The sequence below is a fragment of the Astatotilapia calliptera genome, chromosome 19 (genome assembly GCF_964374335.1).
Source record: "Astatotilapia calliptera chromosome 19, fAstCal68.1, whole genome shotgun sequence".
In the NCBI taxonomy this organism is placed as follows: Eukaryota; Metazoa; Chordata; class Actinopteri; order Cichliformes; family Cichlidae; genus Astatotilapia; species Astatotilapia calliptera.
Window position 1 is genome coordinate 6,296,208 of NC_137440.1, and position 576,716 is coordinate 6,872,923.

The 576,716-nt window shown below is 40.7% G+C and overlaps 15 protein-coding genes and 3 long non-coding RNA genes across 59 annotated transcripts in view; 6 read left to right on the forward strand and 12 right to left on the reverse strand.

The window, feature by feature from the left end:
• The first annotated feature begins 73,940 nt into the window (after window positions 1–73,940).
• LOC145422484 (uncharacterized) lies at window positions 73,941–74,914 on the forward strand. The gene is made up of 2 exons (XR_013903772.1): window positions 73,941–74,083; window positions 74,666–74,914. It is a non-coding gene; the product is annotated as an uncharacterized LOC145422484 (long non-coding RNA).
• Window positions 74,915–188,447: 113,533 nt separating this feature from the next.
• brf1a (BRF1 general transcription factor IIIB subunit a) lies at window positions 188,448–338,991 on the reverse strand. Of its 3 annotated transcripts, XM_080293450.1 has the most exons (19): window positions 338,730–338,991; window positions 337,383–337,591; window positions 334,831–334,911; window positions 323,034–323,207; window positions 318,026–318,057; window positions 312,843–312,915; window positions 302,084–302,233; window positions 298,584–298,677; window positions 298,256–298,382; window positions 296,578–296,617; window positions 296,087–296,179; window positions 268,780–269,103; window positions 243,340–243,401; window positions 242,234–242,315; window positions 241,965–242,020; window positions 237,453–237,718; window positions 202,632–202,683; window positions 190,798–190,957; window positions 188,448–188,659 (listed from the first exon to the last, which is right to left on the reverse strand). In XM_080293450.1, exons 2-19 carry the CDS (start codon window positions 337,564–337,566, stop codon window positions 188,622–188,624), a joined length of 2,088 nt encoding a protein of 695 aa, XP_080149576.1. In that variant the 5' UTR covers window positions 337,567–337,591; window positions 338,730–338,991; the 3' UTR covers window positions 188,448–188,621. The 3 variants fall into 3 exon arrangements, with proteins under 3 accessions (XP_080149576.1, XP_080149577.1, XP_026008779.2); XM_080293451.1 differs by lacking the exon at window positions 302,084–302,233; XM_026152994.2 differs by lacking the exons at window positions 188,448–188,659; window positions 190,798–190,957; window positions 202,632–202,683 and adding an exon at window positions 235,035–235,452.
• LOC113012695 (BTB/POZ domain-containing protein 6-B-like) lies at window positions 306,984–311,155 on the forward strand. Its single transcript, XM_026152995.2, has 4 exons — window positions 306,984–307,946; window positions 308,549–308,639; window positions 308,840–308,958; window positions 309,511–311,155. Exons 1-4 carry the CDS (start codon window positions 307,540–307,542, stop codon window positions 310,541–310,543), a joined length of 1,650 nt encoding a protein of 549 aa, XP_026008780.2. The 5' UTR covers window positions 306,984–307,539; the 3' UTR covers window positions 310,544–311,155.
• Window positions 338,992–342,480: 3,489 nt separating the features above from the next.
• On the reverse strand, window positions 342,481–353,687 carry zfyve21 (zinc finger, FYVE domain containing 21). 3 transcript variants are annotated; one of them, XM_026151840.2, is made up of 8 exons: window positions 353,476–353,680; window positions 351,717–351,767; window positions 350,194–350,362; window positions 349,640–349,715; window positions 347,747–347,838; window positions 347,486–347,539; window positions 346,227–346,354; window positions 342,481–345,225 (listed from the first exon to the last, which is right to left on the reverse strand). In XM_026151840.2, exons 1-8 carry the CDS (start codon window positions 353,599–353,601, stop codon window positions 345,190–345,192), a joined length of 732 nt encoding a protein of 243 aa, XP_026007625.1. In that variant the 5' UTR covers window positions 353,602–353,680; the 3' UTR covers window positions 342,481–345,189. The 3 variants fall into 3 exon arrangements, with proteins under 3 accessions (XP_026007625.1, XP_026007626.1, XP_026007627.1); XM_026151841.2 differs by lacking the exon at window positions 347,486–347,539 and having other exon boundaries at window positions 353,476–353,687; XM_026151842.2 differs by lacking the exons at window positions 342,481–345,225; window positions 346,227–346,354 and adding an exon at window positions 346,441–347,384 and having other exon boundaries at window positions 353,476–353,682.
• Window positions 353,688–360,921: 7,234 nt separating this feature from the next.
• On the reverse strand, window positions 360,922–404,763 carry klc1a (kinesin light chain 1a). Of its 8 annotated transcripts, none has more exons than XM_080293453.1 (17): window positions 397,564–397,706; window positions 396,666–396,753; window positions 395,849–396,116; window positions 394,602–394,832; window positions 394,181–394,259; window positions 388,263–388,491; window positions 387,402–387,489; window positions 384,634–384,735; window positions 380,530–380,703; window positions 380,157–380,256; window positions 379,843–379,895; window positions 379,305–379,372; window positions 378,979–379,087; window positions 377,491–377,625; window positions 368,932–369,065; window positions 365,182–365,248; window positions 360,922–364,262 (listed from the first exon to the last, which is right to left on the reverse strand). In XM_080293453.1, the coding sequence occupies exons 2-17, from the start codon at window positions 396,692–396,694 to the stop codon at window positions 364,197–364,199; spliced, it is 1,932 nt and encodes a 643-aa protein (XP_080149579.1). In that variant the 5' UTR covers window positions 396,695–396,753; window positions 397,564–397,706; the 3' UTR covers window positions 360,922–364,196. The 8 variants fall into 8 exon arrangements, with proteins under 8 accessions (XP_080149579.1, XP_080149578.1, XP_026007615.1 ...); XM_080293452.1 differs by having other exon boundaries at window positions 377,464–377,625; window positions 397,564–397,705; XM_026151830.2 differs by lacking the exons at window positions 396,666–396,753; window positions 397,564–397,706 and adding an exon at window positions 404,259–404,763 and having other exon boundaries at window positions 377,464–377,625.
• An 813-nt stretch (window positions 404,764–405,576) lies between these two features.
• On the reverse strand, window positions 405,577–410,772 carry coa8 (cytochrome c oxidase assembly factor 8). 2 transcript variants are annotated; one of them, XM_026151843.2, is made up of 5 exons: window positions 410,434–410,772; window positions 409,221–409,418; window positions 407,477–407,540; window positions 406,282–406,372; window positions 405,577–405,848 (listed from the first exon to the last, which is right to left on the reverse strand). In XM_026151843.2, exons 1-5 carry the CDS (start codon window positions 410,566–410,568, stop codon window positions 405,728–405,730), a joined length of 609 nt encoding a protein of 202 aa, XP_026007628.1. In that variant the 5' UTR covers window positions 410,569–410,772; the 3' UTR covers window positions 405,577–405,727. The 2 variants fall into 2 exon arrangements, with proteins under 2 accessions (XP_026007628.1, XP_080149585.1); XM_080293459.1 differs by having other exon boundaries at window positions 410,440–410,743.
• bag5 (BCL2 associated athanogene 5) lies at window positions 409,733–427,198 on the forward strand. 4 transcript variants are annotated; one of them, XM_026151838.2, is made up of 4 exons: window positions 409,789–409,861; window positions 412,229–412,467; window positions 417,074–417,970; window positions 420,064–427,198. In XM_026151838.2, exons 2-4 carry the CDS (start codon window positions 412,436–412,438, stop codon window positions 420,602–420,604), a joined length of 1,470 nt encoding a protein of 489 aa, XP_026007623.1. In that variant the 5' UTR covers window positions 409,789–409,861; window positions 412,229–412,435; the 3' UTR covers window positions 420,605–427,198. The 4 variants fall into 4 exon arrangements, with proteins under 4 accessions (XP_026007620.1, XP_026007623.1, XP_026007624.1 ...); XM_026151837.2 differs by lacking the exon at window positions 409,789–409,861 and adding an exon at window positions 411,869–411,990; XM_026151835.2 differs by lacking the exon at window positions 412,229–412,467 and having other exon boundaries at window positions 409,733–409,861.
• Window positions 427,199–450,642: 23,444 nt separating this feature from the next.
• trmt61a (tRNA methyltransferase 61A) lies at window positions 450,643–465,844 on the reverse strand. The gene is made up of 4 exons (XM_026152328.2): window positions 465,679–465,844; window positions 463,993–464,336; window positions 456,285–456,551; window positions 450,643–451,320 (listed from the first exon to the last, which is right to left on the reverse strand). The coding sequence occupies exons 2-4, from the start codon at window positions 464,318–464,320 to the stop codon at window positions 451,025–451,027; spliced, it is 891 nt and encodes a 296-aa protein (XP_026008113.1). The 5' UTR covers window positions 464,321–464,336; window positions 465,679–465,844; the 3' UTR covers window positions 450,643–451,024.
• ckba (creatine kinase, brain a) lies at window positions 465,038–469,955 on the forward strand. Of its 2 annotated transcripts, none has more exons than XM_026152326.2 (8): window positions 465,038–465,181; window positions 467,593–467,780; window positions 467,898–468,052; window positions 468,136–468,268; window positions 468,740–468,911; window positions 469,004–469,127; window positions 469,223–469,412; window positions 469,620–469,955. In XM_026152326.2, exons 1-8 carry the CDS (start codon window positions 465,171–465,173, stop codon window positions 469,796–469,798), a joined length of 1,152 nt encoding a protein of 383 aa, XP_026008111.2. In that variant the 5' UTR covers window positions 465,038–465,170; the 3' UTR covers window positions 469,799–469,955. The 2 variants fall into 2 exon arrangements, with proteins under 2 accessions (XP_026008111.2, XP_026008112.2); XM_026152327.2 differs by lacking the exons at window positions 465,038–465,181; window positions 467,593–467,780 and adding exons at window positions 466,387–466,543; window positions 466,911–467,112.
• Window positions 469,956–470,671: 716 nt separating this feature from the next.
• mark3a (MAP/microtubule affinity-regulating kinase 3a) lies at window positions 470,672–516,384 on the reverse strand. Of its 21 annotated transcripts, XM_080293460.1 has the most exons (21): window positions 515,758–516,384; window positions 510,602–510,787; window positions 509,684–509,737; window positions 501,356–501,404; window positions 499,703–499,768; window positions 495,820–495,890; window positions 494,789–494,845; window positions 493,087–493,323; window positions 492,541–492,681; window positions 489,978–490,077; window positions 486,349–486,461; window positions 485,639–485,786; window positions 484,735–484,952; window positions 483,763–483,866; window positions 483,149–483,325; window positions 480,172–480,444; window positions 479,197–479,223; window positions 475,386–475,465; window positions 475,133–475,180; window positions 473,060–473,104; window positions 471,417–471,513 (listed from the first exon to the last, which is right to left on the reverse strand). In XM_080293460.1, exons 1-19 carry the CDS (start codon window positions 515,806–515,808, stop codon window positions 475,134–475,136), a joined length of 2,199 nt encoding a protein of 732 aa, XP_080149586.1. In that variant the 5' UTR covers window positions 515,809–516,384; the 3' UTR covers window positions 471,417–471,513; window positions 473,060–473,104; window position 475,133. The 21 variants fall into 21 exon arrangements, 19 of the variants coding, with proteins under 19 accessions (XP_026008098.1, XP_026008093.1, XP_026008101.1 ...); XM_026152313.2 differs by lacking the exon at window positions 475,133–475,180 and having other exon boundaries at window positions 470,672–471,513; XR_013903572.1 differs by lacking the exon at window positions 475,386–475,465.
• A 1,960-nt stretch (window positions 516,385–518,344) lies between these two features.
• Window positions 518,345–527,191, reverse strand: eif5 (eukaryotic translation initiation factor 5). Of its 2 annotated transcripts, none has more exons than XM_026151756.2 (12): window positions 526,874–527,191; window positions 526,034–526,258; window positions 524,500–524,779; window positions 524,264–524,345; window positions 523,528–523,700; window positions 523,058–523,169; window positions 522,819–522,949; window positions 521,746–521,907; window positions 521,400–521,561; window positions 521,125–521,289; window positions 519,548–519,688; window positions 518,345–518,779 (listed from the first exon to the last, which is right to left on the reverse strand). In XM_026151756.2, the coding sequence occupies exons 3-12, from the start codon at window positions 524,569–524,571 to the stop codon at window positions 518,681–518,683; spliced, it is 1,299 nt and encodes a 432-aa protein (XP_026007541.1). In that variant the 5' UTR covers window positions 524,572–524,779; window positions 526,034–526,258; window positions 526,874–527,191; the 3' UTR covers window positions 518,345–518,680. The 2 variants fall into 2 exon arrangements, with proteins under 2 accessions (XP_026007541.1, XP_026007542.1); XM_026151757.2 differs by having other exon boundaries at window positions 526,594–526,887.
• Window positions 527,184–532,409, forward strand: vps29 (VPS29 retromer complex component). Of its 3 annotated transcripts, none has more exons than XM_080293463.1 (5): window positions 527,279–527,322; window positions 528,166–528,359; window positions 529,857–530,048; window positions 530,479–530,714; window positions 531,919–532,409. In XM_080293463.1, exons 2-5 carry the CDS (start codon window positions 528,282–528,284, stop codon window positions 532,034–532,036), a joined length of 624 nt encoding a protein of 207 aa, XP_080149589.1. In that variant the 5' UTR covers window positions 527,279–527,322; window positions 528,166–528,281; the 3' UTR covers window positions 532,037–532,409. The 3 variants fall into 3 exon arrangements, with proteins under 3 accessions (XP_026007545.1, XP_080149589.1, XP_026007544.1); XM_026151759.2 differs by having other exon boundaries at window positions 527,285–527,322; window positions 528,348–528,359; XM_026151760.2 differs by lacking the exon at window positions 528,166–528,359 and having other exon boundaries at window positions 527,184–527,322.
• A 2,582-nt stretch (window positions 532,410–534,991) lies between these two features.
• Window positions 534,992–539,717, reverse strand: fam216a (family with sequence similarity 216 member A). Of its 2 annotated transcripts, XR_013903574.1 has the most exons (7): window positions 539,547–539,717; window positions 539,416–539,443; window positions 538,065–538,180; window positions 537,717–537,843; window positions 537,323–537,499; window positions 535,810–536,007; window positions 534,992–535,342 (listed from the first exon to the last, which is right to left on the reverse strand). XR_013903574.1 is itself a non-coding variant. In XM_026153096.2 (6 exons), the coding sequence occupies exons 2-6, from the start codon at window positions 539,417–539,419 to the stop codon at window positions 535,221–535,223; spliced, it is 546 nt and encodes a 181-aa protein (XP_026008881.1). In that variant the 5' UTR covers window positions 539,420–539,443; window positions 539,547–539,717; the 3' UTR covers window positions 534,992–535,220. The 2 variants fall into 2 exon arrangements, 1 of the variants encoding a protein (XP_026008881.1); XM_026153096.2 differs by lacking the exon at window positions 535,810–536,007.
• Window positions 539,718–541,976: 2,259 nt separating this feature from the next.
• Window positions 541,977–552,459, forward strand: LOC113012231 (uncharacterized). Of its 2 annotated transcripts, none has more exons than XM_026152301.2 (11): window positions 541,977–543,277; window positions 545,765–546,059; window positions 546,682–546,754; window positions 548,212–548,316; window positions 548,634–548,734; window positions 548,844–548,945; window positions 549,119–549,245; window positions 549,336–549,440; window positions 549,543–549,698; window positions 549,824–549,945; window positions 550,811–552,459. In XM_026152301.2, exons 1-11 carry the CDS (start codon window positions 543,190–543,192, stop codon window positions 550,950–550,952), a joined length of 1,416 nt encoding a protein of 471 aa, XP_026008086.2. In that variant the 5' UTR covers window positions 541,977–543,189; the 3' UTR covers window positions 550,953–552,459. The 2 variants fall into 2 exon arrangements, with proteins under 2 accessions (XP_026008086.2, XP_026008087.2); XM_026152302.2 differs by having other exon boundaries at window positions 541,979–543,277; window positions 546,685–546,754.
• Window positions 544,302–545,501, reverse strand: LOC145422291 (uncharacterized). Its single transcript, XR_013903575.1, has 2 exons — window positions 545,190–545,501; window positions 544,302–544,790 (listed from the first exon to the last, which is right to left on the reverse strand). It is a non-coding gene; the product is annotated as an uncharacterized LOC145422291 (long non-coding RNA).
• A 1,780-nt stretch (window positions 552,460–554,239) lies between the features above and the next one.
• LOC113012586 (tumor necrosis factor alpha-induced protein 2-like) lies at window positions 554,240–566,244 on the reverse strand. Its single transcript, XM_026152878.2, has 12 exons — window positions 565,992–566,244; window positions 563,169–563,402; window positions 562,254–562,899; window positions 561,889–562,000; window positions 561,559–561,681; window positions 560,878–560,972; window positions 560,670–560,762; window positions 560,444–560,567; window positions 560,222–560,341; window positions 559,951–560,106; window positions 558,630–558,751; window positions 554,240–554,873 (listed from the first exon to the last, which is right to left on the reverse strand). The coding sequence occupies exons 1-12, from the start codon at window positions 566,050–566,052 to the stop codon at window positions 554,732–554,734; spliced, it is 2,028 nt and encodes a 675-aa protein (XP_026008663.2). The 5' UTR covers window positions 566,053–566,244; the 3' UTR covers window positions 554,240–554,731.
• Window positions 566,245–570,002: 3,758 nt separating this feature from the next.
• On the reverse strand, window positions 570,003–572,386 carry LOC145422566 (uncharacterized). The gene is made up of 2 exons (XR_013903876.1): window positions 571,001–572,386; window positions 570,003–570,458 (listed from the first exon to the last, which is right to left on the reverse strand). It is a non-coding gene; the product is annotated as an uncharacterized LOC145422566 (long non-coding RNA).
• A 1,603-nt stretch (window positions 572,387–573,989) lies between these two features.
• The window catches only part of LOC113012645 (tumor necrosis factor alpha-induced protein 2-like), an 8,890-nt gene continuing 6,163 nt past the window's right edge, over window positions 573,990–576,716 (reverse strand). The window contains exons 8-12 of the mRNA XM_080294064.1: window positions 576,628–576,716; window positions 576,412–576,531; window positions 576,161–576,316; window positions 575,494–575,615; window positions 573,990–574,624 (exon numbers count right to left, since the gene is read on the reverse strand). The exon at window positions 576,628–576,716 is cut by the window's right edge and continues 38 nt beyond it. Of these exons, the coding sequence (XP_080150190.1) occupies window positions 574,474–574,624; window positions 575,494–575,615; window positions 576,161–576,316; window positions 576,412–576,531; window positions 576,628–576,716 (638 nt within the window). The 3' untranslated portion in view covers window positions 573,990–574,473. The remainder of the gene's footprint in view (window positions 574,625–575,493; window positions 575,616–576,160; window positions 576,317–576,411; window positions 576,532–576,627) is intronic.

Here is a 576,716-nt window from a genome sequence, read left to right on the forward strand (position 1 = left end):
TAAATGTGTCTGATAAGGTGATGGTGTCAAGGCACGTGCTATTGGAACTTATCGCAAAGGCAAAAACAATACGAAGAGACGACTGTGAGAAGCTGTTTTGTAAGATATACATGCGCCCTTTAGTCTGCCTAGTACACACAGTCTCACAGCCACTCAATTTCTACTAGTGCTAGCCAAGCTGACAAACTGTATTGGAACAAGTGTAGTGCACTTACTTTAAGGCAATCATCAACGATGCTCACGCCATCTTCTAGAGTTACTCTTTATTGCAACGTTACCAGCGCTGCTGGTACTACTGCAACAGTGCACAGTGTCAACAACAGCTGGACTGGTGGCAGCAGGTGCACACGCTCCAAACAGGTCAGCTGAGGTACAGATGAACTAAATCCCACTAACGGTTGTGTATGCAGGTAGACAATTGTACGATACTATATCTTATCAAAGCAGCTCAAAGGCGAGCTTCTGACTCAGTACACAGAAGTCAAGGTGAGAGAGCGATGTGAGTCACTTGTTGACTTTAGAATAGCAACAGGTCTAGAAATGGGGCTGAGAACCATGACATAAATGAATGTTTCAGTGAAAAAAAATAAAGGCTTTTTTTAAACTTGTGAGCACAAGAGAAGAACGCACAGACCTCCCTTTGCCAAGCTATAAATCTCACTTCTTCATTTATTTGTTATGTTGCGAAACGTCAGCTGGCACAAGCCTCAGAAACATACAATGTGCATTCAACAAGCTCTGCTGATGAATCACTCACACCAGTGAAATTTTATCTCTTTTGTCCAGGCATTCTTTTTCTTTCCCAATCTGTCTTTTCAGTCCTCATATATATTTTCTTCTTCTGTGTCTTTGCGAGCCTTCCATTTCACGTTCTTCTTCTTCTCTCTCTTTTTTAATACGACCGCCAGGCTACTGTTTTTTCAGGGACCGTGTTGAAAATCAAAGACTAATTTGTTTTTCAGGAAGGACTATACCCAGAAAACACAATCGCTTTCACCTTCACCCGCAGCCTCAGCACACAATGTCGAATACAACTGCACACAAACAGGCCGAGGGCTGAGAGAGCTGCCATGGAAACGTTTACAAGTCCCATCCTGAAGAATGCAAACAGAACTGAGTGGAGCTCTTATCTGACAAAAGAGTAAACTTTAGACAGTCTTGTTGCTGCTTGCCTGTGCTGTGTTTCGACTACAATACGGCACACTGGAGGATCATTTTCTCCGACTGGAGGACTGATGCAGGTTTTTTCAATCCTCATAACCCAGCAACATATAAAAAATTCATTTGTGTTTACAGGCGGCTTGTGAGATGGGGAATTTCACTCACACACTCAGCGCCTTGTTTAAAGGCTTGTGAACTTCGCAATGATTATTGTTTAGGGAGTTCTGCGTGTAACTGATTCACCCTCAAGTTCCCAGCAGGGATTCTGATTTGTGATGCTTATTCCCAAAGCAGCGACTATCCCCGTGACAGATCGCTGCTGTCATCGCAGGGATGGGCTGAACCTCAAAGGGTCAAACAGAAGCTGTGAGATGTTTGGAGAGACAGAGTTCATATGTCACCAGTTCCCAGGTTATGCAAGGGAGGTTATCAGGCAGCATGAGAAGAGCATGTCATACTTAGATGTGGATCCAGTCCAGCTGATTGTTGTCAGCCTTGGTGGGAAAACACAACATAAACACATGAAGGGTGTTTGTACCGCCTCTGTGTGTGTGTGTGTGTGTGTGTGTGTGTGTGTGTGTGTGTGTGTGTGTGTGTGTGTGTGTGTGTGTGTGTGTGCTGATGCAGATCTCAGCAAACCTGAGTTACCTGACAAAAACCATTGAACCCACATTTCACGTCTGAAAACAAACAATTAAACCAATTACAGTCGGCTTCAGGTGACAGTGCAAAAATGTTCTGTATGTGTTCATCAGCACATGTCGATCCTTGGAAGTTTGAGGTTCCCACAGGAAAGATGACACTGTAAACAGGAGGCAAACATACCAAGATGGTTGTTGAGAAAAACTGACAAATAAATCTTTGGTAAACAAAAAATAAATAAATAAATAAATTATAACCGCTTCATCATCTAACATTGACTATATTCAATGCCAGATAGGATTCTGAGATGTTTAGCAGGTGCATTGTGGTACTTTTATTGAGCTTACATGGTTTATCTAGGTGTTTCACACAGTAGTGCAGCGGCTTGGCCTCATGGAAAAAAGTCACCCTGATCATGGTTTCTGATCAGCTGGGTACTTTCTTTATATCTTGGGCCTCTTGTGACTCCAGTTGATCAAATCTTCATATTAAATCCATTTTTATTCTAAGTTGGCCATCAGTAAATCCCTAGTTTCAGAGGTTAAAGTATAGGCTGGAACAATTACCATTCTGGTACCATCAGTTAATGAGTTATTAAATCTGATTCAATTTTATTCAATTCAATTTTATTTATATAGCGTCAAGTCTTCTTAAGACATCTCTGGACAAGCACTTGACTCCCTTTTTACAGGAAGAAACCTCCGGAAGAAGGAGGATTAGGGAGTAGCAGCCACCTGCCTTGACTGGTAAACCTTTAGGTGCCACAAGAGGCCGGCTCCACAAACTCCAGTGTTCAAATGTTTGCCTTCACAGAATTTAAAAACAACTTACAGCCTAGTATAGAAAACAGTTTCAGCCCTTTCATAACTACTCTGTGTATTTGATATATAGTTACATTACATATTACGTTGCAGGTGTGGCCACATTGACAGATGTCTCTGTCATCTGTCATTTGACATCTGCTAGGCCTCGCCCACCACTTCAAGCCACTTGAGCCTTTTGGAGCATTTTTAGCCAGTTATGTGACAAATATTATATCTTGCTGTGCATTAAAGACGGTTCAAAAACAGTTTGTTTCAGTACTGGTGAGTGAAATTCAGACGTTTCATTAATCTGTTGATTAATACTAAATTGCCAGTATGTGTTGCACCTGTACTGTTTGCGAGTGGAGCTTGCTAATCAAGATAATTGAAATTAGCTAAGAAGCATTAATTAGCATTAAATGAGCACGCCATCCTTTAATCCATAAAGTAAATTTTCCTCCTTTAAGTAACTTTCATTAATGACCCTGCCTCAACAAAGTAAATCCACTCTTTCTTTTTATTCCTGTCATGCTATGGACATGCAGATGTCCATAAAGTTGCTTTGCCATGTTCATCTTCACCATCTAGCTAGTGTTACAAAAAAGTGTCAATGAACACATTTTTTGTTTATTTTGTGTAGCAGGGACACATATCAAGCTAACTTTGCACAATCCATTTTGATTCTGAAAACAGACGATTTTATACATGAAGATGTTTTAGTGTTCGTTTGCATCTGACCGAAGGTACACACAGAAGCTAGCTGCACCCAGGCAACTAGAATTTGGCTTGAACTCAGTTAAAAATAAGACTTGTGGCATTGCAATGATTACAAGATAATGGTCTTAATTGTTAAGTTTTGCCAAAGTCCTTCTAGAACAGTTATTAAAAAATGATATTAAATTCAGTTTAATTTCATTGGTTACGCAAAAACTCCATCGAATCGACAGTCCACTCTGATTTAAAGAGAGGAAAAAAAGCATTTCCTAATATTTCATCTAAACCTTTTTTCCCCAAAGCTAATACTCTCACCATATCTGCTTATGTGGAAATCTCCTACAAATATCATTTCAGTATTGCTCGAGTGCCATGACTCCTGCTTATTATGTCTCCAGTCGCATCTTTTATTACACAAAAAATGTTTTGTTAAAGCACACTATTGGCTATAGTGGCAAGTCAAAAAAGCACAGAACAACAGCAATAATCACTATAATTTCACTTAGCAGACAGGTGTTAAATGTGAGTCTGAATGGTTGCCTGTGTCTCTGTGTGAGCCCTGCATCCAGAGTGTACCCCGTCTCTCACCCTGTGATAGCTTGGACAGGCTCCAGCCCCTCGATGACCCTGATAAAGATAAGCACAAGAGAATGGATGGATGGCTGGATAGATAGAAAGAAATAAAATGTGTGCATTGGTGCAGTAATGTTTGGACAAACTCTGTAGCAGCACCGCTTGCATGCTCATTTTCAGCATTACTGTAACCTAAATCTGCTATATTTTCATAAAAGTCATGGCCTAAATATTAAAATGACATTTGGAGGTTTATAAGACAGGGTCAAAAAAGCAGAAACAACCTTTGACCTTTGTTCCTTCTCTCACCTCTGTGCTTTAAGGACTCACACCTTCAGAGGAAAAACTGTTTGATCACCTGACAGCTCGCTGACAGGCCAAAGCCCACTCTCCACCAACGGTGATGTCAAGCCTACAAATGCACTTATCGCTCCCTTACAAGTGAACTGTTGGAACAAGCATTCCAAATAGAGCAGTAGGCATCACGTCGTCCTTCTCCGGATACATTCCTCGTACGCATTAAACTAGGAAGATGAGTCACTTTTTGGGCTGAGCGGGCTGATTCACAGCTTCCAGTTTTGCATTACTCTAACTGCTTACTCTGGTAGGAGAGTCTGGCTCCTTGTAAGCAAGAAATATGAAGAAATGAGGCATGGCTCAAGAATTTTGCAGAGGATCATATGCCTTTTAAACCAAAGAACCCTTAGCCTGATCAACAATAGGCTAGAATGAGGTGGAAGTTTTTAGTCTTTGCCCTGTGTTTGCTGCTGCATGATGATAAAAGGAGTTGATCGTCACAGCTCCACTGACATCAGACACACATTTTGGATTATAGCAGCTGCACCTGCTCCCACACTGATCTCAGCTCAGAGGAACTGCATCTGACCACCAGAAAACCACCTGCTTATCTCCCACCTGTCCTGTCTGTGTAGGTGTGTGCTTGTGTGCGACAGGAGGCAGAGACAGGCATGTGCTGATGGGGGTCGTGGTCTTGTGTTTGTGTGAAGGTATGCTGGAGGATGTGTGAACATTTTTATGCATGTTAGAGGAGGATTGTATGTGCAAATGAGTGTCTTCTGGGGTGTGTTTGCGGTCAATTCAAGATGAAATATTTGTGGTTTTCAGGAGAGTTATCAGAGTTCTGCAGAATGATGCTGTTCCCTGGAAAAAACCACAAAAAACCCACAAAGACACATGCCTTGGAGCACATGGAGATTCCTGCATCCGTACTCTGTTGGATTCTGATTTCAAACTTTAATATCTCAAACCACACCAGTAAAAAACATACGGCTATAAATTCTGACGTCTATTGAACCACAGATGTGACGAGCAACTCCTGTAATGCTATCAGAAATGTAATTGAACCAGAGGTATGAAAGCGCAAACTGAGGCAGTGTCAAGTTCTTTTAAGTTTATGAGATGATGATCTTTACATACCTTCTGGATAACATAAGCAGCATGTGCAAGCAAACCAATGGCAACAAAAAAAAGAGGACTATAAGTATAAGCAGTGTAGTTTCCATCAAACGGTAGCTGAGCTCATTCAAAAAAGTAGAACCACAGCTCCTTGTTTCTTGTGATGATAAGACAGTTGGTCCACTTAGTGGAATTTTGTAACCATTAAAAGTGTTGAACAGTCGAATAGCTTCAGAAACTAAATTTTTTCCTGACTAAGAACAGTTGAGGACCCTCAACTGGATGTTCATTTGGGGGAATGGATGTGTGGATGAGTTTTAATTTAGTTCTAGCTAAACTCTCTACAGAGGTGCAGGAAAACACAGCTACTTGAAGTAGCTGTGTTTGAAAAACAACCATTAGGGCAGAGAACTATTCTCAGCTTTGAGGCAAGCAACTGAGAATAGGATAAAAGACTTCCTTGCAAGGCTTGCTGCCACAGACCTTGACTCAGATAAGCTGGATGAAAGTTTATATACATCAACTCAAAGGAAATAAATTCGATATTATGCAACTTTTTCTTCACTTTAAGACACAAAGTACATTCAATTCCATTTTTTTATATAGTGCCAATTCAGTGGCCTCAAGGCACTTTATCTTGTAAGGTAAAGTCGTAAAGTTGTAAGGTAAAGTCCATAAAATGTTAGAAAGAAACCCCAATTATCATATAAGCTCTTGGCGACAGTGGGAAGGAAAAACTACCTTTTAATAGGAAGCCTCCAAACCATGCATAATGGGGGCTATAAATCGGTCTTTATAAGATTGTCATTAATGGGATCTTTTCTTTCATTATGTTTTATATAGTCCAGCCACTATAGGTTTTAAACTGGTGGTCTCTCTCCTTGCTGCATGCTGGTAGAGCACTAAAGCACTGACCTCAACACTAAAATCTCTCAGCGAGGCCAGAACTGCAAAACAGGTCTCTGTCATCTTACACAGCAGTATATGGGTCCCAGTTCCCACACCCAGCTCCATGTAAACATCTCATTAGACTCTGAAGGGTGGAAAGCCCTCAGCCATAAAAGAAAAGAACAAACCAGGAGTATCGTACCCTCCCCACAGACAGTGTCAATTAGACCCCTGTTTAAGAATGGGTGACTGGAGGTGCTGCAGGTTCTGTGAAGCTACACAAATTTATACCTTTTAAAGATCAAGGAGCTTCCTGAACTGCAAACGGTTATCTCAGTATGAGAAAATCTTACTTGCTTAACAAATGGAAAGAGTTTGTGACTTGATATAGCTGATGACTGTGCTATATCATTGTTTCTTACTGCTTAGTAAACATGTCTTTTTCTTAACAGAATACCAGTATTTAGATGTATGACTACAACTTATATGTTCAAACCAAAAGAACAATCTAATTTCAACAAAGCCAAGATAACATACAATTAAAGAAAAAGTATTGCTGCTATAAATAGGTTTGCCAGGACACACACAATTCATGTTAAAACTAGCAAACTCCAGCTACTCTAAAAGCCAGTGTGTCTGTCTCTTTATGAAGGAAATATTTTTTATTTTCCTCATTTTTTAATTAATGTTTTTTTTTTTTTTACAATTATCCTGAAATAAGACTCAAGGACTTAGAATGGTAATATGGTAATGTGTGCTAAACATCTTTGCCATATTGCAAGGTATCTTAATTCACTCTGCACATCCAAATCTGTGCTAACATTAGGAGAGTCAATAAATAAAATTAAATAGGCCACAAATAGCATGTGAGTGCAATCCCAAAAGCACGAGTGTGTGGTTAGTTTTACAGGTGATGTGTTGCGCTGTTTTCTTACCGCAGTTCATTTCAATATCAAGAGCAAAAATGACGACATGTTTTAAATATCATGTGTTTAATTTCAGCACAATAAGTGTGTCACAAACGATAGAATATCAGTTTCTTTTTAACATTCACCATCATCATGTTCTGCTGGAGCATCACGCCATTAATGTTCCTGTTGTTAAGTTTTTCCTCCAGTGGCTCCTGTCAGATGACACGTGTATCACCCTGTATCACACCCATATCTGAGGTGTCTGCATGTTATCTACGCACGGCCTTTGTTTTTTTCATCTGATGGCTGTGTGCTGCGACATTAGATAGTGGTAGAAAAAAAACACTTTCTCTATATGTTACTCACTCAGCGCTATGCAGGATGAGTGTGAAAGAACACATTACATTTGCTGATGAAAAGATGTAGCTCAGCTTTGAGTAACCTCGCAGGTTAAAGAGTCTTTCAGGAGAGGTTTTAGTGTTTTTGTGATTTTGTAAACTCACATACACAGACATTCTTCCAACAACACATTGATAGATGGAGGCTAGTGGATAGGATTGTTAGTTTTGGTGGGGTTTTTTTCTTTTCAATTAGACTTTCATCAACTGTATTCCATTCAAATCGAATTACTGCTTTCTGTGCTTTGTTTTAAAAGGTAAGACTTTCATAGTAAGAGTGTTCAACTGTGACTGTTCAAACTGTCCACAGACAGGAGATTTTTCACTATGTAAACATAGTTTTGCCATAAATCAAACAACACTGACATTTAAAGTCCTAATGCAATGCTATCTGCCATCTGCATTGCATGCCGAGTTACTGCACTTCCCATCTGAACTGCCTGCTGTCATGCAACAGCAGAAGCACCAACATGCCTAATAAAGGCAGGTTTCCTGACCTGAAGAATGCTATTTGGTCTAAACATGTTAGTCTTTTTTCCCCTTCTACTTAGGGCTTGCACTGGTCTATATTTTGCTTTGAATACTTTTTTTTTTTTTTTTACTTTGCACAACATCCTTAGTGGGAGGTAAGCTGGGATGCGGGAGAGGCTTCACTCTCACCGCCATCACCACAGCCCAACCAGGAGCAACAAGTGTGTGCATGACTGCATATTTGTGGAGGTGGGCATATTTGCCTTAGCTCACGCGAATATTTCTGGTTAAGTACAGTAGGTGATACCCCACACTGGCTCAATTTACAGGAAACAAGAAGAAAGGCTCTTTTATAACACCAGAAGAAGGCATTAATCCTTTCTCATCATTGGATAGACAGTATTGGCCGCATTATCTTTGAGGGGATCACTTTCCTTTTTCTTTCTTTTCTCAGCAGAAATAAGAGGGGTTAAGAAACGTGGCGCCCTGCTGCCTGATGGGGAGTTCAGTGAGTGCCAACTTCAGTTCATTCAGTTCCCCTGAGATGTTGTTTTAGAAATGAGCCAATGCTCATATCTAAATTATGATTCATTACATTGACTGTCGGCTCAGGCTGCATTCAAGTGACAGCACAGACGAAAAAATACATATTGTTTGAGAGCAACGCTGCTGTATACGTCTGCATTTACAGTCTAGTGCTAAATGACTAAGGTGTCCTTTCAAGGCGAAACACACCATTGTTCCACTAACAATCCACAATCTGACGCAGGAAGTGATACACAGGACACAAATACAATGACCAGCGCGGCTGCGAGTTGGCGACAACAGAACGGCGGCTCCACAGCACAGTGGGAAAATGTTGCTGTGTTCTCTCTTGAGCCCTTAAGTGAGCAAATACAATATAGATGTAGAAATAAGCGAGCACGCCGACTCATTTACTGTACGTCAACCTCGCAGCTCTTACTGTCAGAAAAGTAAAGATAAAAAGTTATGCACACACACATAATTTGTATTTTGAATTGTGGCTTGTCATGCTACAGCTACAAGTAACAGTGCAGCTAATTCGAGAAGTCTTCTTACAATAATTCAGTGCCAAAAATGATTTAAGGCTCCACTGATAAACATCTTAGGTACAGGAAAAAAAAAAACCTTTGGAGCTGATCCCAGCACAGACCACTTCTCCTCAAAACATTTCCTCACTGTACAACCTTCCTCACAAACTCATTCCATGTCTTCACAGCTTTTTATTTCTTTTTATGGTATTTTATTGTTATTTATAAGGAGAGGAGGAAGAATTGGTTCACAGTTCAGGAACTTCTGAATACTCTATTATTTTAATGCAATCTGGTAAAATTGTAAGGATATTTTAAGGCTTTGAGATTGTTTCTATAGATACAAACATTATCATTTAAGAAGTGCATATTATTATACAAGAAGTCCCCCCCCCCCCCGTCAATATGGCCACCAAATACATCTACCTCAGAGTTAATCTCTGGATTCCACTTTTAATCCTGTTAAACTGAAATTACCTGCTATTCAGCCACAATTCAACACATACATAAAGTAGTTTTTATTGATTAGGACTCACAGTATTCAGTATTTAAACATAAAATTAATACATGCGGGGGTTCATGATCAGATCATGATGATGATTTTCCAACTGTGGGGAGTATTATTTTAGTATTTTTGAGTCAGGAGAATTGTTGCTCAGAACTGTCACAGGGTTTCAACTTTTTACACTTGTTTATTATCAAGTGTTTTCTGTGTGTTTTCAGTGAACTTTGTGCGCTTAGAATTTTTCATTTTTGTTTGAGATTTTCATTAAATTTTGCACTGTAGTGTCTTCATTTTCTGTTGTTTCCCTATATAGCATTTAATTTCTAGTACTGCTTTTGGAGTTTGTTTAGTCTTCTCAGTGTGTCTGTTAGAGCAGCCATGTTTAGTATTCATTTTTACACTAATGGTCATTTGTTCATTGTTCCGTTTTCATTCTGTTAACTAGTTTCCCCTCATGTCTTGTTTTGAGTTATGCTTCCTCATCCATCCTTCCCCTTAATCTTTGTCATAGTTCTGCCAGTTACTCTGTTTGGATTTTGTTTGCTTCTGTTTTGGATTTGCTTCTTGGTTTTTTGCTAGATGGCCTTTCATTGCCATCAGACTGCATTTTAAGCCTTCTCTTCACTATCCATACAAACTGCACTTTGTGATAATCTGATATGTTGTTACACATCACATCAGTGTCTTGTGAAATCTCCAAGTAAGTGCAAAAACCCCCCCAAAACATTTATGTGAATGCATAGCAGCTTGCCTTATTAGCTAGCTACGTAGCAAGTATGGATAAATAGTGGAGTAATCAGAGCTGGCAAGAGTAGACCCACTGTTCACTATAAAAGTATTAGTATTAGTATTAAAGTGGATTTGTGTGAGTGAATCTAATCAGACTCATCAGCTTAAATTTACATTGTTGTGCTATCTTTTATATTTATATTGTTGTGCTAACAATGACCATGAACACCACAGCTGCTCTGCACCAGTCACACATAAGGGCTCTGGTGGGCCCTGAATATGCTGCACTTTTTCAGTTTGATAAATTCATTCAATTATATGAACAGTGAATTAAATCCGGTAATAGAAGGTGGTTAGTTTGTGATATTCTCATTACCATCACCTAAATTTACTGCTCTTATATTGACGTTTCTGTCCCAGTGGCAGGTGGGTCGCTTTGCATATAACTGTGTAGTACAGTGGGGCAAAAAAGTATTTAGTCAGCCACCGATTGTGCAAGTTCCCCCACTTAAAATGATGACAGAGGTCAGTAATTTGCACCAGAGGTACACTTCAACTGTGAGAGACAGAATGTGAAAAAAAAATCCATGAATTCACATAGTAGGATTTGTAAAGAATTTATTCGTAAATTAGGGTGGAAAATAAGTATTTGGTCACCTCAAACAAGGAAAATCTCTGGCTCTCACAGACCTGTAACGTCTTCTGTAAGAAGCTTTTCTGTCCCCCACTCGTTACCTGTATGAATGGCACCTGTTTGAACTCATCATCTGTATAAAAGACACCTGTCCACAGCCTCAAACAGTCAGACTCCAAACTCCGCCATGGCCAAGACCAAAGAGCTTTCGAAGGACACCAGGAAAAGTATTGTAGACCTGCACCAGACTGGGAAGAGTGAATCTACAATAGGCAAGCAGCTTGGTGTGAAAAAATCAACTGTGGGAGCAATCATCAGAAAATGGAAGACATACAAGACCACTGATAATCTCCCTCGATCTGGGGCTCCACGCAAGATCTCATCCCGTGGGGTCAAAATGATCATGAGAACGGTGAGCAAAGATCCCAGAACCACACGGGGGGACCTGGTGAATGACCTGCAGAGAGCTGGGACCAAAGTAACAAAGGTCACCATCAGTAACACACTACAACGGCAGGGAATCAAATCCCGCAGTGCCAGACGTGTTCCGCTGCTGAAGCCAGTGCATGTCCAGGCCCGTCTGAAGTTTGCCAGAGAGCACATGGATGATACAGCAGAGGATTGGGAGAATGTCATGTGGTCAGATGAAACCAAAGTAGAACTTTTTGGTATAAACTCAACTCGTCGTGTTTGGAGGAAGAAGAATACTGAGTTGCATCTCAAGAACACCATACCTACTGTGAAGCATGGGGGTGGAAACATCATGCTATGGGGCTGTTTTTCTGCCAAGGGGACAGGACGACTGATCCGTGTTAAGGACAGAATGAATGGGGCCATGTATCGTGAGATTTTGAGCCAAAACCTCCTTCCATCAGTGAGAACTTTGAAGATGAAACGAGGCTGGGTCTTCCAACATGACAATGATCCAAAACACACCGCCCGGGCAACAAAGGAGTGGCTCCGTAAGAAGCATTTGAAAGTCCTGGAGTGGCCTAGCCAGTCTCCAGACCTCAACCCCATAGAAAATCTGTGGCGGGAGTTGAAAGTCCGTGTTGCTCGGCGACAGCCCCAAAACATCACTGCTCTCGAGAAGATCTGCATGGAGGAATGGGCCAAAATACCAGCTACTGTGTGTGCAAACCTGGTAAAGACCTATAGTAAACGTTTGACCTCTGTTATTGCCAACAAAGGTTATGTTACAAAGTATTGAGTTGTATTTTTGTTATTGACCAAATACTTATTTTCCACCCTGATTTACGAATAAATTCTTTACAAATCCTACCATGTGGATTCATGGATTTTTTTTCACATTCTGTCTCTCACAGTTGAAGTGTACCTCTGGTGCAAATTACTGACCTCTGTCATCATTTTAAGTGAGAACTTGCACAATCGGTGGCTGACTAAATACTTTTTTGCCCCACTGTATTAGCAATTATGTTCATGTTTTTTGAATAATCTCTTCATGGAAATACATCACTTTCTTTGTTTTGATTTTTATTACAGTGAGGATTTAGGATTGGACTCCATGGGATTTTTATGGCTTTTGAGTGGGCCTCTCTTGACTATGGGAACGGCTGCACTATCAGAATACCTTTGCTAGTAATTATAGGACAACCTATAGTTAGGGAGTCCTAGCTGTTTTTTAGTATTAAATAAAATCCTCCATAAAACTGTACAAATAGTAGCATTTGGACTATATGGATCAAATAGATGAGAACAATCTGGAGTCTGAGAACTAGTGTACTCTAATGTAGTGTGGCGTAGGAGAGCATGGAATGAAGTTACACACCAATTTATAACTTGTATCTTATTTTGGTACTTTAGGTTATTGTGAACAAAAACATACTTTTACTTTTTTACATACATTTTACTCCTTACCCTTTAGCCCTCCAAGTCAAAGTAATAAATAGGTGGATGGTTGGACGACCAGAGGGCAGTGGCAGATATGACTTTGAGGCTTTGGAGTCAAACCAAGCATCACTGGGTTAAAAACATGAGCCCAGCCGAGAGCACTCAAACTGACCTTCCTTTTCTGTTCCTCTCTTACCACACACCCTCTGTTCTCTGTTTACTGTCAACACAGATAAGAAGCCTTTTGCAATCGTGATTTTGTTTATTTGTCTTTTTTCCTTTGTGTCTTTTCTCCTTTGGATGTCCAGTGTAGAAGCAGCACTTTTTGTTGGCACTTTGTTGGAGGATTTTTTGATCTAATCACTGTGAAACGTAATGCCGCAGGTACTCTCATAGCGGTGTGCTTTTCTCAAAATACACTTAAGGGGAGGGCACACGCTCTTGAGATGGACAAACTCAAATATCTTTGTTCCTACAGGGAGCACTGCTACTCCTATGTCTTTGGAGAAATCCAAACTATCTGTCAAATTTGCAATTTCAATATGAGCTTTTTGCTTAATTTTTTTTCAAGGAAGTCCAGGTTCTTGTTAATAATACTTCCTAAGCACAGAGCTGACATGACCTTGACACCACTGATTATGCTGAAACAAAAAAGAAAAGAGTGAGGAAGGCAATCTGATAGGAATGCCACTGGAATTCCCCGGAATCACCCCCTTCCCCTCCTTCCACTTTCCCCAATCGCTGTTCCCAAATCCATAAGGAGTTTTAACATGCAGTACAATAGAAAAGGAGAGCTATTCTGCGACCATAATGCAAGGAAATGTTAGCTCACTGCAAAAAATGTCTGGACTACAGAGGCCCCCGGTCCTGGAAACAATCAGCAAGGAAGCCGAGGCAGGTGCCCACCTCCTGTGAAAATATCCTACCGCGACATGAAGAGGGAAGGGCTGGGCGTGTCGCTGTTGACAACAGCAGCAGCAGCAGAGCAATTAAACTATAAAATCATAACTGCTCTGCACCACAAATCACTGTAGTGAATACCACAAAACACAGGCACTCACATGAAAAAACATAATGCATGCATGCACAAGAATACTGTTTACACTTAGAGCAGGAATGCAGTCCCAGTTATCGTGGTCTAGGTCTCAGATACTTGCTGTCCTACACGTGCAGCATATGCAATGCGTGTATGACATTAAATGCATGTATACAGCCCTGACTCACAACTTGGGTTTTTATTTAGATTGCTCTGACCGAATCAAAACTAATACATAGATCGTGCAAAAGACCACAATTGGTTAAAATACCTCAACAGGGCAACACACAGTTCAGACAGTAAAACTGATTAAAGTTCATTTGAAAAGAAAACAAGCAGTAAAATTATGCAAGTGCAAATCTGACAGATTCCTGGCAGTTAACAGCTCTTTACAGTCTGTGTAGTAAAATAATAAAATTTCTTCCTGTCATCAAAATTGATTTCAAAATAGGCATTAAATCTAATATTAAAATAAAAAAAATAGAAATCTCCAAAAGTACAGCATGTCATGGTCCTGGGTCGTTGACCCAGCGTTTTGTGTTTATTCTGATCTGTATTAGTTTAGGGTTAACCTGAAGTTTGGTGTATTGTCAGCCCTACCTGTGTCTGTCCTTGGTGCTCTGTTCATGTCCCCGTGTTGTGTTGTACATCAGTCTGTTTCCTGTTTTATTTTGAAGGCTCGTGTTCTGGATTTCCTGATCTGTTCTGAAGGTCTTTGTCTGTTGTTATTGTGTTCAGCTTGTCTCCTCCGGTCCCCATGTGTATTAGGTTCAGCTGTTCTTCCCTCCTGTGTGTGATTACCTGATTACCTTGTGTGTGTATATTTAGTGGGTGTCGGTCTGTGTTCGTTGTCGGCTCGTCTGCGTTCCTCCGTGTATCTCTGCATTCTATGGTGTTTCGTTCCTGTCTCTGCGGCTCTCTGCCCCGCACCCCTTTTGTATGGTCTTAGGTTTGTCTTTAGTTTCTCCCAGTTTAGGTTTGTAATTGCTCATGCTGAGTTGCCTGTTTTTGCCACCATCACCACCTTGTAAATAAACATCACTCTGTCATCAGTTCGCTGCATCTTGGGTCCTCCTTTTCCTCCACACCACACAGCTCCCTCCGCCAGCCGTGACACAGCAGTAGTTTGGGATCATTTGGATGTGTTGTCACGTGTATCTATTAATAAGTGTCCATAAGTTTCTTTCTTTGTCTTAAACAACGAACATGGAACTTGCAAAGGAGACGAAAAACAAATAAATATTGCAACCTCCTCTTGTATAGTATGAAGTGTGGGGCACAGATGCCAAAGTTTCATAACAGCATACTTGTCATGGTGCTGGGTCGTTGACCCAGCATTTGGGTTTTATATGATTATTTTCGTCTGTTCTAGTTTATTCTGATTTTGGTATCCTGTGCCTGGTTTATGTTCCTGAGTTCGCATTTTGGATTTCCTGTTTTATTCTGAAGGTCTGTGTCTGTGGTCATTGTGTTCAGCTTGTATCCTCCAGTCATTATGTGTATTAGAATCAGCTGTGTCTCCCACCTGTATGTCATTTCCTGGTCTCCTTGTGTGTGTGTGTGTGTGTGTGTGTGTGTGTGTGTGTGTGTGTGTGTGTGTGTGTGTGTGTGTGTGTGTGTGTGTGTGTGTTGGTCTGCGTTTGTTGTCGGCTTGTCTGTGTTCCATGGTGTCCTGTTCGTTAGTCTGCGCCTCTCTGCCTTTCACCCCGCTTCATGATGGTTTCAAGTTTGCTCTTTAGTTTTTCCCAGTTTAGGTTCCCTTCAGTAATTTCTCTTGCTCCGTTGCCTGTTTTTGCCACTGCCACTTGGTAAATAAACATCACACTTCATCAGTCTGCTGCCTGCATTTTGGGTCCTTTTCCTCCAACATCACGCGGCTCGCTGCGGCTCGCCACGGCAGCCGTGACAATACTGTCATATTTTATGCTCAGATGTGATGGATAAAACAACCTACATCCTCACTGCCATGGTGTGCATGTTAAAAACACAGTGTACACCAGTGTATTACTAATTACACCACCTAGTAAAATCCCTCCTCTCCTCTCAGTCCTTTCCTTACCTGATGCACTCTAGGAATCAAGACATCCTTCAGCATGTTGTACAGAGACTGACTTCCAGGTCACAGGCAGGAAGATGTAGAAGAGAAAAGGAGGACGTAGAAATGATCATGCTGCCTGTTGTGTAAGCTTTTAATAATTACAGTAAAACATCTGTAAGGTAAAATCCCAGAGGGAAATTGAGTTGTCATAGCAGCAAATATACAACAAACAACAAGCACTCATATAAAACGAGTGTAGATAGATAGATAGATGTATAAATATGAATATACATATAAATATACAAGGACAGAAATGTGTGCAAATACGTCGTGGTGTACAAAACTGACAGGGTACATTGAGGTGTGATTAATTCTGATCCACATGTGTGGATCTGACCCAAGTGGATGAATTAAAGAGTCTGATAGCAGTGGGAAGAAACGAACTCCTGTAATGTTCCCTCAGACAGCGAGGTTGAAGGAACCTGTTGCTGAAACTGCTCTTCAGATTGTCCAGTGTGTTATGGAGGGGTGGGAGTCATTGCCTATGGCTGCCAGCAGTCTTGCCAGCAATCGGGAGGGAACTCAGATCCCTTGGGAAAGGGCATCTGGGATAAAGAAAATCTAGCAGAAAAATTATGTGGAGCTCTCTGTTACAGTGACCCCATATGGGTAAGCGATTATCTGAAAAAAGCAGTGTGTTTTGACACCAAATTCTCACTCATTCATCCTTTAGTTCAATTATATTCTATTCATAACGCACCAAATCAAAACAGTCACCGCTTTATATTGTTAGGTAAAGACTCAAACATTTGAGTAAATTTGAAGAAACTGAAGAAATTCTCATTAAGGCATTCAAAAGATGTTACTTTCACGCAAATGGGACATACAAGTGAGTAATAATGGGTTCACTACATGAAATGCTTGCAGTATAGAGAGAGAGGGGGGAAAAAAAAATCTATATATATATAGATATATATATATAGATATATAGAGATATATCTATATATATATAGATATATATATATAGATATATAGAGATATATATATCTATATATATATGCGCAGTGGTAAAAAGTTAAACGTGCCAAATTGTGTGTAAATGATTCTCAAATGGCACTTTTATAGTCCCCTAAAGCTCCAACCGCACTTCAAAGTGCAACATACACCCATTACACTTACTCTGTGAAACATAATGTGTGATGACGATCTAGGCTCCAAACATTTTGCGTAGCTCGATAGATTACACAGACATTAGAGGCACAAAGTACAGTATTTTCTTTTTTGTGTCCTGGCTTTTTCTTGACATAATGAATGGCTCAGCGTCCCATGAGAGACGGCTGCGATCAAAACGCTGCGGCCTCCCAGAGGTCGTCCTTTAATGTCTTTGTGCACACGCGGATCTGATACCCTCCCCCCTTTAAATTAGATCCCGCTACATCCATTAGTCACAGAAGCCTCTTAATATGTCTCTTCAGAGGGAGGGGACCGCCATATATAAAGTATATACCACCCTATTGTGACTCGGAATCCCTATTAGGTTGTAATAATAGGAGGGCATACCGCTAGTCTGGGCACAAAATATTGAAGACCTGAATAACTGCTTCTTCTCACACATCTTTAATATGATAATATGAGTATGGTTTATCTTTTAAGCATGTTTTGAGCAGCACTTTGACATGAATATATACAGGAAAAAGTAGCATAGAGACAACAAAACAGATCATGAGACAAATGTTAAACATGATCCATGTGTTAACAGGCCTCTCTGCATTGAATCATTAATCTCTGGCTCTCTTCCACAGCATGTCTTTTGTCCTGTCTTCCTTCTCTCACCCTAACCAGTTGCAGCAGATGGCCCCGCCCCTCCCTGAGCCTGGTTCTGCTGGAGGTTTCTTCCTGTTAAAAGGGAGTTTTTCCTTCCCACTGTCACCAAAGTGCTCATAGGGAGTCATAGGATTGTTGGGTTTTCTCTGTATGTATTATTGTAGGGTCTACCTTACAATATAAAGCGCCTTGAGGCGACTGTTGTTGTGATTTGCCACTATATAAATAAAATTGAATTGAATTGAATCCATGGTCAATAACCAGCCCCGTCTCCTCGCAAGGGTCTGGTTAATGCTGTTTTGCCAAAGCAGCTGGCATGGTTCATTTGGTGTCCTTTGGCAGCGGAGCTTAACACATCAGGTTTGGGCATCAGTGACATGGATCTATGTTTTTTCTTTCCCTGAAGGACTGTTATCTCTCAGCAGGTATCATCGCAGTTGCTGGTGCGTTAAGGGATTTACATCAGAGAACACCTTGAGCATAAAAGCTGGTGGATGCATCAGTTTTATACCACAGGAAAAGAACGTATTGCAAAAACACTGATCAGATTTTGGTTGATTACACTGGCCCTCAGTTAGCACGAGTGCAGCTAACTTTAAAATAACCCTGAGAAAGCAAACAGAAGTAGCCAGAGTTTAATTGCTGTGTTGATTCCCCAAAGAGGCTTGACAACAGTGAGTAAAATTATTGTTTAATACCTGTGTGCTGGTTGCTCTGAAGTCACAAATGATCTGTTCATGTTTATATGCATAAAACATTGAACAGTTAATTAATTGAAATGCAGGAAGGAGCGAAGAAATCGACTTTGTATCTATTAGCAATACTGTCAACCTAGTACATTTTATTTATGGCTGTATTATCATTATGCTGTTCTTGCATCACATATTACATATTAACAGCCTTGTGTAGTTACCTTTTATTATAAAGTGTATGGCCATCTATAAAGTAGGCCTGGAGGTAGAGTATAGAGCCACACTTTAGATTTATCATATTACTGCACAGTATGCTAAATACACTAGGTCCAAACGTGAGGCAACTGGGTCCACATTTTGTCAGAACAAAGCCACGATAAGCTCATCTTGGCTAAACTAAATGTGTTTCTCATCCTAAGGAACCTGTTTAGTTCCATCTTTTATCATTTTTATCATATCACTCCGGATTTCCCATTTACCTCATAAGCAGCTGGATTCTCAGTCACATACACAGTGGTTCTCTAACTTTTTCTGGCAAGCCGCACTTGATAAACAGCATGATAAACATTCCCACCCAACACCAGTTTTATCCATAAATAACATCACAATAGCATTGGCAAACCTCTTTAATGCCCACCCCACAGTTTGAGAAGGTTAGGGAATACAGTATGTGCTTCATTACAGTTGGTTTGGATCAGGGCTGCCCAATCCCAGTCCTCGAGAGCTACTATCCTGCAGCTTTTAGATGCATCCCTACTCCAACACAGCTGAATCAAATGGTTTGATTACCTCTTCAGCATGCCATCATGTTTGGCAAAGGCCTGATAACAAGCCATTCATTTGATTCGGGTGTGTGGGAACAAGGATGCATCTAAAAGCTGCAGGACGGTAGCTCTCGAGGACCGGGATTGGGCACCCCTGGTATGGATAAATCTCTGTCATAACTATTAGCCTATAAGTTCACAGCTACTAGAGTGTATTAACTGCGATGAGCAACAGATGATTGACCCCACATGACATCATGCTAATTACTAGCTACAATGACTGCTGGCTATCTTCCAAATCTCTTCGGCTGTCTTCTACGTTGTGCAGACTGCAGAGCTGATTTGTTGAAGTTAGCGTGCATTAGACAGTGGCAAATGGTTCAAGCAACTGCCTAGCATTAAAATAGTTTTGAATCTACTTCTGCTTTTTCAGAAAGTATCCCAAGATTGACTTCCTTAGTGATTCAGTTGCAGGTCCTAGATTATTTCCTCAGTATTGTTACTCTCTCTCATTCGTTCACTCCTTTTCAAACAAGAGCCCCACGAAAAAGATGAAAGACTCACTTCTGCTCACAAAAAGAAAGAAATCTCACAGCTGAAGGTCAAAAAGCCAAACACGGTGTGACTACATATGTTCATGGGTGTGTATATGTGTTTATCACTGGCCAGGATCTCAGTGGCATTGTTAATACATGGTCATTTTGTGTTGCACTGAGTGACAGGCGAACTGGAAATGTACGTTCCTGGCTTTCTTAGGAAAGTGCCAGTGGGCTGCGCTCGGGGGAGTTTCACTTAAGGAAATTACACTTTCTCCTGCAAGATCTCAATCTGGCCGAGTGCACTGCCAGCCACAACAATACATGTTGAAAATGGGAGGGGGCAGCATTATCCTCCCATCGGCCGGCCCGGTTCCGAGCCGACGGAGTGGTCCGGCTGGTGTGCCTGATAAGCACTTGCCATAAGGCTGTGACAAGGAGAAGGGAGCTCGGCGGTACAAACTGTTCTGGTTAACACCCTGAGTGAGCCTGCGTAATGTCATCAAAATTGTCTAGAGATGTAATGACCAACAGTTGTGTGTCCAGTGTTTTGGGGAGGCAGAGGAGATTAGAAATATATCCAGTATAACCAGGAAGATAACAGGAGGGAAGAGATAAGAAAGGCAGGAGGAGAAGATGAGCTATTCCTATTACAACACCCACAAATACTTCAACATGCCACAGCAATTACACATTTAAACCTATTAAAGATTCAATGTCTTTGTTTTCACTCTAAAACCAAATAAAGGCTCTATATTTTTTACCCCCACCTGGAAATTGCCATACGGGGAAAAAGGCAACTGTGACGTGGAACATGGTTTACTTTTCTCTGTCAGGACTGCACTGCAAAGGCAACAGACAACAGATACAAATTCTTCACGATGTCAAAGACTGTACACGTTGAAAGAAGAAACTGCGCTGCTCATCTGAATCAAGGATCCTGATGCCAAAGATGAAGCTGACACATTAGGAATATTTCTATTCCTATTTGCAAGGATCATCTGTCTTAAATGGTAAATGGCCTGTATTTGTATAGTGCTTTACTAGTCCTTAAGGACCCCAAAGCGCGTTACACGTTCAGTCATCCACACATTCACACACTGGTGATGGCAAGCTACATTGTAGCCACAGCCACCCTGGGGCACACTGACAGAGGCGAGGCTGCCGGACACTGGCGCCACCGGGCCCTCTGACCACCACCAGTAGGCAACGGGTGAAGTGTCTTGTCCAAGGACCCAACGACCGAGACTGTCCGGGCCGGAGCTCGAACCGGCAACTTTACGATTATAAGGCGAGTGCAAAGTGCAAATCTTTTGAATCACTAACTTCTGTCATGTGATATACCTAAAAAAAAACACATGAAACGGGAAGATTGCCTCTTGTTGATCTTAAAATCACTTATTATACAACTGGGTTCCATTAGCATCTGGATGCAGCCTGTGTCAGGGTGGTAGTAGAAGTACTAGACAGCCATGCAGCACCGCTATTACCATCCCAAATCCTAATTACAGAGGCCAACAGTGGGACACAGAGACAAGGAGACAGGCATGAACATGAACTTCTCCAACAGTTGGGCCTCATGATAGACACACATACCTTTAACTGGGCCTCAGTCACTGCAGTTACTCAGCCACCCTGTCAGTTACTTTATGGTTTATTTGAGCCCTTGGAATTGCTACAAGGGTGCGGTTCACCACATTAGAGAATACAATGAGCAGCGAAACGTTCAATCACGGGAAAATATTGTTTCACTTCATTCAGCTTACCTTCCTGTGAGTGACAGCTTGCCTCACAGACTGTAAATTCCCACCCATCTGGTACCCTGCTTCAACACTTCGAGAAGAATTATCTTCAGCTGCTTGGAAAATCACATCACTCGCAGTCAGTTCAGTCTCTGTGCAAAGCAGGGATAAAATACACATTTTGTCACATGACAGAAAAGTGCGTTTCCAGTCACAGCTGCATTTTGATATTAACTGCCAAAACAGAAAACAAAGTAATGTAAGATTTTCTTAACTGAACAATACAGGTTCAGGGAAGAACTCCCAAAATGCACCATTTTCCTCACTTTCCTGCTGTTTCTCTAGTACAGCCAGTTTATAACCCAATTTTAAAAATAGGTTAGTTATTTTAATGTTACATGCAGTAATTCCTCCTTAGAAACATACGGATACACAACTCCTGTAGACCAGTTTGACAGCTGTACTCACAACTGCACAGCTTTCATTCTTGTTTTGACGGACAGATACTTCTGACAGTGCATCTAAGGCATCTGGAGGTAGCATAGCAACACATCTGTACAAGAGATTTTTGCCACTTCACTCTACTCCACTAGGTATTCCTTGCCTCTATTGCTTCCATCAATAGTCCAGTAAACGATCTTGTAGCTTCTCGTTCAGATTCAGCTCAATTTTCAAGTAGACCCAATCTGTCCCTCCATGTTAGCATTAGCAGATGCTAACATGTCAGGTTTGTGCCTTTAGTGTTTTTTACTTTGCTTGCATTTATTTGCAGTGGTCATTAGTCATGGCTTGGTCAGATTTTCGACACATTTAATGTGTCACATTCCCAGAAGTTCCACCTTTCGGGAACGGACTGGCACTGATGTTGACATTTTTGTGCAATGCTATATTGAATGGACCCAAAAGTACTTTTATGCAGAAACAGAAAGTGTCAAAGAAGATGAAGAAGAAGAAAATATGGATGTAGATCCTTGCCTGTATTTGGCCCAGTGCATACTATGATAAGCTCCAGTTCAATGTTCCAGTTACTTATTCATTGTTAAACTCACAGAAAATTCATTCAGAGCAATTTTGAGGAATTTGAGTGATTAATTATTTAGAACTGGAATTAATGATAATAATAACAAAGGAATATGTTTACAAAGTCGTTATTTCTTTCATAATTTACAATCTCTGGGTTTAAGACCAAATATGATTCAAATATTTACAATAACAGTAAATCACGAGAAACAAAAATTATGGGATAAATGGATAAACCAGGCAGGGAAAGATAAACAAACCTGGAGAGTCAAAGTAATAACTAATAAACTAGCAATAAATGGAATGTGTCTCTGTGTGTACTTATGCTTTACATGTCTCACATGAGCCGTAGAGACCGGACACAGACCATCGGCTTCTGACAGGCATTTCAAACCCCTCCTGCCCTCTCCACCGTGTGGCCTCGCCGATAATGGGAACCTGATCGGCGGCAGCACAGAGCGGGTGGTGGTGGAGGTGGTGTTGAGGGGGGGTTATGTGGTCCGTCTTTTGTGAGAAACTCTTCAAAGCGCTGGCCCTCCTATTTGTCCAGTGGAGCTCTTTGTAACGGTATCCTCCACTGTCATTTTGCCCCTTTTATTTTTAGGCAGAGCTATTATTGCTCCCATACCCCTCACATACCCCTGGGCTTTGTGTGCAGGGACAGGGTCAGGTTTTAACTCCCCCCCCCCCCCCCCCCCCCCATGTTCGACTGTGCCCCCCCTCCTCCGCATGTTGTTCGTAAAGAGTAATGGATAGCAGCGGCCAGCGAGCGCTCTTCTAATACCAGGTCTCACTGGAAACACGGCAGCCTCTGCTTGGTGCACGGCTCGACTCGTTATTGGACCAAAGTCATGAGATCTCCATTTGACTGCCCCTGACCGATGGTGAAAATAGCATCCTTTCAAAGTCACCTGGCATCTGGTTTAACAGAAAAATCAGAGTTAAAAAATAATAAAAAATTAAAAAGCTGGTTTACAAAGTACAAAGTTTTCAGTTGCACTTTCCAGACTAGACTTAAGAACGACCCCCACACCCTGTGTTAGACTGGCCCCCACCTTACTCATTATTAAAGTATTCCTTGAAACTAATTTTTATTCCTTGGCTTTCAACCCAAAGTGAGAGCTTTGATATTTAGGCTGTTGTATTACCACTTTTATATTTCTTTAGATATACTTATTGATGTGTGTGTGTGTGTGTGTGTGTGTGTATCATATATCTGCTATTTAACTGTGTAGCCTTTTGTTTGATTTGCAGCACTTTGGTCAGTTTTGTCATTTAAATGTGGCTTATAATTAAATTAGGATCGGATGTTCTTTTAATAATTATTTACAAATAGAAATCCATTTAGTTTCCACACCACCAAATTAAGTTTTTCCCCAAAAGAAGATCCACATTAAAAGGTTATTTTATTACTATTTGGTTTACAGTAATACATTAGACGCAAAAAAAAAAACAAGTTCTGCCCTTGTTTTTAGGGACATAACACATTTTTAAGAGCTCCAATCTCATATTTAAGTAAAATAAATGTAAATTCCTGTCTTTAGGTGACAGACTTATTTACACGAAGATGAAATAACTTAAAGCATATTTTTAAAACTTTGTAGTTTAGTTTAGGTTTAGATTTTGCATTTGAAAATGATTCTGTGTATTTCATAGTCACTCTTGAAGTCTGGTCTAAGTGCAACAGAAGGGAAACAGGTGGGACATTTATAGTAAAGGGATGACAGTGTTTTCTGGGACACGGTGACAGATGCTGCATAATAGACAGAGGCCTTCAGTCCCTGCCTGCTGCCTGTTTGTCTGTTTGCCAGCCCGTTTGTGACCCTGAGGTGTAGCAGTGCGTGCCGCCCCCTTCCTAACGTCACCCTGTTCCCCTGTAATATCTGACATGAGTAAATGAATAATAGATCAGAGGCTTTAGCTGTGCTGTAACTTTACCCGATACTCCAGGACAGGAGGCAGGCCAGAGGCCTCAGCCAACAGAGGACACGTGACCACAGCAGAATAGCCATTCAGTGTGACCGTTGATGAGTAAAAGCTGTATTATTACCACCGCTCAAACACCATGTGGTTGATATAAATGCTTAACTGGCTGCTGGCTGCAAGTGCCTCAGTGTGCGCTCAGCTGCCCTGGGGCACACAGCTGTGCAGAGTGATTGATCTGTGTTATCTACAGACTGTTCAGAGTCTTCATCTATGGCTTTAGACTGCATGTGAGGTCACTGTGCCATGTAAACTGTGTTTTAATTAATTACTGTGAACTTTCTGTAATGGTACTGTGCAAAGTGATGGGCATAACCACAAGGACTTAATTAAATGAATTCAAGTCTCAGCATTAGTTTTTGGACCACTGCATGTCGGGTTATTTGCTGGACTATCAGTGCTAATGTTAGCAAGCGTGGTTAGCAAGCTGCACTTATGAACTGTACAGGTGCAAAGCAGAGACAAACACATCTGCTAATTAGTGTTCGGTAACACGACTAGAATTTCATTTCTTGGTCCACTTGAGCAACCAGGCCTAGCAAGTAAGCTGTGACACATAGCTAGTGACTACAGCTGCCAGCGTTGGCACACCTGTCAATCAGATATGGCTTACCCTTAACTTCAAGAGTTCCTAAAATCCAGCGAGTTATAATAAGTACATGAATAAAAAAACCCCACCCCTATACAGTTGTTATAAAAGGGGAAACATTTCATAGGGTCCAAAATAATCTTCTGTACAAGGCTGCAAACATGCTTTTTGAAGCTGTTAAACTGGGATTCTGTAGATATGGATAGAAGTCAGCCCCATGTGGCTACTTCAGGAACTGCGGATTCCATTTTAATTAATTTTTCAACCCTGAAGCGGTCACTAGCCTTAAATTTACTTTTGTCTGTCTTTTTTTTCTGCATCAGTCAACCAGCGAAACTATAGCTGTTTTGCGTACTAAGGCTGGGAACTAATATGGGATTTTGAGAGTTAGCATCATTGTCAAATTACCTGCAAACAACCAGAAATGTAATGCAAACATTTATTCAAAAATAATACCATTGAACAGCTATATGTCGATACTGCTAATAATGGGTGATCATCGTGACAACTTGTTTGTCTGTTGTGTCTCAACCAGACATATAGTCTGCAGATTTGGCATGCAGATAAACACCTAGAGGTGCAATCAATTTCAGTTGTTTCTTGATCAAAGATGAATGTTTCATCAAGACCTGCATCAATATCCCCCCAATAGCACAAATCATTGTGTAATGATGTGTTTTAAACTTTTTATGCTCAAAGCTTGTAAAGTCAAGCTAAAACTGAGGGTTCATACACAGTATAAAAACTTCAGTAAGGATCTGAGCTGTCACTGTGAAAGAATCATTCAAAAATATCAGTTCAAACTCTAGAAAAAGTATTTCTCATGCTCACCAAGCAGGAGAACTGAGAAGTATCATCAATAAATTCAAAGAGAGCCACACAGTACAGAAGAAGCCCTGCAGAAGTAGGATGTGAAAGATTTCAAAGACTCTGTGATGAAAACTAAAGCCCCCAGAACAGCTGCCAAGACATGAGTAAGTGACTTAACCAAGTCGGGAATTGTAATCCCAAAGTAGACAAACACTAGAACCCTGCACATGACTGTGAGGTTAAAGACCAAGAAAAACTCAACTTCTGCAGAAGAGAAACCTTCAAGTCAGACTGAAATATGCTAAGGATGACCTGGAGAAAGATTATGCACACTTGAAGCACGTCCTTTGGTCAGATGAGACTCAACTAGAGCGCTTTGCTACAGAGATGCTGCTTATGTTTAGAGAAAGAAGGGAGAGGCGAACCCAAAGAACAGCATCCCCACAGTGAAACACGGTGGTGGGAGTATTATGCGGTGTGTCTGAAAATGGGAATTTCATCAAGGTGGAAGGAATCATACAGGAAGCAGAATATGTGAAAATTTTGAAAGAAAGCCTCAAACAGTTGGCACAAAAACTGTGTGGGTCTTTACTTTGTCTTCCAACACAACAACGAAATATACATCACTCCTGTTGAAGAACACAAGACTAAAGTGAATGTTATTGACTGGCCTAGACAAGCAAAAAAGCATAAAGCCCTGATTTGAATCCCACTAAAAATCCCACTGGGGTGAACAGTCCACACCAGAAGACCATCCAAATCTGGAGGAGGTTGAGAGATTTGCCAAAGAAGAATGGGCTGGGACTGCTCAGGAGACATGGTGTTAAAATGTCTTGCTTTGTTTAACAGAACTTCAGAAATACTTTAAAAAGACGATGCAATTTTCCTATAGGGGCTGATACTTCTGTCCTCATCTATATATGAGGTTTACCTTTGATGGAAAAATACGCACATCTATTTGGAATGAAAGCAAAGAAACGGACATGATTCATTTTAAAAGGATCTCAACTGTAAGACAGGAAGCAAACATCTTGAAGCTAGAAGGCATTGCACTATTAGGGATGAAACAACAGAAGCAATTTCAATGTGCCAGGATGAATGGAAAACAATACAATGAGTCAGCCAGCAGCTGCTTGAAAAAAAGTTCACTTTTCACTTTGGGCAGAAAAATATCAACTCAGTTCCTGCTTTTCTTTCACTTTAAGAAAATAAGCTTAGGAAATATGAAATCCTTAAGCACTCAGTAGATATCTGCTAGAACTGCAGCTAATCTGATTTGCTTTTATTTGATCGGATTTTAAGCAGAAAACAAACTTTCTCACTCCACTAAAACTAAGCAGAAAAGTGAGTTCATGTGAACAGTTAGCTGTGATGCTCATTCATGTTGGGGGTGTAATGGAGTTTAAGACAAGACGGCATCGCAGATGAATAACTGCAATTAGACCAACAACCCCCAAACTATCTTCATATATTTTTGGCCAGATCATCTACCTAAATATTGCAAATTACAATCTTTTTTCCCAATTAGGAGATGTATTCATAAACCTGCTTCATATATTGTCCCTTCATTTGCAAAGCGTGGGAGAAAAATGTAGATTTTTAAAGGGGACATGAAACGCTACACATATAAAGGGAGGGGTTAGAGCTGTCTGTTGGAGCTCAACCAGAGCCCAATACCAATTTAATACTCACTGATAGTTTGTGGCAACCAGAGCCCAGTGCCCACTTTATAGCCAATAATGGCAGACCTACATCTAATATGACAGCTGAGATTACTGCACTGAGATTCTAACTGGAGGAGTATCAGCAAGTGCAAAAAATAATTCACTCAAAATGATAGCTGTGCAAAATGCACGATTGGCTTCGCCTGCAGTTAAAGTGCTGCAGAGAAAATGCAGAAAACGCTCTTCTTGAGCTCCATGAACAACTGGAAGAGGCTCACAGAAACAGACCTGAGTTCAAGCTCCTGTGGAAGACGGCAACACACCGCCGTGGAGCTGAGTGTGGAGGCTTCAAAACAAACTACAGATGTTCCACACACAGACTCTCATAGAGCTGAAACAACTAGAGAAGCTGAGTTGGAGTTCTAATGTAAGAAGCAGCATGAGGACATCGAATAACTCCATGAGCAGCTCCTCAAAATGAAAAGAAAACTAGAAGCGGAAGTGGCAAAACGCAAAGAACAAGAACAAAGTTCTCTGTGAGTTCAAAACCAAACTCTGCACCAGTGAGGCCCAAGCATCAAAAACAAACTCCAGCAAACCGAAGAAGAGAAGATCTTACTGCAGCAGAGAGCAATCTCTGCAAGAGACAAACCAGATAGTTCTCAGACCCAAAATGAAACAACACAACAGTCAAGTCAAGAAAAAGAGTCCAACATTATCAAACCAGATAATTCTCAGGCCCAAAAAAGACACTCCAGGGAAATCTGCAAGAAAAACATGAAAAGGAGACCAGCGTTAACAGAGGCCCAAAATGAAAACATGACAGAGGAAAAGCCCTAAAAGAAAAAGATGCACACCTGGGTGCTTAGACTATTCACTTAACTGACTTCACCTCTGTCTCCTATAAAAGTTATATACAACTAAGTATTATTAGTAAATAATTGAAAACCAGAGAGTTACTCCTAGTACCTAAACATCTATTGTTCCTTTAATATTTAGTCATATATACATTTATCCTCGCCCCCCAACCGCTCACGGCAGAGGCCGCACTCACTGAGCCTGGTTCTACCAGAAGTTTATTCCATTTTAAAGGGAGCTTTTCCTCCCCACTGTTGCCAAGTGCTTGCTCTTAGGAAATTGTTGGATTTTGTTCTTTAATTCAATGAAATTCAATACATTTATATGTAAATATGTTTGAATTGAATTTTAGGAGATGGAGTTAGTCACTGAGTGAATATGCGTTGTATTATAACATCTTACCCATAAAAAAATGACCATCAAATTAAAATAAAATAACTGAAATAACCAAAACATCTAACGTGTAAACAATAATTTTTTTCTGATTTAAAAAGCCAAACTACAACAACTTATCAGCTGTAAATGATTTCTATTGTATAGAATCTGTATAACACTATAACTTGCTCAATGGTACATGGAACTATTAACAGTTAAGTCTTTTGTTGATTGAAATTCTACAGTTTTATCTGTACTAGGTGTGCTACAAAGAGGAGACTGAGAACATTTTATATTTCAGATCATTAAACAAATTGGAATATTAGAAAAAGATAACAAGAGTAAACACAAAATGCAGTTTCTAAATGACAGTGTTTATTGTTTAGAGGAAAAAAAATTGAAACCTACATTATATATACTGTAACTATGTTTGTTATGATTAAGATCGGAAGTCTCATCAGCACGTCTGCAGGGAAGGTAGGTCAAGGTGTGCTAAGAGGAGACTGTAACATGGAGATTTTTCGTGTTCGGTAAGAAACTGTTATGTTTGTGTTGTGATACGCATGTAGCAACCTGTGATGTTGTAAACTTTTTGTTTGCGTTGAGAAAAGAGAATATTTTATAGCATAAAATAGAGCTGATTACATCCTGTGAACATCTGCTTTGCCAGCTGATTGCACTGCTCGGTACACCCGGCCTGGTGAGGAAAGTGTTGGACTCCAGCTGCTAAAGAGACAGACAGTGAAAATGGACAGCACCATGTCCTCGATTTCTTAACATTAAATTCATCGTTACAGCCTGGGGCAGCATAAAAGTAATCCCAATCAACTGATTTTTAGTTTTAGTGTCCTTATTTTCCTCTGAGTAACTGATTTGGTCGCTTGTTAGCATAAACTAATGTAAGTCTTTTAGCCACAACCAACAAATCAACCACATGACATCACGGTCTGTACTGACAAAAGATGGCGCTAAACATGTTTTTAAAACTTTTTAAAGCACTTACTTCTTAAATCCAGCTTCACAGACAAAGTTACATCGATGTCAGTTTTTGAAAGCCCGGTTTAATGTTGTAAATTAGCCGTTAAAGTGTAGCGTTTCATGTCCCCTTTAAATAACAAAGGCAGTTTGAGACCTCCATAGCTGAGACTGGTTTGCAGTGTGAACTGAACCATCCTGTAGCTGTACCATTGTATTTCTTTCTTAGCACCTTATATTAACTGCTTTGTAAAATATTCAGGCAAATTAGTACTGAGAAAAATCAATGTGCACTAGCTAAAACAAGCTAACATAGGCTAAAAATGGTTTTAATGAACAACATACGGTAATGTAATTTAATAGTGATTTTTTTTTAAAAATTATTGAATATTGGACTTTGAGAAGATAAAAGGTAAATGTAGGCAAAAATTCAAGGTGACACAAGGAGCTTTTTCAGAAGCTGCACTCTGGGGAGAAACAGTAGCCGGCGTTGAGTTGAATAACAAAAGTCAATAACAGCAGAGCCCAATCAACACAGTTCATCTGATTCACACACTGACCAGAGAATAATGCAGTACGCTTGGATACTCATGCAACAAATGCATGCCGGGGACACACACAAACGTACGCCTCCCTCTCCGGAGAGGATCGGGTTTCCTTCTGTGTCCAGTAGCTTATTAAACATTAAGCTCAGCAGCTTCCCTACAGAAGGGGGGAAAAGGCCTCCCCCACCTCCCTCGAACTAACCTTCCCTCTCTCATTACAGCTGTTGAGGTATGAAACAACAGGAGCATGGCCACAACAATAGAGCCAGAGGCCAAGAGCCAGTCTTTAGGTTGACTCTAGCATTCGCCCAGCGACAGCAGGTAGGCCTGAGTGGGTGACAATAACTGCTTCGACACAATAACGGAAATTCAGCTTTTCATGTGGTAACAAATAGTCTGAGGTGAATATTATACTGGACACTTGCTCATTATCAACAATGCTCTCGTGCCTCTGCATAGATACAAAGATCAGTAACAGGTGGATATTCAAAATGTAACTAAATTACACTGTTAACCAATTTTGTCTAACCTCTTTAACCCCAACTGTCAGACAGAAATCAAATAATGAAAGAAGATGTGATTCCAAGAACCGACAGCTTCACTCAGGGGTCATTTTGGGAAAGGAATGAATATAAAGTCAATTGTGGAAAATTGTTAAAGAAACTAAGCGTGTAAGAGAAATGTTTCTTATCCTCAGTGGATTACTGTCCTCACTCTGAGCAGAGGGGATTTCTCAGCTTCCCAGGTGTTGTGCGGACACTCGCTCAAGTGTGTATGATGGTTTGCTAGTTTGACATGTGACACCTGAAAACAGGAAAGCTGTTTGTGATAGAGAGAGAGAGTTGACTCACACAGGCTTAACGCAGAAGTCAAACAGTAATGAGTTACATGTGACCTTAAAAACATTTATTTAAACAACATTGCCCCCTGCTGGAAGCACCACAAATTGCTAAAACTGCATACTAATTCTATTATGGTTACTTTTTAATAAGAAAAGAAAAATAATAAAATTTTCATCTATATAAAAATATATATTTTCAATTAATTTTACTAGGAGTCAGGGTAAAGTTTGGAATGCAGTTCATATAAAGATGAGGTCATGGCGGATGAACCTATTAAACACACAACTTTCACCTGTTGGTGTTTGTGTCACATTTAAAAAACTACAGTGGCCCTGAGAGGTCAAATAGAAAAAGGCCCCCAAAGCTCACAAAACACAACAGAAGTATTTTTGTTGGATACATGCATCTACAGTATTACACGAATCATGTGATTAAAACAAGCTTGCACCTTTTTCTCCCTCACAACACCGATGAGTCCTTCATTTCTTTAAGCGTATCAAAGTGCGGTCCTTTACATATTCTGGTTCCTGTCATAAACCGCAGTTGTTCCAACACATTAATGTCTCTCCAGAAACATTTCTGTTGTATTTTGTGAGATTTTGCTTTTTCTCCTTCAGTTTTGTGTGCTTTTGCAGCGTTTTCCTATTTGCATGGTGTTTTCTACAGCTGTGCTGTGCTTGACGTTTCACGGGCACTCTAGAAAACAGCCACAAGCATGAGTTTAGGTGAACTTTGTTCTTTAAAATCAGCCCTTCCTCTCTCTTTTTCCCTATTTGCTCTGTCTTTTAATCAAGTGTAATAACTACTCATATCTAACACGTGAAAAGTGCAATAAATTCAGTTGGATTGTGACAGGAAAGTGACATAAAAGGGTTTAATATTTAATAAAAACAAAGATTAACAGATAAATTTTAGTGCTATGTTTTTTTTCTTTTATTGCCAGAAACAAACAAGCCACAAATTTAATACCTACAGCGATTTTAAAGGAAATAAAAGACATTCTAAGAACTTACCCTCCTTGACATTTTCTCCACTTTCAAACATAAAGAGTATCGAGAATGCAGATGATTTATCTCATTTTTATGTTACTCATTGGAAGAGGAGGGAATGTAGAAATTAGTGTATTAAATATCAGAACCTTTACCTCCAATGTCTTGACCGTCATGTGACTCTGATCTTCCTCCTCACATCATCTACTTCCAAGAAACTTCTTCCTCTCCCTTCTCGGCAACTTCTGACAAGCTATCAAAGACCCCTGTGATTTCTTCGATTTCCTGTCTAGGGCAGGTATTGATAATGCATTAGCAGTATGCAGACAGAGTGGCAGACATGTCAGTGATTTAATTAGCAGCCATAGTGAATTAGTCTGACTGAAAGGGAGAAATGACCCCATAAAGGGTCTCCTCATCACATCCTCTGGAATCTAGAGCTGCATTATCAACAGGGCAACAACCGTCCACCTGTCTTTGCAATTACTGCATAGAAACTTGATTAGTGTTTAATATTTAAAAGTATCCACAAATGGAAATGACTCACAACATTTGTTCATAGTAGCAGTTCAGAGTCTCTGCATGGTCCGCATACAGGCTGACATCTACTGGAGTTTAGATTGTCTACAATACGCAGTAGCACGTGTAAACTTTTCCAGAACAAGACATTTTGTGCCCAACAAACTGCAACATGTTTTGCTATATTTACTGCTCTTTTACCTTTGCTGAAAAAACATACTGCCGTGTATTGTGTTGCTTATAAAGAAAACAGGTCAAGGTTTAGATTGATGTTACCTCCTCACCACATCTAAATGGCCCCAGCGTCAACTAGCCACCACTTAATTTCAAGCATATTGATCTAAGCTAACACCACACACATATACACACCTAAAAATGACCATAACGAGCCATATAAATCATGTATGAGGAGGAAAATGCTCTATCAGAGGTGCCTAAGTGGCCCTGATAATTATACACCGAGAAGGGAGGAGGGAGCGTGGGGTGGCTGATGAATTGATGGAGCAAGAGAAGACGAGGGAGCACTTCAAGAAAGAAAGGGAGAAAAAAAGAGTAATTAAAACTAAAACTTGTAATTTGTAAGGGCAAAGCTGCATAAAGAGAAACGGTTTAGGAGTAAGAAAGAAAAAAGGGCCATCCAGAAGACAAAGATAAAAGTGTGAGAGGAAGAGATAGATGGACTCCTTGGGTTCAATTTAAGCAAAGAAACAGGAATATTTAGTTCTCAGTGACGAATATGCAGTGTTGTCCTTTCACCACTGGATGGCACTGTATGATTATCATTGTGCCTTCAGGTTTGTCCTCGTTTCACCTCACAAAAAACAGAGTTGAACATTCATCAGTAGTGGATTAGATTTCAGTTTTGTTGATATCGCACAATAAAGGTTTTCTGTTTATCAGTTAATTAAAGCAAAAAACGCTTAAAAAGCAACAATTAACTTTGACTTGAGTGTACATGCTAATGGTTCTGGACTGATTGTATAACAAAAGGAACAAAACTCTGATAATCTGTTTCTGTTTATTTGAATGTTTCAGCGATCAGATATGTATTAAAATGACTTTTCTCAAAGTCAAAAGGGTCATTAACATAAATTTCTGCGTTGTGATCAGAAACCTCCTGCATCATCATGTAAAAGGACAACTTTTACATTATTTTATTCATTCTGGGATCTACAGATAGATTAAAAAGCCCTTTTAAGCAAATGTTTCATTCAGCTGACTTGACACCTGCTGCAGGTTCTTCTGCTGCCACTGATTTTACTGCCGATACTGCTGCTGTTGCTTTATCCTCGTACTATTAATTTCTTTATGGCCCTTAGCAAGTTTTCACAAAACCAATCAACTGCTTAAATTAGCAGATCCGGGTGGTTCGCTTTAGATCTTTGAAAGTAAAATGTGATTATTCAGGACTGAAGCAATAATAAATCCTTAAACATCCTACTTCCTTTACTTCCAAGATTTCAAAGAAGGGTCTATATTTGGTTTATTAACATAATGATTGAGTCAGTTTTAGGTGGCATTACCAGGTCAGCATTAACTGTGTTTTAATGTATTCATTTTCACAATGAATTCACTATTAAGCTGCAAAACTTGAACACACTGTTCCCATTTTATGTGAATGCTTTGTGAAAATCTGAAACATGTAAAGATAAGATAAGAAGCCTGCTGCTTGACAAACAAGTGCTTCCGGTGTGCATTCATCAGTGCTTTCTTTTTAAACATTTAAGATAACAAAGCCTGCTGTCATAAATAAAAATGTGGATTTATAGATAAATGTGTCACTATCAATATCCCGTGTGTTTCGGTGGACCTAATATTTCATTTAATAAAAGCTCTGTGGGCTTCTTTTAACCCTGAAACAGAGATTACAGTTAACATTAATATTCCGTTTTTTTGCCTCTGAAATTTGAAAACATAACGTACCCTGTGGAGTGGGCTGTTTGTCACTGCTTGGTAATTATGAGACCACTGTGCTTTCATTTAAACACAAAAATATTAAAACTGAGAAATCAGCATTTCCATGGTAACAAAACATAAAATGTGTTAATAGTTGGACCCAAAGTGATCTTTTAATTACAGACCAACATTATCATTAAATAATATCAGTGCAGAATTGACTCCTGGCCTGTCGGAGGGCACTCAGTCAGAAACATCCTGGCCTCATAATGAGGAAATAAGCGATTCTTGTCTCCATTGTTGTCGCCTCAAAGAGGTGAGATTGATTCTTGCTTCGTTTTACGGGATACAAAAAAACCCTTAATGTATCCTTTCACACTCCTTCCTCCCTCCTCCTCCATCTTCAACAGAGCACCTCACTCCTCACTCTCATGTTCCAGGTTAACTCAATTACACCGAATAATCGGCTCCTCCCTGGCCACTCACTGCCCTGGCTATTTCCCTAATATAAAGAAAAAGGAATCTCATTGTGCAAGAGTGTAGCCTGTTATGTTTCCAGTGAACTGAAGATTTACAGCTCGAGGACTGAGAGCCACTTCAAAAGCTGTTTTAAAGTGGAAGTCCACTTTTGCCTATTGCCCCGTGTGTACTGTTTTACCCTAAATACTAACTTTAAGTGGCAAAATGACCACTTGAGGCTGGGACCAAAAGTGAGTCCATGTTGAAAACACCCAAGTTCACAACAAAATAAACATGTTCACAAAGTGGCACAAAAGGATTTGAGGGAAGATGAGGGCCAAATTATGATGGCGACTGGGTCAGAGCATCTCCAAAACTGTGGGGTGCTCCTGGCCTTTGTTTAGTATCTATCAAAAGTGGCCCAAGGAAGGAGCAGTGCTGAACGAATGACAGGGTCTATGGGCACCAAGGCTCATTGATTCACGTGGGGAGTGAAGGCTGATCCAACAGAAGAGCTAATGCAGCTCAAATTGGCCTGGTCTAATGAATCAGCGTTCTTTTACATAATGTAGATAACCGGCTGCATGTGTGTTGTGTACCTGGGGAACACCTGGCATCATGATGCACTATGAGAAGTGCATCCTGGTGCCAGGTAGCTTGATCGGTGTATGAAACAGGCGAACTGGTGGAGGCAGTGTGACTCTTTGGGCAATGTTCTACTGGGAAACCCTGGGTCCTGCCATCCATGTGGATGTTACTTTGGCACGTTATGACCTATTTAAGTGTTGTTGCAGACCATGTGGCCTCTTTTGGCAGGGTAATGTGCTCTGCCACAAAGCAAAAATGGTTCAGGAATGGTTCCAGAAGCACAAAAACGAGTTTGAGGTGCTGATTTGCCCTCCAAAATTCCCTAGATCTCAGTCCAGTCTAGACAGACAATACTGATCCATGGAGGCCACAACTTACAAGATTTAAAGGATCTGTCGCTAACATCTTGGTTTGGTGCCAGATACCACAGAACACCACAAAGGTCTAGTGTAGTCCATGCCTCGAAGTTTCAGGGCTGTTTCAGAAGCAAAAGGGGACAACACAATATTAGGCAGGTAGTCATAATGTTATGCCTGACTGATGTAAGTAAATCTGTGCTCTAGTTTTCATCTGATGCATTTTTTTAATGGAACTGACTTAGCACTAATTAGGAAGCACTCCATCCGGTTGTCTTAATGTGGTCGCTCCTGGACGAAGAAAAAACATGAAGCTAAAGTTGAAGAAATGTTGGTTCTTACTTCCAGGCGACACCTGCTTGATTTGTCATAGATTATCCACTGTGTGCTCTTCCTGACAGAAGCCTCACTTTAATCCAGCACTAGGCGTACATTGGCTTGTAACCATCACAGGATCAGTTTGTGTGTCTGCTAAGAATCAAACCAGGAGTCTTTCACATGTAAAGCACACACATTAGCCACTCCACCAAACTGCCACGCAAGGCAAGTTAGAGCAATCTGATACAACATCTATGTGTTCAGGGTTCTAACACTGGCAGCTTTCTGATGCAGCAGCACAGCGAAGTTTACTGAAACATTCTTTCAGCAGCAATCATCTGAACAGTTTCTTTGCTTCTGTGAGGGAAATCCCATCAGATTGAAAGAAAGAAAACAGCAAACTAACCATTTTAGCACTCACCTAGCACTCTCTAAAATTGGCTGAGTATAATGAGAGAGCAGAATGTCCTCTCTTATGTTGTTAGCATAATCTGCCCACGACACCACAAGACTATCTCTGCTTCCTCCTCCGCCTCCCCAGTAATGCTGGAGAGCGCTGTGAAGTGGATGAAAGATGAAATATTCATCTTCCTGAATTTATGATAGAGAACAGTGGATGGGGGCGGATGGGTAATGTTGGTAAGAGTGAAAAAGAGGAAGATGAAAGGTGTCTAAAGAACTGAGAAACATTAGACCAAGATGTCATGTGAAGTGAGGAGTGAAAGTAAACAGAGAAAAGCACAAAGTTCTCCTTTACATTCTTACTGCCAAACTCTTCATTTGAAATCTCAAGTGTAACAAATGACAGAAACTACCAAGTAAAAACAGATCAAACTTTTCTTTCTTTTAAAACAAACATTTTTCAAGAATGTCCTTGAACGAAAAAGGAACTTTTTCACAGTAAATTTTTGTTTCTACACATAATAATACCAGAAATGGTGAGGAAATGTGAATACAAATAAGACTAAAGAAGAGACAGAACCTTTAAACTTAAATTATTGAACACTGGTGACCTGTCCAGGGGGTACCCTCCCTCTCGCCCTGGGGTAACTAGGATAGGCTCTGTGCGCCTCACAACCCTGATAAAGATAAGGAGGAGAGAATGGATGGATGGACTAAAGTCTTAGCATTAGTGCCATTTCCACTTTGGCTTTTGAAGTCAGAAGTGACCACATTTGAAAAAATAGGATTCTTAACTTGTCAGTCTGTATAGACACAGTAGAGGTGGGTGTATTGATCCAAATAGTATCCATACCAGTGCTGATATTGATATGGGATCGATGCTAGCAGGATAGGATTGGTAATTTGTTTCTATCCTCTAACTTGTCTCACTTTTTTTAATGAAAAAAATATACCTCAAGCATAGACTATGAGAAATGTATAGCCTATATCACATTTAAACAACAGAAGTTGACACCAGTGTTGTGGAGACCGGCACATTTACATTCCAGGTCTCCAAAAAACTGCTTTGAGTACTCAGAACAGAGAAGCGCTTTATAAGAACGAATCCGTTTAGCATTTACTCACTAAAAGTGGAGCATAGACTTCTTAAACTGGCTGTTCAAGAAGTTCAAGTAACTACTCAGAAAGCTGTATTATTGTTAAACAGAAACAACAACAAAACACATGCTTTTTTGAAGGTACAGTTCAGCCATTTAAACTAGCTGAGGTGATGATTAGCAGAAAGCCAGCAGCTCCAACTGCCTGTGTCGACACCCACGTGATACTCGTTTAAAAGCCCCTGGGCCATGAGAGCAAAAGGTGTCATCATTTTTCGTTTGTTGTGCTGTGCTTTGTCCTGCAGGTGCTGATCAGAGGCTAATTAACTGTATGAGCTACACCTGTGTGCTCGGCTATAAAAGCTCTATCATCTCTGCAGCCTCTGGTGCTGCAAGGGGAGGATCGCTTACGTGGCATCCTGAGCGGGCTTTTCGTTTGTACTTGTAATATACTTCCGCCTATCAAAACAATCTTTTACACTCCTGACCTGTTGATAAATACGTCTTCTGGTAAGTTACTTGTGTTATCACGGGGCTCTATGAGGACTGACTCACTTTTGGAGTCAGCCTCAAGGAGTCATTAGAGGAACTGCAGTTTCTGGCATCTCAATATTGCCCCAGAAGTTGTCACTTTGCACAAACCCAAACCATTTTTTTTTAAAGCAGAGGAAAAACTCCATCCTGAACCAAACTGTCCCAATAAAACAACCCCCCCCCCCCCCCCCCCCCCCCCCCCAGACATGACAGTAAGGTCTTGATTGCTTATGAATTACAAAAAGAAAATCTGAAACAGCATCTGCTGGAGTACAGATCATTTAAATTACCTGCATATTCATAGAAGTTACTCGTCATTTGTCAGGGTTTGACTGTGGCAGCACAAATTCATGCTTTTAAAAAAACTGTGAGCTGAGCTGTTTCACATTTAGCGACCTTTTTAGAAAAAGAGAGGGATTCTGATGCTGATAAAGCATCGAGTTCATACTGTAACCCTGTGGACGGCAGGCAGGGGCGGAGTTCTGCTCATGAGGCAAAGGAGAAGACAAAGGAGAGACAGAGAACAGCACCTGATCCCCATTAATCGTGCCCGCAGTGTAGATTTCTCTTGGTTTGTGTCAGCAGGAGCAGCAGAGTGGAAAGAAAGGACACAGCGAGGGAGTGTTTGAGTCCAAGTCGTGACATGAAGAGTATTACACTGACCAGAGTTAACAAAGGAACACCGAATGGGTGCTCTGTCTCACCGAGAGGTTCTAAAAATAACCCACCTGGTAAAGTCACTGTTTGATGACTGAGTTACACTTTAACAGTTTCTTATCATCATCTCAAATAGTAGCTAACTTAAATTTAAGGCATTCACATTAACTTTGTCTGCATAAAAGTAGAGAAAAGTTGGTCCAAAAAAGTCCAAATTGTAAAACTTATTTAGAGTAAAAGGAGTTTTCCTTGTTGCTATTAAATTATTTTTGGTATTCTGATTAACTTGCTGCATGTTCACACCAAGAACAGACAGACTGTAGGAAATAAATCCTTAAGTCTCTGCATTACACTGTGCTGCAAAAAGGGGGTAAAGGTTAGAAGGAGGTGGTTCTGCCACACTTTTATATATGTATGCATGTGTGATGTATTTATTCCAAAGTGCATACCTATGAACTGATTCAGGAGCGTAGTTGCTCATTACAGCCGCTCATAGATTCACAGCATTTATATGGGATCCATCCAGAACAGCCAAAGTCATGTACTGCTGACCACTGAGCAGATGCACTGTAGCAGCAGGAGGCTAAGCACCTTGCTCAAGGGCACCTTGGATCTGCTGAAATCAACCTTCATATCCAGTGAACTATCAGTCCAATTAAAATCTAATTTCCTCAGACTTATTTGGGTGGAACACACAAAAGTTGGAGTTTGGGAAAACAAAAGGTTTTGATTTTGGATTCATTAACTGTTATCTGTGACCTTGTCCTACCACTGCAGTGCAGTAACACCAAAAACAACACCTGAAGAAATGAACTGCAACATCAAATATGTTGTAAAAGATATAATAGATAAAAGATTAAAGTCTTGGGATTCAAGTTTTTCATCAGTATTCCAGAAAGCTGGCACACGACCTCTCTCGCTTCATAAAAAATCAAAAAGAAAAAGTTTAGAGGCTGACAGGAGAACAAGCACTATTTCATGGTTTTGAAAGTATGTTCATACTTTGTTTTAATTAGGGTATCAGGCGTATAATTAAAACTGAAAAAGGATGGGAAGCTAATGTGTGTTTTGAGCTTCTTCTTCTTCTTTTTTTTTTTGAACACTTTATGTGACTAATGGCATAATTACAATAAATGGAATTTTTACCATATCATATTTTATTTGGAATGACAATGCAATTAAATTTACTTACAAAAACTTAATGGTAGGCAGTGTTGGTCAAGTTACTTGAAAAAAGAAATCAGTAACTAATTACTGATTACTTCCCCCAAAAAGTAATCCCGTTACTTTACTGATTACTTATTTTCAAAAGTAATTAATTACTTAGTTACTTAGTTACTTTTTAAAAACGCGATTTACAACCTGAATAGGTGATAAAGCGATAGATCTTTCAGCCCAATTCTACTTTTTCTGCATAATCCATCATACAAAATGTAATCAAATGGAAAAGTCTCTTTTTAAAACTTGTTTTATTAGTTTTAATCTTTTAACTTTATGCATCAAGCAAAAATTTAATTATATGCAACATTCTCTGACTGGAAGAAATTTGTTTAACATTTAAACCTATTTTCTGCACATTCCAGCACATAAATTTTTTTCTGTGTGTGTGTGTGTGTGTGTGTTTACACTCAGTCTTTCAAATAGATGCAAGTAAAACACAGCAGAAAATAAATAAAATCAAAGACTAGCGGTCCTGTTGCTCTATTTTCAGGAGTAGCGTAGGCGGAGGTTTACCCTGGTGCAGGTGTGCCGCAGCGGTCAGTGGAAGAATCCGCGAGTTTCTCAGCGCACTTGGTGCTTGCTTGGAAGTTTAGGGGTTTTTTCGCTGTAGAGAGGAGTTTTCTTCCCACGCACAAGGGACGCTAATGTTTTTGTCACTTTTTATGGAATTAAACTCAAAGTAAGGTCAGTACTTCCACGCTTTAAACGCTGCACGCTCATACTCTCTCCCACACTCGATATATGATCCATTGTTGATCTGCACGCAGCTGTTGTCACGAACATCGCACTTGCTTACGTCACTGTCATGAGACATTCTCACAAAAAAAATCACGGTTTTAGTAACGCAGTAACGCAGCGTTCTGTTCAAAAACTGTAATCTAATTACCGTTTTTGCAATAGTAATCCCTTACTTTACTCGTTACCTGAAAAAAGTAATCAGATTACAGTAACGTGTTACTGCCCATCTCTGATGGTAGGTACTAGAATAGGGAGGTAACGTGAGGTTTCTACAGGAAATAAAGACATAATTATACTGTAAATAATTTTAAGTGGCATGTAAGTAATTTACAGTAATGTGTAAATCATTTTACATACTGCATGAGTAATTCTAAATAATTTCACAACTTCACAAATTTGACAAAAAAAAGAAGTTGTAAGTAAATTTAAGTAGTAAGTAATAAGTGTGTAAATAATTTGAAGTACTACACAATTTCTTGATAATTTTTCTTGAAAAACAAACAGCATTTCCCCATTTTACATTGTAAATTCACTGTACTTTTTGGGGCATTGGCCAAATGATGGACTAGATATATCTTGCCTAAAATATGACTTAGTATTAAAAGTATTAGTATTAAAAGTTACTTACAGTATAATTCTTTCTTTGTTTCCTGTAAAAGCTGATGTGGCACTCCCTTCTAGTGTACGTTCATAAACTATTTGTAGGTAAATATAATTAAATTGTAATTTCAAATAAAATATGTTGAAATTATATTTAATTACAGGGGAATTATGACTTGAGTCGCAGGCCATATTATACTGTTACCTTTTTTAACCGTTTTCATTGATGGATTAAAAAGATTATTAGATTCTGGTTTTGTATTTCTGAAATGGGCCCTCTTTGTTATCTGGATTGCAGCCTGCAGCATTAGGCTGAGGATGGTAGGATGTTTGTAGTATTGCATACATATAGATACATCCTCAGTTTTAAGAGCACACATGCTTATTCCTTTTTTAAGACTTTCATGTTCAAAAACTACAGCAAAAGGCAAAATGGAGTGGGTCTTTTATTCCTCAAGTAGCTGATGGAAAAAAGGCAGAAAACAATACATACACTTCAACCATAGTAAAGAAAGCAAAGTGTTTAAAGTTCACTTTTATATGCAAGAGATGTAAAATAAAACTGCTAAAGAAGACATTTACCCTTGTAAATGCAGTCGGATAAAATATTGTTTCGATCATTTATTAAAATTTTAGTGCAACACAAAGTGATATTCAGGTACTCAGACACAAAGAGAAACCTCCTCCTGTCAGATGAATGAGAGTAATAAATGTAAATTATATTATAATGCAGATGGTGCCCTCTGTGGGTCCCTCCCTCTGCCTCAACCCCCGCCTTGCCTTCTGGGTCACCACTACAACACGGGTCACCAGCAATTGATTTGCTCCGTCCCTACCACATGGATCATCCATTCAGCACTTCACGTGCTGAAGGCTGACGTCTGGCAAAAATCAATTCATCAGCAACAAAAAAAAGACCATTTGCTGCGACTCGCACACACTTCTAGGTTTGTAGTAGAGCGCTGTTGCCTCGCTGCATGGGAGCCTGCTTTAAAGCTATTGCTAGGCTATAAGCTCACTTACACATCAACCATCAGGCTGTCAGAGACAATCATGAAAGACCGCAGTGGATGAAGGCTGGCGCAGCTACGTGGCTGGAAGGCGGGGGGTGTTTTGACAGATACAGCTGATGTCCTGAAAATGACACCATTCATCTAAAAGCTCAGCACAGTGACGCTGCACTTGGGAATTTTCTGGTGTGATTAAGGGATCTATCCCTTGTTTAATAGAATAATTACCTCAGTGTGTGTACTTATTAATATTACATCCTTTTAAGCTTAATAATGCAATGAACCGTGAAAGTAATTGACATTATATTGTCCTAATTAAATGAATGCAATAAATCCGTCCCCTTGGTACACCAAGTGTTTAAATCCCCATTGTTGAACCACTGTAAACAGATGCAGAATATGCATCATAGTCATACACTGTGTAAATTAAATTAATCAGGGGTCAAAGGATTGTATTAGATTTACACTATTATTTCTATTACCGTATTTTCGCAACTATAAGGCGCACATAAAAGCCTTAGATTTTCTTTAAAAAGTGCGGCGCGCCCTATAGTGCAGTGCGCCCTGTGTGTTGTAAGGAGGACGTAGTAGAGAACACCATGAGAACGCTAAAGGGTGAAGTGTGGGCGTTGATCGTATATACCGGACAATCGCACATACCTGTCTAAAAGGACAGGTATGTGCATTATGTGGAACATCATTGTTTTAACAACCCTGAAAATGGCAAAGAGACACGCTTATGAAGCACAGTTTAAACTGAAGGCCATCAGCTACGCGGAGGAACATGGAAATCGAGCAGCCGCGAGAGAATTTAAGATTAATGAATCGATGGTTCGCAAGTGGAGGAAGCTGGAAAACAAGCTCCGACAGGTCAAGAAGACGCAGCTGAGTTTCCGCGGACATAAGGCGAGGTGGCCCGAGTTGGAGGAAAGACTCGAGCGGTGGATCATCGAGCAAAGAACGAGTGGGAGAAGCGTTTCGACGGTCACCATTCGACTAAAAGCGGTTTCGCTAGCAGAAGAAATGAAAATTGAACATTTCCGAGGAGGTCCGTCTTGGTGCTTTCGTTTCATGAAACGGTGCCATTTTTCCATCTGGACCAGGACTACGGTAGCGCAGCAACTTCCAGCGGATTATACCGGTAATGAAAAGCTGGCCATCTTCCACTCCTACTGCAGCAAACACATCGGCGACAAAAACATCCAGCCCAGCCACATCACAAACATGGACGAGGTGCCGCTCACTTTCGACATCCCGGTGAGTCACACTGTGGAGAAGAAGGGGACCAGCACGGTAGCACGAAAAGTCTTCTTTCACTGTTGTGCTTGGCTGCCATGCTAATGGACAGAAACTGCCGCCTATGGTGATTTTTAAGAGAAAGACTTTGCCTAAAGAGAAGTTTCCAGCAGGAATCATCATTAAGGCAAATGAAAAGGGCTGGATGGATGAGGAAATGATGAAAGACTGGCTGAGGGAGGTGTATGTAAGGAGACCAGGTGGTTTTTTCCACGCATCACCATCGCTGTTGATCTGTGACTCTATGCGTGCCCATCTCGCAGCCGATGTGAAAAAACTAGTGAAACAAATGAACTGTGAGCTTGCTGTCATTCCGGGAGGCCTGACAAAGGAACTCCAGCCGCTGGACATCGGTGTGAACCGCCCGTTCAAAGTAAGGCTGCAAGCGGCGTGGGAGCGATGGATGACCGGTGGAGACCACAGTTTCACTAAGAGTGGAAGGCAGCGCCGGGCGATTTACGCCACAATTTGCGAATGGATTGTAGATGCTTGGGCTAACATGTCTGCTGGCACTGTTGTTCGAGCTTTCGCAAAAGCCGGCATCATTTCCGAGGAGCCGCACGGCACGGAAAGTGACTCTGACAGTGAAGAAAGTGAACCTGGAATGTTTGATGGAGATTTAGCGCAGCTGTTCAATTCAGACACAGAGGATGAGGACTTCGATGGGTTTGATTGATGACAATTACCGGTAATAAAAATGTGAGTACCAAACTCAGTTTTGCTCCCGCTTCATTTTTAATTACGCATACTTGTATGCGCCCTATAATCAGGTGCGCCTTATGTGTGTGTTAAATACAGTAATGGCACACATAACTGAGACTGCGCCTTTTAGTACGGTGCGTCTTATGGTCGTGAAAATACGGTATATATATGATATTATTTTTTGTATTTTAATACTTGTACTGAAATGTAATGTTTGAAGCACTCTGAGATGCTTATCTAGAAAGGCACTTATATGAATACATTTTACTTACTTATGACTTATCTTACACTCAAATCTCAGCAACAGCCAAATCAAAGAGTGACTGTTGGTCTGCTCCTTCTTGTTCAATGGTATATCCCAGCTCCTGCAATCAAATATCAATGATACTAATACTCTGTCGACAGGCTTTTTTTTCTCCAAAAAACTAAAATTAAATGTGTAGGAGTAAAAAAACTCAATAAAATATAGACAAACATAATCTAAATAAATAAGAAAAGCAAACTTGAGCCAATCTACTGGCCTGAGTGGCATCTTCCATTTGTATCAGCGAAAGACCAGTGGCACTTCCAAGGTCTTCCAGTTATAACACTGCTCAACATAGACAGACACTCATCTGATCTTTGCTTTCAGATCAGTGTCACTCCAAATCATTTACAAACAGCCTTACAATGCCAAAATCCTCTTTTTGGCATTAAAAAACAACTGTCAGGATTTACTAAAAAGACCAATTATACGACTGAAAGGCGTGGAGTATTCCTTATTGCACATGCGTATGTGTTTACCTTCTGGAGTGCAAAATTTTGAGAGGTCAAAAAATTATTTGCTAAGATGCAACACAGACTTACTGTAAATTGAGCTAATTTCAAAATAAGAAAAGCTGTTAGTTTGCATCTGATGTTGCTGCGATATGTTCTGCCAGGACCATTCATTTACTAGGAATGCCAGCAGGAGATGTTGTTAGGATAAGCATGTTAATTTGACATGGACAGACTGCACAAAGCTGTACTGTCAAAGTTAGTCTCTGGGCACACTTCACACAATAATGGTCCTCAATACTACCAATATTTGGAGCACAGCAGAACTTGACATGGAGTGGTATAGAGGAGGAGAATACCAATACAGGGCACTTGCTTTTTACAGATAGCCAAGTTCCAAGTAAGCTCATGCATTTGCAGTGTTTAACACAATGACAACTCTGGAAGTCTTTTTGTTTCTCAGCACAACCTTTGCTCTCTAGTATTATAACTGTTACATACTATACTTGTCTACATATACATACTGACACTCCTTCCTCACTTTCCTTCTCCTTCCATTCCCCATCTTCCCATTTTTCCTAAATGATCCTTTCTCTTCCTTCATCTCTTCCAACCTCACCCCGTTCTCGCCCCCATTCACCCTGTATCTTTCATCCTCCTTCCCTCACAATTGAAATGAAGATTATTCTTCATCATCACAACTCAATAAAAATCAGTAAATATTTCTGCCTCTATGATGGTATACATTGTGGTTGTTGGATGCTGTGTTAGGATTTGAAAAGGACTAAGGCTCTCAAGACTATTATTGGCATTTGTTACAAGAATAAATTTACAGGATAAAATATGTTAAGTGCTTTAAATGTAATATATCCTTAATGAGTCATGTGTGTGAGTGGAATAAATTTCATCTTCCTCACTATTCAGAGATCCTGCAGTCTCAAAATGTGGTCATTTGTTTTACGTGCATTCACAAAAACATTGCTTATTAGGACAAGTCATTTCTTTTTTTATTTAGTAGTCATGAAATAAGTAGCCTCTAACTGTCTTCGTAGGCTCTGGTTTTGTAACACTTACATCGTTATTTACAGTTTACATCAACTTACAGTTTGTATCAACTTGAAATTACAACCTGTTTCCTTAACTTGCTATTTTTATTTAAGTCGAAGCATGCAAGTTATTTTCACTTATTCTGCGTTGTATGTAACTTATTATTTGGGTTGATCTGAATGTTAACTTAAATTAATAAGTCTATACTTTAGTAAACCAGGTGTTACCAGCTGACATAACAGAGTTTAGTTGTCACAACAGGTTTTTTTCAGTGTGACTAAGTTTAGAAAAGTGAGTCCAAATTAAAAGCCTGATCTAAAATGATACCAAGATTCTACACCAATGATTTGATATTGTTGGGAGGGGCCGATGTAAGGACTGACCTCTTTAGAGTAGCTATATTGATTTTAAATTTAACAGGCTTTGCAATCTCGTCCCGCACAGCAAGCAGACACATCCACTTTGTTTACTGCCACTGGCACACATCCAGGAATTCATAGTTAGCTTCATAATTTCAGTTTTCCCTTGTTTTTACTGGTTGGTTTTACTTCCTGTCATTCCTCCTATTTTCCTGATTGTCTGCCTGTGTGCTAACCCACTTTTTTCCAATGCTAGTTCTAGCTTCTTATGTTTTGTTTCCAAAGTAAAAGCTCACTCTTCGTTGAACATGCAGCCTCCACTGTTCTGGCCATAGGACCTCCATACTGCATCCTAACATATCTGGAATAAATTACAATGGCACACAATGACACACTATACCATTAACCAATAAGTAGTAATTCATTCTGGATCTTTTATTTTCAGTAATGTTTTTGTTGTTGTTGTTGTTGCATATGAATTCCCAGCCCATTCCCACACAGAATATGTTGTTCTTAAAGCATTTCTTCATGCCATGCACATCCACACACACGTTTCCACAAAGACATAACTAATATTCATACAGTTGTCAATTCAGATTTGAGATAAACAATGAAGCTCTTATCAAAGATGTGTTTCTCTACTTCAAGCTGATTAAGTTAGCAGTGGTTAGGGGGGGAGTAGGGCCAATGGGCTAAATGGGGCAAACACAAAAGAATTCCTACTTCTGTTCCTTTGATGCCAATGTGCTCATTTCAACAAACCGGGGCAAATGAGCATCTGTGCCCTTGGAGAAGACAAAAGGGCAAACTGTCGACCCAGTGGGGACTTATCTGAACATGCTTGTTACCCCAAAACCTTTTTAAAAAAAGAGACCTGGGATAAAACAGACAGAGGAAGGATTAATGAGGTTTAAGAGCTAAAGCAGGTTCAGAAGGGAGAAGAAAAATGGATAAAGCCTATGACGTGAGTAACATTAATCAATTAAAAAAAACATGTTAATGATAGACGAATGCCAACTTTTGTGCCAAACTTATGTAAATATCACTGTCGTGTTCTCTCTCTCTTCCTATCTACATGCATATATATATATATATATACAGCCCCAATCAAAAGTTTAAGACCACTTGAAAAATGGCAAAAATATATATTTTGCATGGTTGGATCTTAACAAGGTTCCAAGTAGAGCTTCGACATGCAGCAAGAAGAAATGGGAGTGAAACGAAACCTTTTACTGAGCATGCAATTTATTGAAAACAACGCTTAAACTGTAACAGGCTGTTTTACAGCTGATCAAAACTTTAGGACCACATGCCTTTAAAAGGCCAGATCTGTGCAAAAATGTGGATTCATTGTCATTTTCTGTCAGGTTTTTCTGTCACACTGTCATGACGTTCTGATGGCAACAGACTGAGTGGGGATTTTCTTTTTAAATCCTAGCAAATCAGGCTTCATACTGTAGTAGGATGCCACAACAGGTCTGGCGATCTCATCTATACATTGTTGGTGATGGCTTCAGTAATGGTCATGGTGGAGTTAACTTGGCATATTCAGCTAGCTTTCTAGTTCCTCTACTTTTTCAGCCACGCCAAAAGCTTCAAGGCAGCTATTTTCTTTCCCCCTACATTTCTAAATTTCATGGTACAGCTGCTCATACAAGACAACAACTTTTCAAGAATTCTGTCACCAAAAATCCCGCTGCCTTGGATCTGTGACTGCAAATGTTTCTGTCTGTCCTCAAGTTATGGCATAGTTTCTCTGTGACAGTGGTGACAGTTGCTTCTCCTTCCTCCATCTAGAGAAATTGCACCACGTTCATGTTTAGATGCACCATAAATTCTCACATACAGGAGGAGCACAGGGAATTCTGGAATACAGACAGTTGTTGAAAACAGACAAAACAAAAATGCCAACAATAAAATAAGACAGAGGAGCAATGTGTGAAGCAGTTCTTCAGTACGGGCAAACCAGAAACGCAAACAGATGAGGGCAAGGAAAGAAAAAAACATCACCCCAGTTCTTTAACACCCTGTTGAAAGACTATAAAATGCACACCCTGATTAACATCCAGACACACACATGCCAACGCACACGACAGCCAACACTGGAGGGGTGCGAGACACAACAGCTGTCCTTTTTTGAAAGGAACCACAATGGAGAAGCTCTGCGGGGTGGGGGAGACGGCACCTGCCTCTGTGAGCACCCTCCACCCCTCCCCTCTCCATCCTCACCCATAGGACACAACTGAGAGATGAAGGCAAGAGGCAGTAAGGGTGAAGGCGTGCGTGCCTCCAGTCGGGAGTTGTCTATTCACCCCATTCAGCTGCCTCATCTGCATACTGTTTGACTTGCTGCTTCTAATTTGGGTGCCTTCCCCTTTGAAGGCAGATGTATGTAAACGATGTCTCTTTTCATCTCAACAAGGATTGGAAGATGATGGATTCTAGGTCATTAACCCCCGGAGGACTGACAGCTAACAAAGGCAAACCTGCTGGGGGGCATAATCACCCACAACAGTTGAGACTGACTGTCCAAAGTGTGTTGAATAATTCAGGGAAGTGTTCAGCCAGCAAATGAACACAGCTAGTGAGAGCCTTGACTGATCAGTGAAAACCTGAGGCCTTTCTAAACATATAGAGGTTTATTTCTTTATCAATATTAATAAATATGTACTGAGATGAGAATGAAGGTTCTCATACCATAATGATCTTAAGGCATATGTTTATGTTCATAAAGCGTATCTCATGTGATGTGATAGAACCAATGATCAGCCTTCAGTCATATGCAAGAGTTCAGACACAAACCTTGCCTTAAGAATATAAGAGTCCTGAAAACTGGGAATAGAGATCCACCCATTCCCCAAATAATTTCAGCAAAATCAACTTGTTTTTAAAGTTTTAGCAGGTGTTTATATATAACCTTGTTCTTCTAGCATTAATTTCAGCTCAAATACTGACTAAAAACCTTGAAACACAGGCCCTTAAAAACATATTAAAACAAATCTTTCAGGTCATTCTGTGAGCAGTTCCCTTATTGGACTTGAAGCGATGTCCTTTAACCATGACTGAGGAACCACAGCTGCTCTACATACATTTGAGTGCAGCCTTTTACTTTACACGTGCACATGTTATTTACAAAGTATAACCACAGTTAATACTCTTAGCAACCCATGAAATAACTGGTCCTTGGTTACTGTGAAACGTGACACTGTGATGAGATAAATTAATGCAAAGATAGAAATCACAACACAGCTGTTTATGAATTAATGACATCTATGTGTTCATCTATTATTTATTAAGCATAACCACCTATCCTTTAGAGTTTCACGAACAAACCCTGACAGGTGGCTCCTACACTTCCATGCTCAGGGTTACCTTTTTTTTTTCTTTCATTCTGTATTTTATAGTTTGGTTTTGTTTGTTTTTATTCATTGGATCAGAATCTAACACCACTGGTCAAGATGCTATCTTGTGTGTATATCAGAAAGATTACAAATACTACCAGGCCTATTTGCAGAGAAACCTAAGAGAGAGGTAGAGCGTGGGCAAAGGAAGAAAGGAAAAGAAGGTCTGACTTGTTTAAAAAATGGAGATACATGGAGTAGGGTTGTTGCTGATTTACATTATTGTCTTAATGATCTGTGCTCTCCAAGTGGCCTTTTGGTTGTAATATAAATACAGGAATTTATGCAGCTGTAATCACAGTGTGCATTAAAGAAATATACGATGTAATAATTACTGTTCAAAATTAAGTAAAGTAAAAGTAGCGTAGTAACCAAACTAAACTAATAAGACTATTATGTCATTGCTTTTGTTGCATGTGGTTACAATGTGTTTTCACTCTTGGATAAATTTGCAAGAATTTCAAGCCAGCCTTTTTTACTTTGTCATCACAGGGTATGTAGTATTTTGTGTGTGTGGTATTTTGAAGTAAGAAATGATTTCAAACATTTGTGAATAAATTTGTAACATGAAAAAATGTGGAACAAATGAAGCACTGTACATGCTGTCTGGATCTACGGTAAAATAGAAGGACGTAATTGTTCTTTTATCCAGCAAATGTTTGCTTTCTGTTATAATTACTGTATTTCCTGACATAGGAAGTTTGGCAAAAGTGTTTTTCACATTTCATTTTCAAACTAGTCCCTCACAAACCTACTTTCACCCAAATTTAGTTTGTTAGGATCTGGTTTTTAATTTGCTGTCGGCTCAGTGTTAGAACTTAAAAACTAGCAGATCGTGTTTGTGTCCCTAATAGAAATTTGAAAGTGTGTGGGACTGTAACTTAAAGTTTAAGACTTCCTGGGTAGTTATATGACAAAACATTCTTGCATCATGATTTGGAATAGCAAAAATAAACAAGTAGCATAATAGATTACTTTCTTCAGGGAGTAAATAAGAAACATAATGCAAGCAGTAAAATACAATGATAAAAACCCAAGAATAGAAAAAAAAACTTGATAAAAACAAGAACACTATCAGCATCTAGAATATTCACATATTGTTTTTATGACAGTGTCTCCTTTATAAACATTCATGGTAAATTACAGCTGACCTAACAGGAAATACCGAATGTTTTTTCAACTTTACCAGACAATAAAACATTAATGACTGTGAACCACGGTATGTAAAGTATGTTGTTTTAGTGGGAGATTATTTGCCTTGCCACAACATGAGAATTTTTAGTTCACTAATGATTACATCACTACATAACACACTCGTACCTATCCCACATCAGCACTTGAGTTGAACCTAGTTGTTGCCCCGCAGCAATGTTGAGTATATTCACAGGCAACATGTGCAAGCAGGTATTTCTTATGTAGTATTTATGACTACTCTGTTATGTGAGATGAATACCTTCACACATGTGAGAGAGATGGGAGACAGGAGCCTATATGTTTCATTGCAACAAGAATCCCTGCAGTCAGAATTGGTTAATGTTGGAAGTAATGAAAGCTTTAACAAAAATGCCTGTTATTTATGTAGCACAGGTCTTGTTGCTCCTATAAGTTGGACATGAATCTCTGGGCTGTACTTTGTCACACATTGTATGGACAGAATTTCCAGGCGTAGCCCGATGGTGGAAGGTTTCCACTTTGGTTGCCTCAGAACAGAGCTGGAAAGTAACTCTGTTCTCTGTAAACTTTGTTATTGTACTCAAGTAAAATTTTCAGGTATCTAAACTTTAATTGGGTAGTTATTTTTCTAGCACTTTTTTTAGTTTTACCCTCTACATTCTACTTCTTATATTTTCAAAACATACTCGTTACTTTTGGTTTAACGCCTTTGAGGAGTTATTATCTCACATTACACGGGCTTTCAAACATCAAACTGATTTGAGCCTAAGCAGTAAGACATGAAAGGCAATCCTGTTCATTTATTTATTACAAGGAGACACCACATTAAAAGAGAGGTGAAAACCATGTGCCATAGTCAGGGTTTAAAGTGTTCTCGGCACAACACCAGAAACGACTGTACATGTCCAAAAGTTGGGATACTTCAGGATCTAGCTAGCCCTGCAGAAGACGAGTGAGTATAAAGGGAATAATATGTTGTGGCGAGTAATTTGAAATGCAACATTTCTGTCAGCCTGATAAACATCAGCAAACACACAAACTGTTTGTGTGCAGTTTGTTGCACAGTGTGTTGCAAGCTAAAGGTTCAGCTGCTGTAGTTCACAGGGAGAAGAAAGAAAGAGGGCTAACTTCACTCAGTGATGGAGGAAGATGAGGACCGAGCAGGAGAGGAAGAACAGAGGTTCGATTTAAAGGTAAGGACTTCTCAGTAGTGCTTGATAAACTCAAAATATAAAGCTTACATGTAAGTCTTCATGTTTTTAAATCACATACTGGGTTTGTACATGTGACATTATGCTTTTTTTTCATATTGTTAAACATGCTGCAAAACAAGTTGACGTTGACTAACTGCATTATTGAACGGTGGCATCAAAATCCTCTGCAGGTTAATGCAGGCTAAACAGGTTAGTTTGCTGAGCTGTGATGGGTTGAAAGTAAAGAGTAGTGTGGGACTGGTGCAGAGTGGCTGTGGTGCTCATGGTCAGAGTAAGGTTACATCAGGTGTAGCAGAGATTAATGGGATGTTTAGCTGATGATGCTTCACTGAATTTCACCTTTATACCAACTTTATACCATCTAGTATAAAGACAGCATTTACTGTCAGTGTACTTATGAAACATCATGTTAAATCTTACTGAATTCAGATGTGTAAATCTATAAAGAGCAGTAAACCCCAGAGCACAGATCACAGCATGTAGAAAATATACTGGAGCTCTCAATAGAAATTATTTTGACTTATTTTTCTTTTGCCCGTGCTATGCCATTACAACAAATATTAGGGTTCCCCCATCCGGTGAATCCCATTTTAACCCCCGACTGTACACATTTTCCTATCTAGAGGCAATTTAACTTTCTAGAATGTAGGCAACAGAAAATAGAGTTTTTTTCCTTATTTTTCTCTGCTCATGTTCTACTTAAATTAGACCAAAGTAAAGTTTGTATGGTAAAATTTGTGCATGGTTCATACTTGATATGGATGCTTTGAAGCAGGGGTCCCCAATCCCAGTACACGAGGGCCGGTGTCTCTGCAGGTTTTAGATCTCACCCTGGGTCAACACACCTGAATCACATGATTAGTTCATTACCAGGCCTCTGGAGAACTTCAAGACATGAGGAGGTAATTTATCCATTTAAATCAGCTGTGATGGATCAAGGACACATCTAAAACCTGCAGGGACACCGGCCCTCATGGACTGGGATTGGGGACCCCTGCTTTAAAGTATCCTCAAAAACAAAGCTTTTCAGGTGGTTACAAAAATATCAGCAATTTCATTTCCTGTCCATTTTCTGTTATGCAAATGTTTTTTGGTGCTGTTGCTAAATAAAATTATTTAGGTATTTGATCCCTTTACTACTTCCATTTCTCTCCCATAGGTTGCGCTAAAGAGCACTGCATGCCAGTGCTATTGACTTCACCAAGACAGTGAACTGTCAAATTTAGATTTTTGCCCGAGACAAACATGTATACAACCCATATTTACAACTGCTTACCCAAGTTCAAATCAACTGGCCAATGAGATTGTTGAGACACAAGTTTGGATGCACTGACCCAAACAGGAAGCTGAAGAAGCAGAAAGTCTTCACTCCTTAATGGGGTGGTCTTTAGAGTGTGTATGTTGTTTGTGCGTGCAGTTCATCTGGGTTAGTTGGTCTGGGTGTGTGCAGGGGTCATGGGGCAATACAAACACACATTTACCACCGTGTATAAACAAACATCTGCAGCCTGAAGTCTGCCTTCTGCTCTGTGTGTGACTGTGTCCTTGCATGTGAACACATGCGTGTTTGGGCGTGTTTGTATGCGTGCTTATGTTACACTTGTTTGATAATATACATCTGTTTTCACTATCACATTATTGAGTTATAGCAAAAGAAAATCCCCCAGTTTAAAGGTTTAGGTTGATGAGTTGGTTTAAACATGCATATATGTGAACACACTGCAAACCCATAATAGCCTATGGACTGATATCTACATGATACAGTATGGATTTTCTGCAAAACTTTAAAGGATGATGCATCACTCCCAAGGACCTTACCTCAAAACCTATTTTCTGCTTCCCTACAGCAGCAGCAGTTCTAGCTATGTCAGCAACACCAGCTAACATCAGCCAAAGGGAAGCTCCAAGCACAACAAACTCTACAGTGGCCAAAATGAAAAATTGTTGTGGCTTTGGATATTTTCATATTCATATATTTTCACATTGTATTGTTAACAGTTGAGTAGGTGATAAATTCAGGAAACAACCTGTGCACCGCAATCCCAGTGGCACACTCTGTACTCACAGGAGTATCCCAGATCCACTCAACGTGTCTACATATGTCTGAATCTTCTGTTGCCTTAGAGATGGATCTACTGAGCCTGTGCTGACAGGTCAGATTTAGGACTGAATACTGACTCTCTGAACCCGAAGAGACTGCCTGCCACAACTTTGAAGAATCAGTCAGACAAACTTTAGTTGTGCAGAAAGTTCAGTACAAAGAGTGCGCTGTGCAACACACAGGAACATTAAAACACAAACGATCGGGTTTGATCAAGCGTTAAAGCTGCCAAGCACCTGCTCTTCTCATGAAGCACACAGACCGGGGGAATTCCACTGACTGCTGTGATCCACGACTGATTTCAGGGGTTAAACCCACGAGTGACAAAGAGGTTAAAGAGGCTTTCTGTGCTTTGATGCGATGCAGAGACAGATTGCAAAGGTTAACAAACCTGTAGAGTTCAAACACCACAGAAGAAGGAACTTGGAATGTGCAGTTTTAGAAATCCTCCTGTGGTTTTAAACTTACACCTGCTTATTTTTTAACTTATTTCCTTATTTGTCTTCTCAGGATGCAGCTTTTAAAACATCACAGTCAGTGAAAGATCAGCTTCTGATGTCTCACTGCATAGAGACATCAGAAGCTGTGCAGTTGAAGAGGTGAGGAATTACGTACATTCTCAGGAATAAGAAAAACGTGCATCAGGAGGTTCCGATTAATCTGGACTAATATTTAAAATGATTATGCAAATCTTTTTGAAAACACTTTCAGTAAAACAGCATGCTTTACCTGGTAAATCCAGGGATTTATTAAGAAAGGCAAATTTCTTCTTTTTACCGGCAACTGAAGAGGTTCATTACAAGAACCTGAAACCTGTAGCAGCCACTCTCATCAACCATGACAAAGACATAATCAAATATACTGAGCAGAGTGGGTGATGCCTGGAAATGAATAACAAAATGAAAACGGGACTTTGATTATCAAAAAACTCCTGGAAAACATTGTGGGCCGAACTCCATTTTTACCACTCAGTCATGAACTTTCTGCAAACAGGCTCAACACAGTTTGAATGATGTCTTATGTGCAGTTGCATATATAGCCATCCTGATTATGATTCTAAAAAGAAAAGAAAAAAACACACCATACAGTATGTGACTGAGCAAAGTTCCCCAAGCTCTTCCAGTGTACACATCTCCTGTTCCCTTCGGCCCCAAAACTTTGAGGTACTTTGAGGGCAAATTTCTCTGAGGCATCACAATCAGCCTGGAGGAGAGAGCTGGGGAGGTGATGAATAAAAAATACGGTGGGAGTAGTAAAGCACTTTGTATTTTAAGCACTTGACTGGCTCTTTTTCAGCCTAGGCAGGTAAAGATTTTAGAGAGTTGCTCCAGGGCATTTTTTCGGGGGTGGGGAGTAAAGAAAGCTGCTGATGGACACAAAAGAACTAAAAGTAATAGATCATTTTTATAATGAATTTACAGATTCCATCCTTGTTTTAACATGATCAGATATGTCTGGGGTTTAGGTACCAGTGCATATTTGTGATGTGCTCCCACTAATCACGGTTTCTATGTACAATGCACAGCATGATTGTCCCCTAACTCCTCTGTGCTCATTCTGGGTTTACTCCATTGTTCTGTCTTTCTTTCATCACTCAAAGTCCCTGGCACGTGCTCTCGTGCACAATCATTTTTATATATTTTCAGCTTAATCATTAAGTGGACTCCCTATCCTCTTGCATACCATATAGAATTATGTCCTAAAATCCAGAAATTTTGGAAAGATGTCATCAAATGTCTATCTGAAGTGTTAAAGGTAAAAATCCATTTAAAAGGTAAACTCTGTGTACTTGGAATATACCCAAGAGAATTTAAGCAACTGGAAAAACAAACTAAATTACTGGTCCATGGGCTACTTCAAGCCAGAAGAGCCACTACACTATGTTGGAGGAGTATGGATGCTGCCTCTGTGAGACTCAGGAAGAAGGAAATTGCAGACTCTCGGCCTGGAAAGACTAACATAGATTGCCACGGGCAAACAATGGGACTTTGTGAATATGTGGAAGCCATATATGGATATTTTAGGGAGTGGAGGTGAAGGACGTTTATGAGAAAGAAGGAAAAGAAGAAGGGAAGGAGGGGAGAATCTTGTTTATCCTAATTCCTTGTATTTTTGTAATACTGTGTGAACTATGCTCAATTCTACATTTGAATATGATGTATGCAGGTTTGATGTATGGATGGGTGTGTGAATGTGAGGGTGTTCAAATTTCAATAAAAATATATGGAAAAAAGGGGAAAAAATAAGTGGACTCCATGTCCTCTTGCATGCCATATAGAACTATTGATTGTCTCAACACAGTGATTTTTCTTTTTGTTGAGCTCAAAGATGTTCTGTGTAGGTTTACAAGTAGTGTCGAACAGTAGGAGGTAAACTCAACAAACTCTCAAGAGTAGGAAGCTTTTCCATTACCATTTAAGTTTGAGATGTCTTAGAAATTGTCAGTACAGACAGAACAAGCTTTCTAACATAATCTTCCCATTACTGTCATCTTTAATCTCTTTTTGTTCCACAAGCACGTGAAGTCTGGATGCTGTTACTAATCCATGACGGTTAAAACAATTTCATCTCCGACCTGGTCCAGTTTTATGCTACACAATAAAACATTTCCCCAGGTCGACGTCAACGTTCTCTGATTTTATTAAAAGTGCGAATCGAGTGTGGAAAAACACAGAAATGGACGCGTTTTCAATATCGCTCAGCCTTTTCCAATTCCACTTTAGGTCGACATGCATTATTAAGAGCTGCATCTCTGTGAAAGTACCTGCGCTGTGTCGAATGAATAAATTGTGATGGCAAATAGGATGTGAGTGAGAACTGGGTCAGAACGACTCGGTACAATATGACTCAGCATTATCGCACATCTCTCCATTTCCTTACCTCCCCCCCACCACCACCACCACCACCGCTAAGCTCCCAGTGCCATACAAACACACTCAGTCCATTAAAACTTCCAAAGCTTCCATTTCCTACATTTAGATGCTCAGCGTGTAGCAGCCTCGCTCTCACCCTGCTGCAGCATGCAAACTGATCTGCTGTGAGGAGGGAGGAAAAAAGCTGCAGTCGATATTCATTTTCAATAAATCAAACTTTTCTTTGTTCCTACATTTCTCTCCTACTCAGGCATAAAATTACATTCTCTTCGCTAACATGCTGTCACCATTTCAAACCTCTTTACAGGTTTATAAGTGCCTTTATTTTCAGTGCAGCGAGATGGGATTCCTTGCAGTGTTAATGCAAAACTGAATGCTACCCAGGGAGGCAACAGCCACACAGGACTTTGCTCTTTTTAGATCTGTTTCGATGGTTTGGATGTAGTGGACGCACTTCCCACATTCGCATTTTGGACTTTTCTAGAGGCCCCTGATTGCTCTCCAGTTCTAAACGGTGCCACGCACTCAGTCACTGTCAACAGCCTCAGTTTCACAAGCGGAGCTGCTTCACAGCAGCAGGCAAAAATAGACCTCGAAGTGGCTGCTATCGGGGTGAAGTCTTTGACGAGATAATAAATGTCTGCTGGAGGAGATGATAAATGTCTCAGTGCTTTCTCCGTTCCCCCCAAGAGGACATCATGTGCCCACATCCTGTCATTTCAGGAGAGGCTCCAAGCTCATTCGCTTCGAGAGAGAGAGAGCAGAGCAATCACTATTTTTATTGTCTGAGCAAAAAACAGGCAACACTTCCATGATGGCTTGTTCTGACTAAACTGCTTGCTGACTGTGTGCTAGATGTAAGGGGCAGCATGACCCCTAGAGGTCACATTAAGTCTTTCCAAAATGCATCAGTAAGAGCTCTTATGTAATAAAAAATGATGGCTCCCGTTTCAACCACTTATCCACACATGTACACTATCAATCACAGCGATAGCCTTTAGACAAGTGTATAATATATGCTGCTTAAAAACAAGTCGTTGTGACAACAACAAAATTTTACTCTTATTACATCTGCTCCCGTTATTATTACAGGTGCAGTTACAATGGCTCATAAAGCAGTTTCATGGCATCATGAAAGTCAGGGGACAGGGCTGCGTATAGGGCGGCCAGGGCAGACCTGAGTAGAGGCATCAGGAAAGCTAAGGCTGCCTATAGGAGGAGGATTGAAGATCACTTTGCTGACAACGACCCCAGAAAAATGTGGCAGGGGATCAATCACATTACCAACTACAGAAGCAATAACCAGGCAACATCTAGGACTGATGCCTCACTGGCTGAGGATCTAAACCGTTTCTTCGCCCGCTTTGAGACGACCAAGCCCTCAGCTGCCACACCACTTCCACCCGCCCCCAGCACTGGCACACTAACACTTAGGGAGCACCAAGTGAGGTGTGTTCTAAGGTCAGTGAATCCCAGGAAGGCGGCAGGTCCTGATGGAATACATGGAAAGGTTCTCAGAGCATGTGCTGACGAACTGACCGGAGTCTTCACTAAAATCTTCAACCTTTCCTTGTCATCAAACACCGTCCCACCCTGCCTCAAAACCTCCACCATCATCCCCATCGCCAAGAAGACAGCTGTGGCCAGCCCAAATGACTACAGGCCTGTTGCACTTACGCCTGTAGTGATGAAGTGCTTTGAGAGACTGGTCTGTCAGCACATCAGGGCCGGTCTGCCTCCCACTCTGGACCCCCACCAATTTGCCTACAGGACAAATCGTTCCACCGAGGACGCTATCACCATAGCGCTCCACACTGCGCTGAGTCACCTGGAGCATCGAGGAAGCTATGTGAGAATGCTCTTTCTGGACTTTAGCTCAGCATTCAATCATATCATCCCGGAGATCCTGGTCCAGAAACTGTCTCACCTGGGACTCTCCACCCCCATCTGCCTCTGGATCAAGGACTTCCTGACAAATAGACCACAGTCTGTCAGACTCGGCCCCCACCGGTCCAGCACCATCACACTCAGCACCGGGTCTCCACAAGGCTGTGTTTTGAGTCCCCTCCTGTTTACGCTCTACACATCCGACTGCTCCCCTACCCATCTCTCAAACACCATCATAAAGTTCGCGGATGACACCACAGTGGTTGGACTCATCTCAAGGGGGGATGAGTCGGACTACAGAGATGAGGTCAACAGACTGACTGAGTGGTGTTGAGTTAACAACCTCCAACTGAACACCACGAAAACTAAAGAACTTATCTTGGACTTCAGGAAGGGCAGAGCAGACCCGGCCCCACTTTACATTCACGGGAGCTGTGTGGAGAGGGTACACTCCATGAGGTTTCTGGGCATGCAGATATCTGATGACCTCTCCTGGACTGCAAATACTACAGCGGTGGTTAAAAAGGCCCAGCAGCGTCTCCACTTTCTGAGAGTGCTCAGGAGGAACAACCTGGAGGAGAGGCTGCTGGTGACATTTTACAGAGCCACCATAGAGAGCATCCTAACGTACGGCATAACAACATGGTATGCAGGGTGCTCAGCTGCAGACAGGAAAGTACTGCAGAGGGTCATCAACACAGCCCAGAAGATCACTGGCTGCTGTCTGCCCAGCCTGGAGGTCACTGCAAACTCTCGGTACCTCAGCAGAGCTGGCAATATCATCAAGGACCACTCTCACCCCAGCAACCAACTGTTTGAACTATTACCGTCAGGCCGACGGTACAGGTCACATAAAACCAGGACAAACAGATTCAGGGATAGCTTCTTTCCCAGAGCTATCACCGTAGTAAATAAGCACAAAAACAATTGAACCTATTCCATACCGTCACTGTCATTATATTATGCTGCTATTCATACTGTTGTAGCGCGCGGCGGACACTAAAGCGGTCGCGCCAGAATGTCACGCTAAAAAGAAAGATTCTTTAAAATACAAGGGGGAGCAAGCAAGTCAGATACCACGGGCACAGAGAGGAAGCAGGTCTGATCAGAAACAGTTTATTACTAGGCCAGGGAGCACAAATAAAACACCCTTAAAATGTACATAATAAAATGTTTGCTCTCTACTAAAAACAATTCTAAAACCCGTAAAACTACCATTTTCTACATTCACTAAACCCCCCCCCCCCTTGCTATAATTAGGCCACATGTTCATTATGGGTCCATCAGCAGGCCAGGAATTCCTCCTTTAGAGCAGAGTCCACGCCAGCCCCGTCTTCAGCAGACAAGAAAGAGCCACCCATCTTCTTGTCCTTCCGCTGGCCCATCACTTCCCAGCCCGGCTTGCGTTCTGCACCCGAATCCATGATGCGACCACCGCCACAGCTCCCCTTGCGTCGGTGTCCTGCAACATAACAAATAGGGGCCAGAACAATGGTCCCAGAAGCGGCCCTGGCTCATGGCCATGGTGACCCTCTCCCAATCCAGCTGCACCCAGTAAACAACAGTAGAGACCCTACTCACAAATGCAGGCAGAGGGAAACCTCTGCCCTGCTGCCAATCACACGCGTTGTCTCTTACTGTTGCCGTTCCATGAGGTCAGGACTTGGTCGCCGCATCACACTGGCCGTCTCGCATTAGCCTTCCAGCCTCTCTCCTTCAGTGTCCAGCTAGCCTGTTTTTAAAAGGTCTTTACACAGCTGATAGGCCACCTCTGGACACACCCCTGCCTCAGCAGGTGGTCCCTATCAGCTAATTAGTCCCATGTGCAGCCAGTCCACAGTGGATAAAAACCATGTCACATAAAACACTAAAAACCATGCAATAGAAACAGAATAAAACCATGCAAATAAAACACTCATAAATAAACACTAAAAATCAGAATAAAAACAATATACAAGATAAATGCAAATTTCCACTGTGTGACACTGTCATTATATTAATGCTGCTATCCTGTATATATTGTACATACTATTGTTTGAGTACTTACGATTGTTTTTTTTGTACTTTTTATATTTTACATTTATATTTATTATTGAAACTTGCACCAAGGGAGTGGCACTCCAATTTCGTTGTACTCTGTACAATGACAATAAAGGCTATTCTATTCTATATTTAGACTGCAGGGCTTGTTCAGAAATGGTCAGAGCTTTAAGGTGTGGACTTGGCATCAAAGTCCCTCATTAGTCAGATGGACTTTTAAGGCTCTGCTGCTAATGTGTTGTTTGTTGATAACAAATAACACCTTCAAAAATCCTGTGGAGCCTCTGAGTCACCAAATCAGCACAAGACAAGACACACTGACTCATAATTGGACAAATACTATATTATGAATAATGTGGCTGGAAGTTAAACTTTGTGCATGTCAAAAGTACTCAAGTGTTGACTTGTAACACTGTAATGCTTGTAGATCACCATATACAATTAATCTGGCAACAGTATCATTTCCTTGTTTATTCCGTTAATTCATGTCTCGTGCTTGGAGACACCTAATAGAAACATTATGTAATGTATGTAATGCTTTTAAATTAGGACTTGGTAACGTTATTACTGCCCAGTGTTGTCGTTACTCAAAAAAGGGTAATGTGTTACATATTACTCGTTACTTTTCTTTAGCCCTTTCATGCATAGTAGTAACTACTTGGACAGCTATTCAAAGGCTGTTTTCTTGTATTTGTGTCAGTGCTGATGGTATACTTGCACATAAACCACTCTATACCCGCCACCCACTGGTCGTTTAATGTTACTATAGATGTACGACGTGTTTCACTGTAATCATTGTTATTTAAACCTGTCATGCATGAATTATGACAACCTCTTTAGTATTTTATTCATCTTTTATGCCTAAAGATAAAAATACTTAAGTATAGTTCATGCATGAAAGGGTTAAGGTAATGCAAAATGTTGCTTAATTACTCGCCTGGGAAAGTAATTTGTTACACTACTCATTACATTACTTTCTCGTTACTCTGTAAAATGGCGTAAAACATATGTTGTCATAGTTACCAGTTAACAATATTACCCCCGAGGCTACAGTTCCACACATCAACACAAATGCCTGTCCTAATGAGGACACGCATACAATCTTTCTTTTAGTTTTTCTAAGCAGAAAACGGACAATCCAAAGCAAAGTTGGAAACCAGCCCAAAGAGACTGCAAAGCGATCGCCACACTGATTAGACACATGAACTGGTAGGAATGGAGGATAGGAGCCTGACTGCTCATCACTGCCTTTGTTACTTGTTAAAGTTCAGGTTCTGGCTGCTGATCTGGGGTCAGGGTGCACTCAGCTTTAAAAATCAGCCTTTCCACTTTTGACTAGCTTCTAACCTTCACACACAATCACCAAAACTCGGGGTGTAGTATCTTGCCCATGCAGATTGGAGACTGGAGACTGGAGCCTTCTGATTAGAAGATGACCTGCTCTATCTCCTAAGCTACAGCCACCCTGTTAGCATGGGTTCATCACTATGGGGGTATTTATATCACACACCCTTGTCTGTTCTTATAATGTTTCAACTCCTTATCTATAAGACTGAGGTGTGCAAATGTTCTTTGACCTTCTGCTCTGACCACAATGAGGTGGTCAGACAAGTTAGAGGAGTTCTCAAATCCTTGTCTGAACACTTGCCTCTGTCTGTACGTGCCAGTATTTCAGCACTGACTGCGAGAGTGTGTGCACATAGATTCAGGAATGCAAAGAACAAGCATGTGGTCACAATAATCAGATCTTTTTGTTTTTTTCTCCCTTTTTTTAAAAAGAGGGTCTGGCTTTGCATAGCATCCTTTTGTTGGTTTCTAATAATGCCTGCAATCTGGACAACAAAATAAAAGGAGGAGCAGGGGTAGGGATGGCATGGGGGGTTGGGGGTGCGTGATTTTGTTTTGGGGAGGAAGACGGAGGCGGATGTGGCACTGACTATGAATCGCTTTAATTGCTTTTCTTGGCTGAGTGGGAGTAACTGATTGACTTCTGTGGTATGAAGAGGACAGACTTGCTGCCACAAGACTGTGCATTCATGCACGTGTGCACATTTGTGCAACTGATTCCAGTGCTTCTGCAATATTTGGAGATTAGCTTTTGTCTCCCTGCATTTACAGCATATGCATGTAGGGCTGCATGAACATCAGTGTGTGTATTTGTGTGTGTTTATGTGAGTGTAGGAAGTCTGTCAGCTGTGTGTGTGTTTGTCAGAAGCATCTGCTAAGGCACGGGCCAGATGGAGTGTGTATGAGGATTTGGTGTGGAGGCACGAGCTCAATTCTTCCGCCTCCTCCTTCTATTCTGCCTTCTGCTCTGTTGCTCCAATAAAGAGGAGGCCCAGCCGGGGGCCCGACAGATGTGTCAGTTTAACAGCAAAGTGACCGTGCAACTGGCCTGACTGACCTCTGAATTTAGCTATAGATAAACATGCTTCATATGTAGACAGGGATCTGCAGCAGTGACCTGAATTTACATGACTGAAACACCCCGCTAATTCACTTGTTGCTCCTTTTGAACCAAGCAGAGTGGTGCAGAATGTCATCCCAGTGGAAATGAAGAGGTTCCGTGTGTTAAAGGTTCAAACCTATCAATAAAGATGCATTAAAGATACATGTGGTTTAATGTGAATATACCAAATTACATATTGCGAAATACATTAATATTTAATATACTGCCATTTTGGTTAATTGAGCTTTAAAGCCTTCTGCCCCGTTAATCATTCTAAAAAAAGAACAATGCATAATTTTATTCTAAATTGTTGTGCAGATCCATTTTTCAAACTTTGAAATCTAATATAATACTTTACCCCTGTATCATATAGCATATCTTTTGCATAATTACTCTTCAAAAATGTATGGAACAACCAGCTGATAAGAAATCTGAGAGAAAGAAGTTGATGGTTGTTGATTCAAAACAAGGGTCAAAACAAAGAGGTCTATAACAGCATGTAATCTAGATTTAATCTACATGCAACAGCCTTAATAGTGCACTAATCATGTCAGGTTAAGATGACAATGATATTAAATATGACATTCCAAACAGTGTGTAGATTCTTTGCACAAGACAAGTCAGCTCATATTTAGCTAGCATCTGTACTAGTATTTGCTAGAGTTCAGGACTCACATAGCAGCTATGATACAAAAAGATTAGAAAGCATAAAAAAATTAAATAACTAATAAAACACCAGGTTACTGTCAAGGGTGATGTAAGCTAAGTCGAGCAGCAAACATCATGGCTTTCCTGAGACTAAAGCAAGAATGGAATTGCAATCTCAGAGATTTTAATATAACATTTTTAAATTTCTATAAATGTTGGATCAATATTTACTCAGGGTTTGTCACAAGTCTGTGGCGGCAAACTGAGCCAAATGCAGACACTCAAGGCAGGGACAGGGTTCAAGATTTTAAAAAAAGAAGGAGCTGGAGTTCAAAACCAGAGAACAAGAATCTAAAACCAAACACTGTTCAGGAGGTCGGTAGAAAGACCACATGGAAAGTGGCGGCGACGGAGCAGTTCAGGGGCCGACATCTTGGAAAGTGGTGGCGGCCCAGGCAAAGCAGATCCAGAGGCCAAGCAGGATGTGTGGACGCACTGACCTCTGGCAGAGATGGAGCTGGACCAGGTGACAGCACGGCAGCCACCGGCGGTCGAGCTGGTGGCGGCATAGAAGCTGGAGGAAGGTGGAGCTGCAGGCAACAGCGTGGAGGCAGCGGGTGGATAGACGGACTCACCAGAGCCCCCAGCGGAGACGGACAGCGGCGTGGGAGCCGCAAACGGCTGGGTGGACTCTCCTGGGCCTCCAGAAACACTGACAGACAGAGGAAACAGCTCAGAGGTAACCACAGGTAACACAGCAGTCTCAGAGCTGATAAAAGCAGAAAAACAGTCCACACTAAATATCAACATTAACAGTCTGTGAATGGGCGACCCAAGGAACAGAAAATGCAGCTTTAGGAAGCTGGAAAATGTACAGTTCAGTTTCTTTAGGATCCAGTTTGGGTTCAACAAAAACCTGAGGGTCCTCAGTTTTAACCTTCAGAGTAAAGTTCTCAGTCAAGGAGAAATGGTCTCCAAATGTCCTGCTGTGAGGTTATCAGTCTTGAGAGGAGCACAAGGAAAGCATTCATTTTCACTCACCGTGGTGGACAAACCATAACCCGAGGCTTGGAAAGCTGGTGTCGGAAGGTCTGTTTCTTCTGAGAGGAGGGAGGCAGCGGACCGGGCTGCTAATCCCCTGGCGGGCCTAGGAGGTCGGCAGCCAAGGCTGGAGGGTGAAGGTGGAGTGTGGTGAGGAGGAACTCCTATACCAAGGGGTGTAGCGACTCCAGTAGAGCTCGAAATGACAAGTTGTGACTAAGAATCTTAGCACAAAAAACCAAAGCAGCTAACATTACTATGTTTGTGGGTTAGTTGCTAGTCTCAAATCTCCTACTCCTGCGTGTATATATACAGTGGACATCTCTGAATCTTGTTTGTAAAGATATGAAGTGGAAGGTCCAATTTTCCCCGATCCTTGCAGTTATAAGCAGATCTATTTTGCGGAAAGCTTTGCTCAGGAACTCAATGCCTTAATTACAACATTTTCATTAGTTTGTGTTTAATTTAATATGATTAACCTTTTAAAAATGTATAATGTCTCATATGGAGGGAAATGTATTTATTGTTGTCTTGTTTGCTTTGGTTCTTGATGATTGTAAATGGATGTGATTCCCTACTCTAGCTGTACACTCTTTTGTTGATTGCAATCATAGAACAAATTCCATTTTAGCCACTGGGGACACACATTATATCAGCATCACATAGATGCTCTCATTATGACTATTATTTTCAGGGTTTATTACGTTTTATATTTCAGTGCTTATTACCTTTCGAGTCTCGGCTGGCCGATCTACTCGTCTATTATCTGCTGTTGTGATGACTGCATTTTCCATCAGGGATCAATAAAATGAAACCTATCTGATTTTATATTATTTTGCTTCACAGAAGGAGGAACCCCAATGCCAAAGAGTTTACAGCTAACAAGCAGTCTCATGATGCTTTTCAACGCTATGACTCCAAAAAACAAATCTACTGTTGATTTATTCCTCTGTGAAGTGCATATTTCTACTTGTTTGTGAATTCCACCATATTATATTCCCCAGTATTTTACAAGACATACAAATGTAATGAAACATCTGCTTTTGCAAGTGCTGTGTGTTCTTTCATTAAGTCAGATTTAACAATTAATGTTTTGACGGATTGCATCCGTGATCCCTTTCATGTCCCCTGCACACGTTCTTATAACCACTGGCACAAAATCCCTCTTTTACCTCCTTGTTCTGCATATTAACCTCCAAATGAAACTTGTACCCATGTATGTAGTTACACAACCAGTCAACAACCATTTAGCAAAAAAAAAATTATCGTTGCAGGCGGTCCACTGCCATAAACTGACCAAGCACAAAAAACTTGGATTAAGTATATTTGACTTAGTATAGAAATGTGTGACAAAAGGACCCGAGGCTCACAGCGTTGTTAGTCCAGTGATCTTTTATTTTCAATTGGGGCAGCTTCACAGCAATCCTGATTGGCTCTCTCTTTAGGTCACGGCATCCTACTGAAATAGGGAAGGCAAGACCAGGTGATGTAGAACAGCTGTGTGGGTCAGCCTCCTCTGACACCACACCCTGAACCCACCACTCCACCCCTCCCCTGCAACTGTGCCACAAAATGTCTTGTTATGAATTAAGGGCTCGGTTTTGGTGGGATAGAAACTCATTATTAAAGAGCCTGAAAATAACTGCAAATCTAAAGGACTTGGTTCTATATTAGTGCCAGTTGTAATGGGTTTACTCACTTTTTAAGACCCCCCCCCCCAAACAATAATACCCAATCATAATGTCTTAAAATGTTATAATGTATTCATTCATTTATGAATCATTTGCCTATAATCACTGTTTAGCTGCAAAGTTCAGTGTCAGTGACAGTGAACCTCCGGAAACAAACTTGTCACGGTCTGGCTGGCAGACCGTGGGGATGTGGGGAAAGGAGGACCCAAAACGCAGACTCTGCGATGCAAACAGTGCTCTTTATTTACAGTGAAAAGGCTGTAAATACAATAACTCCCCGTTGCTCCCTCGAACCCCGTGTGCGTGCTTCCCTCCGATATCTGTGCTCGTGCTCCCCGCTGTTGTGTTTCCGCACCCCCGTGCGTGCTGCCTCTCCGGACCACTCCTCCTCCTGTAGGGAAACCAGAGACGCAGCCGTCAACACTAACCCTCGGCGGGCATATACGCACAGCACAGACCTAAGCTAACACACACTGACTTGGTAAGATAACTCAATGATCCCGCGTCGGTGGGAGCTCCAAGACTCTCCTAAGTAGCTCCCCCGACGAGCCCTGATCAGCGGCAGGTGTGTGGCTTCGGGTGTGGCCAGTCCCTCCGCAGGGCCACACCCCTCAGGCCTGCAGGTGGCCGAGCTCCATCCTCCAGGCACACCCGCAGACATACACACCCATACCTCGCCTAAACATATGAGTGGGACACAGACTAACACAGCACAGAGAAACACACATATGTACACGCACAGAGAAGGGGAAACGACACCAAAAATACATAATAATAATAATAATACACAGGTCCATGACTGCCCAGGGATCCTGGGTCGCCCAGTCTCAGGACCCTGACAAAACTGGGCTTAAAAAAATATAAAACTGCTCAATTCTGGGGATCAGAGTTGTTACAGGATTGTGAAGAAGTAAAGTATTAGATGTTACTAGTTACTTTTCTTAAAAGTAATGGAGTTATTTAATTACCTACCAGAGAAAGTAATTCATTACACTTTGTGTAGCATTGATTTTACATTACTCAATTATCAGTTAACAGCATAAACTTTAGGCTACAGTCCCACATGCAAACACAAACCCATATCAGAATGAGGACACAAGATCTTTCTTTTAGTGTGTAAGTGTTTTGAACACAAAACCAGCAACACAAAGAAAAGTTTAAAACTTCAAAGAGACTTCAAAGTGATCGCCATAGTGATTCTACTGTAGAATCATTTTACAGGTAGAAATGGAGGCTACAGTGCTACACGTTTGCCTTTATTACCTGCTAAAGATCATGCTGTTCCCCTTCATCGTCAACCTTCATCATCACTCTGACTTTGGCTAGCTTTGTGTTAGCATGTTGTCTGTGTAGATGCTTGCAAAGAGCCTATGTTGTTTTTGGATTATAAGGCAGCTGTTTCTGCTGCACGCAGTTTGCACTTCCACCATGCTCCTGTCCTTTCATACAATAAAAACAACGTGCAAATCTCCACTCCTCAAATTGTAGTCCACTCCACCCTCATGCACAAAAAAACTAACATTAGCTGATTGTAGCACAACTGCGCAGGAAGAAAAGGGCATCTCTTTAGCCTTTATGCAGATCTCTAGAGAACAACATAACTGTAACTGTAATGTGATTACTGAAGTACACTAGAGTAAAGCCTTACATTAGTAAAGCATTACTGCAAAATGTAATTTCATTACAGTAACGTGTCACGCCTTACACCCATCACTGAGGCGGACCCTTGGTTATGTTTCCTCCCAGAAGCCTGTTTGCTGTGACATCTTTTACTAAAGTTGATCCATGACCCAATTGCCTCAGCCGCAATTTTTAGCTGCTACGCGCAAACAGAAACATCAAACTGTAAAATGTATTTCACTGATAATTTGATCAATCTGATATGCTGCCGACACCAAATTCAACAAGCATTTTCAAGCAATTCCATCTTGGAGTAGAATGTGCATACTGAAACGTGGACAGAAAGCTGAACTGATTTGATTAGACGAGCGTGTGCGACCCACCAACATCACCACTGCAACATGATACGGTTTCAAATAGCCAACCTACAGCGGCAGCTCTGGTGAATGTTAGAGAGAATTAGCTCCCAGTGATTTAGCCTGAGAGCATCTGTTTGTAGATGGGAGTTTTATCTGTGTGTGTGTGTGTGTAGTCTAATTACATGTACTGCTGTGTATGTGACATTTTGCATGCATGGCCGTGTGTGGGGGACTCATGCTGTGCTTACTGTAACCTTTGTTTACCATAAGCACAGGAGACAGATGCTGTAGGCTGTGACTCTGATGTGGGTTGTTCTGTTTAGCTTCACTGAGTGGGGGACACAATAGGACACTGAGGACATCCCTTTCAATTAAACTGAAAACTTTAACTGCTCTATGTGTGCGTGTGTCCTTTTGTCCTTCAGTGGTTGTGGGAAGCAGTTTATGATTTGTATCTTTGAAGAAATAACATTTATGTTTGTTTTAGTTCTCATAATCAAGGTCATTTTGGCTGCTGTGTTGGTCGCTTGTTTGCATACGCATGGAAACATGGCAGCACAGCTAGTGAGTTGCTGGAGAAGGCTTAATTTTGATAGTCAGCGATTGTATTTACTCACATTATAAAGCTGTACATCACTGAAAACTGTATTTTTAAGCACCAGGTATTGATTATAAATGATGACAGTAATTCACAGTTTAAGTACTCTGTAACGAGACATTGACTGCAGTGGTCCTGAGGTGCAAAACATGTCAACATTTCAGAAAACGCTATACTACGAAGCATAAAAAGCATCTTTGACATAAATAAAAATCCAAGTGTGAGCTAATGTGTATCGTAATGCTAGTTTTCAATGCTCTCGGTTAAAGCAGGCTTTTTGCTGCAGGTTCTGTGGGTGCTTACATAAACGGGCGCTTGATTCTTCATTTGATTCCTCTTTCATATCAAATTGACCAATTCAGTGCAAAATGCAACACTGCTGCTGTTGCAAATAAAAAAGAAGGAAAAAGAAAACAAGAGCGACAAGTGCCAAACTGCAGAACATCGGTAATCTTGTGAACTCATGAGCTAATGTATTTATTGGTGTGTTGCAGCTTGTTTCTAAAGTCACAGCTGCACATTTGAGATCTGAATCTTTAAACTGGATACATTTGAACATTAAACTTTACTTATTGTGTTTTGTTATGACACTGTCCCATGAAAATCATTATAGTTTGTTTTCAAATCAAAGTGAAATTGATTTTACTGACTGGATATTTCCTGTGACTGTGGAGTCCATCTGGCATTTGCCATAGAATACCAGAATTTGCAGGTCCACCACTGGCGCCCTGTGCTTTCACAGATGAGAGCAGATTCGCCGTGAGCATATATGACAGGCATGAAGAGTGTGGAGAAGCTGTGGAGAACATTGTGCTGCCTTTAACATCATACACTCTGAGTTGGGAGTCAGTGATGGTCTGCAGAGGCATATCCACGGAGAGATGCATGGGTTGCTACAGGCTAGGCAGCCCTGACTGCCATTAGGTATCTGGATCTAATCCTTGGACCCTGGTGCAGTGGGTCTTGGGTTCCTCCTGGTGCACAGCAATACCCAGTGTCATGTGGCAAGAGTATGCAGGCAGTTCCTGGAGGATGAAGGAATTGATACCACTGATTGGCCCAATGCTCACCTGACCTAATGTATAACCAATAGAAACCCCCTGGGTCATTTTTTCACTTTGATTTTTGGGGCGGTTTTTGAATTCAGCTCTCTGTACATTGATAATTTTCATTTCCATCAAATGACGTGGCATCCTTTCTTTCTTAATATATCACCAAGTCCATATCAGTATAGATATAGATAGTATAGATGGTATAGATATCACACATGATTTTTTTTTTCTTATTAAGCTCTTAAGTGTTTTCAAAATTTTCCTTTCATTTTCTATCAGTGTAAATATCTGTAAATTCCAGTGACAATGCAGAGTTTTGTGCTGCTGCAACAAAGACATGGCCTTATTATTATTCTATTAGTAGGAACGTTTCATGCATTAAAATATATTCTGTCAGCAGATAATCTATAGCACACCTAAACTGAAACTACAGGAATCAGAGAAAATGTGTCATTTAAAGCAAAACAATCAACATAACCAGCTGTGGACAAAGTTGTGTTCAACATTAGTCACTATGGTGATCTAAGCAGGTAAAAAGAGAGACACTACTATGACTAAACTATGACTTTTAAGCTCAACATACTTCACTAGCTTGTTAATCTCCCCTTGTAATAATAATACTTCTGGCCGGGTAAATGCAAATGAACTGTGTGCTAATAACAAAATTAATTTGCATTATTATTATAGTATTCTGAGATATCTGGGGGACCAGATGTGTTACTGATGTGTTACTGGTCTGTGTAATAGCCGAATAGATTTATTTCCAAGTAGTTTGAGAAGACCACAAGGCTAAAATGAATTAAAATTAAGTCTGAGTGAAACCTCGTCTTTTAAGGGTCTTGACATACACCAAACATGGAAGGTTTGATGTTATTTTAGCGAATTGTGTTTCTTTCTTTGGTTTCAAAATAAACAGTGCAATGACAGTTTTCTGCCAATCACAATAAAGTACTGAGTAAACGCTGCAATTGCGAGAACTATAATCTCCCTAATTTTTAGTTGGAAAGCATTGCTATATATCTTGTGGTAGCATCTATAATCACATCCACTCTCGAAGGAGTTTTGCTTTGCCGCTCTCTGATGTGTCCTGACCATTAAAAGCTCTGTTTATTCTTGCGGATGGGAAGCAGAGTAGGGCCCAAAGTCCTCTGTGTGCCATTCTGTGTGTGTTAGTGCTTTTACAAGTCCCAGTCGCTTGTCATTTGCTGACATCTTAGCGCTCTTCTCTGCTGTGAGCCTAATCACAGAGCTGCTCGGGTAATTATCTTGCAAGCAAGGATAGAGACCAGCTAGCACAGGCAGAATATTTTCCATTCATTCCCCTCTGATGACTGTGTCTTCAAACATCTTTTAACTCTTTTTCATTTTCCCCTCTCGCTCCACTGATGAGGCAGCTACTGAAGTGATTGTGTCATGTCTGAAGGGTGACGCGGTTGTGTAGGTGCATGTGTGTGTAACCCAGATGGAAACACCTTTGTGGTCGGGCCGCACCGTGAGTCAACATGAGATAAGGTGGAGATGTCTTAGAGAGAGTTGTCACTCTGACAGGAAAATAAACACAGACTGACTCGTTTGCACTCTGAGCCCATCTGCACACACACACACACACACACACACACACACACACACACACACACACACACACACACACACACACACAAAGGTGCAGATATACAGTCATACACTCCCTCATCCATACTTATGACACAAACAAGGACTGACTTGCTGTTACTCCATTTTTATCAGCCTCACGTACACACACAAACATTCAAAAGCTAGGATAGACTGAAGGCTGTAAAATGAGGTTTAAAGTGATTCAGCCTAATTTTTCTCCCGTTTGACTTTTTTTCTGTCTCAAATCAAGGTCAATCGACACGAATCCAAGTCAACTTCAGAAAATATCATTATTTAAACCTTTCCTCTGTACTGAGAGGCTGTATAAGTTATTAAAATGGACATTGTTGCCATGAGCATGGCTGGCTGTGGACCATAAGGAGATGGTCCAGTATTCCTGGAATGCTGTGTTTTTTCTGTGGCATTCACTTTTCTAGAGCTTTAGTTAAGCACTTTTGAGGCAAGCAGAAAATTACCAGTGACTCTGGCTCATTACAAGGAATTTAAGAATTATCTGATATCCAGATTTGCTTAAGCAGATGAATTTTTGCAGCAGTTTTCACCTCTCACTTTGGCTCCAAGAAGCTTTATTGTGCTTCAAAATTGTCCAAAATGTTTCTGTTTCATAGAGCTTAATGTTTAAGTCTCAACACACAGTGAAGCTGTTACTAATTGAATTAGGAGGTAGAGGTATCTGTTTGGTTTAAGTTTTAACAAACTTTGCCATGTCAAAGTTAGAAAAGAATTCCAGTCAAGTCTCAAACCATTTCAGGACAACTCAAGAAATTGTGCAAGTAAGAGATGTTCGAGACAGTTTGCAAGTAAACAAAAGAACCTACAAGTAAAGCTTGAAGGTTTTCTGTTACACAAAGACAAGTTTTATTCTTGTTCAATTAACTAAAAAAAACTGTGGTCATTCTAGAAGTCTAACAAACTAACCTAGGAGCAAAAGTGCATTTCAAGATAAATGCCCCAGGAAAGGGATTTCTCCAAAGGATTACGGTAGGCCAAAAACTCCACAGGGAGCCTTTTACAGAGATGAATCATGTTTCAAGTCTGATTAAATCAAAGCTACTTTCAGAAAAATACCTCAAAGCATCCAAGACCAGTCCAAGTTAAATCATGAGTATTTCATAAGCAATTTTTTAAAGCACTTAGGACAAAGTAAAGGCTGAAACTAAAGTTAACTGAGGCAAGTAAATTAGCATTAGCAAAGGTGTCAAAGTAAGTGAATCACGAACTTGTGAGTCAAATTAAGTTGGTATAAGAAAAGGTTTCTGTATATAATCTATACAAGTCCATGTTAAGTTTAAGTTGTTTCGAGAAAATTACTGTTTGAATTTAAGTCACAAATGAACAAATCTGAGTTGATTGTGAAGGAAAAGATGATCATACACAGCAAATTCAAAAGTGTTAAATGTTTTGGTGTTAATAGTCTTCTTGCAAAAGTAGAGTTAATTTTACTCTAAGCAGAGTCACATTCTTTTAATGTAACTCTGAGGTGTAAAATGATAGTAGTTAAAATCGAGTGTTAAAAATGAGTGTTTCTCTGTCAAATCTGGAGGTGTTACAATGGAAACATTAACTCTTGACCTCTTAACTCTGAACTCCTAGAGGGGCTATGACACCAACAGAGTAAATTCACAGACTCCGCCCCCAGCACGGCTCCAATCGAAGCTGAAGTGAAGCCGTTTCAGAACATTTTGCTCTACATATTTGAGTTGTTTGCCATGCTTGGTAAGTCATTTTTTCAAAGATTGTTTCAATTATTATTATGAGCTTTTACTTCTGTGGCTCTTTGGAGTTGAGACAAAGCTGTGTGAAAGGCATTAGCCATGTTGCTCGGTGATAGCATAATATTCTGTTTTAGCTAGCTGAAAGGTATTGTTTGCGGGCAAATACCACAGCCTTGAAAAAAAGCTTGCATGTGAATTTTCAGTCAAATTTTTGGTCAAATACACCTAAAACAATGTCTAGAATGTGAAATGTTGGTATAATGGTGCTACTTGAAGCCTGAAAACGATCGCCCATAAAAAAAACGAGCAAACAGCAGTAGCAGACGTCCTGATTGGATTCTACGTTAGCATTTAGATCCCTCCAGAGTTTTGTGCACACGGTTTAGGTAAAAATGAAAAAGGTTGAGGTTTTACATTTAGTTCAGTATTACCTGTTGCCTGTGTCCTTGTCCTTTGGGAAAATACTTTACACAAGTAATGGCTCAAAGAGGATTCCTTTTTTTTTTTACTGTGCTGCAATTGTTTACTGGATTATTTGTGCCATTAATTAGTGTCAACTAATTTTTATTCAATCTCCGCACAGGATATGCTTGTGAAGATGGAATATGGGGGAGAGCAGAAGTGCATTGAAGTTCCACAAAGGGATGAATGAAGGACATGCATATTGTATTGAAGAAATAAGTGATGAGAATGCTGTTATTTGCATTTACCATGTCAGACCTTTTGATAAACAAAATTCTAATGAAAGTGAGAACATGTATACTGTTACATCTTTAAGAAAATGTTTTGAAATTGTGGTGCACAGTTCAGAATAAATGTTTTTCAAAAACCATTGCATCTTTTTAGTAAATGTTTATTTCCAAAATAAATTTCTAGAAGTTCAGAACAGTAAAATTCCCGCTTTTTAGAATGAATCAGAAGATAACTCTTACGTAGTTAAACTAAAATACTCTTTGAGAGTTAATATATAAACTCTTAACACCAAGTGTTAAATTATCAACTCCAGACAGATTTGGTGTTTAACACTAAATCAGAGTTAACGTACCAACTCTCCAAAAAGAGTTAAATTAACACTCTCTGGTGTGGACCCATATAGACACTTTAATAGTGTTGAAATCAAATCCGACAGTGTTAATTTGGACATGCTGGATTTGCTGTGTAGTGTTTAGGAGTCAGTTCTCAAGTCAAAGTTCAATCACTTATTCTACAGGGTGGGCCATTTATATGGATACACCGTAATAACATGGGAATGATTGGTGATATTAAAGTCCTGTTTGTGGCACATTAATATATGTGAGGGGGCAAACTCCTCAAGATGGGTGGTGACCATGGGGGCCATTTAGAAGTCGGCCATCTTGGATACAACTTTTGTTTTTCAAAAGGAAGAGGGCCATGTGACACAGACTTATTGGTAATGTCACAAGAAAAACAATGGTGTGCTTGGTTTCAAGGTAACTTTATTCTTTATTCTTTCATTCAGTTATTTACAAGTTTCTCTTTATTCGAAGAGGTTAACACATGAGGAGCGGATCGAAATCGTGTTGATATCTGGTGAACGCTGTAACAGGGTCATTGCAGCAGATTTCAATGCACGACACCCTACGAGACCACCCATCTCCCATGCTACAGCTAGCAAACTGCTTGCTAAGTTTCGTGAAACTGGTTCAGTGTTGGTTTTGCCAAAACGTGGATGCAAGAAAACTGTCACTAATGAAGAAACATCAGTGGCTGTCCTAGCTTCATTCGGCAAGAGCCCACAGCGTAGCACTCGCCGCATGTCACTGTTGAGTGGCATTAGTCGAACATCCCTTCGGCGGATATTACCTACTCACAAATGGCACCCTTACAAACTCCAGCTACTGCAGCATCTCAACGAGGATGACCCAGATCGGTGCACAGAATTTGCAGAATGGGCAAAATAAAAATTGGAACAGGACCCTCAATTCACGCAGAAGATTCTGTTCAGTGATGAGGCAAACTTTTATGTGAATGGTGAAGTTAACAAACAAAACCACCACTAACCCACAATGGATGGATCCCTCCAAGACTGTTGGAACAACAAAAGTGATGGTTTGGTGTGGTATATGGTAATTGGTAAATGGTAAATGGCCTGTATTTGTATAGCGCTTTACTTGGTCCTAAGGACCCCAAAGCGCTTTACACTATACACAATCATCCACCCATTCACACACACATTCACACACTGGTGATGGCAAGCTACAGTGTAGCCATAGTCGCCCTGGGGCGCACTGACAGAGGCGATATGGGGTACAACGATAGTGGATCCATTCTCCATCAATGGAAACCTCAAGGCCACTGGATATTTGAAATTGCTACATGATGATGTGTTCCCCTCTTTATGCACTGAAGCTGGACCGTTCCCTGAGTTTTTCCAGCAAGATGGTGCACCACCACATTATGGGTGCCAGGTCCGAGCATTCCTAGATGAACAGTTTCCTGGAAAGTGGATTGGTCGTCGTGGGCCAGTTGAATGGCCCCCAAGGTCTCCCGATCTGACCCCCTTAGACTTTTATCTTTGGGGTCATCTGAAGGCAATTGTCTATGGTGTGAAGATACGAGATGTGCAGCACCTGAAACTACGGATACTGGATGCCTGTGCTGGCATTTCTCCTGCGGTGTTGCTATCAGTGTGTGAAGAGTGGGAGAAGAGGGTTGCATTGACAATCCAACACAATGGGCAGCACACTGAACACGTTTTATAAGTGGTCAGAAACTTGTAAATAACTCATGAAAGAATAAAGTTACCTTGAAACCAAGCACACCATTGTTTTTCTTGTGACATTACCAATAAGTTTGATATGTCACATGGCCCTCTTCCTATTGAAAAAACAAAAGCTGTATCCAAGATGGCCGACTTCTAAATGGCCACCATGGTCACCACCCATCTTGAGGAGTTTGCCCCCTCACATATACTAATGTGCCACAAACAGGACTTTAATATCACCAACCATTCCCATTTTATTACGGTGTATCCATATAAATGGCCCACCCTGTACAAGGCCTTCAAGACAGATTCAGGACAAAGAACTCAGAAACAGTTGCCAACAGTTAATAACTTGTCAGTTATTAATAATGGCAATAAAAAAAACGAATTGTAACACAGCATTTGAGCATTTTCCTAAATTAAGATTTGGCAGGCATGCCTAATATAAGCCAAGGTCCATTATCTAGCTGAAAGAGACCACAGGGAATACCATTTATATGAAAAGGGTGTACATGGTCTGCAACAATACTTAGGTAGGTGGTACATGTTGTATGGGGGTGGGGGGGGGTGGGGGGGAGGTGTGGGTTAGACAACAATAACAACTGTTTTAAATATTCTAATTTGGATTCATAACAATAGATATAAGCAAACAGAGTTGGAAGTATCTGGACAATTTGAACATACATATCAATTTGATTTTTGGAGCCAGTCTCAAGTGGGTATGAAAGGAACTGCAGTTTTAAGCCATTTGGAAAAACATGTCACTATGGATACAGAGAAAATGAAGCTTTCTAACATGTTAAACACTATAAAAATGCAAATTTGAAAAGAGTTCTGGTACCTAAACACTAGACAGCAAAAGAAAATAAAACTATATTTCATACTAGAGCTATAACTCTTTTAAACTGGAAACTCTCTAACAATGCTAACAGTTAGAGCACCCTCATTATGAGGCGAAGCTTTGAGGTGGAGAATCTATATGAACGTCATTACTTTTCAAATTACTCGAGTTTCTCAAGTAATCATTTCAGACCAATTTCTCATCTTTGCGTATCTGCACCTGTTGTGCTTTCAAATACTTTCCATGTTTTCAAGCTTATATGAGACTAGAAAGGTTTCATATAATTTAGCATCGTTGCTCAAATGCAGCAGTTTGAGACTGAGACACAGAGCAGATGGGAGCTCTGATTGTGTTATTGTTTGCTCTTCTATAACCATACCTTACTTCCCACTTTCCACTGCTGGAGTACAGGTGAGCTCAGATTGACTCTACAGCCATGTCCTGCTTCTACTGCACACAACAGCTGCAGGCTTCATATATGCACACTTGATATGATAAAAGAAATAATTTGATCTGACCACAACCTGCAAAATCACCATTGGTGCAATAAAGACTCCCAACATGGAACCAGGAAGATTTACCTGGATTAGGAATGAGCTGTAATAGTATTAATATTTTTTACAGTAGCAAATGCTGTAGACAAAAACTGCATAAGGTTGCTATTACTATCGATTTTCTACAGAATAGTTTGGATTTACTCAATTTCCTTTTATTGGTAGAGAACAGTTTTACATGTCAAACAATAGCTACCATTAAAAACAACATGCATGTGACCAAAAGCAACAAGTTCATTGCTAACAAGTGCATGAAAATTAGGTATTTTAATTTCAAATTAGGTGCAGGTTGTCATGCTTGAGCAGCAACTGTAAGCCAAAAAATATTTAACCAAATGCCTCCAAAGTGAAAGCAGGATTAAAACAAATAGAATGAACAGAGAATAGGGGGTATATGGAAGGAGCAAACGTTTCCCAGTAGAACATTGTCCAAAGCATCATGCTGCCTCTGCCAGGGTACCTTCTTCCCATAATTCATCCTGGTGCCAGGTGTTCCCCAGGGAAGTAATGCACATGCAGCCGGCCATCTACGTGTTACTCATCACACCAGGACACCTTCTTCCATTGCTCTTTGGTCCAGTTTTGATGCTCACATGCTCAGTGTCGGTGCAGCATGGGCACCCTGACTGGTCTGAAGCTGTGTAACCACATAAACAACAAACTGTGATGCCCTGTGTATTCTGAAACCTTTATATCAGAACCAGCATTAACTTTTTCTCATATTATGTTACATCTTCCTGAGTTCAACACTTAATCGGATACATATTTATAGTCAATGTAGGAGACGTCCAGTAAAAGAAAAAAAGAAAAAAACAACTGTTTTTCTAGTGCTCAAAGTTTAAGATAAGTGCTAATTCATACTTTTCTTCCTCTAGCAGTTCTTTTTGTACAGGTTCTAGCTGACTTAATGCTCCTTTTAAGAAAAGACCTACATTTCCCTTAACTGCCTGGAATGAGGCCAGAAAACAAAGTACACAGTTACTTTCTGCTCTTTATTCTGGATGCCAAAGATGATTACTGTTTCATCTTAATGTAGTTGCAACATAAATTGGAGGAGACGCCTGCCCAACCCAGTCGTCTGCAAATTATGTTAATACACAATTAATTTGCAAGAGCTGGAGGAAGAGTAGTGTGATTCTGTGATGATTATTTTTCTCAGTATAGCTACAGAATGATAAGTGTTTTTGATGTGTTTGATAATTGCATATTTTTTTTAATTGTATTAAAAAAAAGTTTTACAGAACCCAAAGCAGAAGGTCAGAAGCAAAAGGAAAATGTTGATACTGTTGAGTTAAATCACTAAACCACAATATGACCTCTGTCATGTGCTTTTTCACATGCTGCATTAAAAATTCTTTGCTATGAGTCCTTGCCAAACTTTATCCTCCAATGACCGTTCTTGTTTAATTAAATCATCATCAGCTGTTCGAACATAACCCAAACTCAGTAAGACTGTTGACCGGCACACAGCTCCTTATAACACTCAAGTAGCTCGTCTGTAAAGCAGTAAACAAAAAGCACAGCAATCCTCCCTCCTCATAATTGACTTACTGTATATGAGCCTTCTGCTGCTGCAGTCTGAAAAACTACTCTGTCACAAACAGTGATTAGGGAAGGCTTCTTTCAAAAAGAGGCAAGCACAGTTTTATACCTGAAACGATGAGTGGTGAAACTGCGTGGCTTTATTAGACAAATATAACAAATTCACACAGCAGACATAATTGATTTAAAGTGCTGCCAAATTAGCATTGATATAAGTCAGAGACTTGGGTTGCATTTGCTCAACACTTGCCATTGAATGTTTTTCGGTCACGCTCTCTTACCAGCAGACCACCCAGCCTTTGCAACCTCCCACAACTAATGGAGCAATCAGAATCTTGGCTGAAATCCTCTAAAGTGAAACGATGGTGCATGTGAGAGGCACGAAATTCCCACAACAAATCTAATTCACTCAAATTTTCTTTAATTGGATAATAAAGGCGATATTTCTTGCTGTGTGGGGAAATACCCTTTCAAATCTTGTCTCGATTATCAAGTCCCACAGGAGGCTGCAGAAGGTCTGAGGTTCAAGGTGGCTCTGGCAAGGGAAGGAGGGCATCTCTAGTTTGATAAGATTATACAGCTCCCTTTGTGTAAATGCTGCACGTGTATCCCTTAAATCTCATGTTTAAACCCATTTTAATGACTCACGTTTAATCCTGCTCACTTATAGACTGGTTTATTGTTTCCTACAGATTTATGTGTCTTTCAGATGTATGTTGATTTATATATCCTGATTATGTTGGTTATACTTGTTTTCTCTTGTCTGATAAACCACTTGTTTAACCCCCTTTAATGAAAAGAATTAATGAGGTATGTTGTGCTTTCTTCCTTTTTTTCAGTTCAGTGGTTAAAAGAGACCAAAGGATTTACAGTGTGTTTGAACTTCATGTCTGTCAGTCGGGCAGAGTTGAAAACTCGTACCACATTTTTCCAGTTTTGAGGGTGCCTGAGTCAACCACTATCTTTGATTTGCTGAAATTCAGAAAGAAATCAGGCATTTTACTCCAATTCTATTTGCAAATCTTGTTAATAATGCTTATCTTATCTAATATAATTGACACATTTATTGATTGATTGCATAAAACCAACAGAAATAAGAAACCCATCTCGAGGCTATATTCAACAAAAAAAACAACCAAAGTGAAATCTAAGTGGGTGAAACAATCTGAGGTTTCCATTTCAGAGGATGATTAAAAGAATATCTGTCTGATGCAGCGGAGCTCTACCAGCTCAGGTGCTTGGATGTGCTTTTATAACCCCTAAATAAAAGAATGTGCAGAGGAGCACAGCACAGCGAAAAGTGATTTATTTTGGCGGAAGTGCAGAGAACAGGTAGCAAACCACTACCATGTATTTTGGAGTTGCCTGGTCGTTTTTGCCAACTGGGGAAGATGGGGCATAACAAGGTCAGTACAGCCTGTACTTGAAAGTGAGATGGACTTTCTACACCCATAAATGGTTTAAAAGTGGACTACATCGACTGAGTCGACTAAATTGGCCAATAAAATAATATTCAAAACATGAAGAAAATTACTTTTTTAAAATTTTTGGGCTAATTACTTTACAAAAAATTGAGAGAAATGCATTAAATTCCCTGTTTTTTATTATTACGTCTTTTATCTACACTGATACTCTGAGTGCATCTATGACCAGCCGTTTCTGTGTCTAATTTTATCTCCATCTGTGAAAAATACAGCTAAACAAAAAGATTTTTTTAAAAATGCTTATAATAATGTCAACAGTTTGTTATAATATCAAATAAATTGGTTATAAAACAAAATTACAATGAAAAGCTCAATTAGTCCCGAAGTCAAAATTAATCTTTTATCAAAATTGCATGGCTGCTTAACCAACAGCTGTCGAGATATTAAACAGCCTTATGGCGATGCAGTCACAGGATCACTCACACATGCTGACAGGGTGATTTTGGCAGCAAGCAAGTACAACCACGCGGAGATCCTTAATGCAGTTAGCAAATTAGCCGTTGTAGGCAGCTAATTTCTCTGTTTACTTTCAGACAGGCTAAATACAATCATTTAAAGTTATTTCCCCAAAATCAGACATTTTTCCTCTAATAAAAGCCATCTGATAGAACTTGTTTGCTTCTACGAGAGATGGAAAAGAGAAAAGTTAGTGTGATGCATAGATCAGCAATACAGCAACACCGATCTGTCTGCATATAGCAGGTATATTTAGCATTTCAGTTTGACTCAGACTGAAATATTTTAACCACTGAAGATGGTCCTCAGATTATAAGTCTAAAACTCAAATTGTTTTTTATTTGAGAATTAACCAAATATAATCCATAGAGTGCAGATAGTAATTGTAACTCCGAAATGACAACACAGGCACGGCTTCTTCAAGACGGGCGCTTCGCTGCATTTATTGAACGCCGTGAAAACTACAAACATAAAACACAAAGGCTTTAAGCGCTTCAGTCTATCAAAAGTAACACTTGTGCTTTAACAACAAAAATTACCTTGTGGCCGCCTGCCACTTCGGAGGTCCTAGAAGAATAGCTTTACAGTCTTGTGCATTCTAAATTAAAACATAAAATAATTAGAACACCATACATTACAAATTTTCACAATATTACAATACAGTTATGGCAAATGACAAATACCTTGTACCGCTGGTAGACTAACCAGGCCTTTGCAGATAGCTCGCTGGACTCCTTAGCGTGATTATTAAACGTGGGCTCACAGCCAATACTATCACGCCCAAACCTCGCGATAATAGCGGTGTAACAAAACTGGTTCTTTGTGACAAGATAAACACACCCTTACAATATTGACCACAGAAACGTACAAGCAAGAACATTTTAACTGCTGGAACCATCTATTAAACTTCTTTATACATAAGCCATTTCTGTGACACTTACAGTAATCTTGGTCTGCTTAATCAGGTAGGTCAAATTAAAATGCAGTGGTTAACTCATAAGTTAATTCGAAGCCCTGTTTTGCTCAGTCCATTGCAGGTGGAAACTGCGCCCGTGGAAAGCCAACATGCTGTTGGTCCCAGCTGACTTCCATTATACAGGGCAGTTTCATTTTTTCAGTTAACCAGAAACAAACAAAAATTTTTAAATTATTGTAAACACAAAATGACAGATTTTCTTAACACTGCATCCATAAACCAGTCAGATATTATAGTGTGGATTTAGGACAGTGAAGAATCCTTCACATGCAAAGCTAAATAGAACAATATATTTTTAAAAAAAGAAAGGTTCAAATATATCTAATAATGCAGAAAAAAATAAAGAGGAGAAAACCAGTAAACCTTACAGCGTGTGACCCCTGGCAGTGGCTCATTTTACCAGGCTGGTAATCCAGACTATGTGCATGGCATGTGTTCCTAGGGTCTCTTTTAATGAGATAGTCATGGCCTAGTTAACATCAGGCCCAGGCAGGTCTCATTCCTTATTGAACTCCAGGGACGAGTGCTTGTGAATCCCTCAGCAAGCAGGCCAAGGCGCATCCCTCCCCCCAGTTGCAAATTAGAGCTGATCATTCAGCCACTTTTTACAAGGTGAGTGATTGGCTTTCATCTGCAGGATTACACTATGCCAGAGACCCAGCAGGCAAACACCTCCAAGTAGCTAATAAGCAGATGTGTGAAGAAAAAAAAATGACATTGTGCCGTAACCACATCTGAAGTCAGAAATAACAGAGCAGGGAAAACGATATTTCTTTTTATGACTCACTGCAGGCAGCCTGTCAAAACGTTCAGTTGGCAGATCTCACGTCAGCCAAAACCACAGAAGTGATCTTTGAACACTTGAAATCGCCTCATCCCAAGAATCCCTTTTTCATCCCTTTTTTGTACTTGGCTTTTTTTCATCTATACTGGAAACACCCCTTCCTGAAGAAATTTTAAAAAGTTGCAGTCAAAGAGGATGAAATAACTACATTATACACATTTTAATTATTTGAAAAAAATGGTGAGGGGTAGCTTTTTGTGGGGGTTGGGGGTTAGCTAGCTACAGAAAGAGCAGTAATTTAAAGGTTATATGAACATACCAGACAGTTTAGGGCAGCGAAATAGCAACACAGGTTTCAAGGATAACTTTAGTTCCTTTTGATTGTCTTTTTTCGGTCCTTCTTTACTTTACATTTCCTTTGCTCACAGATCAGCAGCTACATGCTTGAAGTTCAGTTTAAGTGCAACACTTGTTGTAGCAGCCCGAACAGACTTGAGCTGGGGTTGTAGCAGGACACTGCTTGGAATTGGATCAGAGCTCTGTTCTTCTAGCACTGTCTAGAGCAGAGGTGGGGAACTCCAGGCCTCAAGGACCGGTGTCCTGCAGGTTTTAGATATCATCCTGGGTCAAATGATTTTTTCATTACCAGGCCTCTGGAGAATTTCAAGACATGTTGATGAGGTAATTTAGTCATTTAAATCAGCTGTGTTGGATTAATGACACATCTAAAACCTACAGGACACCGGCCCTTGAGGCCTGGAGTTCCACCACCCCTGGTCTAGCCTCAGTATCTCATTTGTACAGGCTGGAACCATATGCTGGGACTGCAGTATGCGGTGGCTCAGCATGCTGCTGCACTTTGCCCACCTGGCATTACACCTTGATTTGGACAGCTCAATGGGCAGCGTGGGCATCACTGCATGGATGATGTTTTGGTTCATTCAGATTTCACACACCGACTTCATGTGACTGCTCTTGGGAACCTTGATGCAACAGCTGAACATTCTGCTGAATGCAACAGCAGGATCATGAAGCTAATCTCCAGACATGCCTGTGAAACCTCTCACAGAGGAATTCATAAAATCAAAGCACTTGCATGCAATTTGTCATCTATCTGTAACTTTGCCTACAAGCCCCTGCAAACTTATACACTTCAGCCCTCATTTATAAGGAACAAAGTCCAGTACCGGATAATTTAACTCAAGTCAAATTTAGCAAAGTTCAATATGTAGAATTAAACCAGAATTTCAGTTTTGAATTATGTCTAACTCTCTAACTAAAGAAAATGAGTGGGATTCATTTTCCTCTTCTCCTGTCACGGTCCTGGGTCGGTGACCCAGTGTTTTTGGTTTTGTACTTTTACTTTTGATTGTATTACGAAGTATGACTGTTTGTTTTGGTTTCTGTCCTAGTATTTCAGCTTCCTAGTTTTGGTAGTACTTCCTGAGTTATTGTTTTTAGGTTTTGTTATTTGGTTTCCCAGTGTTTATTCTGTGCTCCCTCTTCTCTGCGTTCCTTCTGTCTGTCCATGGTGTTATTTTGTCTGCACATGAGTCTGCGTCTGTTTAGTTCCGTGTCTCGTCTGTCTGTCGTGTACTTCCTGTTGCTCCCTTTGTAGGTCTGTGCCTTATGTCTGTGCGTTCAGCTTCGTGCTCTCCCTGTCTCGTCGGTGTAATCAGCGTCAGCCGTGTCTCCCAGTTGTTTCCTCTCAGCTCTGTTCACCTCTTGTATTTAGTGTCTGCGTCTCCCCCTGCTCGTGGTCACGTCGTACCCTCACTTCCACTGTGCGTTCTGTTTGCCAACCTGTTTAGTTAGTTTTCTGTTCAGTTTCTTCCCAGCAATAAAACTGAGTATTCTGAGTTACTTCTGCCTCCGTGAGTCCTGCATTTTGGGTCCTCTCTTCCTGCCTGCCTGCACACAGCCACGACATCTCCTGGATCGCAATCTGTTTTTAATGCGTATATTATTGAATTGACCAAGTTGCATGGTCAGAGGGAGAATAGAAGCTTTATATCTAACCAATGCACAATCATTTCCTAAACGCACGATCAGTCTTTATAGCTGCCACTAGAAAACTATGGAAAAGCAAATTAAATTCATTTTCAAATACAGTTCTACAAATACTTTTAATCTAAGAATTTTTTTCAGCTGCCATAATAAAAAACTAATTATGAGATGATACTAAGTCATGAATACAAGACAAGTTCTTATTTTTTTTTCCCTTTAGTTAACACACTGTGCTCTATCATGTGCCTAATTCTGACTGCGAGCACACAAATAAGATGTGGCATCTGAGTACTCACAACAATATTTTGTTCCTTCAGCAAGTCACCTAGGCCGTGCTGATTTGAATCACCACTAAAGAGAGGAGAGCCTTTTATCTTTCGGATTATTTGCCTTTCACAGACGTCACAAAAAGTTTGAACAGTGTAAGTTTGGGAGGGGATAAAAGGGAGGAGGATAATGCTTTGGCCTCTTCCTCCCAGATTGCTCTCCCCTTTGAACAGCAGCAGAATCGCTTTAATCACCAAGTACAAAGGCTACTCACAGAACCACACTCTGTTTAATTATTGCTGACACATTACAAGACAGTTACACGTTCTGGTACTGACAGTGCGCGACTCAACTGAATACTCCCCACGAGTGTAGATGGGTACACGGATAGTCCAGGAAACATTATTAAAACTAATTTAATATAGAAACATATTGGAAACAAGCAGCTGACATGCTTTTGCTGCTCAACAAATCGAATCAAATATGAGAGTTTATACCTGCCGGAATAGGCAATTTCATACAGTTGAAATTCCATTGCTTCCCAATATTCAAATCCACTTACCTAGTTCAGATTTGACAGTCTTGTCTTTACATATGGAAAGAGTGAGGTTTCTCCATTTTCATGATGTCTGTGCAGAAGTGGAAAATGAACAGCTGAAACAACAGTTGATTCAAGATGGAAATGACTGTAGTAGAACACATAAACCATGCTCTGCTTATCAGATTTTCAAGTTAATTAAGTGAAATTCTCCGGTTTCACAACAGGAGATGGAGATATTTTCATGACTAGCTTAAAATTAGAAATGTGTTATGCCTTGTCAGATTCTGCCACTAAAGTGTTTTAGTTGATTTTTTTTTAGAACAGCTCAACTGTATGTATATGCAGTCCAGACGACTCTATGGGCAGTGATACACTTTTTCTTCTGCAGGCTCTCTGCTTCAGCAAATTCAATTTTAAGTGTAATTGCATAATATATTAAAGTGCCAAGTTTCAGCTTTAATTTGAGTAGGTGGAGGTTAATATAGAAAGAAATGTCTGCGCCATAACGTCCTTTTAACACCTAATGCCAAGAGTTTAGAGGTCCAAGAGTAATTGGACTGGAAAAGTCAAACACAGTCATCATATTAAAGGGGGTTGTAGAGAACCCTTTTCCACAAAGATATCAGCAGACTGTTTGGATCATCCTTTACTTCAGTCACCTGCAGTGGTTATTTCCGGCGTGTGCACTTCATGGAAAGTAAAGCAGGCAGCAGTGTTAAAGCTGCTGCAGAAGTGTAGCTTAACGACGGTTCCCAGGAATTTGTAACCGGCGTGGAAAACTTCAAGGAACTGTCAGATATTGATGTGGAAATTGAATTTTTAGTACTTTTATAAGCCTGACAAGTCTGGCTGCTCAACACCAACCACTATGCCTGACTTGTAGTGCTTGTAGTGCATTTTAATGTTGCGAGCTACAAAAATGTAAATGAGGATAGCAGGAAGCCACCACTACTCCGGTGCAAACAGTTAATGCTGACTGTTGTTGTCCTTGTTCACAGTACCATGCCCCGAAAGTGGCATCAGGATAGTGTGCTTCGGTGTTGTTATGGCATGTCATGCACCAAAGAATGCTTGTAACCTGATGCGTACATAATGGCCAGGCTGAATGGGAGAGTATGCAAGCAGGTTTGTCTCTATAGGTATTGAAGTAGTACAGATTCCCAAATGGCCAAGTTGGAGATTGCTGCAAAAGAGTTGTTCTGCCAAATGTTCTGCCAAAAAGTTAGGGGAAAAAAACTCCACTTGTTTGCTGTTTCAGTTTCTTCTATTCATATTCCAGCAGTGAATATTAGATTTTTTGAGTTGCAACAGTTTTCTCTTAGGAGTAGACTTAAGCCGAGTCAGGCATGCCTCAAGCATGAGTGTAAGTGGTTAGTGGACTGTGTTTACGCCAAAGTTCACACAGGCAGTAGCCAACATATCAAGTCTCCTTTTCATCTCTGTATCGCTGTCTGTATGTTTGAGATTACTATCCTTCAGAATGATCAGCTGTTGACATCTGAAGTTTCCATCAAGTTTCCATCATTCATCACTTCAAAAACTCCACTGGAATCTTTCTGCATTTTTGTAAACTGAAGCCTGACCTTTTTGTTTTGTGCACTCCCAGCAGTTTGCATCATCTAAGGTTCTTGAGGGCATCCCTGACCTGTTAAGAGTGCTTTCATCACCACACAAGTACTTCTCTACTCCTCCATGAGACTCATGCTTCTTACTGTATTCAAGACTTACAAGGTCTTGAATAATCAAGCCCCATCTTATCTTAGAGACCTCATAGTACCATATCACTCCAATAGGGATCTATTGGAGTGATATGGTAATATGAGGTCTTACTTATGAGGTCAGACTGTGGGCTTACTTGTGGTTCCTAGGATATTTAAAAGAAGAATGGGAGGTAAAGCCTTCAGCTTTCAGGCTCCTCTTCTGTGGAACTCTGCTGCAGGTCTCTAAGTCAAACGATCACTGTGGCATTACTGAGAGTTGAAAAACTGTCTAAATTCTTTCATCTGTAATAAAATGATCAGTGTGGCTGCTCTACCAGGTGTAACAATTAAGTTTAACATCCAGACATCCATGAAAACAGAAATTATGAAATTTTAACGGAGTTAGAAGTTAGCAGGAAGTTAGCTCGCAAGCTTCCATCTAAATATAATATACCATGTTCAGACTGAGGGGTTTTGGAAACAAATTAAAACATACAGCTCTGCTATCACTTCTGACATAAATGAAGACAGGAAAGTAAACAGCAGTGACATTTGTAGGGTTAATGAAGTTTGGCTAGCTGGTATATAATGATGTGCTACGTGATCGTTAGCGACACAGCTATGTTAGCATAATATAAACAGTGAAGCTGGAGGACGAAAGCTAATGAACGGAGGAGTTCTTTCAACTCGATAAAAGTTAACGGGAGGATTCCCGATGGTTAGGGGCAAATGCAATCACATGGCAGGATGCTGTAAACGGACCAAACTTCAGTCAGGAGAACAACTGAGATAATCCATCCATACGAGGTTAGTCATTAATATACTGCAGCATGGGCTGAGCTATAGTTACATGCAAGGTTTTAAAAACTGAGCTTTAAAATGAATAGCGGTAATAAAAACTGAGAGAGGCTGACAGTGATGACTGACTGTTTCTAGGGGCTTGTTGAGATTAAATAGAAGAAGATAAAAAGCATTAAAACATGTTAAAAACACAACAGCCTAGTTAAACGCAGAGTAGTTTGGACCTCAAAGTGACTCTTGTCGTGTCTCCCTCCCCCGCCCCTTCCGTGAACCTGGTGCTGAGAGTTTTTCCTTACCACTGTCACCAAGTGCTTGCTCACAGGGGTTTACCATAGTACTGGCTGTGAAAAAATATTGTCACAAATCCACAAACACATCTCCTCTTTATGGAAACGTATATGATAAGAAGCTTAGGTTTCCTTTGAGTGATTGTTCTGAAAGGTGCCCTTTTTTCCTGTTCCCTGATGTCAGTTGCAGAACTCATGCTATTTTGAGCTTTGTTGAAGTCAAACTTTTTTGGACACTTTTTAGTTTTCTTTCTTTTTTTTTTCAACAAGGGATGTCCGTCTCCATTAAAGCGATTCCCCTTCTGTGATAGTGATGTGGGAATTGAACAGGACAGTCGACAGTCTACGCTCTGTCGCTTCATCCCAGGGTTTCTGTTTGGCTCCACACCATCTGAGCAGTGTGTGTGTCTGCGTCTGTCTTTGTCTGAATTTGTGTGTGTGCAGTCATCCTGAGTCTCATTGGGCAACGCCAACATAAAGTGAGGATACATTTAAAGGGTCAGACAGGACTGTGGGTGGAGGAGAGGACAGCCGTGTGCCAACTCTCTGCATGCTGTCAGTACCCATCTAGGTCTAAGACACACACACACAATAAAAACCTCAAAGTACCGTCCAAACACAAACATGCCATAAATACCACACCTTCCAAAGACACACACTCATTTCTACGTCACATAAATAAACATCACAGAAAACACACTCATCACAAAAGACACACACACACCCCTTCAGACCACAAAAACACACCCTCTTCAAGCATAAGACACATGAGCCATGACAGTGGTGTCGACTCTTTTCACATATCGCCGAAAACGTGACTCAGCTTGTGTGTTTGTTTGTCCACATCGGCACAGTGTCCTGTTTCAGAGCATATCAAGGATTATATGCTTTGATTGTGTTATTTTTCTTATTTTATTGAAAGAAGGTTCATCATGAGACAAAAGAAGTCATGTCTCTTATTATTAAACTGGCCCATTAAACATTTTCTTGTACAATATGATATTTCAAACTTTCAACTAATTTCATATTTTTCAAATTATTATGCAGAAAAAATTCAAAAGGCAAAAAGTCCCACTTTCATAAAGAAATTCATACTTTCTTTAATCTACAGGTAATTTTTCAGAATATGCATTAATCTCACTTTCAACAAGACAAGTGATTGAGTGAATGGGTCTTTTGTGGGAGTATCCTGTCGAAGCTAAGAATCACCCTCCAATACTGAAAAAATTCAGCTAATATGTAAGTAGCAAAAATTGCAATTCCTCTTATGATCTCTCTACAAGTCACTCAGCATCCATACACTGCCATGGTAAAATTAACAGCATTAAAAAAGCATATTTACAGTTGTGTTTTGTGAGGTTTTGTGTTTCAGTGTTCATTCTAGAGTACAGTAGTGGTGTTTTTTGATTTAATTGGCAGTTTTCATGAAAACCTGAAACAAAGACTTCTTGGAGCCTCTTCAAGTACAGTTACCAGCAGCAAACCATTTTATGTCACATCATTTCAATTTCAAATGCTTATAAAGCAAAAACAAAGACGCTCAACAAAAGCTGATACGGGAAGGAGTAGAAACCTACCTGTCAGTGAAAGAAGTCATGTCCCTAATGATAACTGAAACTAAGACACAATTAAAATAGTTGAGTTGGGAAACGCTGCTTGAAGCATCTCAGTCAGATAAATATGTAACTTTAAACATCTTTAAACATTTGCATTTAAACATTTACCCATTTCAAACACGTTTGATACTTTTAATACAGAGAAGTTTAGAATTCAGCACCTAAACAGCAAGAATCTGGTGGAGACCCAAAACGAGGCTAAAATAAATATTCAGATTACCTGAAATCATAGATTTTCACAGAATTTTGATTTTGAAAGCAATTTTTTGGCACCTGGTACAAATATTAATTTACTATAATAAATATATTTCTAACCAAAGACAATGTTATGCTTGTTTGCAAATATCACATTTTTGCATATTAATTTGCCCTGATATGGATTATCTCATAGTCTGTAGGCTTTTTGGTTTAGGGGGGTTGTGAGATTGAGATACTGGTAATCTAAGTTCATAGTGTCATCTGTTGTTTGGTTTTTAACATTATTCCTGGGATTATGAGCTTTTAGTTATGTTTATATTTCAGTACTGTTTGTGTCCAAGACCTCGTTACAACTCTGTGTATATATAATGCGCGTTTCTTTGTCTCATCGTCTGTTAACCCTTCTATTATGTTTGGACCTTAAATATGGACTTTCTTTTTTTCTTTTTCTTTTTTTTTTAGATAAGACAATGTAAAATTATATAATTATACAATTTAGCCGTAGCAGCAGAACAAAATATTTCATAATGCAATGGTTGGGTGTTGATAGCATCAGGTTTTGTGTATTACACATTGAAATATGTGCAGACCCCACTGTGTGTCTGTGTGGTCTGTTTTTATTAGACAAAATAAAAGCTCACCTTTTGTTCACTCGGTCTGCCTCCTGTGCGTCTGCATGTGGGTCTTTATTACCTTTACTTCGTTACACATTAAGATTTATTATGCCAGTATAACTGATGAAAATGTATTACTTAGCACTTAACATGTTGTATTTTGGTCACAAATGTGAAACAACAACTGTAAAAAAAAAAACAAAAAAAACAATAATAACACCTAAAAGAAAAAGGACATATCTGAGAATATCTTCCAAGTTACAGTCACGGTATTTTGTGTGTAAGGAAAATGTCCTAAACCTTACCTGAGCTTTAGAGGTAAATGAAGGTAAATAAAGGAAATGCTGTTAATGTGCCTTCTTCCAGTTTACACTGTCAAGTGGAGGCGAAAATAAATATAAGAGAAAACACAAAATAGTAACTAAGTGCTGCTATTACTCTGTCTTTAACAACAAAATTCAGAGCAGCTACATTTTCATCTCCTGCTCTATTTACTAAGATGAGGCGGGGAATTTAGCTTTCATTTTGTTTGTGTACAGAGATTTACTGAGCTAATATATTGGCCACAGGAGTGCTCAGTGCAATAAAAGAAGAATGCAAATACAGCACCTCCACACTCGTGTCTCTTAACCACATGCTGTTATTTGGCAGAGATGGGGCATACAAATATTTAATAAGAAATTTAGAAAGACACAATCCCATAAGAATCTGTGCTCAAGTGTTTTATTTTTGTGTGCTGTAAATAATAAGTGAATAATAATTATTGTCTCTTAATCATGGCACCTGTTAGTGGGTGGGATATATTAGGGAGCAGGTAAAGAGCCGATTTTGGCCAAAATTGGCATGCTTAGGATTTCACCGAGTTTGACAACTGGGTCAGAGTATCTTCAAAACTCCAGCTCTTATTGGGTGTTTAGACTGGGAGACTGTACTGCAGACTTGGAACATCTCTTTCCTTTGGGCAATGTTCTGCTGGGAAACCTTGGGTCCTGCCATCCATGTTGATGCTGTTTTGACAGATACTGCCTACCCAAGCATTGCTGCAGATCATGAACACCCTTTCATGGAAACAGTATTCCCTGATGCCTGTGGCCTCTTTCAGCAGGATAATGCACCCTGTCACAAAGCAAAAGTGGTTCAGGAATGGTTTGAAGAACACAACATCCAGTTTGAGGTGTTGACTTGGCTTCCAAATTCCCCAGATCTCAGTCCAATCAAGCTTCTGCTGGACAAACAAGTCCAACCCACGGAGGCCACCTCAAAACTTACAGGACTTGTTGTTCACATCTTGGTGCAGATACCAAAGCACGCCTTCAGGGATCTAGTGGAGTCCATGCCTCGATGTGTCAGGGCACACGTGGCAGCAAAAAGACGAAAAATACAATATTAGTCTGTGGCCATAATGTTATGGCTGACTGGAGTACGGTCCATATGATTCTTTGCTGCACTCTAAGCTACAAAGTATTTTCTGTGACATTTTATGAAGAATTAAAACGTGAAACAACAAAATACTATGTTCAGGAAAACAACAGAAACATGTTTCCCCTCCTGTTGCCAGTGATTCACAGGTTAAAGAGGGAAATTAAATGATGCACAAATAGCAGTTTGTGTATTCTGTTACTTCTGTTCTGATTACCAAACATGATGAGTTTTTTGCTAGTCTACCGGAACAAAGTTGGATATTTTGTCTACTGCAGCTGCACAGACTTACTAAGGGGTCATTGCATTCCACTCATTTTCATTTCACTCATTTTCTTCCATGTTTTTAGTCCACACATCAGTTATAAAATAAAGTGACATGGTCATCTGTCTCTGGTAGCAATGAACCTACAGAGAATTCTATACTGAATTTGTAGATTCTCTCGGCTTTACAGAGTTCAGTAATGAGTTCATTGTTTAACGATCCAGATACAATTTCATTCATTCTTACTGCTCTCATACAGCCACTGACTCACAGCAGCCAGATGCTTTTAGAGAAAAAGCTCTCAAGAGCCACTATAGCTGCACCTTATTATGGTTACTGCTCAGCAGCAGACAGCTATAGTTAGAGGTGAACATGTTAATATAGTGGAGAGCTAAAGAAGCGGATAAAAAGTGAATCAGTACTGGATCTACGGAGGTTCATCAGATTCCTCAAGTGAACACAGACAGGACAGCATCAGGTCAATAAAAAAGATTGAGTGGAGAAGTGCATTTAAGTTTAAGTACAGAGAAATAACAATTGACAAAATAAGTCGAAGAAATTTCATTGTAATTTTTCTTAATCAGATTATGCTGATACTTCTGTTAGTTCAGCATTTGGATAGATGATCAGACAGGCAGTCAACATTTTACCATTTGGATTTTATCAGATCTAAAAAAAAATGTTTAGTGATTCACTTTGTTGGAACAACTTCATTATATTATTTAACTTAAGTTACACACCACATCTTAATAAGTGAAGCTACAGTTCAACTTCAATTACAATTCAAATATCCTTTATAAAACATATAAGACCTGCAGTGATTTATATGATGGCTGTGTTGCAGAACCCAACATCTATGTGCATACATTTAAAGCCAAAAGATGAGCGGAGCAGCAGCAAGACCCCCACACAGAACAAAGCACAGCTAACATTCAGAAATAGCATGAATAGCATTTAACAGAGGAGCTGGGCTGGAGGTGGGTTACAATGCAGCTTGTAGAAGCATCAACAACTCTACGCAGGCTGAAGCCACTTAAATAGTAAATAGTTATCAGCCAAACCATCAGCTGATGTGGAGTTACTGAAGTCAGCTGATCTGCCTAGATTGCTGGCTGAAATTGAGTCCCTGACCTCCCTGAATTAATCATATGCCCAAAGTAACAATATATTTATATTAAAAGAATGGGTTAACTCTTAAACTAGTCAATAGTGGGTTAGTTTAAGCCCAGCATATTCTCCTGGTTGTATTTGTTTAACAAGGTCTTCAGTAAAGGAGTTCTGTAATAGTGTAATGATGTGTTTTTGCACTGTGGTGTTAACGCTGTACTTCAATAAACAACATAAATATTTAAGTACTCTTGTCAGGAAACTTTTACACAGATTTGCCATGAGCACATAGGACAAAAATAGGACAAAGTAAACAAAAATAAACAAAAAGTTTCATAATTGTCAGTTTCATCGCTTCAAAATTTCTACAAAACCAACCTTTTTAATGACTGGGCCAAATTTAGTGTGAACAATAATACCCACATACACACACAGTCACAAAGACTCACACGCACACACACACACACCAGGCTGTGAAGGCATGTTTATGAATGATGGATTGCCTGGTGGAGGCAGAGGAGAGGAAACGCTGAATATTCATAATGCCTTTTGAAGCGGACCTCCTCCGGCTACATCAGACATCAGTCATACGGTGAAGGTCGGAGTAAAGCTGACTCACGATAAAATGACCACGTCCACCCCACCCACTCACACACATACACAACCCTCAATCCCCATCAGTCCAACCTTCCACAGTATCCCCCCTGCCTCAGTACGCTTGTCCGCTCAGCATGTGACGCATACCATCTGTAGTCAGACAGCGGCAAGCCGGCACACACATGGAGATGATATAGAACACATGCGCGCGCACACACACACACACACACACACACACACACACACACACGGAAATATACATCCGACATGTGCAATGTAAGCCCACAAGACTGGAATCATGCTTTAATACACATGCCAGGAAACATTCCACATACATGCAAGCATAAGAAAGCAAATACACACAAACATACACAAAATGACTTGCAGACACACAAACACATACACAGGAAGTCAAATCTACATCCACACAAACACACACACATGTCAAATCTCAACTGCCACTTCATCACTCAGACTCATCTCTCGGTCAGGATTGGTTGATTCAGTTTGGCAAGTCATGTACCGTGAACCGTGATTGGCCGGCTCACGGGAGCATGCTAATCTTGACACATATTGAACCAGCTGGTAGATCCTCTGAATACCAACAAGGTGTGAGGTAGAGGAAGGACATGGAAAGCCTGTGTATTCATATTAAATTTAAATTACTTTTGTCTTGCCTTGGTTTTCTTGGCTGGTTGATCATATTTATTCAGCAATTTAATACTTCTGCATCTTCTACACTTCTCACAGACAGAATATGTGTATATCAGTGGATGTTTTTTTTCTACATATACAGTTTCTTGTTGAAAATTAAAACGTTTTTTAACTCAAGTGGACTCCCTGTTTTAAGAAATTTATTACCCACCGGCTAAATTAGAAAGGAAAAGTCAATAAAATCTATATTCATACTGTCCTGCTGCCAGGTTTCTGGGAACTGGAGTGTCCTGCTGAAATGTCACAGGAGATTTTTTTTTCGAGGAGCTTGTCAAGTGTTTGTTGAAAATTGGCTGCCTCCCCTGAAAAAGATGGAAAATAGAAAACTGTAATTTTGCTGCACTCTCCCTATCCTCCGAATTCTGTGCGACCCAGACTCAGCAGAAACGCTGCAATCACAGGAAGCGATTACAGGGCAAATCAGGGCATCAGTCATAATCCTGCTTGCCACTGTGCAAGTGCATAGTGTTTTGTCATAGAGACCAGACACTTTTTTTTACATATTGTGCTCGATAACCTGTCAAAGATGTTTTAAACGGCTGCTGCAGTCACCTTCACTCACCTTCTTGTTTAAACCCTCTCCCCTCCCATCACACACGACTAGATGATTAAACCTTGCTGCCATCGCTACTCGTCAACAGAAAGAGCTGGTTAATCTGGTTATTCACTTTTTACTGAGTTCATATTTTATATACAGTGGTTAAAAGACACGGGTGTCAAACATAAGGCCTGAGGGCCAGAATCAGTCCAGGGCTAATTCTAATCCGGTCCACTACATGTCATTGGAAAATGTGAATCAGAGAATCCATTTTGGACTTTTAAATGTACTTCAAAAAGTTTGCAGGTTGTACTACTAATAAAGACTTCCGCCACAGATATTCATACTACAGTAATGAAGTAATAGATACAGATTTAAATGACAGAAAAGTTGCTATTTTTTCACCATCTAGTATAGAAATCTGTTGTTTTTATACAGTAAAATAAAATAGGACTTTTTTTGTGTATCAACAAAACGCTCCACTAATTACAGGACAGGGAAGGCAAAGAGCAATTGAAAATTTTGGGATAAAACTCACGTGTATTTCTCACAATTTAGGCGACAGATTTCTTTAATCTTTTGTAGTTTCCTTAATTCTTCGTGCTTTCTGTGTTCTGTTCACCTCATCGTCCTGTTTGTGTTGTTTTTCAATGTTTTCATGCTTTTTTACTTCCTGTCTCTGTGTTCATTTCTTGGGTGCCCCAGACAATCATCCAGTAACCACTTATTGATTGCTTTTACCTGCCTCTTGTTCCTCCAACTACCTGCGTGTTTATATATAAATGCAAAACCAAATTGTGGACAGCCGTGTGGATTTTATTCTGCCCATACTAACACTAGTAGCATTAGCAATACTGTCCAAATGAACACTGTTAAGTACTCTGTGTGCAATATTGCATAAAGCATGAAGTGCCACATATTTCCATGACATTTAAAATACAGCTTGAATGCTGAACAATGTGAGTTTCAAACAGTTGCTAAATATATTTGCAATAGCTATACAATGTTTAACTACGGAGCCCCGCAGGGGACATGGGAGAAAAAAAAATTAAGACGGACTTTTGCGAGATCTCGCAAAACAAACTCGGGATCTCGCAGGTCAAGACCTACTACAGCCGGGAGGAACACCGCTTTCCCGGCACATCGTGCCTCGACCTCCCGGTCGGCTTCGAGCCGGCGTCCGAAGAATGCGGCTAAAAGTTTTGCGAGATCCCGAGTTAGTTTTGCGAGATCTCGCAAAAGTCCGTCTTAATTTTTTTTTCTCCCATGTCCCCTGCGGGGCTCCGTATTTAACCACCATCCACTAGGTAGCAGATTAAGATTTTGAGTGTTTTTTTAAATTTACTTTTTTAAAACTTTTTTCTTTAATTTTGAATTAAAGAAAATTTACCATTGGTAAATTGGTATGGTACATTCACCAATTTACCATAATGTTATGGTGTCACAAAAACAGATCCAGTGTATGTCAGTCACAGATCTTTAATGAATGAGCAGCATGCAGCTTCATAATCAGATCCACCACTTACTCATCGCATCTGGTTTCATAACAGCAAGGTGGCCGAAAATAGATAAAGCTTCATAACAGGATTTCACAAACCAACAGGCAGCAACATGGTGGCTATGTTCATCTTTTATATTGTCAATAGTATCACCAACACTAACATGACAGATCGTGGAAGTGTGGCCAAAATATCTTTATCATCGCCCGTTATTTGGCCACGGTACAGGTCATCAAGAGTAGCTGAGACACACACACAGATTTTCTTAAGCAGCTTCATTCACCACCTGTTCACAGCACCACGTACTGATTAGCTTTATGTTACATGACAGCTTGTCAAGATGAATGACAACAAACACAGCACATAGAAAGTGGACCAACTAAGAAAGACTGACATATTTTACACTTTTCTTTTCTTTCTGTTCTTGGAGGGTTTTTTTATAAGCAGTGATTAATGTAGCTAAACAATAGCAATTAAATATATACACACCAATTAATTTTCACTCGTTGCTTCAATTTCGATTTGAAATGTAACCAATATGTTGACTAAGTAGTAAAACGTAAAAAACATGGGGCAGAGAGTACAGGTTTGCAATGTTTTTACCCCTTAAAATTTAACTCTGTGTGTGTATGTGTGTGTGTGTGTGTGTGTCCTTCATGCTGTCCTCACTCAAACATAAGTGCTTGTTTGTGCATATGTGTGTGTGTATGTGTGTGCATATGTGTGTTAGAGAGACAGTAAGCCACATTAATACGACAGCACCTAACTCAGCACACCTGTTTTCCTCCAACAAATTCAATTTGACGCTTCCTCAGCAGAGCATGATGTTCTCGGGCGCGCTCGGCGGTGCCATCTGTGACAGAGCGTGGCACGTTTTCTTCGGCTCTGCCATTCCCACAACTTGTCTTCTGAGGCCTTAGATGTACTGCAGGCTCGGTCAAACATGCAGCAAGGAAAAGGGAGAGCCGAGGAGATGTCAGCGGATCTAATTTGACTTAGGGACACGTTTCCTCCTGTGGGGAAAAAACAGAAACCAGCCTGCCAGTCTGTCAGTCGCCCTGTAGCTCCGCTCGAACGCCTCTGAAGTGATGCAGTGCATCTGCAGAATATTAGAAAGTCCTCTTTGCAAACTGGGCCGCAACCTCTCAGTTTCACCAAATAGACTATTATACTGATTGAACTGAATATCAGCCCAGCCAGTATTTTTGTACTGTTAGCGTTATGGAAGTTGACAACAGACTAAGACCTTTAAAAACCAACTAGTAAATCTGGCATTGTACAGTGTGGTTTTCATTTATTCAGCTGTACAATTATGTTGCCTGTAATTAAGTCTAAATGCTCAATTACCCCAGTGGCTTGGATCATGGTGCTTTTAAAAAGCTTCCAACCAAACTCCCTGAAGTACATAAATCAGCTCAAGTGGACAGTTTAGTTTTCCCCTGATGAAATGTTTAATAAAAAATCTAAATAGGGTGTATTCTTTAACCAAGCTAGCAGTTTATGCCATTAGCATGCTAGAATACAAATGACACTTTTAGTTAGTGACCGCTTGTTTTGTTTTTCTTGTCTTTTTTTTTGCCTGTCCCGTTTGGTTCTTTTGCCATCAGAATTGTTGTCTAAAGGCAAAGAAAGATGCCCAACGGATTTACTTTACCAAATGGACCATCCCAGCCTTGCCGTATTGGTCTATTTGATTCATCTTTGCTTTTATTGTTTATTTTATTTTCATTTGGTGAACACGGGACAGACTTGACTGGGGAAAAGAAAAGGGAGAAAGAAAGAGGGAATGAAAAAGAGCGGTTGTTCTTGAACGTAGAACAAAACAGTATTTTTCGTCTCGGATCTTTTACCTGTGAGTCAGACAGATAGCAAATTGACAGCAAATAAGTTGCCGAGCTAAGTATGGAGGGGTTTGGGGACATTTTAGCGCTCAGGCTAGTTTTTGTTGCCCATTTCAACATTTATTTATGGTTGAACTCTAACAAATATATTTTTTCTACTTTTTTTTTTGTTTGTTTTACAACAATGAGCATGAGATCATTGAACAAGTTCTGAATTACGTGTTAATATTAATATTAAGAACCCCTTAATAAATATATGCATAATACATCCATACATAATAGTGTGCATAATACTATATGCTGTGACAACAAGGTCAAAGGGACAACTTGTCCTAAACTGCCATGTGTGCTAAAGTTAGCTAAATCTCAAAGTTAGTTCAATATAAAAGTGGAGTTATTATTTTTGAAATAGAAAAAGAAAGAGAACAACATGGAAGTTTTAAAAAGTGCAAAAGGTAATTGATTTGGGCTTACCTCATCATACTATGATTTTGACCACACGTGGATATAAAATTGACTATAAAGTGTTTAGTCAAGTTTGATTTTAAATATTAAAGTCAACTTTCAGTATGTCCTCCTGAGAGCCAGCCTATTGGTTTATGCTCTCTGTAATGGACTTTTGTTTTTGGTCTGTGTCTTTGACTTATTTAAGCTACCCGTCCATCCTGTCGTCCTTCTCTTTCCCCAACCGGTCGCTGCAGATGGCCCCGCCCCTCCCTGAGCCTGGTTCTGCTGGAGGTTTCTTCCTGTTAAAAAATTTTTTTCCTGCCTACTGTCGACGAAGTGCTTGCTCATAGGGGGTCATATGATTGTTGGGTTTTACTCTGTATGTATTATTGTAGGGTCTGCCTTACAATATGAAGGCGACTGTTGTTGTGATTTGGCGCTGTACAAATAAAACTGAATTGAATTGAGTTGAATCAAATCACATGATAGGGTTGGGCAAGGTTTCACAATGGGTCCATCTGAAACCTTGGCTGATTGTGACCTATACCCGTTTTCACACATTGGCTCGTGTGATTAGGTAGAAGAGCAATAGGGGGTCGATGACCCTCTTGCTGACACTCCCACAGGGCTTAAATCTGGGACTCTCCACCAGTTGCTAGAACTGAAGCTTCTGAGATGAGAGGTGAAACGTCTTCAAGGAAACGAAGTCCAGACGCTTTTCTTTCCAGGCTCCTTAGACTACGATGACCTGGGAACCTTCACAGACATGCCCTAATAAGTCCTGATGTACTAAATAGAGGAGATCCTGGGCTTTCCATTGGTATCTCTTGAGTTTCTGTGGTCTCTTTAGCTCCAAATAGGCACGAAATCACCAAAAAAGTACAGTTGAAAGATTATTTCTTCCTCCGTTCTCAGGAGGATATGCACAACCCAGCGGGTTTACAATAAAATCCATAAAGTGCACAGATTTCTTATTAAAACATCAAAAGACAGGTTGTAGTTGGTCACCGTTGAGCCCTGGTCCATGGCAGATTAACTCGGTGACTTTTTAAACAAACAGTCAACAACATTACACGCTGTAAAACGTGTGTTTATCATTTGTTCCATGAGCATTTTGTTAGGAAACAAAATTCTGAGGTTTTTTCGGGATAAGTGACTGTTTTGAGGTGTTAGTTGTTTCAAATGTTTCAAATCGCATTGTGAAACTTTTTAAATCATAAAACGACCCGAAAGGATATTATATTAGACTTGTGGCAAATAGAGAGACAAAGCAACAATCGCCTTTGTTATGCTGTTACGAGAATTATGTTTTCAAAGAGTTTGCAAATTACCCTCTTAGCTGTAAAATGGAGCTTCTATTATCTCCATTTAGTGTGTTGTATGCTCCATTTCAGACAAAGAGAAGGAGGGAACGGAGATTGAGAGAGAGAGCGAGAGGGAGGGAGGAGACAGAAAAGGAGAGATTAAACGGACCATTAGACCAAAATGACTCCTGTGAAGAGGGATCAGAAAACAAACAGGGCTTTAGAGAACTGCTGGCAGCGTAAGCAGAAGCAATTACCATCATTATTATTGTGATCATGTTTACAGTGATTATTTTCTGCCTGCTTACTGCCTCACCGTGATACGGCACGATTGATGAGGGAGGGATGTGCGTTAAATTTGGGGCAACACTTGGAGATCCACTCAGAGCCGAAACGGGACACATCACACTGGAAGCCTCTGGTTAGAGAGCGGGGAGGAACAATGATGTTAAAGAGCAAAGAGTGAATTGTTTCCTGAATGTTTCCACTTTGATTAGTTTAAAAGTTTATTGCTTTGTTGTTCAAATTTGCCCATCTGTAATAGTTACTACTTATGTGATGCTAGTAGGTAGCACTTTGGTGGAGGTTTAATCTATCCTCATTTAGGTCATCTTATTATAACACTCTGCCTCAGCCTCACCAGAAAAGGAAATTAGTGCTACAGCCTTGGAAAATAGCACTGAGTGAAGAGTGTGTGAATAACCGCTACGCTTGCAGCCCAATGTTAACTGATGTAGTGTCAACTTATTTCTGTTTGTATATATAAGTACATAGAAACTGCACAGAAGAGATGCTGGATCCTTTTTGCTCTACACACTCTCCGTTGTGAAGTAGCACAGCATGTAGGTAAACTGCTGTGTGGCGAACAAACGAGGCAGAACACATTAGCATCTTGAAACAAACTGTTATTGTTTAAGGCCAATTTTGATTTTTTTTTATTAGCCTTTTAAAAAATGAATCTCCATTCAAACAGTTCCTACCACAGCAAACAGGAGGTCTGGGCTTTTTATTTTGCCTTCAAGGAGACAGACTATTGTTTATTTTTCTTTTTATTAGTCTTAACCAATAGTTCCTCAGAATTTTCTTTTAAAGTTTAAGCTTTTTCATGAATTTTCAGTCCAGTCCTTGTGCCTGAGCATTTCTGTATGAACGTTTTTGTTCATTAAGAGACTGAAAACTGAATGAATCAAGTTGACCGACTCAAGGGATAAACCAATGTTGTGTTTACACAAAAGAGAGAACTTTAGGCACTTTGCAGCCTGTTACAAAATATTCTGTTCCTATTTCTTTAGTTGAATCTACAAAAAACACAGTTTGACTGATTTTTTACTAACAAGGCGATTCCAAAACAGTTACTAGCAAGTAACATCTCAGCATGGTGTGCAGTCCGAATCAAAGAAATGAAATAAATAGAGAACAAAATAAGAAGTAGTAGGCCTAAAAAAAAAATAAAGACAAGGTCTAACAGATGCATCCAGGCCTTCAATTGATCCATCTACTGTTTGCTGAAGCCTCATCAGACATGGACTCAGTGCAAGTAAGGCTGCAAGAAGTCATTGTTACGGAAGGAAGACAGGAAGAAAACACAAATTACCCCAAAATTAGATTGAAAACTCCTTAGGCTACGATGACCTGGATGACTGAGAACCTTCACAGATAGATTGAAAACCAGTGGCATCAGGTCTTATGCAAGGATGAATCAAAATTTGAAATTTTTGGTTCAAGTCATCATCAGTGTAAATAGAGGAGGTCAGCAGAGAGATACACTAGTCTGTAAAACATGTTGGGTGCTCTGTCATAATGTGGGAACATTTCAGCTAGTGGTGTTGGTGATCATGTCAAAACTGACTGAATTATGAACGCAGAAACAAATAGCACAGAAACGTGTTGTCAGATTTTCATCCACCATGCTGCACATCTGGAAAGCAGATGGAAAGCTGATAGATAGTTTGATTTCTTTCAGCATGACAGTGATCCCACACACACTGCCAGTAAGAGCATACCTAGTAAAAGCACACATGCACAGGCTTGCCCAGAGCCCAGACAAAATAGCAGGACAAAAAACAGCCAACATGCAAAGAAGAAATACTAAACGTCCTTCAAGTAACCTGGAGAATTAGTCCTAAAGACTACATCTGCCTGAACACAACACAGTCTAAACTAAAAAGAGTTCAGCCTGTGTTGAAGAATAAAAGTGGCCATGCAGAATATTAACTTTCAAGCTCATTAGAATTGTACACACTGTGTTTTTGTCTTATATTTCCAAGTATTTTGTATGTTTGCACACAATCACCTCACCTATTTTGAATTTTTCTTGCAAAGCATAAAGAAAAGATGTGTGGCTAAAGCCTTTTGCACACTGTTGTGCAATCAGTCAGTTGCAATTTTTGTAGTTTTACAGTGCAATGGGATTGTAATGGCATATATAGTCATCAGGCTTATGAATCAAGTAATCTTGAGAGTTTTCTGTTTGCAGGGTGGAGCAGTGGTATGATGCTTAGCGCTGCTTGACTCCACCGGCCTGCAGGAGTCCTTTCTGTGTACAGTTTGCATGTTCTCCTGTTCTCCAAATTGGTCATAGGTGTGAATGTGGGGGTGAATGATCGTCTATCTTTCTTTGTTAGTCTTGTGATAGACTGGCGACTTGCCCAGGGTGTACCCCGCCTTTCACCACATGACAGCTGGGATAGGCTCCACTACCCTACTCCCACCACACCAACACTAAATGGGACAAGTGATTGAGAAGATAGATGGAGTTTTCTATTTGTTTTGGCTGAATATATATTTGATTGCTGGTCTTGATGTAAAGTCTTGTCTGCTGCATCTAAAAAAAAAAAAGAAAATGTTTTTATTATGGCAGGACTGCCAGTTAGATTAAACGCATTCACTGATTCATCATTAATAAACATATGCTCATAAATACACAGTGGAAAAAAGGAGCGTTCATTAAAAAAAGGGTACATAAATATTTATATTTGCAGTAAATAATTTTGTAACTATCCACATGCATAATGTGAATATGAGTAAAAATGAGTAATATAAGACATAATATGAGATAAATCATACACAGCAAAAGAGAATAAGCACAAGGCAACTGCGTGCACTTTAATAAATAGAGAACAGCGACAAGCACACAAAGCTGTTCAAAGGACATGTTTGCATTTAATTTCAGAGATTTCACACTTTAAAGCAGATTTAAATCATTTTATTCAAAGATTTGACATTTCATTCGTCATTCCCCGGCCGTTAAAAGTGCAGCTCTGCCCCTCAGCTATCTGCTGATGATGACCTCATCAGCCAAAGGTGAAAAATATTTCCACAGCAGGCAATTAGCTCCTTAATGAGAGTGAACCGCTGAGCTGCGTTAGCTGTAGCCATGGTGACCGCAGCCATACTGCATCAGCGGCAGAAGTGGTGGCGGGTCCAACCACACACACATGTCAAAGATGGATCTGTATTGCCTTGCCATGGTGATGTTGACAAATGAGCGTCTTTAACTGGGCGGCCTATTAGCCTGCCTGCATTGTCCACTCCTGAATACAAGCCTCCAGCTGATTTCATCTGATTTGTCTGACGTATGGTGGGAGGCTGAAGTACGTCCAGTCTGGTCGATGTTTTATTTTTTTCTCTGCTCTGAATGACTTAATTAACCTTTTTTGTACAAAGTGATAATAGCAGCTCGGGGACCCTCTGCTGCCTCTCCTCTCATCTCCCATTTCCTCTTATTCCTCGATTTTAACATTCACTCTGTTGCTATCTGCTGCTCTCCTTCTCCATCTCCTCCCCTTCTCTCTTTTTTTTTTCCATCTTCACCACTCCATCCCCCCACCCCATTTCCCTTAGTGGTCTTTCTCTGTACAGCCTGATTGCTCATAATCACTCACAGTCTGTTTCTGTGACTAATAGGCCTATTAGAGTGGGATCGAGGCCGTATGGTCGCCAGGCAGCCGCAGTCACAGTTTCCAGTATTCGCTTCCTTCCCTCCACACATGCTTCTGTGTCTCGTTTGTGTGATTCAAAAGAGAATTTGTGGCTCAGTAGGTTGAGTGTAACATTAACAGGCCAGGATTCACGGTTTGACTGATGCAGTGGACCCAGTGACCCAAAAAGTAGGTGCAGCTTTAGTTGTGTGTTGATGGGATAAAGACTGCACAACCGAGTGCAAACACAATAAAAGAGCTTCCTTATTTTTAACATGCGGGGCATGAAAGTGAGAAAATACCAAACAATAAATTCTACTTGCCATTGCACTGAATTACCTTAACTGAATATTGAGTTCTTTCAGTCTATTATTTCTGATAGTGTAATTGGAAAGCAGTTTCCAGTGCTAATATCTGTAGAATATCCCCCACAGGACAGGTTTTACTTAATGCTTTTATTTTGAAAAGCATGCGTGCACTATGATGGACTGGATGTCTGCTACATGGGTAAATTTCGTCATGCAGCATTAATATTTAGTGTCTTGTGTTTCAGAAGATAAACACAGTGGCAAGCACGTGGACTAAATGATGCTCCAAGCCCTGTTGGAGTGATGTTGGGACACATGGACCTCTGGAGAAAATTTTGCATGAATATTCTACACAGATGGAAAAGTATAGTAAACAACAGCAAAAAACATGTTGGATTTTTTTGTGCATGGCCCAGGAAACGCATTAGTGTGTGTCTCCATAGTTTTACTTCAGCAGTTTGTTTAAATGTCTTTTCCAAAACGGCAACGATTCAGGTCAAGAAAGCCAAACCACAGAAAAACATTTTCCCAGGACTGGTGTCAAAGAACTTACTGTCATTGAGCTGATTGGAACACAGTTAACACTGGAGATGCATATTTTCAGGCTGCTTTGCAACCCGCCCATCTCCTCATGTTGTGACTTAATCTCTGTCAGTGATGCATGCTCTCTTTAATTAAATGGAAAATGGAAAACAACGTTTATTTGACTCGAATGGTTTTGACCGAGTCCTCCTTTTAAACCCTAAACAGCACCAGTTCTAATAAGTAAAATGCATTGCAAATGAACATCTTCTATCTTTTCGTGTACTTCCAGACTGACTGATATCATAGTTATGTTGAGGCCATAAAATGTGTTACATGACTCTTCTGAAGACAGCACTTTAGGAGAATATTGTGTTTTTTGCATGACGACATGATAAGAATCTAATGCGCCTTAAACCTTTGAGCAAGAATGTGTAAGCCTGTATAAATATAGACTTATGAGGTAACAGAGGAAATATGGTGCGATATAGTGACATTGGTCATAAAAAATAGATTAGAATTTAACATGTGCAAGAGCTACTGTGCAGATGTTCTGTGTCTCCATTGGACAGATAAGTACAACTCATGGTAAAATGCCAGCTTGTTTGCAAGAGAGAGAGAGAGAGGGTGTGTGTGTGTGTTTGTCTGGCGGCAGAGGTCTGAGCATCTCGGCCGCCTAAACACTTCTCCACACATCACATCAGCACACTAAGCTCTTACATAACCATCGCCTGGGGGAGCTTCGCCTCCATGACCGAGACCAGAGGAGAGGAGAGACTGAGAATTAAAGGGTGGAATAAGATTCACAAATGAGAAAGTAAAGAGAAAGTGACAGAAAGAAATGGAGAGGGAAGAGAGGATGAGAAAAGAAAGAGGACTGACAGATCAGGGAAAGAAAAAACAAACTAGACCGAAAGAGTAAAGGAAAAATAATCGGAAGAAGTATTTGAGTAGTTATGGGCAAAAGAGAAAATGAAATAAAAAATAACAGCAGAGAGCAGGGGAGTCCAAAGAGCAGGGATGACAGTTCAGAAGGTCGGACATCCACAAGGCAAAGCAGAGGACCAGTTCAGGAGGTCAACCCAAATGCAGGGCAGAGCAGAGGGACAATTCAGAGGGTCAACCTGTGGGCAAAGCAGGGTGAAGGGAGTTCTGCAGAGGTCACATTTGTGGCCAACAGTTGACGTTTAACTTAGCAATTAGATAGCAATTGATAAAGATGGTGAGGATTTGCCAGGGGCTGGGTAGGAGGCCAGCAGTGAAGGAGATGGGACACCTCTGAAAGCCGGCAGGTAGCCAGCAATGGGAAAGGAGGTGGGACCCCTCCCCTCCAAGGGGCCAACAGTGAAGAACCTTGGGAGGCTGGGCAGAAAATTGAGCAGAAGTTATAAGGAAAGGACATGTAAATGGAGAGTCCTCTTCACACACTAAGGTTAATTATGGAGTTCCACAGGGTTCAGTGCTAGGACCAATTCTGTTTACAATATACATGTTTCCCTTAGGCAGTATCATCAGAAGGCATAGCATATTTTCACTGCTATGCAGATGACGCCCAACTTTATCTATCCATGAACACACACCAATTAGTTAAACTGCAGGAATGTCTTGAAGACATAAAGACCTGGATGAACTCTAATTTTCTGCTTCTTAATTCAGATAAAACTGAGGTTATTTTATTCAGTCCTGAAAATCTTAGAAATATGGTATCTAACCACATTCTTACTCTGGATGGCATTACCTTGGCCTTCAGTAACACTGTGAGGAACCTTGGAGTTCTTTGTGACCAGGATATGTCCTTTAATGCACATATTAAACAAATATGTACTGCAAATATGACTGCTTACTTCCAATTGTGCAATATCTCTGAAATGAAAAATATCCTGTCTCAGAGTGATGCTTAAAAACTAGTTCATGCATTACTTCTAGGCTAGACTACAGTAATTCATTATTATCAGGAAGTCCTTAAAAAAAAACCTGAAAAACCTTCAGTTAATGCTGCAGCAAGAGTCCTGACAGGGACTAGAAAGAGAGAGCATATTTCTGCTGTATTGGCTTCCCTTCATTGGCTCCAATCCTACTCCTCACATACAAGTCCTAAATAATCAGGCCCCATCTTATCTTAATGACCTCATAGTACCATATCACCCCATTAGAGCACTTCGCTCTCGCACTGCAGTCTTATTTCCCAGTTTAGATTAGGGTGACAGACACGAACTCTACTTTCAAGATTAGGCTTAAAACTTTTCTTTTTGCTAAAGCATATAGTTAGGGCTGGATCAGGCGACCCTGAATCCTCCCTTAGTTATGCTGCAATAGATGTAGGCTGCTGGCGGATTCCCATGATGCATTGAGTATTTATTCTTTAGTCACCTGTCTCACTCATTATGTGTTAACAGACCTCTCTGCATTGAATCATACTTGTTATTCATCTCTGGCTCTCTTCTTTTGTCCTGTCTTCCTTCTCTCACCCCAACAGATGAACCAGGCTCAGGAAGGCTTCCCTGAGCCTGGTTCTACCGGAGGTTTCTTCCTCTTAAAAGCAAGTTTTTCCTTCCCACTGTCACCAAAGTGCTTGCTCATAGGGGCTCATATTGTTGGGTTTTTCTCTGTATGTGTTATTGCAGGGTCTACCTTACAATATAAAGCGCCTTGAGGCAACTGTTGTTGTGATTTGGCATTGTACAATTGAATTGAATTGACAAGAACAACGACAAGGACAGGAACTTCTATAGACAGAAGGATTGGCTCAGGGAAAACAGAATCTAATGTGGAGCTTGACTAGAACAGTATGAAACATGTCAGGCCAGACAGCTCTATCACATAGACAGATGACATTGAGGCTGGACCTCAGACTGGGTGTGGATCCTGGTCGGTTGAGCAAAAAAACAGGGAGACCAGTTCATCCAACATGATTAAGATCTGAGGCTGAGGATTTAATGCTGGCTGCTGGGAATCTTTTTTCTTTGCAGGTGGAAAGCAGGTGTGGAGCCAGGATGTTACTGTGAAGAGGAGTGCTGCTGCTGCAGCAGTGGTAAAGGATGTAAAGAATGTTCATGTGGAATACACACATGAAATGTTTGGAAACTGACAGGTAACAAAACACAGCTGAAACTAATTAAGACAAACCAACAGTGAGGCATAAAACAGAAATGACTAACAAAACAAAACAGGAAGTGACTCAGCAGGAAATCACATACAGAAACAAGATACACAACGCAAGAAAAACTAAACATAAAAATTTAATATTAATAAACCCCAAAAACACAAAGCCCAAGTCCTCAAACGTGAATGTTCCACAAAGTTTGCTAAACAAAAAAAGAAGCTAATCAAGAAAGCATAAACTAAAACTTGAGAAGAAAAAAGAAAAAGCCCTTGATAGAAGGAAACTTTAAAACCAAAGTACATATATTTTGGCTTTGTGCATGAGCCATTGGCTATTTATAGTAACTGCTTCCATTGCCTATTGTCGTAGCAAAAAATCTTTATGTAAAAATCATAAAAAATGAAGTAAGTTACAATTTTACCAACTGGGAGATTATTTTTCAACATGTTGAACTGCAATCCTTAACCAGTGTCCTTAAATGTGACTAGCAGGGAGATGTGTGTGACTCGGTCCCCTCCCTGCAAGTTGTGTGGGATTCTCCTTTACAGGAAATTTTGGCTATGGCTGTAATTAACAGAGTTTTATTGTAGCCTATAAATGGAATTCTTAGAAGAGAGGCCTGGTCAGCGTGGTGGGCCAGTTTCAAATGCCCTTCCTTTATACTTACTCATACTGTGAGTTGTGGGAGTATAGATAAAAATATCTTCAGACCCTCTGTACCTCCAGCAAGGCTTCTCGAAATCATGAGGCAGTAACAGAAAATGTTCGTCTGGATCTATATTAGGCCTTTTTTCCAATGCGGACCTTAAAAGGCTGTCTTGGGGTGGGGGGCTGTATATTTTTGCCTAAACTGCTTCTTTGGGATTTTATTCAGGGCAGTTTTCAGTGTAGAATAAACAGACTGAAGTAGGGAGTGGCAAGATTTCAAAACCAACAACAACAAGAAAGATAAAGAACAGAAGACTGCTGAACTCACCATCAGCTGTATAAAATTCACTATATAGGTGGATGTAACAAACAACAAAGGAGCAACCATCTTGGTTCTTTCCTTTGTGGGTGTGGGTTTTTTGCTCTCACTGATCCACAGTGATACAACCTGCATTAATGTGGCTCTATTCCACAGAGTGTCTTTTGTCCTACTTCCCTCCTCTCGCCCACGCCATCATGCCAGATGACAGTCCCTCCCTGAGCCTGGTTCTGCTGGAGGTTGCTTCGTGTTAAAAGGGAGTTTTTCCTTCCCACTGTCACCAAAGGTCTTTACCTTACAATCTAAACACTTTGAGGTGACTGTTGTTGTGATTTGGTGTTACACAAGTAAAATTGAATCAAACTTTTATGGCGTGTTACATTCTGGTTAAGGCTGTAACTATTATGGCCCTTGAGAGTCATTTGGATTCTACAAGGAAAGGAATGTTGATCCAAGAAGGAGACCCTTCTCATCCCAAGTTCCTACAGAAGCAAAGCAGCAATCATGATATATGAATTTGACCTACAGAAGAATCATTAGAGAAAGCTGTTTTTTTTCCCCCAATCTAACGCGGTGCAATTTTTTCTCCTGTTATGTTCAGAAACATTTTTAAAGTAATCCTGGATCCATTCACACACTTCCCAAACGTACAAACAGAATTCGCCAAACTCTATTAACAAGTTCTTAGATAGTCTGCAGAGTAGTGAACTAGCAGGACCAAAAGCACAGTTTCCTTGTCGGAAGTGATATCATCACATGGACAAAAAGTCCCAGGCAATATCTGATCTCACATCACAATATTGAAAATCTATTATTTGCCAGCAGTAGTAAACAGAATTCTGCACATGAGCTCATTATATCTTCTGAGATCAAACGCAAAGTTCACTCCTTTTCTTTGAGGAGTTCCCCCTGCTACATTTGTCACATCTCCTCCTGCAGAGCTGTCAACAGTCAGTACAGGTGGAGGCGGTAGACAGGCAGATTCACAGAATAAACCCAACAGCCCAAACCTCTTAATTGCGGAATAATTTATGGAGTGTTTATAAAAAGAAGCCGTAGTCTGTTATCAACGGGAGCCCCTGGTAATGAGGCCAGGCAGGAGTGTGAGCAGATGGGAGGATTCTCGCATGATAACTGTGTGTGATGCAAACTCACTAATGACTTACTGTAAAGACAGTGTGACGTGTGCCTCAGTCATTGTTTCTGTGAGAGAGTGTGAAATCATCACTTATGCAGGCAAGTGTGACATCTGCAGAACAGAAGAAAAAAAGAAGAAGCAGACAGCGAGTTTACAATTAAACTTCAACAAATTTGCATCACTTAAAAACGCACGTGTCACACATAAAGCAACGATGGCCCCTGGGCACAGACACGTATACGGGCCCCAGACCTTCTGCTTATTTTGCAGTTCTTCTTTTGCCCCTTTCTAGCTCGTGTAGCCATTTTCACACATGCGGAGCAGTTCTGAATGTTTCTACCCAAAGCCTGAAGGACGTGCGTGTGAGTGTTCAATGCAGTCAGGTCAGATGATAAGTTTTATTTAACCTGTGAGCTGAAGACTACCTCCTGCCGAGTGCTACATGTGAGGAAGGAAAGACTTTCTGGAGTTCATGTGTGAAAACAGCTTTTGTTGTTATTCTGAATCCTGTACAGTCAGAGTCATTTTCATTTTTTTGCACTGTAATATTTTGGGTTTTTGTGGATTTCTTTTTTTGTGTGTGTCCACTATACTCATTGTATATCACTGTATTATAAATGTGTGGTCTATTGAAGTCCTCATTGTGGTCATTTTGAAATTGCTTGTGGGGAATTTTGGTGAATCTGTTTAACATTTCATTTTGCATTTTTATTTCCGATTAACTCTCCAGCAAGAATCATAACTTCAGCCCTGGGACTGGGAGTTTAAGTGCTAGGCCCATGTACACTGACATGCACTGTAACAAAAAATAATTTCCCCCAGGGATCAATAAAGTATTCTGATTCTGATTCTGATACACATACATCAGTAATTCACCCATTTCTCTCTCTCACACACACACACACACACACACACAAAGAAAAACAAGGGGAGAATAAGAGCCCGATCTTCAAAGGAAACAGTTCAGGTGGAGGAGATGAAGCAACTCAAGGGACTGGCCGGGTGACCAGCATATGAGAAGACATGGTGGTTTGGTAGGAGGCCCCTGATGGCTGGGACTCCCAAGAACACAAAGGACAAAGCCATCAGTGAAGAATTTCAGGGGACGGCTGGAAGGCCAGTGATTGAGTCGCTCTGGTGGCCAAGGTGGTGGCTGATGAAGGAGGTGACAGGGCACCTCAGGAGGCTTTGCTGGAGAGAAAAACAAATAAAACCTCTGGGCTCAAAACCCAGGACCATGACAGCTGCTTTATAACTGTATATGAAAGATGGACATAGCCCCTGTGATTTGGATTTCTGGACTCCATATTTTTATTGTAGTCAAAGGAGCTTGCAAAGAAAAGCGTCTGGACTTCTTTAAGTTACTTGAAGACGTTTCACCTCTCATCCGAGAAGCTTCTTCAGTTCTAAAGTCAAATGGTGGAGAGTCCCAGATATAAACCTAGTGGGAGTTTCCCCCCACAGAGGGACAAAAGGACCCCCTGATGATCCTCTAATCGCCTGAGCCAAGGTGGGAAATTGGGTGTGGGTCCCAATCAGCCAGAGTTTCGGGTGTGTTCATTGTGAAACCTGGCCCCACCTTATCATGCGAATTCCTGAGATCAGATGGCCCAGGATGTGAGTGGGCGTTAAGGCGTCTGGGAAGGGATCTCAAAACTGGATTATAGATGGCAGAGAGTTGGTGTCGTAAGCCCCGCCTCTGCTCAAAGATGGTCGCTCACAGTGGACATAGATGGCTTCTTTCACTCCTCTTTCAAACCATCTGTCCTCTCTGTCCAAAATGTGAACATTGGCATCCTCGAAAGAGTGTCCTTTATCCTTAAGATGCAGATGGACTGCTGAGTCTTGTCCTGTGGAGGTGGCTCTGTGGCACAACACAGAAGAGGTGAAACGTCTTCAAGTAACTTAAAGAAGTCCAGACACTTTTCTTTCCAAGCTCCTTTGACTACGATGACCTGGATGACTGAGAACCTTCACAGACATATTTTTATTGAGTTTTTTTATTTTTATTTTTTTTCACCATTCCCATTTTTTGTGCGTGTGTGCCAAAAGCAGCCTTGGTTAAATCTTAGTTACATGGTCCTGCAGACCATAGTAAAGAAACTACAACTCAGAGAGTATGTGGGTGCAGTATTTTACTAGTGACCAAAGCAATCACAGGGAGTTTTCCGGTACAGCACCTTCTTTGCTACCAGTTTTAACAGCCAAGCGTCTCCAGCAATCACACACCAACCAGTCAGGGAATAAATATTTTTCCTGAGTGAATGAAGGATACCAGGTGGTTGCCGGCTTGTGTGACTAAGGCCTACCCAAGCTTACCAGCATTAGTGGGTTGCCCAGCACTCAATTCTCTCACCCAAATATGATGACCTTTGGCATCAAAAATCTGAAGTGGCAATGGCCAAAACGTTGAGGCTTCAAATTTCTTCTTCTTTTGGCTGTTCCCTTAAGAGGTCACCACATTGGATCATCTGCCACAAGCAGCTGTCCTTTGCTGTCTGGCAATTTCTTCACCTCCACAACACTATTCCCAATACTTTCAGATTACCACATGGTAGAGTTTCCAACTGGCACCCTGCTGGCTAACACCATTGGACTTGATTGTTTTTAGCCTGGGCCCAGCCGATCCCCTATGGAAATCTTATTCTTGATGATTGTGTTAGGAGCAGTGTTGGTCTAGCTACTTGAAAAAAGTAATTAGTAACCAATTACTGATTACTTCTCCAAAAAAGTAATCCTGTTACTTTACTGATGACTTATTTTCAAAAGTAATTAGTTACTGAGTTACTGAGTTACTTATTAAAAACATGATACACAACCTGAATAAGCAATAGACCTTTCAGCTAAAATTTTATTTTTTTCTGCATAATCCATCATATAAAATTGAATCAAATGAAAAAGTCTCTTTTTAAAATTTGCTTTATTAGCTTTAATCTTCTAACTTTATGCACATTGCATCTAGCAAAAAATAAATTATATGGAACAGACTTTCACTTGAAAAAATTTGTCTACATTTAAACCTATTTTCTTAATATTCCAGCATATAAAATAAAATAATGTTTTGTGTTTACACTCACTCTTTCAAACAGATGCAAGTAAAACACAACAGAAAATAAATAAAATCAAAGACTCAGCGTCACTGAGTCCTGTCACTCTTAAATCTATTTTCACCTGTTTAGCAGGAGTGGAGCAGGTGGAGGTTTGCCTGGTGCTGTAGCGGTCATGTCAGTGGGAGGGATGAGGAGATTTCTCTGTGAATTTCACATTCACTTACTGGGTACTTGCTCATAAGTTTAGGGGGGGTTTTCGCTGTGAAAAGAAGTTTTCTTCACATGCAGTGTACAGTGGACGCTAATGTTTTTGTTACTTTTTACGAAATCAAACTCAAAGTAAGGTCAGTACTTTAAACGCTGCACGGTCGTAAACTCTCCCGCACTCCATATTATCCATTGTTGATCTGCACACGTCTGTTACCACGAACGTTGCACGCGCTTACGTCATTGTCATGAGACATTCTCACAAACAAAATCAAAGTTTTGTAACGCAGTAACGCAGCGTGCTTATGGGAAAGTAACAGTAATCTAATTACTTTTTTGCAATAGTAATCCCTTACTTTACTCATTACTTGAAAGAAGTAATCAGATTCCAGTAGCGCATTACTTGTAAAACATTACTGCCCGTCTCTGGTCAGGAGTACACTGGCTTGTGGGCCCTCAGTGGTTGGGTTGTTGAGGCTTCAAATTATGAGTTCCAAAAATCAAAATCAATGTGGCTATCTATAGCTTTTATATGCAATCTTTCATGGACATTCATATTTATTTTTTAAAAATTACTGACTTATGAGGACTTTGATTTAAAAAAAAGATAACCTCACGATGTGAGTGTGTAAACCACACAACCACAAGTGCACGCAAACACATTCGCACAGCTGTTCCTCCGTCTGTACTGTGAGAACTCATACGTGTATTTATGTGCAACTCTGAGGTTTTGCAAACAAGCCTGAAGAACAAAGACTAAAAAATGAATATAAAACTAAAAAAAAACCTCTCTTCACAGAGCCAGTGCACACTCTCACACCCTCACGCACATTTTGTCTACCAGACATATACACACACTAACCAATTCCCTCAATCGGGGAAACACAACTCACAGTGGCACTTGGAGCTAAGTGGTAATTAGCTCTAGAAGGCTCTGACCTGGACCCACAGCATGGACTATTTTTTTAAAAGTGTAATTCAAAGGAGATGTGTGGCTGATTGCCCGGGCATTGAGGGGAAACCTGAGGCAATAAGACAGAACTTGGAGGAAAAGGAGGAGGAAGCAGAAGAGACATAATTTCTCTGCCACCACATCAAACTGTCAGGAATGTCAGGAACATGGTTTTTGTTTCTTTCAAGTGTTATTTTTATTTGTATTATGTGCAATTTGTTAAATGATGTGAACAACACCATGATGGCCAAATAAACATGTCATTCAAAACCATTTCTTTAAGGATCTGGAACACTTTTATTCAAAGAAATGGTTATTGTGTGGGTTTATTGTGAAAGCAGAAATTAAACTGTGCAGGAGTGTCATTCCGTTGGCAGCTGTTGTTAAGGGACGTGGCGGTATCTGAAATGAAAGCAATCTCACTACAAATCAGAGCGTAACACTAGAGTCACTGAATACATTTTAAAACTTGAAAGAGAAAACAGTGTATTGTAAAGTTCCCATATATTCTCAAGAACCAGACGTTTTGATCTTAGTTTGTCCGTTTATTTGGTAACACGGGCAAACGAGCCGTTAACGCCGGGGAGATGATGACAGCAGCTTAATGGATCACACAAGCCTCTTCAAATCTGATAATGATATCTCTGCATGATGTGACAATGTTTCAGGGAGTAAACGGCGATCAGCCCCCAGCAGCCGATTCACTGCAGGACTCAACCTGTGAGTATGCTTCCCGGTGTGTTTGAAGGATCAAAAACTCTTTTCAGGCACTCTTCCTTTACCGCCATGAATCTCAAACTTGGTTTCATCTGTTTTTTGAACATCCACTTTGAAATGCTGGTCTACCCGAGCCCACCCCGAGTGTTTGGTCTTTTTTTTCCCTCTTAAGAATTGGCTTAAAGACGAAACTCATCATCTGAAGCCACTATGGCTTCACTTTTGTTAAGTGAAGTATTATTACTTTATTTAGCAGCTTCTTTCAATGCAGCTAGTTCATCCATCTGTTCTCTCCCACTTGTCCAATTCAGGGCCCTGGATAGGTCCCCAGTCTCTCACAGGGATAACACAAAGACAGACAACTCTTCACAATCACATTCACACCTGTGGCCAATTTAAAATCATCAGTTAACCTAAACAAACTAACTGTGTACCTTTGGCCAGAGTACTGGGAGAGAACCCACTCAGACATGGGAAGAACATGTAAACTGCACACAACAAGGCCCCAGCCTGGTGGACTTGAACCCACAACCTTCCTGCTGTGAAGAAACAGTGCTAACCAGTACACTTTAGATACCAACATACTAGCCATGATTTGATGTAGAGAACATGCCTCTTTGGTCAGTGTTCACTATGATTAGGCTGTATTTATACAGTACTGTTAGTGGAGATGCAGCAGTATTTCTATTGGGTGGAAGTGGCTACAAGGTAGGGTTTTTCTAGCATGTATCTGATCACATTCCAATGAGTTTCATGTGAATGCTTCTTCAGTGGAAAGAAATCCGACCTATTGCACAATGGATGAACCATGGTCAATGTTAATAATCCGTTTCGACTTGATTGCTGACATAGAAAACTGCAGGAGCTGAAAATCGATATAAAACCTGAAAGCAAAGAGAAATTGTCTGATCTAAATCCAATTGAGAACCTTTGGGGATGGATGGCAGGGGAAGTTTACAAAAATGGACAACAGTTCCAGACAGTAGACGCCCTTCGTCTCCACCACTTGGTGAAATTTTCCCATTCACCTCATGGAAATGCATGCATCAAGCATGCCGCAACGAATTTTTGAAGTGATCAACAATAATGGCGGAGCTACTCATTACTGAGTTCATGTTTGGAACTGTAAAATAGCCTGTTTCAGTTTAAGTGTTGTTTTCAATAAATTGCACGCTTAAAAAAGTTTTGTCTCACTCCCATTTCTTCTTGTTGCATGTTGAAGCTCTACTTGGAACCTTGTTAAGATTCCAACCATGCAAAATATGATTTGTTGCTATTTTTCAAGTGGTCTTAAACTTTTGATTGGGACTGTATTAGACAGTAAATAAGAAAAACAAACCTCCAACCCAGGCAGAGAATGGCTTTTTTGGTTTAATTATTGGTAATTTGTTTTAAGCCCCTTTGATTTCAGATTCACTTAACAAATTGTGTAAATCTTCAAACATATATGAACCTAAATGTATTAAGTAAAGTTATCCAAGTGTGGATAATAAGTGATACATAAGAGGAAATAATAAGAGGAAATAAGAATTCTTCTAAATGACAATAAATATTACAAGTCTGAATATGAAGAAATGTATTGCTGTCATATTCACTGTGGATTCTTTTTAGAAATTCATTCATCATTCATTTACAGTTTTGCATTTTTCCTGCTTTCTTTGACCGACATAATTTTGACTCATGGTAATTTTAGTAGGATGTAGTTTACTGTAACTATATCTCAGGGCTGCGAATGCTGTTTTTGGGTCTTTGCAGGCATGAAATCTGGGTGAAAATGAGCAGTTCCTTTAAAAAGGTTTTGGAAAGGCTTTAAAAAGTAAAAACTACTCTTGCGTGAATGCAGGGGACCTCACATTGTCTAAGCCCACAGCATACTGTGCTGGATCCCCAAATCCCTCATGGTAACCCGATTTGGAATAATGGGGTTTTCAAATTATGGCAGGGATAGCAGACAGCAGGGTGAAGAGAAAAATGAAGGGTGAAAGGCAGGTATGTCCTCCAGACTCATTCAAAATATCCAGCTGTGAGAGACAGCTGCTGTGTAGATAAGAGAAAATGATGATCATTACGGGAGGAGGGAGACAGGAGGGCGCGGTGTCAGACACATTTCCTCTGTCAGCGATCAGCTCATTAATCTTCTGGTGACCTTCAGAGGACTAGTCACTTAGTCGGAGAGGAGGAGGAGGAGGAAAGCAGAGAAAGGAGGGACTCGGTATGCCTTTGGTGGTTCTGGGCTAAGGTGTATAACCTGATAACATGGGTTCAAATCCTGTCTGTGACCTTTTGCAAATGTCAGACATCTTCCTCCTGTACCTGTCAGTTCTACCATCATCTATGGATACTACAACAATAAACAAAAAGCACTTTGTTGGTCTTATTTAAAACTAACAGACTGTTACTCATCATCTGTTTCTAGTCATTTCAAGTTGACTTTAATGAATGGCACAATAGCAAAACTAGTAAACACAGGACACAATTCAAAGGGAAAGGAAGGGGAATAAGCACAGGAGAGGAGGAAAGGGGAACAAGGGAAAAGGAAATGAAGGGTGAAAAGGAGGAAGAAGGAAAAGTAATGGATGCTAAAAATTGTAAAGAAAGGAAGAGAAATGAAAACAAAAAAAAGGATAGAAGACTAAGAAAAATTAAAGTAAAAGGGATTAAAACTTTAAATAAAGAATTGTCATGCACTAGAGGGACACAAGCACAGAATGCAGAAGAAAATGTTTAGACAGTTTACTGAATAACAACAGAGAAAGCAGTAATACTAATGGATTTCCAAGAGGGGATAAGATGCCTTCTCAACACACCAATCTAGAATAGAACAAAGAACAGCCTCCAGCCTAAACAGGACACCAGTAACAAGCCCAACAGCAGTCAGGTGCATAATCAGCAATCTCACACAAGTGAGGGAAGCCAGGTGAGCTCTGCCCCTGAAACACACAAGCAGACCAGTGATACGCAAAGGAAAGAGGACTCAGGAAAGGAAAGGAAAGGTTGGGTCCAAATGAAACAAAATTTCAATAAAGACAAAGGGCATAAAGGAAATAAATAAAGAAGGGCAAAAGGCAAAAAAATAAGTAAAAGTAGAGAAATAAGAAAAGGGAAGAGGAGTAATTTAGAAAGGAAGTAAAGAAGAGAGAAATAAAGAACGAGGAATCTTTTTGTAACCTTCAGAGGACAAGTGATTCAGACTGAGAGGATGAGACTGGCGGAGGAAAAACAGAGAGAAGAGGACTCAATAGGCCTTTGGAGGGATCCAGCTAATGTGCATAAACTTAGCTCTATGAGGAGCAGGTGAGGAGGAAAAGAGGAGTAAAGGAAGGAAATGAAAAATAGGAAAAACAAAACAAGAAGAAAATAGGCCAAAGAAGAGAAGTGAAATAAAAGAATAACTTAAAGGAGAAAACAAGAAGTAAAGTCAGGAAAGGGGAAATGCAAAAACAAGAAATGAAGGGGAAGGAATGAAAAGTTAAAGTGCACTGGAAGTAAGAAGAAGGAAGGAAAAAAACAAACAAAAAGCACATGAAGTGAAATCTTAATATATGGAAACATGGAAATATAAGAGGAAAAAGAGGAAAAACTAAGAATATGAACTAAAATAATAAGGAACCCAAGGGGGAAAACTCCTGATGAGTGTTTGTGCAGACAGTTTTGAAGGATGGGACTTTCTTACAGAGATGAAATTTCTATGCCATCATTGCTGACAGGAGACAGATGAGTCACGACAACACCTCTGCAGAGAAAACAGCCAACGGAGCGAATCACAACAACAACAACACCGACCAAAAAAAAAAAGACATCCAAGGTTAACAGCTCTGTGCAAGCAGCCCTACAAGCAAACCATATCAAAGTATTAGTTCAATACTAATATTAGTGAGGGGGAAGCAGGCGTGAGGCAGGAAACAGCAAGCCGACTACTGCTTTCAATTAGTCACATAATCCTGTTACTTGGCAGTCATTGCTAATGTCATCAAGGCTCTAATAAGTAACCAGTTGTTGGTTCGAAGAACACCAAGGGAGAAGAGAAAACAATACAAAGTTTGAATACAGAGTGCTTTTTTTATTCTCTCTGTTTTGGCTTCTTTATCCTCAGACTCAGACTCATCAAGGTCACCTCGATGCTGTCAGACTGGGTTAAAATCAGTCCAAGCTGTACCTTTTTAGCCTCATTTCATCAGAGGCTAGCTTATGGGATGGATGGTATTTGGTATTCTGTCCCCAAGAAGTAAAATAAAAACAAAAAATCAGTAAATTCACAGCACTTGTTTGCTGTGGACAGTAAACGACTAAAATCCATCCATCTATTTTCTGAACTGTTTGTCCAATTTAGGATCAGGGGAGCTGCAGTTTCTCTCAGCTGTCATGGGACAAGAGGCAGGGTACACCCTGTACAGATCGCCAGTCTACTTCAAGACCGCCCGAAACCCTTTACTCCAAATTTCACTGATCATCAGACAGATTGCATCACTATAACTATGCTGCTAGCTTATCTGAAAGTAGTGGAGGAAGTTGTGCTAGATATGCTTAAAGGAGCATGACTTTTGGAAGCTCATAGTGCAAGTCTTAGTGGAGCTGTACAATCATCATCATTAATGTTTCACCAATCTAAAGTCATCTCATAAATGCAAGCAAGTTTGGTTAGCAAGCTACATCTAAAACTGTACATTAGTATTACTAATAAGTGGTGAACCTTCCCCTGAGGTTCTACTAACGATCATGTGTGTTGTTGCATGATCCAGTGGTGTGAAACAAAACATGGATCATTACCATCACCAGGGTCAAGGTGTAAAGCTTCTGCGAGACACTTGCCCCACCCCAATGTGAGCTGTTGAGGTCACAGTTAAGGTATGAGTCGTGGTTGAAACTCCTAAGAAGGAATCTCCAGACTGCATTGTAGGTGGCTGAGAGTTGGTGTTGTAAACCCCTACTACTGTTCAACGATGGTCATTGTCTGTGGGCGTAAATTGCCTCACAGCACACCCTATGCTGTTTAGCTCTGTTTTGGTGTTTTGACCTTGGGATGAACCATCGTTTGTCTGTAGGTGCTGACGGTTGATGCAAGTGCACTGGGATGTCATGCTTGAGTTTCAGACAAACCTGCCACATAAGGGATGACAGTGTTGCTGCATCTGCTGTTCTGCTTTTCCCTTGTTGATGTTTGAAGTTCTTCACTGTGCATCTTCAAAGATTCAGCTGCCAGACAATATGTGGTCACAAACCACAAAGTCCAGTTTTTTTTCCAAGTACTCAAGACAATTTAAATGATGTAAAGTTGGACATTTTACATCTATGAAGACTATCTCTGCAAAAACAGCCTCAAGCGGTCATTCAAACAAATTCGGCTTTTGGCACCAGTTCTTTGGCTTAATTTTTCCGCCAAATGCTATTGAATTGATGCATACTTATATCAAACATGGCCATCTAAAAAATCAGGACAGTATAGTACATGTCTATAATCAATTTCCTTGTCATTATTTCTGCTTTTGGTTGTGTTTGATGTTAAAGAGAGTAGATACACCTAATGCAGCACTCTGAGACACACCCTTGTAACAGTCATAATGGTGTGGTGTCTCTTTAAGACAACTTAAGGTAAGGGTTAGTGATGTCACAAGTATGCGCCACTGCCCTCTGTGGAGTGTGAAAGGAAAGTGTTTGCAGACCTTATGTCTGTGTGGTCGTAATTTTTTCTGACTGTCCTTTTTTTTCTACCGCTCCTCTCAACCAATAAGTACAACCCTCGTTACACCCTTTTCCACTAGTATCTACTTGGCTCGACTCAATTCAACCCAAGTCGGCTGACTCTACTGGGTTTCCGTTGTTTTCCATTACAATCAAGTACCACCTAAAGTCTGTGGGGTCATTATAGCAATGCTCCGACTCAAACACCAAAACAATGGAGGATGTCGAGGTGGTGGTATACCTGCTGCTCAGTGTATAGGTTTTTGTCAGGCTCAGGGTCCACAGTGTTGTTTTTTAGGCCTTTCCCTCGTTGTTGGGTTTTAAAAAATCGCATGTTTTCATTACCGTGAAAGAGTCAATTTCATGACTCCGCGAGTGACACCACTGACTAGCTAATAGACATATTTAGCCACCAGCTAATTGAAACCCAAAAAACCAAAATGAGTTGAACAGAGTGGTGGTCCCCATCTTTAAGAAAGGGGACCGGAGGGTGTGTTCCAACTACAGGGGGATCACACTCGTCAGCCTCCCTGGGAAAGTCTATGCCAGGGTGCTGGAAAGGAGAGTTCGTCCGTTAGTCGAACCTCGGATACAGGAGGAACAATGCGGTTTTCGTCCTGGTCGCGGAACACTGGACCAGCTCTTTATCCTCTCCAGGATACTTGAGGGTGCATGGGAGTTTGCCCAACCAGTCTACATGTGTTTTGTGGACTTGGAGAAGGCATTCGACCGTGTCCCTCGGGGTGTCCTGTGGGAGGTGTTGCGGGAATATGGGGTGTCTGGCCCATTGCTACGGGCCATTCGATCCCTATACAACCGTTGCAAGAGCTTGGTTCGCATTGCCGGCAATAAGTCGGACCCGTTCCCGGTGGGTGATGGGCTCCGCCAGGGCTGCCCTTTGTCTCCGGTTCTGTTCATAATTTTTATGGACAGGATTTCTAGGCACAGCCAAGTGGCGGAGGGCTTTCGCTTTGGTGGCCTCAGAATCTCATCTCTGATTTTTGCAGATGATGTGGTTCTGTTGGCTTCATCGGGTGAGGGCCTCCAGCTCGCACTGGAACGGTTCGCAGCCGAGTGTGAAGCAGCGGGAATGAGGATCAGCACCTCCAAATCTGAGGCCATGGTTCTCAGCCGGAAAAGGGTGGAGTGCCCACTCCAGGTCGGGGATGAGTTCCTGCCCCAAGTGGAGGAGTTCAAGTATCTCGGGGTCTTGTTCGCGAGTGATGGGAGAAGGGAGCCGGAGATCGACAGACGGATTGGGGCTGCAGCTGCAGTAATGCGGACGCTGCACCGGTCCGTCGTGGTGAAGAGGGAGCTGAGTGTAAAAGCGAAGCTCTCAATTTACCGGTCGATCTACGTCCCTACCCTCACCTATGGCCACGAGCTGTGGGTAGTGACCGAAAGAACGAGATCGCGGATACAAGCGGCAGAAATGAGCTTCCTCCGAAGGGTGGCTGGCCTCTCCCTTAGAGATAGGGTGAGAAGTTCGGTCATCCGGGAGGGGCTCAGAGTAGAGCAGCTGCTGCTCCACATCGAAAGGAGCCAGCTGAGGTGGTTCGGGCATCTGACAAGGATGCCCCCTGGGCGCCTCCTGGGTGAGGTGTTCCAGGCACGTCCCACCGGGAGGAGGCCCCGGGGCAGACCCAGGACACGCTGGAGAGATTATATCTCTCGGCTGGCCTGGGAACGCCTTGGTATTCCCCCGGATAAGCTGGAGGAGGTGGCTAGGGAGAGGGAGGTCTGGGCCTCTTTGCTTAGGCTGCTGCCCCCGCGACCCGGCCCCGGACAAAGCGGATGAGGATGGATGGATGGATGGATGGAGTTGAACAGAGCTGAACCTGGTAGGTACTAGAGGAAAAGGGCTAATAGTAGAAGCCCCACCCTCCTGCTGTTCAAACCTTGAGTTTGTAAAGGTTGGTCAATCAAAACAAAATATCTCTGTTTCTTTTAAACAGAGAGTGAACTTAGTAAAAAAAAAAATAATAATATTTTAAACTGAGTGTCCAAAAATAAAGAATATGGAGCATTATGGGCCCACTTTAAGCAATGGTTATGATGATTGTTCATTCTAAAATATTAAATCAGTTATACATTATTTAATATGTTTGAACAATTATGTATTATTCATGAATGTGTGCATCAGATAAGGTGACCCATGCAATACTTATGAATGCCTATTAGCAGTTGTACTTTCCAGCATCATGTCATGACCTTTAGAAGTTAGTCCAGAGAAGTAGCACTTCAACATATACGACTGCAGTGATAGGGAGACGCAAACTTTTTTTAGTATGTGTTGAAATGGAGTTAACTTACACAGCGCCAAACTTTAAAACCTCTTTGGCCTCGACATGCACTCTCTGAGCTGCTTGGTCACCGGATTACAGTGCAGAAACACTCTGGCACCACAATGTCTTCAGACTTTCTCCATGCTTCTATTCATATTGTCTAATCCAGGCTGCACCGAGGGACATGTGAATTTCCGTGCCTATGCAGCTGAGTGCATTTGCATGTTTTTTTTTTCTTTTGTGTGTGTGTATGTGTGAGTATACATGTGTGTACATTGTCTCACCACAGTATGTGTTTCTTGTGGATGTGGCCTCGTGGTATTCGGCGCATGCGAGTCTATATTTTTAGATGAAATTCAGACTGCATGCAGCAGCACGTTGAGCTCAGTCATTTTGCGTTTCTGTTCTCTCCACACCCTCCCGTGCCCCTTCGTGAAATATTCATCCGCTTTGGTGAAGTGACACACATCTATTATTCATTCTGCTCCCCTGGTGTCAAGCTACCCATGCAGCTACAGTGCTGTGAAACCTGAAGGGAGCTCTGCTTTGGGCTCCAGCACGCCGCTTTAGCTGGCTTACAGTATGCAACACTTTGCAACACCAGCTATTGTTGTGGGGGGATGGGGGGGATTTGCATAAATTGAATAGGAATTTAGCAATTCAGTGCTTCAGTGCATCACCAAAAAAAATGAGTGGCGTTGAAAGACAAATTGAGTTTAAATCGAAACTGAGATTTTCACCCGTTTTTAAATTATTTTATGATGCCTGTTGTGTTTTCTGCCGTAAAAAGTACAGCAGCTCATTGCAGAGTAGCAGTTACATGTTGACGAATGCCACAGTCTCACTTCACTGTGACGCCCATAAAATGTTTCTTTTACTGCATTTTATTACAGTAACTTTGTGGTGAGGTTGCTTGCTTAGCTATAGTAAGATGAAAGCCTTCCAATATTAGAGAGAAAGCCACAACAATCAGATGACCGCTTTGAAGCAAGCAGTGGGTCAGCAGGAAGAAACTATGTGGGTGATCAGGACAAAGTGGTTGAGAACTGGGCAATTACAGTGACACAGGCTTCTGAATTTAGGGTTTAACACAGACTGTTTTGTCACCATCTGTAATAAATAGCAAACTAATCTTTGTGCCTAACATGGACATCCATCTATCCACTTTCTTGTGCTTATCCATTTCAGGATTGCAATCCTTGGGTGTGAAGTACGGCACATCCTGGACAGGTTGGCAGTCTTTAACAAGAAAGAAATCTTAAATTTTCCAGCAGAATGTTAGCTCATGTACTTTCCAATCACCACTATATCATCCGATGAAACTCCATGATATAGTCAAACAGCCACAGGACATGCAAGTAAATGAAATTTCAGTTGGCCTCAATGCTTTAACATTCACATCAGCAGCCATCATTTCTTGCTTGGCTTCTGTCTCTTTGTATGCTTGTTCGAGATGTTAAAAATTATTTATGTTTGATTTGTTTAAATCAAAATGCAAGTAGGGAACACTGCTAAAATTTCAGGATTCATTATATTAAAATGTTCCTGTTCTGCACTTTGAAACTAAAGGTGAATAAAAGTTGCACTACACCGGCTCTTTTTCTGCTTTTGATGACAAAGTTGGAGGTTGAAGGAGGGTGACTGGGTCTCTGTGAAGGTTGGTGATGTACAGTTTTGCCCCTAAAGAGCCACAGAGGATACAGGTGTTCCATCTGACGCCCCGTGGGACCTGAGACTCTCATCAAGCAAAAAGCTGACAAAACACATCGATAAAAAACACACAGTACAGTATGTTCAGCTCACTTGTTTGACTGAGTGAAGTTGTGAGAGCAAGGCAGCGGTGTTGACAATGAGCACAGAGGTCAAATCCACAGCAGCATGCTCCACTGTCTCCTTGACCATGAAATAACTAACAAAGCTACACTGACAAGTAGAGGTGAGTTTTTATAGCAGTGTCCCAGCCTGATTAGCCTGGCGGTTGGCAACAAGCCTCGGCCTCACTTTTCATTCAGTAACAACACCAACAGGGATCAGCAAAGGCTGAAAAGCTCTGAATGTTGTCCCCCAAACCTGCCAGCGAGCTACTTCAGTGGCATTTAGATAAACCATTAACGCATGCTGTATGCTTTACTGTTTTAAACCATCTACTGCCTGGTAAAGAACACCTTGTGGCTCATTTAGCGCTTATTATTTTCTGTCTTTTTGAAGGTAAACTCAAAGACAAGTCGCAAGTCACTGGAAACAGTCTCAATCATGGCTTTCTTAATCATTTACAGCAAGTAATTCCCCTGTTCACTAATGAATAAATGCATAAATAACATCATTTATCAGCATTCTTCTTTCAAAACTGTGCAAAACCGAACATATTGTATATACAGTTGTGGCTGTATATATGTGCATAGAATAACCTAATTGATAAATTGAATTAAAGAAAGTTTTAGGTAGACCACTTATTGATTTTAAGATTTACTGTAGACTCTGTGTCTGTACTGTACTGTGCAAATGTATTCAATCACCCTGGTTAGCTTATATTTTGCTTCCAAGGAGCCAAGCTCTTGTGTTTTTTGAGGTGGAGCAGTAGTTCTCCAGGCTTTCTGAACGTCTTGAACCAGTTTCATGTCTATACATGGCAAACAACTCAGCAGAGAACCAATTAAATCATATCTTTGGGCACTTTCTTATTTTTTTGTATATTTGTCACACCTAAATGTTTGTCATTAGACAAAAAATAACACAAGTAAATAAAAAATGCAGTTTCTAATTTAAGGTGTTTTTTATTAAGGGAAAAAATGTGAAAAAATTATTGACCCCTAAACCTAATAACTGTTTGGACCACCGTTAGCAGCAACAATTGCAATCTAGCGTTTGTGATAACCAGAGATGTAACGCATTAATGTAATCTGATTACTTTTTTCAAGTAACGAGTAAGGTAAGGGATTACTATTGCAAAAAGGTAATTAGATTACTGTTGCTTTCCCATAAGCACGCTGCGTTACTGCGTTACTTTTTTGCGAGAGTGTCGCATGACAGTGACGTAAGCGAGTGCGACGTTCGTGGCAACAGCTGTGTGCAGATCAACAATGGATAATATATCAAGTGCGGGAGAGAGTATGAGCGTGCAGCGTTTTAAGTGTGGAAGTACTGACCTTACTTTGAGTTTGATTCCATAAAAAGTGACAAGAACACGCGGATTCTTCAACTGACCGTGGCACACCTGCACCAGGGGAAACCTCCGCCTGCCCCACTGCTGCTTTACAGGTGAAAATAGAGCAACAGGACCGCTGAGTCTTTGAATTTTTTTATTTTCTGCTGTGTTTTATGTGCATTTATTTGAAAGACTGAGTGTAAACACAAAAACCTATTTTATTTTATGTGCTGGAATGTGCAGAAAATAGGTTTAAATGTTAAACAAATTTCTTCCAGTCAAAGAATGTTGCATGTAATTAAATTTTTGCTTGATGCGTAAAGTTAAAAGATTAAAATTGATAAAACAAGTTTTAAAAATGGACTTTTTCCGTTTGATTACATTTTATATGACGGATTATGCAGAAAAAGTAAAATTGGGCTGAAAGATCTATTGCTTTATTAGTTAGGTTGTAAATCATGTTTTTAAAAAGTAACTAAGTAACGAATTACTTTTGAAAAAGTAACGGGATTAATTTTGGGGGGAAGTAATCAGTAATTAGTTACTGATTACTTTTTTCAAGTAACTTGACCAACACTGGCGATAACTGGCAATGACTCTTTCACAGCTTTGTGGAGGAATTTGGCAGAATTGTTGTGATTCAGCCACACTGGAAGGTTCACAAGCATGAACCCCCTTTTTAAGGTCAGGCAAAAGCATCTCAATCGGATTCAGTTCAGGACTTTGACCAGGCCAAGTATTCATGCTTCATTTTGTCAAGCAGGTTCTATTCAAGTGATTTCTTGATTCAACAGGTCTGCCAGTATTAAAGCCTGAGTGTGGTTAATTCAGTTAATTCATGATTTAAGAAGAGGAGCAATAACTTTTTTGCACAGAACCAGTAGATTTAGATAACCTGCCTCCCTTAATCAATTAAATCATCATTTAAAAGCTGCATCTTCTGTTTACTCAGATTATCTTTGTCTAATATTAAAAGTTGTTTGATGATCTGAAACATTTAATTGTGATAAATATTGTAACAGCAGTCTGGTGAGTGGCTAGGTCCAGCAGGCATGTGGTGTGGACGTTAGCAGGACAACTCGGAGGCCATTCGGTTAAGTAGAACAACAGACCTTTATTTGTCGTTAGCAACATAAGACCATACAAGCCAGGTCTCCACAGCTCTACTCAGCCCATACATACATTTGTGGGGTTAGGTAGTCACCAGCGCTAGCCCGTTACAACGGTATGGTTTCTCTCTGATTGCTCGGCTGTAATGGCTGCCACTGCCCTCACACGCACTAGGAGACTCCCCAACTACTACAATTGTAGGACAACACCCCCTAGCGGTGCTATACCACAATAAAAACGGTTGTTACAATGTGCAAAATACTATGAAAACACAAAGGAGGCAAACACTTTTTCACACCACTGTATTTAGCAGAAGTTGAAAAAACACATCATTTGTTGTCATTTCTGTAGTTAAATCTATGAAAAATGCTCAACATAACACAGTTTGACAGGTATACAATTATATTGTTTTTAGTGATGTTATAGATGTTGTCAAAACTGATTATGAATGTAGAAAAGTGGCATCAGATTTTGATCCACCGTTCTGTATCATCTGGACAGTATGTGATTGTCAGCTGCTTTTTCAGAATGACAATCCCAATTACACTGCTAATATAGTAAATGCATACCTGGATAGGAGAACACACAATGGAACACGTCACGGATTGGCCTCCCCAGAACCTGAACCGCATTGTTAGTGAAGCAGGTTCTAATTACCTGGACAACATAAAACACTCTGTGTTTAAATTCTTTAGTTCAGGTGAGAAAAGAAGCAGAAAAAGGCAGCAGTAGTGAGTATTTCTACAGACTCAATGAAATGCCCTGCTGCTCTTATTCCCTCCAGACTCACTCTCATTCCCAGGGGGGGGATCCGGCCAGTTCACTGCACATTCCATGATAAGAGTTAAGATGACAGCCACAGGAACGTAAACTGCTTCTGTTTGCAGGGAAACATCAATCACGAGCAACAGGTGGCAATGGCCTCTTGTGATCCCAGAGTTCTTCTATACTTTCTCCCGGTTCCTCCTGTGTGCGTAATAAGTGTATGTGGAGTATTTACACTTAAGGTTTACTTTTTCACAGCTATGAAGGTCCAGTAAGTGCAAGGGTGGGAAATTACTTCCAGTCACAAAGCTGAATGCTGTGAATGTGGCAGATAATAAACGATAGTCTGTATTTATATTGCTGAACCTTTTATTGTGGATGTTTGATTGGTGATAGCCTAAAAATAAAGCACAAGCTTTGCAAAAAAAAAAAGTGATTTAGTGCTTAAGCTTAATTTACAAATTAATTGGAGTAGTGGCACTTACAGTTGACATATGGTGTCTTAGTGTATGGCTCTGCTTTTAATGTCAACAAAAACCTATCAGGGGTACAGAATCCATTTAAGGACTTCATTTAAAGAAACAGTGAAGTGTTGTAGTAAGGAAAGTCATAAAGTTTAATGGTAGTATTATTAGTGAAAAAAGCAGGGGTTGCTCCAAAGAAAAACAGTCAGCAGTAGATGAGTACCCTGGTTGCAGCAAGAACTCAAACATAGTCCCTGGTTCCCGTCCTTTGTGACCTGACACTTTCCTCATGATTTCATGGGCTCAATCGGTAATTTTAAGCTATATTAGATAAAACATTAGGTAATTTTGGAAATCATGGTCATTTTTACAAAAAGACAGGATTATCTAGGGTATGCTTCTTAAATAACAACAAGTCTAATTTATGATGCATGCTGCCAGTGTCAGGTTAGGGCTGTGTGCAGGAAGGAGTGGTGGTAAGGAGGACCGAAAGTGCAGACGTTCAGCAGCAAGAGTGTACTTCAAAACAGCTTTAATGCTAAACTCAAACAGTAACAAAACTGCAAATCCAAAATAAACTTACACAGACAGACAGACAGACAGACAGACAGACAGACAGACAGACAGACAGACAGACAGACAGACAGACAGACCACACAGCAAGATGAGAGTAGATCACAACACGGACACAGAGAAACACAGGGCTTAAATACACAGAGGGAGCAATCAGGGAATGGGTAACAGGAGGGAAACACAGCTGGGGCAAATCAGGCCTAACGAGACAAGGGGAAGCGAAAATAGGTACATTAACATAAGACATGGACCTTCAAAATAAAACAGGAAACATAACACAGACTGAACTTACAGACACAGACTCACAGGCAGGCAACTACAACAGAGGGACCAGAGACGTGGGACCAGGGCAGACACAGACACTGACTGGACACGGGGATATAGCAGACAGGGGAGACAGCAACTAAGGGATACACAGAGACATAAACCATAAGAAAGAACTCTAACAAAAACCCAAAGACTAGAAATGATTAATAATATATAAACTCAAAGCCCTAGGTCAACGACCCAGGCATCCTAACAGCCAGTGCAGGGTCAGTCATGGTAAAATGAAAGTACATCCTCTATCACATTTTACAAGTTTTACATATCAAGAAATAATAAAAATGGGTCTTAAAATTAAGTAAATACAACATACGATGAAAATCAACAACATATGACATAATAATTTGTCATTATTTATTATTATTATTCAGTATTATTTTTCTGTATGACTTTCACTCTCATATATCTCTTCTTTATAACATTTCCTCGGTTCATTAAGGTTCATTCATTTATGCACAGCTCTCTCTCTCTCTCTTGGGTTTTCTTCAGTCTCTGAGAGTATTGACTTGTATTGTCTGACCTTGGTGTGAATTTTCTGAGATGTCTGTTCCTGGGAAGATGGTCAGTTATCTATAATAGTTTATTGTGAGTAATTTTATTCATTGTAAAATTAAGAATTTCACATTATTTATAATGTAGTCATATTTTTTTCAAAAATAGTCCTTATTTTCAGTATCTAAAGCAATAATATTTCCAAATATACTCAAAATATTCGATGTAAAAAAAAATAAAGAAGTACAACAGTTTTACACATATGAAACTGAAATGCCAGCTGTAATAAAATATAGACTTAAACAACCTATTCTGGCTGACACTGGATGACATACATGGTCCGACCTCATGTGTTTAACACGTGACCGAAACTAAAGTTCAGAAAGAGTCTGTGAAAACTGAAATACACACTTACTGCTTCCATGGGAATTGAGTAAGGAACTGCCAGGTGCTTCTACTTGATTTTGGTTTGGACATTTTGCTGGTCTGGAGCATTTTGGTGAGCATCAACACAATCCTAACACACAACTAATCACTGCACCGCCCTGTAGCACTAACTGCAATGTAAGAAAATCTATTTTTACTTAATGAATAAATTAGATCAAATATAACAATTATGATTCATGTGTAAAATAACTGTAATATGGATCAAATCTACTGGCAGTGAATCAGTTAGCAGCTGTTTGGCATTCTTGTTGTATTTTCACTGTCCTTGGACAATCCATAGGCTTACCTCCAGTTAATTCAGCTGCTGATTAATCTTTTATTGATTCGCTTACAATTGATTGTAAAGCTTGTTGTTAATCCAGAATGCTGCAGTCAGAGTACCAGAAAGAGAGAGCAGATTTCTCCCATATTAGCATAAGTCCAGCATCTAATTTAGGATTACAGTTTAAGACTGTGTATAAACCTTGTGTATAAACCTTGTAATCTCTGGATCCCCTCCACAGTGTGTCTTTTTTCCTGTTTATCTCCCTTCACCCCCAACAGGTCATGGCAGATGGCTGCCCCTCCCTGAGCCTGGTTCTGGTGGAGGTATTGTGATTTGGAAATAATTTGGAAATAAAAGTAGAAATAAAATAAAATAAATGCAACTGATTTAAATTTAAGATCGCCAGATTAGCTCAAGAGCAGTGCATGGATTAGGTTTCCATGTTGGAGGGACATGCATCTATGTCTTACATCACCAACTGGAATGCAAAGTGTCAATGAAGACATAGGTGAGCAAGTTTGGTTTGGAAGAACTTCACAGGCCTGCACAGAGTCCTGACCTTAACCCAGTATAGCACCTTTGAAATAAATTAGAGTGGAGACTGCAGGCCAGGTTTTCTCATCCAACAGCAGTGTCTGACCTCACAAATGTGCTTCTGGAAGAATGGCCAAAAGTTCCCATAAATATGCTCCTAAACATTGTGGAAAGCCTTCCTAGAAGAGCTGAAGTTGTCATAGCTGCAAAGGATGAACCGGCATCATATCAAAGCCTATTGATTAAGAATGGGATGTCACTCAAGTTCCTTTATGTGTGTAGGTAGACAAGCAAGTACTTTTAGAGATACAGTATCTATCTGCAAAATTATCTTAGAAATTATATTGCGTGGTCTTTTTTAATGCATTTTTACGAATATATTAGGGTAAAATAACAGTTTGTTACATGGTTTTATTGCTGAGCTTTTTGTTGTTTCCACTTGTTCTCCATATTTTCCATTTTCTATGTCCATGGCATCAAGTCAGAAACAAAGGCAATACTTCATTTTTCAGAATGTTACCTGTTGGTTAGGCCATTCTCGATATCATCAGCTATAAATGGAAAATATGTTTCCTCTCCGCAGGGCAAACTCCAGCTTGAGCGCAAATACTGTGAGTTCTTATTGCTACCATTTCCCTTTTCTTTCCCTTGGCTTGTCAGTTTGTGATCAGCTGCTGTCAAAAGCTTTTATCACAATTTGCTTTTCATCACAGTTTCACAGTCAGCTCTGTTAAGGTGCGTGTGCAGCGAGGTGCTGTTTATTCATCCCACATGCTACGCTATAGCACAGAAAAGTCAATAAAGTGGAGAAATCCAGTGTCACCAACAATCAGGTGCAAATCTGCTGCAGCAAGGGTGAAGATTAAATTTATTTTAAAGATAAATGGAGCAGTAACAGAAAGTCTGTATGAATTTTAGTTTCTTTGTGTTGACAATTCTTTCAGTGAGGTTAGCTGTGCATCCTATGGGAACATAAATCTCTCTTTACTGAGATCTTATCTTGCTGTTATTGTCCAAACCCTGAACGGAAGCCTGCAGGAATTTGATGTTTCCCATCATGTTGTCATCAGTGAAAATAACAAGGCTGTCGCAGCTTCTGAGCAGGATAAAAGGAAGCTGAGAGAGGATGTCGAATGAGGAAAGGTGTTAAAACATCCAAAGATTAGCACAAACCTACACAGGACATGAGGCCTCCTAATCCCTGACCTCCCAGGGAATTCTGTGAGACAGCGACAGGGATTTGAGAAGTACCTCAACCTGATTTGGCATTCAGAGAGCCTGACAGGATATAGATAATCATCACTTCCTCTGATGACAGGAAGTCAATCCCATCCATAAAATTTTCCAGCTCAAACTTGGCAATTGTTTCTTTTTCAGCATGACTTCTGAAGTTCCTTGTGCCTTCCTCAGGAAGTCTGGGAAAACACTTTGTCCTGCTTGAGGGAAGAGGAAACAATAAATCAAGGAAATTAAAGATCAATTCAGTTCAGTTTTATTTATACAGCACCCAATCACAACAACAGCCACCTTAAGGCGCTTATATTGTACACATCTGGAGAATTTTCACTTGTTCCATTGACAGATTTTTTCACTTACTACAAGACATGTTTGCTTGAAATAAGTGAAACAAATCTGCCAATGGAACAAGTGAAAATTCTCCAGATCCAAGATTCACTGTCTAAAAACAAGTTCATATATCTCACTGAAATGTTACTCTGTAGCTGATTATGTCTTATTTTAAGTGTGATGAGATATTTTGACTAGAAATTAGTCAAATATACTTGGTAAGATTTTGAGTTTTTTCAGTGCATGAAGCAAGATCTTGCACGGAGCTGCAGACTCAAGATGACCACACCAACAGTTCTCACGTTCTCTCCAAGATTCTTGCAGATGGTCTTGTAGCCAATTCCAGCGTTTTGCAGGTGTACAATCTTGTTCCTGACATCCTTTGGCACATTCAGCAGGAAATCTGTTTTGTTGTTTTGTTAAATAACATGAAGATTTCTTGGATGAATCTATATCTAATCTGTCAAGCACCTAACAGCTGAATTGTTTCATGTTGTTTTAACACTAGTACAGTATGGGTAAGTTTTCGTAAATGGGCCACAACCAGTGACAGTGTACCTTGACTCTGTTATTCAGATTCTGGCCTCTCCTGTGAAACACACTCTGACATTTACATAACTTAACATAACTACACACAAACAACAAACAGGCACAACAACACAAGCCTTTCACTGCTGATGAATGCCTTTTTTCAAAGTCATTCAGGAAATATACTAACTTTCTGAGTTCTGATACTCAAAGTGTCTTTTTCCATCCTCTTGATTGTGGTTTGTATTCATGTCTGCTGCTCTGGTCACTGAGCACAGACATTTTTCTTTAAAATAAAATAAAAAACACACATCATCAGATTAAATGAGCACCTTTTGTTCTTTTACAAAATCCAACCTTTGGCTTTGTCTAGTGAAGCATCTTGCAGCTGCCCCTGTGGCAGACAGAAAAAAATACTGCACTTCTCAGATTAAAATGACCTTTAACCTCATCTTGCACCTTTGAATAATGGTAACAACTGTATCAGCAGCACAAAACCTATAGTGGCACAAAAGCTGCATTCACAGCCTATGCTTCAAGTAAAAATGATGACCTTTGGCCAGTACATTTGGTCGGACTGCAACAATCACTCCCTTACATTATGTCTCTCTTTAATGTAATGCTGTTTCTAGGACAAAGAACAGCATAGCTAAACTGCAGCATCGTTTAGTAAAAGTGACTGTGGTAACCTTTGACCTCTCCTCTCTCCACTCTTTCTAGGCTGCTGTGATGCTAAGTAGAGCATAACAGGCTGGCTTGACAAGGTGGTAAAGTGACAGCTCTGTCAAATCGAGGCTAACGATTTGATTGCCTGCCCCCCCACAGGCAGGCAATGTGTGGATGTGTTTCATTTCACACAATGAAGAGTAAGAATTAGAAAAAGAGAAGGGGGGAGGAAACTAATTTAGCCATTGTCAGCTACCTGAAGCTTACTGCTTCCGTGCACACCCTCCTGGTGAAACATGAAATATTCATGTCATGCATATTTGGAGGGAAAGCCTTTAAAGACTTCTTTGTACATCCTCCTTCATTACAGCATGAAAACAAAGCTCATTCAACCCCCTCCACGTGCAGATCAACCGCAGGTTTTATTCAGCTTTTTGCCTCCTGCTGATTTTTCACCAAAAACAACATGAGATCAGGTTATATCTTTTTAAACCCCGAGTTTCTCTCCTGTGTATAGTCTCCATGAATACCTTAATAGAGTTAGACTCCACTATTACAGGTGACAAAATACCACCCTTCTATCCATTTTTTTTCTCAGCCACATCTCACTGTTGCTGCAGTCAGCAGTCTGCAGCAGACGACATCTTCAGAGACATCACTGACATATTCATTTGTCACCAGACACGCTCATTCACACACCTCAAAGGAAGGCTTCTCACTCACTCAGTCACTCCTGTGTGAGTTACCAGTATAAGGATGGAGTTCTGTTTCCTGTCCTGATACATCAAGCTTATTTCAGAATAGGTTTAGACTTAGATTTATCATCGTCCTTTCAGAAATCCCATTTGTGCTTTGTGCCTTAAAGACATCACAATTAAACACATTAATTACACTAACAACAAGAAAGAGCTGCAGTTGAGTCAAATTACTTCACTGACCTTTGAGAATTATTAAAAATATGATTAATTCGTGTTTTAATACTCCTGCACTGTGTTGTTAGGCTATAGGCAACACAATTCAATTCATTCCAAATGTGTTTATATAGCCCAAAATCACAAAAACATTCACCTGATGGCACTTTATAGAGTAATATAAGAACTGTATAGTATTTGTGAAAACCTCAACAATGAGATGACCCACTATGAGCAAACACTGTCATAAACTAGCTGTGTGATGCAGGCAGGGTTGGACCCAAATGCAGATTTGTCAGGCAGGACTTAACACAAGAACACAGCTTTATTGCTGGACACCAGAAATACAAAACTAACTAAAGTGGGAACACACATGAACTAACGAGGCAGGCAGAACACAGGAGGGCAAATGAAGGAACACAGCTGAACACGATCTAACTAATGAGACAGGGGGAAACAAAACTGACACACACTGAGCGTGGAACACAAGATGTGTGTTAATAGAATCAATCTCTGCACTGAATCATACTTGTTATTAATGTCTGTCTCTCTTCCACAGCATGTCTTTTATCCTGTCTTCCTTCTCTCACACCAACCAATCACAGCAGATGGCCCCGCCCCTCCCTGAGCCTGGTTCTGCCGGATGTTCCTTCCTGTTAAAAGGGAGTTTTTCCTTCCCACTGTTGTCAAAGTGCTTGCTCATAGCGGGTCATATGATTGTTGGGGTTTCTCTCTGTATGTATTATTGTAGGGTCTACCTTACAATATAAAGTGCCTTTAGGCGACTGTTGTTGTGATTTCCCGCTGTATAAATAAAATTGAATTGAATTGTCACAATATAACAGGAAACAGTGAGACATAGACTGTCACGAGCTTGACTACAGGACATGGAACACACAGACATAAAAACATATGACGGACCGGGGAGACGAGATAGAACACAAGGAGGAGAAAATGGGAACAGAAAAGGGAAAGAAGACATAAGGACACACATGCGCACATAAACAGAGACGCACAGAGAGGGACACAGAGGACAGAGACACAAGGTGAACCTAACAAACAAGGAAATGTAAACTCACAGGTGTAATAAGAATTAACTCAGAAATAGCCAGTTGAACTTTAAATAATACATAACAGTCACCAAAACACAAAAAACTAAAAATGCTGGGTCAACCAGCAGAACGACAACAAGCACTTGGTAAGAGTGGAAAGGAAAAACTCCCTTTTAGCAGGATGAAACCTCTGGGACAACCAGGCTCAGTGAGGGCGAGCCACTTTTATCTACAGACTGAGAAAAATAAGAGAGCAGGACAGGGAGACAGGAAGAAACACAAACTACAGCAGGGAGAAAACAGAAGTCAATGACATGCAGCAGTGGAATATCCTGTGTCTTCAGTTTGCTGAGTCAGGCTTCCAGACACAAACACTCACAGCTTTTCTCTCTTTAATATCTTTACTTTATTGTTTTTTAACATTTTCACAGTCTGGTCCATTGGTTAGAGAAAACAAGCAATTTGATAATTTTATGAAACTGTATATCAATGTCTATTTACAGTACATATTTGTTCTTTATTCAATTACAAGTCAAGAGCCTGCAATTTTACAGAGAGAACCCCAGTTATTTCATTAGAGCAATCACTTAGCTTAAATAAGCGCTGTCCATATTATGAGATTTATGTATGAGATGAGCACAAAAGTAGGTGCAGTGGGGCAAAAAAGTATTTAGTCAGCCACCGATTGTGCAAGTTCCCCCACTTAAAATGATGACAGAGGTCAGTAATTTGCACCAGAGGTACACGTCAACTGTGAGAGACAGAATGTGAAAAAAAAAAATCCATGAATCCACATGGTAGGATTTGTAAAGAATTTATTCGTAAATCAGGGTGGAAAATAAGTATTTGGTCAATAACAAAAATACAACTCAATACTTTGTAACATAACCTTTGTTGGCAATAACAGAGGTCAAACGTTTACTATAGGTCTTTACCAGGTTTGCACACACAGTAGCTGGTATTTTGGCCCATTCCTCCATGCAGATCTTCTCGAGAGCAGTGATGTTTTGGGGCTGTCGCCGAGCAACACGGACTTTCAACTCCCGCCACAGATTTTCTATGGGGTTGAGGTCTGGAGACTGGCTAGGCCACTCCAGGATTTTCAAATGCTTCTTACGGAGCCACTCCTTTGTTGCCCGGGCGGTGTGTTTTGGATCATTGTCATGTTGGAAGACCCAGCCTGGTTTCATCTTCAAAGTTCTCACTGATGGAAGGAGGTTTTGGCTCAAAATCTCACGATACATGGCCCCATTCATTCTGTCCTTAACACGGATCAGTCGTCCTGTCCCCTTGGCAGAAAAACAGCCCCATAGCATGATGTTTCCACCCCCATGCTTCACAGTAGGTATGGTGTTCTTGGGATGCAACTCAGTATTCTTCTTCCTCCAAACACGACGAGTTGAGTTTATACCAAAAAGTTCTACTTTGGTTTCATCTGACCACATGACATTCTCCCAATCCTCTGCTGTATCATCCATGTGCTCTCTGGCAAACTTCAGACGGGCCTGGACATGCACTGGCTTCAGCAGCGGAACACGTCTGGCACTGCGGGATTTTATTCCCTGCCGTTGTAGTGTGTTACTGATGGTGACCTTTGTTACTTTGGTCCCAGCTCTCTGCAGGTCATTCACCAGGTCCCCCCGTGTGGTTCTGGGATCTTTGCTCACCGTTCTCATGATCATTTTGACCCCACGGGATGAGATCTTGTGTGGAGCCCCAGATGGAGGGAGATTATCAGTGGTCTTGTATGTCTTCCATTTTCTGATGATTGCTCCCACAGTTGATTTTTTCACACCAAGCTGCTTGCCTATTGTAGATTCACTCTTCCCAGTCTGGTGCAGGTCTACAATACTTTTCCTGGTGTCCTTCGAAAGCTCTTTGGTCTTGGCCATGGCAGAGTTTGGAGTCTGACTGTTTGAGGCTGTGGACAGGTGTCTTTTATACAGATGATGAGTTCAAACAGGTGCCATTCATACAGGTAACGAGTGGGGGACAGAAAAGCTTCTTACAGAAGACATTACAGGTCTGTGAGAGCCAGAGATTTTCCTTGTTTGAGGTGACCAAATACTTATTTTCCACCCTAATTTACGAATAAATTCTTTACAAATCCTACCATGTGAATTCATGGATTTTTTTTTCACATTCTGTCTCTCACAGTTGAAGTGTACCTCTGGTGCAAATTACTGACCTCTGTCATCATTTTAAGTGGGGGAACTTGCACAATCGGTGGCTGACTAAATACTTTTTTGCCCCACTGTACATGGTATTTTATAGTTTTTAACAGGTATTTTGCTCAGGAAACATAGTTGCCAGACATCATATCAACTGTCTCCAGAACAAATCATTTATGTTTAAATGTGGAAAGGTTAGTGACAGTATGCCAGATTTTCTCTTTTCAAATCAAAAGACAAGCCTTCAGCTGGAAAAACAGTTTCCGGACACTGTTTGTCTTTATTGGCAAGGATAGTGGAGCAAGAGAGGAAATACTGAGCAAAGAGAGTCATTGACTTGTGTTGCAAACTGTCTGTCTAGGATTCAGACTGGCAACATATTGCTCACCACATTAGCAGCCATGTTTTCCAGAAAGCATGACGCTGCAAGACAGTCTCTCCTGCAAGAGAAAAATTTTGCTTTAAAAAGAAAGGAGGTCAACACATGTATGCAAACAAGTGTACCCATAATTCCACAATACGAAGCGGGTGGCCTTGTGTAGCGGAGGCAGGCATGACCCACATGTCTCAAAGTGCCTTTTACCAGCCAGCAGCACTGACAGACAGCTCACAAGCTACAGCTAATTCTAAGCCATTAGTCTCCCACACATCCATCCAGGCCGGTGTGTTCATTTGGCACAGAGCATCGTTTTATTTACAGAGCAATGGAACCAGTAATTTGGCTTCTGCGTAGCACCGCATACTCTGAGCCACCATCTGGACAATCAACTTTTAATACAAGAATATCCACCTTAACAGTCTGCTCACTTTGGTGTAAAGTCTCCTTGTGAATCACCACACTCAGTTGCTATATTTCAATATAGATGTAAATTCGTTCTTCAAGGCCCGGAAGTCTGATGGATCCCAGATTGAGGGGTTACAAAAAGACAAAATGCTGTTAGCTTTGATTAATTTATTCATTTTTAGGGTTGAAAATTTGATTTGATATAATCATACACTACCATCATTGCAGTAATGTAATGAGGAAATAATAAAAATGTAATTCAACACTATTAAGTGTTCTTCCATGTGAATTCTAATTAGGGATTGAGATAAAGCTCTTGTTTTACATTACCAGCACTGAAACATCGACCCATGATCATACGACAGGCTTACAAACAACAAAGTTGCCAACCCAGATATACTAATGTGTATCACACATATCGACAAGTTTGGTAAATCATCTGAAAGGCTGTATGTAGCAGTCTAACTGTCTTGCAGCTGTAGCCTGTATAGGTTTGAACCTTTGCTAATTTTCATAAATATGTAGGTGTGCTTGGCTTCTCCCTTTATCTCCCAGAAAAGGTTTTGCGGAGGAGTTTGACTTGCCTGCACACTTAAGATGCACACACCACCTCTCTTTTATGTTGGGCTTCTTTCTTTGCACATACTTTAGACAATATTGAGCCTCCACATTTGCATTAAAAGATTGCAGATAGAGCTATCCTTCTTCAATCTGAGAGTGCCCCTGCACAAAGGCAGTTTTATACCCAGTACCCACACAATGCCTGTGCTGTACCCCTGAGATGAACTGGAAAGCTGACTGCAAGCCAGGTCTTATAACCCAACATCATTGTGGGCTTAAGTCTATTGTGGCTGAATGGGAGAAAATCCCTCCAGCAGCTTCCAAAAGCTCATTGAAAGCTTGAAAGCAGAAGAGTAGAAACTGTTATAGCTGCAGATTACTGCCTATAGCTTTAAAAGGACATTAAAGGATAACATATGGGTACTTCATTGAATCTCTTGTGTATGTTTTGTTTCAAACAAGTTATTTTATATAGCCAAAATTATCTGTACATATACCTTTGGTTATATAATGTGATTCTACCTACATTTTTCTGGCGTCTTTCCCAGGTCGTTTTGATCCTGCAAAATCTATGGCACATTTGAGAGTTCATATTTCATGCATGCAGAAGCAAGAACAACATTACTCTGCATTCTGGAAAATATTTCAAAGGTATTTTGCTTCACAAGAAGTATTTCAGTGTGTGACTGTTTTCAATCAGTTGTATTTGTGAATATTTTGCAATCGTCAACTGAAGTCTTGATATATAATTCATACCTCTCCACCGAGAGGAAAACATTTTCAGGGGAAGCTCTGTGTCAAAATAAAGCAGGTTTGCTTACTTCCTTCTCACCCAGGAGGTTATCTCACTCAGCCGGCTTAAAATAGAGCAAAGTCAGACTTGGCACCGTGACGCTTCAGGGAAACCAGGAGCTGCTTCAAAACCCTGAATTATACACTGCAGACTGAAATGTGCTTTTTTTCATCTGTGACACAGTTTGGATGTTTGAAATGTTGTCCAAACAAATGAAAAAATCAGACCATCTGAAAACAGATGTACGTTTTCATATTTAGAGCCAGAGTACTGGCAGGGGGTTGTAAATTGACTTTAATGTCTGCTTCCTGCAGAAACACCAGGCTCTTTGAGTTTGTTGAAAAGGTCGTTTGTGGTATACTATACCCACAAGTTCAGCCGCTAGTTAATGTCAATATTAACGCAGATAAATATGTATATGAAAGGAGTCCGACATTAGTCACAGACTCAGTGAAGCTCACTTCTGTTCAGTGACAGCAATACTGAGGTGATCTGTTGAGGATATCCAGAACTTTTCTGTTTTTGCCACAGTTAGCTGCTGTTAGCCAGCGTTAGTGCAGTGGTCTTTGAAGTGAATCTAACATTGTTGGACTTGAATACTTAATGAATAAATTGTCATACAATGTGAGAATGTAATCAAAATGTGATTTTTAGGACACTCGAGCCGAGAATTAGCTGGCATACCGTTATGCTAGCTAATGCTAGGATAATGTTTGTTGATGTATAGCAGGCACATTGTCAGCTGTCTGGAGACGGGAAGTTTGCATATCTTAGCTGCTGATAATAGTTCGGTACAATATCAAGAATAAATTAGCATGTTTATGCACATTTTCATGTTTTACAGCCCTGTGTCCAGTCCAGGAAATGAGGCTTGAGGTGAAGAGAAAGACGATCAGGCAGAAATGAGGGAGGAAAGAGAGCAGTGGTGAAGGAGGAAACAAACATAATGAGAAAGAGGTGATAAAAATATATGTGTGCAAATGTTAAATGGTAATATTTTTGTAACCTTTAATTTAAAATTAACTTGGATGAGATGTAGCATGTACGTTCTATTCTCTAGCAACATACATGAAAGACAATTAAGCAGAATGGTGATGTCCATCTCAGACACTGTATTCAAGGTGATAGAGCAATATGGCAGCTTCCACAAACCAGTTGTCACTTTTAATGGATTAATTTTAGGTTTCTGAGAATTCATCAGAATGTTGGAAAAGTAATTAACAACTAATCAGTGTATATTTATGAGTACGTAAATCTTTTTTTATTAAACAACCAAAGAAAAAAAAATTACTGTACTTGTTAATGATAACATTTTGAGATCCACAATAAGTTACAGATACCACAGTGTGTATGTATTTAGTCAAATTCCCAACAGAACAAGGAGTTTCCTTTACAATTTGATGCACTTCTCTATCAGGTATGACTTCACATTTCTGTCATATCTGAATTCTGTTTGCCTTTAACTGTTGCTTTTTTTTGGTTAAATGTTTGTAATAATCCTATTTGATGGATGCTGCTGTTATATCACCGTGGCAGATTTTGTGGATTTTACTGGTTTCTCTGTAAGATTTCCAAAACACAAAAGGTGAGATTTTTCTTTTAATGGGGTTCTGATCTCGTGGCATAAAGCTGACCACAGGGACTTTCTGCCTGGTGAGCCACCGCGCTGTCAGAAATCAGCACTAATTACTGGCAAGCTAAATCTCCCCTCCCCACCAGAAACAACTTAAATCAATTACCCATATTCCAGACGGCTGAGCTCAACCCTCATCCTCTTTCTCACGATCCTGCAAAACTGTGGGAAGACAGTTTGGTCACCCCTCTACCCCATTCCCACCCCATCCCAATCCTGAGGCTTCATTTCTCCCTTCCCATTTCTCCCTTTCTCTTTTTTCTCCTCTGTCCTTGGTGGCTTTTGCAGACAGAGCTATAATCTATACGCTAAGCAAACAGTCCAACTTCTGTTGGAGACACCTATTGTTACTCTGAAAGATTATTAAACTGGTCACACACATCAGGTAGAAGGAGAAAGCAAATACAGTGAGAGTGTGTCCTAAGTGACCCCGCAGCTACTTCCAACTTGGCAATTTCTCCACTGTACTCAGTGACTTTCCACAACTTCATTTCTCCAAAGTGAACAATGACAAATAGGGGCAGACCATAATACTGCTTTGCTAATATATCAGGCAGATATTAACCTGATGGCAAACACTGGATGTCAGCCAAATCAGCCACAGCTCATAATGATGGACTATCTTCTGTGACGGCAGCTATATAACAAAGAAGTTAATAAAACCTCTAATGAAAATTTATTTAGTTTATACATCTAATTAAGTCATTATTAAAGTCATGTAAAGGTAGAGTCAGTCTATATTGAGGAGCTTGTAATTCTAGGCAGATATCAGCATCCAGCTTTTGTTTTAATGGTGTTTTTACAGCTGGTTTTTCTTTTTTTTGTCTCTGCTTATTTTTGGCTTGAATAAAGCTAAATCTACATTTATACACTCTACAACACTGTAACAAAGTGTAACGTAGGGTCACCAATGTCTGTGCTCACCAAAACAGCGACTTGGCCACTAATGTATGATATGATACTATTCTCCCCATTAGTCTGCACCCATTAATCCTTAAAAACTGACCTTTTTCCCTACAGATTTATTCAGAATCTTAAAATCAAGTATTAGGATTTCACTGTAATTAAACAGATGTGCCTCTGACCTATCACCTTTTCACAAAATTTAAATAGAAATTAGTAAAGCGTGCTGTTGCTGGCATGTTTAAGATCCCCCAAACATCACACTGTAAACTTGTTACAACAACACATGCAATGTAAAGACTGCGCTCTCAATCTGCTCCAGAGGTAACACCGCAATTAGCCATACTGTTCCTAATGACTGCACATTTGCACAGCCTCTGTGTCCACTCCTAAGGGGTGCAATCAGTGGGTCTTTTTCATGTGAGTGCCATTAGTGTCAGAGGTGGTTGTAGCAAGTAATTACAGTGCAGTCTGCAGGTATTCTGTTTGTTATGTTGGAATTGTAATGGCTTAGTAGACTTTAAAAGAAAAAGAAAAGATGTGACTGTGAGGTTAAAATACTGAGTTTCAGCTTTAGTTTGGAGGTGTTTACAGGTCTGTGAAAAAAATAGGAAATGTGTCTTTACATCTGACTAATGCAGCTGTGTGAAGGTTAACTCACCACTACAACCCTAATTCTGAAAAAGTTTGGTCACTGCGTAAAACCGAAATTCGAACAGAAGGCAATGATTTGCAAAAATTCATAAACTCATATTTTATTCACAGTCAAGTATAGAAAACATATCAGATGTTGAGCCTTGAACCACTTTAAGGAAATTATTGTCTCATTTTACATTTGATGTTAGCAGCATGTCTCATAAAAACTGGGACTGGCCCATGTTTACCACTGTGTACCATCCCTTTTAACAAGAGTCTGTAAATGTGTGGGAGCTGAGGAGACCAGCTGCTGGACTTTTGGAAGAGGACTGTTCCATTTTTGTCTGATAGAGGACTGTAGCAGCTCAAGATTCCTGATTTTTATTTCTTGTATTTTTCTTTTCTTTCCTTTTGTCAAATGCTTTCTGTTGGTGAAATGTCTGGACTGAAGGCAAGCCAGTTTAGCAGCTGGACTCCTCTACTGCAAAGCCATAGTGTTGTACCAGACGTGGGATGCAGTCGGCTGTACACACGCTTTGGGAGTCAAAGCCAGAGGGTGTGTACAGTCAGGAAACAGTACCTGAAACGTGGCTGACTTTGTCTATGTGGAGCCGTCAAACCTGCAGCCCTGTATAGAACGTCTTTGGGAGGATGACGCAGGTGAGAAGTGGCTCTATGGCTGTTGGTTCTACAGACCCAGTGAAACCTTTCACTTGGCCACACGCAAGTTTCTGGAAAAAGAAGTCTTCAAGAGTGACTACTACAACAAAGTGTCCATGATAAGGTTTTGGGAAAATGTGTGGTCATTTTTGTGAAGTACTATTTCAAAATGCAACCCGAGGGCTTCAGAGCTGAGGACATTTATTTACGAGAATCCCGCTACACTGCCAGGATCAAATTTACATTGTCCTGCTGAAATATTCAAGGCCTTCCTGAAAAAGACATTGTCTCCGTGGGAGCATATGTTGCTGTAAAACCTGTAGATTCCTTCCAGTGATGGTGTTGCCTTTCCAAATATTCAAGCTGCCAATACCAGAGAGACTGGTGCACATCCTCACCATCGCAGATACAGGCTTTTAAACTGAATGCTGATAAAAAGCTGGCTGGTTCCTCTCCTCTTTATTCTAGAGGATTTAGCATCAGTGTTTTCCATAAAGAACTTCAGGAAAATTTCTGTATGATAGAGCTCTACCCTGCTTTTGTGGATGTCACGTTTACAGACAGTGATATCTGGAAGTGTTCCTCGGCCAAAGCTGTGAATTTTTTTATGCAGCACTGCCTCAAAAATCACATTCATGCAGGGCTGTGAAAGGACATCAGATGTCCGACAGCATTAGGAGTTTCTTTCACTGGAACTAAGGAGCTGAGCTGAGCTCCTGAAGAACAACCCCACACCATAATCCCCCCTCCACCAAACTTTACACTTGGCTCATTGCAGTCAGACAAATACTCTTCTCCTGATGGCTGCCAAACTCAGACTCATCCATCAGATTGCCAGACAGAAAAGGATGATTTGTCACCCCAGAGAGCACGTCTTCACTGCTCTAGACTCTAGTGGCGTTGTGCTTTACACCACTGAATCCAGCACTTTGCATTGCTCTTGCTGGTGTAAGGCTTGGATGCAGCTGCTCTCTATGCACTGTTCTTGAGCTAATCTGAAGGCTCCATGAAGTTTGGAGGTCTGCAGCAATTGATTCTGCAGAAACGTGCAGACATTTGTGCACCTCAGCATTCACTGACCCCACTCTGTGATTTTACGTGCCTACCACGTTTACTTAGTAGTGAGAAAATTTCAGCACTGGACTTGTTGCACATGTGGCATCCTATCAGAGTACGTGTGGCTGCAATCAAATTTAAAATGAGCTGATATTTTTCATGAAACAGTAAAAAGGTTCAGCTTTTATGTCCTATTGTGAAAAATCATTGCATTGTGTTTTTATTCATATTTTACACAACATCCAACCTTTTTTTGAATTGTACTTAAGCACAGGGCAATGTATACTAACATTGTGCCAGGGAATCCCACACCATTAAATTCTCTTTGAGTAAAAGATTTTGATCAGTTTGAGATTATAATCTACTAGCAGATTTAGTACCAGTTACACTCTACTCATGTTAGCAACTCTGTTTATTAAATTGGAGATTTATTTTGCTTATCCCTGCAGAGGAAAAGTTGTTGCTGCAGCAGAAAAACAGGATTCAGCAGGGAAACCAAACTAGAATAGCAGCATACAAACAGAATGTGAAATAAGCAGGAAAATGGAATATAAACGACCGCTTGGTTATGTAAACACATTGTGCTGAGACTTTCAATATGTTAAGCAGGCTGCGAGGTATGGAAAGAGTATCTACGACTAATAGTTTCGCCTTTACTTTCACATTTTCCTGTTCAGCTGTGTAAAAGTAAAACTCAGGAACGGGGTGGCAAGTATAGTGAGTATAGTGTTGTTAGATATCAGTATATTTCTCTCTGAGTTCTTTGCTGACTATCAGTGTCAGGGAAAATGAAAGTGACAGTCATCATCGTCACCTCCTCCACTGTGCTGAACCTAAGTGAGCTGAAGTTAGTTAATAATATTGTTGTTCTTTAGGGAAGCAGATTTAAACAATCAGGGAGTTTTCAATGTTTTTTTTTCTATGCATCAGGCCTCTCAGCTGAATCAAGTTTGTAGTGCTGCATGAGAAATTTCAATTATTTGTCATTCTGCTACATGTTGAAATCTTAACCAGGCTTCATGTATGCACAGCTAAGATCTTTAGTAGTGCGATTTCTTTGGGGGAAAGCACTTTACCAGCCCCCCTCCATCTCCAGTCAAAAGTAATTAAAGCCAATACAGCAAATAGTGTTTGGGAGGGATAGTTGTCTTCATAAAAGTAGCTTTTAGGCAGGGATAGCTCAGTAGGTAGAGTGGTTGCCCCATGATCGGAAGGTCGGGGGTTCGATTCCCCTTAACAGCTACCCTGAGGTACCCCTGAGCAAGGTACCGTCCCTACACACTGCTCCCCGGGTGCCCAATGGCTGCCCACTGCTTCACTGAGTGAATGGGTTAAATGCAGAGAGCAATTTCCCCACGGGGCTCAATAAAGTACAATAATGTACACACACTTTCTTCTTTCTTCTTCTTTTGCAGCTTTTTTCAGCTAACACCAAAGTCGACTGTGATTTCAAAATAAAATGGAAAATAGCAACAAGAAAGTTTTATTATTAACTGTCTGGAGTCGTGCACAAAAACACTGATCTCATATGAGAAAGAGCATTGTACAAGATTTACTGTAGCTGCTCGCATATCAACAACATTAAAGAAGCAACAGGTTGACACTAAGTGTTAACTAAGTAACAGGAGTTAGGTTATTAGTTTAAAAGGTCCTCAAGTATGTCTTAAGTGATTATTAAGAGAATGGCATTCGGGGAAATATTAAGGGATCAACAGTTTATAGAAACATAAACGTTAGCATGTTATTGGCCACCATACTGTTTTACTGTATGGACAAACAGGCATCAATCTACAAGGTTTGTCTGCTACATCAGGCCTAGAATAAAACAGCTGAAGCTGTTTGTAATGAGGCCATCAGTGGCTGGAGTTTGTGGATTGCCAGTCTCAGAGGTAGTCCTAGCCTACACTTGGAGGCAGGACCATGTGTGGGGCTGAGGTCATCCCAGAAATGCCAGTGGGATTTGTGAGCTCTGTGGGTCATGGAAGGTGGATGCTTCTATGTTTCAATCAGAAAGAAAATCATTTTGAAAGTAAAAAAACTGCTGATGAGATATTTGAATTATACATGTTAAGAAAAGTAAAGCTAATTTTAGGCTCCACTGCTGAGTGCCTGTGTTTACATGTGATGACATGGCATGCCGCCGTAGACTTTAACCACGTGTTAGAAATTTTGGCACAAAGGAACCAGAAATACAAAAATGCTTGGGTTGTCGCTCAACATCAAATAAATAAATAAGTCAATCTAATATCATTTAGATGGGTTGACCGCAGTTTAATGATTGACTGAATTTAAAACAGATATGACCGCATAAGCAGCTGTAATCCAAGCAGAAAGTTCCCACTGTGGGAATGCAGCCAAATGCTTATTGGGAAACATTTTTGGAAGCCGTTCCTTCCAGGCAACGCTGCCCGTGTTCACTCTGCATGAACTCTACTGTAATGGAGATGCTGGTTCAAATACAAGACATTTGGCATGGAGGATGTTTACAGACATCCTGGCTAGAAGCTAATTTTTATCCCTTGTTAAAAATAAAAAGCAGACATGTTTCTGTTATTCTGCTGTTTGACTTCATGTGTATTGTGTGTATTTTTCACCAACCTGAGGGCAGGAACACTGAAGTCTTTCCCTTTCCCGTGCAGACAGACCGACAGACAGTGTGGGAGGGGAGCGAGGGGAACAGGGGATGTGGGCGTTGGGTTTACCAGACTGGGGGTCCTGTCTGCAGGGAGATGGGCTATCCATCCAGCAAAGCCCCTGGCATGTTCTATCTATGGCAACACAACAGACACTTCAGAAAACCCCAGACCTGGTATCCTCGCCTCAGACGGCTGCCGGTGTGGGAGGAGGAGGAGAACCTCTGCGTCTTGGCTCTCTGAAGCACCATAAATAACAAATATGTGGGCAGCTTGGAGAAAATCATCCAACCACCAAATTGGAAATAATAACTGTTTTTTATACTTTGTTACTCTATTAGTCTTCTCAGTCTGCTTATTGCCCCCAGTCTGCTGTGTGTCCGTTCAAACTCATACATCCACATTTCCTCTTTGTCTAAGTACCATAGTTGAATTTCTTATCCTGAATGTCCCCTGTGGTTTACGCCACATTATTAGACAGCATTGCACGCTCGATGCCAGTATCTTCACTCGTGTGCCACAATAAGCTACAAAATTGGTTGTCAGAGATATTTTGACCAAGTTCGAGCATTTTGTCTGTGCTGGAATTCCAAAATGCAATGGCCCTTGAGAGTAAAGTGTGCTCTCAATCTCGCTGTTCCCAAATTGTCCCTCCACCGTGTCCAGCCTCACCAGCTGTGCACACACAGAATAACATTTAGTCTGATTTCAACAGCCTGATACATTCTGCTCTAATTAATGGCTGAACCAGGCACCATACCAAGCAGGTAATGTTGTTATTAATAATAACCTAAAATTTCACAACATAAGCTTCAAAGTTAATGAATGAGCCAGAAAATTACCACAAATTCTAGAGTAATTTTCAGATGTAAATTATAACATTCAAATAAATTCAGATGGAATTAAACAAAAAAATGCAGCAGAATTGAACCTCTTAATAATGCAGACATTCATTATCACTATAATCAACACTGAAATCACACCAACACTTAAGCAAGTCAACTGGTAGGGGCAACTGTTGGAATAATAGACACTGAATAAATGCGGAACTGTTGAAGCTGTCATAGGATGCACGCATGGTTGTAAAGCCAAATGCAGACAGTTTGGTCAGGTGGCTTGTCAAACTATGATATACTGTACAAGCTGCTGTTAAGGTTTGTCATCTGTTTTAACAAAATGCACTACAAACACGTTCAGTAAATGTTAAATGTGTTAAAATAGGAAGTGCATGACTTACTGCACTGCAGTAAACTGCATCTGTTTGGAACATTGACTGGTTTGGGCTCGTGATTCTGGCGACAGAAAGCTTGCTATCGCTGTGTGTTGGAAGCACTGCCCTGTTTCTGCTCATTTAGCATGTGCAAATTCAAGCACTTTCATAATGTTTGCTTATTTGTATATAGGATGAAGCATTTTTGTGACTTTTCTGATAGGCAGAAAGACCTGAAATGTGACCGAAGGGAAGACAGAATAAGGTCAGAGCAGCCTGAAACAGCCTGAAAAATAAGCAGGCAAACCTGTGCACAAAGCAAGGAGATGGTGGGATTTTTATTAGAGACATAAAGACAAGGATAAGTATACTGAGGTGAAAAAGTGGCTCACTGAAAAAGAATGCCCTCCATCTAGATGCTTAAAAGTGTAAATCAGCTACCAAGTTGACGTATCCGAGTCAAATAGAGTTCACACAATGCAGTATGTCCCACATCAGGAAGGCTTTGCCTTTGTCTTTGTGTTGCTGTATATACAGAAAGTGTAAAAAAAAAAAAAAGGCTTTTAGGATGATCACAAATGCATACTTTCTTAGGTTAACATTGGTAGTGCCACACTGTAAATGTTATAAATATCCATAATTTAGTACTGCAAATAACAATAAGAATAATGACACACAAAAGTGTCAGTACCAGCTGTGCTGTCTTTGTCTCATCCACTTGGCATACAACTTCACACAGCACGACTGCAGACACGCCATCTTTCACTAGCAGCTGGAGTAACTCAGGTTCACAGCACTGAACAACTCTCAATGAAGAGTTTTGTAACAGCAGTCACACTCCCATTCCAGCAATATTGAAGTATTAAACAGTTATCATAAACATTATCCTGGCTAGCACACATGCTAATGTTAGTCATTTAACTATTAGCAATTACCTGATTACCACATAAGCCATCTGTGATCATTAAGGTAGCAGCTATGGCTAATAATATTAACATAACATTTATGTGGAAGCTAGGCAGCAGACATGATCAGTCCTGCCCATCTGTAAAGTTATTAGGCAATGTTCATTTAAAGGGAGAAAACAATTATTGGTAGCTAACCTTTGACCGCCAATGAAAATTTGGTGCTCAGTCACAAAAGTCACAGCACTGTTCACTTGCTAGTTCTGACTAATGCTTAATATGCATAATCTTTGATGTACAAACCCAATTTATGAACTTTAGTGTAAAATTTAAGGGTTTGCAAATTTCACAAATTAATACTTTATTCACAATGTAAACCTAAAACATTTTACTGTTTCATGAAAAATCTTAGGTCATTTCTAATTTGATACATCTTTAAAAAAAGTTGGGACATGGATAATTAAAGGCTGGAAAAATAGGTGGATTGAAAAGAAACAGCTGGAAAGACATTTTGAAACTAATTAGGTTCACAGGCAACAGGTTAGTAACATGACTGGGTATAAAAATAGCATCGGAGGGAGGTTTCTCATCAGAGAGAGCTTTACCAATATCTCTGTTGGTGTGGAAATTCAACAGAGATATTGAGATGAGGTGTGAATATCAATCCAGACTTTTCACTTATTTTAAACACATCACGAAAAGAAAAATAAATCAAAGACAACCAAAGACTGGAATCCTATATCTGACAAGAATGGACAACATTCCTCTCCCAATAGTCCAACAACTGGTATACCCATTTATGGACTGTTGTTAAATGAAGAGTGGATTCTACAAACTGGTAAACATGGCGTGTTTTCTTTAGGCGTGCTGCTGCCATCAAACTCAAAATGAGATCATATTTTTAAGAGCATTTTCTCAGTTTAAGTATTCAATATGTCTTAAATGTTTCATTGTGAGTAAAATAAGGGTTTATGAGGTTTTCAGTTTCCACTATTTGAACTACCATAAAGAAGCATATAAACCATATAAAGTCTTGTATTAAAAGCTGGAATTAGGTAATGAAACTTTTGCATAAAAAAATGCATTAACTAATCTAGTGAGAAAATAACAATTTCAGCATTTCATTGTACATCAAAGCCAAGGATGATTGGATAAACAATAATTAATAAACAGAACAGAATTCCTATTACATTTCCTTGTTTTCCAAATATATCCTCACAGCAGGACATGAAATTAACACGGCTTCCAGCACTTGTTTTAATAAATCTCTATTTTTAATTTAAGCTTCTGATTCTATTTAGCAACTAAAATTGCGGTGTTTCATCTCAGTTAGAGGATTTCTTTCGTTTGTTGTGTGTCATACCTTTTTCTCACTGAATGCTGCTGTATCTGCTGATATCCAGCATCACTCACACTCAGTAAAATGCTGCTGACAGACAGAACAGCATTGCATTAATCTCCTGTCATGATCGTTGGCAGTTGGCAACACACAAATTTCAGTTTTTCTTATTTTCCAGACGGTCAACGGTGACGAGACCCAATTATGTCCTAGTTATTACAGGCTCATGACAGGCTGACGAAAATGGAAAGCCGATTCGATTCAGAGATTATCTAGGACTACCTTCATCGATGGATTGATGTGGATGAATGTCCACATCTCACCCATGTGTTTTTATTTGTCCCCTTTGTTCACTGTATTGGAGGCCACGATGAAACCAGATGGTCAGATACAACCAGTCAAAAAGACAAGCAGATGGATTCAGACTAAAACACAGGCTGGAGCTTTAATGCTGTAAGTTTGGCAGATTGCCTAATTTCTCATTTTTTCTCTTTAGATTCTCATTTTCTTTATTTTTTCTCTTTCTTTTTACACTAATAATATTTAGGTACCTTCACAGACCTGTAGGCAAAGAACACTGTTTTGGGTGTTAGCTTATAGTGTAGTCTTGTAGACCTGCTGCATTTGGTTGCATGTGGGTAGGTAACCTCAATGAAAAACAAATAATAGGTTGGATTTGTTGAAATGTAACCTTGAAAACATCTACATAAGCTTTTTATTGGTTTTTGCATTTGTAAACAATGACAGGCAAGCACAAAATCTGAGCCAGGAAAAAAGCTAGCTACCATGGAAGCCATTGTTCCCAGTTAGTAGACTGGGCATTAGCTCTCACTGATAAACAACTACTAAATAGATTATGACTGAGTCACCATCCTGAGTAATGGCAAACCCATAACTCAAAGTAACAATTGATGTTTCTGTTAACAGATGGTTGCAACTCAAGGCAACTTATGCAGCTAGCTAGCATCTATGTTTCAAATAATGTTTCACGACTAGCTAAACACTGTTGCCTCAAAGGAAGAGGTTCTGTGAGAGGTTAAAGCTAACCAGTAGGTCTTGAGTTCAAATCCACTGTCTTGCCAGGGCCTTTTCTGTGTGTGTGTGTGTGTCATGTTAATTGGTGATTCTAAATTGGCCTTAGGTGTGAATATGCGTTTAAATGGTTGTCTGTCTTTCTGTGTTCCCTCGGCTCCCACACCCCCACCCAAATAAGTGCCAGGAAGTGTATCAGTACAAATGTAAGGTGGTTTGATTTTATTGGCAACTTAAATAACCTTTTTGTGTATGTTACAATAATGTGATGTCCACAAAGTAAGCAGATTTCACATTTTGCAGCTCTATTGATTGTTAATCACTCAAATAAAAATCAATCCCTTACTGTTTTTCCCACCTTCACTGCCCTGATTGGCTGAGGGACAACTACTGTGTGTCCTGTGCAAAATGACACTGCGGGGATTTTTATTCAATTCAATTCAATTCAGTTTTATTTATACAGCACCACATCGCAACAAGAGTCACCTCAAGGCACTTTCTATTGTAAGGTAGACCCTACAATAATACATACAGAGAAAAACCCAACAATCATATGACTCCCTGTGAGCAAGCACTTTGGCAACAGTGGGAAGGACAAACTCCATTGTAATAGGAAGAAACCTCCAGCAGAACCAGGCTCAGGGAGTTGGCCATCTGCCACAACTGGTTGGGGTGAGATGGTGGACCTAAAGTTGATATGCCCTTAACTCATATGTTGCAATCACTCAAAAATTTAAAGGAGCCCCCCTTCAAGTTACTCCAACATGTCAGCTGACAGTGTCACGGCTCTGACTCCTGGTGACTCAGTCACATCACTGCCCGTAGAGCTAAATCGACTAATGTTAAGCAAAAAATTAAACAAAAGAAACAAAATGTGGAAGTTACATTATTCGAGTTTCTCCCTCCCACATTTAAGGTTAGACTAGCCACATTCAGTTATTTATCATCATTATTATTATTATTAAATGTCATCAGCTCCTCTCACCACTGCATTTTTCTCCCTCTTCCTCATTTTTCATCTGTCACTCCCAAGAATAACTCCTCGATTTTCACTGAGTGTCTTTCCTTGTTGTCATTGAGCTTGTTTAAATAGAGTCATGCAGGCTGCTTGTGAGGGGAGCGAGTGGATTCTGATGGGGCCTCCATAGGGAAGTCATGTCTTTCCTGCTGTCATTGCAAACTTTGCACATTGCCACTGCTGTAGTTTGATGTTTGTTAGCCTTCGGGGCCCCTCTGACTCGCCTGGTGGCAAGCAGTGCCTGTATTTGCACTGACTTCCATCTTTAGCAAATAATTATTTAGTACTGGGGAACACCCCAATTAATCTGCTTTGTTTGTTTGCATGGTATTATTTTTCTCCTATAATACTGTGAGACAGTGAATCTTCTCACCACAATTAATTCTACAGTCATTTCGGTATACGCTGTGGTTTGGCACTGGTAGTAGTAAAACTAGTAAAATCGTTTTTGAATGAAGAAAAATGCTCAAAACTGTGACATTTGGTTACTAAATGTCCTGTATTTCATACGTCCTTTCTTCCACATTTCTCAGTTTTTCCACTTTCCTTTCACAAATTTGCTTCCTCTCTGTATCTATCTGTTTATCCCTCCTTCGCTATCTTTACCATCCAAGTCTGCCAGCTCCCATGCAGATCTGAGCTTGGGCAGATGGTCACGAGCGAAAGTGTTTACTTGCACGCGGGCCCTAACAAAACGAGCAGATGCCTGCAGAACTGCAGCTCCCCTCCAGTCACCATGATACTGAAACAGGCCCTGCAGGAGGAGAAAGGAAAGGAATCAAAGAGGAGAGGAGGAGAGTTAGATTAGCACTTAAAGGAAGGAAGGAGTTTGTTTTCTCACACTGAAATGCACGTTATTACATGCTCTTAGTGAGTGCCAAACCTGACTTTATTTAGTTTCTTTTGCATTTTCACGAGTCTGAAATTGTCATCTTGGTTTTCTTTCTTTCTGTGTCTCTTCTAAGCCTGCAGAGATTTCGAGGTTTGCTCTGACAAACACAGATCTTCCAACTTCCCACAGTGCCTGAGCTTTCTAGTCTTTATCATACAGAAGTGTTTTTTCCCCAGGTTGAAAATGTTTGATGATTTTAAGATTCAAATGAGCAAAATTTGATCAAAGCTTACTCTATTTGGCTTTAAAGCTTGTATGGTCACTGCCATTGTGCCCGAACAATGCTGTTGATTGTACCCACTTGGAGAGTTTGAGAAGAATCACTGGGTACAAAGCATTTCACACATCCTGATTATTAGTAATGTTACGCTTCATAAAGTAGCTCTGGGCGTTGGGTCCATGAGCCTGTTTCTGCTGAAGCGTCATATCAGTGTTAGAAATTTTGAGGTCTTGATTAGTGAAGCTAGCAAGGAAGGCTTATATGAAAATTTAATTTCCTCTGAAGTCTCCACTGGCTGTTTTTTAATATTAGATATTTGGAGAGCAAATGTGACCAAATGAGGCCTTACTGACTTTATTTGTGTGTAAAAATATATATATATATATCAGGAAAAATCTTTTTAAAAAATAATTGGGATCTACAGGGAAATTTAATGGGTTCATCTCTGCAAATGTTCTATATTTACACCAATTTTTATAAGCAGTAAACGGGGCGCTAATCTTTGTACCTTTCTAATTGCATTTTACGTTTGGGCTTGTCATAGGAAGTTCCTAGTTACGCTGGTATTTTTATGGTCCACCTGAAACCTGTGCAGTATGTGTAGCTGTTGCGTCTTGCTAATGTCATCTATGAATTACCTGTTCTGAAAGTATCATGTTGCACATTTGCAAATACAGTAATTCCAGCAAAGAAAGCTGTTCTCGCCCTGCTCAGTTACAGCATTATACTGCCAGATGGAGCTCATCAGTTATTTTGGCACAATATTAGCAGAAATGGATTATTAGCAGATTTTTGAATTACTGATAGATTAAGATCGTTTATCTTTCACGACTAAAGTTATAACTTCTTAACTATTGTATTTTAGTGGCTTTCATTGTGAAATTAGCTTTGTATTGTTCAATGTCGTTATCAGAACTCCTCCTTACACACAGTGTAAAGTGTTGTCTTGAAGGTATCAACAGTTTTCACGGATTCAAGTTCAGTGGAAGCGAGTTTCACAACCCGGGAGCCAAAACTATCTCCTTTCGTCCATAAACACTAAATACTAAACATCCAAGGTGTGGACACTGAAGCTGTAGAGAGCTACAGGTACATTGGTGGTCATCTGAACAATAAACTGGACTGGACTAACAACTCAAACGCCCTCTGCAGGAAAGAGCAGAGCAGGCTGTACCTGCTGTGGAGGCTCAGGTCTTCTGGAGTGAAGGGCCCACTCCTGAAGACCTTCTATGACTCTGTGGTGGCCTCAGCCATATTTAACTGTGTGGTCTGCTGGGGCGGCAAAATCTCTGCAGGGGACAGGAAGAGACTGAACAGACTGTTCTAGGATGCCCTCTGGACCCAGTGGAGGTGGTGAGTGACAGGAGCATGGTGGCTAAGCTGTCATCCCTGTTGGACAACATCTCCCACCCCATGCAGCAGACTCTGACAGCACTGGGCAGCTCCTTCAGTGGCTGCGGCAGCACCCACGATGTGGGACGGAGAGACTCTGCAGGTCTCTGCTGTCAGACTCCACAACAAAGACTTTGCAGTTGACCAAACACGTGCAGACAGACACACACATCCATACATGTGCAATACCACTAAGTGTAATTTTTCTGACAACATAGTATTTTATTCTATTGTATATAGTGTGTTATTCTTTTATCTTATTCTATTCAATTGTTTTTCTTTATTTTTGCTGCTGTAACTTTGCACTGTCCACTTTCTGCTGTGACACAACAAATTTCCCAGGTGTGGGACTAATAAAGGTTTATTTTATCTTATCTTATCCTAGACTGAGGTAACAAACAAGCATATATCAATTGACCACCAAGACCTAGTAGTTAAATATCAGTATAGAGGATTCACTAACAATTTTACCATGAAGAGCTCTGAAAGTGATCACCAAAACCTTAAGCTGAACCCTAAGAGGACTGCACTGATGTCACATGGGACTTTTTAGGGACAAGATAACAACTTGTTTATCAAAACTGAAGGCCTGATCAAAAGCAACACTAAAGAACAAACGATGAAATGGATCCAGGATTCTCAATCACTGTGGGCGCATGCGATTGTAAAAATATTGTTGGCTGTTCGCTCCTCAGACTTCTATATGCATGCGCCTCTGTGTTGTCCTTACGAATGATACATTCTGGACATCATCTACATAACATGAGATCTGAGGATGTGAACAAGTATATAGCATATAGTAAGTTACTGTTGCTTACATATCTTTTTAGGAAAGGGGAGTTGAACAAGTTGTGTGAAACTCTAAAGTTGTGTTGTGCTGGACAGCTGCATGCTTGGAGGTGAACACGTGAACTGTCCTGATGAGTTAAACACTACTTCTACATAATTAGAGTAATCTTTCAGAGATGTTCAGATAGTGAAGATACAGCTGCTGTCACTTGTCTCTCTGTCTTGCCATCATCTTATCACACGCACACACACACACCTCTTCAAACAAACAAAAAAAATACATGTGCCCAGCTCCCATCATCGTTTGCTGTGGTGATCCTAACCAGTTCCTCTCTGTAATCATGTTGATTGGCACCCACGGCAGAGCCTTTGATTAATGCTACAAATCATCGTTAGCGATGCAGGAGTTGCACATTCGAAAGGCACCCGTTCAGATTTAGTTGTGAGTGGAACCTTCTCCCCACATCCGCCCACCCCCCGCCACCAATTACTCCAGTCTGAATGTTGGTGTGGGATGCTACATAGAAGTGACTTTAATGAACCACTAAAAATAGATTTCATTTTTGGTTGGCGTAGAGGGATTAATTTGCTTCTGAGAACAGCGAAGAAGGAGTGTGGATCAGAATGTCCTTGAGAAAACATTCACATCTACAAGTTTATGGAAATGCTTGCAGGGGCGAATCGTACTGCTTATAGATTATTTTGCCTCCTTTTTTTCTTGTTATCGATTCCTCACTGAGAAACTTTGTCAGCTGCATGAAACCTTTGGCAGCTTTCAAGCTTTGGGACAAAGCGGAGGGAAGCGTTCTGATTGACATCTTTCAAACACCCACTTGATATTTATTGTGAAATGACCCGTTTAATCTCCACAACACTTACACCTACATATTATTTTAGATTGTTAATACCATATGTGGGTCAGGTTCAAGACGAGCGAGTCAGTGCAGTCTCCCCCTGGCTGTTGGCATAAAAACATAATGATAATAATAATAATGACATCAAATTAGCCTTTCAAAAGTAGAGTTAGTTGATTTTCTTCTCTCTTGTTGCCTTGAGAGAAGCACCCAGTGGCTATCCAATTCCCTCTACTTGCCTGATTTATGAAGCAGACTTTGTGCAGAATATTCATTAGCAGCCATAAATATCCTCCTCCTGAATATTCATAAATCCGGGGAGAACACGAGAGAATAAGACTAAGGTAATTGTCTAAAGTCTATCTTTCTCCAGAGCCTTGGTGTTTTCCTGCACAGCTTATCTGATGCATCTTAGTCAGCTTGCTGCTAACTCTTGTTTTGCACCATAGATCATCTCTTAAGAGTAAAATTCATTTGAAATTTAAAAAAAGATATAAAATATTCAAGATGAATCAATCAATGTAAAGGCTACCTCAGACTTCAGGACTTATGTACTTCAAAACAAGAGCATTCATTTCTAACGGCTCGATGTTAGAAATCCTGGAAGAAAAATTCAAAATCAGCCGCTCATCTCTCCTGTTAGGAGCTGCTCTTTTTCAGTCTTTAAATTTACTGAAGCAGCACTCCTTCTGTATCTGTACATGTGAGCGTTTGTTAACAGTGTGCGCAACTCTGTATCATTTCTCTGCAAGTTACCAATTAAGCAAAAAGAAAGTGCTGAGTGCAGATCTGGAGGAGGGTGATGTCAAAACAACCGTAATGAGAACCTTCTCCTCGGGACTGCTAGCCAATCAGAGAGCTCCCTAGGTAGATATTAAAATGATGTCAGCTGGGCCTGGTCTCCGCTGTGAGGCTGAGCCACAGCTTAATAATCTCACCACTTTAAACCTGTTTCCAGTGATGAAATGAATTCCTCTGTTTGCATCAGCGCCTGTCAGTCTGGATTTTGGGTTGTTTGGGTTTTTTTGCTTTAGTACTTTCACATAATTTCAGATTTGCATCCACAAAGAAACGTAGCAGGTGCTCACAGGGAGCGCTAACGCAGTGTAAGATATGATGAATAATGCACTCAGTCACTGTACCATAAATGCAGCATGTGCGCATTTAATATTCCTCAGAGATGAGTATCTGAGTAAAGTGACATACTCGTGCTACGTCTGCAAAATGAAACAAACAGCGACTGATACTGATACTTTGTGGGGAGGGTTACTGAAAACAGCCAATCCGATGATCAGTTGAAACTTTTATCTCACGATCCGCCCAGTGCTTATGGTGTTCCTGATGATTGTAGACACTGCTCACCCCACACATGCCTTATAATCATGCACCAGAGCAACTAAGGCAAAAGCAGCTGGTGAACAATATGTCGGTGGCAGCTGGTGGTGATATTGGGTGGGTGGGCTAACAAATGCATTATATACCCTTCGGTGGTTCACACTGTCATAGCAACACCTTGTCATTGCACTGAAACAAGACAACAGAGAACTGCCTGGGATGATCTGAGGTTAAAAACTCTCTCACACACACAGACATGCATCTTTCGGCTAGTTCTTTCCGTCCACACTGCCATGTCTCATTTTCTGAACCATAAAAAAGCAAGAATGATGGTATTATGGCTGAATGATCGGAATGCTGCAATGTCCAAAAAATCAACTCCAGTCCTGCAACTGCAGCGCGGGATGCATTACAAATTGCTAAGAATTGCCAGTAAATTCAATTCAATTCAATTTTATTTATATAGCGCCAAATCACAACAAAAGTCACCTTAAGGCGCTTCATAGATAGACAAAATCCCAACAATCATATGACCCCCTATGAGCAAGCACTTTGGCGACAGTGGGAAGGAAAAACTCCCTTTTAACAGGAAGAAACCTCCGGCAGAACCAGGCTCAGGGAGGGGCGGGGCCATCTGCTGCGACCGGTTGGGGTGAGAGAAGGAAGACAGGATAAAAGACATGCTGTGGAAGAGAGACAGAGGTTAATAACAGATATGATTCAATGCAGAGAGGTCTATTAATACATAGTGAGTGAGAAAGGTGACTGGAAAGGAAAAACTCAATGCATCATGGGAATCCCCCGGCAGCCTACGTCTATTGCAGCATAACTAAGGGAGGATTCAGGGTCACCTGGTCCAGCCCTAACTATATGCTTTAGCAAAAAGGAAAGTTTTAAGCCTAATCTTGAAAGTAGAGATAGTGTCTGTCTCCAGAATCCAAACTGGAAGCTGGTTCCACAGAAGAGGGGCCTGAAAACTGAAGGCTCTCCCTCCCATTCTACTTTTAAATACTCTAGGAACAACAAGTAGGCCTGCAGAGCGAGAGCGAAGTGCTCTAATAGGGTGATATGGTACTACAAGGTCATTAAGATAAGATGGGGCCTGATTATTTAAGACCTTGTATGTGAGGAGCAGGATTTTGAATTCAATTCTGGATTTAACAGGAAGCCAATGAAGGGAAGCCAAAACAGGAGAAATATGCTCTCTCTTTCTAGTCCCTGTCAGCACTCTTGCTGCAGCATTTTGGATTAGCTGAAGGCTTTTCAGTGAGTTTTTTGGACATCCTGATAATAATGAATTACAGTAGTCCAGCCTGGAAGTAATAAAAGCATGAACTAGTTTTTCAGCGTCACTCTGAGACAGGATATTTCTAATTTTAGAGATGTTGCACAAATGGAAGAAAGCAGTCTTACATATTTGTTTAATATGTGCGTTGAAGGACATGTCCTGGTCAAAAATGACTCCAAGGTTCCTCACAGTGTTACTGGAGGCCAAGGTAATGCCATCCAGAGTAAGAATCTGGTTAGATACCATATTTCTAAGCTTTTCAGGGCCAAGTACAATAACCTCAGTTTTATCTGAATTAAGAAGCAAAAAGTTAGCGGCCATCCAGGTCTTTATGTCTTTAAGACATTCCTGCAGTTTAACTAATTGGTGTGTGTTATCTGGCTTCATGGACAGATAGAGCTGGGTGTCATCAGCATAGCAGTGAAAATGTATGCTATGTCTTCTAATGATAAGATAAGATAAGATAAGATAGAACTTTATTAATCCCTCGGGTGGGTTCCTCTGGGAAATTCGATGCTGCCTAAGGGAAGCATGTATAATGTAAACAGAATTGGTCCTAGCACTGAACCCTGTGGAACTCCATAATATAATACTCCAACTGCTTTATCGCAACTATTTTCTAAACATATTGAGTCAAACATTATGTGCTAATTTATAAAAATTTGGATAAACATGTCCAGTTAATCATGTTTTATTTGAAACTACAGCGTTGGCTTACGACTATTGTGCAAGAAAAGACAGAGGAGAAAACTTCCACTCTCTAAAAGAAACATGGCAGCACAGTTTAGGTTTGCAAAGCTGTATCTGAACAAACCATAAGACAAGTCCTCTGGACAGATGGGAGGAAATGTGTCACAGTCCAGGTGAGCTGCTGGGAAATTTCCACTGAATCCATGTTGTCCCGGAGCTAATCTGGAGCAATCTATTAAGGATATTAAAGACCAGCGTTGCTGTCTCTTCACTGCCAGTTTTTTCAAATTACCCACGTTGGTAACAGGCTCTCACGCTTCATGCTTTTCTTGCAAAATCTAATACTTATCTCATTTTTCTTATGCTACAGTTCTCTGGTCACATCACAGATCTACTCTTTGGCTCAGCTCACCACTCGGACACTGTCACTGTGAGCATGTTCGAATGTTTGTCCAATCCAAATATAATTTTCCTCGAGCTAAGTGCAACTATTTGGTGGAAGTTTTTTTCATAAAAATATTTAAAATTGTAGCCTTTCTTTTTTGCCTTTAAAAACAATTTAATGTATTTATAGCAAATAAGTGCTCTCCATCGATACACTTCTAGATACACTTCTGCCACAGCTTATGATTAATGGAGATGACTTCACTGCATTATATAAAACAATGTCAACAAGTGCAGTGTGTCCTGTCACAGCTTCATTTTCCCAGACATTCATTTTACATTTTAATTTTAATAAGGCTGGACAGTAAATTCTTAAATAAACAAAGTTTTCTCTTTAGACAGTGTGTGTGTGTGTGTGTGTGTGTGTGTGTGTGTGTGTGTGTGTGTGTGTGTGTGTGTGTGTGTGTGTGTGTGTGTGTGTGTGTGTGTAGTTTCTCTAGTACTTTGCTTTGTGCATCATATTCCATCTAAAGCTTGAGCTTCATGACTAATTACTGAGTAAATAATGTAAACCCAAACAGAGACAGCTGGGAGTCTAGGGTGCTCATTAGGGCGAGTGGCACCGCTGAGTGAAGTCTATGAACGTGACCCGTGATCACTTAAATCAAGTTGCTGGTGCGCCAATCAGAGCAAAGGCAGATTGTATTTACTCTTAAATGATTTGGTGGAGTTTAGATTTTTTTTGAGAGAGAGAGAAAGGAGGACAGAAAAATATTAACTGTCACGGTACTGGGCCATGAGGCCCAGGGTTTAAGTTCTAATGCATATTTTTGTATCCACATGTGTAGTTTAACGCATCTAGTTGTTTTCTAGTTTGTAGTTTAGTCCTTGGTTTCTTAGTCCCTTATGTCATCTCCCTGTACTCAGTCTCCCTGGTTCGTGCGTCTACATGTCATGTTTCATGTCTATGTGGTTATGTTAAGTTCATGTCATGTTTTATCTCCATGTCTATGTCTCCGTGTTTCCTGTTTTATTTTGTAAGAGTCTGGTGTTCTTTGTTCATTGTAGTTAGTGTTACTCTCCCCTGTATTGTCATTATGTTTCCTTCTAGTATTGTCTTGTCTCGGATGGACTGTGATTTCAGAACGCTAAAACACAAAGCAAACATTTAGTAGAACTTCACAAAGCTCATAGCATGGCTGCTGATTGTTACTGAGGACAGAAATGAAAGTCTAACATCTTATTTTTTTGGCTGTAAGCACACTGAAGCAGAACTGTGTTCATAACTGTCCTTGTTTATTGGAAATGTCTAGATTTCTGGCAGCAGCATTAAGCTTGAGTTAGCACAATGCTTCAGTTTGTATGAATTTAGAGGGAAAAGTACTTGTTTGTGTGGCAGAAGGTTCTAGTTTTAAGAACAAAGTTGGCTTTTTTTGTCTACGGTATTATTTTCTTATTTGTGTTCATTTCAGTCTTCTACAGTCAAATAGTCTGAGAATGGATTATCTCTTTAATTGAATTTGCACAATTTCTAAATATTGCAAGTCACATTCATTTTTATCATTGACATATCACTGGCTATAAACACCCTCTGTTAGACCACCAGCTCTTTTGCTCAGAGCTGCCAATCTCCCACCCTTGCTCTCTCTCTCTTCTCTAAAGCCTCTCCTTGTCCTCATTAACTCCTCAGACACACTCCTCATCCTTCCTCCTCTCACATGCAGGATCATCACAGGAGTTTTAGCATCAGAGGAGCGAATGCCAAGTCCTCGTCTGCTGAACCCTGCAGGGTGGCAGTTTATTAAACCATCCTTCCTACAAAAAGTGAAACACAGAAACCCAACAAGCCTTGAGTGCTGCGTAAATCAGTCCACATTGAGAGCGAGGGAGAGAGAGACGGGGTGAAACCCGCTTTAAAAGACGAGGGGGATAAAATAAGTAATGGCTCAGGAGGTGAGCAGGAAAAGCCCCACAGCGAAGGCCTGATGGGCACCAGCAGGAGGAGCGGGTGGGATTTCATCGCGAGTTGTGGCACCGCGTGTGATTCGGTTTGTTAACTTATTCTGTCTGCAGATGATTTGTTATTGTACATGCCAGTGGTCTGTGTTTATGCAATCAAATCAGTGCCAACTTTGAGCCATTTATCAGGCAAAAGATGATGTTTTTATTGTTCAACTCCAACCTTCTGTAGCCCAGGGCTAGCTTAGACGTTTATGTTGTTTCCTTTATTGCAGAGTTAAACAGAAAAAAATACTTAAAGGAACCAACAGAGAAACAACAATAATCTGAAGTTTTTTATATATATTTGTGAGTGTGTGTGTGTGTGTGTGGGGGGGGGGGGGGTCTTAACAAAGGCAAAGTTTTCATAAATAAAAAACAAACAAACTATTTATACACCAAATGCACCATTTTTCCTCTTCACTTTGGTCTAGAATAGATGGTGTGAGGTAGATTTTTGCAGCTTGTTTGCTAAAAACATGCATCTACTGGTGCTGGAGACAAGGATAATGTATACTTTATTTATCCCCATGGGGAAATTCCTCTTTGCATTTAACCCATTCACTCAGTGAAGCAGTGGGCCACCAATCTAGCGCCCAGGGAGCTGTGTGTACCTTGCTCAGGGGTACCTCAGGGTAGCCGTTCAGTGGACTCGAACCCCGACCTTCTGATCATGGGGCTACTGAGCTACCCCTGCCCCACAGGAGAAAGATGTAAATGTAAATAATAAGTAAAAATGTAAGTAAGAAATTATTCTTAAAAAAAATCAAGAAAACCGACACTGTAAAGATTTTGATTAGTTAAATTAAAGCTTAATGAAAGCTTTTAGTAGCATAAACATCACTATTCTCAAAAGGAAGCAGGGTTATTGCAGTGCCACTACGATAATAAAGTCATTCAGCTCCACTAACGGACCAGTCAGAACTGCCAAGCAGACACTATCTGGCCCTCAGGCTTTATCTCTCCCATATGTCGGGTGTCATCTCTACCTATGAGCCCCATGGCAGATCTTCTACAGGCTGACAGGATCAACAGGCTCCAGCAGCGGGGAGTCTCATCGCTGACGGCAAGGAGTTGGGCTTCATGGTCTAAATGTGAGACAGGATTGGCCCTGAGCAAATATCTCGATTTGATCTCAGGCATGAATATTGAACAACAGCGAATTCCCGTAAGACTAAATTCTCTGGATTAAAGGCGCTGTCACAGAAAGCACTCTGTGGAAACCTGCTAGGGAAGTCTGTGAGGGTTTATATAAAAAGGGCAGACTAAAAGATGTTAAGCTGTGTCAGCATTTAACAAGCAGTGATCACATGATATATTTATTCATTAAACACAAACTTGACCGTTTTTAAGTCTTCCCAACAGATTTCTGTGGAGACTCACACAGTGTCACAAGCCAGTCACATCCTGTCCTAAAAGTAAGTTAGAGGCTCACTGCAGTCAACTCTGGCTGGACAAAGGCTGATCTTTGGCCAAACCACAATTCTGTGGATATCTTATATCATCATGCTGTCAGCAGAGATGAATTATCACCTCAGCTCCCAATAAACAGTTTCACTGTTGTGTTGTAAACAGTCTGATTTTCCTGAGCCCTAAAATAGTATTCTGGCCCTTGAGCGGGTCTCTAATGCCCCCTTGCCCAGTCCCTTCCTCTTAACACAATGTCCCTGATAGAAGATTGCTCCGGGCACTCAGGTAGGGAAAGCGAGATCGTTAACTGATGACACAGCGGCGCAGCATCCTGCTCGGCAGCGCGTGTGAACCTCTGTGGTCATTGTCTGGAAAACAATCCATGCAGAAACTGGAGGGTGGAGTGATGAGGCTCGCTGCAGAGTCCAAACAGCCAGCTATTCTCCGCAGTGTCAAAACAAGGTCATGTGGACGCAGCTCATAACACATCATTCCCACGCAAACAGGGGAGTGTGCAGCAGTGCACCGAGCTGCAGAGCAACGGGCCGCCAGGGGATGAATGATTTATCTGCTGAGAGGGACTCATACAGGCAGCTAATGGAGCTGGATGTACAGCTGCAGAGGATAAAGGGAGCAGGGGAGTAACGACAGACAGAAACAGGAAGCTGAAACAGGAGGAGACTCTCACTTCTTTCTACTTTATCATGTCAGGCTAACAGGCCAGACAGCTGACACATGCTTTTGTCCATAAGTGTGTCTGTTTGTGTGTCAGACTGTGTCAGCAGAGAGAACAAATACGCATTGTTGATGATTTGGGTTTGGTTTTTGTTCATGTGCGTGTCTGTGTTCAAAAGTACAAACTCAAATGATCATTTTCTGTCCTAGCTTTTTCTGTTTTTATGATCACGACAGCTGAGTACGCTTGACAATGGACCAGTCTGACATTTCATCTGCTGGTCCTATTTTCCATCTGTCCTTTATACTTTATAGTCGGATATACTTTCAACTGTTGAGCAGAGACTGTTTGCCTTCAGAGTAAAAGTTGTGCCTTTTGAAACATGTTGGTGCAGCTTTCTGTGAGACCGTGATCACTGACTCGTCCACTTGAATTGTAAATTGACTAAAGAGCATAAACATGATGACCCACTGCATCAAAGATTGTAACAAAGGCTCTCTGTTGTGAATATTACATTCATAATATCCTAGCAGAAAAAGTTATGTTGCCAGTATTAAGTGACTGTGTTGTATCTGCATGCTTTAGAAATATAAAAACAAGTTGCTGAGATTGTAGCAGTATAAAGAGAACCTAACCAGACATATATTTTATTTAACTCAATTTAATTCAGTGGACAGTAACAAAGTATCGATCCAATACCAATATTAGTTCTGATATCGATACTATTAATATTTAGATCAGTCTGCCCACCTCTAATAGACGCACAGAATAGAATTTATGGAATTTTTATTTTATTAGTGGTGAAAAAAAAACTAAAACAAACAAAATACATATTCATATGACTGCTTGTAAACTCATGAAAATACATGAGCTGGTATAGTAAAAAGACGTTGATCAAAGAAAATAACACAGTGCATATGGATAATCAGAGTAACTGCAGACAAATGCAGCTTTATACTGCTGAGGTTTTATAACCTTTGTTCTCAAGGGCACTACTGTGAGCATCAACCACAAGTGATCGAGGAGAGAATGGGGCAGCAGGAGGGTGGAGAAGCAGGGGAGTGGAGAGGATGGATGGAGTGAGAGAGACAGGCCATCAGAGCCAGCGGTTCTTTAATGAACATCCATCTGCTATGACCTACAATTAAATAAACTGCAGAGAATGGATTGGATATAAGTCCAGCATGTACACTGGACTTTTATATAGGAACACTTCCAATCAGAGCAAAGACTTAGCTCAGCTGAACTCATTGGATATGATCTGGTCAGTTAAGTAGCAGAGCGGGGTTGTTAACTGGTTTCAGTTGCTTTGGTTTTAATGACATTACCCTCTCCTCTTTCCTGCTGTTTTCACTAGTTTTGCATTTGGTTAGGGTCAGTGTTACTACTGGTAGCATAAGGAGATATCTGGACTCTACAGAGGTTGCACGGGTAGTTCAAATGCTCCACGATGGCACATCAATTTGTGCCATTGGCAGAAGCTTTGTTGTCTCCCAGCACGGTCTCATGAGCACGGAGGAGATTCCAGGAGACAGGCGCTTACTCTAGGAAAGCTGGACACAGCTATTGAAGGCCCTTAACCCATCAGCGGGACCTGTAGCCGCTGTAGCTCAGGAGGTAGAGCAGGTCATTTTCTAATCAGGTTGGTGGTTCAATCCCCGGCTGCTCCAGTCTGTATGTCAAATATTCTTGGGCGATCGAAAGCACTTATGTGAATGAAGCAGGTTGTACAAAACACTTTGAGCGCTCAGGTAGTGTAGAAACACTCTATATAAGAACCAGTCCATTTATCATTTCCCTTGAGGAAAGAGGAATAGGATGAAGGCAGCACAAGCAACTGGTGTAAACGTCTCTGACCAGACAATCAGTCCTCCTCTGCTCACTTCCAACCATCGTGGGTTGGGATTTAGCATAGAGTACCAGAATTGGCATCCTGGAGGATGAAGATATTTGACATGAGCTAAGGTGTAAAACCATGTGCGTGAGGCCACTGAGGTCACCCAAGACAATCTGGGTTGAACCACCTAAGAAGGGATCTCAGAACTGCATTGTAGAAAGCTGATAGCTGGTGTCATTAGCTACAACTTCTGTCCAATGATGGTCATTCACAGTGGATGTTGATGACCTCCTTTAACCATCGAGCTTCTCAGTCCAAAATGCAAACACTGGTATCCTCGAAAGAGTTTCCTTCTCCTTTAAATGCAGGTGTACAGCTGAGTCTTTGCCTATAGAGATGGCTCTTCTATATTGTGCTGTGTATTTGTGGAGTGGCTGCATCACCAGCCCTTTTCTGCACTGCCATATACATACACATACATACAGCAAGTTGTCTTTTTCTACTGCAGTGAGCTTTACTGGTTCAAATCCTCACACAGCTGATAAACTTCAGGCAAGGAAAAAAAATGGCTTCGTCCTTGGTCTGTAAAGTATAGAAATCTCATTTTAGCATTCAGCACCTGTGTGTTGTGCTGTTTGTAGCCGTGCAAATACTGCTGAGTCCTCTCTGAACTGGAGACACCACTGACCAGTAGAAAAATAATGGCCCATGGTGAACTGGCAGCATTAACAGGCCATGAGGTTGGCAATAGTGCAGCAGGCTCGTGATGAGTTTGGCAGACACAGAGGGCTTTGAAAAGTAAAACAAAGTACCCTCATAAAAATGTTAGGAATTTCTTCCAAAAATAGAATGATTTATAGAGCATCATTAGTTACGGATGATAAATGTAAATGACATGTTGAATCTCTGACAAATAGAAAACATTTTATAGAAGTAGTTTAGTGGTTTAGTAACCTTTTCTAATAGAAATTGTGTCTTTTTGCAGTAATTTGTGTACTTGCTAATGGTTGCCGTACAGTGCAGCACATATTTACTGGTCCTGGCCCAGTAGTGCATGCACAATGTCCTCTGAAAATGAACAGCATACAAATTGAAACAAAGCTAATTTAACAAAGCACGCTGTGACACAGACAGAGCACAGATTTTTGTAGCTTAAGCTGGGCGACTTCAATTAGTTTTATAGTGTGTTTGATACAATGCATAATACATGTAATTCAACTGAGAAATCTACATATGCAAATGAAAAAAATTCAATGCAAGCTATAAGTTGAAAAGAAATCATGTGTCATAGCTGTATTTTAGCTGTCACTAACAAAGTCATAAGAGAATAATGTCATATTAAAAATCCCTGTAAATCATTCCCTATATGTTCTCTATACAAACCATGGCATTAAGAAACATAGCTTTAATTATTATTATTATCTGGTCTTTAAGTGATGACGTATGAAGCCTACTTACGGATCCAAACTATTCTGCGTTTATTAAGGCTGTAATGTTTTTAACATGTTTTAATGCTTTTTATCTTGTTTTATTTAATCTGAACAAGCAGTGATCTCTGTCGGCCTCTCTCAGTTTTTATTACCACCATTTATTTTAAAGCTCAGTTTTTAAAACCTTACAGTGTAACTACAGCCCAGCCCATGCAGCATCGTTGTTCTCCTGACTGAAGTTTGGTTGCGATTGCATTTGTCCCTAACCATCAGGAACCCTCACGCTAACTTTTATCAAGTAGAAAAAGGTTAGCGTTCATCCTCCAGCTTCACTGTGCTAATGTGTTTATATTATGCTACTCATAGCTGTGTAGCTAGCCGCCACGTAGCACATCATTACATACCAGCTAGCCCAACTTCAGTAACCCTACAAACGTCACTGCTGTTTAGTTTTCTGTCTTCATTTATGCCAGAAGTGATAGCAGAGCCGTACGTTTTCATATGATCATAAATCCCTCATTCAGAACATGGAATATTAGGTTTAGATGGAAACTAGCGAGATAACTTCCTGCTAACTTCTAACTCTGTTAAATTTTATAAATTCTGTTTTCATGGATGCCTGGATGTTAAACTTAACTTGTTTTACCTTGTAGAGCAGCCACACTGATCATTTTATTAAAGGTGAAAGAATTTAGACAGTTTTTAACTCTAGGTGATGCCGCAGTGTTTGTTTGACTTTGGGACCTGAGGCAGAGTTTGGACCCGGCCAGAAACGGCTAATGACAATCTATTGACCTTCAAGGAGAGGTCAGGGGTGACATGTGACATGATATTTTAAATCTTTATATGGTCAAAGGAGCTTGCAAAGAAAAGTGTCTGGACTTCTTTAAGTTGCTTGAAGACGTTTCACCTCTCATCCGAGAAGCTTCTTCAGTTCTAAGGTCAAATGGTGGAGAGTCCCAGATATAAACCTAGTGGGAGTGACCCCCCACAGAGGGACAAAAGGACCCCCTGATGATCCTCTAATCACCTGAGCCAAGGTGTGAAACTGGGTGTGGGTCCCAATCAGCCAGAGTTTCGGGTGAGTTCATTGTGAAACCTGGCCCCACCTTATCATGCGAATTCCTGAGATCAGATGGCCCAGGATGTGAGTGGGCGTTAAGGCGTCTGGGAAGGGATCTCAAAACTGGATTATAGATGGCAGAGAGTTGGTGTCGTAAACCCCCGCCTCTGCTCAAAGATGGTCGCTCACAGTGGACATAGATGGCTTCTTTCACTCCTCTTTCAAACCATCTGTCCTCTCTGTCCAAAATGTGAACATTGGCATCCTCGAAAGAGTGACCTTTATCCTTAAGATGCAGATGGACTGCTGAGTCTTGTCCTGTGGAGGCTTTCTTTGCAAGCTCCTTTGACTACGATGACCTGGATGACTGAGAACCTTCACAGACAAATCTTTATATGGTACTTTCTATTACTGACAATACACAGCACACTGCTAGGAATTATAGTTTTTAATTTATAAGGCTTTTTGTCAATTTTCCACCAATAAAACATTAGTTGACCTTGAACACTTTGGTGGGTGTAAGCCAAATTTTAATGAATCGTTAACATGACTCCACTCTTGTACTTGTGACCTTTGTGTGTGAGCCTTCAAAGTAGAGCTGGGCGATAGAACGATAACGATATGTATCGCGATATAACTTTTACTCGATAGAGAAATTAAGCTATCGCGATAGACCTCGCCGCTCTTGTCCTCTTAAAAAAAAAAAAAAAAGGTCAGCCAATCCAAATTAAGTAGCGCAGAGCTGAACCAATCACAGCCGCAGCGTCACGTCGCGTGACTTGTTACGTACAGCACAAGTGCCAAGCCGCACGTGTGTTTGTTTGGGAAGCAGCCAGCGGGTAATGGAGGAAATGAGTGTGCCGACTAGAAAAATCAACCGAGCGTGACCGAAGAGAAAACAGATGATGGTTCCAATGCCGGAGAGATTGTCGAACGGAAGAGCCATAGAAGTTCCGTAGTGTGAAGGTATTTCGGCTATTTCAAGTCTGACAAAAAACAGAGTAGCGTGCACTGTAAATTGTGCCGAAAGCAAGTCTGGAAATACAATAAACTGGTGCATGCGTCACACTGTGCGCCACGTTATTGTTTCAGTGAAATGAATTTCTACAATACTGTTACTGTTAATTCTACTCTCTGCAGTGTTTAAATGCTTACACACAGTTACTGTCCCTCCACACATACGACTCGGTTCTGCTTCTATGCCCCAGCTTTGTTTACTTTTTCCCACCGAGGCTTCTAGACTTCTGATTGGCCAACATTTCTGCACGGTTAGGAATCTAGCGCCACCTGCTGCTTTGGCATGTTCATAGCAGCGTTTTCCTTCATTTCTGCCTTTATGTGTGGACGGGATTATTTTTTAAAACGAAAACGGAAAATCTCTGTTTTCAAAAATACCCGTGTACGTGTGGACGTAGCCTCAGTCTCTGACTGGAAGCGCTAATTCGTCATTCGGCTTTTGTCAGACTAAAGTAACTGTTAAAACTGTTTGAAAAGCTCAGCTATACAACAAGGAGAAATTGAGAATTTCCTTTTAGTTCTCAGTTTATTTGATATTGACAAAAGTTAGTCAGTTTTGTCTGTTCTTCTGTAAAACAAACTAAGATTTATTTTTAGAATTAATATTTTGTTTCTAAGTGGAATTGACAATTTAGTCTGTTTCGTTTGTTCTATTTTGAAACTTAAACGCTTTAGCGGCTGCCTTTTGTGTAGTTTGCAATATTTGCCTTTATTTATCTGAAAAAGTCTCATGTTCCTTAAGTACATCTACCCTGTTGAACTTATTATGGGAAATAAATATTTAAATAAAAACAAGCTGCTGATTATTTCACATTTTACTTGTGAGCAACAGCACATTTAAATCTTACAAATTCTTACAAGTTATTTGACTTATATCGTGATAGATATCGTTATCGCCTGAAATGAAAAAAACATATCGTGATATGAAAAAATCTCATATCGCCCAGCTCTACTTCAAAGGCAGAGGACTTTTGTGGCTCCAGTATTGCTGCACCTTAAGACTACAGTGACTTTTTTTTTGTCCGCCAGTGCATTAATTATAATATTTTTTAACAGACTTGTGCATGTACAAGCCGAGGCAGTTTGCTTTATTCCTTGCAGTACCCAAGGGCTTGTCTCATAGCAACACAGTCAACAATGCAACACCTGTGCCCAAACAGCTGAACCGAACGCCTGCTAGATTACATTGTGTCATAACAACTTGGCAGCACATTACCAGTCAGCTTTTGAACACCTGAAGCTGGTGTGCTCGCTTGACGTTGATATGTTGCTGCCCCACAACAGACACAATCACAAAATGCAGACTTGTTCCACTGTATTTGCGGAGAGCAGCCATCCACAGCTAATTAGACAGCTTCCAAGATGTTGTCAAACTTTGAGTTGCTTAGCAACAAGGATGATGAAGCACACCTTTAGCCCTTTGAGCTCACTGATGACTGACGCTCACAGCTGAAGACGTGTGTTGGAGCAGAAGAACAAAGATGTGGGCCGATCACACAGCCCGATCTGAAGAGAAGGAGAGAGGAACAAAAATCCCTCTCGTGGTCTTTTTAATCTCCATCATGTTGCCGCTGATCAGGCGCCAGGTGGTCAACCTGCTCGCTCTCTCTCCCTTTGTCTTTTTCTGTCTCTTTCAGTTTTATTCAGACTTGCTCACTCTCCCCCATCATTGCCTCACACACACACACACACACACACGGGTTACACAGAAACCACAGCAGAAAGAAGATGTATAACTTTTGCATGCAATTTGTGCAAGAAAAGCGTGTACAGTTGCACACAACTCATCTACACACCAATATGTATATGCAAAAAGAGCAAAGGCACACACAGGTGCAAAGAGACACGCACGCAGGTGGGCTGTAGCATGGCTCCTACCCTGTAATTAAATTCTGTGTCTCCCACCTGTGTTACAGAAGCAGATCTGACTGAAGGTAATTACAGGGCTGCAATGAAACAAAACAACAGAGGGTGCACGCACACACACTTGCACACGAGCCACCTAAACCTCTTATGAGACACCACAAAAGAGGGTACACACGCTCAGGCAGATGCAGGCACACTGCTACAGAGTCTAACCACACACACACACATTCACAGCAGCTATAAATGAACACAGCAGGAGGCTTACATCATACTGCTCTGTGTTTCCCAGCAGGGTTTCACTGTAAATCTGCTGCCTGTCATATGTTTTGATGTCCTGCTGCTCTTTATATGCGACATCCTTCTATTACTGAATCATCCCAAGTGCTTTTACACTCATCACACACACAGTTAACCGTGTCCAGAGAATTTCTGTTTCTGTGCACTGCAAAGACACATTTATACATTTACAAGTTCTCTATCCCACTCGATTCAGAACTACAGTGGGAGAAATAATTATTTGATCTTTGCTGAATTTATAAGTTTGTGCACTTACAGAGAAATGAACAGTCTCTCATTTTTATGGTAGTTTCATTTTAATGGAGGACAGAATATCAACCAAAACAATTGAATTCAGTTTCACTTATATAGCATCAAATCACAACAAAAGTGACTTCAAGGTGCTGTATTCTCTGTATTATTATAAAGTAAAGACCCTAAAATAATAAAGAGAAAACCCCAACAATCAGACAACCTCCTATAAGGAAGCACTTGGTGACATTGGGAAGGAAAAACTCCCTTTTAGCAGGAAGAAACCTCCATCAGAACCAGGCTCAAGGAGGGAAAGCCATCTGCCAAGACAAGCTGAGGTGGAGAGCCAGAGATTATTAACACATACCACAGAAGTTATAAATTATTGAATGTCACTGAGTGAGTACTGAGTAAGTAGTGAGTTAGTATTTGCTTCCCAAGCAAAACATGACTAAGTCCTTGTTGGCGATCACAGCAGTAAATGTTTCTTGGTCTTCAGGTTTGCAAACATCTCAGCAGGGATTTAGTCCTCTCCTCTTTACAGAAACTCTCTGAATCCTTCAGGTTTATGGGCTCCCTCCACAGATTATCCATAGGGCTGATGCCACTGCTTCTTATTCAGCCACTCCTGTATTACCCCATCCTGACTGTTTTGACTGAGGGATGGAGCTTCTTATAGATTTTAGCGTCCCTGGCCCCGTCCATTGGCCCCTCAAAGCGTTGACGTTGTCCTGTACCCTTAGCCGAATAACAGCCCAAAAGCTTGGCTCTAGTGTTGGGGTTTCTCTTTCTCCAAACACAGCAGGTCAAATTGATTGCAACGAGCGGGATTTTGGCTTCATCTGACAGCAACACTTTCTCCCAAGCCTTCTCTGAATCACGTAGATGTTCACCGGCAAACTTAATATGGGCCTGCAGATGCGCTATCAGTGTGGAGACTGTGGTCCCAACTGCCTGAAGATCATTAATAAGCTCCTCCCATGTAGTTTTGGGATAATCCAGCACCTTTCTCGCGATCATCCTCACCTCGTGAGGTACGCTCTTGCATGGAGCTTGGTCTCTTTGGTCTTCCCATCGTGGTGGAGAAGTTGAAATGGAAGAAATTGACTCTGTGGACATCTCTTCTCTACACACAATAAGAGTTGACATCAGGAGTATCTGTAACTGATACACCGATTGATTGATCTGTGCCCCATGGACGCACAGAAAAACAGGATCAGATGTAAAAGTTTAACTTGATGTCTAGACCCACCAAATCAATGTTACACAAATTAGATTGCAAGTTTCGCTGACTTTGCCACACACTGTTTTTGTCTCTGCTCTCTCACACGCTTTCTAATAAGTTTATCTTCTTCTATCAGTGCTCTCCGATTTTAAGCCGCGCAGATGCACGTGCCAGCCCAATTGTACGTGAACGAGATGTGCATGTATATTTAGTGCAATAGCTCAGCTCTATGTGTGTTTGTATATTAGGTGTCTCAGTTTGTGTGTGTGATGGCTGTCGTGGGAGTTGTCTGAACAGATGGGGGTTTGGTTATTCCTTAATGAATTCAATTACAGAGATGGGACCGTACATCAAAACTGAGCTCCCAGCAGAGCACCAGACTCATCTGTGGCCGTAGAGAAACAATTTGGAGCCTCCTGCTCCTCCTCCACGTGTTTACCGAGTCGAACGTTGATCCAAAAAACGTCAAGGATTTATGTTTGGGAACCGGGGGACGACAGGAGCTCGGCGCTCTGTTGCGGCGAATTCAGCTCAGCTGTGGAGCCAAGAAGCTGGACGGCTCCACAGCCAAGACTAATTTCTTCATTTTCTATGCTGTTCAGACTGAATTGGTTCAGCACTCTCTCTCTGTAGCACTCAGCAGTGAGCCCAGGAGGGTTATTTCAGTGTCACATGGCGCCATTTTCCCCGGCTATATTTCTCAAACGGTAGCCATGGCCACTTCCACATTGTGCATCCTTTTCTTTTTTTTTTGTAAATCCCGCTGTGGGTGAAGTCTGTTCACACTCAGACCGACTGCCTAAGTGGCTTATTATTAAAGCAAGTTTAGGACATTTGCTAGAGTTTCTCAATAGCGTCTGAAATGGCTGGAAAAAACAGCAGACTTTAACTTTGCAGACTCTTCCTCTTCCAGCAGCGACAGGCACATCTGGGCTGTAGTGAATCTCCAGTCTTTACTGTATAGATTTTTTTAAAGTCAGAAGACTGGAGGAGACTGTCATTTTCAAAATTTCAGTCACAAAAATAAGGCGCCAACGCGGATTTAGAGCGAAGCGCTGTGTTTGATAAGAAGTACCTCTAATTGGCCTTCTTCGTCCTGAAACAGCTTTTATTTTCTGTCTAAACTGACAGTTTACAGTACACAGGAAAAACTGCTTTGACTTTAGGTTTCTAAGCCACTCACCAACTTAGTCTCAGCAGATGAGTTGATGTCAGTATCAGCTTACATACCTGATGGCTCAGTTAATACCCTGGCCATTTCATATAAGGCACATTATTTAAGCGGCTTTAGCCTGCCCGCATACTGTAAACCTACAGACCACTGTGCATCTCCACCATCCATCCCCGCCATAATAATCTTATATCTGTAGCCATCGATGCCTCAGCAGTCTGTGCTGGAGCTCCTGCTTGTTTTGGTGTGAATGCCTTTGTATCTAGGGCAATGCAAATGCTGCATTTATGTTGTCACACAGTCAAAAACATTAAAAGAAAAGAGAGATGGGAAATGATAAGAACGGCTCTACTTTGAATCAAGTTAAACCAGAGAAGGATTTGTCCTTCAGCTCCCTCTGGACCACTGCACTAGGAACATCTCCCTGCCCCCCTTAAGCTACCTGTCAGGAGCATTCATCCAGATGATGGCAGAGAAAACAGCCACAGAGGGTAACGTGAATATGTCTATGTATTTACTACACAATAGACATCGCCCGCTGCAGAATGAGGAAGGTTAGCGAAGAGCCCGGCTACAAGAGAGAGCAGGAAAGTGAAAGCTCTAAGCTAAGGTCCCGGGAAATAATTGGGGTGAGGAAGGCAATCCGGAGGAAGGTTGTGGTGTTATAGGAGGGATGCAGAGCGGGTGCGGGGGGTGAGTTTGATATGCTGATGCAGGAAAACGCAGTGCGGTGAAGGGGGGTTGGGGGATTTTTTGAGGGAAGGAAGGGTGGGATTATTAGGAAAATGGCTCTGGCGAGAAACAAGGCAGACTGGTCCAGGCCTGGAAAAAGGAAAGAGAGTTTGTCCGTTCCCGTGCTTCTGTCTTTGTGAGGACCAGCTTCAGTTTTTTGTCCTTGACAGTATGAACACTTTTAGAAACAAAGCGAGAACATTATTGCAATTTAAAGTTATCTTCAGGGGAGTAAACATCTGCTTGCAAAGTGAGTATATAGTTTTAGAAAGGTTTGGAAAACTGAGGGCAACGTACCATCAGAGATGAGGAGGTGAGCACATTTTCTGAAGCGTGATAGTTTAAAACCCAGAATATTTTTTAAACAGTTCTAGAAATTAAAGATAATTATTTTGGTAAAATGTACTTTACTTTCAACCAGTGAAAACTTTGTTAACCAATAGTTTAGAGATCAGCTCAGAACCAATTAAGCTGTGTAAAGAGGCGGGACGAGTTTGGAGCTCATCCAATCAGAAGTGACACCTTGAGTCTGTTCGTATGGAAACTTCTCACATTTGATGTCAAAGAAAATAAGACGCTTTGTAAAAAGTGTGGAGCAATTTTCACCGGTACTGCTGTGTGATACTGTAGATTGCCAAGTACATGCAGGGCCAGTATTGCCAATACCAACACCGATGCCAATGCTTTTAACCTACAAAGGCAGCTTATAAAGTGAGAGAAGTGTTTCACGATTTATGAGATGAATCATCATCAATTTGTAAATTCTGAACACATTTTAACGACTACTGAATCCCTGTGATTTTTACTTTGAAAAAAGAACCAAAATATTGATGCTATCACGCTAGTATGAATCCAGTACAACTCCCAGGGTTGGTATCGATATTTAGGTGTTTCGGACCTAAATATCGATACGAACACAACAAAGTTTTACACTTTATACTGCAGTCAACAGAATCTTAGATGCTTAAATTATTCTAGTTTAACTATTTTAACTAAAACTAACAATTTTAGCCCAAAGAGTAAAACTAAGTCAAAATTACCACTTGATTTAACGAGGCGAGGCGTGGATAAGTCGATATGAAAGTTGCAGATGGGGTTAGGTTTGTTGTGATGAGGGAATGCATTATGTAAATCATGGGTCCCCACAAGTGCAGCAGAATATTATTTGTCTGGGAGGCTGGCTCACCTAGTAAAGGTGCCTTTGAGTCGAACACCAACACACAGTCAGACACAAACATACACACACACACACACACAGCCTCCAGGGAGAAGTTAGCTCAGTGGCTAAACTGCAGCTGTCAGAGGGAGAAGACAGGAGCAAATAAAAAGGAGGGGGCATAGTATGAGATGAAGAAAGCAATGAAGGAGAGGGGTAAAAGCGAGTGAGTGATGGGGCATTAAAAAGAAGAGTTACCGACGGAGGGATGAAATGCGATGGAGAAAAATGAGAAAGAAATGATGATGGGCTTTTAAAAAGACTGGAGAGAAAAGGTGGAGGTGGAGGGGGGAAGGAGAGGTGAAGAAAGTGGATAGAGAATAAAGTAGAGCGGGGGCATTAGAGAAATTACAAATGGAGGGATGGTTAAGAGAGAAAACATTAGGGGTTTGGTAAATAAAGGAGGAATATTTCTTTAAAAAGCAGGACCGATGTCGGTTAAAATAATGGAAAGAAGGGAAGCACTGAATACTAAATAGGAAAGCAAATTATAGAGGGATGATAGGGCAGGGAATAGAGGAGGGAGTAATATTAGAGAGCTGGTCAGCCCTGCGTGTCACAGGTCTGTGGCTCAAAGAACCGACTGGAATCGCTGCCATCTGTGGATTCACTTGTGAAGGCCGACCACTGTGGGAACACAGCGTCCCAGACTAAAAGAGCTATCCCAGTGCACTCGCTCTATTGCACCATCAACTTTTATTTAACCACCTCTGTCAGGGGCATAAACTGCTCCACAAAAGACGAATGGTTAGAAGGCTTTTATGAGACAGTAGTAGATGGAAGATATTTGTCTTATGAATAAACTGTGTGAACTTACTGTCCCGATGCTGAACAAGCTAATGAGCTGTTTCTACCTCGTACCGCCCCCCCCCCCCCTTAATATTCCATTGTTATGAATGCAAGATGTGCAGTCCTGAGGACACAGTGTCAGGGGGTGTAAGAAAGAAAATGGAGAGCTGATATGACTGCCTCCAGACAGCATATTCCTGGCTTGCCAGCATGCTTGGGTTTGCTCACATGTTATGAGCGTTTTCTGGTGTGTGCGCGGCCTTCAAGGTCAAGTCAAGTTCATTTTAGCTCAGAGCATTTCCCTTTAAATGCGTTTAATATTTAACATAGCAGTTTGAAGGGAACAAGTAAAACAAGGAGCGCTCCAAGTGTGCAAACTTCCACTAAGGCAGGTTTTTTATTTTAAGGGAATCATGTTGTGTTTTGTATATATTCATTTTGCTGTTTTTGGTCTTTTTAAATGTACTTTAAGAAGTTTGTAGTTAAAAAAAAGTGCAAAGTGCAGGTTTTTGTTGTTTGCCCTGTTGAAACCCATTTTAATATATTTGCCATGACTTTGAGTTTGAGTATTAGCATTTATGTCACTGTGTAGGAAAATTCATTTAAATGTGATCAGAATTCATTCAAACCTTTTTGCTATCGTGTTTAGAGACAGAATGACGAACAAACTGCTTGGCGGAGTTTCAAAGGCGCATCTTCCATTCAGCTTTGCAAAAACATAAACATGGGGTCACCACAGCAGGTAGCGCCACACATTTTTTCCCTTGTTAGGCAAATGTAAACACCACAGACATTTAAAATGATTTTGGAAAACAAAACGTCGTACGAAACGAAAGTCAGAGAAAGAATGTGATCATTCCTCTGATATCAACAACCTCATTTTCTTGAATTTCTACAACAGAGGAGGAGAGTGTAAAGAAATCTGCAAGACACATTATTAGGAAATACACCAAGTTTAGAAAAAAAAACAAGACTCATCCTTTGAGGAGAGAGATCAGATAAGATTGGAATACAGGAAACAGGAGAGAAAAGAAGGAAAGACGAGAAGTAGGTCAGACAGAAAGAAGGAGAGGTGCTGGGAAAAGGAGAAGAAGGAAAAGGGATGGAAGTTGTTTAGACAAAGAGAGTGTGAGATTAAGGTGAAGATGAGAGAGTAGTGAGAAAGGAAAGTGAGACACCGGAAAAAGCACCTAAGGAAAAAAACTGCTTGTGCTTCTTTCTTTGTACTGACAGAAACGGGAAGAGCAGAGAGGAAGTTTAGGGAAGGAAAGACGAGCTTCTCTTTTTTTTTAAATCCCGAGTTTTTCCTCAAGTCACGCTTACAGAGAATTTTGCTCACGAGAATTACAATAAATAAATAAATAAATCTGTTTAATCAGCTCACACAAGGGACAGTTTTCACTGGCAGAAGGAATCCTTTTCCCATTCGCTCGCTCGCTGCGGAAAAGGTGAAAAAGGTCGCAGACACTGCAAAAGCAGCACGCTTTATTCTTATTCCTCCTACCTCCCTCACTCAGCTGCGGCGTAAAGGTTAGAGCAAAAGTTTGGTGTCGGAGGAAGATTAAGTTTCAGTAAAACTTTTAAGTGCAGAGGGGGGAGCTGGCAAATACTGAAAAGCTGTGTAGGTACAGTCGGCCCTTGGGGAGAGAACAAGCAGGCAAGAGGGAGTGGGTGGAAAACCAAGAGGGGGGCCTTAGAAAGCTGACCTGACAGCACAATTACATAGCATCATAAAGCATGAAATTATTTTCCAGAGCGTCTTAGGAGAAAAGTCGACCTGAAAAGGGACACTGGTGGAGGGTCACATAGAGTGTAATTTAATAGTTTTGTCAAATGTTTCTGCTCCAAAAGGCCTGCGGCGCCCTTCTGTTTCAACTTAGCTTCAGATGTTGGTGAGTATCGACAGGATGGTAATTCCCCAAGACGGCTCAGGGCTTGTGACATTTTCACGCCGTATAATAATCTGTTAATAGGACTCATTTAGATGCACTCCAAATTAACTGGGCGTAGAAAATTGAATCTCTGGATGTTTTTTTTTCTTTGTTAGTTTTAAAACAAGGTCATTAACCACTAACTTTTACAGAGCGACATTTAACTGAGGATAATTAAAGGTCAGGAAATATTAAAAGACAAGCTTCAGTCAGTGATCCTCGTTTATGCGGCTTCATCGTTTTAAAGAAGGTTACAGCCGAGGCCAGTCGCACGAAATTAAAACAAATGATGGTACACTGTGAGGTATATCAAGAAGTCCTTGGGGGGGGGGGGTTTCTTAACCTGATTTTCTCCTTGTGGGTTATTAAACTTTCATGAGATCTCATCTTATTCATTTCGTTTTGGAAATTAACTTGCCAGCTCTGAAATATGAAGGTTCCTAATGTTTTAAGGTTTCCCAGATATGATCTGTTATTTAAACTGAGAAACATGCCCGTTTTCAAACTAACAATATCTGTTTAAAAACTTAATTACTGAAGAAATCGCATTAAGATTCAATTCCATTGAGTTTTATTTATATAGAGCCAAATTACAACAGTAGTCACCTCGTGGCGGTTTATGTTGTAAAGTAAAGAGAGAAAATGCCAACTGTCAGATGAACCTCTTTGAGCCAGCACTTAAGATAAGATAAGATAAGATAGAACTTTATTAATCCCTCGGGTGGGTTCCTCTGGGAAATTCGACTTCCAAAAAGCACAGCAACGACCGAAGTTACAGTTACAGAATTGTTATATATATATATATATATATATATATATATATATATATATATATATATATATATATACACACACACACACACACATATATAAATACAGAGACAAATATAAATAAAATATACAAAGGGGATAAATAGAATAAATAGGAATAAAAAATAAAAAATAAAAATACAAAATACTTGGCCACAGTGGGAAGAAAAAACTTCCTTTTAACAGGAAGAAACCTCCAGCAGAACCCGGCTCGGGGACGGGCGGACAGTTGGTGGTGATGGGACGGACACGGGATCAGCTCTGCCAGCCATTCTGGAGACTGAACATGACGTAGCCACGGCCGGTTGTTTTATGGTCCTTTCCTCTGCTCTCAGTTTGGCCATGTCCTACACTCTGTGTATGAAACTCCTCCCTTTTCCACACGGAGAGCAGCTGAGTCGACAGCAAAGGACAGTGGCGAAGACAACTCCTTAAGGTAGTTAAGTTTCCAACAATTTATCCAAAACCTCTTCAAGGAAGCACAAAATAAAGCCCTGTACAGGGTGTACCCCGCCTCCCGCCCTATAGCAGCCTATCCCAGCTCCCAGAGGGAGAGAAGTGACCCGTCACCAGTCAGTCCCATGGCTAACACATTATCCACTCATTTCCTTACAGTCTTATGCAGTTCATGTAATTGACATTTATCTTATTAAGTCAATATGTTGATTGTTAGTTTTGACTTTGAGCACCAAGTTGTTGGTTTGTTCCGCCCCAAAACATGATCATGATTTTAAATATCTTATGCATAGAGTTTGGTGACTACATCAGGCAGTTTTTCTTTATTTTCCCTGGGTCAGCTCATATTTCTGCATGCACATCGACTTAAAAGAAACAATAGTTGCAAAAAATACCATAAATGGGTCTACAACAAAAGCATGAATCCCATAAAGCCGCATAACACTCACAGCTTTGTAAGGCAAAGAAATGTTTGCCTCAAAAGGAAACAGCGTGGTGTGTAGAGGCTTCAGCATACATCATCTGATTGTAAAGTGCCGCCTCTGTTTCAGATTTCCTCCCACTCTGATGAGTGACTCATCTTTCCATAGAATATCTTCACACGCACCAAGAGATAGGTTACTCAATGTCTCAGGCAACAACAATGCCTTCAGAAAACTGCAAGAATCCATAGACTTCAAGTGATCCAGCAGTACCAGTGAACCTCCTTATCTAATGAAAAGCTGTCTTGATGCTGGATTGCGCCTGATCTAATGCAGGCGTCTGTTATAAAAGTTCAAGCTGAGTTCAATTCCACATAGAAATAGTGAAACAAAGACTGAAAAAGTTCATAACGACCAAGGGATTTAAAACAAATGCTCAGTGCAAAAGAAGAGAAGTATATAAAAAATACACAAAGGCCACAGCGCTGAGTAAATAAAAGAATAACATTCACTCAACAAAATCATATAACATATACACATAGACATATAAGCCTTAACAATAGCTCAACACAGTGAGGCTGTGCCTGCATGATGCTCATGGTTAAGCAATCAAGCCTCAAGTTGTTTGTCAAGAGTCAAAGTCAATCATGATCATTTGAACTAACGTCACTCTGAGTAAAATCCCAGTTCACTGCAAGTCAACAAGAGGAGTCCAAGTCAAATTCGTTCCAAGACAACAGAAGCAAACGAGCACGTTTAAAATAACGCTGTAGGTTCTGTTTATCTCTAAAGTTCCTACCAAGTGGAGTACAAAGGCAGCCGTGTTGTAGTGACGCTTTGTTAACATTGTGCAAAGCTTGCCGTAGAACCTTCTCTCTTCCTTCCATAGCCATTTGACAGCTTAACAGCGTTGGGCCACTTTAATTTTGACTTCACTTTCTCAGTGGGTGTTGCGCTCATGTTCATTTCTCTCCCCCGAGTGATTTTCTCTGACAGCACTATCAGGCTCGTCTTTTTCAGCTCATTTTCTGTGACAGCTGTAATTTTTGGTCTGTTTGATTTGATTTATCTGGATGTTCTCCCTGCTTCATTTCAGAGCTAAAGATGCCAGAAGAAGCCACAAAGTTGTTTTCACTTGTCCTGAATTTATTTCCTACATAGCAGCAAAAACAGCAGCAACAAAAAAAAGCTTACAGAAGGCCTCAGAAACACTTCCAGATTAAACTGGGCTAAGGAAGCGTGTTAAAGGTTGACTAATCTGAAAGAATCGCAATAAAGGTTTTAAGGGGTATTTATTATTTTCTTCTTTTTTTTGGGTTGTATGGAAGCCCCAAACGCAATTTCATTGTTCTTGACAATGACAATAAATAAATAAATACTAAATACTAAATGGACATGAAAATAGTTGCTAGCCTAACAACATTAAGCCTTCAAACAAACATATCTGAAGTCGCTAGTTAATGATGATAAGACAGCCTTCACTTGTATTTAGACCAGGGGTGGGGAACTCCAGTCCTCAAGGGCCAGTGTCCTGCAGGCTTTAGATTACCCTGGGCCAACACACCCAGGCCTCTGGAGAACTTCAAGACATGCTGAGGAAGTAATTTAACCATTTAAATCAGCTGTGTTAGATCAAGGACACATCTAAAACCTGCAGGACACCGGCCCTCAAGGCCGAGAGAGTTCCCCCGCTCCTGATTTAGAACAATACAGTACTCAATGTATTCTACAGAGCAGTTCAAAGATCTAAATGTAGACAAAGTTACATGACACTTTCAAAGGTGAACTTAAAGAAATCCATAAAGGTTATGGATACAGGAAGGGAGTGTGGGGGGAAATTATAGGTAGAATATGATGTGCAAAGAGCTTGTACCAAGTCCAGTGTGCGATGGTATTGCAGCCTGAGTAAAGAAGTGTGTTACTGTAACACCTAACAATTGACTACAGCTGCTAGCTTCTTGTTGTGGCATTAAAAGGATTTGCTACCTCAAAGCACATTGTGCGCTGTCGGTCCTGCGTGCTCCACAACAACATTCAATATTTAGTATTTACTGTTATTTACTAGATTAATGCGATGGTGCTGTGTTTATTATTTTGCTCTTTTTTCTCTCAACAGGTGATCTGGGAGATTTGTTTTTCTTTTAAGTGTCCTTTTTCACTGTCCCTCTATTTTTTCTTTTCTTTTATCTTTCTTTCTCCCTTTCCTATCCCCCGGCCATGTCTGTTCCGTCTGTAACAATAAATAAAAAATAAAATAAATAATAAGGTTGATCAAATGGACCAATACAGCAAGGTTGTGATGATCCACTTGTTAAAGTAAATCCGTCGGGTATCTTTGCTGGCCTTCGGACATAAAGTCTGATGGCTAAAGAACCAAACGGGACAGGCCAAAAAAAACAGAAGGATTTGCTTGACAGCGATCATTGGACTTCCCAATACATGGAACAATGAGAAAGTCCAACTCAGTGAAGATCCAAGAAAGAAAACTATAGATTTACACAAGTTGGTAAAGTTTCTTTAGCCATTTCTGGAGAATGCAGATTCCAGAATCATCAGTTTAAACAACTGTACATAAGTAGAAGTTACAACTTTGCAAAGGTCTGGAAGAAGACCTAAACCATCACCCTTACATAAGAGGCTAATGAAGTTTTATTATCAGTCAAGCGAAAGATTGAGCTTTTAGCCACAATGACAAGGAGTGTTTCCAGGAAAGGTGAAGATTTCAAACCTAAGAAAACTGTACCGACTGATTCCGATGCTTCAACTTCACCTTAAATCAACAACTAGATGAATGAAACTTGGACACAAGTGTTCCAACAGGATCCAGTGATCCTGAACGCATATCAAAGCTGGTTTTGGAATGCTTAAGAAATGGCCTTCCCAAAGCCCTGACGTCAACCGTACTTTGAAATGATGTGGACTAAACAACCAATACAAATCTACCAATTCTGGTAAGAAGAGTGGTCAAATATTGATGGTAACAGAAGGTGCCCGGCCAAAGTGCAAGTGACCCTGTGTAGATTACAGAAAGCTGAAACAATTCTTGTTATTTAAAGTCATTAAAGATAAATGCTGGAAAAAAGGAATCATAAAAATCCCCAAATTCTCACGATGAGTGTATTTAAACATGTGACAACTGCATGTTAGCAAGGCTCCTCAAACACCAACAGACAGTAATGCCAGGCATATGGTCATCTGTTCGTTAACAATTAATTTTTTGTTGTAGTCTGGAACTTTTGAAAGTCACCAGGTCACCCAAAGGTAGCAAAACAGGGCTGTTTACCACCATTAAGTTCCTCAAGCAATAATCCCCTGTATGCACAGCTGTGTTTTTGAGGTTGCTGCGGGTTGGTGGGTGTTTCAGACGTTATCCAACAGAAAAACACCTCAACAGCATGTCTGCTGCATGCTGTTGCACAATGTTATGCAAACATGTCATTAAGATAGAAACTTTATACTGTTTTCAGGTCTGAACACGACCTGGGTTTTTACTCCAGCCACCTTTAGTTGTTGCTCTTTGTGGATCTGTCTGCCTTCAGGTTTGACTGCAGTGAGTTAAAGGCATGCATGCTGTATGTTTTGGGTCATTCATTTGAACAATGAAGCTCTCACTGTTTCTGAAGTTTAGAGATCACTTTATTCATAGCATCAATAAATACTGGAAATGAAAGCACGCAGATCACAGTTATTCTATGTTTGGCAGATGATGTGGTGTACTGTGGATCATGAACTACTCCTTCATCACACGTTGGTGCAAGTTCATTTTGATTTCATCTGTCCAAAGAAGCTTGTTCCATCATTGCACAAGACTCTTTTAAAATGTATTTTCTAGCAGTCTTATCTTTCTGGAGATCAGATTTTTGCATCTTGAGGTAAGCCGTGTTTTGTGGACATTCAAAACATTTGCTTCACTTCAACTGTATGTACTGTATGCATATGTTCTCACAAACATTTATTAATTTCAACGCAAATTTTTGGATTATACCATAGAGTTTTATTTCCTAAGTTTGTCATGAAATAATGACAAAATTACAAACACATTTTTCCATGAACGTGTTCATCAAACATTAGTCCAGATACGTTTGAGCCTGTGAAAACCAGCTCTAATTTTAAGTGGTTAGTGAAATATTTTGTTCATTCCTTTAATTTAAAAGGCTGAAAGACAAATCCATTGTAGTGTAGAAAGGCAAAATGACAAAAATAATGACTGTATTATGGAGGGAACACAGTGGACTCAAAGAACATCTCAGGACAGAAACAGCAGATGCGATGTGGAGAAAGCATTTACATCGTCACTTGACATTTCTCAAAAACCAGACAAAAAAACAAAACAAAAAACATTTTTGGATCCATTTAGTGCATTTTTACTGCAGCAGTAAAGGTACACAACATTAGGCAGATGTAACATGAAGACTCAGCAGCAGCAGCAATCAGTCAGGGTGAACCAGGATGCATCATTAAATACTGTTATGTGGATACAGTGAAAAGGCCACAGTCTGCTTCACTCATCATTTCAACACAAAATTCATTTAAAAAAAAAAACAAAAAAAACAAAAAAAACAGACGTCACTCTGGCTGAACTCCCTTATTCATTTGGAAAATATAATCTTGCAGAAATACCTCTGTAGTCTGCAACAGGAATAAGGAATACAAGGAAAATCAGATGATACCATCTCATGCGTTAATTATAGATAACCAAATAAATCAATAAATAATTAAGACAAGTACAAACCAAATCGACAGCAAAATCAAAACAAATCCAAATATTGTATTCCTTTAACCAACTCCATTTTAAATTAAAATGACATCCTTACTCGCACATAACCCATAACCTAGCTCAAACATATTGAAGGCAACGTGTATGTAATACTGGGTTTAAGCAGACAGCACGCGTCTGTCTGCTAAATCGATAAGGCATTCAGAAAACCGATGTTAGCTTGGCAAATACTGATGATTGATCTCACGCTACCTGCTTGTTTTTCCAAGGATGCTATAGTTGAGAGGAAGTGACGCGCGGTCAAGTGTTAAGAATTCAAAGTGTAGCTTTAAGCAGACTAGGTTATGCAGTGATCCGTTTATTTTTGCTGTGTTGTAACATCTGAGGGACTCATTTGTGAACATTCATCCATTCAACATCACCGCTGCTTTGGTATTTGCAGGTCAGGAGAAACACACTTTTCAAACTGGGCTCAGTTTAGATAAAGTAGTTACAACTTTTTATAACAGGTCTACATTCACGACTGTTGTTCCAGCAGCATTTAAAGTTACCACCAAACACCTCAAGATTAACTCAGAGGTTTGATGCCCATATCCTGACAGGTAGAGTGGTTTTGGTAGGCCCTGGAAGTTAGTGGTTTAATGCTCTGACTGGTCTTTACAATGCATTCAAGCGTAGACTAGCTGTCCTTCTACTGCAGTTAATGTATCCACGAATCTGTTCACTGTACTATCAGCCGAACTGACTGAAGTCAAGGACGTCCAGTTTCACTGTCAGGCAAAACAAGCAAGCAAGTGCTGGCAAGTGTCTACCAGCTTACAAATCAGAAGAACCTTTTGACTTCATTGATTCATTTACAAGTTGCTGCAGGTCCTCTGCTTTAGCCCAAATATCTAAGCCAGTTCTTACTGGAAGCACAACCCTTGATTGCGCAGTGTGAGCACTACAGTCTGCCAGTGTCCTGCACTGATAAATACATATGCACCACTCACTTCCACCTAACCATCTCTGGTAGCATTCAGTAAGTATGTCTTCCCAGGTCAGTCCAGCTGGGACACCAAATGGAATGAGGAGCTTAATTATTATTTATTCGCACACATTTATTCCTGATGGGAATTTCCCATTCAGCTCGCCATTACAGCTTCCACCATCTGTAGCTGCAGCCACTTAGTGTCCCGTAGTAAACATTTGATTCTTTTGGGAATTCAAAACTGTCCACAGTAGTTGAGGATAGCAACCGAGAGGGACTGCCGCTAGAATCCATCGTCGTAATCTCCGTCACAGCCGTAATCTGGAGGGTGGGGGAGAAATAGAGGGTTTAGATACACTGAATGAAGAATGATGACTTGGTGTTGAAATCTGCGGTACGCACTCTGAAAATCACATAAAATGTGTCAGTGGAGATAAGTTGGTAAGATTTTAATGAAGACGTATAAAGGAACTTTATTTGGACCGTATATTTTGCATAACAACAGGGAATCCTTCCCTTCCTTTCTTATCCTAATGGCCTGGAGCCAAAATGGATTTCTGAGATGCAAGTAAATAAAATGTTCTCAGATCTCTGGGAAACTGCAGTCAGCTGGTGGTATCTCTAGTCAGAATGAAATGATTGAACTTCTGCAGCAGCCTCCGAGATGCATGCTCATCCATAAAGACTTCCTGGTGTGTGCCGAAACTCTGCGAACAGCCAAGTTTTAATTTCTTCTACTGCTAATGCTACTCTTCCAGTGTGATCCGGCAACACTGCTCTGGCAAAAATACAACTTTTATGACAGTTTGAACTTTAACACTGAGGTTGCAACCTCATTTTTTGTCCAACCCATACAGATTAGAGACATAAGTTTCAGCGTAAAAAGGTAAGTGGAAGTAAAAGATCAAGAAAAAGTTTGGTAACAAAAATTGCAGTTCCTCTAATGACCACTTGAGGCTGGCTCTAAAAGAAGGCATTCTCTAGTGACTTCTACATCAAAATGTAAAAATCAACATGTTTGAAGCCTGGAACGAAACCATTTTGGTTTCTGGTGTCATCTTCAGTGCATTCATTTGGCTCAACGTCCCCACGTTGAGCCCCCAGCCTCGTCCAGCTTCAGAGGCTGGACAAGGCTGACCCTGACCTTCTGGCCAAGAATAAACAAAGAGCCCCCCTACAGGAATAAATTAAACAGCTCAGGACTTTTTTTTACTGCAGCAGAGTCAGACCTTAAAGTTTAACAGCCTGAGACATAAAGCGAAGAAATGTAATCTTACCGAGGGCTCATTAAAACGTGCCGGGAGTCCGAGCAGAAAGAGAGCCAAGACCCAGAGAGACAGATTCATTAAAAGAAAGAAAAAAACGATTCCAACTGTTTCACAGTCCAGACACATTTAGTCTTACTGAGAAGTGACAAAGCAGTCTGCCACTCAAAGTGTCAACTAGAGTCAAACGTTAAGATGAGAAATTGCACTGAGGAATTCTCACTTCCATCAGCATTTCATCATTTCCCTCCATGTTTACAGAGCCGCCTGGCTCCTGACTTTAATTCGCTTTTTATCAGTTCAGTGTGATTTCTCATTAAGTTATTCTCAACAATTAACCAAAAACATTTTTAATGTGAAAGTTATTGTTAGCATAGATGCAGCAGAGCAAACTACACAAAGTGGTTAGAGGCATGCATCTTTATTGTGACGATGTGTTGACTTAAAGCTAAAAAGCTGCAAAAAGTTACTCAGACGTAGTAAATGGAGACAACAGTAACTGAGTCATTTACTCAGACAATAGTTTTATGTGATTATAATCACTATTTCATGCCTGTGAGGTAACCAGACCTCCTTACTCCAGCCACCTGGGGTCTCCTCCCGGCTGGACGTTCCTGAAACACTTCCTCTAGGAAGCATCCAGGAGGCCCAAAGCACCTTAAATGCCTGCTTTGATGCAGAGGAGTGCCAGCTCTACTCTGAGACCCTCTCGAGTGACCAAGCTCCTCCACCTATTGTTAAGGCCGAACCCCGACGGCCCGTGGGGAAAGCTCATTTCTGCCCTTTGTATTGACGATCTCATCATTCTGTCACTACCCAGCTCAGGCTATCGCCGAGGTTTTTCACTCACACCGCTTTACCTCAAAGTCCAGCAACAGCCTGTAAATCTCCGGCTCCCTTCTTCTGTCACTTGTGAATAAAACCCAGAGATACCTGAGCTCCTTAACATACTCAACGAACATATACTTAGACAAAAGCGATGTGGTACAGCATGGATTTGCTTTCATCAAGAAGCCAAATGAAATCATACTAATGCTCAAAAGATGAAACTGTTCAACCAGAAAGGTGTGCATGAAAATAAAATGTAGTTGGATTTGTTACTTTTGGATATTAAATAGGTTGTTTATGCAGAAAGCTGTAGCCTCAGTCAGCCTACACATTTCAGTCAGAAGATAGCAGACAGGTTAAACCCACCATTGCTGCCCAGCATCTCCAAGGCACTGACACAAGTCTCGTCCTCCTCATCCTCTTCCTCATCACCGGGGACGTCGTCATACACAACTGGCCCGCTCTCCACCACCACCCCGCTGGCAGGGGCTTCAACGGGCAGCGGCAGGGGGTTGGAGCTGCCGATCTGTACAAACAGGAAATATTGTTGCTTGTGAGCAGACATGCATCGTTGAGTATTTTTAATATTTTCCTCGGCAGGACACAAGTTCGCCCTCGGGAAATCTAAGCCAGATCTGATCTCGTATGCCCCACTTCCTTTAAAATGAAAAAATAACAAACAGCGTAGTATCTGTGATGGTGTGGAGGTGTGGAGCTGTAGGGCAGGTGGAGGGTACGCGCCGTGGTGAGAGGTTTCATTTGCCGCACTTCTCCACATATGACTAAATACAGCATCGGAGCGCGACCACAACCTTATCTTACAACAAGTTATTACCTCATTTTAGATTCTGCCTTTCTTTTTTTTTTTAAATCTGCATAGTCTACACTGCACTCGGTATCATATGAAAGGATGAGAAATTAATCAGAGCCTCGGGGTAAAAACACCCTTCAAAGTTCATAAAAAAACAGAAGCCTGTGAAATTAAAAGTGAAGGGCTAAGGGTGAGCATGAGGGACAAAAATGTAATTAGAGTGCCCTTTCTTTTTTTTCACTGCTTTTCACATTGTCTGGGTTGAGCTGTCACATGTTTTGTGCATAGATGTGATAAATTCCCCTCGAGGGCAACTGCAGGTGACTCTGAACCGGCGGAGTCTTTCCAGTCGCACGCTGGGAGACAAAAACAGAGTTGTTTTTGATCAGAAATCAACCCACCTGAAACTGCAGGAAATGTAGGCAGCGTGACAGCAGCAGCAGGAGAAAGTAAACAAGTGGTATAGGTGGAAAAAAAAAAAGGACTCGGTGGAAGGAAAGGACTCTGAGGGGACCATTTTCCAGGTGTGGAATCGATGATGAAACAAATGTCAGCAGTACAAATGTAGAGCTGTCTGCCTTCATGACCCATCAAGCAACCCCACTCAAAAAAAGGAAAACAAATCAAACCAGAGATTAAATATGTATAAACTGTAAACTGCACTCAGCACTCCCTGACAGCAGCAGTCTCCTCCAGCAGAACAAACACTACTCAAGGTTAACCCAAGTAACACTGGGAAAAAGCCACCAGATCCTACTTCCAAGCATTCGTGGAATGCTCTAGAATAGTGGTGTCAAACCTAAGGTCTGTGGGCCAAAATTGCCCCTAAAAGGGTTCCAATATGGCCCACTGGATGTCTTTGAACAATGTGAAAGTGGGCACATTTTGGACTTCTAAGTTTGTTGTCATGTAAAATGAATTTGACATTCCTGCTCAAGATCAAGTCCCCACCTCTCAATGCAAAGGAGCCATTCTGCTGCCAACATTGTCCTGCTATACTGGGATGCAGACACGCCCAGAGGTATGACAGGGAGCTGCACAGTGTTAGGCAGGTAATGGTTGATCAGTGCATTTATGGAGAATGGCTGTTATTGATTTTTGCTTTTTGTGCATGAGGCAAGAGTTAAAAAACAACTTTTTAAGCTTCCTGTTGTAGCTGGATAAGCAGAACTGCAGTGTATGGTGGCTTTTCAAGCTTCAACAAGCAGCACTTGCAAACAGATGAAACTCAAGCAAAACCAACCAAACTGAAAACAAAGCTGCAGCATTTAGGAAAATAAGAAAAGTTACGAGCAGAAAACACAACTGGATATTAAAACGTGCTGACCACGGTCCAGCAGGGGAACCTCTGCTTCGTCCATCCATACCTAATAAGCCACCAACCACTGGAAGTTAAGTGATGACTTGGTCCAGATGTTTGGTATACAGCTTCATGTCGCTGATGTCAGTGTGTCAAAATGACCCTACGGTAGTAGAAACAAATTAAACTCCGGTACACATACTACGCTCCGTGTCGATATATTCAACCCTGTAAGACAAAGAAAATTTCCCCTTGGAAAACACTGGAGTACCTCCAGTCTCATTCTGAACAATCACATCTTCACTCCAATCTGAGTTTTATTTATTTTGCTTAGTGATGAAAAGTACAGATATCAAACAGACTATTGCACCAGGGAGGCCAGATGTGCATGGGTATTATATTTTTTTCTGCTTTCCAGGCTGCCATAACCTAGACAATAATACAACGTCTAAACTCAAGTCTCGCTTTTTTGCTGCAAATGTCTTTAAAATAAAAAAAAATGTTGTTTAGAGGGAACTCATGCAGTTGTATAACTGCAGCTACAAGGGAACCTACACATTATTGCCTTCCTTTGAGCCAGGGCTAATTATAAAGCTGGAGCAGAGGCCAGTGGAGGGTCCACAGTGTGACGGAGAGATATTTCTTTTCTCCTCGGCTAAAACCTGTAGGAGTTCCTGCTGGGCCTTTCATTCCTGCCTTCTTTCTCCCCCTTCAATTTTCATTTCCTCCTCCATCCTTCCTTGCTTTCCTCCCACCTTTCTTTTATTTCACATCTCGTCTGTTTTGCTTCATTTAAAATAATAATAATAATTCTACCCACATCCTTTCTCGCTTTTTCCATCTCTCAGATTGTTCCTTTATGCACTGCTTCTTCTCTTGGCTTAGACTTGTGCTTTTTCCATCCTCAGATTTGGATAAATACCAAATGATTGTACAATAAATTAAAAAATAAATAAATCCAGTGCAAAAACATTCTGCTATCCCTTCCTTTCCCTTCTCTGCTTCTCTTTTGTTTCCTCTTATTCCTCACAGTGGAAACCAGCTGGCTTTAACCTCACCAGCTCATTAGCTGCCGCTGAACAGCAGTCATAATGTGGGGGAAATAAAAAAATAATTAAAAAGAAAACATAACGACATAAAAACGGTGCTCCAGACTAATTAGGAGGTGAGAGCTGTTAAATGGGTCAGGATGAGAGGAGAGGAAGCTGTGACGAGGGACAGACACGAAGTTTCTTTGTGTTGGTGTGAACTATTCAGCACTGCTGCTCATAATTACACAGAGATAATGTTCCACTACAAATATCATGTTGCATGTTCAAAGCAAGCTCTCCAGCGGTCGAATATCTACTATTTTAGCTTACTTTAAGCTTCAGCCCTCTAACAAGGGAATTGGTTGTTAGGAGCGAGAAAGCAACCGGGGAATACGAGCGCTCAGAAGGTTTTATTGGTGTGAAGATGTAGACATCTGATAGCCTGGAGTTACTCATGCACAAGACAGCAGGAAAAAAAAGAGTTAAAGGGAACAAACCACAGTGTGGAATAAGAGTTCTGGATAATGCCAGCCACTACATCTAAATCCCCGTTTCCAAAATAGTAGCGAAGCTTTCGAAAAAGTAACCAAAAATTAATTCCATGACTTGCAAATTCTGTAACTGAATTTAATCAAGTTGCAGACATTTAGTCAGAGCTATTTAATTATTTTTAGAAAAATGGACACATTTCAAAGTTGGGCCGGGACCACAAAGAAAGAAAGAGAAGGAAAAAGCTGTGCAATGCTGAGAACAGATGGAGAAAACATGGAACATCTTACGAATAATTCCACCAATTAGTAACATGCTTGAATTTAAAAAGCGCGTTTGAGACACGCTCAGTTGTTCTGAAGTAAAGAAGGGCAGGAGTTTACCGCTCCTTGATGAACTGCATGTGCAGATTCTTCAGATTATTATTGTACAATCAATTTGCAGATTTCATCATTAACAGATTCCGAGATTCTAGAGAAATTCATGTATGCAAGGGACAAAACAAAAAAACATTCCTTGGTCCAGCCATGGACAATGGATACAATCATGACTTTGTAGTGGAAATCACTTCATGTGTGGAGTGGACTGAGGTCTATAAAAATGTGAAACTTTTAACGATACTTAGTTCAAAAGTTACCTCGTATTAATGCTTGTTTTTGTGTAAAGGTGCATTAGTGCACATGGCATGGAGAATGTGTAACACTACACTGATCAGGCCTAACATTATGACCAGCTGCCTAATAATGTGTTGGTCCTGGTCTGCAGCTATGCAGCCCCACATACAACAAACTGCAATCCACTCTGTATTCTGACGACTTCCTGTCACTACCAGCATTAACGTTATTGGTAATTTGAGCTACAGTGGCTCATCAGCTGGATCGGATCACACAGCAAGATCCTACAAACAATCAGTCGCTCAACAATCAAAACTTTATAATTGTTTGTTAGACTGAGAGTATCCAGGTTAATGACATTTAATAGACCACTTAAATTTGTTTGCATTATTAGCATCCATGTGTGAATTAGTGTGGATGGGTAAAGGAAGGGTAAATGGACGGATACTTTTATAGTCCTATTTACTCTAACTGAGCACTTAAAGCTCTTTTTACTACAAGTCTCATTCACCCAATCAAATTGGGGTTCACTATCATGCCCAACGATACTTCAACACACAGACTGAAGTAACCATTGATCTTCTCATTGGTAGACAGCTCGCTCTGAGCCACAACCATGCCGATCAAGCAGAGGTTTTGCATATTTTCATCTTTCTGCATCAATTTTATCACAGTAAAGGTGTTTTCCTGGGGTGAGGGAGCAGGTCGCTGTGTTTCTGCAGGATGAGCTAAAATTGGTGCACATCATGAACTTTATTTCTGTCCGGAAAGCTTCATTGAGAATACTTCAAATACATTCGGCCATCACTTGCCAAAATTATTGCTTGCATAAGCAGGCTATATCTGCAACACCAGCGAGGCTGTGCACAGCTCAAAGCCCTTCCTCCTGTGACCTCATCACCCTTTTGAGATTTCTAAGCTTCTTTGAAAATCCCCACATCTCTTAACTGCGCTGCCTTCTGCCTCCTCCAGCCTGATGCTCAGCCTAAACATGAGTAGACAAATAGGGGAAAGGGCAGAGAAGAACAGCTGCGCCAGTTTCAAGTTCTCTGTAGTAAACTGATCATTTCCTCCCTCGACTGGCTTTAAAAAAAGGAAAAACTGTACAGACTAATTGCTGGGTCGCTGGAGAGGGTGATGGAAATTGGTTACTGTAAGGCAACGAACAGAAACAGAACAGGTTGGCAAGTAGAGCTCAAAGAACACATCGCTTTTCAATCTGGCCCTGTTGCTGGAATCAAATGCCAACATTACATAACATGAGCTGCGAGCTATGAGCAGCCGCAGCCAATGGCGACGGCCGTTTGCTTCCAGTTCCCAAGGGAAGGTGAGGGGGGGTTGCTAAGTAACAAGCCTTGTTGACCCAGCCCCTTGTGGCAATGTTTTCTTCCTAGCTGACAGAGCCTGAGCTCCCTGAGCTACTCTATTCAGGGCTGCCAGCAGCACATGATGGCGAGGGAGACAAAGGCTGTGAGGAGGACAGGGGGAGGAGAGGGGGGAGACGAAGGGATTGGAAGGAATGTGGAGGAAAGAGAGGAAATATGAAAAGAAGAGCGATGGGAAAAAAGAGGACAGCAGCAGAGTGAGGCAATAACGGGAAGAGATGAGGAAAGAGAAAGCAGGCAGAGATTTGCAGGACTTGGGGGGGGAAAAGAAAAGTTGGGAGATTTTAAAAAGCAGATGATTCGCTGGCATGTTTTTCACCAAGTTTTAACGGCAACTTACAGTTTCAGTGATATCGTTAATTCCCCTCAACTTAGTTGTTTTTAACATCATTAACACCACAAGAGCCACAAATATGACAAATTCACTCAAAAGCTTTTTGGGTTGTTTTTTCCCCCACATTAAATAACTTCACTTTATTTCTATAAAGTCTTCAAATATGGGACACAAACCAGCATGCACTCTCTCAACAGCATGTGTGACTGTGTTTACTGCTGGTTTCTTAACAGAAGTGTTTTATTTAACATCAATCTCAATAACATGTTTGCTAAATAATCTTAAAAGTTGGACAAAAATAATAATAGTGTTTCTTTTTTTTCAGCCAAAAATATTACAGAGCTTTTTATACAGTTACAAGTATTTGACCCCCTGCTGAATTTATAAGTTTGCTCACTTCCAAACAAATGAACAGTTTCTAGCTTTGATTGTAGTTTTATGTTAATGGACACAGAATATCAACCAAAAAATAAATTAAAAAATACAAAACACACATTACATAAAAGTTACAAAGTGATTTGCGTGACTTTGAGTGAAATACGTGAATACCAGGAAGAATTCTGACACTACCATGTGACGACTACCATCTATCAATTAATGCAACGAGGAGTACCTGATCTCAGCTCGTTGCATGTATAAAGCACACTTGTCCAAAGAAACAGTTTATCCATCCCAGTTCCATCCCAAAAGGACGTCAGGGACAAGATCGTCGGCCTGCACGATGCCTGAACGGCATGGAAATGGAAGAAATATAAAAATGACCATCAGCCCCCCTCGCTCTGGAGCTCCATGCATGATCTTGATGTGAGGATGATCATGAGAAAGGTGGTGGATCAGCACAGAACTACACAGTTGGAGCTTGTTAATGACCTGAAGGCAGTTGGGACCACAGTCACTAAGAACACCACTGGTAACACACACTGCTAAGTGTACAGGATGGCTGCACCGCATAGATTGGCCAAGGCGCGGGGCCACGTACCATAAAGTCTTGAACGAGAGCCACCTTCCCTCAGCCAGAAAACTGAAGATGGGTCATGGACGGGTCTTCCAGCATGACGATGACCCAAAATATAATGCAAAGGCAAAAAAGAAGTGGCTAAAGAAGCACATTAAGGTTATGGAGTGGCCTAGCATGTCTCCAGACTCGGTACTATACAGTGGGGCAAAAAAGTATTTAGTCAGCCACCGATTGTGCAAGTTCCCCCACTTAAAATGATGACAGAGGTCAGTAATTTGCACCAGAGGTACACTTCAACTGTGAGAGACAGAATGTGAAAAAAAAATCCATGAATCCACATGGTAGGATTTGTAAAGAATTTATTCGTAAATTAGGGTGGAAAATAAGTATTTGGTCACCTCAAACAAGGAAAATCTCTGGCTCTCACAGACCTGTAACGTCTTCTGTAAGAAGCTTTTCTGTCCCCCACTCGTTACCTGTATGAATGGCACCTGTTTGAACTCATCATCTGTATAAAAGACACCTGTCCACAGCCTCAAACAGTCAGACTCCAAACTCTGCCATGGCCAAGACCAAAGAGCTTTCGAAGGACACCAGGAAAAGTATTGTAGACCTGCACCAGACTGGGAAGAGTGAATCTACAACAGGCAAGCAGCTTGGTGTGAAGAAATCAACTGTGGGAGCAATCATCAGAAAATGGAAGACATACAAGACCACTGATAATCTCCCTCGATCTGGGGCTCCACGCAAGATCTCATCCCGTGGGGTCAAAATGATCATGAGAACGGTGAGCAAAGATCCCAGAACCACACGGGGGGACCTGGTGAATGACCTGCAGAGAGCTGGGACCAAAGTAACAAAGGTCACCATCAGTAACACACTACAACGGCAGGGAATCAAATCCCGCAGTGCCAGACGTGTTCCGCTGCTGAAGCCAGTGCATGTCCAGGCCCGTCTGAAGTTTGCCAGAGAGCACATGGATGATACAGCAGAGGATTGGGAGAATGTCATGTGGTCAGATGAAACCAAAGTAGAACTTTTTGGTATAAACTCAACTCGTCGTGTTTGGAGGAAGAAGAATACTGAGTTGCATCCCAAGAACACCATACCTACTGTGAAGCATGGGGGTGGAAACATCATGCTATGGGGCTGTTTTTCTGCCAAGGGGACAGGACGACTGATCCGTGTTAAGGACAGAATGAATGGGGCCATGTATCGTGAGATTTTGAGCCAAAACCTCCTTCCATCAGTGAGAACTTTGAAGATGAAACGAGGCTGGGTCTTCCAACATGACAATGATCCAAAACACACCGCCCGGGCAACAAAGGAGTGGCTCCGTAAGAAGCATTTGAAAGTCCTGGAGTGGCCTAGCCAGTCTCCAGACCTCAACCCCATAGAAAGTCTGTGGCGGGAGTTGAAAGTCCGTGTTGCTTGGCGACAGCCCCAAAACATCACTGCTCTCGAGAAGATCTGCATGGAGGAATGGGCCAAAATACCAGCTACTGTGTGTGCAAACCTGGTAAAGACCTATAGTAAACGTTTGACCTCTGTTATTGCCAACAAAGGTTATGTTACAAAGTATTGAGTTGTATTTTTGTTATTGACCAAATACTTATTTTCCACCCTGATTTACGAATAAATTCTTTACAAATCCTACCATGTGGATTCATGGATTTGTTTTTCACATTCTGTCTCTCACAGTTGAAATGTACCTCTGGTGCAAATTACTGACCTCTGTCATCATTTTAGGTGGGGGAACTTGCACAATCGGTGGCTGACTAAATACTTTTTTGCCCCACTGTAGATAATCTGTGGAGGGAGCTGAAACTTTGATGTGGCTAGCAGCAGCCAAGAAGCTTAAAGGACAGAGTTTCAGTAAAGAGGAGACGACCAAAATCTCTCCTGAGATGTTTGCAAACCTGGTGATCAACAACAAGAAAGCTCCTACCGCTGTGCTTGCAAACAAGGGTTTCTCCAACAAGTACCAAGTCAGTTCCTATGAGCTCATTAACTCACTACTTAAATTCTGATGTGGGTCAGTCTTTGGTGTTAAATCCCAACAACACTGTGGATCTTCTAACCCGGGATATTCCTCGGCAATTACCAATCATCAACAGTTCTGCTACTCGCAGGCCACAGCAAGGAGTGAGGAGATGGAACTGCCAGGAGCCGAGACGCGCTGCTCTAAAACCAGGTATTTTCTAATGGAGGAGCTCACATTTTATACTTATGATTCCACTGACAGAATTTCTCATCCACATAATCCTGTAAATGGTCCGACTGTCAGTCAGCTGATCTCAACTATAAAAAAAAAAAAAAAACTGACATTTTTACTTCCCAAACCCTGCACGTCAAGTCAAACTCCTGCTGCTTCTCTACAGAGTGGTTAAAAAAGAGAAACACGGAAAAAGCTGTGAAAAGAGAGAAATAAATTATATAAGAAATGAGAATGACAAGGGATTAAAAGACTGTTAGGGAAGTGTAAAATGAGATATGGAAAAAAGTAAGGAAGAAGAAGTCAAGAAAGCTACATTTAAGACTTTGAAACTAGTAACACTACCCTCGACTGAAATGAAGTCCAATTTAAATCAAATTAAAAATCAAAGCAGAAGAGACTGCCCCATTTCTGAATGGAAAGCTATGAAGCTATAAATGGTCAGAACGAGGACATTTGGAAACTAACTTTTCAAAGCCAAGAAGTCTAACTAGGTTTAGTAAAGGAGATAAGACACATTAGCGAAAGTAAACTCCTTCTGTGTGGACTGATTGGAAACTGGCCAACAAAAGCCTACTGTATCACTGCAGTGTGATAAAAAAAATCAAAAAAAAAAAACCCTGAAGCTGCTGTTTAAGACATTTTTATGTTCAAGTTTAAGGCTATATTTATTTTAAGAGTCTGTCAAAAAAATTTTTTAGAAGCAGTCAATGCCCGGGAGAAAGAAAGAGTGAAGGAGGAGTAATATAGCAAGGCCAAACAAAGACACAGAGCGGTTCACCTCTCACACGGCCCGAGAGGAGATTTATTTATTGCTGCCTGCTCTGCAGAAATCAGCAATCAGCTTTTATTGGCTGAGCAGGAGAGCTTGACACAGACTTACAATAAGTCTGCTACAGTCAAAGGTTCATGGTAGTTTGGTTATTGTCAAACAAACATAAAAAGACCAAAATCAACAATAAATGTATCCAACCAACAACAACTGCGTGGCTATGTGAAGCCTAATTTATATCACTCCTCTGATTAATTCAGGCTCTCTGCAGATTTACATCGTATTCTGTGTCACAGTGCATCTGCATCTTAATATGCACTGCTCAAACAAAAGCCAAAAAGAACAAGAACCAGATATCTATACTGATATGAACCGGGTAATGTGTTAGGAACACAAGGACGCCATGTCGTTTGATGGAAATGAAAACGATAAACCCACAGAGGACTGATTTCAAAATAAACTAGTCAAGCTAGTCCATTTTGACGATATAGTACTCGATATTCTGCTTGGCTCCCACATGCTTGTATGCATGGCTGACAACATCGGGGCATCCTCCTAATGACATGATGAGTCCAGAGCATCACTGAGCTCCTGGACACTCTGAGGGGTAACCTGGCAGCATCGGATGGAGCAAAACATAATGTCTATTGGGTTGAGTTGCGTTTCTATTGGTCAGGTGACTACCTAATGGCAGTCAGGGTTCTGTTGCCTAGTTTATAGAGGTTATGTGCCCCCTTAGCTATGGCTTCTTCAGACCCCTTCACATGTCTGTCACATGTTTAGGGTGAACTTGCTGTCACCTGTTAAAGAACAGATGGTAGACCTGCCAGTTCTGGTATTCTATGGCAAATGCAAATCAGGCACCGCGGTGCTGAGCAGTGAGCACAGGGCCAACTAGAGCAGGGGTCTCCAACTCAGTCCTTGAGCGCTACGGTCCTACAGCTTTTAGATGCACCCCCACTGCAACACAGCTGAATCAAATGAAAAGCATCTCTCGAGGACTGGAGTTGGAGACCCCTGCACTAGAGGTTGTACCGCTGGGCCCTCAGGCCACCTTCATGAAGTCTGTTCCCGATTGTTTGGTCAGAGACACTCACACCAGTGACCTGCTAGAGGTACTTTTGTAGCTCCCAGTGCTGATGCAAGCTGCTGATGGGTTAAAGGCCTTCTATGGCCCTGTCCAGCTGTCCTAGAGTAACTGCCTGTCTCCTGGCATCTAAGCCATGCTCTTCAGACTGTTCTGGGAGACAGAGTAAAACTTCTGAAAATGTCACTTATTAATGTGCCGTCATGGAGAAGTTGGACTACCTGTGGAACCTCTGTAAGGTCCAGGTATTGTCTAATGTTACCAGATGTTACCAGCAGTGGCACTGACTCGAGCCAAATGCAAAACAAGTGAAAACAGTCAGAAAAGATCAGGAAGGGAAAATGTCAGTGGCCTCCACCCTTAAAACCATTCCTGTTTCGGGTTTGTCTCTTCGTTGCTCCTCTAGTGCACCTGCTGTTAATGTCATTAAAACTAAAGCAGTTAAAACCAATCAACAACCCCCTCTGCTACTTAAATGACCAGATTTTTTCACTCTCACAAGCTATGGTGATCACCTTGAATACACAAATAAGGACCAGACCTTCTGCTTCACTGAGGTTAGTGACACATTTATAAATAATCACTTATGTAATAGGAAATTCAATTGAGAAACCAATTATGACAAACCATGTGAAAGAAGCAGGATAAATCCAGGTACTTTCTCATTCTACATCACAAATTCAATTTGTTATAAAGCTTTCCTGCTCACTGATTTGCAGCATCACCCACAGTGCAGTACAACTCAGAGGTATTCATTTGGCAGCAGTGGTTGTCGTCCCCCCCCACCCTGTGAAAAAATGTTAAAAAATTGCTCAATGTTAAGTTGCAAGCCTTATTATTGCCTAACCCGCTTCCCTGTTGGTTCACATAGACTTCACAGGAAAAGCCTTTTTTTATGAAGTAAAGCAGTGATGACAAGACTGGACCATCAATCTGGTTACTTTATCACTTTCACTGTAAGGAATATCAAGGCTGCTCTTCCCCTTGAAAATACTCTTATTCACACAGCACAGTCAAAATACAGTGAAGCAAAGGAAGACTGAACCTGAGTGAGTGTGTTAAAGTAAACGTGAGAAGTTAACCGACTGATCGACATGGTGACTGAGGTGTCGTGCATTTTAGGAGCAGCGGGGCAGTGAGTGTTGTAGTGCACAAGAGTGTCGGAGAGGAAGAGCAGATGCAGTGAAGATGAATGGAAGCTTACCTGCTCCGTGGCCAGCTTTTTGTTGGGCTGTCCGCTGATGAATGGCTGTAGCCTGCAACACAGACAGCAACATCATCACACTTAGCCTTCTTTATTTTCTTTAGCTCATTTGTTTTATTACTGTTTAACATAAGTCCTACTAATCATAGTGAGGCAGAGGAGCTAGCTTGTATTTGACACATTGCTAACATCAAACTCAAACATGAAACATTTTCTATGTATTCTAGGTTCTTTTGTGAATAAAATCGGGTTAATGATATTTGCGGTTTCACAGCATCCCAGCTTCTTTTGGAACTGGGTTGTAAACGTGCTTCTTAAGTGGAATCATTGACTCTATCTCCTTGGTGTTGTAACTAGATTATTTGATGTTATATGGCACCCCATAAACAGCAGCTTCCACAACAACCAAACCAACCAACACATCTGGACTTCGTTCACACAGTCTGTGTGTGCAACCAGCAATATTCATCAGTACTGGACAAACACTGTCCCTGTAGGTCTTTACCTTACAATATAAAGTGCCTTAAGGTGACTGTTGTTGCGATTTAGTGCTTTATAAATAAAACTGAAATGAACTGAACAGCACAGCAGTCCTACAGTGAAGCAAACACATTGCCTACAAAGGTTACAGACTAATGGGCTCCCCTTTGTTTTAACAGTGCTGAACAGCAAACACTGAAATGACATAAAATACTTAAAATTAACCTTGATTTTTAACAGCGGCTGGTCTTTATGACCTTGAAGTTGCACGACTGTAGAAAATGAGTTCCATTACTCAAACTGAAGCACAATCTGAAATGCCAGTGAGTCTACAAGAGGATTAAATGTGCGGATTTTATGAACCCCTAAAAGCCTGAAAGTAAGATATTCATTATTTTTCCAGACATTAGAAGATAATAAAATCTTCTATTCTGAGGCCAGTTCAGATTACATTTCACTGTTAACCTCAGCAGCGAGGACACCGCCTGCCTGCTTCTGCTCAGCTTCGTTTCTTTCTTCCACCGCATTCGTGTCCTCTCTCTTTGTCCCTGATTGGCTAACAGATTCACATACCCGTTTATCTTCAGTAAGCTCATGTTAGCAAGGTGTTACCTAAACATACCCAGTATAGTAAAATTTTCCCACAAGTACAAGCTAGTGGTGAAGGGATTCGGTGTTGTTGTTGTTGTTGACATTTTACAGTTTAAGCCAATGTGCTGGAGAGCATGTAAAAGCACACTGCTAGCATGACTAATAATAAAGGACCTCCTTTGTGCTCCACTAAATAATCAGGACTTTTACAGTCAATTTAAGCAGAACAGGAACAAGGGAAATCGAGCTATCACAGCAGCCTTCTGGGGATGAAATAATGGCTGATATAATCATTAATAAAAATTGTAATGACAATAGCTCCTGCTGATACCAGTTCCTGCTCATTGTTGCCATTTGGACAGATGGGACAGCAGAACATTGCTGTATGTCGGATGGCTCTTTGCAACCACTCTTACAGGAAAAAAAAGCACATTTTATTTGTACTTGACGCTGATGCAGCATTTAACTCTTGACACAACACAGGTAGAGCATTGTATTATCTTAGTGCAGCTGGTCTCTGTTGGCTTCAGGGCGACTAGCTCACATTTCTAGGCAACTGCGATAAAAAAAAGGAAAAGAAAAAAAAATGGTGTGAATGAGAAATGAGCCCAAACTGTGAGTGACAGGCAGAGCGACTGTCTCTGTGAGTGCAATCTCTTCCTAGACAGTCGCGGAGATAATCAGCAATGAACGCACCACTGGCAGTAATTCCTAAGCAGCCGTCCCACCACCCCACTGGCTGGAATTAGCATTGTTCCCGAGGCTCCCCACCCCCATTTTCTGCCCACCCGGCCCGGCGCTGAGCTCTCCCTAGAGGCTTACAGTAAAGTGCTCAAATCTCACTGATAAGACGCAGAGCGCGAGTGAGCTTTTAATTAATCTGCTTTAACCGGGGGGAAAGGGGAGGAGGGGTAAAAGTGAATGTGGCATCTTCACCCCCCAACATCATCATTCCCCCCACCTCCTCCTTTCTCAAAGCTCATTATAAAATCCCAGTCAGGCCGGCGAAATGCTCCCCGCTGAGAGAACTATTTAGGGCCCCGTATATGTGCTAGACAAGACTGGCTCCCATGAGCCCTGACCTGGACACTGTGGAAAGAGGGAGGGACGGTGGAACCATGAGAGGAAGTGATGTCGTTAGGCAACAGGCAGTGGAAGGGGGCAAAAGGGTGAGAAGAAGAAGAAGGGATAGAGGGCAAAACAGCACGGGAGCGAATGAGGAAAAAGATTGGGTGAGGGCATGGGGAGGCATGGAGGGGGAACGCGGGGGAAGCCTGAAGAGAAGGAAGGTGCTTGGATTAAGAGAACAAAGGAAAACAATATTAAAGAATAAGATCAGCTAATAGCAGAAAGAGAAAAGCAGAAAGGAAGAAAAGAGCGCACAGAAATATCAGAATGGGAAGAAGAAGAAAAAACTGAGACTCAGGAGTGTTGACTGATTATTCCAAGGTTGTTCCTCACAGAACTAAGGCAGTAGTTCCTCCAGATAAACAGTCTTAATTAGCTAACCTTTGTTGTGTTGTGCTGCTAAGTGAAACCAAACACAAATTAGCTGAATCAGCTGCAACAGTTCTACATAATGGAGTTTAATTCTACGTAGCAGCCAGTCGTGGTGCATTCGTAGCTAGTGTGCCAGCTGTTTGAAGACGAGTGTGTCGTTCTTTTCAGCAGGTTTCTCAGTCGCTCATAATCACATTTGGAAGATATGCCGTGCATACTGATAGGAAAAAGAAAAAGGAGTGAAAGGTGTGAACATTTTACCTTTGGTAATAAATTTGTAAACTAAGACAATGACAAATGTTTCCCTGATTTAAAGCCATTGTGAGTGAGTGAATGAATAAGCCAGGGTGTTAACGGGGTAACACCCTGGGGATGTTTGTCAGTGTTTTGACACTTTACATAACACATGGAATACCTTTTCATGAGCTTGATATTTTTGTAAATAGGAAAAAAAATCTAATTTTAAATCGGTGCTCTGGCTGACATCAAACCACTTCCTGTAATTGCAACAGTTAGAGCGACTGATAGCGAGTGGGGTCAAAGGTTAGAGTCACAGGGCTATGAGAACACCAATGCTCCTCGAATGAACAGATAAAGACAATTTAACTGAGGTCAATGAAGGTTAAAAGAGTCGAGTAAGTGCTGTGGAAACAGCAGTTTTAACCTCTCCAGTGCTGATACCGCTCTCAGCTCTTCCACCACTTTGACTGAGACTAAAATATCTTGTCAGTGGTTGATAGACCACCATGAAATTTATAAAGAAAACCATGTTACCCCAAGAGGCTGTCAACTTGAAACATCTCCACAGCGTTAAGACTGATTGTCACAACATGTGCTGTCAAAAAACCCCAAAGACAACACAAAGACCAAAAGCAAGATTCCCCATCAGCTGTACTTAGACTTAGTGTTTGATAATCGCCAAATGATAGAACATCCAAATATTAAACTATGATCCCAGGAAAAAAAACAGATGTGACACTGCATCTCTGATGTAGTTTTGCATACAACTCATTTAAAATTAACACTCCAAAAACCAGAGGCTTTGATTTTGGAGCTGTAAAAATAAGTCAATATGATAATAACTTGTGTGTTATGTAGAGTAAATATTATGTTATCAGAAATAAAAGTATGTATATTGTTCTTAATGTTTATATCAATGAAGAATCTGGATAAATATTAACTGATACGTTATGGAGAAGGAGTGGACTAAAAGTAAGTGGGCAGTTCTTTCCACTCATTTTAGACACGTAGGCTGTCTCAGGACAGGGTTAGTGAAATTGGAGTGTAGTTTTCTTTATTTTTTATAGCAGTTTTATCATTTTTCCCTAAATGACTTTGCATGCTACCTGCATAAGCAAAATAAATTTGTCCAGGTCACTTTTTTGAGTTATGACATTATTTATTTCAGCATTATGGCCTCACTTATTTCTTAAAATAGCTTATTTTAATGATCATGTATTTGTCTTTTTTAGGATATAATAAAACACATTTTGGAAATGATACCTCTGCCTGTATGTCTTTGGGTACATTTAAAAAGTAGTACTGTGCAATACTACAAGTTCTACTATTGATTTGTGCGACTGATAACAATACTTGCTAATGTAGGGGAGAGCAGTGTGTCATGACTTTGCAAATTCTGAACACATTTTAATAAAATACATTTATAATATAGTTTATAATCAGTGTTGGGCAAGTTACTTTGAAAAAGTAATTAGTTATAGTTACTAGTTACTTCTTCAAAAAAGTAACTGAGTTAATATTCTAAAAGTAATTAATTACTCAAAAAGTAACCATTGTGTTACTTTAAAAAAAGTTTAACCCTCTGGGGTCCAGGGTATAATTGGCAATTTTTAACTACTTTTGATGTTTCCTCTACATTTCACCTTTAAAAACTATTTATTTGCCTTGTTTGGTATCATCCTTTTCAGCACAACCTCACGTGTCTGAATTTACAGTTATGTTTTCATTTTGACATACTGCATTAACACAATTTATCTAAAATCAGACAAAAAACATAAAATCAGAGTAGAAAAAGTTATATTTTTCACTGTAACAACCACTAAACATGTTTAATGAATCATATTTCATAACTTTAAATGCAAATATAAATTGTCAATTTTAAAGTCCTGTGCACAAGTTTTGCAAAAAACAAACTTATTTGCATCCATTTACCTTTTACCTTGATTTTTTTAAATAACCATTTCAAACTATTTACAGAACAATCTGTTCTGCATTCAATAAGATGCCACACAAATTATTTGTGCCACTCCAAATATTTCTGTCCACTATAAAGGAGAACATCACAGCCTGATACCTGCAGGTCTGACAGCAGCAGGTGCATCACTCCTGTTTCTACCTGGAGACAGCAGTCGCCTCATTGTTCTGACACACAACACAAAACTATCCAAACTACACACTAACTACACAAGACAACATGAACTACACACTCCAAACACGCTAAACGTCACAAATCTCTCACATCTCAAAACTCTCTTTTTCTGCTGTCTCTCTCTTGCCTTCACTCCTAAAACTTCTGTTTTTGTTTGGGGTTTTTTTTGCTCATAAGCAGAGAGTGCTCGCTGCGCTGTCCTTAGACAGTAAACGTGACGAAACTATTGAGGAAAAAACGGCGCGTATATATTGTTTATCATGACTCTGGTTTTACGTGGCCTATCAACACAATTTAAAAACTGGTAAATATCACCTTGTTGCTTTGTCTTTAAGTGGTCATGTGATTGGCTTACCACGACTACTTTATTCTTCCTCAGTCAAACAGCAGCACTCATGTGATTGTTTTGCCCCCTTAGCTCCAGGTGTTGTGCTAGACAGTGATCGTGATTGCCGTCCACGGGAGCGCGCAGCTGCTTAAAGCTGTAGCGTCCAGATTACTTACAGCTACTTCCGTGCAACTGATATAAGATGAGGCTGAACACAGCTTCAACTGTCTGTTTATTGAAAAATAAATGGTTCGATTACTGGCTCCTCCAGTCTGCATGCCAAATATCCTTGGGCAAGATACTAACCCCAAATTGCCCTCCGATGCGTTCATCGGAGTGTGAATGTGTGTGAATGTTTATTAGTTGCACTTGTGTTTAGAAGTGCTTGTATGAGTGTGTGTGAATGGGTGAATGAGGCATGTTGTATAGAGCGCTTTGAGTACTCCGGGAGAGTAGAAAAGCGCTATATAAGAATCATTTACCATTAGTTGTAACGATAGGAATAGTAATTAGTTAGATTACTCGTTACTGAAAAAAGTAACGCCGTTATTCCCATCACTGTTCATCAGCTTTTCATTTATTTTGAAACTTTTTTTTTAGACCTGGAACATAAACGTGTCTGTCTCTGAAGCACTGAGGGGCAACTTCTGTTGCTTAAATGTGAAATAAAGCTATAAATAAAATAGACGTGACAGTCAACACAAATGGTTCAGATTTTTCAGAATGCGTGTGTCACATATCCTTTTTATTTTAAGAAAACTAACTTTTAACACAATTCAGGGTTAAAAGTTACAACCACAGCATTGGTATCAATAGTATCAATATTCAGATTGATCCACCGATCTCTATCAAAAAGTAATCTATGTGGAGTGATGTGCTGGAGTGCATGTCAATGACCATGACATACACTTCATCTGACACTTTAAGCACTTGCTATTGTAACTATGCAGATAACTTCTATAACTTCTGTTGCATGTCATAATTTTTGGATTAGTAAGTTTGACGTAGTGACTGATTTTTTGTTGTTGTTGTCACAAACACTGATTATTCATGAACAGCTTTTAGTGAAAGTTTTGTCATGTATGTCGGGAGAAAATCGGACAAACTGGTCCTTTAAAAACCTTCAAATTTGCAACCGCACATGAGCTAAATAAAACTGTGCGGTTGAATTGAATCTGATTCTTCCTCTTGTACACTATTACAAATGTTTTCATTTCAAATTCATACAGAGAGTCTCAGGAGTGCCTTACACTGAGTCAGATTTCCTAATGAAACCCGTTGCTGCGAGTGTAAGATAAGATAAGATAAGATAGAACTTTATTAATCCCTCGGGTGGGTTCCTCTGGGAAATTCGACTTCCAAAAAAAGCACAGCAACGACCGAAGTTACAGTTACAGAATTGTTATATATATACACACACACACACACACACACACACACACACACACATATAAATACAGAGACAAATATAAATAAAATATACAAAGGGGATAAATAGAATAAATAGGAATAAAAAATAAAAATACAAGTGAATTGCACATTTCAAGTATTGAGTCTATTGCACTGTTGACTATTTACAAAAAGTATTGCACAAGGTATTGTACAGTGAGGTGAAGAGGCACTACAGCTTAGTTGTTCCCCCCTCCTTTGTCCTCCTGTTTCCCCTCCCTCTCCCCTCCAGAGAGGAGTTAAACAGTCTGATGGCGTGTGGGACAAAGGAGTTTTTAAGTCTGTTAGTTCTTGTCTTGGGGAGAAGCAACCTGTCACTGAACAGACTCTTCTGATTGTTTATGGTGTGTATAAAGTCAAAATACACACTCGCTCCATTACCACATTCGCTTCCCCCATGATTTCATTTCCTACAGCGGAGCCATTTTCATTTTGCAATAACTCTGCTCGTCATTAGAGCTTCTAATCATTCTGCAGTATGTCGTCTCTCTTCTCGTTTCCATTGTGCGCCGGCGTTCGCGGGACATTTGTTGTTGTTTTGCTTGTTAGCATCGAGGAGGGATGTTTCTACGAGCCTCTGCTTTTTAAATCGAGATGATTGCACCTGTTTGTTTTTTTGCGTTCGGATCAACTTCCATTTCTCCGCAAATGAACTGAGGCAAAACCAATATAAGGGAATAATTTCACTATTCGTACAATAATCCAATCAATAAGATAACAAAGAGGAAGGATGGAGGCGAGGAGGGGAGATAATCTGCAAACTGGGGGTTGAATAAAATTAGTTCTGCGATGAGCGCGGATGTAAATAAAAGATGATAATAATCTGAGCTTCCAACTCGATTTTCCAGCTGGGGACTAGATCCTTGGAGGCGAGCACGCACGCACGCACGCACGCACGCACGCACGCACACACACACACTCCTTCAGCTCTTCGGCACAATTAAATCAGGCATAATCACCCACACATATACACACACAAGAAACTGCAGTGCCCACTCATACTTTCCCAGACACACAAATACAGACGCACAATACAGCCTCACACACACTCCCCCACAAAGAGTGTGTGCCTGTGATTCGTGTCCATTCAGGCTGCAGTGCATTGTGGGCCGGTGTGCAGCTTGGCAAGAGGAGACACAGACTCAGCCAAAAGAACTGATTGTGTTTTCTTCTCTGGCCAGTCCATCCAGCACTAACCCCATTACACACACACACACACACACACACACACACACACACACACACACACACACACACACACACACACACACACACACACACACACACACACACAGTACCTGGTACTGCAGATTCAAAAGGGTGAAGGGTTATATAGATGGCTGTTTATATGCAAAGACACGAAGGAAGAAGCACAATACAATCCTGAAAATCTGCATACCGTCAAACACACAATCAGCCGCTGTAACACACAACTGCAGAATCTGTACTTCTGTACAAACAGCAGTGTGAAGTAACTCAGATATTTTCCATCAAATGTGACAAAATTGTATTTTTCCTGGAGGGCATACGAACACCAGGACCGGGTAACTGGTCTGATCTACCCTAAACTTAGGTTTAATACAGCACGTGTTTCTCTGTCTGCAAACACACTTAAGGGTCATTTACTTTGCTACAAGTTATGGATGTAACATGGTTAAACCGGACAATATGATCCACAGGAAGATACCACAGAACTATATGTTCAGAGGTCCAGTCGATACTTTCTAACTCTTCTAACGCTACTAACTCTTTCACCCATAAAACAGACATTTGACAACCTCTGCTGTGCCACTGATAATGAGTTTTGACACCTCAATATATCAACAAAGATTTGGTTTGACAAATAGAATAATTTTATGCGGGTTTTTCCAAGGGTAGCTGCTTAGGCAAAGACCACCCTCGCTAACATACCCTCGCTAACATCTGATGCACACCCAGTCACTGTCCCAATAGCAGGCCTGAAACATGAAAGAAACCGCTCAGTTCAGAAAAGAGTTTTAAGGGTCATTCTAGGCTTCAATCAGACATTCAGCTGAACTCTCTTCAGGCACAATAACGAGGAGTGCTGTAAAAGATGATCTCGCCCACAATGAGATCTGATCTCATCTTCAAGGAATCGGTCCAGGATTACAGAGGACAGTGAGGTAACCTTAGCTCTGTCCAAATATCAAACAGATCTGTAGCTCGTGAACATTACAGGCTCTAATTGAATAACGAACCATCTTGTGTGCTATCCTTCGTTCCTGCTGGTGGTTCCTTCAATCGCTCGCCTCAAAGTTGGGATTAGTTTAACTTGGGCTGAATAACAGTTGATACTGCAGGTGATAAGATACCATGTTCTGATCCTTAAATCTACAGACAAACTGTAGGAAATTCTCCAAGTTTTCAAGAACACGCTTCCAAACGACCTCAAAATTCTCAGCCAACCACTGCTGATGAAAGGCAAAGTGGGCTCATTCCACAGTAATGAGATTTTTCTTAATAACTTCATGAAGTTAATCATATGTAGGACCTAGTAATGACATTACTTTCTTCATTTCACTTTTTTCAATCTGACACGCTGCTGCAGCTATGTTAGATGAAACAAAGTAAAAATGTGATTGCATTTGTAAAAACATCATCAGTAACTTGGTCTATGAAACTGAAAATACTGACTTTTCAGTCTTGGTATGGTTCAAACTCCCCAAAAACACTGGACCTTTCCCATTTTATTTCCCAACATTGCTCATCTTTAACAAATGGTTGCACATCATGTCATAATTAACTTGGGAAATTAAGTTGTGCGACTGCTTTCACAACTTTGAGCCTTCTGCAAGTGAGACCTTTGATACAAGTTTACTTTGGCTGGCTAAAGTAAAGACAAGACTATAAATGATGCAACAAAAAAAAACAAACAGGCACATGAGGTCCGTACTGAAGTCTGTCATGTCAAATAACAAGCAAGGTTCAGAAGGAGCTCAACGCTTAACAGCAAGAAACAGATGAAGAACATCGTCACAGACTTTTTCGTTTGTATTGTGCATTGCAACAATGCTGCGTGGATGTTCCTGGTGAAATTAGCGCCTTCATTTTTGGGGGATTTCCATCAGTTTCTTAATGCACTTGTGAAAGCTGGTACACACACACACAGAAACATGCACACACAGGGCCGCATTTAATAACCCACTAACCCATCCGTGGCCATTTGATGAGAGCTGTGACATTTCTCCAGATGGATGGGATTTCTGGGTCAGTTAGCACCCAGCTGCTTACTGTGGCGCTGGGCTCTTCCTTTGCAGATATTCTGGGGGAGCATGACCAGTCTTGTGAACAGAGATTAGAGATTCAGCGAGACGGGTGGCTGTTAACGGCTGTGGGCTAAACGCACACACACATATTAATGAGAGTTGTGTGACAAGAAAGCCATGCAGCCCAGCTTTTGGTGGAGGAACAAGGAAGGAGTGCGAGTAATTTTGAGTTGGCCTTTTAATGAGAATGTATTTTGATTTTCAGGCTCATGATAAATAAGTTTAAGTTTGATATTTTAGTTTGGTTTTCTTTTAAAATTATTTGCACCACAAATGTTTAATTCACACATAAAAATTAATTAAATTTTTTTATGTCGATTTTAAATTTCAACAGAAATGTAGAAAAACGTGGAAAAGTTGTATGTAGTTTTTTAATTTCTTTATTTAACCAGATAAAGGATTAAGAAAACCTCCTATATTATACCAACCTGACCACATAAACAATAGAGGTTAGACCTCAGCCAGAAACAGAAACATCTGCTCTTTTTATTGAAGTGCTCTTGAGCAAGTTCTCCAGGCTCTTACACTCATTTTCAGTCAGTACTTAAACCTGACCATTTTCGTTTGTAAGGCCACTTAGCACTGACCTATGAATGATTCGAGCATAAATCAGAAGAAGATGGGCCTCCAGTGCTGAGAAGTGAAATTTGGGTATTTTATTAGCACAAATCACATCATCACAGTAAATGGACCCAGCTTGCTAACAAATTTTGACAGCTTCATCAAGTTGTTTCTTAGCAAAACAAACAGCAGACAATGAACTTCACCAATCATACAAACAAGCTGCATACGAATGCAGGTCATCGATTAGACTTCAGACTAAAACTATGAGTTAGAATATTAAAATATTACTACTTTTGTTAACAAAATGAACTTGGAGTGTACCGTGAGGTGTCACGGTGTTATGAAGCAGGGACACTGAGTGCGTGCTTCTTCAAAGGCTGCTAGTTTGACCAGAGGGAGGATCACAGTCTTCCACGCCACTAATCACACAAATGGGGAGGATCACAAGCTATTAACCCCCATCTACACAAACAGATCAGTCATAAGTCTGAAAGATCAAAGAGTTAACAGCAGCAACACACTCAAAGCCAGACCTTGTGGCGACAAAGTCACGCTCGTTTTCTAAAATAAACTCTAGATGATTTTTATCCCGTGCACACTTTGGTACTTAAATTACATGATTTGACATGATGCTTAAATTACATTTCTCGCCTCACAGTCATTTCTCACGTGACTGCCGACTCTCCTGTGTGACGGTGCAGCTCGAGCAGTGAAAATGCCCTTTCACCTCCAACAGAAGAGTTCTCACTCAGATCTAAAAGATTACAGTGCAAATAAAATAAAGTCAAATCTCCAAGCCAGAAAAGCCTCTGCATAGAAAACAGATTATACCCAACTCTGCTGCACAACGTGTCATTACGTCAGCTCGGAAGTCAACTACGGTCTGTTAGAAGAAAGAAAGTATAGTGAAAGAAAACAAACAAGTGAAAGGTAGCCGAACTAATTGCAGGCTTTGATGCATCCAACTTCACAGGACGTAATTAGGGGAAAGTTGTCTAAACACTTTTCTGTTCTCTTTGAACTACAGCACAGCGCAGCTCTTTATACCACAGAAATAATGCCATGAATGTCTTTGAAAGTAAACTAAACAAACAGAGGAACCTTGATGGGATGAAACTAACTAAACTCATAAATGAAGGATGAAACTAATAAGAAACCAAAGGCAAACACAGAATATAGAGAAGATTCAAAACCGACATAAAATATTCTTAATGAAAACTGATGTAGATATATTTCCAATATTAAATATGGACAAACATCAGTGTTCTTTCACATCTATGTAGTGTTTGTGGTCGCCTCTATAAAGGATTGGCCTTCACAGATCAGTGGAGAACAACTTGACTAGCCTTGACCCCATCGACCCACCTTTGGCCGGCTTAACTGCCTGAGGTATCCCCGCAGAGGTGTGGACTCGAGTCACATGACTTGGACTCGAGTCAGACTCGAGTCATTAATTTTATGACTTTAGACTTGACTTGAAAAAATGTTCTAAGACTTGACTTGGACTTTTACACCAATGACTTGGGACTTGAATTGGACTTGAACCGGTTTACTTGAAAAGACTTGATATTTTACCCCAAATATAAAATTTAACATGCATATTATATAGAGATTGAAAATGTGACGTCATTCACGGGTAGAACCGCAAAGGATTCTGGGAACTCGTGGCAAGCGGTACTAGCGCACGCAGGCTTTCAATTAAAATCAGTCACACAGCGATAAAAAGAAACACAAAAATGTCAAGAAGCTGTTGTATTATTAACTGCAATAGCCGGTCGCATGACAGCCACGGGAAGCCGACGGGTAAAGAGATCGGTTGTTATCGGATTACGTCGTTGAAGAGAAATTGTTCAAGCCATGTTTCCGAAGTAACAAAGAGGCGACTGGATTGCAGCCATTCAAAGATCAAATATAACGTCCTAGAACCCTCCAGCTCACAGGTTAGTCTGCTCCAAGCATTTCCACAAAGGTCAGTCTGCTGTTGTAGTTAATGCGTCATTTTTCTTAACATAATTGGTGATATAGGTTACAAGCAAGTCTGGCGCTGAACAGAAATTGTCGCGCTATGCTCCTTTATTTATTGTGCATAAATAGTGAATTGTCCTGACACAATATTGCGTTTCGCTTCTGTTATTATGGTACATTGACAAAAACACATACTTTTATTCACAGGATAAAACGGGTTTTTTTGTATCACTAATTGCCCAGTACGATTACAGCATACAGTATTGTTGTCACTGCTACATTTCTGTGATGAACCAGAAATTATTTCCACTACTAATTAATTACCATTGAGCTCAAAGGTCCTATTAATAAACGGTTAACGAATGTGTATTTATGACGACGATTTGTGAGACTGGTAAACTTATGATACGTACGATGGTCTTTCGTTCTACACGGTGCGTTTCAAGGTCCTGTACCCATCCGTCGGTAAACTGTACCTGGGCTTGTTGCAGTGACCTGAAGTTACTAAACTTCATGAGTGTATGCGCTCACTCCAAGAACCGTATGATTATAAATATGCATATAAATATGCTACGATGAGATGGCTGACTTCATCTAACTAGCAAATGTTTTCCAGGCTACGTTGGTGATGCAGTTTTTTTTTTTAAATGATATTTTAAAAAAATATCATTTATTTATGTATGATATTTTTGTCATGCGATTTTAAAGCCGGTCCTACAACCGCATCCAAGAATAACATGCAGCTTATCTCAGAACTGTCGGTGAAAATTATTCTTGGAGCTAGGTTTAATTGAGCTGCATTTTAAAGAGGTGCAATTTCACAATTTGTGTATATTTTCTAAGTTCACTATTTTGTCATGTGTTGAGAAAAACACAGATTTTAAAATTACATGGTCTAATATTTACATTTAGCATAACTGCAACATGCTTTTTTTGTTTTTTTTAAAGACTCGAAAGGACTTGAAATTCAAAGTTTCAGACTTGTGACTTGACTCAGACTTTTACACCAGTGACTTGAGACTCGACTCTGACTTGCCTGACATTACTTGAGACTTGACTTGAGACTTGAGGATAAAGACTTGAGACTTACTTGAGACTTGCAAAACAATGACTTGGTCCCACCTCTGTATCCCCGGGGAAAAAATGTCTTGCTGGTCCCATCGTTAATACCTGTCAGTTTCATCAATTCCCCGCACGCCCAGAAAGTACATGATCTGAAACGATTAAGTCTATCAATAGGTCAGCTGATCGATAAAAAAAAACTGTAAAGGTACAAGCTTCTCAAATGGGATTATGACAGTTTCCAAGGTTTCAGCGACATCATCGGGATTCTGATTTACAGTTTCACTACTGTTTACGTTTACTGCCGCCAATTTGGGGTTGTTAGCATGCTACTACTTTCAGAGTAGAAAATCTGAGTTGAGGGGGCACTTAATCTTGAACACACAATTAACACCAACCATGTAGGACAATCTTACCTTTTTTCTTCTACTAATACTAAGTCAGGAAGCAGTGGTCTTAATGTAAGCTGTTCTGGGCTCTACCTCAGGTTCTCCTGGGGTATTTGATGAAACGCCCAAAAAACTAAAAATAGCTCTGTGATTCTAATCTGTGCTCGTCATCCAGTCTTTAATCTACCCACCCATGCAGAGTAAATGAACTTCAATCACTTGTATCTGCAGACTCATTCTTTCAGTCACTACCCAGAGCTCGACGTGGTCAGACTGTATACTGCATTGTCTTTCAGGTCATTCACAGACTGGTCCTAGTGTCGAACCTCTGAGTGCAAATTATAAATCTCACAGCAAGACAACAACCAAACAGATCAAATCTTCAACTCAGTTCAGACTCCTTAATCTCGAGCATCACACGTGTCCAACAAGAAGGTGAGGGGATCATCAATTATCACTTCCCCCAATCTAACTGGTTCTCGGTGGTGGGCTGGCATAGCAACAGTGGTAACAGTAGCGTGGCTCTTCCCACAAGCATCTGTTAAGTGAAGCTGCTAAAAAGAAAGAGTGGTAAACATCTTTTCGGGAGGCATGGAAACAAAGTGACCCTTTGGGAAAGTCAAACGAGCTGCTGTTTTCAGAGCAGCCGCATCCACATAACCAGTGCTGCGGTCATTTTGATGAGATACTTTTTATAGTTTTTGTCTTTTGACAGCGATGTGTCCATGTTCGTTAACTAATAAGCAAATTTTAGGGCTGGTCTGAAATCACCTCCTCCTCCCAATATCATAGACAATAAATATGTTACCCATTCATAAATATTTAATTTCATTAATGAAGTTCAAATAAAGTGCTCCAGTCCCTTTCTCCACCAGTGTGTCTGTGTTTAACCTTTTCTCAGAATTTTGGAGAAATAATTGAAAGAAAACAGCAAAGTTGTCCACGGAATCGACTGCTGCATCCTGCACAGACGGGGGATTTACTGACATTTCGTTCGGAAAAACTTTTCTGAATTAGTATGCAGAAATGCCTCAACTTTATCTGAAGGAAGTGAGCATTTAAAAGTTATAATCCCTCCCTGTGGAACCAGCTTCCCACCGTCAGCAGGAAATCATATCATCTCAGTATTCAAGGACATGCTCGAGACTTTGCTTCCCTTTCTATTTCAGACCTTCGTTTTCTCTACTTTACACGCCTGCGGTCTTTTATTCGTGGATTTTCAGTTTGGGTTCCACCTGGTGCTCTCAGACACGATCGCAGGTGTGTTTAGCTCGTTTTGTTTGGTCCTTCCACTAAAGTTCAGCACTTCAGTCCTGTTTCTTAGGAATAACCTTTTGTTAACATGGCGAAGGTGTAAATGATTTCCTCCAATAGCAGTTGACCTTCTCTTATTTGCTATCGCTCAGGTTACCTCTTTACCTCGATCGCAGGTCACCTGAGACTTTTCACAGCAGTGAATGTAAAGAAAAAAAATGTTTGATTGCAACTGAAGTTCGTGTCAAGTTGCTGAACTACATTACAGATAAAATGTTGTACTTTATACTAAACAGGCAGCTTTAGATATAGGTTACTTTACCGCAAGAATATTAACATATAAAGTAGCAAAAAAAGGACTTAAGTAAAAGTCAAGACAAAATTATTAGTAACATGGGTTTGAAGCCACGTTCAAGCAAAGTTCCATCATTTTAAATGTGAGACTTTGGTGTTTGCTTTCGGCTTATGTGAATAATTAGTTTGTAAAATTTTAAATAATTAAAGATTGACTGTCAGAGGGGGTGAAAAAGAGAAGAAGAGATCTTGGTAGATGCAATTTTTCAGCAGATGAGAACGTTTCAGGATTTTGTAAATATTTCCGCTAAATTTCACGTCAATTACGTACGTCAATATCTAACATCATCTAACTTCATGATTTAATTTTCAACTTTATTGGGTTACATTATGTGGCACTTCAGGCAGTGTGCAAATCTGTGTGCAGCACAAGATATTTTAAATTCTACCAGCGACAGAGTTTTGATTGGACGAATCAATGCTGCGATTGTGTGATGTTCAATTGCAGTTTGTTAACCCGAATGTGTGAAGTACTTGGAAACCATGCTGCTACTTCAGGGTCACAGCTAATGATAACCTTCACTATTTTTCTCTATTAGCTTATTGATTACCTTACTAAGCTGTAAGATCCCAATGGCAGCGAGGATGACACTGTTTAAATGTCTAATTTTAAAAAAAAATAGAATAGAACAGAATAGCCATTTATTGTCATTGTACATGCACAATGACAATAAAGTCAATACTGTATCACGGTTTTTGTTTTTTAGGTTTGGCAGTTTAATTCTCTGGAAAATGTTCTTTATGCCAGAATGAGTAAATGTGGGGAAAATAGCTAAATGATGAATAAATGTAATAAAAGAGAAAGTTGCTGTTTTACTTTCCTCACACATCAAAAACAGAAAAAATACTTTGGTGATGACAGCGTGTAAATTTTAAATCACATGTGTTCCCAGAGGAGCTATTTACATTTTGGAGGTATGAGGTTTCTGTGTGACAGCGGCTATTAATCTGAGCTCACTGCACTCGCTTGTGGGGGTCAGAGGTCAAACGGCCATCAATAAGAGTTGGTGGCTGCGTGTGGCGATAGACTTTTCGGCAGCTCTCCTTTGCCATGGCGACCCTTTACAGCAGCGGGGAGTGGCTCCTGACACCTAGTCAGGCTTTACCGTGACAGACAGCGTGCACTTATAAATCACTCTGCCCCCCCGAGGATCACAGCGAGGCCATACGCAACGCTCTCATGGACAACCATCCGTATCCCAAAAACACAATACACAGCATATAACTGCAGCCACTGACACCTACTGTCCAAAGATCAATCGAAGACTCCTTTAAAACACTCTGCAGTAGTGTAGGAATATCTGCTATAATTTGAATTATAACGCTCACAGTTTTCAGCTAATTTCCTGAGAGCAGCTCTTAAAATTCCCTTAAAATGAGTTCACATTAAGCTGAAAATTACAAAGACATTTAACGGACAAAGTCGCCATAGTTTGGCACTTATAACATTTTGATTATGAAGCACCTGTCACTGCTGAAACTAGATTCATAAAGTACTGAAACTCACTGCTTGCTAATCTGTAAATATCTGCGTAATAATGCTTGATCACAAGTTTTGGTTGAATTGCACTTGAAATGCTGAGTTTTATTTTATTGGTTCAACTGACATGATGATCAACATATGAATGTAACAAAACCTTCGGTGACTTGGATACATTTGTATCCATTTTCTACATAATTAGAAAATATTTGTATCTACAAAAAAATATATGAAATCAAACAAGCCTAAGAAGTATGCAGTGAAGCATCCTGGTCTTTTCTTTTAAACCATTACAGTTTACATTTTTTGCAGAAATGTGTTCCACCAGAAATTCCCAGATCAACCGGCCAGAGTCTGCAACTGGCTGATTTCCAGAGTTGTCGGTCCGGACGGGTGACCAGAGAGTCAGAATTACATGTGTGATCACAATCACAAGAACAAAGAAGACAAAACAAGATGAATTAACCTTCCACCGTGCTCACATACAACACCAACAGTCGTGTGAAAAGGTTTCCACCGATCTCTGAACTCTGAAAAACTAAGTAGATGATTGAACAGTGTGTACAATCCCCTTTACCTGCAGTAACTTCAATAACTGTTTTCTTTAGAACTTTATTAGTCTGCCACACTGCTTCATCTTATAGAGGTTTCTGGATATCTGTTTATGCACAGTTCTCTTAAGGCCATTTCATTCAGGTTGAGGTCTGGACACTTCAACACCTTGATTCTTTCTTTTCAGCCAGTCTGTTGTACATTTGTTGATGTGCTTGGGATCTTTGTCCTGTTGCATGAAGCAATCTAAGCCAAGCTTTGCCTCTCGGAAGACAGTGGCATCGTGTGCACTACTGTACAAACACAACAAGCAACAACCCTCAAGCAACAACAAGCACAGGCTCAGAATAAAATGAGAGTAGGGCGCATGCTGACCCCAGTCAAGCAGCCAGGATTGATTTTTCAACAGGAAACAAAAGCAGAGATGAGCAGTCAGGTTTGTACCTGTGTCTACAGGAGACTCTGGCTAGAACTGTTTATTTTAGCTGGCTGTCCAACTTTATATGGAACTGTAATTTAAGGTTTTCTAATGTTTACTGGTAATTATGTGAAAAAATATTAAAAAATTTCTATAAGTAGTAAGTGATATTGTGCAGTTTTTTAAAGTAACAGATAATGTAGGACACTTTTAAAGAACAATGCTGCAAAAACCTAACTAATGCCTCCAGCTTTATGTAGAGTTCAGGAGTGGATGCATGCATGGATGGAGATGCTAATGCCATACAGGACAATTCCTGTATGGCATTAGCGTCTCCATCCATGCCAATAAATGACTACAATAACTGTCATTTATATAGGATATGCCTATAACCTGTTTGTAGGGTGACTTTCTAACATATGTTCAGAGACTTCACATGACACATTCTGGGCTTTGTCCTGATAATTCTTCCCTTACAAGGGAATAAGGGAATGAATAGTTCATTTAAACAAACTATAAATATTTTTGTAACAATTACAAGACTAACAGTGGAACCCAGGAAAAAAGTGCAAATTCATTTTCTCAAAAACCAATTCACTCGATTACAGCGAGACGAGTTTTCAGTGTACCATCTGTCTCTGGAAAAAAGCAAAAATCTTCCACTGTAGGCGAGAAGCTCATTTCTTCAAAAGGAACCTCGTGTACTGAACATCCTCTTCTTGTGCTGAATCACATCTCCTCCTCCTCCTGTATTTGTTCTAATCTGCTCTTCAAGTGAGTCTGTAAATCCTCCCTGCCTCCTCAACACCTCTTTTTTCTTCCTAATAACTCATCATAATAAAAACAGGTAAATCTAGTTTTACATAATCATTGTTATACCGCTGCAGCTTGTCCTTTTAACCCCTAAATTATCCCATTTGAACAATATAAAGAGCAAGAAACAACCGCCTCATCTCGTGTCTTCGCCTGGCTTTTTCCTTTGCTTCGTCACATCCGCTCAACATGCTTCCTACTCGGCTCTTCTCCTCTTTAAACCATCTTCAAACCCATGGACCTAAAACATGCCACCATCAACATAGTCGCACCAGACCACTGCTGTATGACCCGTGAAGCTGCTGTGATGTTATCATCTGAACATAAGTAGTTTTTTCACACATTAACCGCTCACGGAGTAGCAATATTACACATGGATACTTTTTTGTATCAGGTATTCATGCTTCTGTTAGCTGTGCTACCAACCTGCAAAGGGAAATATGGGCCTGCTAGAGCTCCGCTGTGCTCACCAGCTTGCCTCTACCTGCATGTGTCTGCTGCGTCTTGCTGAGCTTGCCTCAGCCACAAGGCTTTTTTTTTTTTTTTTTAAGAGCTTTTCAACTTAAAACAGCTGCTCATTGCTGCCGCACAAAGAAATAATGATCTGAAACTCACTGTAATGCTCGACAAGCTGCAGATTAAGATAGCTTCCTGCCTCTGAAGCACCAGCGCACTGTTTTCACATTGTCATTTAAGGGACAGATGTCCGCAGATCAATATGCATGCCCATCCACGGTCCAGTTCCCTTTTCAGTTTTAGACTGAAAACGTCTAACATAATTTATGGTATATTTTTTTTTTCTTAAAGCTGCGTCTTCTGCTTTGATATATTCTCCATTATGTGACCGATTGTTTCTCCAAATCTACACCAATAGAAGTGAAGAGTGCTAAGTTAACATTAACGCTAAAAACACGATAAATCCATATGGAAAGTGGACACTTAACTGACTCACTCCTTGCTCCAGTTTGTTCTAAGCTTTGCTTTAATGCTTCTTTAAAGAACCTAAATGCATTGTCGTTAAGCAGAAGCATAACACATTACACCATCGTGATGTAAACTGAGAAGGAGGAGGTCAAGCTACATCATCAACAAGCGGTTTGGGGGTATTTCAATTTGTATTTTTCCTGTAAGCTCTTGAAAAGGTCAGCTTCTTCTCTCTGTGCTCTTTTCAAATAAGAGGTCACAGCTCTCCTGTTTGTCTTTGTAAACTGCAAACCGGCAACACTGCTCGTTTCTTTCTACCTGCTTCAACTTTAATCGGTCAAGGTCTCAACTGCTGCTTTGCCTCTGACACCACTTCACTTAAACGTCTAGTCTGTTTATCCATTTATCAACTTCTGCTGCTTCACTGGGATCATATGTGCTCACGGGACACTTCATTAGGTACACCCTGCAGTGACCACTCCTGCAGCTAAGAACAGGAAACTGAGTCTATACTTAGCACGGGACCAAAACTGGACAATAGGAAAACGTTTCCTGGTCAGACAAGTGTAAACAACATGAAAGCATGGATCCATCCTGCCTTATATCAAATGTTGAGGCTGCTGGTGTCAATGGTGTGTGTGATATTTTTTGGCACACTTACCAACTGAGCATTAGTTAGATGCCTTAATGCACCGTAATTCTCTAAGGTAACTCAATGCTATGAAGAATTGAGTCGTTCTAAAGGGAAAAGACTTCACATGTTTCGTGTTCAGAGATGCTCAAATGCTCAGATCAATGCTGGCTCTTCTATACAAGGTCAAACTAGCAGCTTCTCCTTCACCCTTTCTCTCTTTCTCCTCAAATGTATTCTGCAGTTTCATACAGACGTTCAAAATACAGCACGGCACAAACCCTTATGTTGCATATCTCGCCCTCCCTTCACCCTCCTCTGTCTCACTTTCTATCCCTTGACTAGCTTTCTCCCTCTTGTCTCACCCTCCTCCCCTTCCTCGCTCATCCACTCTGCAGCGACTCTCTGTTAGGCTATCACTCTCTGCCGGGCTTAGCGGCTCGTTTCTAATCAGCTTACTGCCAATGAGACTAAGCTTGAACTGAAAAGGCGATTGAGGGAGGCCGTTTAGCCACTGGCTGACAACTGGCAATAGCTGGAGGGGATGGTGTCAATAAAACTTAGCAAGTAAAAGTAATAAAATATTAAACAGAAAATAATAAATTACATTGGGTTTTAAGACAGTGAGGACCAAGTTGTGAGTGAAGATAAAGAGGGACAAAAGAAAAAGTACTTCAGTGTTAAAGTGTCCCTTCACCCTGCGCCGAGGGGGACAAGTCTTCAGTTGCTAAGCTGTGCTGTGGCCCCGTGAGGCCATGAACTACCACAATAGCATCAACTCTTATAGTGTCAACATTTTCAGTTGCTGGCTGGGCTGTTTTTTCTTTATTCTGTGGCTAAGCTGTGGATAAAAACTGGGATGTTTTCCAAATGGCCCAGTTTTAGAGCTCCCCTCAAAATTCCAGCCCTGGCTGTCCCATTAGTTACAGTGCGAGCCGCGCTGGAGAACAAAGGTTTGGCCGTTGAAAGCTGTTTGGATGGAAGAGGCTGTGCAGGGAAAGCTGCTGTCGCCGCTGTGAGTAGAGCCGGATGTCCAGAATCAAAGGGATGCTCTCATTTCTTCGTGCTTCATTGAGAAATGGGTTCGTCTGCGCAGGGTGGGGAGGGGGTGCAAGGGATTAAATATCTTAACATCTCTCTGCATGAGTGTGGAAGCTAAAGACCTCAGCGTAAATGTATGTGGAATGAGCTTAATTTATCATGCAGCCAGCAGTAAACCCTTTCCACAGGCCTGTTAGCCCCTGGGATGTACTTTCATGTGTGGAATAGCACGTCATGGCATCACTAGCCTGATTATGAGGCAAACTACAATGAGTAATAGAGGGCTCATGATCAGTTTACACTTTTATCTCATCGAGCCATAACATTATGTACAACAACTGCACAGATATAAACGTCCCATTTGGCTGGAGTGACATTTTCTTCCTTAAATTTAGAAGCTGAGCTAAAGCAATTAGTGCATAATCAACGAAACAATATACAGCTCATCTTTTAACTTTTAAGCTTCACAAATAAACCGTTCTGCTGTTTTTTCTTCTGATTGAACATAACACATTTGAATCATATTGATATTTATGTGTGTAATTCCTGATCGCTCTATGATTTGGTATTTCTATTAGCCGATTAGCAATAAATATAGTAGTTTTTCTTCATCGCTGGAAAAAGAAAACGACATTAAGCCATGAACAGAATGATTGAAAAGTGGTGAAATCGGCTTATTTCACATGCATCAGATGGAAAGCAACATGGTCCTTATTTTGGAGTTATCTGTGTGCAAACCTGTGAAATTCAAATCCAATATTATTTTTTCTTTAAGCTCAACTTTTGCTCTCCATCAGTTATTGAGTATCTGCCTCCTAGGCTGCAGCTATAGTTTGATTATAATTAGATAGGGGTTGCTAACTACTAGCAGCCTCAACAGTAATTTTATGCAACAATACAAAACCGGGCATCAATATCCGAATCTTAAAAGTATAGCTGGCTGTCTTTGTTCATGTAATCCCTCCCCGGTGTTATGCTAAATGCTGATCAATGTTTATTTATTTTCAAATTTGAATGAACCTCATTTTATAGTGTATTTGGAAAGTTTGCCGCACATTAGTTTTTCACATTTTCTTGGGAAGCAACACGTTTTCTTGGGAATGACCTCAAAGCCTGGCACACTTGTCTTCTGACAGCTTCCTCATTCTTCAGAATAAATTAAACTCCACTGGTTAGATGAGGGAACATTAGTACAGGTCTCTTTAAAGGTGCTAGAAAGCCTTCAGGTCCTGAAACCACTCTTTTTTTTAGTTGTGTGCTTCAGGTTTTCACCTAGAACTGCTCTATATTTTCTTCATCCACCTGTCCCTCTATGCTAACTAGTCTTCATGTCACAGTCAGAAAAACATCTGCACAGCATGATTCTACCACCACCGTGTTTGACTGCAGGGATGGTATTAATGAGGTGATTCTCAGTGCCTAGTTTCCTCTGTACATGTTTTTGGAAATAGTGGGCAGACAGTTCGATTTTTGTCTCCTCAGACCAAAAAAAGTCTCGCATCCCGTGGTCTGAAAGCCTTTTGGATGCCTTTTGGTTAACTCCCAGCAAGCAGTCATATGCCTTTTAAACAAGGAAAGCTCTTCACCACTCCATAACGGTGTGACTGGTGGAGTGCTCCAACCACAGCTGTCCTTTAAAGGTCTCAACTCCAGAAAGAAACACTGGATCTAATTTACAGTGCCCACTGGGTTTATGGTTACTAGTCTGACAACCAGGGAAACCAGATCTAGGAAAACAGTTGCTCCATTTTAGGATTATGCTGGCTGCTGTTAGAGACTTTCAACACTGTGGAGATGTTCTTTTATCCCCAGATCTCACCTTGACACAGTCCTATCTTATAGCTCTCCTCTTCATGGGCTTTTCACCGAGATATAGCTGTGAGACCTCATGGAGGCAGGTATGTGACTTTCCTAATTACATCGACTGGATTTAATTAGAGAACAGGTGCACTCTAATCAAGAAGCAGAAGTAGCTCAAGGACCACTGATATAATAAAGATGCCCTGAGTTTAATTATTTAAACAGGGTCAACTACTTCGCCCAACGGTATACTCCCCTATTCTGTTTTGAAGTCAACAACATGCTTTTTCTTTGTCACTGAAAAGTAATGTGTGTAGGTCAATGAGGAAAAAGCCAAATCGATTCAAAGATGAGTCTGAAGCACACCAAATGTGGAAAACCTAAAAGGCTGTGAAAGAACAACACTATAAATCTACCAACTGATGCCCTTAAATTTTGGAAAAGCCTCAAATTTTGCGTAAACAACCTTTTAATCTCATCGGCAGTACGTGCCACCCACATGACATGGCTTCTGGAGAGTCCCTGCGTGTACATGTGGTAGTAGTGGGGGATGTTGGGCGGACGGGGGTCTGCAAACCTCCACCAGCACCCAATAGTAATTGGTTACAGTTTGCAGGGGGGAGAGCAGGGAGATCAAATGCTTCCAGGGAGGTGCTGCAAACCACAGACAAATTATACACCCTCCCCTAACGCAGCTGGTCACTTAAGTAGGAAAACATCCTCTTCGATCGGGTGTGCTCTGCAGGAAACTATGGAAACTTTACAAATGGTAAAGTTCAGCCCGCTCTTTTCCTCTTCTCTGCGGGAGAAGATTTAACTGGAGCTGCTCCTCCTTTGTCAGCGTTTCCTGTTTCTGTTCAGTTCTTTAAATGTACTCTAGATTTTCTCACGACACCTGCTCCAGCAAGTCTCAAACCCAAAATTGGAAAGCATTTCCTTCCCCCTTGGCTGTTTCTGTCCCTCGCAGAAGCGGTGGCAGCGGCAACATCTGGCCAGAAACCTGCTGAGATTTCTAGTTTTTCTCAAGCACTGGCTAAGTCTGTGGGTCAGATTTACATTTCTGGAAAACCAACACAGACCAAAATGGTTGTCCTGGCTGCCCTCTGTGTGAGGGGGAAAAAATGCAGTGAGGAATTTATTTTCCCCCGTCTCTTTCTTTTCTTTTTCCCAAAAAAAGCTTTGGAATCAGACAAGCTCTCTAAAAAGAGAAGAGAGGGAAAAAAACAACTTTGAATGCGGAAAGAACAGATGAAGGAGCAAAGAAGTGTAAAGAGCGACAGAAGAGGGAAAAAAATATCACTGGAGGGCAATTATCTTGGCTATTTCTGGAAGACTGCTTTTCCATCCTCCAGTCGGGATGGAGGGAACAGGGAGGGTCTGTTTGGCAGCTGGCTGAAAGAGGTGGAGGGCGAAGATACAGAAGGAGGGAAGGGGAGGGAAGAGAAAGAAGGAGAAGTGAAAGAGTGCATGGTACATTTAAACCTAAAGACTGTCCAGTACACTGAGTACAGCAGGGGCCTGCTGTCCCTGAAGGGCTGAGTTAGTAGGAACACAAAGCAAGAGAAAACAAGTGGGTGGGAGTGAAGAGGGAGGAGTAAGGGGGGGAAATGGGGTGACGCAAAGACAAAGACAAGATAACAGCAGGCAAGAAGCCAAGAGAGAGAGAAAAAGAGAAATCAGGCCCAACACCGCAGAGACAAGAAGTCTGGTGGTCATGTGAGCATCTGAATTAGTTTGTAGGCAATCGTTTGAGTAAAATAAAACCGGCACAGGATACTTCAGACTAATGTGAATTTCTGATATCTTGAGTTCACAAAGCTGCTCTGCCAGAAAAAGCTGCTCAAATTTCTGCTTCTCGAGGTCTGAAATATAAACGGTCCTATGGATTAAGTCACTCCAGCAGAGGCGAGCCAAAAGTGTTGCGGTCAAACCTTTCCAATGATTATGATTTTATGGGAAGAAGAAAAACAAAGACTGTCTTGAGCTGCATCTTTTCTGTATGTTAGGTGTAAATGCGCCGAGGTGGACCCCCAACACATTACAATATAAACCCATCAGCCATAACATTGTGAGCACTGACAGGTAAAGCAAATAACACTGATTATCTCTTCAACATGGCATCTGTTAGTGTGTCGGGGAGCATGTGAACATTTTATCCTCAAAGTTGATGTGTTGGAAGCAGGAAAATGGGCAAGAGTACGGTGTGATGGCTAGACGAGTGGATCACACCCAAACTGCATCTCTTGTGGGTTGTTCCCGTTCTGCAGTGGTCAGCATGATCAAAAGTGGTCCAAGGAAGGCACAGTGATGAACCAGACAGAAAGTTGTCATTGCAGTTTGATGCTACATAACCACAGACCAGCCAGGGTGTCTTTGATGACCCCTGTCCACAGCTGAAAGCGCCAGAAGATGGCCTAGTGTAATGAATCATGTTTTTTTATTTAGATCATGTTGATGACCAGGTGTGTCAATCACCCGGGGAACACCTGGGACCAGGATGCACTATAGGAAGGCAAGCCGGCATGCTTTGGGCAATGTTCTGCTGAAAAACCTTGGGTCCTGTCCAGAGATGGGCAGTAACGCGTTACTTGTAACGCGTTACTGTAATCTGATTACTTTTTTCGAGTAACGAGTAAAGTAAGGGATTACTATTGCAAAATCGGTAATTAGATTACCGTTACTTTCCCGTAGGAACGCTGCGTTACTGCGTTACTAAAACCGTGATTTTTTGCGAGAATGTCTCACGACAGTGACGTAAGCGAGTGCGCCGTTAGTGACAACAGCTGTGTGCAGATCAACAATGGATCACATATCGAGTGCGGGAGAGAGTATGAGCATGCAGCGTTTAAAGCGTGGAAGTACTGACCTTACTTTGAGTTTGATTCCATAAAAAGTGACAAAAACATTAGCGTCCATCGTGCGTGGGAAGAAAACTTCTTTTTACAGCGAAAAAAACCCCTAAACTTCCAAGGAAGCACCAAGAGCGCAACGACGTAATGGGAAACTCACAGAGACACTACCGTATCCTTCCACTGACCGCTGCACACCTGCACCAGGGTAAACCTCCGCCTACTGCAGTCCTGCTTTACAGGTGAAAATAGAGCAACAGGACCGCTGAGTCTTTGACTTTATTTATGTTCTGCTGTGTTTTACTTGCATCTATTTGAAAGAGTGAGTGTAAACACAAAAAATTATTTTATTTTATGTGCTGGAATGTGCAGAAAATAGGTTTAAATGTTAAACTCATTTATTCAAGTCAGAGAATGTTGCATATAATTAAATTTTTGCTTGATGCATAAAGTTAAAAGATTAAAAATGATAAAACAAGTTAAAAAAAGAGACTTTTCCATTTGATTACATTTTGTATGATGGATTATGTAGAAAAAGTAGAATTGGGCTGAAAGATCTATCGCTTTATCACCTCTTCAGGTTGTAAATCGTGTTTTTAAAAAGTAACTAAGTAACTAAGTAACTAAGTAATTAATTACTTTTGAAAATAAGTAATCAGTAAAGTAACGGGATTACTTTTTTGGGGAAGTAATCAGTAATTAGTTACTGATTACTTTTTTCAAGTAACTTGACCAACACTGGTCCTGTCATCCATGTGAATCTTACTTTCACACATCCCACCTGTTTAAGCATTGCTCCTTTGATGGAAACAGTATTCCCTGATGGCCGTGGTCTCTTTCTGCAAGATAATGCGTCCTGCCACAAAGCAAAATGGTTCAGGAATGGTTTATGGAGCACAACAACGAGTTTGAGGAGTTTATTTGCTGTCCAAAATTCCCCAGATCTCAATCCAATCATGCATCTGTGGGATGTGCTGAACAAACGGTCCAATCTCAACTTACAGGACTTAAAGGATCTGTTGTTAACATCTTGGCATCAGATACCACAGCACACCTTCAGGGGACCAGTGGACTCCAATATGTCAGAACGGGACCCACCCAAAATGAGGCAGGTGGTCATAAAGTTATGCCTGATCGGTGTATGTGTCCTTTGAAATGCCGAACCAGAATTCTTCAGGCCTCTAAAGTTTAGAATAAGTAGTTTACAGGAAAACACAGTCTGTCAGACTGAGCACCAACAGATAATAATACAAGCATGACAGAAAAACCCCATCAGTTCATTTGACCACAAAAAATAAACTAAATAAATCGAGAAAGATGTCAACAGAGCCTCAAACCTACAACTTTGTTTACTCAAAGTGGCCTCATTAGACTCTGTCATTGCCCCACTTCCACGTCTTGTTTTCATGTCGAACCATCCAGCTTGTCTAAGTGCAGTGAGGCAAATTTACACATTTTGTAAAGTGCAAACACTTCTGATCAAGAGCGAAGATGAAAGGATAAAAAAATAAAAATAAAAAAAGAGCTGAAAGAAAGACAAAGAACTCGTTAGCGAGTTGTGAGAGCCCAAAGCTAGAGAAGACCTGATGGTGTAGAGTGATTCGACAGGCCTGTAGCTGCTGCTGAGGGCTTTTAACTGCTAGCAATTCAAAAAGTAGGTGAGAGAACAGAGTGCAGGAGGAAGAAGGAGAAGCAGGTCGAGAGAGGAGAGAAAATGGATAAAAAGGGGGATGAAGTAGACAAAGTTGGAGAGGCAGAATAAAATGGGGAAGAAAGTAAGAGGAAATGGATGGGAAAGAACCAGAGAGCAATAAGGAGATGCTGAATGGAGCAGGTGAAGGAGGAGGGAAACGAGAAGGAAGGTAGAATGGAAAAAGAGGGAGGAAAGAAAGTGAGAGGTAGCTAGTAAAAGCCTTTTCTTAGAGTAGATGTGATGATGGCAACATGGTGAAGAAAATGGGTCCTTTTTGGGAGACAGAATCAGTGAAACTTTAAGCTAGAGACAGAGCTGAAGAGTCCTGAAGCTTACAGAGATAAAATACTTCTATCGGCGTACACAAATTTTATTCCGTCTCAGCAACAATTAAGACTGATTAACGTCCTGATTGTGGCATGTTGTGTACATAAGACATGAGCATATTTAACCAATCGTCATTATTCAGCACTCCAAACTCTAACTTGAGCACTGCAAACTCTGCAGAAACCCGATGACCTGGATTAACCTCACAAATAATTAGCATCCCTGAGCCTGGTCCCAGGGAGAGAGCACTTCCTGTTAAAAGGGTGTTCTTCCTTCACACTGTCACCATGAGCTTGCAGAGAGGGTCTTTACAGAGTATAATTGCCTTGAGAGACCTGCTGTATGAAGTGGTGCTAAATAAATAAATCACATTGGATTAAACTGGCTGAAGTGCCACTAGTCATCGCAGTTCCCAGTGAGGCAGCAGAGCTCTTCAACCCCTCATGATGATCTGTTTTGTCTAATTGTTAATTTTCAAAAGAGCTTAATCACATTAAAATGCTGTTTACACATGCATGGATGGATGCCCAAACAGCATTTTAATTATAATTCCTAATAGTAAGCAAAGAATGCACAAGAATCTTTAGTGAACCTGTCACCAATGACAGAGAAAGTGTCATGTGCTCCAGGGCAGGATGCCAGCGCTCATTTGCACCACATTTTGTCTGATTTGAGGACCTAGAGATGACTCTTTAATCTTTATTTTGGTCTTTGGATTCAATAAAACAGAACATAACACACAGAATATAAAATAGAGGCACGTCAAAATGAAACAAAATATAGCAAAAGAAAGAATTTATGAACAAACTACAAATAACATGTTAAATATTAGCTCAGTATCAGTATCTATGATGCAGTTCATGCATTTCGGTGGATATCAGAGCAGCTAGACAGACCTGCAAAAAGCCACAAATGATAAAAATAACATAAAGACAGAAGGAAATGAGGAAAACTCCAGGACGACACAGAGCAAGGACCTAAATCTGAGAGCAGCCCCTTCAGCGGAGCTCTGAGAGCAGCCAGGAACATGTAGGAGGAACCAGGAGAGGGAGGGGAGGCCACGGTAGCACAATGCCTCAGTGTAGCCCCTCAGCGCGGCCTCCAAACAGGACACAATGACTGCACTGTCAGCAGGCCGTCTCCTGCACTTTCATAGGTCTCCCTGACACCAGGCCCCTCTCCTTTTTCAATAACCAGCACAACAACCTTTTCACGGGCCGAGGCAACGGTTTGCTCCTCGACCGCCGAGCTGAAAGAGACCATTCTGCGCTCAACGGCCGCTGGCTGAGATTGTTTTTTTGTCTCTGCCATTTTTTTCCATTCCACGACTAACATGCTATGAGAGAATGGGAGATTATCACCATTTTGCTGCTCGCCAGCCCTCGGGGCATTTTCTCGGTGCTAATGGCTTATGGATAGAGCTACAGAAAGCCGGAAAACCGCGGGGGTTGAAAACATTATTGTGCATTCAAGGCAACAAAGTGCAGAGTTCAGCAATTTCTGCATAAATGGACGGAGCCAGCATCCATTCAGGAAAATAAAAGAAAGAAGCAAGTGTGGGATGAATGATTCAAACCAGCGATTCCGCATCAATGATTCATTGATAGCACGGGAATGTGTTTTTAAAAATTCAAACAGGTCGAACACTTTAGAAAGAAGGCATCCATTCTTAAACACACAAAGACGGGGCTTGTGCCGGTGATGCCTTCCTTCAAGGAGATCAAAGCCAAAACATGAAACTGGAGATGGGCTTTCATTCATGGAGCATGTCGGCTTTCCAAGGAAGAGATTTGCCATTCTGGCTGCAGCCATTAGCCAACTGGAGCAGCTCAGATCCAGCACTGTTGCAGCCTACTGTTGTTACTGGTTTGGTGTAACCATAGCTGCTGCTTGCAAACTTCAGTCATTGATAAATACTAGGCGTGGGGGTCAAATATGATCAGCAGCAGTGCTGTGCAGTAGATCAAAAACCATGGCTGCTCAATCTGAAATGGAAATATTACATTTCATACATTTTATTTAAAAGCAGGGTTTGTTTGTTTTTTTTATAGCTGTGTCAATGTTTTCACCAGCGCTCATTCAGTTGGGCATAGGTCAGTTTGTTTGAAGTCTGAGGTTCTGCCCGGCACAGAAACTAAAACAGTGCTGTGAACACATTAGCGGCAAACTGTGGAAGCTTGTTTCCTCCAATGGAAAAACAAATTGTGATCCATAACTCGAAATCTGGAATTATGCAACTTAAATTTCGAGAAAACAACTTGAAATGTCAAATTAATAAGTCACAATCTCGAGAAAATGCGGAAGGCACCAGCTGCCCAACAGCTCATCGTGAACAGATTGAGTCCAGACCTCTTATGTTGTTATCGTTGGCTCGAAGGCATTCAAAGCTGAAAAACCTGTGATTTTGCCATTTTGGTATTGAATTAGTTCAGGTCAAAACTAACAGATTAAGTGACAAAAAGTAGCATCGTATAGTCACAAAACTCTGTTCCCTGACAGGTAAAAATCAGTGTTTCTACAGTGACCCTGAGAGGTCAAACCCACTGAAACTTAAGGAAGTGACAGCGAATAGAAAAATGCTGCTAAAGCTCACAGAACACAACCAAAGTCAAATAAAACAACACGTTTGCTATTCGCTGTTTACTGTTAGCTTGTTATTTTCTCCACAAAACACTTCTGTTGTGTTTTAGGGGTTTTTTTTGTGTGTTTTTTTTCTATTTCCATAGTGTTTTATTCAGCTTCCACTGTGTTTTGTGTGGTTTTGCAGCATTTCTCTATATACTGATGTTTTGCAAGTTGCACTGCGTTTGACCTCTCAGGGCCACCACAGTTTTCAGCAGTCATTCTTTGAAAAGAGCGATTGCTTGCCTTGGTGTATCATGTCCACAAAGCAACAAGCTTTGCTTTTCTTCTCACACATGCTATTACTACCAACTTAAAGTGTTCCTTCAACCTTGAGTGATTGTGGGGTATATGCCGTCTCACACTCCACTCTGGAGGAGAACTTTCAAAGTGATCTTCAGGTGCAAGCAAGTTGTTTGTTGAGGCACAACAACAAACTACACTGATACAAATTATAGGACTTTTTTTCTTCTGAGGTGTTATTAATATGCTCTTAAACATGAAAACATGATCCGGCCTTTATAAGCACCTTTTAGTTTGACTGAAACTGTTTACCTGACCCGGCATGACTCCAGGATATATGATGCACAGGAATGAATAGAAAAAAAAAGATCATTTCATTGTTCATTGTAACTGAAGACCCAATTCAAAAAACCTGTTTTCATTTCATCGTTCAGAGTTACTCTGTCCTTGAGCATTGTCTTTAGGATGAATGAGATACAGTGAAGTGTCCGTGTGCGTGAAGAGGCTGAAGTGTCCTCGAGCAAGACACTGAATCACTGGCAGCTTCACCATCCTGACCTCTGACCTCCCCGTGGAGGGTTGTGAGCACAAAAGCAATTTCCCCACAATGATCACTAATGCATCACATTACCATCCTATAAATGGGAAAAGCTATAATGTGTCATAATTTGTGTCATCCATCATGTTGTCAGTGAGGGAGTGGTTGCTGTTTCTGCCAGAGAGAGTGGCTGTCTATTGATTTAATCAACAACTGGAGGCTTATGTTGAGTTTTTCCTTTTTCTACTTTGTATTAAACTGTAACCTCACATTGTTATTTTCTGTCACTTTCTTTTTTTTTATTTTTATTAACCAATTGTGCTTTTTTCCCCTCCATCTATGGCTCAGGTAGTAGAGCGGGACATCTACTAATCAGAAGGTCATCGATCCTCGACTTCCCCGGTCCACATGCCGAATTATCCTCAGGTATGATACTGAAACTCAAGTTGCCCCCAATGCATTCATTGGAGAGTGTGTGTATTAGAAAGTGCTTAGGCATAGATAAATGTGTTTGTTTACCTGAAGCCTAACCTTGGCCAAAGTTCCACATAATTAGATCAGTGCATGTATGAGTAATCTTAACCTTCAGAGCGATCCGTTTGAGACAGTCGTCTCGACTCGGTCATTTGTAATGATGACAGCACGAGCACATATCTCTAATGTGGTCATGTCAGACAAGCAGCACTGACTGCGAGCACCGAATTCATCCGACTGATTTCAAAACCTTCTGTTTGCGTGTGCAGCCAATTAGAGGAAAGCTGTTTAGAAGGGAGGAGGAGCCAAAAAAGCACGAGCATCATTTTGAAGTGCACATCGTTCAAAGCTACACAAGTTTAATAAGAATCAGAGATGAGCATATTAGGTTCATCTTCATGTTTTTATATTTTATTTCAGTTTCATTTTTTAGTCTCTTTACATCAGATTTCAGTGTAGTTTATTCCTTATTTGCATTTTTTAATTTGTATTTTATGCTTCAGTTTTTGTCCATTATTGATGTATTCATTTATTTATTTATGCGTGTTCTGGGTTAATCCTCCGATTGTTAATAGTCAAACACGCTGCACAGAAACACATGATCGCAAAATAAAGAATAAAGTATTAAAGACAGAAGAAACCCAGGGAAATACTCCCATCTCCATATCTGCCTCCAGATTATGCTGCTGCTGCTGTTGTTGTTTCCATGACCCGCTTTCCACTCGCAGGCTTTGGCCTCAAATCTTAAGAGACTGTAATGTTTTTCTTCCCCTGTTTTCATGTGTGTTTACATCCCCCGTCACTCTGTAGAGAGCAAAGTGACAAACCCATTTTGTTAAGCAGTCTTTTATAAATATATTTTATTTGACTTAAAAAAGAAACGGGCTCTGAAAGGCTCCCGACTGCAATAACCGGCATACTTATCTGAACTCCTCTGTGGGTCTGAGACCAAATGCAGCGCATTATCGCAGAGCCCAGAACAGGCTTTACCAACGCCTAGCAAACTGCAACCAGATGACTTGAGCTCACCTAACCACAGAACCTGGGAGGGGGTGACCTGTGGGGGGGTTACATCCCCTTAATCACCAAACAGCTGCCTCTATAGGAGAGCTATAAAGCTTCAAGATGGCACCTAAAACCAACATTAACTGAAAGAGTTTTAAAAACAGAGCCATAGGAAACCAATTTCCCCCACTACCAAACAAAGTGGGGGGAAAAAGCCCCTCAGCTTTTCTCCCTGTTGCAGAAAACCCATTAAATTCGTCTGAAAGGATCAGTGTGGATCAGTCCCGTGAATGCATGTCACGAAAGGAGTGGGGGGTGGTGAGCAACCGCTAAGGGACAAATCCTGGCAGACAAGGTGCATCGCTGAAGGAAAAAAAAAAAAAGAAAGAAATACGGTAAATCCCACAGGAGTCGAGGGGAAAAGAAAAAAAAAAGGATAACAGAAGACTGAACATCTGTCCTCCTGTCGCAGGTGATTATTTTGGGGCGAGCGGAGTCGGGATGAGGCAGTTTCTCCTCCTTGTTCCAGGAAAACAAAAAGCCGAGTCTGACCTCGGTGGCAGGCGAGGAGCGGCTGGTGCCGATCAGACCTGAGCAAACACTCTCCCATCCATCTCGCCTTGATTCAATCGAGCATCTGTTGTTTGCATTCCAGATTATTTAATGGTGCGAGGGAGTGAAAGAGGAGGCTGAGCAGATCCAAACAAAAGTAAATATGGATCCATGTTCTTTAGCCGTTATGACAGGTGAGAGCGTTAACGCGAGCAGGTAAAATTACAATTAATTCACTATCCACACAATGTTTTTGGAAAAGAGCCTCCCACAGATGACATAGTGGCTGGCACAACAGCTGTTCTCATCAAGAGATCTTTTTTTAGCTGCTTAATATGCTTACAAGATAATAGACACACACACTCAAAAAAAGTAGGAATCTTATGTAAATCATTGAGAGTTCTGGGAAACGTACGACGAGCATGAAACGTGTCACTGATATGTATCAATATCATTTTTTTAAAAGACCATAATGTAGAAAAAGATGCCGGTGTAATGGTGCAGTTGTGTATTGCGTCCACGACAATGGTTCCAGCTCCAGTGTTTACACATGCACACTGCAGCACATGTAGCAGAGAAGCATCACAGCTGAGCCGGCTTTCAGAGGGACCTCTGTGGTTGGCAAACGCAGTCGTCAGAGCCTGTAAATGGCTGTTTACTGCCAGGAATCAGTGTGGTCTGTGGGCACCACATGAATCTTTTTTTTTTCCAGGCAGAATCGAGTCATAGCTGGAGCATAACTGAGCGACCAAATCAGTAACCCAATCGTTTTAATCTTCACTGTGATTCTAGCATATTGGGGAAACATGAAAATGCTTTGTTACTCTGATTCTACGTGAATAAATACTCAACCATTCTACAAATGTTTGGGAAATCTGTGGGATGGATTTGTGTCATATAAAAAGGAGTCTTGTAACAGGTCGACAGAGGTCGGATCTAAACTTTCTGGAGTCAGCCTGGGAAAAGGTGAAGCAAGAGAAGACACTGACAAGCTGTAAATCTACAGAAGCAGACCTGTAGTGAGTTTTTCAAAGGCTGCCAAATCCCTTGAGAAAGAAACAGTACTGCTTAAAAGGCAAAGAGCGGGCACTATATATTAATTTGATTTAAGTTCCCTCTATGTGCACTCTGCTTTAAAAGCCAGAATCTCAGAGGTCCATTAAGAAGTGGGCAGTTTGCTGATAGGCTTCAGGAATCTTTGTTTTAATGTTTTTTGCTCACTATTAGAAACCAGGTTTTCCACCAACCTTTTTCCCAGAGTACTGAGAGGCGTGCTGAGGCTGAGCTGAGTTTGGGCGGGTCTTCGGTTGCGTCCGGCCAGCTTGGCGGCTGGCCTTTCCTTCTTTGGGGACTCAGCGTTGCGAGCTGGGCTGGCGCAGGGCTTGACGTTGAGGTCCTTAAGGACGTCGTAGTTGATCTTGGAGGAGATCCTCTTCTGCTCCAGCATCTTCTCAATGGCCTCGTCAGCCGTGTTAGCTCGGATCGGGGCGTGTTTCCTATTGGGGCCCCTTGGCTGTCGGGATTTCAAACAAAACTAAAGCTTAACATCGCCTCTCATAAAACAAGGACACTTTATAATCTGCAAAACATCTGGAAAACACATTACAGCAAAACAAAGTATTTGCTTCCAGATTAACCAGGTATGTGTGGGCTGTAATTTGGCTTAGCTACATGCTTATATGAGCAAAGTAAGACACTTATCTTATGCAGATTTAGGTTTAGCAGGAATTACTGTAATGTATTAGTATGCAAACATTGACCTGTACACACCGGACAAATAATATTTGTGTGAATATTTCGCGCATTAAAAATAACGGTCTTCAGGGCTGATAAATAATATAAAGGATGTACAAAATGTCGTCATGGTTACCAGTCAAATTGTTGTTTGATTTCCAATTAGTGCACAGGAGTGAACCAACATCGTCACCCCTAGACCTGTACTGCTGGGGTGAAAAATTCAAAGCTACAGGTTGTTGCTTAAAGGGCTCATTAGTCGTTACTCCCTCAGCAGAAACGACTTTTCCTGGAGGCCCAAATTAAAGTTTTGTCCTGGCTAGGACCGCATACATTCAAAACAAGTCCTGATCAATCAGTTCTTTGAACCAGACAAAGCTCAAATGTTATCTGAAAACAGTTTGTCTTTATATTAAAGCATTTGGGTCCCATGGAGGATTTGCCCTCTAAAGGTAAGACTAAAGAACAGCTTTTCAGGCAAATATAAAACCCAACGTGTTTCTGTACAAATGCAGTTTATCTCAATTATTGAGGTTATCACCCAGCTTCAGTTACTCTGCATTAACCTTGACCCCCTCTCTAAATTATGACATAGATCAGCAGAGATTTCCTTAAAACTTTTAAAAACACACTTTTAAACAAGTTTCTTTACACACTTGATGTGATCAGTTGAAAGCCCCTCTTCCCTATTCAGCAGCTAATCAACACAGAATATTAACGGTTACCAAATGAGAAACAAAGGATGCTCAAATCCTTTGTGCATCAACACGATGTTCTTCCTGTTGTTTATTCAGCCACTTATTTGTCAGTGATGTGACAGTTTGCTGCTGGTTGGATAAGAGCTGTCGGGAGGCTGCGTGTCTCATTAGATCTGTTCCACTGCAGTTAATCCAGCTAGTTAAAACCAGTGAACAGATGTTGGGTCTAACAAAGGGCCTGTGCTGAGCCAAAACCAGTAATGGCAAATGAGAAGAAACCAGTTCCACAGGACTTACTGCCCGTCTGTCTGTGTTTAGTCTCAGTCTGGCTCACAGTACCGCTCACTGTCCATCTCACTTTGCAGTTTTTAATGCATCGACTCTACTTCAGTCATTTATCGCTAAAGACTGACAGGTTTAAGCTCTTCACTGCTCAGAATGTGATGCTTTTGACTGGTTTAAGCACTGAAAAATTGGCTTTTGGAGTATTGGTCAGACTCTAGTGATACTTAATTACATTACCTCGGGCAGTAATATATCCCCCTTTTCTCAACTTTTGCATCTTAATGTATTTTTATTCACTGTTCCTCTTACAAGTAAAACCTACAGAAAATAATTCACAGACAAACTGCAGCTCCAGCGATATTCTTTTGAATAAATTACTGCCTGAATGATTATCTGCCTGCACAGAATCATTAAACCTGATGGGCAGGTTTAACGACTGCATGCAGATTACACACAGTACTGAGGTACTGACATATATATACACACACACATACATATACACACATACACACACACACACACACACACACACACATATATATATATATATATATATTGCTGAATCTGCAAACTTACTACACATGGGGTAAGTTTGCAGGGGTCCATCCAGATGTTTACATCTTTATCTGATCATTTCAGCGTGGCATGCAGTTGGGCATTTAGGCCTGAGAGTTTGAGGCACTTATTACAAGCCTGCAGGAGTTCTCCTGAGGTATGTGGGACACGCATTACTAAAACTTTATAGGAGACCACTTTCCTTATTTCCAGCCACACAACTTTACTACTTTTATTCCTCAACTTTACTAGAGTTTGTTTGCATGATTCACAGTTCAAAATAATCTGTATATTAATCTATAATACTCTATATAATAATCTATATAATAATAATAATCTGTATTTACCTTATTCGGAAAGGATAAAAGCTTCCTTCCCCCTCGATTTAAATCCCATTTTGTTCTGATTGGCTGTCCCTTGTAAACAAGCTTTATGAGGGGCAGCCAATCAGTGGGTGGGGCTTCTCAGAGCCAGAGTGTGCATATTTTGGCTAACCGTGTTCAGTGACACCACACAGATCAACAAGCCCCCTTTTTGCCTTCAGAACAACTCAACAAACCCCTGCACCACCAGCAGCATGAACTGTTAATAGAAGGCAGGATGGATCTGTACTTTCATGTTGTTTAACTCTGACCAGGAAACATTTTCCTGCTGCTCATTTTTGGTTCTGTGCCAGCTGTGGACTCAGTTTCCTGTTCTCAGCTGACAGGTGTGGCACACTGCGTGCTCTTCTGCCATTGCTGCCCATCTGCTCTTCTGCATACCTTTGTTTCTGTCAGCTCAATGCAGTCTGGCCAGTCTCCTCTGACCTCTGGCATCAGCAAGAAAACTGCTGCTCACAGGATAGTTTCTCTTTTTCAACCATTGCCTGTGACCTCTGCCTGAAATACTCTGAGCAGTCTGTGTGGCATCAACAATTATGCTGCTTTTAATCGCTTTTGCTCCTAATCCGATTGTTCAGTCTGACGTCACTAGCCGTGTCTGGGTCTAAACTCCGCTGCAGGTCCATATATCAAACGATCACGGTGGCATTACTGAGAGTTGAAAAACTGTCTAAAGTCTTTCATCTTTAATAAAATGATCAGCGTTCTGCTCTACCAGGTGTAACAATTGAGTTTAACATCCAGACATCCATGAAAACGGAATTTATGACATTTAACGGCGTTAGAAGTTAGCAGGGAGTTAGCTCGCTAGCTTCTATCTAAATACAATATAGCATGTCCTGACTGCGGGGTTTTGGAAACAAATTAAAACGTACAGCTCTGCTATCACTTCCAACATAAATGAAGACAGAAAACTAAACAGCAGTGACGTTTGTAGGGTTACTGAAGTTGGGCTAGCTGGTATATAATGATGTGCTACGTGACCGCTAGCGACACAGCTATGTTAGCATAATATAAACAAGCTAACTTTTTTTTCCACTCAATAAAAGTTAACGTGAGTGTTCTCGGTGGTCAGGAACAAATGTAATCGCATGGCAGGATGCTGTAAAAGGACCAAACTTCAGCCAGGAGAACAACTGAGATAATCCATCCACAATACGGGGTTAGTCATTCATATACTGCTGCATGGGCTGGGCTGTAGTTACATCCTAAGGTTTTAAAAACTGAGCTTAAATAAATGATTAGCGGGAATAAAAGCCGAGGGAGGTCAACAGTGATCACTGACTGTTTTAAGAGCTTTTTGAGATCAAATAGAAGAAAATACATAACATTAAACATGTTAACAACACAAAAGCCATATTAAACGCAGACTACTTTAGGCCCGGAATTAGGATTCGTCGCGTCAACACTGAACAACCGGATCGTGATCCTGAAGTTTGAACTCCAGCAGGTCCTCTTCACCTTCCCTACATGCCAAACTGCACTGAGTTGCTTCCATATGATTGGCTTATTAGATATTTGTACTGTCAGCTGAACAGGTATACCTAATAAAGTGACCTGTGAATATGTGTGACAGGGAATATGGGTGCTTTAATGATGTTCGTTAAACAGATCCTTCTGCAAAACGAGTCAGGCAAACTAATATCTGTGGTACTTTTCAGGTGTTTTTTTCTTCTTTCGGGTCTGAAACATTTTGTCAAAAGAACAATCTGAGACATTTCAGGCACAATGAGTCTAGCGCACAGACCGATAGCCGAAGCAGAAGAATGAGCGGCTTTTTGACAGGATTGTGTAGGGTGCAGATTTCAAGTAGATAAGCGGTCAAAGTTGAGGCAGCCGCTGGTTGGACAGCTGGGAGATATGAACAGATCATGCGGCATCAGATGTGACCGGTGCTTTTACGGCTGACAAATTGTGTTACGGCCCATTTGGCCATTTTCTGTCTGACTGATCAACTCTCACCCTGCCTGACCACAAAAAAAAAAAACAAATAAATAATGCTGCCTGACCATTTACCGCCTCAGACAAACTTTCTGTCATCCTGGCGAGCTCAAACAAAAATGCCCGCCCTTATCTCACAGTTTTTCAGACCGTCTGCTGTTACCTTTCTCTCTTTGTAGATCCCGAGCGCCTTCTCCTTCGCTATCTTGGCTTCCTTCTCTGAAAGAAAATAAAAGAAACAGTCTGAGCATACAAACTTATAGATAGTGCACATAAATATGACACAACCTGAACGCTCAGGTTCATTTGGAGGTTTAGCTCTGTTTGGCTGATAGAGGACTAAAAGTAGGAGGTAGATTCTGGGACAAACCAACCAATGAGCATTAACTTCACCACTGAAACACTAAGATCGTGTTGCATACTCAAAGGTACCTTTCTGCTCTTTGAGGTAGGTGGAGTTTTCTGCCATCCAGAGTGCCGTCTTGATTTTGACTTCTTTGTCACTCAGCAGATACTGCAGAGGAGCACAGGGAGAGGCAGGAGTTCACTTTACAGGGAGTTTCCCAGTTTTTTAAGGTAAAACAGCCTGCTGCTAACCTCTGCGCTTAATCATCAGTTAACCAACCTGGTTTTTACATATTTTATCAGAAAGAAGAAAGCAACATACTGAACGTTAAAAAAAAACACAGTTTGAGTCAAACTTCTCTTTAACGATGTGCTTCCATGTTCCCACATCCCAGCAAATAACCCTGTGAATCCAATGTTATCGTACACAACACATTAGAGCTTGCACTCTATTGACTGAGATAAACACATTACACAGCGAGGCTCACGCTTTTATTTATGTTTTTATTCATTTTGAGGCCTATTTTGTCTTCATTTTAGAAGGATTCCTATTTTCTATATAAAGAGGAAAGTTGCTGTTTGCAGGTCATTGACGTGTAGTCGAGTTTCCTACATGTGATTGAAATGTGCACGGCTGTTATAGACGTGATAAGCTTTGTAAAAATATAAATTGCAATAAGTTGCTTTTCTGGCCTCCAATCCAGCTTGTCTATTTTGCATTTAAGCAGCCAGTCAAAAACAAGCAGAGGCGGGACTTAGAAAGACAACAGCACTAACAAACAGGTTAATTCAACATTAGAGTCAGTTGTTTTTGCAACAAAAGAAGCCGTAGACGAGCACGCACAATTTGATTATGATTATTATTGATGAGTGAAGAGATAATCTGTCCAATGCAAAGATTTGTCTTGTATTTCTTGTCCCTGTAGCTGCCTTACAGTTTTAAGATTTTGTTTTTTAAAATTCTGAAAATGAACCATGTCCAAGTTTTTAGCTATTTTTTACCAAGCTAACATGCTACATGCTAACAGTTCTGCAATAGCAGAAAACATTTGATGAGATTTTAACTCTTCTACAGGAAAAGCTAACAGAATTTTCTACATTGAGAAAGATTTCAGGGCATTGAAGGCACATCGCATGTGTGAATCTGTAGTGTGTACGGCGTGACTGGAGCTGCATACGCAGCAGGTACGTACCAGCTCTATCTCACTGTCATTTATCCCACTCAAGTCGAGCTCCCCGCTGTCAGCAGCACCATCTGTCACAGAGACACACACCAGAATGGACACTCTTAGATTTGCTGTAACACACGTTTTTACTCCAGCCGCCCCATCCCAAAGGGCTGAAACAGGAAACGGCAGCTTGCAAAAACAAATAAATAAATAAATAAATAAAATCTCTTCCTTGTGGAAGATCTGTGAAGCATCTTCTATCAGGAGGAAATCGCTAAATTAAAAAAAAGAAATAGAAAAATGCACTGTGACTTCTAATAAGACGCTAACAGGCTTAACTCACTTTAAGCCGATCTACCTTCACACGCATTCTTTTCAATTACGATACGCTTTCTAGATTTCAGCACGCTTTATTTTGAAACACTGGGATGCTGAAACAGCGATTTGCATTTTTCATAAGATGGCCGAGACACGCTCCCGCTCCTACCTGTGAAGGATGTGTCGATGAAGGAAAGCGGTATCTCAAATCTTCCGGTTGCACAAAGTCCAATTTTGGAAAAGAAATTTCAAAGAAAATCTGATTGGCTTTGATAAAAGGAAACAAAAGATGACTTTTTTCTTTCTTTGGAAGAAGCGGGAGCGTGTGCCGGCTTTGACAGGAGAAGGAAACCATCAATGGAAATTCAACAGCTTTCACTCCAAAAGATTCTCCACCTTGATTAGCTGTTTTGCAACAAAGTGCAGTGTTTCTCTGGCTGCCTGCAGACATCAGACAGGCAAAGACTGAAAGGCTCGATCTGAAGAAGCAGCAAGCAAAAGGTTTATGGGAGTCATTTAACTTCTGTCAGGCTTTCTGTGTTTGACATGTTCACAGGGGCCCTTCTTTCCTGAAGTTCAAACTCCCAGTCGGCGGCAACTTCAAAGAAGAGCCACCTGAGTCCACGGGCAGCTTCATTAAGGAGAGACAGGTGCACAGACAGGCAGGGAGCAGGCAGAGAAGAAGAAATACATTCATCCTCAGACAGTAAAGGGTGTGTTTGCTGCACCAGTGGAGAGGTTGGGGGGGGGCTAATTCTAGTCAGCTTTTTTTTTAGTTCAGTTAGCAGATTGCAGCTTCCTTAAAAAAGAAACCGCTCCAGAGGAAGAGACAGGTCAGTCGCTATCTGTCGGGCCCAGCCCTCTAAGAACTTCCTCCCCATGAAGTGCGGGGCCGAGATAAGACAGAGACAAGCCCTGGGAGAGATCGGCAGCTCCGGGAGGCAGAGAGGCAGCGACACTGAGAGCTGATAACACCAGTCCAACCCCGCAGAGAGCAGGGGGGAGGGAGCAATTACTGAGTTATTATTCAGCCGCTGCTTTGATATATCGACACTTGCTAATTTTAATCAAACCCATAAAATTGTTCTTGGTGAGAGTGCAGGAGAATCTGTGGACCGCAGGTTGACAATTTGCCTCGGTATATCAGGAAGGTAAAGCTGAAATAAGAGACATCGGGCTCTTCGATTTCACTTTCCTGCCTATTCGTCTTTTTAATGAAGATGTGAAGGGTGCAGAGCCAACAGGCAGGGATGTCACGTGAAGTCGAGGACCAATATATAACTTTATTGCTTCCAACAAGGAGATGCACGTCTCCTCAGGTACGAGTAATCGGGACTCAGCCTGATGATAAATGCAGCATCTACAGCTAACTTCACAGTGAAGGACTACACACATACAGAGAAGACTCAAAGCACTGAGGAACTTTTAACATTCAGATTTCATCCAACTGAATATCTATTACACCCCCACTTTCATTATGGCACAAGAGTGAGCCTAAACATGTGACGTTTGAAAAAAACAAAGCTGTTTACACTGTGTCGATGGTGTTAAATAATCGGTTAAGTGAGGACCTGAGGTGAAATTCTAGGTATTAGAGGAAGTCTAATAATCTGGACATACAGAGAAAGAAAACTAATAGGAGCAGGTCACTAAAGCTTTTTTGGAAAGTACTATTTTGTTGTACGAGACCACAGAACATGCACCAGCTTCTCAGATATATAATTTAAGGTCTCCTCTCTCTGGCACAAAAAGCTATGACCTGTTGAGGTACAGATACAGAACGTCAGTGTCCTGTTGGGCAGGCTGGCATTTAGACATAGGCAGTAGTTTATGCAGGTTTAGCTTCCTGGAGCCGGGGTGCACCGTCCTGCAGGAGGTGGTGCCTGAATCTAAAAACCAAGTAATGTGCAATTAATAGATTATGAACAAGGTTTTACTACCCAAATATCACAACCCACTCTGTTCAGAGTAAGCTAACAATCTTTTTATTTGGATGATGCTGCTGACTTCAGAGAAACAACAAACAAAATCCTCTTTTAAGAAACCTTGAAGCATTATGAATTTGTTCCTGGTTTCAATCGTACAACCGACTAGCTGAACTTGTCATTCAGTGTTTATTTGTGAAAACAGATCAACACTTTTTCATACAAGATAAAAATCTGATAAAACCTGAAGAATCTCAAAATGACTGAAGGAAAAAACAAAACATGTGCTTTATGTTACTTCGAAGGTCTAATGATGAATTTAGAATAAGTAGTAGGATACCATAAACGCATGATGGTCAGGCTGGGCTAAATAAGCACTAAATCCAAGCCCCTTTAATGAGATTATCTCATTATTACACAGAAGACAAAATAATTTAAGCCATCTGGCCCTCATCAGTGGAAATTCAGTGGAAACTGCTGAAGGCCAGAAACATTTTGTGTCACTATGAATAAGAAGTGGTGGATTACATCACCTCATTAGAGAGTGCGTGTGTGTGTGTGTGTGTGTGTGTGTGTGTGTGTGTGTGTGTGTGTGTGTGTGTGTGTGTGTGTGTGTGTGTGGGGGGGGGGGAGACGACTCGCAGCACATTCACAAAACTTCCAAATCCTAAAAGAAAACAGAAATCACCTCCCTGATGACCTTGTGCATGCAGAGAAACTACTTTTCTCTTCCTGTCCAGGCTGACAGAAGCCTGAGGTCTTTTGGCAGCAGCTCAGTAGCTCAGAGATGCAGCTCTGCCTGCACATCAGTGCTGAGGAGGAAAAAGAACCAAAAAAGAAAACACACACACACACACACACACACACACAAACACACACACACACACACAATTTCCCAAACAAACCCTACTCTTGACAATGTGGTAATAAATTCTTTTAAATGGTAAAATGGTAAATGGCCTGTATTTGTATAGCGCTTTACTTAGTCCTTAAGGACCCCAAAGCGCTTTACACGTTCAGTCACCCACCCATTCACACACACATTCACACACTTTTAAGACAAAGGGGAAGCACTAATGGAGGGAAAAGCAGGGAAACAGGCAGTCATGGCTAAAATCATTCTGAGATCTGGACTTTCAGTGGCTTATATAATATTTTTATTATATAATATTTTTATATAATATTTTTTATTTGTATTTGTAACACACAGCTTACAGTGAATTGTGTCGATATTTAAAGCAGAAAAAAAGTCAGCCCGTGAAACTAACCGCGCCTCTGAGTGCTGTTTGAGGATTGAGCTCAAACACTATTTTGACCGGTTTAGTGCTACGTAATGTCAGAGAGAACCCCACCCAGCTGCCCTTTCAACTTCTGTTTGCTAGAAGCAGCCAATCACATGAAGGTTGGCTTAAAGGGCGGGCCTTTATTTGATCAATGGATATAGACACTGTGACATCACCAGTTTTTGGATTCTGTAGCCTCATCTGGTCTTTAAGTGATTATGTTTCAAGCCCCGAAAAAAAGGCAGTGACCAGTGTCGGCCTCTCTCGGTTTTTATTACCGCTATTCATTTTAAAGCTCAGAAAAAAAGGTTAGCATTCATCCTCCAGGTTCACTGTGTTTATATTATGCTAACCATAGCTGTGTAGCTATCCACCACGTAGCACATCATTATATACCAGCTAGCCCACCTTCAGTAACCCTACAAACGTCACTGCCGTTTAGTTTTCATTTATGTTGGAAGTGATAGCAGAGCTGTACGTTTTAATTACATCACAAATCTCTCAGTCATTACATCATCTTTAGATTATATCATCTTTAGATGGAAACTAGCAAGCTAACTCCCTGCTAACTAAAATTTAAAAATTGTGTTTTCATGGATGCCCGGATGTTAAACTTAATTGTTACACCTGGTAGAGCAGCCACACTGATCATTTTAATGAAGATGAAAGAATTTAGACAGTTTTTAACTCTCAGTGATGCCGCAGTGTTTGTTTGACTTTGGCACCTGAAGCAAAGTTTGAACCTGGAACCGGCTAATGATGTCAGACTTAAAGACCGGGTACAGCCTCAGCATTTTAGCTGCAACACCCAGAGAGTTAAGTTCCAAGTTATGAGCTAAAATCAACAAGCTCGTTTAGCAAGTTGCATCCGTGAACTTGCACACATACAGAAACACAATCTGCTAATTAGTGCTAAGCTAAACGCTAACTAGACACACTGTAACGTACAGTAGGCCCGAGAGCCATCGTTGAGAGGTCCAGACAACACCACGTGAGGATACAATCAGACCAGTGTCAACTCTGAGGTGAGTAAACTGAAGCAACTACCAGCTTCAGCAAAGGATACTGTTGATCGACATATGACATGATAAAGACACAAGAGGGTTAACTAGACATCTGGAACTTTTAAAGCCCCCTAGCAACCAACTACCATCTACAAGGCAAAGTCCTTTTATCTGGATAGATAGATGGATGGGCTTTAGTCATTCAGGTCCCAACAGTCATGCGACCTTGATAGGTGACTCCAGAACAAGAGCAGGAATGCCTCGTCTTGGCATTAAATTTCACTTCAGTATTCACTGTGCATGAACACGAGGGATGGCTCATCCCTCCATAAACAATGTGATTTAACTGGCTCCAGCCCACATATGATATATTTTACTCGCTAAGCTCCTTTATCTGGCATCACAGTAAGGACACTTATTTGCTCACAGCTGCAGGTTCGACAGCTGTCTGAGAAGATGCCAAATTCAATTTCTTTTCAGGCATACGGCTGGCCTGAAGAAAAATCAAGGAGAAAGCAAAAATCACTCACAGGAAGGTGGTGTTCAACCAGCCTAATCCACCGCAAGCTGTTAACCCTATCACCCTGTTCTCTCGTGGCCCTCACAGCCAGGTAACCTGACCCAACGTATACTCCTCAACCCCTCTCTTACTGCTTCAGAATTACCCCCTAATACTATCCCCTTCTTGGCCGTCTCCCACATATCACAGTGTCCCGGGTGGCAGCAGGCCTGTCTGATGTGGTCAGGAGAAAAAGATGCTTCACCGCAGAGGACCTCTAATACGAAAGACGAGAGAATAAAAGAACACAAAGAAGCTGAGAAAATGTGCCCCGCAGGAGCGAACGCTAACAGGTGAAGTAGACAGCCTTTTGAAGATGGTGAAGGAGGCAGAGAACAAGAGATTTAAAGGGGGGTGGGGGGGGGCTGGTGAGTGAGCCAAGCAGAAAAAGTAAGACATAATGCGGCCGCTGAGGATCCTTATTTTTCTTAGTTTTCACAAATCCCAGAAAAAGACCAGAACCAACAACGTGTTTAGGCTGTCTCTCAATGCTTCCTGCCTCCCTGTGCTCCCACCTCCAAAACCGCTGGATCCCACTGAAGACATAAAGCTTTAAAAACACCTCGCACATATAGAGTTTCATTTGTAAACATGCTTTACAATTTCCTGAACAAGTTAGCCCCTGTAGTTTTAGGCTAAAGTAGGAGGCAATGTGCATTTACTGGGGCACATCTGAAGTAAATGCACCGGTTAGTAAAAACCAGCTTTTATTAATTACAGCCACTGAAATCCCACAAACGTTAAACTGAGGATTGGTTTTCAGCGTTTAACTCAATTTATAATCAATTAAAACTCGATGACTCAGTTCTGTAGCTGTGGCCACTAAAACTCGTGGCCTTCCTCCAGCTCCACACTGAGTAGAAATGTTACCTGTACATGCTAATTTGAGAGTTCCCACTGTGCGGGTGTCTTCAGGCAGGAATAATGCAGTCCCAGCCTGGTACTGAGCAGAGTTAAGCTAGATTTATGCCTGAACTGCGTGTCAGATAGCTTTGGAAACTCCCTTCCTCCACAGCTTTTAGATGTTGGATATGGCGTATCAGTGTCGCTCCTTTTATCTGCAACTTTCTGAAAGAGATGATCCCACATCCAACGCTCTGCTACTTTTCCTCCAGAGCTCTCGTTTCTTTGTTGCTCAGCCATTCGTAGCACAAATACAACCCAAACAACCCTTTGAGTTTGACCCCAGAACCAGATGAGGGAAAAAAAGTGTGTGCATGCATCTTTCAACAATATTGTGTATCCCTCCTCCTCTGCACTTCTTCATGACTTTTACCAAACACATTTGATTTCTGACCGGGCTGATCAGCATGTTTAAAGGAAAATTACCTCAGTCTGCTCTGTCCATGCCTCAGCTTATCTTCGGAAAGCACATTAACATTCAAATATTTATTTTAGCTTGTCCTCCTGTTACTTACTGAACCTATAATCTGGCACAAGTGACATTTGTCATCCCAAGCGATCAAAGCAATAATCAGGCCAGGCTCAAAAAGACAAATGCTGCGCTTTGGTCTTTGCAATTTTTTGCAATAGGGGGAGGGGTGGTGAAAAGTTTGAGATGTATTCCAAACAGGAAACCGATTAGATTGCAGCCCTACCCTTCAACACCGCGGCTCGTTCGTGATTTTAACGGGTTTTTTGGCCAATGATGAAATTACATTGTGCAGAAGTGAAAAACAAAAACAGTGGCTAACTTGAGGAATCTTTCAAATGATCAGATGTTTAACTTTTAGTTTTCCACTGTTAGAGCCAAGGGATTCCCAAAAAGTTGGGATGTTCTTTAAAAATCAAATAAAAAATAGAAAACAGTGATCTCCAAATCTGTTGTTTATAAGACATTTTCTCATCGTCGTGCTGGCTGAAAATTAAACGCAGCTTTATAATGCTTTAAATCAGGCTTGGCCAACTCCAGGCCCTAAGGGCCGGTGTCCTGGAGGTTTTAGATCTCAACCTGGGTCTACACACCTGAATCACATGATTAGTTCATTACCAGGCCTCTGGAGAACTTCAGGACACATTGAGGAAATCATTTAGCCATTTAAATAGCCGTCCTGGATCAAGACCACATCTAAAACCTGCAGAACACCAGCCCTCGAGGCCTGGAGTTGGACACCCCTGCTTCAAACCCACGTCTTTTTCCTTCTGATGACCAGCAGGGGGCAGCAACTTTGGTCTTGCGGTATATAAATTCTACTGCAAAGTACTTTGTTTCCCTTAATTCATGACCTCAGTAAGCACTTTCCTGATGTGCTCACAGTCACACTCTTAAACTTCAACTCCTACATCGAACAGCACGTTTACTTTGTACATTATGATCTCATCGGTGTCTAGAAAAACAATAAAGAGGGTCTGCTTTTGGGTGGGGCCTACTTGTGGTTGAGAAATCAAACATTCCCCGTATTTGTGACGTCTCGTTTCAGAAAGCTAAGGTGGCAAGACCCACAAAGTCAGCGCAAGTCCTCACAAACCACTTTGTCCACATTGTCTACAAAAGACAGCAATCAGTCTGTGCTTCTGTCTCCGGTTTGGCAGCATGTGGTCGAAAGTACATTTCTCTACAAGTAGAATAAAGCATATCTAACTGACAGGTGAAGGAGTTATCGGCCCCCGTGGGGTAGAAAAATAAGTCAAATCTGGCTTTGGATAAGCATACTTGTTAGTAGGAACATCTAAATGTTGGTGTTGATTTCTGTATAGTGAGTCCAAATCATGACTCACGCACAACCATATAGTTCATTTTTCTTAAGAAAGTCAAACTATACTGATCCTAATGGAAATTTTGACAGCAGGACATTTTGGTTGATAACATTTGTTGACATTAAGAGAAACGGAAAACCCCCAGCCTTACTCTCACAAAGACATGATAAACAGCAGATGGAAAGGCCAAAGAGAGCAAGAGACACTGAAGTCGTAACAAGGGGAGAAAAATGAGAAAAGCAGGGAGATAAAGACAAAAAGAGGCAGAGCAGGGGAGATTAAGAGAGAAAGAATGAGCTAGGTAGGACACAGAGACAAACAGACTGATGGAGAAAAGGCAGCAGGAGGGAGGACGAGGAGGAATGAGAGGACAGCAGCTGGGAGACCAGGCAGAGAGAAAAGACTGAAGACAGTAAAATATGAGTTAAGACGGAAAGAAAAGTTAGGATAGAGAGACAGAGAAAAGGGAGGCTTAAGAGGAGTTCAGTGATCTTTCTCTAATCCTGAGCTGTATTTCATTTAGGCCTGATCTGACAGAAATGACACAGACAGAGAAGACGAAGGGAGAGCGGGGATAAAAATGGAGGGAAAAAAAAGCCACGCTGGCTGAATTAAAAGGAAGCACCAGTCTGCTGACTCCTCCACACCTCATGTCCTCTCCCCCTCCCCCCTCTACCTCCTTCCCCTTCTGGAAAAAAAAAAAAAAAAAAAGACAAAAAAACAAAAAACAAAGACTGAGTGTGTGTGATCTAAGGGATGAATGGGGCTGTGTAGCCTCGGTGCTGCAGGATCACCCATCATCCACACTTCAAACGCAGCCCACATTATCCAGACTCTCAGCTCTTGATGTCAGCAACAATCCTGATCCACTCCTACATACCCAAACCCTTCGACCTGCGCCCAGCTCGGCCACGGGGGCCGCAGGGAGGAGACACGTGAAGGGAGATGTTTTCATTTGTCAGGTTTTCTGCTTTGAGATTAGACGGTGGCTGTTAGAGGTGAAGTGAATGAAACTGCTGCACAAAGAACGCAACCAAGCGATACTTCTACGCACTGGCTCTGGTGTGCACTGAAAAACCAGCTTAAATAATTACTCAAGCAGGAACGATCTGCTCTAAGGAGAAACTTTAGCTAGTAATCTTCTGTCCTTGTTGATTAAGACAGTACACCTTACTGCCCACTGGGGGCAGTACAGCTTTTGACAGCCCATTTGTGGCATCTAGCCAAGTTTTTAAGCATCCACCTTGACCCAGTACAACCAGCGGTCTTATTATCTGCGGTTTACATTCAGCAACCAGGTTTCTCTCGGAAACAGCGTTTCTATTCAGCAGACAGGTACCATGTTTGCACGGAGTGATGATTGCATTTAGAAACAAAGTATGACTATGACAAAGTGAGGACTGCAATGATAACGTATGATAAAATCCAACAGCACAGCTGCAAACTACTGATCCCAGTCGGCGCTGGGCATGTTTTCAGCACATCCAATAGAATTGTGAGTGTAGCAGCTGAGAGGGATTTCTGGATTCAACGCTCGGATGCTTTTAGTTTAAAGAATTATTAGTTTAATAGTCCAAGCTAACAGAACTGTACAGCCAGTCATAAAAGTCTACAGCTCTTGAGATTCTGTAAATGAAACACAGGAACGAATGTCTGACAAACTATTGTTTGGATCACAGGCCACAGCAACCGGTCTGACGCAGTAATGCTGTTGTGACGATGCAGTCTTCTTCCCTGCATGTAGCATAAATCATTTGTGTGAATGCGCTTTGATTGCTAGCTGCAGTGCAGAGATGCAATTACAGAGCTTGAAATACACATTTAATAAAATGAGGAATATGATAACAGACGGGGTTTAATGTGATCGAAGTAAAGAAAAGTGCAGAGAGCAAAGCAGATTATTGATTTTTTTGAATATTTTCTTTGCAAAGAGGGCTACTTCATATGTTGCCAGTCATATTATTTATATAGAACGTCACAGATAAAAATTGCCTTTGTTTGAATTTTTTTTCTGCAAGCTGGACACTACTGCATATTTACTCTTTGCTTCTACTCATGTTAAAGCATGCCTGGACCAGACTGTTGGCTAAATGCCTCGTATGTAAAAAAAAAAAAAGGCAGCTCTGGTGTAAAAGTCCTTCTCTGCAGTGCTATGAGGTAATAAGGCTCGATGCCAGTGCTGCCCTGAAGAAATAACCAGCCGGCCGAGGCAATAAATAGAGTGAGAGATTCTCGCTGACACGGGTGGGCTGGGCAAGCCCATTAAAACGTGACCTCCACTGACCTTGGAGGAGCTGAGGCTGAGCATACGCCCACTCAACCACCTGCTTCTTCTCCTCCTCCCCCAGACACAAAAATGGGTGTGAGTGAGTGAGTGAGGGGGGGGAAATACCCCAGAAAGCAAAATGAAGCCAACTTGTTTATATTTGAAAAGTTTCCTCATAAATGTGGACTTTAAATTATATTTTGTTTCATTTCATCATTTTGCACAAACTCCATTAAAATCCCAAAACTATAATTAACAAAACCATAACTGATCATAATTAATAATAATGTAAAAATGAATGAGTGCACACTGCAATGTCTTTTTATTCTGTGGCACAAATTTCCCAAATACTCACTCTGGTGGCCATATGGGTCTTAATCTGCTGCTAAAAATAGTCCCTAACGAAGGTTTGATGCCTCTGGTTTGAGCGTGCATGTAGAAAAACTATAGAGTCTGACTTTTTAAAGAAATGTGTGTGCAAGAGAGCAATGTCTGAATGAACTGCTGGTCTCAGTGCTGCAGGCTCGAAAGCTTTTTTGTTGCTTTCATGACTTTTTTTGGCAGCAACAAAAAAAACATATGATATAATAAAGTCTCTGGCGATCAAGGTATGATGGATTTATTTTTCTAATATTTATTTAAGTTTATTTATTCATTTGTTTGTTTAAATGGCCCTTTTTTATTTCAACTATAACACAAACCAGATCTGCTCCAGATCCCAATTATGTGATGTAACTTTGCAATAAATGCCACTCAAGACTCCACAGACCTTTAGCCACATGCACTAACCCTCTGAGCTCTGTCAGCTGCTGCGCTTCCATCCAAATGAGCAAGTGATCAAGTGACATTCTACAAAGTCTGTCAAATAAAAATGCTAATTTTCCTTTTTATCGGCTACTGTTATGGAGATGTACTCAGCAGGACGTGACGAAATGAGATGATTAAACGGGTATCAGCAAATGCGCTTGCTGCCTCACACCTGCATTAAAAGATATTTAAAGAACGACTTTGTCATCGCTGTTCAAACACTAGCATTTGAATTTGGCAGAGTGACATTCAAATAATGTCTCTGCTGGATTCCTCAGGCCACACTGCTATTGGTCCTCATCCACAGGGGCACAAGCTGGACAAAGCTGCTCTTTTTCTAAGTCAAAACTTGATCTGGTTTTGAAAAGGAGACAGCAAAATAGGTTTCGAGGGCTTCGCTCTCAGACTGTGGGCTCCGAGAGTTTCTGAAAGTGGAGTGGGAGGAAGCTATCAGGCCCCTCTCCTGTGGAAGCAGGCTTCAATTTGGATTCAGGAGACAGACGCCCTCTCTAGTTTAGGATTAGGCTTTGAACTTTCCTTTTTGATAAGGCTTATACTTCGAGCTGGATGGTGTAACCATGGATCCTCCCTTAGTGTATCACAGGAGGTCCTGCAGGAGTCTGAGCCGCTTGCAGTAAAACTGAGTGTGTTCTCCTTTCTCTCCCCCAGAATCCACAAACAAGCACAAGAAAAACACTTTTTATAACTCAAAGAATGCAAAAGGAGTAAAAATCATCTCATTTCAGACAGATGATGAAAAATTTATGCAGGCTCGCTCTCTTTTTTTCCTTTCATAAGAGTTGGATCCGATGCCTGGACTGGACAACAAAGCGCCTGTCACGATTTGAAGCATTCGACCAAACAACAAATGATCTGCTAAGGACTGCATGTAATAAATGCTGTAGCGTGTGTGCTCCCCTTCTCCAGCACAGAACATTATCTTTATTGATACTGGTGCCAGTAAAGATTTATTCAAACCAAAACAGTCATCTAGTAGAAATCTCCTAAACAGTAGCAAGCAAACAGGCCTAAACACCGGACCAGCCGACACTGCGTCACTTTTGTTTCCACTGTTATGAACAATCTCAAACGGTCCGTGATGTTTAGCGTCCACCTCCCTCTGCCTACACCGTGCTCTCTCATAAACACAACAGATGTTCGCATTGAAAGCGACGGGCCCTTTCAACAGTGCGCGCGCCATGTTTTCCATATTTTGAATAAATATCTTTGATCAAAGAGATGTTCTGTCAATTTTGTCCCCGCTTCGATATTTTCCAAAACAGTCTGCAATTTTACATCACAAGAGCAGGATGAATAAATCATCCACACTGAGTGAATCCACACTGTCAGAATATCCCCACATGAACTGCGCGACTCTTTGATGGATGAGGAGGAGCGCGCTCGTGGCCGGCCGCGGCTGTCTCAGCAGCACAGCTGAGGAGAAAAAGAAAGAAGTAAAATATTGGAGAATGTATGTTAGAAACTGAGCGATGCTTCGTGTGCATATTGGTTTGGATGAGTATCAAACATCCTAAATGTCAGATTACAGCCACTGGAATGTTTAGCCAAGTGTTGCTGTTGCCACACCGATGAATCAGCCTTCTGTGTTTTACATGTACCCAAACCGTCTGCTCATCTGGTGGGAAACATTTATAAACTTTCTATGGATGTAATCAGAGACCGAGACACCAAATCAAAGGTGGGGCTGGTGGGGAATCCCTGCTCGGATCCCTTTCTGCTTTTGTGCGTCGTCAGTCTGAGATGTTCAAAGAACTTTAACTTCTGACATGCAGTTCAGCTTCTTGTTTTCATGTTCTGTGAGGAAAAATTTCAATCGCATCCCTGATTCAGAACAACAATGAAAACTCTTACGGCTGAAACACGTTGGGATTTGTTATCAGGAACTCCTGTTTTCTTAGAGATGATGCCCTTTTTTCTGCACATCTGTGAACGCTCCAAACTCACACCCACAGTCAGCTTAACCTGTTTATTATGAACACAAAGATCTTCGGGTTGACTTTTCTTGCTTCTGTATTACAGGTTTGTGTGCTTACTGTTAACAGAACACATCCAACTGCAGTGATGTTTAAAAATAAACAGCAGGACTGCAGGTGGTGTTAATGAGGCTGTAGTTTGGGTTGAAGATATGGAACCAAGCAGCTAGAAATGCTTTGGCTTTGCTCCAATTTAAGGCTCATATGTGAAGCTTCATGAGGACATCACTGCATCTAAAAGAGATTATGTGAAAACAACAGAGAAAACAAGAAGACACACTGTTTTAGCACTTAGCACCTATACCAACCCTAAAAAATGTAATTGAAGAGGAATTAAAGGTAGAAACTTTAATTCTGACAGCCTTCAATTCCATACTCCCATCTGTTGAGGACGATCATGTTACATTTTCCAAAAAACTTGTGAAGAACGGACATTTGTGAACGCAGAGCTGCAGAAACAGCAACCTCCGAGCTGCTGGCCTGCTCCTCTAAGAAACAATCCTTCCATCTGCTGCCTCCAGCAAGGGGGAAACACCTCATCTGCACCTCGTCTTGACAACATTAGAACATTACCTTTGATTTAGACACCAGAGCCGCCGCTCCGCTCTTTCCACTTTGACTCAAGACTTTGCCAGAAATGCAATTTGAATTGACCCAAGACTGAGGAAGTCTGTTGTTTTTGAGAAATTATATCAAAGTAAATCATATTTATTGTAAAAGTGACCTGGAAGGCAAGTCCCAGGGTTTGGTCTTTTGCAATGACTGTTTAGTTGGTTTAGTTATTCAATGAAAAGTTAAATTCCACAGTCTCATAAGAGTAATTCTTAGTTGGATTTGAAGGTGATGGTGTTAATTAATCAAGGCCTCAGACTAAAGTAGCACCTAAAATGTTATTTAATGAATGTCAGTGCCACAAGAACCTGATGAATAACAGTAAAACTCAGTTGTTTTGCTTGGTGTTTTTCCCCTGGTGTTGTTATTCTCTGTTATTGTGTCTATGGCGTATACTCTCATTTTTTTTTATTAAAGTCAGCATCTGTTTTGTACAAGAGACAAAGATTTTGTGTAAGATGATCTGTATGCCCATCACTACATCAAAACCTCTTCCCTAAAACGTTGAAATGCTCACATATTTAAAGCATTATCTTCAAACTGCATTGTGATTACCAGAAACAAAAACTGTGCGTGTGGTGTCAGTTCCAGACACGCCTGGTCTGGGTGGGACTCCTGCTAAAACTCCAGTGACACAGCATTAAAGGTCGAGGAAGGGAGGAGGTTGAGACAGTGAAATGACGTAACAGCCAGAGGCGAGCACCACGTTCTGCCTTTGCCTGCCTGCTAAACGGTAGCTGTCATCTCCTGTCAGGCTGGCGGCGGCAGACGAGACGGCTTCCCTTTGCCTCCTCGGGCCAGAAGACGCACATCATCTCCGATCACAGCTGGCTGCTGTGACGGGCTGCTGCCGCAGCCATCTCACCAGAGAGACTGACTGCTAACTGCTGCTGCTCACACACGCACACGCGCTGCCTGATTTCATATTCTGCACCACACTGCTGCTGCTGAGGTAGCTTAGCTTGTACTGACTCACTGAAAGCATATGATGGGCTGTCCACGGAGAACACTGAGGGCCTGAAATAAACATTACACTGTTTGCTTCGTCCTCTTGTGCCTCTGTGTTTCACTGATGCCCGTCTCCCTGCACTGCCATCGCCTGTCTGTCTGTCTGTCTGCCAGCCATCCAATTGTGTCCTCCCCTCCTCTGAGGGCCTGTGTCCATCCGGCCATATGTCCGTCAAGCTCTACTGTACCGCCCCAGGCACTGCAAACACTCAGGCCTGACCAGCTGTCATGGCAGCAGAGAGGAAAACGTTCACAGTGAGCCAATGGGACGAGTTTGTGAATGGATTATCTGCATATATTAGCAATAAGCCATCATTAATTAAAGGGACAACTCGCTTCATTCTTGCTGATCAGCAGCAGATGATGGCCACAGGTTTGCACTGCTGCTGACTGAACAATAGCCTTCCATTAAATATATTCAGCAGGTGCTGAGATTAAAATACTCCACCTCATCTCCCCTCCTACACTTTATATGGAAGACCCACATGTTAAAGCCATTTAACATTTTTGTTAAATGATGCAATCAGACTGTGTGCTGACATCATCTATAACAAAGTGAGGTTTTAAATTCCTACTTCTGTTCATCCAGATGTTAATATTGCCACTTTGTTTTGTGCAACTTCACACACACATCAACTCTTTAACTAAACAACTGACGCTGTGGCTTGTTTGCAGGGGAACATTATCTGCACTTATCTGCCTACTTTCTGTAATTAGATTGGTCTCTCCATTGATCCCCCCCCATGTTGTGCTTTTTAATAGGTGATCACAGCAGTGCTGCATTTAGGTTTTTGTTGATTATCAGCAGTCATATTAAGCCCTGGCTTGGAATACCTGATTCAAATTTCCCTGCAGGGCTAACTCTTTTTTTCTATTGATCACTGAGCACCGTCTATCTACCATTGCGATACTGTGATATCGGCCATGATTTTGGACTTTGCATGTCTTTTTGTTGGTTGTTTTCTGGAGGGGGGGAACTTGTTCAGACTACGTTTGGTCAAGAGTATGGCTAGCAACCTTCAATGAAAGAATGCACAGGTGCAAGAAACTACATCCCTGCTAATTAGTGTTAGGTAACAAACTAATAAAATAAAAATCTAGCAAACTATAAAACGACTAATGTGCCTGAGCTTTTGTGCAGTTCTTTGTTTCTCAGCTGTAACTGCTGTTTTTACCTGCTCAGTGATGAATGGTACAAGCAAGTAACCAGTATCAACTGATAGGGTATCCAGGCAGACTGGTAATTGGGGCTCATACTAAATAGTAGGGCTGCACGATTTCGCATAAAATGAGAATCACGATTTTTTTGGCTTAGAATTGAGATCACGATTCTCTCACGATTTTCTTTTCCAGTATAAATATTTATTGCGCTTATTAACTGCACATCAACTTCGTAACAGTTGAGACTGAACATAAAAACAATAAATATAAAAACAATAAATAAACATAAAAACAACAAATGTCTCACGTTTTGTTGTTGCCGCAAAATGTTGTACTGCTTGAAATTCCGTCTCCACCGTTGCTCGACGCTGCGTGTATAGAGCAGGTAGTGCAACAATAGAAAAATAGTTGCGGGACGGCACTGTGTAGCGTTTGTCTAGGGTGTTGATCATTTTCCTAAATCCCTCGTTTTGCACAGTGTTGATGGGAGCCATATCTTTGGTCAGGTGATAAGTGATAGCCTCCGTAATTTCTTTGTGCCTGCGGGAGTTCGACGGGTATAGGGAAGCGCTGTATAAGGTTCCCGTTACTGATGTTTGGGTGGTTGACCGGGACGGATTTTCTCCTGTCACTTTCTCGTCATCCCTGACGTGCTCTCCGTTGTTTTTTCCCTGCTAATGTTAGCATCACACGGCACAGCTTCTGTATCACGTGGTATAAAGCTCCGCCCTTGTCATTTGTTGAGCAGGAAGAGTGAGCGCTTGTTTTCTTGCAGAGTACGTCCCGGATCAAAATGCGGTACAATCGTCGTCGTCGTCTTTTTTTTTTTTTTTTTTTTATAAATCGTTGTCATTTGGAAATGAGATCGCGATTTTCTAACGATTAATCGTGCAGCCCTACTAAATAGCCAGACTCACTCTTACTCTGTATGTCATACCTCTCTATCTGAGAAAAGAAAAAAAAACAGTGCTGTCATGTTTTAATTGTGAGATAAATCAATCATTACTTGGGTTGTTAGAAGGTCGCGCGCGCGTGTGTGTGTGTGTGTGTGTGTGTGTCTCAGCTTTTCCAACAACTCGCTTTAACTACTGAGATCTGTCCTTCACAAGACATTTGGTCACAGATTCATCTTTCCACACTTTGTCTTCTTTCAAAGTTTGACCCATTTTCAGCAAATGTGGTGCGAATCCTTCCAGTATCCAAACACAGTTTCCTTTGTTTCGCAAATTCTGGTTTCAAAATCTTTGATAATACAGAAAAGGTGCATAAATGTTTTTAGGAAATGTTCTTTTCATTCCTAACCAGAAACAGTTAGAGGGAAAAACACTTAAGATGAAGCTCTCTCGATCGACGTTGGGAACACTTGTAGCTGCTGGGATCAAACCGGCGACCTCGTGGTTTGAAGGGCTGCCTCTCTGCTCATTAGCACAGCAACAACACAACACAAAGGAGCTCGCAGAGCTTTTTTCCACTTTACCACCTCAGCAGTCAGATGTGAAAGCATGGTGATGCTGAAACTGATGAGACTTTGCATTTCCTTTCATCCCTGAACAACTCCTCTGTGGACGGGGAAGAGATGAGACAGATGCTGCTCATTTAAAAGACTGTAATTGACTCAGCAGAGCTGCTGTCAGAGCAGAGATCTGTCGGAGAGCTTCGACTGCGCCCTGGAGTGCTCAGAGCCACGATTTACTGCAGCGATTGCTATTAGTGCAGACGATGGATGCAAGAAAATGTTTCAGGAGAACAAGTTCTTATCTGGGGAGCGATGTTGGTTTCCTTAAACAGCCTAACATCCCAAAAATGGCTGTGAAATAAAGTTAGGTCTTTGAAATGAAATGGATTCTTAAAAGTGCAAAAGGCCCTGCTAAAATCTAGAGTTTCGCTCACTTCAAACAGCTCTCTCCCCAGACGTTTGCAGGCAATAAAAACAGCAGAGTGGTTTGACAAGAGCTGTTCTCACCGAGGTAGTTAAGGTCAGGGCACACGTCATTGATTGAACTAAGTGCTCCGCTGAAAACAGTGTGCCTCAATCAATGCTGCCTCTAATGGCGCAGGTCAGAGTTCCCCGAAGACCTCGACTACGGGCGAATGTGACAAAGTCATCGGGGGGTGCTGGAGTCACGTTCCTTCTTCCGGCGCATTTGCTGGTCAGCCAGGCTGCTCTCGGGCTCACTTTGTCCTCTGATAGCACAAGTTAATGAAAATGCCATAACTCCGACAGGCTGTCAGTGACGGAGAGGAGTGAAACGAGGAGAGGCAGAATGGAGTTTAACTAGGAAGGCTGCCACCTCCCTTTCAGTAACACAAATGGATGGAGCACTCATACTCTCTCAGAAGGAAAGTCTTCTGTTGTTTGCACGAGCTCATGATTGCACATGGTTAATGAGAACTTTTACATCAGGGAGTTTAAACATACTTCTATAGTGAATCTTTTTACTTTTACTTGAGTAACGGGCCCAAACACTTGTTTCATCGCTTTGAAAAACAGTTATTCCACACAAACCCATTTGCAGGCTCTTGTGCTGTGCTACTGTTCATGTAATAAAGTACATCAGTAAGGCACAGCGCCAATTTTCCACACAATTCATTTCTGCCAATTATTATGATGTCCTGCAGTTCCCGCTGCCAAACCACTGAAAGAAAAAGTCCTGGAAACTCCCCTGAGGTCAGGCACTCGTAAGGTTCTTTAGGAGAGGCTCCGACTTTGTCCTTTATTCTCACCCCCCCGGAGAGCTCTACCGCACTGGCCTGTAGGTTAAATACCCAATAATAAGAATTGTAGCCTGTATTGTATTTGTGTGGATAGATCAGAGCAAGACAGTTTAGCCAGCTGAAGATTTATTTTTCTACTTTTTCATTCTTTGAGATGTCTGGGAAAAGCTTAAAAACCTCAGATTTCTTTCTTAGGGTTTGACAAAACTCTGAATAAATTTTCTTTGTAAGTAGGCTGGCTTTTTTGCTATTTTTTTTAAAAGTGACCTATGATGATAACTTCCAGCTCTCCGTTTTCATGGTACGGTTTTTACAAGAGTAGTTTTACAAAATAATCCTATAATAAGACAGATTATCTCAAAAAAAAAAAAAGCCATTTCAGCTTCTCTCTCCCTTTAAGCCATTTTTCTTTTGACTGGCCGCCACGCCAAACACAAACGGTAGGTGGGCGGGGCTTCTGTGCCAACAGCCAGAGCTGTATGGCTGAGATGACCCCTCTGACATCATACAGTAGCAGAATATTTAGAGCCTCAGCTTTTGGTTTATGCTGTGAGTTACACACTGTCAATATACTGAATCACTGACAACCAAAGTGGGATTCTAAAAACTAACAAGGAAAAAAAAAAAAATGCCAATGCGGGTAAGTACACAATCAAACCCAAGTGTGCTCTGTATCTCCATCTACCTTAAAACTAAAAAGATCAACTGGTGACTTTGTTCCAGACCATCTGCGTTTTCTTTTTACTTCGTTTACTTCGTTTCCTTTGCCGTTTCCCTTTTCCCGAGTGAATCCAAAATTACACCCTTTCACTTCCTCCAGTGCCCTGCCCTCCACTAACAATGTCCACAAAACCTACACACATACACACTGGAGTGTGCAGATGAAAGGCTCGGTCCTAATGACAAGGTACCCTGTCCACTTAATACTTCAAAGATTGAGGTTCTGCAGCAGAGAGAGGGGGAAGGGGGTCCACAACGCTCATGCAGCCCCTCCTGTATCCACCCCAATTAGCCAAAGCCTCAGATGAACCAGGACCAGCCTGCATTCACTAAACCTCTGTGTGTGTCCACCTCCAAGTAACAGGCCTCCAAACAAAAAACAAAGAGCTACATGATGGAGAGCTTTCGGCTAACACAGTAATTACGTCACATTTGTGTATGTAAGTCTACACGCAGCAGTCACACATACATCTACACCGTGTCAAACATTGGCAAACACCCGAAACCCAGAAATCAGGATGTTTTTTCCCCTCCCTTTCGCTGTATCTCAATGGCATCACAAAATTATACTAATTAGACTAATTACAGAGTAAAAGCATGACAGGTCGCTTTCAGGCAGTATTTTTAAATCCAACAGCAGCACAGTAAACATGGTGGAGGTTAAGTTTATTTTGTTTTTGCAAATCACGTGATTAAATAAGGTCAACTGTGGAAGCAGAAACGGGGACAGAAAACGCACAAACAGCACAGATTTTGGTGTGGATCTTGTGTAAGAGTCAAATCAAGTCTGAAAACCACTGCCACAAATGACGGTTTGTAACACTGTTAAAGTATTTAAACCTCCAGAGTAACCCGAAAGAAGGACACAGACCCCAGGGACTGAACGCCTCCCCTGTAATCACACAGCTCCCCGCTGAGGTCAGCCTCCACTCCCACCAGCCAACCATTAAACCCTTCAATCATGCCCCATTTTTCATTTTTAATGGCAACTTTGTCATTCATGGCCACATCCGATGAGCCTCGCGACAATAATCGAGTAAGATGACTCAAACTAACGTCACTCCATAACAAAGCCAATAAAGACGGAGACACATTTACAATTAACATAAGCGCTTATGATTCAGAGCGCTGTAATTCACTGCAGTTGTGGCTTTTCTCACTCTGAACCTCACCACGGTCGCAGATTTCCCCACGATAGGATGACATCAGTGGGATTATTGGGGACGTCTTCATCAGGTTAATGGCTGGTTTGACCCAAGCTATGGAGACCTTCTCATGGACCACAAATATTCAGATTGTGTTCATGTGTTTAAGGTGATAATCTTCATGTATCACAGCCACAGGCACTTCATTTACATTTTAGACATGTAGTGGAGTCTTCTCCACATTTCTGAAAATGGGCCATGTTTCACAAAAGCTTGTGGAACCAACCGTGGACGAAATTCTTAGAAAATGTTCATCTTTTTGTTAATTAATCTTCTCCATTAACCATGAAAAAGCCTGAACCATGAAATAGCTGCCAGAAAATTATATTTTCATGATAATAGAGTTCATGCCCTGAACCTTCTGAAAAGTCACAAGAATTAAATATATTTTTCTTACATGAACTTTAATTTGTAACATATTTGCTACCATCAAGCATTCTTCCACTTTTTTGCAATTTATTGCTTAAAGAATGTATTGTGAAATAATAAAAATGGAGAATCTTACTGATGTAGAAGTCTCAAAACAGGGTAATGAAAAGTGTTGACATTATTTTGTTCAAGCTGAGATATTAGCTCTCTAAAGTTACTTATATCTACCAACACAGAGAACTGCTGACTGTACAATAAGCCTACTCTTCAGTCTAACAGTACAGATGGTGTTGATGCTCCGTCAATGCTCCAATTAAGCCCAGATGGAAAAACATCTGAAAAACATGAGTTTTGTGCAGATGTTCATCCGTCAGATATCTCAAACTTCCGACCTGAATGCTATCGTGCTAGCATGATTAGCTTTTAAAGTGGCAGACGTGCGATCTTCATGAATCTTGCACGTTAACTTGCATCCTGTGATTTAATGGCTACTTAAGTGGAGTTTGCACTGAATAAAAATGTAACACGTTCCAAATCATTATTCATGAATAATCATAATTATTCAGTTCATTTGTCCAAGATGAGTGTGTCCTAAGAGAGAGGAAGACAGTGTTACTGACAGACTAAGAGATAAGCACATCCACCATGAAATTGGTTCTAAATGCAGCATTTTGCGCTTTAGCCACCACGTTAGTTTCACTGGAGGCAGAATTAATCAAATTTGGTTGAGTGTAGAGTGCTAACTTATCTGCTAATGCTAGCAACCTTGCTCTTCAATCCACTTTCTCACTCAGTATGTGTTAACAGACCTCTCTGCACTGAATCGTACTTGTTATTAATCTCTGGCTCTCTTCCACAGCATGTCTTTTATCCTGTTTTCCTTCTTTCACCCCAACCGGTCGGAGCAGATGGCCCCGCCCCTCCCTGAGCCTGGTTCTGCTGGAGGTTTCTTCCTGTTAAAAGGGAGTTTTTCCTTCCCACTCTTGCCAAAGTGCTTGCTCATAGGGGGTCATATGATTGTTCGGTTTTTCTCTGTGTTTATTATTGTAGGGCCTACCTTACAATATAAAACGCCTGACACTCACATTTGTAAATTAGTGCTAAAACTTAAAATAAAAGAATTCACTACCCAAAACTGGAGTGCAAAGTTCGATACAAGAATAATTCAAGAAGATATTTCTAACCTATAGCACACACATGTCAGAGGTCCAGTTCAGTGACTCCAGAGTTGCAGTGGCAGCCAGCTCAATGTACATGTACAACTAAATTATCCAGTGACCAGATGATGATTTATAAAAAGTAAATCATGTTCTGCATGGTTATTAATGGTTGTTATGACACAAGAAACTATCCATAGAGGCCAACCAACTCTTCAGAGCTGTAAAGTTGGGTATTTTAACTCTAAGGACTGACTGTCTCAAGTGTGAGTTAGTGGAGCTGCAGTTTTTGGCACTTCATTTGTTCGGCCGTGGAGGTTCCCACTTGGTGTTCCCATCTTTACAATCTAAAACTGTATTTGCCCTGCTGACTTTAATGTTTCATTTAAAAGGAAAGTCCACTGTGAAATTTAACACTCCCTTTTGCCCGAGAAGCTTTTTATCCAGCTAGATTGTTTCGTGCCGAGTTGTCCAGTTTTGGAGAAAAGCACAACAAGCCTCTCTCATGCCGATTGTAGTTTGGTAGTAAGAAACTACACAAAAATACACAAGGTTTATGGATTTTTCCCCAACAGGATTGAAATTTCTGGAAAGACTTATAGTGCTTCTGAGTTCTTAGTGCCTCAAGGCAAAGACCATTTAGTTTCATTATATTTGAGAGAAGATCGACATGTCATTATCTCCCAAACCAGCAAAAAACAGTCTAGATGGACAATTTGGGCCAAGTAGTTCAAGTCAAGTAAGTTTTGTTTTGTTTCTTTTTTAAGAGCAGTATCTGATTCCCTTAACTATTATATTAAGTATTATAGCCAACCGCATTCTTTTTTACCGTTTTGAGTTTTCACGGTACTTTTGGCTGCTCCTTTAATTCCTCCTCATCAGGATGGATCTGTTGATTGGGTACAGATTTTACACTGGATGGCATTCCTAATGTAACCCTCCCATTTATCCAGGCCAGACAGATACTAGGAGTGCAATAGTTTGTGATTCATGAGGCTGGGTTTGTGTCCCGTCCCACTCTTGAATCGGGGCTCTGTTACACCCAAGGTGAATTTACCTGCTACTCCATCACTGAGCCAAGTTTTAAGTTTTCAAAATAAAACATAATTTACACATTTATTTTGCTTTTCCTACTATATCAAGCCACTGTTCCAAAACAGAGGTGAATATAAAGCCATGATTTTTTAATTTGTTACAACCCTTTGGTCAATCCCTATTCTTAACAATATGAATCACAGACAGTTGGCTATCCTCTTTGGCCCCACCAAAACTTGACATTTAAAGGGTACTTGGTCTTAAGTGCTGTTCAGGGAAATAAATGTAAAAATTTAAGAGCATTTGTCAAGAAAAAGTCTCAGAAATGACTTTTAAAGGGGACCTAGGTCAATATTTATGGTCACAAAAAAGCTTCTGCTGAGATTCAAACCTTCTGACCTTTAAGGTGCATGATGTTCTCTGAACATAAAGCCACGTCATAACCTCTCCTACCCCCCCAATCAATCAAAACACTTCACCTTCCACTCTTAGCCTCTCATGACTCCCCCGTCCTCCCATTCAGAGCTGTAAAAACAGGCTTTTACATCAGAACAGATGCAGCATCATGGCACCATTACACTGCATCCATCAACACCTCTGTGCACCCAGCTAAGAAGGGGTGGGGGTGCAGTGCATCCTACTCGTGTAATTAAGTAATTACACACAATGTATGATGGATTCCTGTAATGGTTTATTTTTGAAACTGTTAATAAGTCAAATTGACTGAGGGTGTAATCAGATGTATGATCTGTTGGCTCTTTTTTCATGAATACTGGAGAACACTCGAGTAGTTTAGTTTTAATTCTATTTAATTTTATTTATATAGCATTAGATCACAACAACAGTTGCAACGAGGTTTATATTGTAAAATAAAGACGCTGCAATGATCGAGAGAAAAACCCCAGCAATCAAATGATCCTCTTTGAAGAAGCACTTTGGCAAGAGTGGGAAGGAAAAACTCCCTTTTAACAGGAAGAGACCTCCAGCAGAACCAGGCTTTTACATGTGAAAGACTTTATAACACAGACAAGTTTTATAAAGACTTTATAATTTCTAGACAGAAGCTGCAAAAATAAACTGGCTGAAATTATTTCAGCAACAGATTCAAGTATTCATGCTGAACTAAAGGTGGAAAAGTGTTCGTGTCACCGACAAAAAGTTCAGTTTGGAGTACACATGCTTTATTTTTATGTCCTTTAGGTTTTCTACGTTCATTTCTATTATGCCTAGGTTGCCATTATAATTCTTTGTTATTAGATCCCCCTTGTGTATTCAACCCCTGTGTTAAGTCTCCCTCACCTTCATGTGTTTCATGTCTGCGTGTCTTGTGTTGTCAAGTTCTTGTTGTCATGTCATTATGTTTCCTGTTTTATTTTGAAGAGGTCTTGTGTTCCTTTGTTCAGCGTGTTTGGTTTTACTCCCCCCCCGGTGGCGTCGTTATGTTCATTCTTATCAGCCGTTTCCCCGGGTGTTTCCACTTCCTCTGATCACCTCATGTTTGCATTTAGTCTGTGTGTTTCCAGTCATTCGTGTTCAGGTCGTCTGCTAAGTTCATGTCATGTTTCCAGGTATTCACGTATTCTTGTCAGGTTTTCCATTCTTCCAGGTTTCCTCCCAGTTTAGGGTTTAGTTTAGCGTTGTCATTGATTTTGTCTTTTGTTTTGTACTTATTCATCATCCACTATAAATATATCGCTTTCTGTTAAAAGTTATCGCTTTGCGTGTCTGCACTTGGGTCCCCTTCCTCACTCCATACAGTCTGCCTCAGCCAGACTGTGACAATGCAGATGATGACTAGAAGTGTCAGAAAAGACCAGGAGACTAACTTGGCTCAATATCACTTCTAAAAAAAATAAACAAATAAGAAAAAAAAATAAAAATAACAGGCACGGCTCAAAAATGAAAATCGGGAGTGCAAAATTATCCAAATAAACATGTTTAAATGTCGTTTCTGGAGAGAAATGGTTCAAAGTCCCTCAAATAAACAAAACACTACAACAACATGAACATTTTTGATCTCCAGTGTCCTCGAGGGTTCAGACATATAGCAAACACATCCTCCCACACATTCGAAAAGAAAAGGTAACGCAGAACAGGAGACATTTCAAACACAGCACAGCCTATTTCATTCATAGAGCCCAGTTAATTACTGCAATTAAACCTGAGAGAGCATCCTTTAACATGATTATGGATTATTATGGTGATACTGAACGTACGAGACACAGTCAAGGATGAATGATATCACTGCAGCACTCTGAATCAGATCATTCTCAAGGGTACACCTGCTTTTATAAAGACGTTTGCTGAGGCAGACGATATAATGCCTGACGTCTCGTCTTAAACGCACCGCCGTCTTCAAATTGCTTTTTAAACTACTGTTTGCACAGTCAGGGTTTATTAAGCTTCTACTTGTCTTGGATCATTTTTATGGCACATTAAATGCAGTGTAACAAGGCAGGAACAAATAAGGTTAAAGAAAATAAATCTAAAATGTTGGTCGCATACGAAACTTGACACGACAAACAAATGAGATTATAACAGAAATCAGCAATAATCTCATGTCCGATGTTGCAAATAAATAAAGAAAAAGGATGGAGCTATTCCAAGATGATAAATAACTTGTACTTACCGTTCTCCTTCTCGTCTGTGACACAGCTGCTGATGGACTCTGAGAGGCCCAGTGTGGCTGATGAGGGCATCGATCCCAGGAGGAACGCCAGCGATGGGGCTTTTCTCTGTGGGAAGTCCCCGTCGTCCTCTTGCTCCTGGTTCCCCTCCTCGTCTTCTGGTCTCTTCTGCTCCAGTTTTATCAGAGCCTCCAGTGTGAGCTCGTTAAGGTCTTTGCCAAAGTGCTTGGCCACAGCTCGAAGCTCATCTTCGTCTTCTGGTTCCTCGTCGTCCACCAGCTTCGATGACGTGGAGAGAATGTTGTTTTTGTCATCATTTTCCAAATCTGTGGAGCAGGACAAACGTGGGGATGTGTCATTCATTTACCACTTTGTGTGCAAAGTCTTTATGCTAAGCTATTTAGATAATTGGACCATAAACAACACGCTGAAAGCTTTTAACTTTTGTCACCATGTTTATTAAAATGTAAACACACAAACATGTCTGGACAAGGCGACTGAAACAACCATTCATGTGTGTCAGCTTAACAGCATATAGGGATGCAGTTATAATGCTATAATAACCGGCAGGTGACTTGTTTAATTCTCAGACTCACAATAAAATAAAATAAAACATCTGTCCTTGAAAAAATTCCCACTTTTACTTTGCTTCATTTTATGTAGTTCGTAACTCCTGAGTATTCCCTGAAGATTAATAAGACTGCATAATTGTACGCCATAGTTAGAGTTTTCAAATTAAACATAATTTAGTGGAAAAAAACAAACCCACATTTTCCAGCACACTGAAAGCAGCCACAGCAGTTAAAGGGTCAAGATACTGATCTAAAATCCCACAAGTGCAGGGAATTTATTCAGCTTCCCGAGTCGCAGAAAATGGAATGGTGATAAATATTCATATTCTGACAAAGTAATTGGGATCATAGTTGTGGCTGTCCTGCTACCTAATTAGTGTGAATGCTTGAAAAGCATTCACAGTATTGTTATTCGAATCTTTATTATTATTATTAGTGTGAATGCTTGAAAAGCATTCACAGTATTGTTATTCTAATCTTTATTATTAGTGTGAATGCTTGAAAAGCATTCACAGTATTGTTCTTCTAATCTTTATTCTATTTTATTCTGTATTCCGTACGTTTTTTGTACTCCTACTCCTTCAAAACCGTTCAACTTAGAAAAACCATTCAAACACCATTAGATTCCTCTTCTTTTGGACATGACTGCTTCTATTTTTCTCATTTTTAACATTTATATTTTTAATTTTATTCAACTTTATTCAACAAAAATTTCCCAAAATTTCCCATGTATTTCAATGGGGAGACCCTTCAAATTCTCATTCAACTTATTCATTTTTAAACTCTTACTACTTCCACATACATTGACATAGAGCCACCATTCAAACTTTAAAACGAAGACAAGACATTCAACTATTCAACTTGTATTTATCTTTTCAATATCTATTATACTTTTTCTTCAGTTCCAGTTTAAGTTTCATGATGTTTTTTCACCCGTTTCAGAGTTTATAATGGGTGTGTATGGGACGGAATGTTGGGGCTAGAGTGAGGCAGCTCAACTGCTAGAGTGAGAGGAGCAAAAAAATTAATCTTAAAATCTTTTTTAAAACTGCTGCTGTGTCCGCAGCGTTTGCTCTACAGGTATGATTTTACCCTCAAAACGTAGCCATCGCTGTCCTCTTTCATCCAATGTGTTTACTATTGTCCTAGGTGTTATGGTTCTTTCATAAATGTCACCAATGCACAGCCTCCTCCCTCCAACTCTTCCATAGACTCTAATGTTAAAATGGCTCAGAAGGTTCGTTTGAAAATCAGAAGAGCATGGTGTCTTTCCACTGTCACCACGTCCATATAATAAACTCCACAGGCATGAAAACTGAGAATTCAGTAGACTAGACATTGCTGTCACTCACGGTGAAAGAATTTTGTCAATACGACTTTTACTTTTCATTTGGGAACGATTTGTTTCGGCCTGACTTTTCTGTTCATTTTAAGCAGCAAAAGTGAGGCGCATGTCTGTGTACGTGTGTATGGAGCCATTGGGTGCGGTCACTATAGCAACCAGGCTCACACCTGCCTGCTTAACGAGCTCTGCCTGCCACTGTACCAAGATTCATCTTAAACACTTCTCTTTCAACTGCTGCTGTGTCCACAGTGTTACAGCCATCATTTTACCCTCAAATTGTCGCCATCGTTGTTCTCTTTCCAACATCTTGTCTTTCAAAGCTCAGAGATGTAAACTTTTTAAACTGTGTGGGTCCAAGTGGAGGGATCACATTTTAGTCATTCAGTGATTCAAAGAATATGACTTTTTAATATTCTTTCAGATGTTTTCTGACTCTAAATGTTCTTTTCTCATTTCTTAGGTTTTTCTAATTTACAATTAAAACATTTTCAGCTTTTTTCCAACTTCTTCTTCTGTGTAACCTTCAGCTTTTAGCAGTTCAGCACTTTTGTTTTCAGGTTAAATTCGGGTTTTTTTTTTATCTCATTCAAGATTTTTAACTTAAATTCAGTAATTAATTCATTTCAGTGCATACATTCAGATTCAAGCATTCACACTGCAGTTTCTTCAGAAAATGCACTTTCTAGTTTATTATTATTATCTATTCCGTACGTTTTTTGAAAGCCTACTCCTTCAAAACCGTTCAACTTAGAAAAACCATTCAAACACCGTTAGATTCCTATTCTTTTGGACAACACTGCTTCTATTTTTCATATTTTTAACATTTATATTTTTAATTTTATTCAACTTTATTCAACAAAAATTTATAATGTATTTCAATGGGGAGACCCTTCAAATCCTCATTCAACTTACTCATTTTTAAACTCTTACTACTTCCACATACATTGACATAGAGCCACCATTCAAACTTTAAAACGAAGACAAGACATTCAACTATTCAACTTGTATTTATCTTTTCAATATCTATTATACTTTTTCTTCAGTTCCAGTTTAAGTTTCATGATGTTTTTTCACCCGTTTCAGAGTTTATAATGGGTGTGTATGGGACGGAATGTTGGGGCTAGAGTGAGGCAGCTCAACTGCTAGAGTGAGAGGAGCAAAAAAATTAATCTTAAAATATTTTTTAAAACTGCTGCTGTGTCCACAGCGTTTGCTCTACAGGTATGATTTTACCCTCAAAACGTAGCCATGGCTGTCCTCTTTCATCCAATGTGTTTACTATTGTCCTAGGTGTTATGGTTCTTTCATAAATGTCACCAATGCACAGCCTCCTCCCTCCAACTCTTCCATAGACTCTAATGTTAAAACGGCTCAGAAGGTTGGTTTGAAAATCAGAAGAGCATGGTGTTTTTACACTGTCACCACGTCCATATAATAAACTCCACAGGCATGAAAACTGAGAATTCAGTAGACTAGAAGCTGCTGTCGCTCACGGTGAAAGAATTTCGTCAATACGACTTGTACTTTTCATATGGGAACGATTTGTTTCGGCCTGACTTTTCTGTTCATTTTAAGCAGCAAAAGTGAGGTGCATGTCTGTGTCGTGTGTATGGAGCCATTGGGTGCGGTCACTATAGCAACCAGGCTCACACCTGCCTGCTTAACGAGCTCTGCCTGCCACTCTGCCAAGATTCATCTTAAGCACTTCTCTTTCAACTGCTGCTGTGTCCACAGTGTTAAAGCCATCATTTTACCCTCAAAACGTCGCCATCGTTGTTCTTTTTCCAACATCTTGTCTTTCAAAGCTCAGAGACGTAAACTTTTTAAACTGTGTGGGTCCAAGTGGAGGGATCACATTTTAGTCATTCAGTGATTCAAAGAATATAACCTTTTAATATTCTTTCAGATGTTTTCTGACTCTAAATGTTCTTTTCTCATTTCTTAGGTTTTTCTAATTTACAATTAAAACATTTTCAGCTTTTTTCCAACTTCTTCTTCTGTGTAACCTTCAGCTTTTAGCAGTTCAGCACTTTTGTTTTCAGGTTAAATTCGTTTTTTTTGTTTGTTTTTTTAAAATCTCATTCAATATTTTTAACTCAAAATTCAGCAATTAATTCATTTCAGTGCATACATTCAGATTCAAGCATTCACACTGCAGTTTCTTCAGAAAATGCACTTTCTAGTTCTATTTTATTATTATCTATTCCGTACGTTTTTTGTAATCTATCTCCTTCAAAACCGTTCAACTTAGAAAAACCATTCAAACACCATTAGATTCCTATTCTTTTGGACATGACTGCTTCTACTTTTCTCATTTTTAACATTTATATTTTTAATTTTATTCAACTTTATTCAACAAAAATTTCCCATGTATTTCAATGGGGAGACCCTTCAAATTCTCATTCAATTTACGCATTTTTAAACTCTTACTACTTCCACATACATTGACATAGAGCCACCATTCAAACTTTAAAACGAAGACAAGACATTCAACTATTCAACTTGTATTTATCTTTTCAATATCTATTATACTTTTTCTTCAGTTCCAGTTTAAGTTTCATGATGTTTTTTCACCCGTTTCAGAGTTTATAATGGGTGTGTATGGGACGGAATGTTGGGGCTAGAGTGAGGCAGCTCAACTGCTAGAGTGAGAGGAGCAAAAAAATTTATCTTAAAATATTTTTTAAAACTGCTGCTGTGTCCACAGCGTTTGCTCTACAGGTATGATTTTACCCTCAAAACGTAGCCATGGCTGTCCTCTTTCATCCAATGTGTTTACTGTTGTCCTAGGTGTTATGGTTCTTTCGTAAATGTCACCAATGCACAGCCTCCTCCCTCCAACTCTTCCATAGACTCTAATGTTAAAATGGCTCAGAAGGTTCGTTTGAAAATCAGAAGAGCATGGTGTCTTTCCACTGTCACCACGTCCATATAATAAACTCCACAGGCATGAAAACTGAGAATTCAGTAGACTAGACATTGCTGTCACTCACGGTGAAAGAATTTTGTCAATACGACTTTTACTTTTCATTTGGGAACGATTTGTTTCGGCCTGACTTTTCTGTTCATTTTAAGCAGCAAAAGTGAGGCGCATGTCTGTGTGCGTGTGTATGGAGCCATTGGGTGCGGTCACTATAGCAACCAGGCTCACACCTGCCTGCTTAACGAGCTCTGCCTGCCACTGTACCAAGATTCATCTTAAGCACTTCTCTTTCAACTGCTGCTGTGTCCACAGTGTTACAGCCATCATTTTACCCTCAAATTGTCGCCATTATTGTTCTCTTTCCAACACCGTATCTTTCAAAGCTCAGGCATTTAAACTTTTTAAACTGTGTGGATCAAAGTGGAGGGATCACATTTGAGTCATTCAGTGATTCAAAGAATATGACCTTTTAATATTCATTCAGATGTTTTCTGACTCTAAATGTTCTTTTCTCATTTCTTAGGGTTTTCTAATTTACATTTAAAACATTTTCAGTTTTTTTCCAACTCCTTCTTCTGTGTAACCTTCAGCTTTTAGCAGTTCAGCACCTTTGTTTTCAGGTTAAATTCGGATTTTTTTTGTTTTTTTTTAATCTCATTCAATATTTTTAACTCAAAATTCAGCAATTAATTCATTTCAGTGCATACATTCAGATTCAAGCATTCACACTGCAGTTTCTTCAGAAAATGCACTTTCTAGTTAGTGTGAATGCTTGAAAAGCATTCACAGTATTGTTATTCTAATCTTTATTATTAGTGTGAATGCTTGAAAAGCATTCACAGTATTGTTATTCTAATCTTTATTATTATTAGTGTGAATGCTTGAAAAGCATTCACAGTATTGTTGTTGTAATCTTTATTATTATATTTTATTTTTCCGTACGTTTTTTGAAAGCCTACTCCTTCAAAACCGTTCAACTTAGAAAAACCATTCAAACATCGTTAGATTCCTATTATTTTGGACAACATTGCTTCTATTTTTCTCATTTTTAACATTTATATTTTTAATTTTATTCAACTTTATTCAACAAAAATTTCCCATGTATTTCAATGGGGAGACCCTTCAAATTCTCATTCAACTTACTCATTTTTAAACTCTTACTACTTCAACATACGTTGACATAGAGCCACCATTCAAACTTTAAAATGAAGACAAGACATTCAACTATTCAACTTGTATTTATCTTTTCAATATCTATTATACTTTTTCTTCAGTTCCAGTTTAAGTTTCATGATGTTTTTTCACCCGTTTCAGAGTTTATAATGGGTGTGTATGGGACGGAATGTTGGGGCTAGAGTGAGGCAGCTCAACTGCTAGAGTGAGAGGAGCAAAAAAATTAATCTTAAAATCTTTTTTAAAACTGCTGCTGTGTCTGCAGCGTTTGCTCTACAGGTATGATTTTACCCTCAAAACGTAGCCATGGCTGTCCTCTTTCATCCAATGTGTTTACTATTGTACTAGGTGTTATGGTTCTTTCATAAATGTCACCAATGCACAGCCTCCTCCCTCCAACTCTTCCATAGACTCTAATGTTAAAATGGCTCAGAAGGTTCGTTTGAAAATCAGAAGTGCATGGTGTCTTTCCACTGTCACCACGTCCATATAATAAACTCCACAGGCATGAAAACTGAGAATTCAGTAGACTAGAAGCTGCTGTCGCTCACGGTGAAAGAATTTTGTCAATACGACTTTTACTTTTCATTTGGGAACGATTTGTTTCGGCCTGACTTTTCTGTTCATTTTAAGCAGCAAAAGTGAGGCGCATGTCTGTGTACGTGTGTATGGAGCCATTGGGTGCGGTCACTATAGCAACCAGGCTCACACCTGCCTGCTTAACGAGCTCTGCCTGCCACTGTACCAAGATTCATCTTAAGCACTTCTCTTTCAACTGCTGCTGTGTCCACAGTGTTACAGCCATCATTTTACCCTCAAATTGTCGCCATTATTGTTCTCTTTCCAACACCGTATCTTTCAAAGCTCAGGCATTTAAACTTTTTAAACTGTGTGTATCAAAGTGGAGGGATCACATTTGAGTCATTCAGTGATTCAAAGAATATGACCTTTTAATATTCATTCAGATGTTTTCTGACTCTAAATGTTCTTTTCTCATTTCTTAGGGTTTTCTAATTTACATTTAAAACATTTTCAGTTTTTTTCCAACTCCTTCTTCTGTGTAACCTTCAGCTTTTAGCAGTTCAGCACCTTTGTTTTCAGGTTAAATTCGTTTTTTTTTTTGTTTTTTTTAAAATCTCATTCAATATTTTTAACTCAAAATTCAGCAATTAATTCATTTCAGTGCATACATTCAGATTCAAGCATTCACACTGCAGTTTCTTCAGAAAATGCACTTTCTAGTTATATTTTATTCTGTATTCCGTACGTTTTTTGAAAGCCTACTCCTTCAAAACCGTTCAACTTAGAAAAACCATTCAAACATCGTTAGATTCCTATTATTTTGGACAACATTGCTTCTATTTTTCTCATTTTTAACATTTATATTTTTAATTTTATTCAACTTTATTCAACAAAAATTTCCCATGTATTTCAATGGGGAGACCCTTCAAATTCTCATTCAACTTACTCATTTTTAAACTCTTACTACTTCAACATACGTTCACATAGAGCCACCATTCAAACTTTAAAACGAAGACAAGACATTCAACTATTCAACTTGTATTTATCTTTTCAATATCTATTATACTTTTTCTTCAGTTCCAGTTTAAGTTTCATGATGTTTTTTCACCCGTTTCAGAGTTTATAATGGGTGTGTATGGGACGGAATGTTGGGGCTAGAGTGAGGCAGCTCAACTGCTAGAGTGAGAGGAGCAAAAAAATTAATCTTAAAATCTTTTTTAAAACTGCTGCTGTGTCCTCAGCGTTTGCTCTACAGGTATGATTTTACCCTCAAAACGTAGCCATGGCTGTCCTCTTTCATCCAATGTGTTTACTATTGTACTAGGTGTTATGGTTCTTTCATAAATGTCACCAATGCACAGCCTCCTCCCTCCAACTCTTCCATAGACTCTAATGTTAAAATGGCTCAGAAGGCTCGTTTGAAAATCAGAAGAGCATGGTGTCTTTACACTATCACCACGTCCATATAATAAACTCCACAGGCATGAAAACTGAGAATTAGGTAGACTGGAAATTGCTGCCGCTCACGGTGAAAGAATTTCGTCAATACGACCTATACTTTTCATTTGGGAGCGATTTGTTTCGGCCTGACTTTTCTGTTCATTTTAAGGAGCAAAAGTGAGGCGCATGTCTGTGTACGTGTGTATGGAGCCATTGGGTGCAGTCACTATAGCAACCAGGCTCACACCTGCCTGCTTAACGAGCTCTGCCTGCCACTGTACCAAGATTCATCTTTAGCACTTCTCTTTCAACTGCTGCTGTGTCCACAGTGTTACAGCCATCATTTTACCCTCAAAATGTCGCCATCGTTGTTCTCTTTACAACACCGTGTCTTTCAAAGCTCACACGTTTAAAGTTTTTTAAACTGTGTGGATCCAAGCGGAGGGATCACATTTTAGTCATTCAGTGATTCAAAGAATATGAACTTTTGATATTCATTCAGATGTTTTCTGACTCTAAATGTTCTTTTCTCATTTCTTAGGTTTTTCTAATTTACAATTAAAACATTTTCAGCTTTTTTCCAACTTCTTCTTCTGTGTAACCTTCAGCTTTTAGCAGTTCAGGACTTTTATTTTCAGGTTAAATTCGGGTTTGTTTGTTTTTTATCTCATTCAACATTTTTAACTCAAAATTCAGTAATTAATTCATTTCAGTGCATACATTCAGATTCAAGCATTCACACTGCAGTTTCTTCAGAAAATGCACTTTCTAGTTATTAGTGTGAATGCTTGAAAAGCATTCACAGTATTGTTATTCTAATCTTTATTATTATTAGTGTGAATGCTTGAAAAGCATTCACAGTATTGTTATTCTAATCTTTATTATTATTATATTTTATTATTTTTCCGTACGTTTTTTGAAAGCCTACTCCTTCAAAACCGTTCAACTTAGAAAAACCATTCAAACACCGTTAGATTCCTATTCTTTTGGACAACACTGCTTCTATTTTTCATATTTTTAACATTTATATTTTTAATTTTATTCAACTTTATTCAACAAAAATTTATAATGTATTTCAATGGGGAGACCCTTCAAATCCTCATTCAACTTACTCATTTTTAAACTCTTACTACTTCCACATACATTGACATAGAGCCACCATTCAAACTTTAAAACGAAGACAAGACATTCAACTATTCAACTTGTATTTATCTTTTCAATATCTATTATACTTTTTCTTCAGTTCCAGTTTAAGTTTCATGATGTTTTTTCACCCGTTTCAGAGTTTATAATGGGTGTGTATGGGACGGAATGTTGGGGCTAGAGTGAGACAGCTCAACTGCTAGAGTGAGAGGAGCAAAAAAATTAATCTTAAAATCTTTTTTAAAACTGCTGCTGTGTCCACAGCGTTTGCTCTACAGGTATGATTTTACCCTCAAAACGTAGCCATGGCTGTCCTCTTTCATCCAATGTGTTTACTATTGTCCTAGGTGTTATGGTTCTTTCATAAATGTCACCAATGCACAGCCTCCTCCCTCCAACTCTTCCATAGACTCTAATGTTAAAATGGCTCAGAAGGTTCGTTTGAAAATCAGAAGAGCATGGTGTCTTTCCACTGTCACCACGTCCATATAATAAGCTCCACAGGCATGAAAACTGAGAATTAGGTAGACTAGACATTGCTGTCGCTCACGGTGAAAGAATTTTGTCAATACGACTTTTACTTTTCATTTGGGAACGATTTGTTTCGGCCAGACTTTTCTGTTCATTTTAAGCAGCAAAAGTGAGGCGCATGTCTGTGTACGTGTGTATGGAGCCATTGGGTGCGGTCACTATAGCAACCAGGCTCACACCTGCCTGCTTAACGAGCTCTGCCTGCCACTGTACCAAGATTCATCTTAAACACTTCTCTTTCAACTGCTGCTGTGTCCACAGTGTTAAAGCCATCATTTTACCCTCAAAACGTCGCCATCGTTGTTCTTTTTCCAACATCTTGTCTTTCAAAGCTCAGAGATGTAAACTTTTTAAACTGTGTGGATCCAAGTGGAGGGATCACATTTTAGTCATTCAGTGATTCAAAGAATATGACCTTTTAATATTCTTTCAGATGTTTTCTGACTCTAAATGTTCTTTTCTCATTTCTTAGGTTTTTCTAATTTACAATTAAAACATTTTCAGCTTTTTTCCAACTTCTTCTTCTGTGTAACCTTCAGCTTTTAGCAGTTCAGCACTTTTGTTTTCAGGTTAAATTCGGGGTTTTTTTTTTTTTTATCTCATTCAAGATTTTTAACTTAAATTCAGTAATTAATTCATTTCAGTGCATACATTCAGATTCAAGCATTCACACTGCAGTTTCTTCAGAAAATGCACTTTCTAGTTATATTTAGTGTGAATGCTTGAAAAGCATTCACAGTATTGTTATTCGAATCTTTATTATTAGTGTGAATGCTTGAAAAGCATTCACAGTATTGTTCTTCAAATCTTTATTATTATTCCATATTCCGTACGTTTTTTGGCATCTAACTCCTTCAAAACCGTTCAACTTAGAAAAACCATTCAAACATCGTTAGATTCCTATTATTTTGGACATGACTGCTTCTATTTTTCTCATTTTTAACATTTATATTTTTAATTTTATTCAACTTTATTCAACAAAAATTTCCCATGTATTTCAATGGGGAGACCCTTCAAATTCTCATTCAACTTACTCATTTTTAAACTCTTACTACTTCCACATACATTGACATAGAGCCACCATTCAAACTTTAAAACGAAGACAAGACATTCAACTATTCAACTTGTATTTATCTTTTCAATATCTATTATACTTTTTCTTCAGTTCCAGTTTAAGTTTCATGATGTTTTTTCAGCCGTTTCAGAGTTTATAATGGGTGTGTATGGGACGGAATGTTGGGGCTAGAGTGAGGCAGCTCAACTGCTAGAGTGAGAGGAGCAAAAAAATTAATCTTAAAATCTTTTTTAAAACTGCTGCTGTGTCCGCAGCGTTTGCTCTACAGGTATGATTTTACCCTCAAAACGTAGCCATCGCTGTCCTCTTTCATCCAATGTGTTTACTATTGTACTAGGTGTTATGGTTCTTTCATAAATGTCACCAATGCACAGCCTCCTCCCTCCAACTCTTCCATAGACTCTAATGTTAAAACGGCTCAGAAGGTTGGTTTGAAAATCAGAAGAGCATGGTGTTTTTACACTGTCACCACGTCCATATAATAAACTCCACAGGCGTGAAAACTGAGAATTAGGTAGACTAGACATTGCTGCCGCTCACGGTGAAAGAATTTCGTCAATACGACCTATACTTTTCATTTGGGAGCGATTTGTTTCGGCCTGACTTTTCTGTTCATTTTAAGCAGCAAAAGTGAGGCGCATGTCTGTGTACGTGTGTATGGAGCCATTGGGTGCGGTCACTATAGCAACCAGGCTCACACCTGCCTGCTTAACGAGCTCTGCCTGCCACTGTACCAAGATTCATCTTTAGCACTTCTCTTTCAACTGCTGCTGTGTCCACAGTGTTACAGCCATCATTTTACCCTCAAATTGTCGCCATTATTGTTCTCTTTCCAACACCGTGTCTTTCAAAGCTCAGGCATTTAAACTTTTTAAACTGTGTGGATCAAAGTGGAGGGATCACATTTGAGTCATTCAGTGATTCAAAGAATATGACCTTTTAATATTCATTCAGATGTTTTCTGACTCTAAATGTTCTTTTCTCATTTCTTAGGGTTTTCTAATTTACAATTAAAACATTTTCAGCTTTTTTCCAACTTCTTCTTCTGTGTAACCTTCAGCTTTTAGCAGTTCAGCACTTTTGTTTTCAGGTTAAATTCGTTTTTTTTTTTTTATCTCATTCAATATTTTTAACTCAAAATTCAGTAATTAATTCATTTCAGTGCATACATTCAGATTCAAGCATTCACACTGCAGTTTCTTCAGAAAATGCACTTTCTAGTTAGTGTGAATGCTTGAAAAGCATTCACAGTATTGTTCTTCTAATCTTTATTATTATTATTATATTTTATTATTCTTCCGTACGTTTTTTGTAATCCTACTCCTTCAAAACCGTTCAACTTAGAAAAACCATTCAAACACCGTTAGATTCCTATTCTTTTGGACAACACTGCTTCTATTTTTCATATTTTTAACATTTATATTTTTAATTTTATTCAACTTTATTCAAGAAAGATTTATAATGTATTTCAATGGGGAGACCCTTCAAATCCTCATTCAACTTACTCATTTTTAAACTCTTACTACTTCCACATACATTGACATAGAGCCACCATTCAAACTTTAAAACGAAGACAAGACATTCAACTATTCAACTTGTATTTATCTTTTCAATATCTATTATACTTTTTCTTCAGTTCCAGTTTAAGTTTCATGATGTTTTTTCACCCGTTTCAGAGTTTATAATGGGTGTGTATGGGACGGAATGTTGGGGCTAGAGTGAGGCAGCTCAACTGCTAGAGTGAGAGGAGCAAAAAAATTAATCTTAAAATCCTTTTTAAAACTGCTGCTGTGTCCGCAGCGTTTGCTCTACAGGTATGATTTTACCCTCAAAACGTAGCCATGGCTGTCCTCTTTCATCCAATGTGTTTACTATTGTACTAGGTGTTATGGTTCTTTCATAAATGTCACCAATGCACAGCCTCCTCCCTCCAACTCTTCCATAGACTCTAATGTTAAAATGGCTCAGAAGGTTCGTTTGAAAATCAGAAGAGCATGGTGTCTTTCCACTGTCACCACGTCCATATAATAAGCTCCACAGGCATGAAAACTGAGAATTAGGTAGACTAGACATTGCTGTCGCTCACGGTGAAAGAATTTTGTCAATACGACTTTTACTTTTCATTTGGGAGCGATTTGTTTCGGCCTGACTTTTCTGTTCATTTTAAGCAGCAAAAGTGAGGCGCATGTCTGTGTACGTGTGTATGGAGCCATTGGGTGCGGTCACTATAGCAACCAGGCTCACACCTGCCTGCTTAACGAGCTCTGCCTGCCACTGTACCAAGATTCATCTTAAGCACTTCTCTTTCAACTGCTGCTGTGTCCACAGTGTTACAGCCATCATTTTACCCTCAAATTGTCGCCATTATTGTTCTCTTTCCAACACCGTATCTTTCAAAGCTCAGGCATTTAAACTTTTTAAACTGTGTGGATCAAAGTGGAGGGATCACATTTGAGTCATTCAGTGATTCAAAGAATATGACCTTTTAATATTCTTTCAGATGTTTTCTGACTCTAAATGTTCTTTTCTCATTTCTTAGGTTTTTCTAATTTACAATTAAAACATTTTCAGCTTTTTCCCAACTTCTTCTTCTGTGTAACCTTCAGCTTTTAGCAGTTCAGCACTTTTGTTTTCAGGTTAAATTCGGGTTTTTTTTTTTTTTATTCTAAATTTTTAACATAAATTCAGTAATTATTTCATTTCAATGCATACATTCAGATTCAAGCATTCACACTGCAGTTTCTTCAGAAAATGCACTTTCTAGTTATATTTTATTATTTTTCCGTACGTTTTTTGAAAGCCTACTCCTTCAAAACCGTTCAACTTAGAAAAACCATTCAAACATCGTTAGATTCCTATTCTTTTGGACAACATTGCTTCTATTTTTCTCATTTTTAACATTTATATTTTTAATTTTATTCAACTTTATTCAACAAAAATTTATAATGTATTTCAATGGGGAGACCCTTCAAATTCTCATTCAACTTACTCATTTTTAAACTCTTACTACTTCCACATACATTGACATAGAGCCACCATTCAAACTTTAAAACGAAGACAAGACATTCAACTATTCAACTTGTATTTATCTTTTCAATATCTATTATACTTTTTCTTCAGTTCCAGTTTAAGTTTCATGATGTTTTTTCAGCCGTTTCAGAGTTTATAATGGGTGTGTATGGGACGGAATGTTGGGGCTAGAGTGAGACAGCTCAACTGCTAGAGTGAGAGGAGCAAAAAAATTAATCTTAAAATCTTTTTTAAAACTGCTGCTGTGTCCGCAGCGTTTGCTCTACAGGTATGATTTTACCCTCAAAACGTAGCCATGGCTGTCCTCTTTCATCCAATGTGTTTACTATTGTCCTAGGTGTTACGGTTCTTTCATAAATGTCACCAATGCACAGCCTCCTCCCTCCAACTCTTCCATAGACTCTAATGTTAAAATGGCTCAGAAGGTTCGTTTGAAAATCAGAAGAGCATGGTGTCTTTACACTGTCACCACGTCCATATAATAAGCTCCACAGGCATGAAAACTGAGAATTAGGTAGACTAGACATGGCTGTCGCTCACGGTGAAAGAATTTTGTCAATACGACATGTACTTTTCATTTGGGAAGAATTTGTTTGGGCCTGACTTTTCTGTTCATTTTAAGCAGCAAAAGTGAGGCGCATGTCTGTGTACGTGTGTATGGAGCCATTGGGTGCGGTCACTATAGCAACCAGGCTCACACCTGCCTGCTTAACGAGCTCTGCCTGCCACTGTGCCAAGATTCATCTTAAGCACTTCTCTTTCAACTGCTGCTGTGTCCACAGTGTTATAGCCATCATTTTACCCTCAAATTGTCCCCATTATTGTTCTCTTTCCAACACCGTGTCTTTCAAAGCTCAGGCATTTAAACTTTTTAAACTGTGTGGATCAAAGTGGAGGCATCACATTTGAGTCATTCAGTGATTCAAAGAATATGACCTTTTAATATTCATTCAGATGTTTTCTGACTCTAAATGTTCTTTTCTCATTTCTTAGGGTTTTCTAATTTACATTTAAAACATTTTCAGTTTTTTTTCCAACTCCTTCTTCTGTGTAACCTTCAGCTTTTAGCAGTTCAGCACCTTTGTTTTCAGGTTTAATTCGGTTTTTTTTTTGTTTTTTTTTAATCTCATTCAATATTTTTAACTCAAAATTCAGCAATTAATTCATTTCAGTGCATACATTCAGATTCAAGCATTCACACTGCAGTTTCTTCAGAAAATGCACTTTCTAGTTATATTTTATTTTTCCGTACGTTTTTTGAAAGCCTACTCCTTCAAAACCGTTCAACTTAGAAAAACCATTCAAACACCGTTAGATTCCTATTCTTTTGGACAATATTGCTTCTATTTTTCTCATTTTTAACATTTATATTTTTAATTTTATTCAACTTTTTTCAACAAAAATTTCCCATGTATTTCAATGGGGAGACCCTTCAAATTCTCATTCAACTTACTCATTTTTAAACTCTTACTACTTCCACATACATTGACATAGAGCCACCATTCAAACTTTAAAACGAAGACAAGACATTCAACTATTCAACTTGTATTTATCTTTTCAATATCTATTATACTTTTTCTTCAGTTCCAGTTTAAGTTTCATGATGTTTTTTCACCCGTTTCAGAGTTTATAATGGGTGTGTATGGGACGGAATGTTGGGGCTAGAGTGAGGCAGCTCAACTGCTAGAGTGAGAGGAGCAAAAAAATTAATCTTAAAATATTTTTTAAAACTGCTGCTGTGTCCGCAGCGTTTGCTCTACAGGTATGATTTTACCCTCAAAACGTAGCCATGGCTGTCCTCTTTCATCCAATGTGTTTACTATTGTCCTAGGTGTTATGGTTCTTTCATAAATGTCACCAATGCACAGCCTCCTCCCTCCAACTCTTCCATAGACTCTAATGTTAAAATGGCTCAGAAGGTTCGTTTGAAAATCAGAAGAGCATGGTGTCTTTACACTGTCACCACGTCCATATAATAAGCTCCACAGGCATGAAAACTGAGAATTAGGTAGACTAGACATGGCTGTCGCTCACGGTGAAAGAATTTTGTCAGTACGACATGTACTTTTCATTTGGGAGCGATTTGTTTCGGCCTGATTTTTCTGTTCATTTTAAGCAGCAAAAGTGAGGTGCATGTCTGTGTGCGTGTGTATGGAGCCATTGGGTGCGGTCACTATAGCAACCAGGCTCACACCTGCCTGCTTAACGAGCTCTGCCTGCCACTGTGCCAAGATTCATCTTAAACACTTCGCTTTCAACTGCTGCTGTGTCCACAGTGTTACAGCCATCATTTTACCCTCAAAACGTCGCCATCGTTGTTCTCTTTCCAACATCTTGTCTTTCAAAGCTCAGACATTTAAACTTTTTAAACTGTGTGGATCCAAGTGGAGGGATCACATTTTAGTCATTCAGTGATTCAAAGAATATGACCTTTTAATATTCTTTCAGATGTTTTCTGACTCTAAATGTTCTTTTCTCATTTCTTAGGTTTTTCTAATTTACAATTAAAACATTTTCAGCTTTTTTCCAACTTCTTCTTCTGTGTAACCTTCAGCTTTTAGCAGTTCAGCACTTTTGTTTTCAGGTTAAATTCGGGTTTTTTTTTTAATCTCATTCAAAATTTTTAACTTAAATTCAGTAATTATTTCATTTCAATGCATACATTCAGATTCAAGCATTCACACTGCAGTTTCTTCAGAAAATGCACTTTCTAGTTATTATATTTTATCTATTCCGTACGTTTTTTGTACTCCTACTCCTTCAAAACCGTTCAACTTAGAAAAACCATTCAAACACCGTTAGATTCCTATTCTTTTGGACATGACTGCTTCTACTTTTCTCATTTTTAACATTTATATTTTTAATTTTATTCAACTTTATTCAACAAAAATTTCCCATGTATTTCAATGGGGAGACCCTTCAAATTCTCATTCAACTTACTCATTTTTAAACTCCTACTACTTCCACATACGTTGACATAGAGCCACCATTCAAACTTTAAAACGAAGACAAGACATTCAACTATTCAACTTGTATTTATCTTTTCAATATCTATTATACTTTTTCTTCAGTTCCAGTTTAAGTTTCATGATGTTTTTTCACCCGTTTCAGAGTTTATAATGGGTGTGTATGGGACGGAATGTTGGGGCTAGAGTGAGGCAGCTCAACTGCTAGAGTGAGAGGAGCAAAAAAATTAATCTTAAAATCTTTTTTAAAACTGCTGCTGTGTCCGCAGCGTTTGCTCTACAGGTATGATTTTACCCTCAAAACGTAGCCATCGCTGTCCTCTTTCATCCAATGTGTTTACTATTGTCCTAGGTGTTATGGTTCTTTCGTAAATGTCACCAATGCACAGCCTCCTCCCTCCAACTCTTCCATAGACTCTAATGTTAAAATGGCTCAGAAGGTTCGTTTGAAAATCAGAAGAGCATTGGGTCTTTCCACTGTCACCACGTCCATATAATAAACTCCACAGACATGAAAACTGAGAATTAGGTAGACTAGAAGCTGCTGTCGCTCACGGTGAAAGAATTTTGTCAATACGACTTTTACTTTTCATTTGGGAACGATTTGTTTCGGCCTGACTTTTCTGTTCATTTTAAGCAGCAAAAGTGAGGCGCATGTCTGTGTACGTGTGTATGGAGCCATTGGGTGCGGTCACTATAGCAACCAGGCTCACACCTGCCTGCTTAACGAGCTCTCTCTCTCACTCTGCCAAGATTCATCTTAAGCACTTCTCTTTCAACTGCTGCTGTGTCCACAGTGTTACAGCCATCATTTTACCCTCAAATTGTCGCCATTATTGTTCTCTTTCCAACACCGTATCTTTCAAAGCTCAGGCATTTAAACTTTTTAAACTGTGTGGATCAAAGTGGAGGGATCACATTTGAGTCATTCAGTGATTCAAAGAATATGACCTTTTAATATTCATTCAGATGTTTTCTGACTCTAAATGTTCTTTTCTCATTTCTTAGGGTTTTCTAATTTACATTTAAAACATTTTCAGCTTTTTTCCAACTCCTTCTTCTGTGTAACCTTCAGCTTTTAGCAGTTCAGCACTTTTGTTTTCAGGTTAAATTCATTTTTTTTTTTTTTTTTTTTTAATCTCATTCAATATTTTTAACTCAAAATTCAGCAATTAATTCATTTCAGTGCATACATTCAGATTCAAGCATTCACACTGCAGTTTCTTCAGAAAATGCACTTTCTAGTTAGTGTGAATGCTTGAAAAGCATTCACAGTATTGTTATTCGAATCTTTATTATTATTATTATTATATTTTATCTATTCCGTACGTTTTTTGTAATCCTACTCCTTCAAAACCGTTCAACTTAGAAAAACCATTCAAACACCGTTAGATTCCTATTCTTTTGGACAACACTGCTTCTATTTTTCATATTTTTAACATTTATATTTTTAATTTTATTCAACTTTATTCAACAAAAATTTCCCAAAATTTCCCATGTATTTCAATGGGGAGACCCTTCAAATTCTCATTCAACTTATTCATTTTTAAACTTTTACTACTTCCACATACATTGACATAGAGCCACCATTCAAACTTTAAAACGAAGACAAGACATTCAACTATTCAACTTGTATTTATCTTTTCAATATCTATTATACTTTTTCTTCAGTTCCAGTTTAAGTTTCATGATGTTTTTTCACCCGTTTCAGAGTTTATAATGGGTGTGTATGGGACGGAATGTTGGGGCTAGAGTGAGACAGCTCAACTGCTAGAGTGAGAGGAGCAAAAAAATTAATCTTAAAATCTTTTTTAAAACTGCTGCTGTGTCCGCAGCGTTTGCTCTACAGGTATGATTTTACCATCAAAACGTAGCCATGGCTGTCCTCTTTCATCCAATGTGTTTACTATTGTCCTAGGTGTTATGGTTCTTTCATAAATGTCACCAATGCACAGCCTCCTCCCTCCAACTCTTCCATAGACTCTAATGTTAAAATGGCTCAGAAGGTTCGTTCGAAAATCAGAAGAGCATGGTGTCTTTCCACTGTCACCACGTCCATATAATAAACTCCACAGGCATGAAAACTGAGAATTCAGTAGACTAGAAGCTGCTGTCGCTCACGGTGAAAGAATTTCGTCAATACGACCTATACTTTTCATTTGGGAACGATTTGTTTCGCCCTGACTTTTCTGTTCATTTTAAGGAGCAAAAGTGAGGCGCATGTCTGTGTACGTGTGTATGGAGCCATTGGGTGCGGTCACTATAGCAACCAGGCTCACACCTGCCTGCTTAACGAGCTCTGCCTGCCACTCTACCAAGATTCATCTTAAACACTTCTCTTTCAACTGCTGCTGTGTCCACAGTGTTACAGCCATCATTTTACCCTCAAAATGTCGCCATTATTGTTCTCTTTCCAACACAGTGTCTTTCAAAGCTCAGACATTTAAACTTTTTAAACTGTGTGGATCAAAGTGGAGGGATCACATTTGAGTCATTCAGTGATTCAAAGAATATGACCTTTTAATATTCATTCAGATGTTTTCTGACTCTAAATGTTCTTTTCTCATTTCTTAGGGTTTTCTAATTTACATTTAAAACATTTTCAGTTTTTTTCCAACTCCTTCTTCTGTGTAACCTTCAGCTTTTAGCAGTTCAGCACCTTTGTTTTCAGGTTAAATTCGTTTTTTTTTTGTTTTTTTTTAATCTCATTCAATATTTTTAACTCAAAATTCAGCAATTAATTCATTTCAGTGCATACATTCAGATTCAAGCATTCACACTGCAGTTTCTTCAGAAAATGCACTTTCTAGTTATTATATTTTATCTATTCCGTACGTTTTTTGTACTCCTACTCCTTCAAAACCGTTCAACTTAGAAAAACCATTCAAACACCATTAGATTCCTATTCTTTTGGACATGACTGCTTCTACTTTTCTCATTTTTAACATTTATATTTTTAATTTTATTCAACTTTATTCAACAAAAATTTCCCATGTATTTCAATGGGGAGACCCTTCAAATTCTCATTCAACTTACTCATTTTTAAACTCTTACTACTTCCACATACATTGACATAGAGCCACCATTCAAACTTTAAAACGAAGACAAGACATTCAACTATTCAACTTGTATTTATCTTTTCAATATCTATTATACTTTTTCTTCAGTTCCAGTTTAAGTTTCATGATGTTTTTTCACCCGTTTCAGAGTTTATAATGGGTGTGTATGGGACGGAATGTTGGGGCTAGAGTGAGGCAGCTCAACTGCTAGAGTGAGAGGAGCAAAAAAATTAATCTTAAAATCTTTTTTAAAACTGCTGCTGTGTCCGCAGCGTTTGCTCTACAGGTATGATTTTACCCTCAAAACGTAGCCATGGCTGTCCTCTTTCATCCAATGTGTTTACTATTGTCCTAGGTGTTGTGGTTCTTTCATAAATGTCACCAATGCACAGCCTCCTCCCTCCAACTCTTCCATAGACTCTAATGTTAAAATGGCTCAGAAGGTTCGTTTGAAAATCAGAAGAGCATGGTGTCTTTACACTGTCACCACGTCCATATAATAAGCTCCACAGGCATGAAAACTGAGAATTAGGTAGACTAGAAGCTGCTGTCGCTCACGGTGAAAGAATTTTGTCAATACGACTTTTACTTTTCATTTGGGAACGATTTGTTTCGGCCTGACTTTTCTGTTCATTTTAAGCAGCAAAAGTGAGGTGCATGCCTGTGTACGTGTGTATGGAGCCATTGGGTGCGGTCACTATAGCAACCAGGCTCACACCTGCCTGCTTAACGAGCTCTGCCTGCCACTGTACCAAGATTCATCTTAAGCACTTCTCTTTCAACTGCTGCTGTGTCCACAGTGTTACAGCCATCATTTTACCCTCAAATTGTCGCCATTATTGTTCTCTTTCCAACACCGTATCTTTCAAAGCTCAGGCATTTAAACTTTTTAAACTGTGTGGATCAAAGTGGAGGGATCACATTTGAGTCATTCAGTGATTCAAAGAATATGACCTTTTAATATTCATTCAGATGTTTTCTGACTCTAAATGTTCTTTTCTCATTTCTTAGGGTTTTCTAATTTACATTTAAAACATTTTCAGTTTTTTTCCAACTCCTTCTTCTGTGTAACCTTCAGCTTTTAGCAGTTCAGCACCTTTGTTTTCAGGTTAAATTCGGGGGTTTTTTGTTTGTTTTTTTAAAATTTCATTTAATATTTTTAACTCAAAATTCAGCAATTAATTCATTTCAGTGCATACATTCAGATTCAAGCATTCACACTGCAGTTTCTTCAGAAAATGCACTTTCTAGTTATATTTTATTTTTCCGTACGTTTTTTGAAAGCCTACTCCTTCAAAACCGTTCAACTTAGAAAAACCATTCAAACACCGTTAGATTCCTATTATTTTGGACAACATTGCTTCTATTTTTCTCATTTTTAACATTTATATTTTTAATTTTATTCAACTTTATTCAACAAAAATTTATAATGTATTTCAATGGGGAGACCCTTCAAATCCTCATTCAACTTACTCATTTTTAAACTCTTACTACTTCCACATACATTGACATAGAGCCACCATTCAAACTTTAAAACGAAGACAAGACATTCAGCTATTCAACTTGTATTTATCTTTTCAATATCTATTATACTTTTTCTTCAGTTCCAGTTTAAGTTTCATGATGTTTTTTCACCCGTTTCAGAGTTTATAATGGGTGTGTATGGGACGGAATGTTGGGGCTAGAGTGAGGCAGCTCAACTGCTAGAGTGAGAGGAGCAAAAAAATTAATCTTAAAATCTTTTTTAAAACTGCTGCTGTGTCCACAGCGTTTGCTCTACAGCCATCATTTTACCCTCAAAACGTAGCCATGGCTGTCCTCTTTCATCCAATGTGTTTACTATTGTACTAGGTGTTATGGTTCTTTCATAAATGTCACCAATGCACAGCCTCCTCCCTCCAACTCTTCCATAGACTCTAATGTTAAAATGGCTCAGAAGGTTCGTTTGAAAATCAGAAGAGCATGGTGTCTTTCCACTGTCACCACGTCCATATAATAAGCTCCACAGGCATGAAAACTGAGAATTAGGTAGACTAGACATTGCTGTCGCTCACGGTGAAAGAATTTTGTCAATACGACTTTTACTTTTCATTTGGGAGCGATTTGTTTCGGCCTGACTTTTCTGTTCATTTTAAGCAGCAAAAGTGAGGTGCATGTCTGTGTACGTGTGTATGGAGCCCTTGGGTGCGGTCACTATAGCAACCAGGCTCACACCTGCCTGCTTAACGAGCTCTCTCTCTCCCTCTGCCAAGATTCATCTTAAACACTTCTCTTTCAACTGCTGCTATCTCCACAGTGTTAAAGCCATCATTTTACCCTCAAAACGTCGCCATCGTTGTTCTCTTTCCAACATCTTGTCTTTCAAAGCTCAGAGATGTAAACTTTTTAAACTGTGTGGATCCAAGTGGAGGGATCACATTTTAGTCATTCAGTGATTCAAAGAATATGACCTTTTAATATTCTTTCAGATGTTTTCTGACTCTAAATGTTCTTTTCTCATTTCTTAGGTTTTTCTAATTTACAATTAAAACATTTTCAGCTTTTTTCCAACTTCTTCTTCTGTGTAACCTTCAGCTTTTAGCAGTTCAGCACTTTTGTTTTCAGGTTAAATTCGGTTGTTTTTTTTATCTCATTCAAGATTTTTAACTTAAATTCAGTAATTAATTCATTTCAGTGCATACATTCAGATTCAAGCATTCACACTGCAGTTTCTTCAGAAAATGCACTTTCTAGTTAGTGTGAATGCTTGAAAAGCATTCACAGTATTGTTCTTCTAATCTTTATTATTATTATTCTATTTTATTATTATCTATTCCGTACGTTTTTTGAAAGCCTACTCCTTCAAAACCGTTCAACTTAGAAAAACCATTCAAACATCGTTAGATTCCTATTATTTTGGACATGATTGCTTGTATTTTTCTCATTTTTAACATTTATATTTTTAATTTTATTCAACTTTATTCAACAAAAATTTCCCATGTATTTCAATGGGGAGACCCTTCAAATTCTCATTCAACTTACTCATTTTTAAACTCTTACTACTTCCACATACATTGACATAGAGCCACCATTCAAACTTTAAAACGAAGACAAGACATTCAACTATTCAACTTGTATTTATCTTTTCAATATCTATTATACTTTTTCTTCAGTTCCAGTTTAAGTTTCATGATGTTTTTTCACCCGTTTCAAAATTTATAATGGGTGTGTATGGGACGGAATGTTGGGGCTAGAGTGAGACAGCTCAACTGCTAGAGTGAGAGGAGCAAAAAAATTCATCTTAAAATCTTTTTTAAAACTGCTGCTGTGTCCGCAGCGTTTGCTCTACAGGTATGATTTTACCCTCAAAACGTAGCCATGGCTGTCCTCTTTCATCCAATGTGTTTACTATTGTCCTAGGTGTTACGGTTCTTTCATAAATGTCACCAATGCACAGCCTCCTCCCTCCAACTCTTCCATAGACTCTAATGTTAAAATGGCTCAGAAGGTTCGTTTGAAAATCAGAAGAGCATGGTGTCTTTACACTGTCACCACGTCCATATAATAAACTCCACAGGCATGAAAACTGAGAATTAGGTAGACTAGACATGGCTGTCGCTCACGGTGAAAGAATTTTGTCAATACGACATGTACTTTTCATTTGGGAACGATTTGTTTCGGCCTGACTTTTCTGTTCATTTTAAGCAGCAAAAGTGAGGTGCATGTCTGTGTCGTGTGTATGGAGCCATTGGTTGCGGTCACTATAGCAACCAGGCTCACACCTGCCTGCTTAACGAGCTCTCTCTCTCACTCTGCAAAGATTCATCTTAAACACTTCTCTTTCAACTGCTGCTGTGTCCACAGTGTTAAAGCCATCATTTTACCCTCAAAACGTCGCCATCGTTGTTCTTTTTCCAACATCTTGTCTTTCAAAGCTCAGAGATGTAAACTTTTTAAACTGTGTGGGTCCAAGTGGAGGGATCACATTTTAGTCATTCAGTGATTCAAAGAATATGACCTTTTAATATTCTTTCAGATGTTTTCTGACTCTAAATGTTCTTTTCTCATTTCTTAGGTTTTTCTAATTTACAATTAAAACATTTTCAGCTTTTTTCCAACTTCTTCTTCTGTGTAACCTTCAGCTTTTAGAAGTTCAGCACTTTTGTTTTCAGGTTAAATTCGGACTTTTTTTTTTTATCTCATTCAATATTTTTAACTCAAAATTCAGCAATTAATTCATTTCAGTGCATACATTCAGATTCAAGCATTCACACTGCAGTTTCTTCAGAAAATGCACTTTCTAGTTCTATTTTATTATTATCTATTCCGTACGTTTTTTGAAAGCCTACTCCTTCAAAACCGTTCAACTTAGAAAAACCATTCAAACACCATTAGATTCCTATTCTTTTGGACACTGTTGCTTGTATTTTTCTCATTTTTAACATTTATATTTTTAATTTTATTCAACTTTATTCAACAAAAATTTCCCATGTATTTCAATGGGGAGACCCTTCAAATTCTCATTCAACTTACTCATTTTTAAACTCTTACTACTTCAACATACGTTGACATAGAGCCACCATTCAAACTTTAAAACGAAGACAAGACATTCAACTATTCAACTTGTATTTATCTTTTCAATATCTATTATACTTTTTCTTCAGTTCCAGTTTAAGTTTCATGATGTTTTTTCACCCGTTTCAGAGTTTATAATGGGTGTGTATGGGACGGAATGTTGGGGCTAGAGTGAGGCAGCTCAACTGCTAGAGTGAGAGGAGCAAAAAAATTAATCTTAAAATCTTTTTTAAAACTGCTGCTGTGTCCGCAGCGTTTGCTCTACAGGTATGATTTTACCCTCAAAACGTAGCCATCGCTGTCCTCTTTCATCCAATGTGTTTACTATTGTCCTAGGTGTTATGGTTCTTTCGTAAATGTCACCAATGCACAGCCTCCTCCCTCCAACTCTTCCATAGACTCTAATGTTAAAATGGCTCAGAAGGTTCGTTTGAAAATCAGAAGAGCATGGTGTCTTTCCACTGTCACCACGTCCATATAATAAACTCCACAGGCATGAAAACTGAGAATTCAGTAGACTAGACATTGCTGTCACTCACGGTGAAAGAATTTTGTCAATACGACCTATACTTTTCATTTGGGAATGATTTGTTTGGGCCTGACTTTTCTGTTCATTTTAAGCAGCAAAAGTGAGGCGCATGTCTGTGTACGTGTGTATGGAGCCATTGGGTGCGGTCACTATAGCAACCAGGCTCACACCTGCCTGCTTAACGAGCTCTGCCTGCCACTGTACCAAGATTCATCTTAAGCACTTCTCTTTCAACTGCTGCTGTGTCCACAGTGTTACAGCCATCATTTTACCCTCAAATTGTCGCCATTATTGTTCTCTTTCCAACACCGTATCTTTCAAAGCTCAGGCATTTAAACTTTTTAAACTGTGTGGATCAAAGTGGAGGGATCACATTTTAGTCATTCAGTGATTCAAAGAATATGACCTTTTAATATTCATTCAGATGTTTTCTGACTCTAAATGTTCTTTTCTCATTTCTTAGGGTTTTCTAATTTACATTTAAAACATTTTCAGTTTTTTTCCAACTCCTTCTTCTGTGTAACCTTCAGCTTTTAGCAGTTCAGCACCTTTGTTTTCAGGTTAAATTCGTTTTTTTTTTTTGTTTTTTTTTATCTCATTCAATATTTTTAACTCAAAATTCAGCAATTAATTCATTTCAGTGCATACATTCAGATTCAAGCATTCACACTGCAGTTTCTTCAGAAAATGCACTTTCTAGTTAAAATGTGTCCTTTAATCAGCCATAATTAAAATGTCCCCTCACAGGCTCGAGACCTCAAATCGGGAAATCAACTCGGTCTGAGAAGAAACGAACTGCTGCCGGATTTGAAAGCGTCACGGCAGCTGGAAGAACAACATGCCTGAAATCAGTGACAGACCTGCGACCCCCCCACTGCGTAGAAACAGAGGGATACCGGGGCTTGTTTGTGTGCGAGGAAGAAAGACAGACTGAGGCTGAGATAAAGAGCCAAAGGTAGAAAGAGATAAAGGGTGAGAGCAACAGGGAGTGCAGTCTGCTGTGTCTTATTTTTCCTGGGTGGGCCTGTGTGGGCCTTTCACAAACAGCAGCTCAGAGTTCTCGTCCTGCCCGAGTGAGCGACAGAAAGACAAATAAAAGCGTCATCCCGCATTAACGCAGCGGTGTTTCCCCTCTGATATCTGGATTTGGGCGTCCCACTCAACCAAATCAGCAGCAGCTTCTATTATTGCTGCTGCATTCACTCGCTGACACGTCGGCTCGGTGTTCAGAATTCACGCTACGAGATGTTCGCTTGCAAATCGGTAGCCGCACTAGCAGCTAAACGCTCAAACACTGTTTAACAGACAAAATGCCGAGAGACAGCTTTTCTATCCTTAGCTCCAGACCGGTCATGGTGCCATTTTTTAAATGGTTATTTTATTATAATCCAAGGTCAATGGTTTTATCTTCAATACAGAATGTAGTGCCTTCATAGTTGGCTTTTCAGGCCTGCGTCACTCAAATATCACGTTTAACCTTAATACTGCACCACAAACTCAACTCATGCACCTTAAACATGAGTTTAAGGTCTATACAAAGAATATAATATGAATAAATAAATAAATAAATAAAACCCTCTTTAACTAGGGCCCCTGGCAATAAATCCACTGTGGTCTGCTCACCATCATACAACAATGAGACGCCAATAAAGAACTAAATAAACTTATAGAATGGTAACAAGTTATGAGTGGGAACATAAATATAAATAAACGTAGCACAGAAAGAAAAGACATTTGTGTCTGCTCAGTTATTTCTTTGTTGTAACAATGCTACACTCACAGCTGCTGACCAGTATGATCAGGTGGTACCAGGCTGCTGTGGCAGTGTACGGTTCCTCCACATGCTACTGAGGTCCCAGCTTGTTAAACGCCCGTATGTCTCGTTTCTTCGGACTTCAATCATCCAATCCAACAAACAAACCCAACAAATAGCAGAATAAACTGTTTGGCAAGTGTTTCATGGTCACAACCCACATACTCAACCTTGCTGAACAATGGATTTTACCTACAAATGTGGCACCGTTTAAGGCTTTCCAGCAGTATAAGATATTATTTCCTATTAAGATATTTCCTTAGAGGTCAAATTCAAACTGTCCCTGTGAAAATTGGGATTTGCATTTTTTACCACAGAGCCAAAGCTCCAGAGCAAACCTGTCTCCTGACATACCAGAGTACAACCTCGGAAGAATATGGACAGCAAATCAGACTTTAGTTGGTCACACTGTCTGGATTCTCAGGCTTTTAAAAAACACTCCATACATACAGTGCTGCTGCAAAAAAAATATGCATTAGCCAACATAAGCAAGCAGCAGTGTTCAGTCACTGAAAGGTCCACCACTAAAAACCTCCCAAACCTCCAGAAAACCCTGCGTGGAGCAGAGCAAGGTCTTGTTTACCCCAGCACATAAACAGCTGAGGACATGAGAAGGGTTTCTGAAATCACTCACCTCCCTTAGCATAGGCAGCGTACACTCCTCTTAGTTTGGGTCTGCTGCTCTCCAGCTCTGCATCTATTTCTTCCTGGTATTCCTGAATTTCACCTGTTGAAGGTGTAAAACAATGTCAAAGGAACTCTTCCATAAAGACTTAGATTGCGTGATTCTCTAGGGCTTTCTAGGCTAACCCATTCAATTATATTTCTCATAGTCCCATAATTACAGCACAATATGTTAGCAGTGTAACATAATGCAAGGTTAATTACAAGTTGTACGGAGCCTAAATCATGTCCTCTATTTATGTTTTCTTTGCTTTAACCACATCCAACACTGATCTGCTTTTAGTCGAGGTCAACAAACACCAACAAGAAAACAACAACAACATGTAACCAAATGTCCATCTTTAACACACAAACTTTTCTGAAAACTTAACAAAATAAAAGAAACTTGAGCCAGGACTTTGTGTCTGTGGTGGCAAACAGACAGCGACGAGACATTCATACCTTCGACGTCATCCATTTTTTTCTTGATCTCAATCTCCAGCTACAGCGAGGGAGAGAAAAGAGAGGGTTTGGATGAGACAATGAAAGTAGCTTCCTCTCTAATAGTGGCTACAGGGTGAAACGATCGCTGAATAAAACCTCTTAGAATAAAAGAAGGTTATAACACGAGGGCTCTGGGGTGGTTGACGGCAGCACCCTTTGCTCTCAGAGTGCTTTTTCCTCCCCGGTGTATAACGTGCGTGAGTTTGATTTGATGTTGCTGGTGTGAGACTCGACTAAAGAACAGCACTCTGTGAGTACTTTCACAAAGCTTTTACATTAACTCCAATGTTTCCTCTTTTTTACATTATGGCATGAGAAAGGTCAGCTCATTACTGGGCAAAAGCTCCACCAGTAAAGTCAGATCAGTAAAAAAAATTACCACTTTTTAACTTTTGGCCACATCTCACAGCTTTTGTTTGTTAAAGCCGGGTGAAAAACAAGTACGCTCCGACTCTCTGAAGCCCATCTGTCAGTTTCCACAAAGAAAAACCCAAGATCTTGAGAATTTGCTGCTGTCAGGCTACAGTTTACAGTTTTTGTGGCCAAGAATGAACAAACTGCTGTAAACGTCTCCAGAAAGCAACGACTCTTTTTAATGATACCTAATTTTAAATCGCCACCGCATTCATCAAACATCAACAATATTGATATGGAGAATACTCAGATTTCATTTTTCAAATCATGATTATGATAAATCCTAGTACGAAGTGTCACCTGAACCTGGGTTAATGCAGTAACAGCCTTTCAAGTAATAAAGCCTTTTTCATCTCTGATTAACGAGCTGGTCGTCTTCAATCATGAGCCCAATGCGACACCTTCACATGTTAACTTCATTTCATCGGCCTTTTTTAAAGTAACATTTTCCAGCCTTACAATCACATTGTATTTAATTAAATGGCAGGCTGGCCAGACGTCACGCTGTGGAAATGTCCCAAGAGTGAGGTGATTCCTCTTGAAGGCTGGCATTAGACAGAAAAATGAAGACGTTAACCTCTGCAATGAGTAATCATCACGCCATGTATGATGAATGGGAGTCGCATGCAGTTAGCTCAAGTTTCATTAGCTCTGCTTGCAGGTCAGTCCATTTTTTGTTGTGCAAAATCCCTTTAGAATACTAGAAGGAATAAAGCAAAGTAAAACTTCTATTGTGAAATACTTTTTACTCAAATAATGGTGAGTGGGGAAAAAAGGACTTTTAAACCCCCAAAACCACTGAAGTACAGAAGCTATATGGAATTTAAGACCTGAAAATTAGGCACCAGATATATTCTACACGCACTCACCCCTAAATCATCAGGCATGTCTCCTGTTATCTGTTAAAGCAACAAGTATGTGGGACAATGCCTTAAAAAGAGCACGATGGCCTTTTACAGAGCCCACAAAGTGTGAGGACACCGACAACACTGATGCTGTTAGTTTAGAGGTTAATACCCTTCATCCATTATTGGGGAAAGCCTGAGGGCTGTATGTCACCATCAAGATAATAAAGGATGAAATTTTAATATTCCCTGTGGAGGGATGAATGGGTCATTTCATGAGTAATTGAGTTGATCAGAATTGATGCGCATGTGCGTTTCTAATGCTATGGCACATTAATTGGGGTGAATTGAAGGCTGAGGTTTGTGTGGAAAAACACCTGCTGGGCTTTCTTCTTCTTTAGTCCGGCTGTGTAGCAGGGCGGGTCACACTCTTGGTCCAGATCCACCTTCATGAACTCCTCGATGGTGAGCTGGCTGGTCGGCGTGTCCTCAAACTCTGTCAGTCTAACGCAAAGTAGCGTTACAAGGCAAAAGATAAGTTAGGTAATTAAGATCCAACTAAACATCTGGGCTGATCATCTGGACCAGCAGAACTTTTAAAGAAGGAACTTCTGCTGCTCATTTTGGCAAAAACAGACAAATCCCATAAACTTCGAGCCTCCACAGCCGGGATTTTCTACCAAATCACAAACTTTGATCGCCCACCTTTTTCTCAGCGTGGATTCGCACACTTTGACGATGTTGACTATTTCTTTGACAGTGCGCCGAAAGTCATGTAGTCGAGCAGCTACAAGAAGGGCTGGAAACAAACAAGCAAACACACACAGGGATGAGATTTAACCAGAATCTGCACAGAAGCAATAACAAAACGTGTGTCCGTGTATGATTAGAGAAAAGGCCGAGATGTGACTAAACACTAAAAAAAAAAAAAAGTTATGCGCTTATGGTTTTAGGCACTTTTAGATGTGCACCTTAAACAGTGAAGAGGAGCCAACAAGACGGGGGCACCTCAGAGCCAACAAATCCACCCCCACATTAAAAAAAGGAGAAACAACAACGCTAATATTATGCAATGAATTGCAGTGTGAGCCTTGAAGGGGAACAGTTATGTAACTGTCATTAGACTTGCCTCGCTCAAGAGCCTGTTAAAAGATAGATGCATGCTTCCACTTCCACATGCACACTTCTAACAGCCTTGAGGAGTGAAGTGGTGGCTTTTTAGCTCCGCTGAGGACTTTCTCAAACATTTTTCATCGCCATTACCTTAAAAACCACACGACTTCAGATTTGCAAGTTTTCCTTGCTGAATACATTCGTCGCTTCGCATTCACAAGCTCTTTGCCCTTGAAATCACAAGAAGCAACTTATAAACTCGTCTCTCCTGGCACAAACTTTTTTTTGCATATGTTTAAAACCGTCAACAGTGATATTTGCATCATATTTAGGAACAAACTTTTCCTTCTTCCATTTGAGTGCTTCCTTCTCAAAGATTTATGATGAGTAATTAAATATTAAGGTAATCCAGCAGAGTAACAGAGAAAGATGAAAACTGAAACCATGGGAGTAAACATGCAGGGAGCAGCAGAAGGCGGCGATTCGATTTCAGGACGTCTTAGCAGGTAATGCACAAAGCCTCAATGTACTGGGCTTTGTAGCAATCACAACACAATAAGGAAGGAAGGCCTTTGAGTTCAGCTGTTTAATATAAACTGCACCACCAAAGTCCCGTAAAGACGATGACGTACCTGGTGGGAAACCAAAACCTCACACGCTGCAGCCAGCTTAGACAGGTGCTGGCAGGATCGGCTTTCCCACAGGTTTCACTGGCAGGTGACCAAAAGATCCACAGTAGGAACACTCAGCAAGGCTGCAAACACTGCGAGAGGTGCAGCTGACTGTTAGCGTGCAGCACCCGTGAATAAACGATGCTCGTCTTTGGTTAATATAATCTAATGTTCTCATTTTATAAGACTGCACCTATGGTGTCAATCTGAAAATCATCGGTGACTTTGCACTTGAGTCATTGCAATCAACTCCAGAAGCTTCTCAGATAAGGCGTGAAACATCTTCATGAACTTAAAGAGGTTCAGTCGCTTTTCTTTTCAAGCTCCATTGAAAACTTAGAGTTTTCAGAAAACCTGACCTCTAACCTTGACCTTGAGGTCAGGGTCACCAAGACTCAACCAAGTTATCGTGTCCACACCCGGCGGGGTGATTACACTACCCCCATCAGCATTTAGAGCTGAAAGATAAAAACTGGACTTTTAAAAACTTAAAACTAACTGAAATGACTTTGTGAACTTAGAAAAGTAACTGAATCATGTATCATTTATTAACTGTCCAGCACCGTTCTGATATTTGGACCAGGTATCAGTCCAATAGTGCCTCAAAAGCTAGATGGGGTATCCAGAGCGGATCGACGCACTTCAGGTCTACATTGCTCTGTGTACTGTGCTGCATGTCAGCAGGAGTGCAGCAGCTGCTAAGGGGAGAAGTAGACTAGCGCAGAGTTAGCCAACAGCAAAGACTCAGAAGTTGGAGGCATTTCCCTCCTGCTACAACAACACGTTCTTCATGCTTCAGGCAACAGAGCTCCAACAACAGAGCTCTCTTTATCTCCCACTTTTCGTCTGTACTGTTGGAGTTCACACTTGTTTGGAAGTTTTCATCCCAGTGCACTAACACAACTGTTATCCTTTGTCACCAGCGTCAAATCTCCTCCACTACTCACGTGTGACGAGTACACCGACAGTAAAATCAAGAGCAGAGAGAGGAGAAACCAGCTCGAACGCAAACGACAGCAAAGACTCTCACATTAAGCTGAAATGAAACAAGTGCAAATAAAACAAGAAGCGGTCAGAGAGCACAAACCTGCACTAACTCTCTGGGCAGTATTTACTTTTAAGGGAAGACTATTGTAATTTGTATATATTCATTTATTTTTCTTTGTTTTTTAAAAACATACCTTAAGAAGTTTGTAGTGCAGTAAAAATCAGATAAAGGCAACATGACAGATTTACTTTTCATGGGTAATAGCTATTGATTTGTAAATAACTAGACATGAATAACCTTATTAGATAATATTATACTACAGTATATTAATAACTATACAGGCAGCTCATTCTGCTTCTCTTAACAATACTTTATAGATATAAAACATTTTGGGATCGAATTTAAAAAGGTTGACCTGGAAGATGTTGGTGGATGTGAGCCAAATGTTAATGGGTTGGTAACATGACCCCACTCTACACCCCTACAAAGCTTTATGAGAATTCATTCAAAACCTTTTGAGTTATCGTGTTAGACACTGCCAAAAACCTTCTAATATGTTAAAAGCGCTGTGGGAAGATTTGACACTTTCCAAACACATCACTCTGGACAGGTTTTACAGCTCTCTTTGGAGAGTTAACAGACAGGTATCGCGTTTGCAACCAAAAATCTTCATGTAGTTGGAAGAGTGGGATGCTAAGACATAAAGCTTATACAGAGACGTTCTCAGCATTTAGAAAAAAATGCTGAAAACCACTAAAACTGGCAGGAAGACAAGTTTCTATGAAACAACTCGTGCTGACAGGCATCTTTCAGCTCAGGCTGCCTAACCTGGGAATCATGTCGTGATAACACGATAACCCAGACAGCGAGAGAAATAAACTGTTTGTGTGTGAGCCTCCAAGCATCAAAGGCCAGGAGGGCTTAAGTGCACGGAACAAATCTCATGGTAAAAATTAGTCATAATTAGTAGTGTAAGCATGCACAGTGTGAACCTGGGAACCACTGCTTTCTGTCAAAATATAGCAGTCAGATACATCCTTGTGTTAGAGCTCTGAAGGTGCATGCAGCCCTTCTTACACTGATCTATAGCTGCCCCATGAGTGCATCTGCTTACATTCACTTCCTTATCACACTGATCAAGTCACCAGGAAAATGTGGCAAAATTAAAATTTCTTTTATTATTCCCTGTCAGAGAGAATGAGCCTCTTGTACTGCACTAAAACATGTAACAAAGCGTTCCGGTCACTGATCGGCTCTCTGAGAAACTGAGGTTAAAGCATCTTGATTAAGGGCACCTTGACTTTCCAGCAGAGAGCATTAATCACTTTCTTTCCTCAGATTTTCAGTCCCGCTGCTCAGAGCCTCGGGGCTGCTACCAGCACCCCTCCTGCGAATTGAAGAAGATACCCAGTGCTGCTTCAGCTTGTAGTTACCTGCTCCACAGAGTCCCGACGGCCTTCGCCCCGTGTGCATCCAGTCCCTCTTCATCCTCTGCACCAGACGCAGCGCCGTCATGGAGACCTCGCGGGTCTTATCGCCAAATTCCAGCATTTGGGCAAAACGGGGAATATAAAGGCACGGGTCTGGTGGCAAAAGGAAAGTTTTTTTTTTCCCCCAAGTTAATCACAAGGACAGCCTTAAAAATGTACAACAATGCCTCTGTACTCCCCCCACTGTACTTTTCTTTGGTACAGCCGAGTTCTCAAAGTCAACATAATAATGCAACACTGTGGACGCTATACATCCACAGTTCATAGTATAGCATCAAGGAACCATTCAGGTTTTCTATGCCCTCATCTCCATTCATAATATGCCAAAGTAAAAACATAGATAAACAATTAAAATGACAAAGTTCTTGTTTCTACTATAATTTCTGATTTTTACAGTGAAACAAAAAACGATATTCTGTTAGTGAACAAAACGTTTCCTTTTTGTGATTCATTTTGTTTATACACCACATTCATTCATTATTTATAATCTCTGACTCTGTTCCACAGTGTGTCTCTCGTCCTGTCTCCCTCCCCCCTCAGACGGTCATGGCAGATGGCCGCCCCTCCCTGCGCCTGGTTCTCCTGGAGGCTTATTCCTGTTAGAAGGGAGTTTTTCCTTCTCACTGTCGCCAAGTGCTTGTTCATAAGGTGTCATCTGATTGGTGGGATTTTCTCTATATTATGCAGGGAGGTTACCTTACAACACAGCTAACAGTAAAACTTTACATTCAGACATTTATTTTAAATTCATTTCAAGCTTCTGTGTGCACCACTTTAAAAATATATAACCGTTTGAAAAAGATTCTTTTTGATACGACCTTTATAAAGCCCCTTGAGGTGATTTTTGCTGTGATTTGAAGCTATATTAATAAAACTAAAATTGAACTGAAGTGAATATTTTAGATGAGCCTAATCTGAAGCTGTAGGCCAATCAAAGAGAAGACTTTTTCTCACACTGGGTGGAACGCACAAAAGACTTCAGGGTTGTTTGACTGTTTGACGTCAAGGAGCTAATTTTGAAGGTTGTGAACTAAATGTGCTCATGCCTGATGATCATGCGCAGCTCTGTGAGGAGATGCCACCATCCTGTTTCATGCTTCATCGTCATCTATGATGCCCTTCACCTTTGCCTCCTAACCGGACATCATTGTTGTTGTTGATACCTCAGCTGCTATTTTTCAAAGGTGATTTGATGATACTGCCCATCACCTTTCTGAGGAATGAGCAGCTCCTGTATGTAATCTAAAGCAACTGCAGCACGCTACACAGTTTATGAGTGTAAGTATCCTATTTAACATTTGTTTCGTGTTTGACTGATTGGAGAAGATAAACTGCGGGAAAGTCAAGGCCACTGTGCTCAAGTTTAATTCAGCTTCTCTCCAACCATGGAGCCAGAGGCCTCTCCTGATGGCACTTTAGCCAGAGCTCTGTCCAATAAACTGCTGCTCGCGTGCCCATGGATTTTTGTTTACAAGCCCTGGTTTGTGTGAACAGTAAACAGACCAAAATGCCAGAGCGAGTACACTTTTCCTCTCTTAGGCCAAAAGAAAAAAAAAAGAAAAGGGAAAATAAATGACCAAAATCCAGCCTGAAACACATCCAGATCTCAACTTACTACCACCTGTGAGCTTCCCACTAAAACCAGTTTCTGACTGCTGGCTGCTAATTAGCTCCACTGGAGGACTGGAGGATTAGCATTTAGCTTGAGTGCACCTCGAAGCAGCCTGTTTCTCATTCAGCGACTCCATCCACATTTTCTCAGCTGGCGAAAGGATTTGGATGGGCAATCATCCAATCGCAAGCTCACTCCTTAAACTTTCTGCTCGCTTCTTCTGTCTCTGAGAGACTTGTACAGTTTTGTATGTCATAAACTTTATGCGAAATACTTTTTAAAAACATCACGACCACCTGCTTTTACCATGAAACTGCCTGGCAGGTGGCCCGTTTGCCTTTAGTCGCTTTTTATTGTGAAAAATGATTTTACCATGCTCTGAAATCCAGTTTAAAACTCAAATGAGGAGGAATCCGGTTCCCACTGTAGCCTGAAGACTAAAAGTCGAGTTTTGTGCCCCGACTGTGTCAAATACCTTTTGAAGTCAGAGGCTCTGTTTAAAGAGCAGCCCAGTGGAAAGCTGGTAGAGCCAGCTGGTAATAAGATCCAGGCTGATCCCTTCCCCCCTCTGCACCGTGTAATGATACGTGTGCAGAGCTGGCCATCACTGCTCCAACTTTTTACTCGGTGTCTGTAAACTCAAAACCAGGCTGTTAAAATAGGTTGTTTAAGAAAAAAAAAAAACAGCCCAAATCCTCTTTCACCGTTGAATATAATCAATCTGTGATGCTCAAACAGCCCAGGAGTCTTTCTGTGATGGAGTGCTGTAGTTTACCTTTTTCGTGTAGCCACTTTACCTCAACCTGCCTCGCCTCTATTCCCCCAAATTACTTCGACCACCCCCAGAGAAGGGCCGCGAACTTGCTCCTTTCAATCAAATGTGGGAGCAGGGCTTCATGAATAGCATTAAAGTGTTATCATTCAGTCATGGGGAAGCTGCACCCTTCCCTCAACCCCCAAAACTGCAATGGCTCTCTATTCTAGTTTGTGTTACTCTGGGTACAGGACTCCGTCTCTCTAATAAATCCTTCTGTGTGTGATTGATGAACGACAGTACAAGACGGCAGCACTACAGTGCGACCTAAAGCCTAATAAAATTTCATAAATCATTTTCTGGTCTTCAACTCCACTGAAGCTAAATCGCCGTACATGATATCGTGCTGTTGGTTTGATCACTTACTTCACAAATGACCAGAATTAGACGTCAAGCAGCTTTTAGGAATTTACAATGTAGCAAACAAACAGAAAGTTTTGCTAATACTGTTACATTTATACTAGTTTGTTAGACACTTTATATTGATATACTGCAAGGCACTGTTAATTTTGATTTTGTTGCAGGCATAATTTAGGCATCTAATTTTTTTGTTTTAGTTGACTATAGTAGACTAAAACTAAAGTTGAGTCAGTTAAATAATATAAAGTGTTAAAGTTTTTTCCTTGAAATCAAATGTGAAACGTGTGCATCGTTCTTTTCCTCTGAAACGCTGACATTTTGCTTCATTTTCATGAGAAACGGGGAGGATGGAAGCTAATTGTACCGTTTCCCGGGGGCCAGATCAAATGTGCGTGACTAACCTTACTGCACAAGGTTATTACTTCTGATTGGAACACTTCCAAACCCATCCCGCCTACCTACACAACTTCATTAGTTCTAATTAGATCTCATCTACAATATTTTCATCTCGTTTCCTTTTGTTGACGAATGTTTAAATCCATTTCATCATCGTTGTTGCCTTCGTGCATTAGTTTTTAATTACTTACTGCTTGATTTTGTCAGAAAAGGATAACTGAATAAACACTGATGCAGGGTAAGTAATGGTTTTATTTATCACTGTACTTACAATGTTATTAATGTAACTAAACAGAATTAATTAAGCAATTACTAAAAAAAGAAATACAGATAATACAGTCACTGTTATCACTGTCAGTTTGACAGGCATAAAAATAGTATTTTTGCACCAACAAGGTGTTTCCCAAAGAGCTGTTAGCCAAAAACGTGCCATATCTGGCATATGTAGAATAGTTTGAAGTGTATCCTTAAAAATTTGGAAGAAATTGAACAACGAGGACAAAAGTGTTTGTAAAATGAACAATAGGTGAATGATGGGGGTATCAATAGCATTGATAGCAAGGCTGTATTGGTATCAGATCATTACCAGCGAGGTAGGATCGATACCTTGTTTCTATCCTCTGAGTTCAGTGTGTAGCCCACTGAATTGTGTAAAATAAATATTTTTTAGAAATGAAAATTTAACTAAATGTACTACTGTACTACATTCTGACACTCTACGGATTCAGCGGTCATTAAAATGTGTTCAGAATTTGCCAATTGATGATGATTCATCTTATTAATCATGACACGCCGCTCTCCCCTACATAAACTGCCTTTATGAGTTAAAAGTATCAGCAATACTGGCCCTGCATTTACTCTGTATAGGATAAACACCAAAATCTGCAGTACTGCACAACACTCAAGCAAGTTAATCTAAAATGTGACCACTGTCCTATGAGGAGCAATTCTTGTTAACTGTGCAGAGGAACAAACAACTTGTCAGCCTACAGGTTTAATGCATGATCTTCAGACAAAAAATGACCACAGAGAGAAAACAACCAAAGAAATATAAAATGAAATCAACACTGGCAAATGGGACGCACAAAAAAAAATTTTAAACTATAAATATATACAAAATGTCTAATAAAAGATGTTTTAAAAATGACCAAAGACTTATACAAATGGGATGCAAAACTGACAAAAAAAAGCGCACAAAGACAAAAGTCCCAGGACTGCCACAGAGTGACTCCAATGGCATCAAACAAATTTTAAGTCACTTATTAACCACACGGGAACACAAAGACACATCTGTAGGGGTCGTCCTAAACAGAAGTGTGTGTCTGCATAGGTGGGGGGTTGGGGGGGGGGGGGGGGGGTTACTTATGTTGTCCCCCTGGTGTGTATTGTCTTTCACTCCAGCCCTGCTCCTCCTCTGAGGAGGAGAGATCAGAGCGTCTGTCCTGTGACGCACTCTGCGGAGCTAGTGAGGGAGGGGCCTCTTTGGCCTCACGTCAGCGCGGTGCGTGATTGTTATTGGTCCTCGGCGGGCCCTGGGCGTTCATGGAGAGTCGACCAAAAATAAGGAGGAGGGGGAGGCGGGGAGGAGTAAAAAAAAAAAAAAAAAAAAATGAGAGGGGGGGGGCGAAAAAACCGAGCGGAGCTTAAAAACTCCCGACAAATGATTATTTACCTCGGCAGCAGCGGAACATCGTAGCTGGCTTCGTGTCGGTCTACAGCCGATTCGGAGAAAAAGGGGGAAAACAAATCGGGAGAGAAATGTGCGTGAGGATTAACGCAGAGGCGGGGTGGGAATAAAATAGGCTGGATTTGACTACCAGCTGCGACTATCCGGATTACCCACTCGCTGGAAAAGGGAGAAAACAAGCGAAGCTTCGCGGACATTTGTGCGCTCGGAGAGGATGAGCTGACCGCCGAGGAACGGGGAAAAAAAACAAGTGTTTGAGGTCGAAAGTTGCGAGTGGATGTGGAAACGGACAGCAGTGGGCCTGGGGGGATATTTAGATGCTGTCGCGTAAACTTCGCTGTCGGTGCCGTTTGAAACCGGCGTTGTAGGAACCGGACCGCACAGGAAAGAGAAAAAAAGAAAAATACTCAATCCACCGCAGCGACAAGCTTCATGTCGAGCCCGACAGCAGTTTATTGCACCGGGTATTAAAGAGACAGCGAGAGAGAGAGGGAGGAGGAAAAAGCCCAGAAGATCGGCTGCTCGTGCAGATGCCAACGGCAGACTGCAGGTTGCTCCATCATGGCCGGATCATGAGGTGTTTGACTTATTTGCTGCTACTTCCAGAAACACTGAAAAAGTCCAAGAAGGTAACCAAGCTGCCGGGCCGGCTGCCGCTATGTTATGAGATCCTGACTCTGTCCCTGTCGAGCAAGAAAAAGCAGCAGGAGAAGAAGATGGCTGCGGAGTTGTACCCCGCTAACAACACCAACCTGGCCAACGGCACTACGGTGGCTGACGCGGAGAAGACCAAGGAGCTGCAGGTGTGCCAGGCCAGCGGGAGCAGCGCCGGCGGCGGAGGGAGCGCGGCGACCACCCCGACCACCCAGCAAAACATCAACAACAACAACGTAGACCCACCCAGCTGGCAGTGCAGCCACCCCACGCTCCGAGAGAGGTAACTCCAGAAACACAGAGGACAATTATCCGCCTGATCTGTGCGCAAAAAGCCCGATCGCAGTGCGAAAGAGTCGCTGTCAGAGTAATGACAGCCGCTTTGACTCGGTGTATTAACACGGAAGCTGGCAGCAGCAAAGTGCACGAAAATCTCTGCTGTGAGGATCGCTCATGCTCGCTTTACTTTTACTTTGGAGCACACTTTGACAAGTTTCTAGAAAACTGATTTACTGTTGGAGCGTCTATCTAAACCAACATGAGCTTTTGTTTGTTTTACTTATTTGCTCCTACCGTTCTTTAATCTCTTTAATTTATTCTGGCAGTAAACAAATCCCACTTGAGTTTGAACTGTTGATCTGCCAAAACAAGACATTTTAAAAATGTCACCAAGCACTCTGGGGAACTTTCCATAGATCCCAATGAGCTGACATTTTCGAGGCTGAGGGATAAAGTGAGAAAACAACAAGAGGGTAGTCCTCTTTTTTTCCCTGCATCCTCCCTAAATCTATGAAAATAACCAGTGTCTCTAGGCAAAAGCAGTGTGGGAGGACTTGATGTTATACAATAGTTGAGGCTTACTTGTGAAACCTGCTCTGTTTTTAGGAACGCCTTGATGTTTAACAATGAGCTGATGGCTGATGTCCACTTCATTGTCGGGCCCTTGGGGGCCTCGCAGAAGCTTCCCGCACACAAGGTAAGGAGCGCATCTCGGAAAAATCGCTGCAAACCAGAGAAAGACGGGAAGCTTACGCACTAACTAATGTTGATATTTGAGCTTTAAATTTAAATACGAGCTCCGAGGACAATGCAAGGTAATATATCGGCTCTAGTGTTGAACTTGTGAAAGACGAGCTCCTCTGGTTTCTCTGACGCATCCGTCTCCTCCCCTCCCAGTACGTGCTGGCCGTGGGAAGCTCCGTCTTCTGTGCCATGTTTTACAGCGATCTGGCGGAGGAGGAGTCTGAGATCCATATTCCAGATGTGGAACCTGCTGCTTTTCTAATTCTGCTGAAGTAAGCCACTCACCATCCCTTCGCACAGCCAACCAGAAGCTGAGATGACAAGCACAGTCAGTGTCACTTCAAAGCATATTATTACTCATCCAAAGCTAAGCAGATGCCAAAATGCTGGGAGCACCAGAGAGCCGTGGCAGCGGCGCGGTGCTCTGTAATTGCTGGTTTTCTCAGCGCTCTTTGTTCGACTGGCAACATTCCCCCCCCCCCCCTTCTTTTCCTCATCCTGACAGTTTGCCTTTATGCACACTAGTTATAAATAACATGCCTTTGTTGCTCATTCAGTAGTGCTGGCTAAAAGCGTAGCACAGATTGTTGCTCTGCAGACTTTCTGGAAAACGGTAGGATTATGTATAATGGTGTTATATAATCTTCTTTGGGAAGGAAAAGAATTCCCTTTTTTGTTTGCCGAGTCTCTTGATACAGTAGGAAGAAGAAGAAACGTGGAGCCAGAGTCACTTAAATGTGTTCATCGCTGTATCTTCTTAGTCAGCATATCATCTGTCAGCCAGTCTGATTTCTGTACATTTAAGGCTCTTTTCTTTCTCCCAGGTACTTGTACAGCGATGAGATCGACCTGGAGGCAGACACGGTGCTGGCCACCCTGTATGCTGCCAAAAAGTACATCGTCCCTGCACTGGCCAAGGCCTGCGTCACCTTCCTGGAGACCAGCCTGGAGGCCAAGAATGCCTGTGTGCTGCTCTCTCAGAGCCGCCTGTTTGAGGAGCCCGAGCTGACGCAGCGCTGCTGGGAAGTAATCGACGCGCAGGCCGAGCTCGCGCTGTGCTCGGAGGGCTTCTGTGAGATCGACCTGCAGACGCTGGACATCATCTTGCGGCGGGAGACCCTCAACACCAAAGAAGTGGTGGTGTTTGAGGCGGTCATGAACTGGGCCACGGCAGAATGCAAGAGACAGGGTTTGGGGCCAACCACTCGCAACAAAAGAGAGGTACTGGGTAAGGCGCTGTTCTTGGTGCGCATCCCCACCATGAGCCTGGACGAATTTGCAAACGGTGCTGCGCAGTCGGACATCCTGACACTGGAGGAGACGCACAACGTCTTCCTGTGGTACACTGCGGCTAAAAAGCCCCAACTAGACTTCCCTCTGAATCCCAGGAAGGGCTTGGCTCCTCAGAGGTGCCACCGCTTCCAGTCCTCGGCCTACCGGAGCAACCAGTGGCGCTACCGCGGCCGGTGCGACAGCATCCAGTTTGCTGTGGACAAGCGGATCTTTATTGCCGGTTTGGGCCTGTACGGGTCGAGCGGCGGCAAAGCCGAGTACAGCGTCAAAATCGAGCTTAAGAGACAGGGGGTGATCCTGGCGCAGAACCTGACAAAGTTTGTGTCGGACGGCTCGAGCAGCACGTTCCCGGTGTGGTTCGAGCATCCCGTTCAGGTGGAGCAGGACGCGTTCTACACAGTGAGCGCCGTCCTGGACGGGAATGAGCTGAGCTACTTCGGCCAGGAGGGCATGACGGAGGTGCAGTGCGGGAAGGTCACGTTTCAGTTCCAGTGCTCCTCCGACAGCACCAACGGGACTGGAGTACAGGGAGGACAGATCCCCGAGCTTGTGTTCTATGCATAAGCTGCTCTGGACTGCTGATGGGAAATTGGGTCTATCGCTGCCTCCCAACCTTCAAAGTAATGTAGCATTAAAAGACACTTGAGTAATGTCACACTAAATGGCCTGGTTAGTTCTATAAGAGACTATTTTAAAAGCGACGGAGCTGTTTTATCTTATTTAATTTAATGTTATTTTTTTATTTAAATGCTGATTTAACGTTATTCGCTCAGAAGCTTGTGTTTTTCAAGGGCTGCGGCTGCTGTAGGAACAACATTAATACAGTGACCTGTGGTTATGTAATCAAGCTGAGCTCCAGAACTGGAACAAGTAGGGTCTGCTTCAAATTGTGTAATTGCAAGTCTATATACAATGTTGTTACTATAGTCCAGGCAGCAATATCACCTGAGGAGCAAACTTTATGTAGTGTTCGATTCTAATGCAGAAAAAAAAAAAAAGTAGAAATCGTGTCAAGAACAGAGTCGTTTTGCACTTCAGAGGACGGCCTCAGAAACGTTGTGTCTTTTTGTAAAATACAATTTATCTGTTAACAGCTTGATGCTGTTGATGAGCAGATGTGTTCTGTACAAGAATGCTTATACACCTGCCGAAATATAAAGGTTATAATGTGAGAAAGCCGCACATGTGACATCTTATGGGATCTGGGTGAGGGAGTGGGGGATTTGAGGGGCAGCAGCGCCCTCTGGTAACTAAAGTGGGAACTACACATTAGGTTTCTACCTCACTTGCATGGAGTCTTGCAGGCACAGATTTGAGGACTGATAAGGGTTCTGCCTCTTTTTCCAAGTGAGGATTTGGATTCATTTCCTACTAAATAAACTGCACAGTGCATTTAACAGACAGCACAGTTACATTAACGCTGGCAAAACACTATAATGGAAATGCAAAGCTATGCACGAGGAAAGCAAAGCCTAAACCAGTGATTTTCTTTGACAGTTTCCCAAAATATTTGGTACATTATAGTTAATATTAATGCACTTCTGCTTTGGCAGGACGGCTCGTCGTGTTCAATTTAAGGACATCAGAGCTCATAATCTTCCAGGTAGCTGCAGACCAGACCAGCCTTACAAAAATCAAAGGTGGTCACATTTGAGTTTTTGTAAATGTAGAAAAGTCAAACTCTTGAGTCTAATAGGCTAATAATATGCCGTACTTCACAAAAAGTACAGGATGCTCTCAGAAACAATAACAAGGACCATTTTTATTTATTAGATAATTAGATAAAGTGTGGAAAACAGAAAAATTAGAATAAAACATTTTGGTGTGACCGCCCTCCACCTCGTCACAGTTTTTCCCCAGTTCTGGAAGTTTCAATCTCTGGAGGAGCTTTCAACAGTGTGAAGAAATAACTCACTCTTATGGCCACTTGACAAATAATATTTTTACAGAAAGGTGTAATATACACTCGCCACTTTATCTTCTAGTTCTGGGCTGGACCCTCTCCATGCATGTCTGCAAAGATTCAACAAAGTTGGTGCAAACATTCCTCACAGAGCTTGGTCCATATTGAGCAGTTGTTGTCATGCAGTTGCTGTCAGCTCCACACCCATGAGGATAACCTCTCATTACATTACACCACTGCCAGCCTGATCCGCTGATACAAATCAGTCCCCGCTTTCATGTTCTTTATACCAAATTCCGACTACCATCCAAATGTCGCAGCACAAATCAAACCTGAGCAGACTGGGCCGTTTTCCTGACCTTCTATGGTCTAATTTTGTTGAGCCTGTGTGAATTACAGCCTCAGTTTCCAGTTCTTAACCCACAGATGTGACACCTGGTGTGGTCTGCTGCTGTGAAGTCCATATGCTACAAGGTTTGACATGTTGTACTCCAGAGATGCTCTTCCCTGGCTGTAATGAGTGGTTATTTGAGTTTCTGTTGCCCTTCTATCAGCGTGAAGAAGTCTAGCTGTCCTTTTTGACATCAACGAGGCATTTTTGCCCAGAGATCTGCTGCTATCTAGACATTTTCCTACGTTTGGACCATTCTGTGAATCTGAGCTGCCTAACATAAATGCAGCGAGTTGCTGTTATATGATTGGCTATGATTGCCATGCGCTACAGAGAAGTTCAACAGGTATACTGCATGAAGGGATAAATGAGTGTATACAGCTTTTCATTTGAGGGGATTTAAACTTCTTTAATAATTTACCAGCAGACATCCTCCAGCTTCTTTTCCCTGTTATTAAATCTATAGTGAACATTTCTGGTTTTTACAATATGTGAAAGGTATGACACACCTGATTCAGCCTTTTTATAACACGACTCACAGTAAACAGAGTAAAGTGGAGCTCAAATACCTATAGCAGGAGCGTTGATGCAAAGTTCTCTGGCCAGAACGAGAAACGTTCTTCCCAACACGTAGACGTTCACCTGTGGATGAGACAACCCAGGATGAGTAAACGATGTTATTCAGCAGACGTAAAGTACCTCGCACTGCCAGGAAAAGTGTATCTATTGAGTCCAGGAGCCATTAAATCCATTCAAAGCCACTTAAAGAATTATAGTAGAGTGCGATTAAGCACACTATCAGGATATGAAATAAGGCCGTTGCATCACTGGCGGGACAAGTGTTCTGGTTACATAATTGACCTGAAGGTTGCAGAACATCACGCTTCAATATGTCTGTGATTTGGAACTGTAGACTCATCTCTAATGCTGTGCCCGCATGTTTTGGTTTCTCTGCTCGGTCCGGACAGTCCTGACTTTTCCTCACTCTGAACAGCCCAGAAAATAGTGGCGCTTTAGCTTGTTGTGATGAACTCATCGAATTTTAAAAGCAACTTAAATATCTTCGTCACTGATGATTAAGAAAGCCCCTTAGAGACTTCTAGATTTACAAATAAAGCACAACAACTGAATAATCTGACTGGTTCATGTTAAAGTGAAGGCAACTGCTGGTAGCAGACTTGTTTCAGCTTCTCAAATGTGACGATTTGCTGTTCATCTTTGTTTTAAATGACAGTAAATTGACCATCTTTGGCATCTGAACTGATTGGCAGCCAAAATAAATCATGTGAAGATAAAAATGTTACCTTTTTTTGCATCAAAACTGACACGAATCCATAAATAATTTGTATAAACCCTAATCTAGTGAATTTTGTCATTTTATTCTGGCCAACTTTTATTTTTTAAGGCTGCATCACTTGTGTCACTTTGAAAAGTTGTGTTTGCATGTTTCTCTGCAGCACTGTGTGAAAGCAGACCTGCGTAGATGAGCACAAGCATACGATGCAGAACTTAGAGTGTGCGTATAAGTACTTTAACATGATTCGCAGCAGTGGAGGACAACACAACACAAAGTCCGACCAGTCATTTCCCGTCCCCAAACAATTCTCATGAGACAACAGTTGCCTCACAATGCTGTGTATTGTAAGGTAGAAACCCGATAACACAGCAAAAACACCAACAAACAACCTCTGTGAGCAAGCAGTTGGTGACAGTGGGAAGGAAAAACTCCCTTTCAATAGGAAGAAACATCCTGCAGAACCAGGCTCAGGCTGGAGTGTCTGCTGCAACCAGTTGTGGGTGAGGGGAGGAAAACTCCAGGGATTTGTGTCTCCTCCTGGGATCTTTACACATTCACCTAACAAGTGAAAGTCATAAAATATGAAGTATATCTTACTTGTTAAAACCATACAACTAGTTTTGTGTCAATTGCGTTCTACGTTATTGAATAAGTAAACTTGCCGGTCACTGGACTGCAAAAATCAGTGCTTGATGCTTGATAAACTGGGGCTGCTGCATTTTCCTATTCAAACTTTCTGGAAGAGGATCTGATAAGAAATCCCTTGTGCGGTTAAAACTAGGCTGAGCAGCAAACTAGAAACCAGGTTTGTCAAAGGAAGAGAGGTAACAGGAGGTGAATGGTGCTGTGTGTCATCAGGGTTATCTCACAGGAACCTCCCATCACAGATGTTTCATTGTGTTTGACCCCACAACATCTCCAGAAGGCTCAGCAGTTAAAAAAAAAGGGGGTTGGGGGTGCCCCCACCCACCCCCTACTTTATCTGAAAGGATCTGATGATGGATACTGTTGCATAACAAAGCCACGAGGCTGCACATCTATCATCTCTTAACGAATTAACAGCACTGCAGCCTGGAATTAAATTCTGCTCTGGCTGAAATTTGAAGGAGGCGGCAGTGAAAGCTGCAGGATCAGGTCGTGAACTCGGGTCACTTCTCTGTCATTCCTTCAGACCAACTCTCCCGAGAACACGGGGAGGGGGGAGTAAAACGAGGAGGTTTTAGGAACAGACAGACGGACTCTTGCTCAAGGCCTCCCCTGGTGTCGAGCAGGGGCAGATGCTGCTTTGCTATTCTGGGAAGTTGATTCCAGCGAGGAATTTCTACATGAAAGCAGAAATAGAGGAGCAGGAGGAAGTGGAACAAGTGCAGTCACCACTGTGTGACTGATAAAACGCCATCTTCGCCATCATTAATACTACGATATACAGAGTCACACCGACTCCTCAGAGTAATCTGCACAAGAATATGAAACAGTAAGGAGCCAACCTCATTTCAATGATGACATAAACAACACAAAAACACAGTGTGCTTGATCTGCCCAGCACCAAACACCAATCAGAGTTAGAGAAGAGCTGGTGAAGCTTTAGCACCTTAAGAACAGGCGTTTTTCTCCGGAGCTGGAAAACATTAAAACCGGAGCTAACAGAGTGTCAATATAAGGATGTAGCTTCATCAAATATTGTTTTTCTACTGGATACAGAAAAACTACAAATAACCAGCTGTTTGCAAGCTCAATACATCATTGCTATTTCTTGTTGTGATTGACAAAAGCTCACAAGTTTATATTTTATATCTGGGTCCTGTTTTTGTGCATGTAATAACACCGTGCCGAACAGGTCATTTTTAGAAGCAAAAATGGAAACTCGTGACCCAAACTGCCCGCTGTACACATCTATCACAGTTTTCAGACCCCCGTCCCCTGATTGGAGCTGTGCACCGTGTTCCTGTGCAGAGAGATTTATTACCGGAGGCACTCTCAATTTCAGCTGGACTCATAAAGTAGTTTGTTTTTGCCTAATTATACTTGCTTGCTGGATTTGCCACTTTATTAAAACTTTTAATTAATCAGAAGTCTCGAGGTGGCTGAAAAGCACACAATTATTTTTACAATGTGTACACGCTGCACTGTAAGACAGGAACCGAGAGTCACACTGTTTCTATAATCTGTTGAAGAATGAAAAAGAACGAAGAGATTGCAAACATTTCACGCAATTTTGGAAACTTTGTTCTGTATGATGCACAAGATGCAGATATATCCTAAAAATAAGTGTTAGAACTGTCAATCGTCTATTACGCAGAACATCGTGATGTAAACAGTCATCACAGACAAGTGACATTCACTCATGTGGTCTGAACGTTACATTCGAGTCACGCCTGAGACTTTAAAGTTCAGCAGTGGCTGAACCTGAGAACCTGAGGAGTAAACAATCTCCTCTCCATCGAAGCGTTAAATCAAACTTTCCACGGTCAAAGTTCAACCCCCAGCACCCCACAATCAAAACTACTGCGTGGTTACCTGATACGTCACAGTTCAACAGGTGGACACAGTGATTGGGGCTTTAGAGGGGAACAGCTTTCAATTAAAGAGCTCCTGATGTGGTTCGTATGACTGAAGGTAGCTCCTCTGACAAGCCTGAGGATAAACAGCTCTTTGATAAAGTTGAAAGCTACAAAGGCAAACAGCTGCTGTCAGCAGGTCTGCATGTCTTTATACCACAAACAATGGAACTGGGCAAATGGCAAGTTTGCTTAATGATCCCAAACCGATTGTTAACCAGGATCCCAGACTGAAATCTTAGCACAAAGTTTAGCAGCTGAAACCAATCAAACATAACATTTTGAGCACTCACAGGTAAAGTGAATAACACGGATTATCTCTTCATTATGCCACCTGTTAGTCAGTGGGATATATTAGGGGGGGAGTTAGTCCTCAGAAGCAGGAAAAATAGGGAAGCGTAAGGATTTAAGCGAGTTTGACGAGGACCAAATTGTGATGGCCAGGCGGCTGGGTCAGAGCATCTCAAAAACTGCAGCTGGGGGTTCCCAGTCTGCAGAGGTCAGTATCTATCAATAAGCGATCCAAGGAAGGAACAGTGGTGACCCTGGACATGTGAGGCTCGCACCTTCAGGGGTCCAGTGGAGTCCATGTCTTGATGGTTCAGGACTGTTTTGGCAGCAAAATGTGGGCCAACATAATATTACGCAAGTGTACAGAATGTTCTGCCTGATTGGTCTATAAGACAATAAATATATGACAACCCACAGCATCCTAAAAAGCACTCAAAGGATCATCTTTGTCTGCATCCCTGTAGCCCTGAGGGCCAAAAGCCAGACTAGCAACTCAAATGCATTTGTTCATGAAGAACAACACTCACTGGGATCAGGAATGATTCAATTTCATGTTACCACCAACTGGCAAACATCTGGTGTGGTGACACTCCCCCAAAGACTGACGAAGCATCCAAATAGTGCGGAGGTCACCACCCAAAGCACCTGTTGCACAAAACTCTGCATGTGTGCAAAGATATAGCTCTCACATGAAAGAAACATCTGAACCACTCAATTAATGACCAACATGCTAAACTGCCATAACGTCAGCTGGATGCAAAGGCAGCTGGTATCGATCCGACCCTCAGCAATGGAGTCTCTCCGTTTAAGCAGCTTTGAGAAAACAGCCTAAGACAGACAAAGCTGACCGTTCACCCAAACAATGCTAGGAAGACCAAGTGGTCTGGGTGTGGATCCATAAAAAGTGATTGGTAGAGTAGAACACACCCCACCGCCCCAGCAGCAGCAGCTACAGCCACATTTCTCAGCATTAATAACCCCACAACCCCACCCACCTAAAATCCAATACAAATCCATTCCCAACCCCCAAATGCCAGGGTGGTGCTGGTGGTGGGGGAGGGGTGGACGGCTCCTCCAGGACAGCTGGGTGTATAAAAATAAAAGCCCCCGACCAGCTGTGACTGTGAGAAATGTCCCATCCTCACCAACACCACACCCCTGACTCACTGTGAATTAAATACGCAGACAAATGGAGGGCTTACTAAATTTATACACATGCAGACGAGAAAGATTTACTCACACGAGGGAAAGCGTGAGTGCAGGAGCAGCTAGGGAGACCTGCACTATGGGAGGAGTGGTAGAAGGTAGTGTGTTTAATTGGTTTGCTTGAACAGGGTTGGGCCTTAAGACGCATCAAAGTGAGAAAGACATTTTTATCCAAGTTATTTCATTCTAACAGTTTTTAATAGGGATTTACAGCAGATTTCATGAAAGAATACAAGAAATATGGTCTAATATAAACAGTCTAATCAACTCAGAGTTTAAATCGAACTGATGTGGACATTTTTACCCTATTTTGTTCTAAAGACCAAAGAATTCACTGATAATATGAAAAAAAACAAAAACAAATCAATCAATCATCCAATATAGACGTAGTAAAACTTACCTGCAGAATATCACTGAGGTCCAAGAGCATGTCTGAGAAAAACCAGGTCAAGGACACTAAATGTTCAGGTCATGATTTGTATTTTTCCAAACAGTCAAACAGAAGAAGAGCCAGGCTGTCATCGTTTTTAGGTGATCTTGAACAACAGTTCTCCAGGTTCTCTGAAGGTCTTTACTTTTGACGTCGGCTGTTTTTCCCACTCATTTTCACTCAAGTCCTTGTACATTACATTTCAAAATGTTTGTTAAGCAACTTAAAAGATTGACCTCTGAGTCATTCAAGCATAAAACAAACAAACAAACAAACAAACAAAAAGTTATGTACTCAGTGGATGAGCCAGAGTTTTATCTACATATAATAGCATATTTAGCAAAGAGCTGAGGTTAAATGACACTTTGTTACTGTTTCTTTGGTAAACACCAACATGTTAGTATTTTCTGCAGTCCTAAAAATCTCTTTAGGGCAGATAAACAGTATTTGAAATCATGTCATATCCTGACAGATGCATTTGGCCTTTCAGTTGATTCATCTACCGTTTGCTGAAGCCTCATCAGAAAGGGTCTCAGTAAAAGGATGGCTGTCAAAGTAATTCGTAAAGAAAGAAATGAAGCAATCAAAATTACACAAGAACTGGAATGAAAATCTGTGGCAAAAATGTCCAATTTGTGATGAACAAAAATGAGATGTTTTGCTTCAAATTAACTTCAATATACATGAAGGAAAGAGACAGGACAGCCATCAGCAGGCTACAGCCATCTGTAAAACACGGTAGAAGCTCTGTCATGGTTTGGGTCTATATTTCAGTCTGGTGCTGGAGCTCATGACAAAACTTCTGTAATTATTAATGCAGAAGAGATCCATCAGATACCATCTAATAGCATCTGAATGACAACTTTGTTTTTCAGGATGACAATGATCCCAAACCAGTGCTAATGCACTGAAAGCCAACCTGGATAGAACAAAATAACACAGCAAAACTCACCAGAGCCCAGAGCCCAACATCACTGTGGCAGTGTGGAATCATTTTAACAGAACAAATAAAAAGGTAGCCAGCACCCTCTAGGAAGCCCGAAGAACCATTTTCATGATTTTCAAGCTTGTCTGAATTACAGAAACTCTATTTTTGTCTTATAAATGTGTATTTTTGAGCTTTTTAACTACACCTAGTCCCCATCCTCCTGAAATGTAAAGAAATGATGGGTGGTTCAAGAGTTTTGCACAGTACTATGAATATAAAGACAGTTTTATAGATTCCCCCCCCCCTACCCACCCACGAAACTAAGCGCAGGTAGATTTCCTGATTGTATGACTTTGCACATGCTCAGAGGGCCAAATTAAAATTCAGTGAACACAAATCAAATGACACCTAAGTGTCACTTTTAACCAGGCGACTCTTCAACAACAATAATAAGGGATTGCATTTATATAGCGCTTTTCGAGACCCTTAAAGCACTTTTACAATTTCACTATTCATTCATTCACACACTGGTGGAGGCAGCTACAGTTGTAGCCACAGCTGCCCTGGGGCAGACTGACAGAGGCGAGGCTGCCATATCGCGCCATCGGCCCCTCTGGCCATCACCAGTAGGCGGTAGGTGAAGTGTCAACGACCGAGACTGTCCAAGCCGGGGCTCGACCTGCCAACCTTCTGATTACAAGACGAACTGCCAACTCTTGAGCCACGATCGCCCAATAGGCCTGACAAAAAGACACAACATGCCTGACCAGGGTCTGGATAGCTTGTCCTCCCAGTGCCCGACCAGCTTGAACACACTGGTCTCTATGGCGACAGGTGCACCTGTCTCCAGGCTGCCTATGTGGATTAGCGGGGCTCCTCTGAAAAAGACCGCACAATGGAATTAGCAGCAGTGCAGATGAAATGCAAAAAGATAATCCCGGCACATCCCGTCTGGAAAGTGCAGATGATTCCATTAATCAGGAAAATAAAGAGCAGCAGGTCCTTCAACACATCTGGACCGTGGGGTGAGGGGGCTACTTAGATCTTATACAACAGCAGGAGATATTTAATCCTCTGATCTCCCCCCTCCTCCCCCGTTACACATCTTAGTGGCTCTTATAATATTTCACATCAGTCACAAGTCCGTACTTATATTAAACAGCATTTGATTGCAGCAGCCATTCCTGTTAATGCTGGTCAATAATTCTTCTTAATGCATTTTGCCTCTAAATTTGCAGCCCTCAGACCTGATGTTTAACTATGAAATTGAGAAGTTGAGATACCTTGGGTTGGGGTGGGGGACATAAACCCTGGCCGATCAATTCAGTGTTATTTTTAAACTCAACAACGACACCAAAGCTTAAAGACAGGTCCATAAAGAAAAGGTTTTCCCACTTTGCCCTGACCTCAATCAATCAGCACCTTTGGGATGAACTGGAGCACAAGCTGTGAGTCAGACCTCATCAGCCAACATCACTGTTGGACCCCATTATTGCCCCTGTGGCTGAATGGGAACAAATCTCAGCTACAAAAACCTGCTGAAAGCCTGAAACACCAAGAGAGTGGAGGAGCAACAGATTAATGCGCGTGATTTGGACATGAGATGCCCTGCAAAACCAAAAGAACTGAGTAGACTGCTGTGCAAAATAAAACAGGTAAAGGCTGTTGTTGTTGTTTCACACCAGACGCTTTATGGAAATGACCGCCCGTTTGTGTGTCTCTAACTGTAATTATCTGGCAAAAAAATGATCACACCAGGTACCATTTCCAAAAATAACAGTCCGAGCAGTTTTGAGGACAGACCGCCTTAAAAGAGGTAAAAAGACCCAAAGTTTCTGGAGCGAGATCAGAGAGGCGGTGTGATGCAGCCAGGAGGCGGCTGTGGCTGCAGAGTAATTGCCCTACTTTCTGAGTGTGGCCACTCTCAGAAGGACACACTCAGAGGTCCATCAACATGTAAGAAGAGACTGTATTCAGCTGCAGTGAAAGAAGTTAATGATGGTAAAAGGCTTAAATAAATTCTGTATAATTTTATCATTTAAAACCTTGTTTTTGTTTTATTTCAGTAAAAACCTGGTCCTTAGTGCAAGACTCCAGTTCATCCACCGTCAGAAGCAAGCCATTTTAATGCCAACCGTATGTAAGGCCATCCTCCCTTAAAGTAGCTTTCTTCTACTCGCAGATCGCTCTGTTAGGCACGTCCCTTCTCAGTGACATCATACAGAACCAAGAGACAAGGCTAAAGATCCAAGGTCAAGATGGATTGGACACATGCAGAGGAGGGACAGTGGATATAACTGGACAAAAGATGTCAAAGATGGATCTTACAGGCAGGAGGAAAAGTAGAAGACAGAGAAGGGTCATGGATATACTGAGAGCACAACAGGATGCTAAGCATAGGATGAGATGGAGGCAGATGATTCACCACAGTGAAGAAGAAGCATAACATAAACAAGAAGTTTATGGGAAACTACAGAATTATGAGACAGCAGGAAAACTGAAAATAGAAAGAATGTATTGAAGGAAGATCAGAAAGACAAATAGAAAATTCACAACACATGAACGATCGGTGAGCGTCTGAAAATGGATGAATGATCCCAACAGTGTGGCCGCTCCTCGTAAATTAAACCCCAGGTTTGACGGATGTTTCCCTTTTTTACCCCACTCTCCTTCCGTCTTTGTCCTCATCCTCCCCTGCGACAACATTACAGAATCACCCAGCTGTGGAAAAGGAAGCGAGCGGAGCTATTTTTACCCCAGTGACACTCTTCAAAACATGCACAAACAGACAGGCCTGCGCCAACACGCGCGCACACACACACAAACACAAAAGCCCAGCAAACAATGCAGCAGGAATGCATTACACCCTGCTCGCCTCTTTTCATTAGGCAAACCTATCGCGGCCGTTCTGTGCAGCAGTTACATAACGCAATCACCCTCGGAGGTGAAGTGAGTCAGGAGTGAACCCACACTGAGAGCAGAAAATAAATAAATAAAGAGCTTCTGTGCTTATGAAAAAAGGATGAACCAAAAAGTCCCATTATCCCGATGATGACACATCACTCTCGACTTCAATAAGCTGCCGTTAGCGCTGTATGAAACATTTAGAAAGGCGGTGACAGGCGGCCCGGCCTCCGCAGGCTCACATCAAAAGCAACCTGCTGGCTTTATTGTGCCACCCTCCATCGGTATAAAAGGCGGGTTTGCAAATTTAACTTGCAACTTTGTCTCAGCTAATACTGAACATCTGCTCAACCGCTGCAGGAGGAGCGCAATAGAAAGGAAAGGGTTCCCTGGTGCATGCAGGAAAAGCAGCTCGGTTATGGAGGAAACTTCTTTGATCAGGCTTCCCCTCAGAGAGCATTCTTCATTACATTCATTTAAACCAACACACACAGGCAGATGGCTAACTTGCCAGCTTGACACACTTCAAATTTATCATTCTAGTTCAACTCAGCCTGATGTAGTTCCCATTAATCTCTCAATTTTGGCTCTCGGAGTCATGCTAATTTGCATTCCTTGACCCTACACATCAGACAGACACACTTACAGTCTAGAAAGTCAGCTAGCAAACAAAACTACAAAGCTGATGTTTAAGGCAGATGGTGTATTGAGTGGTGAGACCGAGAACTATTTTCTGTTGCGAAAGAGGGACACATATCTGTTTGCCATGAGACAATCGCTTAAAAGATGCCAGATATATGGCACCGCGGACACGTAACACAAGCAGTAAGAGGCATGCAGAAAAATATGTTTTGTGTGTTTCTTCTAAGAAGGGACAGAGCTGTGAAGGCAAGCTTCATCCATAAAACAGGATGAAGCACAGCATCGCCATGGTAGGCCATTCAGAGGGTGACTTTCATATAAACACGGGCAAAGACCTTCAATTTGCTGATACTTAATCATTATTTTGCTCTTATATCCGGATGTATTTTCTTTGCAAATGCTCCATAAAAACATTTAGACAAGTGAAATAATGCAGTCGAGCAGGATATGTAAAAGGAACCTATGCTGGACATTTTATCTTATTATTCTGAGCAGAAAGGATACGCGGCGTTCCCTCGGTTCGGCAGACCATGTAGATGCAGGCGGCGATGACGTGGGAGGCTTTGCGGCCACGGGTCAGGTGTTTGATGAGTGCCATCTTGTAGAAGTTCAAAGCTGTGTCCATATGGTGCTGGTTCATCTGTAGCTGGTTCCCCACGATGTTGATGTGCTGTTTCGCTGGGGACACAAACAGACAGACATCAGCTCACAGAAACAAAGAAAAGTACAAGAGTTCTGCAACCTGCAGACTTTTAGGATCGATACAGAAAAGAAGAAAAACAAGTTTCAGGGGAGAGCTCAGCGTGTGACTGCAAGGTTTGTCTCCTGCCTGCATGAGTGCGCCCAGAAGCTGTCATGGAAAATAATTCTTGCATATTGGAAGCTTTGACCTGATGATGACGACATGTGATTCAATAAATTTACAGGGAGAATTTCATGGAAGTCCAAGTGATTTTTTCCAAAGAAATCTGACATATATCATATCTATGACTATCCAAGAAGATTTAGTTGAAATGTAAGTGAGAGATGGACACGTGGAGAGTTAGTTTCTTTTCTGTGGATGTGTTTAAGAAGCAAACCATCACATCCAAAGAAAAACATGCCCTCCATACTCGCCTCATTTTAGGTTTATTATGACAGCAAAAATCGCTTCGGCGTCTTCTGGAAAAAAAATTCAGAAAGCTGTTACAATTAAGGGCATCATCCAAAAACAGTAACACACTCCAGCATCCATTCAACCAAAAACAATAAAGTATACCAATCAGACCCAGTTTAAAGTTTAAAGCCGGATATAACTCCCAGATCTAAAAAGTAAAGACAACAATGGTGCCCAAACCTTCCATTCTTTTACAGGAGACTATGGGCAAAAAGTCCATCGGCTCCATTCCTGATGATTTTAAAGGCTCACTCACTCATTTAATCATATTTAACAGAACATTATGTTCATTTTTTTACATTTTGGTCATTCTAAAGTGGCGTACACACAGAAAGCTATTCATCTGTCATGCATCATTCTGTGGCTGATGCTCATACCAAGCTCCTATTGCCTCAGTACCTCTCTAATGAATATACCATGCTGGAATATGTCAATCAGTGATACACTGAGCCCATAAACCCTTCAGTCACTTGCCTCAACAACTAGAAAAGTTTAATTCAGAATTTACCCACTGTGCATCACCAGGAGTTATTTTGCCCACAGTTGCTTAAGCTCAGCAACTGTCATCAACTTTCTCTAGCAACTCAACATGGGCCTGAATTCCATGGTCATTTGGGCTTTTCATGATTTCTCTGGACTTTTATTTTACCAGGATGGAATAATTGCACGGCATACATCTTTGATGCCTTTAAATATATACTGTACATACATTCACTTAAATATTTTAAGCGGTGTTCAAGGTTCTACGGTTTCTTATCTTAATGAGGCTCAGTGTTAACTTTGTGTTACCTTTTGATCATAATTGTGATTGTAATTGACAACAACTGGTAGTTTATCTTCACCAGAATGAATCAGATTTGTTTGACAGCATTCACTGGACCAATGCAGGGAACAATGAGAAAGTCCAAGGAACTCAATCAAGATCTAAGAAAGCGAAATGTAGATTTACACAAAGATCTCTCGAGCCATTTCTAAACAACTTCAGATTCCTAGATCAGTTTAAACAACTGTATATAAGTGCAAGTTACTCAGATGTGTCACCACTTTGCCAACGTCTGGATGAACCCAAACTGCCAGCCTCAGATTAGAGGAAGTTGTTTATAATGTTCAGGGAAAAACCCAGAAATTCCATGGACTGAAAGTGCCGGCCAAGAAAGAAGCTCCAAAATCAACTCTTTCAAACTCGACCTAAATTTGCAGCTGTCTATATGGACGACCTTTGCGACAAGCATTTTAAGGACATCCAGGATATAAAAAAAATTTTTTTTTGAAAAACATGGCAAGAGCAAAAATGCTCAGCTCAAGGCTCCATAACAGGACTTTGCAAATCAATGGGTGACGTCACAGACGCTAGATCCATCCACTATACCGTATATGATAAATCCAAGCAGAACCCTATATGGCAATAATAATCCTTTAGGGAACAGCCTCCCCCAGTAGTACAAGGTGTTGTTTGTTCCGTCTTCCTCACATCAGCCCCAAGCGCTCGGGGCAGATGGCTGACCTGAGCCTGGCTCTGATGAAGGTTTCTTCCTGTTTTAATCCTACTGTCGCCAAGTTCTTGCTCAAAGGGGATCATCTGATTCTCTCTATTATTGTAGCGTTTTTTAAGTTTAAAGCATCTTGAGATGACTGTTATGATTTGGTGCTATATAAATAAAATTGAATTGAATTACCTCCTATAGGAAAACTAAACAACCCATCAGACAGTAAAACAACAGTCCATGTTCAGAGCAATAAAAAAAGCATTCTGTTAGCAGTTTGCTACATCAGTATGGTGGTAATTACACAAGCATCACTTTATGCCCAGCATCATCTACAAGCATGTCGGGGCACACACACCTGTAGAGAGGCAGACGGATTTCATTATACACACGTGTGCAAATGTAAATGGGCACACAAAGACCTGCATAACCACATCTTTACACGCAAATAACAGAAAAAACACGTTTTCCACAGCTCACTGCACGGACCAGTACAGGTGTAGCCACAGGTGGAGGCTCCAGAGAGACTTTATAATTACAGTGCTGCAATGCATTTCTGTGAGTTCGTGACCTTAGATAAACTCCACATGTCAAACATTCTCATGCACGCAACCAGATGTGTGTAACCTACTAAACTGAGTTGGGTGTCTGGGAATGTGAGAGACTCGGCTCATCGTGTCTCATCGTACTGCTCCAGCCTATGTCAACACGAGCTCGTCAGACATATGCATACCCCATCGCCGTCAGCCTAAACCACGTCTGGATGAGTGTTTGTGGTCTTGATCTCTTGCGTCACCAGCTCTAATAAAACTGTACGTGCTAGTTTGGCAGCAGAGAATTTTATGCACAAAATTGATTGTTGTGGCCTTAGTAAATCCGGTAGAATGAATAATCCTGGGTTATACGTCTTCTCCTATTATTTGACTAATCCTCCTACAATTCATATGCAATAAATGCAGTATGTTTGTCTCTATGTGAGCTCCTGGATTAAGACGCTCACATGTAACTGCAACAGCTCTGCTTAGAGGCCTGACAGAGACGTTTGTTTCATTTCATTACAGTGTTTTAGAACTGTGGCGGGAAAAAGGGTCAAATTTTGATCACCAAGTTTCTTATTTTACATAATTAAATGATGTTTAAATGTTTACTTTACGACATGGAGAGAACTGTAACGTTACTGTCAGGACAAAGTTTTCTACAAGATAAATGCGACAGCCGGGGTGGGAGGAAGTCTTTTACTACATCGCCAAAGCACCATCCTATTGTTAAGATGCCAATTGTTGTCCACAGAATAGATAATCGGGTGTAGGTAGCTGCTCTCTAAAGCTGTGTTTGCACAGATGTGGAGAGCCCTGTTTATTCACAGATAGAGGGCAAGTATGAGGAGAAAGGTTAGACCAACCGCTGAGCGCTGAGTCACAGTTAACTGTGTTCACATACAGGAACGGATGATTAACGCCACAGTAAGTAATTAGTGGACATAAGTGGACAGACAGCCAAAACAGGTAAAACAGCTTCTCCGACTATGATGGTTCATTTTACATCTAATTAAAGGTAACAGTAGAGTTATAGGATAGTTAGCCTAAGTTATTTAACAGTGAAAAAAGTACTCAAAAATATACAGTGATTAGTGCAATTACACATCAATTTGTTGGAAGACAAATTCACACATTCTCATGAACTTCGAAATAATCGAGTGAGCACCAGTTTGTGAAAGTCACCATGTTGCCCCGACATACATAAAACATGTTACATATGTGGTTAGAAACAAATCACAGTCACAAATCGCTCTTTCAAACTGTGACCATTTAACATTTGCCGTTTTCTCTCCTCTCTCAGTTGCACCTCTTCCTCCTGACCTAAAGCCTCACCTCCTGAACTTGTCAGGGCTCTAACACAAGTTCAAGTGGCAGGTTGCCCTGCAGTGGAATGAACCTGCCCCCCCCGACCACCCACCCACCCACACCCACACACACACACACACACACACACACACACACAGGGATACAAGTCAGAGAACGGTTGCATTACAGAAAAAAAAACACTGAAATGTACACTACAATGGGAAAGTGCAAGAGGAAAAAAAGAGACCTCTGCTCATGCTGGGCTATAGAGGACAGCATGAGAACAGGAAACAAAAACTCTGCACAGAAAGCAGATAAATGTCCACAGTACAACATTATGTTTACACCTGAAAACATGCATAAACATGTTTATTTATTCCTGATATTGTCGCAATCACTTATCATCAGCAGATCAGACATGCAATCCTCCAGTCTCTGGACACCTGAAAAGCAACAACAGCAGCTTGTTATTAGCTAACATTAGGCCCGAGTGTCCTCAAAATCCCACAATCCCTGTGATAAACAGTTTGGAACCAAAATATTTTTAAAATGGGGGCTGCCCCCCAATACAAGGTTTTAAAAAAGGGAAGAATAAGGCACTGAAGTTGTTGCATCCTTTGCGAAAATGTTCACTGCCATCCTCTCCAACCAAGTTTGCGTCACAGATAAGTAGGACAGAGTCTCAGGATGCAGCTTTAATTAGAGCTCTTCCTCACAGGTTAAAGTTAGATTACTGGCCTTTACCTCACTCTTCAGCTCAAACCCCCAAACACTCCGTAATCGGAGGCTCTAAATAAAAAAAATAAACACCACCTTATAACATTCACACCGACACAAACTGGGACACCCTGAAGGAGAGTGGCATTTACACATACATCTGATGGAACCATCCAGGGAGCTATAAATGCACTCCAGTCTGTTTTTCTTTTTAAAGAGGTAAGATAAGGACAGCAAAGACGAACATGTACACCGCTCAACAAAGTGGAGGAGATATAGGCCAGTTAAATCTTTCAGTGTCTCACTGACAGCCGTATTAAACCAAACACGGTGTTTGCAGTAAAGGAAGAAGAAGGCAGAAAATGTGACTGGACGTGCGATGCTGAAGTACAGACAGTCTGAATGAATGAAGAGTTCATTAATGGCAGATTGACTTTTTTAGAACTGGCCTGCATCGTTGTTACAATCAGACACGAAAGGTTCAAGAATATAACAACAAGGGATCTGATCCATCTAATCGCCCTTTTCTACTTTTCTAAATCTCTTTTTTTGCTAGTTTTTCTCCTGTTGATTGGCTGTATGGAGGTTTCTCACGTGACACCATCCTCACATTGCTCAAGAGTTGTGAAGTGATACAACTACCAGTTGCACAAGGAAAATGTATTCCCACACATGCTGGTCAGTGGTTACTGGCTGTCATTGGAGGAAATTGGTTCCAAAGAGGGTGCTGCACCAAAAACCTTCTTGTGATTGCTTTTTGTTGCTAGCAGATTAGCGCTGCCACATGTAGTTTGCATGGAAGGCACCACTCAGTAACTACAAGCTAACTAGTGGAAAAAAGTGACGAGGTGTGACTCAAACTGGAAATAAAGAATATTCACATAAAAGCCAACTTGGTGTGCTGAAGCCAAAACATGAAAACAAACCCAAACACACTTGCAACACAGTAAAAGAGTATTTACATAGAAAAACACACATTTGGAACACTATCACTATCAGCCTCCGCAGTGTGGGAACATCTTGACAGCGAACAAAACAAAAGGCAGCCAACATCCAAAGAAGAGCTCTGAATTCCTTCAAGAAGCCTGACAGCTGAAGACTACTCAGAAAAATATCAAGCTGCTGTAGAGAGCTCAGAATGTGCTGAAGAATAAAGGTGATCATCCCAACTAATGTCCACACTATGTCTTTGTCCCGTCTTCCTTCCCTAACAGTCACAGCAGATGGCCCCGCCCCTCCCAGAGCCTAGTTCTGCCGGAGGTTTCTTCCTGTTAAAAGGGTGTTCTTCCTTCCCACTGTCATCAAGTGCTGCTAACAGGGGGTCATCTGATTGTTGGGGTTTTCAGTTTCTCTATATTATGGCAGGGTCTTCACCTTATAATATAAAGGACTCTAAATAACTTAAAATCAAACATATATAGATAATTGACCAATATCATATTTCTTAAACCATTAATCATTAGTATTATCTTATAAACCCTATAACTATTGAGCTTTCCTATATAATGTATTTCCATGCTTTTCTAAATGTTTCAACAAATCACTGTACCCATTTCTCATTTTCTTGGTAAAATACAAAGAAATGAAGGATGGCTCAAGACTTAGTACAGCATTGTATTGCTACATCATAACTTCATATTGAGCTCAAGCGTGTTTTCACACTAAAATTTTCGCCTGAAGCGGTCTTTAAATCTACATTCCAGTCATCACGCCTACACTGCGGCACACCGTGGACCAATACACGAGGGGCTGGTGATACATTATTGCCCAACACAAATACAGGAGGAGGTGGGGTCTCCGCTGCCAGACATGATTCAGTCGGTGGGGAGACAGCGAAGGCGCAGACGGCCACTGGGGAGCCTTTCCAGAAGAAAGTAGGAGGAAGAGAAAGAAAGAAGAAGAGTTGTTTCTCTCTCAGAGACGCCTGCAGACTCAAACAGCCACAGACGCCCATAAATCTGCCCACACGTGTATACACCATCACCAGCTCACTGCTACTGGCAAACACAAGCCACCAACACAACACAGCATCCCACACACAAAACCAGTGCTCAGCTACTAGGAAATATTTAAGAAGATCAATGTTACTCTCAACCCTGCATAGTAGAACTGAAGCATGCACAAGCATGGTTAGCGTAGCATACAGACTAAAGACAAAAACTTGATCTACTGGCATTACTAATAACCAATACACGAGGACAACACCGTCCCTCACTTGTTTCTTTTTAAGTCATTTTCCATTATTTCAGCATATAAACCTGTGAAAAAAAGTTGGAAGCACAGTCGCTGTATAAAAAGATGGACAGCATGACAGCTCCGCAAAAAAGAAGCCAGAACGTCTCGACCATCCCCTGGTGGTCAGCTGCAGTACAGGTCATAAATCCTGTTGCCCTCCAAATGCTAAGTTTTGCTGCTCCCTTATAGGCCAGCAACTGCATTTGTGTGCGTATGCATTTCCCTTTGGACAGCCTACCACTGCAAACATGCTCGTATGCATTCCTCCAATACCTCAAATGTATGTTATGGATGTGGAGGATGCTGTGCATCAGTCAAACCTGATTGGTTGACAAGGGAACTGAAATAGGTAAGCGTGCGAGAGGGGAGTTCTCCGGGACTAAGAGAATCCCCCACCCCTCCCCCAAAAAAGACTAAAAATACACAATGAAAAACAGCTCTTCAGCTCTTTGTATACTTCTCTGGTCCACACACCAACAACCGCACAAGCAAGAAAGCCCACTGAGTAGTTGTACCACATATTCATTGACAACAGATGCTGTGTGTTCCCCTGAATAACCCAGAGGAGGTGGCTGAGGAGAGGGAGGTCTGGGCCATGGTGTTTTTATGTTTGTCTCATATCAATATAATGATTAATATTAGCATTAGAACTGAATTGTGAATAGGAAAATAAATCAATAGTTTTCATTAACAAGGTTAATTTAAAATACAACACCAGTATTTAAAGAGCCTCGAGTATCTTAAGAATAAACATCACATTCATTTACTACATGGTGTGAAATATGGAGGTCTGAGAGGCTGACTAAACACTGTTTAGCATCCTGTGGAATAATTTAACCCACTGTTGGAGATTTCAACAGGAGTTTGGTTTGACTCTCCCAAAATTGATCCTGGCATGTATGATTTGTTTTACTTTAAATACATAAATAATATAAATAGTTGCAGTAAAATTGAAAACTTCTCTGGGAACTAAGGACATCAAATGTCATACATTAAAAATCATCCCCTTCATGACTCAAATTAAACTTGGACTCATTATTTTACTTAAAATAACTGATATTACGGCTATTATGGCTTGCTCTATCAACAAAGTTTATACGTGGAGGTGAGTGAAACTCTAGGATATCTTTTCATTCATTTTCAACATTCAACCATTCACACAGAAAGTCATGCAAGTACTTTTTCCTACATTTAACTGCTTTTAATCCAACAATCTCATACGCAAGCAACGTGGCATCTTTGGCTATCTGCCTGTTCATGAATGAATGTGCACGACTTCCATGCAAAGGGTTTATTATTATATAAACATCATTAGTTAAAGCCTTGATTATACTTCACTGTGGACACACACACACACACACACACACACACAGCTGGAAATCTGATGACCAAGTAGTCATTCCTGCTATACTTCCAAGTCCACTTGAAGTCTTCCACCATGTGTAGTTGGTGCACTGTGGACCACATGGTCTGCACGGTCACCAACATGAGGACAGGCACTATTTTGACATGCACTCTCGCACTCACTGTGATGATCAAATGAACGTGATTCATACCGAGCGGACCTCAGTGGACTCGCACAGTGAGGTCACTCAGTAATCAAGGCTTTATGTATGAAAACTAATCTTGACCTCAGCTGGGGACCGGGCAGCTCCTCCTGCTTCCTCTCCACCACATGATGATGTTCAGTGTAAAAACATGGACGAGGCTGCCCTCCGTAGCGTCAGGGTATTTAATGTAAACCCAAGTTGTTTGACAACAGAGCGAGGTGTTTTTATACTCTTATGTTGTTCCCAGTTATATCCACACTGTATCTCCTTGCTGATGAGCATGTATAAGCTGCAAGCTTATCCTTTCCTAAAAGTTCAAACCATCCTTCAGACTCCATGTGACAGCAGAATAAAGCCCCCCACACATACACAAACAGCATGGTAGAAATATCCTACATACAAGCCTCCATCCTCACCCAGTTACAAAACACACACGCAGCATTTAACAGCAGTATTCCTCAATCCACACCCTCCTATCGCTCCCTGCTAATCCCCTGCATCCATGCGCACACTGCCGTTACTCAGCGCCTGCTGCAGTCTGACAGCCCTGTGACTCCGTGGCTCTGTCGCATTAAACATCATCAGCTGAGCAGACGGTCGTCGCTGCGGTAACCAGCTGCTGGCAGTCGACGTCTGGGCTCTCTGTCCGGCTGCCAGCAGCCAAGCGGTTGCTCGTTTGTGTCTGCAAGTTGTTGATGCGTTTTTAGACTAAAGTCCCGTGTCAGCAAGAGCTCCAGGGACACCCACCAAGACCCCTCGAGGTTCCCACAGGGGCCCCCAGCACTTCAATTTAGAGCATGACAGGTTGATAATATCAGCTGACAGCAGCTTATCCTACACACAAAGAAAATCCAAAAGAGGAAAAAGAAAAAAAAATCCATTCTGGGAGGACACTGGAGTCAAAGTGAATACTGATTTTCCCATTTGGAACAACTCTCACACCACCTCGGATGAAGAGAGCATGCTCAAATGTACTAGAAACACTCTGCTTTCAGAAAGGTGAGCTTTTACGTCACTTGGTTAAGTGGCAGAAAATGTGCAGCTCCTCAAAGCTTTACAGCACATGATGGTGACTTTAAATTCACTGTTAAGACTGTTTTGGCTCACCATTGCTGCTCTCTCAGTGGTGTTTTCACCACAACACTCAGCTGTTTTCACAGAAAACACTAAAACAAAAATCTTGCTGGGTACTACCAAAAAAGGCATAACACCAAAACAGTAAGCACACACAAAAACTAGAAGTTGGGGTGCTTTCACAGCTGTGGCGTTTAGTCTTTTTAATCCCAGCTGTGGTTCTTTCTTCCACCCCGACACATCTGGCCAATAAGGGGACTGAACATCCTCACGTGGTTTGTAGTGATGCCGTTTGGTTTAATTGGATTTTTCTCTGTGTGAAAACAAACCAAGCTACAAAACAAAAGCTACAAGTTTACAAACTCACCAACTGATTCGGACCAGAATAAACGAACTACAAGTGAAAAAACGCCTTTAAAATACTAGCAAATTTAGCAGCTGAAGAGTCAGGCTTCCCCTCACCCACAGCTGGTGGCAGCCCCTCCCTGAGCCTGCTTCTGCTTGAAGTTTCTTGCTGTTAAAACTTTATTTGCCTCAATACATTTTTATGTAAAATGACCTTTTAAAACACTTCTAACCCAACATTAGCTGGGATAGCTCCAGCCCCCTCCCACAACCTCATATTGGATAGATGAGGATTTTCAACTAAATAAAAGCAGCTTCCGTACAGAAATAACCGTCACTTACACCAAGCCTGACAACACACAATCACATGAGCATGCATGTGCTGGTCTAAATGACAAGCTGAGGTTGAGTCACACGATGTGGTACGACATATCATAGATGGATACAAGTGATTGATAAAAACCCACACTGGAGTCTGCAAACAGAGCCTCACAGTTTTCCCTTAAAAGGCAAAAACTCCATAAGAGACTTGTTCTAAATGACAGTTTATTATTATTCACAACTTTTACAAACTTAAAGCTTTATCACGTAAAAAGCTTGACCACACACACTGCTTATTGAGACTATCTTTTGGGGTTTACAGTGTTCTTGTGAACTCTCCTGGTACATAACCCTGCTGAGTGCTGGGTGTAATGAACAAACACTATAATAGTTTCATACTGTTATAGATCGAAAGCAAGCTGCTGCTGTGGCTCAAAGCTGCACTTCCGAGAGGAGGGCTTTGAGCAAACAGCATAAAATGATTCAAAGTAAACCTCCTCTGAAAATATAAAGACTTTAATCACTCGAGTGAAGTCAAAGACACCAACGTGTTGCAACGGAGCTGCTTTCAGAGGAGAAGTTTACACTCGACATGAAATAAGATTAAATGACTTATTGATGCCCGTGCAAAAGACCTAAAGTCGTCTCCTCCTTCATTTATTGCCCAAGCTGCATTTTGCATGAACACACAAAAACGCAACCTCGGATCACGTGTTGAAGGGTGATCCCGACACTAAAGAAGCAAATGAAGAAAACAAAGTTTGCAGTATGCAGCAATACCACGTGCAATGTAAATACAAACAGAATGCATTGACTTGCAAATCTCAAACCTATATTTCATAAACAATAGAGCATACAGATGTTTCAACAACTATTTAAAGCGCCTCCGTACTATCACAGATGCAGGCTTTTGAACTGAGGGCTGATTTCAATTCAGCTTCCATTTTCCTCAGTCGTGAACTTTGGCCCAGAGAAGGCAGCGTGTGCACATGTGGCCTCTTCGCTGCATGACAGAACTTCAATCTGCATTTATGGTTGGCACGGGGATTTGTGTTTGAATTCTTGAGACAATCCGCTGATTTGCATGAGAGAATTATGCGTGTTATTAAAGCAGTCCCACAAGCACACAACATCCAATCCATCTAATACACAGATTTCTCCAGCATCTCTCAGTCTTTGTATGATATTATGAGACATGACAATTTTACACTAAGGAACATTATTTTGAAATTGCTCTACTATTTGTAAATGTGTGAATGTGGAGGTCCTCTGTCTCTGTAAGATGCTATTTTTATGTCCAGTCATGTTACTGATTTGCTGCCAGCGCACAATGCTCCAGCTCTTTCTTTGGAGTGCCTACGTTTTCAGCTTTTTGTTGTTAAGTAGTAAAGTCTCAGTTTTCTGTGTTCTATTGTAAAATTAAATGTGTGTTTATGAGATCTGCAAACAAACCATTATGTTTTTATTTATATTTCACACAGCATCGCAACTGCTTTTGACTTGAGGTTACACCATGCACCTTAAACTCCCGTAGGCTTTTAAGGTGGAGTGTGGTGCCATCTAATGGCCACTCACCTCTCTGCAGCGTCTGAGCTCGGGATGCCTTGCCCATCCCTGAGAAGTGCCCATCACCAAAGGATGGATGTCTGGCTCCATCTGAAGGACAGAAGATGCACAGAAACAGATTTTCAGCAAAACACTCAAAAAGTGTTTCTCTCTTCTTTTTTCTTTATTTAGTTATTTAGAAACAAGAACTTTGCCGTTATTCCTGGAAATAGATGGCCAAATTTCCTGTCTTAGCATTATCATCTTCATTGTTTGATATTTAAAAATGTATACAATGTCCCACCAAGCACAGAGTTTACTCAGACATTTCATTAACTAACATGAAAAAATAAAGCAGAAAGCTTCCATGTTTCACAGTCACACACAAAGGCAGAAAACCACAATCATCTATAATCAAAACAGCTTTTGCAGTCCATTTTTAGCTCGCTGCTGCAGCTTTAAAACAAAAGTAAATCCTACAGTTTCATTTCTTTACACTTAAGAAGCCATCGCCAGATCCTCCTATAACCAGGGCCATCACAGGTGACCCTCTGCACCCGCCTGCCGCCTGTTTGACCCGCTGCCCTCTGGTCAGCGCCTCAGGTCAATCAGGTCCCACACCTCGACACTCACAAACAGCTTGTCCCCCCAACCAAAAGTAAACACTCCGTTATAGCTTATTTTACTCCAGTGTAACCATATTTTACAAATTAAACATCACATTGTATTAAATAAGACACAAACCCAGCAATTAAGACCATAAGCTCATTGGGAAAGTTTACTGAGGACATACAGAGTGAGAGTGAACAGTAAGGCTCTTTCTCACACTTTCATTTGACCAAATCTCTTGTGGAAACCACAGAGATCGCCATCTACTGGCCATGAAAAAGAATGTAGGTTATGATGCCACTTTTCAGACCTTGGTAGCAAAGTCCATCTTTTTTTATGCAGTCTATGCTTCTTTGATGTCAGCAGTTGAATTTGTCCAGTTTTCTTGTAGTCAGACTGTGTAAACAGTAAAATCATTAGACACAAACCCAAAGCCATCAGTATTTTATTTATACCAGCAGTGGAGCATTTTGATCCACATGATCACCTTCAGCCACAAGCAGCATTTAGAACAGAGATTTCATTTGGCACTAATTGCACACTCTTTGTTACTCTTTAGTCCAAAGTGACAATGCTGCAGATTAGAGCTTTTAGAGTGCATTTTGGTCTGACATTGTTCCATTATAAATGTTATCATTCTGCCTCCTGGTAGCTAGCAGGAGGCAGAATTGCAAATATACAGGACAGCGACGAGCACCTGGGTATCCCACAGGCCCATGGCAACCATAATAACGATGCACAAAAGTCAGCCACAGCCAGTTTCTATGCAACTTTCCTATGCTCATTCGGGGGGTTTCCCCCCTGGACCCCCCATGCTTCCCCATTTAGAAAAAATGTTTTTTGTTTCTAAAGCTAAAACTCTTTTATGAGAACTGAGTGTAATTCGTCTAAACAACTCTTATAGTGGTGTCAACTATGCATCTTGGGACGAGAACCAGCGCACCAAAGCTTCCAGTCCAGCCCTCTATACAACTTTGCAAAATAGATGCAGTTAAGTCTCAAATTTCTCTCCATCACTGCAGCTGTCACATTTTACAGTTGTTTTTTTTAACCAACGAAGCCAATACATACCTGAAGTAATTACATTTTTATTGTTAATATTCCATGAAATAACAGAAAAGTTCCAGCTTTTCACTCATTTATAAGAGAATTGTTTATTTACTTTTTATTGACAACAGGTGCACAGTAAAGTTCGGGTGAAAGGTGAGTGCTGACTAGGCTGCGCCCTGCTTTAGCTTTGTTAAATCGAGTAACTGAACTGAACATCGTGAGCATGTGTGTGCTGTTGGTGCCTTGGAGCTCTAAATCACTGTCTGGTTGAACCGATCACAACTTTCAGACATGTGTACAGCATGTGAGGAGGTGTCTAATCTTTGCGCCCAATCTGTAAGCAAATGATGACTCTGGGCACTTTTTCTTTTTGAGCTTGCATTTACTTTACATGGCTGTGTCTTTTGTCCCATCTCCTTCCCCTCAACCCCAACAGTCTTGGCAGATGGCTGCCCCTCCCTGAGCCTGGCTCTATCACACATTTCTTCCAGTTAAAAGAGAGTTTTTGCTTCCCACTGCAGCCAAGTGTTTGCTCATACAGGGTCATCTGATTGTTGGGGGTTTCTCTTGATTATTGTAGCCTCTTTACCTTACAATATAAAAGCACCTTGAGGCCCTTTAAGAGCGCAGTTCTTCTTTCTGATTGGCTGACGCTGGTAAACAAAGCTTATAGTAGTGAGAAGGCTGAGCTTTCAGCTCTCGGGAATTATTTGCACACATTTTGACTTATGTACAGTGGATATATAATTCGAGTACACATGTACACAATAGAAAACCCTATTTTCATGCAAACTGTCCAGTCAGTGAGTCCACTAGTCTGTCCTTCATGTATTGGTTCAGCTCAAACCCACACAGGAAAGAAATCCACAGTAGATCTAGAGAAACAGCAGAGCAACAGGCAGCAAATGTCCTGTCTTTCTCACCTTCTGCAGAGACAAACTGTCCAACAGCCAGCGACCCTCCACCTCCCGTCTCCACAAACTCCACTTCAGACACAATGATGTTGTCCTCCAGCACAGAGCCGCAGCCCATGCATACCGCATCGCCGCGTGCATGGTCGACATCAATGTCCGAACTGCCACAGTTCTTACACACCTTGGAGCTCATGGTGTCGTTCCTCAAGTCTCAAAGCCTGATGGGAAAAGATAAGGCCAGTAAATACAGGAAGTAGCTTAAGTACATAACTGGCTCCCTACATAGAAAGAGGAAAGGAGCCACCTTGTGTCTCTGTAGTCGGTATGCGTTTCATTGTGGTCCACTGACATCTTTTGTTTTTTGTACCTTTGATTATACATGTGTGCAGTTATGCTGCCTCTCTTTTTGGGCAGTTTGCAAAATTTTATAATCACTTTGGGTCTTTGGATTTACATTCTGTTAAGAAATGTTACCAGTTATGTCACAGGGACCATGTGATTAGCACTGTCTACTGTAGTGTAATAGGGATCTGGACGAGCATGTAACAAACTAGCTGTGTTTAGGCACTTCCAGGATGAGGTTTGCTTTCTTAAAATCACCACGTATAATAACTGACGAGTCCAAGTTTGTCTGCTTTGCACACAGTATCGGATCATCAAGTGTATGCATGTTTTGATGCTAAAACTTATATTATATTACACTTTCAAATTCCCGGAGCTCCTCCCTGTTCAGTAATCCAAGCATGAGGTCAGCAGGGCGCAACACAACACAGGTGGTCTCTAACTTGTGGCCCCCTGGGAGGGTAATCCCTCGAATACCGGAGGCTATTGCATGTAAAAGAGAATTGTACCCCGCCGTATCAGTACTTTTACTCGGATTACAGAGGTCTATAGGGTAGTGCTTCTCCCACTGGCAGTCCATCTTGTTGGTTTCATGATGCAGCCTCCTGCAGCGGTTGTGAACAACTTGCTCGCGGCTCTCCTCCCATTAGCCGGCCAGCTACGTGGCACTGGTCAGCAGCCGCCGGCTAACTCGGGTTTTTCTAACTTTTCTTGCCTAAAAGCGAGACCTATTCAATGCACAAGCTGACTCACTAGTCCCTGAATTGTCTCGCCTCTTTGTGTCCTTTTGATTAGATTAATTGATACTGTTGTTAGCCGAATGAGCAGCACACTGTTCACATGGGGCTGTTAACAACAAGGAACGAGAAGCTAGCCCAGCGCTGCTACCGGCAAACTCGCTGCAACGATCACTCATGCTAATACCAACACGAAGTCATGCGTATCCGAAATAAAGAAGCGTCACGAAAGGCTACACAAACACACACATATAATGTGTGCTGACAGCATTCATACCTCTAGTCTGGTGAAGTCAGCGGCAGCATGCAGCCACGAGTCAGCCTCCTCGGCTCTAGTGTTTTCGACAGACGCTGATTTGAAAGTATTTCTCATTGACTGTGGTGCTTCACTGTTTGTAACTGTAGTCTCTGGAGAGCAAACAGAAGCGTGACAACAAACAGATATTTCAGAAATGCTGTTAATGCTGGAACAATCCTTAACACAACACACCCGACGTGAAAACATGTGCGTTTGATGCCCAGGGAACTCGGGCGAGACCAACTCTGCCGTGAGGGGTGTTACTATGTCAACATTATGGTAAATGGTAAATGGCCTGTATTTATATAGCGCTTAACATTATATTTATTTCAAATCAAGTTTTAGAACCTTTTTGATATTCATTTTGAGTGAACTATATGTTGTGTGACGAAAGATCATCAGTAATTGAAATATATTTCATACAAAAAGTTTATACCATAGATATGATCACCGAGGTTATTTGTATTATGGTACGTCCCCTGTCGCCGGTTTCCAAACTAACAGGAAATATAATAAAATAAAAGTGTCCCATATCCGTTTCGTTTTTCCTTCATGTGTTTTTTTTTTCACATCAAACTTTTCTGTTGCATTTGGGCGTACTTAAAAATCTTAAACCCACAATTAGGCTAAACAATAGCAACAGCCTATGTGTATTTAAAAAAAGAGCAATAAGCTAAATTTATTGTTATATAGGGTGGATAGAATATTTTCATTATCCAATGAGCAATCGAAAAGTTTAAATTAGTGTAAATTAAAGTTTATAGACTAGACTGGAACCAGAACGAGAGAATTTTTAACAATACAAATATTAAGATTTGGTAATAGCTGTGAATGTAAATCTCAATATGAAAATGTGAAAATGAATAAATATATAAATATGACAAAATGTGGTCATTAAAAAAATATAAGAAACATTTCATTAGGTGTTAGGGGTTCGTATTTTCTTTAACCCACGTAATTAAACATTTTAGTTACATAAAACATGTGAATTTTTATTTTATGTACTGTATACTGTAATAAATAAGTATTTAGTCCAACAAGTATAACATCCAGAAAGCTACACAACATGAGGTGGTTCATGTCTAACCTCAGTTTCTGACAGTATTCATCCTTGCTGAGGCTCCACTGGACCACAGCTGTGCACATACAGATGTACTGTATCTGTAAACTTCAATAATGTGGTCAGGATATTCTCTGAATGTTCCAAGAACCAGTAAACACAAAATATAAAAAGTTTGAATTGTCCCTCATCTTCCAAGGTGGAGTGGCACATTCCCTCTTGACATCTGATTTCCCTGCAACCATGACCGTTTCCTTTTGGCTGGTTAAACCCTTAACATTGCTACATGGATATGAATGCACAATGTAAGGAACATATAAGCAGGACTAAGTAGATACAATTTTCATATGAAAAACATTGGGCCTCACTCAGTATGTGTATGGAAACATTCTTATCTCGTGTAAAAAACAAAACAAAAAAACAAATGCACACACAAAAATACAGAAAACCTGTACAAATTTAGTTTTTGTGTTTGTTAGTGGATCTGAATCATCCATATACTGCCATGCCTCTACTTCTCTTTGATTTGGTTCACATTGTTGAAATGTTTCTGTTCATAGTTTTTGAACAGAACTTCTACGTGCATACATTGATGTGAAAAAGTGTTTCAGATCATTAAACAAATTTAAATATTAGACAAAGATAAAAAAAAAAAAAAAAAAAGTAAACACAAAATGCAGTTTCTCAATCAAAGTGTTTATTATTTATGTTAAGGTGCGTGGCGAGAACGGGGCCCAAATGCAGGACTTTCCAATCCTGCAGGATTGTGCTGGTGGTCCAGGTGTGACAGGAAAACAACTCCAACACTCGACATTTACAAACACTTCGCTCCTGTGACACACAAGACAAGGTACAGAGATCAGAGCGGTGAACTCAGAGAAACACACGTACAGACTATTTCCACTCAGAGCTGGGACTTCACTTACTTGGTAACTCAACAATCCAGCGTTGACTGAAGCTCAGTCAAACAGTTAAGTAGTGGCCAATCTAGACGGCAGACAGGTGTGGCGGCTTCAACACGGGAAACACCTTCCGGCCTGATGGCGCCCATAAACTGGCACGCTAGAATACACACACACACACTTAAAGGAAGAAGCAGGGGACTGGGAGGGGAGCCAAAACAAAACATAAACAAACATACATACAGGCAGGTCGAACATAGGAGACTCCCAGACCATCACAATTTAGCAGGGAAAACTCAAACCTACATCATATTTAGAGAAAATAAAGTAAAATGAATATTTTAGAGAGAGGGACTGAGAGAGACACAGAGAGAGAGCAATAAAACCCTTTTGCAGCACTTATGTCACAGTAAGGCAGATATAAAAGGTACAAGACCAGTTCTAGGTTTGCAGCTAAGAAGGTCACACTTAACCCTCCACAGTTCAAGATAGTTTTAGTTAACCAAACTTTGTTCCAAATTACAAACCTAGATTATTCTTTAAGATTTACTTCTTAATTTAGGAATCAGATTTAATCTAAAACCTTCAGTTTCAGATTCTACTTATTTAAGAGAATCAAAGAGTCTAAGACCGATCTGTTCTGTGCAGGGCTGATAAAGCCAACGTAGTGCTATGAGCTCATTTAACTTTAATCCCTCTGAGCAGTTTGTGTCTTTCCTTGCATGAGAAAAAAAACTCTTATCAAAACTCAATTTGGTGCATTGAGCCTTTAACACAGAGTTCCTATAGAAATTTAGTTTGACTCAAAACAAGAAAATAACATCAGCATATAAAATCACTCAATAGTCAGGGAGGATAAATCACAGGTTCTGACTCCAGCTTATTGGTCAGAAGAACAATCTGTCACCTATAAAATTCCATTTCTCCTCGTTATAGTTGTTTCTACTTTCAGATCAAAAATGCAGATGAAGAGAAAAGATGGGTTTTAGCTGTTAAAATGAAGTCGATTTGATTTAGTTATTAAATATAAATCAAACCAAAAGCAATAATGTATTCAATACAGTTAATATCTGAATGGGCCCTGGGGCACTTTGTAGTGGAAAAGTTGGGGCCCGAGGTCAAAAGAAGGTTAAGAACCCCTGCTTTAAACCACTGCATCTGACGCGTTGCATTGCACTGGACGCAGCTGCTCAGCCATGGAAACTCGGTCCTTGAAGCGCTCTGTTCTTGATCTGTTATTTGCCTCAGCTTATGCTATAACCTCGTCGTGTGATTTTATAAGACCTACCGCTTCTTGGCTGTTGCTGTCATTCCCATTTGCTTCTACCACTCACAGTTGAGTTCGGAATATTTAGTAGGTAAGACATTTCATGACTGGACTTGTTGCACAGATGGTCAACCTATCATGGTACCAAGCTGGAATTCACTGAGCTCCCATTCTTTCATAAATGTTTGTAGAAGTCTGCATGCCTAGGTGCTTGGTTTTATACACCTGTGGCCATGGAAGTGATTGGAACACCTGAATTCAATGTTTCAGATGGGTGAGCGAATACTTCTGGCAATGCAGCATTAACGGAGGAAAAATAATAATCCCAGTATCTACCTCCAGGGATTAAGCAGGTAAACCAAACGTATGAATTTTACGAAGATTGGAAACTATTTTGAATGTTGGGTCAATGTAGAATGATGGCCTTGAAATCTTCTACCAGGTCAGCATTTCTTCGCCTCATACAGGAATCCCATTTTCAAATAACAACAGCACAGCAGATTTAAAAACACTGGACTTTATTAAAAGAAAAATCCATCGAAGGGATGCAGTTTAGCGTTTTGAGCAAAATAAAAGATTTGATAGGGAAAAAGTGGCCATAAAGTGCAGATACAAACACTGGCTGACTTGGTGATTTTAAATGTAGTGCGAACTTAAAATAAAATCATTACATTTTAAAAGAAAGAGCTGCACACTGAGCCAACGATACAAAAGTCTGTAGATGTGCATCTGTTTTCAACTGATTAAACTTGAACCAATTAGTTTCAGTTCAGAGTGTTACTGAGATTTAAAAAAAATAAAATAAAATTAACACAGGAGTAAAAATAATATCCCATTAGTGTGCAACATGCGGTACTGGGGGGGGGAAATGCATGACTAAAGATCATTTTTGTTCTAGACTGTGCAGTCATTAACACCCGTTTTCATCTCCAGCAACTGTTGAATGGGAAAACTTTACACCCTGTCAATGTACAACAATACTTCAAAGCAGGAACACACAAATGTCTCAAACAAACACTTCACTATCGTCTCTTCGAAGAACATGAAACCAAATAACAGCAACATTAATTCTCAGGTGAGTATAAAAATAACCTTTGTCACAAAGGGGTGTGTTGGGGTGGAGAACATTTTTTTTCACTGCGATTTTCACAAGCGGTAAAGTGGGGGGAGGGGGGAGTCAGACATTTCACCAAATGTTAGCCCATTCTGTGCTCTATTAAACCATTAATTTCTTTCCTCAAGCTTGGGGAAAAAGGAAGACACGCAGATGCCTGTAAAACTGCACCAAACTGTACTTGCATTACAACATTAACAGCTGACGAGCTGCTGTGTGTTTAACGGACACGTTAACTCAGATGTAGAATGAAGTACACAGTTTATTTTAAAAAAAAAGAGAACCTAAAAGTTAATTTTACTGACTATTTCCAGGGTTTTCCTCCTGACAGGAAGTTCATTTATTTGCCATCCGGTATATACGCCGCCTACAGTATGACGACCTGTTATTATTATATGCTCAAAGTTTGACAGTAAGTATCTGCCGCTGTGCTGAAGACCATGACATACACCTGAAAATGTGACTTTGTGTCACAATGCTCACGCTTATTACTTAATAAATGTTTTTAAGACAATGATTTTTATACAGCTTCATCCAAAGTTCCCCAAACTACCACCATTTTAAACTGTTTTAACAGTAAAAACTGGGCTTCTATGAACACTAAAGCCACATACTAAACAGCCTTTAGTTTCACCTTCTTTCAGTTTCTTCTTCTTTAAAAATAGAGTACTTTAGCATATAAATTTGTCTGCAAAGCAAATGAAAATTATAGTTTTCTTGTGCTCAACACTTTAACCATCATGTCTTTGATTAGAATAACTAAGTAACAACCTGCTAACTGAAAGACCCGTCAATTCAACATGGCTGATGGATAGCTGAGATCTGACATCCTGTTTGTTGGTCTGCACAATAATGACAAAAATAAAGATTAAAAAAAAATGTTTGGGGGCTTTAGAGTAATGGCAAAAAGGAATATACAAGTATTACAAAAACTAGAGTCATATGTTCAGCTTTAAAAATTATGCAAATACATACACAGCTTGTGCTAAAGTAGGAGTATTCAGCAATATATTTTGTACAAAACTTTAATGCATGAAACTATATTTAAAGCATTTATGTATTTGTGTGTATACTTCACTAGAATCAGTGAAAAGCTGAAGTTTTTAGACAAAAAGGCCTAAAGATGTACGACTGTGAATATTTGAAGCAGCTAATAACTGAAAAAGAAGATTTCACCTAAACTTTCAACATTTAAACGGAACTGTCACTGAAGGAAAAATCCACCATGTAATGTTACTTTCATATACATTGGATGCAAGTCTGTGATGTTATTGGCATTTCAGGAACAACTGTGTTTGTTCACACCTTTTCTTATTATGAGATTACCAGAAATGCAGCACAGCTGAATCCTGAAGTGCCGGTAGCATCACAGAAAGCTGCTTTTCTGTCTGCGATAAAGGATTTCAGGGTGGCTTTGTCCTTCAAACTACTTGTGATGACGCTCTGTGTGGAAGATCTGGCTACTGCGGACAGTTCAATGACCAAGTCCCTGCTTGGCTCTGTTAAGGTGACCTAGTAAACCTGCAAGGACACACTTCATCACTTCTCCTGTAGCAGCATAACAAAGTTATAATGTCACCATAATTCAACCATGGAAGATGGTTTATAAAAAAGGTGCGATGCCTCATTTTGTGACATGTTTAATGTTTTAAAAAATTAAATTAAAATCTAATGAATTCTATAAATAATTTTAAATTGGCAAAAAAGAACAAACCTTCTTCTTCTTGTTATATTTTTTGAGTCGAAACATTAATGCTGCATGCCCTGATTTATGAATTAAAACAAAAGAGGATTAAATGAAGTCAACGTCAAATAAATTCATTTAAAAAAAAATTAAAGTTTAAAAATAGGTCCAAGCAGCGTACTTGTGGTAAACATTATGTACAAAGTACTGGTTATAGAGGTAATAAAAGTCATTTTTCATACAAACATTTGCAAAAATTACCATGAATGGAACTGGTATCAAGAACCAATGAGGAATCGGACAGATAAGCAGAAGAGGAAGTGGCGTTAATAATATCCAAAGGGTACCAAACCCGACCGAGATGGGTACAAAACACTTGGGTGTGTGCTGCCTGGAGCTTCGCTTCTGGTCCTCACTGGTCTCGAGCTTCGTACAGCAGTTTGGCTGCCTGTTGGAAAGAACAGGCAGAGAAAAAGTTAGAGTTCCATAGTTTTGGAAATAAAAACGCTCTTGATTTCTTATTGCTTTGTCTCAACAAGCACGCTACAGACCACATTCAGCTACAGTGCTGTGTGAGACTGATGGCTTTTTTAGCCAAAAAATAAAATAAAATGTAAAAACATGTAAAATAAATAAAAGTGCAAGCTCTGGCCTGATGGGGGCGCCACTGGACAGGTTATGATACTACATCCACCTTTCCAGGCTTTGCTCCACAGCACTATAATCAGCCTGAGCTGTCCTTTGTTCTGCCTTTTGATCTGTTATTTAGCACGCCACCATGTTTTTATCAAATGTTTGCAATAAGGCTGACTGACCATATTAATGAGAAGCATTTCAATGACACCATGAAACAGAAAAACATCAAGAAAACATGAAGAGGTGCTTATTCAGAGCCATATTATTCTCTGCAACCCAAAAATGTAGAAAAATGTGTAACTAATTAAACTCATAGCTGAATATTAGATGCAGAAACTTCTCTGCATGACTGACAAACCAAAACATTCAGCTTACAGTAATAAATTCAAAACTTCACTTCTGATAAGCTTACATTTGAGGCGATTATCTGTGGGACTACAACTTGATGCATGAATCAAAACTCTGTTTTGATTGTTTTACTTATTATTTAGATGGTAAATGGCCTGTATTTGTATAGCGCTTTACTAGTCCTTAAGGACCCCAAAGCGCTTTAGACATTCAGTCATCCACCCATTCACACACTGGTGATGGCAAGGACCAGTGTGTGAATAAAGGACATAAAGCAGTGTCTGTTGTAGGGAGGGACTCTTGTGTGTCCCTGACCTGATTTTATGCTAGCACAATTCTTTATTTCCAGCATAATAAATCATTTTCACTCCTCTCCAACCATTTTTAGGCACTTTAAGTGGGCTGGGCAACTGTTACCTATCTGCACTGCATGGACCGTCTTAGGTGTGCTGCTTATTTTTTTACCTTGTGCATTGCAGACAACCATAATGAAGCCACCTTCTTATCATCTGCTGCCTCCATGCGGAGCTGCTGGACATCCTGAGAGCCCATCGGCTTGTAATGGAGTAGCATTCCACTGGCTCTTGACCCTCCTACGCACGCACGCACGCACGCACGCACGCGCACACACACACACATATATATATATATTTAAAAAATGACTGAAAGACATCCTCTGTCTGTTAAGTAAACTGTATTCTTTGAGTCAAACAACAAAAAAAGCAACTTTAAAAGAGGTCATTTTAGTTTTTTTCATGCAAACATCAAGTTGTACACATAGTCTGACACACAAATTAAGTCACTACATATCCCTTTTCCCCATGAAATCACAGTTCTACTGAGCCTTGGACCCTTTCAAATTAGATTTAACATATGTCAGAAACTAGAAGAGTGTAAACTCAGGACAGAAACAGACGACTGTTTTAAAACAATATAAGGCAAACACTAATGGAAATGCACGTGACGACACTGATGATGAAATGATTTCATGTCAGGAAACATGCAACAGTCGAGGTTCAGTGTCCCAAAAGCATCGAACTCATCTCTCTAATGGAAATCATGTTTATGAGCATTGTAGCATTCATCAACTCATTCAGCTGAGGGGATTTTTCTATTAATGAGTGAAAACTCAAATTCTCTGGGTGCTTTCATAGTATGTTTTGGGCTGCTGTGCACCTGTTCTGTTAAGAGCTGTTAGGACACCAAGTCAAGCTATACACTTCCTATACCTCACAGGCCTTTATCAATGCATTTTTACAGTCTTTCTAATTGGCTTGCACCTTCTGCTGAAACTTTGCCCACATGATTTGTCCTTGTAATACACTTGAATCCTGACATGCCCATTGACCATTTGATGGAGCATTATAAAGAAATAGCCCACATGTATCCCTGAAAGACCTTCAGAGTGAACCGTCTGATTATTTTGGCGACTGATGAATGACTACTCATCAACTGAATTTCTGCCAAATGAATCGGTTAATCAGGCTGCTTAGGATATTAATCATGATCAGAGTAACAAACTGAAATGTTTGGCATTTCAGTTTCCTCTGAGATGCTTCGGGGACCCAGTGATAAAAAAAAGGAACCGCAGATGTATCAGACGCTCCATTTTCAGGCAGCTTCCTTGAAAAGAAAGAAAGCTGATGTGGGAAACATGCAGAAATGCAGCGACATCGATGAGGAACTGTTGACAGACGGACACTGTAAAGCAAATGAAAGCTAACCTTCAGAGATAAAGTGACTGTCCAGTAGACTGGTGTAAGTGTGAATGTCATTCTCTGAGCCCGGAGGAAGAAGCACCGGGCGGCCAAAGCAGCAGAGAAAAGAACGTTTGTTAGTTTAGAAAAAACAGAAATTTATCAGTTAGTGACAACATCTCGAGGAGGAAACGGGAGAAAGAAACAGAGAGAAAGGTGCTCAAAAAATTAAACACACACACGCATATATATGCTTACTTGTAACACAATTTTATTTCACACACTCACCTCCTGGACTTGTCCCATCTGTCAAAATCTGCATGCTGGAGATCCGAGACAGCTCAACCTCAAAGTGGCTTTCACCATCGAGGAACAGATATCTGACGTTCAGGTCAGAGACAGACAGCTTACCAAAAACTGGTGCAAATAAAACTGTTTGTTTTTTTAAATATTAATTATAAGTATTCTCGTTATTTTATGAGCTAATGTAAGATCTGAATCTATGCTATCCACTCTTCTTTATAACAAAAACATTCAAATGCATTCCCCTTTCCCCCCCTCGAGGACAACTGTTAAAACTGAAGTACTTATTTGTTGTGTACAGATTAGAGATGGACCGATCCGATATTACGTATCGGTATCGGTCCGATACTGACCTAAATTACTGGATCGGATATCGGAGAAAAATAAAAAATGTAATCCGATCCATTAAATATCACGAAAGCACCTCACAAAACTTGCAACACGCCGTAACTCGCCTCAGAACGTTAGCACGTCGGAGCAGTATGCATCACGTGATAGAGCGGCTGTGGCATGCGGGACCTGTCGGTGGTCTGGATAGCATGTGGAGCTTCGCTAGCAACCTGGCATTTCATCTCCGACAAAGTTATCCCCGAGAGAAGTAAAGAAAGTGTGTAAGTCCATCTCTGAATGTTTGTAAAGCATTCCTGCGTTAAGCTTAACAAGCGACTGCCTCTCGCTCTCCGGCTGCTACTTCAATCATGAAACTGCTTAATGATCAGCTGATCGGCTTTTCTGTCGCGAGTCCGTGTCTCTAGTTTGCTTTTGGCCCACTTTGCACCAGAAAGAGGAAACCAGCGGCTGAACAACAGCAGCACGTTTAAGCTTGATCAGCTGTTGTTAGAATGTATTTAATATTACTTTCTACTCCAGGATCTTTTTCTACGTAGCTGACGCTGGTAACTGTGCAGGGGCGGATCTAGCAAAGTTTAGCCAGGGGGGCCGATAGGGCATGAACAGGGAAAAGGGGGCACAAAGACATACTTTTCTTTCTTATTCTCATTTAAAATGTCGAGCTTTTAATAAATAATTATCTGACACCCAAAGTTTTAATTTGATGTAAAATGAATAGAAGTCCATTACTGTATATAGTAACTATTAAGTCTAATATATATACCCTAGTAAGCTATAGTACTTTTTCCTTTGGGAAGGTACCATCTGTGCAGTCTGCAATTTTGTTGAAGAAAGATGTTGAATCTATTTAATATTTCTTGAAAAATAATTGATTTCTGTGCATTTTTTTTCACACTGCATCAAATTAAGGTTGATTACGTCGATTAAGCATCATGAGGTGGAGTGTGAGGGGTGGTTCCCTATTTTTTATTTATTTATGTTTGTTGTTGCTGGGAGTTGGAACCCTATTAGTTAGGTTGCTTAATATTTACGCTAAGTACTCTTTAAAATACCAGAATAGGGAGGATGGTGTAGGTTTAAGTTTATTAGATTGATCAGTATTGCTGAACTATGAAACATTTTTTTTGTATACAGGTATAACAGAATAGCTTTAGTGTAGTTGTTTTAAACTTGAGTATGAACTTGCAGACTTGCAAAATGCAGCAAGATATTTTAAAAAACAGTTTTGTTGATTAAAAAACACTATATCGGATTCATATCGGTATCGGCAGATATCCAAATTTATGATATCGGTATCGGACATAAAAAAGTGGTATCGTGCCATCTCTAGTACAGATGTTATTTATGTTTCCTAAGACTGCAGCGGACATATTTGATCCTGTTCAGCTGGCAGCCTAATTTGCAGACGGAGACATTTCATAGAAGGGAAAAAAACAACATGGCCAGATGTGACAGGTAGCTTTTTGTAATTCAGGTAAAGTAAATATTTGGTATGTCAAGTATGTGCGGACTTAAAGAAGAGCTAACCTGTGATTGTTGGAGAGGCGACACGTCATGGTTTCAGACTTCTCCGACGTTCCCAAAGTGACAACAAAGGTGCCTCCTGTTACGGCGGACATAAACACATTTCAGACACTAACAAAGGCATCACGAGAGTGGAGAGTGAAAACCTGAGGACTGTTTCCAAGTCAGTGGCTCATTTGTCAAACAGGAGGAGAAAACAAAGTATGGCAGTGTTTGCTGCTCGAGCTCTTCATCTTTATTTCTTTCTTTCCTTCATACTGAGCCTTTGATACAAACACACACAAACTCCAAACGTGCAGCCGGCTGTTCCTCTACACTCCAGGCTGCTGATGGATTCTTGATAAGGAGCCACACTGTTGCTGTGTATTTATAGCTGCACACTGTCCCACAATCAACAGGATTACCAGGAAGGGACTGATAAGATTAATTCAGAAATTACTTTGATCATATTCCGGCTTTCTGCATGGAGTCAATGTGTCGAAGCATGATTACAGGAAAACAAAACCCAGGCAGACGCTCTGGATCTAAGCCTTTTTTTAAAGTATGAGAGTCCTCACCTCCCAGAAGCACTTTGAGCTGCTTGTCGTAAAACTCCATCTCTTTCTGGGAGACCAGGCTGCACTCGGCGCACTGCCGCACCGGATCAACAAAACACATGCGTTGCAGCGGCACTTTCTTACTGCAGCATTTATCACAGAAACACCGGCCGCACCGCCGGCAGTGGTGCTGTGGGAGACAACACAAGACAGTCTGATTGCCTGGCCGATTGTCAGGGTTAGGATGTCTGTGTTAGGCACTTCAGACGTTCTCAGGAAATCTCAAAACAATCTGGCTGAGATACAGCACCGTTTCCAACCAATCAGAACTCCTATTACACCCCCAACTGTGTGCCTGACTCACTCTCAGTCACAGTATGTCCTACAGCTTACAGTAGAGTATACAATTTAAACAAAACAAGTAGATATGATTTCATTTCTGATGAGGACACAGCACTTCTCCTACTTTTTTATATGGAAACAAAAGACATTATCTGCAAATTACTAAACATGATAATAGGGACAACTTCTTTTATGTAACGTTAAACAACTATGGAGGATATCCTTATACTCTAAAGTTTTTAGCATAAAATGTGTTTAATGGTTTCAAATAACAGTTTCTAAACAATATAGAAGAGTCCACTTTCCTTGTTTTATTCCAGTTTGACTGCAGTCGAACACATTCGCTCCTGTATTAATTTGTACGGTAACAGATCCCACTACTAATTAATAAAGTTTATTATAACATGTATAATGGATATTGTGCAGACTTTGGAGGTACAAAGTTGTTACGTCTATTTTTTTCTATTATCAGAGCAATTTCCAGTAAATTTCCACATCACTGATTTTGGTGAGTCATGAGTTACATTAGTTCCCAAATTTTTTGGCTTGCCTACATCGAATGTTGAGACCTCTGAGGCCTGGATAACAAATAAATAGAAGCCCTTGATTTCCTGGGGGATCCACCTCTGTGCTGGTGGGTTTCTGTTGCACTCTGATTGAGTAAGTGTGTCAGTTTTGGACAGAATGTGTTTTTTTAATCAGAGACTTTGAGCTGATGAAGAAACACTTCTCAACAAGAGTACAAGAGACTGAGGCAAAGCAAAACCACATCTGCTTCACTGCACTTTTAAAGAATCGGGAAGCTTAAAAATATCAAAACTGTGCTAAAACCTCAAGATAACCAAGACCTAGAAACTGACTTCAGTCAGCAGTCTAGAGCTGGCTCTGATAATGGCAAAAGAGGCAAATATTGAAGACACTTGTAAGGGTGATTATTTTAACTCGACAGATGTAAAATGAAATGGTGGCAGGAGGCTTACAGCGTTATGTCGGTGGACGCTGGCAGGAAATATCAACACACGGCTCTGACTAAATGATCCAAGAAGGAGTAACTCATCTAAGCATTCGCAACACAAACGAAAGCCTCACATTTTTTAACAAAACATTTATACTAAACGCTGGTTTGTCCACCATATGTTTGTCCAGTCTGACAGGAAGTCGAGATTTTCTGCAGAGTTCGCATTGTCAGAAACAAAACAGACCTTTCTTTTGATGAAGTCGAACTTGGTGTCGCACTGCATACATCTGGGGCACTGAAAGACGGGAAGAGTGGAAAAAACAGGACGTTACACAACATGCTGAGCTGGACAGCTTTCAGTTAAAGTACTGCTTTAAAGTTTTGCACAAGTATCAGCAGCTAGCCAAGCCACAATAGATCTGCAGCTGTATGTGTAAATAATAACGGTATAAAAATAGTATGTGTCAATGGCTCTTGTGTCTTATGGTCATTACTGACAAGTGGTAACTGTTCATTAAACCATCAAACTTATGATTTATCACTGGCAGATCAGAAGATATGGGTTTGTAATTAGTGCCAGGCTTGTTTTTAATTCCTGCTCCTCTTATTAAAGAACTGAAGGCTGAGGTCAGCAAATAGTAAATGATTAACTTTGCCAGTCTGGTCAAAGTGTCCCTGTGTGCAGCCAGAGTTTACATTTTCACAGACAGACAGTCTTTGTGTGTCCTGCTGTAGTTTTACTGCACTGTAAAACTACAGCCTTCGAGGCACGAAGGGCTAGCTCCTACTGCTGGTTAGCTAACCTACGTGCTGGTAGTCAAACACGCACACAACCAGAGGGGTCTCGTCACTGTGACGCGGACAAACGCTACAATTAAGTTTGCCGCTAGTTGTAGCTGTTAACTAGCTAACAAGCTCCGTTTGCTGCCAGGCTGGCCGTGACAGCCTGCAACGCCCAGTCCAGCGGCCAACTGCGATGTCCGGAGCGCCGTCAAGCTCGCCGCAGTCAGCAGGATGTAAGCCGGATGTAGAGCCGTTTCACTACAAAAAATAAAAGCCTATCACAGCGCACGACCGAAAGACTAGAGTTTGAATTTAGAGTCGAGCTGTAGTTTTTAGGTGTGATAGTATAACCCACCCAGTCACGACTTTTAAACCAAACAATTAACCAATGGCTGAGCAAAGAAACATTTAGAAATATTACAGCAACAGATAAGAAGATGTGTTGTTTTTAATAATTTAATAGACATATTTAGACCTACTGTTCTAAAAACTGACTTATTAAAGTTAACAACATTAAAGGATCGGATAGATGCATCTTAGATTATTATCATTAACTGTGCATTTATTATTTTTAAATATTTCTATTTTGAATCTGTCATTATACTGTTACTGTATTTTTCAAGATGGATAGGATCATCATATAGTGACCATCTGTACTGGATGTACTCAGAATAAATACGCAAATTAATCTGAAAAGCACTGATTGTATGAAATAACAATAAAAAACAAATTAAAAAGAAATATTTACTACGCCCACACGCTTTGATAAATATATCTGGTCCTTGAACTATCGTTCAAATAAAAGCAGCTATTTAAACACCATGTGATTATCACTGATAAGTTGAAACAGGGTCTTACATTTTAAAGGCCCAAACAATCACTATTCTAATGTAAAATGTAAATATTTGTTAATTTTGAATGTTTCCTTGTATTTTCCTTTTGAAAATAGTCCAGTGACTTTTGCTGTCAGGATTATAAAAACAAAAAACAGCGCACAAATTTTTTTTCTCAAGTTGTACTACAATGAATAAAATACAACATCATCAAAACTACAGCTAAAGCTACCACTAGACTCTTACTGTACAATTTTATTCCCACTAGTTTAACAGAGAGGTGATTTTATTTTGGAAACTACAACCGGAAAGCCTTAGTTAAGCTTCTCGTGTTTGCACGGCTGTGATCGCTTGTCGCTGTCAAACCAAATCCGACGCTTGTCTCACCTCTTTGTCCGGGACCCACTGCGGCTCGTCCAGCGAGAAAGGACTGCTAAAGGCGCCGTTTTCCGGAACCATGCGAAGGCCGCTGGGACTACGGATGAGTTTCTTCCCGTCAGGAACTGAAGACATTTTCCTTCAGCGTGTGTTTCTCCTCTGTGTTCAGCGGAGTCTCCTTCGACCACAAAACTCTCATCTGGACACACCTTTCAGGATGATTGACAGGCTGTTTAGCGAATCAGAGCACAGATATGAGATCACGTGTTTCTCGGCAAAGTTGAGTGTTTTGGTTTCTGCAGCCCCTCCCATTAAAAATAAAGTAAACACATTAGCTGGTCATGGAAGAAGAAGTAAACATGCGGGGTTGTTAAAACTAGCACTAAATTTAGTACATGAAAGGTAGATAATGATTTGTGAAAAAAATGATAGATATGTATAGTTTACTTTGGACAACCATAATTTGAGCGGACATAAAAGACGATCTGGCAGATCTAAAAAGTAAAAAACACCAACAGGTTTCTGCATAACTTGGTGAGCTGTGCTGAACAACAGTACCCGTTCCCTCATCAGTTTCTGTTCTGTTACACATTATTACTCTCTAACGATACTGTAATTAAGATGATTACCAGCTTAGCAGAAGACTACAGGTAAGCTTTGGTTACAGGAGCATTTACTTACTTTATACAGAAGACACAGAGCACAGTAGTTTTTCAAATTAAACAACGACCTGGGCAGAGTTTACAGAGCTATTATGTGTGCTTAAAATAATTTCATGCTCCATTTAAAAACATGTGTTCCCTTTCAGTCGATTCACTCGGTACAACACATAAGTATGGGATATCACGCCCTCGCGTGTCCTGGCTGAAGAAACCTTTATTCACGCCTTTACGGCAGATGACGTGTGATGACACGCGCAAGGCCCCGCCCGCACATATAGCCGCTGCCATCACCGTCATCCCTCAGTTCTTACGCTCTTCACCTCGCTGAGAACACCTCTGCTGAGTTGGGCTAGCTAGCTACTGCTAGTTAGCTCCGTTGTCTGCCAACTTGAACCTAGCTTAACTGCCCCTGTTGGTGTTAGCCTCCACCGCCCAGCTGGTGCGTAGGCTGCCCGCGGAGCGCTATTTTCAAGTTTTTCTTGTGCAGCGTTTCGCTTTGCGTTTTGGGAATGGACTCCAAACCGAAGCGAGCAAAGCAGAAATCTTCTGTTCGCCCCTGTCCTCAGGGATGTGGTTTCTCTTTGCACGACAGCGACCAGCACGATGCCTGCCCTGTCTGCCTGGGGATCGTCCACGCTAGGAGAGCGTTGACGGAGCCCGAAGCTTGTGCGTTTTGTCGCCAGCTCCGACGCTCGACCCTGGAAAGACGGGTGACGTTTGTGGAAAGAGTGCTGGGACGCTCGGCTGTCGCACGGCATGACCCTCTTCTTTCCGAGTCTGGAGCCCCGGCTTCGTCCGAGTCCGAAGACGAAAATTTTCAGGTCGATGTCCCCGCGATTAGCTGGGCTGACCACATGGAATACGTTGACGGGTTAGCCGATGACGGACCGGAACCATGCAGGAGCGCTGACGGGCTTCAGCCTGGGTTGAAGCCCGCCAGCGCTCCCCAGGAAGACGATGACGTGCTGGACATCGGCCTGGACATCCATGGTTTGTCGGAGGATGAGCAGGAGAGCTCATTGTCGACCCAATATGCCGCCGCTGCTGCGCCGGTCGGCCACGATGACACCTCTCTTTTCTCCCTGTTTCGCCGTGCCGCTGAGAAGCTGCAGGTGGACTGGCCCTCTCCTCCACCAGCTCGGAAGCCGTCGCGGTTTGCGGGTTTTTTCCTTCCACCGGAGCCCGCAACGGCCAAAAACTGCCTCCCCATGTTCCCAGACTTTCTCTGCGAGCTAACAGCGTCATGGGACAAACCTCTGTCTACCCGCGTCACTGTGCCCGGCTATGGACAGTACATGGAATTGGACGGCGCCGAGGGAGCTGGTTTAGCTAACCCACCCCCTATGGAGCCGTCTCTGGCTGCTTATCTGGCCCCGTCCCATAACCATGGTGTCGGTGGCCCCGCAACTCTGCCGTCCAAGCACTGCAGATTCTCGGCCTCGCAGCTGGAGAAGATTTATCGGGCTCAGGCCGGCACCGCTCGAGCCATGAGCTCCGTCACCATGCTCCAGACGTACCAAGCAATGTGCCTGGCGGAGCTTGGATCGCTGGTTCCGGAGGACAGCCCGCTGTCACCTCGTCTTAACGAGGTTAGAGTCACCACGGATTACATCCTCCGTGCGTCTCGCTGTGCAGCGCTCTCCCTGGGCAGAGGGATGGCTTCGACAGTGGTGGCGCAGAGGCACCTGTGGCTGACCCTCTCCGACGTCCCTGATAGAGACAGAGCTGTGTATCTGGACGCACCAGTGTCTGCGGCTGGGTTATTCGGACATTCACTTGAAGCCATTCAGGCTAGATTCGATCTGAGGAAGAAGCAGACGGAAGCTCTGCGCGACATCATCCCCAGACGCCAGCCCCAGCCCAAGCCCACTGCTAGCTCTCACAGGCCCGCCGCTCCTCTGACAGCTGGCAAGAGACCGGCGCCCACTGCTGGAGTGGGAGGGCCGCCGGCGAGAGCACGTACTCCGGCCCGAGCTCCACGCCAGTCGGCCTGGGGCAAAGGCCCTCCCCCGGGCCCCCGACGGGACCCGACGCCCAGGAGGAAGAAGCCTCAGCCCTCCTAGCTGTGATTGCGAGTGGGGAAGGGATCCGGCAGCAGGGAGACGCTGCTCTTACCCCTCTGTTGCCGCACAAGAGGTGCCGCTTAAGTTCTGTTCAGGTTGTCAGCCCCAGAAGGCGCTGCACTTCCCTATCGCGGTCTCCCAAGCACATAACCCCTGCACACGGTTCAGATGTGTTGAATGTTCAAGCGACCACATCGAGTGTTCCCGCTGTTTTTCATTGTTATGCCCCGGAAAAGGTGCACCCAACAAAATGTATAAATGTACATGTTCCCATGTTGCAATCAATAAAGAGTGTTGTTTACTCTCAAACAATCTCAAATGCTCAACCTGCAGGCGAAATGAGCCAGGTCAGGCAGGGGATGCAGTCCCCTGCAGACACACTGGGGGGCGACGGCGCCCCGCCGTCAGTGCTGCAGGCCAGCCGGCTGGCTGCTCACTTCCCTCAGTGGCGCGCTTGCGCCCCCTCTCCGTGGGTGCTGCAAACCGTTGCCATGGGTTACCGGTTGCAGTTCCGGGTCAAGCCGCCTCGTTTCCAAAGAGTCGTGAACACGATTGTCAACCCCGAGGCAGCCTTGGTACTCAGAGAGGAAATACAGGCGCTATTACAGAAGAGAGCAATACGGGTGGTCCCCGCTTCGGAGACGGACAAAGGTTGGTACAGCCGTTATTTTGTCATTCCGAAGAAAGGGGGAGGGCTTCGTCCCATCCTCGACCTGCGAGTCTTGAACACGTACCTGCGAACGTACAGGTTCAAGATGCTAACACTCAGACAGCTCCTGAGTGCAGTCGGCCCGGGAGATTGGTTTGCGACAATCGATCTAACAGATGCTTATTTTCATGTCGCTATACACCCGAAACACAGGCAGTTTCTGAGGTTTGCATTCGAGGGCGTAGCCTACGAATACCTAGTGCTGCCGTTCGGGCTGTCGCTCGCTCCCCGCACCTTTACGAAATGTGCCGAGGCAGCGCTAGCGCCCCTCAGGAAGAGGGGCATCCGCATCTTGGCCTACCTGGACGACTGGGCTCTCGTGGCTTGCTCCAGAGAACAGGCGGAGACGCAGCTGTCGCGGGTTCTGTCACACATTCAGACACTGGGGTTCTCTGTGAACTTTCAGAAGAGCTCGCTAATCCCAGGTCAACAGATCGCTTTTCTCGGTCTGGAAATATGCTCTCTTTCCAGCCGCGCACGGTTGTCAGAGCACAGAGTGGCCGCGTTTCATCGCTGCCTCGCTCAATTTCAGCTGGGACGCAGACTGCGTTTCCAGACGATATTGCGCTTGTTGGGCATGATGGCATCTATGATCGCCGTAGTGCCGCTTGGGCTGTTGAAAATGAGAGCGTTTCAACGCTGGACTCTCTCTCACCGTTTGTGTGCTTCGCGTCACCTCCGGAGGAGGCTGCCGGTAACTGCGTCTTGCATGCTAGCTCTCCGTCCTTGGAGGGAGCCCGGGCTACTGCACCAGGGCTCTCGGATTGGGAGGGTGTTGTTTCGCAAGGTGGTGTCCACAGATGCTTCCCTAAGTGGGTGGGGAGCGCTGTGCGAGGGTGCGTCAGTGAGAGGGATCTGGTCCGCGGCTCAGCGCCAGCTGCACATCAACCACTTAGAGCTGTTAGCAGTGTTCTTAGCTCTAAAGCGTTTCCGTCCAGTCCTGCAGGGCCAGCATGTCTTAGTCAGGACGGACAATTCAACAGTGGTGTCTTATATAAACAGGCAGGGAGGAACACGCTCTCTTCCCCTGTTGCAGCTGTCTCGCTCTCTGCTGTTATGGTGCAGTGTTCATTTTCTGACTCTAAGAGCCACCCATGTCCCGGGCCACCTGAACCTGGGGCCGGACCTTCTCTCCAGGGGGGGTCCTCTGGTGAGAGAATGGAGGTTACACCCTTCAATAGTGGCTCAGATTTGGGATCTATTTGGCGAGGCGCAAATAGATCTTTTTGCTTCCAGGGTGAATGCTCACTGCCCCCTGTACTTCTCCATAATCGACCACGATGCACCCTTGGGCTTGGACGCGCTAGCGCACCAATGGCCAGACGTGCTCCTGTATGCATTTCCCCCAGTGGAAATGATATCTCCAATTCTGGAGAGGGTGCGTCGGCATTCCCTCTCTCTGATCCTGGTGGCCCCTTGGTGGCCCGCGAAGTCGTGGTATGCAGAAATAATCAGCCTGCTTGCAGCAAGTCCTTGGCAGCTTCCTCTCCGCAGGGATCTCCTCTCTCAGGCGGGGGGGGGAAGTGTTTCATCCGCGCCCGGATCTGTGGCACCTTCATGCTTACCTGCTGAGAGGTTAAACTTGGTTGCTAAGGGTCTGCCACCTAGTGTGGTAGCGACGATTCAGAGCGCCAGGGCCTCGTCTACTAGAGGCTTGTACGCTTACAAATGGCGAGCCTTCGAGCGATGGTGCCAGGACCGCCACACTCTCCCATTTCAGTGCTCTATTGTGGATGTTTTGACATTCCTGCAGGAGCTGTTGGATAAAGGCCTTTCGTTTTCGACGATCAAGGTTTATTTAGCGGCTATATCTGCTTGTCATATCGGTTTTGACGGGGTGACACCAGGTGCGCATCCCCTCACCGTGCGTTTTCTGAAAGGGGTTCGCCGGCTGAGGCCCGTGCTTAAGTCCAGTGTCCCGGCTTGGGACTTGTCTTTGGTGCTGGAGGCCCTTTGTGGCCCTCCGTTTGAACCCGTTGAGTCGGTAGATATGAAACTTCTTTCGTATAAGACCGCATTACTTCTCGCTTTGGCCTCGGCGAAGCGAGTGGGGGACCTTCATGCGCTGTCTGTGCATCCTGCCTGCACACAGTTTTCTCCTGATGGCCGCAAGGTCGTATTGCGTCCGAATGCCGCCTATCTTCCCAAGGTCATGCCTGCATCTTATAGTTCAATGGAGTTTGAGTTGCTGAGCTTTTGCTCCCCTCCTTTTGAATCTGAGGAGCAGAGGAGGGTGCATTCTCTTTGTCCGGTGCGTGCGCTACGCACCTACATTGAGCGCACTCGGGATGTGCGTTTGTGTGACCAGTTGTTTGTCTGCTTCGCTAATCCGAATAGAGGTAGAGCTCTGTCCAGACAGAGGCTGTCCCACTGGATTGTAGAAGCTATCTCGCTGGCATACAGCACCGGCGGTTTTGCGTTGCCCCACGGGGTGGGAGCTCATTCCACCAGGGGGATGGCGACCTCATGGGCTCTTTTTAGAGGGGTGCCTGTGGCTGATGTTTGTGCAGCGGCTAATTGGGCGTCGCCGCACACTTTTGTGCGGTTTTATCGGTTGGACGTTACAGCCCCTTCGGTGGCTCATGCTGTCCTTTCTGCTGGGTCTACCACTCACTAAGGATGTGGTGGTCCCGTTCCGGTTCGGTGGCTGCTCTGCGGGGCGTGTATATAGGTCCCATACTTATGTGTTGTACCGAGTGAATCGACTGAAAGGGAACGATTAGTTATGTCTATAACTTCTGTTCCCTGAAGGAGAGGAACGAGGTACAACACAGGGTGGCCCCACTGAGCAGTTGGCTCGGTGAAGAGCGGCTATCGAACTGAGGGATGACGGTGATGGCAGCGGCTATATGTGCGGGCGGGGCCTTGCGCGTGTCATCACACGTCATCTGCCGTAAAGGCGTGAATAAAGGTTTCTTCAGCCAGGACACGCGAGGGCGTGATATCCCATACTTATGTGTTGTACCTCGTTCCTCTCCTTCAGGGAACAGAAGTTATAGACATAACTAATCGTTTTTAAGTCTTGTGATTTAGAAAAGGGACTACACTTTGGATGCACTTTGTTGTGGACTGGTGCAGGAAGATGGGGCTACATCCATTATATCACCGACATTATTTAGCTCACGCTGTGTCAATGTACAAGCGATGTGCACACTTTCCTCCCTCAGTTTATGTTTAAGTAGTCTTAAAATATATTAGTCCTTACTTGTGTTTTCACAGCAGTCCTTTCTCTAGCAGTTGTCCGTTTTTCTCCCCAAACTCCCTGTTCTTGATCACAGTTTTCAGTTACTTCACTCTGGGCAAAGTCATCTACCTAAAACAAGCCGCCATGACTCTTCTACTGATTGGCTGCCCCTTGCAAATAGAAGGTTTGAACAGCAGGTGGGTGGGGCTCCTGTGCTCACAGCGAGATATCGCTCTTATACTACACCAAGCGAAGAGGGGGGGCTGGCCTCATTATATGAACCTTTTGCTTGATGTTTAATATTAGCATCCACTATTATAACTGTATGTTACCAAATAAGGTTTCAGTTTCCTATACTGACATTTTAATATGAACTCAAAGAAATGATCAAATGATGATATAAAATTTTAAGTTGCTTGAATTTAAAGTAATTTTGAAAATAAAACCACATCTTGCACAAAGCTTAATGCCCGACTTTTAACGAAAGTGACTTGATTGCACAACAAATTCCAGTGGGTTGATCTTTACTGTTTTAATTGAGCATAGCCAAAGTATAATAAAAAATCAGGTCGCATTTATTTTTAAATTGCTGAATTTAAAATGTTAAAATATTAAAATAAGTCAAATAATTTCAATAACTCCACATTCTGAGATTTTCACAATTATTGTATTTAGTTCAAGTTATTCTTGAACCTCTGTATTCAACATCTTTGCATTGTATCTGTGTACACTCCATTCAAAACGTTTTTCTTTGTGTTGCATATTTCATCAAAACCACTGAAGATTCATTTGGGAAATTGGAACAAATAATTTAAAAAAAAAGGCAAATACAGTATAATGGTTTGAGACACCTTCATGTGAATGAATTCGTCAGGTGTCGATTTTTATTGAAGTTAAAGGTCTGATCTGTGAGATGTAAAGAGGGCTTCCCCCCCAACAAATTAGAGAAATGAAAACAGAACCATATTGCACAACCCTGCCAAAAAAAAAAAGTAAGATTCAGGAAACACAACAGAGACAACGTACAATGCAGCAAATGCATGAGTCACACATCAGTACAATAATCAATGCAGCTTAAGGTGGGAGATCATCATTATTACTTTACGTCAGTCTGATGCTTCCAGTGCAAATCCTTCTCAACTAGATGTTCATGCCAAAGATTTACAAATGTGCTAGGGTTGTTTGGAGATGGACGGTTAAACCCGATTATGGTTGATCTGTGGAGACTTCTCTATCATTAGTGCATTTATTAAACAGACCACTGTGGTCATTCCTAGGCTGATATGGAGGCTTTATTCTATTTTTTTGTGCTGTTTCATCTGTTTGAGCTTTTCTCATCAATCCTTTGTGTGCGCATCTTTGTATATATGTTACTGTAACGCCTTCGTCTAGATCACATTGTACTGAATTTTCAATGTGAAGTTCATTGTGTTTAATTTAATCTTAAATGTTAATGTTAAAAGCTGGCTCAGGATCTCTCACCAAATTTCTAATCTTCTAATCTAGTCTGTATAATCTTTGCTCGAATCTAATTTAAAGACTTTAAATTCAAAGACATGCACACAAAGGTCGTGCAGTTGGTAAGGCTGTTTAGGTGCGTTTAGACAAAATTCTAACATTTCAGAACAGGCTTCTGTGTTCCTGTGAAAATATACATCTATAATGTATCTATATGCCTGAGGCAGTATAAACAAAAGGACTCAGCTGCAGACTACCATTGCATGTGCACTCTAATAATTTTTGATTTTCATTATTTCTATAACTTCAATCTATATAGAAAATATATTTTGTAGCAGCGTACTTCTCCATAAATGGACATCATGTGCATTCATGTGTGTCTGAAATGAAAAGAAATGTAAATACACAGCCCAGCTCAAACAGAAGAAACTCTCCACACGAAATATCCCATCTCTGGGATTTCTTAAACAAGGCACCTCATCATCATTTAACCTGTTGTATGTTCTTTCAGTTCAAGCTTGCCACCAGTAAAGGACATTAAATATGTTAAATATTATGTAGCTTCCTTTTAAAGAAGTGAGCATGTACACATAGTTACCTTCATTTAACATAAAGTTATCAAAAGGGCAGTAAAAGGAAAAGTTTAATCTCGAGATGAACTCTTAGAACAATCACAAATCAACTCGTACATTTAGAAACAGAAATTGTTTAAATGTTTTTTAATGATAAGTCCTTTAGTATTCATACCAGGATTATGTTGGATATCTCTATATTTAACTGGAAATTTAAACCACTTCAAAAAATGTACATTAAAAATCGTTAAAAACTTTTCCACTTTTTGGTTCAACTTCACTCACATGGCAAAGTTTTGTCTCGTCATTGAAAGTCCTGCAAACATTTCTCGTCATTACTTAAAAAGTCTGGAGTGACATTACGTTTGTAGTCAGTGTGGAAGTACAGCCTCAGTCCTGAGAGTGTGCGGGCCAGCCTTCGTGTGCTAGTCAATTCACGGATCCTGCTCTCAAGGCTTATTACAGAACGATATAAAAAGAAACAGCGCAAAGACAGAAACAAATAAAAACATAATTTACAAACCCCAAATCATGTAAACATGGAACTTCATACATCAAAAGCTAAATATTCAATCAATCAACACAGGACGGATCATTTTTAGGAAGAGGCAGCTGAAAGATCCCTGGACAGGTTTCCATGTTTTTGTGAACTACAGCTGCTGAGATTCATACACATCAGGAGATTTTCTCAACTAATCTACACCCTGTGCACAACTTCATTTGGAAATCTGCAGAACAAAGAGTGAAGAGTCTTAGGAAGTAGAACTGTTCTTATTGGCAGAGTTAGAATTCAGCACACAACCAAATATAAAGAAAATGGTGTCAAATCATCAACACTGGCCAAAAACTGTGATTCATGAGCTAAATCGTAGGTCTTTGTCGTTTTAATGATCGGTACCAGTGAAGACAAACATGGTTTCTTTAGCCATGTTTCAGCAGAGCAGCAAATTAATGAAGCATCTGAAAGCTTTTAGCAAAATAAAGTGAAATTCAGTGCAGCTTTATCTAAAAGATGAACATAGCGATAGTGATTTAAACGACTGGTTTGCTGACTATGGCTGTGAAGCCTCGGGTTCAGCATTCTGTCCTTCACAATCTTCTATTTTCCTTTTTCAAAACATACTTGGATGAAAAACGGCACACCTGGAAAATGATCAGATAAAGCTAGAGAGCTGGCTAGTGGTCACTTCAAAAGAGATGCTAGCAAAAACAGGCTCAAACAAAACAACTTTAAATAAGATTCAATTGTATCCACTTTTAAATCTTTTTGGGGTTTTTTTTTGCTATCCATAGGTTTAAAGCTTAGAAAGAGTGAACAGGTAACTTTTATATATATAGAAAACATGCACTCTTTGAAGCTGCATGCAGATAGAGATGATCTATAAAGACCAAAACACGCTTGTCTCTGCTGTGAAGCTGGGCTTTTCATAAAATGGGCAGTTATGGAGATTTACTTGATTTGGATGATGAATTGTGGGTTTTTGGTCCCTCACTGACCCTTTCCAGGTCCAGAGGTTGCAGTTTACTCCTACCATAGCAGCAAATTTAGCAGTAGCGATATTTAAATCACTGTTATAGTTATTGTTAGGGTATAGCTAAAGAATGACTGAGCTCCTCTCTGTCATTTAAGACTGCCTACTGGCTTCATCCACTGCAGTTTTTAGCCTCACATTAGAAGTGATTTTAAAATTAAAACTCCACTCTGCGCCTGCTTTTACCACCACTAGTATAGGAAAAACCAAAAAAAATTAAACTGTAATCTGAGAGAGTAGCCACTCACAACAGCACACACTTACATACAGTACATGCACATAGAATTAGACTGGAACAAGGAAACATACAGCAGCCCACCCCCTCCTGATATGTACTGATATAATTACATACCACAAATTACCATCTGAGATCATAAACCTTCAAGAGTGCAATGAAAGACTAAAATCTGTATAGTTAGCACATGATGGGATGATGCTGAAGTAGAATACGGGAGATGTCAAGCTTTCACAAACAGCTATTTACATCGAGGATGGTCAGAAGTTCAGTTCAGTTCTCTGTGACCTTTCACCTCCTCAGAGTGAAAAACCTTCAACGCGCCAGGTTAGTGTGGCTGGCACTCAGGTCACGGCTTTTTCTCAGACAATTATTTCGCTCCTAGAGGAAATTAAACAAGCAGAAATCAGATGGAGAACACAGGAAAGTGAATGTTTTCCATTATAGGTAGAGCAAAAAATTGGGTCCCGTACATTTTTTTTTTTTTTGATATAATCAAAAACTTTCAGAAATACATAAAGCTTTCAACAGATCATAAAACAACAAGAGTTATTATCTGAAATTATAATAGGGCAAGGCTGTACTTTCTTATGATACTAAGTAATTAAAAACACATTCCTTCTTACAATTGCAGTCTAAAGGAAATTATGGATACAATGTACCACTTTTTCACTGTTAAAATAAAGAATTGAAGTTGTAAAAACAATGTGTAAAAAAATAACAAACTTACTAAAAATTTGATTGAACATCAAACACTGTTAGTGAAACAGACAATGATGTTAGCCATGTCAGATTTATCACTATTTACAGTGAATGATAAGAGCCTTGGGGAGGGTTTGATAATAACAGTTTATAAAGACATGACAAATCAGAATATGAAATAAAAGACTTGAGTCAAAAAGTATCTGCCAATGGTTCTGATCATTTAAGAGACTGGTTTTTCCTACAACATAATAACATAAATCTGTGGTCACATCTTTGGATATTTGTTCATTTACTGTCATCTGTGGGCTTATTTTGTCTTGAAATAGTAATGCACAATTTCCAAGTGAGGGAAGATTGATGAAATTTTAAAAAGTCAAATATGTATTAAAATTACTCCCTGGAAGACCGAAAGCAGATTAACCGAACCCAGATTAACTGTTTTCTAAAGAAAAAGCCTCCTTGAGATATTTCTTATCATTTCTAAGAATTTGTTTAGGGATCCAGCTGCAGTCCTTTGATTGCGGTTTTGCCCCTGGCCTGCAGCAGGACTAAAAACCCTCTGCAGATACTTTTGCACTCGTGTCTTGTTGCTTACTTGGTAGTGGTCATTCGCAGCCTTGTCCGCCACGTTAAGTATCCCCATAGAGCTGGCTCGCTTCATGCTGCACCCACATGCAGGGAGGTGGGGTTAAGGGTCAGAAGTGAGGGGGAGGGGGTGGAGATTCAGTTGTGAGGATTTGAGCTCAGTGTATGTGTTGGTTAATGACATTTGTAGTATTTTCACACTCTGATTAGTTTCACAGAAACGTTCATGTCACATGTATCGTGTTTTCTCTTCCCGTTCATGAATGTTAGAAGGCTGAGTGTAAAATCTGTTACCACTTTCTCCAAAGTTCACCTGAGTAATGTTACAGCTAATTTGCTGTTCATTTGTTACAGTAATAGTAATTAGTAACATTCTTAAATGTTATTGCATGCTTTATCGAAATATAACTTATTTATTAACTTTAATTTATGCTTCAACCTCAACTTAAAAATACATTATGAAGTTTGATGGCTGTCAGAGAAGTCTTTAAATCTGGCAACTGAAACTTAAATTCAATATTTCTTTATATGTGATCTACACCGTACAAATTCTTTAGACAGCCTTCCCCTATAAGAAACTGGTAACATATTTTAAGGATATAGTCTAACAGTCTTTTAATTGATGAGTGGTGTAGACTGAAATTTACACTCAATAAAGTCCGTGCACACACACACACACACACACACACACACAGAACCTGGTTTCAGTACAGTGACACTGCAGAAAAGAATCCATCCTGATGAGAAATGTAATAAGATCAGCACATGGTTGATCATAAAACAGTGAGATACTGGATCCATAAACTAGTTAATGGGAATTTATGGGAAATGGAAGGCGGGAAATAAAAAATGTAGTCAGCGCAGAAGCTTTTAAATAAGTAAAATTGCCAGAACACTAAAACAAGCTCAGACAAAGTGTGTGTAAAGTGTGGGTTGTTGTGTGTGCGTACGTGTGCCAGTGGGTGCTGAATGTATTTTGCCTATTATTTCTATGCAATATCCTTAACTCACCAGTATGAGCTCCTTCACTTTGTTGCCAGTCATACCAATTTCTCCCACCCCTTGTTTCCGGTCTTTATTTAAGCTGCCATTGTCAAAACTTTGTTTAGGTCAAAATACACAAAATGTGTTACTCTCAAGATCTTCTACACCTCTACAGTAGGACTGGCAGAGAGAAAACTTCACTTTTATGAGAAATATACTGGGAATGAACAGAATACTGGTCAAAGCATCTATGAAGCACTTGAGTTCTGATAACCTTCATTTTGTCTGAATACACTGATGATGTGCATTTAATGCTAATACATCTGTTTTCTGACTGTATGCTAGTGCTGGTTGTGAGCACAGCTGTACCTGCTTTGCCTGACTGACTGGAGCTCGCTGTGTTGCAGGGTGACGGTGCTGCAGAAACGCTCGGCTGTAAGTCTGTCTGAATTTGCAACACTTCTATGACAGATGTGTAACAGCTGGAATTGTGAGAACCAAAGCACAGCCATAACTACTGCTGCAGTGTAACATGTGTCATCTCAAGTCAGCAGTCATTGTATGTTTCAACAGATAGCTATACATCTAGTCTAGTCTAGCTTTCCTGCACTAGTATGGACAGAGCCCGAGGAGCAGCTGACCTTCATAAAGATATGACCAGCTGCAGGCATAACACATTATACTGTTTCTCAAGGTTTCCCTATGCAAGGTAGCAAGTCATAGCACAACAGAAAATACCCCACTGTGAACCTGCAGATACTCTCTCGATGAATATCATGAAATTGCAACATCCTCAGTTTTGTCTTTTGCTCCATTTTTTTGTACAAACTAAAAACTTGCAATTGTTTTTAAATAATTTAGTTAAACACTGTACAGCAGTTAGCATGGACATTTCTGCAGTGATTTACTGAGAACCTATCAGTCATAGTGATGATGGACATGACGGTTGTCATGTCCATCATCCTCATGAGCCACAGAGAAGAGCAGCACCAAAAGAAAAAAAAGGAAAAAAGAGCACACAGATGAAGCATGCAAGTAGGCATTCGAATGGAAGGAAAAAACATTTATTCATAAATAAAATAAAATCAACATGGTACTCTACACAGGAAGAGCCATGCAGACAGGTTGCTTTTCAAAATAAAATTCAAAGAAAGTGAAGAAAATAAAATTCCAAAGCTACATGAAACTCAAACGTATTTCAGTTGAGAAAAAAAAGAAAACAATCCAGAGCCACAAAATGCAATAAATAGGTGTAACTATTAGTGGTTAAAACAAACAAACAAACAAACAAACAAACAAACAAACAAACAAATAAATCCCACCAGCATAACAAGCATAAAGGCAGTTCAAAAGCAGACATTAGTAGTTTCATTGCAAATGCTCTTTCACATGTCCTGTCATAGCATGTGAATGCCAGTATTATTTTCCCATTTCATCAGTTAGTTCCCTTTGGTTCTCTCGTTTAACAAAGTTCAGGTTTGGTCAGGACAACAGAGGTGTTCTAAAAGCATCATTCAGAGATTCAAATTCAGAAAGAAAAAGTGCAACTTTTATACTCTGTTATACATTCGACATTTAAATGTCTGAAGTTATTCATGTCATCACCTTGTTGTTCTGAATGCAGTAATAAAATATACGTAAACCCATTCTGACCTTCACCTCCAGTCGCTTTCAAATTCCACATAATTTTGAAGTTTCCTGTCACGTGAAGTAAACAGACCGTAAACTCCACTTTTCAGTGGGGGAGTAAATAAGCGGTGGTGGTTTTTGCAAGCTAGTGTTGAACTAAGTTGATGTTTGAAAGTAAAATCACTTCCTGACAGTGGAAGTCGTTCAGATGAAGAACTGTTTATGTGAAGGTTTAACAGAATACATTTTAACCCCAGCAGCAAGTACACATGTGAATAACTGTGGTCCACAGCCAGACTTTAGACTCCACTGTGCCAGACAACAGTCAGGTGTGTGTATTCCAACTCCTTCCGCCAAAAATGGAAGCCGTTGTTTACACCTGTGCAAGTACGCAAATATTCAGTTGTCATGAAGCCTGCGTGAGATGTCAGGCACAAATCACCAATGTAAATGTTTGGCTGGATTGTTTTTGGACATGTGGCGAGTATAAAAACATGTATGTTGTTGTAACTATTTGTTGTAAATATTAGACCATTTTATGACATAAATTTTTTTCTTAACATATTAATACTTTTCCTGTATCTCTTAACGCAGAACATTAAAACTTTTTTTTTTATAAAAATACATTTTTCACAAGATATATTTTTTCCTCTTAATATTAAATTTTTTTTTTAAATACATACCTTTTCCGTAATTTGGATTTCTCCCCATGAAATAACACTTGTGTTTTAAAATTTTAAAAATATAAATCATACACTTACTATAATTCTGCATTTTCTTAAAATACTGTCTCTTTTTTATGTAATATTTCCTTACATAAAGGAAACAAAGCGCCTACTGTTGCCAATGACCAAACCATGAACTGTAAAGAAAAGGTTGAATGCATCGCAGTGCAAACAAATGCAATGGGAAAAAAAGCTGATGCGTATGTGCCAGAAAAAGCTCCTCCATCGCTCCATGTGCAAACACAGCTTTCCACCACTTCACCACCAGCAAAGTACAGTAAATCCCTTCTTTGTTTTTGGTTAGTACACCAACTGCCGTGCTGCATGATGGAGGGCCGGCTTGATCCTCCAGGCCTCCAGTGCAAAGGGTGAGTCAACCTGTAGCGGGGTGGGGCAGGTGTCTGGGTGGAGTTGATAGTTACCCGGGGTTTTTGGGCTCGCTGTCTCGGGACGAGCCGCCGCCTTTCAGCTTGCGAACGAGTTTCTCGCTGCTGCGGCGGATTGACGCTCGTAGTTTACTGAAGGATCCGCTCCTCTTCAGAGAGCCGGAGCCATCCTGGTGGGACACGTCACAGAGTCACTCATACACACCACTATCCAACATATTTAGAAGAGTGCAGACACAGAATGTAGATTAGCATCAAACCAGCGTACACTCTCATTACTGCTTCAAACACATTTTCTGCTACTGTGCTTTAATCGAGAGAAGTCTGTGCATCTTACTACTGACATGACTTAATAATTAAAACTGTCCAAATCTAGGCTACACATACTCACACCCTATCTGCACACTGGTATATGCTAATATATTCACACAAACACTCAGTAGATCACTGTGTGATTTAAAGGAGTCCAATAGAACAGCTCTGCTACATTTAGTTTTACACACCTTGTAATCATTAGTCTGTTTGTATTACAATTAGCATCTTGAGCTGCTGTACTGGACTGCATTTGCTTGTCTCGTGCAAAATTTCATGTGCTTACATGATGCAGTAAAGCAGCACACTCATTACAAACCAGCAGAGATGCTTAATGCGTCATGTGTGGCTTGTACTTCAAAAATAATGCTCCGTGCACTAAACAAGACTGTATTTATTTTGTTACACTGCATCTCATTCTGAGAGACTTCTACCCCTAAACTGTGGCACCATCAGCTGGTGTATTCTGTTATACATTATTCTCATCTTTTCAAATGTGAAAGGCTACACAGAGTGGCTCTGGAGAAGTCACACTGCATAATTTAGTGGCACCATTTTTAAGGTGTCAGCTATATGCCTATAGATGGCCCCAAAATCAAAAATGACATTACATGAAGAGATCTTTAGTGTGAGAAATATAACACCTCTGACATTTCATCTTCATTTAGTCCAGGGGTGGGCAAGTCCAGGCCTCGAGGGCCAGTGTCCTGCAGGTTTTAGATCTCACCTTGGGTCAACACACCTGAATCACATGATTAGTTTGTTACCAGGCCTCTGGAGAACTTCAGGACATGTTGAGGAGCTAATTTAGCCATTTAAATCAGCTGTTGGATCAAGGACACATCTAAAACCTGCAGGGACACCGGCCCTCGAGGCCTGGACTTGCCCACCCCTGATTTAGTCTCAGCACAGCTTTGATCTCTGACTGTTAAACTCGATGCACTTTATTGGACCTGCTAGTTTCTCACCTGCACCACTTCCTTTCAACATGTGTTGTTGAATAATAATAATGAATCAGAAGTTTGACTGAGGAATAGGGCAGCGTCTTGTGTGGGAGAGAGCGACTCAAAAGGCTATACATAGATTTAAAAAAACAAAAAAAACAAACATAATTTCATATTTTTTCCAACTTGGATGCCTTAAATGTTTCCATTAACCATTGTCATCATATCCAGCAACATGGTAGGATCAGAGTGGTGAAGCCAAAATAGGTCAGTTACTTCCTAGTCCTGGCAGAACTCCATTTATTTTTGTAAAAATGTAGAAATAAATTACAATAATAATTGAAAAACTGATCCAAAATATGAATTAACTAGTTCCAATGATTTTTAATGTTTGCTTAAACTTTTGATCGGTTGTTTTTTTTTTTATTAAAGAAAAGTATGTCAAAGTTTAAAAGCTGTTACTGCCATGAGTTGTCAAAGTAGTCATGGAGAACCAATTCATACTCCAAATAAACTGAATTTTTCACATCAACGTGACTTTTACCTTTAAAAACTAGAGCACACCTAAAATATGGGGGAAAAAAGTTGATCTGTAACTAGCTAGAGAGACAGTTAAGCATCACCCAAACAGACCTCAGAAATCAAATGAAGAATATAATATGCTATTGATTTCTGACATAAACCTACCCTCTGAGCTTCTGGGAGATTAAATTTAAATATGCATTTTTTCAGAATTGAGTTTTCAAATCTGCAGAACATCCATTATCTGATTTAAACAGTGACATAAAAGATTCAATTTACTGGACTGCGGATATGGTGATTGTTCTTCCTTCCACTGCTGCTGTATCTGAGCAGGACAGGTTTAGAGCTCACTCAGTTATGATGACACACACACGGAAAAGAGAAGGAACACACAAAGAGGCGACAGGCACAGGTTCAGGTGAGCAAAGAGTTTAAGTTTTATTAGAAGTTAAGAAAGATGCACAAACAGGACAGCACACGCAGAAGATTAGTAGCAGGAGGTGAGATCAGACTGAAAAGGAGACTAATTAAATTCCTAAACTTTCAGCAAATGCAACAATAATGCTTTTATACAGCAAATTCTCTGTAACCCCCCCCCCCCTCACACCAAACCCTGACAACTATATACACAGATATACAGAAGGTAAACAGAGAGAACACACAAGGTTTAGGCTCTGTATCAGCCAAAAGCTTCACTTTTTTCAAGACCCAACCTGACAAGTGGAAAACTTGAACTGTTGCAGCGTTTCTCCCCGAGACTTAACCATGTAAGCCCACTGCACATTAACTCCAATCACCTTTATGTGTCCTCTTATTGACATCACAACATGTTTTTGTCTGATATCAGTGCAAATGATGAGACAGCAGAGTGACACAGCAAAGACTAAACTCTAAACAGGAGCACAAACCTACAGAGCCACAATCAGCGGTGCTCCTGATCATGCTGACGAGTAAAGTCGATGTTTTTTACAGCGTGTTACGTGACTACCACATGAGACGTTTTCAGTTATCACTACGGATTCTAAAAGCTAATGTTGAATTAAATTGCGCGGATGATAAAAGAGAGATGAGAAGCTTCTAACCTCTACAGAGGGAGAGAGAGAGAGGAGGAAGGAGGCTTTAACATGGACCTCAAGCCTTCTCAGACCTTTTTTGTTGTTGTTTTTGGCTCATCTGACCACGACATCAACAAAATGTCATCACTTTTGCTCCTGTGAATGCCTTTGCCAGTATTGAAGTGCTGAAATGTTTTAATTTTTTTAGCCTAATGAAGTTTGAGGTTTAAATCAATCATTTGCACCTGGGTTGAACACAGGATGTCATGTTCACACAGCAGGAAGTTGTTGTTTTTCCTGTGTTTTTAAAACCACAATCTGTCATTTTTAGACCTCAAACACAGTTTACAATTTGTTGCACAGCGGCACTGCTACTGCTTTTCCCCCTGTTTTGCTGTTTAGTTTGGTTCACTGTTTAAGATAAAGATCCACTGGATACAAACACGCACATTCTTGTTGCATTTTGCAGTCATTCTGCGTGACCCTGGCCTTTAAAATCGATGGACCTGTTCAGCAACACTTCATTGATCTCTTTTTAATCACAAAGAAAAGTTCTGACCAAAATTTTGCTCCACTTTAAAACTAAATATAGCACATATTTGGTCATCTCTTTTGGTCATCCACTTTTTGCTTTGATTTTAATGACATGAAATTTTAATGATGAAACTTTAATTGATCTTGTGGTCAGATTTGTACCAAATAAGAAAGTTCATAATTTTAGTTAAAGAAGAGTTCAGTTCAGGAACTTTGTGTCAAACACCCCTTAAAGTTCCTCCAAAAACAAGTCTACAAGCAAAACGAAAGCACATTTTAAAGATAGGAGAGTGACAGAAAGAGAGGAAGCAGAGGAGCAGAGTTAAAGGACAAGGAGAAATATCAAGGTATGAAGCACAAGTTTACTGTTGCCATAAAGAAAAATCACCCCAGTCCTCTCCCACCCGCAGCAGATACACATTCTAGCGCAGTGCTTTAGCACAAGTAGAAAGCAGAGGGTTGGATTCGGACACACAAGCTGTCTCCGTATTTCTGCCAGAACCATTTTCACACAGTTCCTGTTCCCAAAAACAACTGAGATTGGGGTGTAAAAGCAACATTATCGCTGTGGTTGAACCCGGTGTGAAGAATCCCGCCACAGAAAAGAGCTGAAGGAAAACTGCAAAGCTGAAGGGGCTGAGGCGAGGTGAGGCGAGGCATCCGTCATGCAGAAGACAATTTTTAGAACCACTACAAGGCATCTGGAGTTACGCCTGCCGGTCAGACAGAGCAGATTGAAGAGAGAAAGACGCAAATGCAAACAGTAAAAGAGAGGGGAAAAGACAGTAAGATGAGATATGGATACAGAGGAGCAATTAAAGAAGGGTGAAGAAAGGAGGGAAGCATACAGGACAAAGACTGAGAGGTTAACAGACAAACCAGACACAGCGTCTCTCCACCCGCCAGTGCAACACATGGAAGACAGAGATCAATAAATGATTATACAACAAAACCCAACACTGTACTGGACAGCCAACACAGTATGGGTGGGCTTTAAGTTACAGTCATTACAGTGACATAATTTGATCAGAAGCAATTATTTTAATATTCTGATTTGGGAAAAGAGCTCAAAAAAACCTGTTAAAAACATCTTCAGGAGATCTGTGTCTCACATGAGCGTGATTGGTAACCACTAGTGTTTGCGTCACTAACCTCTGTGTTATAGAGATTCTCATAAAAGCAGCAATAAAAAAAATTTTATGTGCAGTTTTATTTTCACAACAATCCAACTTTACATGGGGAAATCCTGGGAAACCCTGGATGTTGTCTATTGCTCTAAGTAGCTATTTTCAAATGAAATCTGTTCTTTCCAAATCACAGGACTCACAGCAGGAGATAAAAATTAAGAGATAAATAATAATACTTCTGTATTTTCACAAATATGAGGTAGGATAAGATCATTTTAACAGAATAATGGTTGTGCAGTCGGGGGACTGAACTACAATAACACTTCTGTTCCAGCCTCCTCTAGTTTGTGGGAGAACAAAACCATCCAGACCGCATTATATTCCTTCTCCAAGGCCATCGGCCATTTTCCACAGCTTGTTCCAGATGGCCTCGGGTCTCGTCCACTCTCAGGCCCAAACCTCTAAAACTCAACAAACTAAACTAAATTAAGGCAGCAGACAGATAATGTCAGGGTGGACTCTTAAATGCCTGAATGCTCTGTGTGGTTATTAGGATGATTTATAATTTTACCATGAAATTACCTGTTTGTAAATGTAACTCACAACTGTGTAACCATTTGGTAGCGCCCCTGGCCTTTTCTTTTGGCAGCTATTTTGAAGAATTATGTAAATTAACTTTAATGTCAGCAGTCACATGGCATAAAAAAAAAAAAAAAAAAACTACATTTATAAAACAGGAATATTCACACGTCTGGTTTCAGGAGGTGAGCTGCAGAGGCCACACCACCAGGTTCAATTATATTTTTAATTTAAAAAAAAAAATCGAATTATATGCGCTAAAGGCAGGCTGAAACATCGAGCTTGTGCGAGAATCTGAAGAAAAGAAAAAAAAGAAAGCAGAGAGGCCAAGCTTCAAACTTTCTAAGGTTTGTGTTTTGTGTGAATTTACACGAAGAAACAAACAAACAAAAACACGGTTGTGGAATCATATCTCATGTATTCCAGAAGTATTATGAATGGACACCTAAACCTATCACAGCTGTGAGAGTGCAGGACAACTGGCAGGCTCTGCCACTAGGTGGAGCACTTACACAGCTCAATCAGGTGGAGAGAGACGCTGTGTCTGGAACATAGCTCATCAATACATATCAGTAAAGTTAAACCTTGTTAGGTGACCACAAAATAAACAGAGGGGTGCAGGTAAAGAGACATGTGAGAGTAGCCAGAAAGATCAACTTTTTTGTAACAGAACTAAATGTTTAGTTTTGTGTTTTTTATCTTCATCCCAGAAAATGAACTAAAATAGCTGGGAGCAGCAACACAAGTCAACCTAATGATAATCAGAATTGATCATTTATTCGGTCTGAACTCTCCCATCTTCTCTGGCAGCTAACAAGGAACAAATGGAAAAGAACAAAAGGCTGGGAAAGTCACACTTTACATTCTCTGGCAGCAGATCACCACACGTATGCAACGATCAGAAACATAAACACATACACACATGCAGATCACCAACATCAACAAAGAAGGAGTACAGTACAGAGCCCATGTTGAGTCAGAACAGACTGATGAGTCACAGACTCATTTGTATTAAGTGAGAAGAGAGAGGTTTTCACAGCTGCCTGTGGAGAGAGCTGAAGTGGAAGTGATGATTTGTTTGACAGGATGAAAAACAAAATGTACTCTGACAACTGCAGGGAAGCAGTGGAGGATAAACATCCCCAGACATATCTGTTTTTATCCATCTAATATTAGAAATATGAGCCAATTGCAACTGATAGTATACAAGTGCAATACAAAATTACAGAATTTTAAAGATTTTGATATTTTCAGTATGCTGCAGAATGATGTTGCTATTGTAGAGATTTGAAAAGAAGATAAGTGCATGCTAATAATACACAAATAGTGTATGAAAATAACTGGATACACCCAGTATTTCCAAAATAATACTTCTACTGGAATCTTGCATAGTGCTTTTGCAAATTCTAGTTCTTTATATATTTAAGTTCCATTTACTTTTGTAAATCCTCTCTAACTCGTAGGCTGTGGAATTGTGCTGGTGTAGAAGCTGTGAAAGCTCCCTCTTGGGATCAATAAAGTGTGTCTTCAAATCCAATTAAAGGCCGATAGTTGATTGACTGATTGATCGTTGTATTTATACTGACTTCATTTACTGTTTGATCAAAGAAGATTTAAGGACAAAACAAAAGCTCCTTGTCAGATTTTCCTTCCAGCTAAAGTTCTTTCCAGATGAGTCCGGCTCCTTTCCTGATATAAATAGGTCCAGAGATCTGCAGGCGATTGTCTGCTGTGTGCTAATAATCCATTGACAGGCTACAGTTTATAGGCACAGCTATGTGTCACACCATACCGCCTGCAAGGACTACAACTAGAGGTGCAATAGGAGATGCTGATTGGTTGTTCTGGGCTCTATGACTACTGTTGCTATGCGAGCAGGCCAGCTCTAAGCAACAGCAGGAGCAGCATTTTAGAAATAAGGTGGTGAGCAGCCTACAGCGACCCTATAACTACATATTCTGCCATTGCAGTGAGGACAGGCTGAGAAAATTCTGCATATTCTGAAATGTACCAGCTGATTGAGAACAGTCGGTCTGCAGCTGAGGCAGCGAGGTGGCATCAATGTGTGTGACCAGAGGGGTTTTTAAAGCTTTTTAGACATTAGTTGGAAAAGCTGTACAATAAAAGAGAGTTTAGTGAAAAATACTATACTATACTAAACTATACAAAGAGCTACGACTCAATGACTGCCAACGACTTAAGCTCCAGCCAAGTGAATGCTCCAGCAGAGCATTTTTTCACTTGATCTCATTAATCAAAGTCAGGGTAACAGCGACGCACAAGCAGGAAGAAGAAGCGGGAGAGCAGAGTAACTGCGACTGTCAGTCAGGATTATCAGTGTAGCATTGTACAGTTTGATCCTTTTGAGCTAGTCGGACAAGATTTAAGTCCTCATTCAAACATTTTAGTCATAGATGAAGAAACAACCTCACTGTATCTTTCATGACCGAAGCCACTAAGGCTACGTTCACACTGCAGGCGAAAGCGCATCAAATCCGATTTTTTTGACCCTATGTGCGATTATGGTGCGACAGTGTGAACGGCACAAATCCGATATTTTCAAATCCGATCTGGGTCACTTTCGTATGTGGTACTGAATCCGATACATATCCGATGTCTCAGAAAGCGACTGCTGTTTGAACGGTCAAGTCGCATTAAATCCGTCTTTTACATCACTGACACAAGACAGACGCCAATTATCCGCGCCAGAGAAGACATCGCGAACGCTTCCTGGCCATCCGGTGAAACTGCTGGGAAGACAACGTTGGAGAAACGTTAACATTTTATTTGTACTGCATAACCTGCAGGTTCTGACAGAAATCTGCAACTATCCTTTGAAGCACCTCTCCTCTAAAACAGCAATAGCCTAAGGATCATTATTAGGTTATCTACATTATTATGTAAATAACAAAATAACTTAAAGCAAAAATCGGGAAACATGAAGTCCGAAGTCTTTATATTAAGGCCATCAGTCAAACAATATAGTTTGTTCTGGGTCTAAACAGAGCGCGTTGTGTATGACGTCTTCTTTTGCGCATGCGGGCCACTTTGAGCGTTCACACTAGAGCGCGTTTGCTGTCACACTTTATTTGTAGTGTGAACGAGCAGACAAAAAAAACGGATTTGATCAAAAAAAAAATCGGAATTGAGCATTAAGACCTGCAGTGTGAACGTAGCCTAATTGAAGAGATAATCCCCTCACTGGCCTCCAGTGGCCCCTCATTCTCACTATAACTTTATAGGGAACCATCAGTTGGCTTGATTGACAGCAAATAAAATAATCCAATCCAAGCCAGCTCAATGTGACCAAACTTTAGCATTTACATTAACAACTGTGTTTATTATAGTTTCTGTGCTGAGGAAACTTTAACAAGTAAAATGACTTTGTGGATGACGTCAGTCCAGAAAGATAGAGGAGTTATTTCAAGTCGACATGTCTGTGTCCCTGGTTTGAGAACTCTCAGTAATGTGCCGAGGGCTGTGTACTGTACTTACCCCGTTCCATTCCACGCTCATACTCACTTCCTCGCCGCCGTCTGGCCCGCTCTCATACTTCACTGTGTCAGAATTCAGGCTCTCGCGGCTTCGCTGCTTCTCTCGGGCCTCCGGCTCGCTCAGCACCTCAGCCACGCGCTGCTTGTGCACATTGTCCAGACCCTGATGTGTGCACACAACAATAAATAAATGCCAGTTCAACAAATCCAATTAAGCATAAGCTAAACCCATGTACTAGTCGGACCTCCAGCACAGCCTCACCTACACAGATACACTGTACAGCTGTCAGCAACAAGTGCTAATTCATCCAATCCAATTAATACTAAATCTATAGACTTCTACTGCCTGCTGCTCTAAACCCAGCACCTGGGATTTGCTGATTAGCAGTCAGAATAAACCTGGCAGAGGACAGAAAATGAAAAAAAAAAATCCAACTAATTATTGGTAAATTAGCTTGCTGACCACTAGAAATTCAGTTAAACCATTTTTGAAAAAGCACACTTTCAATATGGAGCTAGAGGAAAGCACCTACCTAAGAAGTCACTGCCCATTCTAAAATTTAAAAATATCATTTTTGACTATCTTTACTGCTGTTTTGATATTTACAGAAATCTTAAAGACTTTTTTAAACGTTCAGTTTGGTGGAAAAAACAATTTTGCAACCATGTGATTAAAAGAACATACATGTAAGCATCTAATATAGTGAAACTTGAACAGCAAACCCATGGTGCCAGTGCAGCTAAATTAGCTTTTCTGTTAGCTGGTGACTTCCAGTGCTACCTTGCGTAATTAAAGCTGGCCAACAATACGGTTACACCACAGTACAAAGTACTTTCTGTGACTCTGCCTGAGCGTTTAATTATTCAAGGAGGGAAAAACAAACACGGGACGTTACACTGCCAAACAATCATGCTGGCAGAGTCTGGTCGCTTATTTTATTTCTACTAAAACCTTCTCCACTTGTATTATCTAAATGCTGATTAAAGGTTACATTCATATCGGGATCGAATCTTTCCTCAAGCAAAAAATGACAACGCTCCAAATATATCAAAGGAAGTTTGTGGTGTTAAAACGAGGCCCCAAAGCAGATCCGACTAGTTATAATGGAATTATTGTAATAATTACCAAAATGTTATTTTAGTTTCTACAGCTGTAATTTCAGCAAGACAATGGGGAATTTTATCTTAATAACATGTGTGTCTGTTACTGAATAACTCAATGTTTACATGTTGATGGAAAACCTAATTCAGGATAAAAGCTGCAGGACTTAGACTCCATTAAGTCTCATAAGTAACACCATCAGGGGCAGCTAAAAACAACACCAAAGAAACCAAACTACGCTCCAGGATTCTGAGTGCATTGCATTTTTCCAATTTCACAGCAGCTCACACATTTTCTGCCTTTTAATGTGACGCAAATGCTCAACGGACCCGTTTCATCTGAGCACCGATAACAAGTCATCTGCTTCTATATCTACAGTCCTGTGTTGTTAGTCACATTATCCAGAGGCCACACCTGCTTTCTGGAACGCATCGCAGCTTCCTCCAGGGTCCCAGCTGCCTCTAGCTTGCCCTGCCGCCTGTAGAGGGCACCAAGGTTTTTCAGGGTGGTGGTAACCGTGGGGCTGAAACGACAACCGGTGGAAATTTAATGTCACAGAAAATCGTTTTGGCGAAAGAAAATAAAACAAGAACAACACGACTGTCTTATAGATGGTTGGCCACAGCTGGTTTAATTGCTTACTACATTTTGTTATGTGTAAACATTTATATATATCATGTATCAGTTTGCTTCCTGTGCTGAGAGTATCACCCATATTTACTCCGTGGAAAAACACTGACCTGTCGACTTTACAGGCTTTGTACCAGCCTCCATACTCTCCAAATGGTGAACCGTCTTTCTGCTTCCCCTGTGAAACACCAATTTGGTTTAGATTTAAGAAATCTGCATATATGATATAATAAATCAGACATTTAAGGATGGAAACCAACCCGCTTACATTGTATGTAGTCAGTTTACATGGAGAAGTGTTAGCAGTGGGATTATAATTGGATCAGTACTTCTTCCCCAGAACATCTAAACCTATTAAACCATGAAATGAACTCTTAGATGGGAGAGTGAAGGACTCGGACCATCATCATCAGTTTTTACTGAGACTTAATATCCTAATCCAATCTTTGTAAAGTCAGTCTTTCTTATTTCATGTTAAATAAGGTAAAAGAATTCAGAGAAGTTTAATGCAGAAGTTTGTTTTTTTTTTAACTTGGTGTGTTTTGATCCTGTGCAATTATAAGGTTTTGTCTTTAACACTGAAACCCAAAATTAAGAAAGCACAACAGAAATTACAATTATACTTGTATATATGTTTCAGGCTCTCACCTTGCTTTGCTCCTCTCTCTCCTCAGCATGCATCCAGATTGGTTTGTTCTCATCTGCAAAGAAACATACACACAATCAGTCCTGACAAACTCAGATAAGCAGCTAGAGACACCTTTGAAAAGTCACTCTGACTCTGAAGTGCTGTTTTCTGTTTCTTTTCGGCTCCATCCTTCACTAAAATAACAGCAGCCTGAACATATTAACCTTTACTTCAAAGGAGAGACTTATAAAGTTGTTCATGCATGCAAGTTACTCTAAGTTTAAGCTACTATCTGCAATGTCTGAAATATAAAAAGTGTGTGAGCACTTTGTACCATCAACAGAGCCAAACTCCCGTTCATGAGCGCGGGTTAGGATTTCTTTATACAGGGTCTCTGCCTGCTTGAACTTGCCCTGCTTCAGGTAACAGGATGCCTGAAAAACACAAACAATAAGAACAACATGACACTGCGAATGAGCAAAGTCAGAGCTCGCTCTTCAGCAGTTAGCAGTAAGGTCCAGCAATGGGATGTCAGCAACACACAAGAAGCTTCACAGGACTGGGAGAAGCTGAATTAGTTTTTTCTTCTTCCTTTTTTTTTTTTTTAAATAAAATAATTTAAAAAGAGTTGTCATTTTCATGCCACTTGTCATCTGCAGATATTGATTTTTATTCCGCAAATTGACAAATACTTCCATCCTTCTCACCAAGTTGTTCTTGGTCTTGGCCACGTTGGGGTCATCTGGGCCCAGTTTGGTCTGGTAGATCTCCAGGGCTCTCATGTAGTAGTACTCCACCTCCTCATACTTGCCCTGGTTCTGACACAGCAGGGCCAGGTTGTTTAGTTGCTTGGCCACATCTGGGTGGTCCTTGCCCAACACCTGGGACAAAAGAGGAAGAGATATGAACTTTAAACAACCCATTTCTGCCATGTGCTATTTGGTCAGTAACACTTAGCCAACATGAGAAATGCTGGTCAGACGGATTTAGCGCCTTCTACTGAGTTTCACTAGTGTAAACATTCAAATGTGCAACCTAGTTTAAATCCTCAGGTCCAATGTTGTAAATTTGGATTTCCAGGAAGACCGGAAGGGTGTTTGTCAATACGTTGGAAATGTTTGTTTCATCTCCTGCCAAGCTGCTTTGACTTGCTGCACTCTGTTTGTAGTGCCGCTGATTACACTACACGTATGTTTGGAGCAGTGTGCACAGAAGATGTCACATGTGTAAATTTGGTCTAGAGTACTGGGGATCAAGCCTGTAGCCTTTGCTACATACAGTACATGCCTCCGTAGGAATTTTGGCCTTTTGTGGATTAATAGGCTACTAACCTGCTTTAATAAATAAAAAAATAAATAAAGCTGTAAAACAAAACAAAAACAACACCCAAACCCCCCCCCCCCCCCAAAAAAAAAAAAAACCACTTCTGGATTAAGAAACAGCCTTTAAGCACTGCAACCTCTTCCTGTGAGCTAAGAAGAGTAAAGGTCATTAGAGTAGAGTGCAGCAAGACTAAAAGACATGTATTGGGGCTAGATGCTAAATGACCCCCCACACACACACACACACAGAAAAAATGCAATAATATTTTTTCTTATTATATGATTCTAACTGCCCAGTAAAGATGTAGCAATCATAGGTGGATGAAAGGAAAGAAAACAGAGAAGAAAATGAAAAGGATGTGCACGGGTGGAATCAGTGAACACACATGGGTGGCTGGTGTTGTTGGGAAAGGGATCTGATCAGTTAAAAAGAAACCACCCTGAGTGTCACGTTTATGGTTGTAAATGAAAACAAGTGAACAATTAGTTTGTTTTGATTTCTAGTTTCAGTTTACTGCTCGGTAAGTTTGTGTGAGGTCTTAGAACTGCAGGATGATCCCCCCCTCCCTCCCTCCCTCCCTCCCTCCCCGCTGGAGACCGACAGCGTCTTTGATCCACAGGATGGTGCAGAGCTGTGTGAGCGGAGATACCTACAGTATTCACTCAGGCCTGGCCTCAATCGCCTCCTCCTGCACCACATAACACATCTGAACGCTTTCCTGTAAACAGCATTAGCTAGAAAACAGATTGCCATCAGCACCACAAAACTGCTGAGGATCTGATCATGCCTACTGATGCCTTCAACCACCAAATGTTCTGCAAAAATTCTGTGGCTTATTGAAAGCTTTCAGGCAAAGTAAACACACTACATACATGTTCTGGTCGCCCTTTTCTAATTAAAAATTAGTTACTTAAACCTTGGAATTTGAACCTTAAAATTCTGGTTTGGTACTGAAAATGTCAGATATGAGGAAAAGAGGAAAGGCTGCAAGTTCTTGCAGGTAGCAGATCTGCTAAGTTATCTATAATTGCAGATATTCGAGTACTGGAGTAACTATAGCATAGACTAAATGTTTGAAAAAACACAATCAAGCAAAAAAGATTTCATCACTGTTTTCATTTTTGCAATCACCGTCTTTGTGTTTTGAAACCAGATGTGATGTATGCATGACTGAGAAACCAACACACTGCGTGCTCATGTGGTAGCAACTAGGTGATTACAAGGCAGACCCAGCCTAAAGCATATCCTCCTTTATACTTGTTGTTTTACCATAATGGGGACCAATTTTCAAAATGAATATAATGGTATATACACTAAAATTGAAACTAGTGATCAGCTTATAAACTTGTCAGGTAAAGTGTTTCCTTACTCACTTATGAAGGAGGCCAAGGACACTTTTCTCATAGACTAGAATTTTTTATGCAACCAGAGGATTCATACTGCTGACCATTACAAAGACAACATATTTAAGACACTTGTATACTGGCTTCACTTTACATAGCAGACCCTACATCCATTGTTTAAATGCAGTCTGTCATCTGCAAGTTTCTATTATCTTGAATCTTTTACAAGAATAACGCTGCTGGCATTCCACATTTTTGCTGTTGCCATGAACTCAAATAATTCTAAAGGCTAAAAGCAAGAAGTATTAACACTTTCTCAATACTTCACAAGGGAAACTTTAAGATGAGTCATATTTCCTTTTTCTCAACAACTTTCTTCAACAGATACAGACTGCAATTTACTTTGCCCTGACAGATTAGTGAGGGCAAAGTGAAAAGGATATGATACTGACACACACACACACACACACACACACACACACACACACACACACACACACACACACAATTTTCCAGAGTTTCTACAAAAAGGCGGAATGACGAGAGGGGGAAAAAACATCCTTCTGATTCAGCAGTTCTGCTGCAGTCACTTTGCAATGCCCTGCATGTGCAAAACCACTCCGGCTTAAGCAAGTGCATTATCATCTCAGTTTAAGAAGCATGAAGAAAAAAAAAAAAATTAAATGCCTCGGCTTAACCAAAGCTGACGTTGCATTCTCAAGGAGACGAAGGAGAAGTGGGTTTGTTCAAAGGCAAGAGCTGAGCATAAACAACAGAAAGTGTCTCCTGCGGCTCGTTTGTAAGTATCAAATTAATACAGGCAAAACAGTAGCGTTCGCTCAGGATAAAGAGCCTGCCCTGTGACGAAGGCTGAATACTGATAAAAAAAATTAAAAAAAAAAAAAGAGGAGAAATTACATAAAGGAGGTTGACTACAGTTTATTTCTTATGCAAGCAGTGAGGAAAAAACAAAACAAAAAAAACCAGACTTTATGACTTTATGAGTTTTATGTAGTTTTTGTAGATGTGTGAATGTGTGTGTGAATGGGTGAATGACTGAATGTAGTGTGAAGCGCTTTGGGGTCCTTAGGGACTAGAAAAGCGCTATACAAATGCAGGCCATTTACCATTTACCATGTACTTTCTAATATATATATATTAAAACACTTTTTGGAAAGAACAAAGACTCACTGCTGCTTTTCTTTTTTTAATTCCAGATTTTGGCCAACTGCTGTTTTACTCTGAGGCCTCAGTCGTTGGTGATACCCCAACCTGAAATCTATTATATCACAACATATCAATTTTGTTTTTTTTTAATCCTTCTTAACAAGTATAGTTGACTTTTTTTTTGGGGGGGGGGGGGACACACATGCCAACTCAAACAGCCGTAGCCGATCACTGTGTGCAAGGCCCGACTTCTGCCAGCTACAGCTGAACTACAAATTAGCTGTCCAAGAAGTTTATGTTCAGTTTTATATGAGTATAATCAAGTATTTATTGCACTCATCAAGCAAGTTATGTGTATGTTAAACACGGTTAAATGCAGCTTGCTAACCAAGCTTGCTAGTGTTAGCTAATAACATAAATGGTAAATGGCCTGTATTTGTATAGCGCTTTACTTAGTCCCTAAGGACCCCAAAGCGCTTTACACTACATTCAGTCATTCACCCATTCACACACACACATCCACACACTTAGCACTTCACCATCTCATAAACATGGTCACCACCCCCAAATAAAACACAGTGGTATCTAAAAACTAATGATGAGGCCTCGAAATGTGTCACATAGTGTCCATAGTTTGTTAAATCCAACAATAAACACAAGTGACTGCTACTAGACATGAAAAGCTAATACTGTTGTTAATTATGTGCAAAACTTAAAATTTAGATATTCTAAACAAGTTAATCTGTTGCAGTTATAGTAAATATCTGCTGTGTTGAAATGAAAAGCTGAAGGGACAAGTGGTCAGTTGCTGAGGGCTGTCTGAATATTTTAATTCCTACTATTCATTCTGCTGCCTCCAAATGAAATATTCTGAGTGAAGTCTGAAGTGTTTCAGTACAGGGGCACAAAGTCTGTCTATAAGTGAAAGTACTCGCTAGTGCATCGACTCATCACAGTGTTTGATGACCTCGTACCCACCTTTTCTCTGATCTCCAGCGCTCTCTTGCACAGAGGCTCTGCTTCCTTGTACTTCCCTCTCTTCCCATACAGGACAGCCAGGTTATTGAGAGTTGCAGCAACCTGATAGGGACACAAACACATTTATTATCCCACAATGCTCTATTCTTCCTGGCCTCATAGACATGTTCACTCATTTGCACAATGTGTGGAACCGCAAGAGTCTACAACAGCAGAGTGGTGTCATTGGTCTGATGAGTGAGAAATTGACAAGGAATAAGAGGATGTGGGGAAACAGGAAGTGATTATGCCGGGCTGTAATTTGATCCAAATCAGCTGAGTGATGAATCTCCAACATGTGCACACAGGACGAGTGAGGGGAGACTGCAGAGGGGACCTGAGGTGAGCACTGATCTCTGATTCACACCAAGTTCTGGCAGCCATGTGAGCAGAGTGGGAGGAAACGAGAGGAAGGGCAGAGGGTTGAAGTGATGGGAGGAACGGGAGCTTATTCAGGAAGATGGGAGGAAGAGAGGGACAAAACTCCTACAGTTTGAGAACACTTTTTTCTGCTCTTTAAGACTTAATTTGTCCTCATGTCACAATCTCAAAAATGGTGAAAATATAAAAAAGAACATTTAGAGAACTTTTTTTTTTAAAGCAAAGGAGCTACAGATTATATAGTCTGATCACAAACCTGTCGATGATTAACCTAAAGCCTTCAAATCTTACAGACAAATTCACAGTTTCACATCCATGTTTTTTAAATCTTATGTTTGTATTAAGAGTCATAAAGTCAGACACATACTTACATAATTATTTTAATTATAATTAGATTCAGAAAGCATTACGACACACAGACTTGACGACTAAATTTAGCATTATATCCACAGAAAGCAGAACACTACTGCGATTCAGATCATAGTGCTCATGTCTCCTGAACATCCCTGTCAGACTCAGCCAGATCCATGTAGAGCCAAAGTAGCAGCGTCAACGGGAATCTCAGGGACTGGACACTTCAGTTGGTGGGGTTTTGACCTCAAAATCAAGGTGTTTGTGTCTCTTTACAGTCGAAACCACAACTCCGCCTTTTTCAATTACCTCAGCAGATTGTCGCCTTTCTTTTTAGTGGCAAACCAAGAGCCAGTTTTCATAGTCCAAGTCCACTTTGACCTATGTATGTGTGTCGGTACATGATTTACCCAGAAGTTCACGACGGATTAGGAAAGAGAACATGACCTCAACATATTGTTTGCCCGTCAGGCTAAAGTTAGAAGTGGTTTACAATACCGCACATTGAAAACAGAAAGAAGAGAAAAGAAATTCTATAAAAATGATATGATTAAGAGGAAGAAAAATCACTATACTTAATCACATATCAGGTAATGTGTCAGATTTCGTCTGGGTGATGGATCACTGGGGTGAAAAAAATAAATTAAAAAAAAAATCACTTTCTTCTTTGGAAAAAAGGGGAAGACGTGGAGAGGGCTAACCTCTGTTTCACACAGTGAAGAGAGACGAAGGTCCGAACAGTGGAGACACAGGCCTGCTGGGGTTAACCTGCTGCATGCGTACAGTCACGTTGACAGAGAGAGGTTAAAGAATCTGAGAACAGGCCGGGGTAAATTATTAATGACACCCACGCTGCTTGTCACAGCCTTGGACAAACACATGCTACGGTATCATTTTAAATGTATGAGGTAGGTTGCTATGCTTTTTGTGAGATATTTGTGTGATATGAAGTAAACAGATGTGCTCTACAATAAATAATATAAAGACTGTAATAAAGTGCACTGGGCCAACCATATTTTCTATGAACCAGAAAAACGGTCTGAAGCTCCACAGTATAGTAGTTAACATATTCACCTAACGCAAAAAAAAAAAATCTTGGTTTAAGACTGTGAGGATACACAGCTTCTTGGGTTTCATCAGGAAGGGCCTCCAGGATTTATGGCTGCATGTGCTGAAGGGAAACTCATCAACTGGCCCAGATCACATTAAAGTACTGCAATAGAATAAACTCTATAGTGCTGTTTATATATTTTCCCCCAAATGCAAGTAAAATGTCTGCAAAGTTACAAAACCTGAAATCCATAGGGAGTTTTTCTCTCCAACAGAAAGTAATGCTCCTGAACTGCCCACAGTCCTGTGACTCATCTGTCACAATGTAACATTTGCATAATTGTTCCAAGCACCTAGTCTGGCACATACTCAAAATTTTCAGAAGATAATTTTTATAGCTAGAGCTAAAGCAGCTTCTCTGAGCTAAGCTAAGTGCAAAGACGAGAGTATTCCTGAATTCTGAAGAACCAAAGACCTAGCAAATTTGTCTTGTTGTTGACAGCAACCACTTACTTGGTGGAGAACTTGATGGTCCTAAGCAGTTTCAGAAATGATAATGCCATTGCATGAAAGCACTGAGCTCTTTCTACAGCAGAGAATGCTACCCTGTGTGGTTTTCCAACCTGTTGGTCCAATTACCTTTCACTCATGGTGCTAAGCTCTCAAAGAAGGGAAATCAATACATCCAACTATACCTACAATACTGTTGATGTGGCCTGAATGTCTTAACAAATGACTATATTTGTCTTCATGTTTCACCACCGCTGACTGTAAGAACAACCTCCATTTGGAAATAATTCATGCTGTGAAACAGTGCAACACATCTATCCCCATTAATATCAACGGGATTACACCGAAACAACAAAGAACATCATTCACCTGTCTAAAGCAAGAAATACAGAGCACAACAGAAGACCTACATGCAATGTATCAACAAATACACTCACAGCTGGATGGTCCCTGCCAAGTGTCTTCTCCCTGATGGCCAGAGCGTCATTCAGCAGGTTGGCGGCCTCCTTATATTTGTTCTGATCCCTGAGAGACCAAAGCAGACAGAGTTAGACTGAAATACAGACACAGAGATGGGCAGAATAACAGACAAGCACACATGAACACAAACATAAACTATGCTGACAAGTTCAACTAATGGGCCACCATCTTCAGTGGTTCCCACAGCCAGTGCACAAGAGTACTGACAACAAGTCACCCCAGACTCTCATTGTTTTAGGTAACTAAATCAAAAGCCCAAGCTGATTGTTCAGTGGCTTAGATTTATGTAAATGGAAAAACATGGCAACAATCCTGTGCGACATTTGTCCAGGTTTTAGGCGTCATTCCTTTGCTCCTGTCTAGTTGGGCTGGAAAATTAACTTCCGTTACTGTCCTATAAATCTTTGTCAGGCTACGTTTGGCTTGTTCTGACAAAAGCATCCAGCTCTGATTAAGAAGCCAGTCACACAACACTTAAAGAATCCCTGCCAAAGGTTTCAAGAGACATGTCACAGTGTTGTGAGGGTGACAAAGTGTGCTGTTATTATCTCAATGTTAAAATCTTAGCTTTTTATGATATCTTCCAAACACAAGAATTCATTAAAAGCTGTTTAAGTCTAAGAGGATTTTGGAGTTTATGAAACAATGCAGACTACAAACAAAACTTTTTTTGAGCATGAAATTCATTCATTATATAGACCACCTCGCTTCAGTTAGCAACATGATCTCTTTAAAAACAGGACATCACCGGCTTTCATTAGAAAAAGATAAATACATAAAAATGCATGTGCATATTATTAGATGTTGCAGGAGTTTACCTGTAAACAAGGGCTAAGATATTAAGCATTGTGGCCACATCTGGGTGGTCGTGTCCTGAAGTCTTTTCCAGGTCTTCCAGAGCCTGTTTGCAGAGAGGCACAGCCACCTCATACCTGCCCTGAGACGCATACTGGATCACCAGGTTGTGGAGGGTCCTCAGTCGAGCAGGAATCTCGTATCCTCCCTGCTGAGCAGCAGCTGCTGCAGCGCTGCTGTGGGCTGGCTGGACTACAGACAAAAAATACGAAAGTAAATGAATTATTAATTAGGAAAAACCCATCACTGCACTGTATAGAAAATGATTGTTAAGTACAACCTGGTATTTTGTATCTGACCTATTTAGAGTAATGTGATATACTGTACAGGGGGGCTGTGAAAAGGTATGGAAAAAAAAGTTGAAAACATTTTCCTCTTTCCTGATTTCTTATTATTTTACATATTTGTCACACTTTCATGTTTCAGATCAAACAACAACAAAAAAATTGTCCCATCCTGTTAAATCATGAATGAATTATTTTTAACCCTGTTTTTCAGAAAGCTGAATCGAATTTCAGCAACCACACCGAGCCCTGATTACTGCCACACCTGTAATCACTTAACAGAACCTGTGTGACAAAGTTATCTCAAAAAGCAACACGTCACACCACAATCTAAAGAAATACCTGAGAAACAAAGTCACTGACATCTATCAGTTTGAAAAGTATTACAAAGCCCATATTCATCAATAAAACAAAAAAAGTCTGAGCAAAAAAGCCATCCATGGGAGAGTTCTGACTCCTGACCAAAAAAAACACCACAAAGACTCGTCTCACATTAGCCAAAAAAATATCCTGATGATCCCCAAGACTTGGGGAAAATATCCTGTGGGCTGACGAGACAAAAGGTGAACTTTTTGGAAGGTGCGAGTCCTGTTACATCTGGCATAAAACTAACATCAGTTTGCACCCAAGCTTAAGTGTTCTTTGGTTATGCAGCAGGACAATGATCCAAAACACACTAGCAAGTCCACCTCTAAAGGGCTATATATATTGATATTTATTATTCAAGTTGTGCTGATTCAGTAAAAGGATGTTACAGATGTTACAATCCCTGATAATGAATTGCTTCAAATGAAAAGAAACTCTATTCCAACCAGCTGAGCAGCAAAAGGCTTTGTGAGCTGTTTTGTAAAAATAAACAGTGTCGATCAGACCTCACCAGCCGCTAATAGACACTTCGGCTAGTCACAGAGAGACAGATAACCATTCTCGCATTCACGACCAATTTAGAGTCACCAATTAAACTAACCCCACTCACCCCAGTTCACAACATTACACAATTAGGCAAATTTGATATCCCATCACATGGAATAAAATAAATATTAATCATTCATAAATAGCAATACTGTAAACTGCAGTTCATTCATTTCATTAATATGGCTCAGATGGCTGAATCTTTATAACCTGAATGAGTCTGTGACTATGGATGACAGAAGAACAAAGGTTTATTAATAACAGGAGTTTAATAGAAGTTTTCTATAGGAGATGACGTGTGAAAAGAAAGCTGATAGGCTGGTTATGTGACAGTTTTCCTCTAAAATGAAAGAAGTATTTGAAACCAGTGGGTGTCTAAGATGATATAAAAGGGTCAATGCTGACTAGAGCAAACACAAACTGGCTGCCTTTTAACATATGTGCAACACAAACAAGCTTATTCACCCATAAACAATGTCCTCTTTTTCCCCCATTACGCACAGCTCAAGTACCAGCTCCTGAGTGCTACATTTAACTGGGCCAGAAGGACATGACTGGAATGTCTCTTGTGATAAATAGTCTGTTTGTCTGTCTTTCTGTCTCTATATGCGAGTGTCTAAGAATGCATGAATGTGTGAGAGGTCAGGAAACCACTTGATGGGGTTTCTTATTAAAGGCAAGCAGTTCTGTATTTACTCTGAAGGGAAGCCAGTAAGGTTTTGAGTAGGAGCCGCCCACTGCAGTAATAACAATGACCACAGAGAAATGTCCGGGCACGAAGTGATTCCAGGTGTTCTGAAGTGCTGGCAAACCACAGCCTGCCTTTGCTGCTGTTCACAGGAAAGTAACGCAGTGACAGCAGAACAGAAACGGACAAAAACAGCAGGTATGTAGTCAACTCACACACTACAAATAAACGCATCAAATCCTCAAAACTTAGAAACTGGAACCAGCCAACGTCTGAATAATGACCGAAAACACAACTTCATCATCAAAACACGACAAACCCTTGCTGGAAGAAGGAAGCAGAAGCGAGACTCCATCAATGTAAATGATTCTCAGCTACAAGTGAAGCGTGAGCAGTGAATTGTGTTACATGTGGACGTGTTACTGTTGACCCAGTTTGTTGGTATTCTTTACCGATTCTGACTTTGATTTTAAGATTTATTATTCACATGATTTTTGTGCACTTCTGTAAATATGTGGATGATGCTTAGCGCTTTGATTGACAAGGCAGTCATTTTCCATGCTTGTTAAGAGTACTCCCACCCGATTTACATAACCCCTAGCACTGTGTTGGAGAGTACTTGTTACCAAAGGGGGGAAAAAAGTCACTGTGTCGCACTATGAAAAGTGCAGGATGCTCTATTTTTGGAGCCGGACCTCTGCTTTGCATGATTCTAGTTAAAATCTGCCCCAAACATTCACAAATATGCTGGAATATGTTTCAGGCTGTGACACTCATTTAGTGTCAACGCTAAGTGAGTTAAATGTAAATATTAGCACAGAAAAACATTGCATAAGACCCTGAGTGGTTTAAAAAAGCAGGAATGTCATCACCATTGTCTTCTTCCTGCTGACAGCAATTTACCAAAACCCCACAAGCTTTTCAGGCAGTCTGAATCAGCTTGGAAAGGAAAGACATCTAATCTACTCCAGCACTAACCCAGTATCCACTGAGCTCATGCAGAGCCTCAGGCAGCTCAGTTTCATACAGAGAGAGGATTAATGCCAGTGCAAAAGGCATTCGATGAAGCACTGCGTCTCTGCGAGTTCAGTTCTGTCTCAGTCCTTTACCAGCTCACACCTGAAAGACTCTGGTTACTTCTTAAGAGTATTGTCTAGTCTTCATTTGATTCGATACAGTATGGGAGGTCATTTCTTTTCTGTAGCAGTTAAAGCTGCTGCTTCTCTAAGCTCCAGTCTTCTGCACATCTGGCACTTCATTTTCTCTTCATTTTAAATGTATATACATTGTCATCAAATGTAGCTACCTGACAGTATTTACTGTAAGCACTGATGTGGGCAGAAGCAGGAATTTGTGTATGTGTGGGTGTGTATACACAACATTTATGTGTTGACATGTGAATGGGTGCAGGTGTACTGCAATAACTGCATGCTCCTTGACCAACTCAATATAGACCCTTTACAGTGTCATTTGTATCTCACCATCTCCAAAGAGAAACACATTATTTAATAATTATGGAGTATTGATCTCAACATACATTTTTATTAAGCTTTATGATGCATAAAGTCTGTCTGGTATTACCCTTGTCCTTGTTCTCCAACCAATTTCTCGCTCACAGCTACATGCCATTAAACTCTCCTGTCTCATCATAATTCATTTAGTGGTGCTCACAGCAAGTGCTCTATCACCACCCTCCCAAGGGCAATACGCAAAACCACAATAATGAAGTGAGCGATCCATGTAAAGGAAATGCTTTTACTGTAAAAGATTTCATTAAATTAAATAGAATATGAATGCAGCGTAAATATCTGTAGTCTAGCTTAAGCGGTGGATTACAGCAGTTACACAGCACAAGAGGCAAACCGTTTACAGCCCAGTCTGTCAGCAAATTAGACTGGCTGATAAACTGATACCACACGGGATGAGGCAAATGGGGCAATAAAGGGGAAAAAAATGGAAAATAAAACCTTTGGGAGCAAAAAACAAATGTTTTTCATTAATCTTAAAACTGTCCCTGAAGTGGGGTCTCTTTAACCAGTGTTTTGGAAACTGTGCATTCATCAAATGCATTTTTTGGAGATCATCTCATTAATATTAATAAAAAAATTTGAGTCAGTACAGCAATTTAGACAATATGACATGTAGGGATAGGAGTGGAGAACCAGTTCCTGTCAGTCTAATTTCTTGGAATTGTCACTCTCGTTTATCGGTTCCATTTGCACCCACACTAGCTGATTTCAGTTCATGTGCAGGAGGAGGAAAATACTGGCTCTGAATCCAGGACAGAAACAGCTGCATAATGCTGCTAACATAACTTCGGCTCTTTGCAAGCATCTGCAGAGGCAGCATGCTAACACTAAGCTTGCCAAGAAGCCAGAGTGATGCTGAAGCTGAGTGAATGCCGACCTCAGCCCAGGTAACAAAGTGATGAGCAATCAGGCTGTATCCTCCAATTCCACCTGTTCATGTTTCTACAGTAGAATCACAGTGGCGATAATTTTAAAGTCGTTTTGAAGTCATCTTTACTTTGTGTTGTTGGCTTTGTCTTCTACTGAGAGAGGCTTTGTGTAATGCTAAGTATTCTGTGTGTCATTATTAGGATAGAGATTTGTGTTGGTGTGTTGGCTACAGGTTTATATTTTTAAAGGGTAATTACTAAAAGATCCCTTTCAGGTCATTTTACAGAAGAACATGAAAGTGACATAATGAGTAGTACAACAAATTTCTTTCTCCCAGGAGTAATTAAGTAATGTAGTGCATCACTTTTAAGAAAAGTGTTCTTTGTGAAAATTACTTCTTTGAGTAACGAGAACATCCACAAACGTCAGAGTCACTAAATTCTTATCAATTCCCATTCCTATTTTTTTTTAACTACCTCTTGACATTTATTTAGTCCAAATAATTAATCTGGAAAATAACTATCCATCCATCTTCTGCTTATCCAGTTCAGGGTTGCTGAAGCCTATCACTAGCCCCGGACAGAGAGCAGAGCTAACACAGACAATGACTTTCACCTCACAGTCACACTTATGACCCATTTAGAATTACCAGTTAAAATTGCCAACACAATCATCCCAGTAACTACTTATCTTTGGACTGTGGGCGGAAGCCGGAGTACCTAGAGACATCCTACACAGACACAGGGACAACATGCAAACTCCACATGAAAGGCTCTGGCCAGATAATGGATTCAAACCACTGCTGTCTTATTGCTCTGAGGCAACATTGCTAAGCACTGCGCCACCAAACTCCCCTGGAAATTGACTATAATAATGTAATATAAGATACATAACATGTTACCAAATAATGGATGAGAAGTTCTTATGGGTTCCTCTTTTTACCATGATATAACAAACATTTACATTTTAAGTCCTTTCTTGATATCCAGAGCCACAACTTCACTGGCTCAACTAGGTCCTGACTAATGGGGCTTTACAGCCATAAAGCTTTGTGGTCTTACATCATGAGCTACTGAAAAGACCAGCCCATCTAACAGTGAGCAAAAGGCTGGTAACAAACAATGGCAGCAATAAAAAACTGGCGCATACATGTTTGAAAGAGAGTGGTACTTGGACACACAAACATGCTCACCACCAGAACTTGTCATCATGTATTACACAATTTATCTGACTCTGGAAACATCCACTGATTCAGCTTCAGTAAATTACAAGACAGCTGCTGATGCAAAGCTCTGTTCCCATGGCGATCTTAATTTTACAGCGGTAAAACTGTAGAGTCTATCAGGGATTAAAAAACTAAAACTACATGTCACAGCATTCAGATGCCACTTTTTAATATGGTGGAAACAGTAGTTTACTTACAGCTCTCACAGCTCTCTCTTTCTATAGTTGCAAAAGTATTTAGGAGTTAATAAAGAGTGTGCCACTGAAATCTACATCCCAAGCCCAAAAACTATATTTCATATTTGGGTCCAAGGACAAGAAATTGAGTGAAAGTCTCTCAAAGCAGAAAGAGGATGAAGTAGTACAGCACTTACTGCCTGGGGCTTGATCATCCTGATCATCTGGGAAGAGATCATCCAAAGTCTCTTTGGTAGAGTCTGAATCCTTTTCTTCCTGAAAGGGGAGAGAGGAAGAGAGCAAGCAGGATGATCAGTGAAGGGAGAGAGGACCAAAAGCAAAAAGGAGGAGATATTGCTCATGAAATAGCTGAATGTTTCTAAATGACGAGAGAAACACTGCCAATCTATTAGCAGATAGAGTCATTTTGTAGTTTGGGTCTAGATCACACATACTTAAAACGTGTGAGATGGTGTATACTGACATCTTTTGATTGTATCTGCTTTTGATAAGGTGCTTGGGGGGAAAACCCCCCAAAATATTGGTTCCAATGATAAGATGGTCACGCATATTTTAGATAAAAGCATCGCAACACATTCTTAAGCCCTGAGCACTCACAGAGGGGGACAAGTCCTCGTCGTACTTCTTCAGCTGGTTCATAAACTCCAAGTGCTTCTTTTCCTCCTCCAGCTGAGCCACGCTCTGCTCGCTCTTCTGCAGTTTCTGCTGTGTCCCGGCCAGCTCGTCCCTTAGCCACTGGTTCTCCTGGCAGAGTCGCCGTACCTGTACCCTCAGCTTCTGCTTCTCAGACTCAACTGAGCTCAGGTGGTTTGAAAGCGCCATCATCACCTGCAAAGAGGTGGCGGTTATGTTGCAATGTCTGCAATCATACAGACCCTTTTGTATTTACAGTTGGGTTTATCCTCTCATAACAACATTTACACTAATATATGTAGTAGAAGGTTGTCTACTAAAACAATTCCACCAAAGCCATGTGGATGGTAGATAGTAAAGCTATCTAGGGGTAAGTGTGCACTTGCCATCACAACTACATGTGTGTCCACTAATGTTAGAGTGAGGCACTTTGGGTAAAAGCATACAGTCTAAGGTGAAAGGCTCGGAGGGCTGTAATTAGATGAGGGGTGTTTGAGCAGGAAAATTACACTTTACCACAACTCCAAGCAAAAATGCTGGAGGTAGAAAATTCAGTCTGTGGGGTGTGTGCACGGTGTATTGTATATTTATTAGACAAAGCTTGCTGGGAGATGGCGATGAAAGGCTAAAGCATCAACAATGAATCAGCGCTGACTCATTCACTGCTTGTGAAATGAAATGTGAAGTGAAATGACGAGAGCAAATATTCTGCATAATTTCAAGGCTTTAAAGCTTCTATATGTTCTTTTCCCCAATCGACCAAACAAAAAGTAGAATTACAAGCTAGAGAGAAACACTCCCGTGTCAAGAGAATTCTAATGATCTAATCCACTATGGACTTGAATATATTTTTACCTTTTACTGTGTCTATTGCAAGGAAAGATGGTGTTCAGTAAAGGCAAGATTCTTGCTGTTTTCACTGAACTTGTGATATTAATTATCCAGGTGAAAACCACCTGCTGTCCTCTGCTGTCCTTTCTACACAGTAGAAAGTAGAAAGAAGAGAACCTACTATCCTTAAACTTAAAAAGGGAAGATTTAAATGTGTAACCACTCACAAACAGCTTGCCTTCTTATTATGTTTTGTTAAAAGACATGTAGATTAAATTGCTTGTTGCCTGAATCTCCTGCCCAGACCAACCTAAATGAATAACAGAACAGTCTAACATCCATAGTGATATTAACCAATCACTGAAGCTCTACACACATACTTGAGCCTCGCTGAGCCCAAGTTCCAGCATCTCCAGGGACTTGCGGATCATGTGCGATTTTTCCTCCACGAGAACGCCCTCCTCATCCTGCTTCAGGCAGCGCAACGTGCCCAGAAGGCCCTCCAGGATGGAGTGGTGCTCTTGCTTCAGGGCCTCCAATCCTTGAATCACCTGCTTGGTCCGGGAAATGATCTCATCCTGGGACAGCTTCTCCCCAGGATCCTCCTCCTCCTTCACACACACCATGGTGGACATGTCCTCACGCATCCTGCAGAGAAAGCGAATAAATTAACATAACAGGAAAAAAGGTTGCATTAAAATATTTTGTCTTGGAAGTCCTCATAACACAAGATTCCTTACAGGCTCTAATGAGGGAGGGAAAAGAATTTTCTACGGACACTAAAAACAGCGTGTTGTCATGTAAAGATGGTATCCACTTGTCTTATGACTGTCACAGATGTTTAACATGGTAAAAAACTAACAGCAGACCATGAAAACAGGATTCAGCAGAAATGTGACATAGTGGTTAAAGGACAAACAGGTAACCTTTTTCTTCAAAGTCACAATCCTCTGACCTTTTCTTGTCTCATGGCCAAATAAACAGCCTTTCATGACGATGACTCATCTCATAAAATCAATTATGCTGCAAGTGAGAAATGGCTCTGGTTTATGAAAAGGTCAGACAATGTGTTTCTGACTGGACGGCTACTGGGACAGGGGTGTAGGAAGCTCACTTTGAGGGAATTGGTAGGAAAAGTCTGTGCTTCTTCAGCTCTACACACAAAGGTGCCTTGAAAAGAGGCCCTGACTGAAGCACCTGTTTTGAAAAGCTCGTGAGAGCAGCATCAGCAGAGGTTTGTAGTAGAAGACGGAGCATGATTGAAGATTACCACTTGTAAAGTGTTCTAAAAACAAAACAAAAAAACAAACAAACTTAAGAATCACCATTTAAGATTGTTTAATAAAAAGCGGGTCTTAGGTTCAGCTGTCATTAAAAGTTTAAACCAAACCAAAGAAGTTAAATGTTGTGCCTGTTTGACAGTAAAACCCGGATCTGAGGTTTGTGGTCTGTGAGTGGTTTACAGATAACAGATTAGAGGGGACAGACAGGAAAACTCAGAGGAACTTGTAGACATTTTCTGCTGCACAACAAACTCACTTTGACCACTTTAAACAAATGTTGGCCGTCACATTTTCTTTTATGATCGTCATCTATTAACTGCACTCGTATCTAGTCAGCTGACAATCTACTATGATCCAAGTTTAGAAAAATCTACTATAAAATGTAAACAACTATTATTCCCAGAAGCTGCAAAATACAGTCATACAGACCCCAGACTCATTCATGAGTCGCCCATAACAATAGTGCTGCTATTGTCTCTCTCAACACACTATGCACTCCTTCCTGACTTTATCTGCTATATATTCATCTCACACACACAGACACACACACACACACACACACATATATAAGAGGATTATGACTGAGCGCTTTGGCAGCAGTTGTAGCGAGCTGCCTAATAAATCTCTGCAAGCACACACGACTGAAACGGCACGGTCTCAGCTGAATAATTACAGAAACACTGAATAAAGTTACATTTTAAAGTATGTTCCATTGAAAAATACAGAAAGAAAACCCGTGGGTGTGAATGAGCCAACATTGGTCTTATCTTTGACGGTGCAGTGACACAGTGAGTTGAACCGACCGAGCCTACCTCAGTAGAAAAGCCGCTATGATGTCAAAGGGAGACTGCAGACTTGCCCTGAGCAGATTTCACATTTTACTTAAAGAAGAGGAAACAACGAGGTAAAAAATACGTTGAGACGAGACAGACCGAGGAAGGGCAGCAGCTCTGATCGCTCCATGTGACTCAGCAACCGGCCCTGCAGCCTATCAGCTGAGCAGGAAGCAGGAAGCTGCTTGCAGAAGGAGGTGGAAAAGAGCAGCTCCAGGCAAAAAGAACGATGAAGTATGGGTTGCATTTGAAATTATCTTGGCAAATACAGGAAAAGCTTTCAAATGCGTTATTAGCAAGATCCATAAAAAGCCAGACTTTCAGGGATTTTTCTTGTACTGAAAACTGTATTACTATTAGTTACAAAAAAACTGTATTTCAGAGAAAATGAAACAGAAAAAGCTCTTTCAACTGAATTAAATCTTTTTAAAGAAGGAAAAAAGTAAGAAATGTACAGAAAGGATTTACTGAAATTTCGACTACTGTTTTAGGCACAAGAAGAACTCTGAATATTCAAACTTGAGCTTTGGGAAGTTAAATGGGCATTTCTCATTTTTTATTCTCTTAACCCTTTATCGAAAACCGGGCCACTGCTTATATGTCAGTCATTTTATCAGAAAAAAAAATTCCCAGAACCTTCAATCCATTCATTTTCTGCAACTTCTGAGTCACAGAGGCGGCACTCTAAACCAAGAGTGCCCTGACCTCCCACCCTGCATACAGAGTCTGGATAGACATAATCTCTCCACCACTTCCACCCAGTTTGACACAGCACAAAAGCCTCACCTAAAAGCCATTTAGGTGTTCCAATTAGATGTGCAAACCACCTTAACTGGTTCCTTTCAGAGAAGACAAGCAGCTCTATTCTGAACCACTCCCAAATGACCGAGATCCTCACCAGATCTATAAAAGTGAGCTTGAATGACCTTAAGAATTAACTCGTTTTGCACCATTTTTAATCCACAAATTCCTCCTTTCAGCTGTTTGGAAAGTGAGCCATGGCCTCAGATTTCATCCCAGCCAATTCACCCTCAGCTGCAAAACACCCTGATGCTCAATGAGGTCAATGGGATCACATCATCTGGAAAAAGCACAGACATGACCCGGAGACCACCAAAATCAGTGACAAAAGCCCAGCCCTGGGCAAAGTCTGAAACCCACTTCGACACTAGCTAATAACCTGCAATGTAAACCAAGGTCTCACTATGGTTGCGCCAAAGCAACCTGCAACAACAGACCAATAATTCCCAAACTACTTCCCAGCTTTCTCCAACTCCACAAAATACATTTAAGGTAAAATATTTACATGGCTTTTTCCCCTAGTCAAATATACAGTGGGGCAAAAAAGTATTTAGTCAGCCACCGATTGTGCAAGTTCCCCCACCTAAAATGATGACAGAGGTCAGTAATTTGCACCAGAGGTACACTTCAACTGTGAGAGACAGAATGTGAAAAAAAAAAAATCCATGAATCCACATGGTAGGATTTGTAAAGAACTTATTCGTAAATCAGGGTGGAAAATAAGTATTTGGTCAATAACAAAAATACAACTCAATACTTTGTAACATAACCTTTGTTGGCAATAACAGAGGTCAAACGTTTACTATAGGTCTTTACCAGGTTTGCACACACAGTAGCTGGTATCTTGGCCCATTCCTCCATGCAGATCTTCTCGAGAGCAGTGATGTTTTGGGGCTGTCGCCGAGCAACACGGACTTTCAACTCCCACAGATTTTCTATGGGGTTGAGGTCTGGAGACTGGCTAGGCCACTCCAGGACTTTCAAATGCTTCTTACGGAGCCACTCCTTTGTTGCCCGGGCGGTGTGTTTTGGATCATTGTCATGTTGGAAGACCCAGCCTCGTTTCATCTTCAAAGTTCTCACTGATGGAAGGAGGTTTTGGCTCAAAATCTCACGATACATGGCCCCATTCATTCTGTCCTTAACACGGATCAGTCGTCCTGTCCCCTTGGCAGAAAAACAGCCCCATAGCATGATGTTTCCACCCCCATGCTTCACAGTAGGTATGGTGTTCTTGGGATGCAACTCAGTATTCTTCGTCCTCCAAACACGACGAGTTGAGTTTATACCAAAAAGTTCTACTTTGGTTTCATCTGACCACATGACATTCTCCCAATCCTCTGCTGTATCATCCATGTGCTCTCTGGCAAACTTCAGACGGGCCTGGACATGCACTGGCTTCAGCAGCGGAACACGTCTGGCACTGCGGGATTTGATTCCCTGCCGTTGTAGTGTGTTACTGATGGTGACCTTTGTTACTTTGGTCCCAGCTCTCTGCAGGTCATTCACCAGGTCCCCCCGTGTGGTTCTGGGATCTTTGCTCACCGTTCTCATGATCATTTTGACCCCACGGGATGAGATCTTGCGTGGAGCCCCAGATCGAGGGAGATTATCAGTGGTCTTGTATGTCTTCCATTTTCTGATGATTGCTCCCACAGTTGATTTCTTCACACCAAGCTGCTTGCCTGTTGTAGATTCACTCTTCCCAGTCTGGTGCAGGTCTACAATACTTTTCCTGGTGTCCTTCGAAAGCTCTTTGGTCTTGGCCATGGCAGAGTTTGGAGTCTGACTGTTTGAGGCTGTGGACAGGTGTCTTTTATACAGATGATGAGTTCAAACAGGTGCCATTCATACAGGTAACGAGTGGGGGACAGAAAAGCTTCTTACAGAAGACGTTACAGGTCTGTGAGAGCCAGAGATTTTCCTTGTTTGAGGTGACCAAATACTTATTTTCCACCCTGATTTACGAATAAATTCTTTACAAATCCTACCATGTGAATTCATGGATTTTTTTTTTTTCACATTCTGTCTCTCACAGTTGAAGTGTACCTCTGGTGCAAATTACTGACCTCTGTCATCATTTTAAGTGGGGGAACTTGCACAATCGGTGGCTGACTAAATACTTTTTTGCCCCACTGTATTTAGGTGCCATCATATTTGAAAAATCTAAGAAACTAATCTTCACATTTAATCTTTGCATAAATAGCAGAAACCCAAACCACAAAGAACTACAGAGGCGACCGTTACCACTACAGGCCATGTAATACAGAAGTGAGAGTGACAGCATAAGCATTGTTTTCCTGTTCAGATCCAACAGTCTTTTATCTCTGGGATTAGATCAGTCTCCACACATAAAGCACCACAGGAGGAAGGCAGGGAAAACTATTTTCAAAGTCAACTTTTGAAATGTAAATAGCTTGCTTGAAGCGCAGCACCCGGAGACGCTGCAGTTCTTTATGTAAGCATGCTAAGGCGGTTATCTGAGGTGATGGGGATGCTGAAGACAAACGTGGTGGCAGTGGATAGAGGGGGAAAAAAATGAGGAAGGAGTTATGGTTGGGACCGATGGAGAAGTGAAATAGAAAGTAAGTGTAGGTTTTTATGCATGAGGATGGAGCCGGCGGCAGAAAAGCAGCACTCGAAGAACAGTCTTAGTCAGCAAAGTGTGGGCACAGCTGCTTTATTTAATAAAAAAAGAAGAACAAAGAGCCTCTAAAAGTTTCTTTTACTGAACTATTTTACTGAAGCTTTGTTTGTTTGACTGCTCAACCCACAATTTAAATAATACAGCATTTCTTCTACTTGTTCCCTGTAAATAAAGGAGAGAAAAAACAAAACAACATTTACTGTTTAGAACCTCGTACCAGTCTGTCTGGTACAAATAGCTCAAAGAACTGGATAGGGTAGTTAATAACAGCAGCTCAATACTTTTCCCTGGCTGAAGACAAAGGAAAGCACAACACACCACAAATCTGTCCCACCCAGTCTGAATACATTTACTAGCTCTGAGTATAAGCACTCATTTACAGCCGAATGCCAAGTAGTCTAGTCTTTATTCCCGTCTTACTTCTATCTATCTTTTCGCTGTTAAGCTTTTTTATTTCCCCACCAGCTCTAATTGTTTGGAGAACAGGTAGTGCTTATCTGCCTGCTGTGGACAAAAAACAAAACACCCACGATAATCACTGTAAAGTCAGGATTCAACTTTTGACAAAGCAAAAACAATAAGCTAATGGGCACCCTTCATCCAAATCGATGACTCTTTTCACATTAAAATAGACGCATCAATTAAAGCTTCTGTAACAATAGTCTGTTGTATATATTGTGCTGTATCCCTGTGTTTTATGTGGCCTCAATTCTACAAAACATCACTAGCTATTAGCTAAGTGTGAATCTTAGCTCATTTGGTTAGTTTCAGAGACCAAAAAAGGGTTTAAGAAATCGGAAAGTCACAACATGACATTGTACCGGTGAGAAACAGGAAATGACCTGTGTGACTGGTGTTAACAATGAACAAATTTAGTCCTGGGTGCAGATTAGGACAACAAAGAGAGTGTGGTGTTCTAAATGAACCCAACAGAAAACCTTGCTGTCTAAAAAAACAAAACAAATCATCGTGTGAATTCACTTGCTGCAGTCTTAACGTGTTAAACTGTGTCATCACCATTTCTTACTTCTGATAAGAACTCCAGTGACAAGAGCGCCAAATTACTTTTGCATGTGCAAGCTCTGAGCAAGAGATAAAATGTATCATTCAAATAAGTGAAGCAGTTTAAGATGCTGTGATCCAAAGAGCCGGCAGTGGTACCGCTTCTTACTCCAGCAACCCAAAGGATTAATGATTCAGAAAGACACTCGCTGATTTTATTATATGACTTTCTGCAGACTCTCCGTGGATTAAAGTTTTAAATTCTAAGTCTGTAATATTTGAGGTCAGCTGAGTTTAGAATGGGAAACTTCCTCCCAGGCTTCTCAATAAACCTGTCAGTGTTGATATGTGAACATCTCCTTGACATAAATCTTAAAAGATTAAAAGATTAGGAAGTTTAAAATTAGGAATTTTAGGACCACTTAGAGAAAAATCAAAGACTATCCAATTCAGTGAGATTGCTGCTAATAAAATGCTAAAACCTTCTTAATAATTATCTGGCCGTCATGATGTTATTTACCATAGCCCATAAGCTAACTTCATATCAAAGGCCTGTGAGGAATATCACTCACTTTTCACTACAGTATATTAGGTGAATTAGTGCTCTTGGTTTTCTGTTCTTTTCTTGCAGCAAAAGGTTGCAACCTTAACATGGTGCTACCCAGTGTTATCCTACTAGAGTCACTAATGTTTCACAAAAACAGACAGCCCCTGGTCTTAAAATAGATGAAAAAAAGGAAGTGCCAGTTTCATAGAGGTTGGTTTAAGGAAATGACAGTCACTTTTACTAACAAATAAAGATCTTTAGATCCACTGAAACCCTACTTGATTAAGACAGAGAGAGAGAGAGAGAGAGAGAGAGAGAGAGAGAGAGAGAGAGAGAGAGAGAGAGAGAGAGAGAGAGAGAGAGAGATGTGTGGGCACCATTCATAAAATTGATGTTGTGCAAAGAAAGGAAAAAAAGCTTGAAAAAAATATCCATTATGGTTTGCATTTATGTAAAATATTGGCCATAGATCATTATTGATGCCAAAAAACAAAAAAGAAAGAAAAACAAGTATTGCTTGTGTAGTAATTCAGCTATTAATGCACAATTTACACCACAGTAAGCAACAGTAGATGTGAATGCAGGTGTGTAAGATTTTAGTGAGGTCATGTTATTTGTATGCTCATTCACATCTCGTTTTGTGCTAATAACCAGTCAATTCTTCTATTAGTTCATCAACAGAAAACCACCTGATTTCTGGCTGGGGGGATTTTAAGACCTCACCATTAACCAGCTCTGGGAACCTGGAAATAATAACAAAGTTGTACTCATTGCTGTGCTCATCTGCAGAAGTGAAGTAAAACCTGCAGCCATTAAAATCAAATCTGCTGCAGCCACACAAAACTGTCATTGCTACCCAGCAGCACTCAACCCACTCATCTGGGCCGACAACAAGCTGCCTCAGGTGTAGCAAAGGGGGTGTTTAGCCCTTAGGGAGGGGCCCTGCAGGTTGTCATGAGTGCACCTTTGGGTGTATTAAACGTTAAACATGGCAGGGCAGAGAAGAATGCTTGTGTATTTCCGTGCAGACTGAAAATGTGTAACTACATACCCCCAAACTGCCCCAAATCTCAAAATATCCATAGATGCTTCTCAGTCTTTTTGGTTTCCCAGCTGTGGGTACCACAGTGAGATCCACTGTCCCCCTAAAGCTGTCTGCGCAACACAGGCAGCTTTCACAGCTCTGACTCCCCTCTGAATATCAATGAAAGGATACAGCTAACTATCACATGACAAATGGTCATCATCAAGATTTAATCCCACCGCAGTAGCCGACAGAAGCTCGTTTCCACAGGCTGACAGGCGTGTTTTAGTCGGGTCCGTGTCGCTGTAAGTTTGTGCTGCTTTGTCCGAGCTATATAGCGTACAAATGATTAAACCTGAAGAACCAGTTAAACCATACTTTCTTGTAACACAGACCAAACCTCGGGGCCAACTCCGACCTAGCCCTCTAAATGAGTTAATGTGCTTGCGATGTCTAATTCCTGCAACTAACGTAAACACCGACCACAGAACAAGCAGACAATTCCATAAAAAATGGTTACAAAGACTACATAACGTTAGTAGTATACATACCTATGTTTTGGTAAATGACACTTTAAGAAACGCGTGATAAAAGAAGCAAGTGGCTTATTAGCTATTAACAGCATTCCAAGTAATACACGGAGCCATTCTTACCGTTCTCTGGGACATCCGTTGCCAATGTAGCTCGACTTCAATGTTCCTCTTCCCCTTTTAAATCACGTCTTTTCTAAATGGGATTTTTTCTTTTGGCCGACAGCCCGTGTAGAGTGTAAAAGAAGCGTAAGAAATATACTAAGTTAAAAAAAAACAATTTTCACACTGTCTTTGTCTGCTAGGATGTGTTTTGCCTTCTGACGCCGGGCTTCACTGCATCAACCTCGTTAATGTTGACCAGCTAGCTACATAGCTAATCACCTAGCTATCTGTCAAAACAGCGATTTCAGTCAGCCGTTCAAGAGAAGCGAGTATTTTCCGCTGCTTCCATGACAGGAACTGCTCTGTCAAACTAGCCTGACAAGGGCTTCATGGGGCGGAATAAAAAGTTCATTAGTCCCCCATGGAGATGACAGCTCCTCAGTGCTGTAGCTGGCTGAATGACTAACCGCACAGTACGCGAAAATGGCGTTACCCGGCACCCCCCTGCTCCTCTGGCAGCACTGATGTCATCCAGGCCAGATTAAAGGGAAAGCTGTGGTGCGAGTTCAGGCTCCATATTTATTACCGGAAAAACAAGAAGCACAAAGTGCATGGTGCACAATACTCCAATATATCTACTTAAATAAAAGTAGCCTATGCCTATAATGGTAAAATTGTTAAATTGGAGGTTCATTAGATATTTTATGGTAGAGGTTAGAGGTAGGCGGATCGATCCAAATATTTGAATTGTGTCGAATAATTATTTTATTTATTTGGAAATAAAAAGAAAAACATCAAACATGTACTATGAAATGTTTGTCCCTTTTTGTGTTAACTGTCACTAGTTTTTTGTAGCCTACAATACAGTTAACCCAAAGTGCTTTAGAGACAGACACATTTACATTCCAGGTCTCAAAAATATTTAGACCAAATGATTCATCTGGAAAATAACTGTCCATCCATCTTCTGTTAAGGGGTTGCAGGAGGCTGGAGCCTTTCCCAGCTAACATAGGGCTAAAGGCGGGGTACACCCTGGACAGGTCGTGGTCTGTCCCAGGTCTTATAAAGAGAGAGAGACAGATAACCATTTACACTCACATTCTTTAATTTCTTGTATTTATCGTAGGTGGTCAGCACCGATCTCACTGAGAGGATATCACAGGTTGTCTTTGTTTTGACACAAACTGGGTGTAACAGCTGCTTTATAATGTATCTATAACCCCTGCACCAAGAAAAAAAACAAAAACCCTCTTGACCAAAGAGACCATGACATAACAATCCATACTTTAAACTATTAAAACATGATGAAAACTATTAATTAAAAAGAAATACCTCACATGTTTTGCTTTGCTTTATTTTTTCCAGAATAATTTACAGTCATTTGCAGAGTCTGAATAAACATGAAGCAGTAACAGAAGTGACAAAAATATAGCCAAGGCATTTGATATTTTGACAGGAGGGTGGGGGTGTGTGTATTTTCTTTGCTATCAGCTGGTAGGAGTGCCGTTTTTCTTGCTGCTCTGTCTTTCCGTAACTGTCCTCCACATACTGTTTAGGGTGACTCGAGCCAAGAGCAAGGTGATGGTAAAGTTACGTCTGTACCATTCCCTGGATACACAAAAAACAGAATGTTTCACTTTGCACAGTGTAATAAATATGCTGATATAAAGATTCAAACGGGCAAATGCACAATAACACCCGAAGGAAGAAAAGGGGAACATTTGTGCTTTGATGGAGTTTAAATTGAAACGACAATAAATATAACAATCAAAAGTCAGAGATTAAATCCCACACATGCTGCTGAGGTGATGTGTGTGGGCGGAAAGCTTTGCCAACATGAAGACAAGTCAGCCACTTTGCATTGCTAATTCACACAAAACTTCTTCATAGCCTGTGAGGTTTGTTGTTCTTTGCCGATCAGTTAATGCAGTGCAGTTAAAGCTCACAGCTGCTGCAGAGGGACATTGAACAACCCAACCACCCACCCACCCACTCACTTACTCACCCACCCAGTAGCATCATGGGAGACAAAACAACTCACTTGTTGTAATTTGCATGTCGTACTCTGTTTTTGTCCAGGAAGCTTTTGTAAAACGTGGCCATCTCTTCGCTGTTCAGGGACCGCCGTCGTCCTGAGGGAAGACACAGCAGACTGCGTTATATTCTCATTAGGATACATCTCCCCTGCAATTCACCAGCTGTTAGAAAAACAAACTGCTGTTTACTGTGCCTCCTGAGGGGTAGGTTACGAAGCAAGTTCGACAAAGCCAGGGTTTCTTTGTGTTGGCTGACTTGACCAAAAAAAACCTCAGTCAGCGATAGTAGGCATCACACCAGTGGTTATTAACTCTCTCTGGTAACCCCGGTTTTCTGTGCTCACATAAAAAGGGCTGTCTGATGTGTTTTTTGACACTTCAGACGGCACCGGATGGGTCAACTGAGCACCACTTACTCTAATCAGAGACATTATCACATGAATGGGGGATAGAGGTCTATTAACAATGTTAAATAAATGCAGTAAAATGCAACCCTGGTGCTGCAAGTATGAGTAATGCTGCAGAAAATTGTTAATTTAGTGTTTTGATCATCACAAGAGCTGAAAGCTTAGCTTCAATGTTTATCTCTGATGTCACAGCCACACATTGATGCTCTCGCTGTGTTCAGCTCTGACAATTCACCCACAGCCTAACGAAGGAGACGTGGGATTACTTTAGTTTACTAATGATAAACTGCAACTCTAGCATTGATTTTTTTAAGGCTTGGTAGCCAATGAAAAAAAAAAAAAACACCAACAAAAAACTAAACATTTTCTGCATCGTCATCCAAATATGAATATTTGGAAAGTCCAGTGATAATATGATGTAGTTTGAATTATCTGTAACCTCACAGCTGAGCTTCATTCTGCAGTCTTAAGCTCTACAGACTGCAAATATTTGTATTCATTTAGCAGAGACTCAATATTGTGTTTGTAAGACACTGTAACTAAAAGAATTTGTGAAAACTTTAAATCGAAACTCTAAAAATAAACTGGTACAAACCAGGGATGTGGTCAGCATAAGTTACCATGGTGATCTAGCCAGGTATAAAGGCGGCCCCTTCACTTACATCAAGGTCGACTTACATCACTCACCCAGTAATCTTGTTTCATAGTACACCCATCTGAGCTGGTTAAATACTGTCTAAGTGCAAACCCAACCAACAATGTGAAATATTCAGAAAAGGCTGCATGTCCTCACCGTCCTGATCACGCAGAGTCAAGCCTTTTGCCTTCAGCTGTGAAATGATAAAAGCTTCTTTTTCCTGCAGACAGTGTAAAACAAACAAACAACAAACAAACCTTTTAAGATTTAACTGTAACTTTAAATTAGGTCAGTCTTAAAGTTAATTAAAAGGTCGTTAAATCAGATTTGGACTGGGGTCCACATAAAACCTACAGTCAATTATTCCTCACTGTAACCTCTTACATAGCTGGGCCCTAACAGAACACATTTGTTATGCAATGCTGCCCTCTACTGGTGAAATGATTTTACACACATACGAGCTCAGCACACAGAGATTAATTACATCCACTGCTATTACAGTCTCCATTAATAATGATGGAAATTACAGCATGATTCTAATGCAAGTAGGAAGTTGGCAGGGAAGATAATGCGGTTAGTGGACTTCATCGTGTTTAATTTAATTTCCATTTTATTTTTAAGAAAAGTGAACTAACAAGCCGACAGGGATCGCTCACCTGGTTTGGTTTTGTAACAGCTACAGATGAATTTTCTTCTAATATCAATTTGATTCATTGGATTTAAGCGGCAGTACGGCATGGCTGCATATGAAATAAATAGCAGCAGTAGCAGGACAATATGAATCATCATGGGGCGATCGTGGCTCAAGAGTTGGCAGTTCGTCTTGTAATCGGAAGGTTGCCGGTTCGAGCAGTCCGACAGTCTCGGCCGTTGTGTCCTTGGGCAAGACACTTGACCCGTTGCCTACTGGTGATGGTCAGAGGGCCTGCCGGCGCCAGTGTTCGGCAGCCTCGCCTCTGTCAGTGCGCCCTAGGGCAGCTGTGGCAACAATGTAGCTTGCCATCACCAGTGTGTGAATGTGTGTGTGAATGGGTGAATGACTGAATGTAGTGTAAAGCGCTTTGGGGTCCTTAGGAACTAAGTAAAGCGCTATACAAATACAGGCCAACAATTACCATCATAAATATATATTAACTGTAATAAATTGGAAGACATCATCTTTATGCTCTCAGGACAATATCACAAACAATTTAGGAATTTAATTTAGGAGTAACTTTCAGTTTCTCTGCAAAGACTAAAGACTCCACTTCCTCTGTGATTAAAGGTTTTCTTGGAGCACATCAACTTCCCACTCTTATTCATACTCTGAAATCACCTGCCCCACAATGAACCAACAACCGCTTCTATGCCTGCTTTACACCACCCACCACCTTTCAGCGTATTTTCAGAAGGGCAGAACAGCCAGCACAGTCTTAACTGATGATCTAACTAGCCTTAAATGAATTTTATTCTCTTCCAAACTACATGTCATGTGCTCAGATGACTTAAAAGAACCAATTTTATCACAACTTTCTAGTTTTCTATGAAAATATTGACATCTCAGGAGGGATGTCGACTCACTTGAGTGTTTTGTTTTTGGGATTTGGGAATATTCTGTCTCCCTTCATTAAAATGAAGCTACCATAAAACGCGAGAAAACGTATAAATAAAGCAGGGGATCGAACAATTAATTCCCCCATGGTATCTTTGTTAGTTTCCATCTCAACAGTTAAAAGCAGCACTATGCGTGCTTCTCTCTCTACACTGTGCTCCCTATTTTTAGACAATACCCCCCTTACCCTCCATAGGGACTGGCTTTTCACCCCACCTACAAATGAGACTTCCAAAAACTAGACAAACTAGTTTTCAGAGGCCAGTCCCTGACCCCAGAGAAACACTTTTTAAAAAGTATTTCAGTAACCTTGCTGAAGGTGATGTTCTGCTTGGCCCAGAAATTGTGGTTCCAGTCCTCTGTGTCCTGCCTCAGGTTTCTCAGCCGTTTCTCCAGCTCTGTTTCATTCTCCGGGATGTGGTAAATAATTGGCCGTATGTTGGAGAGCGAGTTTGGTGGACCGACCCAGTCATGTGTGGAGCTGGGTTCTGGTCTATATGTAGATCTCTATGTAAAAAAAGAAGACAACACAGTATCAGCACAAAAATAACTTAACGGGAAAGATACAGGGTGCTAACACAAAAGTTGAGCGTAGAATTGCAGGTGACAACAGTCAGAAGGCTGAAGATGTCCCAAATTTCACCTATGCAAACCCCATATGACAACGATGAGCTCATCAGACACAAATACCATGTAGTTTGAACTCCACATGCAAAGTTAGCATCACCAACACAGCCACATCTGTACTAATGAAAAATGCAGATATCATCTGGAACTCAGGTTTAAAGACAGTCTGCTAAAGACTGACACTCCACACAGCAGATGCACATCACGTGGCTTTAAATGGGCAGTGACCTCCACCAGACAGCTTATCATTACCGAGCAGACTTCAAGATGGAAAGAGCAGCGAGGAATAAAAAACGCTCCAGGGCCAAGAGACGAAAAGAGAGGTAAAACAATCCAAATGCAAAACACTGGGTCAGCAAATTCAGTCTGATTACTGACAGGCATATCAATGCACGCTTATATGTAAAGTAGATGTATTTACATTTTTAAAGAAATACTGTATTATTAAACAGTCATTAAACATCTGCAGTTACAAACTCCAACAAATGCATGTGATTTTGAAAGGGTAAAAAAAAGTGAAATCTAAGAAGATGTATTGCTGGACACTTTAGGTCTTAAAATATAACTTTAAACCATAATATTTTAAATTGTTCTCAATTATTTTCCTACAAGTACTTATACTACAACTGTATCATTAAAACAGACGTTGTAACACCGATTTAACCCTAATAAAGTCTAAAGCACTGCAATATATTTTTGTCAATAACACTTTATTTCCTGCAACGTTTAAAATTTATTTTTAAAAAACAGCTTATTTCGTACACACGTCTTTAATGTGGGCATAAAAAAATGGCGCCACACGTGATCGTCAACAACAACAACCCAGCCGTCTATAGCTAACAAATGGCAGCCCTTTAAACGGTGTATAAATGTAATAAATTGTCATTATACAAACATTTACTGGCTTGTCCTTCTGGGTTGCCTGTTTGGAGCTGCAGAGCCGACTGCTACCTGCAGATAAGCGGAGACTGGAAGGACAGAAGCTCCTCCATGTCGACCGTCTCGCAGCTGCAGCTGTCCTGGCGGCCATTTTTGCAAGCCGACTCTAAAAAAGCGACTTAAATAAAACAAATCACGCCAAAAACCACTAAACAGCACAAGACTGAGCTCGAGGACACAACCAAACTTTCACTGAGCTCGTGCCCTTCTCTGTACAACTGCCTGCCATTTGGTCACGTGAGCCCAACAAGGAGCATGGATGCGCTCGGCAATCTCACCGGTAAATCCCGGATTCACTTAAAAAACGACAACAGAAAAAAGGTTTCTTGTCAGTTTAGGATATTCTTTAAATGTAAGACTACAGAAAGAGCCAAAACAGAAAGTAATGTGGGGAATAAATATATGTCTATGTTATCTATTTGTTTATTTATTTAAGCTTAAGTCACATTTTTTCCTTATTAAAAAATAAACGAATTGAAAAAAACGGCTGTAGGGGTAAAAGAAAAAAAAAAGAGGTCAACCAGATTAGATGTTAGGAATATACATATGTAGTCACTATGAAGCAAAAATCCCCACTATATTTATTTTTCCTTTGCTGCAGCCCTTCCTATGTATTGTATTATTATCATCATCATTATTATTATTATTATTATTATTATTATTTTGTATACTACTTCTAATACTATATTTCTAATACTATATTTATATACTATATTTCTTCTAATAACTATATTTCAGTGGTAAATGTTGCATTTTGTACAGCAGTCAGGTTGAGAGGGGAGCTGAGCTAAGGATAACAGGCTGAGGAGGAGGAGGAGGAGGTTTGTCTGGATCCTGCTTGGAGCAGACGAAGTTGAGCAGGGCTCAACGTAGCTTGATAAATATCATTATTGTCGAATTAAACTTGAAAACCACATGGATTATCTGTGTAGGTTTCGCTATTAGTACTTTTACTCTCACAAAGTATCTAAATGCCTATTTCGTTCTGTTATTGAATTGTTGGAGATGCTAGATTGTTAGTTAGTTGTTGTTTTTTTACTACACAATAAATAATGCTCGTCAAACTTTTTTGTTAACTAAGTTAAATAGACTAAAGTAAAAGTTAAACAGTAGCAAAGTCAGGGTTTATCTTAGCACCGTTAAACGACGCGGAGTCATGACCAAATGAAGCGCGCCTATTGTTGGTCGACCAAAATTTGCACAAGGTTAAAAATAGTAAAGCTGTTTATCCGAATATTAACAGGATTATGCGATTTATTTTACATCCGCATATACGTGTCGTGCGGTAACTAAACATCGACTTGTATTTCTTATTTGTTAACATCAATAAAACAGTGATGTAATGGCGTCTCTTCAATATTAGCGAGGAAACACAAACTCCGTGTTAGTTCATATCCTCACGAACTGTAAAGTAAGTACTCGAAGGTAGCTAGGTAGGCTAATGTTTAGCTTTAGTCACAGGAGGTGCGCACTTTTCCGCAACAGTTCCGATGGCTGTACGCTGGCTATGCAGGTAAGAGCGAAACTGTTAAAGAGAGGTGGCGGTGTTGATGTATTTACGCTGAAAAGCCAGAGTTATTTGGCTGAGGTGGGGCTGTGTCAGGTGATCATCAGTAGCTAGCTTAACACACTAACAATGGCATTCACAGGGGAGTGTCTGCTGTAAACCGGTTTTTGTAATGGCTGTTTCCATTTAAGCGTTTCATGAGTCCTTGGTAGCATATTTATTTTTAAATTAAGTTGTTTTAAAGGGCAGCGGAGGAAGGAATCTGGTGGTAGAGGCTGTGGGAGGGGCGACAGCAGCCCGACCGCAGTCAGTCAGTCACAGTCAGTCGCTGGATACTGAAGCTGACCGCAGGAGCATCGAGATCTCCCGGATTTCGGCTTTATCCCTTTGGATGCATCTTTCCTGCACGAGCCGCCCAGCATTTGGCTGATGGAAACAGACATCCGTGAAAATGTGCGCGAATGTGTTCGGGGTTTTGAAAAGGTGAGAGGAATGCTGCTCTGTGTGTGTGTGTGTGTGTGTGTGTGTATATATCTATCTGTCTGTGTATGTGTGCGTGTGTGCACGAGAGAGAAAGGATGCAGCTGACAGCATCTGGAGATGCTTTGAGCCGTTTTGTCGAGATCTGGAGGTGTGGTATCTGTGCTTCTTGTAGCGCAGCTCCGGCAACATACATGGGCTCTCAGAGGTAGATGCGTTCGCACGCAGGCGGCAGGACGGGATTTTCTGCGGTGACATAATGCGCAAAGCCGTGCAGAAGGACCGGCAAGCATGCAGGCAGCCGGGGATGGAGCTCGAAGCCTTTATCTGGGAGATAAGCAGGAGGTGTTGCATGCGTGTCACCTGCAGCTCGGTCACCCTTCATGCAGCGAGACTCATGGGAATGGAGGACTGATTCCCTCCCACGAGGGAGGCAAACCTGCCCTTAGCTTTGAAACCACCACATCAGCCTTGTCTGTCTTGGCTCAGACAAGGCAGGCTGTGGATTTTGCTGAGATTATCCTAATAAATACTCAGATTTGTAAGCTCTGGCCCGACATGTGCTCATCCACTCTTGTGGAAATGCCCATCCCCTCGCCCTGTTATGTAAAAGTACTTTAGGCAACATTGATACATAATCCTATCTATTGCTAATAAGCCTAATTGATGCTTTGGATAACAAAACATCATACTGGCGGCTACTGTATTTACATGTAATAATCATGCTGGCAGAGCTTTCCTTTCATGTCTGTGTGCTCTGGTGTTTAGCATAACACCGAGACCTGGCTTGGACAGTCTCGGTTGTTGTGTCATTGGGCAAGACACTTGACCCATTGCCTACTGGTGGTGGTCAGAGGGCCCGGTGGCGCCAGTGTCCGGCAGCTTCGCCTCTGTCAGTGCGCCCCAGGTGAATGGGTGGATGACTGGATGTGTAAAGTGCTTTGGGGTCCTTAGGGACTAGTAAATACAAATACAGGCCATTTACCATAACATCATAGCAGGGGGGTTAAATGGGGGATCGTCTATAGCAGAAAGCAATTTTTGAACAGTTCAGTTTGTCCTTAAAAAAAAGAAAAAAAAACCCAAAGAAAACTGAGAGACACAAATGCCTATAAGGTGAAACAAAACTGCTACAAAGAGATGACATTTGGTACAGAGTGGCTAGAAAGACTCCAAGATTTCACAAATAAATGCAAAACATCTGCAGAGATATGAAGATGCTATAAAGAGACACAGATCCAAAATCCTGAACAGGGCTGAAATCAAACAGTTCATGCCTGTGATGGATTTGTACATAGCCGCTGTCAAGGCTTTGCTTTTGTGTACTCCATTACTTGCAGGACCCCCGGGAACTGATCGATGACGTGCAGATGATCTGAAATGACGACAACTACTGAGATGCACAGAATGACTTTTAAGGGCCACAAAATGACAGTAGAGCAACTCAAAATTATTGCAAGAGAAAGCAAGAGTATAAAAATACACAACTACCAGAAAAAGAAAGGAAAAGGAACCACAGAACACGCTAAATGAGCAAAAGAACAAGCAAAACTGTGTGGATGTGCACACAGGTGTTGCAGATTGACTCAGAAGGTCTAAAATATACACATTCATGGGATAAAAAGTACAAAATGACCTTAAAGACGTGCACAACTGCAACAAGACAGTAAAATGATTACAGAAAGAAGAGGCAGCAAAGAGGGCTGAAACACGTCATCATCTGTTGCTCTTTCTGTCTTTAATGTGGCTGCTTTTTTCATGTAATTTCACCTTTTCAATTTTGTGTTGTCATCAGATACGCAACCAAACCACAAATGATCTATTTAGAGGGACGAAAAGCCGCAGATCTTCACATTGGAGTTTGGCAAAGCTTCTTTTTTTTTTTTTTAAACGCAAAAGATGATTTAATCTTTTCAGCCCTCACGAGAGCCGTGTTATTAATCCTAAACTAAAAGGCAGATGCTTCTATCTTAATGGCATTTTTCTAAATGTCTAACTGGGAATATATTCCAGAGCTCAAGGCACCTGTGACACATTTAATGAGGCCGTCTGACCGAATCTTCCTGTGTGGAGATTCATTCTGGAGGCGCTATGAACCGTTTCAAATTTTTTGGGTGTTGGTCAGCTGCGTTTATTTTCTGCTCGGTATTAAAAAGCTCGATGGGCAGTCGCACTGCAAAGGAATCTGGATCCCGTCTTTTAACGCGGATTAGAGCTTTATCACGATCACGTCAGGCAATATATCTCATAGAAACGCGCTGCAGTGCTCCCAGTGGTTGTCATGTGGGTGTTTGTCTTGTCGAGACTAAATGTAGGTTAACCTCATTTGTTTTCTTGCAGTTGTAAGGGCAGAATTTTGTGTGAGTATATTATGTGGGAAGTTGTTCTTGTCTATAGCTGCGCTGTCATTGGCCTGAACAGGGATTGTGCTTCTTAACATAAAGAAGTCTTTGATTAAATATAGGGGATTTTGGATGATGTCATCAGTTTGGGGTTTTTTTTATTGTCATGTCCTGGCAAAATAAGGTTACTACTGAACGTTAAAGATGTATAGACACAGTCTTTGAGCTCTTTAACACGATGTCTTTGCTCGTTCAGGAGAGCAACCTTGATGTTCATTTGATTTATATTTGGCCAGCCTCCCTTTCTGGATCATCCTCTCAGGCCCTTCTGGTCTGTTTATGTTGGCTGATGTTTTTAGATTGCTCTCTCGTTCTGACCGCTTGTGTTGTTTGCTCTGAGTTTTCCTCCAGTGAGGAAACAGGAACTTCTAAAATGACCTGACTTTTATGTGAAGGATCATTGCTGGTGCTGAGAGCTGGGGCTCTGGTTACAGTAGAAGAGGCCATATTCTCCCATCCTGAGGGGTCTGAGGGATGAAATGACCAACACTGTGGTCAGGCCCTCGTGCAGTCGTCTGCAGGTTTAGAGCAGAGTTTCTTGGACAAACCGAAACTCGTCACTTCGCTCATCACTTGCCATACTTCGACGCCTCTGTCCACTTTTTAAAAAAAAATGAAAGTGGAGTTGAAGCATTGCTGTTTAGAGAAACTGTAGGAACTCCAGCGTCCATCGTAGAGGCACAAATGCAAGGGGACATGATAAAATTTCCACAGAGCAGTGTAAAAATGGCCAGCGGTCTGAACATGTGGATGAATATGATCAGAAAAATGTAAATTGTAAGCTTTATTCATTTGTTTTCTATTTTTATGGGCCTATTTCTGGAACCTTTTGGTTATAAGTTGCCTTCTACTGAGACCCTTTCTGTTGAGGCTTCAGTGGATGACTCAGTTGAATGGCCAGATGTCAGGTCCTGTTTCAGGTCTTTGCTTGATTTTTTTTTTTTTCCTGTTTCTTGAGGATTTGAGTTTCAGATGCTGCTGATAATTTTTTAGGCCTGCGACTTCATCGTTGTCCTCCAGTTGTCTCCATTTTGGCTTATAGCCCTTTAAAAATCACCATGTCAGTGCAAAAATACTATTTTATGTTTGTCAAACTGTGTTGTCTGTAACATTTTTATAGACTCAAGAAAAAAACAGGACCGATGTGTTTTTGTGACAGGCTGCTAAAAACAAAGTGTTTAAAGATACTATTTAAAATGGGCTCTTTGCCACGATTTCTATTATGTGTAGGCACATCACTGGTTCATTCTTTGGGTTAGATGCCTTTTGTATGCTTGAGTGATTCATAGATCAGTATTAAGGAGCTTAAACATTCCTCTGAAAATGGTCAGGTACAAGTACTCCACTGAAAATGAGTAAACAAAAAGCCAATTTCCAAAGAAAAACTTTGAAAGACCATCAGAAAGCCTGAAGAACTGTTACTCAAGAACGCTTTTTTAAAATGACAAGAAAGTCTGGCACCTTGGAAGCAAAATATAAAAAAATGAGGGGTGTGCAAAGACGTTTGCACAGTAATGTATCTAAAAAACCAATCGCCACACAGTACTATTTTTTTTAAAACTCATTTAGTTTAATGAATCCTTTCAAATGTGTTTTTATGGCATCGTGTCAGACGACATCGGCTGTGAAAAATCTTCAGAGAGTTACAGTTTGACCGAAACGCTGCAAGAAATTAGGAACAAATGGAGTGTTTTTTGCAAACTGGTCCTGCAGGCTCAGTTTTCACAGTGAAGTTTTACAAAAATGAGGCAGCACATTGTCAGGATTGCTGATGCTAAACATAGTGTCATCCCGTTTAATGACTTTTGCCACCAGGCGGAATTTTCTGACATATAAACAGAAATGTGTCTGCAAATTTGCCAAGCAACAATAAATCCTTTTTTGTTTTTGTGAGCCAGTGGGAGTTAGTCTCCAGTGATTCATAACAGCCTTCCTGGCTGTGTCAGAAGGTCAATCCTACTGCAGGCGTGTGCTTGTTTCCATAGAGCAAAACTCAAATGCTACATTATTTACATGCTAATTAGTGTGACAACAGGACCAGTGGCATTTATGCTACGTTGTTCTAAATTCTTCTTGATTTCTTCAAGATTTCAGCCTCTGGATGTGGTTACAGAGTTTGTGTTGGCTTGTTGATACGGTCTGCTGAGGCTCTGTTTGTTCCAGTTGCTCATTGTTCTGACTTACCTTTCCTGCTTCATTTTTTTCAGCCTGTTTGGGAAGCCCTTTGATGGCGGGAAGAGGATGGACCATGGTGGTCCACAGCAGCAGCAACAACATCCAATGGAGCAGCAGCAGCCGGCATATCATCCGCAGCACCCTGCCATGATGCGGCTGTACGAGATACAGAAGGAGGTGGCGTCTCTGGGGCCGCAGGTGTGCACCTTCAGCGGCCTTCAGAACGATCGGGACTACAAGCGTCTGGAGCGAGAGCTGACCCGCCTGCTGCTGGATGTGGACCAGGTGGACACAGAGGGCAAGCCGGAGCTGCAGGGAGCGCGAAAAAGAGCGGCTCAGGAGGTGGAGGGACTCCTGCGTTATCTAGAAGAGAACGCCACCCATCCTTCCCGGCTGGCCATCGAACAGCTAAGCTACGAGGCGCGGCAGCTGGTGGACGAGCGCGTCGTGGCTCCGCAGCGAGCAGGCGGGGTGACAGAGATCAACGACGAGTTGGTGGACGCTCTGCAGCAGCTCGTGCTGAGGCTCACTCAGGTCAAGACCGAAGGGAGGGTGCCGCTCCGCAAAGCACGCTACCGGGCGCTAACGCGCCTCTGCGCTGTACAGGATGTGATCGAAGGGCGCACGCAGCAGCAGACCCTCTCCCTGCCGCTGTCGGGAGACACCCACGAGGCCGTGAACTGCATCAACCAGGTGATGGTAAAGGTGAGCGTGGCCCGCAGCCAGCTGGTGGCGCTGCTGATGGGTCTGAGCGGGAGGGACAGCTGTGCCCACCTGTCACGCATCCTGACAGAGATGCAGGTGGAGCTGGACGCTCTGGATGTTTCGGGGAACGCGGTGATCAGAAATTACAGGAAACAGGTGGTGGAGGAGATAAACGGGCTGCTGAAACATCTGGACCTGGAGGGGGAAGGAGACGACACACGCAGGTAGGCGTCACTCATAAAGGATGAAGCTGCAGATGAGTGCTGCACCGAATTGATTATTTTTAATTGATCGTTCATTGATGAATTGATGACAAACTGAACAAATATTGCTCCAATAAAGTCACATTTTACCCATCCAAGATCCATGGGTGGGTACGTGTTCAGGAAATTATATGTAAAAGACTTTTGAACATGAGCTACATGGTTTTCATTCAGTTAGTTTTTTTGTTTTCATAAATACAGTGGGGCAAAAAAGTATTTAGTCAGCCACCGATTGTGCAAGTTCCCCCACCTAAAATGATGACAGAGGTCAGTAATTTGCACCAGAGGTACACTTCAACTGTGAGAGACAGAATGTGAAAAAAAAATCCATGAATCCACATGGTAGGATTTGTAAAGAATTTATTCGTAAATCAGGGTGGAAAATAAGTATTTGGTCAATAACAAAAATACAACTCAATACTTTGTAACATAACCTTTGTTGGCAATAACAGAGGTCAAACGTTTACTATAGGTCTTTACCAGGTTTGCACACACAGTAGCTGGTATTTTGGCCCATTCCTCCATGTAGATCTTCTCGAGAGCAGTGATGTTTTGGGGCTGTCGCCGAGCAACACGGACTTTCAACTCCCGCCACAGATTTTCTATGGGGTTGAGGTCTGGAGACTGGCTAGGCCACTCCAGGACTTTCAAATGCTTCTTACTCCTTTGTTGCCCGGGCGGTGTGTTTTGGATCATTGTCATGTTGGAAGACCCAGCCTCGTTTCATCTTCAAAGTTCTCACTGATGGAAGGAGGTTTTGGCTCAAAATCTCACGATACATGGCCCCATTCATTCTGTCCTTAACACGGATCAGTCGTCCTGTCCCCTTGGCAGAAAAACAGCCCCATAGCATGATGTTTCCACCCCCATGCTTCACAGTAGGTATGGTGTTCTTGGGATGCAACTCAGTATTCTTCTTCCTCGAAACACGACGAGTTGAGTTTATACCAAAAAGTTCTACTTTGGTTTCATCTGACCACATGACATTCTCCCAATCCTCTGCTGTATCATCCATGTGCTCTCTGGCAAACTTCAGACGGGCCTGGACATGCACTGGCTTCAGCAGCGGAACACGTCTGGCACTGCGGGATTTGATTCCCTGCCGTTGTAGTGTGTTACTGATGGTGACCTTTGTTACTTTGGTCCCAGCTCTCTGCAGGTCATTCACCAGGTCCCCCCGTGTGGTTCTGGGATCTTTGCTCACCGTTCTCATGATCATTTTGACCCCACGGGATGAGATCTTGCGTGGAGCCCCAGATCGAGGGAGATTATCAGTGGTCTTGTATGTCTTCCATTTTCTGATGATTGCTCCCACAGTTGATTTTTTCACACCAAGCTGCTTGCCTATTGTAGATTCACTCTTCCCAGTCTGGTGCAGGTCTACAATACTTTTCCTGGTGTCCTTCGAAAGCTCTTTGGTCTTGGCCATGGCGGAGTTTGGAGTCTGACTGTTTGAGGCTGTGGACAGGTGTCTTTTATACAGATGATGAGTTCAAACAGGTGCCATTCATACAGGTAACGAGTGGGGGACAGAAAAGCTTCTTACAGAAGACGTTACAGGTCTGTGAGAGCCAGAGATTTTCCTTGTTTGAGGTGACCAAATACTTATTTTCCACCCTGATTTACGAATTTCACTACATATCATACTGTGTATGACTGTGTACGTGACAAATAAAAATTTGAATTTGAATTTGAATTTGAATAAATTCTTTACAAATCCTACCACGTGAATTCGTGGATTTTTTTTTTCACATTCTGTCTCTCACAGTTGAAGTGTACCTCTGGTGCAAATTACTGACCTCTGTCATCATTTTAAGTGGGGGAACTTGCACAATCGGTGGCTGACTAAATACTTTTTTGCCCCACTGTAGATCTTGTACTTTAACACTGGTTTTCAGTGTTTGTTTACCAAAGAAGAAGCTAATTTTGTGGTTGTAGCTTCTAAAACGATGCCTACTCACAGTTACAATATCAAGATTGATTGACTCTCCGGCAAGTCATTCATTCTGCAGATTTGATCATGAGAAGCACTGACCCTGCCCCCACCCTCACAGGTATGACTTGGCGCAGAACAACTCCATCCGAGAGATCGAGGGCGTGCGAGCTCACATCTCGCACCTGCGAGAGGGCGTCCTACGACACTGTGTGATGGGTGACCTCAGCTTCAGACCCAAAGCTGAGCTGCAGGGTCTTCTCACCCAACTGGACCAGGTGGACACGGCGAAGAACCCGTGCATAAGAGAAGCCCGTCGCCGTGCTGTGGTGGAAGTCCAGGCGGTCATCACGTTCCTGGACCTACGCGAGGCTCTAGCACACCGCCAGCCAGGCCCCAATGAGCACCCATCACATCGAGCTGTGTGGCAAGTCCTGGGGAGCCTGTCAGAGCTCCAGGCTCAGGTCCTGGGCTTCGACGGCAAGCGGGTCGACAAGAGCTACATGATCTTGGAGGAGCTGCTTACCAAACAGCTGCTGGCGCTGGACGCCGTTGACCCGCAAGGCGACGAGACAACCAAGGTGGCACGCAAGCAGGCGGTGAAGTTTGCCCAGAACATTCTCAACTACCTGGACATGAAGACAGATGAGTGGGAGTATTAATTAATTCCAAAACACGATGGGATGCTGCAGGAACAAAAGGAGCTGATAATGTGTGTAAAATAAAAAAAATAAGGAAATAAACTGGTACATTATCATTCCACGGGCTGTAAATATGAATTCAGATCCCTAGAATGCACTGCAGCAGCGCTTTTTCTTTCATCACTTCGTGGTTGTCATGGCCGACCCTGCAGATAAACACAGAACTACTTTTGTGAAACACTTTGAAAATTCTCTTTGTGCTATTTGGAGATATCTTTTAAAATCTCCCATGTATGTGTGTACCTGTGTGTGCGTGTGAGTGTATGCGCGCAAATTGTTATTTGTTGTCTTTGCATTTGACGTGTGGCTGTCGAAGCCAAAGCACTAAATAATGCCTGTAAAAGTGGTCACATCCTCTAGACTGCACTTGATGTTGATAAATTATCCCAGTGTGATGGATTGCTTAGCAGTGGTTTCCCTGATTAATCAGAGTGTCAGTTGCTAATGGAGACAGCCGATGCACGTGTTGAATACCGTGACCTAATTAGGAAAAGTTGTCTATGGCTACCCTAAGAGCTGGGCTTGGTCCAGAGAGTGATACCTGCTGATATAGGGTGAGAAAAGACACCCCACCCCCCCTTCCTTTTAAAAAAAAAAAAAAAAAAAAAAAAATTAAGGTAGTTGAATTAGGTCGATTCCTTTTTTTTTTGTTTGTTTGTTTCACTCAGAAATTGTAATCACGAAAAGTGAACAGCAGTGTCTATTTAATCTGAGGTGATGTGCTTTTGAAGGTGAAACGTGACAAATGTTCACAAGCCAGAGAGTGTGCGTTTAAACAGATGTAATTAGAGAGGGAACGGTGAGAGTTTACACCGTCCATGTTAAGTGACTCTCCACCCCTGTGTGACCTCGTTGATCCCTCAGCATGTGTTTCAAGTCTCTGGCAGCTCCCCGAAAACACAAAATCGGACGGCAAACAAAACGTCAGTGTTGATGCGGTATCCCCTCGGCTGTGAATGAAGAGATGAAAGTTACTCCTCCACCTCCTCGCCGCTTGCGTAGCTGTTCATCTGTAACGGGTTTCGCGTTTGCTCTGATTCCTGTATGATCGTTTCAGGCTATTAATGAATCAGGGCTAAATCCAGAGATAGAGGGGCAGAGGAGAAATTTTGTCACCGCTGCTGCTGTTTGAGTTGTTTTCTGTTTGTTTGTTTCTACCTACTGCTCTCTCCGGATGGAGGAGAGACTGTGAGAGGTCCCTGGGGAGAGGAGGAAGAAAGGGAGGAGGGCGAGCAAAGATATCCACTGGATTAACACATCAAGGCTGAAGCGCACAGGGCCGACAGTCGGGTACTGTTAGGTAGAGGATTGACGGTGATGGCAGTCGACAGAGCCTTCTAGAAACTTCTCTAAGCTGCTTCTGCTGCAGACAGCAGGAGGGAGGGAAAGGACTAGTAGAGAAGTCTGTGTGCCTTGATTTTGACCCTTCCTTATGACCCGGTTTATGTAAAAGCAGCCTTGTAGTGCAGCAGCTGATTAAAGAGCTAAAGAGCAAGCTCTTTTTATTTTCTTTCTTTTTTTAAATATAAAAGTGCACAATGAGGAAACTAAAGCGCCGAATGTGTTTATGGAGAGCACCTTGGTCATTATAACCATCAGAAATATGCACTAGTTGTCAGAAACGCTTTTTAAGCATTCAGCATGTATTCCTGAAAATGCTCCGGCCAGTCATTTGTAGTAACACAGCGATGACGCTCCTTTTTTACCAGGCAAAGCGACATGAGTCATGGTTTCACGCTGCAAAACAGCCACGCTTCTGGAGCAGCTCTCGTGCTCTGACAGCACTTAGGCGACATTAGCAGGAAAATCAACAGAGAAAAACCGAACGACCGGTCTCACCTTCCTGCTTAACCCCCTTCATCAGCTGACGAGGAGACGATGGTGGAGGTGTTCCTGAGCGGGAGGAAAAGGCAGCTAATGAAAGAATCGCTCCTCAGCTCGTAGCAAGCGTTTTTAGGCATACGTCGTGATCTTTGACAGCAGAAATCCACAACTTGCTTGCTGCTACTTCGCTATTTCTCTTCACAGTGTGTGCGTGTGTGTGCGCATCAGTCAGTGTAAAATTCTGATAATTTAGGTGGTCCTCTGCCTTACGGTGACACCTAAGGTGGAAGACGCATCTGCCAGCTCATTAAAAATACCTCAGCAGAGAGCAGAGAAAGAGGAAGTCTTTTTGAAGTTTATCCGATTGGTGGTTGAATAAGACTAAAGCCGTCTCCAGAATTTCTTGGCTCACAAGACTTCTCGTCAACTGAGAGTCTCTGATCTCTGTGTGATTGTGTTTGAACACACACACACTAAGAGGTCAGATGTTTCCCCTGCAACAAGTTGCTCACAGTGATTAAAGTCTTTAGGGCGTTGTTGTTCATCCCAGCTGCAGGAAATGTGGTCCAGCATGTTTCGGGGAAGCTTCACCAGCCCTTCTAACTCTTTGAAGCTACTACTGGAAGCAGTTTTCTGGCACAAAGCCTGCAGCTCGGCCTCCTGGGTAGTGAGCTGACTCATGCGGGGGGAAATTAGCTTAAACAGTGTTCATTAAACGTAGCCAGTCTGCCTGGCTGTTGTTGCAACAGATGCTTTCTCACGGCGAACCTTATGCTCTCTCAGACCAAACCGACCCAGACACACCTTATGCTCACGTTTTTTTTTTGTACGCAGTAACACACAGATGTATGTCTGTTCCTCGCAGGACACTGCATCAGTGTATTATACACGTTTCTTTGAATAGTTTATCCAAAGTTTTACGCTGTTAACAGAAGTATTTAAATCATTCCTGTCTCATTGTCTCAGAGTGTTTGGAAGCCATACACGTTTATATAGTGGTCCTGAAGTCCAGGATTTTGTTGCGATGGATGTTGTTCCCCGGCTCCAAATATCGCTCTCACACTTCTAAAACTGCTTTTTTTTGTATATGTACAATGGCTCTACTAGATTTAGGTATTACAAATTGATCATTGTGAAATTAGTTGTCGCATTAAAGTCGAGGTGCCTGCGCCTCAGCGTTTTTGTTTACACGAACAAAAGGAGAAAATCCATTTTATAGGTTTAAAAGATTGATGAGGAACCAAATATGTACAAGGGTTCACGTGTTTTAGGCTATCGTGATGTTGCATGAGTGTGAATGTTTTGTTGAGGTTACATGGCAGGGCTTTGAAGGATAAAGCTGGAGAGATTTTTATTTACATTTTTTCTTGATTGTCAACAAAACCAATAATGTTGTGCATCTTGGTGGCCCTCAGCTCCGCTTTAGTTGGTTCATAATCGGATACATTTAACGAGGCTCATTAAATGTATCTAATTTCCTCAAAAACACATGGGCATTGTAGTTTTTTACCAAACAATTAGAAGGTTCATGTGTGGGGACTAGTTTATGCAGTGGATGTTGTGGCTGTTTGTATGTTTTTTTTTCATCTAAGAGTGCATGTGGGAAAATACAAAATACACAGTGTCTTTGTCTGAGATCATAAAAATTACACATTTACTGGGATAGTTTATATTTTTTTTTTCATATGATTTGTTGACAAAAACACAGAATATGAAGGAATTCTTACTTTAAAACAGAGACATATTCTTGATAATATCAAAACCAGCACCATAAAGCCTGTTTTGCTTTTGTGCAAATACATTGCTACGTTTCATGAATTGCTTGTTGGATTGTTAAAAAGTGAAATGGGTCATGCTTTAGTTATAATTAGAATGTATTTACAAGCAGAGGCAGAGTGTAGTTTGCTATTAACATGGTATTTATATGCAAAAGCATTTAAATATACATAGAAGTTGTTGACCAATGCTTAAAAATACATTACATGCTGCTGCTAAAAGCTAAATAGTGCTACGCCGATTATTTGTGCGTCATTCCTTTTGTCATGTTTAACTGGGAATCTTTCACATTTCAGTAGTATATGTTCCGACACGCTACTCGGCTTGTAGGATGTCACTTCCTGAGAGCCACGTTGCCATGGTAACCCAACCTCATCTGAGTTAAGCCGAGCACAAATAAATTTATCCTTGGCAAACTGAAAACTTTTTAAATTTAAACACTTAAATTGAAGCATTTTTGATATCAGGTCTCAGTGCGTTGCATAATAGGACATTTATGCCCGGTGTGGAGTCCTGCGACACATCCTCTAATGTTCCCTCAGAAACATGCAACTAGTGTATTTCAGTACATTCGTTGGTTTCGGCACGCTAAAAAACGACTTCAGTATGTAAATTTGGATGCGATTCTAATCGTGCTTTTTGTAAGTTGTTTTTCGTTCCCAAGTTCAAAACAGAAAGTGACTTTTGACTTGTAATTTGGATGACCAGCTAGCTACAGACTTTTCTGTGTAAACCTTTACAAGAAGTTAAAGGTATAATGTCGAACGTCACTATGAGCTCATTTTATATTTTGAAAATTGAAGTTTTGTACTGGATCACTGCAATGATGCTACAGAAATAATGAAATGTTACAAATTCCACATCACGTCTGTTGCACATGTAATTCTAAGAAAAATACCGGATCAAAATCAGGGAGGGAAGTGTGTATTAAGATATTTTAATTAAAACTAGTTCCTTTTTCCATTACATAAATGTGGCTTAAAAGCAAAGCCTAATTTCAACATGTAAACTGTGAATGCAAAAGGTGAACTTTTGCATTAAAGCTTCCTGGTCAGACAGATCATATGTCAAAATCTTGTTTCCAGTCTTTTCTTTTTTACGTGACTTGTAAAATCTAAATTACAAAGTATTATTTTTTGCAATTAATATATAAACAGCACTTTTTTTAATGTTATTATTTGGGATCTTTAGTTGAATATAGAAAATATGAATGAGACATGGACTGCTTGAATTAAATGAATTTGAACCAGGGCTCTGTTATGTTTCACCCCAACACACTGCTGGACTGCTAAAAGCAGCTCAGGGTCATCCAGAGCATCTGAACTTGGAGTCCATTAGACAGGAGTTTAAAAGATTCAGCTCCAGTGGGTATTCAGAGGCAGTCCCTTTACAGGACAGTGCATTTACACCAAACAGCAAACGGGCTGACTTACTCACAGATGCAAGTTTGCAAGGTTTGAATTTCCTAAGGTGAATGTAGTCATGTTCTGTATTTCATAGTACTAGTTTGTTTTACTAAGGACATATCAAGTGGAAATGGGTAATGTTTAATAAGATGGGATCGGAAACATAAAAAAGCATCAGCCAAAAATGTTTTCATTATGTTACAGCTTTTAAGGTCAGCAGAAATTTACACCAGCAAGTTTGAGACTTAAGGCAACTACATTTCACTGAAACCTGTAACCAAACATACTGATTTATTTATTTTTTGATCAATACAAGTCAGCTACAAGTCAATAATCGATCATTTTAACTTGATGCCACAAAAGGACACCAGCTAAAATCAGCGTTTACACTTTCAGATTAAAGAAACGAGAAGGGATGGGTAACCTTTAATCCACTAATGTGATGGTGTTCTGTCATTCTGACGTTATATTAATGTGCTCCCAGTGGCAGAGACACCTTCCTCCCCAGTGTGTAGAGATACTGCTGCGGTGGTGGGAGTGCATCTCCTTCTGCAGGGCCGTTTGAGTGGCCCATTCCTGCCATCCTCCTTTGCCTCTTTAAACCTTGTGCTTGCATTCCTCCCGGTCCTGCCTGTGCTTTTTCATGTTGACCAAAAGCCTGTGCAAGTCATCAGTGTGCTGATGCCTCTGTTTTGTTTAGTTTCCCCCCTAATTTCAGTGGTTGTAATCATGTGAGTGCCCATCTGTAGATTACACTGAGATTAAAGGGGAGGATGTGCTTGTCTGAAATGGGCTTTCGTGACTTTTAAAGGTGCTGATGGAGGTTATACCTTTGGACTGAACCTGTAAATTATTAGGCTCTAATTTAAAATACTTACAGAGCCCACTCTTCAGATAAAAGTCAGGTAAATGTGTATTAAATAACCAAAAAAAGTAGTCCTCCATCAAGGCTCATGTCCCATCCACATCAAAATTTAATAGGTTCTTCCTTTACACATTCCTCTCCATCTCCTGACCTTCGCCTTCTACTCTACTAAAAGCATCACTGAAAAAAAACAAACAATTTTAGCTGTTGAGCAGATTGACATTTTGATGGTAAACATGAAGCTTCACAAGCAGCAGTACATAGCAGGCTGATGAATCTTCGGCTGATCGTTTAAGTGAAATGTGAAAACGACAGAATCCCACCGAAAGTAAAAACAAGGTTCCTTCCTGAGCTTTTGCAAAACTTATATTTAAGGACAGTTATTATTAAAAGTTCATCAGTCATGTGTGTTCATTACTGCTTTGCCTTTCTTATGACAGGAATGTGTTTAAGTGGTGAAAATGGGACTGCGTTTTGTTCATTTTTTCCAAATGTGTGTCTCATGAAGTCGCCTTTAACTGCATTGATTGTGACAGGCTTCTGATGTCTCTCCTCCAAAATGCGCTTGTACAAAAAGCACACTGACTGGAAAAAAACAACAAAAACCCCATTGTGTGAATGCTCCATGGATGGTTGTGTTCCAAGTTTGTATTCCCACTGCAAAAATAAAGACAGTGTGTCTTGTTTAGTGTTCTGTTCGTGTTTTTTCCCCCCTCCTAGCATCTGGCAGCTTCCTTTAAGGCGATTGCAAACTTTTAAAATGCTTACTCAGGGTTATTTTAAGAATACATACAGTATTGCCAAGGGAGACTGGATAAAAAGACACCTCACGCAATGAAAACTCACTCCCTGCTGTCAATGTGCATTAAATTTTTAGCTTCCGTACAGAGCCGGTTGTTAGATTCGGTGCCTTCTCATGAGGGAACAGGACAGGACACGTGGCAGATGCAGGGATGTTATTGCAGTGTGTGCAAAAATGAACTCTGATTCTCAAAGTTTACAGTTTAAACTTCATTATCCTTCTATAGTTTAAAAAAGCGAGAAAATACACAGTGAGCAAGTGATGTGCTTGTTGGATAGCCAGACTGCTTGTAGCTGATAGGAATGCACCAGCGACTCAAATGACCACTTGTTACAAACTGGGTATGAAGAAGAGCATCAAAAAACACAAAAAAAACTGGAAGCAGATGGGCTACAGCAGCAGAAGACCACACCGGGTGTCACTCCTGTCAGCTAAGCACAAAAGAGGCTCCAGTCCAATGTTATAATAATCTAGTGGCTGGTGAGTCTTATAGTAATGCTGCAGGGATTTAAAAAACAAGCTTCAAATTCTCTGCTTGTAAATTGCATTGCACTTTTAAGTAGATATTACCCCAAAGAACAAATATGGAAATTTGCAGCTGAAAATGCACATACCAGTCTAGTTATACATATTAGGTTCTCAACTGATCCTTCAATTCAAACTATCATTAAATCAGTCTTTCAGAGAAAGACTGGAGCCACATTAGTCACATGTTTTTGGTCACCAGGTAAGATAAATTATAAGAGTTAGTTATTTACTGTTGCTCTCTTTTTGGTCTCCATCAGCTCCTGGAGAAATATCTATCCTTTTAGCAGCTACGTTCTCCACTATCATTAGCAGATTTCTAGCTTTTTGCTCTTGGGTGTTTTTAAATTTTTGCGAGTTAGCCAAAAGATGTTTAACAATTAGCTGGTTACACATTATAAAGCTCTGTAACACTGCAAGGTTAACATAATACTTATCACCATGAGTGACACCTTATGCAGGTCACAGGGCGGCCCTTAGCAGCTGGAATCACAGTGAGCTGGACCAAGGCAACAAAAAGTATTTATTTAGTATACAGCTTCTTACAAACAATCCACTTCCCAGCTAATGACAACTGGCAGCCTTAAATACCTTCAGCTGTCACAGACTAAACCATTATTCCATTCACAGGTAAGTTCTTAAATCCATACCTTCCGCCATAGTATACAACACATCAACTTGAATAAATAAATATATAAATATATTTCACATTAATAAATATTTTACACTTTAATCTTACACCAAACCCATTATTATAAAAACCCCAAAACCCAAGCACAAAATATTCCCCACACTCCCTTAAACCATGGTCTCTCCCGGAAGCTTTAAATGGTGTCTGGACCGCTGGGGAAGCATTTGCCCAAACACCTTGAAGAGGACACAGGAAAGAAAGGTGAATGCTCACATCTTACAATCCCTTCTTTGCACCCCTTTAATTCTAGACCTGCACACACACATTTGCATTAGTTGTCCTTACTGGTAAACCTTATAAATATTCAATAAATAATTAAACTTCTGTGCAAATCCATGCTTAAAGTGCGATGCTAAATAAAGTGCTTGATAAGGTGCTTTTAATAAAGTGGAAAGGTGCTCTTAAAGTGCTATACAGATTATAATATAAAACGTAGTAAGGGAGTCCTCTTCCTTACAGTCAGGTTATTTTCATACATTTGATACATTATTATAATAAAAACTACGGATAAAGGGGACTTTAAGACACTCAAACACTATTCAGTGTTCAGGCTTATTATTATTGTGCTGTTTTCAGCAGTTCACAGAAGGTCATTACACTTTCCCTCATTTTCTTTTCCATTTACTCTCACAGTAGGAGGAGGATGCTGAGATTAAATAATGAAGAAATAATGAGGTCAACTCATGCACAAAAAGTCACTATAATCAAAAAAGCTTTTTGAAACGCAGTTCAAGGAGAGGTCTTTTGGTACAGTTGAACATGACTTATTGTAATATAGAAGTGAACGAATCTAATCTATTTATTAAACTCCTATGATCCATCATGGCAGATCCGAATCCCAGCGGTGATAGGAATTAGGACAGAGTCTAGATGTTGGTGGGGGCCTGGATGGGTCTGAGTGACCATGGTGAGGTGGGTTACATGAAAAGTCTGAAAGACATAATGACAGAAGAGCACTAAGAATTAAACTGGATGCTGAAGTTGGGCAAGAATAGAGTAGTGTTGTCAATATTTAGTCTGTCAGCGTGGGAAAGTGGAAGTCATGTATAGACCAGAGTAGCAGATGTACACCCAGGAAGCAGGCAGACAAATTCCAACCTTCCTTACTGGACTTGTGCATAAGCTTTGTTATATGGAAGCAAGTTTACTATTTACAAACTCTTCTTTCAGACAGAAGATGAACAGATGGTCTGCACCCAAAGCCCAGTATAACATAAGTAAGCATAATTTTGAACTGTGACTCATGCAAAGCAACCCTAGCAGAGTTAAAGAAAAAAATTATGGACCTAAAAATAAGCGGCCTTATTGAACCAACATAGTGGCCGCTTTAGAGATTTCTAGCAGTTTTCAAGTGATGATGAAATTGGGGCGATGACAAGACCACAAGCACGTTTTCTAGTCTCCCCAGAGGCAGCCTGGCGGACAAAAAGACTCCCCATGTGGGGGATCAGTTGACCTTTCACACTGAGTCACTCCCAGCTCAAGCTCACGTCCGCCCTCAATCAGCAGCCAATAGAGACTGAGTGACTCTGAGGTTGGCTGCATTTACATTGGATTTAGCAGTTGTTTTCACTCACAAGAAGATTCATCCCTAACCCTAAACTGCCCGCTGAAGGGATATATACAGCTGTAGATTGGTTTCAGTCTCCTTTAATTTTGTTAAAGTCAGATTTGCATAGCTAAAACTGATGGACATGACCAAAATGTGAGCAAATGGACTCAGCAGTTTGTTTGTTTTTTGACACAACTACAGTTAACACCAAAAATATGATGTGAACTTACTAAACATAGCTTTGAAAATATGTGGCTATTTCTTAAATGTTTATAACTGCAGTTTTTAGTTTGCCCTTATTAAGATATTTAAGAATTCAGTGGCATCAGGCAGTTCTGAATCAAACTTGATAAACTACAACTATAATTTTTAAAGCACAAAGCCTTTGAGTCACTGACAGTTACTGTTGTGCATTTTGGAGTATGTTAAATGCAATTATAGGACAAATGTAACAGCTAGCTGCATGGCTAATTGTACTAAGAGACCATTTGAGGAATTTGTTCTCAGTTTTGGTTAGTATTTGGTATATTAAAACTATACAGTCTACAGATGCAGCTCAGCTAACCTAGTTTGCTTTTTCACCTTACAACTTAGTACTCCACCATTTGTGTAATTACCATCACAACCATTAACTATCACAACTATGGATAGTTTTCGTTTCACAAAAATGATACTGGGGGAATTTAATTATATTTCCGTTTGAATATTAGAGTTGGGGGTGTGAGTTTTAACTAGGGTTGCCAACCGTCCCTTAAAATACGGAATCGTCCCGTATTTCGAAACAAAAGTACACGTCCCGTATTGAGCTAATAAGGGACGCACTTTGTCCCGTAATATAGTGAGAATCAAAAGTAGTCTATAAATGTTAATGGAATTAACGCTTTGTTTGAAAACATAATTCCCAGCCCTCTCCTGCTTTGTGACCAATGAGCTGACAGCACACTTATGACAATTCGAGTATGACAATTCAGATTATCTCATTGGTCGAGGAAAGGTCGCTTACAGAGAAAATACCGGAAGACAACAGATGACCACAACAACAAGCATGGCCAACAGGGAAACAAACGCCGACACTGCGGTGCAAGTCTCGGACGACAGTACACCTAAAGCTGGGCAGACACTGTGCGATTTTCAAACTGCACGATTGACGTGTTTGCGCGTGCGCAGTGTGAGCGGCTGCGGTGACACCCTCATGAGCAATTGATGATCGGGAGCTTGTCGTGAGGTGTTAATCGCTTCTCGTTACCCCACGTATACTACACGACGCACGATGAAGGCCAAAATCGGTCTGATCACCAAATCCGTCGCACGACTCAGAAATCGTCTCAAAATGGGCCAAAAATCGCACAGTGTGAGCCCAGCATTAGAGCAGCAATGTTTGTTCGCTCAGAGAAAGAAAAATAGGCTGCAAAAGCACAGGGAGGAATGGGAAAAGGAAAACACCTGGCTGGAAAAAGTTAATATGGGCATGTGCAGTGAATATCAGCGCTATGTGGCCAGAAGTGTGATAATATAACTTATTTTGTGTAATAAACATCTGTAAGGATAGATGATTACAACAAATAGATGACTAATACATAAAAGTAATACATAGATGAATAATGATGATGAGTTATGATGCGTAATCATGGGAACAAGCGGGTTTACAAACAGGAGCAGCTAATTAGCATTAGAAAAGCTGAAATAATACCTCAACTGAAGCCAACTGTACTAAATGCACTAAATGTGCACTGTTACAAGAATATTTTTCTTTCTATTGTTTTCTATTAATTTATATAATTTTAAGTTAAGCAGGACAGAGTTCTTTTAAAGAAAGATTTACTTATATTCTCAAAAGTTAAGCATGACAGGCTTCTGTTTAAGAAGGAGACCTGTTTTACTGTGTTAATGTTGTCATTTTGAGCTAAAAATAAATGGCTAAATGATCATTTGTTTCCCATGTGTTCATATCACAAAGAATACACATCTACTTAAATCAAATTCAAGTCAAATGGTTAAAAAAATAATTTCACACACAAAAAAAGAGCTACCACACTGGGAAGGGTGAAGACAACTGGGTTGCCCGGCCCTGGCCACGAGGTGTCCCTTATTTATTTTTCAGGGAGTTGGCAACCCTAGTTTTAACTAACAGGTGTGCTAACACAGGCAGCTGTAGCTAATCGCTATCTGTTAGCACCATTTTTCGCTAACTGGAATCACCAAAGTAGACCTTCTCATAGTTTTCATGCTTGTTTTGCCTCTTTTTCTTTTTTTGTGCAGCTAGCTGACAGTCATTATAGCTTGCTGTGTGGTACAACTTATCCAATTAAGCGGTGGTTTAAATGTTAGTTTGTTACTTAACAGAAATTAGCACATATATGTGTCTATGCTTTCATCCATATAGCTTTTATTTAGCCAATAAGTGAGCACAGCAACTTCATGTCCAAATAAGGAAACTACAGATTGCAAAAACTAACATGGTGATCATCACCATCCTGAAGATAAGATTAATTTTCAAGTTAGTTCGCTAGAACTCTCAATATAATGAAATGGCAGCGCAAGTGGCCACTCTCTCTGCTTAGATTCAGCCACATGATGCAAAACTGATCGCACAGCGCTTACATTGAAAATGGATAATGACCCAAAGCATACTGCAAAACTACCAGAGAGTTTCTCACAGCAAAGAAATGGGAATCTACAATGAACGAGTCACCTGATCTCAGTCACTGAAGACAAAACTGAATGCAGAGAGACCCATAAATAAGCAGCAGCTGAAGGTGGCTGCACGAAAGGTCTGGTGGGCATCTTTTCCAGCCTAAACTGTCATATACAACAAACACTACAACCTACAAGGTTCATCCTAAAGGTTAGCCCATATACAGCTCTCAAGATTCACCCATGTCAACATGAATGTGTTGTATTAAGAACAAAAACCTATAATTTACTCAAATCCAAGGCCTGATCTCACCCTGAAGTTTATTTTGGGCAGAGCAGCTTGTCAGTGTGTCACGGTGTAATACATCTTCCTCTGGGGAAACCTGCAATTTTCCTGCAAACAAAAAGATAATAATAGAGCTTATTTTGTTGCACGAGGCAGTGCTGCTTAAGTCAGGGTCAGGACTCCTCAATAGGTCCAAAAGCACAAATACTTAGGTTATCTTATGTTTAAGAAGAAAACCAAGGGGGGGGGGGGAATGACTGTTTCAATGAACAGATCACAGTTCATGTCCATACTGTGGGAATAATCTGTGATGAGGTGTCAATTGTTATTGCTTCAATAATTGTGTGCAAATTTTATGCAGTTATTTGTGGTGCTGGGTAGCAAAGGCTGTGACCACTGCGGACACGAGTACATGCAGAGCATTGTTAGACAGCTAGGCTATGGCTTTCTGAAAGGAACAGAGCATATGTAGAAACATAATTTCCATTACATGTACAGATTATGTCACAATGGGCCCACACAATAAGACGTCCTACACAGGGATTTACAAATACAGAGGATAAAAACAGAGCTTGTTTGGTTTTTGGAAGCAAAATCCAAAATCATATTATCACGCTTGCTAAAAATTGTTGAGTTCCCTGATCTGTGCACAGTTAGATGTATTTAAAAACATTTAAACAACAAAGATTTTAAATCATGCTCATAAAGAGAAGCATAAATCAGCTGTCAAGCAGTCGTGTATGAAGGACATTTCTCTCAACAAGTCCTCTCTCCAACTCTGCATTTACAATAGCAATACATTGGACAAGAATGCCAGATGCAACACAAAATGACACAATTCAAACTCATATTGATTCATGACACTATAATGACACTAGGTGTTTGTGTGTTCAAAAGCTTGACAAAGGGATATTTTATATTAAAAAAAACAACATATATCTTCACTGTCACTCATCATAATGACCAGTACAGTCAAATGAACAGAGCAATCGCAACAGAAACGTATTCAGCTCTGTGGGGTTTTTTAAACAATAATTGTTCATATTATTGTGGTCAGTTTGTTGGATTTTGTCTCACTTTGTCGCCAATTTGAACGTCTTAATGGTTCATTTGTATCTCTTTGTGGTTACTTTCTCATTTGCAATTGTTTTATTTGTGATTTTTGTTTTTGTTTTTTACATCTCGGTGTAATTTTCAGGTCTTTGGGTGTCTGTGTGTGTCACTTTTTGGTCATTTCATGTCCCTTTGTGTCAATCTGGTGCGTCTTTCTGGGAGTTTTGTGGCTTGTGCCGATCCCACTTTCTGACCACTAGAGGACGCCACACACTCGGCTGTGAAGGCAGCGTTATGGCCTGAGTTGGGCGAGGCTGCAGTCACACACAGTGCTGATGACAGTAGGCAGTGAGATGCTGTGGCTCTGTCAGGCTGTGCTGATTGCATAATCTCTAGCACGGGGGTGATAAACACTCAAAATGCTTCACTGCATCAGCAGCTTGAATCACCACAGCAACACTCCCAAGGCTGTAATGATCCTTAAAGGCCACTCAGGCTTTATAAACAGCAGTTCAGTGCTGTATTAATTATTTCAGGGTGATTTAAACAGCATCGTTTAACATCTATGAAATACGCCGAGATGACTGAGCCCTTGTTTAAGAGTAAAAGGTGTAATTATGTCTACGCCTTAAAATTTTTTATACAAGTGAGACCTTTGTGTAGTAACTAAATAGCACTGTAGGGAGTTTGTGTTGAAAAAAGCTGAATGTCACAGGCTACAATTTCAGTTATCAGTAACTGCAGAGCAGGCAGGGCTGAAATAACAGTTCAGTTTAGTTAATTATACAGTAGTGTGGCTCACTGCAGTAATACATGTGTGCTGATTTCTATATCTTTGGTCACTCGTGGCTGGTGGAAATAAACAAATCCAATGTTAATATGAAAACGCAGTATACACATTTAATCATCTAAGCACGTGGCAGCAGCATTTAGTCATGTAGACATGGTCAAGACGACCTGCTGAAGTTCAAACTGAGCATTAGATGGGAGAAGAAAGATGATTTAAGTGACTTTTAAGGTGGCATTGGTTGTTGGAGCCAGACAGGCTGGTCTGAGTGTTTTGGAAGCTGCAGGTCTTTGGGGACTTTTCCTCACAATCATCTGTAGAGTTTGCAGAGGATGGGCTGAAATGCCTTGTTGATGCCAGAGCTCAGAGGAGAATTGCTTGAAGACTGCTTCAACCTGGTAGGAGGCATCAGTAACTCAAATAACCACTCAAATAACCTGGTTATGCAGAAGAGCATCTCTGAAGTTGGAACACATAAAACCATGTTGTTTCCAGCATCACTCACAACAAATACCTTAAACTTAGTTTGAAGTTTGAAATACTTTTCCTTTTGTCCACGCGTATACGGTGTTTCAGGTCACTGAAAGCAGACCTTGTACAAAGAAAATTAAGATCTTACACTTTTGTCTCCTGCATTGGTGTTTGTAGACCTCTGATTGGCCAGCATTTCTTTATTAGGGTGGTATTGCCACTTGCTTCACTGACATGACTTGATGGTGTTTGATGTGAATTTAGATGTTTTTGAACACAAAAGCAGATTTGAAAAACACACCTCTGTATACGTGGATTCAGTTTTAGCTTTACAGCTATGCTGATATCAGCCTAGTTCCCCAATAACAAAAAATGCAACTGAGAGCATCCAGAGGAGGAAGCATAAATAAAAGTAGAGATAAGGGCAGGTCCGTGTGTTTTCTGTAGAGTGAAGAGTAGATCAAGAAAACATAAAGTCCAAAACAGATGAAACCAAAAACAGGGTGAGTCAGAAAAAGCCTACACACAAGAAGCCTGAGAAATGTAAGCCATCCAGAAGATGGTGAAGAGCCTGATGATGAACACTAGATTCCTATTAATAAACTGAGCGGATGCGTGCTTTTTTCCATATTAAAACAGTCCAACTTTGAACAAGGAGGGAGGCGGGGAGCTGCAGAGAGCTGCAGAGAGCGCCTGTGGGGGTAAAATGGAGATGAAAACAGAGACACAGCAATGAAGGAGGACAGCATGGAGAGTTATGTCATGCAGTATGCAGCAGGGTTCCTGGTGCCGTCAGCTGTGCAGCGGCGCAGAAACAGAGTAGGAGTGTTATGTAATACTCCCAGAGCCTCTTTATGGGCGAAAGAAGCCCAGATTAATTAGCGTAAAATATGATAACACTCGGTGGAGAGGGTTAAAATAAAATGGTTTGTAATCTGTTGGCCCTGTGTGGCAGATGCACGAATTACCAGCAGCTGGAGACAGAATAAAATTACCGCTAAATATTTAGTCTAACACTGGTGACTACACAGTGATCCTAAAGGTTTTTGAAGATCTGCAGGGTTTAACGATAAGGCATGATAATCCATCTACAAAACATAGAGAAAACCTGCATTTGTTTTGTTATTTTGGTGCACGCAGCTGAAGCATCTCAGTTAAAAGCACAGCGCTGTGAGAAATTAATTGCTGGAGTTTTCAGTGTAATCACCTGATGTGATAAAGCTCGGGTTAATGTCACCCTTTTTCCAACACTTTGATAACAGCAAATACCTGACCACAGGATGACCAATAAGGTTTATTCTGCATTTAGTGCCAATTACAAAACGTTCTGTGGCAATACAATGAAGTGTGCTGGTAATCTTTATACCTGCTGAACATCAGTATGGTAACATTTATTCTTCAGTTCTTCAGTGGTGTAATAAAAAAATGACTGAAATCTAACTGTTTGCATATCCTTACAGTTTATATACTAAATTCTGCTCTCCTAACCACAGCAGGGCAGAACATGCTGTTCAGTGTTGTGGATTGAGAGCACACTGTATGTTTGAACCTGCAAAAATAGCTGCACACAGTGTCCATCATTGAAAAAAAAGGCCTCATGTTTTCCGTTGTTATCACTTCATGGTATTCTTATCAGGCATCTCAGTTTTCACTTGGACTTACCTGCTTTGTCTAACGACACAAGTTACCACTCAAAAAAAGCAACTCAAAGCTTCAAAGCGCTTGTTAATATTTTTATTTTAAGTGTGTGACAAGGAAGGATGAAGCATCTGTTGATGACTGAAAAAACACTGAAGGAACAAGTCTGTTTTAGTCATCAAAGATGATTAAATGTTTGCAACATTAACAAATCCAGCTGGCATGAAGAAACGGCACCTCATTATTGCAAATTAATTAAATCATTAAAAACACAATCTAATCTAGCATGAAAATAAATAACTATTATAAACCACCATTCTCTTAATAGGTACGTTACTCACTTTAACTATGTTAAATGTCAACTTTTCTCCCCACACCAACTAAGTTATTTAGATCATTAACCCAATGAAGGCTAAGATGTCATCTGTGACAACCCCAAACCTAACCTAACTCTAACCTGGGTATTCATAATACGTCATTTTTAATAATTCATAGGACGAATAGTTAAAAGTGACCGTGTTTGCACTCGGGGGTGTCCTGTCAACAGTGGGACATACTGCAGCCTTCACTGCAATATCACACGTGACCACTGGGATAAACTGTTACCAAAGTGAAGTGGCATTAAATGATCTTCAAATATGTGGCTATGGTCTGCAGAGCCTCTGACGGTGTCGGAGGAGAAATGGAAAAAACATTACAGCTTCGTCTCCTCAACAGACTGGAAATACTGGCTCAAGTCCGAAGCCCATCTGCCTCCTGCAGGGCTGGTTATGTGTTTCTGTTGGAAACCTCATCAGATAAACACTCAGCTCCGGTTCAGGACAACAGCTGGGACTCTTTTTTTTTTCTTCCTCTGATTCGTCCCTTGGTTAGCATAATTTATGTTCGGTCACGGTTTGGTTCTTTATATGTAAAAGCTCAATGATTACATCTCTGTGGCTGTAATGCTGGCACCTGACAGGACAGTGATGCGAAAAGGGCCACATTTGGCTAGTTGCCACAGCAACAGCAGGAATTACTCACTCACTCCAGCGCAGCTGCCCCGTATTTGGCTCGCGGTTATTATTGTGTGTCTCCACTCCCACGTATTACATCTGCAAGCCAATCTGAGCCAGATCTGCAATTCAAGGAAGAGGCACTGGCGGTGTCCGAAATTGCAGCGCGATGGGGATTTGCAGGAAGGCCGAGAATCAGTGTCATAAATATCCGTTTTAGAGACCATTGCGGGTATTGAGCTGTGCCATTACCAAGATAAAAACAGACGTGGCTATTTACCCCAAGCCCCATCAAGAATACACAACCTTTCTCTTCTGCAGAGCATTGATTGCACTAAAAAAATCTGTCCTTGTGTGCAAAAAGGCCCTTTCACAGCATTTTCCATGTTTTTTCACATGCACAGATAAAAATAGCATAAGTGGGTTTGAGAGATGCCATGTTTTATGCAGATGCATGAGCTCTAATGTAAAGTGCTGTTTGATGTGATGGAGAGCCGGGAAAGCAGTCCCCACCTAGAGATCTTCAAGGTACTGTTAACGGCATGAAGCAGGCACGCCTCGGTCCAAGCTGCAGGGGGCAGCCGATCATTGTGCCACATCCCCTCACCTTTAACAGGACTTCTGCATTTGCCATTCTAGCACACACTGTTCCCTTACATCCAGCACTGACATTAATGCTTTATCGTTTCATAAGATGCTGCAGGGGAGACTTGCCTTTTGCAGCTGGAGCTGTTTGTTCTGTATTTAAATACTGTCAGTGAGCTGAGAATGGAAAAGGAGGAAGTAAAACTAAAATACACCATCATCGTTTTGGCTAATGATTGCTGGGAATGTATCAGGTGACCTACAATATCAATAAAACCGATTTTATAACACTGTAGAAAAAACAGGACAAAGCTTCTACACAGCTTCTGTCATCAGGTGTGGGATTGTCTTGTGACTGAAATGTGATATTAAAGCTCTTCCAGCGAACGTTTTTGTGGGTACACAAACTCACACACTGTGAGACGAGGCTGAAATAAACGGCTTTAAAGGGAGGTCTCGTTAAAATAAGGCTGATGTTTTTCCTCTGAGGAGAAAAAAGAATCAATAAAGGGAAGAGTGGTAGGCAGGGCAGCAACGACTAAATGGGCATGGCACGTGACTGGATTAAGCGTACATGTGTATTGAGGTCAAACAGCGCATAAATAGGGTGTGCCTGAGGAAGCAAAGGCAAAGGAGAAGGAAAGATTTTTTGCTAAGAGGGAAATGCATATCTTAAACAATTTCTAATTAGAGATTTATGGGAGAATGTCATTTTCCCAGAAATCAATGTTCTTCTTTGCAAAGCCAAACCTGGCCAAGTAATCAAACAAAATGCTAACTAGATGGCAGCAAAGTAGCAAGACATGACGTCATGGAGGACTTGCTGTACAGCCAAACTGCACTACTGCCCCATTCATTATATTCAATTCCATCCAATTTTATTTATATAGCACTAAATTACAGCAGCAGTCGCCTTGAGGCGCTTTATATTATACACTACAATATTGCAGAGAAAACCCCAACAATAAAACAACCCGCTATAAGCAAGCACTTGGTGACAGTGGGAAGGAAAAACTCCAGGAAGAAACATTCAGCAGAACCAGGCTCAAGGAGGGGGAGTATTTGCTGGGGGGTGAGGGGAGAGGGGGATGCATCACACTGACAGTCAATAGGAAAAAAAAATAATCAGCATTAAAGCAACAAATACATTCATGCAAAAGAAGCCAACAGGAACCTGACAAATATGTACCAAGAAACTATCAAAAAGGATTGTAAATAAGACATTAATTTGTGATCAGCTTTCATGTCTATGGTCTGTATGAGGCTGACTGTGTGTGTGTGTGTGTGTGTGTGTGTGGGGGGGGGGGGTTACATTAAGAAGCATTAAGCACACAATAGGGATTGTTGTGAGGCTGAGAATCCAGTTAATCCCACAAACTACAGAACACTATCATGTTTACTGACCACTAAACAAAAGTCCTCAAGTCAAGGACATAAAGTTTCATTTAGCCCTCTGTTGTCTTTGTTCACACTGCACAATGCAAACTAATGATGGCCTTTATGTATCTCCTCTTTTTGTTGTTGCTGTCTCAAAATCAAGCTTGATGTGTGTTTTTCTTACAGAACACTTTATATGACATGCACATTGTCCCCAACAGGGCCACGTAGCCAGGAGGAGATGAATCTGCAGGTAGTAGCATGAATAAAAGGACGAAACCTATACATATTAGATCAGTAAATTATAATTCACATGCAGCAAGTGCTGACTAATCAGGTTGTTGTGTAGTACTAATGAATCAGCTTTACCTGGTCAGACTTCTGGATTTAATGGCACATTTACTGGTAATCATCTTTAAAGGACACTCCCACTAAAAGCTCCATCTATTAACTGCATCAGTATTGATTCATAATTGAACCTTGTGGAGCTGAGGTGGGTATAAACATCTAGATGTAATGTTTCATGGTTTTACTGCTTAGCTTCTGCAGTACTGCCTTTTTGCCACTCTCCACTCTGTGATGCTAGGTCTGTAAAAAACTTGTCATTCTGTGTGTGACAAAGCACCACTGTCGACCTATGCAATCACAAAACAAGATCTTTGGTGATGGTGTTATTTTTAGCCATGGTAGCCCAACTTTATTTCAGACTCAAATGTATCAACAAGTTCATCATAGACAGTGTTGTTTTATAGACAGTCTCAAACACGGGTGTAGCTTCAGAGAAAACTGTGGCCAGTGCGGACATGCCTGATACCCGCATCAGGCAGTAGGAAAACAGCCTTCAGATGTGACGCTGTAAACAGTTTCCTGCTGAGTTTATGGGCTTATTGATTCAATTTTGATTAATTTTACATAAAAAATCAGGACTATTTTGAAAATTTTGGATTATCTGTGGTATGAAATCAAAGGTATACTGGCTAATGACTTGTCAATTGCAAGTTGTAAGCCAGTGAGTGCTCAGTTTCAGTCAGGCCTGTCCCTCCTTGTCGTATCTGGATTTTTTTTCTGTTATTGTACTTTTTTATTTATTGCAATTAAGATGGCGGCAGCATTAATATTTATCTTGAGGGGTAACAGTTCAGTAGCCAGAGAGTGATGTCATGGTAGCTATATCCACTTTTACACTTTTGTGGTTTGTAATTTGTATTCAGTGCTAACTGTTAGGACATGAACAGAACTGGTGGCAGAAGAGGATGACAGCCATAGGGTGAAATATTGGTAGATAATCTGCTGTAGCGACCCCTAAAGGGACGAGCTAAAAGAAGAAGAAGACAATGAATAGCAACCATTATCATGCTAACAAGCTAACTTAAATAGTTAGCTTATTTAAACATTAGCTCTGTGTTACCAGGTGCTTGTAAAAGTACAACTGAAGTGTTGAGGGAAACTTCCAAGGTGTTTGGTGTATTCTCTGGGCAGATGAAAGATTACAATGTGACTTAGTGCTGGAATTCATCGCTAACCTCTTCAAAGGAGGTTAGCAATGAAAAAGCGGGAAAGTCAGGGAGACGAGGAAAGCAGACAGGAGTACTGGAAGCTAGGCATACAGGAAGGAGAGAGGTGGCAAATGTGAGGCCTGAACAGAGAGCTGGAGCTGCACATCCTTTGCAGCTAGCGTGTATTGACAAGATGGAAGGAGGTCTTTAAGGAGCTGCTGAATGAAGAAAATAAGGGACAGATGAAGGAAACTTTTTTGTAACTACTCTCACTGCTTTTGCACATTAGTTTACTGTTTGGGTTAGAAACACCCAGAGCACCTGCTATTAAGAACTGATCTGAAGACATTTGGTTTATTTGTTTAATAACTAGGGATAATTGTTCAACACACATATTCCTTTTTACAGTTTCCCCTTTAAACCCCCCCCCCGATTTAATCAAAAGATATCAATCATTGCCTGCAGCTGTTTCTCAGCTCTTTTACGGTTCACAGTGTAGCAGTGTTTCCACAAGAAATCTGTAAGTCAATGATGCATACTGTTTTTTTTCCCTACCAGTGGGAATCTTCTGTAGGAATAAAATGTCTCCTTAATGCACAAGTTTCTATTGTTAGCCGGCTGTCAGCTGTCTCTGCATTCATTTCCCCAGTAGAGCACTCATCCCTATGTTTCCATTTTCTGAGAGAAGCACAGTGGTTTGCAGCATCCCATGACACAGTGACTCATAGACAGCACGTACTCATAGACACGGAAAATATAGATCTGACAGTAAGTCTGAAACGGGTTGGATCCTGGAATACTGTAGTTCAGATTCACAGTTCACTGCAAAGGAATGAAGTTGGATGTTTTTACCGCTATTTTTAAACTCCAACAGTTGGAGTAGGGATTTTCTTTTATTCTCTGAAACAGGGCTGACTGGTTTTCTATCAAACATAATTCCCTTATAAGCCTTATAAATACAATCATGGTGCCCTACCTGGGAACTAAAGCAGAAAGGTAGATTACTCTGCACATCGCTGTCTCATGTTCTCTATAGATATACTCCACAAGAGTGCTTATCTAGCAGCCTGATCTTTGAACCTGTCTGTTCCTCCATAATGGTTTGTTGTAACTAGAAGAAACACAACTGGGACCGCTCTCTCAGGAATCTTGAGTCAGGTAGCTAACCCAGCTAATTAGCATCAAGCACCTCTCTGATCTTCAGCACATTTCGTTTCAAATGTGCAGAAATCCGTCCTTTGATTTCTGATACAATCTAGATGATTTGTATTATCTACAAAGTCATGTTTTTTACAAAAAATTGTAATAAAAAATAAGTAAAATTATCTAAACTATACAGTAATTTTTATAAATATCCATCCATCAATTTGCTACTATTTATCCTTATTTATAAAAATAGTCCCCAATTTTTTAGAGGCTCAAAATTAATTGTACACAAGACTAATAAGCAGTTTGGTGAAATGAAACTGGGATAAACTTGAACCAGTAAAGAGAAGGAGAGAAACAGCGAAACAGCTCACGATCCCAAACATACCACATCATCCGTCAGTGGAGGCGATGTTATGGCATGGGCTTGTATGGCTGCCAGTGGAACAGAGTCTCTGGTGTTTATTGATGATCTGACCCGCTGATACAGCAGAACTGTGAGTGGACTGGGCCGCACTGTCTGCTCACATTCAGCCAAATGAAACTGACCAGACAGTCTTTTACAGTGCAAATGGATAACGACCCAAAGCATACTGCAAACCAACCCAACAGTTTCTGAAGGCAAAATAGGATTCCAGCTGATCTCAACCCAACACGACATGCTTTTCTGCTAGTACATACAAAACGAATGAATGCAGACAGAGCCAACTTAATGTTTGTTTTTGGGGTGCAGTTAGCCCAGCTGTTATATTTTTGATATTACAGTGTAAGTACACAGGCAATTAAAAATTTAATTTATATGTTATATTACCAGAACCACAATATTGTGTAACCCTTACACATTATACACTCAGCTTTATAAAGCATTTTATCATCTTTAGACGAATTCTCTATTTTACTATATACAATCTTGATTGACTTGGTGTCTGGCAGCACCACATGACTAGCACAAATGGCAGCAAGGACATGGAAACATTTAACATGTAAAAGAGACCAAACAAGAAATTTTCAAGGTTCATGACATTTTAAAGCTGCCAGTATCCTGTTAATAGAGCTGCTTTACATCAAGGTTGAATGTCCAGTTATTACGAGCACTCTACAAGCCTTTCACCCTTTAAAACTGTGATCCTGTTTCCTTATCACAAGGTTGAGCTCAGTCAGACTAACCTGCGACTGTCAGCGAGAGAAGTCCAGCAGTGCAGACTGGAACTGGGCCAACATGCAGGGCACTCTGTCCCTTTTCCCCGTTTATCACCCGTTTATCACCCTTAACTTCTTCAATGACAAAGCCTTTACAAGGGTGATGTCAGCAGCGGCCAATCAAGCGATGCTGTTAAAACCTTTACATGTTCGTGATAAAATGCAAGTTAGTTCATTTGGTAATGCTGTAAAACTGCCAGCAGCTTAAGTTCATTTTTCTTTTAATTCGACTTTTGTTAATTTATTTTATTTTAGTGATATTTGCATTATTGTTTTAACGTACAATTTACAATCACCTTGCCAGGCTCGACTCCTCACAGTCACCTCTGCAGAGGTAATTAAAGATAAGAGGCTGCGTTCATGCACCATATCTGCTCTTGTATGAACTCTGTTTCCAGGCACAGGGCAAGCCTCATATTTACACTCGGCATAGATAAGATACTGACTGACGCAGTACTTTTCCAACGGCTCCTACCTGATTATAAAAAAAATTGTCATCCTGCTGCAATACAGATCCTTCTCCACAAAGAAATGTTTGAAGGTGGCGCATGTGTCTAAAGAAAGCAGTGCTGCTTGACCTTAGTCAAGGACGCAGAGGTCCAAGTAGCAAACTATACACTGTGTTTGGTGTAGGAATCATGTGGGTTTCTTTTTTTTAACAGAAAATAACATAAATACTCATCATATTTATGTTATTTTGATTATTTCATTGTGCAATATCTTGCGTTTTAAAGGACCTATATAACTGAGTTCACAAGCGTGCTATTAAAATGAATGAGACATTTTTAATCTCCTGCCGTGTGAATCCTCTCAGAGCTCCATGCAGAGTTTCTGCAGGACACAGGAGCCCCTCTCAGGGCCACAGACACTGTAACAAAGACTCAGCTGATGATGGCTCGGTGACGTCAGCACGAGCCAGAACAAAGCCTCGCCTCCGACCTAACACACTGCCTACAAGGCACGCCGAGTCATCTGCAGGTGTGGATTCTCCCTGTGAGCACTTTTAGATTTCAGGACAGGAAATGTTCCAGAGGTCGCACAACTGCTGATTATCCGGAGAGACAACAACAAATTCAGGCAGAGAATTAGAGTTTAAATATGTCACACCGCATGTATTCTAGGTTACTGTTTTCCCAGGCCCATAATGGGCCCAGTGTGTCCACTGATGAGTGCCCAGTTTCTCCGTTGGATCATTGCCAACAGTTCTGTAATTAAATGGAGACGAGTAAAGTTGCAGGCAAATGCTGATTAACCCTCCATTGTTGTCACACTTTGAGGGCGACCCCAAACCTTTAACGGTTGGCTGCGGTCCAGACTGCTGCGGTAATGCTGGTGGAGGGTCACAGCAAGATGGGTGGTGTTGAATTTTAATGAGCGTGGTTCCCAGGGAAGGGGGGAAAAGCTGTCCCAGCGGAAGGTCGAAAAGCAGCGACGCTATCCTCTAAATCCCATTTTATCTCTATCTCTGGAACTAGTATTCCCTGCTAGATGTCATGTGAGGAGTCACATGACATCTAGATAGCATATGATAGGATACAGTGATAATTAAAGTGAGTTTTAAAAAAGTCAAAACGAGAGAGGTTCTACTGCTTTTCTCTGTTTCAGTCTTTTAAATAAAAGCACCCAGTGCTTTAAATAAATACAGGTAAAATTTGTGAAGGCTCAACTTTTTCTACTCCTGGTCCAACTGCCTTCAGATCACTAACAATCTCCTGTGTAGTTTGGGACTTTGATATTCTGTCTTCATGACACCATAAAAATTAAGAGATTTCTTCATTTCTTTGTAAGAGCAAACTTGCAAAATCAGCGGGGCATCAAATAATTTTTATAGTTTTGGTACTTTTCTGCAATGCCTCCGGCTGAAGAAGCATCATAGATAAAGTGAGCCGGGCCTTGGGGTTTATGTTCAGTGTGAGCTCCACATGGTAGCCGGTCAGCTGACAGAGAGAGTAGATCGGCTGCAGGTTCATGTTGCAGAGAGGCCAAATAAAACATGTAGTACAAGCAAACACATCGCTGGTTTCACAATTCAGTATCTGCAGCTTTCAATGCTGACTCTACCTCTACTAGACAACCTCCAAAAAGCTCCAGGAGACGGTTTTGAAAACAAAAGACAAACACCATTTGCATCCCTACAGTTAGTGTTGTGGCTCCACTTTATGGAAAAATCAATAAATCATTCATTATATGCACATGGTGCAGCTGTGATATTCTGCCTTTTTTTGCATTTCTATAACAACGCTGTGTTATAAATAAGTTACCAGATTATGCAACTGAATAATTTCATGCCAATTTATTGCCGTGTTTATAAATAAACAGCGACTAAAACTGATCAATTGTTATGTAGGAAATGACTGGAACAAGCTCTGCATCAATATTTCATACAGTAATTAGATCACAGAGGAGGCCGGGATGGAAACATTTGTCCCTCGCTGACCGTCACTGTGTGAGAAAATGGGTCACAAACCTTTATCACTGCTGCATGACACAATCAAGGGCTTTTCTTTAAGTAGTCTTCAGGAATAGTTCTCCAGGCTTCTTCAGGCAGTCAAAGCTCTTCTTTGCTGGCTGTCTTTTGTTCTGTTCTCTGTGAGGATAATCACACTGCTTCAAATATTGTTCAGGTTCAGGCTCTGGGGAGGCCGATCTTCAGCCCCTGCTGTGCTTTACAGACGGCTGTGGACACTCACTGTTGTATCTCCGCGGTCAGGTGAGACCGAGACGACAGGTCACGACAACTCGAACAGAAACTCTCACATTTTTCTAATTTGGATTTATCACTAAAACCTGTTTCCACTGATTTCATGAGTTAATAATTAAATAAATATAAGTAGTAGGTCCAAAACAGGTTTCTATGCAGCTACACAAATTATGTTTTTTTTAAAAATATACAAAAAATCTAAAATTTTAAATATTGTAACTTTAAAATCTTGCTTTATAAACACATTTGAGTACATTTTTCTCCATTAATGCAAACTCCTCTACAGTAGATTCCACTTGATCCTGTGTTTTTGTGTGTATAAAAGCTCACAAGTCTGCAGATCATGTTCTAGTGCGTCTTTGTGCAGTCCCTCCTGGCAGGACTGCAGCTCTGCTGACCTCTGACCTTTAGCACATGAATTATCTGCTACTAATTTCATTACTGGAAACCGATCCATTATCTTTTCATCTTTCTGAAATAAATCTTGAAACACATCTACCGTAGAAACGGCTCAGACATCGACAAATGCAGTTATTGATCAGATTAAATCCATTTGTGCTGCTGTTTTGACAGCAGCCTTTGTGTAAGAGGTTTATTTGCACCAATGAGCGACAGCACAGCTTTACTCTTTTCAGCCTCTAATCTAATCATCGCTACTTTTGTCCACTCCCTCTCGTTCTGTTTTAGTCCCACCAGGATTAAAGGGTTAAAAGAAAAGAACAGAGGCTTCTTCAGAGCAAATACACTCAAATACAAGCAGTTTAGTGTTGACATACAAGTAAAACATCATAACAAATATATCAGACTGTATTTGTATATAGAAATACAGTCTGATGTTGAAGTTCTGTAGGTGGTGAAGAAGTACTTCACCACCTACATGGGGATGGAGTGAAGTTTCAGGAAAAAAAGCATCAGTTCTTTATTTTTGATTTATTCTGTCAGTTATACAGCAGCTTTCTAAAAATCAAGTCTATACTTACGTTTAATTTTTACATTAATCTTACACAAAAAACAGCTTTAAATTTTACCTAATGAGAATCATGAAATGAGACGAGCAATTAAGTCATTGCTCGTCTCATTTGTCCTTTAATTTAACAAAAACCTGTTTAAAGTAAACAAAATCTCAGTTATTTTAGTCTTGAAAATGCAAACCCTGACTTGGCTTCCTTGGCCATCGTTATCCTGCCTAATCAGAGGCCTGAAACGCCCTCTCGTCTCACTCTGATCGTGATGCGTGACGCCTCGTCTCGTGCAGCTTCCCCCGCTCTCTGGCAGCAAGGATTCGGGCCTGGATATTTGCCGGCTCAGGAGGGCAGAAGACAAGCTGATTATCGGGCGGATTTCCAGCAGCTCAGAGCTGCTATTCCCGGTCTCAGCTGAGAATTAGACCCTCTGGAGCAGCTGCTGCTGCTGGTCTGCAGCTGGGTCGATCGGCTGAATATTGAGGCATCATTTCAGCTTCGATTACATGAGCCAGTGCTCTGAAAGCTGAGTAAAAAACCCCAATTTTTTCCCCATTTGAGAACAAAATTAAGCACATACCCAAAATAATTAATAAGTATTTTATAAAATGTTTTAGCTTTAAACGGGAAAAACATTTTCACAATATTATGGATGTAAAGAAGAAGGCTAATGTCGTGGTTTTCAACTGGTCCTATTTCCATAAGAACAGCTCTGAAAAGAAAAGTTTAGCACAGTTCATTCATTAATATGATGGTTTAAATGTATAGAAATCATAAAAGTATGCTGACTTTGGTAAACAGAGGCTTCACCCTTGCTGCTACAAACACATACATCATCTTTTGAGACAAATTTTCAACTCTGAAAGCCAAAAAAATCTCAAGAGTTTGGAATACAGTGATGTGCAAGAAAGCCTCAAGTATACATTAGTATCAAGAAACATACAAATACGATATCAGAATTTCACCGACCAACACTAGGACGTTTAATCAAGTCAATCTTTGCCAGACAATTCACCTGAAAACGCACAAGAACGAGTCATGTCCAGTTCAGTGAGTCCAGCTGTCCTTGGAGAAACACGCCTAAGAACCCGAACTTATAAAAGAAAATAAAGTGGTGACTTAGAAAGATTCACCCCTGTGCACCTGAAAATGAAACTCTCTTTTTGGCATCTTAGATACCAACTGTTTGCAAGGACTTGGGAACAAATGTTAGATCTTGAATTTGCATCTAAAGACAGAAAACTGAGAAATAGTAAGTTAAAAAAAAGACAACACTGCACCATCAGCACCAAGCAGCTTCCCTTCTCAGACTCCATCACATTTTACAGAATGAATCAGCTTCTAACACCCACCTTTTCAGCAGGCAGCATTACTCACTTCCTCTACCTTCACACTCCCATCTGATGTGGCATGTAAACCTTATATCACCAAGTGCAATGCCAGGCGTCAGATGCAGCGGTATAAAGCAGGCAACCTGTACGGGAAATCTTAATACTCGACCTTAAAAAGACTTTTGATAATTCGATGCTCCGGCCTTGTGGGAAGAGTTTGAAGAAAGCCCTTTCCTGTGCCAGCATGATTGTGTCCTCGTGTACAAAGCAAGGTCCATAAAAGCGTGGGTGGATGAGTTTGGTGTGGAAGAACTTGACTGGCCCACAAAGAGCCCCGACCTCAACCTCATTGAACACCTCTGGGATGAACTAGAATGGAGATTGTGAGCCCTGTTATCCAATATCAGTGTCTGACCTGATTCTGGATGAATGGTAAACTCCCCACAGACGTACTCCAAAATCTTGTAGAAAGCCTTCCCAGAAGAGTGGAAGCTATTTTAACTGCAAATGGGAAAGGAACCTGTATAAATGCCAATGAATTTAGAACAGGATGTCATAAAAGGACTGATAGGTGTAATGTGCAGGGGGCCACATGCTGTTGTCTATATAGTGGTACCTTAACTTATCAAACTATAACATCCAGTGCTTTTAATAAAGCACAAGTTTATAGGCCAAGTTTATACTGTTAACATTCTGTCACACCAACTTTTTGAATCACTGATTACAAAATGAAGTGGCTTTCGATTTCAAGAATGATCATCAAGATCTACACCACCAATTCTGGCACATAGAAAACATAAACGACTGAAGTTTTTACTAAACCGTTTTCAGAAAAGGATTGGGTAATTTGAATTTGATGGCAGCAATGTCCCAAAAAAGTTGGATAGGGACATGTTTACCACTGTGTAAAGTCCCCAGAAATGTTTTCCACATTTTAATGAGCTGAGTCATTTCCTGATCATCTTCACATATGGCTTATTCTTTGCATGACGAAGCTTTAACCTGCACTTGTGGATAGCACAGTGAACCGTGACAGAATCATGACTGCTTTTACTTCAGTGCCGGCGGGCCTGCAGGGCATTCACTGGTTTTTGGCCCCAAGCCTTGCACACAGAGATTTCCCCAGAGTCTCTGAATCCGTAAATATTGTGTACTGTACTGCAGATAATGACATATTGAAACTGTTTAAGATTTTATGCTGACAAACTTCATTCTGCTGTGGTTCCACAAAATGTAGATGCACTTTTTGGAATATTGGTGAACCTCTGCCTCCAAGGTGCTCTTTTCATACTAATCATATTACTGACCTGTTTCTCTAACCGTTTCCTTTTAGTATCCCTTAGTTGTCCAGGTTTTTGTTGCCCCATCCCAATTTAAAGATGAGTTGCTGTCTAATTCAAAATGAGCTAGTATTTTTCAGGAAAAGGTAAAATGTTTAGTTCACATTTTAGCATTCTAACGTTTTTGTAAGTGGGGCTGTACCTTCTGCACAGAGCATTTGTTTGGAGACACTATTCGGCTAATGCTTTGCAAAAAAAACAAAAAGCCCTTTATGAGATGATAAATGAGAACACCCAGAGCTCAAATTAAATACAGCAGTAATGATTTCCTGCTACACCGGATCTCTCCTTTCAAACAGGGGAGGGGGAAACCTCAATGGATGCATTTGACGGAGCAATCACTCAGGGTGTTTATGACAGGTGGAGGTGTCTGTGTGGAGGAAGGACTGCAGACAGATTTTTTTCCCTTGTATAGGAGACTTAACAAACAGATGGAATCTGCAGTTTAACAGGAACATACACGGTTTATGTTTGAAATGTATCAAATGTGTGGTTTCATGCTGTTAAATCAAACTTCAAAGCTTCTGTGCTTCAAAACAGAAATATGACACAAATATTGTCCCACAATCATTGTATTTATTGAAAATAATAAAGCTCCTTCTTCCCCAACAAATAAAAGCAGAGCTTATCTGTAACTCTTATGAAAGGGAGAGCCAAATAATCAGCTATAATCTCAGAGTTATAAATCTTAATCTTCTCAAATGAAATTGCTCTTCAATTCATTTTCAGTCCTGCTTGATGAAAGCATCGAACCGGTGCCAACTGACAAAGCACAAAATTATGTAACGCGCAAAACTGTAAATCCTCCCGGCGCTGCAGTACCAGGCAGGGACGGGAGGAGCCTGGTGCTCCTGCTGGATTACCCGAGCCTTAGGAATGACACCAGAGTGAGGTGGATTATAAACTCTGTTCCAGAGAAATCCCTCTCACTCCAAGCTTTAGGTTCTTGGTTTGGTAGCAAAAGTAAGGTACCCCGTGTGGCCGGGCATTTCTCTGGGCAGCGTGGTGGTCTTCAGTGAGATGGAGGCGTGGTTCGGAGGAGCAGCGGGAGTCGCCTCCTCTGTGGTTTCGGGATCAGGGCCGAAATCTGGCAGCGGTAGAGAGACAGTTCGGACATCGTACTCTCTCAGCAGCACCTCCGTGGTGCTGATGTCTTCGAAGCCCTGATCCTGCAACGCCTCGCATGTTTTCTGAACTTGCTCTATGCATGGAGAGAAGGAGCACAGCCGACCACCTGCAGGAGACGCAGAACAGAAAACAAACCACAAGTAAACACGAAGCTCCCAAAAAAGTATCAAGACCATGTGTGACCACAATCGTTTAAGCGCCCTTTGTTGTCAACTTATCCCAGTATTGGTCAGCTCATGTTATTTAGAGAGGTAATGCAACATAATCGCTGCTTTGAAAATAATCATGACATCACTTCCTGTCTAGCTTCTAAAACACTACTTTCAGTAACCAACTGCAGTCTCCCGTGCAGCTGAACAAGTGCGTCTGCTACCGTATCTTGTTTTTCCCGATATATATAAAACTCAAAGCTCTCTTCTACGGTCCTGTCAGAATTCCTGCTCTTGAAAGATATCCAGTGTTCATGACCATTAAATTGAGCCCGAAAACCTTATTTTGTCAATGTCACGGCCAAACAAGGTTTGTATTTGTCTTTAAAAAGACAAAAACCAATATTTCAAAGCAGGGTGTGAGTTCTAGTTTTTGGCACGTGTAATCAGCTGTAACGTTATCATCAGGACAGCGGAAAGCATTCTTGTTACCGTCACCAGATTCAGGTTTGCGTCTCAAAAAGTGTTGCAGTAACAGGAATGAGCTGTCGTCGCCTCAGTGTCCTGGTACAAAGTCTGTTTTTTATCCATATTTTCAATAGTCTGAAGTAAGATCTTTGACCTGTTACTGTGCAAACTGAACAATAATTACCGTCAGACTGCCAGGTTGTATTGACTCCCAACCCTTCTGTTTAATGTCAGTACGAGACATCTCTGCACATCTTAATCTGTTTAATCTGAGTTTATCTGCTAATCATTACACAGTATCATCTTTAGAGTTATTTTCATCACTCTTTCTCAAAGCATCCAAGTATAGAAAGTGTTCCACGTTTATAGTCTGAAAACAATTCTCCTCAAAAACATCCCTGAATGAAGATTCATAACATAAACCAGATTTGTAGACCTGATATGGACCGAGAAGACATTGAAGTATCACCCCTGGGATCCCTACGATACTACACCTTCTATTAATAATTTGTTTCTTTCCAAACACCCTGTAGCACTTTCCAGGCATATTTCCTTCCTAACAAAGCAGTCCTGTGACCTGCTGAGTCCAGACTGCAGCTTGCGGCTCATCAGGGGATAAGCCGGTGCTTTAATGAACACAGATCACCTACTGGCCACGGCCTTTCGTCTCCAAATGAATCCTTGCTGTGATCGCAGCGTGAGGCTGGAGCGACCAGCCAAGAAAACTCTCACTGGCTGTCCTGAAGCCCAAAGAATGTGACTCTGAGCGATGCAGCTGCATTGGTCAGGGGTTAGGGTTAACAAATTTAAACATCTTAGAGTGAAAATCTTAAGTGCCTTAATAGGGGTTTAATATGGAGAATATAAACTTTTCTAAAACCAACACCAACTAATGTTTCAAAATATGAATATGGTGACACCAAGACAAGCAAGTGAAACACACTCAGTCTAAATCTGTGGATTCTCTGTTTGGATGTCTCTGATTGAGCTGCTTATGTAATCAGAAGGCTGCCGTGTGGCTCTCTGTCATCTGTAACCTGTCGTTGTTCAGTCACATTCTACTCATAGACCTGCTCTTGCACCACATTATACAGCATTTATTGTAGCACAGAAAGAACAGGCAGGTCCACCACCACATACACTACTAGCAGAGTACCTGCTCTGGTTACAAACCTAAAGTCTGACCTGATGGTTGCACTGAATGCAGATGTCACAACAAAAAAAAGAGCAAAAGAATAAGATGTTTACATTTTCGTCTTTGATTACTGGCTTGTTGTTTCATGCTACAGATACAGGAGTGACCCTACGCTGTGTCCCTAAATATAACTTGTAGCCCAGAAGATTACAGCCGTCCTCTGCAGCTCTTACTTGCCACTGTTGCCGGTTTTTAAAAATCACTTAACACCCAGAAGTGGAAAAAATACTGCATTTTGACTCATGTGGCACGGCTGACAATAAAAGGATCACATCTGCAGTCCATTGTGTCTGTAAACACTGAAGGAGACGGCGGGATTATTGAGATACTGGTCGTTCCTTTGGCCAACAGAACCAGCGGTCTCCCTCGAGACAGCATTAAACACATTCAACACATTCAACAGCGGTCTCCTGGAAACCACGGTGAATACACAGGGAGGGGCTGGGTTGATGATTATACAAGGGTGTTTCAAATGGTTATTAGGGGCCCCGAATATCAGCCGCACAAATGGCTTTAATATATGCACGAAACTCTGATTCCTAGTTGTAAAGTTTAAGGTTCTTGAGTGTCTGAGACCATGGGACATGTTTGCTTTATACTTGCATAATACCACCCATAAGTCTGCGAGGGGGAGCTCTGATAGGATTCAGGATCCTTCTCAGGGAACAGCCGAACACAGGGCCGGGCTGCTTGCCAAAACATTAGGAGAATTACAACTTTGAGAGAGAAAGAGAAATATTTCCCTGCCCCTTGTCTCACACTCTGTTGACTAAAGAAAACGCGCTCTCAGCTATTTTATTCCTCCAGTCTCTGCAGTTCTCAGGCAGGTTCTGAAGATGGAGAATTTCTTTTCAACAGAATAAGATGTATGAGTTTTTAATCATGACAGAAGCTGTAGATGATAATCCCACCAGAACCCTGGTGTTTTAATTGATTATGATATGGCCTCAGCAGAAAGCACGTCTCTTTCACTTCATGTGGGAGCCTGAGAGTGTGTAAACCCCACTCCTGGGGACTGCATCCCTATCACCAAGCACACAACACCCCATTCTACTTCTATCTTTGTTAGTTTGTTTACTATTACATCTTTTTGTGTTTAGCTGGAACATATTGGGGCATTGATGTTCTGGGGAAAACCCAGTTTGAACAGTGGGCAGTAAAGCAAACCTTTCCTCGTGGAGCCTCATCAAGCAGCTCTCGGCCTGCAGCATAACCCTGTATGGTCATGGGACTGCTTCTGCAACAAGGCTGCACTCTATTTATCTCTATCTTTGTGTGTGTGTGTGCGCGCGCATGCACGTATATGCATGCAAGGGCCAACAGCTCATGGATGGAATATGTAGCTGTGGCACCATAAAAGGGAGTCAAAGAGGTGGTGGGAGAGTTTCAGGGCAGCATCCTCGTCCCCTCTGCATTCCTGCTCATACTCGGCTTACTTTGTAAAATCATTCATGAACTCTGGCTTTAAGATTCATAAAATACTAATCTTCTGCATATTAACTCTGACTTGGATTGAGATGTTAAATTAAATGTGACTGTGAAAGAAAACTTCAGTGCTTGTCGTGGCAGAATAAATATTGACACCAACTCCAGTTTGTGTTTTCAATGCACAGATGAAATTTAAACCCAGGATGTAGCAGCTAAGCTAAGCAAGTGTTCACCTACACAAGTGTATTCCAGTATTTTGGCCAAGGTGACTTTCTCAGGGCAACTATGTAGAGCTCAGCAGATTCTCATTACAGAGGACAGAGCCATGGTTTTTGGCTTAAAGTGTTTTACAGTAAACAAAATATGAACTCTCATGTCCACAAAAGCAGATCTTTGTTTATATAATTTCTGTGGCAGTATTTGTGCACATTAACAATAAAGCAAAGAATATACTTTCTCACCGTGTTACTCATCTAGTGTTGGGCTGTGCTAATGGATTATTTTGAGAGTGGCCGGTGACCACGATGGAAAGTTTTTCCTGTTCGGACCAGGGCCGACCCATCAGATGTAACGGATTCTGTGTTGACCTGCCGCATCCTGACGTGAACCTCTACAAATGTAACCATCAGGTCGTGATGCTGATCACAACAGCTGTGACTCTGCATGGAAGCAAAAGGCCATGCAAACCAAAATAACCACGACAGACTGAACTAAACAAGCATCTTTCTTCTTCTTCTGAAATAAAAGGTAATCTATTGTGGGGTTTAACTGCATCTTCACCTGGAGGGCGGTAGAGTTCTACAGTAACAGTATAGCCTACTGTCATTTCCTCATTTTCAGAGCCAATTCATGCATGAACCCCACTGATTCTGAAACAGATAAATAGGACACATGGTAGGAATGTGGCCAATGTGTTCTCAGATTAATGTGAAACTTCTCAAATAACCCCCACCCCTTTAAAAATAAATAAATTAAATAGTCATTGGGCTAAAGGTGCAGATCTTGTGAGCTCTACACAGCTCATGCAGTCTGAATTTATCGCTAACCACTGGTCCCCCCAGTGAACTGCCAACATGCCCGGGCATGCTGCAGATCCTGGTTGTCAACGACGCCTACGTGCTTTGTAGCTCACTAGCAGAGTTTGGATTGTGCTCCTGTTACTATGAAATACCACAAGGGCAAGGTTAATGAGAGCCGAAGAGCAGGATCGATGGTTGTTCTGGGAGTGCAGAGTGTGGCGACACGGCCGGGGGGAGATAAACTCATGGACTGGTATTTTAAAATGTGCCCGTTCACAGTCATGTTCCTGAAACACCAGGACGAGTCACGCCAAAGTCATCATCAGGTGGTGCTGATTATTTGTCTGACAACACACACTAAGTACACGTACACACAAAGCAAAGTACTTAACTATCAGGATCCAGATTCTCTTTCCTAATTTCTGCATATAGTTAGATCGCAGTCAGACTTAGTGGAAAAATATTTCTTACACATTTATGTGAAGAACAGGTAAACATGAGCTGCAGCACAGCTCGCAGTTTGGAGGAATCTGTATCTCCAGCTGGAATTGATCCCAAAACCTTTTACTTTTCCACCTGTAATCTTTCTGTGTGCTATCTGGGAAGACCTCTGTCTCCTGCTGATGCCCGGTTACAGAAACACAACAGGTCAAAAATAGAGCATGAGCCTACAGTCAGCCATGATGCAAACCATCATTGCTCGACCTTGCAATTTGTAGACTGAGCTAGCTGAAACACCCTGACTTGATAGTCATCTTGCTACACGCTCATTAGAGCTCTCCCCCTCCCTCACATGCACACTCACTCTTACCGTGCTTCTTCATAGCAACTTTGGCGTGTCCCACTGCATCCCAGGGTCTGGGGATGTCAAGGAAGACTGCATCTGCCACCCCTGTCACTCCAAAGCCATCCTTGCACACATCCTGGTTCCTGACGGTGACCAGATGATCCACGCGATGCTCCTTAAACTCCTCGGCCACCTTCTCTGCGCGCTGCTGGTGGAACTCCACTGTGTGGAGGTGACCTGTTGGGGCAATGGTGCGCAGGATGGCGTGGGAGAGGGAACCACTACCTGTACCTAGAAAACCACAGACAACAAGGGTCACGTAGTGAAACACAGAACATCTGAGAAGAACGCTTTAGTCTACACGAAACGGCCATTTCAAAATAAAAGTCAGCAAGCACAAACTAAATAACCAAGAAAGATTCAGACTTAAGGTATTATCAAACCTCATCTCTGTGTGTGGACAAAGCACTGCTAAAGAACTGGTCTTGGACAACACTTCACATTATGTTGCATGTATAGCAATCTCACTGACTTCCCTTAAATGACTAGTCTAGATACAGATACAAATTTTCGGGTTAAGTATTCTACGGAACAACGCAATCTCACAAAACCTCAAAATGAGGTGCTGTTGTATTTTAGAATAGACAGTAAACGCTGTCCTCAGTCAGTAGAGCCAGATCACAGATCCGACTACAACACACACCCACATTTTCTGCTGTCTACTCTGGACGATAAGTGGACGCTACATTTCCGAGCAGGCCTTTTTCACCCTGAAGCAGCCCCGTGCTGTGCCCTAAACAAAGCCCACTAATTTACAGCTTGTGAACAAATGACACAAGTGATTGTGATTTTACAGGGAAAGTTGGGGGGGTGGAAGGGAGGACACCACTCTTCATGTGACTTGTTCGGGCAAGGAGTGTCGGGAACACAGCCAGAGGCCAGCAGATCCCCTCCTCCTTCTTCTCTCGACATTACATCACCACGGCCTTTGTTATTGTGGTGACAAAGAAGGCAGTGTTTAATACACGGCAGCGCTTTGACTTGCTCAAAGCTCAAACTGCTGGATTGGATGGTCTGTGCCTGCAAACACAGAACATTGAAAAACTGGAATGGCTGCAGCAGGAAACACTGGACCACATTAGAAGCTGGGGATACTTTAATAACGAGCCCTGTACAGGGCTGACAGAGCACGTCGTTTAGAAATGTTTTCGACTTACATTGCCTCATTTACAGAAAATGAAAACTTAGTCATTGTTTCTGTAGAAAGACTGAACTGGAAATTCTGAGTAACTGCACTAAATTAAGGTTAGACTTTGGTCAAAGGGGGGAAAAAAAAAAAGCACACACTGATATAATGACTACAGTATCAAGAACATTACTGATGGAAACCTTGCAGATGCTAAAACAATGAGAAATCTAGGTGGTGATATGATGCACCGCACTGTAACACTGCAGAGAATTTTGGTAAGACACTTGTTTATAAACCAGAGTTTACAGTGGAGGCTCAGACAGTACCTAAATGCTACTTGCATACTCAGACCATCAGCCAATGACTAAAAGTCTCTGGACCTCAGGCGTCATGCCAGGATAGTGACATGCTCAGTTTCCATTATAGTTACCCTGATTAAAAGGGAAGAATGATAGCAAAGTCTGGCATACACACATACTAACGGGAACTTTCGAAATTTTAAATTAAACCCAGAAAATGAGTTTTTAATTACAAACTGGCATTACCGTTCATCATCAGTGCAGCGTCTGAGTGCAAAGTCTGGAAAATCTGGAAAAGGACCACAATTGATAACAAGTGTCTCTCTAAATGGAGACAAATTAAAACACTGAGAATGAGAGAGTGCTGGTACTGCAGAGATGAGGACTGCTCCACTTAACATCCGAGTGCACTTATTTCTCACTTTAGGACTTAATACGATAGTGACTATGGAATACTGGTTTCAGTATGAGCCAAAAACTGAAAAAGGGAAACTCGATTATGATGTGATACCACACTAAAACAGGACAAACATCTAAAAACAGGACATATAGAAGCAGCTGGTTTTACACAGAACAACAGAAAAAAATAGGCATCATTGAAATGATGATGATCAAATTTTAGCAACAACAAGACGAAAAAAAAGGTGTAAGCAGTGCGACGCATTTACAGGAGACATATGCTGTGAAAACTGTGAGATACCCTTCCAATGTGAGGCTTTCACGCCCATTCTGAGTAATGACGTTACAACAAAGAGTCATGTTCTGACTAAGTGTTGGGACACGAACAGTTGACCTTTACTATAAGTCGAGAAAGTGCATTTCAATGATTTTAAAAAGCCTCTATCAACATTTCTAATTTGCACACAGTGTTACACTGATTTTAGTGGTTACAATGTTTATTGTTGCATTTCAGGTTTATCATGCTAAACCTGCTCTTTAGTACTAAGGGTGTAGTGTTTGAAACTGACATTCCTCCCAAAAACCCCAAAAGGAAATTCATCAGACTTCCTTTTCTGAATGTTTTTTCAAAGTTTTAGACAAGTTGAGTTATTTCCCTGCGGTTCATGAGCAGCACTGCTAACGAGACAAAAAGGATCATGGGTATTCTATGATGTATTAAAAATAAATCAAACTAAAAACACTAGATACTTATAGCAATTAATATTAAATTAGTATTCACAACCTTTGCTCAGTGCAGCAGCAATAACAACCACAAGTCTTTTTGAGTATGACGCAAAACTTTTGGCAAACTTTCTTTTTAGGTTTCCTCCATTCTTCTTAAACATCATCAGGTTGGAAGGGGGCTGTTGGTGCACAGCCATTTTCAGAACTCCCCAGAGATGTTCAATCAGGTTCAAGCCTCGCTACCGGCAGCGTCACTCAAGGACGTTCAAAGAGTGGTCCCAAAGCCACTCCTTTCTAATCTTGGCTGATTGCTTAGGGTCATTTTCCTGTTGGAAGATAAACCTTCAGCCCAGTTCAGAGTCCAGCGCACTCTGGGGCAGCTCATCTGGAGCAAAGATGTCTCTGTACAAAACAGCATGATGGTTCCACCACCGTGCTTCACTACAGGGATGATATTGGCCAAGTGATGAGCATGACACTTTTTTTCCTTTGCATTCAGACCAAAGAGTTTTATTTTTGTTTTAGACAGACCAGAGATTTTTTTTATTTTTCATGGTCTCAGAGTCCTGCAGGTGCCTTTGGCAAACTCTTTGTGGGCTGTCATGTGCCTTTTACTGAGGAGTTGCTTTCATCTAACCCTTCTACCATACAGGCCTGATTGGTTATCCTTCTGCTCTCCACAGAGTAACACTGGAGCTCTGTCAATGTAGCCATTGGGTTCTTGGTCTTCTCACTTACTAAGGCTGCTCTACCACGATTGCTCAGATTGGCCAGGTGGCCAGCTGTAGGAGGGGTCCTAATGGTTCGAAACGTCTTCCATTTACTAATGATGGAGGCCAATGTGCTGCCTTTCTTTTTCCTTAGATCTGTCCCTTGATACAATCCTGTCTCTGAGGTTTACAGAGAATTCCTTGGATTTCATGGCTTGGTTTGTGCTTAAATTTTATTTATACAATACCAACTCACAACAACAGATGCCTCAAGGCAATTTATATGGTAAGGTAAAAACCCTACAATAATACAGACAAAACAAAAAACCCTCCAATGCAGATTTATCGATTTTTGTTTTTCATTTTTAATAAGTGTCACTTTGTCAATATGGGGTATTTGTTTGAGGAGGAGTTTTGAAGGTAAAATGAAATTAATCTATTTGGATTAAGGCTGACAAATTGTGGGACAAGTAAAACGCTGTAAATACTTTCCAGATGCTCTGTACTACATCAAACATGTAGCTCTTGTCCTCGTTAGGACGTGGGAGACTGTCACATGGTGCGTGTCGCTTTTAAATTTTCGGAATCTTAAACCTTAGTGTTTTAGATTCAGACATGTTTTACAACGCAACATGTAAGAATCAACCACATCCATCTTTTCTCCACTGGGGAAAACAAACAAAAAATACCTACATGACTGTACATGCTACCAACTGAGAGCTTTGCTTCAATGCATGAGTTTAAGAAATGAATCATATCAATGTTTCTAATCTCCTCCCACAACAAGGCGTCAAGTCAGCTGGTAGCCACTGTACAAGAGGAAGTAGTGATAAAGCCAGAGTGGGGGAGGGGGCTGAGAATGGGAATACAACTGACCTGAACTGAAGGTCATTCGTGCTTACTGTTCCTCATCTTGTTCCTACATCGAGTACAACATGGTTACTGGCCAGATGAAATGCAAAACCCTGACAGAGGTCACATAATTTAACTTCCCAGCAATTTAGAAAGTGAAAGCAACAGCAAAATGTCATCTGATCATTAACTTGTGATGTGTGAATGACCCTCAATTCCAAATGTTTTAGTTAAGCTGCTTGAGAGCCAGCTGTAAGAGGATGTTGTGGCTAATGTTGAGAGTGATCATTACAAAGGAGTAAAGTTTAAAAATGGCCAGCTTCCATTGGTCCCTTTGAGTCGTCTTATACAAGATATAAGCGCACAAATGTAGCTTAAAACTGAATCAGACTTTCAAGTAGCTAAAGAGAACCCAGTTATACAACGGAAAGGTATTTATTGTACTTTCAGATTTAATTATTGAGGTAAATGATCTGATAATACACATCTGTAACGAAGATAATATAAACATCAACGATTAGCAGTAAACTGAAAGGTAAAATCAGAGCTGGATATTTTCAGTGAAAGGGATAAGTGAATGCCCTGTTGTAAAGAAAATGTATCTTTTAAAGACTTATCCTCAAAAAATATTTTTGATGACGCATTTCTGAGGTCCTCTGGAAAAATGCTGTTTATGCAGCCTGGAAAAATCATCTAGAAATACTTTCCACTCCACAGTCAGACACACTGTTACCAACCAACAAAAGCACTGTATAAGCAAGGTGTCAGATCCACTCTGGGATTTCTTAAACGTTAACTTCTAAACAACAAATGTTGTTCTGCTAAAGAATGGGCAAAGATGAATAAATATTGTGCTTTGCAAAGGCCAAGTTGAGTCTTGGGATTAATCCAACAGAAATGGTTTGGAAGGACATGAAGGGAGCAACCACCAGCATCCCAGTTTAGTGTATTCTGGGCGCTACAACTGAGCATCGGGCTAAAACTTCAGGCTAACGTCAAGGTGCAGAGCTAACTGGCACTTATTGCTAACATTTAGGGCCAGAAAGTGGCATGTAAGTGCAATCCCCAAACAGCCCTCATAGGTGTGGTTAGATTTATGGGTGATTTACAGAGGTTTTGCGGTTTTCTAAAGACATGGGCAGTCGATTAATTTCAATATCAAGAGCAAAAAATAAGACATGCTTTTTTTGGCGTCACTGCAATTAACTGAAAATAAATTGCATGTTGCAAACATTTATTTGAAGCGCTTGACTTAAATATTCTGAAACCTATATTTAGGAAATTTAACAAAAAGAATGCATATGCAACAGGGTTTCCACGTCTTACACACGATCATGTCACTGTGCTCTCTTTATAAATACTAAAAAAAGGAGTAAAGGCTTCGGCTCATACTTGCCCAAGCACTAAATGTTATCCTGACTTGATGTTCCACCTTCTGACATGTACGGTGTTACCCTCAGCAAATATTTGACAACTTCATTTGCTCTGGACCTGATTGATGACGCCTGATAAAGCTGTGAAGAAAATGAAGCCAGCAGGAAATCATTACCTACAAACCTTGGAGACCAACTTGCCTTCAAGGTGACTCCTCTACAGGAATAAATGCTCCTTCAGCAGGTTTAGCATGTCAGCACAAGAACAGCAAAATTATCACATCCAATCTCTGCTTGTTTACACAGCTCACTGGCAAAAAGTCTCCACAGCACATACTCGCTGTTGTTGTTGACTGTAAGGCTGAAATTTGTGAGTCACCACTGAAATGCTGATTTGTACCTCATTGACAAAAATGATGCTCAAGCGCCCCAAATAAAAAACTATAATCATTCAGGAGTTTACTTAACCATGTGTTTTATCTGCTATTCTAACTTTATTTGTTTAATAATTAAAGGGAAGACTTTTGTTGTATTCTATCTTGGCATGATGAAGCACTGCACCACACGCACACATCTTCTCCTACCCTCCTTTCTGCTTTCAGACTAAGATAAAGTGCAATCCATAGCCAAACACAATAACACACTCTGGGTGATTGCAATTAGACAAATGGAAATGATGGCCAAGCAGTGATTGGAGGAATCCCCGAGGACAAAAAAAATGGGAATGACACTAAAACTGCAGGTTACATAATGTCTGAATGTTCAGAGACACATCTGTAACAATCCCATAATGTTCAATACGAACAGCTGAGTTTCATTACGTGACAACATCTGGCTAGAACTCCAAGGTGTAAACAGGGTGATTCAAATGAGGCGATACTTAAAAGCTGCAACAGAAAAGATTTGAGGGCAAACTAAATTAAAAAATGCAGGACGTAACAAATCAAACTTTGCCACTTTAAGAGTAAAAAAACATTTGTTATAAATCCTCAGGTGAGACATTCTAAAAAGAGGATTTACAGCTTACCTGAACAATGTAACATTTTAATATTTAAGAGTTTCTTGGAGCTTAATTTAACATTTTCTAATGACTTCCACAACAAGCAAAGCTGCACAGGTCACTTACTTTAAAAAAATAAAAATTCAGCTGATGAATGTTGGATCTTACTAATGGATGACATCTCTACATCCATTTCATGAATGTCTGACAGAAGACACATGCGTTACCCCACTCCAGCTACAGGTTGGATAATAAGCATGTGCTTGACAAGTCAACCTTGTAAACATGTAAAACCTGTCTGTACAGCAAATTACTGCGAGGATTCAGTCGTCTGTTTGCTAAATACTAGGAAGAAAATATTAGTACCCAAGTCATCTGATTGCCTAACATGAGGTGTGGTAAGATTAGATGCTACTACACTAACAGGAGAGACATGCAGAGCTCAAAGAGGGACTACTAAAGTTCTCAATAAATCTGTTTACAAATAAACAAAACAAACAAACAAAAAAAAGAATCAATGCTAAATCTGTCAGCAAAACTAGGGAATCATGTTACTAAAAAACCCACACAGAACAAGTGGAGCTTCAAAGAACAGCTGATTAGTCCCTTGTGAATGCAGAATAATATTTTGGAGTGACATGCACATCCCAAATCATAGGTTAAGGGTTGAACATAGGTTGACTTGCTAACAAAATCATGACAGAAAACAGCTGAATATTTGATGACAGAGACTGGTGCAGCATCAGCAGCATCCACCTTTAAGACTTGACTTTATGCTCAAGCAGGAGCACTGATACCTTTTTAGTCAGCAGTGACCCTATAAAAAGCCACACAGACCCTAAAGAGGGATGATGGTCATAATCTACCCAATATAACTGAGCTGACAGCTGCAGTGAACAGACCTGTGAGTGAGCTTCAGCTTGATAATCGCTTGCTAATTCAAATAGACCAGTTTGTCCCAGCATCAATAAAACACCCAGTATACATAAAGTTTGTTTTAAAACAGATTAAAATAGCAATCCAATAACATAGTGCACTGAAACCTTTCACATCAATTGAGATCACATTTCTTTATGATTTTCTATGTATTTGGAATATATTGTTAAAGCAAACACACACACTGATAACCCTTCCTTTCTAGAACGGTTTCCATCCACGAGACATCACCATGATGCCACCCTCACCTGACTCGCACACGATGGAGCCTGGCTTCAGCTCCAGCATCATGGTAATGAAGGCGATGTCTGTGGTGTAGAGGATTTGTGTGCGGTGCGGCAGGGCAACTGTCCACAGCTCCGGCGTTGGGTGGAGCACATGGAACCATCCTTTGCTGCAGGTCACCTTTGACCCGTAACGCTGACCAATCAGGTCTGTGGAGTGGCGAATGACTCCATAGCGTGTCTGCGTTTGGGCACCCTGCTGCACCTTGACAGGCATCACATTGTTGTGGCTCAGGTAAATGATGGCAACATCCCCATCTTGAATGAAGTCCGAGTACTCCACAAAACTCATCGTGAGCACGGCCACTCTGGAAAAAGAAGACGGGCCTACTTAAAGGGCATTTTTTCTTTTTACTATTTTAATTACACTGATGTAGTTGGTTGATCACTAATTTGACATATTTCACTCAACTTACAACTTTAAAATCAGGATAAGCCAGGGGTGGGCAATGCCAGGCCACAAGGGCCAGTGTTCTGCAGGTTTTAGATCTCACCTTGGGTCAACACACCTGAATCACATGATTAGTTTGTTACTGGGCCTCTGGAGAACTTCAGGACATGTTAGGGAGCTAATTTAGCCATTTAAATCTGCTGTGTTGGTTCAAGGAAACATCTAAAACCTGCAGGGACACCGGCCCTCGAGGCCTGGAGTTGCCCACCACTGGGACAAGCCATCACTGTGAAGGGATTTTTTTTTTATAACAATTTCTTTTTACCTACAATCTACAGTTCAATTTAGTTTGCAAGCATCTCATGAGGGGAAAGGATGTATAAACTAATATGTTTTACCAAATCTTAATATCTTCCCATTTTGACATTGTAGATTCTGGTTGATCGTTTTGCAAACAATATCTTTTTAACTTTGTTTTCAATTGTATTTTCATTTTTGCACATTACAAACAAGCGGAAAAGGTAGTCTGCTGCTGATGCAGGCTCCTTGTTGCTTTGGTAACAACTGTGCCACTGTCACACGTTAATTGACGGAGCTGCTCGTGAATTGTCACGCGCACTGAACGTTGCTTATTAAATCCAGTATCGTTCAACCTCAGGACCAACGACTGTTTTAGTTCATCTGAACGGCGGATCTACTTTAACCAGCTTCTCCTTCAAGTGAAAAAAGGACAAATTTATATCGGAGAAACATGGAGAAGATGTCAGTGAGATGACTTTACAGTTATATTTCTATTTGTTTGTTAGTTTTAAAGACAACTTTTTTTTCTCTGGTATTGAAGTCAAGCAAACTGTGATGGCTTTGCCTATTAGGGGCAGTAGATCGTGTTATATTACCTCTTCGCTTAAGTTTAATTTCTTTTTATAGTAAAATAAAGAAAAACAAGTCAATAGAGAATACGTTTTGTGTAAATGATGCTAACGTTAGTTACCTGAGCAAACTAACGTTCATGTTTGGGTCGCATTTACTGTAAATGTTTTTGCGTGTTTGACTGGTTTTGTGTTTAAAGTGGCAAAAATTGTAACTCCACAAAACCGGCAAAAGGCCACAGTGCAAAACGTCTGAAAACATAAGTCAACTTACGAAGTTTTCGTTTCAACGTTTACATGCTAACGTTAGCGATGCTAGCACCTGTTAGAACACCGGCTAACGGCTATTAGCGGGGGAAAAAAAGCAGCCGTTGGAAGCTCTCCACCTACCTCCTTCAGAAGTAGTGTTCTTTGACTGCTGGACAAAACAAGCAAAAAATAGACTTAAGAGGACCAATTCTGTTCTTAATGCGGCTCTATGTTCAGCAGTGACATCCATTCATTCCTCACTCACACATGTGGCGTTGTTTTCAGAGGAAGTTGAATCGATGAAACCGGAAGATAACCCGGTGTACAAAGCAGCAACAATCAGTAAAAACCTCTTTTGCCGAAAACCTGCAGATTCATATGTTTATTTTGTGCAGTTGGTTTGCGAATTTGCAAATTTCGCCTTTGGCAAATTTTTTTTTTACCATCTGTACGATTATTTCCTGAACATTAAATAGGATAATTGTAAAAAAATAATAATAATACAACAACAACAACAACAACAAAAACAGTTATCACCAGTAAGTTAAACTAGTGGATGTAAGATTGTAGTTTTACCGTAGTAGGAGAAAAAAGAAATATATGCTACTATGTATTCGTTTGCACTTTAAGTTGCATTCTGTTTTTTAAAGGTGCTGATAATTTGTCTAAAACTAGAAACCAGAAAGCTGAACGTGTAATAAGTAATTTAATGCACTGCTGCAAAAATGCAATAAAGACTACAAAAAACAGAAATGGGAGTGAAATACCAGCGAACAAAAGGAATCCTCGCTGGAGCGCGTCCAATTGAATGAATGGACTACAAATACTGACCAATGGGAGCGGAGGATCGTCTGCTATAAATCACCATCTCAAGTCTTTAGTCCGGTTGGAGAGCTGCTGGGACGCTGCTGGTGGCTTGTGAGCTCCTCGGTCAGGAAAAATAGGGATCTTTGTATCAAGCCCTGGTGGCAGTAGTAATAGTAATAATCCGCAAATTCTACAACAGGTAAGATTTTCGCTCAGTTTAATTTAGAATTAGGTCGCACCGGCAAAATCTCTTTAGCTTTTACGATGAAATTAAAGGCGCTTTTTACTACAGGAACTAATGTTAACATTTGAGTAGTTTTTTAAGGTGATTAAAAAAAAAAAAGAAATACGATCAATTATGCTTAACAAAACTGATGTGGTGCATGTGTTGTCACCTGCTAAACGCGCTGCACAGCGGGATGAATCGTTTATCTGCTAACCCCCCCCCCGAAACTAACACCCATTTGTATGTGCATGTCAGCTGTAGACTCAGTCCTGACTCTATCGGTATTTTGCGGTTTGTTTGGGGTTTTTTTCACCGTCTCTCCCTTCCGTCCTCCGACCAGGGATCAGCCATGCCTTTCGGTAACACGCACAACCAGACGAAGATGAAATACTCCTCCGAGCAGGAGTACCCGGACCTCAGCAAACACAACAATCATATGGCCAAGGTTCTGACTCCTGCTATGTATGAGCGGCTGAGGAGCAAACAAACACCCAGTGGATTTACTCTGGATGATGTCATTCAGACTGGGGTTGATAACCCAGGTATTTATTAAAAATAATAATAAAAAAAAAAAAAAATCCCAAGCAGCTTTTCAGCCAAACTACCATCTGTTCGGTCTGATCCACTGCCTGTAATGGTCTCAGCGGTGCTTTGTGTCCCTGTTTGTGTGAGGGGGAGGCTTTTTGCACTGTGACCTTGTTAAGGGGATAAAGTCAACCAATTTTTACAAACATATGGAGTACTGATTCTATTCGAACCTGCCACTCTCCTCTAAATGGGTTTCCATTTTCAGGCCAGTATTGCACAACTTAAAAGCAAAGTGTAAAGATTACCAGAGTTACATAATGTATGCAGCTGATAGTCCCTGCTGCTTTCAGTTTATTATGTGCGATATTCTCTACTGTATTGAAGACTACAACACAAATGAAGTTGATGTTATAACCCTTCAGGTTGGGATGACCTGGTAGCTGTAAACTGTATGGCAGGTAACTCTCCTCACCCTGTAGACTGTTTCTGTTTAGCTCTGACAAAATGGTCAAGCTGACCCTGAAGAGGCTGTCAGCTGAGGATGAGTACCCAGATCTCAGTCAGCACAACAACTACATGGCCAAGGTTTTAACCCAGGACATGTACAAGAAACTGAGAGAGAGGGCTACACCCAGCGGCTTCACCATAGATGGTGTCATTCAGACAGGGGTTGACAATCCTGGTACAGTAACAGTCCCAGTCTGAGCCCTGACGACACAGAGCACATTTAATTTGTGAGGATGTTTGTTTGTATATTGCTGTCCGCGGTCTCTTGTGACCCTGTTGGCTTCACGTGCAGGCCACCCCTTCATTATGACTGTGGGCTGTGTTGCTGGGGATGAGGAGACATACGAAGTCTTCAAAGACCTGTTGGACCCTGTGATCGAGGACCGACATGGAGGATACAAACCCACAGACAAGCACAAGACTGACCTCAACTCAGGCAACCTGAAGGTACCGCAGCTCTGCCATCGCTTAACAAAGCCGAATTTAACTCTGGAATCTCAGCCAAGCCTAATGTGACTCTGCTCTCTAAGGGTGGTGATGATCTCGATCCCAACTACGTGCTCAGCTCCAGGGTCCGAACAGGCCGCAGCATCCGCGGCTTCAGTCTGCCACCACACTGCAGCAGAGGAGAGAGACGCGCTGTGGAAAAGCTTTCCATTGAAGGTAAGGAGGCCTCTGTACTGAAAGAAGATGGTTAGTGACAGTGATTGTACTCTGCTGCAAATCACTAAGCTGATCTACACAGATGGAGACGGCCTGCCGCCAGATGATTGTTATATAAAAGCAACACAACTCTATGCCCTGAAACCAGTGATTCACGTTGCTCATGCTTGTGGACTCGTTTGTGAGGCAGTAGATGCCCCCTAGTGTTTGTTAAAATGCAGCACAGAAACAAAGGTGGATTAGACTCTTATGACCAATTTATTCTGATGCTAAAAACACTAGTAAATCTTTTTATCTTAATTTGATTTTCCAAAGCTCAGTGTGGAATTGGATCAGTTCAGCATTTTTTTTTTTCCCCCAAACTGTTCATCACAGACTGGAACTGCAGCCTAAGAGTAATTTGTCCACAAATGTCATAGTGGATTTTTCATGTCTCAGATCTGTCATAAATCACGGCTCTTGTCCCTGCAGCTCTGGCCTCTCTGTCTGGAGATCTGAAGGGGAAATATTATGCCCTGAAGAACATGACTGACGCAGAGCAGCAGCAGCTCATTGATGACCACTTCCTGTTTGACAAGCCAGTGTCTCCTCTGCTGCTGGCCTCAGGGATGGCCCGCGACTGGCCCGATGCCAGAGGCATCTGGTAATGTCTCGTCTTTAATGCAGTTTGTCTGCCAGGAATATGTAAATCTCTCCACTGGTATTTTGACTTAAAATTGTATTTCCTGTCTACAGGCACAATGATAACAAGACCTTCCTGGTGTGGGTGAATGAAGAGGACCACTTGCGTGTGATCTCGATGCAGAAAGGAGGCAACATGAAGGAAGTGTTTACCCGCTTCTGTACCGGGCTCACAAAGGTTGCTAGAAAAGCCTTAAGTTTCTAATCACTGATCTTTAGCAGAGTTTCTGTTCACATTAGCAAGACTCTAAGAGCATATTCTTATCTGTGCAGATTGAGAGCCTGTTCAAGGAGAGGAGCCATGAATTCATGTGGAATGAGCACCTGGGTTACGTCCTCACCTGCCCGTCTAACCTGGGCACTGGCCTGCGTGCAGGTGTACATGTGAAGCTGCCAAACTTGAGCAAAAATACCAAGTTTGAGGAAGTTCTCAAGAAGCTGAGGCTCCAGAAACGTGGAACTGGTGAGCTTTATTATTTTAGTTCCTACTGCTGGAACTGGTTTGAGTGTTCTCCAAATTTAAAACTACATTGAGCACATTTTCATATTTCACGACTAGTTGCATTTTCCTGAGCAGTACATGACAAAGCCTTGTTTAGAAATGCTCCAAATGTCAGTTTCTGTGAGGTGTGTTGAGTTGCATTTAAAAACCCTTTTGCTTTACCATCAGGTGGAGTGGACACTGCTGCTGTGGGTGGTGTCTTTGACATTTCCAATGCGGACAGGCTGGGCTTCTCTGAGGTGGAGCTGGTGCAGATGGTGGTTGACGGAGTCAAACTGCTGGTGGACATGGAAAAGAGGCTAGAGAAAGGACAGTCCATCGATGACCTGATGCCCACCCAGAAGTAAATCCCTCCCAAACTCCCATTCTCCTCCATTCCTCACCCACAGTCTACTCTGGTTGACTCCATCCTTGAATGCACTCTATTACAGCTGGGATTTGTATTTAAGTTGAAACTGTTCCTGTAAGTTCTGACATCAAATAAACTGTTCTGTTCAAAGCAAAGCCTGCTTGTAATTCATTGCAGTGAAACTGATGAAATATTTGGAATATTTAATACTAGTCCTGGTAGCTGTGGAAAGGCCTGTAGCTAATTTAAGGCAAATGCAGATAAATGCCACATTTTAAGGGGAGCTGCTGATCTCTTTACATCAGTCTGAACTACGACGAGAGCCACCACCACATTCATTTTAAATGCTGCACAAGATGAGGGGAAAAAAAAATAAAAATCAATGCAGTGGAAGATTAGGTGCCCGAAGCTTCCAAGTGACTCTGGTTGCACTTACTCCCTACAAAATGAACTTAAGACATTAAACAAGCTGCAAATTTCCTTAAATGCATTTCCTAATAACTCCAGCACCCATTATGCATCAGCCAGTGTCCTTAAATACAGCTAAGTTTCCACTGACTCTCCTCAGCTAGTATTAGACTGGAATCATGAGACACTGCTCTTTGTTTTGGGAAACACTGATGCAAATGTCTCAGACATGTAATTTAACCCTATCTTGGTGCAGATAGCACCGTTGAATTCAGTGAAGTTGGTGATAGAAGCAACTTGCAGGTAATTTTTTTTTTTTCCCCTCAAACCTTTGAGGCAAAGTTGGGAAACTTTGTTTAAGAGACCTGAATGAATAAACAAGCAGATGTCCCAACATGCACTGACATCAAATGTAATTTAGATGAAGCTGGAAACAAAAGCCCAACACTGATCAGACTCGAGGTTTAGGTTGACAGACACTTTAATTGAGACATGAGTGACCCTTAACCATGTGGGCATTTACATGGACTCCCCATCTCTACTTTTTAACAAAATACAAAAGGAGAAGAAAAAACAAAATGAGTATTGCAGAGAAGCCATCTTCAAAGTAAGATACATTATTTACACTGAAAACAGAACGCTACGTCATTTTCCTTTTTCCAGGAGAGAGAAAAATAAAGGTGAAATAAATAAGACCAGAAATGCTTTTTTGTCCACATTCACAGCATGACAAATCATATTCAACTCATTAATGTCGACCCTGTGCGGTCAGAACAGACTGAGATATTAGTAGGTAATTCGGTGATTATTGCCAAAAGCCTTAATCTATACATTATAATATTCAATACATACTCTGTGTTTTGTTTAGAAAAAGGAGACATTTGGAAACTGCTACTTGGATGATTGTACAGCTTAAATACTTCTAGATATATATATATGTATACTTTAAACCCTTTTGTTCATAGCTTTAACTCATTGGCAACTTTGGAAGCAATGTTTTTGAAAGCGATGGATGAGCCGGATATCCTTTTGAACCTGACGCCATTGAGGGAGAGACGGGGAAGCTTGCAAACCTCCATCTCCCACTGCACCAGGTTTTCAGCTCGCCCGTCTCCATGGACGCAAAGAAGCAGGAAACTCTCTTGCTGTTCGTAGTCGCAGTTGTTGGCGTCAAGCACCTTGCGAATCTCCCGCATGATATCACAGGGCTCCATGGAGCTGGTGGTCCTCATACTCCAAGTGAATCTGAGGGAGCGGGGTTTACTGTCTTTATTTTCCCCTTTTTGATCCCCAGGTACATGGCGACTGTTGGGAGAAAGAGACACGGAGGAGAGGTTTTAGCCTCACACAGTATTCCTCCTGCATTTTACAAAGCAGGATCTGTGAATATATTTGAAAGAAAAACATTTTATTTTGAAAAAAATATGTTTTAAACAGGCAGAAGCAGCAGGAATTAGTTTGAATTAAATCATGTTTTACACAGCTCTGATGCATTTCCACATGAGATTTTCTAGCCCCAGTTTGTTTATTTTCATATGAGGGGAAACAAGCAACATGAAAAAAAAAAAATCATTTAAGTCTCAGCATGAAGCTGAAAAGCAGTGAAACTGACAAAATGCAGTAAAAACCTAAGATTGAGGTTTGCTTCTTTAAATAAAGTGCAAAGGTTTAGATTTCTTTCTACACAACTTTTATCATCATTCTTTACTCACCATTTGTTTGCATTTTGAACTCAAATATTTCACGTTTACTACATTTTGTCAGTTGTTTGATAGTGAGCAGCAAGTCTGAAAAACCCAGAAGACCGCTGCACTTTCTGCAAGCAACTTAAATCTGAGCCCACGTTTGACTCATTTCTTCAGGACCTACATCTCGTTGTTTTTATTATATTAGACACTTAGATTAGTCACACTTTTGTCCGCTTTACATTACTTCTAAATCTGGGATCCCATCTTTTTGCAGTTTTATATCCAGTGTGTTGACTTAATATTGAGTCAAGATGAGGTGCGCAAACTGTGACTGAATGTCATTTATTTAGTTTTATAATCATATAAAAGATAACCAGTCTGGCATATTGGACAAATTAAGCCCCTACGATATTTATACACTACAGCAGTCAAATATTTTTGAGAGTATTAATTAAAAGACTCTAGTGGAACAGATTAAGCAATAAAGGACAGTAATCACTGGATGAAGCTGTGATTAAAAGACCATCACCATCATCCACCATAGTCTTGTAAATTATCTGTAATTCAAAGATATTAGGGTTAGTAATGTAAGTACTGGGTAACAATGAAAAGCAAAATTATCCTGTACGCATTAGAAATGGTTCTGTTCTAGTCCTCGTCTATATTTTGACCTGTTTTTGCTCCTCCCATCACTTCATTTTGAATTTAATTTTCATTTCTTATGTTCATTAGTTTCAAATTCATTTACATTGTAACCAATATGATCATTCAGAGGATTAAAACGTTTCTGGGTTTTTCCACATATAAATTTTTATTCTCTGGAAATTAACTTGTATGTAAACTGGAGCTAGACACATGGCGGCAGTCTTTGAGCTTCAGGAGTGACAAAATAAACAAGCATGCCATGCTAACAAAAGTAGCTCACAAATACAGTGCCATGCAAAAAAAACAAAAAACAAAAAAACATTATGTCAAAAAACACTCAAAGACGAGGCTTTAAAGATGCAACAGTACATTCAAACGTCCCTGAAGGGAGTAAGCACAAAGTGGTTCCTATGCAGGGGGAAGGGGATTGAGCAAATTGGATGATGGTGCAGACGGAGACAAACTGAAGCCTACGTTCGGAAGGGAAGACACACTGAACGTGGGGGAGGTAACCTCACCTTGAGCCCTCAAGTCTCCCGTTTCTCTCAAACTCGGTGGAGACTCTGGGGCGTACAAGAAGATCAGACGGGGAGGAGTCAGGGCGGGGGGGAAAAAAGAAGAAACAAAAAAAAGATGTGGGTCTTGCATGACAATCATTTTTTATCATTTCCAGTGAAAAATCATATTTAAAAATGAGAGAACGTGACGAATACTTGAACGACGACGAGAGCCACCACCAAAAAACAGAAAAAGAAATGGAAGCTTTGACTTCCATTGAAATCAACAAAGAGTCGTGAGAGAGAGAGAGAGGAGAATAAATAAAGAAATCAAACAAAGAAGTGATGACCTTTATGTCCCAGACTGAAGCCAACAGGAGCACACACAAAGAAAAGCTTGACAGCGGTGTGTCGACGCAAAACAGCAGCAAAATAAGAGGAGATGCAGCCTGCAGGCCACATTCAGGTGAGGTAGGAAGTGAAGGCAGTGATGCAGCGCTACTTGACTGGACTTTATCGCCTCTCAAAAAGAAAAAAAAAAAGATTTTAATCTACATCTGAACAGCACACAGCTAAAATAATAAAAAAGCAGATCCTTCCACTGGCCTATAGGATGACAGGAGATAATAGGGGGGTAAAAAAATAAAATAAAAAAGTAAAAAATTACAAGAAAGCTGATTATTGCTCTGCAAACATGTCCTTTGACGATGTATCGTACAGTAAATGTATATAAAATCCCAGTTTAAGCCTTTTAAATACACTGTTAGTGAACACGTGACCCATCTATTCTTTCTATTTAACAATTCGACACGTGACATTTTAAAGACGTCTACTTGCATTTGGACTAATTATCAGAATTATTTGATCACTTTAAATATTACATTTAAAACAGCTTCTGAAATGCTTACCTTTCCTAATATTAACAGTAATTATTATTATTTTTTTAAAAGGCAACTGATGATTAAATCCTGATTTGAGCCGTGTGTGTGACGCACATGAAAACTTACACCATTTAGAGAAAAGCTCCCTCCAACATGAAGCTCAGGCTCTAAAAACCAAACCAAATGTTCACAGTTTGTCCCTGTGACCGAAGCTGCAGCACGTTCAGCCGCGCTGCAGAAGCGCGCTCGCTCTGATCGACAGAACAAAAAGCTCACCAACTATTTTTAAGTCACAAACGTGAGCCGTAGACAGGACTTTGTGTATATGTGCGGTTCTGTAATGGCTCTCCTACCAGCTAGAAGACAAGCTGACAAACTGGGCAGTGAGATGACATGCGGGACATTTTAAGGAAAGCACGATGAAATCTTCTGCATTAGTCAGAAGTAATTTGCCTTCCTTGTTTGTCCTCATACAAGTATTTCTATGGCAGGCATAATGAAGAAAATTCTTTACATAATGTGTTTCATGTGCAGTTTTTCCCCTCCATAAAGCAAAAATGACCTCTTTGGCTTACCGCTGGATTCATTCTGAATCCTTTACTGTTCCTGTGCATCTTATACACAGGAAAAATTAATTTCCTAGCCTCACTAGACTCAAGACAAAGACTCAAACAAAGACTCGAGATAAAGCAGGGGATTCCTTCCTACTAACCAGGTTGATTTCACAGGAAAATTTACTGGATTGCAATAAAAATTTAGACCTCCTGCAAGATCTTTCGCTCAAAGTCTTGACTGCCAGAAAAGACTTTTTGGGAGGATGCTGAACGACTACAAACAAGAAAAAAAAAAGTCTGTACTGTAAGACAAGATTAGATTAAAAGCGAATAGTCAGTAATCTCCCCGTTTCTCGGACAGGATGGGTGTACTGTGTCAGGCTCCCAGCATGCATTGCAGCCTGCAGAACAGAAAACAGGACGGGGTTGTGGAGGAGGGACAGAGTCCAAACTCCTGACAGCTTGAGGGACTCGACAACAAGAAGACGAGCGAACAGACAGGACTGACAGCAGGTCCTGGGTCGGCCAGAGAGGCTGTGAAAAATCACAAGACCGAGGGGGGAGGGTGAGGCAAGGCGGGGTGAGGCAATGTAGGAAGGGAAGTCTGAAACTCAGACTTTAATCTCAGGAGAAATTGAGGGATGGAAACAGCCCCTTACTCTAGATCTTCATCTTCCTACAACTCTCTATATCTTCCGCTCCTGAATCTGAAAGAAAAAACGTGAATCTGAGGATGTGCCGGAAATCTCAGTGGACTCATGACAAGAAAAGAAAGAGAAGGAAAGAATATTTAAATGAATGGCATGAGGACAGGCTGAAAAGAAAAAAAAGAAAAGAAAGAAAAACATGGAAGATAATGAGAAGGAAGGAAAGAAGGAAAGGCTGAAAGAGACTGGAGGGCAGAAGACTTACTAAGGGTCTTTCCTCCCTGGGTAGAAGGGTTGGCAGGCCCTGTTTTGGCCGACTGCCGTTTGGCTGGGTCAATACTGACCCTAGGCAGAGAGGAAGAGCAGCAAGAGGTCAAGGTTAAAGGACACAAGAAGGTAAGGAAGACAAAAAACACACCGGGAGGAGAATGTGAGTGAACCTAAAATGTCCCGAGGACGAGGAAAATAAAGAAAACTCGTTAAGATCAGAGATGAGTTTTTAGCAGAAATGTACGGCGGCCCAAACCGGACAAAATGAAGTTAATGCCTATAAGACGAGTCAAAAATGGAACCAAGTAAATAAATAATATTGTTGGTTAAAATGGAGATTTTTTAAAAAAAGTGTAGCTAAGACTTTTCATCTTCAGAGGAAATTGAACATAAGACAGTTTAATAACTCCACTTTTCAGTTTGTTATTTTTATGTCTGTTCTTTGTAGCATGAAAAAAAATAATCATGCAATTGTTCCACATTTTCTGATTAATCCTTATTTAGATAATTAATATAATTGGACTAATTTTTAAGCTAGTGAACTTACTATTTTTGCTCTTTGTTGTGAACTTTTGCAATTGATATTTTCAGTTATTTTTACTTAACAGCAAGATCTTAAAATTGATGTCGCAGACCAAGATTGAAATAGTGACTGCACCAGGGTTCACAGGACAATAAAGATAACTTTAAACTAAAAAGAAATTAAGCTCAACTCTTATTTGAATACTCCATTATATTCATTTAACCAACTACACAATTTATTACTGTATTCGGTTTTATTTTTGACTCATCTTATAGTCTTTTGCTCTATTTTGTCACAGTGAGTGCGCCACAGAAATGAGGACAAACACAAAAACCCTAGTGAGACGCCATGAGTGGGAATGCAGGATGGTGATGACACCTGAGCAGAACCGACAGGAGGCTCTGGATGACGATGATGCTGCCAAAGGAAGATGACAGTTTACAAATCAGCCACCAGAGGGAGCCATGGGCCTCAAGACAGCTCCCTGAGAAGGCCGCAAAGCTCCTCTGATCTTTTGATATGTACATCAATGACTGGTTCAGTTTGGCCACAGCTACCATGCTGTTTCACAAGATCCGTTTGAGGAATTCAGTGTTTAATAGCCTCCTCTCTTAAATCCCAACCCCTATTGGAATGGCTGATCCGACTACTTGGAACGTCCGCAGGAAACCATCAGCATGTCCAAACAAAATAAGGCCTCCTTTTATAAAGTGGGACATTAAGAAAAGTTAAGAAAATGTCTGAAGAGACCCATTTACACTATCGTGTCACCACACACCCATTTTAAAACAAAAAACACCTTGTCGTAGTGAAAAAGTCTTACACATTGTTTAGTATGGGCCCAAATGCTGGAAGACACTAAACGGAAAGCAACGAGGGGAGAATATTTCCAGCACCTGCGTCTAAAACAACTTTCTGAAGACACAAAAATACTTTGAGAATTAGTATTTTTGTGTCTTCAAACATTCTCTGCAGCTTTTGCTTGCCTGACAGATGTGAGACAAATGAAGTGCACTGAAAGCAAAACATGTTACAGAAGAAGTTTTCATTTTCTTCAGTAAAAACAACCTTGCTGATTTAAAAAGAATCACAAAATTAGAAAATATTTAACAGAGCATTTTAAATAAGGTCATTTCCATGTTAAGTTTAGGAACTGTGGAGTTTTTATGTTGATTTCTAAGTTAAAATCCTAATCTGTGATTTGTATTAGTACTAGTGCTGTCAGTGTTAACCTCGTTAGAATGACGTTAACGTCATGCTGACAGCACTAATTAGTACATTACAAAAAATTTAATAAAAATAGCCAAAAATGGTCAGTAAATAAATGCTGTATTATATACCTGTGTGATCCCCCCCTTTTTTTTGTTCTTCTGACTTAAACTGAAAGTAAAAAACTAAAGCCCAGAAAACCTTCAAAGCGAAAATAAAGGGCAACGAGACAAAAGCTGAGCGACGTGCCTTTTAGAAGACCCTTTCTCTGAACATGATGTTTGTACCCACCAAGGGAATGAACCAAGTCTACAAAAAACATCAGTGTATACAAAGTTGCATTTATAAATGTACTAAACGGCTTAGAAACAGATAAAAATATAATCCTTGGTGGTTTCTTACTGACACAACTGGGTCAAAGAAAGTAAGAAAATATATATTTTGGTGAATAATGCAGCAGCAGAATAACCTACGATGAGTTCAGTCATTAAAATCAAGAATCAATGGCAGCTGTAAGAAGCAACCTCATGCATGCAATGACGACTGATTAGTAGCAAGCTGCTTTGTTTTTGCTGTATGGGTAATTGACTGATTGTTCAAGGAGTCCGGTCTGCTTTCCCAATCAGCCTTTATCCACCCAGACCAACCGTGGCCACCCCGAGCACATTTACACACAGAGACCAGGTAAAACCCAATCAAAGCAAAAGGAAGTTTCAATTTTTATTTAAATTGCAATGCATTCATCTTAAAGGAATAGTTTGCCATTGTGATAAATTTCAATTAAGTCACTTTTTTAAATAAAAAAAGATGAAATGATTGACAGCTCCCTTATGTACAATAGATATATACGTGTATTAAAAATAAAAAACCATCACATCTCAGACAACGCTGTCAACAAAAGCTAACTGATACAACCTACCACCAATACTCAGTTGCTAGTTTTTTACTACACCTGGCTACGAAGTCTAATCGTCCCACAGTAAATCCTCCTGTCCTCGTGAAAGCTTAAAATTCAGAGCTTCTGATTCTTCTGTATATTCGTTCTGCAGGATGTTGAGCTTGAGGAGGAGGAGCTTAAAAAGGTCCACAACATAGCTCCTCCAGAACAAACACCTCCATAAAACTGTTTATACACAAAACAGCACAGATAGCGTTGGGCGATCCAGTATCCAGGGCAGGACGGGGAGTTTAATTTCCACTTGAAAGATTAAGAGAAAGAAAGTGGGCTACACCTGCATCACAGCCTCCTTCGCATACAAAAGGTGACAGATTTAGTCTAATCATCTGACTGCACTTAATGACCATAAATGGGCGGATATCAGCCGAACAGCTAAAACAGTACTGAGACCTAATGTCTGCCCAGGTCTTTTTTGCTTCCCCTGCTTTAAGCCAACAGTTCTGCTGACTCATGTAAGCTGTTTGTATGTGTGTAAAATGAGTTTGGTTGTTTCCACATACGCACACTTATCTTAAACTCAAATTTAAAAGACAAAAAAACCCCAAGAAGAGTCAAACCAGAGACAGAAACCCTCTCAATCTGAACAGGAACTTGTGCTCATGCACACAAATGACAAAACAAGCCCACGTCCTAAGTGTCATTTACAATAGTGAAACATAATGAGACAACAGTGAGTCTGGTTACATTTAAAATGAATCTAGTAATCAGGAAGTGAAATATCACCGCCATCACTGACCTATGAGATCATCATCCATCTCCACCATCTAAAAGTATAACCTTCATGAAGGGAGGACTGCACGCACAAGTCCTCTAATACATAACACATAAAACCAAACTATTCCTTTAAGGACAATCTTACCTAGACATTAAATGATGTTACTGTGGGTTACTTAGAGTCACGTCAGTAGACCTAATATGTGAGAACAGAAATCTGTCACGTTAATCTGATTGTAAGCAGTGTGTGTAAATGCACCCAGAGAGCGTTACTGTTCTGCTAAGCAATGTGTTAGTTCAGTGCCAGCAGCCCCACACGTCTAAAGAGTTTCAGAGGAAGTTGTTCTGTGAGACTGTTGTCATTGTTTTGGTACAGAGTGAAAGGCAGTACAAGAGTCCTACCTTTTGGTAAACCTGAATGACATGTTTCTACAACAGAATCAGACAAAGAAACAGTGAAAATGGTGAAAGAGAAGTGAAGGAAAGGGGAGGGGGAGATCGAATGAGTGAACAAAAATGGGGTGATTGGAATCATTAACAGTGAAAGGTAAAGATTCATTTGTAATTTTTTTTAAAAAATTCAGTATTAAATGATTTCAATTCCTCATTTTAGGTCAGTCATTGCAGGTGGGATGTCACTGGCTTGGCTGCTGCTTTCAGTACCTGAACTCGAGACTCTCACTGTGACAATATTAACCACAATAAGAAGTGCACAAGAATCTGATGTCGAGATTTCAGGGAGGCCTGAAAATGCAATTTAAAGAAAAGCTATACAAGACTAACCTCGATTCAAAATGTATGCTTTCACTTTGTTTTGTTTTTAATGGACTATATCAAACTACAAGTATAATAGTAACACATACAGCCCTAAAGCACGCATAGTGCAGGAAATGATTACCGTATAAAAACATTACCACCCAAGATCTTTAAAGAATCATGGAAGTGAAATGATCTAAAATGGTCTGCTGTGTGTAATGAATAAAATGTTTGAATATCCAATCAGTTTCTTTACGGTGTTTGTAGGTTTTCTGGCAGCAACCAGGCAGCGACACACAACAAATGTAGACTTGAGCATAAATCACATTGTACAGGACAGTGAAGTGTTCCTCCAGCATGTAATTATTTATCTTAACTCTACATGGCACTGTGCTGATTGGCTTCAAATCTGAACAGAGTCACAGTAGATTATAAGGCACAGAGCAGAGCAGCGCTGGAGTCTTTCCTCTTTATATTCAAGCTTTAATGTTTTTAATCACTTAAAAAAAAAAAATTGCTTTAGAACAAATTAAACCTTTAAACTGACTGAACAGAAAGGAGCTAAACATCAACCCGTCACACTTCTCTACAAAATGTGCGCAGACGCTTTTCCTCGCCTACCTGCGGGTGAGTTTAGAGGTGAGTTTGGAGAAAAGGTTGCTGGTTCCACGGCTCCGGGTCTGAGACAGAGGCGTGGCATCGTGGGAGAGAGTAGGGGAGGCCGGCGGCCCGTTGTACGTGGCCGTGCGGCGGTCTCTCAGCTGGCCACCGTGGAAGGTGCTGCGGCTGGCTGTGCCTCGGGGGAAGCGGAGACGGTCGGGCGTAGTGGTGTTGGCGACGCTGTGGGTGGACGCCACCGGGTTCCTCTGACTGCCGGGAGACACGGCAACGTTGCTGAAGTGGACGGAGGGGGAAGTTACAATTAAAGCAGGTTTTACACTCCGTTTTTCCAGAGCAGACGTGTACTTCAACACACTGAACATTTCCACGTATTTGTGCAGGTAGAGTGTGATGGAGCCAGATTATACACAGTCACAGAAGCTGTGACTGTGCAACATACTCGAGTACACTTCTGCAATGGAAAAATGTTTGTGCAGAGTCACTGCACGTGCCTCTGCATTCCTAAAATGTGTGGTCTGGTTATTCTACGTGGACTTCTAAAACTGCCATGGGTTTCAAATACTGCAGGTTAGACATCAGCAGGGTAGGAAATTAAAATCACAACAGGACAAAGCCGCACATCAGCTGGTGGATTTAGACGCAACAGCCAGTCTGTGAATAACTAATTTGCAATACATTTTTTTTAAATTACAGCGAATGTTTTAGTCTTGCGACCACTGGCCTCACACAGCTGACCAACCACAAGCAGAAGCTGCATGTAGCACAGAGTAAGATCATCATTCCCTATAAACTGCTGAGCAGTTGTAGCCATAACTAACAGATTAGAACAGAGATGTCAAACGTCCGTTACCTTAGGGGACACATACAGCCCACTTTGATCTTAAGTGGGCCGGACCAATGAAACTCCCCTTTCTGTCAGTCTAAAGAAGTGCACATTTAATCTCTGAGGTATCTCAAGAAGAAGAAGTGCAATTTCAACAGCACATCTCAGTTTTACTAAGTGATAAAGAAATGTTGCTCTATTTAATGAAAGAAATCTTAGTTTATCTATTACTTTGGTGTATTATGGATGGTTGTGGGAGGTTTTCATCAGTAAGACAAGCTGTGAAAGTTATCAAAATACAGTTAAAAGTCTAAAACGTATGTCCTCCTTCACATTTACCAAAGACCGCCAGTGGGCCAGATTGGCATCTTTGCTGGGCCATTTCTAGCCCCTGGGCCTTATGTTTGAGACCCCTTGATTAGAGCATAAGTGTTTATTTAAACTGAATCCATAAAGCAGTGTCTGGTAGTACCAACAAGAGGCAGATTTATGATAGAGAGATTATCAGTAAACAAATACAGCTGGAAGATTAATTTTATGCATTTCATACCCACAGATGTGCAAGTATTTTGTGCAAACTGAGCTCCAGCACAGATCTGGTCTAAGAACCCAGCTTTAGTGCCTCCCTTTGGATTAAACGACTAATGCGCCACAAGGACTTCTGTCCTCATGTGTCTGTGAGTCATTTGAAGATTCTTCAAAGCAGAAAAATAACAGGAGAAATCTTTATAAGATCATTACATTGTTTGAGACCAAACTGAAGAGTTGGGACTTTCTGGGAGCAGAAACAAAATTAGGTTAACCTATTAAAATGGCGGCAGGGCAAGAAAAATAGTATAAGTGAGGTCACATGACCAAAACATCTTTATGATAATATTTAAGGCCAGTGTGTGAGATTTATTTCATTAAATTCGGAGCAATTTTAGAACAGGAAACGTATATAAAGCAGCTGGAACCAAAATTCACCAGCAATGAGCTGTTAATTTCACACCCCAGATGTCAAGCTGTTGATATGTACAATGAAACAGTGAGTTGTGAGCCTGATCACTTAAGAGTCTAAACAGAAACAGACGAGGGTCTGAGGAAGCTGGGACAGCAGGGGAGCCGTGAGCAGTGGGGGCTTTTCCATCATTTCGGAGACCAACAGGTGCAGGACCCAGACAGAGAAAATCAGGGGTCAAAGTTCACAGCAGAGGATGGAGGAGAGATCAGGAGCAGAGCTGTGTGAGTGCGTTACTGCAATGTCGCAAGGAGGGGGGGGGGCCCAAGCGGTCCTCTGGTTTATGGCTGGCAGAGGGATGATGGAAACATGGAAAAATATTATCACACACTGAGTTTAACCTATCGCTCGATTTCAGTGTGTAGATGCATATTTTTCTCCACTTCTCCTCTGGTTTGATCAGCGTCTGAAATAAACACTCAGAAATTTATCTGTCTAACTGACCTGCTTGGTCTCCCTGCTTCATTTATCATCTGGATTTTGGACAGTTTTGTGGAAATTAAATCTGGAAAAAAAATGTCTTTATTTAGCCACCTCCTGAAAAAGAAAGTGGCTAGTCCTAGTCTATGTGTCTGACTTTATAGCAGTGCAGTTACATGTCAGATTGACTACAAGCACCTTGACTAAGCCTCATTTTTAAGTCTGTTTATGTTGTGGAAAACTAATGATTCTTTTGATTCAGTAACACTAGCATACAGATAATACGTACTGAGGTGTTTTGCAGATCCGAGTATACAAATGCTTCTTCCTATCAACACCACCTCAGCAGTGTTACCAAACATCAGGTAAACCAAACAGTAGCACTAAGGCTCGTGTTTATATCTAAAAAGGTCTTCATTCTGACCATGAATCAGCACGTTAGACCGGCTAGACTTTGGTAGAGTAACAATAAAAAGAAGGAGGACATATTTTATTGAGGTATACCAGTCATTAGAGCAATTCATTTTACCTGCTCCTGCTGATGAGCATACATTTCAGACTCTGGCACCAAAAACCACTTTGCTTACTGTTTGTTGCAGGAAATGGTGTCCATGGTTTAGTTGTAGGGTTACAGAGTGTGAAGCTGGCTGGATGTGTGGGTTAGCAAGGGGCCAAACAGGGGCTGAGACATGAGAGGAGACAGACAGGGGGGTTTGGAGACCCTGTCGTCTTACTTGGGCGAGCAGTAGTCCAGAGCGTAGTAGGAGTGGGGCAGTGTGGCCCAGCCTGCCTGGCAAGCGTACAAAGGGCCGACAGTTTGATACCTCAGCCGCACCGAACTGGACGAGGCACCGAATGCAGCGGCTGCAAAGGCAGACGGGGGGCTAGTGGCACAAGCCATCTCAGTCATGCTGGTCATGCCGTAACAGGGGGGGGGGGGGACAAAAAACAAAAACCCCACCCCGAATCACAAACACACAGGCAGAAATGGAAGATAAGTTGATGAGAAAAGGGGAAGTAAACAGAAAGAAAGGAGTAGAAAAATCAGGGACTGAGACAAAGGAAATCTTTTCTAGGGATCCCATGTAGGTCCTTTTTTCCTCTATTAACAAGAAAAAGGGGTTTAAATAACTTCGACCAGTGTGAGTTTGAAATACCATACAAATATACATTTTCACACAGGTTGAGTAGAAGAGTCTCTAAAACAGTATTTATCTAAATCTAAAGAACTACATACAGACTTCAGGACCCACAACAATGATCTCACTAACAACAGTTTACTGACAAGTGGGAAAACTCAAATTCTGCTCCCTGTACTGATTAAGATTTACAATCATCCTCCTCTCACCTGTTCTCTTTCCCGTTAGGAATGACGGAGAGGCGGTCTGTGTTGTTTCTGTCACTGCAGACATACGTGTTCCTCCTGGTCATACCCGCAGATGCAGTGTTATTCTGCAAACAGACAAATGCATTGCTTCAGTGGATGACCTTTTTTTTAAATGAAAGGCTCAAAGAAACATGTGTTACAGCAATTAAAGCACAGTGCACTTAAATTCAGTCTATCATGCTGCCAATCTCACCAAATTCGAATGATTTTGTTTAAACTTGGAAACAATGCGGCAGACTTTAGAAGTAAAACTTGTTTCCTTTGTACTGTACTGATATGTCCCTCGTGTCTTTGATCTCTTAAACATTTGCATTACTCGATTGTATATTAGTAGTACTCGTCTGTCACATTTTGTATCGCCACAGAGGCTCACTGTGGTCGATGTGGACAGGTGGATTAATCGGAAGTGACTCACACAGAGACTGCCACGTCATGGTTTGGTGGCTTTAAAGTGATAGAGTGCAGCTTAAAAACATTTCCTAATCTCCAGACCATGAGACTGAATCACATTGTTAAACAATACTCGGGCATTGTTCGTTGTGTAAATCTGGACAACTACATCGACACACAAAACCAGAGCTCAGGAGTCGATTGCTCACTTCTTTGATCTTTTGTTTTTTTTCCTTACAAGGTGGGATCACATGTGATGTCACCTGTTAGAGGAAGCTTTACCCATTTATGCATCATTTTCTCACAGATGCATCTGAACACAATAAAGTCTTTACACCATTATTTCCCCTTAAATGCAGTGGACTTCCCCAACGCCAGGAAGTACACACTGATGTGTAAAATTGGAATTTCCTTTTAAGTAACCATGACAGCCACTGTCACTAAACACTCTCATTTAGCTTAACTCCCCCTCCCCAAAACTCTCATACAAAAACAGAGCAAACAATCAAGTTTAACTTTTAAGCCAACTGCTGAAACACTCACGCTCGGGGCCGTGGTGGCTCCTTTCCTGCGGTCAGGAATGTCAGCCTTGTTGGGGTTGTTGGCGTTGCCCAGCAGAGGGCTGGAGGGTGGTGCCCCGCGGGTTCCTGGGATGCTCGGTTTACGGAGCTGGACTCCACCTTCCTCTTTCACGCTGTTCTCAGCAGTAGTTGTCTGACTCCTCTTCGGATGAGCCATCCCTGGAGGGAGGTTCTGACCAACTATAGAAAGAGAAAGTATAATTATCAGAGTAACGTTTGCGGGATGACTCAAGAATACGTCTACCTCTGTCAGCAAATGCAATTTTTAAAGAAGTTCTATCTAACCTACATTTTGAAAAAAAAAAATATGACCCAGACTTAGTCAAACATAATTATAGTTACAATTTACAATATAATCATCATCACATTAATGTTTGTTTTTCTTTTAATCCATGGTGGCCTTGAATCAGGTTTCACCATTTACTAAATGAATAAAGTCGTCTTCTTAAATTCCCAAAATATCAGAAACACAAGGCTGAAAATGCCACAGCAGTTTTTGAAATCACAGTTAACAATGTTTGAATGTTGGGTTTCTGCTGGAGTATAAAAAGGTTCTCAGCGTTGCCACTTAAGCTGCAGATCTCACAGACAGGAAGCATCGCAAACTGAGGTTACTGACAAAGCATTATATCACAGTGGACAACACAGAGCTGTGCAAACAAAGGAAAGGCTAAAGTGCCTCTACCATGTGACAGGTTTCGATTTGGCTTCTTTTATCAGCTGAAAACAAGCAACTGACAGAAAAGTACTTTTATTATTAGAGGTGACGTACAGCAGAGTTTCAAGTCTGTTCCTTTTCACGTGACATTGAAAAGGAAAGCTAGGACCACGACACTGTGTTTCACACAATGAAGAAAACAACACACCTTGCTCGCTGTAACGTCTCTGTTTGTGGTTGGAGGAGACGCTCCTCTGGACTTTGAGGTGGGAGGGCGACTGGCCGTTGAGCTCACTGCTTGGCCTCGGTTTGGCCAGAGACAAGTTGCTGCTGGAGGCCGAGTCGCCGGGCTCCAGCTGAGAGACAAAGGACACATACAGAACATACAAAAACCCTCAGTTTCTACAGTTTTACTACAGTGAATGTGATTTATGAGTCAAGACAGACCAAAAATCTAGGGCACATGATACGCGATCAAAAGAATTTTTGTGTACAAAGGATCATTTTAAAACTATTATTTCTGATGAGTGAGAAAGCTGTCATTTGTGAGCTTAGAGCTTCAGATGGCGACTTCAGACCCACTTTGTTTCAATTCCTGCACCTTTATTTATATCAGAACCAAGCCCTCATGGACAGTAAGGGGACTTACATGACTGCTTAATTAGCCGTCTGAAAAAAATGCCCCAAATGCCAAATCTTTGACAACGAACTATTTCACATGATCAAATTTAAAACCATTAGGCTTAACAAACGGAAAAAAGCCCCCAAATGCTTCAAATCAATTATTTTAATGCACTTTAATATGTGGCGAGAGTCTGCAAACAAGGTAGAAGTCTATAAATAGCCGAGTCACACACTGGTTTACGAACCACTGATAGCTGAACGACTGAAGAACTAAGACGTTTGTTATGTTTGTACCTCAGAGGCCTTCCTGCCCAAGAGCAGGTAGGTGGCTGTGATCTCATCATACTTCATCTTGGCCAGAGACTCCTGGATTTCCTCCAAGTTGTAGCCCATCCCGACCATCACGTCTGCACAAGCAAAAATGATCAAAGGCTCAATTTAATAACCACTTTTCACGACACCACTGAAACTAAAAGGGACACTGTAGATAACTGCGATCATTGACAGTTCATTGGGGTCTACATTCACCACAAAGTGAGTGAGAGAGTGCTTAATTTTAGACCCTTTCACAGTGATCTCTGGCGATTACAGCACAAAACCAAAACATGACTATTTCTTTTAAAAAACTTGTTTTAAAGTTATGTGGTTATCAACTTTATGTCAAATCTATGTTATTAAACTGACTTCTCTTAATGTGATTTTGCACATTCAAGAATTGTGTGTGTTTATTCTGGTGACTGAGCCGTGCAGGTTTATGATCCCGTGATATGCGGTGGCGCTACAGCGGATATCACGGGATCGACTACATTACACTAGAAGTTTGTAATGTAGTCAAGCTAGACACGCAACGTCAGAAGCTTCAGGCAGTGAAGTTCAGCTAATCAACTTCCTGCCTTTCTGGTTCACCTTTGAAGCAAAGCAATGCACAGCAATGCACAAATCACAGCTGTAGTTGGGTTCAGAGCAGTCAGGTATGTAATCTGCTGTGTTTCATCTGAACAAATAGACACCTAACAAGTTTTTAATGAATGTCCACACATCAAAGCTGCGTGAAAAACGAGAAAAAGAGTCCCAACAAAGGAGAGATCATCGTCCATCTGTGATTTGTGGGTATAGTTTGATCTAGTCTTAAGCCAAACTTGAATCTGTTTCTAACCCTTACCTACCCTTTCAATGTTGGTCAAGCAGCGAAGACACAAGAGAATTGTCTCCACTCGCAATGTATGAAACTCAAATTTGTCCCCAGGAGACAGATTTACAGAGAAAGACATGCACAGCTTTGACATTAAGCTTCCTCATTGTCCAGGTCACATGTGTGGCAGCACACCAGGTAAAGCTGTACAGATCCAACATGATTTGTAAATATATTTGTGCTGTGTGTGTACACGCATGTTTTGTTCATTTTAAAAAAAGGTACATGAATCTCTGCACACTTACACCGTGTAAGGAGTAAAAAGCAAATACCTGCAATGTAATTCATTAAATTGTAGTAGGAACACTTGGTTTTTCACTGTAGCACTCATTTGTAAAGAAAAGAAAAAAAATGCAGCAATGTCGTCTGAAGTAATGGAAATATGACTTTGTTACGCCACCATGCATCACATGAAAGCTTTTTACACGCTGTGCAGTCTATGAATCTTTGAAAACGCTCTTCTATCTGAGACACGTTGGAGAGCTTTTTTATGCAGATTCCATCTTCAGAGATGGAGCGTCTGGTCTCCAAGGAAAGGTGTAGAAATGAGTCACCGGCTTCGCAGTGACCTGTGATGGGCTCTGACTTCCTGCCAGTAACCGTTCTGTCAGTGCAGGCTGTTTGTGTCCGACAGGAGATCGTTTTTTAAAATCACACTCTTTTTAGTGCAGATGATGTGCTGCCGTAGCCAAAAATGTATTTCTCAACCACAAACTCAGCTGCCAGACTTGACAACAAGAGAGAGGTGTGACCGCTTCATCATCATTTCAGACTCTTTACCCGGCATCCTCAGGGGTTTATGAATTGATTTTAAAATGTTACCTATTACTACTAAATATTTTCATGGCTTCTCTTTCTACTACACTTCTAAAGGCTTAAAATGTATAATTTTCAGCACCACTCGAGGGTTTCTTTGTGCTTTAATGATTTTAGTTTTTGAAACAAAAAGCTCAGCACAATAATTTTAAAATATCTTCATTCCTTTGTTAATTGCTAAGTATCTACTTCACCTGGGCACGAACACTTTTAGTCTAACACCAGGTTTCATGCGTGGGAAGAGAGAAAGCGAGCAAAAAACGAGCTGCACCTCTGTAACCAGGCAGAACCACTGATCTGCCATCTTTTCCCGTCCTTTGTTGGATCAAGCTCATCTTTCTCACTTTCACACTCCTGCGTCCCAACACTTGTGTTTCCCTCTCTGATTCTCGGCTCATTAGATGGTTTATGGCTGCAATCTTTGACAAAATGCTCATAGCTGAAAGAAGAAAGGACATTTTAACACTTATCTGGTAACACTCTACCTAAGAAGAAAAAAGGATTACTTTCTAGGCTTGAATTATGTAACATTACTGGCTTTATTCATCTGTTAACGCTACTTTTTTTTAGTTATTCTGACATAGGCTACACAGGTTAGGTCAGTTATGTAAAAGTTCTGTGTGGCTATATTCAGATACACCAGGACCTTTAAAGGAATAAGAGCGCCTTGGTTGCCTCCTGATATTTAGCTATGAGCTGATCACGCTGTCAGTGATAGATTGTGCTTTTCCTTTTTTCCCCTAAATAATTCCCACTGAGCTCATTGCTTTTCACAGTTAATCAACACGGTATACTACAAGCACAGAAAATTAATCTAGAGAGGCATGTAATTCTTATGTGCTCAGGTTTAAAGGCACATATGCATTCATTCATCTATGCAGCTGGCATGAATCAAAACTAAAAATATCAAGACTCATGTCACTGTGGAAGAATTATGGAGAATGTCCTCCAGGTCTACTACTTCCTTACACGCATCACATAAAATCAGACATTTAAAAGCTAAATGGTGAAAAATGTTTATCCAAGAGTCCACCCATCCCCTACCCCAATAAATAAATATATCAGTTATGAATTCAATAATGTAACAGACATTTGAGGATTTGGGGCCTTCGAGGTTGAGGATTTCCTTTAAATTGATCAGCTAATAGTTTCACCTTTAAGCTGGCCTGTTCACAGTGTTTCCTGGTGTTAAGAAAATAAATGCTCTCTCTATTGGCCCTTGTGCTGCTGAAGCCTTTAGATAAATTAGATGTCATCCACACTGAAAATTCGAAGCCTTTTCCTGTGTAAGACAGCATCTGCTCCACAATGCATTGTTTTCATTCAGTAATAATTTTAGGTAAACTTTTGCAGGCATTGTTTAGAATCCAGAGACTAGTCGGCAACTTCAAGACCTCATTCTCTCCCCTCCTCCATCTTTCTTTTTTCCGTTTTCCTGGGTGATTGGGAGTTCGCACCGACACATGTGCACCAACGGCCGACCCCAGCTGCAGTTATGTAAGAGCTTTCATCCAGGGCATGATGGGGAGGCTTCTCTGGTTCTCTTCTCTGCGTGCAGCAGCGCTGCTCGAATTTATTTATTCATCGTCACGTTTCATCTTTTTTCCTTTTCAAGCTCTTCAGCACTGAAATAATGAGACTGCCTCTGCACTGTGGAGCCGTAACCCCACTAACGTTCGACATCTCACGTCTTCTCACTACTGACGAAAATTACCGACTGAGCTTTTACAGTAATAATGGAGAAGGAGGGGGTGTGTACTTTTTTCTTTTGATTATAGAACAGTGTATATGACAGGCCTGAAAGTCAGAAAACTGACTTAAAAAGAACTTCAATGATGAAGCAATCCATCCTTCAAAAGGGGAAAACAAACAAGCAAAAAAGCAGTTACGATATTAATAGTAACATCAGCCTTACCTATTCTCTTCTGATCTGTGATGTCCAGCTCTGGTTCAGTGTAAGGTTTGAGCTCGTCATCATCAAATCCTGCATTGATCCATCGATCCTTCATAATTTGCTGTAAAAATAAAGACAGACAATTAGAACAGATGTGGCTACACATACGTAAGAGAAACAAACAAAAAACAAACGCCGACGGCACACATGCATACCACCGAATAAAAAGTGGCATTTTCTTTTTTCCCAGCACAGAAGTTTACAGGGTTTTGTAGGCAAAACAGGCAAACCTGAATAAACTGTGAGAAACTAACAGTTTGAAACGTTTGAGAGTGCTCAATCCTCCAGGTAAGGAAATCCCAAAAAAGGTGATCCATTCATCTGGACACCTTTTCAATGGGAGAAACTGGCGAACAATGGGCTGTGAGGCCACAGTCCATTGTTATTCAGTGGGCTGGTTTCAGTCATTATGCAAATGTACTGTTTCTAAGGTTGGAGAAACCTGCAGTCAGCTGAGACTGAGGAAGTCACTCCCACTGAAATTGCTAAGTAGTTCTATGATACTAGAACTATAACCTTTGTCTCAGCTTTTAAAGAAAAAAAAAAAAAGTGAATCAAATCAACATATATTGGGGGCACCACAGCTCATGAGGTTAAACCTTTAGTAGCTCTTAAGGTGCATCTTCAAATATTATCTGGTGTTATCAGAAAAGGCTTAGTCCAAAATAACTGGTGTGGACAGATGTTACAGTTTAACAATATTGAAATGAAATTTTAGTTCAAGTCTAAACTTGACAGAATTATATTTCTAACAATGCATTTAACATCCACTGTAATAACAGATCAAACAGTAAGTCGAGTGCATGAGGCATTCCACTCAGGTTTAATTACAATTCAGTCCTTTCCCAGAAACACTACACATTGAACTGTGCTCCATCACATTTGCTTGCACCCTTATTTTATTTCGCTAATCAATCATCAGCTGATCAATTGGTCCCTGGGGTTTTACTGAGGACAGAGCCAAACTAATTATCACGCTCTGCTGTGGCTGCCATAATCCAGGTCAATCGTGTGGCATCAAACGCCAACAGATGTGACCCCGACATTCGAGCCAGCACTATTTATTTTAACTCACGTACTGTCTGCTCTAAAGAATTCAGCAAAATGCAATCAAGCCATTTCCTTGAAATGAAAGGCGAAAATCAGCTTTGAGATTAAATAGCAAGTTCAGAGCTTACATGCCAAAAATAACTGTGAAAAGAACGATTTTTCTTTGTGTGAATGATTTACTGCGGAGTGTGAACAGCTAAAAGATGATCATTCACACATTGATCTGTGGAACAATTCTCTCTGTCCTCTCTTCCTCTTACATTTAACACTTGGATTATTCCAACCACCGCAGATGTTCTGACGGAAATAAAAAGTCCAGGTATTTCTGCCATTTTCTGTCAATCAACTTTGGAAAACTGATTTATTTTTGTCCAGTAATATTTAACTTAGTATGTGGACTCTGAGGACCTTTAATGCTTTTGGTTAAGAGGTCAAAATTTCATTTGGCTCATCAGAGAACATGCTGAAGTCTGATCGTACAACACCGCTGTTCGTTATCCTCCTACTTCTGCTGGAACTTTGAAATGTACTACAGACACATTTCTACTTATACATGAATGTTTTTTTTTTAACATGTTTGCATTTACAGTTTTGTAGCTTTTGCTGCTCATCTATTATTTAATACTGTGACAAAAAGCACAAATGTTTCCTTAACAATAACTGGAGGATTTCTTGGACCCCAAATATTTGATCAAACAACATTATATGCTGCTCAAAAGGCAATGCACAATTACAAAAACAATGTAATGAAACTCATTTACAGTCAAACGGGCAATTTCATATTATATTTTGCTAACAGAAGAGTTTTGAACTCCTATTATGTTCACTTTAGAATCATGTGCTGATTAAAAGCCAAAGATATTTCACATGTCATCTATTAACCAGCTAATCCTCACATCCATGATGCTCGATGGATTTTAGGTGTGAGCACATTTCTGGACACCAGATTTACTGATAACAGATGGATTGTTTTCAGCAATGTTCCTGTTAAGTTAAAGCAAAATGAAATGTACTCGTGAGGACTGTGTGCTGTTTCTACTCAAAGCGAACTGAAGTGTTCGCTAGCACACTGCACGTTTTGATCTTGCTTAAACCGGGAGATAAATAAAATGCATTAAAAACGCAGCTGTACTTTGTGCTCATAATGACGCAGACTTAAATAAGTAGGTTATATGCACCCTCTTGAAAACTGATGTATACTCGAGGCACAAATGAAGGCAGAGAAGTGATCACAGAAGCCAATTTTGGCACAAACACAAAAACGTCGATGCATTATTCATGGTTACAACATCATAAGAGGAGGAGTAGAGTGTGGGCCGGGCACACACGCACAAAACAGGACGCCGTCGGCGTCAGAGGAGATGATGCAGTGGGGAGATGCAGGGACTGAGAGGAGGGGTTTGAGGATGGATGGCATTCTCCAATGGTGCAGACGTGCTCTGGGAGTGCGTTAAGAACTAAGAGGTATATTTACATTTTCTGCGTCCTCCCTCACCTCGAGAGTACCCCGCTTGGCCGGGTTGAGCACCAGGAAGCGTTTGAGGAGGTTCTCGCAGTCTGTGGACATGTAGAAAGGGATGCGGTACTTCCCTCTGAGCACACGCTCCCGCAGCTCCTGCAGAGAAGGATGAACGGACTGATCTCAGATCATTGCTAGAAGAAATGTAGGGGCTGGTTTGTAGACTGTAACATCGTGCATAAGCTTTACTTTAATCATTTAAGAGAACCTGGAACAGCTTCCACAGGATTTGCACCATATAAACCCATGGTACATGTGACACTAGACAGTACCAACAGTTATATATAACAGCATTTAAATGACAACTATGATTGTTTTTATTATCGCTTTCTCAGTTGCTCTAATTGGACTGCTAAATGTAAAAACATCTTGTATTGTGTAACCTAGGATCCAATATAATAAGGTAGTCACTTTTATTTATAGAAAATATGGAGAAAGAGCATCATCTCTCTCCTTCTGCTATGAGAAAGAAGCTGCAGCATCATGTCATCCACACGCTACCTTAAGATTCTGTCCGTCAAATGGCAGCGAGCCGCTGACCAGCGTGTACAGTATCACCCCCAGACTCCAAACGTCCACCTCTGGCCCGTCGTACTTCTTTCCCTGGAAAAGCTCCGGTGCTGCGTACGGCGGAGAGCCGCAAAACGTATCCAGCTTGTTGCCCAGAGTGAACTCGTTGCTGAAGCCGAAATCTGCGATCTTGATATTCATGTCTGCGTCGAGGAGCAGGTTCTCAGCCTTTGAACAGACAAACCAGTAACTTTTAGGCAATCTGCTGAGCACTGAACACTGGTCAGTGTTGGAGAGGCAGCCACATGAAGGCCAAAATGTTTAAATAATTATTTCTTCTGTATTGCTGTCATTCAGCAGCATGAAGTTTGTTTTTGATGATATTATTGATAGACTTTATTAGTGATTATTTTTTAGACAAAGCCAAACACGATAAGCACTTTTTCTGCAGTCGCTTGATTAATCATTTTGTCCATAAAGTGTCAAGAAAAGTGCCAAAAATCAAAAACCTGTTTATTTATTTATGAGTCCAAAAATCCAGGATTATAAGGCTTTAAAAAACACATAATTTCTCCTTTGTGAATGAATGAAGATTTCAACCCAGCCATCTGCTCTTTGCTGACATGTAGCTGTAGGCGAAAGACTAATTAGAAAGCTGAGATGAGTACACAGAGGACTCATCCTTCCAGCTGAAACACTGAACTGACATCCTGAGAGGCTTGCAGCTGCATGCAAACAGCACTCATCATAACATGTCTGACCGTCAAAATCTCAGCAGGTGTTGCTGCTGAAGCCACAAAAAGCCCAGAATTCCTCAGAGGCACAAAATGGCCTACAAGCCCGAGGGACAGTGTTTGGTTAAAATGTGGCTTGTATACCTCTTCTACATCGAGTGTGACATTTGGACGCGCGCTGAGCAGCTCCGTGCTGCTCTGTCATCTCCCTACTCATTGATCATTGATGAAGCTTCGCAGAGGAAACACTTTGGATGTGCAGCTGCTGGCAGAGCAGATACACGGGCCTCTCTTCTCTTAGCTACTCCCACTGATGCCGAGATAAAAATACAGAGGCATCAATATTTATAGTTGGAGAACTAAAATGGAGAGCATCACGGCTGTGAAACAGAAGAGGCGGGAGAACATGTAGACAATTTATAGGGCCACCTACTTTTTCTTTTTTTTTAACACTCCTCCCACCTCTATGGTGCAAAGATTTGTTTCATGGTGGCCATAGTGGCCAAGGACACTGTCGGAAAAGGGAAAAGATGAGCCTCACTAGCTGTGTGTGTGTTGGATTCATCTGTGGGAACATGGGAGTTAAGACGGGAATCATAAAACAGGGACTGATGTGACCTTTAATTCATGATGGACAGCAAACTCTTTAAAATCTACTGACCCTAATATAATATGTACAGTATATCAGCTTCTTAAATGTGAAGATTCTGAGGACAGAAAGAGGAGTTCAGATGGGGATCAAGTTCCTCAAATACTTCAAGTTGAAGTAGAAATACATACAATACAAATACCAGCTGGATACAAAAATAACAGTGATCCCTTTTAATCTGAATTAATGACTTTCAACTGAATGATGCATGATGCACACCACAGTGTGACCTATAAAGGCTTTTGGATAAATACTGAAAATTCAAGTTCGATCTTTTTTTTTTGCTGTGTTTGCATTTTTAACCACTCACCTTGAGGTCTCTGTGAACAATGTGCTTCTGGTGGCAGTACTGCACCGCCGATACAATCTGTGCCGAACGAAACACAAGTACAGCTTAGTTAAATGTTCTCAGACTGTGATAAAGGATGTGGTGTAGGAGGAGATGTGGTTGAAACTAACAGGAAAGATACAACTCAGCTAAGGTGGGGCTGACGACACCAGAGCGGTGAGAAAACAGGTTTGTGCAGTAGCTCTGTCGTACATTCGTCTGACTCGTGAGGCACGTACGAGTATTGCTAGTATCAGGGCACAAGGAGTTCCTTTGAGTGACACATTTTAGAGCTTTTAAAATGATCATTTTTGAGTCTTCAGTTCCCTTCATTTTTAAGGCTTCAAGATTTGCACAGAATTTTATTTGTGTTGTCTTGAGAAACCAACACTACAAAACGCAAAATGTTAGTATATCCACCAACTCAGATGCACAGAGTTTATAACTTAAACACTGGCAAAAAACACCACCAAACTGAGTTTTTTGCATGTTTTCAAACTGCATCAAGGTTGTGTCACTTTTATGAGCATTATCAAAACAGTTCATAAAGTAGAATGGTAACAGGATAAACTTCTTCAACTGAAATTGCAGCTAGATCTGATTATCAAGGGATTGTTTCTCATTACACAATTTAAGATAGTTTTAATCTAAAATCTGATCACACCAGAGGCTGTTTCATTTATGATGCCAGATCACTGTCGTTCACTACTAATTAAACCAATACCAACACGGGCAAAAAGATACAGAGAGTCTGAGTGTTGAACATGAATACATAACAGCCAGGTGTTTTGGACCAGCTTCTTAGCACTTCACACAACAGTCGATGGCTTGTTTGTGACAGTCATGAAGAGGTAAGTGATGGGGAAGCAAGTCGGTTTAGACATTTCATCAGTCTCAACACAACAGAGACGCTTCTGTCCTCCGAGGACACACAGAGGACAGCGTCCTGTCTGAAGCACAGCCAGGAGCAGAGGTGTGAAACCAGAACACTGCAGGGGGAGAAAGCTGGGTACCTGTCTAAATTTAGCTCTGGCCTCTTTTTCCTTCATTCTTCCGTGTGCAACCAGGTAGTCAAACACCTCTCCTGCAAAAGAGCAGAAAGAGAGAAATTGAGGAAAACACTAAAAGTAGAGAATAAGCAGTGAGGAAAACGGATACGAAAAAAGTAGACAAACACAAAGTGAATCGCAGCTTCTAAAAATCTGCAGATAAAAATAACTTATACGCAGCTGGCCTGCACCATCGCCCATGTGCATGGTTCGAGGGCGTTTCTTGACCATATTGAGTTGAGCTCGGCAACGCTTCCTCCACACTGAGCCTCTCCTGGAGGCACAAAGCTGCCGCCGAGCTGAGCTCCACAGCAGCAGACCCTTCCCTCGGCCCACACGCACAACCAAAACGTGACTACACTCCCTCGTGTGTTAATTGAACTCGAGTTGCTGGTGCGTGCACATGCACGCCCATACTCGGGTGATAGGAAAAAGAGAGAAAAAAAAAAAAAAAAAAACAAAAACAGAAAAAACCTCCCCCACTTCTCTTGAATCCTCAAAACCCTTCCGCTCTCTCGGCGCTGACCTGCAGAGGCAGCCAGAGTGTGCGATTCTGTACTTATAAGCATCAATTCATCAGCGGTCTCTGACTCAACCGCTAAAGACAGAATGAGCGTGCTGAAACTCTGCATGTCAGAGGTAAATAGCATGTCGTATGTTGTACATAAAGATGAGCTTTAATAAAAACTGCATGCAGAACAAAACTATAATTTTGTTGTCTTAAATTAATTTGAGGCACAAGACTGTAAGGCTTCTTAAATTCTGCCATCACTTTTCTGCACTATCAAATAATCCTGGGGCAACTTATCAAGTCGGACTCAGCCACAGTTAGAAAAGACGAATAGAATAAACTTGTCACTTTGTCATTCAGCACATACAGTTTTACAAATTTACTAATAAATCTAAAAATAAAAAAAAAGGATCTAGGATATACACATGTAAGAATCTAAGAGAAATGAGCTGTATACATTATGGAAAAAATGTACAAAATATCAGGACATAATGATATTGCACAGCAATAACAGCATTCCAGGTATGAAATTGCACTGCTCTAAATACAGTCTCATGTGCATATATACTGGAGTGGGCAGTTTGGTTAGTTATTACACGCCACCTCTTTGCACCAAGTTTTCTGCTCTTAAACATCACACAGCAACTTACTGCCAATGGTAACACTAATATTCTGACACTAAGCAGGTATTCTATCATGACAACATTAGTTAAGCTGCACTTTTTTTTCAAGCAACCTGACAGGGTCACCTTAAGATCCTGCATGACTTCTGAGAAAAATCAATGACGAACTGAAACAAGTATTCGATTTACGTCACTAAGAGCTAATGCAATTGGCCAGTGATCAGAGTTCCCATCTCAGTGATAATGTGATTTGGTACCCAACAAGCATGTCTTCACAATTTGTCGTCTCTGCTCAGCTCAGCAGTCCAATAATGAACAGCTCAAGCAATCGATGGAAAGATGTGGCATGACATGACATGAAATGAGAATTCAGAAAAAGAAAATTTCCCCCAGCTGAAGACTTCCAAGAGAAAACTCTTTGGGGGTCTTACAGCTACATATATCTCAAGTTGGAGGGTAGGCATAGTTTATTGTAGCTGTTGCGTGCTCCCCTTCACTCCTCTTCATTTACTGCAGCACAAAACCCACCTCACCTCTTTCACAAGCTGCCTCAAGCAGACTGGGAGAGAAACCCTCAGCTATCCTGTGACCACGGCACCCACAGGCAAATGTATTTGGATGTCAGTGTTCGCAAAAGTATGTATTGAAGGATTGTTTCAAGGCTCTGAGTGACAGTTTGCACGCCCTAAAAGGTAGTATGACTGAGACTTTGATAAAGTAAGGCATGAGGAACTGTAGCAGCTGACCGTGTGAACAAGACCATAATCCCAAATTCACCTACAGAAACATTTTAATCTCCTTCATTCTTGATAAATCTTGTTCACTAAGGTTTTTTCTCTTGTCTTAGCTGAAGCTAATCTAAGAGCAAGTTAGTCTTAGCTTTTAAAGGATGCTTTTCCAACAAAGTCATTTATCCAGTGAACAACTGAAACTAATGTTTACTTTAGTGGAAGACAAAATGTTCAAATCGCAAACATGCAACACTGTAGGAACTTTCAGACATGCAGTGTCCCACAGAGCTGATGGTAGCTGACCAACATGTTTTTCCTGCTCTGACTCGTCTCCTGTGTGTTGAGTGGATTTGTTCATTTTCCGCATGGATGTCACTTATGTCACTATGTTTCAACGTTTGGGGAGTAGCTTTAAACTTGTGCCACAATTCTTCAAAAATGTTGCTTTTCTGGCTCTGGGGAGGCCAATCCATGACTGATCGTGTCCCACTGTGTGTTTTTCTATCCAGATGTGCTTTTACTGCACTGGCACAGTTCTTATGATCACTGTCATCCTAAAAAATGAAGCCATTGCCAATCAGATGCTTTCCAGATGGCACTATGTGGTGGATTAAAATCTGACAGTATTCTTTTGAATTCATAATTACATCAATTTTACAAGATCCTTAACACCACTGGCTGAAATGCAGCCCCAAATCATGACACAGCCTCCGCCGTGTTTTATACATGACAAAAAAGGCACAATGCACACCATGCCGAGATATGCCACATTTGTCTGATAGCTCTATTTTATGCTGATCCAACTGTGTTATGATTGTCATTTTTCATAGATTCAGCAAAAGAGTGTTTTGGTGACAGGCTGCTAGTAACAAAGTGCCTGAAAATAAAAGACCAATAGAAAGCTTAGAGAACTATTCCTGAAGACAACCTTTAAAACAAATTACAAAAAAAGTCCTTGGAAGCAAAATATATAGACATGAATGAGGGTTCAAGACTTTTTCCACATTACTGTATACTTCGTGCAGAAGTCAGGTTAAAGCTCAGGCTATGGTATAAAACTGTTGTTGAGCTCTTTGTACAAGTAATCTTGTTCCTTTTTTCCCCTTTCAGCTACAAGTGCAGTTTGCAGATGATATGCTGCTCCAAAGATATATTAATTATTAACATGCACATTTATCACATTGGGCATTAATAAATTATTCTCGGGAGCAGCACAGAGAGCAGATTTCTACCAACTATGTGGTCTTGAGTGCAGCAGCTGTTAGTGGAGTTGTTTTTCACATTATTTATTTTCATGGGGGTCTAGGAAATTCTTAAAGTTCTTGGCATTATAAAACCATAACATTTGTTTAAAACCAAAATTTATTATGCAATTATATTTACTAAATGGCTGCCTGGGGGTGTAATAGTACATGGTTCATATTTACTTACATTTTGAGGATGCGTTCAAATCTGACCAGTTCGAAGTATAAAATAAATTACAACAACCATAACAAACTCTTAATCAACTTCAAAGAATCCATTAAAACCAGAACTGCAATGTCAGCTTTAACACAGCACAAAGTCACAGGACCTCGCACTTTCTTCGCTATCACAGAGAAACTTTATTGGAATTGCCGGTGGACAAAGTGAGTGGGGGCTCGTTGCTCGTGTTCAGAGTGAGCACCACATGGCGACCAGTCGACTGAGCCATAGAGTGTGAGCACAGAACTTGCAAGTTCTGGCATTTCCATTTCACCATGTTGTGAGTTAAAGTGTCGTGCAAAATAAAAACCACACAGCATCTGCCAGCTGTCAAGACAGAACCTCGACTTCAGGCAAATATCATCCAGGAGTTCGAGCACGGCAACATAAAGGGACTTCTGCAGCCAAACTCTTGAACCAAATGTTGCACTTACAGCTACTGTTACAATCCTAATGGTTGTAATTCACAAGTTTGACATGTTGGAGATACTTTGCTAACCACTGCATCTATGTCTCACCTCCACTGGCGTACTCCATTACCAGGTAGAGCGTCCTCTCGGTCTCAATAACTTCAAAAAGCTTGACTGCAGGAGGGAGAGAAAGAGAGAGAGAGAGGAATTATAAATTCAATTATGTCAAAAGACGAGAGAGATCCAGACAGAGGCAGTAATGAATTCATGCTCATGAACACGGAAAAATTGTTTCCAAACACACACCCCGAGTGAGTCGAAGAAAAAGTGAAGTCACGTGGAACTGTGCGTGTCGTGACCATGTAAGCACATCATAGTTGAGCTGAGCAGCACTCGGTATTTACTGTACAGTCCAAATTCTTTTTTCTTTCTTTTTCCCCCTCCCTTCCTTCTTTTACTGCAGTAGCTCACCGATATAAAGGACTGTGACGAGCAGCTGAGAGCTGCACTGCTAAATATAGACAAGGTGGGATGAAAAACAAAGGGAATGCAGGAGGGGAGAGAGAGTTTATGGGCTGGTGATAGCATTTACTATCACTCTGATAATTACTATTATACTTTTGTAGAGGAACTCAAGCAGAGAGGACATGGGGAAAAAACAAAACAACAAAAAACCAAACAAACAGGAAATTCACATTTCAAGAACAAAATGCACCGTGGCAGACTTCTCTAATCTGTTTCATGACAAATAAATTTGTCAGATTTTACTAGTATATACTTATATGGTCATAGTACATATAAGTGCACTTTCATGCCTAGAAACATTACCAGAGTTGAGGGGAATACAAAGAAAGGAGAGGAAAGGAAAAAAAAAGAAATCCAAAAACTTAAATTTCCCCCCATTAAAAATCATCTGCTACACTGGCAACATCTGTATTTCCTCTAAAACGTACATATAAATAAAGTCATCATCAATAGGACTTTTGGTAAGCTTTATAATACCTGAGGATAAAATATTTTTCTTACATTTTTTTGGAATAATAATTCATGAAGATAAAATATAATATTAATTATTCATTTCAGTACAAAAGCTTTCCTGTGGCTACACATTCCATAGTCAGGCGCTCCACAGCTAAGGTTTGTTTGTAATGTAGGTTCCTTGTTGTTGCTGTGGTTTGGCGTTTGTTGGCATTTTTGGCTCTCGCAGACGACTCAGTGTTTCCAGCGTTCATTATGGCTCCGAGCAGCATGCGCTCTCTTGTTTACCGATCATACTCCGATTCCAAAACAAAGCGGGACAAACGGTCCTCCAGTTTCAGCCTCAATTACCGGCAGTTAACAGCAGATGAAGGTAGTAAAGTCTGAATGTCATCTGGGACAGCTTCCTGTTTTATAGTTTCTCTTTCACAAGCATTTTATAAAATGCCAAGAATGCAGGCTTCGACCTTGTTACTGAAAATGTTCCTGGTACTTTAGATGGCTTGTTACATGTATGCTACAAATCCATCTGCTCAAATCTCCTGACTTCTTTTATGTTTCAGTTCATGTAGAAGTAAAAAGTTTAACGAGTCATATCTAGTTAGATAGATACTTTATTGATCCTACAAGGGAAATTAAAGCAATGACAAAATGCATAGCAGGAACTTGTTGTTTCATGTCCACCAACAGAAAGGTCCAAAGGTTGAACCTGCATGTCAGTCGTCCTCGTCATTATAAAGCTCATATACTTAAAATTCTTATTTCTAAACAAGATGCACTTACCTATATTGGGATGATTCAAGATCTTCATTATTCTAACTTCTCTGAAGAGCTGAAAATTAGAAAAATTCAGAGTTTAGACTTCAGCATATAGTCTACTGAGCAACAAAGCACATTATTCAACCTCAGAAGATAAAAACCACAATAATAAAAGCTGCTGTATGTCTTTGAGCACTGAGCACTTTCATGAGGGAGTCAGCATGAAGTCAGACTATCCCAGTGGACTGTGTGAGTTAACCTGTCCCTTTTCTTCATGACAAAACAACTTCAAAGCAAAGAAAACAGAGGCTTCATGTCAAAGTGTTTCAGTGCAAATGCTTTTTTTAAGAAATATTTTTAGATAGCAGGCTACAGACATGCCATGTCATTACACAGGCGCAGGAGATAAACACATTCTGAATAAACTTTGAAAAACATTTGCAATGTTTTTCCTCGGCTGATTGCTTTGGGGAGGCAGGAGGTTTTACATGAACCAATCAAAAGCTTCCATGCAACCTGTCCAACTGCAGTCACAGACTGCCTGTCTTATTTCAGAGAGCGTAGCACTTGTTTGGGAGCTTTTGCTACACTTGCAGTAGGCTAAGGAGTTCTCAACAACACAAGTAAGCCATCTTGTCTTCTACCTGTCTTTACTCAACGTTATGCTGTGTGCAATGCTCCACCCCCCCGACACACACACACACACACACACACACACACACACACACGACAACAGCATTAGAGTTAAATCATGACGACAAACTAGTGGAACTACATGATTATTTGGGCATAGGTTTAAGAGATGTGGCTCACTGGTTTTGTTCATATAGTGAGGGGTGAAAAACTCCGAAAGCCCCCCCAAACTGTGCATTAATACATTTTTAAGAACACATTCTCAAAATGTGTGACCATTCTTAATATATTAAGACTTTTTAAAACTATTATTAACACTGCTTTCCTGAGTGCTAACATGGCATTTCAAGCTCTGGTCTCTACTAAACATCCTCAGCATATTTGTCAAAGAAATGTGGTCATTATGTCGCTGCTGCTGACACAGTGACAGGATTACAGGAAATTCTGCAACATAGTGGTGGTTTCAGAGCCACTGACGGGCAAAGGTAATCTAAACTAAGTTCAACATGTGGTGTCAGATCTCCATCCCTCAGAAAAGGAAGACACTTAGCTGACATGCTTCCTCATTATGCTTCAGAGTGATCAGACAAGGAGATCTTTAGTGGCCAAAAATCCTTTTTAGTGTTTCGCTTTAGGAGGCATAAAGAGCACCACATGGGATTTATTATTGAGCTGCTGAAAACTACACCTCACTTTCTTCTCTTCCATAAAAATATAAAACAAGGTATCAATCTTTCATGAGGCAGGAGAAGTCCCAATGTGCTGGTTCGCTTGCTGACAAACAGATCTTGGACAGCCCGAAAACACAAAAAGTCTTCAATCAAATGAAGTAGTACATGTTTCAGGAAAGATTTATCCACTGCGTTTAGATTTTTTGGCTAAAAAGTGGAAACCTATAAAACATTCATTACATAAAACTGTCATCTTTTCCATAAATGAAGAAATGTTTCAGCAGCACCATAAAGGATCCTTTATAGCATCACTTTTGCTGAAAATTCAGAGAGGCAATGAAACATGAAATATGAACCAGGAAGTCCAGTTTGAAAACTGTAAGGTGGCAAAACATGGTGCACTGTATCAATGACACCTATTGCATAGTTACCCATAGCAGCAGAAATTGTGACTGTAAAAATACATCATTCAGTCATTACAGTTTCTGCCACAGATGATCACTTCTGCATCACAAGTCTAATATTTATCCAGTTGTTGAATAATTGACTATTATTAATCCTCTTAGTTCACAGAAAATGTAAACGCTCCAAGTACGGCTTTGTTAGAACTTCCCCTACAAGATTTCTTGGTTTTCCTTTCATACCTTGGATAATAAGATCTGAAATATTAATAAAGGTTTCTCACAGGTGACTACAGAGTAGGTTCACTAATTATTTACATCTAAAAGGATTCGCTCTTTTTTGTCAGATTTCAGAAAGAATACATTCTATTATCAACTCTGCATCCCCTATACTTAAAAACAAAACAAACAAACAAAAACAAACGATTAACAGTAATTTTAAATGTTCAGATCATGTAGAGAATTCCAGCTGTGGGCAGTTGTTGACTTGGATAATAAGTTTCATGTAATTCCTTGCTCAGAGACTGAAGGGAATATTATGAACTCCAGTTAGTGAGGCCTTAAGGAGTTTTTTTATTTTTTGAGAAGCCCCCCAAAAATAAAAAAAATTAAAAGACAGAAAAACGAACTGATGCAGGAGTTGTCTGGCCTCTGACAAAGATGACGAGAGGAAGAGGAGCACTGGAGTGAGCTTGAGGTCTCCTCACTGTCATTACACCCTGATCTGCCCGTCATTATACTCAAAATACTCTCCTGAGCTCTCTGAAAGTACAGGGGAATAAATCTAAGCTGGTTTTCTGTGTGACAGTGGAAACCTCTTCACTGCAGCTCAGAGAGGAACTCTTTCCTTCTTACTGAAGAGAAGCTGCTGCAGCTTTGAACAACCTCATCAGCGACAGAGAAGCATCTCAATTTATCTTTTCTGTGTAACTTTGTGAAGACTTCGGTACAAACTGTGCTGTCCTATATAGCATATACAAGCCTTCTGAAACTTGGGTGGGTTCTAAACACAACACGCCAACAAGTACATGGGAATACTTTGTCAGGTATGTTACGCAGTAAACAGAATTAGTGGAAAAACTCTGGAGAGACGGGGCTGATTCACCACATAATACAGCTATTAGGTCGAGGACTCAAACCTGCTGGTGATCCAGTCATGCCGCTGCAATAATGCACAGCTGTCCTGATTACGCAATCCATCTTATGATCTATACAAGGAACCTTTAGGCCACATGACACACAATTCGAGGGTGAAGTCACACCTAAAACTAGTTTTTGTCAGACTACATTTTTAGTTGCTGCATTTTTCTGTTTAGATTGAAACAGCCTCAATTAAAACAGATCTGAGGCCTGTAAACAAAATCTCACGGGTGCTACATTAGATCATTTACTGGATGTTTTCTTTATAAACTCTCATCCCACCAGGTTAGACGCTTTGAGCTGAGTCATATCAAATCAGATTACAGCCCCTGCAACTTCAGCTAAGAACGATGGATGTCTGTGCACTTTTTGAGGTAATCGACCCCGGCTGTTTACTTCAGCTAAGAGAAAATATATCCCGACGGCAGTTTTACTTTACTGTGTTTTGTTAAGTTCACCTCCTCAGTGGGCTTATTTTGTCCCTTCAAAGCTCCACGGTTATTGTTTTCATCCGGGCAAACAAATCAACCTGAAGGAATAACACTATGGTTCAAATTAATGGCTACTATCACACCATGTTTATGAGATTCAGAGAAGTCACCAGTGGTAAAAACAAACTTGAACGCTGGCTTCTCCAATTCTCTTTCCTTAGTCTCCATATAAAAGAAGGACGTAACAAACCAGTGGCTTATGTTGCGGTGGCTAAGTGCCATTTTTTAAAGATTTAAAGTCAGCATTTTGGTCGTCACCATGTTGGTTCCTGGAGCCACGTGTGACCATATTTGGACATGAGTGTATAGTGTTAGGTTATTATTAAAATGAGCTGTATCTGTAGATGAAGTTTGGATCTACAAAAAAATGGTTGATAAGTCTAGCTTCGCCCTTAAAACTATGTTTTAACATGGGAGTCTTTTGGTTCAATTTTGGAGCTACTTTTGAAAAACTTTTACTTTTTGTTTCCATTTTAAATGGTAAATGACCCCAAAGTGCTTTACACTACATTCAGTCATCCACACATTCACACACTGGTGATGGCAAGCTACATTGTAGCCACAGCTGCCCTGGGGCGCACTGACAGAGGCGAGGCTGTCGGACACTGGCGCCACCGGGCCCTCTGACCACCACCAGTAGGCAACGGGTGAAGTGTCCTGCCCAAGGACAAGACCGGAACCGGAAACCTTCCGATTACAAGACAAACTGCCAACTCTTGAGCCACGATTGCCCCATTTTAACAGCTCCCAACATCTAAAACTATGTAAACACTTAAGTGACTAAGATAGTTTTCTTGAGGATTGAAAACCTACAAATAAAACAATACTGGGGAAAAAAAAAAAAAAAAACTTTCTCCCCAGTAACTTTTTGAAGGCACTTCTTTCTCTTAAAAAAAATGACATTTCTTACTTTTTTGATATTATGAGGTTTTGTTGTCAATGTCTTATGTGAACCAGTTTGATTCATACATTTGGCTCAAATTCTTTTACATCCAACTGATTCTTCTTCAGTGCCAGTAACTAAGTCTTACTGACAGCTCAGGAAAAATTTCATGGAAAAAACGTCATGTTAAAAGCTTTTAATAACAATCCTCCAACCACTAAAGGCAAAAACAAACCTGACACTGGACGTTGTCACAGACTAAGCTTCTTACCAACACTGTTTACATTTAATCAAGACTTCCAAGCATCATACTCCCACCCTGACCCCTGACAAGGATAACAAGACCACCACAGCAGGTTGAATCAGGACAGAAAGACAAGAACAGAGCGGGAAGCTGGAAGCAGTTTGCCAGGAGCCGGTGACAGATGTGAATGTCGACTCATCTCCGCCAAACTATTAAGAACAGAGGCTGAAAATAAACATTTAGGCTTCAGAGACGATACACCCCCTCCACCCCCACCGCTATCAGCCTCTCGCCAAGTCTTTCAGTTACATAAGAGGTCAGGACACAGCGGTGCTGGCTCTGATGCAGGTTGGCTGTTTCACCAGCACCAGCTCAAAGGTAAGACTTGTGCAAAGAAAAATAGAAGAGATCCAGACATTCAAAACCCATCTGAACCGAAAAACGTCATCACATTGACAAACTTGGAGCTGTGCGATGACAGTCGGCTGTTAAAATACTCAAGAGATTCAGCTGGCATTTTTGGATATTTTTCTCATGATCAACAAAGCCAATGAAAAGACCCACCCCCTTTAATCTTCATCCAGGCTGTCTGTGGCTCTGTGCCCATTGGTTACTACTGCAGAAGTAAACACTTAAAAAACACATAACTTTACTCTAATAAGCAAGTCCACAAAAACCATAACAAATTACATTAAATAACACTCATTTTCACAACTAAAATGCATCTCTTTAGCAGTGGATTCGTCTTTGTGGCATTTTGTAATGTCATTGATAACATGCTCTCACATTCAGGAACTTTATTTTTCAGTCCGTGTATTTGATTAAGTTATCGGATGTTAGCAGTTCTTGAAAGAAACTCACTTATGACTCATCTACTGAAAAGAAGGAGCTGCGAAATAAAACTGCTGCGACTACAGCACAGGTGATGAGGATGTAACAGTACTTTTAGATGGATAGTCTTCAGGTTCCTGTCAGATGGACCGAGTCAGTTCTGAGATTAATGATGATGCTCCATTTAAATCATCCTCTGGATTTTTAAAGAAATACCACTGAACTTTTACAGATACCTCCAACAGAGGTGCATTTTAAATGCAAATTTCTGGAGCAAAGTGCAACAAATCAGCTACAAAGTTGACACCATATTCTACTCTTTGTGATGTCCTTCTGTGCAAATGCAGGCACAGTGCAGGGCAGGGGTGGGCAACTCCAGGCCTCAAGGGCCGGTGTCCTGCAGGTTTTAGATGTGTCCTTCATCCAACACAGCTGATTTAAAAGGCTAAATTACCTCCTCAACATGTCTTGAAGTTCTCCAGAGGCCTGGTAATGAACTAATCATTTGATTCAGGTGTGGTGATCCAGGGTGAGATCTAAAACCTGCAGGACACCGGCTCTTGAGGTCTGGAGTTCGACACCCATGGTGTAGGCAATAATCCAAACAAGTCAGGGTCATGTGCCTTTTCCACCCTTTTCCCAGCGTTGTTCCTTAAAACATCGGTATGATTTTTTTGTGTGATATAAAAGTGTTATAGTGAATATCATTACCATAACAATGGCATGTAATTACACTCCCTACAGTACATGACCAGACAAGCCCAGGCATGTCTGACAGGAAGATCTGGGCATTAGCCTAGGATGACTTTTAGCTCCTAAAAATGAACTACTTCAGCAACCTCCAACAGAGCACAGTACTTATAATTAAAGTTAACAAATTAGTTGTGTAGTACGACTATACAACAGAGGATATTCTGGCTCTTATGAAAGCCAGATATATTTATTAAAAAACAAAACAAACAAAAAAAACAATAACACCTTGATGACACACACACTGGCCAGTGACATAAACATGTACTGCGTTTCTTAGTGCTCACCTAGATCCCTGCTCGCTTGCTGCCAAAGAAACAGCCATCTGTTTCTGTAGGTGGTGTTAAGTCTAATGATCCACTAGGTTTTACTGTTTTTGAAGGATTGGTTAAAACAAACAAACAAAAAAAATACAATAATTACCTTTTCAAAGCCCTCATCTTATGCAGTTGTGAGCTGGTTTACAAGTGTGGTTACAACACAGTGGCTTAGTTTAGCTTAAGGACCAAAAGGAGAAAACAGCTACCCTTGCAACTACCAGGCCTGCTATGGCTCAATTAAATATATTCTAATTGTCTAATACATTAAAAGAAAAAAAAAGGTCCTGTTAGCATGGAGCTGGCAGGAACCAGCATCTCCCCCATCCTCATTCTTTATGCTAAGTTATTGTATAAATGGCTGAGCTTCAAGTTTGCCAAAAGAGTTAGGGTTGGGCCAAAAATGACTCCTTTAACAGGAGTGGTCCTCCTTATTATGAATCTTGCTGGATTCATTTCTCACCCAATTACTGCTCCAATTATCTAGGCCAAGTCAGGATTTCCTTTAACTCTAAAACTCAAAATCAACAACAAAAAAAGAAGGGGGAAAAAAACGAGAAAGTTAGCCTATAAATGGCATCAGGTGACAGGAATGAGAACATTTAATGTGTCAGTCATGAAAAGACTTTAAAAAGCCTTTAAATGTGGCTTCTTTTCCCAGCTCGTTCCAATTGCTTAAAATAAACAGTAAAAAAATAAATAAATCTAAATCTCTTGTGGAACAGTAGGAAAAATAACTTGACAAGCACCTAAAAGAGTTTTTATTCTTGAGTGTGACAAAGCAGTAACCTAAAAACAACAAGGATTGCCAACAAAAGCCTCACGCTTTGTGTTTCTGTGAACAGCGCTGTCATGACTCAGTGTTTTTCTGTCAACGTAGTGTCACAGCCAACGCCAAAGGGCCCGGGCCTCTGAGATACAAAGGCCGCAATCAATGGAGCTTTGGAAAAACTGATGGAAAACCACTGGCCGACTGCTGAGAGGGATGAGGGAGAGAGGAGCCGAGCAGCAGGGTCCAGCTCAACATCAACACCCGACATCATAAGCGTCACCACCAGCTGCAGCCGCATTGCTCCGCTTCATCCCCTCTTATCTGTCTAACGATGGGGGAGAAAAAAGAAAAAAGGGCCTCGGGAGCTGCAGCAGAGTCGATATCGTTCCGACTTCCCCGAAACCACTTCCAGGCCCAGAGACAGAACCAAAACTCACGGCGGCACAGATCAAAACGACCACGCACACACATTTCTACTGCTAACGATTAGAAACAAAAAAGGAAAAGGACAAACACTGCAACGGGCAGCTCACTCTCAACTCGCTGACTTCAAACTGTAAAGTTAGACTGCCATTCACTAAACTGCAAAAAAAAAAAAAAAAAAAAAAAGGCATTCACCCTCAGTCTGTGAAATTTGCATTTTAAAAGAAAGCCCACTTCCTGATTTGGTTGATTTAACAAGGAAAACCAAACCGTGGCTCCCAAGTTCCATGACAACCATGCAACATGAACTGGGAAAAGGTAGCGGGAGGAAAAAACAAACAAACAAACAAACAAAAAAGACCAAACTATTTTTGTTTCCAACACATCAGGAAAACCACCATCTAAAAACCTTCAAATGGGACAAATCTACAGCTATATCTTATAAGCCTGTTAAAACAGTTCCACTAAGAATTCTTCAAGCAAATTCAAAATCAAAGAAAACAAGCCTCAACAAACCATACAATCCCTTTTTAAAGGCCTCAGTCTGAAACATGTATCAGGCAACTTGGAACAAAGTGATCTTTACTGCAGCAAAAGCCTTATACCTAATCATAAAAAGAAGCTCCTAATTCACCCCAGGAAGCTCTATGGAGAACATAGCTCAGTCTCAGAATGCCCTGCTTCCCATTTACACAATTAATACGCAATCTGTTGTGCTTCATGAATTAGTAAATGAGTTCTGCCACATTATAACAGGAGAGAGAGAGAGAGAGAAAGGGAAGGAGGGGTAAATTACCTTCTGAAGGCTGTTTGGGTTCAGCTGTGTCTTGTCTATTATTTTAATTGCCACCTGTAGAGAGGGAAAAAATAGAAAGTTAGCTAAGTGGCAAATAATAGCAGAGGAGAAGTGTGGCACAGAGGAAGAGGAACATGGCACCGAAAACAAAAACCAAAAACGAGAAAGAAAAGAGCTGAGAAAAGGAACGTGATGCTGATGTTTTTCCAAACTGCCGTTTTAAGACTTGAAAACTAAACAGGGAGGGTTATAAAATAGTTTCAACATCCTCTTTGAGTTAAAAATATGTCTAAATGCACCTGCCAAATTATTATCTACAGAACAGAGAGGACAAAGGCAGCAGAGACGCTTCCTTTCCTTAAATGTCACAGGCTGCATTAAGAAGACGCTTGCCCTTTCTCCTCATCAATTATGAACAAATCAAATGTTCAGCTGCTACACACTGCACTGAAAACAACCATTACTGCCTACAAGATTTACAGCGATGAATGGGTTGGTGTACAAAGCTGGCAGCACTGTTTTTATGTTCCAATAACATACACATTTATGAAAAATGCATTTCAAGGCTCTAAATTGTAAAAACTAAAGCTAAAAGCAGTATTATAAATCAGGATCAATCTAACTGAAAAACAGGCAAGCAAAATTACAAATCTGACCAGACATTCAATGTTAGTGCTTGACAGTTTGTGAGACACTGCCACACACAAACACACACACAGGTCACCATCAAAGAGGAACTGAGATACAAATTAGGTGTGAGCTCAGCAAAGACATCCAGCTCCTTAACCGCAGCTATTTCGCAGCGTGAGGGAGAAGCAAACAGTGATAAAAACTTTTTTATCTGTAAAGCTTTGTACTGTTTTGGATCCTTTCTTAAAGAGAGAGAACAAAAATAGTCAGCATCACTGTACATCTTACCTCTCTGCCGGTGAGCATGTGTCGGGCCAGTTTGACCTTGGCAAAGTTGCCCTTGCCAATGGTTTTGAGCAGCCGGTAGTTGCCTACGTGGGGCTGCTGCGGCTCCTCGGAGCTGCGGGCCGGACGCACGCCCGTCCGGCCTGAGCGTGTGCTGATCTCCTGACGGCCATTGCTGTGAGAGGTGTGCTGTGGAAAAGGCACAATGTTAGACAAGCACTGGCTGTTGAATGGCTCTTATGTGTTGCAACATCTACTTGTAATCAATGGTGACTCATGTTGACCTGCTGTGGCACCTCGGCTCAGCAGGAAAAAAACACTACTGATATTTATAGTTCTGATGCACACAAAGAAAGTAAGCTTTTCTTCCAGCGGCCACAGATGGCTGATAAACTCTGTGCTTATCCCAGCAGTTTCAGAGTTTCATCAACCAAACATCCAAAAGCACAGATATTCCCATGAATATTATTATTATTATTATTATTATTATTATTATTATTATTATATTAGCTGAACAAGATCCAGCTAAATAATGTTAGTCAAATATTGTCCCACTAAATACTGTTTATATTGAAGTGACATTAGAACCCATTAATCGCATTTTTCAAAAAAGAAATCAATTTCAACCGTCACTGAAATGTGTAATATTATGGACCATGCACAAAGCCAAATGTGGATAATGCCAGCACCACTAACGGTCTCTCCTTACAGGTTTAAGTCCACATAAGTGCACTGAACAGGTTTATGCATCACCATGTTTGAGTGCTTGCATGCTACGTTTATTCGAAAAGCCTATTTTCATTTTCTGGTTGCAGCAAACCTGCCTTCCCCCACATTTTTCCACTGGTGCATAGCAAACACCACTACTTGCTTTCCTTTTAGATGCTTCTTTAAACCAACTTAATTATTGCATTTTCTCCAAAACTATGAAATATGAACATCATGATCAGTTTTAAATAATGTCAATATGGATAGAATATGTTGAAATCATAATTAGATTCATGTAAAGTTTGTAAATTGTGAGCATGACAAGGCTGTTAGTTATAATTTGGTATTAAGAGATGAACATAACAGTCACTTGGCTTCTTGTTTATGTGGCCAAGAATTTCAGGGCCACTTAATCAAGTCCTTGGACACAGATTTATTTGTTATTGTTTTGGGGAGGGTGGGCAAGGGGTAGAAGCTGCTAAACTACCCATTAATTCACTGTTAGAGATATTGTTCCAATGCAGTGCTTTGTCACATGCTTACAGAATGTCCTTATCAATCAACTAAAACTGAAAAAAGTAGCATATCCTTTGATGGGCATACAACAGTTCCATTAACATAAGGGTCCTTCTCACAGTGCTACCACAGCACCAGTGGTAGAAACTACAGAGAGGAATCTGAAAACCAACAACGTCTCCTTGCAACTTCTTTTTAAAACAGTTTAAACAATATGCACACCAATATTTGGCGTTTTCTGCTAACTAGCTGAAGCTAACCCTTGATACCCTGAAAAGTGTTCCTTTTTCTTGCCAATGTTTTCACCTGGTCAAAGTTTCATGTCAGGACTTTGAGGCTAGCAAAAGAGAGATGTCATGGAAAACACAGCACATGTGGGTGGGGGGAGGCAACAATGGTGGTTTCTACCGCTCAGTCTGCTGGCGATTACATACAACAATCACACAAAGCTCTGCATATGCTCTGAGCGCAATTGATCAACTAGTCATTTAATTCCAGTCGACTTCTTTCTTCATACATTTTCATTCTAATAAATGTTTTGGGTTAACAAGGTGCCATCTCAAACCTGCGAACTGCCACTTTAAAAACAGAAGTGAGGTGATGGAGAAACGTGCCTCTACACACATTTCCTGATTCTGTATGAGCACGCTGAGCTGTCGAGTACAAAGTGGAGAGGGGTTCAGTGTTAGATTAAAAAAAAAAAGTGGTGATAAAACACAATAATGACATTAATTGCACAGAGATGGGACCTTCTCCTTGGTTAGAGGCTACACCAGATTACACATGCGGCAGCATCATGATGTGTGCCCTGTAAGCATTAGGATTACAGGGCAAATTGTAAGTGTTCCACAAACAATTTATAGTCTTAATGAAAAAGAAAATTTAAATTATTTTATTCACATTGCTCATTTTAAAGCAGAGCCGCTGTATGTATCACAAACAGACAATGTTATGACAGCAATTTAAAAAAATTCTACAATACTTTTTAAACAAAATAATCTCATCAGTCTTGCAGGAATAAGTAATCACAGGCCACTTTATAAGGTACACTTGTGAAATATAAAATAATCTAGCCAAATCGAAATTCTGCTTTTATGAAGCGGTGACTTCCTGTTTTTGTTGAGATTGGCAGATTAAACTTTGTTTTAATTATTCAGGTTGTAGTAGCATGTAGTGGCTAACTGGACTACACTGCACCAAGCTTTTAAGATTTTGCAACAGTAAAACTTTGGATAACCACATTTCTGCTCGGGATACTTCTGGAACGCAGCAAACAAACAGAAAACCTAACACACTCTCCCCCGCATCGTTATCATGTAATCAAAGAGAAACTGCACAGCCTTGTGATTTTGAGGTGGTGTACTCTGACAGCACAGCTGATAGATGGATCAATTCTTGGGTGCTGTGCCCAAAAACTGGAACAACAATCTGGCAGATACTAAGTGTGGCCTCAGTATCAACCACCTTACCAAAGCCTCATTAAGGGTAGTGATGCACTCTGCCCCACCCGGTTCTCCCCATCCCCTACAGTCCCTAACCTGGCTGACCCCATTCACTAAGCAGACAAAAGAAAGAGACACTGATAAAGTGGGAAATTAAACAGACGTGTAGTTGCTGCAAAATTAAACATTTAAGAAACTGTGCACAGATTGCACCTCATATCAAGGCACGGTCAGTTAAAACTTAATTAACACTGCAGAGTATTAAAAAGTATCAGAGCAGTTACAACACAGCAACTCTCAGTAAGAAACCCATAATTTGGTTATACATGTACAATGACAATAAAGTGCTATTCTATTCTAGTCTATAAGGTCACTTTAACAGCACAGACATACTTTTAAGTCACTACAGGAATATTTTAGGACTTCTACAGCGATAGCAGAGGAGATAAAAATACCATCAACTAGGATAAGGTCACTGTTGGATACCAGAGACAGACTGGGAACAAATGCAGTGGAAACACTCAGATGAAGTTTTCATTATCTTTGAACCACACAGAAAACATCCACCTGTGTTACCATCGTGTTATTTTTCCAGCTAACAACTTGTAAGAATTAAAACAAGAACAACAACAACAACAAAAAGTCCCTTTTTATTGGTTACTCACAAAGCTGCGGTGTCTCCTGGCTGCCTGGGAGCCAGTCATGTTTCGACAGGAAAGCACTGCGCCCCGCTGACGATGCCCACAGAGATTCCCACAACACCAGATTTTTCCCAACTCAGAGCCCGGATAACCGCAGAGACACAGAGAGGGAGACGGCAGGAGGGGGAAGCCACTGATCCCAGTCAAGCCTGCGACAGCCAGACACACCCAAACCGGAAACCAGACGATAGGCTTTCATAATAAAGGCTTCCTGTCGGCTCCGTTCTCATTGTTGCCAAAACGGAGGAAAACGCCAGTATCGAATTTCGTACAAACCTTTAACGCTTCCAGAGCTGCCCCTAACACTTTATTTGGTACTGCTTAATCTTTTGCCAATCAACGTCAGCGCCTATGAAGATATTAGAAAAATGCCAATCACAGTACCACATAGTACAAATGATATGAGGTGTTTATTTCTGTCCACATATACAAATATTAAAAAAAAGGTCTTAGACCCCCCCCCCCCAAAAAAAAACAAAAACAAAAACAAATTATCAGCACTTTACAACAAAAATGTTTTAAAATGCTGATTAATTCCCTTTTAATCCCTGTGACGTGAAATGAGCCCTTGTATTTACTGTTGCCTCTACTGATTTAGTATTTCAGTGCCTGCTGGTCAGTAATAGATCACCAGAATTCTCTGGCGTCTTATCACCCACATGCTTCTCTCGTGCAGTATAACCCTTATCACCATCCCGGTCTATACTGCAACTCAGATGAGTCATAAGAATCTGGTGGTAGTTCTTGCATATTTGTACCCATGGAATATGGGGGGTAAATGTGTGACAGAGAAAAAGCGTAGGGGAGATAAGTTGCAAAAGACCTCCAGGATACACACAGTCTTCCATAAAAAAAATCAAATAAAATGAATAAATACAAATAAAAACTTTGCAGCTAAAATATTCAGGACATTAAATTTTGTAGTAAAGATTTGATTTTCAGTGGAACAAGGCTTGAGGTCTATTAAAGAGTGCCTAAAAATTTCCACTATAGTCACTTCCACTTTAAAAAGGAGAGAACTATAGGTATACTTTAAAAAAAACAACAACAAACAAAACAAAACAAAACAAAAAAAAAAAACAAAAAAAAAAAAAAAAAAAACAGCCCTTTGGTGATTTCTGTTTATTTAAATGTACTATATAAATAAATTTGAAATTAAGAAAAATAGCGGAGAGTCAAATTGACCAATCCTGCATATACATTATGCTCATTTTGCAGCTTTTATGATTAAGTACGCTTAAGTTCTCCATTTTAGTTCCATTCTAATTTTGAAAATCCCGACCGGAAGCTCAAATGGCTACATTGTCACTACCTTCACACCGGAGGTTCTGTTAGTCACGAGGGGCGGACTCACGAGGCCCTTATTTGGAAGCTGAACGGGTGAAACCTCTGAGCGACAGCTGGGGGAGCCAATAGACAGGCTGAAGACAAACTACTGTTGCCTGCCAGAACCAGCAAGCAAAGTACTGTAGTTTTGTTCACCGTTGGGCCTGAATATTCTTAGTACAGTCTAATTACCTACAGTCATATCGATACTTCTCACACACCAACAAAAAATACACACCAAGGCGCAAATAAAGCCCATTACTAACACTCATTAACAGAGGCGTGTTTGACGTAGAAGATATGCTTGTTTACGATTTACCAACCAAGTGTGAAACAACCATCTATCATCCGGTCTAACAAGGCAGCAAAAAGCTATTGAGGATCTACGTTTTTTTGGCAATCCCGTGATATTTTTACATGTACTTAAAGAAAACAACCCAAGAAAAAACAGCCCCCTTCTACTTACACTTTCCGTCACCTTCTCGTTGACTGTAGGTAAAGGAGTTTTTGTTGACATCTTTTATTCCTTCTTCCTCAGCCAGTCGCCGTTTTAAGTCCAAAATACACAGTCTTCAGCCCGACAGCCGAAGAATGAAATTATTGCTTTGCTTTTCGGCTTCCTCCGGAGAAACAGTCTCAGCATGGATCGTGACAATTTTCAAACGAGACCGGACGTGTTAGAGTCGAGCACCTGAACAGCTATGGGCAGGAAAAACCCTCACTAAAGAGCATAACAATCCCTCTTACAGCATTTACACGGCGTGTACAAACCGTGCATGGCCTGTGCTAAACTCGGCAGGGAAACGAAATCAGTGTCCGTCTGTCCGTTTAGGTTTGAGTCACTGGAGCTAACTATAATAACGTTAAGGCGCTGTCGGTCGCCACTTCCAAAAATCGCCACAGGTTTTTCTTCCACAAAACCACTCTGTCTAGAACCGTGCCATGGCGTCGAGTGTCACCTCTGGATAATTCTCGGAGTGATTCAAAAGATTCAGGTAGCTGAAATACTCGTCGTCGGCTCGGTTTCTTCCATCTCCGGCGGCCCAAAGTGAAGCGGGTCTGTCTGTTTTAGGTGGGACCAAAATGGCTACTCAGCGGCTGGGCTGGATTATGCTGCCTTCACGGACACCAACTGAGCTCCGACATTAGAAATTATTCTAAAATGTCGGTCAACCGACCTAATAATGGCATTTCTTTGTTCGACTGGGTGATTCAAGAAAGATCAAAGAAAATATTTTTTCTCTTAGGAATAAGATTGAAGCTTTTGTGTGCAATATACTACTTAACAAGCTTAATAAAAAGTAAGAGATTGTCATAGGATTTAGCCTGCAGTTAAATTGCTTTTATTAATAAATATTTTGTTGATTATTTTCAGTCTCTCTGCAAAGTTATTATTATTTGACCAACATCAAAATGTATTAATTATCCTTATAAAACACAGTGTGTTTTCTAGTACTACAACTCAACTGTAGCAATCAGAAATTGCGTTACAAATACTAGTTGTTGTTTTTTAAACCCCACATTATCTGAATTAAATTAAAACCATAACAGTGTGGGATAAAGTTATATAACAGCTACATTTATAAATGTTTCTGACGTGTTTGTGTGTGTGGTAGTTTAAAAACATTAGAATCAGTTTACATTCTACAAATAGACACATTACATATGGTAGGTGTTACTGCTTAGTTATATTTTTGTAGGTCGGACTGGATGTTTCAAAACTAAACTGCGGAGGGATTTAGGGTTAAATGCCTTAGACAATAAGGAGTTGTTTTTCTAAGCCTTGCTTATTTTCATGTTTGATTCCATACACTAAGACGACGCCAAGTTCCCCGTTTTGGGTTTAATGTCGAATTCAGAGATTTGTTTGTGATGGAATGTGAGTATCTTATTTCCCAAAGCACCTGAAGGCAGCACGACTGTGTCCAGTTGAACGGGTGGAGGAAGTGAGGAAACCGACTGACCTCAGTCCCACAGGACCACAAGTACAGAGAGGCCTGTCATCAGTCGGGAGGAAATGGGAATTTAGTGAGCTTCAAAGGAAAACAGTTGTGCGCCTTTGTCAAATATTAGCGAGACAGAAAAGAATATCAACACCATCCTTTTATTCTTCGAATTCAATTCGAATAAATGAGAGCTTTAAAGGTCGCTAGTATCTTTTTGTTTTGTTTTTTTACACAAAGTCTTATAGGTTTCATACAGGATACAACATTTACAGGTCGTAGATATACCTTTTGGATTTCTAGGCTGTGAATTTCTACACCACAGTTTAAGTTTGAGCTAATAAGTTCACCGTTTCCACTGCTGGAAAAGTGCAATATAATAAGTTTGTCCGTGACATGCAGCTCTAAATCAGTAAAACTGAATAAACAGTAGAGCTGCCAAGTGTAATGAAGGAGTTTTCGTTTTACAAAGCATCCGTCTGCAGGTTTTTCAGCCTAGCAACAGTTGTTCTTACCAGTGTTTTAAGTAAACCAGTCGCAAATATAACACCATCACCAATGTCACCTTATTCAAAGTTCTATTTCAATGTGAGATGAGGAAGAGTGGTATAAAACAAAGCTCAGTATAACTGGATTAAAAACCACATTAGTTACATTCTGGCTTTTTATCTCAAAAATAGACTAAGTTTTATGTGAAACTGCCATTTGGGTTCCTTACTTTGCAAATTAATTCTCAGTCAGTTTCCAGGTCTCTTTCTGTAACATGAGGCGAACGTGTATGTTTAGTTTAGTACGACCAGTGGCGTTACAGATAGTTGATCTAGTGTTGTTTGAACTTTGGTTTCCTATTACAAAACATGGACACATGCATATTTTCCCTCCCTCACAGAGCTGCAGTGCAGATTTTTAAAAACACACCATCATGCTCTGAAGATGAATCTGATCACCTTTTTTTTTTTAATGATTTAACAATTATGTTATTTTATTTATGATATAGAAAACATCTGGCTTCACAGCACAACATTTAAGGGAAGAGGTTTCCCCTCAGATTCTCTGTTAATCACCTACCAGAGAAAAACTGTCCAATCTCACAGATGAAACAGTCAAATGTGCTGGATAGCAAAACATTCATTCTTTATTGACTGGAAAAATACAAGGACCAAAAGAAAAAGAAAAAGTGCAGTCAAAACAAAATTCCCAAATCACCCGTGATTAAAACCCCCAAAAGAGACTTCATTTCATCAACTGAATACACTTCAAAATGACAGCGTTAATGTGCAGCAGATAAAGCGCTATGTTAAATCATGCCACTAAGCGGAGAAGGGATCGCAGAGAGGGCTGGTGGTGGGACAGGTAGTAAAGGAGGGAAAAGGCCAGCCATTTAGCTAGTGCAGGGCATCGTGAGTCAAAGCCGCAAGTCAGGAAAAGCATCATCACTCGAGTCTCTCAGATCGCATCGATGTCAATGTCGTCCTCTTCTTTCTCTGGCGTGTCTGGTTTCACAGTCTCCACTTTGAGCTCGCGGGCAGAGGACGAGTACACCACCTGAGGACAGGAAAACATGCAGCTGCTCAATAAACACCCCCGACTGCATCAGCATCAGTCCTCTCACAACAGAAACAAATCTGTCGCATTTTAAAAATTAGTGCAACTCTAACCTTCATGCTTACTGTTATTTTTAAAAATTGACTTTCAAGCTGCTAACGAGCGAGGTGTCAGTAGACCGGAGTCACCCGGTGGTCAGCCGGTGAAACGGAATATTGGAATTTTATGCAGGTTTCATACTCAGTCTCCAAGTATAGTCTACAGGTATTAAAGTGATTTGATTTTCATACTAAATTGCAGTTTTTATATTCGTACGGAGCAAAACAAAAAACAAACAAAAAGCCACTAAAAGTCAGCATCCATTTTAAACTGAGTGACGCAATAGTCACAGGACTGGCCTCTTTGTGCTTCCTCCTTTCGGGGTGCAGCTTCCTTGTTAGAAATGTTATTCCTAATTCTTCCAGGAACTAGTGGGTGGAGCTGACCCAGTTAATGATGCAGCACACCTGAGCAGGCTGACAGACTGGTGTGAGTGCATGCATGCATATATGGATATAAGTATACAAGTAAATGCACTCACTTATATACACACCTATATCCATAATGCACACTCTGACTACATGTGGCAGCTGGAAGCAGTTGTGACAATGACGCGATTAATTTTTGCTTTAATCTGGACGTTCTCAGTAACTCCTGAACTACAGCTGTTTTTTTTTTTTAACTGTACTTCACGGCACACAGCCAAGTGACCACTTCAGATAACTCTACCTCAACATTCTCATCATCTTCCTCCTCCTCTTCTTCGCTACCCTCGCTCTCCTCCTCTGCCTCCTTCAGCCATTTGACAAAAGGAGCGGCCTTGGCATGGATCTCTTTGGCAAGTTCCTTGGAGACGTACTTCTTAGAAACCTGATGAAGAAGAAAATGGATTTAATGCAATGACTGATTTCAGTGTAAAAGACCTCAAATAAACAAGCCCTTGGGGTTATTTGAACTGTAGTCTTCATGCTGCTGTTGCAGTATTTAGCATCTAACAGTTAATGTGTATCCAAAGTAAATAAAATACCGTAACAAAAGTCACAGTTAAGGGAAATCTAGCTCAAATTTTCAGGACGTAAAGACTTAGCAAAACTCAAGTAATTCTGTATTTATTAATAGCACTTTTTATCTTTATACCTATTCCTCCACTTCTTTGTTTAATATATTTAATTCACACATTTTGAATTGATTACAATTCAATTTGCTCTCAGCTGTGTCTATTCATTCCTAAACCAGCTTGATTGCATTTAAAATATGCCACACACAAAACTTACAACTATTAGGGGCCTCAATAGTGCACCCGAATCTCAGCCCACACACAAAGCCCCTTTAAAAAGACCAGGTCTTACATTTCTTTGTTAGTGGCCTTTTTAGGCTTTCTTTGGTGGAACACTGTCTGAAAGGATGTGTTGAGCCCAACACTCTGCTTTTGTTATGCAGTGCAGGTTAGGTGTGTCACTCTCACTCCCCACTTGTGGTGGGAGATGGGGAGTCAATGTATGGTCAGACTGGTGTAACAAAACAGACTAGTTTGGGCTAACACACACACACACACACACACACACACACACACACACACACACGGGAAGTGTGAATTCATTCTTTGTCAAAGGCGGCCCTAGTCCACTGCACTTCCTGCTGTTTGATGTATTAATGTCCTAAAAGCTCTTGACCTCAACTTTTTGGCAGCATTATACTTTCAGCTTAATATAGTCGTACTCCTGCAGCTAAGGACCTGGAACCAGACACATATTAGAGCTCATGTTGTTTCATTTGCAGAATGAATCTGTTCAAACAGATTCCAACCACCTCTTCCTCACGCTACTCCAATCATCAATATTACCAGAGAGGTTTGATATGACGACTGACACCTCTGCATACTGCAGTCTGTTAGGTGTTTTTAGTGGCTCAGTGCTACAGTTTCTGAGGTTGGAGGTTTATCCAAGTGTCCCCTGAAGCATTTCAGTCTTTCAGAGTCAGGGTATAAGACAAGCTCTAATTTCACCAATTTAACAAACACCAGCTTTCAGTAGAATACAGTTTAGATTTTTATTGTTTGTTACTCTAATGAAGGCTCTGTGCTGCAAAGAATAAGCCTAAATCTAATTTAATTTGCCATTTCCCTTTTAAAGATCTATCAGTGAGTGCTCATAACCGATTCATGGGGTAACGATTAACTACCATCTGCTCCCAGATCACCTTTAGGCTTTTAATTTCTGGGCAAAATGGGATCAAGTTCAGCAGGCATTTCTTTTTGTGATTCAGAACACAGAGTTTAACTTGACATTAGTAGTTAAGTCCCTCACCTTCTCTGCCCAGGCGAAAATCACGTCCTCCTCCAGCAGGTCAGCGTCGTACAGGTCTTTGAGGATGATGGGAACACGTGGCAGGAGCTGGACCTGATGCAGCTTCACGACACACTCAAAACCTCCCAGCAGATACTTCTGGGCTTTCTTGTTGTTGTGGCAGAACTAAGGAAAAGGTTAGGAAAGCCATGAGACATGTGAAACACACCCTAATGTGAGGAAGAGGACAAGACAGCACCATAAGGACACACAGCACAGACTTGAAAATGACTTACACGCAGGAAGTGACGTTTGTACTTCTTGATCTGGTCACGGATGTTTTCGTTGAACAGCAGTTCGCTCAGGATGAGCGGGCCCATGGCCTTCACATCCAGGCGCTCTGCCTCCGCCAAGATCTCTTTATCAGCTGCGTCAATCGTTCCGCTTTCCTTTTTGTTCTGCACATTTAAAGAACAAATGGTTACAGGGGAGGAACTAAAGTATCTCCAATTCTTGTGTGTGCAAATAAAATCTATGCGTAAAGGCCAAGCACCGAACACCGGTTCTTCATTTTTAAAGTGTACTTTTGATGTTTCACAAACTCCTGCCGAGAAAAATTCAGGACAATCGGGGGACCCTTACTTTCACAAAGCTGTAGAAGAGGTTGACCCTATCCTCCAGGGGTTTCTCCAGGTCCTCGCTGAGCGTCAGGTTCTTGGCGTGATCGCTGATCTCCTCCATCCTCCGCCTCTGTGCCTCCTCTGTAGTCTCCTCTGCCCAGTCTTCATCATCGTCATCTCGATCCTAAACAGGAAACCACAGAGGATTCAGGCAAAGCGAGATGGTGCAGAAACACTCGGGCTTGCTTGGATTTTGCATCTTAGTGGGTCATATTATGGTGAAATGCAAAAGAGGGCTGTGCAGCCAATAATAGTAATAATAATAATAGAAAAAGAAAATTAAATTCAACCAGAACCCCCCCCCCAAAAAAAATTGCATTAAAAAAAAAAGAAAAAAAAAAAAGAAATTGCTGATGTAAACTCAGTCTAAAGAGAAACTCTTTCATTTGAACTGGAGGAAGTGGTTCCGGTTGAGAGCTTCGAGGACACGTATACTGCAAACGTGGAAGTTGCTAGACTCCCTTTTTATGCAAACGCAAACTCTTTTTGGAGGTCTTTGGGTGACGGCCCCACCCTTTCAGTGAAAAATCCATTACAAAGAATGTTTCACAACACATGTGTCAGTGTGGACCTTAATCATTATTACCATTCCTGTGAAGGGGGAAATGTGGGATACATATCATGAATTGTGAATACTAAGGAGTTTGAACAGTTCTACAACACTGATGCTTCACTAGGAAATCTGCACCACAAATCACTACCAAGCATCAAACCTGAGCAAACTGTCAACTCTGAGCTTCTTATTTTGACGGGGTTGGTTGCTGAGAACTTTTCAGAGTAAGGGTCATCGGGGAAAAGTTACAATTTACACCAAAATAAAAACAGCATACGAGCACGAGAAGACCCCTGAATCTCTACTCAAAAGCCACTAGACTGTGTGGCATTAGTGTCTAAAATAAAAGCTGGCACTTTGCTGACTACTACTGACTTCAATGGTGTCTGAGAAAACCGTGTGTGAAGTGAAGAGAAACGTTTTGTGCTAGTGTCCCGTGGCTGTAGAAGCCCAGCGGGTGTCTGGGAGCACAGCAGACGCACCACAGCCTCGGGAGCATCAAAGTTGTCATGGTTTCCAGCCTCGCCACTGCCAGAGCCGTTCTCCTTGTCCTTCTTGCGGTTCTTCTTCTCCTTCTCTTTCTTCACAGATGCAGATCCACTATCATTGCTCTCTGTGTTAGGAAAGACAAAAGTCTTCATTAGCAAGTCTGTCTTGGGGTTTTGGCTGCAGTTCCCTTTTCTGGATTCACCACAGAGAGAAAAAAAAAAAAAAGTCTCACCAGGTGGGTTTTTGAGGATGAATGTGCAGAGTTTGTGTCTGGTGTCTAGCATGCCGCGGTATCCACAGGCCTTACAGGAAGTACCAATAGTTTGTTTCTTGGGATTGACATGCTGCAAGGACAAAAAAATAAATTATTTTGTACCTAAAAAACTGCCACACAATCTAGTACTCTTCTTTACACAGGCAACTTTTCTTATACTGAATCTAAAGTGGGAAGTATCTTTATTTAGTAATTTAATATTTATTTATTAACCACGTGATTTTCATAGTCACAAGGTGCTGTAAACACAAAGGAAATAAATGAAAAAAATTTCGGGTCATAATAGCCAATAAAAGGGGACACATTATCATCATTAAGTCATATAGTTGTATTAAATTATTACTTTGTTCTTTCCCTTTCTGTCGCCCACCCACAAAAAAACAAATAAATACTCTGCACCTGCCCCGGAGATGCTGTGAAATATTTACCAGATCAGTTTCAGGGTTGTCACACTCGGCACACAGCACAAATTTTCTGATGAACCCATCAAGCATGTCCTGCAACTTGTTCGCCTCGTGGGATCCGTTGACGATGTAACGATCGTTTTTGGTATCAAACTGGGTCTGAGCGCCGAGTTCACAACCAAAAAACTTGGTCGGGTCTGCGGAGGAGAGGAAAAGCAGCACATGAGGCCACCATGACCCAGCAAAAAAAAAAAAAAAAAAAACAAAACGAGGAGACTTTGCCCTGGTAATTATTGATTTTGAAGAACGTTACTGTTTTTTTATCTTTAAAGGAAGATGTTAAACATTAGGTGTTTGTTTGCTTTGAAACTGGTAATGAACATGACAGACATTTAAGCTTGATCATCAAATACTCCAACTACAAAATTGTGTAAACGAAAAATGTCAAGAGTACACAAACTTGTCGACCAAGCCAAACAGCCTTTCCCCCCCCTAACGTGCCGGCACATCTTACAGTCTCAATCGAACGGGGTCATTTCATTTGAGTAATTGCCACATCATCATGTTTAAAGAATTCTATAAACAAAACATCTCTCCTTCACCTGGGGTGAATATTACAACGATGAATTCAAAAGAGAAAAATGAGAGAATATAAAAGTGACAGTCAAAACGTCAAAAATGTCATTGTGAAAATAAACAGACTTTAACAAGCTCTAGTTCAATTCCAGCTAAACACTAAGATTTACATGTTGTTACTCACATGTTGGAGGCCTGTTCAGAGCCTTTGCAACATCAACCATGTTGACAATGACCGTCTTGATTCCATTCCCTTTGCCTTCAACCTGGATTGAAAGGAAAAACCCACATGTTATATTCACACCCAAACATTTCTTCCTACAGGACTCAGGAAACTTTAGACCAATTCCAACCACTATTCTGATGCTGTTTTTCTCTCCCCAATGGACAAATCTAAAAAAAACAATAATGAGTGGTTACCTTGGCAATCAGACGGGGCATCTTGTAGCGATAGAACTGGTCTGACACGCTGCGGTTGACGTTGACAGACATTTTGGCTGGATGTTAGCACTATCAGTAAGATAAAAGGATCTTGGTTGGGGATTTTTCGGGATCTTCTGTCTGGAAAAGAGGGGATGACATAAACGACTGCAAGCGTGCTCGGTCTCTGACATGAAAAACGCTGTGCCGCTGTGGCTGCAAGCTCCTTGCTTGAAGTCTAGATTTCCACCACACAGGTTCCAACGGCTGCGCAACAGCTCTGAAAGACGAGAGGGACAAACATCAATATTTAATAAGGAAACCCCACAGTTCATGTGGGTGTTGCAATCCTACATTGGGTGCAAATACAGGGTTTTGCCCCCCCCCCCAGATTTGTAGACATGCACTCATGTTACACTTCTAGTCTGTCTTTACAGAACTTGGTTAACCATCTAGTCTCTGGAGGAGTTTGTTTATATTCTAGTTCTACAAAGTAACAACTTGATGACTGCTGCAATTGCATAAAGACAGCAGTGCAAATATTACATTTCAGATGACTTATCATGTAAAATAAACATCTTTTCACCACTGTCAGTTTATATACCATCCAATTGAGAAAAGGTACCATGATGACAACAATAAGATGCAGCCTAGTTCATTTTGTGAACCCAGTGGTTTGTAGCCTTGGTAGCATCTAATCCACAAGAAAACAGTTAAAGATTCCTGTGGTGCAGGCCTGCTCTTGAGTGACTGCCACTATTAAGAAAGACCAGACTCCATTACGACACAGATCCAAGCCAGAGGGAGAGGCAATCGAGGACCCAGTGGCTCCCAGAGACGACTTATTCAAATCATTTTCTCAATTTAACAGGAATTCCCACAAAAATGGGTCAAGACTGAAAATATCCCAGCAAATCCAAATCATAATCATGTGATCCAACAGTGAGCAAGCATGACATGGGCCCAAAGAAAAATAAAAGCTCTGCCACAAATCTGGATGTTTCTCCCACCTTTTGTTGCCATATAATGCACAAAAAAAGAGCTTTGTGGACACCCTTTGTCTTACATGAGGGCCCCTGGCTTTAGTCATATAAGGCCTGCACTTTTTTACTAGGTCACAAACAGGGAGGCCTAGCAGCTGCCAAACAACTCCCCCCGCTGATGGTTTTAATATCAACAACAAAGTCTGCAGCAGTTATTGTCTCACACACGCAAGTCTCAATGAAATGCCTCCCAACTTGTTTGCGACTGACACAGTGGTGTCCGATTTTAAGATCTTTGAGAAGGGCAGAGGTCGAGCCTATTTCAGGAGGAGGCTAGCTAACTAGCTTAGCAGCTTGGTGCAGAGTGCGTCATACAGTCACTGCACACGAGTGACGGACTGGAAGACGCCATTTTGATACAGTGGCACAGAAATCGTGTCATATTGCTCAATAACGCTGACTAAAGCGTTAGCTTTGACAAACACATAACACGACACCAAATATCGCGCAAGAAAGTTGAAATAAATCGTAGATTGCGTCCAAAAACTTACCGTTTTCGCAAAACAAAGACATAAACACAACGCTGATCTTCCAAGAGCCGCAGTGAACGGTGGTCGATGCCTGGTGCTGGTTGATGTTATTGACTGCAACAGGGTTTCTTAATGATTTTGATGCTCTCAAAGAGGCACGATTAAAGACCATAAATATCCAAAGTGCGGCTGCTCTTCCTCAAAGGCAGAAGGAGGTTATCTGGAACGTCCTCGGGCTTTGGGGACCTGTGGGTGGGGGGGTGGGGGGGGAGAGATAGTTTCGTTATTCACACAAACTGCGAAGTAAACTGTTTATGTCGAGCGAGACAGCCATCTGTGTTCACTGGGTGGGTATTTGAATAGTCACGTACAGCATAACTGCCACGAGGATTAAACGCTCCATTACCCCCGTTAGCGATTTACCCCCGTTAGCGATAGTGCCACACCGTGAAAAGATAACGTCAGCCAGCTAACTGGCTATGGTTAACATTGCACGTGTTACGCAGTAAAATTCCCCATAAATTATCTTATAGATATAACAATGAAAGCGGGACAATTGGAGTTAATCCACTAATTTGTACCTTCAAATTGACCTTCATTGTTAGCATTATCCGATGCGAAAACAGTAGCTTGAGGGCCAGTAAATAGTCAGATCCCATGCGTTAAAATGAAACGAGTGGACGTCACACAGCTAACGCAGTTATTAGCCAAGTCCAATCAACGCGGTTGACGGAAGATAACGTGATTAAAATTGTCCTCGGTGGTAGCTAGCAGCTATTTCTTTGTAAAATTACAGTCATCGCTGTGAAATCGTCGTTAGGATGAGACCATGTAAATGTGATGAAATAATTTCGGACCTACCTCTCGAATGTTCTGCGAAATGCTGCTACACTCGTCGCTTTTACCAACGAACGTCAAGCTAACAGCTGCAATAAGTTTAGCAATATCCGGGTCTCAGCATTAATTTTAAATTAAAAGTCTGCTGAAGTCGCACTCCATGTGTATGCGAAACATGAACTTAGAAAATTTAGGGGAAAACCCCATCCTTTAGGTTTTAAACAAACGAATTAGAAATAGAGGCATAAAATCGTTTTAGCCACCTGATTTTTCTTTCAATGCCAGACTGCAACTGTTACCCCCTCAATACTTCTCTCAATTCCTCCATACTTTAGCTGTTTTATTTTGAAAGGAAAAGGAAACAATAAGCTTCTATTGACACATCCTCGTTCCCCATTGGCTGACGTCGTGACGCTGTACGTGCGTAGGCGCTTCCTCAACTTGACTGCCTGCAAGCCGAAACATTGAAGATGGTGAGTATGAAATGGCGAAAAGGCCACGGGTTCTCACGTTTTCATTCGGTGTATCGAGCGCTCGACTTTTTATGAAACTAGCTGTCGACGTAAAGGGACCGTGATCATGGCTTCAGTTTCAGGCTGTGTTGCATTAAAGCTCAGTTCCGAGATGGATCAACGGATCACATGACAGTTGAGCAATTTAGTCTCCAAAATTCACCGGAACAAACTGCAAACACCCATAAAGTCACACATTTCCATTGCACAGCGGGCTCCCAGTGTGTCTTGCTTGTTCGTGAATCATTTTGTTATGTGTTTGATGGATATAACGACTTCTTTTACTTTTCCCTTTTTGTCAATGAGTTAGCTTCCGGAGCTAATAGAGCTAACACTTCATCTTACGATTTTACGAAGCACTTTCCTGGTCTGCTTTAATGTTTATCATCCAGCTAGCAGCCCGCACATGAGCAGTCATTTTTAAAATTTATTTATTTAATAACCCAGCTAAACAAGACTGTTGCTACTTTGGAACTACAACTCATAGGACTACATTCATTTTGTTATGTTTTATAATTTCCAGGTTCTGTAGTTCGACATATTTATAAACACAAATACTTCGACACTAGACGATTCATCAGAGCTTAATTGCAGCCATCTATTTAATTTGCTTCACCGCATTATTTTTCATTTGCTCACTGTCAGGCGACTACAATATGTTTTGCTTAATGATTATCACTAACCATCGACCATTAACAACTGTTTCAACCACATTGTTGTTTTAACCTTTTTTTTTTTTTTGGTTTGTTTGAATGATTAATATCTGTCTACTTAATCCATTCACTTTTTAATTTCTAATTTCAGTTTCCCCTTCTTGTCCCCACTGTTTCTTGTCTTTATTTTCATTTTTAAAATTTTGTTTTTGTATTTCTTTACCCCAATCTCTGATCACGCCTCATGTTGATCTCTCCACGCACATCATGCCTTCCTCTCTATCTCACCCCACCACCGCACTCTGCCTTTTTTGCCTGTCTCCAAACAACCAGGCTGGTCACCGGGTAAGTGTTCCCGCTCTGTCCTGGATCCCTGTTTTCTGATCGCTCCTCTGCCTGGCTCACTAACATGGGACTGGGATTGCACGGCCCCAGAGGTCTGCTGTTTCTGCATCTCTTGCACAAGTAGCTGCTGCTCCTATAGCAACTGCAGTGCACTGAACTGTTGCCTAAGCAATATTAATAAGACACTAATCAGTTACAAGAAATCCACTAAACGTAACACAGCAGGAAGCTAAAGATGTTTCAAAGTCTAAACTACTAAATTATATTATCTTTTCTTTTTTTGGGGGGGGGATTCATCTGTTTTTAGAGAGGGTAAACTGGTCTTTACTAGGACAGAAGATAACATGATTGCACAAATTCAGATCAAGTGTAATATTGTAATATAAAATTTTGAACATGGTCTAACATACTTTTGTGCATCAGTCCTGGTTTGTCTTAATGTTCACCAGTTGAATTCAGACTTTTCTTTTTTTTCTACCCAAGTCATCACATACGATCACAGCCATTGCTCAGAATTTCTGTGCTGGCTAGTAGTTAAAAATATTTGTAGGTTTAATGTTTAATATAAACTCCCGGTTTTAATGGTGTTTGTTTCTCATAGACTCTTGGTGCAGTGTAAAAACATAACTACCTCTTTTATCTGCCATTGAGCGTCTGAAATCCAGCTGTGCCAATTCAAACCATATTTTTCTGCCGTGGGCTGTCTTCCAGTTGTGTCGAAAGTTACTTTCACAATCATCATCATCATCATCGTCGTTTATTTGTATAGCACTTTAAGAACACACCAGGCAGACCAAAGTGCTGAACAACACAGATCAAAACAACTACCAAATTAAAAATACCTTAAAATCATTACATACAATAAAATAAATAAGAAGGTGTCAGTTTCCTACAGAGTTAAAAGCCAGGGAATAAAAATAGGTTTTCAATCTGGACAATGCCCAGTTTGGACTCAGACACTCAATTTAGTCAGATCTTTACTCACAACTGTTGCTTTTTTTCCCCAGATTTGAGCTTTTTGAGTGAAACCTGTTTATCCACTGTACTAAATTAATCTGTGCAATAATATTAAACTGTTCTGAAAAAAGTACAGGAGAATTTAACAATAACTAACAGAGGAGTGTAGCGGTTATGGTGGAATCTGTTTGCATTATTCTCTCCTGCAGAATTGACCAGTGGCGTCCCGCAGGGCTCTGTCCTCGGCCCACTTCCCCTTTCTGTATTCTTATGCTGCAGCATGCAGGCTGTAGCAGGGATGGGGCATAAATTTCTTTTCAAGGGACCACATGAGAAATTGGGATTGTTGTGCCACACCAATAAGCTGAACTCGGCTCTGCTCAATATGAATTTTATCTCTTTATAAGCTTATTAGTGCGCCCCTTCTCAGCTGTCCCATTTTCTAATCTGGCCCACTGGGAAAATGAAATGCTCAGCTATGGCAGAGAGCTCATCGGTGGGTAACTAACCTGTCTGTGTGTGTCTGTGCGATGATATCAGTTGGTCCTGGTGTTAGGTGACCTGCACATCCCTCACCGATGCAACACGTTGCCAGCCAAGTTCAAAAAACTGTTAGTGCCGGGGAAGATCCAGCACATTCTCTGCACAGGGAACCTCTGCACCAAGGAGAGCTATGACTACCTGAAAACCCTCGCTGGGGACGTCCACATCGTCAGAGGAGACTTTGATGAGGTTTGCGTCTGTGTGTGTGAACAATAAAATAAACCACGTAGAACATACTAATCACCATAAAACAATTTTATTTCAAAGAATGTTCAAAAACAGGGTTCAAATTATGTCTACAAATTGTGTTTCTGCATATTAATAGCACTGAGGAAGAACATTTGCTGTTCCTAATGACTGATTGCTCTGTAATTAAATTGTAATTGCTGTTCTCTCAAACTGAGATTTATCCATGTAGATCATGATTTTCAAAAATGATCCCATTGAGGACACGACATCTTTTAAATATAGCTCATTCTGCCATTTGCTGTCTGTTTTAAATGTGTGTATAATTAGTACTTTATTCCATAATTGGACTTGTCAGATAAAAGCAGTGTATAAAACTTACTTTACTCCATGTTTTTCCCATCTCTCATTTGTCCTCCTGATATTTTCTCAGAACCTGAACTACCCAGAGCAGAAGGTGGTCACAGTGGGCCAGTTTAAGATTGGACTCATCCACGGCCATCAAGTGATCCCCTGGGGCGACATGGCCAGCCTGGCACTCCTCCAGAGACAACTTGACGTTGACATCCTTATCTCTGGGCACACACACAAGTTTGAGGCATTTGAGAATGAAAATAAGTTTTACATAAACCCTGGTTCTGCAACTGGAGCCTACAGCGCCCTGGAAAGGTGGGAGCCAATATAAACCATGAATTGAGCTCTATTTAGGAGGCGAGTTAGCCATGTTTTCATGATTTTGACATTGGAAGGTTGGTGGTTTGAACCCTGGCTGCTTCAGCGAAAGTATCAGTATCTAGGTGCAAGATACTGAACCCAGAGTTTCTCTTATTGAAATGTGAATATTAGATAGAAAGCAGTTACATTTCTACTTGAGTGCTCAAGTAGAGTAAAAGAGCACTGTATAAGACATACTTATAGACATTAAATTCTCATAGCCCTGCATAGAATAAGTACACAACAATATACTACTCGACATGTACTGTGGAAAAAACACGGGTGATCTTATACTGCAGTAAAAAAAGTGTTGAGAGTCACTGGGCAACCCGTCACTGTCCCTGCAACAACCAAGTAAAAAAAAGAAAAACATGCTCTGCACTTGTACAGTGTTTTACTGCTCTTAGCTGTGCACTCAGACACTTTCAGCGACAAGCCTCATACTTCCAAGCACGTTGTAACTTTCACGCACACACTCACACTCCAGTGGATTCATCAGGCTTCAGTATCTTTCCCGAAGACACTTTAGCATGTGAACCAGACTGGAGGCTCTACATTTTGAACCAAGCTGACAGAATTTCAGTATATTAAGATGCCCTGTTTTCCTTGTCATTGCAAAAAGACATTTTGACAGTTAGTTTGGTTGGTGTGTTTGAGATTATTTTCACAGTGAAATATCATATTATAGTTATGCCTAAAAATAATGAAAAATGCTCTTTCTCATGTGCAAAGTAGTAGAATATTTGGAACAATTTCATATTTTGATAACTGATTCTAATTGGAGAACTGATCATCAGCAACTAAGTAAACTGATTGCTTCAAGCCAAATTATGGCATCTTTTAACATGAACTAGTTTTCCCACATTATAAAAAAAACAGATTTTTGCTCATGTCGCATAATAGATCTCCATGCAGATAGTTCTGGATTGATGTTTGAGGTCTTTAGATATTTGTCTCTGAATTTTCTCATCCACACAGACGTAATGGCAGCAACTGAAATTCTGTAAATCCCACTCAAAGCATTTACGTTTAACACAGATCTTCTAGGAAAGAAACACTGTTGTGGATGTTTTTAATACTGAGGTGTTTGCAGTTAAAGGTTTTTTCATTAAACTGGGTGTAATTAAAGAAATGCATCTGTTTTTTTTCTCTCTCACAGCAACATCATCCCCTCTTTTGTATTAATGGACATCCAGGCATCTACAGTGGTCACGTACGTTTATCAGCTGATCGGCGATGACGTCAAGGTGGAGCGAATTGAGTACAAGAAATCTTAAAGGAGAGCACAAAGAGATGGAGAAAAATTTGCATTAACAAGCCTCAGATTATATTTCATTCCTGTCCACCAGGGGGCGGCAGCTCCCTCAGAGTCACCACAGTGTTAATGCTATGACTTCTGTAAGTTAACTCTAAAAGACCTGTGTATTATATTGTTTATATGTCATCAGCATTTGCTTATACCTGAGCTGTCTTTTGGTAATTGTAGAGAATGCAATAATATTGGGTGCCATTTTTTTTCCTTTGGGTTTTTTTGTTGTTGTTTTAATAAACACCCTCCTCACATCCTGTACATGTAACAGGCCATTGCTTCCTGTAGTTAGCCTCCTTTTATTCATTTCTTTCCCACAATAAAGATGTAATTTCACTCCATCTGTTGCTGTGTGTTAAATTATATTGACAGCAGTAATAGCTGTGCGTAAATAGTGTTTTGATATTTCATTTGGGAAATTCAAATTTATTTATACTTTTACTCTTCTGTCTTGAAAAATTTGAGGATAACGCAACGTGCTTATTTGAAAAAGAAATCCCCCTAAGTATCAATGCACATAATACTGGAGCTTTGTGATACCACACAGACAGAAAAAGCCTCCCTGTTCCTGATTTCAGGCTACTGAAATGTTTAAACCTCTGTCTGGCTTGGTGTACATCGCTCTTTTATACTCAAAGCTGTTTGCTTCTCTGAAAATTGCAAAGCATTGATTTTTTGCCATGAGGGAATTATGATCATCTTTGCATATATTATAGTATTGTCTAAATAAAAATAGTTATGCCCCCATTAAATAACACACCTGGTACAAATCATGATTACAAAAAGGTGGAAATGATTATTAAAATGTCTTTGAACCACATAATAACATTATTGGCGGGGCCATGGCAAACATAAGCAGGATACATTAGGTTTCAGGTTACCTTAAATAATAGTTTAAAAAAGGCCCCTAACTCAAGTGATGAACCAGTGTTGTCTCTGCACATAACAGACAACTTGGCAAATCTATGAAAAATGCCCAAGAAAGCAGTCTGACAGACATGAAATAGTATTTTTGCACGAAAGAATGTGATTCGTAAAAAGCTATCAGCTAAAAACTTGGCATATCTCAGCACAGTGTGCAGTGTGGCCTTCACAAATTTGGGGAAACTGGACCAGTAGATAAGATAAGATAAGATAAGATAGAACTTTATTAATCCCTCGGGTGGGTTCCTCTGGGAAATTCGATTTCCAAAAAAGCACAGCACCGACAGAAGTTACAGAGTTATACACACACACATATATATAAATACAGAGACAATATAAATAAAATATACGAAGGGGATAAATAGAATAAATAGGAATAAAAATAAAAATACAAGTGAATTGCACATTTCAAGTATTGAGTCTATTGCACTGTTGACTATTTACAAAAGTATTGCACAAAAGGTATTGTACAGTGAGGTGAAGAGGCACTACAGCTTAGTTGTTCCCCCCTCCTTTGTCCTCCTGTTTCCCCTCCCTCTCCCCTCCAGAGAGGAGTTAAACAGTCTGATGGCGTGTGGGACAAAGGACAAAAGAAGAAGTGGCAGGTCTAAAAAAATCTATTTACAGCATACATTTTTTGGATATGACTCATCTTTTAGAAATTTAAAAAAAAAAAAAATCCAGCAAAGACCTGACACGGGGCTAGAGACTCTTCAGTTGATGAATAAGTGGACTGAAAATCAGTGGCAACAGGTCTTAAGGTGTGGTGAGTCGAAATCTGAAATTTTTGGTTCTAATCAGCCGCTTGTGAAAATTAACAGAAATGTGAAAGCAGAAAAGTATCATCAGACTTTAATCCACCATTTAAAACAATCTAGAAAGCATCTGATTGGCAGCACTTTCATTTTTCAGCAGGACAATAATCCTAAACGCTGCCAATTCAGTAAAAGCATACCCGGACAGAAAACCCCCATCAGTCATTGACTGGCCTTTCCCAAACCCCAGACCAGAACATTACTGAAGCAGTGTGAGATCATCTTGGCAGAGAACAGAAGAAACAACAGCCAACATCCAAAGACGAGAGTTGAATGTCCTTGAAGAAGCCCGGAGAACTATTCCTGAACACCAAAGAAATGACAGGAAAGCTGCCTTTTCTTGCAAAATATATTAAGAAATGATGGGGTGGCTAAAGACTTTTGCACAGGACTGTAAAACAGATGAGTAGAAATTAATAGCAGTGACTATTAAAGTGAAAATACAAGTTCCTAAACAGATAAAACAAAAGAGACAGTCACACACAACTATAAACATATACATTTAAGAATTGCACATGCAGAACATAGATGTCAATGACTTTATTCTAAGTGAAAATAAAAAAAATAATACAGTTATCAGACCTCAGCATATCATCAATGCCTCTCTCAGAGAGTTTTCATCCATACTAGTTCACGTGAAGAATTTGAAGATTTTAAACTTTCCTGAATTCCAGAGGTACTTATGCAACTAATGCATCCCAAAACATCTGTTTCATATCAACAATGGGAAACCTGTGTTAGCAGCAAAAAAGGGGGGAAAAAGGCTTTACTTTTTCCGTTAACACTAAGAAAAAAACATCCAAGTCGGCTTCATTTAGCCAGGGAAATGAAAAATGAAAGCAAACTCTTCTTTAAAGCAGCCAAAGAAACAGTATCTGCTCGTGATGAGCCTGTGGCCAGCACCAAGCGCTAAGCACGCCAGCACAGGCACGCACTTCCCATTATTCCTCTCTTTAACGGTAGCGATCACGTGACTTCATGGAAATCAAGTCTTCCAAAGGATTTCCCCCAGTCACAGAGGGCGCTACATTAACTTCATCTTTACGTCTTACAAAAACTGATCTTGCAGATGCATAAAACATCGTTTAAAGCTTAAATAGGCTTTAAAAAAAAGAAAAAAGAAAAACAGTTACACATTCTGATAAGGAGGAATTCTAACTTAACACAAAACTAAGACACAGCTGTACATTTAGAAGCTCACATACAGAGTATTTATTTCAACAAATACAAATAATGCATGATCCAGATAACTGTAAACAATTTCTAGATGCAAGTGAAAATCTCAATTCAAAATTCCTGAAGCTTTCCTTTAAACACCAGTAGTGTCTGATCAGTATATACAGTATATATACTGGAAACTGCATTTTGTGGCATTTAAGTAGCAGAAAGCGTCACTATATTATTATAAAAGAATCACAAATCAGATAAGCTGTCACCGTCCCATCCTCCCACAGAGAGGGAGCTCAGACATTCACTCAGAGAATCATTTGGTCCTCCCTGCTCTTCTTCCTCATCCGACAGTCTGATCCTGGCTCCTGGCGAAAAATGAAATGTTTAACTCTACAGAAGAAAGTGAATATTTATAAGATAGTTGATAATATTCTTGGTAACTGGCATACTCTCACTGGCTGCCTTATTATGTTGATTCTCTGTGGCAAAGATTCAACAAAGTGCAGGAAACATTGCTCAGAAGCTTTGGTTCATGTTGCTAAACATCCATGATGTAAATCTCCCATCTCACTACAAAAATTGCTCTACTTGACTGAGATCTGGTGACTGTGGAGGCCGTTTGAGTAGAATGAACTCATCTTCATGTTCAAGAAACCAGTTTGACATGATTTATAACATGATACCCTATCATGGAGATGTAGCGCTCATAAAGGGTCAGACATGCGCAACACCCAGGTAGGCTGTAGCATTTACACAATGCTTGGCTAGTACTAAAGACCAAAAGTGTGCCAAGAAAAACATGAAAAAATGATATCCTCGCACTAGCATCTACCTGTACTGTTGATCCAAGGCAGAATGGAGCCATGCTTTCATGTTGAATACTCCAAAATCTGTCAGTCTTCTATTGTCCAATTTTGGTGAGCCATCAGTTTCCCGTTCTTAGCTACAGGAGTGTCACCCAGTCTGCTGCTGTAGCCCATGTGCCTCAAAGTTTGATGTGTTGTATATTTAGAGATGCTCTTCTGCATATCTGGATTGAAATAAGCTGATTTGTGAGTTACTGTTGCCTTCCTATCAGCTTAAATCGGTCTGGCCATTCTCCTCTGACATTAACAAGGCATTTTCATTTTGCCTCTCACTGAAGACTTTCGTTTTCAAACGTTCTCTGTAAAGCCTAGAGATGCCTGTGTGGGAAAATCCCAGTAGATCAGCCATTTCTGAAATACCAGCCTATCTGTCACCAACAACTATGCCATGTTCAAAGTTACAAAAGTATCCTTCCTTCCTCATTCTGAGCCTCAGTGTGAACTTCAGCAGGTTATTTAACCATGTGCCTTAATGCAGTGACTTGGCACCGTTTGCGTGTTTATGCGTGCATATTCCCATGTATTTGTGTTTATGAGCAGTTGAACAGGTGTAATTAATAAAGTGTCCAGTGAATTTTTAGTTCACAGATGATTGTAAACTAAAATATAACATTTTTGAAGAAAGTTCCAAATAATTCCAAATGTTTTGCTGACTTGCTCCTCGGACTTTTCCTTCTCTGTGTTTGTGACCATGTGCACTTCTTAGCCTTTCTATGTGTTGATGCAGATGCATTAAAGGACCTGCAATTTCAAATATGTTACATTAAAAGTTTTGACTTCTCTTTCTTTTTAAAAAACATTTTCAATGTTCTCATTTTGAATAAAGTCTTCTTAAGTTCTCTGTATTGTAAGATCTTAACCTTACAATATGAAGCACTTTGATGCAACTGCTGTTGTGATTTTGCACCATATAAATAAAACTGAATTGAATTGAGAATTCTTTATCATTAAATAATATTATTTATGTTTTTTAAATTAATAGTTTTTTCTTTTTTTGTTTTCCCTTTCTCAGTGTTTTTCTCTCTTTGCTTTCCTTAGTCGGTACTTTCCAACCCAAGGGGAATTTTCTTTTTTTTCTTCTCCACACTGTTGCCAGTTGTTTGCTTGGGATTCTCGAGTTCCTATCTATAATGTATTGGGAACTTTACAGTATAAATTACCATGAAATGATGGTTCTTATATTTTACATTTTAAAAAATATAAAGATGAGCTAAATATTGTGGCAAAAAGTTTTCATTTTAACTCTTTGCAAGTCTGAAAAGTAAACATGGAAATGAGCTGCTCGTTAAGTGCTTTCAAAATCTCCATACGTGACAACTATAATTATCTACATGTGCAGACTAGTTCAGATGCGTAAGGCGTAAGGGTGTTAGAAGGACATATTAAAAAGGGAAATAAGGTGGGATAAAATAAAGCGATGATCCTTAGGATATTTAAAATATTGTAACTTCAGCTATCACTTGATAGCTCACGTCTCACCTGGCTTCTCTGTTCTTTGGGACGGTTTTCTAGAATGTTTTGCACTGGTCTTGCTCTTGTTTTTTGACCCTGAAGAAACTTCCGATTGTGTTTTTGATAGATGATCCTCTCTGTCATTCTCAGGTGAGGCCACAGAAGCCTCAAAAAGTATGTCTCTTTTGTGGTTGTAGTCTATGACTACACAAAGACAAAACAAATATACAAAACAAACCACAGTGTGAAAGCCGTTACTCAGCCGTTGCTCAATGACTCACTGTAAAGGACTGTAACAGGATAAGTCAGATGCTTATCAGTGAAAGTGGTTTACAAACAGTTTAGAAAAACAGAGAGATAGCACACAACAACAAGTTACATCTGAATTGTATTTATTTTATTTTATTTTGGTTCTTCTCACCTGCTCGTATACACCTGTACTGCACGTTCATGTAGTGCTGGGTGACGAGGCGCCGGACATGCTCAGTGCTATAGGAAGCTGCAATGCTGTACAGATACTTCCTCTGAGCTGGTGTTAGTGCTGCATGCTAAGAGGCAGGCAGAGATCACTTTTCACTGGGATCCACACCGAACATATGAATCCACACGTGCAAACACATTTAGGTGTGGATGTTACAGAAGTTACAGAAGAAACAGAAATGTATGCTTTTGCCAGTGCTTCTAAAGTCCTCTGACTATGATGAGGGCACATTATTTGCTGATGATAGTGGACAAAAATGGTCTATAGCCCATACGATCAACAGTTTACCTTCAGAAATGAGGCTGTAGTCACACTTGTGGGGATTTGTATAGCTGTTAGGCGCTGATCAGCTGGTCTGCTGATTTTCAAACCGCTGTTGACGTTTCCAGCACTATTTTGAAATTCTGTTAGTAAATAGAAAACAGACATTTGGAAAAACTTGCATTTGAGGCTAATTGACATTTTTACTTAGAGGCAGGATGTGAGGAACTATGGAGCTTCAGGTGAAACAGAGAGACTGAATAAATCAAGCAGGAAATAATGCACAGGTACTGACCCGCCCCTCTGTGACTGTGACAAAAGGCAACGTTACCACAAAGAGATGAAAAATAGCTACAAAGATACTCAAAGCGACTCCACATTGACCAATAGGAGATGCAAAATAATCGTGTCTGTAATTTCAAAAATGAAAATTTAAAACGGAAGACAAAAAGATGACAATTTTTATGCCATATTGACTTATTTAACTAATGTAACACTGGTTAACTAATGGATGTTGGGTTCGGTTCTTCAGATGATTTCCTGTTGGATTTTGTGCCATGAAGGACTCTCAAATAAAAGATTTTAAAAGCTTAAAATCCACTCAAAGACTTCTGGAGTTTTCTGGAATTCTTGCACACAAATTTGACCCATTTTGATGTTTGACAGCTGTAAAAATGACATAAATCTTCTTTTTTTAACCTGAAATTTGATGACTTTTCCTTAAGTGACCCAAAATACATTTACTATAAGATTATAAAGTGGTTTATAGTAAAGAGAAACCTCATTAATTCTTATTAATTAAGCATTCTTCATCCATGTATTAATGTCAGGTATTTATACATTCTAAATAGATCTGTAGTTCAAAATTTGATATGAACATTAATTAAGGGAAATTTTTGCAGTAGGTCAAATTGACCAGGGTCATATTAGGTCATCTGGAATATAGTCTATATAGTCTGCAAGAACCCAGAGATTTGCACATGGGCTCAGTTACACTGTCAAACCAAAAGGACTTCTAATTAAAAATCAGCACAAGTGAGCTTTCTTCCTGTTACCTATCAGGCCTGACCCCGGTCAGATTCAGGTGTGGGATTTCACCTGGTTTCCACTTGTCCTCAATAACAAAAACCTTCCTCTCAAGTTTCAGTGCAGACAAGATGTAAGATGTTTGGTTTATTTAACCATGGAAGTAGCACATGCATATCTGAAATCTAACCCAAGGAAAAAGACTGAAATAGACACGATACAATGGATTCAATATGCAGAAGGGTTCAGTAGAGTGGCGTCACCGTGTGAGTTTCTTCATAAATCTGCTCATTTTTTTTTACTTTACTGCTCACGTGTTCATTTTTAATGATATGCAAAAATTTACACATACCCATTTTCACTGATGCATCAAAATAAACCTGCAACAGAAATGTATGAGTTATATTAACATAAAAATAAAATAAATGCAATAAAGATGGCATGTTCACTTTGGCATGGATTAAATTTCAAACATTACTTTACCTTGGCATAGCCTCATTATGATTGATCCCATGCAACACCTGGTTTTCTGCAGATTTCACTTGCTTTTTCAGTATGAAACGGCACACAAAGCCAAATAGTCCGTGCACAAGCAGCAGCAGCCAGTTTACCTTACCTTTAACACATATCGTCCACGCTGAGGCCAGTCTAGATAATTAAAGAAAAGAGGCGGTCTGATCTAAGGACTTTGAACAGTGGGCATGTCCTTTCAAAGATGTTGCAATTATAAACTGAAAGAAAGATATGTTTAAATTAATATTGGTAACGTTAACTTAAAGATGTCCTGTAATGCTCAACATGGACAAAGAGTACACTGAGATCCTTGGAAAAAAGCAGCCGCGTTGGGCTGTGGTTATTATATTGTTTTACGCATGCACTACTCTAGTGGCTACTGGAGGCTTGCTCTAAAAGCAAATCAGTCCCTGTGAATCACTCCCATGGTACTCTCAGGGCCTCCCCCCTTTGTATGTCTATGTTTAATGATTTCTTTGTTTGTTCATTTGTCCTGTTTTTGCAGTTTTCTTTCCTGGAAAGATCCAACATTTTTAAACAATCATAATTCTTTTGAAAAATAAAATCTTCTGCATACATTTGAAGCTATCAGACTCTGAGAGGGCCATAAATAAGGTGAGCTCTTGTCCCCACAGCGAAGCTTTGTACAGTATTTTCGGTACTTTCATGTAACTATTGGAGCTCTTTTATCTCTTGACGACTCAGCTCCTAGTTAGATATTTGTGTAAACAAATTTCAAGTTGTAAAAATACACCTCATACTCCAGAGAGTCAGTGGGTGTTAAATTGTATTTTCAGTCCATGCAATAATCTTTTACCCAAACAATCAGATTGATTCTATTAAAGCATGCATCAAATAAAAATGCAGACTACTTGTGACTGTTTTACCATTTACCTTTCAAGTTTGCCGGCAGTGAGGGGATTATCCAGATCGTCTGCTTGCTGTTGTGCACGCCCATGTAGGGATAATCCCCGCCATGTTCATAACAGCTTTCTCTCCATAAAATATTTGTAATGGAAATTTCCTCAAGGTTTGCAGAATTAGACACGCCGACTGTAATTAGTTGAGGTAAACGGTTTGCAGCAAGCAGCATCAACAACTGCAGGAAAATTTAAAAATTTGAATGCAGGCAGTTTCATTGGCTCACAGAGGCAACTGTAAAGTGTGATGGCGTAACAGAAAGACTGAGCACCATCAATTGGGTGACTGAAAAATAAATAAAGGGAGCTAATATTTTACAAGATTATTTGCACATTATAGAGTAAGCTAAAGAAAATTCAGCCTCGTGTCCAATGTAGATACAGAGTAGACACATTAAATATCCTCCTGGACAAGGAGGGCTGCCATAAAGAAAGTAAATAATGTATGGTATGTATAAAGTAAATAAAATACCTTTTAAAATACCTATATTCATGCAAGACTGATATGATTAACTATAACTACTGCTTCTCTATAAATTGAATTCCTTTATTGATTCATAATTAAGCCCTTTCAAAGCAATTTTTAGCGAATATTAAAAATAACACTGATCATCTCGTTAACAGGCATTGTTCTTTTGGAAACCATTCCTGTGGATGTTCCTTTGACTCACAACAACTAGTTAAAACTGTTGTATTTGTTGTACTGTTGGGAGACGGTTTTCCTGGGGAAATTCCACTCCCAAGTCCACTCCTAGTCTCTCTCTCACACACCTCTCATCCAGTTGCTGACTTTCAATTCATCATCAAAATGAGATACAGCACTGAGGAGTTGTACTTTGTTGCAAACAATGGCAGTGACAACAGTAATTTTTTAATATAGCGCATTTCATTACACTTAACATAAAACCTAAAAACCTATGTAGGTCTACTATGCCTCAAGGCAATGGAATCAACAAAAGGCACACAGTGATTAAATATCAGCCTGTGAGAATAAAGAGGTTCTGAGTTTGCTTTTGAATGTAGACACGGCTCTGTTTGACCTCACGTCAGCAGACAGCTCGTTCCAAAGGACAGGAGCACAGTAACTGAAAGCACCAATGCACTAATTCTGGTTTAAAAGAGATGCATTTGTATTAAAGATAGGTAAAGAGTAACAAAGAACACATCCTCAAGGATCCACTGTTCGAATTTTGATTTCTGCAGATCTAAAACTACTGAAATACAAACACATCTATCCTCATTGTGATAAAAATCAGTTAAGAACCTGATCTGTTAAACCAACTAAATCATGAAACCTTTGAATGCTGAGAAAATAAAGATCTGAGACAGGGCTACAGTTACCACTTAACAATTGATTTAAGTTTTTATTTTATTTTGAAATTGAACAGTGACATGTCTTCGTTGCACTTTCGTGTATCTCGTTGACATTACATGTACATTATCTTCTACCTGTATGTTACATGTACATGTATGTATATTTCATCTAAGTGTACATTATGTCTATGTTATGTCTACATTACAGGTGCACTTACCTTGTTGACGTTACATGTAAATTCCGTGTACGTACGTATGTATGTATGTATGTATTTCGTGTACGTTGTTCGGCTTAAAAGTGAGGAAGTGTCCCGGGATGACCCGGTGTGGGAAGAAGCTATTGGTGCACCGTTTTCATGCTGATGTTAATGCCAGACGCACTAAGCAATTTATCTGTAGCTTTGTGTGGACTGCCATTTGCTGTGGTTCCCAAAAACTTCCACGTTTGCAATAATATCACCCACAGAAATTTCACAAACTCACTTGTTGTAATGGTGACACATTATAGAACGCACTCAAATTCACTGAGCTCTATAGTCTTTCACAAATATTTGTAAAAGCAGATTGCAAGCCAGGTGATTTTATACAGTTTTAGGGCCAAAAACACCTGAATTTAAAGAGGTGTGACCCAGTACTTTTGTACATATAGTGTACCTGTTGCCATATTTTGTCAGCTACTTTACAGATTAAAAATGTCTGTTATGTTCAACATAAATCAGTACTGCAGTTTTACTTTACTTTGCATGCCTACACATACACACATTTCTTTTTTTTCTTTTCACTCTGACTCATTACATTGGCATTGATAGTTATTTATAGACAAAGTCCTAAGGGCAGAGCCAAAGAATGTCTCCAACTCACTTTCCTGCTGTTGCTTTTTTAAGGTTACTACATAATTGTAGGTTGCATATGTAATAAGTACACACAGTATTCTTTGACTGATTCTTAATGAACAGATTTCATGTAGTTTTCATGTGTGCAAGTTAAAGTGGGACTCGTTTTACACTGTAGTACAACGACTCATTCAGCAATGTGTAACCACAGTGTTCACACTTTAACCCCCCAAAGCGATATATTATTTAAATGTTAGGATGTTTTCACAAATTTCACAAAAGTTAGGACAACAGGCTTTCTTCGGCGAGTTGTAGGTATTATTGTTGTTATTATTATTACACATTGCATCATTGCTGTTAGGATGATGTCAAATGATGCAGAAACGAAAGCATTTTGTACAGTCGCAGTGATGCTACGGGAAAATCCCTTCGACTGCTTTATAAGCTCCACACCACACAGCGCTGCCAGGAGTGCATTACTGAAACGTGACACTGCATGTGTTCAAGCATCGTCTTTGCTAAAAGAGCGAGCAGTTAAAAGTCGATATGAAGAAGATTTTCAGCAGAAAGAAGAAGATTCGGATGAGTGAGGGCAAGAAACCCTTAATAGAAAATAACAACAACATACAAGACGGTAAGAGCGCTTTACTATTATTACTGTGGGAATCCTTCATCTGTATAGTTTATATGTAGCAAGGAATAATAACTGGAATCATCCACGGACTGGCTATTTTATATTTGTTTGAAATAATTGCTATTTATTGATTGATTGTTACTGATAGGCCATTAACTCAGAAATAAAAACTAGTTTAACACACGAGCAGCACAAGCTGTTGCTGAAGCGGCAACAAAGTAACGTTGCAATATTTTCATATCAGCGCAGCTTAGCCTCAGGTATGCAGGGTATTCCCAAACAAACCAGAACAAATATGTCCCAACATGCATTCCCAAGTTAATATCGATAAGTGTAGAGGCTTCCTACTTATATAATCAAGTGCACACTTAAATTTCATCATAAGTGCTGGTTTTACTTCCTCCTATCCGAAAACAAAGCGAATTTTATGTTTGGATATGATTAAGTGAAAAAACATGCACTGTAGCCAGAAACTAGCCACAAGCTACAAGTGGAATGTCAAGATTAAAGGAAGTAGACAATAAGACTCATAACCAATGGCATCAGGTGACTAGCACCAATGTTAACCCTCTCAAGGCAGGCGTTGCCGATTTGCAACAGTTAAAAACTAACAACCTGATTACCCCACATACATATTTTATGAGTTTTTTTTACTCAGAAGTACCACTGCAGGACTTGGTTGTGCATTAGCAACAAAAAACTTAATTTGAGCCTGAGAGGGTTAAAACTGACACCTATTAGTCCTTCTCAAAGGGACCAACTCAGTGGTAGACACTGTTGTCTTGATGGAAAAAAAAAAAATCACCTGAGCTCAAATGGAAAGAGCATCAGGAGTAAGGATGAGCTTGATAAATTGCTTATGTAACCTGGACGTGTGTCCCTCTATCTATAAAGAGATGATCTATACTGCTCGCCCAAGTGCAATGTCTACAATATCCGAATCTAGGTTTGGGAAGGAGATTGGCGGTAGCAACTCTGTAAGAGCAATGAGACTTCCAACCCACATAACACGCACGACCACAGGTTTATGAAACAAAGTTTGCTTTATATATTTCCTTTTGGATCAGTTCCCTTTGCTCATCCTCAATGTAGGGATACCTTCAAATGCAGTAACCATCTCAAATGCATCACAAAAATAATTGAAACAATCAAAATAGATGTAAGACAAGAAACACAATATTTCAACACCCCAAAGAAAAGGAAAAAGAAAAGAAAATAGCATGTGAGTGTCCAGTTCCTTATGGTGTCAGTTTATTCAGTTACCCACTGTCCTGGGTTAAGAACTGAAAACGACCTGAATCTCAGGCGGAGAAAAAGTAGCAAAGAAAATGATAAGGTATCTCTCAGGTGGGCTTCCTTTTGTTTTTTTCCCTACCGCCCTCCTGGTACGGCAGGCATCAACGTGTAGCGTCCTGACACAGAGAAGGCCTCCACAGCAGCAACAGTGTCTTAGACCCACGATACCAGCTCCTCACTTGGCACCCATGGAACTGTACCTCAAAAAAAAACCAGTCTGCACACAAATACGCAGAATGTTAGATGTCCACATTCCTTAAATGTCCTTGTTCCTAATGTCCTTGGTTCTTTTGAAATATTAAAATAAATCTGCATCTTGTGACACATTAAAAGTAAATACACCGTATTACTGTGCATCACCCGCAGTTACAGTAACAGCACAGCTATTGCACGTGAACTGCGCATAACCACTTAGCTGGCCGCGGCTGAACTAGCAGGCCCAAGAAAGTAAAAACATTAGACACTCATAATAAACAAAACTGTCACAACATTGCAATACTATGAAAACACATCTTAAACATCATTAAACACATTTACTACTATTCTGACTGGTTAGTTATTTTTTTCCAGTGCATTGAACTGCAATAGCGGTGCTAAGTGAGCTAGGCTAACTCACCAGAATAGTTCAAAAAGTTCAAAGAAATACTCCGGCTCCTTTCAGGTAGGTACCCGTCTGTGGTTCACCGCTAACGACAGCTCTCTCACAAATGTTAATTAAACCTCTTTCCTCTCTTTCAACTGGAAAAAACCGTGCTCCGCGGCAGCATGGAGTTTTTCCTTGCCGTCCTATTTCCTCTACACCACACCTTCACGCGCACGGAGCTGCAGATGGTGCCTTCAGGGCAAGCCCGGAAATTAAACTATCAGACAAGGACTACGATGCATTCAAAGAACCCTGTACTTCTGATTGCTGTAAATCTTACCAGGGTTACACTTAGTCTCTGGCATTTCATTCATTCACAATTACATCACCCAGGCTTTTAGAAGCTGGCAAACTCTGACAGGCTCATTGTCACAGATCTTGGCCGAGTCACAGCAAGAATTTTACCTTACCTCGTCTGACACGGCGCCCCTTTTTATCAGAAAAAAATATATATAAAATATAACCCCTTCATTTGGCTTGGATCAAGTCAAAACATGAAACAAATGTAGAGTTCACATGTTTGTTTGTTCTTTCTGGCTCTTTCATAGGACATGACTGTGCAGGTCATGGGTGTGAGAACCCTTTGGCCCAGAACTCCTTTAACTCTGCAGAGGAGCAATCCATGCAGAGACAACAAAGCAGCTCACTTATGGATCTCATTCAGTGTCTTGGGGTGTCCTCTGAAAGCCTTTACAACCTCATAGAGGCTAATTTGGGACAACAGAGTGTCACTGAATGGTCCAACCCTCAGACATTCAATATCCTGAACAAAATGCTCCAGGAGATCAAATCTGTCAAGCAATGCCTGCAACTGATGGACTGGGTCCAACATAAATATCCGAGGTATTTATGTGCCAGCTTACCTTTTTTTGTTTAACTAGCCACATCAGCTCAGTGCTGTTGTGTGCATTTGTACCTTTAAATATAGATTTGGTGAAGATCAAACCAATGACGCACTTGGATGTTAAGCTGGTTGTTGGGCGTGTCTTCCAGCCCAGATGCCAGAATATGCAAATGAGCATTTTGAATGGTCAGTAAGACCTAAGTAACTATATAACAACCAATCTAGTCACCATTCACATACATCTATGAAAACTAGCGTTCAAATTTATAGTTAAGCACAAAAGGTAAGAAAAACTATGAAAAACTATGATCATCACTTCTAGAGCTCTCGGATTAATTCAGTGTGTTATTTCTGTTTTATGTGTTCAAAATTTAAGCATAAATACAGAGATTTGCTATAAAATCCTGGCATATAGCAAACTGGTTCAGTCTGCTTTTATTCATTGTTATTCACAATATCTTCAACCTGTTATTTCAAAAACAGGGAATTAAAATGTTAAAGCAGGTTTCATCATATCAATAGGGAATTAGGATTGAAAGCATTTGTCTCTTGTCTGAATGTTAGCTGTTAACACATGCTGGTGCTCACTTCTGATGTGGGTATTTTCTGGTACTTTCCAAGCAGGGAGTCTGACCAAAAGCTGTTCTGTGAATGGAAAGACAAGGCAAAGGAGAAGCTGCTTCAAAGTGTGCAGGTAAGAATACCAATATAACTTATCATACATTTTATGAGCCAGACAATCTTTGGTGACACACACACACACACACACACACACACACACACACACACACACACACACACACACACACACACACACACACACACACACACACACACTGATATCATTCAAGGTTGTTTTCTACACAGCCTCTGTGTAGCTAGGTGTGTCTTTACAAATACTATTTGTTTTTTTTTGTTTTTTTTTAAATACCCAAATATCAGGTATATTCAATATAAGCATCAGCATTAAGCATAATTAACCATCAGCAAAATCACAAATAAATTATGATTTTGTGTTTTTCCAAGTCTTGTTCAAAAACATGTATAATCATGTGTTGGTGACACATTTCTAATGCTTCACATTCCTGACACTATTATGCCAAGGTCAAAGCTAGATCATGTCTACAGACACAAAATCAAAACCTTTTCACTACACAAATCACATTTCTCATTTAACATATTGACCCAACTTGTATTTTGAGTTATGTTTGATTAAAAATAATGATGATTAGCAAACGCACACAAACTCTGTTTCCGGATGTTTAGCCTTTTCTCAGATGTAGTGAGAGGTAAGCCAGTGGGACTTCAGTCTCTATCTGTCCCACCTCTCTCAACACTTCTCACGCAGAGGTTGTTATTGTGTGCCAGTGTAAACCACAGCTGTGGGACCAAGTTATTTCCTGGAAGTGTAACACTTTCCCCACAATCCCTTTGGTGGCAGTGTTGCTCTTTGGTTTGAAAGGTGTGATCAACCTCAGGCCTTAACCAGATCAAAGAACAGATGCATAGAAGTAGTTGAGAAAAAAAAAAGCCACAATCTCAGCCCCTGTTCACAAGTAGACTGGCTCATGATCGCCATATAAATGAACTGGAAATGAAAATGTTTCTAAACGCAGTATTTGCATTACTTCATTGAGTCTTCTTTGAATATGAGTTAGTAAGCAAAGTGGTTTATACATTTTAAGTATCTGTAGGAGTCATGCAGGTACTAAAAGTGCTCAAAGTTGACTTGACTTTCTGAAACTTCAGCCCAATCAGATGTCACAAGAAGAAAAGGAACAGAAACACTGTTACAATCATCTGTAAGAAAAACAGGCCAGACAGTAATCTGATATCAACAGCCTGCTGGGAGAAAGTGTCACTCAGTAAGTCTGTCAGATCCCTCAATGACACATTTAAATGAAAGCAACAACGTCCATCCTCTCAGCAGTACAAATGTACAAAATAGAAACCAAACTACTCTGAACCAAAATGGCCACTAGAGTTAACCTCAACTGACATGAGCAAAATTGGCCTCAGGGCTCACTTCATTAAAAATATGCAAAGTTACATTTCTAATTTGGGACATGGTGTTTCCCTGGTAGACTCTCAGATTGTATGCCTGATAGAAAGTAAGCTTACAGTCTACTTCTGTGTCGTTTTTGTCCACAGAAAGAGATCAGAGAGTCCCTGGACAAAATCCTGCAGAATGAGACCGGCATAGCTCCAAACTGCATAGAAGAAGATTATGTTAAACTTTATGTGGACACTATCCAGGTAAGAAAAATGCTCTTCAGCAGGAGCGTCAGATGAGTTTTATATCATAGGTCACATACAGGGCACTTTTTGTCAGTCTAATGAAGTTTATGCATTTAGTCCATGAGTTAGCTGAAAATACAATGTTAACAGTATGTCTCAGTTTTTCTGCATGACAGAGAAATGCTGTTGTAGTAAATGACAGGAATGCTAAAAGTTTTCTGTGAAATTATAGAAAATGTTCTGTTAGATCATTGCAAAGAAAGTTTATTTGAAATTTCTGTTGTAAATAGTGAAAAACTGTTAGTGACCTATCATATCATTTGTCCCTCTTGAAGTGTATTAATGCCGTACCCAGAGAAGCACAAAAACTCCTTCCAGAACTGCACGATGAAGTGCAAGAAATTTGTTTCCAAGAGTTTCGAACATTTGTCAAGAGGTGAGTCTTTATCTTTTCTTCAGAAATAGGTGATTCATCACGTCTGAGATTTTGAGATTTGATGAAACTCATGTTTTTTTTTTCACTGTGTATTCTCTTTGGTTTGTAGGTACAGTGAAGAGCAGTATGTCGATCTTAAAAAATGGGCACAAACTGACAACCCAGAAACAATACACTTCCTCAAAACACTGAAAACATGTAAGGAACTCAGGTGAGTGGTTTCTGTGTTTCTGTGGCAAATGTTAATTCAGTTTCTTTGAGCCCTATAATTGAATCAAAATACTTATTCACCACTGGATATCTACTTGAAGGCTTAACATGCTGTAGAACATGATGATCAAAGCTGATGCCTGTTTTATAAATATTTTATGCTGTTTCTTTCAGGAAGTATGCTCAGACGATTGGTACGGGAGTCACACCTTCTCTTGTCAAAGAAACTGTGGAAACACTGGAGAACCTGGAGCAGTCTACTTTAACATTCCTGATGGAAATTATAACTGTTATTGCAGAGGTATCTATCCATCCTAACCACAGATTAAAAAAAAAATATATATAGGTAAATATATTTTCTTCTATTAATACGACATTTTCTGTCCGGCAGAACCACTTTAAAGATTTCTTCAGATCGGGCAGCAACTTGAACCACTTTGTTTACCGTGTTTACAGTCATTTCCCCACACTGCCCTATGTTATGGATGAGAAAAAAGTAAGAAAATTCCCAGATGTCAAATATACACAAATTTACCTGTAGTTGTTTTTTTAAACCGATTCAGTCAAACTGCATTCATGTTGTCTTTATGTGTCTCAGGAGGTGGTGGATGAGGCCTATAAGATCATCGCCCGCACTTATGTCGAACATCTTATAACAAACAAGCAGAGAACCCTGAAGGGCCGATGGGCTCCTAATATTGGTGAACAAATACATGAAGATGCAAACCATCTTCACAAGAGCATTTCACTCTTGGTGAGATCAACAAGTTGCAAACAGTCTGCTTATTGTTATGTGAATGACGTTTTACCAAAAGAGCAACTGGAAAAAAATCTTAACCTTGACATGAATTCCTGTCATACTTTTTTGTGATTTATCAGGCTCCCGGTGTCCACGAGTGGCGCAAGATGATGCTGGGCATCCAAGAGGTGTTGGACTGCACATCCATTGATGCACTGAAGATAATAATGGCACGTCTACAGCAGGACTATTTCAGAAAGAGGTAAAATGATCTCTTACCTGTATCAATACAAACATGTTTACACACCTTCTCAGTAAAGGCCTCAGCCTCTCGCTGATAGGAAAGAGGGTGCTGCATCGATAGCCTCCTTCTGACTGCTCTGACCAGCAGATTTCTGTAGTTTCCTTCAGAGACACAGACTTATTTTCAAACTGTAGTGCAATTTGACACATGCTGGAAATGTAAGTCAAAGTACGCTTCTTCCATGTTATGAGCAAACTATGGGCAACCACAGCAATCTGCTTGCAACCAAAGCAATTGCAAGGACAGGAAGCAACATCCCTGACCAACTGGTTGTGAAACCCATTTTCACCAAGAGACCATGGGATCACTAAGAGCCCTAAGGATTTTTCTTGATATGACTATTTCACTGCTGTAAAACAAATGTAAATATAACTATAGATCATAATTAGGAGCTTCCATAGATAACCTATTTGATCGAGCAGTCAACAGTCTCATTGCTACACTCCCCTTGAAAATGCACACAAATTTGTGCTTCATTCAGTTGTTTTTAGTAACGTCTTACCAGCTTGCACGTGTAAAACACACTTCCCCAGCAGAGCAGCTATATTCTCAATTCGTCAAACATCCCTCATGTCTATTTTCTGGATGCAAACACTTGGCACAAAACAGTTGTGCGCAGTTTAGCTCATCCTTCCAGATGACAGTGTGCAAAGAGGTCATCAAGGAAAACATCTTTTCTAGATGCCTTATTTTATACTTTTAATCTTGTAAATATTGTTCTTCGCTGTATAAAAGAAAAGAAAAACTCTTTTAAATGAATAGACCTGTCTAACAGAATAATTTATGTGTTACTAACTCTGTGGGGTTTCTTCTTTGACTACAGTGAGGACTTCAAGTTCCTGAACAAGTTGCTGAAGTGGAAGGGTCTTTCTAATGGCGATGTCAACGAGGTGCTGGACGCTCTTCCCGGCAGTGAATCCAGACCTATTTGCAGGTCCTGTTTCTCCTGCCTTACCTGCTGGTGACGGCTTAGTTGGGCAACACGGGATGAAGCGCAACAAAAAGATCAATGCTGATTGTTACATGTTTGTTTATGAAACATAAAAAAAAGACAGCAGGTGGAGTTTGGCTGCGGGAGCATTATAAGCTGTGCAATTTCAAATGGCACAAAAAAGTTTTGGTGAAAGAGCTTTTTAGTGACATTTAGTAGCAGCAAAATGTGTGTTTTTTACTCTTACTCTGTATTACAGTAAACAACAGTAATGGTTGTTTATGTACTTGAATTTGCTTTGTTTACTGAAGTTAGTGAAAGAAATGTTTAGATCATGTTTTTAAAAAATATTTTAATATTTATTACATTTTATTTATGAAGGTACAAACATACATTTCTACAGAGTGAGGCGATTTAAAAGCCCACCTATTATTCCGTTATCTACACTGAGACTGCTCCTGCCTTGTTAATAAACATGCAAAACCTCATTGTCTGATAATGAAGCACAAGCTCCTGGGATTATTTCTACTGCCTAGCAAGCTGTAATATTACAAATTCCATTAAAAATTCTCAAAAAAGGAGACAAATGCTCACACACAGGTCCCGTTTAATGACCCGAAGTAGCAGATGAGTCAGATGAGCATGAGCTGCCTGTGTAAGTCATCACTGCCCCCTGATGGGGACTCACTTCCCCAGCCTGAACTGCAATTTTTGCCACTTCAGCTTTGGCCTCATTTTTCTGCTGTTGACAACTACTTACAACACACACACACACACTCCCTAAACTGCTAATTTTGAACAAGAAAAACAAGGAATAATTAAAAATAGATATGATGAGTGTAAAAATATAACACAGGCTGAATGCAACACAGTTGCTACAGTCCAGGCTGTGAAGTAAAGTTACCACAAAGCTGTAAGAGTGTGCATGTGCAGGTTAATGGAACAGTGAAGGCATAACTGCAGCTGTGTTATTCCCTTAAACGAACGTGTTGCTTAGATGTAATCTTTGGGCATCTAGAAAAATTGTAGCTTTCTTTCAGTTGTAACCTTTGACCCTGGCTTCTCTGACAGACACGATGGAAAAACAATCTCCAAGGAAATACCTGAGTCTGTTGCTAGAAAGCCATGATCCATAGAGTAAGTAGTCAGCAGACTAGCTGATAGGTTCCTGTAGCGTCTCAAATGTGGCTTATACTGTTTCCAGGACATGGGAATGTGTGGTTTTGATGCAGTTTCTTTGTTCTATTTCTGTTGAAGAAACCTGACTTTTGTTGTCCTTAGTAATTCTGAATTTTCTTTGAACTGTGTACTGTTCTTCAGATTATGTGCCTTCTACACAAAATCTCAACGTTCTGAAATTGCTTTAATCTTTACCTGCTACTTTGCGTGAACCTCCTCCATCAGCTCTGGTTTATGGTTTTTCGTTTTAAGCCTCTCTGTTCAATGACTTTTCTTCGTGAAAGAAATGATTCTGTACATTCCCACGATCGTTCTGTTGCTAAAGACTGACTGTGATGAATAAACTTCAATTTAAAAACAAATGGCAGTATAGTCTTTGCGCCACCAGCAAACACCACTAGATGGAGACCAACATCACCATGGTAAAATGAGACTAGCTGGTCCCATGTTCTAGTTTTCATAGGGAGAAAAATCTGACGAATCTTTAGACAAAACAAACAGTAAGTTTATTATGTTTTGCAACACTATGGATATTTCTCTTCTTCAGCTATAAACCCAGCCCTTTAAAGCCATGTGTATACTGTCCATGCAGGCATACAGGTCCAGATTTGGAGATGATGACAGACAGGAACATGTACAGGTGATGAAGGATATCGGGCTATATTATTAATCAAACCCTAAATTTCAAGCAAACTTATTTCACTTTGTCATTATTGGATAGTGTATGTAGAATTCATCCATTTTGGAATAAGGCTGTAGTGTGACGAAATCATAAGGCTGTGAATACTTTCCAGATGTGCTGCAGTGTAACAGTGCCAGAACTCACAGGCAGAGAGGGGCAGACTAGCAAGAAGAAAAGAGAAGACCACAAAAAAAGGAGGGAAAGATTAAGAAATAAGTAAAGCATAACAGGTCATCTTCTTACTGAGTGTCAGCCATCATACCTGATCATCTACATCACCTGCAAAGGCGAGAGCTGAAGCTTCTATTTCGGCATCTTACAGCTCGAACTGCTGTGGACCAAGGCTGTTGTCCCAGGCCGTAACAGGCTTCAGAGTATATTGACCCATGCAGGTTCCTGCTTTATTTTCATGGGGGAAAAAAAAATCCCCCCTCGCTCTTCTATTTTTTCAAAAATCTTGCCCTTTTAACAGAAAAAGTTAAAAGGTCAAAAGATATTGATAAAACAATAAACTGACAGACTGTGGAGGTCAGAGTGTCATAGCAGGAAAGCACCATGGAGTTTCTTATCAGCCTGGTTATTCCCAGTCCAATTCATCACTAGATCCTTTAATGAGTTCGCTTTCCTTTACTCCCTCTGCCTCTCATTGGGAAATTTTTTACTGTGACCTCCTCCCCCCTGACTAGGCGACATCCCACGTCCTGCAGTTATGACACACTTTCAGGACAAAAGCCGCATTTTGAAAATAGTTTCCTTCAAGACATGCTCCCCCAGCTCATTAGCTACAAGTATATAAACAATGACTAAATAAACTGGGATTCATTGAGCGTGCCAATGATTTCCCAGAATTGTTCAAAGCTGCTGGAGACACGGAAGAGCAATTCCTCTCTGGGTCGGGAAACCAGTGGATGATTATTGTTAATACTCCCTTGATGAACGGCTCATTAAATATAATCTTTAAAGCCATGTAACCTCGGACTTCACAGGATTTCTTAAAAGACTTCCTCAAAGATCCATGGGTTTCATGCAAGATAATTTCTTAGACATATCAGATTTAGATGATTCCTTATATGATTCAATAAATAAACCTCTAAGAAGGAGAGTCGTAGATTTACACAAGCTGGGAAGATCTTTTAGAACCATTTCTGAACTATTAATGGCTAACTTCCCTCCATGCTACCTTGATCATAGCCTCTCCTCCTCCATGGTTTTGGTGGAGATAGTTGCTGTAGGGTTTGTCTATAATGCTGCATTACCTATCAAGCTATAGTGTTCACTTGTAACCTGCAGTTATCATTCTTATGATTTTTATAATTAACACATGTTGATACTTATTATAGACATTAACTGTAACTCCATTCCCTGTCTGTTGCCAGTACTATTGCTGTTTTTTCCACATACTATAAACCCTACATGTGGATCATCTACTAAACAGAGTAAACAGTAAAAACAAATTGAGCTGGTTTTTGCACATTTATTAAAAAAACTCAACTTACATCTTTTTATGTACATGAGACATGTATAATTCTCTGTAATACAATATAGCATAAAATACAACTTATGAAAAAACTAGACTTTAATATCATTGTAGTTTTTAAACAAAACGACATATAATAGAACGGCACTGACCTGTTTGTAAGTGTGTAAAAACAGACTCTTGCATACTTATTCACAGTTTCTATGAAATGCACAAAAATTGCCAGCATGAATGTAAAATCTAGCTTATGTATACAATAACATACAGTAACTACAGCAAGCATTCACCATCACCGAGTCTGCGTATAATCGGGATTTCAGTCTAAGTAGCATCTGAAGGTTTTTCCCTGGCATTCACTCTGTATGTCTTTACAGAGATAGACTGTAACACAATATAATACACGATAATATTGCTGCTGTGCAACCAAACTCTCAGTCAGTGATACTCTAAGAAGCAAATGTGCGGCTCATCTCACTTAAACTTTGGAGAAAAACTTCCGGGTTCCAGGATCAGCACGGCTCTCTTTCAGTGTGTCTGACAGAGTGGTTTTGACGATTTTCCTGTCGGCTTTGGAGATGTTTGTCTTGAGTTTGAGCAGAGCCGAAACATGTTTTTCACTGTTGGTGACAGAAAGAAGAAAGGGTTTTAAAAAAGTGACGTAAAGTCAGAGACTGTGAAAAAAGGATTGTCATGTGAAAGCTGCCACATTTGACATGGAAAAAAAATATATAAAGAAATTGAGCTTTTTTTTTTAGCTAAATATAATCTGCAATGTTTTATTTCACTTTCAACATAAGAATAACAGCAGAAGTTATAACTTCACTGATCCCGTCTAAACTTGTGTTTCATTGCCATGTTATGTCTTTTTCTGTCTGCCCCTGACACACATCCTTCCTGCAAACACTGAAAGCTGTCAGTAACACATCACCATCATCTAAACTGCTGAGAAGAGGGGAGATGGAAAATGTGACTCAGTCCACCTCTGTTGGAAATGTGACAATAGGTGGAACTCCTACTGCTGAAATGGATCCGTGCCTGAAATGCATGTGATTCTCCATGTGATGGCAAAACCCATGGTCACACTCTACAGTTGGTAACTCTCCTGTATTTTTATTTCTTCATTTGAACACAATAACACACTTTAGTTTCCAATAAGTTTATTGATTGGTTTAAGCACATTTGTTCAATTTGTAAGCGCACATTTAGTTTACTTATTGTGACATGGGACCCTGTAACACACACACACAGTCTCGAAAGTGAAACAGTTCTTTGTTTATGCACACACTCCTCACTCTGTGTCACACACACACGTCTCATGTCAGCTCTCACTGCCAAACAGAACACACAGTTATTGAAACAGTCAGGCACACCTGTTCTTCCCGCCTGCGCACCGCCCTGCGAGCTCACTGTGTCACTCCTCCGCTGCAGCAGGCCAGAAACCACACACACACCCCCACCGCCCGACTGAGGCCAGCCGAACGTACACCCCCGCGAGCAGGAGAGGAAATCGGCCACAACCACCAAAAGTTAGGTGTGAACAGCAGCGGCTCCCCACAGAGAGCCTGTTTTAGCTGCACAAACGCCACCTGGCACTGGACCAGATCGGGGGCACCTTTCCTGGTGAGATCGGTCAAGCGGCTGGCCAGGTCCGCGAACCTAGGCACAAACCGGCAGTAGTAGCCTGCCAGCCCCAGGAGACGTCCCACCTCCTTTTTGGTCTTCCGGCGCAGACAGGATGCAATCGCTGCTGTTTCCTCCACCTGCGGACGCACCTGCCCGTGACAGACTCCCCAACCTGTGCAGTTTTGCTCTCAGGTCCAGCACGTACTGAATCTCATTTTTCACGGGGCTCGACCCTTTCTCCCAGTTTTCTTTAATCAGGTCGAGCACCTTCTATGGCTGTCTGCTCTACAGCAACTCAAAGGAGAAAATCCTGTGGAGGTCTGGGGTACCTCCCTCACTGCAAACAGAGGGTCTAACCAGCGATCCCAATTGCGTTCATCCTCATGTATGAACTTATGAATCATGGACTTTAAAGTCTTGTTCAGCCGCTCCACCAGCCTGTCAGTCTGAAGGAGGTAGACACTGGTCTGAACAGATTTAATGCCCAGTAATTTTTATAGCTCCTTTAGTGTGCGAGACATGAACGCCGTGCCCTGGGTGGTCAGTATTTCTTTTGGAATACCGACCTGGGAGATGACCTTAAACAGGGCTTGCGCACACTTTTCTGCCTCCTCCCCCCAGAGTCAGTGTTAGATGACCCCACGTCTCATCCCCGCATACTGCCCCAGCAAGCTATGTAACCCTGGCCAATTAGTTGGTGTCCAAAATTAGGGGATGCAACAGGCGCTGACCAACTGCCGCCTTTACCCCTTGCGTTTTGCCCTTGTATTGTAGCAGAAGCGGCACCACAGGATACTTGTGTCCCCATACACACATTTCACCTCCACCCATTCTGCTTCCAACGCCCCAGGCTGAACCAAGCTTTGGTGGACCAGGATCTGCGTCCAGCCCGAGTCCACCTTCTCGACACCTTACCGGAATGTGCTACGTACCTCCGGGACCAGGGGCGGGTGCTGTAGCCCCGGCGACACTGGACGCGGAACACCCGTCCCAACTCATTGGACATTCCCGCAGTAGGTGCCCCGGCCACACACACTTCCAGGACTCTGTGCGGCTCCCCGTGGCTCAGAAGCGCGGCCCCGTGGCCGTCGGGCAATTCTGGGCCACCGGCCTAAAGCAGCGCTGTGAAGGGGTTTGTGGGACCCCACACGCCGGCGCCTAAACTCAGCGTTTGATGAGCTCCGCCGTGTAGCCTCCGGTCTGGTGGCAGGTGATGGAAGCGGACCCAGTGGGCAGTGGCCTCGGCCAGCCCCTCAAAAAACACTGCTCGAGGACCACGAAGTTCAGCACACACGCCTCCTCCAGTGATGGCCCTGAACGTAGCCCCGGACTAGGGCTGGGTATCGTCACTGATTTCTAGAATCGATTCAATTCCGATTCACAAGGTCCCGAATCGATTCGATTCGATTCAATTCAATTTGAATCTGGGAAATTTTGACAGTCAGAAATATTATAATTCAGATCAGTACATTTACATATTTTTGTATCTATAAAAAGGAAGCTGACACACGCAAGACTTTATCAAAGGTGTGAGCGTCACAGCAGATGCCTTTGTGTCAAAGTAGCTGAAGATAAAACACAGAAAAACATGAAGGCGAGTTTCCTGGCCTGGGATTTTATAAAAATATTCTGCAGTACATCAAAAACGAAAGAAAACCATTAATCAACACATGAACATTACCTCTGACGTTACAGCGGTTTTATTAGAGACACGACTAAGCGTTTTGCATTTTGCATCATTTTAAAAAGTTTACATTTGTTCAGTATTGAACGGCAGAAATTAGGTTTTCTTTCCGGAAGAATGTAAAAGGGAAAAAAAACGTCGGCCGACAGCGCTGTAAACAACGGTAGAGTTGTGCGTAACAAGCAAGCGAATAATGAAGAAAACAGATTTTTAGACGGGAAACTGTTGTTGAAGAGAGGGGGGGGAGGGGGGGAGAGCTGTGCATCGTGGTGGAAGCAAAACAGTAAAAGTCAGAGTGAATTCATGACGATGTTTATGTGAAGCGTAGTTTGGATCTTCTTTTGCTGCTGGTTCAGTCAATATTGTTCGGAGAGACATCAAACTAACAGCTTTAGAATCAGCGCATGAAGGGCGTGAACACAAAGCGCCGACCCGCCGAAACATCAGAATCAGCGAGCTGTCAGCTTTCAGCCCCGACTGTGAGAAGGGCGACATCTAACTGATTCTGATCCGCGGGTTGCGCTGTGTGTTTAAGTCTTTGTGCAGAATCCGTGTTCCTGCTCTCATTTACTGTCTTAGCTGTTTGGTGGTTCTTGAAATTTTGTGAGATTTCACCAGAGATTCTGGCATTTCGGGCAAAATAAATTTATATTAAAAAATTGATTCAGGATTTTAATGAATCGATTTTACGTTATCCAAGCCAGAATCGATTTTAATCGATAAATCGATTATAAAAACCCACCCCTACCCCAGACCTTTGCTAAACTGAAGACCAGAACAAGACAGTTTGGTTTCTGGTGCCACATTTGGAAAAAACTCTCCTTTTAACTCTAATTAACAAGAATTATTGACTTCATCTACTCACAGCTGCTGCTGCTTCTCTCATGCCAGCATGTTTTATTTAGTTCTCTGTTTCAGTGCACTATCAGTGAGACTGGTAATGTAAAATAGAAAGGCAGCACATCTACTTTCAGCTAATGTTAGTTCCCATGAATGTAGCTCATCCTGCTCACAAGATATATCTGATACCAATTAAGATGTTTCGCTCAGTCAGCTTCCTGTTTACCTGAGGTCGGGATAAGCAGATCCCAGTGAAACGATTTGCATCTGTATGGCAGGAATATCTTGGAGTTTTAGCACTTCTGCAATCTTGGTCAGGATTTCCTTTAACCAGTCTTGTTTGGATCCCTGTGAAGACAAATCAGCGACGTCAGTTTAGTCTGCAAGTTTCCCCAAACTGTAATCAGCATAGCTGCTGTTTTTGGAAATAATGATGTTTTTTCTTCTGGAGTAATTGCACTGGAATTTTAAGCTAGCTGGGCAGTAAATGTGAATTTTAAATTCTTTCAGTTACACAGGCTGAAAATTTGCTCCAGTCCTGTACTGCAATGGCAAAGGATTCATTTTAGCTTATTATAATCCCTGTATCATAATAGTGACCCCCTCCCACTCCTTGTCCTCTCATCATTCCAGATCCAATATCTATTGAGAAATGTCTTTTTTCTATTTCTTACTGATTTTTCTTTTTATTCACTTGATTTTAAAAGTATAACCAAAGTAAGAGGGTAAATTTCAAAACTTAAATACAGCCCGTCAACGGTTCTTTTAGTGTAGTTAGTTGAATTTGTGACTAAGGTTGTTCGCCTCATTCCGCTTCCTTGGTACCACCAACACCCAGGTCCTCAAGTGGGAGCCCACCATCACCTCCGTCATAAGGCCCAGCAGAGGATGTACTTGCTGAGGCAGCTGAAGAAATTCAACCTGCCAACAACACTGCAATCATTGAGTCCATCCTCATCTCCTCCATTACCGTGTGGTATGATGGAGCCACCATCAGGGACAAACAGACTGCAGCGTGTTGTGTGCTCTGCTGAGATGGTGATTGGCTGCAGACTCCCATCTCTGCAGCACCTGTACACCTCCAGGACACTGGGGCGTGCAACTCGGATCACAGCTGACCCTTCTCATCCTGGACACAGCTTGTTCGACCTGCTCCCCTCAGGCAGAAGAACAGTTTCTTCCCCTCTGCTGTTGGACTCATGAACAATAACCATATGACTGTTCCCACCACAAACACATGACACTATACTGTGTTCTGTGCATCTGTTCCATTTTTGCACTGATCATCACCTGCATACATGTATATATCAATCTGCTTAGCACTTTTAATTTAAATTTTTATGTTTATTTAAGCGTTTGTCTCACAGTATGTTTTGCAATAAGTACCACAGCAATTTCCTAATGTTGTAAACCTGCTCAACATTTGACAATAAAACCCTTTCTGATTCTGATTCACCCTGTCAAACAATGTTTTGCTGATCAGTGTTTGTGCTTGATTGATTTAATTTGTGTCTCAGTTAAAGTGTGCATTAAAGATCAAGTCTCACCATTCTGGCAAACAGCTCGTGCAGTTTCTCTCCATTTTCTTGCACAGTCTCGTAAGCCTTCTGCTGCTGATTGCTGTCCTTCAGTTTGACCTCTCCTTTCAGGAGACTCTGGACATATTCCACTGTCATTTCCTGGTAAAGCCGACCAATCAGCTCCTGAATTTAAACCAAGTATTTAAGTAGTCAGAGCACATCATAATCCTTTTACTAAAAAGGTGGCAATGAAGGCAATAATGGCCATTCAGTCCATTATAAAGTTTCCTCCTTTTACCTGGTAAGAGGACTGACTGGAACCCTGAAGTTCTTGAAGCTGGTCTTCAGTGCTGTTCAGCAGCTTCTCAAACGTGTTCTTCTTCGGCCAGTCACTGGTTCCCACCTTCTGGTAGTGTGGCTGTGTGAGGAACAAATAACACATTGTTTTAAAATCTTTGATTAAAACATGTTAGGATTTAATCCTGAGGATTATTGATATCTGCAGTTGTAAAGAACTTACTTTGAGGATCTTGTGCACAGGGGTTAATAAATAAGTGTGGGCAGACTGTTTCATCTCAGTCAGGACCTGCAAACAGTTTTCCCGCACATTCTCTGGGAACAGATCGTGCTTCTCAAAGAAGTCCCTTTAGACAGACCACACAGGACACATTAGCTCACAGTGAAGTATTCTCCTTTTATGATGAAGTTAAAATCTGAATTTCCATCTAACTGGATCAGAAACAAACCTGAACTGTTCGACACAGCTGAGGTTTGCCTTTATGAAAGCTTTGCTGTGCCGTTTGTTCTGCCTTATGATGTCTTCATGAAACTCTTTATACCTGCAGAAGATTAAAAACAGTTTTCACTTTTATTATCTTGTTATTACCAAACATTAAACTAAAATGTATTTTCAAATGACAATATTTAAAAGACAGCCTTGTGAAGCCTTGTTACCTCTGCATGAAGTCTGTCAGGTTGGATGTTATTTCCTGGGCCTTGTGTCGGTCTCTTACAGTTATATGTGCTGATGTCACGATGCCGTTGATCAACTGAAGACAAATGTATTGACAAATCAGTGGCAGTTTTAAGTTCTCAAAGCACTTTACACAGCAATGCACTTCCATCATTTTCAGATCCAGTTAAACACCAGGAACCAAACCCAGTGCTTTACAATGTTAGTGACAAACCCAAGTGATTAAACTACAGAACCATGGGAGGGTTTGAAACTGTGACTCTGATCCGACAGTAAATACGTTTCTATAAATGACCCAAACAAAAATAATTGTCTTCCTTGTTTGTAAATCTTTTTCTCAAAGTTTCTCAAAGTCTTTTTCAGTTTGGTTAATATGTGCAGCAGGCTGGAAAATATTTGTCGGCACTTCTTAAGTGTTCTACAGTGAATAACAGAGGAAATGTGATGTCAAAACAATGTTACGTCAATATTTAACCACAACATAGCAATTTATTCAAAGCCTCTCATCATGGTCAACAATTAGAAGTCAACAAATGCAGGACTCACTATAAGGATCCTTGAAGTTGGCCACCACAAGTGACACCTTTCACATTGTATTAATACATTTTCATAAAAGCATCGATTTCAGCCTTTTTAATAACAAGTTTATGCAGCAACTGTACCTGGATGACATCATAGGCCACAGGACTGGCGTAGCAACCATCATCTCTTGTCGGCTCCTTTCCTTGATCCCACTCTTTCTTTGCTTCATCCAATACTCGGCCAATATAAATCATCAGGTCGCTCTAAACACACAACAACACACAGCTGCCAGTTTTAAACCGCTTTCATGTGTAAAGATTTAATTACTGACAGTAATAATTACATCTACAATATTATGTTCAAAAAAATTAAACCAGCAACTCTTTGATGCTGCATTTACACATCTCACTTTAAGCCCTGCAATGACCATACTGATTAACTGGATACACGCCTCAGATACACTGTGTTACCTGTTGTTTGCTGAGGTACTGCTCCTCCAGAGCTTTCAGTAACTCATCAGGAAGCAGGTTTCCCAGCGCTTCAGTATTGATATTACTGGCCAGCTCAGCTTTTTCAAGGATTCTGGTACACAGAGCAGATAACACATGAGTTTCTATAAACAACCCAAGTTGTGTTTAGTCTATAAAAATGGCATTTTATTTAGCACATTAAGAAAACAAGAAATTAGCTGTTACATTTGTATTATTATTCACTATCTGTAATTGCTCAGGTATTTATTCTTCTAAAAACAATGAAGGACCTCACACTGACAGACATCCTCATGTTTAGTCACAGAAAGATGCTGCTTCAAACAATAATTGAACTGGTGGCTTACCCTGGATAAAACTCCTTCACCCATCGCAGGAGGAAGCTGCAGTCCTTGTCATCCAGAACAAAGTCTGCAATCTGTTTGAGTCTTGCGCTGAAAGTTTGATGGTACTGTCTTGCATAAAAGTTACAGATGTCCATCTCTGGTGGGTAGCAGTTGTTCACAATCTCCACCACCCACTGCATGTCCTCCTTCAGCTGCTTGCCCATGGACTGGATGTCTGCCTGGATCGAGGACTGGTTCACCTGATCACCAATGAGGCTCGATGGGTTCTCCAAACGACTATACACTAATTCATGAAGCACTTTGTCATGGTGCTCCTTCCACTTCTTGGGCCTCCAGGCTGGTGGCGTCCGGCATATTTGTCCCCACAGCTGGTCCTGCTCTTCCTCAAGGTTGATGGCTTTCACTGCTGATATCAAAGCAAACACCTCTTCCTCACAGCTGAGAGAAAGACTCTGCTGCACGGTCTGCTCTAAACGCTTTTCAAGGGCTTCATAGTCTGCAGCAAGCTTTTTTACTGCTTCCTCGTGAGCTTTGAGTGCATCAGCCTCTGTTATCTCTCCAAACAGATGTTTCTCCATCTTGATCAGTTGTTGAGTGGCTTCAAACAGGTATTGTCCTTCAAGGCATTCCTCAAAAGTAGGAGTCACTGGTGGACAAAAACAAAGATAAATAATCTTCAAACAGTTCATATTTCTCCTAAAATAAGGTATTTAACATTTCTGGAAGAAATGGAGAACCTTATTTCTGTAACAGAGGTGTTTTTCACACATCAGCACTATTTTCCACAAAATTTTGTGGAACAACCGTAACATCAATTTCCTTTCTTTTTTTAATATGTCACACAAAACATAATTTAGTTGAGATACAGAGGGTTAACAGGAAATAGCTAATAACAGCTGGATGTATGTCACCTACCAACTGGCCGCTCTTCTTCAGTAGGTGATTGGTGTCCATCAGTAGTGGAAGGACCGTTGTCGCTGGGTTGACCTGTGGGGCTTCGCCAGAACTTTTTAAACCATTTTCCTCCAGCTCTTAAAGTTTGTTCAGGGGAACTGTTGGACGTGCCTGTTGTGGATGAATCCGACTGTGTCCGCATTCTTCTCCAGGTTGTAAAACGTGACCAACAGGCCAAGAAAGGTGCTGAGAAATCTGCAATTTAAAAAAAAACTGTTTTAATATACATTTTTTTAATATGATTGGCATAAACGAAACATTTTAGCCTTGTGTATAGCATGACCGTGAAATTAAAAATAGATTAAACCATAAATCTGCAATATGTACATTGTCATAATACATAATAATCAATAAATAAATACATTGAATTGCTTTGAATTCCAATAAGATTACATAAAGAACAAGTGAAACTGTCATGTTTCATGCAGGAAGGAAGATGAAAAAACACTTTTTACAGAACAACACATTTAAAAATGAGACATAAACAACATCAGCCCTAACACAACAAAGAAAACTACTGACATCATCCAATCGAATTACAACAATACACCAAAGTAAGTCTGTAAAAAGTATTTTTGTGGCCAAACAAACTATCCACATGATATATATCTATAAAGAACATAAAACATCTTTCAGATTCTACGTCACAGTCACTGCTTTGAAAGTAACTGCAGCTGCTGTGAGCTTTTATGCCTAACGAGACAAGCTCCTCCTGCTCAGACGATGTAGGGAAATTTCAGAGAGACCCACAGAGCCACACATGCAATCCCTCCCCTTCCAAAGCGCGCGCGCGCACACACACACACACACACACGCACTTAACCAGATTGTTTGCAGGTCAGAAAGTCTCGGTGCGTAGTATGCTTTGGATGGCACTGACAAATAAAGACTTTTGCTTTTGTTTGGTGACTCAGTGAAACATCGAGCTGACTGTTATGACAGACAAACATAAAAGCAAATGAAATAAAATGTTTGAAAACAAATCTGAACAAGTACTAAAATGATTTTTCTTTCTGCCAAATGATGTATCCTTGCAATATTCTGTTGTTACAGCAGCATTCAGGACCAGAATAACACACTAATGCAGTCACAAAAGTAAATGATGCTTTAACTTGGTTTGGGTATCAGTTAATTATTAAAGGTTCTTTTGTACATGTGAACAGACTCTTTAGATCTGTTATTTTGTTTTAATACAGAAAAAGTCCAGTATGACTTACTTACTTATTTTGGTTTCATATTGTTCTTTCTGGTGTTTACATTGCATCTTTTAAACGACTGACATCCACTTTGACCTTTCTGCTGCTGTGTGGATACACACTGCAGGTATATCTTTTACTAAGTCAAACAAACATTTATCCAGGCCTGGGTTACAGAGGGCTGCAGTCTACACAGAGACACCCAGATCTCTCTCTCCCTAGCTCTTCCAGTATAGGGCACTGAGCTGTTCCTGGGTCATCCAGGAGAATCTCTCCAGTGTAGGGGTGTGCCTGAGAGCCTTATCCCAGCTGGATATGCTTGAAAGCTCTCACCTAGGAGGCTCCCTAGTCACATATCCACACCAGTGGCTGCTTTCCATGTGGAGGAGCAGCAGTTCTGAGATTCTCACCCCATCTCTAAGTGAAAGTCCCCCTACCCTCTTAGAAAGGTTATTTCCAGCATTTGTATCCACAGTCTCATGTTTTTGGTCCCTACCAAGAGCTCTTGGCCATTAGTGAGTGTAGGAACATAGACCAGCTAAATGTCACCATTTAATTTAAGACAAAAAATACAAAAAAAACCCCACCCACATTATCTGTAAAAAAGGTGCTTGCTCAGGTAGTCCAGCAGGTCGTTTACCAGTTGGAAGGTCTGCGGATTGATCCCTGGCTCCTCCAAACTGTGTGTGGAAGTATCCTTGGGCAAGATACTGAACCCTGAGTTAATCCTGATGCATTCATCAAAGTGTTAGTGTGTTCATGACTGAGACTTTGGCATCAAACACCATTTCTGCAATTTGTATGAGTCCTACAGTCCTGTCAAAAGGACACAGTGGACTTCTATGTTGATGCCACATTAGTGGCGGTTGGGCAAACAGAGTACACAGACTTTCTGTTCAAATTAAAAGGAACAACAGCTTGGTCAGGCAGAAAGGATTTTACTCAACATTGTGGAAGAGGTGCCAGGAGATGAGTTGGAGCAAGGCAGGATCAGAGCGCTCTGAAGGCTTTAAGTATTATGATGTCTAGATGGAGAAATGACAACAACACATACACGCACAAACCCCTGCGTAGGCTCCTCTAAACCCTTTAGCTCCTTGCTCTGTTGCGCTATATAAACACCAGTCCATTTAAGATGCCTTTCTTTCTTGATCCTGATCTGGGAGATGTAATTATTGGACTAACAAAAAGAAAACGACAAGCACACACTCGTACACTTTGGGAGGAAATCCACGCAGGTGATGGAAGAACATGCAAACGCTCCACATGAAGGCCCCGCTTGTTGCTGTAGAGCGCTAACCACTAAAGTGAGGCACAAAAGGTCAAAACCAGTTTTGTTTTCTTGCTCTGGCGTTTTTTCAGATCTAAGGCAATTGTTCTTCCCCTTCAAGACCCTCTATGATTTCATACAAAATTGCAACAGCAATTGAGAAACATTCAAAGTGTCTCTTTTGCAATTTAAATGACTTCAACTGATTTTTATAGTAACATTTTTGTCAGTTAAAAGTGTCAGCCACATTCGACCTGTGTGGTTTTTACTGCCTATAACTTAAATTTCCTGCTGTGATGCAGTAACAGTTTTTCTTACCCTTCACTCTGCAGGATCTGCAGGATCTGCGGGGGAAGCAGCGGGGAAATGTCGAACACATTTTCCTTAATGCAGCAACTAACAGTCGTGTCTCAGCAGCAGTGATGGGAATAACGGCGTTACAAGTAACGGCGTTACTTTTTTCACTAATGAGTAATCTGGGTTACCGTCACTAACAAGAAAATGCAGTGCGGTCGCGTTACTATTTTTCAACAAGCAGACGGTCAAAGCTGTCTTCAGCTTACCGCATCTTATATCAGTTCCATGTAAGTAGCTGTCTACGTAAGTAATCTGGGCACAACAGCTTTAAGCAGCTAGGCGCGCTCCCGCAGACGGTTATCACTTTCTGGCAGACATCACTTTTTGGCACAACACCTGGAGTTAATGGGGCAAAACAATCACATGAGTGCTGCTGTTTGACTGAGGAAGAATAAAGTAGTCGTGTTAAGCCAATCACATGACCACTTCAAGACAAAGCAACAAGGTAATATTTACCAGTTTTTAAATTGTGTTAATAGGCCACGTAAAACCAGAGTCATGATAAACAGTATACACGCGTGTTTTTTCCTGAATACTTTCATCACTTTTAGGAAGCTAGCAAGCACTCTCTGCTTATGAGCAAAAAATTAAAAAACAAACCAAAAAACAGCCGGTTCCTGTTGGTGGAAAAATGCACCATGTCGACCAATCAAAAAATGATATGGCAATATGACATTTGGTTGTTTAGGGAAGTTTTAGGAGTGACGGCGAGAGAGAGAGAGAGAGAGAGAGAGTGTGAGAGAGAGAGAGAGACAGCAGAAAAAAAGAGAGAGAGCGAGTTTTAAGATGTGAGAGATTTGTGACGTTTAGCGTGTTTGGAGTGTGTAGTTAATGTGTTGTCTTGTGTAGTTAGTGTGTAGTGTTGTGGATAGTTTTGTGTTGTGTGTCAGAACAATGAGGCGACTGCTGTCTCCAGGTAGAAACAGGAGTGATACACCTGCTCCTGTCAGACCTGCAGGTATCAGGCTGTGATGTTCTTCTTTACAATGGACAGAAATTATTGTTTGGAGTGGCACAAATAATTTGTGTGGCATCTTATTGAATGCAGCTGATTGTTATATAAATAGTTTGAAGTGGTTAATTTAAAAGGGGTAAAAGGTAAATGGCTGCAAACAGCTTTGGTGTTTGCAAAAAGTGTGCATAGGATTTTAAAATTGACCATTTATATTGCATTTAAAGTTATGAAATATGATTCATTAACCATGTTTGTGGTTGTTACATTAAAAATATAACTTTCTACTCAGATTTTATGGTTTTTGTTTCATTTTAGATCAATTGTGTTAATACAGTATGTCAAAATGAAAACATGACTGTAAATTCAGACATGTGAGGTTGTGCTGAAAAGGATGATACCAAACAAGGCAAAGTAAACAGTATTTAAAGGTGAAATGTAGAGGAAATATCAAAAGTAGTTAAAAATTGCCAATTACACCCTGGACCCCAGAGGGTTAAACATTTTTTTTTAAACTAACGCAATAGTTACTTTTCAAGTAATTAATTACTTTTAGAATATTCTAACTCGGTTACCAACTCAGTTACTTTTTTTGAAGTACCTAGTAACTATAACTAGAAAAATTTGCATTTCCTGCGAAAATGCAGTGTGGATGCTTTAAAGCTGAAGCTGTCTGCAAAAACTAGCTGAAAAAGCTGAAAAGTTGCAGAAATTGTAAAAACTTTGCAGAAGCAAAGGAACTTTGCTAAAATGGAATAACTTAGCAGAACTGCAATATCTTAGAGGAAACATAATACTTGGCAGAAATACAATAGCATACCAGAACTTAGCAGAAATATTGTAACTTACCAGAAACATGATAACTTCTCAAAAATACAAGAATTTAGGAGAAATAGTATAAGATAACAGAAAGAATGTATTTAGCCAAAAATACTTAAGCATTACAGAAACACTATGATTTAGAAAAATAGTACAACATAGCAGAAATACTGTGATTTACCAGAGACACTGTGATGAACTATGAATATTGTAATTTTAAATCAATACTATGTTTCAGCACAAATACTATAATTTGACAGAAATACTATAATTTGGCAGAAATACCATGTTTCAGCACAAATACTCTGGTTTAGCACAAATATTATAACATAGCAGAAATACAATTATATAGCAGAAATGCTATATTTAGAAAGAAAAATATAATATAGTAGAAATAGTATGATTTAGCAGAAATACTACAATATAGCATAATAACAATGATTTAGAACAAATACTATGATTGAACAGAATAGTAATAACTTAAGTGAAAATACTGGAAAATGTAAGATGACAAGCTGAAAAAAAAAAAAACGGAACATGGTTAAGTTCCCTCAAAACTAATTGTTATTCACCTGTGAAAAAAAAAATAAAGAAATAAAAATAAATTTAAAAAACAAGAAGGAACAGCCAACAGATACACACAAAATCAAATATGTATACACAAATGCACAGAGAGAGAGACACACGGAGTATGGGCAGAAATCTGTGCCATCAGAAACTGAATTTGAATAAGTTAAATTTGAATTTGAATTGCTCAGACTGAATCTGAATTGTAACTTGAATAAATGCTTTTGAAAACCGAATTTGAATTAGTCTCATTTGAAATTGAATTTATGGTTTGAAAATGATCATCACTAAACTGAAATTGAATTTTATATTTTGAAAATGAATTGATTTGCTTTGAAACTGCATTTTATCCTTTAAAAATTCAGCTCTCGAATAATTTCAGTTTCACTTCTCACCATTCAGTTTCAGTTCTACAATTCAATTTCAGTTCCAAAATTCAGTTTTTTGGAACTTACATCCGGTTCCGGTTCAAGCGCAGATTAATAGAACTACGTTTTACTAGCGGACCGAAAGTGTTACTGACGGGAATCTACAGCATCTTTAGCTGAATTAAGACTTCAGAAGTCATTCGTCATGTCGAATGACCAGCGGATAAACTCTCAGGTTGGTAATAAATGTATTACATGTATAAGAACAAGCATCATGTTAACAAATGATAGCCGTACAGTAACTGTTATGCTTATTGTAGCTGTTAGCTAAAAACGCTAATTTAGCGTAGTTTGCCCTGAATTCAGCTTTGACAACAAATATGATCGACTGTTTCTAGTAGAATTCCAAAGTTGTCATCTTGGACCCTCTCAGAGTACCCCCTCTGTATGCTTGCAGAGACCCCTACAGTAGGGAAACATGCAAAACGGTGTCCAAACCTTTGTGTTTTAGCTTTATTTATGTCTTACACAGCATCCCAACTCTTTAGCTAACTTAATAACTTTAGCTAAAGTGAATAGTTAGTCTAATTCATTAGTGCAGCATTACTGGGTCACCTCTGTTTGAAGTGATATAATGTGATATACAACTATCACTGAAACAGCAAACTTTGTAAATAAGCAAACAACACTTCTCATTCTCTAAGCGTTTGGCCACAGCTGTAGATTACACTATCAGTGCTTATTCACTCTTAACAATAATTACATTTCTAAATTCTCTTTGTGCATTTACAGGTAAACAATATCTAATATTTTATCTAAATGACTGCTTTGTCTTTGAAAAGGGTGAAGAGCCTGAGGCCGGTGACAGTCCAGTTCTACTCTAAGTACATCCTTACTGTGGCTCACAGGACAAGGCCACATTCCTGTCCTGCCAGAAGAGAAGAGAAGCTTCAGAGTCTTCATGCAGTTCAACCACACCTGTCATATTCCATATGACAGGGGTCTCAAACTCCAGTCCTCAAGGGCCAGTGTCATGCAACTTTTCCATGCCCTCGAGGACTGGAGTTTGAGACCCCTGCCGTATGGTGTTTATGCTGTTTTCTACCCCACAGTTACAGCATGTCTGACTGCCTGTTCAGCATATGCAAAAATATATGAGTTTAAGCATGTGATGACTAAGGCCTTCCATTATGGTGTTTGTCATCACATGTCACAGACATCTGGATGATCATTTGGAATAAACAGAAAACTAAAAACTTGTTACTTCATCTTATCTTTATTATTGTTCTTATTTTACATTGTTAGGCATTAGGTTTATTTGTAGTAGTCCTTTCCAACTTCTTTCCCTCTTCCATGTTACTGTGGCAGCTTGTCAGCATCTATTTGGGGTTGGGAGTGGAACAGAAAGTAAGGAAATCCAAAGTGCCATTAAAACCAGGAGAGGTTCTTATATTTCAGAAGAAGGGATTAATTCAAAAGACCTCAATGCCATATTTTATTTAGGAACCCTAGAGAGCACTTTGCAAAATAACACATTCTTATAATTTCACCCTCAGATGAGCCAAGCTACGACTGTCAGGGAAGGTGATGTAGGTACAGAGCATATGAGAGTGGTTAAGTTTGTCTCTTGTCTAGATGAAGGCACAAGAGGGATGGATGGCAAGGCGTAGAGATTCAGTATCTTCAGTCTTCAGTGGACACTCCATTTCTGGCACAAAACACCTGTAACAGATGGTCGATTTAGGAGGTGACCCGACAACTTCAGCCTGTCGAACATATTAATGGAGCAGTATGTTTAAAAATAAAAAATCTAATTAAGTAGAATTATTATGGTAGTTAAACACAGTGATAGTTGTATATCACATTATATCACTTCAAACAGAGGTGACCCAGTAATGCTGCACTAATGAATTAGACTAACTATTCACTTTAGCTAAAGTTATTAAGTTAGCTAAAGAGTTGGGATGCTGTGTAAGACATAAATAAAGCTAAAATACAAAGGTTTGGGCACCGTTTTGCATGTTTCCCTACTGTAGGGGTCTCTGCAAGCACACAGAGGGGGTACTCTGAGAGGGTCCAAGATGACAACTTTGGAATTCTACTAGAAACAGTCGATCATATTTGTTGTCAAAGCTGAATTCAGGGCAAACTACGCTAAATTAGCGTTTTTAGCTAGCAGCTACAATAAGCATAACAGTTACTGTACGGCTATCATTTGTTAACATGACGCTTGTTCTTATACATGTAATACATTTATTACCAACCTGAGAGTTCATCCGCTGGTCATTCGACATGACGAATGACTTCTGAAGTCTTAATTCAGCTAAAGATGCTGTAGATTCCCGTCAGTAACACTTTCGGTCCGCTAGTAAAACGTAGTTCTATTAATCTGCGCTTGAACCGGAACCGGATGTAAGTTCCAAAAAACTGAATTTTGGAACTGAAATTGAATTGTAGAACTGAAACTGAATGGTGAGAAGTGAAACTGAAATTATCCGAGAGCTGAATTTTTAAAGGATAAAATGCAGTTTCAAAGCAAATCAATTCATTTTCAAACCATAAATTCAATTTCAAATGAGACTAATTCAAATTCAGTTTTCAAAAGCATTTATTCAAGTTACAATTCAGATTCAGTCTGAGCAATTCAAATTCAAATTTAACTTATTCAAATTCAGTTTCTGATGGCACAGATTTCTGCCCATAACGGAGGGTCTATGCCAGTCAACCAGTCTGAATATATTATATTTTTTTCCAACAATGAGATGCTGCCCTAAACAGGGTCTCTCTCTCTCTCTCTCTCTCTCTCATGCACACACACAGGGAGAGAGAAGCACGTTTTCAGTCAAGCAGCCTGGGAGCTGCTAAATTTGAATCCACAGAGGCTGTGTACTTTTTCCCGCCAAAACAGGTGCACACGCAGCACAGAGACAGGATTTTTGCAGTCTATTTCTCATAATGACGACTCCCCTCAAACAAATGACCATAATTTCCTAACCGTAGGGGCTAGAACGGTCATTCTTACACCGTTTTGTTCAGAAGAGATGGGGGAATCTTAAAGTGTTGACAATTTATCATTAAAATATGAATTATTAAAGATATTTGACTTCTAATGCACCATAACTGAGTAGAGCAAAGCAAAAAATGCCTTGACTTGCCCTCAAACAACGCTTTCTAACTCTAAATCTATTTAGAGTATCAATATCATTCTTTCACCGTAAGAGACAGCAGGCTTTGGTGAACAGTCATGGAAATTTTCAGGTCTCTGTGGAAATCCATTAAAAAGATATGACGAGAGAAAAAAGTGGTTCATTTCCAGAGTTTGAAATCTGAAGAAATCTGAGCGAAGGACGAATTTCCTACCCTCAAACAAGTCCAATTCATTTCAGAACGGTAATAGGTGAGAAAATAATTCTTGAATTGTGAGCGTCAGGAGTGTCTGAAGATATACTGGGACAAGCCTTATATCTTAACTTTGCTTCGTTAAGGAGATATGACGATTGGAATATGCCTCTCATTACAGAAATCAAGCGGTGATTTTGAACAAGCTCTCCATTGACTTTCTATGGAGAGTTTTGCGACTTTGTGTTGGTCTGAGGAGATTTGCCAAAATTCTATAAATCCCACAACAATGATAGTGACATTTTCGGAAAGCCAGCAAAAATACCCACGTTTTGATGTATAATTTGTGGAAGTTGAGTGAAAATTGAGCAAGTAGCAAGAAGTTGTTCGGACATGAAGAGAAGACTGCAAATCCTTCAGTGGCACACTGGAAGCCAAGTGCATAGCAACCATAACAACGCATGTATTTTGTGAAAAATCACAATTTTGCAACTGAAAACTTTAAGGAGGCATAAAAGTAAAACGGTAAAAGATTTGAAAAAGCTGATTTATACCTGAATAGCCCAATAATTTGAGAACATTTTAAAGTTTGAATGGTTGTTCTACGTGAAAATATGAGGAAGTAGTTAAGTTTTAGAAACAAGCAAATTTTAGCAGAATTGCAGAAGTTTCCCATTCATTTCAATGGGACAAATTAAGCTTAATATTTTAAAAAGTATAATAGTGAAAAATACCAAAAGACATAGCACACATTAGAGGAAATAGCAGAATAGTTTAAAATTTGAACGGTGAAAATCGGCTGAAAATTGTGGAAGTAGTTAAGTGCCAAAAAGTGTACGGAAGTCCCAAGAGGAACTCAATCCGGTTGTTCAGTGTTGACGCGACGAATCCTACTTCCGGGCCTAAAGTAGTCTGCATTTAATAAGGCTTTTGTGTTGTTAACATGTTTAATGTTATGTATTTTCTTCTATTTAATCTCAAAAAGCTCCTAAAACAGTCAGTGATCACTGTTGACCTCCCTCGGCTTTTATTACCGCTAATCATTTATTTAAGCTCAGTTTTTAAAACCTTAGGATGTAACTACAGCCCAGCCCATGCAGCAGTATATGAATGACTAACCTCGTATTGTGGATGGATTATCTCAGTTGTTCTCCTGGCTGAAGTTTGGTCCTTTTACAGCATCCTGCCATGCGATTACATTTGTTTCTGACCACCGAGAACACTCACGTTAACTTTTATCGAGTGGGAAAAAAAGTTAGCTTGTTTATATTATGCTAACATAGCTATGTCGCTAGCGGTCACGTAGCACATTATATACCAGCTAGCCCAACTTCAGTAACCCTACAAACGTCACTGCTGTTTAGTTTTCTGTCTTCATTTATGCTGGAAGTGATAAGAAAGCTGTACGTTTTAATTTGTTTCCAAAACCCCGCAGTCAAGACATGCTATATTGTATTTAGATAGAAGCTAGCGAGCTAACTCCCTGCTAACTTCTAACTCCGTTAAATGTCATAAATTCCGTTTTCATGGATGCCTGGATGTTAAACTCAATTGTTACACCTGGTAGAGCAGAACGCTGATCATTTTATTAAAGATGAAAGACTTTAGACAGTTTTTCAACTCTCAGTAATGCCACAGTGATCGTTTGATATGTGGACCTGCAGCGGAGTTTAGACCCAGACACGGCTAGTGACGTCAGACTGAACAACCGGATAGTGTGGATGCTTAAAGCATCCACACAATTACTTTTTCAAAGTAACTTGTCCAACACTGCTTATTATAGACATTAACTGTAACTCCATTCCCTGTCTGTTGCCAGTACTATTGCTGTTTTTTCCACATACTATAAACCCTACAGTCAGTTTACATGTGGATCATCTACTAAACAGAGTAAACAGTAAAAACAAATTGAGCTGGTTTTTGCACATTTATTAAAAAAAACTCAACTTACATCTATTTATGTACATGAGACATGTATAATTCTCTGTAATACAATATAGCATAAAATACAACTTATGAAAAAACTAGACTTTAATATCATTGTAGTTTTTAAACAAAACGACATATAATAGAACGGCACTGACCTGTTTGTAAGTGTGTAAAAACAGACTCTTGCATACTTATTCACAGTTTCTATGAAATGCACAAAAATTGCCAGCATGAATGTAAAATCTAGCTTATGTATACAATAACATACAGTAACTACAGCAAGCATTCACCATCACCGAGTCTGCGTATAATAGGGATTTCAGTCTAAGTAGCATCTGAAGGTTTTTCCCTGGCATTCACTCTGTATGTCTTTACAGAGATAGACTGTAACACAATATAATACACGATAATATTGCTGCTCTGCAACCAAACTCTCAGTCAGTGATACTCTAAGAAGCAAATGTGCGGCTCACCTCACTTTAATTTTGGAGAAAAACTTCCGGATTCCAGGATCAGCACGGCTCTCTTTCAGTGTGTCTGACAGAGTGGTTTTGACGATTTTCCTGTCGGCTTTGGAGAGGTTTGTCTTGAGTTTGAGCAGAGCCGAAACATGTTTTTCACTGTTGGTGACAGAAAGAAGAAAGAGTTTTAAAAAAGTGACGTAAAGTCAGAGACTGTGAAAAAAGGATTGTCATGTGAAAGCTGCCACATTTGATATAGAAAAGAAAAAATATAAAGAAATTGAGCTTTTTTTTAGCTAAATAGAATCTGCAATGTTTTATTTCACTTTCAACATAAGAATAACAGCAGAAGTTATAACTTCACTGATCCCGTCTAAACTTGTGTTTCATTGACATGTTATGTCTTTTTCTGTGTGTAGCCAGTTTTCTGCCCCTGACACACATCCTTCCTACAAACACTAGCAGCTGTCATTAGCACATCACCAAACCTCTTTGAATTGCTGAGAAGAGGGGAGATGGAAAAGGTCTCAGTCCACCTCTGTTGGAAATCTGACAATAGGTGGAGCTCTTACTGAAATGGATCCGTGCTTCAAATGCATGTGACTCTCCGAATATGAACTATTTTTACCAAATAACTCTTCCATAAAACTCTTATTTAGCATAAACATATATGAGTGCTATCAAGAGCAGTGTTTATGTCTCCTGGTTCCCTTCTTCCTTTTTCTTTAAGGTTAGAAATAAAACCAAAACTAGACAGTTTGGTTTTCTGGTGGAAGAAATCTTTCATTTAACTCTAATTAACAGCATTATTGACTTCATCTACTCACAGCTGCTGCTGCTTCTCTCATGCCAGCATGTTTTATTTAGTTCTCTGTTTCAGTGCACTATCAGTGAGACTGGTAATGTAAAATAGAAAGGCAGCACATCTACTTTCAGCTCATGTTAGTTCCCATGAATGTAGCTCATCCTGCTCACAAGATATATCTGATACCAATTAAGATGTTTCGCTCAGTCAGCTTCCTGTTTACCTGAGGTCGGGATAAGCAGATCCCAGTGAAACGATTTGCATCTGTATGGCAGGAATATCTTGGAGTTTTAGCACTTCTGCAATCTTGGTCAGGATTTCCTTTAACCAGTCTTGTTTGGATCCCTGTGAAGACAAATCAGTGACGTCAGTTTAGTCTGCAAGTTTCCCCAAACTGTAATCAGCATAGCTGCTGTTTTTGGAAATAATGATGCTTTTCCTTCAGGAGCTATTGCACTGGAACTTCCAGCTAGCTGGGCAGTAACTGTGAATCTAAATTATTTCAGTTAAACAAACTGGAATTTTGCTCCAATTCTTACCAAAAATCTTGTACTGCAAGTGGCAAAGGATCTTGTTCCATTTAATAATATTATAATCCCTGTCTCATAATTGTAACTCCTTGTCCTCTCACCATTCCAGATCCAATATCTATTGACAAATGTCTTTTTTCTATTTCTTACTGATTTTTCTTTTTCTTCACTTCACTTTGAAAGTAAAACCAAAATTAGAGGATAAATTTCAAAACTTTAATATAGCCCGTCAATGGTTCTTTTATTATTGTTAGCTGAATTTGTGACTAAGGTTGTTTCACCCTGTCAAACAATCAGTGTTTGTGCTTGATTGATTTTATTTGTGTCACAGCTAAAGTGTGGAATGAAGGTAAGTCTCACCATTCTGGCAAACAGCTCGTGCAGTCTCTCTGCATTTTCTTTCACAGTCATGTAAGCCTTCAGCTGACGATCCTTGTCCTTCAGTTTGACCTCTCCTTTCAGGAGCCTCCGGACATATTCTACTGTCATTTCCTGCTGAAGCTGACCAATCAGCTCCTGAATGTAAGTAACAAAAAAACATTTTTTGTCCATTGATTTAAAAGTTGGTAATAATGGCTTCATAGCAAAGTTTCACGCGGTCATGTTTCTACCTGATGACAGGATTGAGTCGAACCCTGAAGTTCTTGAAGCACGTCTTCAGTGCTGTTCAGCAGCTTCTCAAACGTGTTCTTCTTCAGCCAGTCACTGGTTCCCACCTTCTGGTAGTGTGGCTGTGTGGGGAACAAATGTAAGGCATTTTGTTGATCTCCAAAGATGATAGCTGAAATGAAGAAAAACTGCCTCTAAATCTGTTTTAAAGAACTTACTTTGAGGATCTTGTGCACAGGGGTTAATAAATAAGTGTGGGCAGACTGTTTCATCTCAGTCAGACCTCGCAAACAGTTTTCCCGCACAT

Bases quoted from the DNA above. Each gene is read 5' to 3' on its own strand.
- zfyve21 (XM_026151840.2), bottom strand. From the start codon at position 353,601: ATGTCTTCAGTTCCTGACGGGAAGAAACTCATCCGTAGTCCCAGCGGC. The intron at 347,540-347,746 runs GTGAGTGTGTGA...CTCCGGGCTCAG, and splicing joins AGATGGGACAAGTCCAGGAG to AGAATGACATTCACACTTAC. The intron at 346,355-347,485 runs GTTAGCTTTCAT...GTGCGTGCGTAG, and splicing joins CAGTCACTTTATCTCTGAAG to GAGGGTCAAGAGCCAGTGGA.
- mark3a (XM_026152306.2), bottom strand. From the start codon at position 515,808: ATGTCAACAAAAACTCCTTTACCTACAGTCAACGAGAAGGTGACGGAA. The intron at 490,078-492,540 runs GTAAATATACCT...TTATTTTTACAG, and splicing joins TGAGGGAGGACGCAGAAAAT to CAAATTATGAAGGATCGATG. The intron at 480,445-483,148 runs GTAAGACGACAG...CGTCCACTTCAG, and splicing joins CTGGACTACTGCTCGCCCAA to CAACGTTGCCGTGTCTCCCG.
- LOC113012695 (XM_026152995.2), top strand. From the start codon at position 307,540: ATGCCAACGGCAGACTGCAGGTTGCTCCATCATGGCCGGATCATGAGG. The intron at 307,947-308,548 runs GTAACTCCAGAA...CTCTGTTTTTAG, and splicing joins CACCCCACGCTCCGAGAGAG to GAACGCCTTGATGTTTAACA. The intron at 308,959-309,510 runs GTAAGCCACTCA...TCTTTCTCCCAG, and splicing joins GCTTTTCTAATTCTGCTGAA to GTACTTGTACAGCGATGAGA.
- vps29 (XM_080293463.1), top strand. From the start codon at position 528,282: ATGCCTTCCTCTCTATCTCACCCCACCACCGCACTCTGCCTTTTTTGC. The intron at 528,360-529,856 runs GTAAGTGTTCCC...CGATGATATCAG, and splicing joins ACAACCAGGCTGGTCACCGG to TTGGTCCTGGTGTTAGGTGA. The intron at 530,715-531,918 runs GTGGGAGCCAAT...TCTCTCTCACAG, and splicing joins GCCTACAGCGCCCTGGAAAG to CAACATCATCCCCTCTTTTG.
- bag5 (XM_026151835.2), top strand. From the start codon at position 409,755: ATGGGCAGTGACCTCCACCAGACAGCTTATCATTACCGAGCAGACTTC. The intron at 409,862-417,073 runs GTAAAACAATCC...CATTTTTTTCAG, and splicing joins GCCAAGAGACGAAAAGAGAG to CCTGTTTGGGAAGCCCTTTG. The intron at 417,971-420,063 runs GTAGGCGTCACT...CCACCCTCACAG, and splicing joins GAAGGAGACGACACACGCAG to GTATGACTTGGCGCAGAACA.
- klc1a (XM_080293452.1), bottom strand. From the start codon at position 396,694: ATGCTGCTCTCACGAGCTTTTCAAAACAG. The intron at 388,492-394,180 runs GTAAGTGCTGTA...TTTTGTCTGTAG, and splicing joins GGATGATCAAGCCCCAGGCA to TCCAGCCAGCCCACAGCAGC. The intron at 379,088-379,304 runs GTCAGTGTTTTT...TTGTCGTTTCAG, and splicing joins AAAGCCTGTAAAGTCGACAG to CCCCACGGTTACCACCACCC.
- LOC113012231 (XM_026152301.2), top strand. From the start codon at position 543,190: ATGAAGAAGATTTTCAGCAGAAAGAAGAAGATTCGGATGAGTGAGGGC. The intron at 548,735-548,843 runs GTGAGTCTTTAT...TTTGGTTTGTAG, and splicing joins TTTCGAACATTTGTCAAGAG to GTACAGTGAAGAGCAGTATG. The intron at 549,246-549,335 runs GTATCTATCCAT...TCTGTCCGGCAG, and splicing joins TTATAACTGTTATTGCAGAG to AACCACTTTAAAGATTTCTT.
- brf1a (XM_080293450.1), bottom strand. From the start codon at position 337,566: ATGAGCTCCAAGGTGTGTAAGAACTGTGGCAGTTCGGACATTGATGTC. The intron at 298,678-302,083 runs GTAACTACAAGC...GTTTGTTTCCAG, and splicing joins GTCGGGACTCTGTGGAGCAG to CCCTTCTTGTAGCTGCTCGA. The intron at 296,180-296,577 runs GTATGAATGTCT...CACCTTCAACAG, and splicing joins AAAAATGGATGACGTCGAAG to GTGAAATTCAGGAATACCAG.
- LOC113012586 (XM_026152878.2), bottom strand. From the start codon at position 566,052: ATGTGTTCGACATTTCCCCGCTGCTTCCCCCGCAGATCCTGCAGATCC. The intron at 561,682-561,888 runs GTAACACAGTGT...TTGTGTGTTTAG, and splicing joins AGTACCTCAGCAAACAACAG to AGCGACCTGATGATTTATAT. The intron at 560,342-560,443 runs GTAAGTTCTTTA...TTCCTCACACAG, and splicing joins CTGTGCACAAGATCCTCAAA to CCACACTACCAGAAGGTGGG.
- ckba (XM_026152326.2), top strand. The intron at 468,912-469,003 runs GTAATGTCTCGT...TCCTGTCTACAG, and splicing joins CCCGATGCCAGAGGCATCTG to GCACAATGATAACAAGACCT. The intron at 469,128-469,222 runs GTTGCTAGAAAA...TTATCTGTGCAG, and splicing joins TCTGTACCGGGCTCACAAAG to ATTGAGAGCCTGTTCAAGGA.
- trmt61a (XM_026152328.2), bottom strand. From the start codon at position 464,320: ATGAGTTTTGTGGAGTACTCGGACTTCATTCAAGATGGGGATGTTGCC. The intron at 456,552-463,992 runs GTGAGGGTGGCA...GTGGTTTTCTAG, and splicing joins CTCCATCGTGTGCGAGTCAG to GTACAGGTAGTGGTTCCCTC. The intron at 451,321-456,284 runs GTAAGAGTGAGT...CGTCTCCTGCAG, and splicing joins AGTTGCTATGAAGAAGCACG to GTGGTCGGCTGTGCTCCTTC.
- eif5 (XM_026151756.2), bottom strand. From the start codon at position 524,571: ATGTCTGTCAACGTCAACCGCAGCGTGTCAGACCAGTTCTATCGCTAC. The intron at 523,170-523,527 runs GTAAATATTTCA...TTGTCCTTGCAG, and splicing joins ACAACCCTGAAACTGATCTG to CATGTCAATCCCAAGAAACA. The intron at 518,780-519,547 runs GTAGAGTTATCT...TCCTGTCCTCAG, and splicing joins AAGATGATGAGAATGTTGAG to GTGGTGTACTCGTCCTCTGC.
- fam216a (XM_026153096.2), bottom strand. The intron at 537,844-538,064 runs GTAAACTGTTGA...CCTGCCTCTTAG, and splicing joins CTACAGCCTCATTTCTGAAG to CATGCAGCACTAACACCAGC. The intron at 537,500-537,716 runs GTGAGAAGAACC...GTCTTTGTGTAG, and splicing joins GTACAGGTGTATACGAGCAG to TCATAGACTACAACCACAAA.
- coa8 (XM_026151843.2), bottom strand. From the start codon at position 410,568: ATGGCCGCCAGGACAGCTGCAGCTGCGAGACGGTCGACATGGAGGAGC. The intron at 407,541-409,220 runs GTTACTGAAATA...CACTGTCTGCAG, and splicing joins AGAACATCACCTTCAGCAAG to GAAAAAGAAGCTTTTATCAT. The intron at 405,849-406,281 runs GTGAGTTGTTTT...TTGTGTATCCAG, and splicing joins CGACATGCAAATTACAACAA to GGAATGGTACAGACGTAACT.